Genomic DNA, 450,222 nt, shown 5'->3' on the forward strand with positions numbered 1-450,222 from the left:
CTTCCTGGGTATTCATATGTGTATTTTTTTCTTCGAGGAATGGTCTTCCCCTTCGTCTTCTCCTAGTCAATCCCAATTTAATTCAGATTAAATGTCACATCCCTTTGGAAGCCTTTGGCTGGGTACCCTGCACAGCATCACAACTACACTGGACCCTTGAACAACACCCATTTGAACTGCACAGGTCCACTTACACAGGAATGTTTTCCCATAAATACGAGTTACTGTACTATATGATCTGCGGGTGTAGTACCCTGGATACAGGAGGGCTGACTGTAAAGTTATATCTCAACTGCCAGTGGGGTCAGCACTCCTAACGCGCACAGTTCAAGGGTCAATTGTATAATATTCATCTTTGTTTATATAAGTACTTGGTTTGTAGGTCTCAGGAGAGGGGTGGTAGTGCCTGGTACAAAATCAATGTCAAATATTTATCAAATGGTAGGATGGATGGAAGAAGTGATTTGTACGTGAAAGCACATTATACCCAAGGGCGCTTGTGAAAGGCTGCGAGTCACATCCCATCCTGGACTTTTGAAATCACTAGAGTCACGCGCTCTTGGACCGAGTGTGGTCGGAAAATACCCACAAGAAGCTGGTGCGGGGCCCCGAAGCTGGGTTTCCCGGTCGCCGGCGGGTTTTACCTTCAGTTCCACGTGACCTGAGGCCCGCAGCTGATTGGGCGCGGCCGGGCCGGCCCTGGTCCCTGGTCCCCGGTCCCCATTGGTTCCCCACGGGGCCACAGCCGGGCTGAGGACCGCTGGACCATGGAGGCCATGGGGGTGGCCGCGGCTCTGGGGCTCCTGCTCCTCACGGCGGGAGGTTCGACCGGGGACGAGGCCCGAGAGGCGGCCGCCGTGCGGGAGCTGCTAGTCCGGCTTCTGGGGCCCGGGCCAGCGGCCGCCTTCTCCGTGTCGGTGGAGCGCTCCCTGGCGACCGAGTCCGGCCTGGACACCTACCGCTTGAGCGGCGGCGGTGCCGGGACACGGGTGCAGGTGCTCGGCTCCACGGGCGTGGCCGCCGCCGCGGGGCTCCACCGATACCTGCGCGACTTCTGCGGCTGCCACGTGGCCTGGTCGGGCTCTCAGCTGCGCTTACCGCAGCCCCTGCCCGCTGTGCCGGAGGAGCTGACCGAGGCCACACCCAACAGGTACCGCGACCGGACCCCGCCGGTCGGCTCCCCTACAGCTCCCGCTGCCCCCGTTCCCGCCCCCTCCCCCCGCCAGGGGCGCCCCCTCGGGCCGAAGTCCCCGCCCCGCCCCAGTGCCCGGCTGCTAGCAAGCACTGGCTTCAGACTCCAGCTCTGATTCTATCCTTGAGTAAATCACTTGGCCTCTCTGAGCCTCAGCGGGAAACAACGGAAAAGTGGAAACAATGACCTCTACCATGCAGTGGTGCCTTTCTTATTGTGATGATTTGCACGGTGCGGGGTGTAGAATTTGTGGTGCACGATCGGTGAGCAGTAAATGCTGTTCCGTTCCTACCCCACCCTCTCTTCGAAGATGCTCCCTGAGGAGTGACACCCAGCCTGGCACAGGCCTCTGCTCGAGCGCTTGCCCCACTGTCCTGAGATGATGGGTTCACACAGCTGTCTCCCCATTAGACTTTGGGGAAAGGGATCCCCCTTACAGGGCAGGGGCACACTGTACCCAGAGTAGGAATGAAAATGGAATGTGCCCTCTCAGATATCTGGGAGGCTAGAGAGCTGAGTGCTGGGGATAGGTGGGTGGACACTTCGGAAGCTCAAGCCTCAGAGTGTCTGCTGCATCTGGGTTGGATCCCAGAGTGAAGCAGTAGTCTAAAGGCCACACCCGGAGTCATTCCTCTCTGGGCTCCATCTGGGGTGGCAGGGCAAGCTGCTCCCCCAGGTCTTCCCCCGATTGTGTACCCTTAGGGCTGAGAGACCTCCTCTTTGCCCCTAGGGCCGTGCCCCAGCTCCTGCCCCTGCCTGCAGGTACCGCTATTACCAGAATGTGTGCACACAAAGCTACTCCTTCCTGTGGTGGGACTGGGCCCGCTGGGAGCAGGAGATCGACTGGATGGCGCTGAATGGAATCAACCTGGCGCTGGCCTGGAGCGGCCAGGAGGCCATCTGGCAGCGGGTGGGTGCCAACCACACCCCAGGTGTCCTGCCTGCCCCACATCAGCTCAGTATCTGGCACAGAGACTAGGGCTCCAGAAGTGTTGGTAGCAGGAGTGATGGCTCCAGCCTCCCAGCTTCCATGGTTGAGACACACTCATGGGAGGACTTCCCCAGGGCTGGACCCCAGCACCCCCAGTAAACATTAAGAAGCCAGGTTTCCCTGTCTCCCCACCCCACCTGGGTCAGTCAGCTGCTTCTCTGGATTCTGTTTCATTAGCAGCTATTGCTCTGCCTTGTCCTCTTCCTCTCCATCCTTCTTCATGGCGCCAGTTCAGGCTCTCAGTCTCCTCTCCTTGGTCGCCTGCCCACCACAGCCTCTGAAGAGCATCAACCAAAAAATAATGCAAGAGGCTGCATATAAGAAGAGTTTATTTGGGAGACTTTACTAATTGCCATTTGGGAAACACAGGCTCAGATACCTGAAAGAGTGCTCTGAGAAAGAGAAGTAGGGGCTTTGTTTTTGGAAGCCATGAGACTGTTAGAAGTTCCCTGATGGGAATTGTGACTGGCAGACATTGATTGCAAGTTATTTTAGGGTAAAGGCCTGATAAGTATCTTGAGTTTCTAGGAGGCCTTTTGGATGACTTGATCAGATTAAAAAGTCAGATTCCATTCTGGCTGAGACATGCATAAATTACACTTCTTTAGTGACCACTTAGAGAGCTCTCTTAAGAAATATTTTCCTTTCAAAACAAGACTCCTGGCTCTCAGAGTTGTACCAGAGTGTCATTTCTGAAATGTGAATCTAGGGGAGACCTTCAACTTTGAGCACACCCAGGAGTTCCCTGTTACCATCAGGCTCTGCCCAGCCTGGGAGCTTCCATGGCTGAGCCCTGAGAGCTCTGGCTGCACCTGGGGCTGCTTAAGCTCCTTGCAGAGCTGCCCTCACCCATCATGCTAGGCTGCTTGCTCCATGAAGCCTTCTAAGCCCCTTCCCCATTTGAGGGAGAACCCCTCTGTGCCTCACCCCACCTATGCACCAAGAGTGACATTCGCAAACTCACCTGCTAACTGATCTATTTCTTCTGGACTGTGGGCTCCTTGCAGGCAGGGATCAGAGCTTGTCTTAGGAACTCTAGGGCACAGAGAAGAGAGGGATGTGTGTTTGTTGAGTGAATGAATCAGTGAATAGAGATGAGTGATTTATATGTGTGGGGCTTGCCTTCCTCCTCAGGTGTATCTGGCCTTGGGTCTGACCCAGGCAGAGATTGACGAATACTTCACTGGTCCTGCCTTCCTGGCCTGGGGGCGCATGGGCAACTTGCACACCTGGAGTGGCCCCCTGCCCCCATCCTGGCACCTCAAGCAGCTTTACCTGCAGGTAAAAGGATGGAGAATGGAAGGGGCAGAACTGATGCTGGATAGTCACAGGTCTGGGGTGGGAGTAGGGGGACTCTGTGTGCCTTGGGAGAGAGGAGACCTCCCCCTGGCGGGGCGGGGTGGGGGGTGCGGCGGGCATGCTCACCACCACCCCTTCTGTTCCTCCCAGCATCGAATCCTTGACCGGATGCGCTCGTTTGGTATGATCCCTGTGCTGCCGGCGTTTGCAGGGCATGTCCCCAAGGCTCTCACCAGGTGATGTACCCCACCCCCACCCCCTCCCCATTCAGCTCAGAGAGAGAATATATGTTCCCCTGCGAGACACTATTTGAAGAAAAACTCAAGCTCTGGATGTAGGCCTGGGCTTGATTCCTAGTTCTGTTACTGACTAGCCATGTGACCTTGACTGCTCTGGGCCTCAGTTTCCTCACTTGTAAAATATATGTATGGCTTGGCACAGAGTCTTAGCAAATGGCAGCTCTTAGTGATGGTAGGGGTGCTCCTCTGCTCCTCTGTGCTATACACATCCTCAACTGTGGCTGGTCAATTTCTTCAAGGCCCAACTGAGACCTCCTCTCCTTCAGGAAGCCTTGCCAGGGGCCCCCAGCATCAGTTATCACCTTCCTTGGGCCTATAAGTGCCTGGTTCCCACTGCCCTCAGCGCTCAGCACATGCTGCTGGCCCCACTGGCCACTCCTTGGCCTTCTCAGCTCGGCGGCAAGAAACTCATTCGTACATTTAGCCGACGTTTGTCAGACTGTCTGGGGCTGCCAGAGCAGGCCCTGGGCTGGGGGCTGGGGATGCAGCCACGAAGGTGCACAGAGACCCTGCTCCTGGTGGGAGACACGTTGCCAGGGGGATACAACCCAGTGATAAGGAATGGATGTGGCCCAATTCTCCATCAAGGTCACTTCTGCTTGGGGAAGAGAGGAGCAGCAAGGGCTCAGCGCAGAGGTGGTATCATTTATTTAAGCCATAGGGAAGGGCTTCTTCTTGTTCCGTCACTCAGTCCTGTCCGACCCTTTGCCACCCTGTGGACTGCAGAAGGCCAGACTTCCCTTCCCTGGCGTTCACTATCTCCTGGAGTTTGCTTAAACTCATGTCCATTGGTTGGTGATGCCATCCAACCATCTCATCCTCTGTGGGAGGAGGAGAGACAGCCAAAGCTTTCCAGACGGGACACGAAAAGGATGTCAAGGAGTAACCAGATGCATCAGCAGGGAGGGGGGAAGCGAGAGCTCCAGGCCCAGGGCACAGCATGGGCAAAGGCCCAGAGGCTTGAGGGCTCCCAGAACGGCAGGTGTCAGTGAGGCTAGAGGAAAGGACTGCGTCGGCCTCCGGTAAATGTCTGAACTGTCACCCCCTCCCCCGCACTAGGGTGTTCCCTCAGGTCAGTGTCACCCAGATGGGCAACTGGGGCCATTTCAACTGCTCCTACTCCTGCTCCTTCCTCCTGGCTCCCGAAGATCCTCTCTTCCCCCTCGTGGGGAGCCTCTTCCTGCGGGAGCTGACCAAAGAGTTTGGCACGGACCACATCTACGGGGCTGACACTTTCAACGAGATGCAGCCCCCGTCCTCGGAGCCCTCTTACCTGGCTGCAGCCACCGCTGCTGTCTACCAGGCCATGACCGCAGGTACGGTGCCAGTGGGAGGTGAGAAAGGGAAGTCCCCTGGGCCCTCGAGATGGAGGTGGCAGAGGTCAGGGGGTTGGGAGGAGGGATGGGGAATTGTAACACCTCACTGTGACACACAGCACTTTACCATTTCCCAAGCACTTGTACACAAACATCATCTCATTTAGTCACGCTGTGATTGAGAGGTGAGCCCTGGAGCGGACACCCTGCTCCCTCACCGGCCCTGCCACTTCCTGCCTGCGAGACTTGCAGCAGCTCCCCGCCCTCCCAGTACCTCAGCTGCTTCATCTACAAAAGGGGCTCGCTCATAAATAGACTGATGCCCGGCCCAGAGTAAAGTGTCATTAAGTGCTGACTATTGAAAATATTCTATTTGGTCTCTACCTCCATGCTGAGGGCTTCTCAGGTGGCGCTAGTGGTAAAGATCCTGCCTGCCAATGCAGGAGACACAAGAGATAACAGGTTCAATCCCTGGGTTGGGAAGATCCCCTGGAGGAAGGTGTGCATATCCTCTCCAGTATTCTTGCCTGGAGAATTCCATGGACAGAGGAGCCTGGAGGGCTACAGTCCACAGGGTTGCCAAGAGTTGGACATGAATAAGTGGCTTAACACACGCACACATGTGTATGCTGGTAGGCTAGAGGTTAGAGATGTGCCCCCAATCAATAAGGTGCCCTTCCTGGTACACAGATAGGAACACAGCACTCCTCCCAGCCACTAACAAGGGAGGGCAGGAGAAGGGCCAGGTCAGGGATGGCTTGGGGAGGCCTCTGTGTCAGCTGGGAAGGGGCAGATTGGGGTGAATTGGCTCAGGCTTCCTTGAGCAGCGGTGCTCCAAGTGTGGTCTGGGACCAGCAGCGTCACCCCAGGGCCTGTTGGATTGCAGGTTCTCAACCTCCCCCATCTCCTGAATCAGAATGAGGGGGGCTGGGGCCCAGGCCTCTGGGTAATTCTGATGCTCCCTGAAGCTTTGCAGTACTCAACTGGTAGTCCCAGGGGAAGGGTATGTGTGATGAAATGTCCTGATAATGCGGGTGGGGAGATGATTTACAGGGACATGATGGAGTGTGATAGAGTCATTTAACTTCTCTGGACCTCTGTTTCTTCATCTGTAAAGTGGGGTGAATACTCCCTGCACCCCCCCCCATCACCCTCCTGTCCTCTGCCTCCCACAGTGGACCCTGATGCTGTGTGGCTGCTCCAAGGCTGGCTCTTCCAGCACCAGCCTGAGTTCTGGGGGCCCGCCCAGGTGGCGGCTGTGCTGGGTGCCGTGCCCCGTGGCCGCCTCCTCGTTCTGGACCTGTTCGCTGAGAGCCAGCCCGTGTATGTCCGCACAGCCTCCTTCCAGGGCCAGCCCTTCATCTGGTGCATGCTGCATAACTTCGGGGGCAACCATGGCCTGTTCGGGGCCCTGGAGTCTGTGAACCAAGGCCCCACAACTGCCCGCCACTTCCCTAACTCCACCATGGTAGGCACGGGCATGGCCCCCGAGGGCATCGGCCAGAACGAGGTGGTCTACGCCCTCATGGCCGAGCTGGGCTGGCAGAAGGACCCAGTGGCCGATTTGGGGGCCTGGGTGACCAGCTTTGCAGCCCGGCGGTATGGGGTTTCCCATGGGGATGCAGAGGCAGCGTGGCGGCTGCTGCTAAGAAGTGTCTACAACTGCTCAGGCGAGGAGTGCCGGGGACACAATCACAGCCCACTGGTCAGGCGACCATCCCTACAGATGGTCACCACTGTCTGGTACAACCGATCAGATGTATTTGAAGCCTGGCGGCTGCTGCTGACAGCCACCTCCACCCTGGCCAGCAGCCCAGCCTTCCGCTATGACCTGGTAGACGTGACCCGCCAGGCAGTCCAGGAGCTGGTCAGCTTGTACTACGAAGAGATGAGGACCGCCTATCTGAAGAAGGAGCTGGTTCCCCTGACGAGGGCAGGAGGCATCCTGGCCTATGAGCTCCTGCCTGCCCTTGACCAGGTGCTGGCCAGTGACTGCCACTTCCTGCTGGGCAGCTGGCTGGAGCAGGCCCGACAGGCAGCAGTCAGTGAGACTGAGGCCCATTTCTATGAGCAGAACAGCCGCTACCAGCTGACCCTGTGGGGGCCAGAGGGCAACATCCTAGACTACGCCAACAAGCAGCTGGCAGGACTGGTGGCTGACTACTACGCCCCCCGCTGGCGGCTCTTCACAGAGACGCTGGTGGAGAGCCTGGTCCAGGGTGTCCCCTTCCAGCAGCACCAGTTTGACAGGAACGCCTTCCAACTCGAACAGACCTTTGTCCTTGGCACAAGGAGATATCCTAGTCAGCCTGAAGGAGACACAGTGGACCTGGTCAAGAAGCTCTTCCTCAAATATTACCCCCGGGCTGTCTCCTTCTGACAATTAACCACTCTCAAGCCACCTTCTCCCCAGACTCCAAACCTGAGCAGGTTTCCAGGGCCTGGGGCTGGGCAGGTGTCACAGGAGCACCGCAGGCCTGAGTGAAGGAACTCACTGACCCATGGGGTCAGGCGCGGACTATCTGGAGGGGCTGAGCTGCCTTCCCCCACATCCCAAATTCGGGATCAAAGTACTGTTTTAATACAACTTAATAAACTGGTAAATCACCTAGATGGGTGTGTCAGAATGTCAGTGCTGGACTTCTTGCGGTCCAGTGGTTAAGACTCCTTGTTTCCACTGTAGGGGGTGCAGGTTCCATCCCTGGTCAGGGAACTAAGATCCCACATGCCATGTGGCACAGCAAAAACAGAAAAAGAATGTCAATGTCATGATGCCGGCGAGGACTCGGGTCTGTAGCCTGGGCGCTGGTGAGGTCAGGTCTCCCTGCCCGCTTGCCTTGGCTTCCTCAGTGTTTTGTTTTATTAGTTTTATTGGTCATACATCCAGAATTGATTATATAAATCTTTCAAAATAATGAAATATTACAAGGATAGAATACAGTTCAGCTTTGATTGACAAATACTTGACACGGAAACCATTTTTACAAATACTTGTTTTTCTTATAAGAATACTTCAGAAAACAAGCCTCTATATCGCTTACAGCAAATTTTATGGAACTTTTTTCCCCTTTAACCATCATTTCAGATTTCCTATCACAGAACATCTGACAGACCATAAACCAAATTATAATCAGCTGCTGCTGCTTTGTCTAGTCTTTCCTGATCTGAAAGAATTCATGTATTCAGGCTAGAAGAGGTAATTAAAACATTCCTTCCAAATCTAACTTATATCAGGTTATCACTGTGCTTAGTGAAGAATCTTTTCATTTTTCACTTAGGCTAGTCTGGTTAGTGTTCACCCCTGCTGTTTCAAGCAGAAGGGATAAGTCTTTATATTCCTAAGAGTTTCTAAACTGCAAAAACAAAACCCTAGAAGCAACCATTAAATACAAATATTTAGAAAGCTAAAACATTTGCTAATGATGAGAAACAGAATACTTTAATTTTTAAAATTTATTTATTTGGCTACCCTGGGTCTTAGCTGTGACACGGAAGATCTTCCGTCTTCCTTGCGGCGTGTGAGGTCTTTAGTCATAGCATGCAAACTCTTAGTTGTGGCATGTGGATTCTAGTTCCCTGACCAGGGACTGAACCCAGGCCCTCTGCATTGGAAGCAGGAGTCTTAGCCACTGGACCACCAGAGAAGTCCCAAGAACACTTTATGATTTGAGAACACTCCTAGTTGAAGAAGAAAGTGTAAGGATATGGCGCGCTCACACGTGCTTAGTCAAGTCCGACTCTGCCACCCCATGGACCGTAGCCCCCCTGGCTCCTCTGTCCATGGTATTCTCCAGGCAACAATATTGGAGTGGGTTGCCATTTCCTCTTCCTGTGGATCTTCCCTACCCAAGGATCAAACATGAATCTCCTGCATCTCCTGCATTGGCAGGCACTGAGCCACCTGGGAATTCCAAAGGATGTGGCAGTAGTTTTATAATGATAAAACATTGAAAAAAATGAAAAAGGTGAATCTTACATCAGTGGCATATCATTTCTAAAGTGCCAGGACATACAGAATCTTAAGAGACTGTGTCTAGCTGAACTATTTGACATTTTTCTGCTGGTGTGACTTTTTCTTTTTTGGCTGTGCTGGGTCTATTGCTGTGTGAACTTTTCTCTAGTTTCAGTCATGGGGGTTATTCTCCAGTTCCAGTGACGGGCTTCTCACTGTAGTCACCTCTCTTGTTGCAGAGCAAGGACTCTAGGGCACATGAGCTCAGTGGTTGTGGCTCCCGGGCTTTGTTGCTCCGAGGCGTGTGTGATCATCCTGGATGAGGGATTGAACCCATGTCTCCTGCGTTGGCAGGAGGATTCTTTACCACAGAGTTATCCAGGAAGCCCTGATGGTGTCACTTTGAAATAGTCTAATAAATACTCCTTTGTCTGGAACAAATAATCATTTAATTTAGGCCAGGGGAAAATTTACAGAATACAGAACACATTTCCCTGAAGAGACAGGACATCCCCAGGGGAAATATCTGGCATTTATTCCATTCTTTGTTACTGAAAAATGTGTCTGGTTAACAAAAGTTTGTTATACTTTACGCGTAGCTTAAATTAAAATCAAGAGCCTGGCAGCATTCTCCAGTCCAGTTTCTGAGTGCTCATCTCCAAGTATCCAATATTCTTAAAAGAACTCTTTGATCAGACCCTTGCCCAGTTAGAGATTTAACAGTACTTGGGGACTACAATATGTCCCCTTTCTCTGCTTTTTGATTTCTCTTTTCTCACCCTAATGTAACAAGCTGCTACAGGTTTTTACCAAAATACCTGTTTGGTATTGTTTTGAAAGTGGGTTATTCTGCATTACCAAAAGCCTTCCATCACATTAGAATGGGTCACATTAGCGTCTAACTAGCACATGGCCACATCATGTCTGCTGCAGTGATTTTTGCCACTCAGCATAGTTCCTATATCTGTCATGTCCTTGTCTCTCAAAACACCATCTATTAAGCTGATCAGCTCGTCTTCACTCATTGGTTCGTGTTCACTCCCTCCAAGGTTGGATTACATCCCTCACCAGTCAAAGCCAGATCAGGCTGCTTCCTGGCTCACTCAGCCACCAAGCTTCCTCAGCTTTAATACTAACTCCTGATCTCTGAGGCTTCCCAGGTGGCGCAGTGGTAAAGAATCCACCTGCCAATGCAGGGGACACAAGAGACATGGGTTGGATCCCTGGGTCAAGAAGATCCCCTGGAGTAGGAAATGCAACCCACTCCTGGAGAATTCCATGGACAGAGGAGCCTGGCTAGCTACAGTCCACGGGGTGGCAAAGAGTCAGACACCACCCAGCAACTGAACACACATATACACACCTGACCTTTGAACCAAGAATACCCTTCCAAAACACTTTCACACCCTCAGCCGCTAACTTTGGCAAAAAATTGTCCCTGTGGTACAGAGGCTTGCTGGGACAGAGGCTTGCCAAGGCAAGATCTGCCCAGGGCACTCAGCGCCCACATGGGAGCTTCATACCTCCTGTGTGCAAAACTTCACCCTCCCTCTGACTAACAACTTAAAGAAGGGGCTTTCTAAGCCAGGGGCCCTCTTCTCTGCCTTGACCTGGAGAGCAGGCCAGGGACCCACAGGAGGGCTCAGCCTTGAGATTGTGCTGCAGACATAATAAAGGGGTGGGGACCCTGGTGGGCAGGGGCGGAGCGAAGCAGGTGATATCCATCCCCGGAGACCAGAGCCCAGCATATCCGGGATCTCTCCCTGCGCACATCCCAATGGACCGCACTGTGGTACTCATTACCGGCTGTTCCTCCGGCATTGGCCTACACCTGGCCCTGCGACTGGCGTCCGACCCGTCCCAGAGCTTCAAAGGTACCTGATGGAACGGGGTGGAGAGAAGGGAGCAACTCCTTCCCGGCCTAAGGGGGCCTAAGTAAGGCTGAAAGACCGGAATTCAGAGCCTTGTCCTCTCCCTGAACCTCCAGTGTATGCCACGCTGAGGGACCTGGCGTCACAAGGCCCACTGTTGGAGGCCGCCCAGTCCCGAGGGTGCCTTCCCGGCTCCCTGGAGACGTTGCAGCTGGACGTGAGGGATGCAGATTCCATAGCCGCTGCCCAGGCACGCGTGACCGAGGGCCGCGTGGACGTGCTGGGTGAGCCTCCCGGCAAAACAAGCCCGAGAGCCTTCTTCACTCTGTGTCCAAACCAAGATGTCCCGAAGCCCACGGAGCACGGGGGGACGGGCGGGAAGGAGGGCCGTGCGTGAGGCGGCAGGGTCGGGTCTCTCTCCCCGCAGTGTGTAACGCAGGCCGGGGCCTGGTGGGGCCGCTGGAGGCACACAAGGAGGGCAGCGTGGACGCCGTGCTGGACGTGAACCTAACGGGGACCGTGCGGATGCTGCAGGCCTTCCTGCCGGACATGAAGCGCCGCCGCTCGGGACGCATATTGGTGACCGGGAGCATAGGCGGCTTGATGGGTGAGCGGAACGCGGCCAAGGGCCAGAGGCGCGCGGGGCGGGGGTGGCTCAGCAAGAGCGATGGGGAAGAGGGTGTCCAATAAAAGGGGAGGGGCCTGGTGAGGCTGCCCCGGGACCCTCCGGCGCCACTCCCCGCGGACCCCTTCCCGGACGCGCCCCAGCAGACTCCTCTCCCTCCCAGCGCTTCCCTTCAACGCCGTTTACTGCGCCAGCAAGTTTGCGCTCGAGGGTTTGTGCGAGAGTCTGGCGATTCTGCTGCAGCCCTTCGGGGTCCAGTGAGTCACCGCCCTGCCCCGGGGACCCCCTGACCCCTGACTTTGGGAACCTCAGCACCCCATCTTGTTGGAACCGCTCTCAGGCATTCTCCCCAGTGCGGCTCCCGTTGCTTGTGCGCCAGGCACAGTACAGGCGCTTGGCGCGCGTCCTCTCGTTCCACCTGTCCACCCTGCTGGTGAGGCGTCGGTATTGGGCAGCTCAGGCCCAGAGAGGCTCGGTGACTGACCCAAGGTCACACCGTTTTAAGTGACCCGGCCAGGTTGGCATTCTGACGCCAGAGCCTCTCTCACAACCTCCAAGGGATGTGGGGGCGCTTTTCCGGCTGTAAACCCGCTTTCAAATAAATGCTCGCAGCCCGAGCCCCACTCAGGCCCTCCCTTCTGGGCTTGCGTCCGCCCGCGCTCACTCGCCGCTCTCCGGCCCGCAGCGTGAGCCTCATCGAGTGCGGCCCGGTGCACACCCCCTTCCCCGAGAAGGTGGAGGGCGGCCTGGGCGGGATGCTGGACCGCGCGGACGTCGAGACTCGCGACCTCTTCAACCGCTACCGTCGCCACTGCGAGAGGGTCATACGTGAGGCGGGTCAGGACCCGGAGGAGGTGGTCGAGGTAAGGGCCGAGCAGGACTGCGGGAGCGGGGGTGGGTTCTCCAGCCCAGCCCCGGCCAGCGCGCCTCCTCCCGCTGCTGCAGGTCTTCCTCCAGGCGCTACGCGCCCCGCGCCCGGCCCTGCGCTACTTCACCACCGAGCGATTCCTGCCACTGGTGCAGCTGCGCTTCTCTGACCCCAGCGGCTCCAGCTACGTCGCCGCTGCGCACAAGTCAGCGTTCCACGACAAGGCCGCCGAGGGCTCCGACGGCGCCGGGGCGGAGACAGAAGCCGGTAAACTGGAGGCATCTGAGCTCCGCGCTCCTCTCGCCCCGCAATAAAGGCCTAATCCGCTGCTGTCTCCCGCGCTCTCCTTTGCGGCCCCGGGGGGTGGGGTGCGTTTGGGTAACGGAAAGGGGCTTTGACTGGGCTGACCTACGTGACCACGGGCGCGCACAGTGGGTGGATGATCGCGAAAGACGGTGTTAGCCCGAGTGATACCTCCGGAAACCGAGGCCCAGAAAGGGGAAGAGCTAGCCTAAGGTCAGGCCTCAAGTTCCCCGAAGGGCAGGTAGAGCATTCCCTATATTCTTGGCGTAGGGGTGTCTGCAGCCATTGGAGTTAGGTGGACCTGGCGGGGGAGAGTCGGCTTGTAACGTGGCTCCCAAGAGTCACGGAACCTTAGGCAACGTTCTGACCCTCTCTGAGTCTGTTTTCTTACCTGAAAAATGGGTATGATACCTATGTGGGGGCTTCTCAGGTGGCGCAGTGGTAAAGAATCCGCCTGCTAATGCAGGAGACACTGGTTCGGTCCCTGGGTCAGGAAGATCTCCAGAAGGAGGAAATGACAAGCCACTCCAGTATTCTGGCCTGGAGAATTCCATGGACAGAGGAGCCTGGAGGGCTTACAGTCCATGGAGTCACAAAGAATCAGACACAACTGAGCGCTGTAGGCACACACATATCATGGATTGTGGTAAGAATGAACTGAGATAGTGCCTCCAAGTGCTGGTATTAGAGGTCTTAATAGCAGGCACTAACACTGTTACTACTAGGGGTATTACTATTGTCATTGTGTTTCCCTGTAGAAGCCAGATGTGTAAAAAAGAAACAAGGCTAAATGAGCAAAAAGGAAACAGCCCCACTCATCCCCTCCTTGCCCCCTGCCCTAGACAACACTCAACAGGAGGGATCCTGACCCACCCAGAAGCTGACTCACCAGGAGGTCTAGCTGAGGCTGCAGACCTCCTTCCGGAAGCCGGCAAAAGGAGCTGGAGTGGCAGGAGCCACTGAAAGGGCCTGCAGGGTTGCAGAGACGATCTGATTTCCTCTGAGGTTGGGGCTGGAGGAGGGGTGGAGACAGAGACTAGATGGGGAGGTTGCAAACAGAGGAAAGTAGTAGGGATGCTCCAGGAGGAGCTTAATAAAGAAGATGCATTAGCGGACTCGTCAGGTACGAACACACAGTACTCTGGGTAATGGCACAGGCGCCTTGCACGATAATGTCCAGAGGCATCCTATTTTGGAGGACAGCTTTCTCATTAGAGACCTCAGGACGGGCTTTGTTGGTTATCATTTAAGGCTTGCTAGGTGCCGTCAGTAAGGGCATGTGTGTGCTGTAACTTTCCCCAGGCCAAAGGAGGGAACAAAGACCGCAGTCTAATGATTTGTGACAGTGAGCACAGAATGCGCTCACATGGCCCTGAAGAGAAGACGGCAGCAGGCTTAGGTACTTGACCTGGTTGTGCATGCCATGCGCATTGACCAAGGACGCAGCACTGTCAGATGTGAGCACGGGGCATGGTGGGAGGTGCTGGGTATGCCGGACCAGACCTTCATCTTCTCTCTCCTTTTTTTGGCCACGTGACTTTTGGGATCTTAGTTCCCTGACCAGGGGTCAAACCTGCACCCTCAGCAGTGAAAGAGCAGAGTCCTAACCATGGGACCATCAGGGAATTCCCACCTTCTTCCCTTTTTTAATGGTGCATGGTCCACTCCAAGTAGAGTATGTTTCAACAACCAATCCATCACTGGCTGGGAACTCCGATGGATGCCCCCTGACTCCTTTGGCTGTTCCTTTGGGCATTGTGTAGACCACATAGGTCATGCTGTTACTGCATGAACCATGTCACTATATTTCAAGGGCAATTGGGTATTCTTGGCAATACGCCATCCCATCCAGGCTCTTCAGTGATTGCTTTTTCAATGCACCCAATCTGTTGTATCTACTGAAGGGTCAGTTTCTAGAGCTTGTACCTAGGCAGGGGATCAGCTTCCTGATTGCTAGGAGATGTCAGTGCCTTATGAACCAGAATGTGGAAAACAGTGAGGACCATCTCAGGTTCTTGCATACGAACACAAGTGTCTTCACACATCTTGACCTTACCAGGGCTTATCCATCTCTCAGCTTCCCCTTGTCCAAGCTGTAGGGTAAACCCCTTTATTTATTTTTATAATCGCCCGAGTTTATTCATGTTTCACCAACTGTACAGGCAAGTGAGTGTGTGTGTGTGCACGCAAGTGCAATTCTTTTTTTTAATTCATTGTTTTAGTTTTGGTTCAGCTGGGCCTTCATTGCTGTGTGCAGACTTTCTCTACTTGTAGCGAGCAGGGGCTTCTCATTACAGTGGCTTCTCTTGTTGCGGAGGGGTTAATTGTTTAGAACAGCACAACTGTTCTGCATTCAGCCCATTGGCTGCTGCAGTTCCTTCCTGTTTCCATCTTGATGATGTCATTGTTGGGCAGAATAGAAACTGCAGTCCAAGTGGGTGGGGTACCCTGGTTAGACCCATCTGTATACCAGGCACCAGCGGGGACCCCTGCTCCCACCACACCTCTCTACGAGCTGCAGGGGCCACTCCAGGTATAGAGGCATCTCCACATTCCTCAGGGCCAAGTAGCACTTTGAATGTCTAGAGACAGTGGACTGGTACACAAGGTACCCTTTTGTTGCAAATGGCCACTTAGGTAACATGGGGGTTGAATCCTGGCAAAGGTGGGTTGATAGAACATAGTCTCAACCCTGCTCTTGACAGGGAGGGAAGTTCTTACCATGATAGACTATTCTTTTCATGAGAGGCTCTACCTGATGGGGTGTTCTGTGTACACTGCAACGAGGCTCTATGGGGGTGTATTGGGGTTTGTCCCCTCCCAGAGCTAGGGTGCTCTCGCCTTCTCTTGTCTCTGCCGCCATGTGTTTGGAGTCACAGATGCCTCTAACTCCAATGGTGTCCCTGCCGGGAGAGGCCCAGTGCCTTGATGTGTTTCACTGGTATTCTTGCTGTCTCAAAGGTGGCTTGCTGCCCTGACCCCCAGCCCCACGTGTGCTTTCTGTTTACCAGGTGGGATAAGGGATGGAGGTACCAGGCCGAGTGGGGAATAAAAGTCCCTCCAAATCCCCCACAAAGGCTTGCACCTCTTTCTTGTTCTTAGGAGTTGGAAAGGCTTGTAACTTATCGATCACAGCTTCCGAGACACGAAACTCTATGGGGTTGTCTGGGCCTTGAATTTTCTGAGGGCTTACCACCCATCCTCTCCTCACTGATGTTCCAGCAACATCTGCAGAAGGTCCTGAAGCAGAGGCAAGTCTGCATATGTTAACATTATATCATCAATGTAATGGGCCATTTTACTGATGTGGGGAAGGAGTATAAAGACAAGTCTGGGGCTCCCATCCCACGACATGTGGAGGGGTTGTGCAAGTGACCATTGGGAAGCCTTGAAAGGTCCATTGTCACTCCTCCCACATGAAGGTAAGTTGATGCCAGGTGTAGAGTGAAAAAAGCATTTGCTAAGCCCAGTACTACATGGTAGGTTCCTAAGATGGCAGGGGTGGCATTGTTGGGCACAGCCACGTGCATGGGGGCTTGTTCAACTCTCCTTGGCCCACAGTCAGCTGCCATGAGCCATCTGGCCTTTTTAGCAACTGTACTGGGCTGATGAAAGAATTAAGGGCAGGGTGTACCATTCCCATGCAGTGCAGTTCTAGAATAGTTTCTTCTGTTTAATTCCTTAAGCCCTGCCCACTTGACAGTTACCGTTCATCCCCTACTGTTCCCAGTTGGTGTTGCTTCATCGCTGGTTCGATTACTTTAACCCTGATTGACTATGCCAAAGCCTTTGACTGTGTGGATCACAATAAACTGTGGAAAATTCTGAAAGATAGGAATACCAGACCACCTGACCTGCCTTTTGAGAAATCTGTATGCAGGTCAGGAAGCAACAGTTAGAACTGGACACGGAACAACAGACTGGATCCAAATAGGAAAAGGAGTACGTCAAGGCTGTACATTGTCACCCTGCTTTTTTAACTTATATGCAGAGTACATCATGAGAAACGCTGGGCTGGAGGAAGCACAGCTGGAATCAACATTGCTGGGAGAAATATCAATAACCTCAGACATGCAGATGACACCACCCTTTTGGCAGAAAGTGAAGAAGAACTAAAGAGCCTCTTGATGAAAGTGAAAGAAGAGAGTGAAAAAGTTGGCTTAAAGCTCAGAAAACTAAGATCATGGTATCTGGTCCCATCACTTCATGGCAAATAGATGGGGAAACAGTGGACACAGTGGCTGACTTTTCCTGGGCTCCAAAATCACTGCAGATGGTGATTGCAGCCATGAAATTAAAAGACACTCCTTGGAAGCAAAGTTATGACCAACCTGCTGCTGCTGCTGCTGCTAAGTTGCATCAGTTGTGTCCGACTCTGTGCGACCCCATAGACGGCAGCCCACCAGGCTCCCCCGTCCCTGGGATTCTCCAGGCAAGAACACTGGAGTGGGTTGCCATTTCCTTATCCAATGCATGAAAGTGAAAAATGAAAGTGAAGTCGCTCAGTTGAGTCCGACTCTTAGCGACCCCATGGACTGTAGCCTACCAGGCTCCTCCATCCATGGGATTTCCCAGGCAAGAGTGCTGGAGTGGGGTGCCATTGCCTTCTCTGTGACCAACCTAGACAGCACATTAAAAAGCAGAGACATTACTTTGCCAACAAAGGTCCGTCTAGTCAAGGCTATGGTTTTTCCAGTGGTCATGTATGGATGTGAGAGTTGGACTATAAAGAAGGCTGAGCACCGAAGAATTGATGCTTTTGAACTGTGGTGTTGGAGAAGACTCTTGAGAGTCCCTTAGACTCCAAGGAGATCCAGCCAGTTCATCCTAAAGGAGATCAGTCCTGGGTGTTCATTGGAGGGACTGATGCTGAAGCTGAAACTCCAATACTTTGGCGACCTGATGTGAAGAGCTGACTCATTTTGAAAAAACCCTGATGCTGGGAGGGATTGAGGGCAGGAGGAGAAGGGAACGACAGAGAATGATATGGTTGGATGGCATCACCGACTCGATGGACATGGGTTTGGGTGGACTCCGGGAGTTGGTGATGGACAGGGAGGCCTGGCATGCTGCGGATCATGGGGTCACAGAGTCAGACACGACTGAGCGACTGAACTGAACTGAACTGAGGCAGAATTCCCTGACAGAGGTTTGCAGAGTTTGACCTTGTAGGATATCAATGACCACTATGTTCCTTGTATTGGATATTTTCAGGGTGTGTGTGAGGGCAGGGAGAATGCCCAGTTTGTTTTGTGAAAAGGACCTTCCTGATTGCAACCCTTTGCCCTCTGTAATTCAGTGGTACTGAGGGAGCCTGGAAAACTTCTGAGGGTGACCATGTGTTAGAGTATGTCCGGGGAATTCCACGGCAGTCCAGTGGTCAGGATTCCGGCTTTCACTGCCATGGCCCAGGCTCAATCCCTGATTGGGAGACTAAGATTGCACAAGCTAAGCTGGGCAGTGTGGCCAAAAAGGAAAAAGAAATTAAGGTATACTGGCTCCAGTATCCACTGAAGCTGTCCCCTTTTACTTCTGGAAGATCAATCGGTGTTGAGCTCCAACCAATTGCCTCCAATGGGTCTCACCTGGAGGCAATCTCGGCCTGCATCCTATAACCTGGGATATGGAAGGCACCCACCTTGAATAGGAGTTTCTCCAAGGCCTCTGCTGGGGTTGGCATGGCAGCAGGGATTTAGGGGCAGGTAGGGCAGGTCTGAACTGTTGTTCAGGTTTTAAGGCTTTCCACAGGCCAACCAACACAGCACTGGATGGCCAGTTTATATTTTCCTGTGCAGTCCTGGCAGTAATGAGATCAAACCACATCAGCTTCCAGGTTACTTTTACCATCTTTACAGCCCACTCAAGGATATTCGTCTCCCGCCTTTGCAGTGGTTCACCCTGCGTGGTTCCTCAAACAAGCTCACTAGACCAGCCTGCGTGTCCCAAGATTTCCCATGCAGGTGCTTCTTTGCCAAGGTCCATTTCTTCGGTCTCCTGGTTGGCTTGCCACCAACGTCGATTTGTCAACTGGGGGCAAAGACCCCCAGAATAAAGAAAGAGGCAACCACTCTAGATTGGAAGGTGGCAGGTTTAATAAGCAGCGGGAACTTCCCAGACATCCAGTGGTTTAGACTAAGCCTTCCAGTGCCGGGGGTGCAAGTTCAGTGCTACATGCCATGGAGTGTGGCTAAAAAAGTTGTTTTTTTTTTTTTGTTTTTTTTTTAAAGCAAGGGAACTTACACACAAGGCTTGTCATGGTGGAGAAAGAAGAGTAGATCTCTGCAGCTGTCCACCAGAATCTCCAAGTTTCTATAGAGGCCTTAAGTGGGTTCAGTCACCTAAACCATCCAGGTGGTCTCAACAACATGGTGCCCTCTCAAGGCTGCATGCTTGAAATAGGTCCCACTGGAGGAATTGTGGGCAGACGACATTCCAAGGACACGGGAGGGGTGAGCTGCCTCTGATTGCCCAACTCCAGCTCAAGGGTCAATTGGCAGTCACGGGAGCTCCTCCAACAATGATTCTGTAAGCATGTGAAACAGTGTGTCCAGATGTTTCAGGGAATTGCCTCACAGTCTTTCTGGCTTGCTTCCTCAACTGGGTCCTCTCTTTTTTAGTTTTATTTTTGGCTGCACTGGGTCTTCATTGCTGTGAGGGCTTTTTCTAGTTGCAGTGAGTGAGGGCTACTCTCTAGTTGCGATGCATGGGGTTCTCATTGTGGTGTCTTGTTGCAGAACAAGGGCTCTAGGCTCAAGGGCTCAGTAGTTGTGGCACAGGGGCTTAGCTGCCCCTTGGCATGTGGAATCTTCCCGGACCAGGGATCAAACCCGGTCCCCTGCATTTGCAGGCAGATTCTTAACCACTGGACTTCCAGGGAAGTCCTGAGTCCTCTCTTTAAAACCCAACTTAAGATGTCTCTGCCAGAAGACTGGTCTCAAGGCCTTTGTGGCACTAAAACTCTTCCATCATTGACTTCAGGACCAGATCCAGGTTCTGTGAGGCCAGAAGCTTGTACACTTTGGGAGATCTCTTTATGATAAAAACAAAATTAAGTGTGCAAGTGAGCATTTATTTAGTATGAGAACAGAAACCACAGCACATTACTATAGTGGATCTTGGAAATTGGTTTCCCTCCGTTTTGAGATCGCCCTGGACAATTTACCTGAAATGTTCCTAATGGCAACTTGGCTTTGTCTTCCCACTGCTGCTGCTGCTGCTGCTGCTAAGACTACCAATTCCAGCCTCTCCAGCACTCTTTGTGTGCTAAGGCACTTCAGTCGTGTCCGACTCTTACAGACCGTGTGGACTGTGGCCCACCAGGCTCCTCTGTCCAAGGAATTCTCCAGGCAAGAATACTGGAGTGGGTGGCCATTTCCTTCCCCAGACCGGCACTCTTTAGCCTCATGGTAAATTCTCGCCACTGAGTCTCCTCCCCCAGCCCCGCTGCCTTTTCTTCCTCCCACAGGGACCATTCTCTGGCAGCTCTACTGAGCTCACACGCAGAGCTCTCCTCTTCTTCCTCCTCTCTCGGGAAAACTGTCATATCACTGGTTCTGGGTGATGTGGAGAGCACTGCACGGGAGCCACGACACATGGCCTCTGTCCTTACCTCCCTAGATGTCCCTGGAACATACAGGGCCTCAGTGTTTCCATCTGTGAAATGGGGACTTGGACAGAACTGTTCCGTGACCAGATCCTTAGATTGGGAGGGCGTCAGGAGGGCTCTGGGGACGCCGAGCCCTAACTTAAATGCTACCCTATGACACATCCCTCCATCTCTGTCCCCGCGATTTATTAAGCAGGAAAGCCAGGTGTTAGTTCCGCCTTTGCCGCTGTTTCCCGAGTGACCTGGCTGAAGCCAGTCTCTTCTCTCAGAGTCTGAAGGGCACCCGTTAAGCAGGCTTTCAAGCCCGCCTTGCCCTGCGTGCGTGCTAAGTCTCTCCAGTTGTGTCCGACTCTTTGCGACCCCATGGAGTGTAGCCCGGCAGGCTCCTCTGTCCATGGGATTTTTCAAGCAAGAATACTGCAGTGGGTTGCTGTTTCCTTCGCCAGCGGCTTTGCCGCACTCCGCCCGGTTTCCGTGAGGTTGGGTTTGGCAAACAAGTTTTCACGCACCTCCTACGCCTCAGAGCTCCGCCCCTTTGCAACAGCAAGCACCACCACCCCCCCACGCCCCCGCCTGCCTTCAAATGAAAAATCTCGCGAGAATCCCTCGCCGAACCAAAGCTGAGATTTTTGGCCTTTCTTAGGTTCCGTAGTTTCGAGTCACAGCTCCGGAACTTGTGTTAACGGGTCGCGGTTGGGGAAGCCTCCGTGGTAGTGCAAGCGGAACCAAAGCCCGGAGGTCTCAGTAAGTAGGACCCGAGCCTGAGTGTCCTCTTCTAGTCCCCTCCTCCAATTCCTTGAAGATGCTGGTGCAGCTCAGCAAGAACGCCCGGGATTTCTGGATCCCCAGTCTTACGACGCAGGGGCTCCTGCCCAGTTCCTCTCCCCACCCCAGGATTTTGATTCAATTCAGCGAATTCACCGCTCTGAGAGATGATAAAACCGAGATTAGAACACAGCCCGGAGGCGCCATTTACCAAGCCCAGTCCCCTTTCCCAGATTCCTCTCGATTGGCACTGAGAACCCCGTCCCTGCTCCAGGTCTCCCTCTCTTGGGTCCGAGTCCCCCTACAGTTTTCGGCCTCAAACACATAACGCCCATTCACCCTCGCCTCGTCTCCCTGACTGTCCGCAGGCCTGGGAAGGATGGCCGTATTCCGGTCGGGCCTCCTGGTGCTGACAACGCCGCTGACTTCCCTGGCCCCTCGCCTGGCCCCCATCCTGTCTTCGGCAGCCCGGCTGGTGAATCACACGCTGTATGTACATCTGCAGCCGGGCATGAGCCTGGGCGGCCCGGCTCAACCCCAGTCCAGCCCCGTGCAGGCCACGTTTGAAGTTCTCGATTTCATCACGCACCTCTACGCAGGCGCCGATGTCCACAGGCACCTGGACGTCAGAATTCTGCTGACAAATATCCGAACCAAGAGCTGTCTCCCTCCTCTACCCACCTCAGTCCAGAACCTGGCCCACCCGCCGGAAGTGGTCCTGACTGACTTCCAGACCCTGGACGGAAGCCAGTACAACCCGGCCAAGCAACAGCTCGAGCGTTACGCCACCAGCTGTTACAGCTGTTGCCCGCAAGTGTCTTCAGTGTTGCTGTACCCAGATTACGGGCCTGCAGTGTCCCCCGCGGGGTCCCTGGGCGTCCACTTACCCTCCACCATCAGGCCAACCTCCCCTGTGGCCAGGTCTGCAAAGCAGCCAGTTCGTGGCCACCAGCGGGGGGCTGTGGGCGGCACCTTTGACCGCCTCCACAATGCCCACAAGGTGTTGCTCAGTGTCGCGTGCATCCTGGCTCAGGAGCAGCTTGTGGTGGGAGTGGCGGACAAAGACCTGCTGAAGAGTGAGTGACAAGAGACTCTGGATCCGGGCAGTCTAACCCTCGCCCCGCAGGCCAAGACTGAGGAAGGGGGCCCATCCATTACTTCCCACCCCTCCTATATGTCACAGTGCCTGGGGCTCAGTTCGCATTGAGGGGATATGTTAAATGAATAAATGCAGATTTTTTGGTGTGTGGTCTAGTCACCATTCAATCAGGATCCCCCAAATGTGGAGCCAAAGAATCTGCACTTATAAACAAGTTCTCCAGGTGATGAATCCTAAAGTCTGAGCCCCTGGGAATAAATGGATGAGTAAGCTGTAGGTAGCAGTGCCACGGGCAGTAAGAGGAGGCTCTAGAAATTCTCTGGCTCTTGGAATTCTTAATCTGACACCTCCTGGCACTGCCAGTTCTCTGCACATGTGCCAGCCCCTGCAGCAGTACTGTGCTTGCCTGCTGCCTCCTCCTCATAGGCCCCTTCGTCCTGCCCCCACCTCCCCTCTGGAGATAGGATGCTTAGGGACACTCTTCCCCAAACTGGCCCACCCTCATCCTCCTCGGTAAGAAGATCTCACTGTTCTTCTGGGCTCCTTCCCTAGGCAAGTTGCTCCCTGAGCTGCTCCAGCCCTACACAGAACGCGTGGAACATCTGAGTGAGTTCCTGGTGGACATCAAGCCCTCCTTGACATTTGATATCATCCCCCTGCTCGACCCCTATGGGCCCGCTGGCTCTGACCCCTCTCTGGAGTTCCTGGTGGTCAGCGAGGAGACCTATCGTGGGGGGATGGCCGTCAACCGCTTCCGCCTTGAGAATGTAACCCCTGAGGGCAACTGGCAGAGGGAGTGGATGGGGATGGGGAAGGCCACTGGGGGCTGTTGGAAGTACTGTGACCCCAGAGGAGGGAAGAGAGGGCTGAAGGTGGTGGGAAGAGGCAAGGAGGAACTGGTTCCCACCTTGCCCTCTGAGGCAAGCTCCACCTCTGGGGTAGGCAGGGGAGGAGGTGATAGATTTGTCCTTGTCCACTCACCCCTCCTTCTCTCTCCTCACTCTTCCTTTGCTTCAGGACCTAGAGGAGCTCACTTTGTACCAGATCCAGCTGCTGAAGGACCTGAACCACAAGGAAAACGAGGAGGACAAAGTCAGCTCCTCCAGCTTCCGCCAACAAATGCTGGGAAACCTGCTCCGGCCTCCATATGTAAGCCCCCACCCCCCCACCCCCATGTGGGTGGGCTGGGATTGCTGGAGAGCAAAGACTGAACGGTTCAGCCTCCATCCTGAGTCTGGGGACCCTAGTAACTGGGGTTCTCTGTTATGTACCTGTAGAAGAGGCCAGAGCTTCCCCCAGGTTTCTATGTGATCGGGCTGACGGGCATCAGCGGCTCTGGGAAGAGCTCAGTAGCTCAGCGGCTGAAGGGCCTGGGGGCGTACATCATTGACAGTGACCACCTGGGTCACCGGGCCTATGCCCCCGGCGGTCCTGCCTACCAGCCAGTGGTGGAAGCCTTTGGAACAGGTAATAAGTGGGGAGGACTGGAGGTGGCCTGAAGCAAGGAGGTGGCCTGGCCTCCTTGCCCAGTCCTCCGTCTCTGTCGTCCAGATATTCTCCATAAAGATGGCATTATCAACAGGAAGGTCCTAGGCAGCCGGGTGTTTGGGAACAAGGTAAACACACACCTCTCCAAGGGCTCTGCAGCTACTGCCAGGCCCGGAGGTGGGGACCCAGTGAACCTCTCTGTTCTGGCCCCAAATGCTAGTCTCCTCCGCCTGTTCCCCACCACCTGCTCCCTCGGGCTGGCTTCATCTCTGGGGGAAGGTGAACTTGGCCCACCCCTTCCATTCCCTTCCTTAGAAGCAGCTGAAGATACTCACGGACATTATGTGGCCAGTTATCGCAAAGCTGGCCAGAGAGGAGATGGATCAGGCTGTGGCTGAGGGTGAGTGAGTAGCCCAGGGAAACAAGTGGAGCAGATTCTACTCCCAGAGCTCCCCCACCCCAAATCAGACTATCCACTTTCCCTGGGACTACGTTTCCTTGGCTTTATGACTGGTAGCAAGTGGTGGGGTGCTGCTGGCAGTGACTGGGGTCTCCCCACAGGAAAGCGTGTGTGCGTGATTGATGCCGCCATGCTGCTTGAAGCCGGCTGGCAGAACATGGTGCATGAGGTGTGGACAGTTGTCATCCCCGAGACCGAGGTATCTGGATCCCATCCCCACTCCATCATTGTAGCCTGGTTCCTGCCCAGAACCAGTGGGCTGACGAATGCCCTATCTGCCCAGGCCATACGACGCATCATGGAGAGGGATGGCCTGAGTGAGGCTGCGGCTCAGAGCAGGCTGCAGAGCCAGATGAGTGGGCAGCAGCTTGTGGATCAGAGCCACGTGGTGCTGAGCACCATGTGGGAGCCGCATGTCACCCAGCGCCAGGTTGGTGCCCAGGGAAAGGCTGGGTTGTGGGGAGGGAGTCTCAGTGAATACCTGTCTGACCTTGTCCCTGTTTTCTTCCTGACATTCCGGCCCGTCCCAAGGTGGAGAAAGCCTGGGCCCTCCTGCAGAAGCGCATCTCCGAGGCACCATCAGGCCCATGACTGACAGAGTTCTCTGTGGGGTCAAAGTGGCCCCTGGAGCTGACGAGATCCAGCGGTGAGGAGGAATGGAACCTTGAAGCTCACTCTAGCCTGGGCCTAGAGGGCTCTGAGCTAAGCTGGGCAGGGCAGTGCTGGGCCCGCTGGACACAGGAAGCCTACCCAGCTTGCCAGTGTGTGGCCAACACTGAGGATGCAGCTCACGCGGTGCAGGCCCCCGGCGTTGTTCTATCCCCACTCTTATCCACAGGTCGTTGGTACCCCTGCTGGGCTGGGGCCAGGGCAAACACTGGAACTTGTAACAGAATTAAAGGTGAATGTTGCCATGGTGTCTGCTTCCTGCTTCAATGACTCTGGGTATCTTTGTGACCCTTGAGCCCCAAGTGCAAGGCCCAGGCCTGAGAAGCCAGAAGTGCAGTGGTTAAGAGTGTGGCTTCTGAAGCTAGCCAGACTGAGGCCAGCATTGGCCCTGTCACTGGCTAGCTGTGCACTTCTGGATAAGTTCTGGACCTTCCTGGCACTTCAGATTCCTTAGCTTACAAAGTAGCGTAATTTGGCTAACAGGCTCGCTCTTAATTCCACAAGTATCCTGCCAGACTCTGGGCTGGGTGTTGGAGGAGCTTCCTTCAACAAGCCATTCGAGCCCCTGGCCTCACAGAGGTTGCATCTCGGCGGGCTCGGAAGAGGTGGCCAGAAGTGCAGGTCTGGGAAACTCGTCCGGTCCCAGGAGCCCGCTGGGCAAGGCGGTGCGCCTGCGCTGCGACATTATGCGGACAAGCCTCTTAAAGGGACCCCGTTTCACGGAATGTGCTTCATGTCGCGGCGGCTGGAACATCTATCCTGAGCAAGAGCAGGGACTAGCGAGGAGGGTGGCCCCGAGGCCACCAGTGTCAGCTCCGACAGCAGGCGGGGCACCGTCTAGGCGGCGGCTGCGGCCGGGCGTGGGGGTTGTCCGCCGGATCACGCATGCGCAGCCGCCCCGCCCCCGCCACTGGGCTGAGGGTTGGTGGGTTTGGGTCACGTGAGCGCGCCTCGCCTCTTCCTCCAGGTCGGGGGCCCGCCTGCTGGCAGGTTTCCGGTTCGGTGGGTCGGACATGACGGAGCCGGGCGCCTCTCCGGAGGACCCCTGGGTCAAGGCAAGCCCCGTGGGCGCGCACGCCGGCGAGGGGAGGGCGGGTCGGGCTCGAGCGCGTAGGGGGTCTGGAAGACTAGGGGACTCCCTGCAGTCCCCGGAGCTACCCCCGCTCCTCGGGCCCTGGGGCTGCAGAGAAGACAGCTCTCACCCTGTGTGTGCCAAGGTGGGAAGACAACTGAGGCGTGTGCGCGCGGGTGTGAGGGGACGGGACTGGAGGGCTGGGGGCGTGGAGTGGGCGGACGGGGTCCTGCTGAGGGGCGGCGCTCCCGCGGCCTAACCGCTCTTGGCTTGGGGGGAATCCTGCGACTGCCCGCGCACCCCAAGTGTGTACGTATGTGTGTCCGTGTGTGTGTACACGCGTGCAGGGGCGGAGGAGGCCTGACGGGCTTCTCCCTTGCTCGGTGCCGCAGGTGGAGTATGCCTACAGCGACAACAGTCTGGACCCTGGTGAGTGCCTCTCGCACCCTCTTCACCTCTGGAGGGACACTGCCACCTCAGCCCGATGGATTCGCGAGGCCTTGGCAGCCATACCTGAGCACAGCCCACCGTCCCTGAGCTGAGCGGGCCTGAGCAGCGAGGGAGGCTCTGGAGGACAGGGGCAGGAAGCATTCAAGGGTGACACCTAGTTCCCTCTGCCCTGGAGCAGGGAAGTGATGGAAACAGGGCCAGCCGGTCACTCTCCATCATCACGCCCAGATGCCACTTTGTGAGCCAGGAGGTATCCTTGCAGGCCTGTGGAGCAGTGTAGACTAGGGACGGGAGCACTGCGGCATGGCACGACAGGAAGTGGGTGGCCCAGGATGGCTGGCTTTGGGGTTGAAGGAGAGAGGTCAGCATTTAGGGCTCAGGAAGCCATTGGGCCCACAGGTGTCTGAGAGCCTAGCAGAGCCCCTCCCCCTATTCTATTCCTTAGTGACTGGGGCCTCTCTTTTCCAGGGCTTTTTGTAGAAAGCACCCGCAAGGGGAGTGTAGTGTCCAGAGCTAATAGCATCGGTTCCACCAGTGCCTCTTCTGTCCCCAACACAGGTAGGCGGCAACATCTCCCCACCCGGGGAACCAGATGTGCCTTCATTTTAGTCTTTTTCTTAGACAAGGCAGCTCCTGCCTTCCACATGGGGGCGCTGTAACCCTAGTTCTAGACACAGGGTTTCACCCTCACGTCATCTAGGGCATTAGGTTCTTGTATCCATTCGCCATCTCTGGGCACCAGGTTCTTCCCAGCTGGGGAAAGTGGGCTAGCTGGGCCCCACTGGGCCCCAGAATGACCTCTTCCTGCCCCAACCCTGAGCGTAGATGACGAGGACAGCGATTACCACCAGGAGTCCTACAAGGAGTCCTACAAGGACCGGCGGCGGCGAGCACACACTCAGGCCGAGCAGAAGAGGAGGGACGCCATCAAGGTGATTGGGGGGGCCCACACCTCAGGGAGCACCTGCACACTTCAGATCCACTCTGCCCTGGCCCCGGCAGGCAGTCCCAAGCAAGCTTGGGGGCAGCTAGTCTAGGCCCTAGACGTGAACTTCTCCTTCCTTTCTACTCCTCTGAGTGAGCGAGCATGTAACTTGGTATCATGGAAGAAAAGCTGCGTGCCCGTTTGTCTTGACCCCTCCATAAAGGAACCCGTTTCCCCTGCTCTCTCCACAGAGAGGCTATGATGATCTACAGACCATCGTCCCCACCTGCCAGCAGCAGGACTTCTCCCTTGGCTCTCAGAAACTGAGCAAAGCCATCGTGCTGCAGAAGAGTATGGCCAGGAGAGCGCTGGAGGGCTTGGAGCCAAGGGGGCTGTGAGAAGGCTAGAGCCTAAGAGCCACTTTTGGCCTGGCCCGGGTGGGATGGTTTTAAGGAGGTGGGAGGCGGGGAAGTGGGGTCTGGAGGGAAGGGGAGTCAAAATCAGCCTTGTCTTTCTGTTGAGACGTCCTCTCCGCCCACCCCTACTCCAGCCATTGACTACATCCAGTTTTTGCACAAGGAGAAGAAAAAGCAGGAGGAGGAGGTATCCACGCTCCGCAAGGATGTCATGGCCCTAAAGATCATGAAAGTGTAAGGGAGGGTGTTGGGTTGGGGGAACCAGGGCATCTGGTTTTGAGGGGACTCTGAGGCCTCTTCAGTTCACACCCTGCCCTTCTTCAAAGGCTGCATCAGATGATATTCTTAGTCCCTTGTGTGGTAGGCACCACTTAATCCCAACTGTAGCAAATAATACTCTGGAAACACCAGTGGGATTTAATGAAGGAAAGGTTGGAGGGGGTAGGCCAGCACTGCTGACGTAGAAGCTGATGTTGAATCCATCCCACAAGTTCGCTGGGAATCTCCTTCCCCGGGGAGCATGGAGGGTAAGTGCTATTACTCTTCAGGGGCCAGGAGAGCTGCTGCAGCCCCTCAGGCCTGGCCTGCTCGCTTTCAGGAACTATGAGCAGATTGTGAAGGCGCACCAGGACAACCCCCATGAGGGGGAGGACCAGGTCTCGGACCAGGTCAAGTTCAACGTGTTTCAAGGCATCATGGACTCCCTCTTCCAGTCCTTCAATGCCTCCATCTCTGTGGCGAGCTTCCAGGAGCTGTCGGCCTGTGTCTTCAGCTGGATTGAGGAGCACTGTAAGCCTCAGGTACGGGGCGGCAGTAGTCACGGGGTCAGGGGCTCTTCGCTCAGGCAAAGTGACCCAAGCTGTGATTTGTTCAGAGAGGCAGGGCAGCAGCTTTTAGGTTTCTTGAGGGTATTTTTACAACTTGTATTCCTGTTTCCCTCTGCTTTCTAGCCCAGATACTCCTGTGGAGGCTTCATTTTGCAAGAATGATCTGAGCACTCACTCATGCAATGCCTTTGTTTAGTTCACATTGTGGCAAGTAACAGCAGCCTCAGGCACTGCTTGCCTGCCCAGCAAGTGAGCCCGGATCACTTGCACTTAACTTGGGGTTTTGGGAAAAGATTTAAGGCCCCCACCCTAGGCCCCCTACAGTAGTTTTCCTTGGGGTTCCTAATTATTATTTGTAATAGAGAGTGTGTTAACGGTTGACCGAGTCTTTTGAGGTCTGGTTGATTTTACTGAGGCTTGACTTGTATCTGAGATTTCTTTTTGTTTGCCAGTGTTTTTTTCTGTATAATTTAAAAAAGCAACTCTACATTTCCAGTTATCACAAAATATTGGCTGTATTCCTCATGCTGTACAACACCCCCAGTCGCTTGTACCTCCCATTCCCCCACCCTGATGTTCCCCCAACCCCCATTCCCGACTGGTAACCACTAGTTTGTCCAGCGTACTTTTTTGTTATATTCACTGGTTCATTGTAGTTTTTTAGACTCCACTTGTAAGTGACGTCGTATAGTATTTGTCTTTCTCTGACTCGTTTCACTTAGCACAATGCTAAGTCCATATTCATTGTTTTGTCTTTTTATTTTAACTGAGAGGTATTCCGTTGTGTTTGTGTACCACATTTTTACTCATTCATCTGGGGTTTTTCTGATTTTTAAGTTTTATTGAAGTATAGTTGATTTACAATATTAATTCCTGCTGTAAGCAGTGACTCAGTTATATTCGTTTTCATATTCTTTTCCACTATGGTTTGTCCCAGATAGTAAGTTTCCTGTGCTATTCAGTGCGACCTTATTGTTTATCGTCCTACGTGTAAGTTTGTCTCTTAATGCCAAACTCCGCCTCTCCCCTACCCACCCTGCCCTCTCAACCACAAGTCTGTTCTGTATATCTTGTTTCACAGATACTTTGTGTTGTACTTTAGATTCCACATATAAGTGATATATGGTATTTGTCTTTATGACTTCCTTTGCTGATTAATATGATCATTTCTAGGTCCGTCCATGTTGCAGCAAATGGATTATTTCATTCTTTATGGCTGAGTAGTATTCCATCACACACATACACTCTGAATTAAGTGTTTTTGTTTTTTTGAATATACACACGTATTTGTTTTTTTTCAAACATGTACGTCAGGGTGGAAGTGCTGGATCATTTGGTAGCTCTTTGAGTTTTTTGAGAAATCTCTATTATTATTTTCCACAGTAGCTGCACCAATTTACATTCCCACCAGCAGTGTGCAAGAGTCCTCTTTTCTCCACATCCTTACCACCATTTATTATTTGTGTTCTTTTTGATGATAGCCATTCTGACAGGTATAAGGTGACAGATGATTGTGGTTTTGATTTACATTTCTCTGATGATTAGTGACGTTCAGCTTCATGTCCCTGTTGGACACGTGCAGTTCCTCTTTGGAAAAATGTCCATTCAGTTCTTCTGCCCATTTTTTAATTGGGTTGTTTTCCAGGGATGTTTTTTGGCCATACCATGTGGCTTGTGTGATCTTAGTTCTCTGACCAGGGGTTGAACCCGGGCCACAGCAGTGAAAGCACCGAGTCCTAACCACTGGACCACGAGGGAATTCCCTAGTTGTTTTTCTGATGCTGAGTTGTTATCAGCTGTTTATACATGTTGACTATTAACCCCTTGTCAGTCATATCATTTGCAAATATTTTCTCCCATTCAGTAGGTTGTCTTTTTGTCAGTGGTTTCCTTTGCAGTGTAATAGCTTTTAAGTTCAACTAGGGTCCCATTTAATTTCCTTTAGGAGATGGCTCTAATAAAATATTGCTGTGATTTATGTCAGTCTTCTGCATGTGGTTTTCTCTGAGTTTTATAGTATCCAGCCTTACTTTAGGTCTTTCGTCTATTTTGAGTTTTCGTATATAGCATTAGAGAATGTTTTACTTTCATTCTTTTACATGTAGCTGTCCAGTTTTCCGAGCACCACTTACTGAACAGACTGTCTGTTCTCCACGGTGTATTCTTGCCTCCTTTGTTGTACATGAACTGACCGTGAGTGCGTGGGTTTATTTTTGGACTCTCCTGTTCCGTTGATCTTGTCTGTTTTTGTGCCAGTATCATACTGTTTTGACTACTGTAGCTTTTGTAGTAAGTATAGTTTGAAGTCAGGTCATATGATTCCTCCAGTTCTGTTCTTTCTCAAGATTATTTTGGTTATTCAGGGTCTTTTGTGTTTCCATACAACATTTAAAGTTATTTGTTCTGGTTCTGTGAAAAATGCCGTTAGTATTTTGATAGGGACTGCACTGGGTCTTTAGATTGCCTTGGGTAGATGGTCATGTTAACCATGTTGAGTCTCCAGCCAAACAACAGGTTGTGTCTTTCTGTTTGTGTCCAGTTTCTTTCATCAGGATCTTCCTCTGAGTACAGGTCTTTGCCTCCTTAGGTAGGTTTATTCCTAGGTCTTTTATTTTTGATGTGATGGTAAATGGGATTGTTTCCTACATTTCTCTTTGATCCTTCATTGTTAAAGAAATGCAAGAGATTTCTGTACATCAGTGTAGTATTCTGCAACTTTACGAATTCATTGTTGAGCTCTAGTAGTTTTCTGATGGTGTCTTTAGAACTTTCCATGTTTAATATCTTGTCGGCTGCAAACAGTTTTATTTTTTCCTTCCCAATTTGGATTCCTTTTATTTCTTCTCCAATTAGTGTAACTAGGAGTTCCAAGACTATGTTGAATAAAAATGGTGAGACTGGGCATCCGTGTTTTGTTCCTGATTTTAGAAGAAATGCTTTCAGCTGAAGCCATGTCCCAAATTTTTATTGCAAAACACCATGAACATACTGCAGCATTGCAAGTTTTACAATGAACCCTCAAATACCCCCGCCTAAAGTATACCATTAGTCATTTCTGTATTTGCTTTATCACAGAGCAATGCATCTCAGCCTATTTTGGGGGCATGTGCAAAGTAAACTGTAGCCATCAGTGCTTTCCAGGGGCTTTTTATTTTAATGGTACTCTAAAGAGCGCACCTGGCCCAGGCAGGTGTCACTGAGCAGCTCTGTGCCCTCCTTGACTGTCATCTCTTTCTTTCTGTGCGGCCCTCACCAGACCCTACGGGAAATTGTGATTGGCGTCCTGCACCAACTGAAGAACCAGCTTTACTGACCAACTCTTGGAACCTGCAGAACAGCCAGCAAGAGGCTTTGAGTCTCCTACTTGGCCATGGAGCCACTGGGCTTATGAGAGTGGACTGTGGCACTGCACACTAGTGAGCTGCTTTCTCCTCAGTGTTTGGCTCCCCAGCTTCCTCCATGCCCTCCCCCGCCTTCATTGAATTGGTGGGGGGAGAGTATTATGAAAGCTTTAATTTATTTGACCATAGATCTCAAACCTACCTAGTCTTTCCCCCCCCCATAGAAGTCCTCAGGATAGAGGTCTGCTCTTGGCACCCTAAAGAGCTCCTGGCCTCTCCCCTTTTTTGAAGCCTGGAATTCCTGCTCATATTTGGTAACTACTATTTGCCTGTTCTGGTGTCTCTGGCAACACTGAGCCAGTGCAGCCATTTGGCAGTAGTTGGATGGGAAGAAGGGAGTAAGAGGAAGTACTCCCACAGCCATGAGGGGTGGAAGGCGGCCTCATGCCTAGGCTAGGGCTGCCTGGTCAGTCCAAGGTGAGGCCAGAGCTTTTTCTGGCCAACTCAGGGCAGGGCTGCCAGGTTCCTGCCCTTGCCCCCTACTCCACTGCCTCCCTGCTCTGGGTGGTAGAGGGAAGCAACCTCCCCACCCACTCCTGCCCTCTGTCCCCACAGGCAGCAGCAGTGCACAACAAAGTCAAGTGTGACACAACACTACATATTAAATGTCTTTAATTTTTCTAAACAATGCAATTTTGCTAAAGTTACAATTTTGGAAAAGTAACTGGCCCCCAGACTATTTGCAGCCTTTCTGTCAAGTGTATCTGGCCCTCTACCGTCTCAGTGCTTCCTACGTTTCTCCCAGGACTTGGGGGAGTGAAGGTGGGTAGAGGAGATTCTTTAAAGGCCTTCTGACTTGCAGAGCCCAGGAGAATCCTGGGTAAGGCCCTGGGCTTCTTGAATGCTGTGTCTGGCAGCCTCTCTCTGCCCTTGTTCCCAAGCTCCCTTTTGCCTTCCTCAGGTTTGATAGTTGGGAGGTGTGATTATCCAGAGGAAATGAAATATTTTTGTATCAAATTATATTACAATAAATATTGCCAAATGCTGTCCTTTAGCGTTGTTCCACATTTAAGTGTTTAGTTTAAGCAGTTGACAAGTGGCTGATGAAATAAGCATGCCCATCCTCTCTGGGCCACCTGTGCTCCCTCCCTCCACCCAGTACTCTGGTGTGTGCCCAAAGGTGGGCACCACCAGGAACAACAAAAGAGCTGACCTAAACACGGCAGCCAGTCCAGAACGTCTGTTCCCAGTCCTGCCGGGGGAGCCTTTCAGGGATCTGGGAGCTTGACGTTGTGATCTTCATCCGTCTCTATCCCAACTTCCTCCTGTGGGGCAGCGAGACAAGAGAATGAGACCGCCTTGGATCAAAGTCCCAGGGGAGCAAGGGAGGGGGAGCAAGGGAGGGCGAGCACCACTTACAAAGAACTGCTTCTTGCTCTTGGGGTATCCTTCAAGGATGGCATCAGACAGCTCTGTTGCCTGAGAAGAAATAAGACCACCCCGTTTCAGATGCCAGTACTGGGCATGCCTGACGGGCCCCTGAAACGAGGCAGCTGTGTCCCTGGGGGCTGCTATCGTCCAGGGCGTTCCTAGAGCTCCCCTACACTTACCATCCTCTTGCGCTGCCTCCACTCCTTGTGGTACTTCTGCCTCTCCTTGTACACCTAGACGGGGAAACAGGTTCCTTTGAGCCCACAGCAGCTGCTGGGGTCAACCCTCTTCCTCACTTCGAACCTGCAGAGGCAGCCCTCCCTGCTCCGCCTCCCTCCCAGCCCACCTGCTCTTTCTCTTCCGGAGTCACGTGGTTGGTGGCCGCTTTGATGTTCTTCAGTCTTTCTCTGTAGCCAGCACATTCCTTCTTTAGCTCCTCAATCTCTTTCTGCATCTCCGGTGTGGTCAGGGCACTAGTTAACTCCTTCAGCTCTAAAACCACACCTCCCTGAAGTCAATGGCTACCCTGAGGTAGGAGACGAGGCCTCCACCTTGCTCTGGGCTCTCTCCATACGGGGTTCAGAATGGGTCCTATATTCTGGAAAGCCTCAAGAAAGACTAATGTTTACCAAATTACCAGTTTATTCCAGTTTTCTTTCCTCCTAAATCTACAAACAGTTGGGGAGTGTAAGTTCGAGTAGACTATTAGCTGTAGTCAATTAAATAGGCAGAATAAAGGGGAGTGTGGGAACCGTGTATTGGTATCACAGTAGGGAACATAAATGTCCCTTGCCCATTTGTCTTCAAAAGCCATTAGTTGTGACACATTAAGTTGAATGTGACACCTGTGTTGTTGTTATTTAGTGGCTAAGTCGTGTCTGACTCTTGCGACCCTCGACTGCAGACTGGTCCTCTGTCCATGGGATTCTCCAGGCAAGAATACTGGAGTGGGTTGCCATTTCCTTCTCCAGGGGATCTTCCTGACCCAGGGATTGAACCCCTGTTTCCTGCATTGAATGGTGGATTCTTTTACCACTGAGCCACCAGGGAAGCCCATAATGCCTGTGGCAGCCTAGCAAAGGGATCTCTGCTGCGAGATGTCACTGCACTCAATAAATCCTGCACTTAGTAATCCCTGACCTTGGGACCAACCCTGACAGTAGGGGCACCTTCCAGGGGCTGCCAGTCCTACCAGCCTCCATGTGGCGGCAGCTCTGCTGCAAGCTCTGCACCTTAGCCGTGAGAGCCAAGATTTTGGCATCCAGGCCTTGGAGGTCAGCATCACTGACCACGTCAAACTGGTCCTGCCAGAGACAAAAGGAAAAACAGAAGCAGGCTGATGGGAGGCACAAGAGGGGACCCACATCTGGGAAGGCAATGTTCATATACACTTGAAAATCTGGGGCTCCCCAACCCTCCAGAGGGCCCAGGAAGGTAGTGGGAGGGTACTTCTGAACAGTCGTTCAGTCTGGAACCTGTTTCCTCAAAAAGCTACAAGAAAGAACAAGTTGAAACCTGCTATTCGTCCTCAGGGGCTTTGAGGTGTGGGATCCTGACCAATAGAACAGAAATAATCTTGCAGTTTACTAGCAAAACTACTCACTGGGCTGAAGGAGTAAAGAAACATTCTTTTAAAGGGGCTGATACCTAATTACAGGTTTCCACAGTAGTAAGAATCAAGACAGGTGAAGAGGCATGGTGGAAGGTATTCAGATAAGGACATCAGTGAGTCTGAGGCGCCCCTTCCATGTGAGCAGCTGCTAGAAAAGGCCTGTGCTGGGGCTCAGCGGCATCCTGTCAGTTGGTGATGGGAAGCAGGATAGAAAGAACTGGAATGCCACCCTGAGCAGTTTGGACTCTACAATCAAGTGCAGTAAACCATTAAGGCAGAAGGCAGCACTACAACCTGCAGGCCAAATCCTGCCAGATGCATGTTTTTAAAAACACAAAATTTATGGAAACATAGCCATACCCATTCATCTACATACTGTGTGTGGCTGGTTTTGCCCTACAATGGCAGACTTGAATGCCACTGACAGCTGTGCAGCTGCAACAAAAGACCACCAGGTCTGCAAAGCATAAAAATATTAACTGGCCCTTTACAGGAAAAAAAACCGGCCAACTTCTTTATGGAATCTTCAGTACAGCAGTAATATAATGAAACCTACTTTAGGGAAATTAGCCTTGACAGTGGATGTTAAATCTTGTAGGAGTACTGAGTAAAGGAAGATGGATGACAAATGGGGTCTGCTTTAGAAGAGCTTCAGTTTTGTAATGGAGGCAAGTGAAAGACAATTAAAATAGAGGATGCCTCAAAGAGGTGAGTGCCTGAGGAAGGCAGTTAGTTCAGAGCAGTAAGGAAGGTTTCCAGAGGTGATGCCTGAGTGAAATCCTAATGGATGAGTAAGAGTTAGCTAGGCAGAGGAAGAAGGGACTCCAAAACCCGGGCAGAGGAAGGACAACAAGCAAAGGCCACAGAAGTTAAATACATCTAAATGGGCTAGTATTGATGGATGGAGAAATAACCAGGACAGGAGAGGCTGGAGCCAACTCTCTGAGTGCCTTTTATCTGTTCTAAGGAGCACTGGAATTTTTGGTAGGGAAATGGCATAACTAGAGTTGCACGTACATAGATTATTCTGGCTGCAATGTTTAAGATATGTGTAAGGAGCCCAGGCGATCAGGAGGATACTGCAATAGACGAGGAACACCTGAAGCACAGCAGTGGTGGCAGCTGGAAAGGAGAGGATGGAGTCAAGAAAGGAGAAACACCTAGGCTTGACGGCTGACTAGGCGTGTAAAATAAGGAAGAATAATTTCCCAGGGAATTCCCTGGTGGTCCAGTGGTTAGGACTCAGTGCTTTCACTGCTGAGGGCCCGGGTTCGATCCCTGGTTGGGAAATGAAGATCCCACAAGCTGTGTGGTGAGGCCAACCAAAAACAAAAAGAATGACTCCCTACTCTCTGGCCTGGGTGAAGAATGATTCCGTTAGGGAGAAGAACACAAAAGGAGCCGGTTTAGGGGCGAAATGAAGCATTCTACTTTGGCAATATTGATTCTGATGGGTCTGAAGGGGGTCTGGGCCGCAAACAGAAGGAAAACTATTTGGCAGACTGGTTCTCATTCTAGATGACTGGGAATAAGAACTTCCACGCGTAAATGGACCTCGACAGCAACAATTCAGGATTTTCTGTCATCGATCATATTTCAAGTCTGGAAATCTAGTGAAGTCTGGACGACAGCAAAGGGAGTCCACACTTTGTCCTGAAGGTTGGCTGGGGCCCTTTAAATGACCTAAGACGGGTGAATTTCACTGGATGCTTCAATTCTCCCAAATAGAGTTCATACTAGGGGCTGACTGACCTAATGCCGGGCTCTCATACATCTGTTTTCCTCACCTGGTCCGCAAAGTATATCTTCTGCTTGCCATACATCTTCTCTTTGATTTTGCCTTGTTGCGCCAGCTGCTCCAGCGCCTTCACCACCGCCTGACAGAGGCGAGAGGACGGAGCAATCAGGAGAGGGACTTTGGGAGCCGGAAGGATGTCACCGATGATGGGGGAAGCGCCAGACAAGCCTTAGGAAGCCCTGGGCTAAAATGGCAACCTGGAGGTGCAGGACCCTGGGGGTCCCAGGGGAGGTCCCGGGGTCCCAAGAGAGGGTTCTCACCGTCTTGCCCAGCCCATGTTCCCGCTGCAGGTTCCCGAACACGTCCTGGGCACTGTAGGGCCGGTTCTGCTCCTGTAGGTACTTCAGCAGGATCCCGGAGGCTACGGATAGAGACAAGGCTGGAAGGGGGGTCCTTCAACCGACCCCAACCCACCCTCCTCCCGGTCTCCCAGCTCCCACGGCTGTTACCTCCCGCGGCAGCTTCTGACCGGCCTTTACTCATGGCTTTTCCCGCCACCAAACTCCGAAAACCGGACGTTGTAGTTGCTCGGGGTAACGGCTCCTTCCGGCAAAGGGCAGGGCGGGCCTCAAGTGTGATTGGCTGGGGGCAGCCTTCGCGAGGAGCGGAGCGGATCGGCCCTTCCCGGGCACCGTACTTCAGCTCGGCCTGCTCTAGGGAGTCCGGCTCCCGCCCCAGCGGCCTGCGTCTCTGCTGGAGAGGTGGGATGTACGCTTCGAACCTCTCTCTTCCTCCCTTCGGAACCAGGGCTGTAGGGAATCACGCCTTGGAGTCTCGGGACCCAGCTCCAGCGGCCGCTGAGCACTCGTGACCTTGAGCTGGACTGAATATTTGAGTGGAAAGGAATCTCGGCATCAGCTCCCGCTGGGCAAGTGACTTGCTCAAGGTCACAGTTACCCAAAGGCGTGTCCCGTCCCACGGCCCAAGCCTTTCTCTCGGTTTTTATCTTTTGTAAAACGGGAACAAGAGGTGCTTGCGGGGGGTGGGGGGTTGTGAAGACTTAATAGAACGACGCGTAGACGCCCTGCAAGGAATAACGCTGCGTTTGTTTGCCCGTTACCGAGCTTCTCACGCAGGGGGCGCTCAGCACACGCTGTGGTTGAAGGTATGGTTGGGAGGGGGCTGATCGTAAGCCACAAAGCTTGTAGAAGTTTCTTTTTGGCAGAGACAGTCTTAGGGCAACACCTGACAGGTGCTTTCCATTCCTGCCCACAGTGGCGAGTGGGACAAAGCCTTAAAATAAGTTATTTCTAGTTTCTGAGGTCAGCTGAAGGCCAAAGAACAGCTGTTCCTGCAGCTCAAAGAATCCAGTGGGGCATGGTGCTACTTTTAAAAGCCTCTATTACCTCAAATCTCATTAGCCTTTTAAACCTGTATTCCTCTTCACACGTTTAGCGGACAATATTAAGAATTAGAAATGATGGAACTGCAGGTTAGATGCCCGCCAGGAGTGCCGGTTATGCTGTCTGGGCTCTCCGGTTAGCTTCCTACCATGGTGATTTTTCTGGCCGTCACAGAACAAAAAACCGAGGATGAGCAAGTGGGTCCTTCACACACTGGGCTTTCTTTGAGGCTGTCACCTCCTCTAATAACATCTCAGATTAGCAAGACCTTTCAAGGCTAAGACACCATTCAATGTTAAGTCTCTTAAAGGTTGTTCTCATACAAGATTTATTCCCCAGCACCCCTCCCACCCTCATCCCCATCCGGATTCACAGTGGAGGACTAAGGAGATTCAGAGCAGGATCCGCAGGTACAAAACACACCTTCCAAAGATTTTGCTCTCCTTCCTTTTCTCCCTCCTGCCAACTCCCAAGGCCTGAAGCTACACACACTCATGCAAACGCCAAAATCCCACTCCTTTCCCACACCTCCTGTTTTCTTCCACATCAGAGCTCACCTGTAAGACATCTGGGCTCTGAGAAGAGAGGTGTCCAAAGTCTGAGAACCCTAAAGCGAGGGAGAGGCTGTTACTCTCAACTTCACACAAAGGGAAGTGACTGAATCAGACACCAAGCTCTTCTCTCCTCTCACCGTTGACTATTTTTACTCCCTGGCCTCTACCTTGTCCATCAACCAAGAGCAAACACGTTAGCACACTCCCACCTGCAGCACGTGAAAACTGGCTCTGTCCAACATCCATCACCCAGGTGCGGGGTGTTGGAGGGAGTGGTCCCTGAGGATCAGCAAAGGGGTAATTTATGTGGAGGGACAGATGATTAGGAGAATTTGGCTTGAGCTCTGATTGGGGAGGCATGGGTTTAGAACTAGTGATCATTTTGTTTTTGTCTCACATGATTTTTACTAGGGGCAGTAGAATATAGATACCCCATACAGGGGTTTCTGCTGATTACAGACACATTCTCGCTAACTGGGCTCATCTTAAAAGAGGCCCTGCCAAACTGGGCAGTTGAAAACAAAATTATTAAAGGAGCTGAACAGAGGGTAAGAAGAGCTGGTGCAAGAAGAGCTGGTGGCTCCTGGGATGAATGCCACTGAGCCGTCTGTAAAGTGCTACTCTGACATTGCCTGTGTGGGATTACTGCTTCTCCAAAGGAGGAGCAGAGGAAGGAACGGGAACACGGAAATGGTATGGAATGGTATGGTATTGCTATGCTCGTTGCTCAGGCTGATGGGTAAATGGAGCCAGGGGTTAGCAGCACCAAAAATAACCAGGCAGCTCCAAAACAGTGAGTGAGTCTGGGAGCTACAGAGGCGTTCACCCTCCCAACCCACTGACCCCACAGCCCAAAGTAATGTGGAAGAGGCCCACCCACACCTCATGTTCACATTCTAAAACTTCACAAGCAAGATTCTGGAGCACTAGGGGCTAGGCCTCAAGAAATGAGGATGGGCTGAGGCAAGGGGAACAGGCCTGCTCTGCAGAACCAAAGGACAAGTTTGCTTAGAAAAAGGCAAATCAACCATGGCTTAGCAAAAGAGGACAGTAAAACTCTTCCAGCTGCCTGACTCGGAGCTCTAGGGAGATGATAAACGGAGGAAGGAAGGGAAGGGATCTATTCACTGAGGGCCTCTGACCACCCAGACCTAGAAGCACACAGCAGCATCCCCTCAAAAGGGAACCAATACCCCTGACTACTTTGTTCCCCAAAAGTACCACCATCCTGATGGAGAGAAGTGTCCCTCAGGGGAGCACACTCTCACTTCGGTGACTTGAGCTCAGATATCAGCATCTAGCTGATAGCAAGGGAGTGAGTATCCTCTCTGAGTAGGCCTCTGAGCATCAGCCAGGCCACCGTGCATACTATATATAATTCAGAGGGTTGGACCTGGGTTCTTCCCTTGCCCCTTCACCTTAAGTGGAATGGGGAGAAGAAAACTTAAACCACAGTGACCCCCCCCAAAGGAAGTCTCTCCTCAGTGGCTCCTGGAACTGGCAGGGTCCAGCTGATTCAGCTCTGACTGGTCCAGAAGTTCAAAGTCATCCCCCTCAGCATCAGTGTCCAGGTCTGAACTGGGTGCCCTGAGGACACCTCTGGTGGCTCTCCGGGGAGGTAGGCCAGAAGGGCCTGGCTGGGAGGCCCCTGACAGGGCCAGTTGGATCATGCCCTGCGAAACCAGGCTAGCAAGGTTGCTGGTGAGGTTGGATCCTGCAGGCAGGGCACCAAGCAAAAGCTCCGGCAGTGCGGCCTCTTCCCGGCTGGCAGGGGGGCCCTGAGACTCCCCAGCCCCCGGCGGGGACCGGTACATCAAGCTGGGCATCCCAATGCTGGTATCGTCCTCGTCATCCAGGCCCGTAGGATCCACGTTAATGGAAGGGAAGTCTGGAAGGTCTCTGGCGAAGGATTCCTCTGGATCACTGTGACCATCTAGGTCTGGGAGAACAGAGGAGTGTCTGAGACATGGCAACCGCCTGGCATTCCTGTGCCCCAGCCCCACCACGTCAGCCCCAAATAACCAGATGTTTCCACCCTGGATTTCTGGCACTGGTCAGCCTTCCCCCTCCACTTATAGACTGCTGTTACCTTTACTGGCCAAAGAACTTCCCCTTTCTCTGCCATGTCCCCCATGAGCTTTGATCCTGAGGCCACTAAGCGACTGAGGACTTCCAGGGGAGCAGCAGTGCCATCTGGCTGGAGCCATGCCCCTAAAGCTGCTCCACCACCTAATCCACAGCTCGGAAAACAGGTGAGGCGGGGGTAGTGTCCCTGCTGCCTGCAAAGCTGAGTGGCAACAGTCAGAGCCAGTATCAATTTGGGTCCAAGGTTCCTCTCACCTTCAGAGCCTTCTGTTAGAGGTGTTTGGCCCCGTGAAAGGTTGAATGTACCGTTGTCTGTACAGGAGACCTCAGCATCCGAGTGCTCGGAGTCTGTGATGGCCAGTTCCCTGGCAACAGTGGAATCATCCAGCTGAGGTAAAGACAAGACCAACAAGCATGAAGAAGCGGTGCCATTAGAAAACAGATGCAGTCTGCCACTTACAGCTTCACCAGTGAGCTGGCCCCAAAGGCTACCCCTAAGGCTAACAGTGTAACCAGGCATGGATGGCGACTTCAGTCAGAATCCTGACCCCTTTCAGGTTGCTCCCCCAGGGAAAACACTCTTTTTCATCAATCTTGAGCCCAGGAAGGAAAGCAGCCTTGATAGTCAACCAGCCACTTATACTCTGATGCAAATAACTGACCCAGAGAATACTTTTCACAGGTGGCCAGGAGGAAATGCACAGGTTACCGCTTGACCTAAGGCAAGCTGGGCTGTTTAAAGAGAGATCAGGCCAGTTGCAGAAGTTCTGCCCTGATGGCAGGGGTTAAAAGGAGACATGGAAGAGGGTGTGCTGGTCACCAAACTCAAACAAAGATCTACATACAAAGTCCCAATATAATACTAGCTTCTCTCCTCACTGCTCTTGGGGGCAAGGAAGGTCCTTGGAGAGCCCACAGTGACCCTGGAAACCTGTTTACTGTCTAAACAGGAGTACCAGATGGTAAAAAAGGAGCTAAAAAAACTGGCCAGTGAGGCAGCTCCCCACACCCCAGATACCTGAGGACAGAAGGCAGCAAGCTCCTCCTCGCTGTCACTGTGGTTGTCCGCAGCACGCTCTGGGTGGAGAGCTCTGCGCCGCACTGTGTGGGAAGAGCAGAAGCCATGAACACCTTCCCTTGAGGGCAAACTCCCGCCCTCTTCGAATTTCAAAGGCATTAAAGTCAGAATACCAGAGAATGAACCCCTTAAACCTACATAACGATGTCTGAGGAAGGAACTGCCTAAGTAGCAAGGTAAGCTAATAACATAACACAGGAAAGAAACCCTTTCTGTTCTGGTCAGATCAACTACCAGTCTTGTCAACAAGCCTCAAGCTCAGCTAAGAACAGATCAGATATCAGTGTGAAAGTGGATACTATCACAGAGAAGGCAAAGGGAGACACCCCACTGGGCTGAACCAGGCTTCTGAGGAGTGGTACTGTTCAACTGGCTGCATCAGGCGGAGCCAGGCCTTGGCACCCATGTGCAGGGCTCTTAGAAGGCCAGGGCTTAATGAAGACCCAAGCCGACCACACCACAGAAGAGAGGGAAAAGCTCGCTCGACTGTCGTTTGTGGGTTGGAGGATCTCAGGCTAGTATACACCCGGCTTCAGAAGCCAGTTTTCAATCACTTTGGGAAGGCAGCTTTCAGGAGTGAACAGAGGCCCACCTGAGGAGTTTAAAAGACCTACTCTGCCATTTACTAACCGTGAGCTTCAGTTTCCTCAACCAGAAAAGGAAAATATCACCCTCTTTTTAAGGGTGTTGTACAGACAATGTATGCAGAGCAGCCAGCTCAGTGCTTGGGCACATGGGACGTGCTTCATAAAAAGCAGCTAACACTGGGACTATCTTCACTGTCTTTTATATGACTTGGGAGAACTTGTCTCATATTTGTCTAAAATGGGAGTGTCTAGAATTCCAAAGGGAAAAATTGGTAAGCCTGCAGAGTTCCCTAGAGTAGATCATCACTTTTACCTACCACCCCGCTACGCACCAACCACATCCCACTTCTCCATGTTCAAGGACCTATGACGCCAAACCTCTGGGCTTCTCCTCCCCAAACTGCCCAAATGGACGGAAGGTTCCCCTGGACACTTACATTGTCTCTCTCTCTGCTTGGACATCATGTAGCCACGAACGCTGAAGTCCAGCCGCTGCAGTGCGGGCTTCAGCCGTACATACACTCGGTCCCACAGTCGGTGGTACACAGCGAGGGGCCACATCATGACAGTGACAACTGAGAGGAGTGAGAAAGAGTGGTGAGATGGAGAAAGGGCTGCATACACAGTCCTCACTGTCCCTCTGCCGTGTGTCCTTAGGGCTGGGACACTTAGTGTGGGACGGTCCTGCTTAATTCTGCAGGTCATCTTCACGAGGTGAAGATTTTTGGGGTCAGAGACTTCTGTAGCCCTGACAGGGCTGTGCACGGTGGGCTGTGCTGCTGACACATCAAGGGCAGAACCAGTGCTGTCACCTGCATATGGGTGTCGCTGAGTCATAAACACGACCAGATGGTAACAATGCCTCGGCAGCTACACAACACATCATTCGAGCTTCTGCTATATAATCACCAGGGTCATTATTGCTCAGTTCTTCCAGCCTCAAGTAGACAGAGTTCATGCCAATATGAAGTAACTAAATTTACAAAACTGCTCTGGAGGGGTGGGGTGGGGGGAAGTGCTCCAGGTAAACAGAACCTAGTAACCTACAGAGTAAACAGAATCTAGAACAGAATCCTAAGAGTTATGTCCTACTGTTACACAATACACTGACTCTAAAAATTCCCTCCTGAAATAGGAACAGACAGTCCTTTCTTTATAGCTGGTTAGTGGACCCTTGTCAGTTTCTAAAATTCGGTAAGAAAAGGACTTTATATGTGGGAGCTTGACAGGTAAGAAGAAAGGTATTTTCATGACTCTAAACAGGACATGAAAATAAAAAAGGTCATTTCCTGGAGAACAAAAATATAAAAGTCCTCTCTCTAGACAAAGTTAGCTATGGCTAGAGAAGCTATGAGTAGGTTAAGCTTGTGGGGGAGGTATATATCGTACTTACGAATTAAGTAGGAGAGCAGGAGCCCAGGGATGTAGCGGCCCAAGACAGCCAAAAAGGTCAGTATCCCACAGCTCAGCAAGCAGAACTAGGGGTGTCAGGAAACAATATTAAGTTTCTGCTATATGGCAGGGGATGGGGTGGGGATGGGGAGCAGGTAAGATGGAATGTGACTGAAATGATTTTTTATGACCTCTGAATAAAGCATGGACATGTCAGAATGACATGTACCTAGCCACTGCTGCTGCTGATGATTCTGCTGGGGAGGAAAGGGAGCATGTCCACTTCTATTCAAACTCTTCTCACATGGCTAACCCCACAGGGCTGCACCTTTCATGCTGGGAAATGGTTTGAATAGGACTGAGCCAAAAATTCTCTCTGAAAACAAGTGCTGGTGGTGGGCTTTTTTAAGGCAAAGTAAAATAAAATGAAAAACTCAACCACTTACCACATGTTTAATATGACACAGAATGCACACAAGCAAGCTTTCTTTCCCATCTTGGGGCAGGAAGATGGCCTAATCTAAGTGGCAAGCACCTGAAGGAGTCATCGAGTTCTTGCCTTAGTCCTAGTGGCTGGTCAGAAGCCCCTTCCTATGACTTCCCTTGTCTCTACCAGCACCATGGTCTTTTCTTTCTTGAATGAGGATAGGTAGTAAAAGGGCTGTTTCAGTTTAGCATGAACTGAACTGAGAAGCCAGAAATGAGAGTGAAAAAGGGAAGAGTCTTACCTTGCCTGGGTTTTGCTTTTTGAAAAGCAAAAGATTCCTTATGAAAATGGTCCCACTAACCCAGACTTCAGCTACGTGGTGGCAGAGCTCGGGCACGCTGAGTAACCGAGGGTGCACAAAACCCCAGCTACGGGAAAGAGAAGGGGGAGCTGTGAAAGGAGGGTGCTGAGGGTTCCCCCCCCATCTCACTTTGAAGGCAGCTGATGGTTCCGGGTTTAAATAGGGGCTTGGGGAGTGGCTAGCCCGAGGTGCTCTAGAGGTGAAGCACGACTTTCTTCTTGGCTCTCCAGGTTGAAACTTGAATTTAAGGACTAGGAGGGCAAACTTGTTCTGACAACTCCACCCTATGAGCCAGCAGCCCAATCCACGTGTGTAAACCTGCCACCAGCTCCTAGGCCCTTTGTGCTTAAAAGCATCTTTCCTGTGCTCAGACTATTGCAATTCACTGAGATTGCAATCCAGGAGAAAACACAAAGCACAGTCTGACAGCACTGTGGCGGGTGGGGTGGAGGTGATGGATGTGCCCCCTAGAGAGAAAACAAAACAAAACCAAAATAAACCCAGCAAAGACAATCCAACATATGACATGAATGAACTGAAAAATGAAAGCAGGAGCTGTAAGCCACAAGAGGAATCTTTGGCTTGCTGATGCCAGAAACGAATGTGTTTTCTGACCAGGAACTTTAAACAGCCAAAGGTAACAGAAACACTAAATGACCTGGTTTTTATAAAAGCCAGGAGACAAATGAGGTAAGTTGCCTCTAAGTTTTCACACGGGCTGAATAATTCCTTGGTACGTCAGCACGCTAATGTTGCTTTCTCAGAAATGTCTCTTACAAGTATCACAGGACGCTCAGCATCTCAACCTACTGCTGCCTGAACTTTAGGATTTGTTAAAATGATTATTTGCAACAGACTAGGTTCTCAGCTTCTAATCTGTATCCAGAACATGGAGTTAACAACCTGTAACCAGAATATTACAACAAGAGAATCAATCAGAGCAACAAAAAGGGATTTAATTAGCATTCCATACCTCTCATTGTCTAACACGCCGGGTCTTGGCACTACAATATTAAAACAAACACCAGCATTAGTTGGTAGGGAAAACAAAACATGAAAATGTTAGGCTGTTGGTCTGATAGCTCAAGTTTTAATAGGTGGGGGAAAGGAAAACAGTAACAGCCAATAAAAAGGAGACACCATGTTATACTGCCAGTTAGGGAGCTACAGACAAGGGAATGATAGCTAATGCCTGCTCATTTCTCTGGTAGGATGGGGTGGGAATTCAAATGGAGCATTAGGGCCCCTTCTAATTACTACAGCTGAGAGCCAAGGTGCACACAAAGAAGTTCATCCCACCCACCCCTCAAGTGTGTCTGGGTTGCTCATATGCATCAATGTGTGCCAGGTCATGAGGGCATGTTATGACTACTTTAACTCTGGAAATCTGCTATTCAAAAGAGACCTATTAACTACAATCAATGATGAAAAGTCTTCTGACATTCACTAGCCATAGGACAGGTGGGTGAACTACATGATTCCTTGAAGTCTCTGCAAAATAGGATGGGAATGTATTTAAAAACTGTACACTCTAGTTTGAATATTCTGCCAGCACTTCAAAAATAACATGTCCAACCTACATCAATTTTCCTCACTCTCAGTCTCCACCCAAACCAACTGCCCAGCCTGCCGCTGCCTACCTCTGCTAACTGTAATGCCACTCTTACTCCTCTCCTCGCTCTGAAATCCCAAAGCTGCTGTTATTCCTTACTCCCCTAACCTCCTATTTATCAGTCTTTTTAAACAATTTAAAAGAAATTCCTGAGAGGCAAACTGATACTGCCTTGGTATTGATGCAGTATCCAGTGAGGAAAATTATTTAACAACTTGATGACTATTTATTCCTCACACCAATTATGAAGGAAAGGATATCTCAGGTGGTGGATACAGATTTCCTGAGCTTAACAACAATGGGAAGGACAGAACTCAGCTCTAAGGCACTGTGGGTGGGGCGCTAGCCCTTCAAGTGTCTCCTAAAGCAAATAATTCAGACTTCAAAAGCTATTCCCAGCTTCACATACTCCTCCAGAAACTCCTAAAACTACAGGTAAAAATGATAGACAATTTCCGGTTCAGAATGTTCTAAGTCCTACCAAACTCACCTTTTATTTCAGGCCAGATTTTGTTCTTCCATTGATCTATACACACAATAATCATTGAGCTGAATGCAAGTAAAAACACAAGACGAAGGGATGTCAGGGCAAAGAACCTAAAGGGAAGGAGAAAGAGAAGATCGTTATCCACTTAAGCTAATTTTATAAAAGACCCTATGTGCACTACTGGTTCTGTGGTAAACAGACTTAAGTGCTAGCTATACACCTTGGGAAAAACCACTTAAACTCAACGGACTTTAGCTATTTTACCTATGGTGTAGACATAAGCATTTGCTTCTGCAAAGCCAAATGACTAAATCAAATAAACTTAGAGCCCCTTTCAACTTTCAAGTCTGTGATTCTATTAATTTCAAGAAGAAATTCATCTTTTTTGTTGTCTGTTTTGGGGTTTCTCGGCCACACTGCATGGCTTATGGGATCTGAGTTCCCCAACCAGTGACCAAACCTGGGCCCTCAGCAGTGAAAGCTCAGAGTCCTAACCACTGGATGGCCAGGGAATCCCCAAAATTCATTCTCGAACTGAACAAGTTGTTATGATGAAAGCAAACGTCTTTCTATAAAATTAGACCCTGGTTCAGGGCAATAAACTGACAGAGGTGCATTAAAGAACAGCTAACTCAATCAGACATCCTTTTTCAGATAAAGGAACAAAGGCTCAAAAAAGTGAACCAACTTGGTCAAGGACACACAAAAAGTGAGCACTGAAGCTCCATCTAAAAACCACTTCTTCAGAACTGACATCAACCCTTCTCAAACTTCCCAGAAAACCTGACTCATTTAATGAGGAGAACATTACTGATACCAAAGCCAGACAAAACACTACAAGAAAACTACAGTCCAATACATGTTATGAATATTGAGGCAAAAATCCTCAATAAAATATTATCAACATGAATTCAGCAGCATATTAAAAGGATTATATACCATGACTAATTCCAGGGACTTATCCCAGGAATACAAGGGTGGTTCAAGATACAAAAATCAACAACTGTAATGTATCGAATTAACAGAATGAAGGAAAAGCTAATTATTATTTGAAGGAATAAATATGGGTGCATAAAAAGATGTTTACAAAAAAATTGGGGAAATCAGAACACTGACAGTAGGTCTGAAAATATTAAGGAATTACTGTTAATTTGGGGGGATATGATGATATTATGGAAGTTCTGTTTTTAAAGAGTCCCTATCTTTTAGAGATACATACTAAGATATTTATGAATGAAATGACGTATTTGGGATTTGTGTCAAAACAATAGCCTGCCAAGGGGCAAAGGATGTGAAAGAAGAGGAAACAAGACTGACTGTGAGTTCTTCACTGCTGAAGCTGGGTGATGAGTACATGAAATTCCTTATGCTCTCCTCTCTACTTCTGTATATATTTAAAATCTTTCACAATAAAATTTTTTTTCAAAAAAAAAGACTGGTTCTTATGAATCTTTCTATGATCCAACTCAAAAGCCTCCAGGGCAGTGCCCTGCAGAGTGTCTGTAGTCCAGTGATTTTACCAGACTGTCAGGAAGTAAGTACAGAAACTGAAAGCAAGAATTTAGTAATTTTTATAGCAATTTGACCAAGTAATTTCGAACATAAGGATATATTTGGGTTTGTATTTTGTGTGCCTTTTTAACTTATCTAGTAACTTATTTATATTGTATTTTACAAAAATTTGATCAGATGTAGACCGGGGGAAAAAGACAACACTAGTCCTTCACTGAAGATGGTTTGAGAGACAACTGTTCTAAGATCTTTGTTGTTGCTGTTTAGTTGCTACGTTGTGTCCGACTCTTTGCAAATCCATGGACTGTAACCCACCAGGCTACTCTGTCCATGGGATTTCCCAGTCAAGAACTGGAGTGGGTTGCCATTTCCTTCTCCAGGGATCTTCCCAACCCAGGAATCGAACCTGCGTCTCCTGCACTGACAGGCAGATTCTTTAACACTGAGCCACCAAGGAATTAAGGGAGGCCAAATGCATCACCAGAGAAGCAGTTCAGCAGGGCAGTGAGGTATGGCTTTTAAAGCTAGATTGACTTGAGTCTTTCTCTGAACAGGCACTCTTAGTTGTATGACTCTGAGTAAATTAGCTTAAACCTCCTTAAGCCTCAGTTTCCTCATCTATATGTGATATTAACAATAACAAATCATGCAGGATTGTTTGGAGGTATAAGAAACAACATACTTAAGTCACTTATAAAAGTATTATAGTTGGCTTCCTTGGTGCTCAGTGGTAAAGAATCTGCCTGCCAATGCAGAAGACCTAGAGGCAATCTCTGATCCAGGAAGATCCCGCATGCTGTGGAGCAACCAAGCCTGTGCGCCACAACTATTGAGCCTGCGCTCTGGGGCACGGGAGCTGCAGCTACTGAGCCCATATGCCTAAAGCCCGTGCTCCTCAACAAGAAAAAGCCACTAATGAGAAGCCCGAGCACCTCAACTAGAGAGAGCAGCCCCTGCTCACCGAAACTTGAGAAAAGCCTGCACAGCAACAAAGACCCAGCAGAGGCAAATATAAACAAATAAAATTATCTTTAAAAATACCATGGTTGATCTTGCTAAAAAGACAAGAAAATACAAACAAGGCACCTATATATGCCCAATATATGTCCTATTCAATTTTACAAAGGAGCAGTGTTATTAGCTATCATCACAGCAACTGATCAAACGAGAATAAGGATGACCAAGAGATCATTCATGCTTATAAACGATCTCATCTTCTCAATACAACACGTGACCTAATGACCTGACATATTCACAGAATACCATACTAAGAGTATAATCCTTTTTTTTTTTTTTAGAAAAAGCTGTATCTATGAATACATAGATATACATACATACATATGCATGCAGGGACTGTCAGAGGAACTTTAATTTTGGTCTCTAGATGTTTTGCACTGTTTTCAATAAACATGAATCCATGTTATGTATTTTAAACAATACAAAAAATGAGGGATGGAAGAAACCAAGAACTTAAAGAAACCCAGTCACTAATGGCAACCCTATTCCAATATTTCCACCCCATCACTTCAAGGATACTGTAATTATACACGAAATTAAAGAATGAAAGTAGTTTAACAGGAGTAAGCCTCAAGAGCTGCCCCAAGGCCATTAATCTTCTCTCCAAAGCCAGTTCATCACCTCAACAAACAAGGAAGTTTAACAAGGCCAAGGATAAGGGCTGAGAGCATCTTGCTCCCCCGTGCTGCTGCTTCCATGTCCCAGCAGCAGGATGTGGCACGACTCAGTGTTCTCTGAAGTACCTGCGAGGGCTCTCTAGGGAGGCAATCCAGACTATCTGCAACTTCCACTTTCCAGATCACAACTGCTAACGCAAATACAAACTGGGGTAGGGAAAGGATACTAAACTTTTCTAAGAAAGGTCAGTTTTTCAAAGATGACCGCAATAAAAATACAGTTTCTCGAAGAGCTGAACTATAGTCTGTTAGAGCCCCCACCTATGCTTCAACTCAATTCAAACATTTATTAATTGCCTACTATATGCTGAGGCCTTATGGTAAGTAGGCCAGTTACAGAAAAGAGTAACACATGGACCTTATTCTCAAGTGGATTTGTGTCAGTACGTGTTTGTAACATAGCATGATAAGATAACAATAACGATGAGGACATCTAAGCTGGGATTTGCAAAGGTAAGACAACACAGGAAAAGAGTGTGAGAAAGGAGAAGATATTCAGAGAGGGAGAACAGCCAGCTGGCATGACATATTTAGGGAACTACAAGTAGTCTGACAGAACTCAAACATAAAGAACAGAGGGAGAGGATGAGTATGAGGAGAAAGGAAGAAGTCAGACCATGAGGGACCTTTTATGACAAAGGGTACTGAATTTTATCCTGCACATAAAGGAGTATCAGCAAAGAGTTTTACAAATGGTCTATTTGCTGGATCATGAAGGCTAAAACTGCAAGCATCTTCTTGAACCAGATTAATCCTGGTCAGTAATGCAATTTTAGAGCCAGACACAGGATAACCTTTCCTTGAACAAGCCAACGCAGAAACTTAAGAGGAAGAAGAGCTTTTCTGTGAAGTGAGAGTCGCTCAGTCATGTCTTACTCTTTGTGATCCCTCAGACTATACAGTCCATGGAATTCTCCAGGCCAGAATACTGGAGTGGGTAGCTTTTCCCTTCTCCAGGGGATCTTCCCAACCCAGGGACTGAACCCAGGTCTTCCACATTGCAGGTGGATTCTTTACCAGTTGAGTCACGAGGGAAGCCCAAGAACACTGGAGTGGAAATCCCTTCTCCAGCAGATCTTCCTAACCCAGGAATCCAACCAGGGTCTCCTGCGCTGCAGGTGGACTCTTTACTAACTGAGCTGTGAGGGAAGCCCTAGGTAAAATAACAATTCTTGGAAAAATAGTTTCTTCCATATAGATAAAATATTAATTAATGGGAAGTTCACCTCAAACCACTAGAGTTGATCTCTTCAAGGTACCTGCATGCATACATGCTAAGTCACTTGTGTCTGACTCTATGGGACCCTATGGACCCTGCCAGGCTCCTCTGTCCATGGGATTCTCCAGGCAAGAGTACTGGAGTGGGTTGCCATTTCCTCCTCCAAGGGATCTTCCTCACCCAGGAATTGAACCAGCATCTCTTACATCTTCTGCACTAGCAGATAAGCTTACCACTAGCGCCACCTGGGAAGCCCCCTCCAAGGTACCTGAAAGTGAAACTGAAAGTCGCTCAGTGCATCCAACTCTTTGAGACCCCAAGGACTGTATAGTCCATGGAATTCTCCAGGCCAGAATACTAGAGTGGGTAGCCTTTCCCTTCTCTAGGGGATCTTCCCAACCCAGGGATCAAACCCAGGTCTCCCGCATTGTAGGCGGATTCTTTACCAGCTGAGCCACCAGGGAAGCCCAAGAAATACTGGAGTGGGAAGCCTATCCCTTCTCCAGCAGATCTTCTCGACCCAGGAATCAAACCGGGGTCTCCTGCATTGCAGGCAGATTCTTTACCAACTGAACTATCAGGGAAGACAATATCAAATGTTATTAATTCCTTTAGGGGTCTATCAAATATAAAAGAATATGGATAAGTGTGTACACCTTTCCTTCAGCCTCAATACTAAATTCTTAAAAGGAAATATCAGTCTCAGATTGGTGTGTTTGGAATATAGTGAAGTCACATTATACTTTTATTTTATGGAGGTAACTTGGCTGTGACAGAGGATGAGATGGTTGGATGGCATCACTAACTCGATGGACATGAGTTTGAGTAGGCTCTGGGAGTTGGTGATAGGCAGGGAAGCCTGGCGTGCTGAAGTCCATGGGATTGCAAAGAGTCAGACACGACTGAGCGACTGAACTGAACTGCACTGGAGGCCTACCTGTTAAAAAAAATAACCAACTCTGCAACTATGTACAAGGACAAGACATAATTGAAGATAAAGTACTTGTGAGATTGGTGTAAGTAAGGAATGAAGACAAATAAGGGAGGATTCCTCTGGATTAGTTCCGTCTTCCAATGTCTATTTCTGCAAGCCAAAAAATTCACATACAGATATAACAGTGTAAAAGCTGGATAAGACAACATGCAAAACATTTTTCAGCAACTATAATCATCATGAGAACTTTCCAACTTAGCAAAAACAACTACAACTGCAGTCAACTCTGGATATTCACATGTGAATTATTTAATTTGATTATTGCCCACAGCCCATTACTCCTACCAATTGTAGAAGGTTCACAACAGACTTTTCCTTAATGATATTTATTTATTTATTTTATTTCTAATGGCAAGCATGTTTGTAGAAGAAATTTCAGAAAATATACTTCATAATTAAGGAAGAAAATAAAAATAAAATTAATACACTATTACCAGTCTGACAAAAAAAATTTTTTTACCCTAAATCTGGTCAAGCCTCTAGATTCAGCTACCAATTTACAGGAAACACACAGAAGAGCACAGAGGAACGTGTTAAGCCACAGGGATGCAATCAGCAAAATACAATCTGTAGGACACTTTACAGGACAAACTGGTTTCTTGCCTCAAAACAAGGAGGAGGTGGAAAAGAACTGGGGTATAGAAGACACAAAATTGGCCAAGAACTGAACATTTTTAAAGCTAGATACATGGTGATACATAATATTATTCTGCCTCTTATATATATGTTCTCCAATTTTCCAAAGTAAAAAGCTTAAAAAATAAATAACTCATTATCCACACACATATCCCAAAATATCAAGAGAGATTATTCCCTTCAGTTAAAAAAATATTCACATATAAAATACTCCATGGGGAAAAAAAAAAAATACTCCATGGAAGGATACAGGGTACCTGGTTTAAAAACGTTCTCCTTCACTTAAAAATCCATAGATATGTTTTTCTTTATCACCAGAAAAGCACTCACAACTTGAGGATGATTAATTACATCATACACAGATACAATTAGTTTTTAAACCTTTCCCTAATTGAACTGAGATGCTTCCAATGTTTGATGTAATAAAACTCTGTATCACTGAGCATAAATCTGACCTTACTTATGATTACTTTAAATGGAAGTACTAGGTCAAAGGAGAAGGCAATGGCACCCCACTCCAGTACTCTTGCCTGGAAAATCCCATGGACGGAGGAGCCTGGTGGGCTGCCGTCTATGGGGTCACACAGAGTCGGACACGACTGAAGCGACTTAGCAGCAGCAGCAGCAGCAGCAGCACTAGATCAAAAACCATTAACTATTTTAACAGCATTACAGAGATACAGTTTGCATACCATAAAATATACCTTGTAAACAGTCAAATTCAGTGTTTTTTGGTATCTCAGAGTTGCAACTATCATAATTATCTGATTTAGAACATTTTAATCACCCCCAAAAAAACCCCATGCCAGTTAGCAATCACTCCCAATTTCTCCCAAGCCCTTGAAAAGGTAGTAACTTTTTAAGTGTCTTAATACTGTTGCCTAGTTTCCAGAAAGGCTGTCAAATTCATATTCCTATCAACCATACATCAGATTTTCCATATTTTGCCCAGAATTAAATACTATCATTTTTAAAAACCTAATAAGCAGAAATTAGTAATTCACTGCCACTTATATTAGATTTTTTATTATTAATGAGTATAAATGTATATATCCATTGATTTATTATTGTTTGGGTTTTTTTGTCCTTTTATAAATTATCCACCCCCTTTATTAGGGGCTAAAATTCAATTAACTATCAGTCTAAATAAAATACTTATTAGAAAAACAATCTGGTGTCCAGAAAAATCATGAGAAATTTCAAAAAGAAACAATTTTTTGAGGTCAACAAAACCATGGATCCTCATCATTGGTATCGGTAAATTAGAGTCTGCTATAATCATAAACAAAAGAAAGATCACATGTCTATTTCAATCAAAGAAGATACTATTTCTGGGTTTCTTTGTTATTACAGAATAAGCTTCTCTCAGTGGCACTTCAGAACAAAGCAGCCCATCCTATAGGGACAGAAAGCCCATTATTGTACAGCACTTGCGGCTGTCTGGTTAATGAGCCAGTCACTGGTAAATTAGAAAGACAAAAAATTAACATAACCTATATCGTGTAGTGCTGGTTGCTGCCTGTACAAAACCAGAAATGAAACCAGCTAGCTGCAAACGACCCACCTTATGTTAATGGACAGAAAGCACCCAACCTTAAAATCAGAACAGATAAAAACTTTTGGCAAAAAAAAAAGAAATAAAAAAAGAAGCCAAGGCAGCTCTGGGAATCCTCCCTGCTCAGGGAGACAGTGAAGGACTGGGAAGCCTGGCATGCTACAGTTCATGGGGTACCAAACAGTTGGACACGACTTAGCGACTGAGCAACAACAAGGCATCTCTGGGAGTCCTTCCTGCTACCAAATGCAAGAAGAACCCTCCAAAGACCATCATCAGAAACATCTGCTCAATAGATTCCATCTGAAATTTGATATACAGATTTTTTTTTCACAGAATAAATGCCTCTACTTAATAGGCCCTCCTTTCCATTTCCTATCTCTCACTACTATTTTCCCCCCCTCAAATTCTAACCTTTTAAATCAGCGTTACTGTATAACCACTTCTTGGGTCATTTTTTCACTTGGGGGTATTTTTCCTGGGGAGGAGGGCAGGGAGGGAATCACCTTTTTCCCATTGCGAAAACAAGAGATTTCCTAATACCCACTAAAATATAGTATGGTTAACTCAGACTTAGTGACTCTAAAAACAGATCCCAACAGAGATCTTATCAAAGAGAAAAAAAAGTTTGTGGACTGCTCTAAATCAATATTCCTAACCTCCTAGAATCACAGAATGTGAGACTGGAAAGGAGCTCAGCAGTCATCTGCCCCCTGCTCCCAGTCCCCTACCCCTGTGAACCATGTGCTTTTCATAGGAGGCAGTACAAGGGCTTAGAGTTTACACTCCTTTCCAGGGCTCCTTTATCCTTCCCTTATCTCCTAGGAATGAGTCCAACCAAAAAGTTATTAGAACCTGTTTTTTTCTTATCCTGTCAGGATAGATTCTTGCTGACTCAGATATTCTTCCCCCAAATTACTCATTTACAGGTGCTGTTGAGGCTAACGAAAATACAGGCCTGATATTGATAAGGAAGGCCTGATATTTCTGTTGTTATACTAGAGAAAATAACATATAAGTGACAAGGAGCAATACAGGCTAAAGATCACAATCACTGTAATTTTTCTGGAACTGGAAAATAAGAAGGAAAGCCTTGAAATACTATAGGAGCTAGGCATCTCATCTATCCCTATCTTTTATGTTCTTTATTAAAATGTAAAAGGGCACATTCACGGGTACAGGAAAACCTCAACTGAGAAGATAGAACATTGAAAGTTAAGAGCTACCTACCTGAATTCTGATGATTTGTTTGTACTCCTATTCAGTCTTCTAATACCTCGAAATGTATAAAACACCTCAGTTAATGATGTATCATTATTCAAAACAAGTAAAGAAAAATAAAATGCTTCAGATTTGATTTCTCTCTGACCTGCACCGAAGACCCACCTGCATTTCCTATATACCTTTTTAAATGAAATGAGAACAAAGCAATTACTCTTTGACATTCCTAAGCAAAATATCTACACCCATATTCAATTTGATGCTACTGGAATGTAGTCTGACTTTTATTTTGAACCTCAAATCACCTTCCACGGAAGCTCATTTCCTAAAACAAACCACCCTGTGAACTCCAATGTTAAACAACCCTCACTTCTGGATCCTTACCACCATCAGTCAGTCATTTTGTAACCTTCACAGGTATGAGTCCTCTCAATAAATGGTACACCCAGTTCTTTCACTCTCAAGAGTCACACCCTCATCTTGTTACATCTCTCCCCCACCTACTTAGAGCCTGATGGGAATGTAACAAGAGTAAATGCCTACTGGATACACAGCAGGCAAGCTACCAGGAAATGCCAGAGATAAAGACTAATGGGTGTCAATGCATTAAGAGACCCAGGAGAAAGGAGAAAGGGATCTGACATTCTAAACATTGCATATTAGTAAACTTAAGTAAATGCTATTGGGAACCAGCAAATTAAAGGTAACTGTAACATTTAAACACATGTATGAGCAGACTTCCACCCCACATTCTACCCAGAAAATCTCTCAGGCAAGGATCATGTGGAAGGTCCTCTCCTCAAAAATAACAACATATATGCTACTGATCTATGTGCATTAATAAACCCTTGCTTTATCAGAATTCATTTAAATGCTGCCAATGTTTTTATATATCAGTCACACTTTAATACAAACTGATTCATGATCAGCTCTTTTCCTAATAATACAATCCCATTGTAGGCAAAGAAGTTTTGACTTAATGGTCTGGGGCTACGGTCTGGGATGTGGAGGTGAGAGGAAAAGAAGATAAGGTCATTTGGGGAAACGCTCCAGAATGAGGTGCTACAGTTAAAAGTTTCCTAACAGAGAGCCTGGGGGGGAGTAGGTACCTGGGGATCAAGGAAGAAGCACTACCAAAAATAAATGAAGAATCCTGAAGGAAAAGTTTATCAAGTTTGCTCAAGACTCTAGAAGCAACAAATATCAAGAGATTGCTGTGACACCTCTAACCCAAGTCTCCTTCAAACCGGGAGACGATTACTGTAATATATACCTCCGTAGTGTGTCTTCCTGTCAATGAACTTAGAATTATTTGTTTGCTCCAGCTCACTAAAAACGTTCTTTCAAAGGATAACAAATACTTTGGTTTTAAAACCAAGAATTTCAAGAGGAAAGATACTTCTAGCAAAAACAATTATGTTTTGGAAACACACACTTTGTTTTGTTTCAGGCTTATCCAGAACTGCTTTATTTTTCATTCAGCTGTAGAAACCCCCCCCTACACTTGAGTTCCCTTGGAATCTGATCAGTAATACTTCCCTAGTTACGAATAAATTCAAACTCTGCTTGGCAGATCCTATGAAGACCTAAGTTCACTTCAGGAGATGACAACTCAGGGAAGCAGCAGTTCCATTTTCACACAGCATGACACAGACAGATTCTTTAAGCATATTTTTAGCCCTACTATCCCAGCTCAGAAAAACAAACACTATTAGACACCCTCAATTTCCTTGTATATAAACCGTGGCGAAGGATGCTCCTCTAATTCCTTGAAACACAGAGAAGTCGTCTTAAGTGGCTTTGAAATGAGTGAAATCCCACAATTACTATTTCATAACTGTCTTCAAAAGCTTGTGATTTTCTTTCAAGTTGCAGTTATGGAGGCTCTCACGGACTCTCAGACTTTGCAAACTTCCTGAGTGGGCAAAAGGATGTCTATCTAACATGCTAATTCAGGTCGTTTAAGCCTGTTTCCTTATTACACCTATGGATCCCTTTTCAAGATCTCACGCCTTACTCACCTACCCCAACAATAAGTACTAAGATCTCGAGACTGTTGAGCAGACAAGAGAAGGGAGGTGATGGCCTTAACGGGACACAGCTTCTCTTGGCTAAAATGAGGCGCCTTCGCTCACTGCGAGCGGCTCAAGATGTTACTAGAAGCTCCTGCCAGATGTGCGGGGCGAGGGTGCACGTAAAGCAGGGGAAACAACTGGAAGGCCCTAAGAACTGCGGTGCCAAAACCTCAGGCGGGATAGAGTGGAAGGAGGTGAGAAAAAATTAGGCAGGTATAGGTAGGAGCCAGTGCAGCGAAGAAAACAAAGGAGGCGAGAGAGAGAGCCTTAGAGAAACCTGACGAATTCGCGCCTCGGAGGGTTTCCGAGGATCCAGTTCTCTCACCAGAAAGCCGCGTTCAGCCCCAGGCACCACAGGGCGCTCCTGGCTGGCCGCTCCCACACCAGGGCTGCCTGCACTCGGCTCAGCAGAGGCTCGTAAGGCCCCAGCACCTCCACCAGGGCCCGGTGCGCCGCCTCAACCTGCTGGTCCCGCTCCCAGGAGCCTGACATAGGGCGGCGACCCTTGAAAGTCTGACCGGAGGCTGGGCCTGGGGCCTCGGCCACCCCCTCTGCCTCCGCCATCTCCCCCCTGCAGCCACAACATCCGGGGCCACGGCCCGACAGTCACAATAATATCAACTGCGCAGATGCGCGAAACGGCGAGGGAGGCCGCATCCCTCCACAGCGCGCCTGCGCGAACGCTCTTGGTCGCGTACATCCCAGGACGAAGAACACTGCGTCAAAATTACGTCCCCGACGCCCGTCAGGAGCTGCGCACGCGCAGTCTGCAGGGCTGAAGCCGATCGAGTAAGGAAGTGCCCTCGCCAGAACTCAGTTTTCATTGGAACAGAGGAAGTTTGGGGGCGGGGCGAGCTTTGGCGTATGCGCAGTGCGACGGGCTAGCGAGCGGCGGCTTTGCTGGCGGGAGCGGCAGCATTTCTGTGGCGAGAGCGGTAGCTTTGCCGTAGAAAGCGGCTGCAACGCAGCTGCCAGAGGAGAGATGCCGAGGGAGATCATCACCCTACAGTTGGGCCAGTGCGGCAATCAGAGTGAGCGAACTTCCGGCCCCTCCACTAGCCAGGGTTTCTTAGGTTCTACGGGATCTCACTGTGGGATCCTGAACTCCATCTGCCCTTCCCAGAATCGTAGTTCTCCGAAAGGTGGGACATGCCTGACCCAGTATCCAGTTGCTCAACCCCAAGGGGCCCTCCTCTGCCCAGTCGCTGATATAGTGCCCTTTCCTCTGACACGAAAGACTCCCGAAGCTTGACTTCCTATCCCTGGACCCAGGCATTGAGTCCCCCAGCTCCTAGTTGGAACCTGCCCAGACCCAGATATCCTCTTTCTTCCCGCCCCCGTCTCTCCCGTCAGTTGGGTTCGAGTTCTGGAAACAGCTGTGCGCCGAGCATGGTATCAGCCCCGAGGGCATCGTGGAGGAGTTCGCCACCGAGGGCACTGATCGCAAGGACGTCTTTTTCTACCAGGTGCCGCCAGCGACTTAGCCAGGGCCGGTAGTGGCCCAGGGGTTCTGAAGGGAAGGGCAGTGGCTTGGTACTGGGAATCCTACTGGGCAGAGGAGCCAGGGAGGCTGGCTTGAAGAGGGAGGGAGGCAGGAACCAGGGTTGGGAGGGCTGGAGGACTGGGCAGGCCCGAGCTAATTGGGCTTCTCCTAAACTCCCCTTTACAGGCAGACGATGAGCACTACATCCCGAGGGCAGTGCTGCTGGACCTGGAGCCCAGAGTGATCCACTCCATCCTCAACTCCCCCTATGCCAAGCTCTACAACCCAGAGAACATTTACCTGTCGGAGCATGGAGGAGGAGCTGGCAACAATTGGGCCAGCGGATTCTCCCAGGTCATTTGCTGTTCCCTGTTAGAAGAACTCCACTCCTGCATGGGGACTGGCCCTATGACTTCCTAAAGAGAAGATAAACCAGATGGAGACTATATGAGTGGAGAGGGAGATGTGACTGAGGGGGTTCTGAGCGAACTATGTAATAGTCATAAGACACTGCACTCGGCTCATGCCGGATGCCAGGCCATTGTTAATGTTTTACATAAATTAACTTACCCAGACCTTCCAACAATCCTAGAGGTAGGTACTACAGGTCCACAGTCTCTGTAGGTTTCCAGAATCCAGAAAACTCTGAAACTAAAAGAGGATTTATAACTACTCATTTAGCATCAAAACCGAATCTCAATATAGATAAGCTAGTTTATAGTTTCTGTTCAACTTACTTCCACTTCTCATTCCTTTCACTACAGAAATATTAATGTATTTGGTTAGCACCCCTCAGACCCCTGCCCCACTGGTGTTCTACTTAGCTTGTGTAATACACACCATATAGCCCTCCTAGAATCTGAAATATCTGAACTCTGAAACATAATGCCCCAAGAATTTTAGATAAGGGACTATGGACCTGTATTAGTGCCTTCATTGTACAGATTAGGAAACTGAGGTATAGAGAGATGAAGTAGCATGCCCAGAGTCACCCGACTAACTAGACCTAGAGCTAATATAGGCAGTCAGGCAGTCTGGATGTAGAGACCCTGCTCATAACCACCAGGCTGCACTACCTTTCAGTGCAAACAAAAAGGACCACTGTGTTCTGAAAAGGACTTTTAGGTACTATAAGGAGAATGGAGGGTGGCTATTCTGAGGCCAAAGTCCTTGTCCCTTAGTCCTGCCCCACTCTGATGCCCCCCATGTCTGTACAGGGAGAGAAGATTCACGAGGACATTTTTGACATAATAGACCGGGAGGCAGATGGCAGCGACAGCCTAGAGGTGAGCATCTCCGGAATGCCGGTGGGGGGCCAGCAGGGACAGCTCGGCAGCACCCTTTAGAAGCCATCTGTTAGGTGTGGGACCCTCCCTGTGCAACCTTTGCACTGCACAGAAGCCACAGGGCCTTGTTGGAAGTAATGAAGAGTCTACTAATCTGTGTGTGGGGGGTGGGGGGAAGGAAGTGGAGGAGAGGTCCTGGGAAGATAGGAGTCCAAGAAGTTATGAGATGGGTAAAATTGGAAATCCTGCCACTTGAAACCTAGATACTGACCGCCCCTTCCCCATGCAGGGCTTCGTGCTGTGTCACTCCATCGCTGGGGGAACAGGCTCTGGCCTGGGCTCCTACCTCTTAGAACGGCTCAACGACAGGTAAGTCTGTTTTGAAGGGCAGTGAGGATTTGGTTTCCCAGGTGACTGGGAGGCCCTCCAGATAAAACCTTCCCATTCACTGGAGCAGGAAAGGGCTCTTCATTCCCTGCTGTATTGAGAAAGGAAAAGTACAATGATCAGGAACCCAATCACACTCCTAGTGGTTGGAACCAGAGTCTAGAATCCCGATCTTTGATGAAGATTCAGGGAGTAAGCCTGATTCGGAGTTAGAACTCTAGGTCCTAAGATGTCTCTCTGCCCTTCCCCCCTTTTGGGTTACAGACTGCCAAAAGTCAAGTCTCCCTTCTCTGCTGTCCTGTGACCCGAACCCCAATTTCCCCATCCTGACAGTCATTAGAAACCCCAAGTTTACCAAGCCTCCAGTCTGTTGCCCTTGACCATCCTTTCTCAAACACCACTAGGTACCCCAAGAAGCTGGTGCAGACATACTCAGTGTTTCCCAACCAGGATGAGATGAGCGATGTGGTGGTCCAGCCCTACAACTCACTGCTCACGCTCAAGAGGCTGACCCAGAACGCTGACTGTGTGGTAAGTCCGGGAGTCTCCCTTACTCCAGTCCCAACCCCCGTCTATTTCATCCTTTTCATGCATTTTTAAAAGTCCCATTTTGAACCTTCCTGTGCCCCAGTCTTGTTCAAGTCTCTTTTGGATGGGTCTTTCTGGCCATGAAGCACCAGGGAAATGAAGCGTCATAGCCCAGACTCAGGCAGAGCTCCTGTACTTTCTGTCCTCCTAAATCTGACACCCTCTTCTGTCCCCCCAGGTGGTGCTGGACAACACTGCCCTGAACCGGATCGCCACAGACCGCCTGCACATCCAGAATCCCTCATTCTCCCAGATCAACCAGCTGGTGAGCCCCCTGCTCCTGGACTCCCTCCTTCCCAAAGCACCATCTAGGGAAGGGAGGCCCCCAGGACAAGGCCCATGACCCGGCACCCTGTCCCCAGGTATCCACCATCATGTCAGCCAGCACCACCACCCTGCGCTACCCCGGCTACATGAACAACGACCTCATCGGCCTCATCGCCTCGCTTATTCCCACGCCACGGCTCCACTTCCTCATGACTGGTTACACCCCCCTCACCACGGACCAGTCGGTAAGAGCAGCCCTCAGGCCCAGCAGGCCCTGACCAGCCTTTCCCTTCTCTCTGCTGCACCCAGAGGCCCTGCTTCCTGGCTGACTTGCTCTCCTCTCCCCCTGCCTGTGGTGCCCTGCAGGGCCCAGGCTATATGGAGTCTGCTGATGCTTCTGCACAAGGCATGAATTAGCTGAGCTCGGGGGACTGAGATCTCTGATCCCTCAGTGAGGACCTGAATCTAAGGACACTCCCCAGAGAGACCAGGCTCCCCCGCGTCTGATGGGGCTGTGCGTCGCCTCGTGCTTTCTGTCCATGCATCTCTCAACTGTGCCCTGAGTGCTGGGCTGCCCTGTGGCCACTCTCCCCTCAGGTGGCCAGCGTGAGAAAGACCACGGTCCTGGATGTCATGAGGCGACTGCTGCAGCCCAAGAACGTGATGGTGTCCACAGGCCGGGATCGCCAGACCAACCACTGCTACATCGCCATCCTCAACATCATCCAGGGGGAGGTGGACCCCACCCAGGTAGGTGAAGCCCCTTTGTCCTACCCCCGGAGCCCATAGGGGTAGAGGAGAGGCTACCACCACCATTCCTGTGCCCACCCCAGGTCCACAAGAGCCTGCAGAGGATCCGGGAACGGAAGCTGGCCAACTTCATCCCCTGGGGCCCCGCCAGCATCCAGGTGGCCTTGTCCAGGAAGTCGCCCTACCTGCCTTCTGCCCACAGGGTCAGTGGGCTCATGATGGCCAACCACACCAGCATCTCCTCGGTGAGCCCCATAGTCATCTTCCTGGTGGTGCCTCATCTCTCTACAACCCTGCTGCCCTGCTTCTGGCTTTTTTTTACTGTGGGGATACCCCAGCCTTGGTTCCCTGGCTCTCTGAGTCACATGGTTCCTTGAAGTTCTCCGTGACCCCTCTCCACTCTAAATCCTTTTTGTACACCCTTAGCTCTTTGAGCGGACCTGTCGCCAGTACGACAAGCTGCGGAAGCGGGAGGCCTTCCTAGAGCAGTTTCGCAAGGAGGACATCTTCAAGGAGAACTTTGACGAGCTGGATACATCCAGGGAGATTGTGCAGCAGCTCATCGATGAGTACCACGCAGCCACAAGGCCAGACTACATCTCCTGGGGCACCCAGGAGCAGTGAGTCCTCTGGACAGGGACCCTCATCTGCCTTACTGGTTGGCCCAGGCCCCGCCTGACTGACCACCCCTCAGAGCACAGATCAGGGACCTCGCACCTCTTTCTTATCAACACACTTACCCGTACTCTCTGTTGACCTGAGGACACATGTAATCTCCTTGTGAGACTGTTTATGTTTAATAAACCACTGGATATAAATCAAGTCACTGGACTGTTTGAAGGCTTGGGGAACTGGAAGAGGGGGTGCCTGTTCTTTCTCCATCATTCTGATGGGGTCTTCCTCTACTTCCTACACCTTCAACTCTAAGCAAATGGCCTCCCCTAGCTTTTCCTTCCCCTGCTTAGTATTGGAGAACATGGGTGGGCTGACTCACCTGAGACATTCCTTTTTAGGGCAAACAGGCCCACACACACTGCCTTGCTCTCCTGACACTCTGTATCCCAGTTCCTCCCACCCTCCACCTCCCCATATGGTGACCATTCGCCAGTTTCACATTCCCACATCTGAATGTCCCATTGGTCATCACAGCAGCAGGCCTGTGGCCACCACCCCCACCACCAAGCCCTGGACAAGCAGTAGAGTCAGCCCAAATGCCTTTAATCTTGCAGGCAGGGTAGTGACAGAAAGCCAGTCCTGGAATGCCCTGGTCAGGCAGGTGGAGTCTAGGATGATCAAATCAGGAGACCAAATCCAAAGCCTGGACTATAAGCAGGGCCAAAAGTGGACCCATATCTAAGGTGCCAAAATTCAGTTATTTCAAAGGCTAAAGTTGCCTTTTTAATTAATTAATTTGCTGTGCATTAATTAATTTGCTGTGGATCTTTAGTTGCAGCATGCAAACTCTTATTTGAGGTAGGTGGGATCTAGTTCCCTGACCAGGGATTGAACCCAGGTTCCCTGCATTGGGAGCATGGAGTCTTAGCACTGGACAACAAGGGAAGTCCCAGAGCCTTCTACTTCTGGTACAAGATTGCAGGGGAGTAGTTAATACACAGTGGCCTAAGGCTTCAGGATCAAAAGAACAAAGCAGGTTGTCCGTAGACTGGTGGATTGTCAGGGCCCCTCTTAGGCCCTCATACCCCCCAAAGCTGAGGGTTGTAGTAACTTTTACATGCATGTGGACCCTGTGCCAGGTGCTCTGCATTATTTTGTTTAATCCTCAGGACAGTCCTATGAAGTAGTAAATGTTATTAACCCCATTTTGTAAATGAGGAAACAGGCTGAGTGATTAATTTACCCAGTCACCCAGCTGGTGAAGAATAGAGTTAGAGTCAAACCCTGGTTTGACTGCCTGGCATCGGTGTTCCTAACCATTGCACATCCTGCTTTTTGTGATACCTTCCTGGGCTGGTGTAGAAGAGTCCCATTTCTGGGGTCTTGGAGCTGTAGGATGGGTCCATGGTTGTCACAGGATGTGGGGACCTTGAACACCTGTGCATATTGGGCAGGTGGAGTCCAGGGAGGGAGGGGGTGTCGGCCTCAGCAGGCAGCAGGTAAACCCACCAAGCGTCCCTATCACCCCGGTCAGGGCAGTCTTCTTGCCTCACCACCCAGATGTCTGGGGCCAAACCTAGAGAACCAGGCCCTGTGGATGGGAAGGATGGTACTGGCAGGGCCCAGCAAGCAGATGAAGCACCAGCCCAAGAAAGTCCCTCTAGCTCTCCATGAAGGCTGAAGAGTCCCCTTCACTTTGGGTGAACTAGGACTTTTTCCCTCTTGCTCCCTGTTAGCCTGGGGACACACTTTTCCTTCCATGAACCACTGTATCTTTCATAAAGCTCTGGACGTAAACAAAGCGAGCAACACACAGGGCAGACCTTCATGAACAAAGGGGACGATTACAGGACTGATGCGCTGAGAATGCGTAGTCACAAGCCAGGCCCTGGGCTGCCTGAGGGTGGCAGGGAGGCTGGTCACATCAAAGCCTGTCACCACCACGGTCAAAGCATGAGCCTGTCTCTTTTGGTTGCCAGGGTCTGTAGGTGGTAGACTCAGGAGAGCCAGCCTTGTTGTCAGCCAGCTGCCTGTTCATCCAGGAGGGAAGAAGATGACTTCAGGAAAAACCAATGGGCACCGGGTCCCTTCTCAGCTCTACCTCTGACGCCTGCACCCTGGATACCTTGTGTTGCTCCCGCCCTTGCCACTGACGACCTGCCTTTCATCTCCTGGGGCATCTGCAAGACTGGCTGGTGCTGAATAGGGGATCATGAGCTAGCTGGCAGATGTGGTGAGGCTGCTGTATGTGAAGAGCCAGCTGGCCCCCCTCCAGGCCACAACCATCCCAGAACCCTCCTTTGCGAGCCTAGTTAAACAGTATGGAGCCCAGAAGGGAAGGAATACCTAGGGAATCTAGAGTCAAAGTTGTATGTGGATATTACTAGCTACCGACCCAGAGGGGTGAATACCCTCCTCAGGAGGGGGAACTGGACTTAGCAAAGATGCCTCCTTTTTCTGACTGCTGAGTGTCTCAGCGCAGACTAACACCTCAATGCCAACTTCAGAGCTGGGCCCCTCCCCCAAGGCTATTTCCAGATCACCCATCACCCCACACCAGCCCAACCCCTCCCTGTTCTTGGCCAGCAGCAAACCCCAAAGTGTGTCAACCAGAGGGCAGCAAGGAGGCCAGGTGGAAAGGGAGGGAGGCCTCTGGGATCAGGGCAGCAGGTGGTGCTGGTGAGAAAAATCCCTGCGGTCTGAGAGCCTGCCAGCCACAGAAGTGACTGTCCCTGATGAGCGACAGGACTGTTTCGGAGGAGCTGGAGTGAGCAGAATGCTCAAGCCTGGAACAGGAACCACTTCTGGACTAAAGAGATGAGAGAAATGAACAATTTATTTTATTTCAGCATTTATGTTTTGGCTGTGCTGGGTCTTCATTGCTGTGTGCGGGCTTTCTCTAGCTGCAGTGAGCAGAGACTACTCTAGTTTCAGCAAGAGGGCTTCTTGTGGTGGCTTCTCCTGTGCTTCTCCTAGAGCACAGGCTCTAGGGCTTCAGTCGTTGCAACACAAGGGTTTAGTTGCTCTGCGGCATGTGGAATTTTCCCAGACCAGGGATTGAACCTGTGTCCCCCGTATTGGCAGGCGGATTCTTAACAACTGAACCATCAGGGAAGTTCAAAGATGAGCCACTTAAAGGTAATTTTTCTAGAACACTTCAGTGTGATGTGACCACGGGGACCTTTATATGTACCTGAGACAGAGATCTAGCAATAGGAAGCACTTTAAAAACAGACTGAGGGACTTCCCTCGTGGTCCAGTGGTGAAGAATTGCCTTCCAGTGCAGGGGATGCATCAGGTTCAATCCCTGGTCAGGGAATTAAGATCCCACATGCCTTGGGGCAAATGAGCCCACATGCACTGCAACTAGAGAGAAGTCCACGGGCCACAACTAAGAGCCTGTGTGCTGCAATAAAGACCCAGCACAGCCAAAAAAAATAAATACATTCCTTAAAAAATAAAAATAGAGTGAAACTTTGAGATTGTAATTTCCAAAAATGTGTTGAGATGAAACCAGGAGGTGATGAACTCAAGGATGGGCAGGTGAGGAGAGCTGCTGCACAGAGTTGGTGAGTTAGTCTAGCAAGCCTTATTCGTGGTCTCTACCAGACACAGGTATTCTAGAAATCCCTGGAAATGGGCACTCTGCCCTAGAGAGTCAGTTAAAATCCAACACAAAGGGCTTCCCCAGTGGCTCAGTGGTAAAGAACCTGCCTGTAATGCAGATTCGGGTTCAATCCCTGGGTCAGGAAGATCCCTGGAGAAGGAAATGGCAACCCACTCCAGTATTCTTTCTTTCCCAGGAAATCCCATGGACAGAGGAGCCTGGTGGGCTATAGTCCATGGGGTTGCAAAAGAGTCGGACAGGATTGAGCAACTAAAATCCAACATACAATCCTCCCTCCAGTAATGCCCACGCCCCACCACCACCACCACCAGTCTCCAATCCCTCTTGAGGATCTGAAGCAGGTAAGGGGATGCCCTAGAAAAGTCACAAGAGCATTTAAATTGACACGCTGATTTATTAATACATCATGTGTAAGTTTAAATTACATATGGCCTGACCACTACAGTGTGAAATGATAAAATGTTCTTGCAAAGCTGCAGGCTCTGTCAATCAAGGCCTAATACTTCTGTGAGACCCTACTGGAAACACCATCTACATATCTGTGGCACTGCTGTAGTGGTAACCTTGGTCGTGGAACCCAGAAGTAGGTAGTTCTCACTAAGCTTCAATCCTCAAATCCAGTGGCACTGAATTATTAATAGGGTGACCAATTCATCCTGGTTTTAGCACTGAAAGTCTTGAGTCCCAGAAACCCCCCTCAGATTCAGTTTTAAAACTAAAATTTCCACATTTCCTCATTCCTGGGAAAACCAGGACAGCTGGTAATCCTAAATTTAAGAACACCATAGAGAATGATTGGAAAATCTCAAGGCAGTATATGTGAGTGATCAGGGCTGAGTTCAGGCCTAGTAGACATTTGTTCATAATTGAGCAAGCATTTATTAAAAATAGAGACTGGGCTTCTCTGGTGGCCCAGTGGTTAAGAATCTGCCTTGCAATGCAGGGCACACCACTTTGATCCCTGGTCCAGGAAGATCCCACATAACATGGGGTACCAAGCCTGCATGCCATGACTACTGAGCTCTGCAACAAGAGAGGCTACTGCAGTGAGAAGCCTGTACATTGCAACTAGAGAGGAGCCCCCGTTCACTGAAACTAGAGAAAGGCCTCCTGCAGCAACGAGGACCCAGTGCAGCAAAAAATAAATAAATAAATGTATTTTTTAAAAAATACAGACCAAGTTGCCCATTAAACTTCACAATGGACCCTACCTGAGGGGGTTTCCAATTTTATCAGGAGAGAAAGAAAGTGAAAGTGAAGTCGCTCAGTCGTGTCCGACTCTGTGACCCCATGGACTGTAGCCTACCAGGATTCTCTGTCCATGGGATTTTCCATGCAAGAGTACCAGAGTGGGTTGCCATTTCCTTCTCTGGGGATCTTCCCGACCCAGGGATCGAACCCGGGTCTCCCACATTGCAGGCAGATGCTCTACCCTCTGAGCCACCAGGGAAGCTCTTATCAGGAGTGGGTAATATATAATGTGATTTTATTACATATTCATAAAATATTAATAATATAATTTTTGTATGTCATCATGTATTTTAATTAACTAACTGTCTCAAATATAAGTTGTTAATTTTAAGTGCTGAATGTAAAATGGCACTATTCTGGGCTTCTCTGGTAGCTAAGCTGGTAAAGAATCTGCCTGCAATGCAGGACACCCCAGTTTGATTCCTCGGTCAGGAAGTTCCCCTGGAGAAGGGATAGGCTGCCCACTCCAGTATTCTTAGGCTTCCCTGGTGGCTCAGATGGTAAAGAATCCGCCTGCAATGCAGGAGACCTGGGTTCAATCGCTGGGTTGGGAAGATCCCCTGGAGGAGGGCATGACAGCCCACTCCAGTATTCTTCCCTGGAGAATCCCCATGGACAGAAGAGCCTGGCGGGCTACCAGTCCATGGGGTCACAAAGAGCTGGACACAACTGAGCGACTGAGCACACACACACACAAGCACTATTTTAAGCACTTTAAATTTATGAGCTCATGTAATTTTGACAACCATATAGATAGATATTAGCCCAATTTTACAAACAAGGAAACTGAAGCTCAGAAGAAAGTGAAGCTCTGGATCATATGGCTAGTAAGTGGTTTTTCTGTACTTGGAAAGAAAAGACAGATGTGATAAATGTCAAATATATGATAGGCTGTCAATGGCAAGAGGGAGGGTCTCATTCTGTGACACTCCAGGGAGAAGAGTAAGGACCCATGGAGGGAACCACAGAGGGGCAGGACCCAGCTTCACGGCAGGGGGACTTCTCCATGATCAACACTACCCTCGAGTGGAGTAAGTGGACACGTGGACCGTGAGTTCCCCTGCAGTGAACTCAGTCAAGTAGATTCTGCACGATGACTTGCCTGGAATGGATGGATGCCAGCAGATGGATGAGGTGACCTTAAATCCACCTTCCAGCCTTAAGGACTGTTAGGAATTTCTTAAAAGTCATTTTCTTTTATAATAACGTTTATTCATTTTTATTTTTAAAATATATTTATTTGTTCTGGGTCTTCATTGTGGCATGTGGGATCTAGGTCCCTAACCAACGATCCAACCCAGGCCCCCTGCACTGGGAGCGCAGAGTCTTAGCCCCTGGACTCCAGCTTATTTATTTTTTAAAAAACAAATCTATTAGGGGCATACCATGTACCCAAATCCTTTCCAGGAACTGGGGATACCTAGATGAATAAACTAAGGTGCTTAGAATCTCAAAAAATTCACAGCCCGAGACATCTACACAGAAGTGACAGTCTAGATGGTAAGCAAATGTCAGCAGGACCACTACAGTGTATGCTCAGTAAATATCTGTTGAATATCTGCAAGAAGGAGAGGCTGTGGGGGGTCAGTGTGGGAGTCCCACAGAGGAACAGTTGTTGACAGGGTCTTGAATTCTGAGGAAAAGCTTCCCAAGTGGAGATGTAGGAGAGGGTAGGAGGGCTGGCATGTGCAAAGGCGCAGTCTGGGCAGGGGAGTGAGGTGTAGCTCACTCTCCTCTGAAGCTCAGCCATTCCTGCCCCATCAGTAGTTTTGAGGGGACACTTGCAACAGGCAAATGAGGCCACCAGGGCTCACCTAGGACTGCACATATGGCATGGCTTGTGTGCTCAGTCCAACTCTCTGCGACCCCATGGACTGTAGCCCACCAGGCTCCTCTGTCCTTGGAATTCTCCAGTCAAGAATATTGGAGTGGGTAGCCATTTCCTTCTCTAGGGGATCTTCCCAATCAAGTGATTGAACCCATGTCTCCTGCTTGGCAGGTGGATTATTTACCACTGAACCACTTTTAGCTTCAGAAGCCCCATTTAAGGCTGAGGGGATACCAGACAGAGAAAGGAGGCTGTGGCCCAACCCAGGTATGATAGTAGGCTTCACAGAGAGAAATCAGCCGGGGTCTTTTATGCAAAGGGAACAGTTAAGGCACTGACGTCCACAGGGAAAATCATGGTAAGCACCGGGAAGAACACCTGGGAGAAGAGGGAGGCCCAAAAACAGGACTGTGGGTTTGGAAGCTTCGAAGACTCAGAGGTGCATCTGGGGAAGCAATTGGAGACCAGGTCAGGGAGATATTCCAAGACCAGGTCAGTCATGTAGGGCCTTTTATGCCATGTAGAGTTCGGACTTTATTCTCAGAGCAAAGAGGAAACCCTGAAGGCCAGCTGGGAAGCTTCAGCCACCAGCCTGCCCTTTCTAGACTTTCCCCCCCAAATGACCCCCACCCCCACCTCCTGCTTTCTTTTTTTTCCCCATTATTACTTATTACAGGATGTTGCATATAGTTCCCTCTGCTATACAATAGGACAAAGGTTAACTATTTTATATATAGTAGTTTGTATCTGTCAATCCCAAACTCTTAATTTACCCCCTTTCCTCTTGGGTAACCATGAGTTTGTCTTCTAAGTCTATGGGTCTGCCTCTGTTTCATGTATAAGTTCATTTGTGTCGTATGTTATTTTTTAATAATTTTATTTATTTTGGGTTGTGCTGGGTCTTCACTGCTGCATGGGCTTTTCTCTAGTAGAGGTGTGCAGGCGTCTCACTGTGGTGGCTTCTCTTGTCTGGGAGCACAGGTTCTAGAGCACAGACTCAACAGTTGCGGTGCACAGGCTTAGTGCTCCGTGGCATGTGGGATCTTCCTGCATCAGGGATCGAACCTGTATGTCCTGCACTGGTATGCGATTCTTTACCATTGAGCCACCAGGGAAGCCCCTGTGTCATATTATAGATTCCATGTCAAGTGATATTACATGGTCTTTTCTATATGGACCTGCTTCACTTAGTATGATAATCTCTAGATCCATCCATGTTGCTGCAAATGGCATAATTTTATTGATTTTTATGACTAAGCAGTATTCCATTGTATACATGTACCATATTTTCTTTATCCATTTGCCTGATGATGGTCATTTAGGTTGCTTCCATGTCTTGGCTACTGTAAATAGTGCTGCAATGAACATTGGGGTGTGTGTATCTTTTCTAATTAGAGTTTTCTCTAATTAGAAAAACTCTTCTAGAGTTTTCCAGAAGTGGGATTGCTGGATCATATGGCAGCTCTGTTTTTAGTTTTTCTAAGGAAACTCCATACTGTTTTCCATAGTGGCTGCACCAATTTACATTCCCACCAACAGTGTAAGAGAGTTCCTTTTTCTCCACACCCTTTCCAACATTTATTTGTAGACTTTTGGGGGGGGGGGGGGGCGGCGGTGCTGCATCAGGTTGCAGCACATAAGATCTTCGGCACACAAGCTTGCAGCTCCCTGACCAGGAATCAAACCCAGGGCCCCTGCATTGGGAGCGCATAGTCTTAGCCACTGGACCACCAGGGAAGTCCCTGTAGACTTTGATATTTTTTAATTATCATTTATTTATGGCTATGCTGGGTTTTCATTGCTGTGTGCAGGATTTGTCTGGTGCGGTGAGCGTGGGATACTCTTCGTTGCGGTTCATAAGCGTCTCACTGCAGCGGCTTCTCTTGCTGCTGAGCACAGGCTTTAGGTGTCTGGGCCTCAGTAGTTGCTGCCCTTGAACTCAACAGCGCAGACACAGTGGTTGCTTCGTGTGGGCCCGGTAAAGCGCCTGGGCTTCAGTAGTTGTGCCGTATGGACTTTGCTGCTCCACAGCATGTGGGAGCAAACCCGTGTCCCCTGCATTGGCAATCAGATTCTTAACCACTGGACCACCAGAGAAGTCTCCCCTGTAGACTTTTTTTTTTTTTTTTTCCCCTGTAGACTTTTAAATGATGGCCATTCTGACCAGTGTGGGGTGGTACTTCATTGCAGTTTTTATTTGAATTTCTCTAGTAATTATCGATGTTGAGCATCTTTTCACTTTCCTAATGGCCATATAGATGTCTTCTTTGGAGAAATTTAGGTCTTCTGCCCATTTAAAAAATTAGTTTGTTTGCTTTTTTGATAATGAGTTGTATGAGCTGTTTGTATATTTGGGAAATTAAGCCCTTGTCAGTCACATCATTTGTAAATACTTTCTCTCATTCCACAGGTTGTCTTTTTGTTTTGTTTATGGTTTCCTCTGCTATACAAAGGTCTGATTCAGTCCCAGTTGTTTATTTTTGCTTTCATTGCTATTGCCTTGTCCACCCCCTGCTTTCTATTCCCCTCCTGTTCCCTAACTTCTTTGCAACCAATATTTGGCAAACCTAATATCAAATCTCTTGTCTATGTCCTGCCACTTCTTTCTGAAAGTGGATTCTTAGCTGCCGTTGCCAGTACACTGACGCCTGCTCTTTATCATTTTTTTCTCAGGAGCCAGGGCTGGCCCCACCCTAAGCTGCCCCAGACCAGTTCTGCTCAGTAGCCAAGCCCAGCTTCCTTCCCTTCCCCCAAGGCCTCAGATCATTCCTGGCCAGGCCCAGGCGGGCCTCCTCCGGGAGCTCAAACACAATATTCCCCTTTCTGTGTGCAGTGCACTGGCTGCACAATTTCACAGTGCTTTGTTAGTGTTATAATTGTATTTTTTCACGTAATTTCCTTTTCTAAACTCTCGAACACACCCCATGTATTCCATAAAATGCTTTGGCATTCTTGCAATAATTAAGTTCCAACAAATAAAGGTGTTTTGTAAATGTACCCTATTCCTTAGCAGTTAACTCTATAATAAGACAGATTTTTTTGGTTCATTTTTTATAGTAATCAAGAGATGTGGGTATGAAATGTGGACATTTTCTGTTAAAAATGAAAATATAAAGACAGGATACAAAATCCTTGCTACAAACTGATTTTTTTTTTTTAAGTTTGAAATGATAAATTCACAGAAAAGTGCAAAGAAACACACAGTGAGGTCTTTGACACCCCCTACCCAGCCACAGGGCTTCCCAGGTGGCGCTAGTGGTATCGACCCTGCCTGCCAAAGCAGGAGATGTAAGAGACATGGGTTGTATCCCTGGGTCAGGAAGATTCCCTTGCCTGGAGAATCCCCATGGACAGAAGAGCCTGGCAGGCTACAGTCCATAAGATCATATAGAGTTGGACACGACTGAAGCGACTTACTTAGCATGCACGCATGCACCCAGCCTTGGGTTAACATCTTGCATAACTATAGTATAATATCATAACCAGGAAATTGACATTGGCACAATCCACAGAGTGTATGCAGACTTCACCAGTTATATATAGAAAACTATATGTATATGTAGTTTTATATATATATATATATATTTATACATATATATATATATATATATTTATACATATATATATATGTGTGTATATATATATATATATATATATATATATAGTTAATGAATGTAAGTGTGTGTGGCCCTATGCAATTTTACATGTATACCTTAATGTAACCACCACCATAAACATGATACTTCATTATAACAACAGCCCATGACTCTCTCATGCCACCCTTTTATATCCACACTCACTCTCCCCTCAGCCTGATTTAAATATGAAAAAATATTAATGGAGCACAGAAAAATTGCCGAGAAAATTGTGGGATAATGCTTGATTTATTTTTTATTTTTACAATTTTTAGTCTTTTCCATTTTTATTCAGTGAGAATCCATTACTTTTTTAAATTAATTAACTAATTAATTTAAAATTACTTAATTAACTATTTAAAATTACTTAATTAACTAATTTGGCTGTGCCAATGGGATCTTCAGTCTTCACTGGGGCATGTAGGATCTTTTAGTTGCAACGTGCAGAATATTCAGTTGCAGCATATGAGATCAAGTTCCCTGACCACCTATCAAACCTGTGCCCCCTGCATTGGGAGCATGGAATCTTAACCACTGGACCACCAGGGAAGTCCCAAGAATCCATTACTTTATGATAAAAATATCTTGGTGAAATTTCTAGTATACACTGTAACATTTATAATCACATGATCCCACAATTTTCAGACTGGAAGAAGACCTGGTGGATTTTAATTTATATTAAAGTTTACCAACAGATCAAAATAAGCCCTTCCCTTCCACTCATAAAAATTTTTCCATCTCCCACAGAGCAATTTACAAAGTAAAACATTCTAAGTGTTGTTCATAATTTTATCCTAGCCCGCCTTTATAAGGTTAAACTTGAACACAGTAAAAAGACATTGTTTCTATTATTTACAGATTGCATAAAAACTCATTGCAAAATGTAGAGGCATAAAATCTTGATTTATCGTTTCTCTTGATTCTGTGAATTGACTGGAAAGTTCTTTTGTTGGTCTCCTCTGGCTCACTTGGGCTATTACAGATGGCTGGAACAGCTGGAAATTCATTCCAAGTTGGCCTCATTCACAAGTCTGGCAGTTGGTGCTGAGCAGGGAGTCTCAGCTCTTCTCATGACCTCCCAACCTCCAGTAGACTAGGCGCTGATCTGGGACAGTGCTCCAAGAGGGTGTGCCCCAGTGCTCAGGTGCTTATCCTCCCAGGTTTGCGGGATGCACAGGTCTCCTGGCCCAGCCCAAGGCTGATAGGGAGTTACACAGAGGCAAGAATACTGGGAGGCAGGATTCATTAGGGGCCATCAAAAGCCATAATCTACCGCAGATATAAAGGTTTGCCCCTTTATAAGAATGTAAATATGGGCAAAATAAAATACTTCTTTGAGTCCAGTGGAAAGGCTAAGAAAGGCAATTATAAGTAATTTCTTTTTTAAAAAATTAACTTATTTATTTTTGGCTATGCTGAGTCTTATTGCTGCACATGTCCTTTCTCTAATTGCTACAAACGGAGGCTACTCTCCTGTTGTGGAGCATGGACTCTAGGGTGAGCAGGCTTCAGTAGTTGTGGGACATGGGCTCAGTTTCCCCGAGGCATGTGGGATCTTCCCACACCAGGGGTCTAACTGGTGTTCCCTGCATTGCAAGGTGGATTCTTAACCACTGGACCACCAGGGAAGCCACAGCAATTTCTAATCTTCATATAACCATGATTCAATCAAGATAACAGACAAGGTCAATTTCCCCATGGTTAACTCAAGAACTAGTGCCTCATTAAGGGAGCTGAAAAATATAGTTACACAGTCAACTAGATGTTACATTCATGTATCTATTTCCATACATAGTAATATAAATAAGAAATTCTCTTAATATTTACCAAACATAGTTCAGCTATTTTTAAATTTTTGGCCACACCAACACATGTGGTATCTTAGTTCCCAGACCAGGGCCTGGTCACCTGAGCCTCCTGCGGCGGAAGTGGAGTCTTAGCCCTTGTACCACCAAGTCCCTATAAATTTTGTGTGTGTATGAGCGTGAGCTCAGTCACGCAGTTGTGTCCAACTCTTTGCCAGGCTTCTCTGGAATTTTCCAGGCAAGAATACTGGAGCGGGAATATTATGGCACTAGAGTGCCATTTCCTCCTCCAGGGGATCTTCCCGACCCAGGGATCAAACCTGGATCTCTTGCATCTCTTTATTTTTAAAAGATTTATTTTTGGAATTCCCTGGCAGTCCAGTGGCTAAGATTCTTTGATCTCACTGCAGAGGACCCAGGTCTAATCCCTGGTCAGGAATCTAAAATTCCAAAAGCTTTGCAGGGCAACCAAAAATATTTTTTAAAATAAATAAATAAAATACATAAATAAATATATTTATATAAAAATAAATAATATCTATTATTTTAGAATAAGTATTTATGAAAAATCTAATTTAAAGTTTACATTAAATATTAAAAATTATACATTAAATCAACTTTTGCCTCAGAACTAATTTCTGAAAATACAGGAAATATAAAAGGGATCAGTTCAGTTTAGTTGTTCAGTCATGTCCAACTCTTTAAGACTCCATGGACTGAAGCACGCCAGGCTTCCCTGTCCATCACCAACTCCTGGAGCTTGCTCAAACTCATGTCCACTGAGTCAGTGATGCCATCCAACCATCTCACCCTCTGTCGTCCCCTTCTCCTCCTGTCTTCAATCTTTGCCAGGATCAGGGTCTTTTCCAGTGAGTCCATTCTTCCCATCAGGTGGCCAAAGTATTGGAGTTTCAGCTTCAGCATCAGTCCTTCCAATGAATATTCAGGACTGATTTCCTTTAGGATTGACTGGTTGGATCTCCTTGCAGCCCAAGGGACTCTCAAGAGTCTTCTCCAACACCATAGTTCAAAAGCATCGATTCTTTGGTGCTCAACTTTCTTTATAGCCCAAGTCTCACATCCATACATGACTACTGGAAAAATCATAGCATAAAAGGGATATGCTTTTTAAAATTTTAATAAATATATTTCGGACGTCCCTGGTGGTCCAGTTTTTAAGAATCCACCTGCCAATGCAGGGCACACAGGTTCAATCCCTGGTCTAGGAAGATCCCACATGCAGTGGAGCAACTAATCCTGTGTGCCACACCTACTGAACCTGAGCTCGAGAGCCCAAGCTCCACAACAAGAGAAGCTACCACAATTAGAAGCTAAGCACTGCAACTAGAGAGTAGCCCCTGCTTGCCATAGCTAGAGAAAAGCCTGCATGCAGCAACAAAGACCCAGTGATGCCAAAATAAATAAAATACATAATGGATGTTTCTTTCACTGTAAAGTAGAATCAACACATGCTATACAGCTAAGTTTTGATGTGTGTTCCCTCCAAAGTTTGACTGATCCGACGGCTCCCTGAAGCATAAGACACATAGATAAGACTTAAGATCCACTGAGAATTTATTTGGAGGATCAAATGTTTCAGTCGATCTTGAGACTACAATAGTTCCTCAGACATCTGCTGTGAAGCTTGCTCCCTCGTCTGCCAGATGCTGTCTCCAGATGCACTGGCCCCTGCCCTTTTCTGTACCACATCTCTCCTTGGCTCCCTTCACTCTCCAGCCATGCTGGGCTTCCTTCAGGTTCTTCAACCAGTCAGCTCTGGCTTCCTAGCTCTCTTCACATGTCTCCTCCTCTGAGATCTCCTCGCTCCACTTCCTTCCTCTGGCTGACTCCTTATTCTTCTTGCATGTTACTTAGGTGTCACTTCCAATGAAGATTTCTGACTTTTCCATATATGTTCCACCTGCACCCTGGGGGCTTCCCAGGTGGTGCTAGTGGTAAAGGAACCCTCCTGCCAATGTAGGAGACAAGAAATGAGGTTCAATCCCTGAGTTGAGAAGATGCCCTGGAGGAGGATGTGGCAACCCACCCCAGTATTCTTGCCTGGAGAATCCCATGGACAGAGGAGCCTGGCAGGCTACAGTCCCTAGGGTAACACAGAGTGAGACGTGACTGAAGCGACTTAGCACACATGTGTTTTTGATAATGTTAGCATTCTGTACTTTCCCTGCCATAATGTCACCATATTCTGCTATTTTTTTTTTTTTTTGTAAAATTAAAAAAAATTGTTGTTGTTGTTAAGCCATGTGGCATGTTAGTTCCCTGACCAGGGGTGGAACCTGTGCTCCCCGAATTGGGAGTGCAGAATCTTAAACACTGGACCACCAGGGAAGTTCTCACACTTTATTATTTTATGTTTTTAGTTTTATTTCTTCTCCCTGAGGGCAAGGAATGACCTGTTCATTGCTGTGTCTATTGACTGACACATGGCCGGGGCACTCAGAAGTGTCCCTCGGCTGCTGCTGCTAAATGGCTTCAGTCGTGTCCGACTCTGTGCGACCCCATAGATGGCAGCCCACCAGGCTCCTCCGTCCCTGAGATTCTCTAGGCACGAACACTGGAGTGGGTTGCCATTTCCTTCTCCAATACATGCATGCATACTAAGTCGCTTCAGTTGTGTCTGACTCTGTGAGACCCCATGGACAGCAACCCACCAGACTCCTCTGTCCATGGAATTCTCTAGGCAAGAGTACTGGAGTGGGTTGCCGTTTCCTTCTCCAGAAATGTCCCTCAAGTGAATACAAATACAACAGAAAGGAAATTAAAGAGGCACTTTCAGTAGCCATGTTCACATACTCAAGATTATGCTCTTTGCCCAAAGGTGATGCTGTCAAGTCTTGACTTATAGTCTACTTACTCATTTTTAAAAAATAATTGTATTTATTTGTTTGTTACTTTTGGTTGTGCTGGGTCTTCGCTGCTGTGCCAGACTTTCTCTAGCTGCAGCGAGAAGGGGCTACTCCCCAGTTGTGGTGCTCAGGCTTCTCACTGCGGTGGCTTCTCTTGTTGCAGAGCAAGGGCTCTAGGTGGACGGGCTTCAGTAGTTCATGCATTCAGGCTCAGCAGCTGTGGCTTGCTGACTAGAGCAAGGGCTCAGTAGTTGTGGCGCCCAGGCTTTAGCTGCCCCATAGCATATGGAATCTTCCAGGATCAGGGGTCAAACCAGAGTCCCCTGAGTTGGCAGGTGGATTCCTAGCCACTGTACCACCAGGGAAGGACTTCCCACCTTACTCCTACTTTTTAAATTAATTAATGTATCATTTTTGTTTGGATCTTCCTTGCAGCCCGCGGGCTTTCTATAGTTGTGGGGAGAGGCCTACTCTCTAGCTGCAGCGTGTAGGCTTAGTGCTGTGACCTCTCTTGTCATGGAGCACAGGCTCTAGGTGCACGTGCTCAATAGTTGTGGCTCAGGGGCTTTGTCGCTCCACTGCATGTGGGCTCTTCCCTAACCAGGGGTCCAACTCGTGTCCCCTGCATTGCAAGGCAGATTCTTAATCACTAGACCATCAGGGAAATCCCACCTTACTGTTATTTTAAATAAAAGTCTGACCTATTCGGACTTATGAATTCCTAAACCAACACAAAGTTGAAAGCACAAAGGAGAGTGCTACTTGGGACTGTCAACTAAACGCAGTCAGGACCAGCAGGATCAGTCCGATAAGGAGAGCAGGAACAGAAGCATTGCAAAAAGTCCTCACGAAAGGCCAACTGGCTTAGAGGAGAAGATAAGAGATTTTGGGCAGCACAGCCAAATCCAAAGCCTAGCATTCATGCAGTGCCTGGAGTCAAGGAGAAAAGACTGAATTTCATTGAGCATATACCATTTAGGAAAAAAGAGGGGCCTTCCCTGGACTCTGAGCTTGCACTGCAGGGGGCACAGGTTCCATCCCTGGCTGGGTGCTGCACGAACCCCATGGTGCAGCCAAAAATTTTTTTAAAAAATAAACCAACTATAGCTTAAGAACTTAAAAAAAAAAAAAGAGTACATTTTACCTATTTCCATGAAAACAAATTTTTTTAATGCTTTAAGTTTGGGGACCTAGAAAAATAAGCCTGGTTATCTGGAAAATCCACTTTTCCACATGGAAAATCCCCCTCCCCCAGCCCTGGTAAAACAGTGAGGGGCTACTGATTTTCCACTGAAGGAGGCAGTATCTTGCCTCAGGGATTATTGTTGTTGTTCAGTCACTAAGTCGTGTCTGACTCCTTGTGACCCCCTGGACTACAGCATACCAGGCTTCCCAGTCCTTCACTATCTCCCAGAGTTTGCTCAAACTCATGTCTCTTGAGTCTGTGATGCTCTCTAACCATCTCATCCTCTGCTGCCCCCTTCTCCTTTTGCCTTCAATCTTTCCCAGCATTAGGATTTTTTCCAAAGAGTCTGCTCTTCACATCAGGTGGCCAAAGAACTGGAGCTTCAGCTTCAGCATCAGTCCTTCCAAGGAATATTCAGGACTGATTTCCTTTAGGATTGACTGGTTTGATCTCCTTGCAGAGTTCAAGGGACTCTCAAGAGTCTTCTCCAGCACCACAATTCAAAAGCAGCAATTTTTCAGCACTCAGCCTTCTTTACGGTCCAACTCTGACGTCTGTACACGACTACTGGAAAAACCACAGCTTTAACTATACGGACCTTTGTTGGCAAAGTGATATCTCTGCTTTTAAATACACTGTTTAGGTTTGCCTCTGGGATACCAGCCCCCTGATCACGGCTTTCCTGGCAATTGCTCCACTCTATTTCATTAATGACTCACTTCTCTGTCTCCCCGGCTGGCCCATGCATTTCTTGCAGACTGGGATAGGGTCTTTTATCTCTTCAGCCCTGATATCTACCACAGTCCTAGCACATTGTAACCGTTCAATAAACATTCATTAAACAAGTAAAAGAACAGTGTCAAGGCCATAGCTTCTACTCTCTGCCTTTCCTTTAACAAGAAGACATTAAAAGCCTTGCCGTACAATCACATAATAGCATACCCCAGGATAAATTTGTGTGTTCATCACACTGGCCTACAGATCAATAACACAGTTGACTATAATCAGCCCATTTTCAAAGAGGAGGAAAAGGAATAAGAGATGTCATTTCTGCAACTTTAGAGATTTTTTTTTCAATTTCTTTTATGCATGACTTAAGAAAAGATATCCCAGGAACTTGGCTTGAATTTCTGGATTCAAGTTGAATTTCTGATATTTGAGCCTCTGGAAATGGTCCCAATGGATACATTTATACAAGATGCCATTAGCACCTGAGTGGAAACAAACCGGTGACTAGGAGTATTTTACTTCCTACAAGATCAAATAACAGTCATGAAGCACGAACTGGATCTGTCGACGGCTGCACCAAAACAGAGAATCAGTGGACAGTACGGCAGTTCTAAGGCCCTCTCTGCAAAGTCAGCTGGGAAAGGGGGCATCAGAACTGGCACAGGGGGTAGGTCACCTATAGGGTAAAACAAAGCTGCCAACTGGATGTGTTCCCCTGAAACAGCTTTGCAGTGGCGCGCCTCGCTCAAGGAGCACAGGCTCAGCCAAGAGATGACCAGAAGGAGGAGGTGAGAAGGGAGAGAAAGCCTCGTGTGTGCATGCATGCTAAGTCACTTCAGTCATGTCTGACTCTGAGACCCTATGGACAGTAGCCTGCCAGGCTCCTCTGTCTATGGGATTTCCCAGACAAGAATACTGGAGCTGGTTGTCATGACCTCCTCCAGGGATCTTCCCAACCCAGGGATCGAACCCATGCCTCATGCATCTTTTGCATTGGCAGGCAGGTTCTTTACCGCTAGGGCTACTCAGGAACCCCCTGGGAGAGAGCCTCAGCAACACCCAACTACAGCTGGGCCAGTGAGAAAAACATTGAGTCAAACAACCCCAGAGTTTGAAAGTGATCCATTTTTCTTTTCCCAACCTACAGCCCCCACTGAGAATTCCCACTCCCACCATGTCCCAGTCTTCTTTAGGATTCTGGACCCTAGAGAGAATTGCTCCCCAGAACATTTCTCTTGCCCACTCAGATTCCGTTTCTGGAAACGGTACTATCCCATCTCATCAGCAGGGCCCCAAGGTGGAAATGAATCACACAAGACACTGGTCCCAGGGATGGTGTGGAAAAAATACCAGGTCACCTACTGCTGCTGCTGCTCCTGCTACTAAGTTGCTTCAGTCATGTCTGACTCTGTGTGACCACATAGATGGCAGCCCACCAGGCTCCCCCATTCCTGGGACTCTCCAGGCAAGAACACTGGAGTGGGTTGCCATTTCCTTCAATGCATGAAAGTGAAAAGTGAAAGGGAAGTCGCTCAGTCGCGTCCAACTCTTAGCGACCCCATGGACTGCAGCCTACCCAGGCTCCTCCATCCATGGGATTTTCCAGGCAAGAGTACTGGAGTGGGGTGCCATTGCCTTCTCCCTGAGGTTCATGAAAAGGATCAAGTAGCAATGAATCTACTAGGCTTTATGTCCAAGGGCTAATGAAGGCCAGACTATGACTTCAGCTTCTAGGACATAACCACAGATGATACAGCTGAAGAGGGTCCCCCACCCACAGCCAGGGGACAGCCTTAACTGAAGCCCATGTGGCCCCTGGAACTCCATGTTACCTCACCCTCTCGTGGATTGTAAACAGACTCAGTCCTGAGAACACTGTGATACTCTGTCTTCTTTGGAACCCACTTGTGTTCAGGGAGCTCCCCAAAGTGACTCTTCTATTTCAACCAGCTCGGTTCCCTTGGACTCACATTATTTATTTCTCTATATGCACCGTAGTTGTCCCTTGCTCATTCAGTCAGTTTCTGACCACTGCCTCTAACCCACATGTGAGTACATGCCTTCAGGTACATTCCATTATCAGGAGATGCAACAGCTGTTAATCCATCGCCCTGAGCCACCAAATTGATCCTTCCTACCCTGTCATACTCCATTCACTGACATCCTTGCCCTGCGAACAGCAAGGCCCTATAAATGCAAGCATTTCTTCTGCTTCTCCTATGCCAAGAGTTCTTAACCTTTGTTGATACATGGGTCACTTTCGAGAAACTGTTACGAACTTTTCCCCAGAAAAAAATAAACATATAGACTTGAAAATAATGTTAAGGGGTTCTTGACTCATAAAGCCCATTCTATGGACTCCAACTCATGACAAGAAATGATGACCATTCTAAAGAGACATGCAGTCAGAAGAGTGAGAGCTAGGGGGAATTCCCTGGTGGCCTGGTGGTTAGGACTCAGCACTTTCACTGCTGGGCCTGGGTTCAATTCTGGGTCAGGCAACTAAGATCCCACAAGCCAAGTAGTGTGGCCAAGAAAAAAAAAAGTGAGAACTTAACCTAACTGTTCTCCATATGCATCAATGTCTACAGAGGATTTGGGAACAAAAGTTTGTTGGTTTCATCCCTGAGGTCCAGCCAGGTGCTGTCCTCACCTGCCCACTGAGCTCAGGCAGCAGGCTCATAATAAGCAACCAAGACAGCGGCTCCTCATTGAAGCTGGAAGACATATCAATACCCCTGCCCATGTCAATGCACTCCCACCTATGGGGCCAGCCCAGACCTTACACACCTTTCCCAATGGCCATCTAGGTGGCTCTGGTGCTACCTCGTCACCTTGACATAGTGAATAAAAAGGACTTCCAACAAGTCTGCCAGGCCACACCTTCTCTAGATTGCCTACTTCTCCATTCATCCCTCTCCTCCCCCGCCTCCTTCTCTCTCCCTCCCTCACACTCACACACACATTCCAGCTGTCACTCAGGAAAGCAGTCAATGTCAGCATCCTGAGGCTTCCTTGGAGCAAATTTCCTGGAGCATACCATCACAGAAGACTGCTGAGCTCAGGAATGGTTGCCAATGGCCACTGGCCAGATTATATTTCCTGGGTCACTCTGACCTCCTCAAAGGCCACAGCCAGTAGCGATCTGGTATTCTCATGTTGACATCCTATTCCAACCCTCTCTGCTTTAAAACAAAGCAAAACCTTGATCTTGTCACAAATCTAAGTGGTTATCACATACACACAGGGTTGTCACCAACCTTCCCCCATCTATTCCAATAATGATTACATATTTGTAACAAAAACTGACCATGAAGATAATTGAGGGTGTGTGGACCCCAGGGAAGGGGAGAGATCTCCCTGCCCTTCTGTAGACTAGGGACTTCACCTACTCTCATATGTAAAGTGAAAGTCGCTCGGTCGTGTCTGACTCTTTGTGACCCCATGGACTATACAGTCCATGGAATTCTCCAGGCCAGAATACTGGAGTGGGTAGTTGTTCTCTTCTCCAGGGGATCTTCCCAACCCAGGGATTGAACCCAGATCTCCTGCATTTCAGGGCGATTCTTTACCAGCTGAGCTACCAGGGAAGCCCTTCCTTTCCCAATCATGGGAATTCTCCCTCCATCCCACATATCTTTCCTACTGGTAGAGTATTAGCAAAAGAAACAAAACTCTAAGGTACCAAAAGAAGCCTCTCAAGATGAACCTCAGAGTCAACTCTGGATGTTGTGGATCATCATGTAAATTAGAAATTTACACAGATAATGTGTCACCAGAGTTTTATTCCAAGATCCAGTCCAATTCTGGCCTCTCCTGACATGTGTCAGGCAATGCGATGTAATTACAATGTTATCATAACCTATGTCTCACATGGTTGTCGTTAACTAGATTTGTGATTTGGGGCAGGGCACTTCATGTCCCCCGGCCTCTGTCTCATCATTCATTCACTCAACAAACATTTATTGAGAAACTAGTAGTTTCAGGCACTGTGCTAAGTGCTACTGACAACAGTGATGAGCAAGATATAGACCAGCTGAAGAATTTCCCACTCTATTGTTTACGTGTTAATATAAACAATTCATCATGTGACTGCATAATTAGGGCAATGGTGAAGGCTGGACAAGGTACTGGAGGAAAACTGGGAGGGGAGTACTATCTGACTGGGGCACAGAGGGGTCCGTAAAAACGAGAGGGTTGGACTTCCAGATAAAAGAGTCGGTTACTGTAAGATCATGATGCATTCCAAAAGGCCCCAGAAGGAATTTGGATATTTTGCTTCAGGGAAATGTGTGCAAACCACCCTCCACTAGTGTAGATAAGGTGTATACCATTGACAATTTGGCTCAGAGGTTAAAGCATCTGCCTGCAATGCAGAAGACCTGGGTTTGATCCCTGGGTCGGGAAGATCCCCTGGAGAAGGAAATGGCAACCCACTCCAGTATTCTTGCCTGGAGAATCCCATGGACAGAGAAGCCTGGTGGGCTACAGTCCACAGGGTCCCAAAGAGTCAGACACGACTGATCGACTTTACTTTCACCTCTTCCAAATCGAAGAGAAGCCAGATTCTCATTATCAGACTTTCGTAGTACCCAATTTTAATGATTACCTACAAGTGTAAAGAACACTTGATAAAATCAAGTCTCTTCCAACTCAAAGGTCAGAAAACACATTATGTATACTTGTGCCATATACATACTTAACCAGCTGATGAAACAAACACATCTTTTTTGGGGGCTGCACCCTGTGTCGCATGAGGGATCTTGGTTCCCTAAACAGGGATCAAACTGGTGCCTCCTGCAATAGAAGCACAGAGTCTTAACCACTGGACCGCCAGGGAAGTCTCAACACATCATTTATTGTTTAGTCACTAAGTCATGTCAGTATTCTTGGGCTTCCCTTGTGGCTCAGCTGGTAAAGAATCTGCCTGCAATGCGAGAGACCTGGGTCTGATCCCTGGGTTGAGAAGATCCCCTGGAGAAGGGAACAACTATCCACTCCAGTATTCTGGCCTAGAGAATTCCATGGACTGTATAGGCCACGGGGTCACAAAGAGTTGGACACAACTGAGCCTGTCCTTCACTATCTCCCAGAGTTTGTGCAAACTCATGTTCACTGATCCAACCATCTAATCTTCTACTGCCCCTTCTTCTCCTGCACTCAATCTTTCCCAGCATCAGGGTCTTTTCCAATGAGTCAGCAACACATCTTTTAAGTGGGGAAAAAACTCAAACACAGACACACATAAAATCGAATCCATCATAAGATTTTCTTCCAAACAAAAAACAGAAATAAAACCTATTCATCTGTGATTGCTGGGAACTCACTCACCCTGAAATGCTATTGAACTAAAGTCTGCTAATTGTGGCTTACAATTAACTCAAGCACAAGTTAATACTGTCAATATTTAAATCCTCAAATACTGAAAACAACAGCGTTCCAAATGCCTAAAAGGTCAATATTTATCCTTCCAAGTTATTTACTTTTTTTGCTTATCTGTTTTTTTCTATATTTACTACAACAAATATGTTTTGATGCTATAATGGTTAAACCCAGTAGAGATGATTATTTTACATAGAAAAAGTGTGTCCTCTCCCATTAAAATACTGTTTTTCCTATTTTCCCAAGGTAGTGTGAGGAAGATGATACACATCCAGAATGGATGGTAAGTCAGTTATATCTACAACTCAGTGCTTAGATTTTGTTCTACCCTGAAGAAGAAATACAGGTAAAATACAAAGTTTTCCCATCCTATTTTCTATTCATCAGTTTATATATTTTGATATATACATTTGCTATATATTTATTTATCAAAAGTTTTATGTGTTAAGAAGCTATCTCAGTGGTTGCACACTGATGTAAATGTACTTAAAGCCACCGAACTGTACACTTAAAAACAGTTAAAATGGTAAATTTTATGTGATGTATCTTTTACCACATTAAAAAATAAATAATGAAAAATGTTTCATTTTTTTAAAAAATGCAATTCCCTTGTGTATATGGATCTTGAACCGTAACTTTTCTAAAGTCCCTCATTAGTTCTGGTAGCTTTTTCAGACACATTCCTTAGGATTTTCTATGTACAATCAAGTCTCTGTAAATACAGCTTTATCACTTCCTTTAAAACAAAAAAAGATATCTCTACATTAACAAAGCAAAGGCTACCAGAATATAAAATCTCTTTTTCTGTACCCTCAAATGCATTTTTTTTTACTAAAATTTTTTTTTAATATTTGGCTGTGCTGGGTCTTCGTTGCTGCATGGGCCTTTCTGTAATTGCGGCGAGCAGGGGCTGCTCTCTAATTGCAGCACTTGGGTGTCTCACTGCCGTGGCTTCTCTTGTTGCAGATCATAGGCTCTAGAGCACACGGGCTTCAGTAGTTGCGGCACGTGGGCTCACTAGTTGCAACTCCCAGGCTCTACGGCCCAGGCTCAGTAGTAAGATATGCCAAAGAGGAAGAACCATGTCATACAGATGTCAACTCAGATTAGGGAAGATCAGATTAAAATTACTTTGATTCCAACACGTGAGAATAGTTTGAGAATGATTTTGCTTCAACATGTGATTAACAGAAAAACACCTAAGTCATGTATCATTCCTGAGCCATGGAGGAACTATGGCAGAGGGAAGTGGACACAGGCCGTTTCCAGGGTTCCTGGGCTATCATCTTACTCAATCACAGAGTGATTCAACCCAGGGGGCACTGTTTCTACCTGTTTGGTCTCGGTCCATCCAGAAGGCACTCACTGACTGGCCTCTGTCACTCATTTACAGATGGGACTGAAGCAGGCAAGGGAAAGGACGCGGACAGTTCTCACAGAGAATCCTCAGAACACTCACAGATCCCCACCTTCCCCCCAAAGAGCCTGCACAAAGGGACTGTCTTGAGACCTGCAGAACCTTGGGGTCAGCCACCAAAGTCTTAAACCAGAGCAGTAAGGAGCCCAGGGGGCAGACAGGCCAGGACTAAGAAAATGAGAGCTCCAAAACAAACAAAAACCATTAATAAAAAGTGTGAGGGCTGGATTTTCCAATTTTCAGTTAGGCTGTTAAATAACTATTCTTAGAACCTAAAAGGTTTTGTTAAATTGTGTTGATTTAACAAACTAAATGATAGAAAGCGGGAAACTAAAACCATGTCAAAAGTTAATTTTTAATAATCTCCTAAATGGGCTAGCCAAATACACTAGCCTGGCATAGCTAAAGAGAGGTACTGGTAGCATAAGAAACACCAGTAGAGTCAAAGCGACTACCAATGTCAGGGTTTCCCTTGTGGCTCAGCTGGTAAAGAATCTGCCTGCAATGCGGAAGACCTGGGTTCGATCCCTAGGTTGGGAAGATTCCCTGGAGAAGAGAAAGGCTACCCACTCCAGTATTCTGGCTGTCAACATACATATAAAAACAGTGGAAGCTCTAGAAATAAAAACAGTCCCAGATACTACAGGAAATCAAACTATTAGATACAACATATTAAAGCAGTAATAGAAGATATTGCATCTTACTACAATGCTTCCAAAAATGGAAACTTTATTTCATCAGAAAAAAAAAAAAAAAACCTAATGAAATTTTTTCCTGTCTGGCACAATAGAATCTTAAAAAGGAACTCTGACCAGAGCACCAAGCCAAATACATTGAGACTTAAACAGAAATCACCTTTACTGTAAGAAGGAGAAAAAAATACAACTTACAACAGAAGAAAGGAAACTACAAACTATAACAATACCATTATTAGTAAATTATGCAAACACACTTTTTGAAAAAGAAATAAGCCTCAGTTTCCTCATTCATGAAATGAAAAGTTGAAATAGACTAAGTACTCAGTGATCAAAAATTGTATGTGTTTAAAAGTTATCTTGAGGGGAGTTCCCTGGTGGTCCAGTGGTTAAGAATCCACCTGCCAATCCCAGAAGATTCCACATGCTGCCTTAGTGCCCAGCAACTAAGCCTGGGCACCACAATTACTCAGCCTGTGAGCTGCAGCTACTGAAGCCTGCATGCCCTAGAGCCTGTGCTCTGCAGTAAGAGAAGCCACCACAATGAGAAGTCAGGACACCACACTAAGAGCAGCCCTTGCTCACTGCAGCTAGAGAAAGCCCGGGAGCAGAAATGAAGACTCAGCGCCGCCAAAAATACATAAATAAATATATATTTACTAAAGAAAATCCTTAAAAAAAAAAAAGAAGCTATTTTTTGAGGCTTCTCTGGTGGTCCAGTGGTTAAGAATCTACCTTGCATTGCAGGGAACAAGGGTTAGATCCCTGGTTGGGAAACTAATATCCCACATACCTCTGCGCAACTAAGCCACAATTAGAGGCACAACTAGAGGGTCCATGCGCTACAACAAAGGATACCTCACGACACAGTGAGATCCTGTGTACCTCAACTGAGATCCGACACAGCTAAATAAATAAATAATTTAAAAAAAGAAGCTGTCTTGGGTGAGGTTGGGAGGGATGGATTGGGAGCTTGGGGTTAGCAGATACAAACTATTATATACAGAATAAACAACAAAGTCCTAATGTATAGCGGAGCAAACTATATTCAGTATCCTGTGATAAACCATAATGGAAAAATGGTTATAATGGGAAATGAGCTAGAGGGTTCACAGGAGTCCCCAGGAACCCCTTCTGAGGAGAACTGCCTCAACCCTTCCCTTTTCTTAGGGTGTGGTTGTCATTTTCTCTGCAAACTGAAAGAGGAAAGGTTGGATCAAGACGGTGATGCACAGTGGCAACAATTTGAACAGACAGACCCTCCATTCTTCACAAAGAAATTAGTTACATACAACAGATAATGAAAGTGACAGAAATATGTCTATCTTTCTAAAAGCTACTTTTCTGGAAAGTACACTTAAAGAATATCAAGATAAGAAAATTAAATGCATTTTAAAGCAGGCATCCCTAGCAAAATGTATTTTAGGGCAGGCTGAAATGAGGGCCTAAGGTCATCCATTTGATGAAACTGTATCTGTTAGCAATTATGAGAGTGCAGCAATCAGGGATAACATGGGCATGAACTAAGGACAAGAGCAGAATCCTGAAAATGCCATCGTGAAATACGTAATTTCCAATCAACAGTACAAGAAGGGATGCAAAAACTACATAATAAAATAAAAAATTGAAATTTCCCCTAACTTTTTTCCAGTGAGTATAAATATATTAAAACATTATCATTTATTTTTAAAATACTGCATGATTTCTTTTACAGAGGCATTGGTGGCATATACAAATTCACCTCATTCAAGTAATTCCTAAAAGAGCATACTCAAATTTATACCTGGGATAAGTTTTTCATTTGAAATCAATTATGGGACTTCCCTGGTGGCTCAGATGGTAAAGAATCTACCTGCAATGTGGGAGACCTGGGATCAATCCCTGCACTGGGAAGATCCCCTGGAGGAGGGCATGGCAACCCATTCCAGTAGTCTTGCCTGGAAAATCCCCATAGACAGAGGAGCCTGGTGGGCTACAGTCCAGGGGGTCGAAAAGAACTGGACACGACTGAGCAAGTAAGCACAGCACACATGGGACTTCCCTGGTGGTCCAGTGGTTAAGACTACCTTCCAATGCAGGGGGTGTGGGTTCGATACCTGGTCAGGGAACTAAGTTTCCACGTGATGTGGGGTATGGCCAAAAGTTTTTTAAAAATAAAATATAAAAGAATTATGAAGTATATAGGGTACAATTATATGATCCTTGTTAATTTTTATGTTCTTAAACGTCTAAAATAAAAGTTTGAAAGTTTAATTGTAGATATCTTTAAAATTTTAAATGTTTAGGTCTTGTTATGTGGTGTAAATAGCTGAATCCTAAGTGTATTATTTCAGCCTGGTCAGTCATCTCTGTTTCAGCACTCTTGCTTCAATAAGTAATCAAAAGACTCAGGAGAGCATATTGTTGAGCAATGCTCCTTAAACTTCAACATGCCTGCACATAACTCTAGGATCTCCTGAAAATGCAGATTCTGATCCAGTAGATCTGGGGTGGGACCTGAAATGTTTTTTTTCTTTCTTGTAATCGTCATGTCCGATTCTTTGTGACCCCATGGACTGTAGCCTGCCAGGCTCCACTGTCCATGGGATTTTCCAGGCAAGAATACTGGAGTGGGTTGCCATTTCCTCCTCCAGGGGGGCTTTCTGACCCAGGGATCAAACCCATAGCTCCTGTCTCTCCTGCACTGGCAGGAGGATGCTTTTACCACTGAACTACCTGGGAAGCCCTGAGATGGTTATCTTTTAACAAGCCTGTAAGTTACACTGATGCTGCTGAGCCAGGACAAACCTGAGGACCATAGCTAGAGAGCAATGGCTTTCAAACTGAGGTGTGTGAATATCATGGGGAGGGCTCCTTAAACCAGATTGTTGGGCTCCACCCCCAAGTCTGAAGTGGGGTATGAAATTCTGCATTTCTGTGTTTTTGTGGGTTTTTTTTTGGCTGAACCAGCAAAGCTTATGGGATGTTAGTTCCCCAAGCAGGGGTTGAACCTATGCCCTCAGTAGTGAAAGCACCACTGGACCTCCAGGGAACTCCCTGCATTTCTAACAAGTTCCCAGGCAATGCTGATTCTGTTTGTCTGGCATCCACTCGTTGAGAATCATTACTATCAAGGAAAGAATATTAGATTGTGAGAGAATACCTGGGATTAGCCTCAGCTCTGTTACTAACTGGCCCTCTGACTCAATCAAGTAGAAATACAGTGAGCTGCAATTAAAAGAACATTAAATTAAAAGCAACTTAAATAAATAGTAGTTTGTTTTTCTCCCTTGGTAAATCCAGAGGTAGGCAGTCCAAGCTTGAGGTTAGGAAACCATCAAGGACACATGGCCTTTTTTTCTTTTTTAGTATTTTGGCCATGCTATACAACATATGGGATTTTAGTTCCTCCACCAGGGATTGAGCCATGTCCCCTGCAGTGGAAGTGCAGAGTTTTAACCACTGGATCCCCTGGGATGTCCCAGGGGCACATGGCCTTTCTATTTTGTGTTGCTCCATCACTAATGCGTGGCTTTTTGTGCTCCTGGACACAAGACAGCTGCTGAACCAACTTCCAAGCAGAAGAAAGGGAATAGAGCAAATGTGGAAAGGGCATCCGGCTGCACTTGCCTTTTGAAAAAGTTTTCCCACGAGTCTTGCTCCATGGCTTCTGTTTACATCTCACTGGCAGAACGAAAGCAACCGTAGACCAATCATTGGGAGGTGACTAGATAGAGCAGACTGGACTCACCAACCACCAGTGTCTACCACAGTGATCTCAGACGCAGACACAAATCTTAACATGATATCAAGACAAAGAGAAGCTCCAAAACGTCAGTACACAGCTCTCTGAACCCCAGTCTCCTCATTTGTAAAGTGTATGAGATGCACTCATACACGGCAGGACAGGTCACCTGCAGTGTGGATCTATCCTGTATACTGTGGGACATTTAGCATCTCTGATCTCTAGGTACTAAAAGTGAGTGCTGTCCACCCTCACTTGTGTGATATAGCCAAACAGGCCTCTGCTGGTTCGCAAGTGCCTCCTGGTTGGTATAAAGCACGGGAGGGTGATTATCTTCTGGGGTTGGAAACCACTGTACTAGATGGTGTCAGGTCCAAAATCGTGTGACTCTTTCTGGCCTCTTCAATAAAGGCTAGTTTTGTTTGTTTTTCTGAAGCCCTGGCTATACAGCAGAAGCATGGGTCCCCACTCTCCACCTCATGATGGGTAGGCATTCTTTCATCTCCTTACTGCTATTTTTAGATAATTAACTTTTTAAAAGTATAATTTACAATGTTGTGTTAGTTTTTGGTGCACAGCAAAGTGATTCAGATATATATATATAGACATATATTCTTTTGAAGATTCTTTTCCATTATAGTTTATTACCATATATTACAATTTAGTTCCTTGTGCTATACATTAGGACTATTTGTTGTTTATCCATTCTAAATGTAATAGTTTGCATCTACCAAACCCAAACTCTCAGGCCATCCCTCTTCCTCTCACCCCACCTAGGCAGCAAGTCTGATCTCTGTGTCTGTGAGTCTATTTCTGCTTTGTAGATAAGTTCATCTGTGTCATATTGTAGATTCCACATATAAGTGATATCATATGGTATTTCTTTCTCTTTTGAACTTACTTCACTTCGTGTAATCCCTATGTCCATTCATGTTGCTGCAAATGGCATTATTTCATTATTTTTTATGATTGAGTGGTATTCCATTGTGTGTATGTACCACATTTTCTTCATCCATTCATCTACCAGTGGACATTTAGGTTGCTTCCATGTCTTGGCTATTGTAAAGAGTGCTGCTGTGAACACCGGGATGTGAGTATCTTTTCAAATTAGAGTTTTCTCCAGATACATGGCCAGGAGTGGAATTGCTTGATCATATGGCAACTCTATTTTTAGTTTTTTTAAGGAACCTTCATACTGTTCTCTATAGTGGCTACAATTTACATTCCTACCAACAGTGTAGGAGTGTGGGAATTTTTTTTCACATCCTTTTCTTTACATCCTCTCCAGCATTTATTATTTGTAGAATTTTAGATAATGGACATCTGAACTCTGTGAGGTGATACTTCATTGTAGGTTTTTAAAAATATTTTTTTATTTGGCTGTGCTGGATCTTTGTTGTGCCACACAGGATCTTTGATCTCCATTGCTACATGCGAACTCTAAGCTTTAGCACATGGGACCTAGTTCCCTGACAAGGGATCAAACCTGGGTCCCCTGCATTGGGAGTGTGACGTCTTAGCAACTGGACCACCAGGAAAATCCCTTCATTGTAGTTTTAATTTGCATTTCTCTAATAATAATAGATGTTGAGCAACTTTTCATGTGCCTATTGGCACATGTCTTCTTCAGAGAAGAACAACTTTTGATCGAGTTATTTGTTTTGTTGAGTCGTATGTGGTGGTTTAGCTGCTAAGTTATGTCTGACTCTTTGCGGCTCCATGGACTATGGCCCGCCAGGCTCCTCCATCCATTGGATTCTCCAGGCAAGAATACTGGAGTGGGTTGCCATTTCCTTCTCCAAGGGATCTTCCTGACCCAGGGATTGAACCCAGATCTTCCGCATCACAGGCAGATTCTTTACTGACTGAGTGATGAGGGAAGCCCATTGAGTTGTATGAGCTCTTTGTATATTTTGGAAATTAAGCCCTTGTCCATTGCATTGTTTGCAAATATTTTCTCCCAGTCCATAGGTTTAGATAATTACTCTCGCCTTGCTGAAAAAGCCACCCTCCTCTTTTGAGGCACCTATTATCCACCACCACACTCTTCTGCTTGTTCCAAAGATCCAACTACTTCCACGTCACTCTTCAACATTCTCCAGATTTTCCTCTCCACTCCAAACCTCACCTTCATGTTTACATCCACATGGATGGTCCTGGTTGGACTGGCTGTTTCTTGACCTCCTCACCTCCATACACACTATGGACAAACCACACCACCTGCCATCCCACAAACTATTCCTTAACCTCAAACCTGACTGGCTAACTCTTGCACCACCACTTCCTGCACCTCAACCTTCTCATTCCCTTAGTCCCACTCTGTTACTTCTCATGTTGATTTCACTCTTCCAAGCTATCAGTCCCTTCCTAGCTTCACATTCTTCTCCAGGCAGTCTGCATAATTTGATCCATCCTTCATTTACTCCCCTGATCTTCGCCCCCATCCTCCTGGTAAAACCCAGCCCTGGCTTTCACTGATCTGCGCTCTGACTCCCACACCTGGGCAGCTGAACACTGCCCAAGGCAGCACACTCCCACCTGGACTACTGCCTTGACGTCCTGGTGGTCCCTAACTGTCCCAGCCCTCTCCACCCACTGGGCTGGGAGACCTCATACTTGTGCCTGTCAGCTCTCTCTTCCGCTCCCTACCTTTGTCACCTCCCCTCTTACTCTCAGCGGATAGCTTCACTCCTACTAGATGGTGAAAATAGAAGCCATCAGGCAGAATGCCCCTCAACTTCCTGTCCCCTGCTCCCACCCCACTAAAACACTTATTTTTATCCACACTCATCCTTTCCTCCCTTTCATTGTGGGAAAAGTTTCCTTCCTATAGTTAATCCCTCCACCTGAGCCCTGCATCCCAAGAGCTCCAGTCTCCTCAGGAACTTGGTCCTTAAAATCCTCTTTGTCCCTTCAGCATTTCAACATCATGTTGAAATACTGAGGCTTTTGCAAGCTTCTCCTATGCTCTAAAAAACAGTGTTCCCCAGACACTACATTCCCACCTCCTCGGTACAAGTCTCCCTTTCTCTCTTTTCCCCTTGAGAGCTAAGTTCTTTTTTAATTGCTGTTTTATTATTATTTTATTTTGGATCTTAGTTTCAACCAAGGATAGAACCCATGCCCCCTGCAGTGGAAGCATGGAGTCTTACTACTAGACTGCCAGGCAAGTCCCTAGAGCTGAGTTCTTAACCCTTATCACACCACAGATGCTTCTGGAATCCGGGGCATGCTTTTGGCAGTCTGGTGAATGATGCAGTTTTTAAAAAAATTTTTTTTTTTAATTAATTAATTTATTTGGCTGCACTGGGTCTTAGCTGTGGCACTCAAGATATTTGATCTTTGTTGTGGCATGTGAACTCTTAGTTGTGGCATGAGGGTCTAGTTCCCTGACCAGGTTTTGATATAGGTTTGATCCCTGTATCCATCTGGGAATATTCCACATGTCGCAAGGACAACTAGGCCTGTGCACCATAACTACTGAGCCTATGTGCTGCAGCTACTGAAGCGTGAGCACCTAGAGCCTGTGCTCTGCAATAAGAGAAGCCGCTGCAATGAGGAGCCCACACAACACAATGAAGCGCTGTCCTCACTTGGCGCAACTAGAGAAAGTCCATGCAAAGCTATGATGCCCCAGTTCAAAATAAACAAATAAATAAACTATGGTATAATCATACATGTACTTCTTTCATTTTATTTTTGTGTCATCCATGAATGTATTAAATAACAAGATCTCGAGGGGGCCTAACAACTCATTCACAGGTAGTGAAGATTATAAACAATATTTTGTAACATCTGCATCAGCTGTGATGTGATCTAAAAATAGCTGTGATTTTTAGCAGTAACAGAGTCACAGGCACTGCTCGTACTAGTGAAGTGTGATGCCTACAGTTACAATGGAAGGGAAGGCTAAGTTTTAATTAGAGGTGAGTGAAAAATCAAAATAATAATTCATTCAAGTTCATGGTCTATTCTATCCATAAACCCCTTGGAAGCAATCTGTGATCCCCATATTAAACTCGCTGTTTCAAACTCCCTGCCCACCTCCTTATCTTCCACATGTCTTAATTTTATGTTTCCTCAAATATTCATCAGTGCCAACTATATATAAGGCTAAGTAACTTTTGCCAGGAGATGCAGGAGACATGGGTTCGATCCCTGGGTCAGGGAAGATCCTCTGGAGGAGGAAATGGCAAGCCATTCCTCCAGTATTCTTGCCTAGGAAATCCCATGGACACTGGAGCCTGGCAGGCTACAGTCCATGGGGTCACAAAGACTTGCACATACCTGAGTGACTAAGAATACACATACAACCTTTTGCAATCTAGCTGTTACTCCCAGGGTTACTATACTCACTGAAGTCATTAGTAGTCCCCCACACTAGAAAGACCCTTTTCTATCTCCATATTACTCTATCTTCCTACAGCCTCAGATGTCAAATCATTTCCTCCTTACAACGTTCTCTTTCCTAGGTTTCTGCAGTATCCTTCTCTGTGGCTATGCCTCCATTGTCGCTTAATTGCTAAGTTGTGTCCAACTCTTTTGCAACCCCATGGACTGTACCCTGCCAAGCTCCTCTATCCACGGGATTTCCCAGGCAAGAATACTGGAGTCGGTTGCCTCCAGCTGCAAGTAAGAACAATAATTTTTTAAAAAGTTTAAACTATAAGGAACTATCCCACATTTCAAGAGGTCCAGATACAAGGCAGCTCCAGGGCTGATGAATTTGATGGCTCAGCAGCAGCATCAGGGACCCAGGTGCCTTCCATCTTTCTGCTCTACCATCTTCAACATGATGGCTTATCTTCAAGAAGCTCTGCACAATTAAAAGATGACTGCAGCAGTCCCAGGTGCCAACATGCAACTGAAGAAGTGTAAATTTTCCTTTCATTCTTTACAATGTCTCGTGGCTTGCAGGATCTTAGTTCCCTGATTAAGGGGGTTGGATGCAAGCCTCCGCAGTGAAAGTGCCAAATCCTAACCACTGGACCACCAGGGAATTCCCTCTTCCTATCTGTTTTTATCCAGTGAGGAGATCTTCCCCAGAAGCCCCCAGAAGTCTTTCCTTACATCTCACGGACCTGAATTGCATCACATATCCCTTCCTAAATCAGTTGCTGGCAAGGAAATTGTGAGAACCATAGTTGGCTTGGATTAATCAGGATTTACTGCTGCTTGGAGGAGAGGTGGAATGCAGAACAAAATCATGGCTCTGCCAGGAACAAGGAGGGTAGGCAATCAAACCTCACTGATAGGCTCTAATTTTTCTTCTGCCTTTTTGTTTGCTCTTTCATTTTTCTTTGCAATAAAATCTTCCTACTCCTTAGATGTTATATTCTATTGGGTTCCATTCCAGTTCTCTTCCAGTCCAGGACCATCCCACACCATGTATCCTCCCTGAGTGATCCTATTCAGGCCCAAGGCTTCTACTGCCACTTGGGTACAGCCAACTCTCCACCTAGACCCTGCTCCTTCGCTCTGGGCCCCTGTATTCTCTGTTGCCTGCCAGCTCCCAACTTCTATCTGGATATTCCCCAGGCTTCTCAAACTCAACCTCTGCAAACACGTTGCTCCTGAATTCCCATGTCTCAGTACATGGCCCTACCTTCACCCAATGTCCCAAGATTGAAATCTGTCCGCTCAGACTCTTCCCTCTCCCTTAATCCCATGACACATCCAGTCATCTTGAACTGTTATAGATTCTCTCCACTCTCTCTCTAGAATCTGTAGCTTGGGCAGGGCCCTTCTCATGTCAGGCCTGGCTAGAAACCTTGCCTGTTGCTCCATTCAAGCATGCCCATCTCACTGATATCAGAGGGATCGTTCCTTTTTTATTTTTTAAGATTTTTTTAAAATGTGGACCATTTTTAAAGTCTTTACTGAATTTGTTACAATATTGCTTCTGTTTTATCTTTTGTTTTTTTTGGCTGTGAGGCAAGTGGGATCTTAACTCCAGATCAGGGATTGAACCTGCACTCTACACTAGAAGGCAAAGTCTTAACCACTGGATTGCCAGGGAAGTTCCTTTTTTCTTTTTATTTATTTAAAATTAATGTATTTATTATTATTTTATTTATGTTTAATATTTATTTATTTGGCTGTGTCAGGTCTTAAGTTGTGGCCTTAGTTAGGGCAACAAACTCTTAGTTTTGTGCACGTGGGATCTAGTTCACTGACCAGGGATCAAACCTGGGACCCCTGCGTTGGGAGCAAGGACCCACTGGAGCCACCAGGGAAGTCCCCAATCCATTTTTTTCTGAGCTTGTGTTTTCTTCTTACTGATTTGTATCCACTCTCTTTCCCTCACCCCCATTTTCTCCACCTGCCTAATTCCTACTAGACATTCAAGATAGGCCAGGGATGACCTCCTCCAAAAGTGAAAGTCGCTCAGTTGTTTCTGACTCGTTGTGACCCCATGGACAATACAGTCCATGGAATTCTCTAGGCCAGAATACTGGAGTGAGTAGCCTTTCCCTTCTCTAGGGGATCCTTCCCAACCCAGGGATCGAACCCAGGGCTCCTGCATTGCAGATGGATTCTTTACCAGCTGAGCCACAAGGGAAGCCCTAAAATACTAGAGTGGGTAGCCATTCCTTCTCCAGCGGATCTTCCGAACTCAGGAATTGAACTGGAGTCTCCTGCACTGCAGGTGATTCTTTACCAACTGAGCTATCAGGGAAGCCCTCCTCCAAAAAGTATTCCCCGATTTTCTGGCCTCTTCCTGCCCCCACCCCAAGTTAAGCCAGCTCTATACTCTCTACACCTGGAGAAGGAAATGGCAACCCACTCCAGTGTTCTTGCCTGGAGAGTCCCAGGGACGGGGGAGCCTGGTGGGCTGCCATCTATGGGGTCGCACAGAGTCGGACACGACTGAAGCGACTTAGCAGCAGCAGCAGCAGCAGACTCTCTACACACCAACGCTGCTGTGTATTTATCTCCTCTACAAGTTCATGAACACTTGGGTCTGTTACCACTATTTCCTCTCTCATATTAGTGTGCTATGTGTAATGTAGGTGCATAATAAAAGAATAAGCGAATAATAGGCAAATAGGATTACCTTCAGGTTTATTTTCTTTTTCATATTCCTTAAGAAAACAACACAGAACAAAACAGCCAGTTTTGTTCTATTTCACAACCAAAATATGAATTTAGTAAAACTCCTTTCACATTTTACATTGTTTAACCTTTTTCCTTGGCATCATTTTGAAAGTTAAACTCCCTGGGGTCACAGTATCCCAGTCTCAAGACCCTGAGACACACCCTCATTTTCTCAGCTCACACACTGCCTCATTACTTCACAAGATACCTGTGCTCCTGGCCTACCATAGGCCAGGCATTCAGGAAAGCCCAGAAACAAAGGTGCCTCCCAAATAATGTCTTTTTAAAAAATATTTATTTTTACTTATTTGGATTTACTTGGCTGTGCTGGGTATTTGTTGCACCATGCAGAATCTTTGATCTTTGTTAAAGCATGTGGGATCATTCAGTTTCACAATCTTTTTAGTTGTGGCATGTAAACTCTAGTTCCCTGACCAGGGATCGAACTCAGGCCCCTGCATTGGGAGTGAGGAGTCTTAGCCACTCACCCACCAGGGAAGTTCTCAAAATAATGTCTTATTGGGAATTCCCTGGGGGTCCAGTGGTTAAGACTCCAAGCTTTCACTGCTGAGGGTAAGGGTTCAGTCCCTGGTTGGGGAACTAAGATCCGGCAAGGCACAAGATGCAGCCACAAAACAAATTAAAGTTTTATTCAATCTGGGATGTTCAGTAAAGGCTTAGGACATTTAACAAACTTGTTAGTTGACAAATGCTACATGTATTATCAGATGCTAACCAAAGCCTCAGACAAAGGAATGCCAAACCCCACTACCTGAATCAGAGATCATAGAGCCAAACAAATAAAACTCAACACTCAATAATCAAGCTGTAGGTAATGACCTCCAGGTCCTATGATGGACCATGAACCTGGGCCTTCTGTTCAACCTCAACAGAAGTCTGCTCTGAAACTGAATCTGTAGGCTCATCACAAAGTAATTAGGTTTTAAGCTTTTCTCACATTTATTTAAAACAATCAATCATTTAGTTTTTACCCTGATTAAGATCTTTCATATCTAGCAGCAAACTATATTTCAATTCCAATTGCATCTTATGATATAACAGCAGCTAATATTTGCTGAGTGTTGACTATGAGTCAGGCACTGTGCTAAGTGCTCATGCATCATCTCATTTAACCCCGACAGACAGGTCAGTTCTCAGCAGAAATGGAAAACACGCCCTGCTAATAACTGGGAGGATTTATGTTCAGCTCACCTAATGTACACAAGCACCTCAGTTTCCAACCCATTTCTGCAGAGGAGGAGGAGCCTCAAGCTTGTCAGAGATGGCCTCTTAAAGAAAACTTACACTGCAACTTCTCCAACTCCGAGAAATTCACACGTTCTAACCTGTTTGCCTATAAACCGAGATTTTAAGGAAGTTTCCCTGCTTCTGGGAGAAGGAGGAGCAAGACACTATTGTTAATTAAGAAAAGGCTGAAATTAAATTCCCACGTTTCACAAGTGTTCCTAAAGGGCTTACAGCTTATTATTTTAAAGGAAGCAAACAACCATTCCAGGCTCAAAAGGAGGAGAGGCCTGGCAAGCTTACTGTCACCTCTGAAGCCTTGCCCTTCACCTGGGCAAATTCTAGAGGGGCCTGCCAAAGTCTCTGAAGACAGGCAGCCCTGAGGAGCTGTTTCGTCGGGGGAGGGGAGATTCAAGGCTAACGGAGGCGCTCTGACCCCACCCTCAAACTTCAAAGGAAGCAGCCAGATCCTCCCAGAAGAGGCCGGCCGGCCTGCCTGCGGATACTCTGGGAGGGCGCGCGAACTCTTCCGACGGCAGGGCGGGAGCTGGCGGGGAGGCCCGGTAGGGTTAGGGGAGGGAAACTGAGCCCGGGAGAGGACAGGCGTGGGGCGAGGCATCGCCTTCTAAAGAAGCCCAGAAGATTCTTGGCGGCCGGGGCTGGAAGGCGGCCGAGTTCTCCTTTAAAAAAAAAAAAAAGAGAGAGAGAGAAAACAAAACCTAAAAAAAAAAAAATCCTCGTCTGAGCTTGACTCTTGGCCGCGGTGCTCTCACCAGCGGCTCCCAGAAAAAGCTCGCCAGACGGGGACAGACCCACAGCCCAATCGAGCGGAAGAGCGGCCAGAAGCCAGCCCACGTCGGAGCCAGGGCTTGGAATGTTGGGGGCGGGGGAGAGGCCGGACTGCACCGACTCTACAATAATTGGTTCGGAGACAATTGGCCATCCATATGGAAAAGATAAAGTAGATCCCTATCTTACAGCAGGCCTGCAAATAAGTTCCAGATGCTCTAAAGACGTACAAGGAAAGAAGCAAAACTACTATTGGGCTTTGGGACGAAAACAGCGAAGGACAGCTTTAAAATAGTGGGAGAAGAGGCAGGTCCTTTAAGAAGGAATACAACGTGCAAATCGTAATTGAAGAGATGGATAACTTTGTCTACATTAAAATGAAAATCGTCTCTGAGGCAAAAGACATCATATACAAAGGGTAAAGACAAGCCATAGGCCCATAATATTTGCAATCCATAAAACCAAGAAAAAATTCGTAGAATATCTTGAATTAAGAGAAACAGCCCAATAGGGAAAAAAAAGAGGGGGGAGCAAAGGAAATAAACAGGCAATTCCCGGGGGTCAGTAACAAGAGAAAATTGAATCAGCTTTGATTGTGATCCTAACTGGAAGTTACAGCTATGAGTTACCTGGAGCTGACAAAAATGAAGATCTGATAACCCAAGTGTGGAACTGAGTATAGGGAAATAAGAATGCTATTGCTGGTTAAAAGTATAAGTTGGTACAACCATCTAGGAAAAAATATGCCAAACCTGGCAAAGTTGAAGCTGCACAAGCTCTTGGTAAAGATATTTTTCTTCAGGTTCACAAGTGGTAACTCCTGTAGGCATTTGATGTAACAGCAAATAAGTGGAAACAATCAAATCACCCCTGTATGGAAATAGAATAAACTGTTTGTATCCATCCAATTAAATACTATGAAGCAGTTAAAAGGAACAAAATGAATCTACACTATCAACATAGCTAAATCACTAAAGCTAAAGTAGGGTGAAAATAGCAAGATACAAAAAGATATTACACTCTGACACCATTTATGTAAAATTTCAAAATAATATATAGTAAAAATTCAAAATCATGCTTGCATGTTTAAAACTTTTTGAATTTTAAAATGAAATAGAAACCACAATGAGATACCATCTCACATTCATTAAGATGGCCTTTTTTTTTTTTTTTTTTTTAAGTAACAAGTGTTGATAAAGATGTGGAGAAACTGGAACTCATGTGCATTGCTGTGGGAATGTGAAATGGTGCAGCCACTGTGAAAAATAGTATGGCAAGTCCTCAAATAAAGGAAACACAATCCTGCCATGATCCAGCAATTCTGCTTCTGGGCATATACCCAGAAGAATTGAAAGTAGGCACTCAAACAAGATATTCTACACGCATGTTCATTAACAGCGTTAAGTAGAAGCACGCCAATGTTCATTGACAGATGGATTGATAAAACACAAAACGTGGTATATGCATACAATGGAATATTATATAGCCTTAACAAGGAATAAAAGTATGATATATGCTGTAACATGGAGTAACCTTGAGAACATTACCTAAGTGAAACAAGCCAGACACAAAAGGACAAATACTGTGTTATCCCACTTGTACGAGGCACTTAGTCAAATTCACTGAGACGGAAAGTAGAATGGTGATACGGGCGGGGATACTGTTCAACAGGTAAGAGCTTGGGAAGGTGCCAAAGTTCTGGAGGTGACCGCTGCAGACCGTTACAGAACAATATGCATGTACTTAACCTCACAAAATTGTAATTTAAAATGGTTAAAATGGTAAATTTTATATATATATAATTTGAAAACAGAAATTTAAAAGAAAATTGGCTTGAATTCAGCCCCTCTACCTAGCAGAGCAGGCAGAGCCGCTCACCTACCTATAAAGCAGAGCGCCGGTGATTCCAGACACCTGGACGTCCCCTCCCTCACTTCCCTTCCCCCACACCCGGTCACTCCCCGCGGCCGGGCGCGTCTCACTGCGCAGGCGCAGAGCTGGGGCGGGTGGGCAGGAGGGGGCGTGGCCTCACTCCGCGCCTGTGCGGAATTCCAGCTGCAACTGCTGTGGGGGAAAATGATGCCCAGGTTGGGCTCCCGGGCCGCCGGCCGAGAGGAGGCCCGCACTGCACACGCGCAGACCGAGCATCCGCGTCAAAAGCAGAAGAGAGCGCGCGCTCCCCACGTCCTGCGCGCCCAGCTGCCAGGCGTTCGTCCCTGCCGTGACTCCCGCCGGGCCTGGCCAGGCTGGCGCGGCCTCATCTGAAGAGCGATGCCCCGGGAGATCATCACCCTGCAGCTGGGCCAGTGCGGCAACCAGAGTGAGCGAACGAGAGCCGGCCCAGCTAGTCTCCGGTTCTGCCCCTTCGGGCCCCACCCGAGTGCTTGGCATCTTCCCACACCCCCGCCCCACCCCCGCCCCGCTTCCCTTCCACAAACCTCCTGCCCTACTGCGCAAGATGAACCAGGTCCCAGACACCCAGAACGAGAGACATGCCTCTAACCCTGAGCTGTCACGGTTCCCAGACCCGGGCGTCTTGGGTCCACCCTTGAATGTGTGACAGTGTCTGAGCCTCACCCTGGGCTCCCGAGCCCTCTGCTAGAGGGCTTTAGCAGAGCCAGGCATCTCTCCCCATCCCCTAGTTGGGTTCGAGTTCTGGAAGCAGCTGTGCGCAGAGCATGGTATCAGCCCCGAGGGCATCGTGGAGGAGTTCGCCACCGAGGGCACTGATCGCAAGGACGTCTTTTTCTACCAGGTGCCCCCAGCGACTTAGCCAGGGTTGGCAATGGCCCAGGAGGCCTGAAGGGAAGGGCTTGGGTACTGGGAAATCCACTGGGCAGAGGAGCCAGGGCGGCTGGTTTGAAGGAGGAGGGCAGGCCCGAGCTGATTGGGCCCCTCCTGGACTCCTCTTGACAGGCTGACGATGAGCACTACATCCCGAGGGCAGTGCTGCTGGACCTGGAGCCCAGGGTGATCCACTCCATCCTCAACTCCCCCTATGCCAAGCTCTACAACCCAGAAAACATCTACCTGTCGGAGCATGGAGGAGGAGCTGGCAACAACTGGGCCAGTGGATTCTCCCAGGTATCCAGGTGGCCATCCCAGAGATTCTTGATGTTCCCTTCCTGGGGTAAGGCAAGCACAAGCAGTCTGGTGATTAGACCGTACTGACAGTAAGAGACCGGGGGCTACCCTGATAAGAGGGACAGACACACAGAAGTTTATGCAAAGTAGCATTTCTGGGGTGAGGGCCACAGTCGGGGCTCTGCTTGAGGTGTCAGCAGTGTCCCAAGGTAGAGTTACTGGTGCTGAAAAGAGATGCTGTCCAGAAGCGTCATCCTCACGTCTCTATAGATGTCTCCTCCCTCCTCATGTCTCTATACAGGGTGAAAAAATCCATGAAGATATCTTTGACATCATAGACCGAGAAGCAGATGGAAGTGACAGCCTAGAGGTGAGGTTTGGCCCTTTAGGGGAGAGGAGGGAGGAAGCTGAGAAGTGCTGGGGAAAGTCAGGAGGTAGCCTCCCTGGTGGCTCAGATGATAAGGAATCAGCCTGCAATGCAGGAGACCCAGGTTCAAATCCCTGGGTTGTGAAGATCCCCTGGAGAAAGGAATGGCAACCCACTCCAGTATTGTTGCCTGGAGAATTCCATGGACAGAGGAGCCTGATGGGCTAACGTCCGTGGGGTCACAAAGAGCCTGATCAGATGTGTGATGGGGACAATTCAATTCATAACTCTTTCATTGAGTATCAGATGTGAGATAGTGAAGTAAATAAGGTTCAGTTTGTGTCCTCAAGAAGATCCTAATCTGGGTGGCATCAGCTCCTTCCTTCTCAAGGAGCCTCACACTGGATGGATATAGAGGAAGCCCTGAGACTTGAGCGGGTTGGGAGGGGGACATGAGACAAGCCTGAAGCCTCTCCCCCAGATCCCTGGAGACTGCCTCTCCATTCCTTCCCCTGCAGGGCTTTGTGCTGTGTCATTCCATCGCTGGGGGGACCGGTTCTGGCCTGGGCTCCTACCTCTTGGAGCGATTGAATGACAGGTAAGCCTGTATTTGGGAAGAGGGCATTAGCTCTGTTTCCCTGGGTAATGTCTTTTCTTTTGTCACTTTTTTCTTTTGGCTGAAAGCCCTATTACTACTGCCCTCGAGTTATAAGTAGGAACAGAGCCTGGCCTCCCAGGGACCATCTTGGAAGCAATAACTTCCAGGACGCAAGGGGTCTGCATAGGTGGGGGAGAGGACCTAGGAGGGAGGGAGGTTTGATGCTTCAGGTTTATCTGTTTTGGCTTCTGGGCTCTAAAGTTCTGCCCTCACTCCTTTTGTATAAGGCCTTGGTGGCACTTGGGAAGGAATGGCCCCTGTTATCCCTGGAGAAGACAAAGAGGGGCAGTGATGAGAGTCCTTCCAATTCACTCTGCTACCTTCCTGTTTCCCTCTTCCTCACCCCCAGGTACCCCAAGAAGCTGGTACAGACATACTCAGTGTTTCCCAACCAGGATGAAATGAGTGATGTGGTGGTCCAACCCTACAACTCACTGCTCACACTCAAGAGGCTGACCCAGAACGCCGACTGTGTGGTGAGCATGGGAGGAGGAAGTGGGGCCTTTGGCCTACCTCCCCAAACCAGTGAGACACCTATACTCTGCCCTTCCCAAGCCCTTGCCCAGAGAACAGACAACCAACAAAGCCATACCTGGTGGCCCAAAGTATGAAATAAGAACCTGACCCCAAGCTTCTCATAGTCCCTTTAGGCAGCAGGACTCTCAACAAAGTGAGTAACACCCCCCTCCCACATGTCTCCACTTAGCCTATTTAATACCTACTCATGTTTCCATTCTCAGCCTAATGGTTACTTTCTTAGCAAAACCTTCCCTCACCACCCAGACAAGGTCAAATTCCTTTGTGCTTATTTCAGGCGTAACTATACTTTTCTGTTGTTTTATATTCAATGCCAGTCTCCCCTCTCTAGACCAGGGGTCCCCAACCTCTGGGATCTAATGCCTGATGATCTGAGGTGAAGCTGATGTAATAGTAATAGAAATAAAGTGCACAATAAATGTAATGCACTTGAATCATCCTGAAACCCCACTCCTACCCCGGTCCATGGAAAAATCGTCTTCCACGAAACTGGTAAAGTTGGAGACCGCTGCTCTAGACTATAGACCTGGTGAGGGGGAAGACCATGCCTATTTTACTCTCTATGGTTTCTCCAGAGCCAGGTACCATGCATGGCACATGTTGGACAGTCAAATATTTCTCTAATGCACTGGATGGTAGAAAAGTGTCTCCCTGATGCCCCAGAGACAGTACTTGACCTTTAAATGAACACACCTACTTCCTAGTTTTGGAGTTTAGAGGGGGACTAAGCTAATAACCTATTTCTCTGCCCCGTTTCTCCTCAAAAAGGTGCTGTGACCCTCTTCTGTCCCCCCAGGTGGTGCTGGACAACACTGCCCTAAACCGGATCGCCACAGACCGCCTGCACATCCAGAATCCTTCGTTCTCCCAGATCAACCAGCTGGTGAGCCCCCCGCTCCTGGACTCCCTCCTTCCCGAAGCACCATCTAGGGAAGGGAGGCCCCCAGGACAAGGCCCATGACCCGGCACCGTGTCCCCAGGTGTCCACCATCATGTCAGCCAGCACCACCACCCTGCGCTACCCCGGCTACATGAACAATGACCTCATCGGCCTCATCGCCTCGCTCATTCCCACGCCACGGCTCCACTTCCTCATGACTGGTTACACCCCCCTCACCACGGACCAGTCGGTAAGAGCAGCCCTCAGGCCCAGCAGGCCCTGACCAGCCTTTCCCTTCTCTCTGCTGCACCCAGAGGCCCTGCTCCCTGGCTGACTTGCTCTCCTCTCCCCCTGCCCGTGGTGCCCTGCAGGGCCCAGGCTATATGGAGTCTGCTGATGCTTCTGCACAAGGGCATGAATTAGCTGAGCTCAGGGGACTGAGATCTCTGATCCCTCAGTGAGGACCTGAATCTAAGGACACTCCCCAGAGAGACCAGGCTCCCCCGCGTCTGATGGGGCTGTGCGTCGCCTCGTGCTTTCTGTCCATGCATCTCTCAACTGTGCCCTGAGTGCTGGGCTGCCCTGTGGCCACTCTCCCCTCAGGTGGCCAGCGTGAGAAAGACCACGGTCCTGGATGTCATGAGGCGACTGCTGCAGCCCAAGAACGTGATGGTGTCCACAGGCCGGGATCGCCAGACCAACCACTGCTACATCGCCATCCTCAACATCATCCAGGGGGAGGTGGACCCCACCCAGGTAGGTGAAGCCCCTTTGTCCTACCCCCGGAGCCCATAGGGGTAGAGGAGAGGCTACCACCACCATTCCTGTGCCCACCCCAGGTCCACAAGAGCCTGCAGAGGATCCGGGAACGGAAGCTGGCCAACTTCATCCCCTGGGGCCCCGCCAGCATCCAGGTGGCCCTGTCCAGGAAGTCGCCCTACCTGCCTTCTGCCCACAGGGTCAGTGGGCTCATGATGGCCAACCACACCAGCATCTCCTCGGTGAGCCTGGCTGCCTGGTCTGCTTTGGCCCCTCTTTTCCACCTTCATCATTCTCCCCCAGATCCAGTCCAACCCCCTGTCTCATCCTGGCTCCCATCCTGGAGATTTTTATCTTTTTCAGCTCTTTGAAAGTTCCTGCCAGCAGTACGACAAGCTGCGGAAGCGGGAGGCCTTCCTGGAGCAGTTCCGGAAGGAGGACATCTTTAAGGATAACTTTGACGAGCTGGACAGGTCCAGGGAGGTTGTACAGGAGCTGATTGATGAGTACCACGCAGCCACTCGACCAGACTACATCTCCTGGGGCACCCAGGAGCAGTGAGTCCTCCGTACTGCACCCTCTGGACAGTAAGCACAGTCCCATCATACTTGATTCCTCTGGTCCAAAATCCCCTCACCAACAAGGTTCTAGATTTTTCTCCAGCCCAAGAGTGGGCCTTGCTTCTTCCTTTTGATGCCTTCACCCTTGATATGCTTATTTAGCTCTAATAAAGTAATAAAGCTTAGTTGTGAATATAGTCAGGCCTTGGTCTGTGAATAGCTGTCAGGCCTTGGTAGGCGAATACAGGGGACAATGAAAGGATCTCCGTGGTGCCTCACAGTTCCCAGGCATGTGGTGGTAGGGTAGGCTTTACCTGCTCTAGTCTTACCAGGTAGTCCCAGTCCGTGTGTCCATTGTTTCCATGAGCATCCCTGCCTAGAACCAGGCTGTGTGACTGGAGCCAGCGTTACTGATGTCTGCTGTCTCCTCTGTGCCTAAGGTCCTGCCCGAGGGTGGATCTACATTGCCCATATTGCCCCAGCCTCCTCCACTCAGGGCAGAGGCTGTGGAGGCTGCTAAAAGAAGGCTTGCAGCATTCTGAGCAAGTCAAGAAAGCCAAGACTCTGGATTCCCAGGCCCAAGGCATTTAGATCCTCAGGAGTTAACCCAATTCAGCTTGATCTGATAAAGCAGTAACAGAGCTCAGGAGTAAAGCTGAGCCCATCCCGATCAATGCATTGTCTGTGCCAGAGAAGTTCTTGGGTCTGATCCTGCTCCAGGCTTCTTCTGTTCCAGGCCCAAAGCAGTAGGCACATTAAAGATGGTCCCAACTAAGACCCAGAAGCTGGACACCAGGGTAGGACTGGGTAGTGCCAGTCCTGGTGACTCACTGTCCTTGGGCCTCAGGGACGCCAAGAGGCCACCCCCATGCCACTCAATGGAAGAAGGATGAGTAATTGCCAGCTTCCAAAACTGCCCTCTTGCCTGCCCCACCCACTACCCTAGGGCAGCATACTGGCCATGAGGAGGTTAAATCTAGAAGGTCAAGGAGGGTGGAGCCCTGCGGTGTTCAGACTCCTCTCAGTGCTGGTAAAAGCCTGGGAGTGTGGGCGTCCCTGGGGGTGGAGCTCTGAGCTCTGGGGCTCCAACTTGTCCCACTGACAACACTCCTACAGGAAGGGTTTGTGTAAATAAGGATTTTTTTTTTTTTTGCTTCTCTTCTACAAATAAATTAAGAAACAAACTAGAAAATTGTCTGCACCCATTGCAGCCCTTGCGTGTGGGGTATGCCCTGTCCCTGCAGGGCCAAAAGGGTCCATGGTTCCCTGAAATCTCAGAGTAGTCCAGATCCAGGCTGGAGGCAAGAGGGAGGTCGTGACCTCTTGGCAAGCTCAGTCCTGCAGCTGCCCCAAACAGCCCGACTGTCCCTGGGGCTCGTCCAGACCCGGGTGCTGGCTGGGAGGGGAGGTGTCTGGCAGGTCTTGGCATGGAGGAGGGCTGCTGCTGGGCCTCTCGGGGGAGGGGTTGGCCAAGTAGGCATTCACCAGCTGCACGATCTCTTCCACCTAAGAGAGGACAGAGGTCAGAGTACAAAAGGGGCCAATGAGTTCTCCTTTGTCTCATCCTCCCCCCAGGCTCCTTCCCAAGGCCTTATGTGAGCTGCCCTCCTCAACCTTTCCTTCCTCATCACCTCTCTCCCTCATTCTGTGCCTATCACACTTCTGCTCCTCTGTTATCCTAAGGCGAGTCTCATCTCAGGACCTTTGCACTTGCAGGTCCCTCTGCCTGGAAAGCTGTGTCCCAGGATCTCCTTTGGGTGTTGTTGAGTAGCTTTTCCTGACCATCCTACCTAATGCTCTGATCCCCTCCAGTCACTTCCTGTCTGACTACCCTTGCCTTCATAGCATTTGTCACTGTCTTTAACAGTCTTTGATCCCTTGTTTCGTGTCTGATGGCCAGTACTAACGTAAGCTCCTTGAGTTTGTCTTTGATCACTGTGGGATCCCTAAGGTCTAGGGCTGCACCTGACCCATGCTCAATGTTTCATAAATGTTTTAACACCCTCTCCCTCCCTTCCTCCTTCTACACCCTCTTCCCACTCACCTGGGGACTCTGCAGGAGGAGCTGGCTCTCTCCCACCCTCAAGGCCAGGGTGTGGGGACCCATTAGCTGGCAGGCGGCCACACGGCCATAGCTGACACTGTGGATGGGCTCTGTCTCACCCGGCCGCGAGAGGGACATGGCCTTGGCTCCCAGGCCCAGGCATAGCTTCTGTGGAGCGCCCCCACCAGGCTCCTGTGGATGTGGACAGACAGGCAGAGTCAGGGTGGAAAGGGGGGACCCTGCTGCCTTATTTTTGGTGGAGGGAGATGGCTGTGAGCAAGAGGTTTCCTGGTCCCTCCCACCCCCCACATGATCCACAGCTCCTGAGAGTGAGGGCCTCAGGGACAGTGATTCCTGGGCTTTGAGATGGGCAGCTGTGCTGGGTGTAGGGAGTGCAGTGACCCACAACGGGGGCCTGTGGCTCTGGGGCAAAGGTGTGGGGCTTGGGCCACCAGAGTCCCCCTCTCCCTTCTCCCCCTCACCGTGCTCAGCTCCAGAACGTCATACCGAGCAGCGCCGAACCCTGGACACTGCGCCGCCAGAGCCAGGTAGGCAGCCATGGCCTCAGCTCGGCCCATGCCCCGTAGCCGCTTCCAGCCTCCCAGCACAGCAGCCGCCCTGCCGGCGCCGCCACCTCCCTCGCGGGCCACGCTTCCAGCCGTGCGGCCGGCCCCGCCGTGCCGGGCCCGCTCCGCCCGCCTCTTGGCCAGGCTCGGGCTCCAGATCGCCCCGGCCAGCAGGGCGGCGGAGGGGGGAGGCCTGGGCACCGGGCGGGGAGGGTCTTCACGCGGCCGGGCCGGGGTGGGCAGCAAGCGGTCCAGGCGCGGCAGGGGCGCCCGCGGGGGGAAGTCCCGGTGCAGGCTCTGCAGGCGCAGCGCCGCCAGGGCGCGCAGCGTGTCGTCGGGCGGGGGCGGCCGGCCGCGCAGCAGCAGAGCGTGAGCCTACGGGGAGGCAGCAGGCATCAGCACGGGAGCCGCGGGTACCGTCGCGAAGACACCTAGGGTGCGGAACTGTAGGTCTGGGTTGGAGCACGGCCTCCCCCGGGGTTGTCATAAGGATGAAAAGCGAAGGCCCAGAAAGGCGGGGGTTCAGGCTACGGGGTCTCCCCCAGGCGTGAGTGCGGGAGAGCCTCACCTGCTCAAAGAGGAAGGGCAGTTCGTGACCGTCTGGGGACAGCCCCTCAGGGTGCAGAGGTCCGTGAAGACGCAGACATAGTCTCCAACCGGTGTCCGGCGGGTCCTCCAGCCCGGCTTCCTCCGCCGCCAAGCTGCAGAAAAAAGAAGGGAGCGATACGGCCGGGTAGCAGGGCCCCGCAGGCGGCAGCCCAGGGGAAAGAGGCGAGGCCAGATGTTTGGAGGCGGGGCCCGCCCGGGCGGAGTGGACCGCGGAGGCGAGCCTCGGAGCCCGACTGCAAACCGCCGGCGGGCAGGAATCCGCCTGTGAACTTCACCATGCCGAGGCCAGCGCTCGGTAAACGTTTACTTAGGGATGGATTGAAGCAGAGAGGCCAATGGGCTAACGGAGAGCAGGGCTGGGGCTGGACATTTACTTCTCAAACCTGGTGAGCACGTCGGCCACGAGAGTCCCCCCGGCCAGGGCTCGTTCCTGCGCCCCTCGTTGCTCGTACAGCGCGAATGTATTACGGCTCCGGGTCAAGCCCAGCCGCCCCACCAGCTCTCGAGCCACCTGGAAGGCAGGGAGCATAAGAGGAAAGTCAGGCTCAGACCACGCAGGGGGCCTGCCAGTACTTCTGGAAGGGTCCAACTGGAGGTATCTTTCAGGTCTCTTAGTCCCGCCACACGCAGCCCATACCCAACTGATGACTCTCAGACTCGGGCAAACCTAGGGTCCCGGCACCAGGAAAGCCAGGCACGGGACGCTGGGAGGCTGAGGTTTCCGGGGTTCTCTCTGGTCTTACCTCTCCCGCCGTGGTGTGGGAGTCTATGGCCACAGGGCAGGCACCAGCCCCCGGACAGTGCACCGTGCACAACAACTCCTGCCGTCGGCTCAGCGCGGAAATCTCGGCCAGCGATGGCACTAGCTCCCGGCCGCGCGTCCGGCCCAGCGCTCTCCGTATGAAGCGCGCATATTCCGCCAGTTCCGAGTCCGGGAGCGCCTGCTCAGTCCTGGATTAAGGACAACCGGAGGGTTAGTGCTCCCAGGGCTTTCCTTCTCCTCCCCACTATTGCCTTCTTAGCTCAGACTTTTATTTCACCTGGCCCGATTCCCTCCCCTCCAACTCTAAGTTCCTTGAAGGCAGCACCACCAGCTGTTCTGAATCTAAACACCACCCCACCCCCACGCTCTGTAAGGAGCTGAATTACTTTCTAAGGTCCTTGGCAGCCTATCTGCCCTCTCCCACTTCCCAAAATTTCCATGCTCCTCCTTTGGGTTGAAATCCAAACTCCAGCCGCATTCTGCCTTCCAACCTAAAAGTCCTGGCACTGGACTGCATCAGCCCCGAGGAAAAACAGCCTTTTAATAATTCTTCTGCTCAAAGTGGGAGCCTTTTTTGTAATTCCTCCGCCCACAAGTGGGATATGAACTTGTGATTCCCACAAAGGCACTGCGCTCCGGAGCAGCGGCCCTGACCTTGGGCAAGTCCCTTCCCTTCTCTGGGTCCAAGTTCTCCATCTGCCAAACCCTTTGGAATGGCTGCCATTCTTTCTCAGCTCCCTCCGCTCCCTCGCCTTGGCCTTACCCCCACGCCTCCCCTCTCACCTCTCCAGATGCCCAAGGAGGTGTCCCCGTACGGCTCCCCCTGGCCGGAAGGTGCAGCTCATGCAAGTGAGGAGCTGCCAGTACCGCAGGGCCGCGGGGTCTTGGGTTGCTGGCGGCCCGGGGGGCCCCGCGGGGCCCGAGGTCTGCTTAGCCAGCTGCAGGAAGAGTTCGTCTCGGAGCGCGGGCAGGTCCCGGCAGGTCTGGAGCACACCCTGCATCAGGGGCCCAGGGCGCCGCGCCCCCTCCAGGGCCTGCAGCGCCAGGAACAGCCTCACGGCCTCCTCGCGCAAGGGCGCGTAGCCGGGACCTGAGGGAGGGTGGGGGCGGAGGGACGGTTTGGAGAGGGGAAACAAAGACGGGCCCGGGGAGGAAGGCTTGAACCGCGGGAAGGTCGGAGGGAGTACAAGGGGACAGGGGTGGCAAGGAGGGGAGAGTGCGAAGGACAGGAAGAGTGAAGGGAAAGCAATGGTCCCCACAGAGCCAAATTCAACCCCTGCCTCCCAGGAATCTCCTCCTCTAGACCCACTAAGGCTAGGCTTCAAGTTAGTAACTTGGAAAAAGTGTTAGTCGCTCAGTCGTGTAACTTTGCTTCTCCATATAGTGACTCTTTGCTTCCCCATGGACTGTAGCCTGCCAGGCTCCTCTGTCCACAGGATTCTCCAGGCCAGAATAATGGAGTGGGGAGCCGTTCCCTTCTCCAGGGGATCTTCCCAACCCAGGGATTGAACCCAAGTCTCCCACATTGCAGGCTGATTCTTTACCGTCTGAGCCACCAGGGAAGCCCTAGTAACTTGGAGGGATAGACTAAAAGACAGAGTCAAACCGTGGGTTCTGTACTTAGGTACTGAGAGTCATCACTGTGGGCCAGAAAACAGGTTGGACTGAGAGTCAGAAAACCAAGGCTCTTCTCCCAGCTCCCCTTATTCCTCTAGCTTGAGAACCTGGGCCTGTCATTATACCCTTTTGGGGAGAAGTGCAGCTAAACGAGGCCAGCACATTCTCCTGAGGTGGTGGCTTTTCCACCACTTGTAAAGGAAGTATGTCATGGTGTTGAGAGTATAATGAAAGAACAAGAGAGAGTGTGTAAAAGCTCGTGAAGGAACATCGGTAGTCAGAATGAGACCCAAAGAGAAGGTAGTCAGTCAAAGGGGGTCTTTACTTTCTGTGCTGGCTTCCCTCCCCCTCTACCCTGGGTATCAGTCTGCACCACTTCTTGTTTCATCTTCATCCTTTGAAAAATGAGGGGCTAGGGGCTAGTCCTCTGAGGACTCCTAGATCCCTATCAAGTGAGACCCCATCCCAGGGACTTGGGCCATGGCACCACTCACCTGGGGCAGTGACTCCGTAGGGCAGGGGCAGGAGTGGGGCATACAGGGCTCCACTGGTGTGCCTCAGAATTGGGTTTCTTCTGTAAATAAGGGCCACGGCTTCTGGATCCCCACGACTCTCCTAGAGGCCAGGGAAATGATCTCAGTGATGGAGAAGGGAGCTCCCTCGTGAACCCAGAAAGCTTATGGGTCCATCACTCTCCTCTTTCTCCATAGAGTTCTCTCCCTCGCACCTGAATGTCCCTGAGCAGCAGCTGGGTGGGGGTCTCCAGAGGTGCCTTGGAGGCGATCACTTCCCGCAGCGCCACCCCCCAGCACTCTGCCTCTGACTGGCGAGGCGAGCAGAGCCGAACGCTGTGCTTCCGGCCACTCACGGTCACTGACCACAGACCTGGGGGAAAGAGAGGCCGCGGGGACGGGGGTGGGGGTGGGGTGGGCAATCAGGGCTGCCTGGGGCAGCTGCCTGGGGAGGTAGGAGAATCCCCAGGAGGTCTCACCGGTCTCCTTGGGCCTGCGCTCAGGGCCGGACACTGAGCACAGGCTGGTGAGCACTAGGCTCCCGAGCCGCCTCGCCCCCTTCCCGCTGCTGCTGAACTGGTCCAGGGAGTCCCGGGTGAGCACAAACCAGGCTCGGCGCGGGGGCAACCAGGGCCGCGCCCCTCCTCCTCGGGGCTCGCGGTACAGCCAACCTTCGGGGGAAAAGGCGGGAAAGGGGATCAGCAGGATACGACATCATCCCCTGGAGGGTTGGGATGGGGCCTCTAGAGCGTATGAGGTGGATCCCCACCTTTCACGACGACATCTGGGTCATCTTCAGACGGCCCCTTCTCCGGGATGAGGCTCCGTGTCTCCTCCCAGCTTTGCAGCCTGCGCAAGAGGGGAGTGAGGGTTGGGCAAGCCTGCCGGTCCTGCACCCCGCCTCCAGGAGGCTCTTCTCTAAGGGCTCCCCAGACAGGCCGCGAGGGGTGCCTACTCCCGGCTGGCACCCCTCCCCCAGGCTGTGGGAACCGCTGGGCCGTTCTGACCTCGAACCAGAAATAGCCTGGACCCCCCCTTCCTCCCCGCGCCCCCAGCCGGACCGCCCCCCGGGACCCTGGCCAAACCACAGCGTCCGGGCGTAAGGCCTCTCCCTTATTGCACAACCGCGGGGAGGGAAGAAGGAGAGGATGGGGGTCCCAGGAACTGGCTGGGGTCTCCAGACCATGGGACTGCAGGGGCTGGGCTCACCTGTCTGAGACTGGCCCACTCCTCATAGGCTGAGTCAACGTCACATCTAGGGGGCCCTGGGGAAATAGGGCATCTCTCAGGCTCAGAACCCTCCTTTCAGGATGCCAGTGGCTTCTGCTCTGGGACAGCGCAGCTCAGGGAATGGAGGAATCAAGGCGTGGGGTGGTGACTGTGACTGACCCAGTGAGCTGAAGCCACTGGACTTGCCCCTTCCACCAGTCTCTACCCAACAGCCCAAGCTAAGAAGCCAAGACTCTTGCCTTGTCTCTGATTCAAGAGGCAATCAGGGGTTGGGGAAGAGTAGAAAAAGCACCAGGCAGAGTCAGGAGACCAGGGTTCTAATAGCATCTCAACCATTAATTCCAGTCAGAAACTCGCTGTGGAACCTGGGCAAGCCCCCTTAAGTCTTTGGGCCTTAGCTTCCCAATCTTTGAAAAGGGAGTGGTAGATGAAGTCCTTTCTTGCTCTGGCAGACTCGAAGTCACCCCCTCCTCCTCATTTTCCCTTCTTTGGCTGGTGGGCGTTCAGGCTGGGAGGCAGGTGGTAGGCACGGAGGTGAATGAAGGGAAGAGGAACCCTTTCAGTATAGGAGTTTCTCCAAGAGCTTCTTATCTCCTCCCACAGACACTCCTGAAACTCAGTGGTAGGTAGAGACCCTGCCCTTTTGCTGGGGCTCAGGCCAGGCTGAAGAATACTCTGCATGGAAGGTACAGTCCAGGATTTTGCCCTCCCTCCCCCATCCCACCTTCGTGCCCTGGAATTTCTACTGTAGACTGGGGTCTAAGAGAGGCTGAAAACCCATCCAGGAGCCAGGTCAGGCGGGAGGAACTGTGCCAGGGTCCCATTGCGACCAGGCAGCTAAAGCCAGGAGGCGGGGGAGGGGGGCCAGGGACACCTGTCCCCAAGCTCTGGGGGAAGGGGGGTGGAGGTGGAGCATGAGGGAGGCAATGGCAGTGGTTCACAAAGCCGACCCTGCCCAGAATGGAAGCTTGGGGACGCCTGGGTCCAGTGCCTTCAGGGGCACAGGTCCTCTTATTTTCTGGGGGGGCCAAGAGGGGCTCTCAGCCACACCACCGTAGGGGCAGGTGCTGACCCCTCTCTTAGACCAACTACCCTAATCGCAGTCCCCTGCTTCCCTCCCTCCCCCCCTCTATATTTATCCGCCCTCCGCCTCCGCCAGGTGCTGGCGCCGGCCCCGGCGGCGCAGCCCGCCCCACCGGGCACTGAGCCACTGGGCCTGCTAGGGACCCCTGAGCGGGGGATGGGAGCCTGACCCAGGCCACAGCACACGAGTCTGGCTGCCCGGAGTCTGGTGGCTGGGGTGTAGGGGCATGAGAGAGGGGACGTCAGGGGATGATCGTCTCCTACATCAGTAGAGCCTCAGTTTCCCCATGGCAAGATTCGACGAAACCCCGGAGCCGAGTGTCTCTCACCATTCCCTCAGGGATCCCCGAGGAGCTTCACCAGGAAGGGAGAAGAGTTCTGTCCTGAGTGTCAGGGTAATGATGAGGGGTCCTCGGAAAGCTGTGACCCCCCGGCTCCCTCTCCATGGAGCCCCCGCCACGGACCCCAATCTGAGGATACCTGCTTCCCCTCGCCCAGGTCCCTGCGGCGGGAACTCCTGCATCTGGCCCTAGCTCCCTTCGCTCGTGAACTGGGAGCGGAGCGGACCCAGGCGTCCGAGCTGCCCAGCCGGCCTCGCCACATTCCTCGGCGCTGGCGGAGGCGGAAGGAGACGAGATGGGACGCGAGCCCGGCGGGGAAGGGAGAGGCAGGGCCAGGTCGGGCCAGGCGTGACACCTCCCCTGCCTCAGGGCCCCCAGCAGGTGGACAGCGCCCAGCGTGCTGCGCGAGGCCCACAGGCAGATCCCAAGGCGGGCTGCTGCTGGAGCTCTCGAGGGCTTCGAGCCCCCAGGCAAAAACATCCACTGAGAACCCAGTCCACACGGCGTTTGCTGGAGTCGAGCAGGATTAGGCTTGACGGCCGGTTGTAGTGAGAGGGGTTGAGACAAGGCTCCAAACCCCCCGGGGACTTACCCTCCCGCCGCCCGCTGGACTCGGGGTCCGTAGCTCAAAGGTCTCCTCGTCCTCGTCTTCGTCCCCGTCCCCGCTAAGCTCGCCGTCCCCGTAGTCCCGATGCAGAAGAGTAAAGCCTCGACGGCAGCAGAGGAGCCACCACAATCCCCCGGGGAGAGGCATCCGGGCGAGCAGCCGCGGGATGGGGGTGCGGGCAGCCGAGGCCGAGCTGCAGGGGGTCGGGGAAACTGGCGGGGCTCCGACCCGAGCGGGAGAAAGATGAGGCGGGAGGAGGGAAAGGGAGTCGGGGAGTGGGAGGAGGTGGTGTCTGGCGCTGGGGTGCAGAGGGTCGCTAGCTGGAGCCTGCAGGGGGCTCGGAGTCTGGGCCCCCGGAGGGGGAGGGGGGCAAGCGTCCAGGGCTGGGGGTGGGGGGGAAGGAGCAATGTCCGGAGCTGGGAAGTAGTGTCCGTTGTAGTGTCCAGCTCTGTGGGGGGCAGTGTCCGGTGCAGTGTCCGAGATGGGCAGTTGTCCAAGCTCCAAGGAGGGTCGTGTCCGGTAGGGCGTCCGGTGGCCGGGGCCCGGGCCGCGCGCGCTGCGCTCCCTGCAGCCCGGGGACTGGCGCGCTAGGGGCGCGAGCACAGTGCCGGGACCCCGCCTCCCCAACCCCCTCCTCTTCGGGCCCCCCTCCCTCTTCTTTCTCTCCTCCCTTCTTTACAGGGCTGTGTCCAGTTTTCGTCACAGCCTCTTCTGTCCAATCCCTGTGCCTGGCGCCGGGCGCGGCCACCAATCAACCTACTGAACCGCGGCGGGTTGCATCATGTGCCCCTGGCTTGGTGACAGCGAGGAGGGGCCGGGGAATAGGGAGGGAGGGGGCAGTGTGATGTTAGCCACGCCCCCGCCTCTGAGGTCAGACGCGGACTGCTAGTGACGTCACGGAAGCCCGCCTTCATGCTCTTGTTTTAACTCTTGGCTTACCAACCAACAAATTAAAAGTGCTCTTGGGCAGGAGCTTTGCAGAACAAAGTGCCCATAGGGCATAGAGGGAGGCTCTGAGTGCTGCCCTCCGACTGCTGTCTCGTCACAGGTTTCCTAAGAAAGGAAAGAACCTTAGCTACCTGCGCCAGGCACAGCCCTAGAGGTGTAGCCCTCCGCCCGTGGATGGAGTCCAATTCCTCGATCTGAGTTACCTCTTTGAGGTGTAGAAACTGAGGCAGAGACTCCGGGAAAGTGCAGTCCAGGCCCCGAAATAAAATCTAATTTAGAGCGCACAACTCACTGAACTCCAGTTGAGAGAGTAGAGTGACGGGATTCTAGGGCATCCCGTGGTCTTCGAATGGAGTGGAGGCTTCTCCGGTGACGATCCTACGATTCTGGGTAGGATGGGGTTAACCGAGGCTCTAAGTGGACGGGGCGGGGCCATAGGGGCGGGGCCAGAGTGACCGCGGGCGCGCGCGTGCGTTGCTGACTCAGCGGCGATTCCCGCGAGCTCCGGTGGAGGGTTCCAGGTTGACCCCCAGTGGCTTGGACCTTTTGAGGATCGGCGCCATCTCCGGGCCTTCCCTGGATCCTGGTACCGGGAGGCCGTGCTTCTTAGTCTCAACCCCCGGAGGCTCCGAGAAGGAAAACTAGCCCGAGCTGGGCGGGGCGGGACAGGGCAGGGACGACAGGCCAGCGCCTCCCTGGAGACATCCCCGCCACTCTCCGCCCTTCTTGCCCTGGGTCCCCAGACCCCTGGCTGCAGTGGTCAGGGCAGCTTTGCTGACCGGATGTTAAACTGCGAGAGTTGTGGCACGTGGACACCATTCTGCGTGTCTTGACTATGTAAAACAAAGACTGGGAATCAATGTCTCTAGAGGCCATCCCAGCCTTGTCCTCGCCCCAGATGAGAGAGGCCTGCCCTGAGACTTCTTCGGGATGGAAACCATATACTCTTTTCCCTGTCTGGATCCCAGACCCTTGCCTGCAGGGAAGTTCTTTCCGTTGTCTTTCCTCTGAGCCTGTCCCGAAGGAAGAAGGAGAATAGCTTCACCCCCACCCCCACCTCACCCGTGATAACCACTCTTTGGAAATCTGCAAATTGGAATTCTCTCCTTGGATTTTCTCCAAGGTGAAAACCTCCGACTCAACTTTTTAGATTACTTTTTTGTCTCCAAAAGAGAACCTTAGAAGGGACTCTAGAGTGGTAACTGAATCCAAAAGCACACCCAAAACGGGAATCTCCTGGCCCCGTTCGTACCCCCACACCAGGCATAGGCACACGCAGTCCCGGACAGCCTCAGCCTGAGCATTCCAGAGGCCAGAAACTCGGTACTTGCTAAGGCAGCCATTACTGGATAGCACTCTAGTTGTTAGAAAGCTCTTCCTTACACTGTATCAGGAGGAACCCCCACCCCTCCTCGCCTGGCAACTTTCCCACCTTACCTCTGCTGGCAGAGGCCCGGTGAGAGTGGGTGTCAGTGTCTAGAGCTTTAGCATGCTCAGGAGACCCCCCACCCCCACCCAGGCTCTCGGTGCCTTCCTCTCAGAGCCAAGAGCTGGAGAGTGGGAAGGGGGGGCGGGGGGAACCACCATTTCTGCCCTGCTACAAATCATTTCCAAGCCGGTGACTCAAAAATAGTAACAGTTGTTGAGTTGCATCTCATTTCCATGTTGTCTATTTAATGTGCCAAAGTACAGAAGCAATTCCTAAGGTCCCTACCTCTTTCTCAGTGCCCCCCACCGACTCTCCCTTCCCACTACTCTCCCTGGAAACATTTCCTCAGCCCGCCCCATCCTCTTGATTCGCAGCCCTAGTGGTCCCAGGAGGAGAAACTGTTGGTCTCAGTGGGAGCCGAGCAGGAAGAAAGGCGGGGCCGGCGGGGGCAGCGGCCGCCGCCGCCGCCGGGGTGAGGCCCTGGACTGCAGCCCCCACCCCTTAGGAGCCTCCGCAGGTCCTGGCGGAAGCGCAGGCCCAAAAAGGCGTAGAGCACTGGATTGAGGCCGCAGCGGGCGAGGGCCAAACCCCCGGTCACCAGCAGTGCCAGATCCTTGCGCTTGCTGGCCGGGCAGCTCCGCTCGCGGGCCGCCAGGAGGTCGGCAGTATCCAATAGCAGGGCGAGACTGTAGGGCAGCTGCAGCACCACGAATGCCGCCACCAGGGCCACCACGACGCGCAACGCGCGCCGGCGCTCGGGCCCCCTGGTGGCCAGCAGCGTGCGGCCCAGGAGCGCATAGCAGGCCGCCATGACGCCCAGCGGCAGCGCGAAGCCCAGGACCACCTGCGCCACGGCGCTTGCCCCTTTCACCGTCTGCGTGAGGCCCTCGGGGAAGATGAGACGGCAGCGCCGCTGGCCTTCCCGGTGCCCATCCTGGCTGAAAAGGAGAGCGGGCAACGCCAGGAGCAGCGACAACAGCCACACGATGACTGAGACCAAGTGTGCACGGCCCGGCGCCGAGGGCCTCGGTCCAGCTGGGAGGGCCCGCGCGATGGCCACGTAGCGGTCGGCGCTGATGCAGGCCAGAAAGAGGAAGCCGGCGTGGAAGGAGGCCGAGTAGAGGCCAGAGATGGCACGGCAGGTGGCACTTCCCAGACTCCAGCCTTGCAGAGCCCCGGCTGCGGCAAAGGGCAGGGTCAGGGCCAGCAGAAGGTCGGCCAGGGCCAGTTGGAGCAGGTGGGCAGAGGTGGGCGAGCGGGCAGCACGTCGGGCCGCCAGATGGGTGGCCAGGACCAGGCCATTGCCGGCCAGACCCAGTGCAGCCACCGTCAGGGAGACACTGGGTTGGAAGGCGCGACTGAAGGCCTGGACGTCGGCCTTGTAGCAGAGCTCTGGCAACGGCTCAACCGAATATGCCTCATCCTCCCCAGAGTAGGGGCCCCAGGAGACCTGAGGAGGCCATAATGAGAAGAGAGACCTTATGAGACAAGCCTCCACCACACGGCTCCCCCTCCCACACAAGCATTCCAAGCTAGGAGCCGGTGTGTGACCAGGTACAATGGTACAGCACACAGGGAGAAGACATAAACTCTTTTCCAGACTCTTCCTAGCATATCCTCGACAGGCCTTGACTTCCGGCGCACCCCTCCTGTCCCTACATCCAGCTTCCTGGGTGACCTTGAGCAAATCATTTGCTTTTCTGGCTCTCCAGCTGTCTAATATAGGTAATGTGGAGATCAGAAATCCCGACCAGCCCTCCTGAGGGGGTGGTTTGAAACGAGGATTGTTTGAAATAAGGAAGATAATGAATGTGAAGCATTTGTGCTCTCTGAAGGCCCAGCGTCTGCATTATTAATAAATCTTAAGAGCTTCCGTTCTTTTGCAGCGCCATCTCCTGGAAGAACACCCATATTTAGACTTTGCCTCAGACTTGGTCCCTGGAATCCTTGCTTGGTCTGGAGAATCGTTTTCTACCTCTCCTTTCCCTTCTCTCCTCCTCACCCCCACCCCTAAGCTTCCAGTACAAGGTTCGCTGAACTACTCATGATGTAAAGGTTGGACTTCAGGTTTTCTGGGCTCAGTTAGGACCTTAGACCTCAAGATTCAGCTCACCCTTCCTCTCATCCCCAGTCGTGTCCCCCAACCCCAGCCTCTCATTACTAGCCCCTTCTATCTGGAGGGCCGCTGGTCCCAGAGGGTTCCAGACATCCTAGGTAAATCATAGGAAGGCAGAGACTTGGTGCCAGGTGGGGAATCCCATCCGTTCACCTTTACCCTCCCTCCCTGTAACCCTTTCCTCCCCCCTGCCCCCACTCCCACCTGTTCTGCGGGCTCAGTCCCCATCTCTGGCTACTCAAGTTTCTGAGGTAAAGCCACCGGGGAGAGAAGTTATAAACTAATGGGACAGGAAGGAAGGGGCGGGGAGAAGGGCCGAGATGGAGGTGGGGATGAGGGTCTGTGGGCCCTCTTTACCTAACTTTCCTATTCTACCTCCTAAAAAAAATTTCCCTTTACCTTGCCAGTAGAAAAAGAATGGGTTTTGGAATATTATCACTTGGTAGCTACCTGTGGGATCTGAAGAATTTTTTTTTTTAACCTCTCTGAGCCTCGGGTTTTTCATCTGCAAAATGGAGTGAGATAAAAATGCAGAATTCACAGGGTAATGAAGGTGCCTAGCACGCGTGCCTGGAGCAGAATTTGCTGTCTGAAAATGTTAGATTCTTTTTACTTACACTTCTCCCTATCTCCAAGCACCCTCCCTTTCCATCTCTCTTCTTGGATTTTCCAGGATCCCCCAGCCGGCCCCTGTCTCCCTTCCCCCATCTCTGCGGCCACAGTCCCTGTAGCCTCGGGTTATTCAGGGTATTTCCCGGTGGCGGGAGGCTCTCTACCCCCGCCCTTTCGCAGCCGGGCTGAGGCGCGCGCTTGCGCGGGGTCTGGGAAAGCGGCGCGTGCCAGGAGAGCGAGGCTGGGGAAGGGGGGAGGTGAGAGGAGAGAGGGTGGAAGGAGAGGAGAGAACAGCAGAGAAGCAGGAACGGCACCTAGGGAGACAAGAAAGAAGGGCTGGGGGAGAGTGGGAAGAGAGAGGGGTGGGTAAGGGGGAGAGACAGCCATTCGTTGCAAAAACCCAGGAGGATAGCCCGAGCTGGAACTGGAGCCCTAGCCGGAGCCGGGCACTGGAAGGCGGCCGCCGAGACCCGTCAGCCCTGCATGATGCGTCTCCGGCTTTTCTGCATCCTACTCGCCGCGGTCTCAGGAGCCCGGGGCTGGGGCTACTGTGAGTGCCGGGCTCGCAGGCAGGCGGGGTTAGGCCCGGCCGGGAGTACGAGGTCTGCAGGGCGGGTCCCGCACCGCATTGCGGCTGGGTGGTCGCGGGTCTCTTCTCGGCCGGCGCGCACTCGTGCGCTTTCATCCTTTGCAGCCTCTCCCCCGCGCTCCGCAATGCAGCTCCGAGGCTGGCGCGCGCGCCCGGGGCTGGGGCTGGGCTCCGAGCTGAAGATAGAGTCGGCCCGGGCGGGGACTTGGGGCTGGGATCCAAGCGTGAGCGAGTGCCGGGTTTGAGGGTTGGGAATAAGAGTGGTACCGGTGACTCGGGCTAGGTGACTCGGGCTGGGCTTGGAGCTGGCCCAGGGACCAGGGTTTGGGGTTTGCGGCTAAGGCTGGGGCTGGATATGGGGGTTGGGATCCATGCAGTATTTGGTGAGCCAAATCGTACAGATGGTAAGTTTGGACATGGAACTGGTGGTGCTAGGAATGGCTGGGGTTGGGGCTAGGCCTGCATTTGGGCTCCGTGCAGGTTTGCAGGTGCTGCTGAATGGGACTGAGGCTAAGTCTGGGGACGGATTGATGTCTTGGGGTGACTCAGGTTCTGAAAGATGCTGAGGTTTGGGATTGTGTTCTGGGGAGTACTGAACTCCAACTGGTCCTTGGGAGGGTCTGACCTAGGGGTTCCCCCAGGAGGAGAAGGCAGCTTCCCCTCAGTGTGCAGCTGTTGCTGCAGGCCAGGTTGAGCAGGTGGTTTAAGTTAGGGCTGGGTCTGCACTGGGGGGAGTGAAGATCAAGCACCAGTTGCTCAGCGTTCTGGGCCTTTGGAAGGACTGGGAGGGGCCGCCCTGATAAACATGTCTGTTCCTGCAACCCAGACGGCTGCGACGAGGAGCTGGTCGGGCCCCTGTATGCACGCTCCCTGGGCGCCTCCTCCTACTATGGGCTCTTCACTGCGCCCCGATTTGCCCGGCTGCACGGTGAGCACGGTGGTGCCCCATGGTGGGGTGAGGGACTCTGAAGGGCTAGAGGTAAAGGGGGAGCTAGTAGTGAAAGCCCTTGTCCCTTCTGTAGGCATAAGCGGATGGTCTCCCCGGATTGGGGACCCAAATCCCTGGCTGCAGATCGACCTAATGAAGAAGCACCGGATTCGGGCTGTGGCCACGCAGGGCTCCTTTAACTCGTGGGACTGGGTCACACGTTACATGCTGCTCTACGGCGACCGAGTGGACAGCTGGACACCGTTCTATCAGCGAGGGCACAACGCGGTACTCCAGGATCCCTGCACACACACTTGGGAACCTTCCCAACTGTGTGACCTGGGCTGGGCTGGGCACAGGTTTGGGGGAAGTGGGGGGGGAGGTGGTGGTGAGGGCACAGATGAGGAGCAGTAACTTTCACTACAGGGACTCAGTCCAGAAGGACCGTCTGCTTGCCGTGTGTTCAGGATATGCCCAATTGACAGGGTTTAACAGGTGATGGACAGGGAGGCCTGGCGTGCTGCGATTCATGGGGTCGCAAAGAGTTGGACACGACTGAGCGACTGAGCTGAACTGAACTGAACATACTTCAGGGTAAAATCTGGGAGAGCTTCTTGGAGGAGGCGACATCTGAGTTGACCTTTGAGGAAATACTGGGATGGTGGAGAGGACGCTCTAGGCTAGGGAAACTGTAAAGTCAGGAAGGCGGAGGAGATAAGGACTGTCTGCCTTCCAGAGGTCGAGATTAGCTGGATGCGACAGCTGCGGGCTGGGAGGCTGTGGAAAAGCAAGCAGAGTGTGGGAACGTGGTCACCCCTCTCCCCTTGCCCTTAGACCTTCTTCGGTAACGTGAACGAGTCGGCGGTGGTTCGCCACGACCTGCACTATCACTTCACGGCGCGCTACATCCGCATCGTGCCCTTGGCTTGGAACCCGCGCGGCAAGATCGGCCTGAGGCTTGGCCTCTACGGCTGCCCTTACAGTAAGGGTGCGGGGTCGTGGTGGGGGCGGGGCGGGAGACAGAATCCCCCGACCCCCCACCCACCTACGGTCCTTCCTGCAGAGTCCGACGTGCTGTATTTCGATGGCGATGATGCCATCTCGTACCGCTTCCCGAGAGGGGTCAGCCGGAGTCTGTGGGACGTGTTCGCCTTCAGCTTCAAAACCGAAGAAAAGGACGGGCTCCTGTTGCACGCCGAGGGCGCCCAGGGCGACTACGTGACACTCGAGCTGCAGGGGGCGCACTTGCTGCTGCACATGAGCCTGGGTGAGCTCGCGGCCGCGGCGCGGAGCCCCAGGCTCTCCTCCCACGTCCCTTGCCGCACCTCCTCCGCGAAGCCGCGCCCTATTCCTTATCTTCCCCTTTCTTAACTATTTGGACTCATCTGCCTTCTTCGTGTAAAATCTGGTGCTTGCGAAACTCTGGACTGGGAATTAGGACAAGCGGATTCCAGCACCTAGCACCTACCAGCGGTGTGACCTTGGACGAGCACTTCCCCAGTCTGTTTCCTCATTGTAAAAACATTGTATATACGTATACAGGCGCGCGCGCGCACACGCACACGCACACACACACACACACACACACACACACTCCTGAAGCGTTGTTGTTTTGTATCTCATTCGCTTTCCATAATATGCACATGATGAGGTAGAACCAGCTATCGTGCCCCGTTTTAGTGATAGGAAGACAGAGGCTCAGAGGGATTAAATGACTAAGTCCGTACTTGCCAATGGCCACCGATCCACCGCAGGCTGAGGGTGGTCCAGTCTCTATGTGCCCACCCTCCCTGGCCGTCCTGGGCCTTCAGCAGTTCGTCCTCTGGGTTGCAGGCTGTTGCTCCGCCTGGGGGGTTTGCTGGGCGGTAGGGCCTAAGTGGGGTTCTCCAGGTTCCCGGTCTGACCCTGCCCTAACCCACCCTCAGGCAGCAGCCCCATCCAGCCAAGGCCGGGTCACACGACCGTGAGCGCTGGCGGCGTCCTCAATGACCAGCACTGGCATTACGTGCGTGTCGACCGATTTGGCCGTGAGGCAAATCTCACCCTGGACGGCTACGTGCAGCGCTTCGTGCTCAATGGCGACTTCGAGAGACTGAACCTGGACAACGAGGTGAGCAAAGAGGGGAGAAGCCATTTGGCTAAGTGAGATGCTAGGTAGGCCGGTGGGGGGGGGGGGTGGGGGCGGCACTTCTTTCAGAGGTAAGACTGTTTTCTGAACATGCTAGCAGGAGTTGGCAAACTCCCAGAAAAGCTTGGGTTTTTGTTGTTGTTGCTGGTGTTAGCATGCCGATTTCCGGGCTCTACCCCAGAGCTGCTGAGATGGAGTCTAGAAATCTGGACTTGGGGGATCAGGCAAGATGAGAAAATTGCTCTCTCCTGGCCCTGATGTGCAGATAAAGAACCCCAGACAGGTTCATCGACTTACCCAAGGGCGTGCCGCCAAGTTGTGGTGGGGTCAGGGCTAAAACCCAAGCCTCAGGAGGCCCAGCGAGCTTCCAGCTTCAATACCGATACTGGGGGAACGTGTGTCTCAGACCTCAGCCTGAGCGTGGGAAAGTGGACGGGCGGGAGCGCGAGAAAGGCGCGCACTCTGCCGCATCTAGGGAAGCTTACTCCTCACCCCGCCCGCAGATGTTCATCGGGGGGCTGGTGGGCGCCGCGCAGAAGAACCTTGCCTATCGGCATAATTTCCGCGGCTGCATAGAAAACGTCATCTTCAACCGAGTCAACATCGCGGACCTGGCCGTGCGGCGCCATTCCCGGATCACCTTCGAGGCCAGTGGGCAGGGGGATCGGGGAGGACGGGGCATCAAAGCCTCCGGGAACAAGTGGATGGAGCGGGGAGAGATCTTGAGAATCATCTAAAAGCCGAGGAGCCTTCTCCCTAGCCAGCTGCTCACGTTGGGGGCGAGGCATCACTGACTCACAGGAGGTGCTAAAGGCCAGCTTCCAACCCCGTTCCCGCCTAGTTAAAAGCTGCGGTCTGGTCTCACCATCTCCTCAGTTATAAATGAAGAGAATACGGTGTGGCGGCCCGGAGTGGCTCGGCCAGGGGTCACACAGCGCAGGGGCTGAGGAGGGACTTGAGGGCTGTTTAGGTATTATGTGGTACCCCCTACTCCAACTCAGGAGCTAATCAGGCGCTCCTGAGATGATCAGGAGATAATGTAGATCAGCGAGAAGAGTCCTGAGGGCTGACTTGGTGGCTGGAGACCTCTCCACACCTGGACGTTTTTCTGGGCGGGGTGAGGTTGGGGAGGTACACCCAGGGAACCTGGCTCCTCACAGAGGCCGGGGCGTGGCATCAGCTTGGGTGCTGATGCATCCTCACTTGGGTCCCCAGGGTAAGGTGGCATTCCGTTGCCTGGACCCGGTTCCTCATCCCATCAATTTCGGAGGTCCTCACAACTTCGTGCAAGTGCCTGGCTTCCCCCGCCGCGGCCGCCTCGCAGTCTCTTTTCGCTTCCGCACCTGGGATCTCACTGGGCTGCTGCTTTTCTCCTCCCTGGGGGATGGGTTGGGCCACGTGGAGCTGATGCTCAGTGAAGGGCAGGTCAACGTGTCGGTGGTGCAGACCGGCCGAAAGAAGCTTCAGTTTGCCGCTGGTGAGCAGAGGGAGAGGAAGGGGAGGCAAAGGGACGCCAGAGCAGGGCAGAGACACAGGAGACTGTAGACCTGGACTGAGACCTTTGCATCTCAGAGGGGTGAGGGAGGGAAGGGAGGGAGCCCTGCAGGAGGTCCCAGGATTAGACAGCTGGGAGTTGGAGGGCAGGGCAGATCTGAGGGACTAAGGCTGAGAATCCTGGTACTCCATTTGGAGGGTCCCTGTAGGTATCATTCACTGATGACTTTTGACTCTGTGTCAGCCGCTGGGGTTCCACATAGTGAAGAGAGACATTTGGGGATGTCACCGCTCAGTGTGATAAGTGTAAAAATGGGAAGCACAGAGGCTGCTGTTAGGATAGAGTTGGGTTGCTGCTTCTCCACTCAAGACACTCTTCCAGAGCATGGTGCCTCCCCCACCCACACTGTCGTCCTGTCCTGTCCAGGGTTCCGCCTGAATGATGGCTTTTGGCATGAGGTGAATTTTGTGGCCCAGGAAAACCATGCAGTCATCAGCATTGATGATGTGGAGGGGGCAGAGGTCAGGGTCTCATACCCACTGCTGATCCGTACAGGAACCTCATACTTCTTTGGAGGTAAGTGGAGGTCAACCTGGCTAGACCCCTGTCTCTGGGTGGGAAGGCCCCATCTAAGTCCACCCAGATAGGGCTACATGGAGAGTTTTGTAGCAGTAAATCTCTCTTGCCCCTCTGGGGCCTTGGGGACTGGAATGTCACTGTCATTGTCTACTGGCCCCCTTCCTTGCTTCCTTCCTTCATGTCTGGCTCTCCCTTGGCATCTCCCTGGGGGAGGGTCGCTGGAGTCTCCCCTGGGGAGGGCCTCACAGGGGTGGTTGCTCCAGGTTGTCCCAAGCCAGCCAGTCGATCGGGCTGCCACTCCAACCAGACGGCGTTCCATGGCTGCATGGAGCTGCTCAAGGTGGATGGTCAACTGGTCAACCTGACTCTGGTGGAGGGCCGGCGGCTTGGATACTATGCTGAGGTCCTCTTTGACACATGTGGCATCACTGATAGGTATCCAGAAGCCCCTCTCCCTCCAAGAGGTGACCCCCTCCAAAGCCCTCTTCCACGGTCTCCCAGTGATGGGAATGGCGTTTCTCAATGATCTCCCTTCTGGTCCCAGCTCCTGAGTCTCCCACCTGGGAATGATTGCTTCTTGACCTCTCACTTCCCAGTTATTCCCTTAAAGTGTCACATGCTCAGAATGGAAATGAAGCATCTGTTTTTGGTCCTAGAGGGTTTTCTTTGGGGGGAGGTGAGGATGGGGATATAAGGCATAATTAATTCCTTTGGGGAAGAGGCAACAATAGTACTTGAGCCCTGAGGCCTGCCTAATGCCCCAGCATTCAGGCTTCTACCTGGCTACTTAAGTGGAGTATGTTAGGTGGGTTCTGGTGCTCTCAGGACCTGGGACTGAAGCTTGTAGGGGTCAGACCCTACTCTGCAGCTCCCCATAAGGTTCCTTCCCTGCGTGCTGACCCCCTCCCCTAGGTGCAGCCCTAACATGTGTGAGCATGACGGTCGCTGCTACCAGTCTTGGGATGACTTCATCTGCTACTGTGAACTGACAGGCTACAAGGGGGAGACCTGCCACCAGCGTAAGCCAGTTGGAGTGTGGGGGAGAGTCTGGGGGAGAGTCAGGAAGTTTCTGGGGATCGTGAGGCCGCTAAAGATGGTGGGGCTGGCCCTTCTAGCCCCCAACCCCATAACTACCTTTTCCCCAACTCACTACCCACCAGCTTTGTATAAGGAATCCTGTGAGGCTTATCGACTCAGTGGGAAAACTTCTGGAAACTTCACCATTGATCCTGATGGTAGTGGCCCCCTGAAGCCATTTGTGGTGTACTGTGATATCCGAGGTAAGTGGCTCTGATTGAGGGGTGATGGGCAGCGGACGATGAACTGTGGGAGTGTGAGGGGGAACAAGGAAGAATGGAAGGGTGGACCGGAGCCAGTAAGATTAAACGGTGGAGGGGTAAATGAGGACAGAGCGGGAAGGGAACATTCAGGAGTTTGTAATCTAGCCTTGCAGCTAGATCTCAGCTTCCTGATCCATTCCAGCTGTCTCATGGCTGGCCTATGATGTTGGAGACTTAGAGCTGGGCTGGCATGGAGCTTCTGGCCTCATGTATTGGCTCTGAATTGGCGGCAGTGGTGCTGGAGGCAAGTAGGAAGGTGGGTAGAGAACGCTTCTCTCCAGCCACAGCTCTGCCTCGTCCCCTCCCCCAGAGAATCGGGCATGGACAGTTGTGCGCCATGACAGGCTGTGGACGACTCGGGTGACAGGTTCCAGCATGGAGCGGCCATTCCTCGGGGCCGTCCAGTATTGGAATGCATCCTGGGAGGAGGTCAGTGCCCTGGCCAATGCTTCCCAGCACTGTGAGCAGTGGATCGAGTTCTCCTGCTACAATTCCCGGCTGCTCAACACAGCAGGTTAGGGCTGGGGTGGGGAGGGCAGGGTGAAAGCTGGAGGAGAGACCCATGGGGTCTGGGAAAAGAGCACCAGAGGGCTCAGGAAGTGGTCTGGGCTGGTTGGAAGGGTGAGGGAGGAGCCCTAGGCTAATGGAGGCGGGGCCTGGAAGCTGCCTGCCCCTCTTCCCCAGGAGGCTACCCCTACAGCTTTTGGATTGGCCGAAACGAGGAGCAGCACTTCTACTGGGGCGGCTCGCAGCCTGGGATCCAGCGCTGTGCCTGTGGTCTGGACCGGAGCTGCGTGGACCCCGCTCTGCACTGTAACTGTGACGCCGACCAGCCCCAGTGGTAAGGGGGGGCAGGAGAACAGGGCTTTCAGGATGCTGGGGGCTGCCGAGCAGCAAGGGCTGAGCCACTGCATCCCCACCCCCACAGGAGAACCGACAAGGGCCTGCTGACCTTTGTGGACCATCTGCCTGTCACTCAGGTGGTGGTGGGGGACACGAACCGCTCCAGTTCGGAGGCCCAGTTCTTTCTGAGGCCTCTGCGGTGCTACGGCGACCGTGAGTGGCAGAGACTTTTTGTGTGCCCTCGCAGGGTCGGCTCTGTAGTTCCAAAGCCCTGACCCACTGGGTGGGAGGGGGGCGGTCTCCAGGACACCCTGCCAGACACCCTGGCTCCGTCGGTGACATGCCCACACCTGTTCCTCTGCACCTGCACCTTCCTCTTGCATGACATGCCTTAGTCTCTCCCTGGGTTCCCCCAGCTGTCCCCCTTTGCCCTGTCGCCTGCCTCCCGCCCTGCTGACAAGGCCTTCCTCCATTTGGTTCTGTAGGAAATTCCTGGAACACCATCTCCTTCCACACTGGGGCTGCACTACGCTTTCCCCCAATCCGGGCCAACCACAGCCTTGACGTCTCTTTCTACTTCAGGACCTCGGCTCCCTCAGGAGTCTTCCTAGAGAATATGGGGGGCCCTTACTGCCAGTGGCGCCGACCTTATGTGCGGGTGGAACTCAACAGTGAGCAAGCAGACACTGTGGGGGAGGAAGATCCCTGGGGAAGATGTGGGGTGGGTGGAGGCTGGGGTAAGTGGCAAGGCCAGATGCCCCTTTGAAAGGAAGCATGGGAAGGGCTTTAGATGGGCCTGGCTTCTAGACCCAGCTCCATCTCGATAGCTGGCTTTGTGACCCTGAGCACCCACTTGGCCCCCCTGGACCTTTGGCCCCTGAGTTGTGAGTGAGGAAGCTGGACTCCTGTGGGTTGGCTGGGGGAGGGGGGTGTGGGGCTCCTATTTGATGAGCTATGCTTCTAACCTGAGAGGTGGGGCTGGGAAGCTGGCTCCAGGGATCTGGGAATGTGGGAGAGCAGAGGTATGAGGTTTTAAGCACTTTACGGGTTTTGTCCCAGGCTGTAAACAGACTGGGCTTCCCAGGTGGTGCAAGCTAGTAAAGAATCCACCTGCCAATGCAAGAGACATAAGAGACAGGGATTCAAACCTCTGGGTCAGGAAGATCTCCTGGAGAAGGAAATGGCAACCCACTCCAGTAATCTTGCCTGGAGAATCCCATGGACAGAGGAGCCTGGGGGGCTACAGTCCACGGGGTCACAAAGAGTCGGACAGGACTGAAGCGACTTAGCACGCCCACGTGTGGACAGATGGAGGGACAGTCAGGGAGCTCCAAAGAGCAGAGAAGAAGGGCTGTGTCGACCCCGTGAGGGCCCTGGGGGCTCTGAGTCCTCTCCCCCCGCCCCTACACTGTCCAGCATCCCGGGACGTAGTCTTCGCCTTTGACGTGGGGAATGGGGATGAGAACCTGACGGTGCACTCAGACGACTTCGAGTTCAACGACGATGAGTGGCACCTCGTCCGGGCGGAAATCAACGTGAAGCAGGCCCGGCTCCGCGTGGATCACCGGCCCTGGGTGCTACGGCCGATGCCCCTGCAGACCTACATCTGGCTGGAGTACGACCGGCCCCTGTATGTTGGTGAGCAGCAACCTGGAGGCAGGTCTGAAGCCTCTGTCACCACCCTACCCTCTCAAGGCCACTCTCCTTGTTTCCAGGAACCCCATCTCTTAGGTCACAATCCCCTCAGCTTCACAGTGAGCCAAGGCCCACCCTTCCTCTCCAGTCCCTGGCATCTTTTCCATTCTTATAGCCCTCCACTGCCTTTGCAACCCCAATACTTTCCCCCATCTCTGCTCTACACCCGTTTCTCCACCTGCCCACCTTCCCCCCAGGATCTGCAGAGCTTAAGAGGCGGCCTTTCGTGGGTTGCTTGAGGGCTATGCGTCTGAATGGAGTGACTCTGAACCTGGAAGGCCGTGCCAATGCCTCTGAGGGTACCTCACCCAACTGCACAGGCCACTGCGCCCACCCCCGCTTCCCCTGTTTCCATGGCGGCCGCTGTGTGGAGCGCTACAGCTACTACACCTGTGACTGTGACCTCACGGCTTTCGATGGGCCATACTGCAACCATGGTCAGTGCTGCTGGTTATGGGAGGAATGAGCCAGAGGGCATCATGGGATGTAGGGAGGGCAAGGAAGGAGGGAGGATGCAGTGTCAGCATCGGGGAAGACTGTGTTCATCCTGCGCTCCTGAGCTTTGAGCTGGGCTCTCAAGCAGTTGAAGCTGCTGGGTGATTCCAAAGGAATAAAGCGGGACAAGGAAGGGATGGCACAGCTAGCTGGCACTACAAGAACAACAGCAACAAAACAAATAACTTCCCCATCCTCTCACTGTCGCCAAGGGAACCCAGGTTGCCCCCCTTGCAAGCATATCCCCATCAGGCTGCACGATGCCCTCCTATGCCATTTCCTAGTTGACAATCGCTGCACACCTAAAACATGTCTACAGCCTGGTTCTTGGTTAAGGTGAGCCTTGACATTCACCATAGCAAGATTCTGTACATACACCAAGAACACATCCTCCCCAAGGCTGGTCTAGGAGGATGCATGAGCAGGTAGGTCACTGGTGAGATAGGAAGACACAGGGACTAAGGGACCCACAGAAGTCCTTTGGTCTTGGTTTAGAAGTGTGAGTAGTGGCAGGTGGGTTTGTGGTATCTTGATTCTAATTCTGACCCTCCACCTACTATGTATCCTCAGGCAAGTTGTGGCCCGTTTCAGAGCCTTGCTTTCCCCATCTGTAAAGTGCAGGGATTGGATCAGATGATCTTTTCCATTTCTTAAGATTTTAAGATTCCATTCCATGACATAGGGCCTCCAGGGGACCTAAAAGTGAATGGAGATGGGTTGTGGTGTAGCAGAAACTGGGGACACGTGCCAGGTGGTGTGCGTGGATGACATACATAGCGTCTGGAGGTGGGGACGGGCCCTGACTTCACTACCTCTGCCTCAGACATTGGCGGTTTCTTTGAGCCTGGCACCTGGATGCGCTATAACCTCCAGTCGGCGCTGCGCTCCGCAGCCCGGGAGTTCTCCCACATGCTGAGCCGGCCAGTGCCGGGCTACGAGCCTGGTTACATCCCTGGCTATGATACTCCCGGCTATGTGCCTGGCTACCATGGCCCTGGGTACCGTCTGCCTGATTACCCGCGGCCAGGCCGGCCGGTGCCAGGCTACCGTGGACCTGTCTACAACGTCACTGGAGAGGAGGTGTCCTTCAGCTTCAGCACCCAGTCTGCCCCCGCCGTCCTGCTCTATGTCAGCTCCTTTGTGCGTGACTACATGGCCGTGCTCATTAAGGAAGATGGTGAGTTCCCCACGGCTCTCACCCTCCACTCTAGCTTCCTCTGGATGCCTTCCATTCTCATAACTGTTGACCAATACAAGGACTCACGTGCTCTTCCAAGGTGGCGGCTTTGGGGGACTTCCCTGGTGCTTCGAAATGCAGGGGCCACAGGTTCCATCCCTGGTCAGGGAACGAAGATCCCATAGGCAGCATGGCGAAGCCAAAAAGAAAAAAAGATGGGGATTCTGGGAGCTGAGGGGAGACCCCCCTCTTCCTTCTTCCCACCCCACAGGGACCTTGCAGCTGCGCTACCAGCTGGGCACCAGCCCCTATGTGTACCAGCTCACCACCCGCCCTGTGACGGACGGCCAGCCCCACAGTGTCAACATCACCCGGGTCTACCGCAACCTCTTCATCCAGGTGTGTGCCAGGGGTTCAGATCATAACCTCATCATCAAGGCTGTGGCAGTGGGAAATGGCAAATATTCAGCATCTGTAGGGCACATTCCAGTGTACAGAGAATGTTCACATGTAGTATCATGGGACCTCACAGTTGCCCTGTGAGGCAGTTCAGGTAGGCAGCTCTTCTTATCTTCGTTTGACTAGTCACGAAAGGGGCTCTGACAGTAAAGTGGTTTCCCCAAACCACCGTAAGCTGCAAAGACAGGGCTCAAAACCAGTTTGTGAGGTTTTTAATACCAAATCCTGTGTCTGGGCCCAGGACTTGCCTATGTGGGACTGAGTTAGAACCCACCACCAGTCGGGAGAGGAGAGTCCCAGCCTGGTCTGGGCTATGTCTGCTGCTGGTTCGCCCTCTCATCTCCTTTCCCCTCCCCACTCAGGTGGACTACTTCTCCCTGACGGAACAGAAGTTCTCACTGTTGGTGGACAGCCAGCTAGACTCGCCCAAGGCCTTGTATTTGGGGCGCGTTATGGGTAAGCTGGGGTTGAGACGGCATTTGGGGTCGGGAGCTGTGGACTCCTCTGGAGTCCAGAGGAGGGTGAAGGATGGGGAGTGGCAGTGAAGGTGCTGCTAAAGAGAAGTGGGAACCTAGGGGTGGTGAGAGGGGCCAGGGCTGTTGGGAGTCTAAGCCCCCTTCTTTCTGGGCTGCCTCTCCCTTAGAGACTGGAGTGATTGACCCAGAGATCCAGCGCTACAACACGCCGGGTTTCTCAGGCTGCCTGTCTGGTGTCCGATTCAACAACGTGGCTCCTCTCAAGACCCACTTCCGAACGCCTCGACCCATGACCGAGGAGCTGGCTGAGGCCCTTCGTGTCCAGGGAGAGCTGTCTGAGTCTAACTGCGGAGCCATGCCACGCCTTGTCTCAGAGGTGCCCCCTGAGCTGGACCCCTGGTATCTTCCCCCAGGTACATCCCCAGGGACACAGAAGAGGAAGGGAAAAGAGGGACAACAGGGAAAGGAAATGACTCTTAATCTGCAGGAGGCTCCTCCTAACTGGTGCGTTCTCTTTTTTTCAGACTTCCCGTACTACCATGATGACGGATGGGTTGCTATACTTTTGGGCTGTGAGTGGCACCGTCCCTACCCTGACCTCTCATTCTACCCTCTGGCTGTCAGCCTTCCCTCCCTGTCCCGTATCCTCAGGCCTGAGGGGTAGTGAGGGCACTCAGTATATGGTGATGCCAAGAACCGTGACACAGGCTTTGCTGAAGGTAGTTGATAATCAGCTTGGAGATTTTTAAATATTGGCAGATTCTATAGATTTTAATAGAAATGAAATGAAATATTAAAACTGGGCCAAAGTTTTTACAGTGATGTGCCTATCACTGCCTGACTCAATATATCATTTCCATTGCTGGTCACGTCTCTGACTTTATGACTTTGTGGATCAGATAATGTTCACTTCATGATAAGCAGCTTAGGTCATATGCTGCTCTGTTGGGTCATGGCCACACGTTCCCACCAAAGTCAGGGGTTTAATATCTAAAAGGTCCCAGAATTAGGCAGGAACTGTGTCTTAAAGAGTGCTTTACTGCACTATAAAAGAATACATTTTATGGTATGTTAACTATATCTCAATAAAGCCGTTATAAAAAAAATAAGTGGGGCTAAAGCTAAGGGATGAGGAAACAGGGGTAGAGTAACATCCAGAAAGATGAGAAATTGGTGTAAGTACCAAGGATGTTGAAAGAGAGTATTAGAAATAGAATTCTATTATTAGAAAAAGAAATTTATTAAACTTTACATATACCATATGAGAAACAGAAATTCTAATATTAGAAACAGAATAGAAGCCAGGGCTTTAGACCAACCAGACACATCAAGAATAGCTTGATGTGGTTGTACAGCTGATGCTGTCAGACACATATGCTTTAGGCCAAAAGGATACATGTGTGTCTGTGTATAGGTGAAACCCAGAGATCTGCCCTGAATTGTTCCTTTTTTCTCTTTCAGTTTTGGTGGCCTTCTTGCTGCTGGGACTGGTGGGAATGTTGGTGCTCTTCTATCTACAGAATCATCGCTACAAGGGCTCCTACCACACCAATGAGCCCAAGGCCACACATGATTACCACGCTGGCAGCAAACCTCCCCTGCCTACTTCAGGCCCGGTCCCAGCACCAGCCCCAGCCTCAGCCCCGACCCCAACACCAGCTTCCACCCAAGTTCCAGCTCCAGCCCCAGCCCCAGCCCCAGCCCCAGCCCCTGGCCCCCGGGACCAAAACCTACCCCAGATTCTGGAGGAGTCCAGATCTGAATGAATCAGGAGAGGGGCTTCAAGGACCAAGCCTGTCTCCTCCGAATTCCCCAATCCCGCCTCCACCCCATCCTCGCAGGGACATGTGGCTCCTCTTAGCTGGCTCTGCTCATCTAGAGGATTTCCCTCCTGCCAAGTCTGGTGGGCAGAGCTACAGATGGGACCAAAGGGAGTGGCTGAGCCTCACTGCCTAAAACCAATGCCCTGCCCATCCCCATTTCCCCAGGCTCCTGGTTGTTTGCCTGCCCCAAAGAAGCCTCGTGGGGTTGGCCCAGGCCTTTCCTGCCAGCCCTGTCCCAGCTACGGCCAGGGATTAACACCAGAGTGCAGGGGAGATTAACCACCTCCCTTCAAATATTCAATCTCAGCAGGGACAGATGTGTGGGATTGCAGGGGCGCACAGGGCATGGGGGGAGGCTGCTCAATCATACCCCCCAGCCTCCCCCCTCCCCTGCAGAACATCTCCCACCTGCTTCCCCTCAGTTGGGGGTTAGGAGGGCTTCATTGCTGCCCCTCTACCCCCCTTTGCTGTTTTTTACAGAGACCGAGAGGCCTCGCTTTAGCACCTTAGTACCTCCGCTGCTTTACACGCTTTAGCCAAAGCCATAAAAAAACTTGCAATGTAGAGAGAATAATGCAGACACTGACTAGCCAGCCCTCTACTCTTCCTCCCTCCTCCAAGATATGCAATAGCCTTGGTGCCTGTCCAAAGGCTTGGCCCCCCTCTCCAATGCATGAGGAGCCCTCTTTCCTCCGCTCAGAGATGCTGCTTCATTTGTCTAGGAGGTCATATCCTTTATATATATTTTTTGTTGCAAAGTCTCTCTCTAGAGAAACTATATATATCACTCTAATTTTTTTAAATTATCAGTTTATATATAAAAGACAAAATCAATTGACTGTCCTGTTCTGTGCCCAGTGTGCTTCTCCTGTGTTGAGAAGCCCAGTGTGCTTCTCCTGTGTTGGAAGTCTCATGAGGTCTGCTGGTCACTCACCCAAGCCTGATCAGCCTCCACTCTGAAGCTGTGCTCTCAGTCTCGGAGCTGTTCTAATAAAGCAGAGTGACAGAGCTCCAGTCTGTGTGTGGTAGTTGGCGGCGTGGCTAGCGGATAAGCGGGATGACTTTCAGGGAACTAATCTGACAGCTCCAGAATCTTTCATGGGGAGCGCTTGGAATCCCGGCATCGCCTGCTGGAAGGCTGCTTGGTTCTTGCCAACCCCCTGCCCCAGATCTCCCCCAACCCTGGTCTCCATGGACAAGTGGAGATCAGAATACTCAAGCTTCCCCGGATCCTTCCAGGGTTCATCCCTGGACCCCAAAGCACACAGCACACAACTTGCCAAAATGGATTCTACCACTTTATTCAGATAAGAGGTCACAAGCCACAGGACTTTAAAGTGCGTGAAATTCACTGGCAACAGAGCCGCACATATACCAGCCTCCCCCATCATCCCCACCACCTCACTCCATCCATCATTACTTGTCTGGGGGGGGGGGAGGGGTTAAGACCCGTCATTTAAAGGTGGGGGAGATCAGGGGAGAGGATGGGAATGCTGGAGCAACAGCAGTAGGTAGTGGTCTGACACAGGGGAAAGAGGGGGTCAACCACAGTGATTCTGCACGCTGAGGGAAGGATAGGGTCAGTCTAGCCTTTCAAAGGCTGGATGTCAATTTTTCCCCATCTACTCCTCATAGCAAGCCCCAGACTGCATTTCAGACAGTCCTAACCCTCCTTCCTCTGTCTCTGGTTTTTCTCTGTGAGTAATTTGGAGCCCACAGTCCAGCTAGAGGGTGTCCCCTATACACAATGCATACAAACCACAGCAGATGTAGATTTCAGAAGCATGGCAGGGTCTGGCCCCGTCGGGTGGGAAGAGGCTTCTCTCAGGAACCGGCTGGGCGTGTGCTCAGTGCTGAGTGCCTGTGTGCCCACTAGTGTGGTGAGTGAGGGTATGTGAGTGAGTGTGTGTGTGTATGCGTGTGCACACGCATGTCCCACAGAAATCCCTAGGTGACAGTTTGGTCAGAGGGAACCCTACTCCTTGCTTCACAGGGACAGCCAATGGGGTTAGAGGAAGGGGGTGGTCAGCACAGACCAGGGAAGAGAGGCTCTGACTCCCCACAGAGAAGGGAGAAGCCGGCTCCCTTATCTAATACACCCTAGGCTAGTCTATACCTGCCCGTTTCTCTTTCTCTAGCACAAAGCTCCTTATTCGCTGCAGCTCAGCAGCAGCCATAGACACAGGGGCGGTCCTTAGGGCTGGTGCCATTCTCATTCAATTCTGCTGTTTCAAGGCAGTTCCTTCTGCCTCCACCAGGACATGAGATAGAACTGGAGAGAATCTTCCACCACCTCCTCCCCGCTCCCTCAGGAAAGAGATTTGGGCAGGGACCCCCGAGACCTTAGCTCAAACTCCACCTCAATCTCCAGACCTTCTAAAGGAAATAAAGTGCTTCCATGAATCCCAGAGAGAATGTCACTATGAACTGGCACAGGTGGCCGGCCTGCTTCTTCTCAACATTTAAATACCCTCTGCCAGTCTGCCTGTGTGGTGCCATCCTAAACACATGGAACCTGGGAGCTCCTCGCCCACCTCCAAACACAGAGTGTCAACTCATCCTTTCCAACAGCAGGGATTCCAGGCAGGAAAGTGATCCACCAACAACCTTCCACTTCTCTAGTCCAGGCCTGCACCCCACTACCCGGAAGATGGGAGCAAAAGCGGCCCCATATTCCCAGCCTCTAAGGGAAACAAAAGGCCTGAAAACAGCTACATCTGCAGGGAACAAGAGCGTCATACCCAGGTTGCGCCACCCCTCCAGTTCTTCAGCAGCAGTGAAATGCCCAACTGTTGTTGCCAAATCAGAACTTTGGAAGGGGTCGACAGGGCACTGGTATCTGCTCCCAGGAATCTGAAAACATACCCATTCGTCTCCAGAGTACACACAGAGGGTGCCCCAAAGCCTGCTGGGCCCCAAGCTTAGCAGTTTATTATTGTCATCAGGCTGGTTCTCACTGTCTGCAGAAGGATGGATGGCACTCAGCTTTCTTTCTCCCAGCCTTGAAGAGCTTTTCTTAGAACCCACACTCTTTCAGTTTGAAGCATGTCAGGGGGAAAGAGGTAGTAGTCAGGTGCCCCATCTCCCCTCTGAATTCAGTCTGCTCTGCCCGCCAGGCTCATTTTTAACCCTGACCACTCATAGGCTCCGGGTACCAAATTTCACTGAACCTGTCCTCTCCTGGTCTCAGGACCACAGAGAGATCTGCTGGTGATCCAACTACAGGAAGGATCCTTGACTTGGAAAGTTAGGCTAATGCTTGTTAGGAACCGTCCAAGGTGACTCCTGAGGCCCACAGCCTGGGGAGCCATTAAGAACTCAAGCAAACGTCACCCGCCCCCAGCCTGTACTCTCTTCCTCCAAGGCCTGAGACGCAGTCTCCCACTGGTGCAACTCTCTCTCCTGGGGGCCCAAGCCCTAGCCCCCTGTCTCCCCTCTCGCTGAGACAGTTCTGTCCCCGCTGGACACAGGTGAGGCCTCACTACAGAGGGAGCGGGTGGGGGTTTCTCGGTGTAGGAGACACATAGTGCAGGAAACTCGAGCAGCAGTGGTGTGTGCATGAAAGCAGGACAGGGCCGCGACCATAGCGCTGGAGAGGGGCCCACGAGGCCTAAAGGACATCCGTCTCCCGCTCGATCCCCACGTACTTGAGGGCATCAGCTTGGCTGTACCTGTCCCAGGGCAGGAGGAGGAACCAGGTCACTACAGAGGCCTTTGTGATTGAAGAGATGAAGCCCCTCCCATTTCACTTCCCCTCCCCATCCCATACAAGGCTCGTGCTTCAGAGGCGAGGCACCAGAGAGCACCACAGAGAAAAAGCCTTGGTCACCATGAAACCTCCCCCTTCACCCGTGTCACTCACCCTCAGTCCCCCAGATAAATTTCAACAGCCACCCCCTCTGCCCTTTGGGCCACCTCCCTAGGACTATTCCTGGCTGCCTCACCTGTAATCAAAGAAGAGCTCTTCGCCAGCTTGAATTGCCCTCTTGGCAAAGATCCCAATTCGATGATCCCCATTCACCATGACCACTGAAATAGGATAAACCCAGGGCTAGATTCCCAGTCACTTCAAGTCAATGATCAGCAGTGAGTCTGGGCCGATTTTCTCCAAATTCCCAGTGAAAACACACATGAAGAGGAATCAGAAAGTCATCAATGAAGGTAGAAGTCTCTATGTTTTAGATCTGTTATTTTGGCTAGTGACACAGGGAAAGAATTATCTTCAAAAGAGTCACGTTAGGAAAAAAGGTTTATAATGTATTCAGTCAGAAAAGCAGATTAAAAAACCAAGACAGAAAGGCTCAAAATGATATTAGACATTAATCATGATTATCTTTGGACAAAGAAATAATTCAGTTATTAAAAAAAAACTGAACTAATGGATAGAAATCATAGTAAATGAAGCATCCATCATCTACCCCACCTCCCAAGTTACTGGGAACTCACCTTTGGCATAACAGTTGGGGTTCACCGAATGGTTTGCAAATCGAATTTTGTTTCCTTTCCGGGTAGCATCCACTACAAAATCTATAAAGGAAACCAGGGGGACTATGAGCTTACCAGGCAACTCTACATCTTCCTGAGCCCGAATCTGAAGTCAACTAAACTGGAACAATACAATGCAGGGGAAACCCTGAGTCCCAGCACACTAACTGGAGCTAGAAACAGCCCCTCATGGAAGCACTCCCTGCGGGTTCCCTTCCTCTTTCGGGAATCACAGACCTCCCCTCCCACCTACTGGGAAGGAGATTTCTGACGTATAAGTGCTCAGGGCTCTGAAACAAACACAACCCGGAAATGGAGGTTCTCCCAGAGCAAGCAAACTGTGGCTCCTGGAGTCTCTGAGTTCAGTCTTACCACTGTGCTCTAAGCATCGGCTGGAAGACTCAGGGCTGGTCTGAACCTGAACGATACCAGGGGAGTCTGGTAGGAAGACCTGCCTGAGACCACATGGGGATGAAAGAGAGACTCCCTACCGTTATTGAGGTTGAAGAGGAAGCTGGACATGTACTTGTCATAGACCTTCCCTCGTCGATCGGCCTCATCCTGAGAGATGAGCTGTAGAGACAGACAAGGAACAGATAGTGGGGATGTAGCTGCCTGCTCAGGGCATGGCACTCTGCCTCTAGAAAGGGCCAGGAAGGGGCTTATGGAGGACGACAAGAACAGTAGTCAGAGGGGGAGCTCAGCTAGTTTCATCCCAATCCCTGCACAGGCTAACCAACACTGAGACAGACCAGAGTCCCCCGCCTGCCTGGCCCCCTTGTGTAGCCTGAGTTGCCAGAAAGTCGAAGAAAGAGTGGTTTGTTTCAGGATTGCAAACAGTTCTGTGGGATCCCCCGAGAGGCCACATGAGAACTTGGCTGAGTTATTTAGAGATTAGTTCACAGAAGTCTGGCCCACAGAAAATCAGAGTTTCTCATCAGTATCTCTCCATATAAGAATGTGGGCCAAACCGATAGCACTCACCTCACCACAGTATTCAGAAATGAATTCATTCTTCTGCACAGACTCCTTAATGAAGGTGCCCCATCCGGCCACATCTGAGGGGGCCAGCAGCAGGTGCTGGGGAACAGGGAGTCAAACCTCAGATTACAGGGCGTGTGCGAGCCGGGGGCGGGGGGAATGTGTGCTGGGCGTGCACGTGGGCTGCGGGGAGCAGGGTGGAAAGAACTAGCAACTGTAAGAGGATCTGAAAACAGAAAAAGGTCTAAGCCATTGTGTTCTGGTGGGAGGTGATGAAGAGAGACATGACACCTCTTCCTCCAGCCTAGGAAATCTCCTACACCTGACCCTGCGGAACTCACTGCAAGTGTCCACAGAAAACAGACACTGTCAATGACATGGCCTCTTCTCTGCTCCTCTCAGTCTGGCCAAGTCAGGGGATTACTTCTCTAATCCCTCAAGGGGACCAAAGGTTTGATGAACTCAGGAAATGTGTGTCTGTCAGGAATCACCAACACTGGTGTACAAACCACCTAAGGAACCAGTAGACAGAGGCTGCTCAGATCTTCAGTCCTTCCCACCTGACCTGGCCTGGAGTCCTGGGAAAAAGCCCTCACCTTTTTGAGGCCACGTTGAATGCTGCAGTTCTTACAGGAAACCACCTTGCAGTCCCAGTGCTCCGAGGCCCCACAGGTGAGGCACAGGTCAGGGTCACACTCGCGCACCGCCAGGTAGCACGGGCACTGCTTGGTATTGCACTGGGTCTTACAGCGACAGCCGGGAAAGCGATTCTGACCTGCGCAGGATGACAGGGAACGTCAGGGAGAGAAGCAGGCTGATGCTGGGGCTCCGGTTTGACTCAAGAGACAGTGGGGAAGTCAGTGTTATGGGTTCAAGGATATTTGGCAAATAACAGAGAAACTGCCTTCCCAATAATCACATGTTGTTGTTATTATTTAGTGGCTCAGTCATGTCCAACTCTTTGCGACCCCATGGACTGTGGCCTGCCAGGCTCCTCTGTCCATGGGATTTCCCAAGCAAGAATACTGGAGTGGGTTACCATCTCCATTTCCAGGGTATCTTCCCAACCCAGGGATCGAACCTGCATGTCCTGCACTGGCAGGCGAATTCTTTATCTGGGTAGTCCCAATAATCACAGACTCAAGTGTTTTTCAGAGAAAACGGAGCACCTCCCAGCATTCACGTCTGAGTCAGAAAAGCAGGTTTGATTCTGGAGAAGTGTTTTCTAGAGAATCCCTAACAATGCTCTCCCCTTACCACCTCCACTTTGTTGGGAGAATTTGGAAGGGAGGTGAACAGTGCTCCAGAGAAGAAGAAATCAGTGCTTTTCACTGGTAAATCCTCACCATCAAAACAAGAATCATTTTGAGAACATAATGCATCCGTTCTATGCTATCGTCCTCCACCCACTGCCCTCCCAGCACAATCACCCACCCCTCTATTGTGGTTAAGATTGCTATCTTGTGTTACAAAGTACTTCCAGCACAACTGCCTGGGTACCCAGGTCTGCAAGCTCTGGGGGCTGCCACCCAACTGCTCAGCCTCAGTGGGGGCGGGCAGGCAAGGGTAAGAAGTGAGAGAAAAGCACGCTTGAGTCTCTGTCCCACCCTCTGCTGACATCCAGATCGACCTGAGGCTAAAACTCCAGATAGGAGACTAAAACAGACACACACAGAGCTATAACCCGTATACGTTGTAAAACAACATCCTGGAAAGGGAGGCTGTATTTACACCTTAAGGTAAAAGATTCTCACATTTCTTAATGCTGCCCTAGAAGGTGAAGCTGGAAAAGCAGCTTATTTCAGTGTAACTGTGGCTTTTAGAATCATAACCTCAGGATTTTTAAAAAAATGACTTCCCCTGATCTTAAAGATCTTGTTTCCTCTGTAGAATGCTTTAAGTGCCACACAGAGGGTATCGGAAGGCCTGTAAGCAGAGAAGGGTGCGAGGGGAGGGAAACCTGGGCTGCTTAGGTTGACAACTATGGCCAACAGAGAACTCTTACAGTCGGGGTTGCACTGGCAGAACTTCTCACAGAAATTCTGAGTCATGATGCAGGGGCACGTGCTGTCACAGGGGCGGTCCGGGTGGTCGCAGGGCTGGTAGTTGTACACCTGGGTGGAGGAGTTATCTAAGAGAGAAAAGAACACACTACTGTGGCCACTGGTTCTGACCAACCTGGACATGCATTTAGTACCTGACGTGAGAAGCAATCACAGGGGTGGTGGTCCATAAGCTACAGTGGAGTGATCTGCTTTGTAGGGAGAGTGTGGAAATGGTGTGATTACAGGGCAGTTATTTTAAACACTAAATGAGGGGACTTCCCTGCTGGTCCAGGGGTTAAGACTGCTTCCATGGCAGGGGGTCTGAGTTCAATCTCTGGTCGAGGAACTAGGATCCCACATGCCACTTGGCCAAAAAAATTAAACAAATACCGCCCCAGAACACTAAATGAAGCCTGGAACCCTGTATATGGCTCACGATGAAAGTCAGAGACCACAGGCCTGTGACTGTATCTCCTGAGAGGTCTTCTCAGCTGCAGCGAGGAGCTGAGCTGTCACCAGCTGTTGCAGGGGGGACCTGCAACGTGCGGAAGCCATGCAGGGTCAATAAGTGCAGCCACAGGTGGGGCAGGGGAAGGGCGGCCACAGGCTGCAACCTGAGCGCAGCGCCCCAGTGGAACTTACCTTTCTTCAGCTGAATTTTCCGGCAGTGTGCAGCCCACAACCTGCAAGAGATGGTACAGCTCAGGGTTGTGGCCCTGGGGAACTCTGCAGATTTGGGTAAATGATAGCATGACCTCCTTTGGGGGACTGCGATCTGATCACTGGGATCCTCCCCAAATCCCTTCACAACAGGCCTGGATGCCGGTGCACAGAAGCTGGAGCCCACTTTACCTGCAGCTGGCCTCTGGCTCAAGATTTAAACAAAAACAACACATCCCACCCATAAACAAACATACATAAAAAAAACCAAAAACAGATGCAAGACCAGACCAAACCCTCTACATCTATTAAAATGCTACTGTTTCTCCATTTCTCCTCTCCCCTGCCCTCCCTCTCTTTGAGGAGGTGGAGATGTGGGGGCATTTCAGGATGGGGAGGTGGGAAGACTTTTCAGAAATCTGCTCTGAGTGAAGGAATTGAAAGGGAGATGCCACAGGGATTTCCTTCTATATCTGGAACCAGTGTCAGTTTTTTAGGGAACAAAGCCAGATGGAGTGTTGGATGCAAAAAAAAAAAAAACTTCCAACCCTAAGCAAAGGTTAGCTAGAAGACAGTGTTATTATGCAACTTAGAGATACAAGTGCCAAAAACAGAACAACAAAACTCTGGTCAGAGTTGAGAAGTGAGTGCAGTGGTAATAACAACCCAGTGAGAAGAAATGGCCTCAGGGTGGAGCCATGAGGCCAGTTTACATCCTGCTGGCCGGGAGCTTAAAAATCAATTATTTCATGGTCCACAGCACTGCGGGACAAGGGAAGGGCTGATTCAAGGCACAGATTGCAGGGAGCACTGAGGAGACTGGCCCTCCACTGAGTGATGCTGAACTGCTGGGCAGTGGCTGCAAAGGGAGGCAGCAGCGAAGCCCTAGGGCAGGTCAGGGCACAGGGAACAGTCTGGCCACAGAAAGCCTTCGGTCCAACCCTTGCCTGTGCTTTCTCTTCTTCTTCTGCGAGGGGTTCATAAGCTCATCTGTGGGCAGCTTCAGGATAAGTGACTCTTTGACTGCAAACTGGAAGACCTGGAAGAGAAATCCAACAGAACCTGTCACTTCTTGAGCTGAGGAGTCAGATAAGTGACCTAGGCAGGTTTCTGGAGAGCTTGTGGGCAGATGACTGAGCATCTTTAGCAGGCATAGACAGAGCAGCACGGGGACACAGGGTTGCTGTTTCTGAAGGTCTTTGTCTTTGGTTGTGTTTTTGGTTTTGGTTTGGTTCGGTTTTTGGCCATGCCATGTGGTGTGCAGGACCTTAGTTCCCTGTTCCCTGACGAGGGATTGAACCCATGCCCCTGGCATTGGGAGCAAGGAGTCTTAACCACTGGATCACCAGGGAAGTCCCTGAAGTTGATTCTTAAATGTTTATCCTGACTGAGCACAGGTAGTTTTCCTGGTCAGTCTCTTTCATCTACTGCTCTGCCTTTCAAGCCCAGAGGGAGTCAATTCTTACCAAGAGCATCTGCTTCTTATTAGGAAGGGCAGTGTTGTATATCTTGTGTAACTGAGTCTGATGTGACCTGAGGTACCACCCGGCTAAGCACTAGCTCCCTCTGTTGGCATAAAGATGTTAGAGCCTTGACTATTTTAGTAGGACAGCATTTCAGGAAGGCCTGGTCCCTTTTAACATGCTGTTTCCCTTAGAACATTTGTTTTTTAGCTTTTTCTTTTCAGTTACAGGCCTTCTCCCAGTTCCATGAAAACTGTGAATCTTATTTTCAGGAAAATAACACACAAAAATTGCTTTGTACACAGTTTGCAGGCTTTTAGGTAAAAAACCTGTGCCTTGGGGAGATAGGTATGAGATCCAAAAAGAAAGGAATAGGGGACACAGTTTTTCAAGGCATGAGCCCGCTGTGTCTCCTTTTGCCTGGCACAGCAATAAAGCTATTCATTTCTACTTCCTCCAAAAAGGCCTCTCATGCCTTCTGAGATGGCTCACACTCCATCTATGGAGTGTTTTCCCCTTGAGTAAACCTTCTTTCACTTAAAAAGAAAAGAAAGCAAAGGGCACTTCAGCTCATGGTTCTACTACTTGTTCTAAGTAGAGAGTACATGAAGAAAAGATTGCAGAGACTCTTCTGGAAAGTGGGGAGCTAAGTGAGGAGGGCTCAAGCTCTGGTGTTCCTGTTTGGACCAGTTGGCCCCAATACCTGACTCCCTATCCCTGTGCTTCAGTCTGTCTGCTCCCTGTAGGCTTCTCCCACCTTCAGAACATCAGAAGCTGCTATCAAATGGCGATTCTAGTGATGATGTGAGTGAGATGCACACGGTCCAGACACAGCCATTAGGGGTGGTAATTAGGAAATCTAATGATAGAACATTTGAAGAATAAAGCAGCTGAGAAGACTGATTGGGGGGACGGTGGCAGCTGTAGCCACAGAAGCAGGAGCAGGGGTGTGAGATAAGAAGATCCCCAGAAGGACCCAGGAGTGCCTTCCAGGAAATGGGTCCACATTTAGAAAGAAACGGAGAAGAAAATAGCCACCCACTCCAGTATCCTTGCCTGGAGAATCCCGTGGACAGAGGAGCCTGTTGGGCTGCTGTCCATAGGGTTGCAGAGTCGGACACGACTGAAGCAACTCAGCATGTATGCATGCATTAGAAAGAAAGGCAAGAACACCTCTGCCTCCACCAAAAAAAAGAAAAAACCTGAGAGAGGGTAGAAACATCCAGAAGAGTTAGATAGTGGCTAGAGACAGAAATACGAATTCAGCAAGGACAGCAGATCCTAAGTATTGCTAGGCCTGGCATTTGCAGAAAGCCCTCCAAGTTTGGGGAATCCACCTCCTGGTCCAGAAGCACATGCTCACGAAGGACTGAACCTAAGACAGCTTCTATCCAGACAGGCAGCCTTACAAAGTGACCAAAGGGCTCCCAGGGCAAGGACTTGTTCCCGTCCCCTTCAGACAGTACCTGCTTGCATGTCTTAGTCCCCAGAAGTCTGGCTATTGAACAGAAGTTGTTGAAGTAGGTGCCATGAAAGACTCGAAAAAGAGATTCTTCAGCCCCAGTCCACTCCACAGGTTCTGAGGGTGCTTCCACGACACAGAGCTGAGGTGGGGCTGGACTCGCCTTCTGTTTCGTGGGCGTCTGACAGCGAGAGTTTGCCTCTAAGAGAGAAAGGAATGAGAGAAACACAAGAAGCTGTGCAGCTGGCCTCAGTGGTTTGCTACAAGCTCAGCACTTTATTCTACACCAAAAGGTAGAAGAGTTAGGAACAAAAATATTCCCTGTCTCTACTGCTTACAGGTGAACCTGTGGAAAGAATGAACAATTAAAAAAGGTAGTAATGTTAACCGTTATGGCATGATCCTGGGTTTACCTTGTGTAGCAAGAAGAGATCATTTTCTGCTCACTGTACCTGAAGAACTGGAGGCCCAGTCATTGCCAGTGTCCCTGTCGCTGTCCCCTTCTTTGGTCTCAGCCACAGCAGAGGCTGAAGTGTTGGAGCAGGAAGCATTGACCACGTGGTGCCTTCGCCGGCGACGCCCGGAGCACTTGGAGCGGGGGTTGTGCAGCATGGCGTACTCCTTTGCTCCTTCCTGCAGAGGCCATGTTACAGTTAGGAAACAGAAACAGGCCACCATATTGGTCCCATCATCACAAATCATCTTCAATATCTGTGCTAACTTGCACCTTGACACTTATTTTTTTCCTCTGTACCATACATGACCATGTGATAGCTTCTTAACAAACATCTTAAAGCTTACACACTTGTATCTCTTGACAAAGAGCTGCCCTATAATATAATCTTTATAAAGATATAATCTTTATATATTATGCACAAATGTTTCTATGCATCTTTGACTATCCAGTGAGTCGTTATCTTATACTCATTTGCTCACAAGCTGACTGGAATTTGAGAATACATTCTCCTGTAGATGAGAAAATGAGGGATGTGCTGACAGCATGCAGCTAATTATTCCAGAGCAGGTACAAGAATCAGGGCCCTTCATCCCCAGGCCTCACTGTTCTTTATGTTTTACCACAATTGTCTCTGTTTCAGTAAGAAAATATATAATCCTTAAATTTGTATAATATTACCACTCAATTCGTCATGTATGGATGTGAGAGTTGGACTGTGAAGAAAGCTGAGTGCCGAAGAATTGATGCTTTTGAACTGTGGTGTTGGAGAAGACTCTTGAGAGTCCCCTGGACTGCAAAGAGATCCAACCAGTCCATACTAAAGATCAGCCCTGGGTGTTCATTGGAAGGATTGATGCTGAAGCTGAAACTGCAATACTTTGGCCACCTCATGTGAAGAGTTGACTCACTGGAAAAGACCCTGATGCTTGGAGGGATTGGGGGCAGGAGAAGGGGACGACAGAGAATGAGATGGCCGGATGGCATCACCAACTCGATGGACATGAGTTTGAGTGAACTCCGGGAGTTGGTGATGGACAGGGAGGCCTGGCGTGCTGTGATTCATGGGGTCGCAAAGAGTTGGACATGACTGAGTGACTGAACTGAACCACTTAATTTAGGAAATTCCCTCAAGTCAGTATTTTAAACTAGGATGAATATTTTATTACTTTATTACTTTATAGCTATCTTTTTTTTTAAAGACCAGATAATTACTTAGCTGGATCATCTATCTTCTCGCTAGACTTAGTTTCCAAAGATTTTGAGCTGTTTCTGGAAACTAAATCTGTAAGTAAAGGATAAAGGTTTACCATTATTAAGGATATTCAGAATAATATACTGTAGGCTCTCAAAGAAATTCCAAGAGAGAAGTTTTTATTTTAACTGAATCTGATACTACGTGTCTATGCTCAATGTGACCTATACAGGATTCCAGGATGACTACTCTGGGGAGGGCAATGCCCTTTTTATTGTTTTAATTTTCATGTATCGATTTACTTTTGGCTGTGCTGAGGTCTTCACTGCTGTGCGGGCTTTCTCTAGCTGTGGTGAGCAGGGGCTACTCTCTAGTTGTGGTGCACAGGCTTCTCATCACGGGGGCTTCTCATGCTGCAGATGACAAGACGCAGGGCATGAGGGCTTAGGCAGCTGCAGCATGTGGGCTCTGTAGTTCTGGCTCCCAGGCTCAAGAGTAGCAGAGCATGGGCTGAGTTGCTCCTTGGCACGTGGGATCTTCCTGGATCAGAGATTGAATCTGTGTCTCCTGCACTGGCAGGCAGATTCTTTACCACCGAACCACCAGGGAAGCCCCGGCAATGCCCTTTTGAGTTATATAAAAAGCATGAACTGTGGAGTTAGACCAGAGCTTCAATTTCATCATTGCCACACCACTGACATAGTAACAAACTTTAGGCAAAATATGTAACTTTTATAACCTATACTTTATCCACCTCAGGATGTTGTTATAAACATGAAAATAAGATCATATATGTTAAGGGTTAGCACAGTACTTTGACACATAGGAAGGAATTAATATATATTATGGAAAAAATAAATCAGATAAAGTCTATTTTTTGTTTGTTTAAATGGAACTTTTTGGGCATTCAGTTCTATGCATTTTAAATATTTATGTTTATTTGTTTTGGCTGTGCCACATCTTAGTTGCAGCGTATGAACTCTTAGTTGCAGTATATGTGATCTAGTTCCCTGATCAGGGATCAAATCTGGGTCCCCTGGATTGGGAACACAGAGTCTTAACCACTGGACCACCAGGAAAGCGCTATTTATTTTTTTGCTATTACCATGTGGCACATTTTCCAGATTTTCACCCAATGGCACTCTCTATCATCTTTCCTTCTATTATCCCACTAAAGATAGTTCCAGAACCACCTGGCTGTATAATCTCATTTTAATTGGTAGCAGAAATTTTATCAAGGTATTTTATTCTTTACCTAAGTTCACCCTATCGTGTGAAAGTAGCTCAGTTGTGTCCGACTCTTTGCGATCCCATGGACTATACAGTTCATGGAATTCTCCAGCCAGAATACTGCAGTGGGTAGCTGTCCCCTTCTCCAGGGGATTTTCCCAACTCAGGGATCGAACCCAGGTCTCTCACATGGCAGGGAGCTGAGCCACCAAGGAAGCCCAAGAATACTGGAGTGGGTAGCCTATTATTGCTTTTTCAGCGGATCTACCAGACCCAGGAATCAAACCGGGGTCTTCTGCATTACAAGTGGATTCTTTAGCAGCTGAGCTGCCAGGGAAGCCCCACCCTATTGTGTAGAAAGCAAAACTATGTCTTTGACAAGTCCAACTCAACCTATTCCCTTCTAGCTCTCAGTGGGCTGCCTCCCCACATAAATGCAGAATGCACACTGCTACATGAGGTCTGTCCGCCAGCAAGGGTCCATCTGGCTGATTACCTCACATAAGATATGAGCACCTTCATGTGTTGTTCCTCCTACATTTATATGCAGTTAAAGGGAGACAGCAAAGATAGTGTCTCGTGCACACACATACAGCTCCAAGTCAAACAAAGCAGTTTCAGACTCTGAAATCTGAGTAGACGATGTTTAGAGCAAAAAAGCCTTCAATGTTCTTCACACCTCGCTCCATGAAACTAACTTCACAGTGCTACTGCTGCAAAATCAGGGCGCTCCTTACAAGCAGAAGTCATGTCTCATCTACACTTTGTGACCCTCAGGGTGTTATATACCAGCCCAAGTGGTTTGTGTTCTCTGGGGCAGGAAGCCCAAGGACCATTTCCTGCTCAGATTTCCACCAATTTCAACCATGGCAGAAGAATTTAAAACGTACCAGCAGAAGGAAGCAGTCTGTGCCACACGGTTCTGGCTCAATCTTGATTTCTTTGTTCTTGCGTTTATACACATTAGGGGTGGCATGGAAAGCTGGAAAACACAAAACTGTCCTGTTTGCAATGGCTCATCTGCTAGACAGGAGGAGGAGGAACAAATCTGAATTAGGGAGCCACTGGAGGAGAATTTAGATGTAAACAGCTATCATCAAGGTGAATCAAGCGGAATCATTTCTGACATCAACACAATTCTTCCAAAGCTAGAGGAAACTCGGGACAACTGTGTTGCTGGTTAATCTGTCCTCACCGTGTGAAGCACACCACACTGTAACTACACAAGAGGAAAGAGAACTGGCCCTTTGTAAAACCATTATCGGATCAGAAGCCAGGAATTCCATTGGAGAAACTAAAAATAAAGAGAATGAAATGGTGGCTGGGGATGGAAAACAGGAGAGCATTTCAGAGCAGCCCACTCACGGTGAAGGAAGCAGTCGTATTTGAAGCAGCGCCGGCAGAAGAGTGTGTGGAAGGAGTGCAGAGACTGTTCCCGCTGCACAGACTTGGCGTTGGGGCCGTCGATGTTGGGTGTGCACTGCGGGGGGAGCGCATTGGGGTCTGACATCTCTGTGAGCTCTCGGTACCTGGTTCGGAAAAGAGAGGTAAGAGTGCCTTCCAAGGGAATGTCTCCATTGAGAAAATGCAGACTGATATGGGCAACTCTACTCAGTGCTCTATAATAGCCTACACAGGAAAAGAATCTAAACAAAAACAAAAAAGACTGAATACATGTATATGTGGGCTTCCCTGGTGGCTCAGTGACAAAAGAACCGGACTGCCAATGCAGGAGTCACGGGTTTCATGGGTTTGATGCCTGGGTTGGGAAGATCCTCTAGAGAATGAAATGGCACCCCACTCCAGTATTCCTGCCTGGAGAATTCCATGGACAGAGGAGCCTGGTGGGCAACAGTCCATGGGGGTCACACAGAGTCTGACACAACATAGCGACTAAACAACAGATGTGGATGTGTAACTGATCCACTTTGCTAAAACGAACATATTGTAAATCAAATATACTCCAATAAAAAATTTTTAATTAAAAACAAAAAAGAAAATGCAGACTGAATACTGACAGTTATCCAGAAATGGTCTGCCAAGGGAGAAAAGGGATGATGCGTATTTTTTTTTAATAGGTCTTTATGTATAAGCAGGTAGGTTCACCATTGTAATGATGCCGGGCCTGGTATGTGTATATATGAAAGTAAGGGAAGGGAAATATTTTCTAAGTATGGTGCTGGAATAACTCTCCAGTAAAGTGGCAAAACCTTAAAACTTCTCTGCCCAGATTTACGCAAAAGCCAGCAAACGATGACCTTTAACGTGGGAATGGGCATTTAGAGGTAATCAGAAGTGTAGGCAAATCAAAATGCACTTACCAAAAATGAGACTTTTTATAACCCAAAAAAAGCCTGTATGCAAGTTTTGCCTGAGTGGTCTACATGGCCTGCGGGGGGCAGCCATCCTACCTCTCCTTCATGTCGTCTGGGACACCGTTCTCAGGGAACATCGAGGCGATCGCACTGAAGATCATGTCGTTTGGGAATTGTTTCTTGGAACTCTTTTTGCTGCCTGGATTGGAAACGATACACAAACAAAGCTAGTTGATCATCTTGTACTTTTGTCATGGCATTCTGATTAGAGCTGCTTTTTAACTCAACCATTGACTATGTCAGAATACAGAAAGAAGGTCAGTGCTACCTGGACCTATCTAACAGGCTACTGGTAGCTAAGGAGATCAGAGCCATCTACATATTAACAACAAAATCCACAGTCCAGGGGAATTCCATGGTGGCCCAGTGGTTAAGACTCTGAGCTTTCACTGCCGAGGGCCTGGATTCAATCCCTGATTGGAGAACTAAGATCCCACAAGCCTCATGGTATGGCCAAAAAAAAAAAAAATCTACAGTGTAAGACAGAATCTGGAAGTGAAAATAGAAGTTTTTATGGAGAGACCCAAGTATAGAAGTACCTACCATAATGTCGATGCCAAAGAACAAGATGGAAAACAAAAACAAAAAACAAAGAACAAGATGGATACTGTAAATTTGTTATAAGAAGAGAAGACACTTTGTGTCTAGACATATGGTATAATTAAATAACAAAGTACAATTAAATATGAAATTAATTAAATATTGTCTAACATGGGAAAATGCTCATGATGTAAGATTAAATAATAAGGGGTATAAAATTATCTGTGTGTATATACACATATGTGGTATGATACTAACTTCACCTACCATATATATATATGTTGATTTACTTAGGTACTTTTTAAAAACTGAGATAAAATACACATAATACATTTCAGGTGTACTTGTGTATATTTTTATATATACATTTTTTAAGTCTAGAAGGAAATATTAATACTAAAAAAACTACTTCTAGGTAGCAAGATAATAGGGTAATTTTACTTTATTCTTTATAACTTGCCATATTTTTCAAACACATTATTTTTTATAATTAGAAATAAACAATGATTACTGTCTAAAGTTCTCCTAGTTTTTTCTTCAGCTAAATCACAGCTATCTTAAACCATCAATCAGTAAACACATTCTCCTTTTAAGTGGACCAGTGAGAAGTGCCAACAGCCTTTAATAAGAAATAAACCTATCTTTTGCTTTCTTCCCTTTCCCTGTCACCCCAGGTGGAATAAGGAGGTCATGCTCTTCACCTTCAATAGCATGTCGTTTCCTCTTTCTTGTTACTGGCAGATCCTCTTTGCTGTCATCTTGCTTTCCATCTGAGGTGTCGTTGTGCCCTTCTTCATCTTCATCCGAGTATTGATTCAGAGCATCTACCAACTCCAGGAAAACAGCATCACTGATCAGGACAGAGCCAGGAATCATCTCTGAAATATAAGAATTAGATGGATGAGCAGTGATCATTTCATACTCCATTAGTCCTCCTCAGAAGGTTTTCCTGTATTCACTTCTGAGACTCAAGATAATATATGTACATTCTTATGAGGACAACCAGGGAGTTACAATAATTTGACTGGTTCTTAAAATTGCAACGGTTCAGCTGGCTAGAGTGGGAAATCCAGTTATGGACTTTATTTTTACGGGGGTTTTCACTGCCTCAGTAATAGATCAACCTGTATTTACGGTTCAAAATATCACAAAAGTGGGCCAACAATACAAATAGGACAGAGAAAAAAATGATGAAAATGTACTTGGTTTTGCAAGTGATGGGTCAGTAGTAACATTGTTGACTCAAAAGACAATATACTTTAAAAAAAAAATCATACTACATGGGGTTAAACTATTAATACAACTTAGGATAAAGCCTCAGAACACTAGAGGGCACCGTGTATAAACAATGCATTTCAATGGCATCACAACAGCATCTTTTGACAACACAATAGTCAAAAGAGCAGGTTGAAGCCACTGGTTTGCAATCTATGAAGAGTTTCCCCCTATCTTTCCCCTTCTTACATACTAACAACTTTTTCTAAAACTAAAACTAAATACAAATGACTTGCTTTTGAAATCATACACAAGTTCCTTTGCCCTTGTCCTCTGAAGTAAAAGGTTTTTGCTTTAGTCTCCCGGGTCTTCCCTAAGTCACAAAAAGGTTGGCTCCAGAGGTAATGATTAAGAAATGTGAAGACATAGAAACAAAGAAAAGCTGTTGGGCCAGGAAACTAGTAACAATTTAGACTATAAATCTGCAACACAGCAGAATCACTGTACTCCCAGTTCCCCAAAAGAAAGATAAAGGCCTGACACACATTCCTAAGTTGTTTTATAAGAAGCAGACCTCCCACCAGACAAAAAATGCTGACCGCAAGCATGAAGACCCTAGACTGGTTGAAACCAGAAGGTTGATGAGGCTTGAAACTTCACCCAGATGCCAACCAATCCAAGAAGTGGGCACAACTGATCATACACCCTGCAGTTCTCTCCCTCACACTGCCTTTTAAATCCCTCCCCTGAAAGCCATTAGGTAGTTCTGGTCCTTTGAGCTTGAGCTGCCCCTTCTCCGTGCTTGGCGCCCTACAATAAAGACTGTACTTTCCTTCACCACCACCTGGTGTCAATAGATTGGCTTTATCGCACTCAAGTGAGCAGACCCAAGTTTGGTTTGGTAACACTTTTAGGAAAGTCAGAATATTCTTGCCAACTTCTGGGAGATTCAGGAGTATTTGGATCTAAGAAGAGAGGTTATGCTCATTGCCAGTATCACAGAAAGGGAAACAAAGAACAAAATAGCCTTGGATGGATTTATGGTAGACTTCTAAGACCAAACTTATTTATTCACTAAATTTTCTCTCCACCCACTAGAGAGAAAATCATATTACTATATAACCATTACGTTACTATACAATCCTTTTATGTCTCAACTCTTTTTTTTTTTTTTTTGGCCATGCTGCATGACTTGTGGGATCTTAGTCTCCTAACCAGGGACTGAACCCCGGGACCCTGGAGATGACAGTGTGGCCTCCTAACCACTGGACCACCAGGGAATTCCTCCAAATCCTCTTAAAATTTAACTGGGGTTATTTGTAATATAAAATGTTTACTTCCAGCCATGTGGTGACATGGAAATAGTCTTCAGTGTATACATCACGAGGCAGCAGATAAAAGTAAGCTAATGATACACATGAACCAAGAGGCACATCCTAATACAGTCCTCTCCTTAGGAGCCCAGCGCCACTACCTTCTTCACCGTGGACTTTGCCATCGTAGTTATTGATCAGCTCCTCAATGAAAGTCTCATCTTCCTCTTTCACCTCATCTCCCATGTAGGGGATATTGCACAAAACTGTCTCATCTTCCACCTGAAATCAAACCAAATGTTTGTTTGCTGTGCATCTCTTCCGTCCTGTTTTTTTTTTTTTTTCTCTTTCCTGTTTAATGGAACCTGTGTGTGCTGAACCATTTTTGCTGCTGTAAAGCTCCTAAAAATGCCTTTGGTTACAAAGTTCACTACATTTTAAAGACCAGTCATTTTGGCAACAAAGCCTCAAATGGGAGTCATGCTACTCTTGGAAGAAAAAAAAGTCAGCTTTACTACCTGAGGATATTAACTACCAAATGTTAAGCTGGATGTTAAAAATATTCCCACCAACACCTAAAATCTGACAACACATTTCTTTCTCATAGTGATTCCATCTATTATGTCATTTAATCCACTAAACATTGTGAAATTGGTACAAATATCACATAGACAGATGAAAAGGAAGACTTTCAAGAATATAAACTACAACATAACTGCAGTAATTAAAACAGAAATTGGCAACCATAAAATATTTGTATATTCTATTATACAGACTAAGATTAACCTCCCATAAACATAATAAAAATTCTTATTACAACTGATATCACTCACCCTCAGTGAGAACCTAAAGTCAATGACAGAACGAGCTATGTATATTTTCTGGCAATAAACAATATGAATGGATTTTGTTTTGTGGTTCAGCAGAAAACAGTCATTTTCAGTTCTATAGCTATCAAGTAGAGTTACTCTGAAGTTTTCTTCTAAGAGATGATTTCCTTCTGTTAACCTATATCCTATTCCAGTCAGCAGAACTGCTATCTGTCACCAGACACAATAAGCGATGGCAGTATTTAGCAGCCTGATTATCAGAACCACAAATAATCCTGGCAGGAGTCAGCATAAAGCCCCAGATGAAAGGACTGGAGATCCACGTGTGCCTCTGCTATCTCAGTTGCTTTCACAGCATCTTGCCTTTAGGGGATTAAGAAAGGATTGCTCCATCAGCAGGGAGCTGTCAACCTGCTAAAGCCTGAAGTGTCTGATTTAGAATACATTTAACTGCACGCAATGTTATAAAATTGGACCAAGGTAGTAAAGGAAAGCTGGACTCTTGCCCAATCTGTTTCATTCAAAAACGAAAGAGCATCAATTCTGAAGTACACTCCAGAGAACGCAAAAGCTAACAAGTTAGAACAATTTGCTATATGTGTTTTTCAGAGTCAGTAAATCACAAAAACATTCTGCCCTGCATGTCCAAGCTTTGTTAAGTATATTCTGACAATCTTTCCCCTGAGAGGAGTGCCAGCATTTCAATGTTAAAAAAAGAAAAAAAATCATTCCATTTAAACAATCACCATAGTACTTTCAATACATACCATGAAGTTCTGCTGGAGAGGGGACCACGAGTACATGATGGGAACCAAGGCAACTGTGTTCAGAGACCTCATTAACATGTGCTGGCTTGCAAATCCCGGGAAAATGCTCTCTATGGTACACTGAAATACAAGCAATGACATGGAGAGGGAAGGCAGGTCCACAACCCAAGAGAGAATGGGAGTTTCCTTCCAAAATTATCCCAGTAGCCTTCTAATTCTTACAAGTGACTAAGTTGAGGATTTTGTAACATCGAGCTCCTAAAAGGAATCCCTCAGTTGTAAACCTGTGGGAAGCAGGAACTGTCTATTGCCCTTGGCCTCCCATATTCAACTGTTGTTTATCTCCATCTAAAACTGTTGATCTCTTTGGGCTGTACCTGACAGCAAAGAGCCTCTGAGTGTCCTAGGAGATGAGAACGAAGACAAGGAAGTTTTCCTGAAGACCTAAACTTTGCAGTGGACTTCAGCTTAGCTGCAGAGCTGATGGGGACACTACAGGGGGAAGCCAAGTGGTACAGAGATTATGGCCACCTTTTGCTTTGGGAAAGAAAAGTGCCCTTCATAAACTATCTGTTTTTTATATTTTAGAAACATCATCTCTATAAGAAACTAACAGAGTGATTTTTTTAGTTTACAAAAAGGATGTCCCGTTGACCATATTGGTCAATTACCCACAGCATTCCTTTTCCAACTTCAAAACAGCTGAGGTACCAAAAAAGCCACAAAAGAGGCTGCTTTGAAGCTTGTATACAGAGCCCAGGAAAGTAGACAGCAAATGTCTTATTTTTCTAGGTAAAACTCATGATTAAACTCATTAGCTGAAAAGAACAAAAGGCAAAACCGTTATTCTTTTTTTTTCAATAATACAATTTGGTAATGAGTCTGATGTCCTTTTGATTTTATTTATTTATTCTCAGGCTGCAGCCTGGAATATACAGGATCTTAGTTCCCTGAGCAGGGATTGAACTTGTGCCCCTTGCATTGGAAGTGTGGGGTTTTAATGGCTGGACCACCAGGAAGTTCCACAGTTATTCTTTAAGTTTCAGGTTCACCATCCCAGTTATTCAAAGATGACTACAGTAATTGCATCCATTGTCTTTATTTTCTAATAATAATAAGTGTGACCCCATGGACTGCAGGCCACCAGGCTCCCCTGTCCATGGACTTTCTCCAGGAAAGAATACTGTGTGTGTGTGTGTGAAGTCGCTCAGTCATGTCCGACTCTTTGCAACCCTGTGGACTGTAGCCCACCAGGCTCCTCCGTCCATGAGATTCTCCAAGCAAGAATACTGGAGTGGGTTGCCATTTCCTTCTCCAGGGGATCTTCCTAACCTAGGGATTGAACCCACTTCTCCTGCATTGCAGGTGGATTCTTTACCATCTGAGCCACCAGGGAAGCCCAATAAGCCAGAGATACAGAAAAGAAAAGAAAAAAAAAAAATCCTTAAATCCAAGGAAAAGAGAAAGGCCAAGCTTAGACACTGGAAGTACCTTTTTGAGAAAAGGATGCCCACTCACAGGCTTCATTAACTGAACAGGTTGGACACGAAGCTTCTTCCATTCTTCATTGAGGATCTGGGTTTTTTCTTGAACTTTTGCAAAATTTGCTACATAGAGAGCCTAGCAGAGCCAAGGAAAAACTTGTTAGGATTTTAAGAGAAGAGTTAAAAGATAAAAATAAAAAATCCAACCCCTCCATGTTGAATCAATTTATAGCCTTTCACTTGTGAAGTATTTCTACCTTTGCACCCATATTCGCCTGAAGCCGTTTAAGCTGCCGAAGTCGCATGTATTCAGACTTAACTTTCCTCTTCCAGTAAGTGATACATTTGGACGTCGGGGGATTTGGTATATCCATTTTGCTGTAATCTAAGAGAGACAGAGATGACAAATGGCATTTTACTTCTTGGAAATGACACATTCCTCAAATTCAAATAAACATGGTCAGTTATGCTTTCATTCCCATTACATTTATTCACAAAAACAAGATTTGTGTAAAGAACACAAATCTATGAGTTCAACGGAACTCCAATTAAGAAAAGATTTCATATCAGCAATGCCTGGTCTGATTACCTAAAAGCTTAGCCACTGTCCTCTGTGGTAACATGCTTTTAATTTAGCTCTCACTTTCACAGATATTTAGAAACTTGGATTACTTGCAATTTTGGAAGCCTGTTTACTACTTTGATTAAGAGAAATGTTTAGCAGGAACCAAGTTAATATCAAGAGCTTCATGGAAAGATTCACCCACACAAGAAAACTATACCTGCCAAATTGCCTAAATCTACCGGATGTCTAGCAATTAAGGTCGAATATGACAACATAATCTCATCTCCAAGTCACCGGCATGACACATGGAAATACATAACACTGCCAATCACTGGGGGTTCTTTTTGAGGCGCTTGAATTAAAGTTCAGTTTTAAAGAAGTACTTATTGGACCACGCTCTACCTACCTCATAGAACACAAGGTGAAGGGTAGGGTTTTCCAATTGGCTTCTGTTCTTCAGAGGAATGCCAAGACACAAAGGCAAAATAAATGTTGAGCTTTTCAAAAGAGAACAGACAGTCATTCCAAGTCAGTGGAGCATAGTCAGATCCTCAGAAGGATGTTCCCCCCAAAACTATGAAGACTTTAAAGTCTCTGCTACCACAGTATTTGCATGGAAATCAGATCCTAATAATACTTGATGCCATTTGAGAAGGGAGCTTTATTTTATTAAATTCTATCTTTCCAGGCATACACACAAATATATTCTCACAATTACCAAGTGCACTTTTCTGCTTTTCTGCACCAATTTCTAGGCTCAGCCACCAGGCCCATCAATTACTTTAGAGAAAGAACAAATACTAAGTATATGTAAAAATTCAATAAAATCTACAAGATTTTTATTCTATATCGGCTACTTAGGTTCCTGGAGAACTAATTCTATTATTTCGCCTAACATACTAAATTTCTAAAAACATTATGAGGAGCTATAAATGAAAGTTGCTCTACTGCTGCTGCTAAGTCGCTTCAGTTGTGTCCGACTCTGTGCAACCCCATAGATGGCAGCCCACTAGGCTCCCCTGTCCCTGGGATTCTCCAGGCAAGAACACTAGAGTGGGTTGCCATTTCCTTCTCCAATGCATGAAAGTGAAAAGTGAAAGTGAAGTCGCTCTGTCATGTCCGACTCTTAGCGACCCCATGGACTGCAGCCCACCAGGCTCCTCCATCCATGGGATTTTCCAGGCAAGAGTGCTGGAGTGGGGTGCCATCACCTTCTCCGAAAGTTGCTCAGTCGTGTCCAACTCTTTGGGACCCCATGACTACACAGTCCATGGAATCCTCCAGGCCAGAATACTAGAATACTGGAGTGGGTAGTCATTCCCTTCTCCAGGGGATCCTCCCAACCCAGGAATTGAACCCAGGTCTCCCACATTGCAGGTAGATTCGTTACTAGCTGAGCTACGAGGGAAGCCCAAGAATACTGGAGTGGGTAGCCTATCCTTCTTCAGAAGATCTTGCCAACTCAGGAATCAAACTGGGGTCTTCTGCATTGCAGGCATATTCTTCACCAGCTGAGCTACCAGGGAAGCCCCTAGAAGGAGCTATGAAGAGTCAAAATTTGAAACAGAAACTAAAGTTTAGAAGCATGTGAAAATTACCTGTTTTCACCCATAAGAAATAATAGCATAGACAAGAAAACAGCAAAATTCAACCCAAGGTCACACATATACCATTGATTAGATCATTACTATAATACCTCATTCAACTGGACTTTAAGAGGACTATATGGGAATGTTTCATTTGAAGAATCAAATGGATGGGTGTAATGCTATATTAAACTCAGAGGATACATCAAGGAAGGACAGGGCTTCCCTGGTGGTCCAGTGGTTAAGAACCTGCCTGCCAATGCAGGGAACATGGGTTCAATCCCTGGCCCAGAATATTCCACATGACACGTGGCAACTAAGCCCATGTGTCACAACTTCTGAACCTGGGCCCCAAAACAAGAGAAGTCACTACAGTAAGAAGCCCATGCACCACAGCTAGAGAAAGCCCTTGCACATCAATGAACACCCAGTACAGCCAAGAATAAAAAATAAATTTTTTTAAAAAAGGAAAGACAGAATAGCAAAGAAACAGACAGACTCACTGTGTTCACTCTTAATCACTTGTAATCAACTGATTCAAGCTCTTAAAAGCAATTCTCTGTAAGTTAAATATTATCTCTCTGGGGGAAGGGAATGAAACACCACCATAATCTAAGAACTGGAATCCCAGAAGCTAAGGTGTTGGGTTATTAAAAAAAAAAACTTAAGCAATTCTGAATTTATTTCCTATAAATTACAGCATCTCTCTTTCTCTTATATCTTTTAAGTATGTTTCATTCCTCTATGAAATGGGGGCCAAAAGAGGGACTCTTTCTTAGAATTAAAAAACTATTTAATAACATACACCCCGCTCACATGTAATATTAAGTAGCTGCCCATCTAATTTCTGCCCTGAACAAGCTTAATAATAATTTGCTCCAGGAGATGAAAAAATGGTTCAAATCTAGGATAAAACTGCCTCCCTAAGAAACCTTAGGTTACCCTTTTCAAGACCCAAATGACCCCAAAATTTATTCTGAACTGCAATCCCTCTCCCATTGCTTTTGGAACTCATTTCCTTTTGAAACAGTAAGCTTAAGGCAGGTTGTTCCATCCATTTAAAGCTGGAGACTAGGAGTTCCCTTGCAATTCAGTTGTTAAAACCCTTTGACTGCCAAGGGTCTGAGGTTCAATTCTGGTCTCAGAACTAAGATCCCCAAAGCCTCACAGCTGGATTTAAAAAAAAAAAAAAAGGCAGACGAAAATAAGGTAAAAATGGAGACCAAGTAATGGAAAAGAATCCACAGCTGCTAGTATGTACGTGTGTTGTAGATTTCTTAGAGGAGACACCCACAGGAAAACATCAATGTTTTTATTGAGAAAATAAAAAAAGGAAGTTACAGGGCTTCCCTGGTGGTTCAGTGGTAAAGAATCTGCCTATCAATGCAGGAGACATAGGTTCGATCCCCGATCCGGGAAGATCCCACATGCCAAAGAGCAGCTAAGCCCAAGTGCCACAACTATTGAGCCTGTGCTCTAGAGCCTGGGAGCTGCAACTGCTGAGTTCACGCTCACTGTAGAGCCTGTGATCCACAAGAGAAACCACAGCAAGGAGAAGCCTGTGTATCAGAGCTAGAGAGCAGCCCAGGCAACAACGAAGACACAGCACAGCCAAAGATAAATTAATTAATTAATTAAATTCTACATACACAAAAAAGGAATTACAGCTGAAATGTGATCTCCTATAGTCTGTCAAAAGAGATGATAGCAAGCACACCAGAATAGTCTAATGATCAATGGCACTATTTCTAATTTTACTCAGGTGCTTTATTTGGCCAGAGTAGTACACATATACATGAACATATCATTGGGTTTTATCCAATCATAACATAAAATAAGCCACCCTTCCTTCTTTAACAATTAAAGTGACATTTGAATCTCATGTGATCATGAGCCAATATTTATTTTGCTTGGCTTTTTAACGGGTTTTCAGTATCTCTAAAGTTTATTTGGCAGTTAGTCCCCACAAAGTATATGAGGAAGATGAGACATACTGTTTGGAACAGATAGGTATGATTAAAATAAACAACTGAAACACAGCCATAAGATGGGTTCCCATAGCACTCCAACACTAACAACTATCACTTCAAAGATTAAAAAAAAAAAAGCAAGCAAACAAAAAACTCAGCATTCACTAGAACAGATTAGGAGAAATGGGTTTATTCATCTTAGGCAAAAGAAGTGCCACACAAAAAAATATTTTAAATTTTACTGTATCTGTTATTTAATTACTTACATATGCAAAACACTATTCACATTCCAGTTAAGTACTAAGCTAAGAGCTTTTCATTACATTCACCTATACATTGAAAATAAACTCCAAAACATATGCTATCACAGTTAAGAAGTTTAAAAATAAGTCTTTATATGAATAACGCCTAAAATTCGATAATAAGATAGACACCAAATAAAAAGTACGCCAAAACTTTGAACAGATACTCCACCAAAAAAGATATAGAAATGACAAATAAGCCACAGAAAGATGCTATCATTAGTCACTGGGCTTCCCTGGTGGCTCAGGCACTAGAGAATCAACCTGCCAATGCAGGAGACTCAGGTTCCATCCCTGGGTCAGGAAGATACCCTGGAGAAGGAAATGACAACTCACTCCAGTATTCTTGCCTGGGAAATCCTGTGGACAGAGGAGCCTGGCAGGCTATATACCCCAGTCCATGGGGTCCACAAAGAGTTGGACATGACTGCGCAACTAAACAATAATCATTAGTCATCAGGGAAATGCAAATTAAAACCACAGTGACATAACTATTATACAACCACAAAATGGCTAGTATTAAAAAGATTTATAATACCAGTGGTGAAGATGTGGAGCAATACAATCCTCATGTACTGCTGGTGCCATTGCAATATGGTACAACCACTTTGGAAAAGTTTGCCAGTTGTTGTTTTTGCTTTTTAAAAATTATTTGTTTATTTGGCTGAGCTAGGTCTTCATTGCTGTGTGGACTTTTCTCCAGTTGCACTGATCGAGGGCTACTCTAGATGCAGTATTCAGGCTTCTCATTGCAGTGACTTCTCTTGTTGCAGAGCACAGGCTCTAGGGCACTTGGGCTACACTGGTTGTGGCTCCTCAGCTCTAGGGCACAGGTTCAATAGTTGTGGTGCACAGGCTTAGTTGCTCCTTGGCGTGTAGCTTCTTTTCAGAGCAGGAATCAAACCCATGTCTCCTGCACTGGCAGGCATTTTCTTTACCACTGAGCCACCAGAGAAGCCCATTTCCTTTTTTTTCGTTTTTTGGCCATGTCACAGCACATGTGGGATCTTAGTTCCCTGACCAGGGGTTGACTTGCATTGGAAGCATGGAGTCTTAACCACTAGACTACCAGGGAAGTCCCCTTTTTAAAAATGTTAATGTGTACTTACTACACAACCTGGCCTACAATTTCTGATTATTTATCGGAGAGAAATGAAAATATACATCCCCATAAAGACCTGTACACAAATGTGCAAAGCGTCTTTATTCATAATAGCCACAAAGTGGAAACAATACAAGTATCTATGGATTAGTGAATGTATACAAAGTACAGTGTATACATACAATGGAATACTACTCTCCAATAATAAGGAACGGACAGTTCCTATATATGCAGATGTATTGCAAACAGTTCCTATATATTGCAAAAGCCTTATGTTACGTGAAAGAAATCAGACACAAAAATTGTATACTTTGACTCCACTTATATGACTAGAATAGAAAGGAATTACATGAAAAGAAGCATAAGGGACATTTTTGAGGTGATAAAAATACCTTGGCTGTGGTGATGGTTATATGACTATGAACTTTTTTTTAGTGCAGTTTTAAAAAAGACGTATTTGTGGCTGTGCTGGATCTTCTGGGTCATGTGGCTTTCTCTAGTTGTGGAGAGCAGGGTCTACTCTAGTTGTGGTACTCGGGCTTCTTATTGTGGTAGCTTCTCTTGCAGAGTACCAGCTCTAGAGTGCTGGCTCAGTAGTAGTAGTGCACAGGCTTAGTTGCCATGCAGAATGTGGGATCTTCCTAGAGCAGGGATTGAACCCGTGTCCCCAGCACTGGCAGGCAGATAATCTTGAACCACCAGGTAAGCCCTAACTATGTACTTTTATGAAAACTCCCTGAACCTCTGGGCTGTACATATAGAAAAAAAGTCACTAACAAGAAGTTGTGACCCTGAATTCTTAATTTAAAATAAAATTATAGCATTAACATTTTCTAGTGTTCCTTTATTAAGAGAATCAGGTTGTGTGTATTTGAGACAACAGTGACAAAAATCAAAGCAGAATTAGCTTTTATGAGACCCAAGGAAAACGCTGGCTCTTAGCATGTACAACACTGATTCAGACGAGTTAAAGGAAACTCCTAACAGGCTACAGCTCTACCGTGACTGGTTCTGAATTACAGGAGCACAAGGCTTAATGTTTTCTGTCTAATGGGAATTTCCTGGCAGGCCAGGGGTCAGGACTCCATGCTCTCACTGCTGAGAACCTGGGTTCGATCCCTAGTCAGGGAACTAAAATCCCATAAGCCTTGAAGCTTGGCTAGGAAAAAAAAAAAAAAGTATGTAGACTGCTCATTATCATTAATAAAACAAGACTTTTCAATTATTCCATTCTGAATCAAAATATTAGGGCTACTATGTCTGAGAACATAACACATCAGAGGCACTAAACTCTACCTCATTAAGGAACTCTTGACTTCAAGGTCTGGAGTGATGAAATCCCAAATGATAAGACAGTTGGACTAAAGATGTTGGGTAAGAGCTCAATACACAATTTGGTCAAATTAAAAACAAGCAAAACTAGGCATTTTCTGAAATGGAGGTATTCTCTAAAAGCAATTTTTCCCTTAAAACCCTCTCCCTCAATCCTAATCTAATTCTCTTCACCCTTCTCTACATATTTTCATTTTTAAATTTGTTATCTTTTAGATTCCACATATAAAAGAAAACAAACAGTATTCATCTTCTACTGTCTGACTTATTTCAAGAAGCATAATATCCTCCAGGTCTATCCACATTGTTGTTAAGTTGCAAAATATTTTGTGCGTGTCACATTTTTATTCATTCATCTGTTGATGGGCACTTAGGTTGTTTCTATATCTTGGGTATTGTAAATAATGCTGCTTTGAATATTGGGGTGCATATATCTTTTTGAATTACAGTTTTCATTTTCTTCAGCTAAATACCCAGAAGTGGACTTGATGGATTGTATGGCAGTTTTTAAAAATTTTTTAAGGAATCTCCACTGTTTTCCATAGTGGCTGTACCAATTCACATTCCCACCAACAGTGCAGCAAGGTTCCCTTTTCTTCACATCCTCACCAGCATTTGTTATCTCTTGTCTTTTTTAATAACAGCCATTTCAACAGGTGTGAAGTGATATCTTATTGTGGTTTTCATTTGCATTTCCCTGTTGATTAGTGATGATGAGTAGCTTTTCATGTGCCTGTTGGTGATCAGTGTGTCTTTTTTGGAATACCTATTCAGACCCTCTGCCTTGTTTTTTTTCTTTTTTCTCTGCAGTTTAACTGTCTGATGTAGAAATGTAAAGTGTTTTTCAGTTCAGTTCAGTTGCTCAGTCATGTCTGATTCTTTGCGACCCCATGGACTGCAGCATGCCAGGGTTCCCTGTCCATCACAACTCCCGGAGCTTGCTGAAACTCATGTCCACTGAGTCAGCGACACCATCCAACCATCTCGGCCTCTGTCGTCCCCTTCTCCTCCTGTCTTCAATCTTTCCCAGCTATCAGGGTCTTTTCCAATGAGTCAGCTCTTCGCATCAGATGGCCAAAGTGGCTAAAACACTTGCCTCAAATCTTTTTTGGCAAGTAGCTAATTAACAAAGCATAAACTTAAAAAAATATATATATTTACTTACTTGGCTCTGCCAGGTCTTAGCTGGAGCATACAGGATCTTTAGTTACAGCAGGTGGAATCTAGTTCCCTGACCAGGGATCAAAAGGCCCTGGCACTGGGAGTGCAGTCTTAGCCACTGGACCACCAGGCAAGTCCAACAATGTATACATTGTTTAAAAAGTTTTTAAACTTGAGTATACACATGAAAATGATAAACTTAGTGAAATAAACTGTTACCTGTTTCACATAAGGCACAAACCAAGGGTGGGAACTGTTACCTAGAGAACTAAGAAGGCCAGATTTCAGATCTCAAGAATTAAAAAGCTAAATATAATATTTTAAATAGCTTTTTAAAGGCATGCTAATTCAAAGGCAAGTATAAGTGAAACAAGTCTAACTACATTTCCTCACAAAAGTCCTCTTGGGCATAAAATTTCACTTTTAACCCTAGGCTCCTTCTTCTAGTGCTGTTTCAAAGAGAACTAAAGTAACAACACTTCCACTTCAGCAAGTTTGAAAACTACCTTGGCATCCAGTTCCATGACTGGCCTATGAGTAGTCTGTCAGTTCTTCCACTACCTGGATGCAGATCTTCCCACTTCCAGTCCCAGGGATCTTCCCACTTCCAGTCCCAGGGATCTTCCCACTATTTCTTTATTCCACAAACATGTATTGAGGGGACTTCCCTGGAGGTCCAGTGGTTAGGAATTCATCTTCCAGGGAAGAGGGTGCAGGTTTCATCCCTGGTAAAGGAACTAAGATCCCACATGCTGGCAGAAGTGGAGGCAACGAAAGAGTGCTGCAGCTAAGATGCGATGCAGCCAGAAATAAACTGATAACTAATTTTTAAAAAGATGTATTGCTCACCTACTGTGTGCCTGGCACTGTTTTTGCATTCAAAGTGCATCAGTGAATAAAACAAGCCAACATTTCTCCCCTGGGAGAATTCATTCCCGCTGTCTGTAATACACACACTCAGCATGACAATAGTAGTATTATTAGATCTTTATAGATGATCTTTGCCTCTATTATAAATGTGTGCACTTATGTGTGTGTTTAAAGTACTTTATCTCCTCATACACACTTTCTTCTATGCAATTAAGTAATCTTCTTTTATCAATGCCACCCATTCCAGCTCTAGGGATTCCAAGGCTTAAAACAGACAGGCTCTCACAGAAACCTCTGATAAAGTTGGCACCTTCTAACGCTGGAAACTTCCTTTAAGTTTCTTAAACTTAAAAGAACCCGATGGGGGATTTTTCTCTTCACAGGCATCATGGCAGCAAAGGCGGAAGAGACTCTCACAGTCGTGGCCATCTTCACACGCACCCATGGCTACCTCGGCTCTTAGCCCCATCCTCATCCCTCTAGCTCTGGACTATCGCGATACCTAGGCGACTCCAGCTATAATCCCGTATTTCACCTATGAAAAGCCCACTCTCAATATTTCCACCGGCGGCACTAACACTCTTCCATATCCTTTCCCCTCCCCGCTCCCGAAACAATTTCTCAGTAGTAACTTTTTACCGAAATAAGTTTGCTCCACATTTCCTAACAGGCACGTCCCAAATACACCACCTTGCTTTTGCTTCAAGGCTCTTTCCCTTACATTATTCGATCCCCAAGAGAATTCTGGGGTAGGCAGGGATTGGCGCGAGACCAAATTTGGAGAGAAGCCTCTTACTCAGGGCCAGGACTTGGGGGAGGCGAGAGGGGCACCGAGCGTGAGAACCCGGAGGCATGCGGCACCGCCTGGACCCCGAGAACGAGCGCCCCTTTCCATTCTGCGCCTTAGGACCCTCACTCGCCTCACCCCGTTTTTACTGCCACCGCTTCCTCAACACCCCCCAAAGTCATCGAAAGCTGACCCCCCGCGTCTGGTCCTCAAGTCCCCAGCAGTCCACCTCGCTAAGGGCCCCCGCAGCTGCCACCGCCCACCTCGCCCTCCCCGCGCAGGGGTCCCGCCCACCTGGCCCACCCCGCCCTCCAACGGGATTTCGCGTTCCCGGGCCCGCCCCCGCCGCTCCTCCTCTTGGACACACCGCCCTCCCCGCCGCAGACGCGGTCCTCGCTTGGGGCTCGCTCGGCCAGCTGTCCTCTTTCCCCCAGCTCTCGGAACGGGGAGTGGGAGCTCCGCTAAGCCCAGGCAGGCAGTTGGTGTGTCCCTCCGCTTCCCCCCAGTTCTCTGATCCCTTCGACTCTCCCTCCCTCAGGCTCCCCGGTGGCGAGGCACGGAGGCCCGGCCCCACCGGCGGGCCGGGGCTTGTTTACTCACTCACCCTCCATCCCGAGCCGCAGGGACCCACCGCTAGCACGCCTGCGCGCCGCGGCCCCGCCCCCGCGCCGCGGCCCCGCCCCGCGCCTCCGGACGCGTGCGCACTGCGCCGCCCGCGCCCCGCTGGCTTCCTTCTTCGCAGGTCTGTGGTTTGGCGCCAGTACCCCAAATTCAGGAGTCTGAGGTGGTGCAACCCGAACCCGAAGATTTCCAAGGCGGCGCTGTCAGGGGACAGGAAGGGCTCTTGAGAAACTTCCTGGAGCCAGTATTGTCCTCTTGAAGACCCAACCAGTGTTGCATCATCCTCACACACTGGTGACATGCCACTTCTCACTTCAGCTTTTCACACCAACCTGCAACCCCTTCATACAGATCTTTGACAGATATTTGATTTACAAATATCCCCAAACACCCGTCTAGGGCTCTTAAGTTATCATTCTTGCTTTATTTACACCAGGCTTCCCTATTTCTGTCAATAGTTTTCCCAGTCACTTAGATTCAAATTAGTTGCCTTGAGTCAAAGTATCCTCTCACAAGATACTTATAAGTTACACAAGGAAAAAAAGTAACGTTACAGAAGAGAAATCTAGCAGACATCACCTTAACCAAATGATCAAAGTTAATATCACTAATGCTGAGATAATATTTTTACTACTGCTGCTGCTGCTGCCAAGTCGCTTCAGTCGTGTCCAACTCTGTGCGACCCCATGACGGCAGCCCATCAGGCTCCGCCGTCCCTGGGATTCTCCAGGCAAGAACACTGGAGTGGGTTGCCATTTCCTTCTCCAATGCAAGAAAGTGAAAAGTGAAAGTGAAGTCACTCAGTCGTGTCCGACTCTTAGCGACCCCATGGACTGGAGCCCATTAGGCTCCTCCGTCCTAAGTACCTCTCAATATGATTCAATGAGGACACAAAATCAGTTCCATAGTAGCCTTGAAAAAAATGCATAAGCTGAATTAACCAGGAGGAAGCATGAGACAAATCCAAAATAAAGGGTAAATTTGCACAATAACTGGCTAGTATCTTCAAAAATATCAAGATTGGGACTTCCCTGGTGGTCCAGTGGTTGACTCCGTGCTTCAGCTGGAGGGGGTCGAGGGTGCAGGGCGGGGGGGAAAAAAAAAGACAAACGGTGAGGAACTGTCCAGATTGGAGGAGACTGAGGAGACATGACAAGTAGATGTAATGTGTGATCCTGGATGGGATATTGGTCCAAAAAAGGCATACCAGTGGGATAATTGATGAAATTAGAATAAGATCTGTAGATCAGTTAATAGTATTTTGTCGATCTGAATTCCTGGTTTGGGCAATCACACTTCGTCAACAATTGAGGAAGTTGGCTCAAGGGCATACAGGAAACTCTCTACCACTTGTAACACTTCTATAAATCTGAAATTATTTCAAAATATAAAGTTAAAATTAAAACTTAAAATACAAATTAACATCACCTTAAATTTGTCTCCACATACTTTTTTTTCTTTTGGCTGTGTAATGCAACTGTGGGATTTGGGATCTTAGTTCTCCCCACCAGGGATTGTTTAACCCATGACCCCTGCTGTGGAAGTGTGGGTTCCTAACCACTGGACCACCAGGGAATTCCTGCTACATACATAATATAAAAGCCGATAATAATTTTTTTTCCAAATAATCATAACGACTCTGTAAAGTAGGTAGGGAGGATTTTAGTTTCCCACACAAAGCTATTCTGGCATAAACGGGTTAAAAGATTGTCTTGATGAAAAATTACCCTATCAGGTCTCTGGATTTCAGATTTAGTATTTTTTCCTTATATCAGAAATTTTTCTTTTTTTTCTCTTGCCTACACCCAATTCACCACCAAATCAAAGTAAATATTCCTTCACACTTGGCAGTTTGCCATGATGTTCCTTTCCATTCCAAATGCCTTTTTTAGATCAGTGGTTCTCAAGCTTGATTCACATTGAAGTCACTGGGACAGCTTTAATAACTACTGATTTCTTCCTCCCACCTTCAGAAAGCTTGATTCATTGGCTTGGGCTTCAAGAAGTCTAAGAGCATCCCAAGTGATTCCACTGTGTAACAGGTTTAAGAACCATGGTACCAGTGGTCCCTAAGCCTTTTGGCACCAGGGACCAGTTTTGTGAAAGACAGTTTTTTTCACGGATGGGGGAGGGGATGGTTTCAGGGTGATTCAAGCACATTACATTTATTGTGCTCTTTATTTCTAATCTAATGCTGCCACTGATCTGATAGGAGGTATCAGTGCATGGCCTGGAGGTTGGGGACCCCTATGTCACACTACATAATATTTGTTGAAATAAAGAATATAGTTGAAAAAAAGGCAGAGGGTGGGGGGAGTGGGCAGGTGGCAGATCAAAAAAAAAAAGGAATATGAGTTACCTAAGGGAAGATGTTCAGAAGATCTGAACGTCAGGACTGAGACTGGAGAGCAATTTGGGAACCATCAACTCTGTTGGTAACTAACACCATGGGAGTGACCCACATTGTTTTAGGGAAGCATGAAGTATGCCAAGTGACAAGAGGAGAACAAATGTCTTTATTCTGCATAACAAAGACAATATATTTACAAAAATATTTTGATGTGGAAAGGAAGGAAGGTGAAGGGATTTGTGTCAGAGTTATAGATCTGAGTGTATAATCCATCTCCAACTCCACCTCCTCATTAACCCACCATCCCCCAAGATCTCCCCCAGCTTCAACACTGTTACCACTTTACACTCACTGCCAGGCTGTCTACCTCTTTCCTATCCATCACAGCATTTGGCATAGGACTAAACCCAGGGTTTAATAATCCTTGTTCACTAGAGGATTATAAAAACATCTTTCCACATCACCAATAATTGTGGGGTTCTTGGGGAAAGTTTGTCTGCCAATTGCTTCCTCTCTCCCTCTCTGAAGGGAGAGTTTTTCCTGAGACCAGGCTCTTTCTTAGCTGACCATGGTCCATGAGATACCATAAGCCAATTTTTTGTTTGGCTAGCTCTTCCTCTTTTTCTTTTCCAACCCTTCAGGTCTTTGTCCTATAAATTCGTAGAAAAACTGTTGGCAAGTGGTCAGCTACTGGACCTTTGAAAAACAGTACCATCACCCCTGCCCCACTCCTCCCGGCCCCACCCCCAGGCAGTTAATAGGAATAACTGTGTCACTCCTGGCTTCCAGTTGCTCATCTTGCTCTTAAATCGCAGGCCTCTGGGGCTGAAAGAAACTGGACAAAGTGTGCTGAGTAGCCTAACGAGGTTGGTTCTTTTTCCGAAAGTTCTCTATTGCGGAAAAATAAAATTATGTGTTTAATTTCTGAAACCTGAGGCCTGATTTGCCTTGGCAGCCCTTCTCCCAGGCTTGGCCGAGAGTCCAGCAACACTAGCACACTGATTAATACCAGCTCAACTTGCTCCCTGGAGAAGAAGAGCATTATTTACTTGACCATTTTCTTAAATCCTTTTTAATTTGCATGTATCTTAGCATGATCTGTTTGGCTTTAACATGCTGTATCTCTGACCAGTGGCCCCAAAGAAGCCTCAGGGAAGACTGTTCTTCTCTGTGCCCTCAGTATCCCTATCCCCAAGCAAGATTTTGTTCCACTCAGTGGTTAGAAACAACATTTCTGTCACACATTCTGTTCCTTCTGTTCTGTTCCTTCCAAGGCAGGCAAGTTCTAAGTGTTCTTTTGTCCCCTGCTTGTCTTCAGGTCACTGTTAGAAAGGGAGGCAGCCGATGCTTCCCAGAATTCAAACAGAATTCTGCACTATTCCTTTCTCTCTTCCAACTTTTCTCCCTTCCTCCTTCCTTCCAGCCCCCTTTGGACGGTGACCCCTCTGCTCATTCAGCCCCTCCCTTGTAAAGCCCACGGGGCTATCAAATAGCATTTCTCCAAGGGGACACAGGAGTGAAGAAAGGCTGAGCCCCAGACAGTCCCTGACAAGGGAAGTGTAAACACAGCTGTGGAGATGGGAGCAGACCATCCTCTCTCCTCCCCCATTTCCCACCCAGAAGCAGGGGAAGGCCACCCTGCTGTGGAGAAACAAACAAGCAAGCAAAGCACAGCACAACCCCAGAGCCTGCACTCAGGTCACCAGAAACTGGGGCTGCTGCCCAGGCCTTGGTGGGGCCAGCTGAATTGCCAGACCCCTCCCTGAACACTCAGAGTCAGAGGCAAAGGCAACTCCAAAGCAAGTTGAGGTCTGGACATCATTGAGCCTGGAAACATAGCTCAAGTTTTGAAGCTTCTCCACTCCCAGACATTTTGTCCTCTGATCTCAAAAACCCAGCTTTCCGCCTCAGGTACTTAGCCTCTGACCCCTAGTTGCTTCGGAATCATAATAATGCATTCAATTCAGCAAGTAAGAACAGGCCCACAATAAACCCTTGTCCGTGGCTCTTAAAAAGTTTAAATTCTGAACCTCCAAGCCAAAATATTAGAAAAGGGCCTCCTTAGCTTTTGTTAATTACAAGGTAAATAATTCTAGCAGGAAGCGGAATTACTTTGGGGGATTACTTGGGTGGGATTCAGGCCTTGCTTTGCACATACTCTGAAAGCTCCAAGCCCACGGCTAGGGTGGTGCTACCCACTCTCACTCTCTCAGCACAGTTAATGCAGGGCCTTGATCCCACGGGACACGCCTTTGGCATGGCCCTGCCTGGGAAGTGGCCCCAGTCGGGTGGACAGCTAATGGGCTGTGCTTCCTTCCTGGCTATCAGGGTCCTTGACTGTATAACTGCAGAAACAGAAAACGATCACAGCCTTCAAACACTGACCATTCAGTGTATGCCTGGCATTGTGCTAAGTTTTTTAATAATGGGTCATCTCATTCCATAGGAAGTCAGCACAATTCTTATGCTCATTTTACAACCGAAGAAACCAGGGCTTACAGAGATTGTGGAACTTGCCCAAGATCAGCCAGCTGGTAAATGGTGAGGCTGGGATTTGGGCCTCATCATTCTGACGCCAAACCTATGCTTGAAACCTCTTCATTCTCCCTCCTCTTGTCTGTAAGATCTTTTAGCTCTGAATCACAGGTCTGGATTGTCTCCATGATTTTCTCCTTTCACCAGTGGCGCCAGAAAGAGAAATGTGTTTGGGACTCTCCTCTGCAAGTTCAGAGGAAAACAGTTCCTAATCAACAAGGGGCTCCTTACTTCCTCTGTGCTGGAGATGCCAATCAAAGCTGGACACTGGACAGGCCCCCGTATCAGCAGGGCACAGCCTGTGTGCAAGACAAACAAATCCTAGTCAGACAGGAAAGGAGAGTTCCCCTTGGTTCTGTGACTTCCCCTTCTTTCTTCCCTGGCTTATCAGCAGGATCCTACACTGCTGATACTATGGTCCTTTGAACCCCACTGCAGCTATGATGGAGTACAAGGCTATAGAGACTTTTTTGGAGAAAGTACAACAGATCCCATCTACAGATCCCATCCATGACACCTGAGGGAAAGAAACAATGAATCACATTTATTTATATATTTAATACATTGCCTTTAGCATTGACATAAATTCATTAGCTGGTGGCTCAGACGGTAAAGCATCTACCTACAAAGCGGGAGACCCGGGTTTGATCCCTGGGTCGGGAAGATCCCCTGCAGAAGGAAATGACAACCCAATCCAGTATTCTTGCCTGGAAAATCCCATGGATGGAGGAGCCTGGTAGGTTACAGTCCATGGGGTCGCTAAGAGTCGGACACGACTGAGCGACTTCACTTCACTATTGTATTGGATGTGAACCTATCTTATCTTGTACAATCTTTGCAAAATGCCTGGGGAGGGGGTAGGTCTTGTCATCCCCATTTTACAAAGAAAACTGAGGCTCAGGGAGATTGACAACGTTGGCCATAACCACATGACTGGTAAGTAGGAGGGCTTGGCGTTCAAACCCAGGCTGGGACTCTCTGACTCCAAAGTCAGTATTCTTTTCAATAAAGTGTTGTGTAATGAAAAAAAAAAAAAACTGAAATTATGAAATGGGAAGGATCTCAGAATATCTTGGAAATAAAATTTCATAACTGTGTGTGGTACACATTACGATAGTAACTACCATTTATCATACGCTTACTAGTGCCAAGCATTGGGCTAAATGCTTTAACATGCATCATTTCTACTGCTTAGTGAGATACACATTAGTAACCCCATTTTTATAGATAAGAAACCAAGCAAGTTCAAAGGGATTAAGTAACTTGTACAAGGTCACAAACAGCTAAGAGTGATGGTGCTGGGATTCAAATTCAAGTCTACTTGACTCCAAAGTGTGTACTCTTAATCACTTAGGCAAGAGAAATAATAATAAATGTTGACTATGAGCCAAGCACTCCTCTAAGTTCTTTAGCTCATAACTTACAGATATTATATCCACTTTAAAGATGATGAAAATAGTGTCTTTTATAGTATCACTTAGGCTTCCCTGGTGGCTCAGACAGTAAAGAATCTGCCTGCAGACCTGGGTTCGATCCCTGGGTCAGGAAGGTACCCTAGACAAGGGAATGGATACCCACTCCAGTATTCTTGCCTGGAGAATCCCATGGACAGAGGAGTCTGGCGGGCTATGGTCCATGGGTTCACAAAGAGTCAGACACAACTAAATGACTAAGCACGTCAAGCTTACATTACACACACATGTGTTAAATACACATGCACTAGTGTCATATTTGCTTAACTTATGTTGGATCCTTGTTATGACCTAGAAAATGACTTTCTTCCTAGTGTCATGGACTTTTTCCCCCCAGTATCCATCTAAGTATTAAAGTCTGGGGAGAAAGGATGTGAAATGATAATATCTGCAGGTGAAGTAAACATAGTCAGGGCAGGGCTCATACTGAGTGGGGAAGGCCCCCTGTGCCACCTATCTGTTTGCTCTTCCAGCCAATCTTGCTCATTCCTTACTATTTCCTTCTGACTACCAGATCAGATAGTAGGTTGACTTCCATAAGGTGTTGATTAACCTTTCTTAGTCTCAATTTCCTCCTTTGTAAAGTGGGTTGCTGTGGTATCTGCATACATACAGTCCTGAGGAGTTTTGTTTGTTTGTTTTGGCTGTGCTGAGAGGCGTGTGGGATCTTAGTTTGCTGACCTGGAAGAAGCCTTGCCCTCTGCAGTGGAAGTGCAGAACCTTACCCACTGGACCACCAGGGAAGTTTGTGAGCTGGGAATTTTTAAGTGAAACAATTTGTGTGAAGCACTGAGCACACTGCTTGACTCCCTCAGGGTATCCCCATGTTATACAACACCTAGACTTCAGGGTGGGAAGGGTTAGAAGGGTTCCTAGGGGTGTTTTCAGAGGATAGTCGTAAAAAATGGAAGAAGGGTAAAAGCAATCCTGGCATCTGGCATTGGGTCCTCACAGCAAGCATGAGTCAGCCCCAGGTGCCGAGGGACCAGCAGTGTTCTCAGCACTGCTGGGTGTGTGCTGTGGTCTTTTGGCCATGGTCCTCTTCAGTCATGCTGCCTGAATGTCATTCTTGTAAATCTGGCCCGGGTTCTTTTCAGAAAAACAGCCTCCACCATGTGATGTCATGGTCCAGCCTGGGTCAGGGAGGGAGGTTGGGGGGCGGACATTGTGTATACAGAGTTGAGTAAAGCAGGATCTTCTTATTTTTAGAGGGACCCATCTGATCATGGAAGAAACTCTCTATCCTTCTCTCTTCCACTTAAGATTCAGTAAAGGGAACTTTCCTGGTGTTCCAGTGGCTAAGACCTTGTACTCCCAATGCAGGATCCCAGGTACTACTTATTCCCTGGTCGGAGAACTAGACCCCACATGCCCATGCCGCATCTAAGAGTTTGCATGCCGCAACTAAAGATCTTGCATGCTGCAACCAAGACCCAGCACAGCCAAATAAATATTTTTTTTTTTTTAAAGCATGAAGTAGTAGCATCAAGTAGTCCTGATTTCAAACCCTGGCTTTGCCAATTACTTCCTCTGAGACCTTGGGCAAATCACTCATGTTTTCTCCATTTCATCCATGGACAAGATTAATTCTGATGTTGTGGTGGGGAATTTTAAAGAGATGCTTGCAAATCACTCAGCATAAGTGTCAGGGAACACACTCTGCAGCACATAATAATTGTTCAATAAATGTAACTACTTTTGAGTCCCCAGCAGTTAATGAGGAATATGGCTTGACCATTTTCCCTGCTTTTCCCTCATAACTTATATATATGATAAGAGAGTCAACATTTTTTTCTGATAACCATTCTTCCCCATGAAAGACGGTCATGCTTCTCATGCCAGTATCCTGGAAATGAGGAGGATGGGGAGAGATGGAGTAGTTGCGTCCCTACTCCCTTGTCTTCCCTCCCTTAACCAGCTGGCTCCCTGACTGTAGCTCTTCTGAATTTCCCTGCTGCCTCCCAGCACTCTGAAGAAGATAGTCTCCTCTCTCCAGCTTGGAAAGATCAGTCCTTCCCAGCTGGAACTTTGGGCTTCCCTGACCCTGACTCTCCCCCACACCTTTTCCTGTGCTCTGTTCTTTATTTTGCAGACAGTGGGGGAAGACGCCAGCATGTGTGATTGTCTCTTCTCGGTAGAGATGGTAATTCCTGGATGCTCTGGATGTAATTTTACTGTGTAGGAGGCTGCCTGTGTTTTTGACTGCCTCATGTTGTTCTGGATTTGCCTATGAGTGTAGGGGGAAGGCTGAGGATTAGAAAAAGCACTCCTTCTTAGGATCAAATCACCTCTCCCCCTGCTGCAGGCAGGATGGCCATCGGCTAGTAATAAGAAGAGAAATTTATGTGGCAGTGAGATCCCTGCCCACAGTAAACTGTGGAAAATTCTGAAAGAGATGGGAATACCAGACCACCTGATCTGCCTCTTGAGAAACCTATATGCAGGTCAGGAAGCAACAGTTATAACTGGACATGGAACAACAGACTGGTTCCAAATAGGAAAAGGAGTACATCAAGGCTGTATATTGTCACCCTGCTTATTTAACTTATATGCAGAGTACATCATGAGAAACGCTGGGCTGGAAGAAACACAAGCTGGAATCAAAATTGCCGGGAGAAATATCAATAACCTCAGATATGCAGATGACACCACCCTTATGGCAGAAAGTGAAGAGGAACTAAAAAGCCTCTTGATGAAAATGAAAGAGGAGAGTGAAAAAGTTGGCTTAAAGCTCAACATTCAGAAAACGAAGATCATGGCATCTGGTCCCATCACTTCATGGGAAATAGATGGGGAAACAGTGGAAACAGTGTCAGACTTTATTTCTTTGGGCTCCAAAATCACTGCAGATGGTGACTGCAGCCATGAAATTAAAAGACACTTACTCCTTGGAAGGAAAGTTATGACCAACCTAGATAGCATATTGAAAAGCAGAGACATTACTTTGCCAACAAAGGTCCGTCTAGTCAAGGCTATGGTTTTTCCTGTGGTCATGTATGGATGTGAGAGTTGGACTGTGAAGAAGGCTGAGAGCCGAAGAATTGATGCCTTTGAAGTGTGGTGTTGGAGAAGACTCTTGAGAGTCCCTTGGACTGCAAGGAGATCCAACCAGTCCATTCTGAAGGAGATCAGTCCTGGGATTTCTTTGGAAGGAATGATGCTAAAGCTGAAACTCCAGTACTTTGGCCACCTCATGCAAAGAGTTGACTCATTGGAAAAGACTCTGATGCTGGGAGGGATTGGGGGCAGGAAGAGAAGGGGATGACAGAGGATGAGAGGGCTGGATGGCATCACTGACTCGATGGATGTGAGTCTGGGTGAACTCCGGGAGTTGGTGATGGACAGGAAAGCCTGGCATGCTGCGATTCATGGGGTCGCAAAGAGTCGGACAACTGAGCGACTGAACTGAACTGAACTGAGATCCCTGCCCAGGATAAGTCAATACAGGTTGAAGCCAGAAATCTCAGGTCAATGTCCAGTCGGATCAGAACCAGATCTTTCTTTTCCCAGGCACTGGGAGGTGGGAGTGGGGTAAGAACAGAGGAGTAAGGGATTGTATAGGGAACTCAAAGCCTAGATTCCACTGGACATAAGAGAAAAAGACTGAAGACAATATTATATAGCAATTAAAAAGAAAGAGGCATATTTATATACAGTATCAAGATAACCCAAGACATATTACTATCTTAAAAAAAAATCACTGAACAACAAGGATATTAATTCTAATTTTCCTTTAAGTCCAAAATATGTGGGGGAGGTGAGAAAGGAATGGGGGTATAATGTTTTCTGTTTTTAAATATTTTGCAATGAGTATACAGTTCGGAGAAGGCAATGGCACCCCACTCCAGTACTCTTGCCTGGAGAATCCCAGGGACGGTGGAGCCTGATGGGCTGCAGTCGATGGGGTCGCACAGAGTCAGACACGACTGAAGCGACTTAGCAGCAGCAGCAGCATACAGTTAAGTCCCCTACATATGAACCTTCAAGTTGTAAGCTTTCAAAGATGCAAATGTGCATTCCATCAATGTCATGCATAAATGAAACTGCAGCTTGCCCTCCATCTCCTATTGCTGATGAGCCTTTAGCTATACCATCACCCACCCTCTCTTCTTCCTCTAGGCAGTAACTCTTCTTGCCTGTTCACTCAATACCAGCCTCTGTACACCAGCTGTTGTACTGTACTTTATAAGGTACTGTACTGAAAGATTAAAAATGTTTTTGTTTGTTTTTATGTATTATTTATGTGAAAGTATTATAAGCCTATTACAGTACAGTACTATACAGCTGATTCTGTTAGTTGGGTACCTAGGCTAGTTCTGTTTGCTGCACTTAAAAACAAACTGAACTTATGAATGTATTCCCATAACCGAACTCGTCTGTATGTAGGGGACTTACTGTATACTTACGTATTACTTGCAACTAAGAAGTATGTCTTTATAGCAAAAAGATGTAGTTTTATTTTTTTTTTCAATGATTAATAGTTTATTTTCTAAGAAATTACAGATGCTTATATGTCAAAATTCTAACTTTCACATAAAGGTATTAGAATATACAAACTTTTTTGCAACTTGATTTTTTCACTGTATTCATTAGTTAAAATAAACAAATTTATAATTTAAAAAAAGATGTAGTTTTAAAGCAGAAATAGAAAGGAAAGGTAAGCGCCCCCCTCACCAGGGGTGGAAAATAGGACCTCGCATGAAAGAACCAGCCTCTGTCCCTAATGAAGTCCTTCTCTGGCCCTTGCTACAGATCATTTCCTATAACCACTTGGAAAAGATGAGGTTTCTAGTCCCCATTCAGTCTCAAATGACCTGCATAGCAGACTCCCAGTTACCCTGATGCCCCCAGAGGTCAGTGAAACAGCCAAACATCCAACTAACTAGGAAGAGTGAGAAGAGGGAAATCAGGAGAGGAAATTTCCAGATTCTCCAACAGGAGGTTTGGACTTCCAAGTCCAGGAAAGATTACAACAAGCCCTCCTTTGGAGGTCTCCACATCTTGATGCTAGCTTAAACCCAACTCTAGGGCTAAAACACCACTTTCTACCAAGTCACTTTTATTTCCCTTTTGCTACTCCAGTCATTATTATTATTTTGGGCTGCACTGTGCAGCATGTGGGATCTTAGTTCCCCAACCAGAGACTGAACTCTCACCTCCTACATTGAAGGTGCGGAGTCTTAACCACTGAACCGAAGTCCCTTATATATGAAAATACTGAGCTCCAAAGATGTGAAATGACCTACCTAAGGTTACACAGTGAGATAGATGTAATATCTGCCTTCAGAAACCTAATCAATCTTTGTTTTTATTCATTATTCCATATTGCTTTATTTAGAGTCCAACATGTGTTTTTGTCAACTTTCATCTTAATCCCAACCCCAATTCTAACCCACAGCGGACTCAGGTGCTTCTGGCCAATGGCAATAGCTGATGTTGCTTTCTGTCCCTCCTGGCTTCCTCCTCCCATCTTATTACCTAGAAGTCTCCCTCTTGACCATGCTTCCTTCTGAGAAAGTGCAATCACAGGTGGGAGGGAAGGAGTGGAATTTGGTTCTAGCCTGAAATGACTCCAAGGCTGCCTGGCTCTTTTCTGTACGTTGCAGAAGACAATCCTCACTAGGAAGGCTTTGGGGTTCATGCCAGTTCCCTTCTCCCTTTGGATTCCTTGCTAAAGCAACCTCTTGATCCTAACGATGGAAGACCAACAGGTTATCAGTGGCCATGATTTAAGAGCCTAAGACCCTGAGATGAAGATCCGAAGTGAGGTCATGAAAGATAATTTGTGGTGGGCAGGAATCCTGTAAACCAGGACACAGCAGCAGCTGAGTCCAAGGGTCAGTGTCTGGGAGTAATTTGGGAAAGTTTGGTGCTGACAGCTGTGTCTGGAGTCAAACGTCATGAACAAATCAGCTTCTGGGATCCTCAGAATGATGAAGCTCTGGCTCAGGACACACAGTCAGCTGTGGTATGGCAGCAGTCAGGGCCGCTGGGGCCCCAGACTCAGCCTTGCTGTTTCTCAGCTGCGTGACTTCAGGCAAGTCCTTACAAAAGGAGGAAAGGAAACTAGACTGCTGAATGAGGGCAATGCCCTTTCACAAGGATCACTCTCACTGCAGATCAGGGTAGCACCCCTCTTTTACATGGGAATAATCTGAGAATCCACTAAGGTAACTGAAGACATTGCAGGCTATGTAGCTGGAAAGTGGGAAGACAGGATTAGAACTCAGAGCCTCTGAGCTCCAGTCCCAGGCTCTTTCCTCTGAGCAGTAAAGTTTGTACCCCCTCACGATGAAGTCGCCCATAGTAGGTTCTAAACTCTTCCCTTCTCACAACCTTGGTCCTGAGGAGTTGTGGCCACCTTCTTGGGGATGGAGCAGTCATACTTTTACCCAGCCCTGAGTGTGGGGCTCAATCTGGTTTGGGGGGTGTCTAGGCCCCAGGGGGTGCCTCGAAGGGAGGGTATTTGGACTTTGGTTTCCCTGTACCCCATCCTCAGGCCTTCTCCCCAGGGGATTCCCAGGGCTGGCTCCCTTTCCTCCTCCTCCTCGGGTTTTGGCAGGCAGACTGACATCAGTGGGTGTTCCCAGGGAAAGGGAACTCTGAGTCCAGCTCCAGGCGCCCCTTCCCCCATGGCTCAGGGCAGCCGCAACCTCCAGCCTTAGAGACTGCAGTGTTGAGAAGCCCTCTGAGCTCCCAGCCCCCTCCCTCTTTTCACTATCTCCCCACACATTCCCACCTCACCGAGAAAGAAAAGGGGCCACTAGAGTTCGGGGAGCAGATGCTCGGAGACCTGACGAGTCCTGGGCGCCACGCGGCCGAGCCCAGGAAATGGATCCTGGTTCTGGGGTTACGAGGGGAGCTGTCCAGCCCCGCGGGGTGAGCTAGCAGAAGGGGTGGGCCAACGCCGGCCGGGCGGAGGGAGCGGCGGGCGCCAGGGCCGGGTGGGGCAGCGACTCCCCCTCCAGCCCGCCGGCCCCGGGCGTCGCCCCCGCCCCCCACGTGGCCGCAGCAGTCCCAGCCCCCGCGAGGAAGCGGCGCGGCTTCCTGCGGCTTGGGACCGGGATATAGGAGCCCCCGCCCGGGCCCGGCTCAGCGCCGCCGCTCCTCCTCGCCTGCTCGCCGTGCGATGGCCTCGCTCCGGGCGGAGCACGCTGTCGGCGGCTCGTGGCTCCCCGCCACCCGCTCCGGGCGACCGGCTGCGCTCCGCCTCCTCCTCCTGCTGGGCGGTAAGCGCAGCGCCCCGAGGTCCGGGCGGGAGGCGCGGGAGGCCCTGGAGGGGAGAGGGACTGGACGTCTCGGAACGGGCTCCGGCGTGCGGGTGCGGACCGCGCTGCCCTCTGGACGGTACCCGGCCTCACCGCAGCGAGGGCGCAGCGCGAGCTGCTTCCTACTTCGGGAAAAGCTGAGATGCCCGGGGCCCCTGCAGAAAGCTCTTGGGAGGTCTGGAGCTGGCGAAGAAGGAGGGGTTTTGAATGTGTGAAGGAATTGGTGCGGCCCCCTCTCTTCCGGGCACCGAGGCACCGCGTAGGGGCCTGGAGTGCTGCTCTGTCTCTTCTGAAAGTAGCCCTGACTTTCAAGAGTCTCAGACCCCAACACACACCCCGCTTCCTCCTGGCTCCACATCCCCATCCTCCCATCTCCCTGTCCCTTTTCTGCCCGTAGCTGTCCTGAAGCCCCAGGAATCCCTGGCTCAGCTTCTTCCCACCCCAGACAGCTCCAAGTCAGAAGGTGAGTAGCCAGCGACTGTGGGAGGGTGGCCCCGGGGAAGGAGAGAGGTGAGTGGGGATGGTTCCTTTCTCACAAGCCAAGCCCCAAACCCAACTGGTGCCCCTAAACTCCCTTCTGTTCTCTCTCTCAGGGTTTCTTATTGTCTTTCTACCTCTCATCCCACAAAGCCCCCAACCAGCTGTGAGCTGGCAGGTGGGTTAGAATATTCCTGAAAAAGTGTGTGTGGAAACTCTTGCCAGGCTGGAAAGTCCAGTGTACATGGAAGTCATTAAACTTTTCCTGAGCTGGGACTGTCTCCTCAGCTGGGAGTATCTTGCTTGGGAAATTTTCTGAGGCTCTCTGGGTCCCGTATTTGAAGATAGGAACAGCGGTTCCACAATGGAAGTACCTGGACCAGAGGGCTTGGACCGTGGGACAGGGTATAGTCAATGTGCAGCATCTCTACCCACAGGGAAAACGGTGTTGGAGACCTATGGGACAAATGTCCTACAATGTTGGCACGATTATAAGGTTCAAATGGATTCTATCAAGAAGGACTGGTGTGATTGGGCCCTGATTAGCAGGTAGGGGCAGTGCTGGAGGGCGGCTTGGGCCTGGGGCTTGTTCCCTGTGGGTGAGTGTGGGGCAGTCCTCTTTCTGGCCCCAACCCTTCCCTCACTCTAGCCCTCTCCTGTCTCTAGGCCTTATAGCTTCCTTCGAGACTGCTTGGAAAAGGGTGCAGAAGAGTTTGGCCTGGGCTTCCCCAATCCCTGGGCGGAAGAGATCATCTTTGAGACTCACAACATCCACTTTGCCAACTGCTCCTTGGTGCAACCCACCTTCTCAGACCCCCCAGAGGATGTGCTCCTGGCCATGATCATAGCCCCTATCTGCCTCATCCCCTTCCTCGTCACCCTCGTGGTGTGGAGGAGTAAAGACAGTGAAGCGCAGACCTAGGGTGGCATGAGCTGTTTGGCAGCCATCTTACTCCTTTCCTCTGCCACCACCTGGTCTCTCTCCTCCCCTCCCTACTTCCTTCTCTGGCTCCACCCCAACTGGAGATTCTTAGATTGGTGGAAATGGAAGCTGGGTGGGGTCATCGTGCAAGTTCTGTAATCTTCAAAATAAACCTTTTCTTTTTTTTTTTTTGTACGTTGTTCCCCTCTCCATTCCGGGGGGCGGGGTGGGGGGTGGGGGGCTGTGTCCTTCCAGAGTTTCTGTCATTCCCACAGGCCCTCAGCTCTGGGCAGCAGAGCTAGAAGAATCTAGATAGGTCCACTGTTTTGTTCACTTACTGGTCCCTCCTGAACTCCCTCCCCCACCTGAAGGCCATGCCCCTGTATCCCTTCCTCCCAAGGCCAGGCCTTTCCTGCCCCTATCCAAACCCAGCTTCAGGAAACTTGCAGGAAGAGACTCCCTTCCCGTCTGGATAGCAGCTGGGGAGGTGAGGGGGGTGGGACGAGAGAGGACTCTCTGCTGTGACTTCTGCAAGGAGGGGGTGCCATCCAGAAGCCCTGAATTTTCCCCTTCCTCATGCCTCAGTTTACTCCCAGGGCCTGGTAATAGAAGCCCTGATGGAACCAACGGGAGTCCATCCCTAAGGACCTCAGGATCGAGGGCAAAGGCAGTTTCCTCTGCTAGACTCACCACAGGACTTCCCCTCCAGGTCCTTGGCCCTCATCCTACATTGTCCTGGACCCTGGGTGGGTGTGGCCTATAGCCTGGCCACACACTGCCCCCTGGTGTCCACTAAAGCCAACAACCAGACGATGAACATGGCCTGGAAGAAGCTCAAAACTGAATTGTGAGATCAAAGACCTGTTATCCCCACAGCAACCACTAGTTCTTGATTGGCTGCTTCTTTTAGCTTCCTAAGCCGTGCTTATGCTCCCATAAGACACTTTCCCACTGTTAAGGGCCATACCTGGTGACCCACTGTTTCTGTATACAGACATTCCTGTATGTTCCTTGGATGGTGAGGCCCAGGTCTCACCACAGAACCTTCACCTTCAGTTCTCCCTGGGACAAACCTGCCAGGTCATCAGAAACATCTACACAGTAGCTTTGTTCTTTAAAAAGATACCTGTTTATTCCCTGTGGCACCTGGCACCTCTTTAGGAACTCTCCTTCCTTCCTTGTTGAAATATCTGCCTTCCTGAGTACATAGCCACTTCCTGGGACCTGCCTGTCTATTCTACAGATATATATCTATATATTTCCTGGAATATATCTATTTATTCTCTGAGACACACTTTATTCCCTAGGATGTTTTGAGGTTTCACCATGAGAATCTTTGCTCTATTCCCATAATGCATCTATCTTCTCCAAGGATGTATCTGTCCTCTTTTTGGCTCATATTTACCTTCATGCATTTTACTAATATACATCAAAAGCATATCGGTGTAAGTCACTATAAATAGCCTATTGTGTTGGGAAGACAAGTTAGATAAGGCTTGGTTCTGCTTTGATGTCTTTCATCTGGCAAGGGAGCTGACATGTGCAGACACAAACAAAAACAATGGAATGTGTGATGAGAATTATGCAAGGGATACAAGCCAAATGTCATCTGAGTATAAAGGAAGGAGGAGTCACATTTAGCTAAGGTGCAGTCTAGCTGAGGTCACAGGGGAGTGATTGTGGAGCTGGCATCTGACTAGGCCTTAAATGGTGAGGATTCTCCTATGGGAGACAGTAGAAAAAGAGATGAATTAGAAAATTACTGCAGTAATCCAGGTTTGAGAAAACAAGGGCATGGACCAAAGGAGTGCTAAATGGAGAAACAGGAAATAATTAAAAAGCAGGAAAAGGCAAAATAGGGGAGGGAATCCACAGGATTTCAATATGAAGGTGAACAAGAGGAGAGGTTAGAGCTGACTCTGGCTTTGAATTTGAGTTACTAGGACAATGATGGAAGTAATAATATTTAAAGGGCCATTAAGAGGAGAAGCTGGCTTGAAGAAAAATATACATATTATATATGTATAATATAACAATGGAACAAGATGTAACACACCAGGGAGTGAAGGGCTTCTGACATAGAGAGTTGGAAATGGGAGTGATCTTGTTGCTGCTGGTACTATAAAAAAGTTGGAGTTAGGAATACAGGTTTAGTCCTCTGCAGAGAAATGCCATGTGAAGCCATGAGAGGGATGAGAGTTCCCAGAGAGAAGGTGTACTAAAGAAAGCTGATGTCCTTAGAAAACATGCACACATATACAGTGAGGACTACAGAAAACAAAAGGGAAAGATCAGAATCAGCAGAACAAGGATAAAGAAAGCCAATGGACGCAAAGGAGATGGTGCCCTTTGAGAGAACATTATCCATCGAAGGGTTCACTCATTTAGTCATTCAACAGATATTTGTTGGGCACTTCTGTGGACCAGGGACTGTACACAGTGAAAGATGGACTTCAGTGGGGAGATGTTAGAGATCAGACAGGAAATTGAGAGGGTGGTAGAGTCAAGGAAACTACAGATTTTCAAGTAGGGATGACCTCAGCATATGTAGACTAGAGGAGAGGAGCCAGGAGAAAGGGAAAAAGAAGGGAAGATGATGCACAAAGAAGTCCTGGAGGAAATGGGAAAGGAGAGCCAAACAGATGCCAAAGGGTTGGCCTTGTCGAGGGGGTTCTCTGGCTGTCCAGCCCTTAAGACTCTGCACTCTAACTGCTGAGCTCGGGTTCTATCCCTGGTCTGGGAACTAAGATCCCACAAGCTGTGTGGAGTGGGCAAAGGAGTAAAAGTGAAAGAAATTGAGAGATGAATTGAGTGTGGTGACAGAGAGGAAGGACTAAGAGGTTCACAAGCATGGCCTCAATCTCATAAAAATAGAAGAGACGGGCATTCTGCAGAGTAGCAAGAGATGGGAACTGGTGGAATGGCTTGATGTGTATGGAAAATTTTGAAAACTGTGACAGGGAATGTGACAGGGAATCAATAAAAGTCCAAGCATCACTGGGCCGCACTGATAGAACAGCAGTGACGTCAGTCAGGGAATCTGAGACGCAATCAGAAAGTTCTGGTGACTTTTTTTTTTCCCTGTCAGTAATACTACACGGTTTAAGGCGTGAAGAAGATTGAGGAATAGGTGGGCAGTGATCGACAACTCTGGTTTGGAAAATGAGCAGCAGGGAAGCAGGCAAGGGGACAGAACTGAGTAGTCTAGGCTAGGCAAGAAGTCCTAAGACCAATGGAGTCCCGGGACTTGAGACTAGAAATAGAGGACGTGGGAGAGGTGAGACAGAGGTGGCTGTGTTCAAATATGGCAGCTCTGAATCATGGAAGCAGAGCCATTTCCAGGTATAAAAGCTACAAATGAGCTCCTGGGGAAGATGGAGTCGAAGGACACAGGAATTGAGGGGAACTGTGAAGGGTTTAAGTTAAAAGCGACACAAACGTTAATATTAAAAGAAGCCCCGTATAGTGGAAACAAGCCCAGGCTGGGTCCTGGAGACCTGGGTTCTGCTTGCAGTTCTAACTGTGCCACTTTGGGGAAGTCACTGTTCTCTCTGAGGTGGAATCAGAAGACTTCTCGGGGCCCCTTCTGCTCTAGCTCGTAAGGATATGGGGATAATGGCAACAAACGGGCTGACGAAGATCCCTCGGGTTGGGCCTCCTCTCTCCCCAGAGGCTCCCGGAACCTTTCTGCAGCGCTTTCTGTCCGGACGTGCCGGAGCGGAGACCGGAAGTCCTTTGCCGGCGGGTCCCGGGTTTCCTGGGGTACTACGATGGCGATGAGTTTCGAGTGGCCGTGGCAGTATCGCTTCCCACCTTTCTTTACGTGAGGCTTAGACCCCGAGAAGCCCCGATGGACCTCCCTCCCCTCCCCCGGACCCCGGGCTCAGCCCTAATGCTTCAAATGGGGAGGGGGAGAATGGACCCGGTCGCCATTACCCTCAGTCCCTCACTTTCTTCCCCGAATGCTCCTCTGGCAAGTGCTGCCGCTCGCCCTCTCTCAAGTCCTCTAATTCTGCGCCCCACCCGCTTCACCCGGCAGGTTGCAGCCGAACGTGGACACTCGGCAGAAGCAGCTGGCCGCCTGGTGCTCGCTGGTCCTGACCTTCTGTCGCCTGCACAAACAGTCCAGCATGACGGTGATGGAAGCCCAGGAGAGCCCGCTCTTCAACAACGTGAAGCTCCAGCGTATCCTCCCTCAGGCACTTCCACAGCCCACACACATGCACTTCCACCTTTCCCACATGCCCAGACTTCACACTCCCTCTCACCCACAGAAGACAGGTTCCCATTCAGACCGGCCTTGGGAAAGAGCCCGTTTGTGTAGCTGACATCCATTCCCTCGCCCCCCACCCCCGACGCCTGCCCCAATGCAGCACCAACTCCCTCTTGTCCTATACAGTGATGAGTACCTAGGTGTCGTTCAGATCTTACACTTTCGGCCCTGAAGCCAAGTACCAGGGTTTTTCGACCTGAGCCCTTTTGACTTGTTGAAACTTAAGTCCCTCTGTATGAGGTTCAAACTCTAGCATTACCTTTAGTAATTTTCTTAGCCTACTCCCCTCACCCAGGAAGTAAGGATGGTTTTCTTTTGCTGCCTGGTTCATCCTTAAAATATCTGGACAATGGTTGGAGGAAGAGAGGACAGGGAGTGAGAAATGATAGTACCTTTCATTCTCTAAAGCTCTTTTTAACAAACAAAAACAAAACATATTTTCTTTTTTGGCTGGCATTTTAGGGCCCCCTGCATTGGAAGCGCGGAATCCTAACTACTAGACCACCAGGGAAGTCCCTAAAGCTTTTCCTTTTAATCAGACTAGTTTCTCTTTACCTTCCTCCTCCCCAGTATGCAGGAAATGCCAGTTTACATCCTGTTGTGGAATTGCACATCTCAGTGTGTAGGAGGGAGAAGAGTGGTAGTTCGTAGCATGAGCCTGGCTCTGAGAAATTTCATCCCACCAGTTCATTCCATTAATGCCGTTCCCTTAACCTTAAACCAGGGAAGCTGCCCGTGGAATCAATCCAGGTTGTGTTAGAGGAACTGAGGAAGAAAGGTGGGTCCAGTTCATCAGATTCCTTATTTTTTTTCCTAGTGGGGTTCTCCTGAGGGCAAATTAGCACAAGTCTTTTCTTTTAAGAACTTTTTTTTCCTCTCCTGGCTTGGAACCCAGAGTGTTCTGTACAGTAGCCTAATTCCCTGGGCTCTTTCCCCACACTGGTTTACAAAATTGAAATTTCTCCATTTGTGCCCCAAGACCTGAAGAAGAGAATGGATGCCTTGCAGATAGTAAAACAATTTTTGAATTGCTCTTTCTGAAAGCTGAGTCTTTTCCACTCTGTTCCACCTTTAGTTTGCCTCTTTGTCTCTTCTTGGAGCACGATGCTTTCATAAGTATCTTTTGCAGGGAATCTCGAGTGGTTGGATAAGAACAAGTCTAGCTTCCTGATCATGTGGCGGAGGCCAGAAGAATGGGGGAAGCTCATCTATCAGTGGGTGAGACTATTCTGACACAGTGACCCATGGCAAAGGAGAATGACTGTATGCTCAGCAGATACCTGGTGTTTTCAGATCCACACTGAGCAAAGTGGGAGAGGGCAGAAGGAGGAAATGTAGGTCTTCCAGGCAAGCCTTTCAGTGACTCAGTTTCCCTGGTTGCAAAGAACTTCCCTGTCTTTGCCAGTAGAAGTCCAGGGGCTGTGTGAGGCCATGTTTGGAGAATGCAGTACTGGGAACCATGAATACTGTTGGCTGGAGCCTCTGGCCACAGAAGATAAATGGGGAAAGGAAGAGAAAAAAAAAAAACCTGGACCCCCTCCCCCATTACATCCTTATGGGGCTGCCCACAATATAAATGAGACTTTCTGAACCAATGTGGGTGTGGGGACAGCCTCTCTCCCCTGCATTCCAGGTCACCACCAGCCCTGAACATTCCCGAGAGAGAGAGGAGGGGAAGAAGCAGCAACAACCCAAATATAACAAACATACACCACCCATTTCTGAACAGGAAAACAACCAGGATGAGAGGTCATTCCTCAGACACGTGAAGGCCTGTGGTTTAGTGGTTCTGAGCATGTGTATACATGTATAAATATAGCACCTGTAGGGTTTGTGGGTTTTCGGCCACTCCTCTGCTGAGGTGACAGCTCTGGTTTGGGAATAAGTATCATTCCTGGGTCAGAGAGGTGGAGCTGGGAGTTTGCCTTCTCCCAGGAAATTCCTGGGTCTTACTCAGTCCCTGTATTCTGTGTCCATAGGTTTCCAAGAGTGGCCAGAACAACTCCGTGTTCACCCTGTATGAACTGACCAATGGGGAAGACACAGAGGATGAGGGTAATGCTTTTCCCTCTCCCCCCAGTTTTGTCATGTGAATTCTCTGTAATCTTGTTTAGTTGACATTCAAACTTCCCATGTTTTTGTCTAAATTCCAAATACTAAATAATACAAAGGTTGTTAACCCGTGTCCAAGATGTCTATAAACCACCTGAATTCACATGCAGAACACCCACAGTCTTTGTCTGTGGGGGTGTATATGCATTTATCTAGGGATAAAGTCCATATTTTAAGACTTAAAAAAAAAAAACCATTTTTGGCCATGCCACAGGGCATGTAGGGATCTAAGTTCCTCATCAGGTATTGAACCTGTGCCCCCTGCAGTGAAAGCATGGAATCTTAACCAGTGGACTGCCAGTGAGGTCCTCCATGTTATAAGATATTGAAGGGTGTCTGTGACCGATGAAAAGTTAAGAATTATTGGTGTAGATGCTGAATGAGGAACCAGGGCAGGAGATTAAGCCTGAAATCTGCATTCCTTGTTGACTCAGGCTTTCTTTCACCCTTTATTCTTATAGAGAGTTCAGGATCTGTGGGTGTCAGCTGAAGGGATTGGGCCAACACCCCCATCCCCAGCCCTTTAGAATACTTTGGTTTCTGGCCAGACTGGGATTTGTATACTGTTTTGATTTTTACATAGTGTAAATACTCTCTCAGCTCTTTTATCTCTGACTCCATATGTTGATCCCCAGGATCATCAAAAGTACCAATCTGAGCTGGGTAAAGGGGGCTCCTCCCCTTTCTGCCAGGCCTAGCTGCCCCAGTAGTTTACAGCGCTTGGCTTTCCCCTCTTTCCTGCAGGCCTCTACTTGCTACTCCCACCATCGTGCCATGACTTAAGTGCTGCAGCATTGCCCAGCCCACCACTCAGGCCAGGCAAAGCTGAAGGCTTCCTTGGAAAGCAAGCTCCCTGACTTAAGAGCTGGGCCCTGCAGGGGGTGTGCTGTGCAAGCCTGTTAGGACTTGCCTCCTGCCTCTCATAGCTCCCTGCAGTATCTTTGCCGTGTCTCCAGATACGCAGCTGGCCCGTGGCTCCCACCTTTGTTCTTTTGTTTTTTTTTACTAGGATAGGGCAGATACCTGTGCTGGATCTTTGCAGTCTCCTGGCCAGAAGCATGGCTATACCTCAGTGTGTTAGGACAGGTCCTACCAATGGGTACAGACGCAGTTAGGGACAGCATCCAGTGACAAGAGCCTTGACCTCCCTGGACTTGTCAGGGCCCCTTTTTTGTGGCTCACAAGCAAATAGGGTTACTCTTGAATATCGAGACACTAATGGGGGGATGGGGCAAGAGTGTGTAGGCTTTGAGTCTGACAGAGCAAACAGGAAGGGGGAAATAGCATGAACTCTCGTTTCATGTTGACTCAGGCTTTCTTCCACCCCTTACTCCTGAAGAATACCCAGAAAGGGTGGGTGGTAGCTGTAGCAGTACTGATGGCCTGGAAAGTTCTCTGCTTCCAGCTCAACTGCTCTCCTCAGAGGCCTTGAGCCCCTAGGAGCAGTGTGTCCCTGACTGCCCTTCTTTCCCTGTCCAGAGTTCCACGGGCTGGATGAGGCAACCCTACTGCGGGCTCTGCAAGCCCTCCAGCAAGAGCACAAGGCTGAGATCATCACCGTCAGCGATGGCCGAGGTGTCAAGTTCTTCTAGCAGAGACCTATCTCCCTTTACTTCTTACCTCCCACCCTGTCAGGGCTTTCAAAGGGAGACAGACCAAGTGTCCCCACAGACTGGATCTGTGACTCTGCCTGACTCAAAAGGGCTCTAGTCCACGGGTGGGTTTCCTGCTTATCCCATTTGTCTGTCCCTGGGATCCGGTGAGGCTGAGGTGCCAGGGAGGGCAAATGTGCTTCTCCTTGTCCCACCTCTCCTGAGCCAGGGTCTGAAACCCAACACTTCACTTGTGTCATACACGTAAGTACACACACACACGTGGCCTGCACAAGCTTCTGTCTCTTCCCCCAACCCCACTCTCCACCCCCACTCCTTTAGCTGCTACTGCCTCCTCTCAGGCTGGTGCTGGATCCTTCCTAGGGGATGGGCAAAGCCCTGGCTGCAGGCAGCCCTCCAGGCAATGTGAAGATAGAAGGCCCAGGACGGGGCCTGGCCGTGAGAGCTGGGGCCCAGCACTGATTTATGATTATTAAAAAGCTTAACCCCACTGCCTGCTGCTGAAGTTACTATTGGAATGAGCAAGGGGAGTACTGTGATCTGGTAACCATGCTGAGTGAATCCCCACCTACCTTGGGGGAGAGGTCATCCCGCACTGGGGGACTCTGAGCCTGCAGTTTTACATCTGCTGGGTGGGCTGTGTGAGGGAGTGCTAACGGAACACAGACTGGGGACCTCAGCTTTCTGTGTCTGCAGTGGAATAACTTAATGGCTCCCCTCCCTCACCACCTCCCCATTGAAGTCCTGCAGGACGCTGAAGCCCCTCCCTCCATCCATCTGGTCTGGCTCTGGTAGTTGAGGCCAAGGGGAGCTGAGGGGGAGTAAACCGGATATGGACTTTGGTTTATTGGAAACTTTGGCAAACAGAGGGGGGAGGAAGGAGAGCCCACAGAGCAAAAACAGCCACTTTGGCCAGGGCCAGGCTGTGGTTAAGGTGGGGAGTGGAGAGGATGGGTGACCCGGTCCTTGGTTTGGGGGAGGGGCTGGCTCTGTGGTGCACACACCCATCCCTGCGCAGCCCCGAGGGACTGCGACTTCGGAGAAAACCAGATCTTTCCACAGACCTCTGTATTGTCGGCCCGAGGCCATTCTGGACGATTAGGAGGGGGTGGCGCTACCTTATCTGGGGCGTGCAGACTGATGGTAGCCTCCTCCTCACCACCCCCCTTTACTAGGGTCGGGGAGCCGCGGTCACGTTTCATCTCCCTGTCCTAGTAAGGTGCTCCCCCAAACAGGTCTGCGCACTCTTAGTGTGCGAGGACACAGTCTCTCACCGGGCTCCGGCTACGGAAAGAGACTGAGGGCGGGTGCTCCGGGAGGCCAGGAGGAGGAGGGCCAGCGGCCGGGGGCGGGGCAGTGGCCGAGGTGAGGGGCTGCGCCAGGGGTTCCACTGCATGGGCAGCTCCGAGGGGGCGGCTCTGGGGGGTAAGGGCGGGGCGGAGGCGGGGTGGGGGCGGAGCTGCGGGGCAGGAGAGCCGGGCCTGGGGCCCCAGTAGCTCAGCCGGAGCACTGCGCACCCAGCCAGTCGTCCTGTCAGGCCTCCCGGCTTACCGCCTGCAGTGCCCGGTCCTTCCTCATGCTGGCACCCCCGGCCCCAGAGACCGAAGTCCCCATGTCCCAGGCGGAGGCTGACCTGCCCCTGCGGCCCCCGCCGACCCTTGCCGCGGCGGGGCCGCCCCGCCTCGGGCCCCCTTCCCGCCGGGTGCGCCGCTTCTCCGGGAAGGCTGAGCCCCGGCCGCGCTCTTCCCGTCTCAGCCGCCGCAGCTCAGTCGACTTGGGGCTACTGAGCTCTTGGTCCCAGCCAGCCTCACCCGTTCCGGAGCCCCCTGATCCGCCGGACTCCGCTGGTTCCGGCCCCGCGATGAGCCCACCGCCCAGCTCTGAAGAGCCCCTTGAGGGCATGTGGACCACGGGCGCCCCTGTGAAGCCTGCAGACTCCGAGCGTTTGGAGCCCGCCGGCTCCACAGGAGGGTCGGGGTCCCGGGAACAGCCGAGGATCACCGAGGCGGCGGCGGCCCGGGAGCGGCGGCGGGAGCAAGAGGAAAAAGAGGACACGGAGACCCAGGCTGTGGCAACGTCCCCGGACGGCCGATACCTCAAGTTTGACATCGAGATTGGACGTGGCTCGTTCAAGACGGTGTATCGAGGGCTGGACACCGACACCACGGTGGAGGTGGCCTGGTGTGAGCTGCAGGTGCGGCTGGGCGCTCCCTCGGTGACGCCACGGGATGGGACCTTTGGAGGTCTTGGGATGGGAGACCCAGGGAACAGCAGCAAGGGGGATGTATTTTTCCAGTCAAATGTCCGGACACTTGTCCCACTTGCTCTGATGATCCATGGACCTGGCTGATTCCAGGCTGCAGAAGGATAAGCTGAGGCAGGTGGTGTTTGGTAGCTCCCCTGTGGATTTAAGACATTCTTACTTTTCCGGCTCCATCTCAACCCTGAGAGCTGGAAAGAAAATAAGATGGGAAATTGGGTAGGGAGCCAGCTCAGACCTGAGGGGTGGCTCACCAATTTCCTGCAGTGGTTACCCACTGTCTCCTCCTCTCCCTTCCCCTTAAGTCCTGAGACCCTCAGTGTGACCCTGATCCTCCTTTTTCCTTGCCTTGGATCTTTGCAGATTAGAAGGCTGGAATGATGGAGGCCAGGAGCTGGGACAGGGTCCTCTCCACTTCCAGAAGATACAGGGCTATTGTAGCAGGACAGGGCCTTCCCACATCCCTTCTGGAACAAACTTCTGGACTTCGCCATGGCTGGGGGAGGGGGAGACAGGAGCTCCAGCCCTGGCCTGAGTCCAGTCCTGCTCCTCATCCCACTGCCTACCTGAGCTATCCTCTCCCCAGACCAAAAGCACTGAGCCCCATGGGCTTTAGGGGTATGCTGGCTTAAAGGACCCTCCTCCCATAGAGGGGAAACCCAGTTAAGTCTGAGCTAGTAGCTTTGGATTCAGACTGAGGGGACAGAGCCTGGAGGAAGGGTCCTCCCCTCCAGCCCTGGCCCTGAGCTTGCCCCTTGTGCCTGCCAGTGCCACACCCCAGGCTTTAGGCCAGGCCAGGAGAAGCGTCCAAACTAGGGGTTAGAGGGGGTGGAGGAAGGAGATGGGGGAAAGCGAGACAGCTATGGAGCAGGGGGCGGTCTCCTGGCACCTGGTCCTGGATCCCTTCTCTCTTTGTCTGTACCTCCCTCTGCAGTCCTTCTCCCTGGATCTAGCAGTTACCAGTTTCTGAGGCCAATCCCCTTGCCGGCCCCAATTCTCTGCCCGCCTGCCTGCTTGCTGCCTGCCCGCTGCCAGCCCCCGGGCGTCCCTTCCCGCCCCACGGCCGGCCTGGGCGGCTACAAAGGCGCTATTGAGTTCAGAGCTCCTGGACCGGGCTGCATAAAAGCTCTTGTGTCCAGGAGGGGGTCCAGGGGGCGGCCCCAGGCCCATAGTGGGCGTGTCCTTGGAGCGGCCCAGGGGGCGCAAACCGGGAACTCCGGGTCTACAATCCTGTTGGCGAATGATCCCACCCACACAGTCCCATCTGTTGGCTCCTACCCTCACCGCTCCTCCAAGCCCCGCCGCATGTGTCCCCATCCCCCTCTTCGTGGGGGTCCTGGGCCTGAGGTGACCGTGATCCCCGTCCCCTACCCCACAGACTCGGAAACTGTCTCGAGCCGAGCGGCAGCGATTCTCAGAGGAGGTGGAGATGCTCAAGGGGCTGCAGCACCCCAACATCGTCCGCTTCTACGACTCCTGGAAGTCGGTGCTGAGGGGCCAGGTTTGCATCGTGCTGGTCACCGAACTCATGACCTCGGGCACGCTCAAGACGTGAGCTCCGCGCCTGCTGGTGGTAGTTGGGAGGACTGGTGGTGGGAGGTCGCCACTGCTTCTGAAGGAGCCTGGGCTCCTCAGACTGTACACGCAGGTCCCAAACCGGGCTCACTCTCTTATCCTCGCCTCTTGAGTGTCTGGAGGCCTGCAGTGCCCCCTAAAGAGTCCTCCACCATGCTACCCCTCTCCTCTCCAAGCTATCCTATCTTCCTGGAATCTGGTCTTATCACTTCTCTCCTTAAAACCCCTTTGAACTATCCCACCGCCCTCCGGATAAAGTCCATTCTTTCTAGCGACTGCTCACAAAGTCCTTATAGGATCCAGCCTACATTCCGGACAAAGCAAATTCCCAGCACCTCCTCCCACCCTGTGCCGTCACTTGTTGTCTCCGTGCCTTTAAGCACGCCTTCCTTCTGCCTGCAAGGTCTTCATCTCTTCCCATTTTCACCCTTGAACTCCTACTCATCCTTCAAGACACCACAGAAAAGTTATTTCCTCTAGGAAGCCCTCCCCCACGTCCGGGGAAGCTAGTCATCCCTTACGCGCTTCCACAGCACCTTGGCGGCGGCCATGTCTTGAATTTACCCGTTTTGTAACCTTCTGTCTACCTGCCACACCCCCTGACTGCCTTTCTGTCTGAGACTGGGCGCGGATCTGTGCTGGGAGAAGCTAGCGGCAGATGCGTGGGCGGGAGTGGGTGGGGCTACGGGGAGGAGAACCTCCCAGTGGTGGGCTCCCTCCCCATCTTCTGTGTTCCTTGTTCTGACCCTAGCTGTGCGTCCTCCCCTAGATACCTGAGGCGGTTCCGTGAGATGAAACCACGAGTCCTTCAGCGCTGGAGCCGCCAGATCCTGCGGGGGCTCCATTTCCTACACTCCCGAGTACCCCCTATCCTGCACCGAGACCTCAAGTGTGACAACGTCTTTATCACCGGCCCTTCGGGCTCCGTTAAGATCGGGGACCTGGGCCTGGCCACGCTCAAGCGCGCCTCCTTCGCCAAGAGCGTCATCGGTGCGTCGCTCCAGGAGGATCCTTGCCACTCCTACCCTCCCTCCCCTTCCCCTGTCGGGAGAGAGCCTGGGGACCCCCTGCCCCTAGTAGATTTAGAACGGTAATTAGAGTTAGAACCCCTCCACGGAGTTAGAAAACCACGGGGAAGATGAGACTTGTAGCGTGTCCTCTTCCCCACAACCCCCCCACCCCAACACACACACACACACACACGACGAGAAGGGGTGAGTCTCTTGCACTCCAGAATTCGCGGGGTTGCCCCCACCCCCACTTGTACTTTCAAGGAGAGGGACGAAGCCAGAAAGGAGGCACTAACGTCTGCTGTGGATCCTGCAGGGACCCCGGAGTTCATGGCCCCAGAGATGTACGAGGAAAAGTACGATGAGGCCGTGGACGTGTACGCGTTTGGCATGTGCATGCTGGAGATGGCGACCTCGGAGTACCCCTACTCAGAGTGCCAGAATGCCGCTCAAATCTACCGCAAGGTCACCTCGGTGAGAGGGAGGAGAGGGAATCACAAGTCCCCCTTTCATTTGGCTGCCCCGGCCACCCCGCGGTCAATGCCCTTTCCCTTAATGAAAACGGGGTAGACACAAAGACGCCCCGGTGAACACTGAAGGTTACTGGATGCACTCACGGCCTCTCCAATACAGGCTTTTTAGAATAACGATGTGTGTAGCGCTCCCTAGAGATTACAGATGATTCAAATCCAATCTCTCATCCGATCGTATCCGCTGCCCCGCGGGGTGAGCAGGGCAAATGTTCTGCCCTGCATTTTACAAATGAGGACACCGGCTCAGCGAGAGCCTGGTTCAAGGTCGCACTGTCGATACGTGTGTGTGTGTGTGTGGTGGGGCGGGGGGGGCGGGGGGGTCGGGGCGGGGGGACTGGGATTTGAAATCACAACTTCTAAACGCGTAGCTGGTGCTTTGGCAACTGCAAGAGCTGCCGCCTCGGGCTGGGGCGGGGTGGGAGGGGGAAGTCAGCAGAGAGCTGGGGCACAGAGAGCGGGAGGCCTCATGCAACCACATTCCCCAGGGCACGAAACCCAACAGCTTCTACAAGGTGAAGATGCCCGAGGTAAAGGAGATCATTGAAGGCTGCATCCGCACGGATAAGAATGAGAGGTGGGTGGAGGGGGCAGGGCGGAGGGGGGTGGGGTGATGGGGAGGGCGGGCGGCGGCGGCGGCGGTGGGGCTCTGCTCAAGCTGGCACCGCCCTTAGGTTCACCATCCACGACCTTCTGGCTCACGCCTTCTTCCGCGAGGAGCGCGGCGTGCACGTGGAGTTGGCGGAGGAGGACGACGGAGAGAAGCCGGACCTCAAGCTCTGGCTGCGCATGGAGGACGCGCGGCGAGGGGGGCGCCCACGGGACAACCAGGCCATCGAGTTCTTGTTCCAGTTGGGCCGGGACGCGGCAGAGGAGGTGGCTCAGGAGATGGTGAGCGGAGGACAGCATACCTGCTGCGTAACGTATGAGGGGCGTGTGGACCTCAACCGGAGGGGCCAGTGCCTTGTGGGTGCGATGTCTGGGTGGTGGGTTGTCTGGGTGGTGGGCTCAACGAAGCCCTCTCCGAGTCTCCTACGAGTGTCTCCCTGCTGCCCTCGCCTTAACGCACCTGCGGGCACACTTAGTGTTCTCCGCAAGTCGAAGATTTCCTTTTCCAGCCCTGGGTCCCTCAACCTCCCTGTTTTAACTTCCTGCTGATCCGGTTTTCCCTAATTGTCCTTCTCTCCGTGTTATCTATTTTTCCCTTTCTTGTTTCCCCCACCCCATCTTTTTCTTGATCTTGCTTCATGCTTGGAACCGTGCATTTGAGAAAGCCTGTCGGCTCTAGAGTTAAAGTTAAATGCGTCTTTCCATTTCAGCAGGCCCTCCATTACTGGACGGGTCCCCATCAGTCTTGTTTTATACCAGGATACATTCCCATCTTTCTCCTCCACAAGACTACAAGGTCTTGAGGGCAGAGACTATGTGTATTGACCCTTCTGCCCCTGACAGTGCTTAGCACGTGATGGGAACTCAGTTAACCACCCACATCTTAGAGCCCTCTCACGTGCATCTGATGGTTGTTACCAACCCTGCATAGAGTGATTTTATCTGATTTACTGCTGAGGAAATGAAAGCTCAAAGAAGCTGAATATCTTGTACCAGGTCGCAAGCAAGTGGCACAACTGACTCAGGTTGTTCAGATTTTGAGTCAGCTCATCCTGCCCCACCTCCTTTACCTGTCCAGCGAAGCTTGTTATTGAAATGAATAAGGATAATGAATAGAAGCTGGTGGACCAGGAGAGGCATATATGAGAGGCAGAAAATGTGGGGATGGTTTAGGAAGGTCTGAGGTGGGAAGGGAAAGAGTATGATATTCTTGATGGAAAAATGCAGTTGAAAGGGTGGGAATCATCTGTTGGTGGATCTGGGTCAAGAACCTAAGAATGTGTTTGAAATAAGACATAGGAGTCAGTCTCTGTAACCGAGCTCAAATCTGACCTGAGATTGGGACCTGATCCATTACATACAGAGGTTCTTGACTTTGACACTAGTGACATCATTGTTCGGGAGACTGTGCTATACTGTTGTAGGTTGTTGAGAAGAATCCCTGGCATCAACTTAGTAGATCCCGGTGGGATCACCCCCCAAGTTGTGACAACTAAAAATATCTACAGATATTTTTCTCCACCATCCCCCCAGAACAATTGACTTAGAGTATAACCTTGAACTGGTCACTTACTTTACTTATTTCTAAAATAGAGTTGATAAGACCTATCTCAGAAGGTTGCTGGAAGGATTTAATGATGATATGGTAAAGAGTTGCCAGTTGGATTTCTCTGGTGATCCAGTGGCTAGGACTCCATGCTACTAACGCAGGGAGTCCAGGTTTGATCCCTGGTCAGGGAACTAGATTCCACATGCAACTGAAGATCTTACTTGCCACAACAAAGATCCAGCGCAGTCAAGTAAATAAATGACTTTTTAAAAAATGCCAGTTGTGGACACAGTGGGTAATCAATATATGTTCCTTTTCTTGTATATCCTAGAGGCCTCAAGAAGGTGTCCTGATGGGGCTTTGTTGGGAGACGGTGAATCTCACCTCAAACTGTGTTCCTCACCCTTCCAACTCCAGGTGGCCCTGGGCTTAGTGTGTGAAGCTGATTACCAGCCAGTGGCTCGTGCAGTGCGTGAACGGGTTGCTGCCATCCAGCGAAAGCGTGAGAAGCTGCGTAAAGCTAGGGAGTTGGAGGCCCTCCCCCCAGCGCCGAGACCCCCACCAGCAGCTGTCCCCATGACTCCTGGTCCCTCCAGTGCCTTCCCTCCTGAGCCCGAGGAGCCAGAGGCAGACCAGCACCAGCCCTTCCTCTTCCGCCATGCCAGCTATTCATCTACCACCTGTAAGTCACCTTTAACATCCCAGAACCCTTGACCTCTGCCCCCCTACCCAGACGTTTAACCCAACAGCACTGTCACTTACCCAGCCTTCTACATCTAGCCAGGGCTCCTTCTGGGAAAGAACTCTCCCACAGCCCCAGGCCCCCTCCTTGCTCAGGCAGTCCCCTGCTCAGCCATCACCCCCCTTTATTTCCCCTTTTTTGATCCCCTCCCTCCCCCACCAGCGGATTGCGAGACTGATGGCTACCTCAGCTCTTCCGGCTTCCTGGATGCCTCAGACCCTGCCCTTCAGCCCCCTAGTGGGGTGCCATCCAGCCCCGCTGAGTCCCATCTCCGCCTGCCCGCGGTGAGAGGGGGTCACATGGGGGGGCTCCCAGCTATTCCAAGCCTATGACCTAGCTCTCACCCTGTAAAACCCAACACTATGACCTGGCCCCATGTCCTTGGAAATCCACCACTCTTGTCCTCATCTTTATTCCCTCTGCCTAGTACCCCAGCACCCTTGATATCGTCTTCTTGGAACCCAACAAGTTATCCTCCCCTGACCTCATGAACCTATATCCTGTTTCAGGCTTTTGCTCTATCCATTCCACGTTCTGGCCCCGGCAATGACTTTTCCCCTGGAGAGAGGTAAGTTCTGGTCTGAGTGGGGGCTTCAAGGTGAGCTATATGGAGCTCTGGGGTTCAGTGTCTTTTCCCTTTTCCAGTTATGCCTCAGAGGCAGCATCAGGCCTTAGTGATGTGGGAGAAGGGATGGAACGGATGAGGAGACCCCCAGGGAAAAACCTCCGGCGTAGACCTCGATCCCGGCTTCGGGTCACAAGTGTAAGGAAGGGGCACAGGAGTTCGGGAATAACCTACAGGGCCTGGATGGAACTGTCAGTGATGGGAGTGCGGTCAGCCAGAAAAGGCGAGAAGCACTGTGTTACTGGTAGCCAAGAGGCCACCAGTCATGTTTTCAATACGAGACTTTGGGGGCAGAATCTGCTTCTCTCCGGTTCCAATCTGGCCACTGTGACTTGGGTGGAGAAGGGTGGGGACACTTGATGAAGACAGAGCTTGACCTCCTCCCTTCTGCTGACTTTGACTCTGAAGGTCTCAGACCAGAATGACAGAGTGGTTGAATGCCAGCTGCAGACGCACAACAGCAAGATGGTGACCTTCCGATTTGATCTGGATGGGGACAGCCCAGAAGAGATCGCAGCTGCCATGGTGAGGGAGAGATGAGAGCACATTCTAATAATCTGAGACAAGAGTCTCCCTCCTGATGTCCCCGGGTGCTGAACTGCCCCGCCCCCCGCCCCCCCACAATCCAAGGACAGGGGTTTCAAAGCTGGCGGGCCCTCAGTGCAGTGACACTGAAGACTTATCTGCCTTTGTTTGGGAGGAGATTTCTGTTTATCCAGGGAGGTTTGGATCCTCAGCTGGAGCAACTTGAGACTAACACAAGATATCCACAAGTGCTGCAGTGAAGTGTACGCACACTAGACACGTGATGCTGTGGCTGTAAGGAAAGGATGGGCTGTAAGGGAAGGGTCAGCAGCGCAAGAGGAAGGACTCACGCAAGGTCTTGACAGATGAGTCGGAATGGCAGTGAAGAGTAGAAAGGGCGTGTCTAGTGGTGGTATGGCAAAGGAGAGGCATGGGAACAGGGAGTGACTTGAAGTATAGGGCTGGGAGGGCTTCTTGAGGAGACCTTTGTCACTGGAATTAAGGGTTCCTCTTGGAAGCAATAAGATCCTGCTGTAAAGCAGAGAACTATATTCAGTATCCTAGGTAGTAAATCATAATGGAAAAGAATATTAAGAAAGAACGTGTATATATACATATATATTATATGTATATAATCACTTTGCTGTACAGCAGAACTTAACACAACATTGTAAGTCAACTATACTTCAATTTAAAAAAAGTTTTGTAGAAGTGAGGTTGGGCATGTAATGTGGGCTTAAGCATGTAATGTGAGCGTGTAATGTGTAATGGAGTCTTAAGAGTTAAGTGTGTAACACCGTGAGAATAGGTTTTAAGACTGCCCTGTTGTGGGATGTGGGAGAGGGCTGTGGGTAGAGTATCCAGTTGGGAGATGGACGCAAGAAGCCAGATATGGTCCAAGGAGAGAATAGATTATGGAGGGGGAGGAAGAAGAGGGGTGAATCTGGGGGTTATTTTGGGAAAAATAACCTACTGTGTCATCCAGTAATTGATTGACATAGTACAGTGTACATAGAACATGGTCAGTAAATACTTGATGAGTTGACATGAGAGGGAGTTAGGGCAAGGGCTATCAAGGGTGACCTGTAGCTTGGAGGAACTCATAGGAATAGGCCATCAAAGGAGATAAGTTTTAAAATGAGAGTATGGCTTTGTTTTTTGGAGGGGGTATCATGATGAGCTTGAATGACAGAGGGGCAGGCAAGATAAGATCCTCCATAAGTAAGCAGAATATGGATCAGGCAGGACTGGCAGGAGTGGATCTGGGAGTCTCAGCACAGAGCTGAGCATGAGAGAAGATGGGCCTGCAAAGCCAGAGGTATAGAGGAGTATCTTAGTAGATGCCCCCAGTTCCGGAACGGGGAGCAGGGATAGGTTATCAAAGGACAGAATTGGAACCTGAGACAGAAGGAACTCTGGAATATTTTAGTAAAAACTGAGGAAGGAGATTGCTTCGAGGAGGCATAGGGTGAGGCCTGAGGCAAGACCACACTGGCTTTTGTCAGGAGGAGGTCTTTGTGGGAGACCAGTTTCAGTGGAATGGGGGCATTGGCTGCCAGCCTCTGGGATGCGGGAGGGAAGGGAATGGAGGAAACGTCAGACTTCAGGAACTCCCTCTAAATCTTCCTCTCCATCATGTCATTCAGCTTGTGTCAGGGACAAAGACAAAACAGCACCTGGCATGCAGGCTTATCCACTTCTGTCAAGCCACTCAGCCCTTCAAGAATCTTTCATCCAGCCACACTGGTTTCTGAATGGTCCTCTGAAGAGGCCTACTTGCCTTTTCAGCTTCTGCTTCCATCTTTTCAGCAGTCTTTCTCCCTGGGAGCTTTCTCTATGGGCTTTCAAGCCCAATTCAGATCCCACACAAGCAGAGGGACCCTGTCCCTGAACCCAGGGTCCATTGCCTTCTTTTCTTTCCTTACTAGCCCACCCTCTCTTTCTCTGCAGCAGAATTCTCTCAAGACTTTAAATTTGCTCTTTTGCCCCCAAATCGGTAGTGGCTACCTGTGGTTACAGAGTAAGGTTCAAATTCTGGAGTATGACCTTTAAAATTCACAGCACTCTCAGCTGTACTTCAGTCTTCGCTATTTTGTGAATGTGCCCTTTGCTGCCTCAGAACAGTGCAGAACAGAGGAAAGGATGGAGGTTCACATAAGACCTGAGTTCCAACTTCAGCTCTGTTAGCTACTAATTTGGCAAACTTGGGCAAGTTTCTTAATCTCTCTGAACTTCATCAGTAAAATGGAGGGGATATTACTTATTTTGCAAAGATGTTCTGATGGGCTTCCCTGGTGGCTCAGATAGTAAAGAATCTGCCTACAGTGCGGGAGACCCGCCTTTGATCCCTGGGTCAGGAAGATCCCCTGGAGAAGCAAATGGCAACACACTCCAGTATTCTTACCTGGAGAATTCCATGGACAGAGGAGCCTGGAGGGCTACAGTCCATTGGATAGCAAAGAGTTGGGATGCAACTGAGTGACTAACACTTCTCACTTTTCTTATGTAATATATGAGAAATGATATAGCATGTATGAGAAGTGAAATGATAAAAGTATGGGAAATGTCCACACGTGGTAGATACTCAATAAAGGGTTGCTTTTCTTAGTCATCCTTCAAGACTCAGCTCTGGAGCCATCTCAGCTGCCCGCTGTCCCCTGAAGTGTTATGAACTGCTTTCTTCTTGGAATGGTGTTTTATTTTATTTATTTCTACTTATTTATTTATTGTTGGCCAAGCCATGTGGCAGGTGGGATCTTCCCCTACCAGGGATTGAACCAGGCCCCCTGCTTTGGGAGCGCAGAGTCTTAACCACTGGACTACCAGGGAAGTCCTGGAATGGCATTTTTAAAAATCATGGTAAAAAACATATAACATAAAGTGTGTCATTTTAACCGTCCTGAAGTGCACAGGTCAGTAGTGTAAAGTATATTCATATTGTTGGGCAATAGGTCTCTGGAACTGTTTTATCTTGCCAATCTGAATCTCTACCCATTAAACAGCGGCTCTCCCTTCCCCCTCCGGGAATAGCACTTTTATCTGTACCTCAATCATAAATGCCTTACCTGCCTTGGGCTGACTTGAAGTCTATTGAGTTATGTATGTGTGTGTCTCTTCCACTAAGATTTTGGGCTTCTCTGAGACCAGGACAGTGTTTTCTGCTTCCTTGTTCCCTCAAAGAATCTAGCCTATGCCTGGTGCATAAAACACTCAATAAGTGTTTGTAGACCTGAATGCTGGCACATAAAACACTCAGTAAGTGTTTGTGGACCTGAATGTTACATTTATCACATATTGCCTTATTTTTACTTAACTCTGTGGAGCTGTGTTTATGTGGATCTGTGTGGCACATTTTACAAGCTGTATGAGCAGAGTTGTGTCCAAAAACAGGTGAGGCATCAGTGGAAATATAACTCAGGTTTTGGCTTTAGAAAGATCTGGGTGCAAATCTCGTGATCTTGGGAAGACTGAACTGCACCTTGTTAAGCATTGGTTAGCATAACTCTAAAGAGACCACATGGAGACCACAGCAAGCTGTTATTGGTGTCAAATGTGATAAGATATGTAAAGATCTGGTATAAACACGCATGCTATGAAGTTTAGCTCCTTTCCTCTAAGCTGTATTTCTCATTACAACCACACAGTGCATGGCACACAGCTGATGCTTACTAAATACTTGTTTTAGATTGATGAGCAGAAGCAGTGGGGTGAAGGGTTGGTTTTTTAAAGAAAGGGACAAGTGGAATTAACCGAGCTCCCCTTCCCCTTCCTACTGATTCTCACCAGGTGTACAATGAGTTCATTCTACCCTCGGAGCGAGCTGGATTCCTGAACCGGATTCGGGAGATTATCCAGCGAGTGGAGACCCTGTTGAAGAGAGATACTGGCCCTGTGGAGGCTGCTGAAGACCCTCTGAGTCCCCAGGTCAGACCCCTGTGGGCACCTCCAGGGGGATGGGACTCTGCTACAGGCTTCATTACTTTTTGCCTCCACCAGTCCCCTTGGATCTAACTTGTTGTCATCTCTAGGATCCCAAAACAATGGCTCTGCCCCCGTTTAAGAGTCTGATGAAAGCCATGGACTCTTGTTCCAGAAAAATGTGTTCAGTGCATACTTTTAACTCAGTATTTTGACATAATTTCAGACCTGCAGAGAAGTTGCAATAGTTGTACAAAGAACCCCTAGGTGCTCTGTCTAGATTGGCTAGTAGTGTCTTGTCACATGAGCTTTAGCCTTCTCGCTTCCTCTCTCCCATCCACGTGTGTGTCCATGCATTCTTGTTTTGGAACCATTTAAGTAAGTTGCAGGTGTCATGCCCCTTTACCACTAAATATTTCTTGAAAACACTTTTGAATCCCTTGAAACTCATCTGTGGACTCACAGAAGCTCATGAGTCCTGGCTTAAGAAGCCCAGCCTCAAATTTTCCATCTAAGACTCAGCTCTTCCCACTGTGACATTTCTCTCTCTCAGGAGGAGTCAGCACCACTGCCTGCTCTCCCGGGGTCCCCCCCAGACCCATCCAGGGGTATGTACTGCATTCTGTCCCTATTCATCCCACCCCTGGGGTTGCCCCATGGGAATGGAGGACTGGCATCTCAATCTCCCCTCCCTCCCTTCCCAGCAGAGCTCCAGAGCAGCACCTCCCTGGAGCAAAGATGCTGGGCAGCTTTTTCCACCTCCACATCTTCTCCTGGAACCCCCTTGTCTCCTGGAAGCTCCTTTTCTCCTGGAACTCCTGTTTTCCCAAGTCCCATCCTTCCCATCACTTCTCCCCCATGTCATCTCAACCCCTCCTCATTCTCCCCAATTTCTCCTCAGGCCTCCTCAAATCTCTCTCCACACCCCCAAAGCTGTCCACTTCCACTCTCCCCCAGGGCACCCCAGTTTCCAGTCCCATCTGCTCAGTTTCCACAGAGTTCTCTCTTCCCCGATTGTTTCCAGGGCACTCCTGCTCCCTCCTTTCCCCTCTGCCCCTCTGCTTGTCCCCTCCCCTCCACCACCGCAGCCCCTCTCCTCTCTCTGGCTAGTGCCTTCTCTCTGGCTGTGATGACCGTGGCTCAGTCCCTGCTGTCCCCGTCCCCTGGGCTCCTGTCCCAGTCTCCTCCAGCTCCTCCTGGCCCTCTCCCTAGCCTGCCCCCTCCCACTCCCTGTACTCCTTGTGGCCAGGAGTGGCCTTCATCTCTGACAGCTGAGGTGGAGAGTGAGGTGAGTAGGAAACCAAGAGGGATGATTGGGCGGTGGGAGGAGGGGCGGGTGGGCTTCATTCTGGATCATTTCTCTACTCACAGACCCACACTTTATAGGCCTCTCCAAATCTTGGTCAGCCACTCCCGGGTGAAGCCAGATTGGCGCCCATCTCGAAAGGTGAGACCTTTGACCACGGACTCTCCCCTGCCCATCATTCTCAGTGACTTTATTTCCTACCACCGATTTCTCTTCCTTCTTTCATGATGGCTTCTTTTGTCTTGCTGCAGAGGGAAAGCCTCAGCTTGTTGGGCGCTTCCAAGTGACTTCATCCAAGGAGCCAGCTGAGCCTCTTCCCCTGCAGCTGGCATCCCCAACTCCCTCTGGCTCCCTGAAGCCTCCAACCCCTCAGCTGACCTCGGAGAGCTCGGACACAGAGGACAGTGCTGGAGCCAGGCCAGAGGCCAGGGAGGCTCTGGCTGAAAGTGACCGTGCAGCCGAGGGCCTAGGGGCTGGAGCTGAAGAGGAAGGGGACGATGGGCAGGAACCCCAAGTAGGGGGCAGCCCTCCACCCCTGAGCCATCCTAGCCCAGTGTGGATGAGCTACTCCTATAGCAGCCTGTGTCTGAGCAGTGAGGAGTCCGAGAGCAGTGGAGAGGACGAGGAATTCTGGGCTGAGCTGCAGAATCTTCGGCAGAAGTGAGTCCGGGGAGAATGGTGGTCAGGAGGTGGATTTGCCAGAGCTAAGTGTTGGGCTAGCCCTCTCACGGCCCTGGTGTGTCCTCAGGCACTTGTCAGAGGTGGAGGCACTACAGACACTACAGAAACAGGAAATCGAGGACTTGTATAGCAGGCTTGGAAAGCAGCCCCCACCAGGGATCGTGGCCCCTGCTGCTATGCTGTCCAGCCGCCAGCGCCGCCTCTCCAAGGGCAGCTTCCCCACCTCACGGCGCAACAGCCTGCAGCGTTCTGAGCCCCTGGGCCCGGGTGAGACAGAAGTCACCAGCTCCCATTGTTCCAGAGTCCCCTCCCTAGTGATCTGTCTTTCAGGCCCTGGGAATCTGCCCCTTGCTGTGGGGGTACTAGCCCCCCACTTTTCCCTGTGGCCCCTTCCCTCATTCAGTGCTCTCCCTCCCCATCCTGCACCCAGGCATCATGCGAAGGAACTCCCTGAGTGGCAGCAGCACCGGCTCCCAGGAGCAGCGGGCAAGCAAGGGGGTGACATTCGCCGGGGATGTTGGCAGGATGGTGAGGGCGGGCTCAAGGGAGGGAGAGCCCAGGGAATGGTAACTGGCTTTAGCTTCAGCCTCCTCCAGCTCTGGAGGTTCCTTAGTACTTCTTCTTTTTCCTCCAGTGAATTATGAACAGAAGCCATGTGTGTCACCCACACCTGGGCCCACCATGGAGCTTATGCCCTTAGAATCTGCTGACCAACACAACTCTGCGAGGAAGACCTCAGCACTGAGGGAGTAGGAGGCTGGACGGGCATGGACAGTGCCGCTCCCCTAGAAGGAAGAGCCAAACATGTAGGAACTGTTTGCTGTGTGTAGAAGGTGTATGTTCTGTAAATCCTCATCCTTGCCACCTCCCCAGCCGAGAGAGAACCACTAAACAGTCCCACCTGAGTCCAGATGATTCTAGAAGGCACACTCCCAGTTGGAAAGGAGGAGGGAAAATTAGTAGCAGCCAATAAAAATTCTGGAACCTAGAACCTGGTGAATCTGTATGGATCTTAAAAACTGGGCAAAGCTCTGTGGGGGAACTTCCCTGGTGGTCTGGTGGTTAAGGATCCACCTCTCAGTGCAGGGGACATGGGTTCCATTCCTAGTCAGAGAAGATTCCACATGCCACAGGGCAACTAAGCCCATGTACCACAACCACTGAGCCTGCACGCCCTAGAGCTTGTGCTGTGCAGAGAGAAGCCACTGCAATAAGAAGCCCACAGGGAAGAGTAGCGCCTGGTTGCTGCAACTAGAGAAAACCCAACTAGAGTAGCAATGAAGAGCCAGCACAGTCAAAAAAGCTTTGTAGTAGGGTTAGGCAGGGGAGGATTTAGAAGGAATTCCCCTCTCACAATGGGAGGCAGGGGTGGAACCCAGCTTTTGGGCTTCCTGCCAGCAGTTCATGAAGAAACTTCAAGGTCAATAATCCACCTGACCAAGCTAAGATTCCACCCAGACTCCACCTTAGGCCTACAGAAGCAGGCCCCAGTGGAAGTTAATAAAAGCTGCTTGTCCATCCTTCCTTTACCTCTGGAGAACGGAAAAGGCAGTAAAGTTGAGCATAGTGTGGGGTTGAGGACAGAAGGGTGACCTTCCTCCCCGCCTGCTCCCTGCCCCCAAGAGCTGGTTCAGTCTCCAAACAGCCCAGTGACCCACCACAATCTCTCCCTTAAATCAGGTGGAAAGATCTCATGGAAAAAGTAATTCTAGTTAAACATTTCCGGCTCCCTGGGGCAGTATCAGTGCTGCAGCTGCTGCCTGTGAAGTGCTTCAGCATGAAGTGTCAGCCCCAACACACTCATTGGACTTGGAGAGAAATGACTTCGTTTATTATTTTCAACCTGACCCCATCTTTCCCACTTTAGGCTCCAACACTGCACAGAGCTGCCACACCCACCCCCATAATAGCCCACCTCTTGTCCTCCACCCTCGAAACCAGCCCCCAGGGGAGTTTAAGAGGATTAAACCATGAAGTCAAAGCTTGGGAAAAGCCAAGGTGGATACTTCAAACAAGGAAACAACTAGGAAAAGGGGTCAGTGGGCACACAGAATCAACATTAGGTGGGCGTTGTTCCCTTGACAATGGCCAGATGCACAAAGCGGCTACTTGGACCCCTATCATGGTCCAAAGTTAGTAAGAAGGCCAGCAACGCAGGCTTCAATTTCTACAGGATCATGGAGCATCATCCATCATGTGAAGGGACTCCAGCAGGTTAGAGATGCACCATGCCCATCTGGATCAGTGTCCTGATGCCCTTTCCAGAGCTCGGGCTCGAGCAGCTTTGGCCTCATCTTCCAGCTCATCCAGGAAACGCTCCTGGGACACCGAGTAGAAGGTGTAACCATCTGGGGAGGTGGGTTCAGGAAACCACGTGGAATATGTGCATTGCCTTTTCTCAGATTTGCTCCACCACTTTTGTTTATCTCATCCTCCCAAATCACCTTCTGCCCTCTGCTCCTCTGAGCCCTGACCCCGATTTCGTTATCATTAATAAATTATATTAAAAGAGCACCTTTAAAATGACAAGGTACACTTAAATTCTTGGCTCGGCGTTAGAAGTAGCCAAGGTTTTCATAGTTCCGGTTCTTTCTACCATCCGCGCACTGCCCTCCTACACGCCTTTGCTGCCCTTCCCCTGCCCCCATATGCGGTCTTCCCTAGTCTGTCGTCCAGATGGATACAAATTGCTAATACCAGGGCCCCAATGCCCAGGCCGGTCACGATGTTCCGGGTCCGCCGTTGTGGCAGCGTCTTCTGCCACTGGGCGAGCTGCGCCTGCCGCATGAATTGTAGTTGTGCAGGAGTCAGCTTCTCCCGAGTCGGGTCGATGCGCTGGGCCAGGGGGGCCTTTCCGCTTTTGGCATCCACAGGGTCTCCAGGTCCGGGTGTCGCCATGTTGCCGCTCTGCCCTTCGCCGTTCCCGGGGCGCGGGGCTTGCTGGGAATAGTAGTCCTCGGCCTCTGAAGGGAATCCTGGGAGCTGTAGTCCGCCTTTCTGTTCACAGAGTGCGGCTCGCGGCTAAAGGGAAAGGGCGGGGCAGGAGGGAATAGGCCGTGCTTTCCGATTGGCTGAGGGCCCGCGGCCGTTGGGGCGGGAAAAGGCTGTGGAAGGCTCGAGGCTGTGTTAGGAATTGGGTTTTCCTCAGATTTGAGGCGCGGACGAGGGCAGGGAAGGCGACGAAGAATCCAAGGGGTGGCAGAAGACTGAAGAGAAGTTAAAGGGATCGGTTTATGAGCCGTCCGGGTGCCCAAATAGGGTTCTGAAGATGGACCGACCTGAAAGGCCAAGATTATCCTCTCTCAGTGACTTTCGGTTTGGAGCTGTTGCCACAGAGACCATTGAAGACACTCTGCTCCACTTGGCCCAGCAGAATGAGCAAGCCGTGCAGGAGGCTGCGGGCCGGATGGGCAGCTTCAGGGAGACCCGGATCGTGGGTGGGGATGCAGGCCGGGGGGCTGGTCTTATGGGAGACCCGGGCACTTGTCTTTGAGGCACCCATCTTGAGATTCATTATGCGTTATTCCTTAAAGTTTCGTTAGTACCTACTATATGCCAGGCGTGGGCGTACAGTGATGAGCCAGACTCACCAGCCCCCCCACCCTTGATTTAACATGTATAGACTACTTACTCTCCTTGCCTCCTGGGATAGAAAGATGAAAAAGAGGTCTAGTCCCAACTTTTAAATCATGTATATAATCTTTGGAGACTATTAGGACAAATCTGCAAATGACTAGGTACAAGTATGGTTAGATAAGTGTCATACCACATAAAACAAGCTTTTATGGAGACTGAGAGGAAAGATGGAGTGAGGTGGGAGTAGGATGAATTAAGGAGTCCTCCAAGCATCATGGTATTTAAGGTAGACCCTGAAGGATGACATTTTGGTTGGTGAAGGTGATGTTTCTTTCTTTTTTCCGGCTGTGCTGGGCAGCTTGTGGGAGTTGCCCAACCAGGGATTGACCCCAGGCCTCAATAGTAGAAGCGCCAAATCCTAACCACTAGACCATGGCAACTCCTAGGACCATGTTTCTACTAAAACGGAATAACATGAGTCAAACAATGAAATAGGGACACTTTGAGTGAATGTGGGTACCATGTCATCCAGGTTGGCCAGAGCATGTGGAAGAGTAGTTGAAATTCAGACCAGAAAGGTGGTTTGGAGACATTCCACAGGGAATTTTGAATGCCAAAGTGAGGAGCTTATATGCGACATAATAGGAAAACAAGAAGGCATTAAAGGTTCCCTCACCCCACCCCACCCCCCGCATATGGGAGTTCTGTAACTGTAACCTTTGCCTTAGAAAGAATTATTTTGGCTGTGATGTAAAGGATGCATCAGAGTAGAGAGAGGTAGGGGGTAGGTTGTCCAGTGGAGTCTTTGTCAGTTGTTATTTTTTAGGTAATAAGACAGAAGAAATGACAAGACAGGATAGATTAAAAACATTTCAGAGGTAAAATCTAGGGCTCTGCAATGGATGAATTTAAGAAATGAAAAAGGGGAAGATGACTATGTCAAAGGGTTGAGCCTAGACATACGGTGGTGCCATTAAGAGAAACACACATACAGAAAAAGAAAAAACAAAAAGGAAACGTGACTTGTCTGGGAAATAAAATAGTTTTGGTTTGAGATCTACTGAGTTTCAGATGCTTGTGGAACATCTGGAAGAAGGTTTCTGGCAGGTTGTTTAAAAATTTAAATTGGAAGAGAGGTCAAGTAAAGATAAGGGTTTGGGAGTTATCTCCATTAGTGATACTGCTGAAACTGGCAGAGGATGAGCTCTTAGAAGCGGAATCTAGTACAGTTTCTTGGGAGACATTTTGTGTTCAGGAAAGTGGAGAGGGAAGAAGAGTCATGAAGAAAATAAATGGAATGGTTGGGGAGATAGGAACAGAACCAAGAGACCCTTGGAAGCAAGAGGAAAGTTTCATGAAGGATGATGGTCAGCAGTTTCAGATGCTTCAGAGATGTGAACAACAGGGATGAGGATTGCAAAAGGACCATGATATTTAACAGTTTGGATGTATTTTCTGACCCCTGAGACAACCATTTCAGCAAATTGTAAAAAGTAGAAGCCAAATTGCAGAATATGAGGGACTGAGTGATTAAGTGGTAGCAGCAGGTATAAGCTAGGCTTGCGAGAGTTTTCACAGTGATAGAGGCTACAGAGATAGAGCCCTAGTTTAAGAGATTGGAAGGGGAGGGTCTTTTAGTTAATAGATTTGAGTATGTTTGTATAATAAGTACAGGAGATGGAGCCAGCAGCAGGAGAGAGGTATAACCCTCATCCATTCCACCGAACCCACACTGTTTTCTTGGCAAGTTAAAATGGAAAATATTAACAGAAACAATTGCCCAGATATTAATAGTTAATAATTCAAATAAAAAATAAAACAACTATAAACACACCCCTCCCCATGAAAATAAAGAAATGAAATCTAGGCTCCAGCAAATAAAATGACTGGCTAATGACACAATTAGGAGTTCTAGGATACGTCGCTTAATTGCTTAAACTAATTATCCTCTTCGTTGGACACTGTTAGCAGAGCTTTAGCCTCTGTCATGATGAAGTTTTGTACATATATCTATGTGTAACCTGTGTCAAGTCAATTGTTAAACTTTTATGCTAAATTTTATAATTTTTTTCCTTTAAGTTAGATTTTCTCTGAAGATATATGGAAATTTGACTATTTGTAATTCTTTGTTGATTAATGCTCACAGTTCCTAGTTCTGCAGACCTTTAAGAGCTAACATTTATCCTTGTTTCCACCCTCTAATGATATTGCTAACTAAATAGAATTCTATCTGGGGCTGTTCTTTCAAAGAGAAACACAGGCAGCCTAAAATCTTGCCAAGGTATCTTACCCTTCCCACCTTCCCAATGACTTGCCCCCACCCAAGCTGGACCTTGTTCCCTGATTTAGGGGATGATTCTTCCAAACAAGCCACTTCACAGTAACAAACTTGCTCCTGGAGGAGGCTCAGCCACCAAAGATTTACCCAACAAACTGGTGGTGGAGAGGTGGTGTCCAGCTGTAAGGTGAATTGTGTTTGTAAAGCAATGGGAGTTCTCCAGAGGGTGGTTACTAAACAAACAGTGTTATAAAGAATATCGAAGCTCCAGGAGGGACCTTTTTGTTCCTGTCAACATTCCACTGAAAACAGAATATAGGAGTTAGGGTTTTTATCCATCCAAGAATCTCTCTTGAAGCCGGAGGTTCCCAGCATGGCGTAAAGGCCAAGTAGACCAGCTGGTTTGTTTGTGTGTAGCTGGCCAAGCCTTTCATCAGTTGAGACCCACAGGAAGGCTCAAGGGGCCCTGAGGGGGCTTAGTAAGCCTTTGTTTTTGCACTCAGTCAGCCTCCTTTTCATGCTTCTCATCTGCCTATTGGCAGCAAAGGGAACCAGGCTCCGCTTGGATTGTTTCAGTCTCATCTTTCACACTTCCTGACCCTCTTCCTTGAGCCCCATCATGGCCTTCATACAAGGCCAAGGGTTCCCAGAGTCGTTTTGGTTGCACCTTGTGAATCAGGCTCTTCTTTACTGTTTTGGCAGAGTTTGTTTTTCTCCTGTCTGAACAATGGTGTCTGGAGAAATCCGTGAGCTACCAGGCTGTAGAAATCCTTGAAAGGTAAAGCCCTGAGCATAAGGCTTTTGTGAGAGTAACTCACAGGATGGCTAATGTACCCATATCTTAAAAAAAATACTAGTTGCTTCTTACTGTGAGGCCAGGTTTGTATCCTCTTTTACTTGCAAATGTAATTTTTTTTTAAAGTTTTGTATTTTTAAAAACATTTATTTTTGGCTATTCTGGAACTCTGTTGCTTTGTGCAGACTTTTTGTAGTTGCGGCAAGCTGGGGCTACTCTTCATTCTGGTGCAAGGACTTCTCATTGAGGTGGCTTCTCTTGTTGCAGGGCACAGAATCTAGGCCCATGGGCTTCGGTAGTTGCAGCTCATGGGCTAAGTTGCTTCATGGCATGTAGAATCTTCCTGGATCAGGGATCAAACCTACATTCCCTGCATTGGCAGGCGGATTCTTATCCACTGTGCCACCAGGGAAGTTCACAAATGTAAATTTTTTTAGCCAGCAATTGGATATTAGGATAAGATGTAGCATAGTTTGAAGCACAAACTCCATTTAGTCTCAGTGTGTGTGGATTGATTTCTCTCCTTTTTCCCTTCTTTACAGGTTTATGGTTAAGCAGGCAGAGAACATCTGCAGGCAAGCTACAATTCAGCTGAGAGGGAAGACAGAGCCTCAGAATTGGAGGGCTCTGAAAGAGCAGCTTTTCAACAAGTTTATCCTGCGTCTTGTGTCATGTGTTCAGCTGGCGAGCAAACTTTCCTTCCACTACAAAGTAAGGAGCTAGGGTGGCTCATGGGCACCTAAGTGTTAGAGAGAAACCAGCTCATCCAAAGGTGGCTTTGAGAAACCCACTCCTAGGTCTAGGTGATACTACTCATGCGGAAATTCCAGAGTATAATCATGCTTCCTAAGCAGACCTCCTACACACACACACACGGTCACACAGACCTCCTACACACACACACAGTCACACAGACCTCCTACACACACACACAGAGTCACACAGGCTTCCTACACACACACACATACACACAGTCACACAGACCTCCTACACACACACACAGAGTCACACAGGCTTCCTACACACACACACATACACACAGTCACACAGACCTCCTACACACACACAGTCACACAGACCTCCTACACACACACACACACACACACACACACAGTCACACTGCAATTATTAACCTGAAGTTCTGTTCCCAAAGTATAATTGCTGGACAGATGCCATCATTCATACAGGTCACCTTTCCTCCCCTTGGACTCAAGGACAGTTTACATAAGGTGCCTGAATTGCTAACCTACCTAGTAGTATTAAAGGCAAAAAAACTACTGCATTTATAAAGGACAAAATGTTTCCATATCACTATGTGATGCTTGTATAATAAAGTATCATTTATTCAACAAATATTTATTGTCTTCTATGGTGCCATAGCTACAAGAGTAAAAATATTGTCTATGCTCTCAAGGAATTTATTATCTAATGGGAGAAGACAAACAAATGTGGGAAAGTATTCTGATTAGTGTGAATACAGAGGGCTGTGAATGTACCTAATCAGCCTTGTAGAGACAAGGAAGTGTATTTAGAGAAAATTACTCTTTTTTTAAACAAACAGCAGAACATTTATTCAGTATATTCCACCTGTTGTTAAGCACTATCTCCACTCCCATCTAGAGGTGTTTCTCAGTTCTGCCTCTCTTTGAGATTAATTAAAAAATTTTAATAATAATTATTTCCTGCTATTAACTTACAGTAATGCATTACTCTTTTAATTGTTATCCAGGAATGTTTCACTGCCTGTATGCTCTAGTTTAAGTTGAATACAAATGGTGAGGGCAGACATCTTTGCTTTTTCACAGTCTTAGGGAGAAAGCATTCAATTTCTCACCATTACAAATGATGTTAGCTGTAAGATTTTTGGTATATCACTTTAACCAATAAAGTGACTTCTTGAAGGGGAGGGCTGGGGAATGGATGGATCCTAAGGGGAGAGGAGAAATAGGTAAGGAGAGCAGTTAAGGGAGGTGTGTGCGGGGTGGGGGGTTGGAGGGCAGGGCAGAGGGAGATGCAGACATGGGAAACGTGTAGACACCTGGAGAGCCTGTGGGTTTGGGAATGCAAGTAATTCTGTGTAAGTGTAAAGTATAATGAAGAAGGCAATGGCACCCCACTCCAGTACTCTTGCCTGGAAAATCCCATGGATGGAGGAGCCTGGAAGGCTGCAGTCCATGGGGTTGCTGAGGGTCAGACACGACTGAGCGACTTCACTTTCACTTTTCACTTTCATGCATTAGAGAAGGAAATGGCAACCCACTCCAGTATTCTTGCCTGGAGAAACCCAGGGACGGGGGAGCCTGGTGGGCTGCCGTCTATGGGGTCGCACAGAGTTGGACATGACTGAAGTGACTTAGCAGTAGCAGCAGCAGTAGAATTTAAGGGGGAATTACCAAGAAGAAGCTGAGATAAAGGCAAGGACTGGATTGTGAAGGGCTTTGTTTACTATGCCAAGATGTATGACCTCTATTCTGACGACCTGCTCTCCCTTTCACTATCTTTTGGTTTTGTTTGCTCAGATAATCAGCAACGTTACAGTCCTGAATTTCCTCCGGACTCTAGGGTATCTTCACACTAAAGAAGAACTGCTGGAATCAGAGCTTGATGTTTTGAAGTCCCTGAACTTCCAAATCAATCTGCCTACTCCCCTGGCATATGTGGAGATGCTCCTGGAGGTTTTAGGTACTTAACTGTGTTGGGCATGTGAGTTGGAGTCTTCCATAAGAAGGCAGAACTTCCATAGAAGTTCCTAGGGGGACATCCCTGGTGGTCCAGTGGTTAAGACTCACGCCTCCACTGCAGGTGGCACAGGTTAGATCCCTGGTCAGGGAAGTAAGATCCTGCATGCCTCACGGGTGGCCAAAAAAAAAAAAAAAGATAAAAAAAGGAATGTGTTAAAGGGTTTGGGGGCAGTGGACAGAACCTGCCAGTGAGGAACAGCAGTTTTCAGTAGTTTCCTCTAGTACTTGTCAGGGAAAGAAACACCAGTCTCCGCACCTGGATTCTATTTGGATTCATTAGCCACTCTCTTATTGTAAGATCAAAGAGTTGATTTTATAGAGGCATGAGATAAGAGGGGAACAAGCAAATAGGTTCCAATTATATATGTATCTCGTAGATGAAGTTTTCTCTACTTCTCCCTTTGTCCTTTAAAATCGACCTCCAGCTAGAGGTTTCTTATAGTAGAACTTAGCAACCAGGAAGCACACTAGCAGCTCCGAAGCTTTGTTTCGCGTGACAACTGTGATTACAATCAGACACACATAATGCTCTTTACCATGCGCATACTCCATCTAGGATACAATGGCTGTTTGGTCCCAGCCACACAGCTGCATGCAACCTGCCTGATTCTACTTGACCTAGTCTATCTTCTGCATGAACCTGTATATGAAAGCCTGCTGAGGGCTTCAATTGAGAACTCCACACCCAGTCAGCTGCAAGGGTAAGGCAACTCCTTTACTGTAGGCTCCTTCCAGAAACAGGGAGTCAGTAACATATCACGAGAACCTGGGAAATGGAATTTACCTAGCAAGGCACCTAGGCCACAGATAACCTGCACGGGTTACCTTGTTCTAATCTACATCTAATATGTTGTTTGGATGGATGACTGAGTCCAATCAGCAAAACCCTAGAGGCTTTTACTTTTAAATTTAAATGACTTCAAGTAATTAACATACTTTCATTCCTAATTCTTCTTTTATAGCTGCTTATAATTTCAGATTACTGAACTGCTTTTATAGTCACCTAGGAAAAAAAGCCAGTCACAGGGTTGCAACTTGGACAAAGTGTTTGATTACTGTAAAGTCAGGCTGGTAAAAAGCCTCACAGTTACATTTGGTAGGGAGACAGATGGAACAACAAAAGGTCCATAAACCATTCAGCCAGAAGGCTCATGTTTTCATCTCAGTTGAGTTGGGGGAAGTTGGAAGAGGGAATCAATTAGATATTACTTGACCATTTCTTTGCATGTATAAAATTTCCCATGATCAACATAAACAACTCAGAGTTGAAGTCCTGTAGCCCTAGGATTTGGAAGATCGAGTGTCACTCTAGCTCCAAAATTAATGTGGTTTTAATCACTCAGGGAAAAGTTTGTTTCAGTGAAGGAAGACTTCATGCTGTTGGCAGTAGGAATCATTGCAGCAAGTGCTTTCATCCAAAACCATGAGTGCTGGAGCCAGGTATGCATCACTGAGCAGGACCAGCATGGTCAGAATTCATTTAATAGAAAGCATTCTCCCATTAGTTAAGGGAAAACAGACAAGCTATAAAAGGTAACTGCCAAGACCTAGGATTAGGATGAATAAGCAGGACTTGGGAGAGAAAACTAGGATAGGACTGAAAAATGTTCTCCACTTTCCCCCTTGTGAAATTGGAAATGAAGGCTCAATTTCAGCTTGTTCGCTTCCCATTATGATAATCCACTACCATGTTAAAGCCCATTAAGTGTATCCTCCCAAACAGAAAATGTCAAGACTCAAATATCCCTCTCATATTTCACAAAACTTTTCTCAGCAGAGGGAAATGTCTAGCAGAAACTTTCCATGCTAACACTATCAGGGCAAAGGTATCCTAGCTTAACATGGCCACTGGCAAACACTGGGATCTGGATTCTCTGTGTAAGTTCAGAGAAATGAAAAAACTTACATTTGACTTGAGAGAAAAGCCCCAGCAATGTGTCTATTTGTGCACTAACATGTGTTTATGTAGTAATAAGAAATCTGTCTCTATTTCTGAAGGTCATGGGGCATTTGCAGAGCATCACTGGCATTGCCTTGGAGAGCATTGCTGAGTTCTCTTATGCAATCCTAACTCACAGCGTGGGAGCCAGCACTCCAGGTCAACAGCAGCCTGTTCCTCCCCACCTGGTGGCCCGACCTCCAAGGTCTGCGCTTCCTTCAACACATGAGGCAGGCGGAATCTGCCAAATATAAACAGCCTTCTGTCACTGCACCCATCCCTCCCTTTGTTTACTTTCATACTCAGGGTACAAAAGTTCCAAGCATCTTCTGAGTTGTCTTTTGTAATCCAACTTCACGCTTATTTTTCTGCATCAGAGAAAGAATTAAGATGAATAACCATGTCCCTTTTGTCATATCACACTGAAAATGTCAAAGAGCTGGGAGAAGACAGAGGATCAGTGAAATTAGTTTATTTTTGTTTAACAAGATATTTATTCTTTTTATTTTATTCATTTTATTAAGACAGAACCTCAGACATGGAAATTAGTATTAACCAGGGACTCAAATACTGAGACCATATGGGTGACCCTGACTGAACATCAAGGATGTTGACTTTATTTCCCCTTAAAATTAGTTTAACATCTCTGTTCTGTTACAGAGAGCTACACAAATAGGGCCTTCTCTACAGCTGTCTATTTTTCCATTAGTCTTTTTAAAAACTAACACCTACCTCTACACATATTTCAACAGACTTTCCACATACCTGCACTTGAACTCAATTCTCCCAGAATACAAAGTACTCTATTTTAGTTAAAGAAAAACCCAACAGTGCACCTCTGGGCAGTTATCAGACTGCAGTTGATCTTTTATTACAAATAATTAAATCTCTCCACCAAAGTCTCAAACAGTATCAAACACCATTTCATATCTCTTAACACAGAGTAGAGCAGGCATTCAGTACTAGAACCAAGTAAGAAGTGTTAAATTTCAAGCTTCTGATCACATCACATGGTGACCAAAGCTTGTGTCATTTTCTCATGTTATCCAACTGTGCATCTCACACTTCTTGTCCTCTCAGTGGAGAGACAAATGTTTCTAGTTCATGTTCTAAGTGCAGGAAGTTGAGAGAGACAAACTCCAGTGAAAACACATCAATCTCAATTCAACTCAGTTAAAAAAAAAAAAAAGCAAACTTAAATTATTTGTTTTGAGGGGACAAAGGGAAAGGAAGGCATGGGGTTAAGAGTCAAAACTGTGACAAAGACCAGATGCTATACATGGCATGTTGTAGTTCTGGAAACTATCTGTTATATGATATTTTAAAATAAAGTGGCTTTTGTGGATTTTTTTTCTTTTTTGGTATTGTAAACATATGCTGTTTAATAGTACCCGAATTTAACACTTTCTTTTTCTGCAAACAAAACAAAATTGAAAGCCTTTAAGGCAAACGAACTAAGGAAAAAAGAAAGTCATTTGTTATAAAACTGTGAGGATACCCAAGCAAGACCCCACTTAAGATTCGTCAGCATGAACTTGAGAGCTTTTGTCCACTGTTCCTCCGAGTTAAACTGAGTTTTGATGGAATAGGAACCACCACTGCCTCCTGTGTCTTCAATTTTGCCTTTCTCCACATCCATCCTGCAGGTGAACACAGCAGAACTCATTAGTAACTGAGATCCAAGTTAAGTCAGTTCAGGCAAATAGGCAGGGACTTGATCAAGGGACCATTCACGTCATTTTATCTATTAAAGAACTCTTGGCAAGCAACGGTAGTGTATTTTGGATTTGCTTGAAAGCCCAAAATCAAGAAGGCTGTCACAAGAGCCTCATTGTCATTGCAGAGTACAGGGACAGGACACACACCCAAATGGATGAGAAGCCTGGAGCAGAGGGTAAGTGAGGGTGACAGCACTCTGCACTGTTTTCCTAGGCATCCCTCCCTCGTGGGGAGGGAAGGGAGGCAGAAGAAAAGAAATGCTTTGTTTTGGGGTGATGGAAGCAGCTCAGCCTTACTCTCTTAAGTAAGGTGCCCATCTATCTCTGGGCTCCTGCAAAATTTGATCAAAGGAAGCATTCCTGTATCTTTCCAAGGGCATAAGGGAAAACCTCCCTGAAATTGGAGAGCAGGCTTGAGCTTTGCACCAAGAAAATCCCCCACACCATTGAAGTCAGCATTTTTTCCAGGGATCAGGTGGTCACACTGTCTTGCTTACAGTGTTGGATCCATCCTGCCCATCAGCGTCATGGGATTTTACTCCGTTTTCAGCTTTCCCACCATGTGTACTGGTTTTGCTTCCATTCTTACTGTCCCTTCCATTCTGCTCACTTTGGTCCTACTTTAGATTCATTCAGCACTGGGGAATACTGACCTGTAAGGAAGGCAAAAACGTGTCTCGCCTTTCTCAACTTCTTCTTTGAACTGCTGCACACAGTCCAGGAAAGCCACCATTGCATGGTCAAACTTGTTGTCCCAGAAAAACCGAAGCCCCCCTGAACAGTACAACGGCAGCTCCTGCCCGAGAAGAGAGAACTAGCTGTACATGTGGCCCAAACGCTGGCTTCAACAGGCTGCTCCCAATCCAATCCATCTCTCTAACAGGTTCTGTCTGGATTCCACTGGCAACAGTAACCTTGGGCAAATACCATGCACCCAGAACTGTTTCACCATCACCGAAATGTATTAAACATGTGCATGGTGATGCCTTTCTCATCCTGGCACACACCTTCTCCTTGGATCTGCCCACATCCCTTCTCAACAAACTGTAGAAGTATAATTTTCTCAACAGACCCCAAAGAGCTAATCCTGAACTGGACAAGCCACTGAACAAGACACTGGCTCATCATAAGATATCTCAGTCTAAGAATGAAATTATGCTATTATCAAAAGTAAACTATTTTGTTACGAGGTACAATAATTCTATACTATAGGTGAAAAATGGAACTTCCTAGAGTACCTTAGATTTGTCTGTCAGAGACTCCAGATATGAATGGTTTCCATAGGGAACAAGTCGATACCTAAAATGGAGATGCAGACAGAGATGAATACAGGACTCTACCTAAAGAGATTACTAGGGTGTTATAACCCAGTGATTTTTGGTCTTCAGCTACCCAAAGAAAGTGAAAGTATTAGTCAGTCAGTTGTGTCCAACTCTTTGCGACTCCATGGACTGGGACCTACCAGGCTCCTCTGTCCATGGAATTCTCCAGGCAAGAATATTGGAGTGGGCTGCCACTTCCTTCTCTAGGAGATCTTCTCGACCCAGGGACTGAACTTGGGTCTCCTGCATTGCAGGCAGATTCTTTACTGTCTGAGCCACCATGGAAGCCCAAGCTACCCAAGGACCTCTTTTATTATTTCCACTTCTCTCTAACCTCCCCATGGGGCCTCCATGTTTAAAAAGTTTTGTTTGGGACTTCCCTGGTGGTCCAGTGGCTAAGACTCCATGCTCCCAATGCAGGGGGACCAGACTGGATCCCTGGTCAAGGAACTAAATCCCACAGGCTGCAATTAAGACCTGGTGCAGTTAAATAAATAAACAAACACAAATAAGTATTTTAAAAAATAGAAGGAAAAAAAACCCTACATTTATTGTATAATTATCTGAGGGTCTTTTATGGATGAATGTATGTTCTGGTTTAGATTTAGAAACAGAAATCTGGAGATTTTTTAGGTTCTGGAGACAGGAAGTTGAGGACCACTGCTATAGTCATGCAGTTCATGGACTGCTCAATCAGTGGAAAAGGCCTGTGGTGAGGAGAAAACCAGAAGCACACAGTCTCCATAGACAGAATACTCCCTGCTTGCTGGGAGCAAGGGCTCTTGCGTAGTCAACAGAAGTAACAGGTAGGATACACAGATTATATCAAAGACACACCACACTCAAGAAAGGACCACCTTTTTTACCTCTGAAATTTCAGACCCATCTTATTGGCCAGGGCGTGGAGCAGCAACACTGTCTGGCCCCAAGCAGCATTAATCTCATTCCATTCCACAGGAACACTGGGCAGCCGACCCAGTCTGAAGTTATTGATTGTACCAAACTGTCCACTATGCCTACAGAAGAAGGGCAGGGGAAAATACAGAGAGAACTTAAAACTTGGCGAATTCTGATATTTCCTGTTCTCACCTAAAACCTGGCATAAATCTCTCTCCTTATCTTCATATTCACATATCCAAGCCCTACCTGGTACTTTAAATACATGCCTAAAGCGTGAGTCATCATCTTTCTCCCTGCTGCTCAGACATCAAAGTAGAAACCTGGGGGTCATCCCTGAATGCTCTCTCTCAGCTCCCTTTTCCCCAAAACCACCAAGCTCTGCTGGTTCTACCTCCTAAACCTCTTGAATCTGTCCACTTCTCTTCAGACTCAATACCATGGCTCTCTTTGTGTTTAGAATCCCCCGGACAAATTTCCTAACCAACAGCCTTGCCCTCTCCCCCAAGTCATTTCTCACATTGCAGGTAAAGCCATCATTTACAAATACAGCTGTACTGTGTCACTTTCCTGCCCAAAGCGCTTCAGTGGCTCCCACTGCCTTTCGGATCAAGTCCAAATCCCTTAACGAGGCTTCTAAGATCCTTAAGGAATTGGTAGTGCTCCAGTTTCACACCCTGTCCTTCTCTGCTTTATACTCCATCTCCAGTCACAATAAGCTCCTTTCAGTCCAGAAGGTTCAGTGGGAGATTATCACTTCCACTTTCCTCTGCCTCTTTACACAGGATGTTCTCTCTGCCGAGAACAACCCTCCTCCTCTGCAGACTTAGACTCCACGTCTCAGCTTAAACATCCACTTCCTCTGGGGGAAACGTTCATGCAGCCTCCTCAAATCAGGTGAAGTGCCCTTATGTGTTCCCACAGCACCCTGGGTTCACCAGGACCACGCTGAGGTGCAAGTGCCTGTTACCCAGCCATCTCCCCCTCCCCCACAAGACTGTAGCAACCAGGAGGCAGAATGAATATTGCTTGCTGCTGCCCACCCAGTGCTGAGCAGTGTCGACCACATAGAAGATGCTCAACAGATACCAGCTGAAATGGATAAAATGTCAAATAAATGAGTAAACAAATAACTCCGGGAGAGGGGGATGAGAAATCAGCACCAGGCAGAGGCTCAGATTTTCCTGTGGCTGGAGGGCTCCGATCTTTCCCTCTCCTTGGAAGAATGGAAGTTACCAAGCTCTAGAATCTCAATCCCCTGACTGTGGCTATCCCAACTCAAGAAATGGAAGAAGCCTAGATGGGATGAAAATGACATGGACTTCTATTTCATGGGAGGTGGGCACCTTGGCTTAGTGGTCAACAGCTAACATTCAGATATTCAGTGCTTCCCAGATGCTCCTCACCCTCCAGCCCTTCTTACCAAATGTGGAAGGTTGCATTAAAGACGTTGGTTTTCTTCAGCTTGTCCAGCTGCATCTGGGCATAACGCATCTGGTTTTCTACACTCTTCAGCTCATCATCCAGTTCCAGCTGTTGTCTTTTAAATTCACTGTATTCCCTTTGATACCTGTGAATAGATAAGGTGGTCATTAAAGGCTGTTAGTTTGGGGGCTAAAATTTCTCTCCCATCGCTCCTCTCAAAGACTTCTTCTAGTGATTATGGTCACTTCTAGTTGCAGCACCTTGTACATTTGGCATAGATCTCATACAAAGGAACATAGTTGCCCTAGATGTTTTGCCTGGGAGGGACAGAAATGTCCCAAATTCCAGCTGCTCATATGCAAAAAAGAGGAGGAGGACAGGATGCTTCCAAACCAGGACCAGATACTTTTTGGACTCCTGGTCTTTTCCAGAAACAAGGTGAATTAGTCAATGGTGGTTTCTTCCCTGAAATGGTCTGATTGTCTATCACTTCACTTCTACATGCCTATTGTCCTTTAAATGGTTAGTGTATATCATTTTTAATGGAACTTGTTACACTACCTCATGAAAAATTTAACTTTTTCTCAGTCCTCCACTCCCCCACCTTCAGTCTCCTCCACTAGACAGAGGGTTCTCTCAGGTCAAGAATACCAATGAAGGACTTCCCTGGAGGTCCAGTGGCTAAGACTCCGAGCTCCCAATGCAGAGGGCCTAGGTTCAATCCCTGGTCAGGGAACTAGATCCCACATACCGCAACAAAGATCAAGGATCTCATAAGCTGAAACTAAGACCTGGCGCAGCCAAATAAATTAATATTTTTAAAAAAGAGCACCAGTGATATTTTTGAGCTGGAAGAGAATAAATGTAGGCCAACACACTTATCCTTCCAGAGGAGGATGTGGGATTCAGTGCCTGACTCATCCAAATGTTCCCTATAGGACAGAGCTGTCACTAGAGGCCTGGTTCTCGGCTCTCCAAAAGCACTGGACAAAACCAATGCTTCTGTCACTTAATCATGCTGACTCTTCCTACATAAGCCTCCCAACCAACATCGAGAATCAGGGCCTGGAAATGCAGGGTCTAGAGCAGACATGCTGCTCAAAGTCGACTGCTGTTTACAAACCAGACACATTCGGCTGTGAGCCATTTCCCCTCCCGGAGCCTTGAGGTAGGAAGATGGAAGAACAGGGTGATCACTCACTGAGCTTCCTCCTGATCCAACCTCTCAGCCTCAGCCTGGACCTTCTCGAGATTTTCCGCCACTATCTTCCGGTTCTTTTCCACATCTTCCAGCTCTTGGATCAGCCTCTCCTCCTCTAATGCCAGCTCCTTTAGCTCTAACCCAAGCTGTTCACTGTCATCTTCATTCATTTGCTCTAAGATCTCCAAACAGCGTCTGCCAAGAACACAGGCAGGGAATGCTTACGGGAGGGAACCTGTTATTCCATTTCCCTGCATGAAGCACAGCTCTTGAGTAAGGGCTGTACAGCCCCAGAGCAATGAGCACCCCAAGACTCAGAGCCCTGTTCCTGGGACCAGGCTCTGGAGGCACTCACTTGTAGTTCTGACATTCATTTTCAGTGACGTTGAGCTGAGTGTCCAGCTGGTCTAGGAGAGTGTCTGTGCATTCCTCACACAGGGGGTGATCCACATCTGTCTGGCCTGACATGATGTCAAAAAGGTCCCCAGTGACCTGGAAGAAGAGAGTCAGGGTAGGGCCTGTCTCATGTCACCTGCCTGGAGACCCCCCTACCAGCCAGCCCACTGAAAGACACTGGCATGAGGCAGACTTGCCTTTAGTCTTCGGCTGAGGTTCTCCATGGTGCCGCCATCAGATGCCTCCCCAATCAGAGTGAAGCTGTTGGCACTTTCTGTGGACATCATCCTGCAGACAGCCCCCCGCCCATGGGCCACATGAGGGAGCAGAGAGGCCTCCTCCACCTATATGCAGTGCTGGTGGCAGAGACTCTCAAGCACCAGCTGAGGGGCCTCAAGGCGCATACCCACTCCTAGCCCGACTGACCTCCCAAGGATACCTCTCTCCCAAGGGAAGGCCATGCTGGTCTTCCACAGGGGCACTCAGCACGAAGGTTGGCCTGGATGGACTAAGGAGGGAGAGGGGGCATCAAAAACGGCTATGTGTGTGTCTATAGTAGAAAAGGAAGGAGAATCAGGAGAGACCATTTCTTACATGCATTAATAACTAAGAACCTGAACATATAACATTTGTTATCTTAAAACTTTTCAAGAGCTCATCTCTTCCATTAGTCAATCACACTCTCAACTTTTCTTAATTCTTCATCATGAGAGCTACTGTTCCTTCCCACTGTGTGAATGGCTACAGGAAAAAATCAATACTGGAAGGTGATGGGCCAGGTGTAAAGGACAGTGTCTTTTCTAGAAGAGTGAAAGGCTAGGTGATGATTCATATCCATCACAATTCTGGGTTCAATTAAAATTCTACTGGCCTTTGGCAAGGAACAGGGGGCTGAGGAGTAGTAGGCACCTGGCTGGGGGGATGAATCTGCGAGAGACACCATCCTGGCGAGTTTCAATAAATGGCTCCTGGGAAGGAAATAAGAAGTCATCAGAATTCTAGCAGCTTTTGAGGTGGAGTCTATTTTCCCAATGGCCTCAGAACTATTTGGCTTTACCCATGATTGATAAACACAAGACTTGAGAAACAAGAGACTTAAGAAATGGGTGTTTTCTAGCCAATCCTTGGATACAGGCACTAAGAAAGGACCCCTGGTACAAATAAACCCCAAGTCCCATTTGGTTTTTTTGTGGGAAACAGTATTTCTTAACTATGTTATACTCTGTTATATTTGCATTTTCTCAACACTTACCAGTCAGGCTAGGGGAGAGAATGCCCTTCAGGGGTCCCCAACCTTTTTGGCACCAGGGACCAGTTTCATGGAAGACAATTTTTCCATAGACCAGGGCAGGGGGAGGGGTAGTTCAAGCGCATTATGTTTATTGCACACTTTATTTTTACTGTTTTTACATCAGTTCCACCTCAGATGATCAGGCATTAGATCCTGGAGGCTAGAGACTCCTGCCCTAAATCATGGCACAAGGGAAAAGCCAGAGCAGACTGCAATGAAGTCTGCCATGGCATAAAACAAAGTAGATTCTTTGTTTTCCATACTTTGATATAATTTGTATGTGACCAAAGTCTTATCTTTGACAATGAAAATCATCACTCAATACAGTTTAAAAAAAATGACACGTTCTCAAACACTGACAACCCTTTCTACCTAGTGTAATCACACAATTCTATCTCTAAACGTAGATACTTTTAAGACTAGAGAGGAGTGGATATTACTAATGAACTACAACAACAGGTATGAACCAGGTAAGACCTGGACACACAGGTCATCATCCCACCTCCCACCTAAAATAGCTTATAATTCCACTCCAAATAAAGCAGAGTCTCTCTTCACATTTTTGAATGGATGCCTCATTCAGCAACCCTGTGACCTCAGGTATACTTCTGTATCTTCAGTGATCTAAAGTGGCCTGATTATGCAGAATGTCTCTTGTTAACCAGAGATTCCACATATCTGGGGGCCCCAGGAGCACCAAGGACCCTGCAGAAACCCACTTTGCATTCCAGTGTTTTCATACCTCTCCTGAGTTAGCCTCTTCCTCCTGGGTCTCTCCTGGTTTCAGCTGGGCTGTGGCAAGTAATGGAGCTAAGAGCAAGGGAAACATTGAATCTTTTAGAAAGTCTTCTCAGAGCAGGAGCATGTGTGAAAGGATAAGAATCAAAACATCCTCCACCTTTTTCTCAGAGTAGAATTTACCAAAAAAAGGATCTGTTTTCTTCTTCTTACACTCACTAAATCAGATTAAGGAATTATTAAAGTTTTTTCAGTATAATGGTATGATTAGGTCTTTAAAGAGACATCTTACCTCTCAAAAATACTTAAATAAAATATTAATGGTGTTTATATGTTTGGGATATAATGGTGTAAATGTGTTTATATTATTGGTGTAAATATGTTTATATTATTTGCTTCAGAATCATTTGGGGCTGTAGGTGAAACATGGTTAAATGTGCCTGCATAATCGCTGAAGCTTGGTGATGAGTATACAGAGGTTCATTATAAACTTGGATGTTTTCCATAACAAAAGTTAACATCCTTTTCCCCCCAGAATAAGTGGGAGGGAACATGAAAGGAAGATGAAACTTCCTTTTCTGGAACTAAGATCCAGGAAGATGAAAGCTCTCTACATAGCAATGGAGATCTAAGTTACATGAGTATACATTTGTCAAAACATACAGCGAAGGGTAATTCACTGGCAGTCCAGTGGTTAGGACTCCACACTCTCACTGCTGAGGGCCTACGTTCAATCCCTGTTGGGGAACCAGGATCCTACATCCTACAAAGTGTGCATCATGGCCCCCCAAAAAGCTAAGATATGTAATATATAAATCTTGACAATTAGGGACTTCCCTGGGGATCCAGTAGTTAGGACTCTGAGTTTCCACTGCAGGGGGCAGAGATTCCATCCCTGGCTGGGGAACTAAGATCCCACATGCCATGGGGTACAGGCGAAAAAAAAAAAAAATCTTGACAATTAAAAATTGTCAATGTATGAAAATTTACCTTTAAAAAAAAGAGGTAAAGAGGAAAATACCTGAGTGGATATGGGAGGTGAATGTAGGCATAGAGGAAACAAGAATGGTTGAATGTAGCTAATTGTTGAAGCTGAATGATGGACACAAGGGAGTTTACTGTGCTATTCTCTTGATTGTATGTTTGAAATTTTCCATATTAAAAATTTCCCATATTAAACAGTTAATTCCCCTCAGAAAAGAGAAATCAGGTATTGATAATAATTGTTAATATTTGCTGAGTATTTTTCCCTGGCATATTCTTAAGTATTCATGGTCTGTGTCATATTTGATCTTTACAACTATCTTGAGGTTGTTTTACATTTTACAGATATAGGAAATAAAAAAATTGGGGCTTAGAAACTAAAAACTGGGTGAAGTAACTTGCAAAAAGTCATTCTGCCAGTAAATGACAGCCAGAAGTTAAATTCAAGCAGAGTGACTCTAGGTCCATGAGCTTATTTTAACTGTTTATTCAATCTTTTCCTTTTTCCTAGCTTCATCTCACTTCTTGGGGATTTGGGATTCTATTACTCTATTTTCCTCTACTTGCCTCTACTTATCAGCTATTGGCTTCTGGGTAAGTCATTTAACCTGACTGAGCTTCAATTCCTCATGGATGAAATGATAAATTTTTACTACTCCTACGCATAGGGGAGTAAAACTGAACTACTCCATAGAGGTTAAAAGTAATGCATGTAATGCACTCGGTATATGGCAAGTCCTCCACAATTGCCGTTTATTTTTGTATATACATAATCCTTTACTCTGAAACAGCAGGAGCAGAAAACTAAGGACCTTTCCTTGTTATAGAAAGCTCTCAGAAGCACATAGTGTCAGAACTCTTTTATGTTCTCGATAAGAAAACAAGGAACCAGAGAGATGAAGCAACTTCCGAGGCTCACAAGGCTTGTTTGTGGCAGGCTATGTATAGTCCTTAAGACCTTTATCTCCAAAGCTGCCCACTTTGAACGATCTTGATCACCCTCTTTCCAAGGGCCTCGCTGACCTGTGAGCTCCTGGATGGTGACACGGTCCAGAATCTTGAAGCTCGTGTCCAGTTTCAGAGGCTGGCTGCAGCGCTGACACACGAAGCTCACCTGCATGGTGCTGCTGGATGTCTTAGACCCCTCCATCCCTGCGGCGGTGGAAAGGAGACGACGTTAGGAAGAATAAGCGCCCTTGAACCCCGGGTTCGGAGCTACCGCCTGACTTGCTGTTGTGGTGAAGGGGTAAAAATCCCCGCCTGCACCTTTCCCTGTAGGAACGTAGGATACCAGGCGGACCTGCTTCCGGGGCTGACCCGGCAAAGGCAGTTTACAGCCCAAAGTCAGGGAGGGTCTGCAATAGGGGCCGTCGGGGTTCCCATGTCCCCTTCGAAAGTAGCCGTTCAGCCCCCAACGCTTTTCACCTCGGGACCCGGAGCCCGCCACCCTGATCCGGTCTACCGCGGCGGTACCGCGGCTTCGGGTCTGTCTGCGAGCGGGACTTCCAAAACTGCCATCGCCCAGCCTTCAGCTACTTCCCGGTCCGCCGGGGGAGGACTTCCGCCGGGACCGGACTTGACGTCACGATGACTGCCGTGCCGCAGGGGTCAATCATGGTCCAACCCGCTTCCGCCTGGCTGCGACCTCTAGAGGCTGAGCTGGGAAAGGCGGCAGGCGTCGGCCTGGGGGCTGGTGTTGCGAGCGGAAGTGGCCCGACAGAGTTGGGAGCGAGTTGCGAAAGAGTCCGATACAACTTAGCGAATAAACAAACAATCCCTGGACACGCCACCATTTTCTAACTCAGTGACTATTCTTCAGATTTGTCACTTCTTAGCGGAGCCACTTTCGTTATTCTCTGCGGTATCAATTTTTAAAATTTCTCATTGGGAGAACTGGGCGTTTTTTTGAAACGCTGAGAAAGAGGTAGACACTTGGAAGGGCAAGTGAGGAGGTAAACCTTATTGTGTTTCATTGTATGTTTTAAGGTTTCAGTTATGATAAGGGAAAGTCCGACACTTTAGATATTGAAATATAAAGTTATAAAACTAAAACATTTTTGTGTTGGTGCAGGGAGTATCCATGGAAGAGAATAAAGTTAAAAAATAGACCATGGATGGGGGGAGGGGATTTAGTGGGTGATAAAGCTAGTGTTTAAAATTAGTGGGGAAGTGATCTACTTAATAAGTGATGAGTGGGACCAAAGAGCCATGTAAATGGTAGTGAGCTGAATCTTCTACTTCACTGTTTACACCAAAAGAAGTTCCAAGTTAGTCACAAATGTAAGCTTCAAAAATACGATTGGGAATTCCCTGGCGGTCCAGTCGTTAGCACTACAAGCTTTCATTGCTGAGGGCCCCAGTTCAGTCCCTGATAGGGGAACTAAAAATCCCACAAGCCGTGTGGCAAGAAAACAAAACAAAACAATGGTTAAAGGTACTATTTGAAAGCATGAGTGAATATTTTTTATAATTTTGAAGTAGAGAAGGGCTGTCTAAGCATGACATGAAAATCAGAAGTAAAAAGGAAAATATTGACTTTTACTCCTTAGAAATTAAAACTTTCTGAATTTCCCTGTCCTTTCACTGGTCAAGACTCCGCACTCTCAATGCAGGGGGCATGGGTTTGCTCCCTGGTTGGGGAAGATTCTGCATGTTGGTGTGGTGTGGCCAAGAATGAAAATGAAATTAAAACTTTGTGGGGGTACTCTTTTACCCCCTTCTGATGTCTATGTCAGAAGCTTTCTCTGTCTCCTTTATACTTTAATAAAACTTTATTACACAAAAGCTCCGAGCGATCAAGCCTCGTCTCTGGCCCCAGATTGAATTCTTCTCCGGAGGCCAAGGATCCTGGCGTCTGCGTCATTCAGCAACAAACTTTGATCGTGGGGGCTCGTCTGGGATTCTTCAGGACAAGGTAAGGATGCTTGGAGCTCTAGTTCTTTGTTCTCCTAGCGAACACATTTTCTGCTGTACTTTACTAACTCTTATTTATTGGAGGGTATGTAACTCTATTGCTAACACTAGCAAGCGGGTACTCTTTCTTCCCCCTTCTGATGTCTATGTCAGAAGCTTTCTCTATCTCCTTTATACTTTAATACAACTTTATTACACACACACACACACAAACTTGGTGAACTATCAAAGACAGTGTAAAAAAATTGTGAAAAGAAAATGTGGAAATTAGTTGTGCCTCATTAGAAAGAAGATAAATTTCTTTGATATACAGAACTCTATTCAATCAATAAAAAATACCCATGGGCCAGTAATGAAATGGGCAAATAATATGAAAAAGCTCACAGAAAAACAAATGGTTGATTAAAAAAATTAAAAGATATTTCATTTTACTAGTAATAGTGGAAAAAAACTGAAGTCAGGCAGCTTTCCTCACTTAAGAGATTGGTAAAGGCTGAACTAAATGATAACATCATGTATTGATGAGCATATGGGGAACTCTATGTACTCTATGTATAAACTAGTACAATCTTTTTGGAGGACAATTTGGGAATGCCTTTCAAAAATTTAAATGTTCGTATTCTTTGATTCATTAAATTTCTTTCTAGGAATTTTCCTAATAGATAATACAAGTGATCAAATACAGATGTACAATAAACTTACGGCTAAATTTCCTTCAGTAAATAGGGATTGTTTAGATAAATTAGGGTATTATTCATTCAGCAGAATACTGTGCATGCTCAGTAGCACAGTTGTGTCTGACTCTCTGCAGCCCCATGCAACCATTAAAAAGAATGGAATAACTTGCTTTTTCCTTGGTTCCTTTGGCTACTTTGAGAATGGTCTGAAGAAGGGTAAGAGTAGAAGCAGGGAGACCAGCTGGGAGGTTTTGCATGAATTGAGGCAAGAGATGTTTCTCAGTTAAATAAGAAAAGTCATAGGCAGTAAACATAAGTCCGTCTGTATGAAAAATAACGTGATATATAATATGACATATGTTATAGGAAATGATATACAGCAAGCAGTGTCTTTCACTGAACAACGGGACAGAGATTTTTACTTAATACAAATTTGTACTGTTGGATTTTTTTGACAATAAGCCTATAATTCATTTACAGCAAAATTAAACTTTTACAGAAAGATAATATAACAATACAGGAAGTTAGGGCAGTAGTGTCATAGAATTACCCATAATCTCACCACACTCTAAGTTTTATGTTTTGCAATATGATGTTTCTTCCCTGTGTATTTTATTTTTGTTGTAGTCACTCATTTTATTTTTTTTAAACTTTTTATTTTGTGTTGGGATATAGCTGATAAGAAATTTGTGATAGTTTCAGGTGAACAGCTAAGGGACTCGGCAGTACATATACATGTGTCCATTCTCCCCCAAATGCGTCTCCCATCCAGGCTGCCACATAGGATTGAGCAGAGTTCCCTGTGCTATACCGTGGGTCCTTGTTGGTCATCCATTTTAAACATAGCAGTGTGTGCATGTCCGTCCCAGCTTGTTGACTGCCGCTTCCCCGCCCACCCCCGTCCTTTCCCCAGCAGCCATAGATTCCTTCTCTAAGTCTGTGCCACTGTGCATTTTAACAAAGTTAAGTGAAGTGAAAGTGGAGTCGCTCAGTCAAGTCCAACTCTGTGCGACCCCATGGGCTGTAGCCTACCAGGCTCCTCCGTCCATGGGATTCTCCAGGCGAGAGTACTGGAGTGGGGTGCCATTGCCTTCTCCAATTTTAACAAAGCTGTATTTGTATTTGTGATCTATGAGCAATTTTTGTATCCTGCTTTTAAAATCTACTGTTACATAATAAGTATTTTCCCTTGTTGCTACACAGATTTTGTAATTGTCACTCTCATGACTGTGTTACCTGAGTGCTACCTTAATGTGTTTATTTGTTGTGTTGCTTCCAGTTTTGCTGGTTACAATAATGCTGCAGTGAAAAGGTGACTACTTCCTAATGCTAGAACCTTACCACTGAGATCACTGAATTTGGCTATTTCATGTCTCTTGATTAACATTAGCAATTGTTTTCCAAAGTGGTTTCATATACTTATATTCTACTTCCAGTAATGTTTGAGAGAGCCTATTTCAAGATGCCCTGGCCAGGGGTAGCTATCATATATCAATTGTTGAAGAACAAGGGCAAAAAAAAAAAATGGCACTTCCTTGTTCTTTTCATCAACATCATTGGTAATGTGTAGATATTGGCTCTTTTGTGAAACTTGTTTGTGTCCTTTGTGCATTTGTCTACTAGGTTCTTAATAACTAAGGTATTTTCCAGATGTGCAGATGTTTCACGTTTTTATGAAGTCAAATCAGCTTTTTTTCTGGATGATTTACATTGCTTAGAAAGCTGTTTCCACTTTCAGAAGTGACTCTCTTAGTATTTTAAATGTGTATGCCCTACTATAATTAGCATCAGACATAATATGTGGGACTAGGTTGCTTTTCTCCTGGTATTGCTAACCAGAGATGGTCTTTACAATCCTTATTCCTTGGATCTTTCAGCATGAAACTCCCTCTAGAGGAGTTGAGTGGAATCATCCCCAAAGGATTCCCAAGTAAGGCTGGCGTGATTGATTCATAAGTGCGTGAAAGTGTTAGTCGCTAATCTGTGTCTGACTCTTTGTGACCCCTGGACTGTAGCCCACCAGGCTCCTCTGTCCATGGAATTCTCCAGGCGAGGATACTGGAGTGGGTTGCCATTTCCTTTCTCCTGGGGATCTGTCTTCCCAACCCAGGGATCGAACCTGGGACTCCCATGTTGCAGGTGGACTCTACCATCTGAGCCACCAGAGGCCGAATCATAGTTGTATTCAATACTTCTTCCTGTGTGGCTGCCACTAACACCATCTCAGAAAGATGTAGATACGTAAAGGGCTTCTAGAGAGGGAGGGCTTCTAGAGATTACAGCTGTGGGTTTGGAGGTCTATCTTTGTCATTTACCAACCCGGACCTTGGCAAGTTACCTTGTTTTCTTATTTGTAAAATGAGAATAATTGGGAATTCCCTGGTGGTCTGATAGTTAGTTAGAACTCTGCATTTCCACTGCAGGGAGCAGAGGTTCCATTCCTGGTTGGGGAACTAAGATCCTGCATGCTGTGCAGTGTGGCCAAAAAAAAAAAAAACTTAAACGAGAATGATAGTGTATGTCACATAGGGACATAGGGTAGTGATGTGATGATTAAATGAGCTAATAATATGAAGCATAAAGAGCAACATCCAGCACATAGTAAACTGTCTGCTCTGCTGTTTGGACAATACGTGACAATCAGTAGGTGTAGTACCTGAGGAACTGAATATTCAAAAACATACCATAAGTCATCAATTCAACAAATATTTATTGAAGACCTACTATGTGCCAGTCGCTCGTCTAGGTCTGGGAGGATACACTGGTGAACTATTCTAATAGTTTATATTCTTGAAAAGAGATCTGGACAATAAACATATAAACAAATGAGTATGGTGACTTCAGATAATGACAGGTGTTACGGGTTGAATTGTTTACCCAGAAGATATTGAAATTGGAAGATATTGAAGTCCTAAGCCCCAGTACCTGTGAATGTGACCTTATTTGGAAACAGGATCTTCGCAGATGATCAAGTTATTGAGATCATTAGGTCATTAATCCAGTATGACTGGTTGTCCTTAAAAAAGGGGGGTGTCAAAGTGGACACAGAGATGGACATAAACAGAGGGAGGACAGTGAAGAGGCACAGGGAGAAGACGGTTGTCTCCAAGCCAAGGAATAGTTGAGACTCGCAAGAGCACCCATGTGACTTTTGTGGACATGAATTTAAAATAAGACCAGTCATCAGTGATCACTGATTCATAAGCACCCAGGAATAAACAGTTTGTTAAATACAGTGGTGCCCTCAGCAATTGTTCACTGAATAAATAAACAAATGAGTGCCTATTACTTAAAACATTTGGATAAAGGAGAAGGAAAAGCAATAAAAAAGGAATGTGTACCTCTCATGGGGCTTCCCTGGTGGCTCAGGCAGTAAGGAATCTGCCTGCAGTGTAGGAGACCTGGGTTCCATCCCTGAGTCAGGAAGATCCCCTGGAGAAGGGAATGGTTACCCACTTCACTATTCTTGCCTGGAGGATTCCATGGACAGAGGGGCCTGACAGGCTATAGTCCATGGGGTTACAAAGTCAGACACCACTAAGCGACTAACATTCTACTTGAAGAAAACAAAACACAATTATTTGAGAACAAAGCCATATTTCAATAAGCATAAACACATTAAGCTTCTAAGCTGAAGTTATTAATTCTGAAAGAAATGCAGGGTAATGGCTCACTTAAAATATGATGTAGTTAATTTGAGAAAGCATTCCTGAAGTTAAATTCCAGATCAGAGTTCAAAAGTTACTAGGAACAAGTGTTAACAGAAAGGAGAGGTAAAAAGGGGAAAACTGTTAGATGTTAATAAGCAAGATGGTGGGATTTCCCTGGTGGGCCAGTGGTTAAGAATCTGCCTTGATGTGTAGCACATGGAACTCCTGCTCAATGTTATGTGGCAGCCTGAGTGGGAGGGGGTTTGTGGGAGAAGGGATATGTGTATATGTATTGCTGAGTCCCTTCACTGTTCACCTGAAATTGGCGCAAGGAATCTGCCTTGCAATGCAGGGGACTTGGATTTGATTCCTGGTCGGGGAACTAAGATCCCGCATTCCTCAGAGCAACTAAGCGTCCCCAACTAAAGTGACTAGAGCGTCTTTGCACCGAAATGAAAGATCCTGCATACTACAGTGAAGATCCCACATGCCACAACTAAGACCGGACACAGCCAAATAAATAAGGTATTAAAAAATAAGCAAGAATGGTAGTATGGGCCATGTTGTATGTGGTCTTGAATAAGTGGAAAAGGACTTTGAGTCTGAAAGTGGGGATGAGAATAATAATATCGTTTAAGGAGTAACCTCTTCATGCTAAGCATGAACAGTTAACTTATCTGATAGTGGCTACTATTTATCAAGTGCCTGCCTGCTTCCATAACAAACCTACTAAATTACATACTATTTATTAATAACAAAATTACATTTTACAAATGAGGGAATTGAGACTCAACATTTCAATAATTTACCCAAGATATGACAGTTAGGAAGGACTGGTGCTGAAGCTGAAACTCCAATACTTTGGCCACCTGATGTGAAGAGCCCACTCATTGGAAAAGACCCTGATGCTGGGAAAGATTGAGGACAGGAGGAGAAGTGGGCAACAGAGGATGAAATGGTTGGATGGCATCACTGACTCAATGGACATGAGTTTCAGCAAACTCCAGAAGATAGTGAAAGACAGGGAAGCCTGGCATGCTGCAGTCCATGGAGTCTCAGAGAGTCAAACAAGACTGAACGACTGAACAACAACAAAGGAGCTGAGGCTCCTGATTTGAAGGCAAATTTCTCTGATTCCGACACGACTGAAGCGACTTAGCAGCAGCAGCGGCGGCATTCTGGGGAGAAGGCAGTGGCAACCCACTCCAGTACTCTTGCCTGGAAAATCCCACGGACGGAGGAGCCTGGTAGGCTGCAGTCCATGGGGTCGTAAAGAGGCGGACACGACTGAGCGACTTCACTTTTTTTCTCTGATTCCAAAGACCACAGTCAGTCACCTTTCATTAAACTGTGTATTCCCATCATCTCCCTTGCCCTTCCCCCCCCTCCCCATCTCCCTTGCTCTTCCCCCCACCCCCATCTCCCTTGCTTTTAACACAGAGGTGTGGTCAGGATAAAATGTAAATCAGATAACCTGCCTTTGCACTTAATCCAAATTGTTTCCTAACAACTCTCCCCACCCCACTTCCACCCCCAGGTTACTAACTAGTCTTTCAGTTTCTTCAACTGGGACATCTCTGGTGATCCAGTGGATAGTACTCCATGCTTCCACTGCAGGGGACCCAGGTTTGATCTTTGATCCCAGGAAAGATCCAGCATGCCACGAAGTGCAGCCAAAAAAAATGAAATGAAAAATAAATGGGCTTAAATTTTTTTTCAACTAGACCACATCTTTCCTTCCCCAGAGCATTTGCCTGTGCTGCACCCATACCTTTGAAGGCTCTTCCTCTCACTCTTTTCAAGCTAACCCCTTTACATCCTTTAGATTTGAGCTTAATTATCACTTCATCTGAGAGGCCTTTCTTGGCCATTTTATCCAAAATCAGATCAGATCAGTCGCTCAGTTGTGTCTGACTCTTTGCGACCCCATGAATCGCAGCACACCAGGCCTCCCTGTCCATCACCAACTCCCAGAGTTCACTCAGACTCACATCCATCGAGTCAGTGATGCCATCCAGCCATCTCATGCTCTGTCGTCCCCTTCTCTTCTTGCCCCAAATCCCTCCCAGCATCAGAGTCTTTTCCAATGAGTCAACTCTTAGCATGAGCTGGCCAAAGTACTGGAGTTTCAGCTTTAGCATCATTCCTTCCAAAGAAATCCCAGGGCTGATCTCCTTCAGAATGGACTGGTTGGATCTCCTTGCAGTCCAAGGGACTCTCAAGAGTCTTCTCCAACACCACAGTTCAAAAGCATTCTTCAGCGCTCAGCCTTCTTCACAGTCCAACTCTCACATCCATACATGACCACAGGAAAAACCATAGCCTTGACTAGACGGACCTTTGTTGGCAAAGTAATGTCTCTGCTTTTGAATATGCTATCTAGGTTGGTCATAACTTTCCTTCCAAGGAGTAAGCATCTTTTTATTTCATGGCTGCAGTCACCATCTGTAGTGATTTTGGAGCCCCCAAAAATAAAGTCTGACACTGTTTCCACTGTTTCCCCATCTATTTCCCATGAAGTGATGGGACCGGATGCCATGATCTTCGTTTTCTGAGTGTTGAGCTTTAAGCCAACTTTTTCACCCTCCTCTTTCACTTTCATCAAGAGGCTTTTTAGTTCCTCTTCACTTTCTGCCATAAGGGTGGTGTCATCTGCATATCTGAGGTTATTGATATTTCTCCCGGCAATCTTGATTCCAGCTTGTGTTTCTTCCAGTCCAGGGTTTCTCATGATGTACTCTGCATATAAGTTAAATAAACCCGGTGACAATATACAGCCTTGACGTACTCCTTTTCCTATTTGGAACCAGTCTGTTGTTCCATGTCCAGTTCTAACTGTTGCTTCCTGACCTGCATACAGATTTCTCAAGAGGCAGATCAGGTGGTCTGGTATTCCCATCTCTTTCAGAATTTCCCACAGTCTATTGTGATCCACACAGTCAAAGGCTTTGGCATAGTCAATAAAGCAGAAATAGATGTTTTTCTGGAACTCTCTTGCTTTTCCATGATCCAGCGGGTGTTGGCAATTTGATCTCTGGTTCCTCTGCCTTTTCTAAAACCAGCTTGAACATCAGGAAGTTCACGGTTCACATATTGCTGAAGCCTGGCTTGGAGAATTTTGAGCATTACTTTACTAGCGTGTGAGATGAGTGCAATTGTGCAGCAGTTGGAGCATTCTTTGGCATTGCCTTTCTTTGGGATTGGAATGAAAACTGACCTTTTCCAGTCCTGTGGCCACTGCTGAGTTTTCCAAATTTGCTGGCATATTGAGTGCAGCACTTTCACAGCATCATCTTTCAGGATTTGGAATAGCTCAACTGCAATTCCATCACTTCCACTAGCTTTGTTCATAGTGATGCTTTCCGAGGCCCACTTGATTCACATTCCAGGATGTCTGGCTCTAGGTCAGTGATCACACCATCGTGATTATTTGGGTCGTGAAGATCTTTTTTGTACAGTTCTTCTGTATATTCTTGCCATCTCTTCTTAATATCTTCTGCTTCTGTTAGGTCCATACCATTTCTGTCCTTTATCGAGCCTATCTTTGCATGAAATGTTCCTTTGGTATCTCTGATTTTCTTGAAGAGATCTCTAGTCTTTCCCATTCTGTTGTTTTCCTCTATTTCTTTGCATTGATCACTGAAGAAGGCTTTTTTATCTTCTTGCTATTCTTTGGAACTCTGCATTCAGATGTTTATATCTTTCCTTTTCTCCTTTGCTTTTCGCTTCTCTTCTTTTCACAGCTATTTGTAAGGCCTCCCCAGACAGCCATTTTGCTTTTTTGCATTTCTTTTCCATGGGGATGGTCTTGATCCCTGTCTCCTGTACAATGTCACGAACCTCATTCCATAGTTCATCAGGCACTCTTATCTTATCAGATCTAGGTCCTTAAATCTATTTCTCACTTCCACTGTATAATCATAAGGGATTTGATTTAGGTCATACCTGAATGGTCTAGTCACCAGATGGTCAACACCAAAATCAGACTGATTATATTCTTTGCAGCCAAAGATGGAGAAACTCTATACAGTCAGCAAAAACAAGACCAGGAGCTGACTGTGGCTCAGACCATGAACTCCTTATTGCCAAATTTAGACTTATCCAAAATAGACCCCTGGTATTCTCTATGTCAGCCATATCCCCCCTAGCATTTATCAGATTTTGCAATTATGTTGTCAGTTTACTTTCTGATCTCTTTCCCCAGTATTAAGTCTATTAAGTCCCATTAGACCAGTGAACTTGAGTTTTGTTTACCTCTGATTTCTCAGAACTGTGCTGTTCTGGAAGCCACTAAACACATAAGGTTACTGAGTACTGCAAACCTGGCTCCTCTGAATTGAGGTGTGCAAGTAAGCGTAAGATTCATACTGAATTTCAAAGACTTGCTATGAGAAAAGAATGTACAAGATCACATTGGTTTTTTTATATTGGTTACACGATGAAATATTTGGATAAATGGTTAAATATATGATTAAAATGAACTTCACCGGTTTTACTTTTTAAGGTGGTTATCAAAAGACGTTTAACTTTTATAAGTGACTCACATTATTTCTAGCCTCTACACTGCTGTCCCAGAGCCTAGTCCACTTTAGGGTGAAATAACCAACGTTAAGAGAGACCTTATGAATGGGTGAGTTAAGAGTTATAGTCTCTGCCTTTTATGGGGAAAATGGATACAGCACTGCCCTAAAAGTTAGGAGATCTGAGTTCTGGTCTTGGATTTTCTGGAATCACCGTGTAGCCTCGACAAGCACTACCCGACTCTGGGCATCAGTTTGCCCATCCATCAGGCAGTTGGTCTCTGAGATCTGGAAGTGTATGAGAATAAGTGGCTAAGTGGCAGAGAAAAGTGGGGAAGCCTGGTGCAAGAGGATTTCTGTTAGGTTCCAGTCTCACGCTATAGCTTCGGCCAAGAGTAGGAGGCAGTGCGCATAACACACTAGACGCCCAGAACCCAGCACTGGGACTGCCAGCTTCCTCGGGCCGACGTCACTGGAGCGCGACGGCATCGTCGGTCGGGTCCCCGCTCGAGACGGGGCAGCGGCTCAGAAGGTCCCTTCCGTGAAGGCGAGTGCCGGGCAAACAGAGAGGCAGACAATCCCTGAGTCTCTTTGAGGCTCAGATCTCACTAAATCCTCTCCACCATCCTCCCTCTCATTTCACCCGTATGCGGTACAAGAACTGGGAGGTAAGAGCCGAGAGCCAAGCTCCCAAAGCGGAACCTCAGCGCGGCTGCGCAGAGCACGTGCGCATCCTCGCTGGACTCCCGGCGATTGGCTGTGACGCAACTTCCGGTGTGAGCGGCGAAAGCCGGGAGGGCGAGCGAGAGAGGGAGCAGGCAGCAGGGACAGGCAGCAGGCGGGCTGGCTGACCGACGGCACGAAGGGAGGGAGCAAGTGATCAGTGAGTGACCCAGCAAGGGAGGCCGCGTCCTGAAAGCAGCCGAGATTCTCCCTTCCTTCTGACCCCCTCCCCGGAGCCCACAGCGCCTCCGGTTTCCAGCGGAGCGGACACGGCCCGGCCCGGCCATGGCCTCGTTGCTGAAGGTGGATCAGGAAGTGAAGCTCAAGGTAGCGGCACCGGCCCCGGCCGCCTTACCCCTCGCTTCGATCCCCGAGCTGTCTGACCGGCTTCCCACTCCCCGTGGCGTCTTTGTCTCCCAGGGGACACCGGCCCTGAGCTTCCGCTCGGCTCAGCCCAGCCCCCCACCCCCGGGGACGGCATCGGGGGAGAGGATAATATGGGGTGGCCTAATGTACCCTGTCTAATAGGGAAGACCTTCGCGGACACGTGGTGGACTTAGTGCTTTAGGCTAGTGACAGCGTAAAGCCGCCCAGCCCAGCAACGTCCCCGCTCCATACGCTGCTACTGCCCCTGCCCTTGGCGTCAGGCTTGCCTCGTATCGTAGGCCAGGTTTGGATGGGGGTTGACAACGTTTGTGAGCTCACACCTCCCCCATCTGCTTGTCTTTTGTCTGCTCTCAAAGTCAGACAGCTTCAGACTGGGAGGGAGGGAGGGAAGACAGGTGGGTGCTGCCCTCAAGCCCCGCTTCCCTCAAGCCCCGCTTCCCTCTCCTGAGATGGAGAAATGGATCCTCAAAAAAATAAAGTATTTGCAGTCTGGGGGCCTCTCAGCTTCTCATTACAATTATAAGGTGAGGGAAAGACATTTGGATTTGGGCTTACCCAACCTGCCTATACTTATGTTGCCAGCTGCTGATTTGCTCTTACTGAATTGCTTTCTTTGTTAATTTTAGGTTGATTCTTTCAGGGAGCGGATCACAAGTGAGGTGAGTGAAATAAGTAGGAGAGTGAATGTTGGTTAATAGTTGGGAGTTCCCCAGAGAAGAGATATCTATAGAGACAGGCCTTCCCACAGGTACTAATTCGGTTGTATTTTCCCTCATCTTCAGGCAGAAGACTTGGTGGCAAATTTTTTCCCAAAGAAGTTGTTAGAACTTGATAGTTTTTTGAAGGTGAGAGACGCTTTTCTTTTCCTCAGATTCCCCAACTTTCTTGGCCAAGGTCCTTCTGTCCAGTGGGACAGATGAGGTGTTGATTCTGTTTTGTTGTGTACCCTAACGCACTCTGATTTCTTGCCTTTTGAATGAAATACTTCTTTGTTCATCTTGAAAAGACTAATGTTTTTGGGGGTGGGCGTCTCTCTTTCAGGAACCAATCCTAAACATCCATGACCTAACTCAGATCCACTCAGACATGAATCTCCCAGTCCCTGACCCCATTCTTCTCACCAACAGCCATGATGGACTGGATGGTGTAAGTGTCCTATATTTTTCTTTGTGTTTCGAAGCAGTAGGGGTTCTCTGTTCTCTATTTCCTGGTCAGTTGAAACATATTGAGAGGAGACAGTGGGCTTTTTATCTGAAAATGAGGATTCTTAAGACATTATGACTCCAGAGCACCTCCTTTAGATCCTGATTTTCATCTGTAGCATGAGGTGAATGTGTTAATGCTACTCTGTTAGAGTGAGTTTGAAATAGGACAGATAGCTATAGGTTCCCGCAAGTGATCTGGTCTCTCCCCATGACTCTAGGCCGGACTTTTCTTCTCATGTAACTACAGTCCTAGCCTTTGTGTGTCTTTGGCACCTAGTCGTTACCAGTTACATGTCCACATTCTGTTATAACACTGATGACACTGTCTTGCTCTTTGTCTGTATCACTGTCTCACTGATAGAACTTGCAGTTCTGAAACTATCTTAATTATCTTTGTATCCCCAGCATCTAGCATTGTTCCCAGCACATAGCAGTTGCTAAATACGTTTGTTGAGTGAATATTGTGTGTTTTTATGGAATTGGCAGATTTGCACATATTCCCTTAATTATCCTAACTCTGCATTCAGTGGTTCGTTTTTCCTGTTGTTTGTAGTATTCTCCCTCCTCTAATTGCTTATTTATTTATTTATATTTGGCCACAGCATGCTCCTTTTGTGGGATCTTATTTCCCCAACCAGGGATCGAACCTGGGCCTCTGGCAGTGAAAGTGCCGAGTCCTAACCCCTAGACCACCAGGGAATTCCCCCTAATTGCTTCCTTTGTTTATACTTCTTGAAAGGTTGGTTTTCCCAGCAGAGTTTAAGTTGCATTTTGGCAAGAATCTTATCTTAAAGGCTTGTATGTGCTTAATAAATTGTGCATAACTTAAGACAACCTGTCCTAAGGAAGGGATTAAACTTGCTTGAAGGGTAACTTATGATGGGGATGGGGATGTCCAGCAGGCTATTTCCCATCTCTTTGTATCCTTAGCCTACTTACAAGAAGCGAAGATTGGATGAATGTGAAGAGGCCTTCCAGGGTAAGAGCTGCCTTTACCGTCTCCCACCCCAGTCCTTCCCGGCAGATGCAGAATGTGTTCTCCTGGCCAGGAAGCAGGATCTGATTTTATTTCCCAGAGTTCACGTTCCCATGTCCTCTAAGCATTGTCGTTCTTTAGCACTCTAAACCTAATTTTCCAATTAACAGGGAGGGTTTGTCTTAGCGTGGACTGTCAAGGGAGACAGGTTGAAGAGGACAACACATCACAGATTTTTCACAGAAATGCCAGTTCCGTGTTAGTTTTTCCTCTTCAATAATAGTTGATATGTTAAGTCTATAGAGCAGGGGTCCTCAATCATGGTACTGGTCTATGGCCACACAGCAGGGGGTGAGCAATAGGCAAGCTAGCAAACCTTCATCTGTATTTACAGCTGCTTTCCATTGCTCGCATTACCACCTGAGCTCTGCCTCCTCTCAGATCAGTGGAGGCATTAAAATCTCTGAAGAGTGCAAACCCTACTGTGAAAGAGGGATCTGGGTTGCCTACTCCTTATGAGAATCATCCGGAAACTATGCTTCCTGAGCTCTCACAAATCCATGGGAAAAATGGAGCATATTTAAATTTCCTTATTCAGACTTTTGGAATACTCTAGACTTGTTGTTTAGTCTGTTAATCCGTGTGTTCTCTTTTTTATTCTGTTGGGGGCGTCAGGTTGTGGATAGGGTTATGCCAGATAAAAGGCCAAGGTCATAGCATTTCACGGGGCTGGGAAAGAGAGAGAGAGAGACCTGGAATGCTATGTCCTGCCCTTCCACACCAATAATTTAATCTTCCTCACATCCCTGCCAGGAACCAAGGTGTTTGTGATGCCCAATGGGATGCTAAAAAGCAACCAGCAGCTGGTGGACATTATTGAGAAAGTGAAGCCTGAGATCCGGCTGCTGATTGAGAAATGCAACACGGTGAGGCAGGGGCTAGTGACCTGTGGGCTGACCCCAGATAACCTGGCTTGAACTGTGCTAGATGATGGATGTGCTCGATGATGGGGCTGGGGGCGTGGAGGTGATGTGGCAGCTGGCAGACTAGGTGTCTTGGCTCCTGTGCTCCTGGCCTGTGGCCCCAACAGCATGAATTGTGTACTTCATGGCTTTAGGAGAAAGGGCTGAGGTCCTCTTAACGCGTATTTTGATCCCCTCACCCTCCAGGTCAAAATGTGGGTACAACTCCTGATTCCTAGGATAGAAGATGGCAACAACTTTGGGGTGTCCATTCAGGTAAGGCACCTGCAATAGAAACTGGAGAGGAAGGTGTGGGAGTATTCTCACTTCCTCTGTGTTTCTGTTTTCCTTTCCTTTTTGTTCTGCCGTGGGATGACATGGAAGTGACTTTTGACTCATTTGCTTTTTTCAGGAGGAAACAGTTGCAGAACTAAGAACTGTTGAGAGTGAAGCTGCATCTTATCTGGACCAGATTTCTAGGTAGGGCTGCTGGTGTGTGGCCCAGGAATTGGGGGCTGGTGAGGTGGTGAACACCGTCTGGGGTCTCCTGCAGCTTCCTCCTCTTCTCTCTCCTTTCAGATATTATATTACAAGAGCCAAATTGGTTTCTAAAATAGCTAAATATCCCCATGTGGTAAGTGAGGGTTTTTTGGGCTGAGGGTGGAAGTGGTAGGACAGGGAGGAGTGACTGTTCCTAGGAGGAGCTGTGTGGGTGACAGTCAGGCCTTGGGAACAAGACTTTTCTCTGTCCCCCACCAGGAAGACTATCGTCGCACCGTGACAGAGATTGACGAGAAAGAATATATCAGCCTTCGGCTCATCATATCAGAGCTAAGGAATCAATATGTAAGTTACCTTGGACCCTGCCCACAGTTGTTCTAGCTTTTAGTTCTGGTGGCTATTTTCTTCCCACTCTCTGGGGGTTGAGTTGGGGGTTGGAGGTAAAATGAATGGAACAAATTCTGCCCATCAACTGAGTGTTGAAAGCCCCATGAGGTCATTGAAGGTGTCTAGGTGCTTCTCTCCCTTCTTTCTACCTGGATGGGAAAGGGCGCAGTATAGTCTTGGGGTGAAGATGTGGGTGTTAGCGTCAGGCATAGATTTAGAACTAATTCTACCTGTAATATGGGGCCTTGGGCAAGTTTAACCTCAAACTGCAGTTTCTTTATCTAACACATTAAAGGACCTAGTGTAATTCCTGTATGTTAAGTGCTTCATAAATGTTATTTATTAGACTCTTGGACGCTGGGATATCCCCAGCTGTGTCCGGGGTATGAGAGAGGTAGAAGGGCAGCCACCCTGAATTCAGATTCTAGTGAGATTTGGATCATGTGAGTGATTGGGAGTGGGGGGTTTGTGGGGGTGTCTCATTTTCCTAGTGAGGTAGGGGTTGAATAGACACATGATTCCCTGATCCCTCTCCTCCCAGGTCACTCTACATGACATGATCCTGAAAAATATTGAGAAGATCAAAAGGCCCCGGAGCAGCAATGCAGAGACACTGTACTGAGGCCGGGGCCAGGGTCAGGGGACTCTGTGAGTCTGGCTCAAGACCGACATTGCCTTGGTTTGTTACATGACTATCGTGATGGGGAAACTGGCTGGAAATAGTAATCACACCTCTCTCTGTTTTTAGTTAGAGTCTAATGAAACTCTCATGTAGTTCTGTGACGTGTTTACCTCTTTTTTCAGGCCTCAGGAACTCTTCTATTTCCTTCTCTAATACCCCCCGCCCCACCCCGTCCTAATTTCTGGAGAACTCCAGGTTTGTGTGCGCAGGATGCTGGCACAAGAATACTTGTGTTTTCTCTCCCCGGCTCCCTCCTGTGTCTTGGGCTTTGTGTTTCTTCCTTTTGATGATGAGTTGGTTAGAAGCTGAGGGAACTGGAAGGAAAGTGCTCGGTGTTTTTAGGAACTGGGGCGGGAGGGAGGGGACCAAGTCCTCTCTTCCGGAAGGAAGGTTAGTGTCCCTTGCCACTGTGGGACGTTGGAGCCTCCCCGCCACAGTTGCCCTGGTGATGACTGAGGGTTTCCCGTCTACATACATTGTACCTTGAACATGATCATGACAAGAAACACCTTAGACCTTCTTCTGCCAAGTCCCTAGCTCCTTCAGATGTTTTTATAACTAGGATTTTCACATACACATATGTGTGTGATATATATACACATACATGCAGCACACACATGCCTTGCTGCTGTTACTTGATGCCCTCCCCTCCCCCCTGCCCTGCCCACCAGTAAACCCTGTCTCTCTCACCTTTTCTCTCTCTCTCTCACACACACACACTGTTTAGAAGGTGATAGGTGTCTTAGTCCTCTTCCACCAGGGCCCATTGTCTCCTGATATTGTAGCCTTTTGGGTGCCTGAGGCTGTGAGTTGGAGGAGAGCTGAGAGATGAGAAGCAGAGGGAGTGGGGAAGGCCCCTTCCTCTGTGACTTGGGTCCCTTTGGGCGTTTTTGCAAAGGCTTGTCCTCTGACCCCTGGTTGCCTCTTCCCAGGCCAGTTGTAAGTTGGGGTAAGGGTGTCTGCAGCTGTGAGGCCAGATGCTGCTGCTGCTACTAGGCTTTCCCTTTGGGAAAAATGTTTTCTTATTTGTAGTATTGTGCTTCCCGGGAAAGTGTTCACTTGTGTGTATATGTGTGTGCATGCACACACATGCATGTACATGGTGTGTGTATGTGGAAATCTGCCAAGCAAGTCAAAACCATAGAAGAGTTGCCTCTTATCTCTCAAATCTTCCAGAGATACCACTTGTTACAACTTTTGTGTTAACCCTCATCAACCCCTACTTTTTTATTCTGCCACTCCTGGAGAGTCTGTTGGTGGCTCTCTTTCCTTCTCTCAGTGTCTGTTTCTGATTTTTATCCTTGCCCCTTCCCCGCCCCATCTCTGTCTTCCAACCTCCAATCATATTTCCATCTGAGCGCATCATTTTGGTCTCCCGTTATGCTACAGAGGAGGAGTTCGGATGCTGTCTTCCCATGAATAGTACTCAGTAACAAACCAATTGCATTTTAGTTGGGCAGTGCCCCTACTCACCTCCAGACCCCTTCCAGCTAAAACCCTTCCCCCCTCCCGTCCTGTGTTTCTCAGTTTCCCGTTTTGTCTGTTGGATTGTCCAGTACCCCTCCTCCTCCCTCTACTGCCCTTGGATCGTAATGTAAAATTCTTTTACCATGTCAAGAAATTATTAAAAATACAGGTACTTTGACCTCTTTCTAAAGCTGCAGACGCTGATGCGATGCTCTGGTGGCCTGGGGCATACTCACACTTAGGTGTGTGCACATTGGGACACCCACCTCCATATATACCTCCAGTCACTCTATTGGGTGTCTTTACTCCAATTGAGCTGCCTCTTTTCTCTGAAATAATGAAAAGACTGAGGCTTCTGCCTACCAAGGGGCAAGAGTGGGTCCTTCATTTGTGTGCAGTCTGAAATGCAAGTTGAAAGAAAGTGAAAGTCAGACATGCCCTGTGAGGCTCCTCTGTCCATGAAATTCTCCAGGCAAGAATACTGGGTGGGTAGCCATTCCCTTCTTCAGGGGATCTTCCTGACCCAGGATCTACCCCAGTCCCCTGCATTGCAGGCAGATTGTGTCCCGTCTGAGCCACCAGATAACTCTTCTCAAACCTAACTTGCCTTCTACACTGACAAGATCCCAGCTCCTTCCTTCCTTCTCCAGTAATACCCTGAACTGTCAGTAGAGGGTGCTGTAGTTCCATGTGTGGGGAATCACCTGGCTCAAGACATACCCCACCCCATCGTTTTCTTTATACAATACTTCTCTCTGAATAATGTCTTAAGTTTCTTGAGGATATGCCAGGGACTCCTGGTTTTGGCTTTCAAATGACTTGGAGGGCTGTCTGGGATCTTAGCTCCCTCTGAAATAAAAGTTTCCTTAACTTCCACCTTGCAGAGTAGCGTACTGCTGTCCATTGATCTGGGATCCATCGTCTTTACAAAAAAAAGACTTAAGGTCTTGAATGGTGGAGGAACATTTCTTCTATTCTGTTTCAGAGATCAGTACCTGTAGCTGACCGTTTTTGAATGCCTGCCCCGTGTCAAGCTCTGTGAAGCACTTTATCTGCGTGATCACATTGATTCTCCATGAATCTCTAGGGTAGTTTTATCCCTTCTTTATAGATCAGGACACTGAGTCTCATGATAAGTAAGTCCCCTGAGGTCACGCCGCTTCGGGACCTGCAATGGTATACAAATTGACTGCTGTGGCCAGGTCTTCACCACTCGTTTCTCAATCGACTAGATGGAAGAGGCCTGAGACTACAGATCAAGGGCTTGGCCTTAGGCATCTGGCAGAACACAGTGCTTACTGCTGAACTGGGCAGTGGATCCTGGAAATACTGGGGGTAGTGCCTGCCAGAAGGTAGGAAAGTGGCCAGAGTGGTTGCATGTAGCTCATAGGACTTGATCGGGCATCTAAGATTTGCATTCTTCCTCAGACCCATTCTGGGCAGAAGATAGAGTTTAGCGTGTATACAAATGCCCTCTAATCTGCTCTAAATGATGGCACTTGGGAGCCGGTACTGACCGTGCTGCTGGGAGGAATTCAGGGATGGGCCAAGGCGATGCACGTGGAAGCCGTACCTTGAGCCAAACCACAGAACAGAAAATTGGAGCAGAATTATATAAATCAAGGTCAGAAATTTCCCGTCCAACCCACAGGGTGGAGTTTTCGCTATTCCTATCCATCCTCCTGAATATAAACCCTGATTTGATGTCAGTAACTGGAAGGAGCAGCTGGTGGGACTCTCCTTTCAGCTCTCTGCATTCACCATGAATCTCAAGGTAGTCCTTGTGTTCCTGGCACTGTCTCTCATCACCATCTTTGCCCTGGCCTATGTCTTGCTGACCAGCCGTGGTGGCTCCAGCCTGCCTCCCCGCTGCCCCTCTGTATCCCCCCGTGCCCAGCCCTGGACACACCCTGGCCAGAGCCAGCTGTTTGCAGACCTGAGCCGAGAAGAGCTGATGGCTGTGATGAGCTTCCTGACCCAGAAGCTGGGGCCAGACCTGGCGGATGCAGCCCAGGCCCGACCCTCAGACAACTGCATCTTCTCGGTAGAGCTGCAGCTGCCCCCCAAGGCTGCAGCCCTAGCCCACCTGGACAGGGGGAGGCCCCCACCTGCCCGGGAGGCACTGGCCATCGTCTTCTTTGGCAGACAACCCCAACCCAATGTGACTGAGCTGGTGGTGGGGCCGCTGCCCCAGCCCTCCTACATGCGGGATGTGACCGTGGAGCGTCATGGGGGCCCCCTGCCGTATCACCGACGCCCCGTGCTGGCAACCGAGTCTGCCCAGATGTGGATGCATCTGAAAAAGGTGGAGTTCCCCAAGGCCCCAGTCTTCCTGGCTTCTGTCTTCAACTACAATGGCTCCACTTTGGCGGCTCTGCATGCCACCCCTCGTGGCTTGCGCTCAGGGGACCGTGCTACCTGGATAGCCCTCTACCATAACATCTCAGGTGTCGGGATTTTTCTTCACCCCGTGGGGCTCGAGCTACTGCTGGACCATAGGGCTCTGGACCCTGCCCACTGGGCTGTCCAGCAGGTTTTCTACCTTGGCCACTACTATTCAGACTTGGGTCAGTTGGAATGGGAGTTTAAGGCTGGCCGGCTGGACGTGGTTAGAGTTCCTCTACCCCTGCCAGATGGGGCCTCATCCCTCCGCTCCCGGGTGTCCCCAGGTCCTCTCCCCCCTCTTGAGTTCTCACCTCAGGGCTCCCGGTACAGCGTCCAAGGGCACCTGGTGGAGTCTTTCCTCTGGACATTTACCTTTGGCCATGGGGCATTCAGTGGCATGAGAATTTTTGATGTTCGGTTCAAGGGTGAGCGAGTGGCCTATGAAGTCAGTGTCCAGGAGTGTCTGTCTGTCTATGGTGCCGATTCGCCCAAGACCATGATGACCAGATACCTTGATAGCAGCTATGGACTTGGCCGTCACAGCCGGGGCTTGGTGCGGGGAGTAGACTGCCCCTACCAGTCTACCATGGTGGACACCCACGTGTTGGTGGGTCAAGGGGCAGTCCAGCTGCTCCCGGGGGCTGTGTGTGTATTTGAGGAGGCCCAGGGACTCCCTCTCCGAAGGCACCACAATCAGCTTCAGAGTCATTTCTATGGTGGTTTGGCTGGCTCGGCCCTCGTAGTCAGGTCTGTGTCCTCTGTAGGCAACTATGACTACATTTGGGACTTTGTGTTGCACCCAAATGGGGCACTCGAAGGGCGGGTCCATGCCACGGGCTACATCAACACAGCTTTCCTGAGCGGGGGAGAGGAGAGCCTCCTTTTTGGGAACCGCGTGGGGGAGCGAGTGCTGGGGGCGGTGCACACACATGCCTTCCACTTCAAGCTGGACCTGGATGTGGCAGGTGAGTGCCCCGGGGGATGAGGACGGAGAGTTGGGGTGGGCCAGAGGGGAGGGAGACCTCCACATCAGGCCCAAAGAGGTAAGAGGGTGGCATTCCAATACCACAGTTTATTGTGGCAACAGCAGGGACTGATGTGAGTGTTTTGACTGCAGTTAGCCTAGATGCTGGGTCTGCTGGGTGTTTAGCAGAAGATAGGGTTCCACTGCCTGGCCCCTCTGACCTGAAACTTTAAAACGAAACGTAATGGCCGTGCTGGCTAGCTGGCTGCCTTAGCCTGTCTGTGGGTAGGGAACTGGCCTTGTCAGGCTGGATGCAGCTGGAGTTGGGGCTCTGAGTTCTTCGTTATTCTGAGAGAGTGTGGAGGTGGGGAAAGCAAGGGGATGAGCAGAGGTAGGAAGCAGCATCTAAAGAGGTTTATAGAGTGGAGGTAGTGCCGGGGCCTGAGAGAGGGAGTAGCTGGCTGGGGGCTGCTCCCACAGGATTTCAGACGACTAGGGAGACAGCATAGGGGCCCAGGCGCCTTCTGGGGAGGCCCAGCCCATTGCTGCCAGCACTCGTCATCACAGTAGGCTCTCCAGTGACATGGCAGGTCTGTAACAGGCTTGATGCAAATGTAGAGGGATTTCTCAAGTAGGGCTCTAAGCACCAAGGGCTTTCTCCTCTTGACAGATTTTTGTCCAGTTCAGAAAATAATGAACCAAATCAGATTATTCGCCCAGACAGAAAATTTGGAATCCGCCAGACCCTGTCTATTTTAGTTACAGAAATCGAGGAGGGTGGGGGGAGATGGGTCAGAAAGTGGCTCCCCATGTATAATGCACCGTAACTCGGCATATTTCTTGTGAAACATTTTCATATCCTCTTGAGTGTAAAGATGGCACATGTGCCTCTGTGTGTGTGGTGTGGAGGTGGAGGGGAGGAGAGCTAAGAAAATAGCATGATGGAAATGCTAGTATTAACTAGATTATTCTTTGACAGATTCGGTATATGACTATTTTCTGATGTGAAGTTTTCTCTCCAGCACTTTGACGTTAAAGAGCCTTGTCTTAGGATGTAAAATCAAGTAACACTTACTGGATCCTTAGAGCATGCAGCGCAGGCTCGTGCTGTGGGCCAGGGGCTGTGTCAGACGCCTGCACACAGGGCACTGGCTGCATTCAAGACAGCTCCCTTGTGCCAGCACCTTCATGGAAGTCAGACTGGAAGGAACTGACAGTCTGAACCTGCAGAAAGAGTATAAGCTTTCAGAGATCACCCCAGACAATTTAAAGATACAAATGTATTTATTTATGAAAAAGACAAAGTGGTCCCTGCCAAATTGAGAAGAGAAGAAAAACAAAGTTTCAGAGTCAGGAGGAGGATGCAGGGCACCAGAAGAGGGGATCAGGTTTTTCCAGCCAGCTTCTCCAAGACAAAAATCCCTTTCATAGTTAGAAGAATGTTGTTAGCCACCTGTGTGTGCTTTTCCATTTATGGAGCTCAGCCACAGAACAACTTTTTTTATGCCTAGTGTAGAGATTCACAAGCTGAATCAAATTTGCTTCACTACAGAGAAGCAAATAATTGGTCCAAGGTCTATTGGATAGACCAGGGCCCAGAACTTTCTGCAGCAATAGAAATACACGCCTGCCTTGTCAAGTCTGTTAGCCACCAACCATAGGTAGCTGTTGAGCACTTGGAATGTAGCTAGTGTGACTGAGGAACTGAAGTTTTAAATTGAAAGAGCCTCTTGTAACCGGTGGTAGCTATTGGACAGGACAGGTTCAAAGAAGATCAGCTAGCCCTCAAGTCCAAACCTGGTTCCCAGTGCAGAGTGCTGTCTGCTGGGCTCTGCAGCCCTTTTTCAGGCCAGTGCAGTGGGCGTCACGGAGATGACAAGGGACCTGTCTCACCTGGTGTGGAACTCCTCTCCCTCCCCTCACCCTGGCAGGGCTGAAAAACTGGGTGGTAGCTGAAGACGTGGTGTTTAAACCTGTGGCAGCCCCTTGGAGTCCGGAGCACCAACTGCAGCGCCCACAGCTGACTCGGCAGGTCCTGGGAAGGGAGGACCTAACGGCTTTTTTCTTGGGGAGCCCCCTTCCCCGATACCTTTACTTGGCTAGCAACCAGACTAATGCCTGGGGTCATCAGCGCGGGTACCGAATCCAGATCCACAGCCCTCTTGGCATACACATGCCGCTGGACAGCACCATGGAGAGGGCCCTCAGCTGGGGGAGGTGAGGAGGGCCCCGGGGAACTGGGTGGTAGGGAAGGGCTGGTCCCCTTCCCATCCCAGCTCTTAAGAGACCCCAGCTCACTAACCTCAGTGGGCCCTTCACCCCTGGATCTCTCAGATCCAAGCAGATAATGGGACGGGTATCAGTCTCACACAGAACCTGATTCAAAGGCTATCTGGGCTGTCCAGGCCCTTGATGTTTCCTGACACTGCCCTTCCTACAACATTCCTGGTTAGATACCAGCTTGCGGTGACCCGGAGGAAGGAGGAGGAGTCCCAGAGCAGCAGCATCTATTACCAGAATGACATCTGGACAGCCACTGCGGCCTTTGCTGACTTCATCAACAATGAGACCCTCTTAGGAGAGGTTGGTAGCCCTAGGGGCAGAGGACCAGGGCTCCCCTGAGCCTAGTGTCATGGCTGTAGGATGGAGGGTATGGTAGGTTTCCAGCTGTTAGATTAGGGGCCAGGGAGTCCCCTGATGACCAACATGGCTCTTCCCTCCTAGGGTGAGATTAGCTCTGAGACCAAACTACAGCTGCTAACATGGATGAGAAGCCTGTTATTTGGGCCTGGGCCTGGAGACTGGGGATCGTGGCTGAGGGGAGGTTCTCTGGGTCTCGCCTCCAAAATCTCCAGCTCCTCCTCTTCCTGCAGGACCTGGTGGCTTGGGTTACAACCAGCTTCCTGCACATCCCCCACGCTGAGGATGTCCCCAACACAGTGACTCTGGGGAACAGAGTTGGCTTCTTGCTCCGACCCTATAACTTCTTTGATGAGGACCCCTCCATCTTCTCCCCTGGCAGTGTCTACTTTGAGAAAGGCCAGGATGCTGGGCTCTGCAGTGTGAATCATGTGGCCTGCATTCCCCACCTGGCAGCCTGTGTCCCGGACCTGCCGCCTTTCTCTTACCAAGACTTGTAGCCCTGAGTGTATGGAGGAACATGGGCAGGGCAGGGTGGTGGTGGTGCTAAGACCTGTACCTTCCTTCCTATTTCCACTTCCTGCTCTCCTGACACTCGACCCTTGGGAAATAGCCTCCTACCACATAAACCCCCATATACCCTGTTGGTAAACTCCTGTTTCCAATTCATTGTCTTAAAAATGATGAATTTATACAAATAATGCCATTATTAAAATATTCAGGCAAAACCCCTCACAAATCCTGCCACTCAGAAATAGCTGGTATTCACATTTGGTGAACATTATACCAGACATTTCTTTATGCATGTGCATTGAAATGGAAAAATAGAATTTTTGAAAAACCTCATGGTGTGTGTAATTTATAATAAAGAGTATTATGAGATTTTTACTTGAATTTCTTCTGTTTGACTTTTGAAGTATCTAGAATCCCCCAGAGAATATTAGGGATTCTGGCCAGGGAAATTAGCCAGGGAGGAGAGGGGGCAAGGGGGACAGACCTGGCCAAGAAATGCTGCTTGGGAAACTGAAGAAGGGGGGTGGGGGGTATTCTTGGAAGGAGGACAGTAGTTCCAGTTGCAGGAAAGGAAACATCTGGCCCTGGGAAAGTGAGGGCTAGGGAAAGAAGAGGGGTTGAGGGGGACAAGGGGCTGCCCCCCTCTGACATTTCTATGCATTTCTGTGCTCATTCTGGTTAGCTGCATTATTTTGAAATCCCCACCACCCCTTCCCCGTACACCAGAGCTCCCTTGACCCAGAGAGCAGAATCTGAATTGGGAGTCTGGAAGACAAAGCCATGTAAGGGCTGTGGAAATCGCTGGGGCCCTGCCTTAGCCCCGCCCCAGCCGCCCCACCCCGCCCCCAGCCTTCCCATGCTCTCCCCACCTTCTGTTTCCTTTGCATCGGAATACTGAAAACCTCAGCCAGAGTCCAGGAACCCTCAATACAGGGGCCAAAAGAGACCCTCTTCTGCTGGCCTGAGAACACGTTTCCAGTTTGGTTCGATCCTCTGTCTCTGTAATCACGGGACCATGAACCAGAAGACCACCCTGGTGCTCCTTGCTCTGGCTGTCATCACCATCTTTGCCTTGGTGTGTGTCTTAATAGCTGGCAGGGGAGGAGATGGGGGTGAAGCCAGCCAACCTCACTACTGCCCCTCCGGAACCCCCAGTGTCCAGCCCTGGACACACCCTGGCCAGAACCAGCTGTTTGCAGACCTGAGCCGAGAAGAGCTGACAGCTGTGATGAGCTTCCTGACCCAGAAGCTGGGGCCAGACCTGGTGGATGCAGCCCAGGCCCGACCCTCTGACAACTGCATCTTCTCGGTAGAGCTGCAGCTGCCCCCCAAGGCTGCAGCCCTGGCCCACCTGGACAGGAGGAGCCCCCCACCTGCCCGGGAGGCACTGGCCATCGTCTTCTTTGGTGGACAACCCCAGCCCAATGTGACTGAGCTGGTGGTGGGGCCGCTGCCCCAGCCCTCCTACATGCGGGATGTGACCGTGGAGCGTCATGGGGGCCCCCTGCCCTATTACCGACGCCCCGTGCTTCTCCGAGAGTACCTGGACATAGACCAGATGATCTTCAACAGAGAGCTGCCCCAGGCTGTTGGTGTCCTGCACCACTGCTGCTCCTACAAACAAGGAGGAGGGAACCTGGTGACCATGACCACAGCCCCCCGCGGTTTGCAATCAGGTGACCGGGCCACCTGGTTTGGCCTCTACTACAACATCTCAGGGGCTGGGTACTATCTGCACCCTGTGGGGTTAGAGCTGCTGGTAGATCACAAGGCTCTGGACCCTGCCCAGTGGACCATCCAGAAGGTGTTCTTTCAAGGCCGCTACTATGAAAGTCTGGCCCAGCTGGAGGAGCAGTTTGAGGCTGGCCGGGTGAATGTGGTGGTGATCCCAAACAATGGCACAGGTGGGTCCTGGTCCCTGAAGTCCCAGGTGCCCCCGGGTCCAACTCCACCTCTGCAGTTCCATCCTCAGGGCACCCGCTTCAGTGTCCAGGGCAGTCGAGTGACCTCCTCATTGTGGACTTTCTCCTTTGGCCTCGGAGCTTTCAGTGGTCCTAGGATCTTTGACATTCGATTCCAAGGAGAACGACTGGCTTATGAGATCAGCCTGCAAGAGGCCGTGGCTATTTATGGTGGGAATACCCCAGCAGCAATGCTCACTCGCTATATGGATGGCTGCTTTGGCATGGGCAAGTTCGCCACGCCCCTGACCCGAGGGGTGGACTGCCCCTATCTGGCCACCTATGTGGACTGGCACTTCCTTCTGGAGTCTCAAGCCCCCAGGACCCTACATGATGCCTTTTGTGTGTTTGAGCAGAACAAGGGCCTGCCCCTGAGGCGACACCACTCAGATTTTATTTCCCAGTATTTTGGGGGCGTTGTGGAGACAGTGCTGGTCTTCAGATCTGTGTCAACCTTGCTCAACTATGACTATGTGTGGGATATGGTCTTTCACCCCAATGGGGCCATAGAAGTCAAATTCCATGCCACGGGCTATATCAGCTCAGCATTCTTCTTTGGTACTGCCCAAAAATACGGAAACCAGGTTCGGGAGAATACACTGGGCACCGTCCACACCCACAGTGCCCACTACAAGGTGGATCTGGATGTGGGAGGTAAGACATGCTGGCAGAGGCATTGATTTTGTACAGGGGGTTGAGGAGTTGTCACTATTTGCTTTGGGTTTGATGGAGGTTTCCCAGGAAAGGAAGATGTGGGTATGCGGTTTTGGAGTTTCATGCTTTCTCTTAGCTGGATGGGAGAGAGTTGACTGTTGAATTTCCCTGTGATCTTAGGGTACAGGGATCTGTGGCTGGGTACAGAGATGCCAGACTCCATCCACATGACCTCATCAGAAAATCTTGGGAAAAAGCTCAGCTTAGAGAAGAGACAGTATCCAGGCTAAGGGTCCTCTTTGCCCTCCTCCCTCCCTGGCACCTATACGGGCCCAACTTGAGTGAGGCAGACATTTGTTTTTTGGCTTCTCTGTGTCTGCCTGCAGTGCTGGTGTTGGGGAAGATCTGGGTGCATTCTGCTGAGTCCCTGGCACATGTATGCCAGCTCTGGATATCCCCAGGAGCACATTTCCTTGGCAGGTGGGCCCTCCTCCTCCTTGAGTTTTCATTTCTGGGCACAATACATTTAAATGTGAAGGGTAGAGAGGATACTGTGGAATATTCCAAAAAGTTTCTGGAGTTGGTGGTCACAGAGAGCCAAGGTAATGGGATATTTAGGAGTCCATGACATTTCACTGTTGTTCCCCACATTGATTTCATCACCAGATTTTTCTTTCTGTTCTGCTGCTGAATATCTCCAACCCGTCGCCTGGCCTTCCTGTTGTCCCTGCTGGGCGCTAGGCCTCTCTCTGCTACTTCGACTCCAGGGTTCACCCTGTGCTCAGAGGGACCTACCAGCCCAGGACAGCCTGCTCCCTCACACACTTCCCAGTTTCCCCGTCACTAATGGATTCCCAACTGCAAAAGGACCAGCCAGGCCTGTCCCTTCAGAGGGCAGCTGCCACCTGCCTTCCAGATGCTTCCCTTTGCTGTTTTAGCCACACCCTCACCCTCTGTGTCCCTGGAAACACACACAATAGGTGACAATTGGGCTTCTTTGCTTTTGCTCCTCTTTTGCTCCAGCCTTGAATACTTTGCCATGCCATCTCAGATGGTGACATCCTTAAGGCCAAGCTGAAACGTGGACCAGAACTGCCTCTCTTCCTGCCTGTACCTGGGTTCCTCTAACTGTGAATGTTGAATGTGCTCCTCTCACACTGTAGGCTCTTTAGGGCTTGGCTTTCCTCGGACTTCTGTGAGAGCAGAAGGGTAAGGTTGCATTCATCAGAGTGTCCCCAGCACTGAGCACAGGTGTCTTCACTAATAAGTGTGAAACAAGGAAGGAGTGAAATGCTCAAAGAAATATTTCAGAGGTCACCAGCTTTGGCTGAAAGATGTGGAGATCCTGGGATGAGGGGAGGGAAGCAGGGGACACAGTGAGTCTGGTCTCTTTGGCCCCTACTCTGAAGCCAGGTGCAGGCAGAGTCCGTGGGGTGGCGCAGCTGCCTGACCAGCCCTTCCTCATCCTCTCACCCCTCCAGGACTGGAGAACTGGGTCTGGGCTGAGGACATGGCTTTTGTCCCCACAACGGTACCCTGGAGCCCTGAGCACCAGATACAGAGGCTGCAGGTGACCCGGAAGCAGCTGGAGACTGAGGAGCAGGCCGCCTTCCCCCTGGGAGGGGCCTCCCCTCGCTACCTGTACCTGGCCAGCAAGCAGAGCAACAAGTGGGGGCACCCTCGCGGCTATCGCATCCAGACGGTCAGCTTTGCTGGGGGGCCGATGCCCCAGAACAGCTCCACAGAGAGAGCCATCAGCTGGGGGAGGTGGGTGGTGTGTATTGTTGGAGGTGGGTGGATGAGATGAGAAGCGCATGTTGGGAGGGGCAACTGGGAACCCAGTTCAAGATCTACACGAGGTGAGGTAAGAGCACAAAACATTTCCTGGTTATCAAAAGGCCTACAGTAGACACATGGTTCCCTTGGAAGGCTAAGGCCCAGGCAGATAAGTCTTTCCTGTTTTTCTGATGCTGTGAAATCCAAAGGGATCAACAGGAAAAGGACATGAAAAGATGTTGGGCTCAGGTCAAAAAGAAAAGAAACACAAAGAAAAAGATCAGCCAAGCACTGTATCTTTAAAAAAAAAATGTTGGCCAACCACCAGGTGGGATGTGGGATGTACAGGAAGCCAGCTGCACACTAGGGTGACATCACGGTGAGGGTGTGGATGAGCTGGGAAGCTGAGGTCCATGGGCTCAGCTCCCTTCCATGATGATCAGGCAGCAGGACAGGGACGGTGACCATGGACCCCTGACCAGAACATCTCTAGGTACCAGCTGGCCGTGACCCAGAGGAAGGAGACAGAGCCCAGCAGCTCCAGCGTCTTCAATCAGAATGACCCCTGGACTCCCACTGTGGACTTTGCTGACTTCATCAACAATGAGACCATTGCTGGAAAGGTCAGCTGACTGTGGGAGAAGAGGGAGGGGTGGGAGGCACAGAGATCAGCCCCAGCTTCCCTTGGCGGGGGGCCTGAAAGCCCGTGATCAGCTGAAGGGCTGAGCTGACTCCTGCTTCTGTGCTTTTGTGGATCTGCTCACTATTTGTGGGGGGAAACTTCCTAAGCTGGGAGTTCATCTGCAGACCCTGGCTGAGGTTCCAGCCTCTCCTCAAGAGGCAGCAGCTCTCTCAGTCTCTGCTTGTGGACTGAGTCCTTTAAGGGCCCCAGGATTCAGAAGGGCTGGAATGACCAGGGAAGACCACATCTCTTATACCTAAAACTTCTCCATTTCTGTCTTCACCACTAAAGGATTAATTTCCAAATGCTGAACTTTTCTGCCACCCAAACCTGATATACTCTCCTCCATTTTCCTTCCTTCAGTTACAGTTTGGGAACTCTCCCAGAGTCAGGGGAAGTGCTAAAGTAGCCTGTGGTTGTCATCATTTCTCTTGGGATGGGTTGGCTGATGGCAATGTGATGGGAAATGTCAGAGATGGCACTTGCAGGCTGGGACATTGGAGGCTGGTGTTGCTCCTAATATGAAGTTGATTCTTTATGCTTTGACTTCTGGGCTACTATGAAAAAAAGGTTTAAAGCCCTCTAGAGTGATGGTGATGCTGGGAGGGATTGGGGGCAAAAGGAGAAGGGGACGACAGAGAATGAGATGGCTGGATAGCATCACTGACTTGATGGACATGAGTTTGGGTAAACTTCGGGAGTTGGTGATGGACAGGGTGGCCTGGCGTGCTTCGATTTATGGGGTTGCAAAGAGTCAGATACGACTGAGTGACTGAACTGAACTGAACTGAGAGTGATGGTGGACTCCCAAAGTGAATCCTGTGGGAGGCAGAGGTGTCCTTAGCAGCACCAGGCCTCATGACCCTCTTTCTTGCCTCACTAGGACTTGGTGGCCTGGGTGACAGCCGGTTTCCTGCACATCCCACATGCAGAGGACATTCCCAACACGGTGACAGTGGGGAACGGTGTGGGCTTCTTTCTGCGACCCTACAACTTCTTTGATGAGGACCCCTCCATCAATTCTGCTGACTCAATCTACTTCCAAAAACACCAGGATGCTGGGTCCTGTGAGGTCAACTCCCTGGCTTGTCTGCCCAAGGATCCTGCCTGTGCCCCTGATCTCCCTGCCTTCTCCCACGGGGGCTTCTTCACCAATTAGGTGTTTCCTGGGATGGGATATGTGACTGTGGCTCTAGGGTCTGGGAGTGTGGGGAGAAGGGCCAGGAACTGGGGAGCCTGTGCCCTCTTCTCCCTCCTCACACCCCTGGGTCCTCTCTCTCCTCCATCGTCCTCCCTTGCTTACTGCCTCACTGGGATCATCCTGAAGCTATGCTGCCTGAATCAGGGGCTTCTCAGCTCTGTGCACCCCAACCTGCTGGGTTCCTGTCGCAGAGGAGAGGAACGGTCAGCCGAGAGGCTGGAGTCATGGTTACACGTTTCTACAAGACTCCTCGGTTTGGTGTTTTTCATTTTCTTTTCTTTTGTCTTTGCTTTCTGCTTTCCCCAAATGGTTTTAGGCCATGCCAGGTCTCTCCTGAGACTCCCCAGTCCTCACTTGACAGGAGAGGAAGCGAGGTCTCTCTGGGGATGGATGCCTAGAGGCCGTGGGCAGGGTTCCTGGCAGGCTTGTGAATCCAGGAGTCCAGCTGGAAGGGGCTCTTTGGCCCATGTTTCCTCTCATCCTGGTCCTCCTTCTCCCTCTTCCTTCTTGCCTCACCTCCTCCTGTTCTTACCTATTCTTATAACCTGGGATTTACATCCCAGCCCTGAGGAGATGTTCCTCAGCTCTCACTTTTCAACTCTGGTCTCCTCTCCTGACTCTAGGCCTGTGGAAGTCTGAAAATGCAAGGAACATCTAGCTTGACAGGACAGTCCCTGTCTGTCTCCCTGTGTCTGGGAGCCGCCCCTTCCCCCAGTCCAGGGGCAGGGTGTTTCCCCACAGTTCTTTCTGCCCGTTTGTATAGGCCTGTCTTGCATCCTCTTGCAGAGGATGCTCATGGAGACAGCAGCAGCTCTAGTTAGCACTTGAGGTGGTTTGTGGGTGCAGTGGTAATGAGGAGTGGTCATTTTGTGCCAGGTGTGTGGTGTGACCAGGGTCCTCTGAACTTGGCAATAGCCAACATAGGTGACTGGGTGAAAGCCAAGGGTGAGAAGCAGAAAGACCAGTCACACCATGCCATGGGGCCAGGGGCGGACCAATTACGTGTGAGCATGCAAATGAGCCAGGGCCTCTGTGGGTGGAGCCTCCCCCACAGGCTGTCCCTACAGGATCCGGGGTCTCTTCACAAATGTCCAAAGGTCGGACATAATAGAACTCTGCTTCCCTAGAAAATTTGTTAAGTAAGTTCTAACACAGCTTGACAAAGAAATACTCTGCAGCTATAAAACTATATCTTTTTATAGAAATTATTCTTCTAAAGAGCAAGGCAATGCACAGAATTGTGTATGGGCACCTTCATTTGTGTTTCACCTCCTACCATGGGGGAGGATCATATAAATCCATATTTTCATATCTTATAGATGCATATTCAGAAGACACGGGTAACACTGGTTGCCTCTGTGAAGAGGAACAGGAGGTAGGGACTTGGGAGGGAGACTTGATACTATATATCCTTTTGTACATTTTGAATTTTGAACTATGTGACTGTATTACCTATTCATTTATTATTATTCAAATAATAAATGGGGCTAAATAAGTTCTGACTTCATTCTTTAAAGTAACTTGTCTTTTGGGAAGGGGTAGGGTGGGGGAGGGTACTCTGCCCAGGGACTCAATTTTTTCAAGTGTTTGAGACCCAGAGAAATGGCTGTGGCCTCTGTGCTTAGTCAGTCAATCATGGCCAGCTGTTTGTGACCCCATGGCCTGTAGCCTACCAGGTTCCTCTATGGATGGACTTATCCAGGTAGGAATACTGGAGTGTGTTGCCTTTTCTTTCTCCAGGGAATCTTCCTGACCTAGGGATAGAACCTGGGTCTCCTGCATTGCACATAGGTGTGGCCTCTGGTGACCCCTCTGTCTCTTCTTGCCTGTATATTTCCAGGAAAAAATGTTAAATGTCAAGAAATCTCTTTTGCTGTCTCTTGCTCACTTTCTCTGTCTGCCTCACTTCGAAGAGCGGGAATGAGAGGCAATGGGGAGGGGTGACTTCCACCTGCTGGAAGCCCAGGCAGGGCTGGGCAGTGAGGGACAGGAAACAGAATTCACATGCTGCTCAGCTTCTAATCTGAGGGAGATCATATCCAGGGAGCACAGAAGCTTCTGCTCCCTTCTATCCTGCTCCAAGCCCAGGTTCTCTTCTGAGTCAACAGTGGATGGAGGTGATCTGACCAGAAGCAAGCTTCCTAAGAACAGGGAGAAAGCCCTCAGTCAGGAGAGAGGGCCAGTGCTGGGTGGGTGAATTTATAACATGACCTGAAGTGAAAGTCAGAGTGACAGAGGAGAGAGACTGAGGGAATGAGGGTCTAAAGACTGAGACGGAGGAGAAAAATGGGTGCTGTAGCCTCTGTGGTTCTGATACTGCCTTGATGCCTCTTCTTTCTCTGACCTGAGTCATTGAACTTCTCCATGACACTCTTATGTGTAGTCTCCACCTCCTCTTGGCTCCTTTTTCTGATCAGTTGCACAATAGTCAGTGCTGGAGGCAAGAGGAAGAAAGAAATGCGGTGTCTACCCCTTCCCCAGCCTGGTTGAATAAGTTGCAAGTCATTGCCTTGAGTCCCATGTCCAGACCAAGGCTGTGAGTGTTTGCAAGTGGAGTGTGCCTGTGAGTGTGTGTGGATGCCCGCTTACAGCTTTTTTTTTTAAGTGTTGTTGTTGTTATTGTTGTTTTCTAATATTTTTCTTTCTTCCTTTCTTCGGCTGTGCTAGGTCTTAGTTGTGGCATGAAGGACCTTCAATCTTAGCTGCAGCATGTGGGATCTAGTTCCCCAACCAGGGATCCAACCAAGGCCCCTGCACTGGGAACAGGGGAATGTTACCCACTGGACTGTCTGAGAAGTCCCAGAGCACTGCTATATTTAGGAACACTTACCACCTGGCAGGTTCAGTTACTGAATAAGGTAAAATCCCAGCCAAAAATCAGTAGTAGTTTGTGTGGTGATGAGATACTAATAATTGTGTAGAAGATCCTTGTATACTTTATACAATGCTTGGTGGGTTTAGGAAAAGGGGATACCCTTAACCAAATAAAAAAGGTGTATGAGGTCCTGCTGACAGCTTCTCTGATGAGACTTATCAGTGAGAATCGGCTACCCTTTCCAGTATTCTTGCCTGGAGAATCCCAAGGACAGAGGAGCTTGGCAGACTACAGTCCATAGGGTCGAGAAGAGTCAGACACGACTGAATCAACATAGCACAGCACATATCAGTGAGAATGGGCTCATTAATTCTACAGCCTGTTTATTTGTTTTAAGGGGAAACCCACCCCTCCAGCTGCTCCCAAAAATGTTCTTTCTCATTTATCCAACCCTCTCCCTGAACTTTATATCTCTCCTTCTTGACTGGCTCTTGACTCACACCTCATTAAGTCTCTGCCAGGACCCTGACTCTCCAGGACAAGGTCTTCCCTCAGCTTGTGCTTCTCGGATGCCTTCTTTCAAGGACAGCTCTCCTTTTCCCACCTCCAGCTTCCCTTTCCCACCCAGTCCCTCCTTATCCCGCTCTTCCAAGTGCTGATGCAGAATCGAATCACAGTCCCTTCCAGCCATCACTTTCTGGACTTCTGGGAGGCATTGGTCCTCTCTGATTAGTCCCCACTGAAAACTCGCCTGTCATGACCTCCTCCCATTCTGACCCCTCCGAGGGCTTGCTGGCTGCTTCTCAGCCTCTTATGCCGGCTCCTTTGCCTTTACCATGCCCACCAACCTGCTCAGCCCCACACATGGGCATCTTCTGGACTCTGGCCCTGCTCTCCTCTCTCCCCTCTGCAGAGTCCTCTCTGGGTGATCTCAGGCTTCCTATCTCTGTGCATTAGTCGCTCAGTTGTGTCAACTCTTGGCCACCCCATCGACTGTAGCCCGCCAGACTCCTCTATCCATGGAATTCTCCAGGCAAGAATACTGGAGTGGGTGGTCATTTCTTTCTCTGGAGAATCTTCCCAACCCAGGGATCAAACCTAGGTCTCCCATATCGCAGGCAGGTTCTTTATCATCTGAGCCAGTGACTACCTTTTATTGTTTGACACAAATCTCTATTTCTAGCCTAGAGGCTGTCCTCTGGCCCTTGAAACCTATAGACCCAATGGCCTTTTTTCTGGGCATCTATGATCAGGCTTCCCACAGGAACCTCACCTCAAGCTTGTTGGAATCCTCCTTCAACTTGCTGCTCTTCTTGTAGGTCCTTCTTCTGGAGAAGGCCCCTCACCCTCCCAAGTCACCCAATGGAGACCTGGTATCCTTGTGTCACCAAAGAGTCTGTATCCTTTCTCACACACCCACCCAATCAGACACCATGTCCTGCCAACACCCCCGGCCACATTGCTCAGATTCCTCACTTCTTCTCTGTCCTGGAGGTCACTGGCCTCATCTGACCCTTTGCCTCCTGTCGCTGTCCTCACTTCTGTCTTTGACACACTCGGTGCTCTCTCAGCATTGAAGCTGGAGCTGTACCCCTGGGGTGCAGATCAGAGTACAGTGACCAGGGCATCCAGAGCGGTTCCACTGGCCTCATGGGGACTCAGGGACAGCAGGCAGGCTCAGGCAGCACGTTCTGGGGCCCAGCCTGGGGACTGGGGATGGCACCTGGCTCCCAGGGATAGAGTCACCTTCAGCACATTCACATAGGCTGCGAGCAAGTTTGTCCAAAGGGAAATAAAACTTACTGGAAGAAGCAGGATGTGTAGCTCCTTTCCTCTGAGTAACTGTCCAACAGAAACACCTTCAAACAGTTGTTTATGGTGTGTGATATGATGATTGTGAAGCCTGGTTGACACGAATTCAGAGGAAGCAATGTGACAGCAAGACGCTTCTAGAGAAGGTGGGCAGAGGGGCACCTTCTGCTATATCAGTTCCTCTTCAAGGTCAGGCCAAAGCTCTCCCTCCCACTCCCTGATCATCACTGCCTCTCCTCTTGGAAGGAAATCATGACCAACCTAGATAGCATATTAAAAAGCAGAGACATTACTTTGCCAACAAAGGTCCATCTAGTCAAGGCTATGGTTTTTCCAGTAGTCATGTATGGATATGAGAGTTGGACTGTGAAGAAGGCTGAGCGCTGAAGAATTGATGCTTTTGAACCGTGGTGTTGGAGAAGACACTTGAGAGTCCCTTGGACTGCAAGGAGATCCAACCAGGCCATTCTAAAGGAGATCAGTCCTGGGTGTTCTTTGGAAGGACTGATACTAAAGCTGAAACTCCAATACTTTGGCCACCTCATGCAAAGAGTTGACTCATTGGAAAAGACTCTGATGCTGGGAGGGATTGGGGGCAGGAGGAGAAGAGGACAACAGAGGATGAGATGGCTGGATGTTATCACCGACTCGATGGACATGAGTTTGGGTGAACTCTGGGAGCTGGTGATGGACAGGGAGGCCTGGCGTGCTGCAATTAATGGGGTTGCAAAGAGTCGGACACGACTGAGCGACTGAACTGAACTGAACTGAGGAGACCTGGGGATCCCCACCAGGGTGGACATTCTTGATCTGTGATTGGTAACACTGGTCAGGACAAAAAGTGTTCCTCTTGACAATGTGTTCTAAGCTGGGAGGAAACACCATCATTTATCAAAGGATCCAGAATGAAGTTCCTGGGCTGGAAAGGCTTGCCATGGGGCCAGGGCCGGGTTTGACCTCAGATTCTGTCCACCCCTTTATTACAAAGTCTACATGAACCATTTCAAACTGAGACAGGCTAGGGCCAGAGACCCTGTACTGGAGTGCTTACACTTGGCACCTGGACAGATATCTCCTTGAGCAACAGAATACAACCTGTAAGAGACTAAAAATATCTGCAAGCACTGGGCAGTCCGGGCAGTTATGAACAATGAGACACAAAAACACAGGAATGTATTGCTGCTTCTGAGGTGAAAGGAGAAGAGCAGGGTTGGGCGTGACCCCTGCACACAGCACCACCAAAGGGGTGGGCAGACCACCGAAGCCAGCCCTCAGTCCGCTCCACGGATCTGCCCCCACTCTTACTCCACTGAAGGAACCAGGCCACAGAGGGCAAGCAGGGAACCTGTGTTTTGTTCTTGCTCCTTCCTGCTGCAGCTCGAGTACCAGTTAACTCTCATTTGATTTACTGCACCGGCCTCTTTATCAATTCAATTGATGTAAGAGTCTGAGGCCCCAGGTTGGTCACAAAATGACCCGTGTGTGGAATTTCCATATCAAAATAGAGCTGGTTGCAGAAGCAGCTGGTATCTGGAGAACCTGACCTTTCTCAGGTTGATTTCCCTGGTTTCACATGTGCCCAGACTTCTGTCTTTCTGCCATGCCTACTTTGCTTAAGACCCACACACTGCACAAGCCCTCCTGACCTGATCTCTTCTGCTGTCCCACCAATTCCTGTCTCCACCTCACACCCAATGCGCTGACCTTGGCCATTTCCTGCCCATGCCAAGTGCTTCAAGTACTGATTCTTCAGTTTCTTTGCACCTTCTGATCCTTTTGGCTGGGATGTACTGTCTATTCTCCTCCAGAAAACATACTCTGTTTGCAATGTCATCTAAGGTGACTTCTGGGGAAAGCGGTGTTGAACATGTCCAGTTTGGAAAGGACTTTCCCCCAGTTCACTAGGGAAGCATGTCACGTGTCTGGAACCTCAGTCTCTCCTGGTTCCCACAGGACTTGGCTGTACAGAAGATGGTGTCTCCCCTGCATCACCTGCCCGACAATGGAGATGACTTTGTTCTCTGCCTCTGCAGCATTCTGGAAAAGGGTTTCCTGGGGATGAAGGTTGCGGACAGCTAGGTTAAATTCACAGCCAGGGTATTATGCACCCTGACATCTGATGTGGTCCTTCAGTTCTGCTCAAGGGGTGGGGGTCTCTGTAAGCTGCAACTTCCCACCTCCTCCAGCTTCTGAATGGATTCACTCCCCTCAGACTCTCCTCTAGTGACTCCGGGAGCTCAGGACCTCCAAGATGTTGACCTGGCTCTGCTCTTCAGCCCCCTAGCTCCCTACAGGTGATTGGTGTTCTCAGTATGACTCTCCAGGCTCCTATGTGTGCCATTAGGGTTCTGGTTGCTGCATGGGAGCCCTCATCAGAGGGTTTCATGGACTAGAGGAAGGAAGATGGAATCTGGCTGGCTGGATGAACACAGGGGAGTTTTGCTTGCAGCCAAGTAGCAAGGAGCAAGGTTCCATCAAGAGAGTGGAAAAAGAGCTCCGAGACACATCACTTCTACCGCTTCCTCCCTCCAGCTGTGTCTCCCACACCCATCCCTCCCCCATTTTGTTCCCCAACAGTGAAGCTGAGTGTTTGATTTGAAACAGGAGGACAGAGGCTGACATGGGCCACTTAAAATTCAGGTTATAACCTCAGCTGCATCTTCTGAGCCTGGCCTGATCACTGCCCCGCCCCAACCTCCAACCACTGCCACTCCTCTTTCCTCGGCTGTTTGTCCTTAGTGTACATATAACGCGTAGACCCGAGCACAAGTCAAAGACAGGAACCTACAGACACTGAAGGAGGCACTGTGCACCCAGTCCTGTCGGTCTGTCCATCATGCATGCTGCACTCCAAATCACGAGCCTGAAGACAGCCAGAGCTTTAGCGATGTTCATCTTCATTTTTCTGTCCTTGTGGACTCTTCTGGTGATGGGCAGGGAGGAAGGTGGTGTTGGGAGTGAGGAGGGCATTGGGAAGCAATGTCATCCCAGCCTGCCTCCCCGCTGCCCCTCCAAATCCCCCAGTGTCCAGCCCTGGACACACCCCGAACAAAGCCAGCTGTTTGCAGACCTGAGCCAAGAAGAGCTGACGACTGTTATGAGCTTCCTGACCCAGAAGCTGGGGCCAGGCCTGGTGGGTGCACGCCAGGCCCGACCCTCAGACAACTGTGTCTTCTTGGTAGAGCTGCAGCTGCCCCCCAAGGCTGCAGCCCTGGCCCACCTGGACAGGGGGAGCCCCCCACCTGCCCGGGAGGCACTGGCCATCGTCTTCTTTGGCGGACAACCCCAGCCCAATGTGACTGAGCTGGTGGTGGGGCCTCTGCCCCAGCTCTCCTACATGCGGGATGTGACCATGGAGCGTCATGGGGGCCCCCTGCCCTATTACCGACGTCCCTTTCTTATCCGAGAATCCCTGGACATAGACTGGTTGATCTTCGACAGAGAGCTGCCCCAGGCTGCTGGTGTCCTGCACCACTGCTGCTCCTACAACCAAGGAGGAAGGAACCTGGTCATCTTGACCGCAGCTCCCCGTGGTATCCAGTCAGGGGACAGGGCCACGTGGTTTGCCCTGTACTATAACATTTCAGGATCTGGGATCTTTCTGCACCCTGTGGGGTTGGAGCTGCTGGTAGATCACAAGGCTCTGGACCCTGCCCAGTGGACCATCCAGAAGGTGTTCTTTCAAGGTTGCTACTATAAGAGTCTGGCCCAGCTGGAGGAGCAGTTTGAGGCTGGCCAGGTGAATGTGGTGGTGATCCCAGACGATGGCACAGGTGGGTCCTGGTCCCTGAAGTCCCAGGTGCCTCCAGGTCCAGCTCCCCTTCTACAGTTCCATCCTCAGGGTGCCTGCTTCAGAGTCCAGGGCAGTCAGGTGACCTCCTCATTGTGGACTTTCTCCTTTGGCCATGGAGCTTTCAGTGGTCCTAGGATCTCTTACATTCAATTCCAGGGAGAATGGCTGGCTTATGAGATCAGCCTTCAAGAGATCCTGGTTGTCTATGGTGGGAATACCCCATTCGCAATAATGAACCGATACATGGATCGAGGCTTTGGTATGGGCAAGTTTGCCACGCCCCTGACCCGTGGCGTCGACTGCCCCTATCTGGCCACCTATGTGGACTGGCACTTTCTTCTGGAGTCCCAAGCCCCCAGGACCCTACACGATGCCTTTTGTGTGTTTGAGCAGAACAAGGGCCTGCTTCTGAGGCGACACCACTCAGATGTGTTTTCTCACTATTTTGGGGGTCTTGTGGAGACAGTGCTGGTCTTCAGATCTGTGTTGACCTTGTTCAACTATGACTATGTTTTAGATGTGATCTTTCACCCCAGTGGGGCCATTCAAGTCAAATTCCATGCCACGGGCTTCATTAGCTCAGTGTTCCACTTTGGTGCTGCCAGAAGATATGGAAACCAGGTTTGGGAGAACACACTGGGCATCGTCCACACCCACAGTGCCCACTACAAGGTGGATTTGGATGTGGGAGGTAAGACACCCTGGGGGAGGCAAGGATTGCAGTAGAGGGGCCTGAAAGATTGGGGACGTCTTCGGGTGAGAGGTGAGAAGCAAGGGACACACTCAGTCTGGCCTTGTCTTTGGCTCCTACTCTGAAGCCAGGAGCAGGCGGACTCCAGGGGGGCAGGGCAGCTGCCTGACCAGCTCTCGCTCCTCCCTTCTCCTCTGAGAGGGGAAACCTGAGATCCATGGGCTCGGCTCCCTTCCATGATGATCAGGAAGCAGGACAGGGACGGTGACCATGGACCCCTGACCAGAGCATTTCTAGGTACCAGCTGGCCGTGACCCAGAGGAAGGAGACAGAGCCCAGCAGCTCCAGCGTCTTCAATCAGAATGACACCTGGACTCCCACCGTGGACTTTACTGACTTCATTAACAATGAGACCATTGCTGGAAAGGTCAGCTGACTGTGGGAGATGAGGGAGTTGTGGGGGACACAGAGATCAGCCCCACCTTCCCTTGAGGTGGGGGCCTGAAAGCCCGTGATCACCTGAAGGGCTGAGCTGACTCGTGCTTCTGTGCTTTTGTGGATCTGCTCCTTACCTGTGGAGGGAAACTTCCTAAGCTGGGAGTTCATCTGCAGACCCTGGCTGAGGCTCCAGCCTTTCCTCATGAGGCAGCAGCAGTTTCTGTCTCAGCTCTGTGGACTGAGTCCTTTAAGGGCCCCAGGATTCAGAAGGGCTGGAATGATCAGGGAAGACCACATCTCTTATATCTAAAACTTCTCTGCTTCTGTCTTCACCACTACAGGATTAATTTATTTTTATTTTTTTTAATTTATTTTATTTTAGATTTTTAGTATTTTTTAATTTATTTTAATTGGAGGCTAATTACAATATTGTAGTGGTTTTGCCATACATTGACATGGATCAGCCATGGGTGTACATGTGTTTCCCATCCTGAACCCCCCTACCAGCTCCCTCCCCAGCCCATCCCTCTGGGTCATCCCAGTGCACCAGCCCTGAGCACCCTCTCTCCTGCATTGAACCTGGACTGGCAACCTGTTTCACATATGATAATATACATGTTTCAGTGCTGTTCTCTCAAATCATCCCACCTTCGCCTTCTCCCACAGAGTCCAAAAGACTGTTCTATACATCTGTGTCCCTTTTGCTGTCTCGCATACAGGGTCATCATTACCATCTTTCTAAATTCCATATATATTTGTTAGTACACTGTATTGGTGTTTTTCTTTCTGGCTTACTTCACTCTGTATAATAGGCTCCAGTTTCATCCACCTCATTAGAACTGATTCAAATGTATTCTTTTTAATAGCTGAGTAATATTCCATTGTGTATATGTACCACAACTTTCTTTTCCATTCATCTGCTGATGGACATCTAGGTTGCTTCTGTGTCCTGGCTATTTAAACAGTGCTGCGATGAACATTGGGGTACACGTGTCTCTTTTAATTCTGATTTCCTAGGTGTGTATGCCCAGTAGTGGGATTGCTGGGTCATATGGCAGTTCTATTTCTAGTTTTTTAAGGAATCTCCACACTGTTCTCCATAGTGGCTGTACTAGTTTGCATTCCCACCAACAGTGTAAGAGGGTTCCCTTTTCTCCACACCCTCTCCAGTATTTATTGTTAGTAGACTTTTGGATCGGAGAAGGCAATGGCACCCCACTCCAGTACTCTTGCCTGGAAAATCCCATGGATGGAGGAGCCTGGTAGGCTGCAGTCCATGGGGTCGCTAAGAGTTGGACGCGACTGAGCGACTTCCCTTTCACTTTTCACTTTCATGCATTGGAGAAGGAAATGGCAACCCACTCCAGTGTTCTTGCCTGGAGAATCCCAGGGACGGGGGAGCCTGGTAGGCTACCGTCTATAGGGTCACACAGAGTCAGACATGACTGAAGTGACTTAGCATAGCATAGCATAGCATAGACTTTTGGATAGCAGCTATTCTGATTGGTGTGAGATGGTATAAAGGATTAATTTCTAAATGTCAGCCTTTTCTGTCACCCACAACATGATCTTCCCTCCTCCATTCACCTCCTCTCAGTTACAGTTTGGGAACTATCGCAGAGTCAGGAGAGGTGTTGAAGTAGCCTGTGGGTGTCATCATTTCTCTTGGGATGGGTAGGCTGATGGCGATGTAATGGGAAATGTCAGAGATGGCAGTTGCAGGCTGGGATAGTGGAGGCTGGTGTTGCTCCTAATGTGAAGTTGATTTTTTATGCTGTGACTTCTGGGCTACTATGAAAACGTGTCTAAAACTTAAAACCCTCTTGAGTGATGGTGAGCTCCCAAAGTGAATCCTGTGGGAGGCAGAGGTGTCCTTAGCAGCGCCATGCCTTATGACCCTCTTTCTTCCCCTGCTAGGACCTGGTGGCCTGGGTGATAGCTGGTTTCCTGCACATCCCACATGCAGAGGACATTCCCAACACGGTGACAGTGGGGAACAGTGTGGGCTTCTTTCTGCGACCCTACAACTTCTTTGACGAGGACTCCTCCATCAATTCTGCTGACTCCATCTACTTCCGAGAAGACCAGGATGCTGGGTCCTGTGAGGTCAACTCCCTGGCTTGCCTGCCCCAGGTTGCTGCCTGTGCCCCTGACCTCCCTGCCTTCTCCCACGGGGGCTTCTCCTCCTAGGTGTTCCTTGGAATGGGGAATATGGCTGGGGCCCCAGGGCCAGGGAATGTGGGGGAGAAGAAGGGCTGGGAGCTGGGGAGTCTGTGCCCTCTTCTCCCTCTTCACCCTCCAGGGTCCTTTCTCTCCCTTGCCTTCCCTCCCTGCTGGGAGCATCCTGAGCCTGTGCTGCAAGAGACAGGGCCGTCTCAGCCCTGTGGACCCCAACCTGCTGGGTTCCTGTCACAGAGAGGAGAGGAATGGCCAGTGAGGAGCCTGGAATGATTATTAAACACTTCCAATCACTTCCTGGTTTTGATGTGTTTTGCTTTTTTATCCTTTTGTCTTTGGTTTTCTGTGCTCTCATAGCTTTTTAGGCCATTCCAGGTCTCTCCTGAGACTCCCCAGTCCTCACAATGGAGAGGAGGATGCGGGCTTTCTAAGGGGATGGCCGCCGAGAGGATTTCTGCCAGGACTGTGAATCCAGGAGTCCAGTTGGAAGGGGCTCTTTGGCCCTTGTTTCCTCTCATCCTGGTCCTCCTTCTTCTCTTCCTTCTTGCCTTGCCTTCTCCTGTTCTTACCTGTTCTTCTATCTTGGTATTTACCTCCTGGCCCTCAGCGGATGTTCCTCAGCTCTCATTTTTCAACTCTGGTCTCCTCTCCTGACTCTAGGCCTGTGGAAGTCTGAAAATGCAAGGGACATCTAGCTGAGAGGACACTCCCCATCTGTGTCCAGTGTCTGGAGGCTGCCCCTTCCCCAGTCCTGGGGCAATGTGTTTGTATGCCCTGTCTTGCATCCTCTTGCAGGAGTGGTCATGGAGACAGCAGCAGCTCTAGGGAGCACTTGAGGTGGCTTTGTGGGCGCAGCGGTAATGATGACTGGTCATTTGTGCCAGGTCTCTGTGTGACCTGTGGCCTCTGCACACTGCAGGAGCCAGTGGGGGAGGTTGGGTGGGCACCTAGGGAGCGAGGCAAGAAGACCTGCCATGGGGCCAGGGGTTGTCCAATCACGTGTGATCATGCAAAGGAGCCAGGGTGTCTGGGGGTGGAGCCTCCCCCACAGGCTGTCCCTCTGGAGATGTGGATGGAATAGGTCTGGATCCAGGGTGTCTCTACAAATATCCAGAGATTGGAAATAGTAGAACCGTCTTTCCTAGAAGATTCATTAACTAAATTCGAATACAGTTTTACAAAGCAATATTACATAGCTATAAAACCAATCATATTTCTTTCTAGAAATCAATCTTCTAAAGAGCAAGGCAAGATACAGAAGTGTGTATAGGGCACCACCTTTTGTGTTTTAAAGGAAAGATCATATAAATACATATTTTCATATCTTATAGATGCATATTCAGAAGACATGGGTGACAAGGGTTGCCTCTGGAGGGCATCCAGGTGGAAGGGACTCAGGAGGGGGACTTAGTATAAACCCTTTTAAAAGCTTTGAACCATATGACTGTATTATCTATTCATTTATTATTATTCAAATAATAAAAGGTCCCATACAAGACCTGACCAAAATCACTGCAGAGGGTGACTGCAGCCATGAAATTAAAAGATGCTTACTCCTTGGAAAGTTATGACCAACCTAGATAGCATATTCAAAAGCAGACACATTACTTTGCCAACAAAGGTTCGTCTAGTCAAGGCTATGGTTTTTCCTGTGGTCATGTATGGATGTGAGAGTTGGACTGTGAAGAAGGCTGAGTGCTGAAGAATTGATGCTTTTGAATTGTGGTGTTGGAGAAGACTCTTGAGAGTCCCTTTGACTGCAAGGAGATCCAACAAGTCCATTCTAAAGGAGATCAGCCCTGGGACTTCTTTGGAAGGAATGATGCTAAAGCTGAAACTCCAGTACTTTGGCCACCTCATGCAAAGAGTTGACTCATTGGAAAAGACTCTGATGCTGGGAGGGATTGGGGGCAGGAGGAGAAGGGGACGACAGAGGATGAGATGGTTGGATGGCATCACTGACTCGATGGACGTGAGTCTGAGTGAACTCCGGGAGTTAGTGATGGACAGGGGGGCCTGGCGTGCTGCGATTTGTGGGGTCGCAAAGAGTCAGACACGACTGAGCAACTGATCTGATCTGATCATCCTTTAAACTATTATAAGTTGTCTTTTCGGATAGGGTACAATGGGAGAGGATAAACTGTGTTGAGAGATGAGCCCAGGGACTCAATTTTCTCAAATATTTGAGACTCAGAGAAATAGGTGTGGTCTCAGGTGACCCCATGCTCTGGCTTTTCCAGTAGTCATGTATGGATGTGAGAGATGGACTATAAAGAAAGCTGAGCACCGAAGAATTAATGCTTTTGAACTGTGGTGTTGGAGAAGACTCTTGAGAGTCCCTTGGACTGCAAGGAGAGCCAACCAGTCCATCCTAAAGGAGATCAGTCCTGGGTGTTCATTGGAAGGACTAATGTTGAAGCTGGAACTCCAATACTTTGGCCGCCTGATGTGAAGAGCTGACTCATTTGAAAAGACCCTGATGCTGGGAAAGATTGAGGGCAGGAGGAGAAGGGGATGACAGAGGATGAGATGGTTGGATGGCATCATCGACTCAATGGACATGGGTTTGGGTGAACTCCGGGAGCTGGTGATGGACAGAGAGGCCTGGCGTGCTGCGGCTTATGGGTTCGCAGAGTTGGACACGACTGAGTGACTGAACTGAACTGACTGACTGACTGACTGATGACCTCTTTGCCTCTTCTTTTTTTTTTTTTTTTTTTTAAATATGGAACACTTCACGAATTTGCGTGTCATCCTTGCGCAGGGGCCATGCTAATCTTCTCTGTATCGTTCCAATTTTAGTATATGTGCTGCCGAAGCGAGCACTGCCTCTTCTCGTCTGTACGTCTCCAAGGGAAATGTTAAACCTCAGTCAGTCTCTCTTTGACTGTCTATGGCTCACTCTTCCTGTCTGTTTCTCTTCAAGGAGGGGGAATGAGAAGCAATGGGGAGGGGTGGCTTCCACCTGCTGGAAGCCCATGCAGGGCTGGGAGGTGAAGGACAGGAAACAGATTTTAGATGCTGCTCAGTTTCTGACCTGAGGGAGTCACATCCAGGGAGCTCACACACACAGAAGCTTCTGCTCCTTTCTGCATTGCTCCAAACCCGGGTTCCCTGCTGGGTCAACAGTAGATGGAGATGAATCAGTGAGCTGGAGAGAAGCTAGGTTTCAAAGAACAGGGAGAAAGACCTCAGTCAGGAGAGAGTGTGGCGGGTGGATGAATTTATAACACGACCCAAGGTGGAGGCCAGAGTGGCAGAGGACAGCGACTGAGGAGAAGGAGAGGTTAAAGACTGAGACAGAGGAGAAAAATGAGTGTTGGGGTCGCCGTGGTTCTGATACTGACTTAATGCCTTTTCTCTCTCTGACCTGAGTCATTGAACTTCTCCATAAGATTTTTATGCTGTTGTTTCTACCTCCTCCTGCCTTCTTTTTATGGTCAGTTGCATGACAGCCAGTGCTGGAGGCAAAGGAATAAAGGAATTTTTTCTTTTGGAATAAAGGAATGTGGTGTCAACCCCTCCCCTACCCGGGCAGAATAACTTGCAAGTCATTGCCTTGAAACCATGTCCAGACCAAGGCAGTGAGTGTTTACAAGTGGTGAGTGTGCGTGTGAGTGTGTCCGGATGGTCGCTCACAGCTTTGATGTGGAACAGGGACTGTGGTTGTGTCTCTCTACAGCTGGTCTAGGGATGACACCCCTGTCCCAGGCCTCAGTGGACATGTAGACCGTGAGCTTTCCAGCCCACTCAGGTCGGAGGCCTGCAAGGTGGACCTCCAGCTGGCCACCCCACCCACGCTCTCATCAAGACCTGAAGCTGGCTGGATTGTTGGCCTCAGACTCAGTGTCAAGACAAAGAAGGGAAGAGTAACGCAGGATGTCAGGTTCTGAAAGAATTCCTGTCCACAAGGGCACAAATTTTGGACTTGGGCCCATTGCCCTTGAGGAACTGAACTAGGGGACACCCAAGATGTCCTTACAGGAGGGCGATAACTGGGACTCCAGGAATGGAGACACAGGCAAACTGAGCAGCAGAAGCCTCGCCCTCCTGCCTTGGCTCTCCTCCTGCAGCCCCAAGGCAGGGCTCCCTCTGCGAGTGCAGGATAGGATTCCCACACGCGTTCGACAAAGACTTCCCCAGTGCCTCCTGTGTGCCAGGCACCTTGGGAGGCACCAGGGTACATTATGGAGTAAGACACAAGGTCGCCCCCAGGGGTGACAGTTGCAAGTCAAGAATCAATTACATCAGGGACTTTTTCAGGGAGGTGGGAGGAGGAAAAAGCAGGGGCTCCTAACCTGGACTTAGGGACTGGAGAAGGCTTCCTGAGGCACGAGATGTCTAAGCTGATGGATAGAGCTGGCCATAGGAGAAGGAAGTGAGTAGTGACAAGTTTCCAGGAAGCGAGAACAACATGTTCAAAGGCCAGGAAGTGACAAGGTAACACCATCCAAGTCCCCAGGTTCACTGACGGGTGTGTGGGCTGAGAGCAGAGCCTGGAGGGACAAGCAGGGGCAGAGAAGGCAGGTGCTTGCAATCCATGGTTCCCCTAAGAGAAATGGGGAGCCATGGAAGGATTCTAAGCAAGGGCGTGCCAGGGTGAGAGTTTCCTTTGCCCCTCCTGCAGTGGGGGCCCAGCATGTGAACCACTGGACCACCAGGGAAGTCCCAGAGCATCACTGTATTTAATGAACACTTAACACTTGGGAAAGTCAGTTGCTGATTAAAGTAAAATTCTACCCAAAAATAGTTCCCTTGGTGCTTTGTGCACTGATGGGATAATTGCTTAGATGATCCTTGTAAACTTTATACAGAGCATGGTGGGATGGGAGAAAATTAAACCCCTAACAAAAAAAATAAAAGGTTTCTTGGCTCTCCCTGACAGTTTCTTTGACTGGATTTGACAGTGAAAAATGGGTTCATTACCTCTACAGACTCTTTACCTGTTTTAAGGGAAACCCACTGCTCCTGGCCCCCTCCAGAAGGTTCTCTCTCAGTTATCCACTCCTCTCTCTGAACTGTAAATATTTCCCTTTTAATTGGCTCTTAACTCATCTCACTTAAGTCGAATCCAGGACCCTGCCTCTCCTGGGGGGTGTCTTCCCTGGGTCTGTTCCTTCCAGGCGCCCTCCTCCAAGGAGAGCTCTCCCTTTCCAGAGTCAGCTTCCCCTCCCCCTGAGTCCCTCCTCATCCCATTCCCCTCCCTCTGCTGATGCAGAAGCCACAGGCCCTTCCAGCCACTACTTTCTGGACCTCTGGGTGGCCTTGGTCCGCTCTGACTAGTCCATAATGAAAACTTTTGCCTGTTGTGACCTCCTCACATTCTGACCCCTCCGAGGGCATGCCGGCTTCTTTTCTGGATCCTGTGCCGGCTCCTTTGCTTCTGCTCCACCAACCAGCCTGCTCAGCCCCACACCTGGGCATTTTCTGGCCTTTGGCCCTGGCCCTCCTCTCTCCCTTCTGCACAGTCCTCCATGGATGATTGCAGGCTCTCCCATATTTAATGATTACTACTTGTTGTTCGACCTAAATCTCAATTTCCAGCCTAGAATCTGTTCTCCCATCCCTGGAAACCCATAGAGACAATGGTCCTTTTTCTGGGCATCTGTGCTGGGGCTTCCCAGGAGCATCTCAACCTCAAATTTATTGGTTTCCCCCTTAACCTTGCTGTTCTTCTTGTAGGTTCTTCTGATGAGGAAAGCCCCTCACCCACTCAAGTCACCTGATAGAGGAAATTCCTTGGCAGTCCAGAGGTTAGGACTCCTCCCATCCCCTGCAGCCGTCACAGGGTCCATGCATGGTTGGGGAACTAGGGGCCTACAACTTGCAGTGTGGGACCAAAAAAAGAAAAATCCATATATAACCAAGTCACCGAATGGAACTGTGTCTTTGTATCATGGAAGACACTGCGCTCCTTCTCGCCCACCCACCCAGCCAATCAGACACCGAGTCCTGTCAGCTCCACCCACCACATTGCTCAGACCCTCCCTTCCTCTTGTCCTCCAGGTCACTGGCTTCAGTCTGGCCCTTTGCCTCCTGTCCGGTGTCATGATCTCTGTCTGTCCCACATCCAAGCCCTGCTCGGAACCACAGTCAGAGCTGTGTCCCCAGATTGCAGATTGGAGTGCAGTGACCTGCGTGTCCTTCCGCTGCTAGACCGGGCCTCCGAGCAGAAGCTCAGCTCAGGCACCGCCTCCTGGGGCCCAGATCTGGGGGTTGGAGATGGGCTCTGGGTCCCAGGAATCAACTCACCTTGAGCATAGTCACAGAGGCTGGGGCAAAGTTTGTCCAAAGGGAAGTAAGACCTAGTGAGGGGAACAGAACATGTCGTCCTGTCGCGTAAGTAATTCTCCAAGAGACTCCATTATTGTTTTAGGCTGGCTGACATGATGATTGTGAAGCCTACGATGAAAGGACATCAGAGGAAGCGATGTGTCAGCAGGACACTTAGAGGAGGTGGGCAGGGGGCACCTTCTTCTATATCAGTTCCTCCAGCAGGTCAGGCAGAATCTCTCCCTCCCGCTCCCTGAGCATTACCCACCTTCCCTAGGAGACCTAGGATACCCCAGCAGAGTGGCTCTTCTTGACCTGTGCTTGGTCACACTGGTTGGGATTAGTTTTCCCAAGCACAGGGAAAGCATTATCCATCCTCTTGATGATGTGTTCTTACCGAGGAGAAGAGGCCATCACTTACAACAGGATCCAGAATGAAGTTCTTGGCCTGGAGAGGCTGGCCTTGTGGCCAGGGCTGGGTGTGCCCTTAGACTCTGCTCCTCTTAGTACAAGGTCTGCATGAACCATTTCAATTTCAGAGACTGGGGCTGAAAACCCTTGACTGGGGTGCTTGCACTGGCACATGGACAAATGTCTCCTCAAGCAACAGAATACAGGGAAACTGTAAGGCATTAAACATACCGGCACGGAGCAGCAGCAGCTGGGGCGATCGTGAACCATAAGATACAGAAAGAGCACAAGTGTACTGCCACTTCTGAGCTGCCAAAAGCAGAAGCAGTGTATTGGGCACTATCTCTGCACACAGGACCACAAGCAGTTGGGTGGACCACCTAAGCCAGCCCTGGGGCCCACTCTGCGGATCTGCCCCCACTCTTACTCCACTGAAGGAACCAGTCCACAGAGGGCAAGCAGGGAACCTGTGTTTTGTTCTTGCGCCTTCCTGTAGCAGCTTGAGTACCAGTAAGGCCCTGCCTCAATTCCTCCTCTGGCCTCTTATCAATTCTACTAATGGAAGTGTCCTAGGACACAGGTTGGTAACAAAATGACCCGTGTGTGGAATTTGCATATCAAAATAGAGCTGGTTGTAGAAGCAGCTGGTATCTGGAGAACCTGACCTTCCTGGGGTTGATTTCCCTGGTTTCACATGTGCCCAGATTTCTGTCTTTCTGCAATGCCCACTTTCCTTAAGACCCACATACTGCACAAGCCTTCCTGACCTGATCTCTTTTGCTGTCCCACCGACTCCTGTCTCCACCTCACACCCAATACGCTGACCTTGGCCATTTCTGACCCATGCCCAGGCTGTTTCAAATCTGTACCTTTGCACGTTCTGATCCTTTTGGCTGGAATGTACTGTCTATTCTCCTCCAGGCAAACACACTCTGTCTGCAAGGTTATCTAAGGTGCCTTTTGGGGGAAGTGGTCTTGGAGGTGGGCAGGTTGGAAAGGATTCTCCCCCAGGTCACCAGGGAAGCATGTGCCATCTCTGGAACCCTCAGTTTCTCTGGTCCTGTCAGGACTGGCTGCACAGAAGATGGTGTCTCCGGCACATCACCTGCCTGAGAATGGAGGTAGCTTTGCTCTCTTCCTCTCCAGTATTCTGGAAAAGGGTTTCCTGGGGATGAGGGTTGTGGACAGCTAGGTTAAGTCCACAGCCAGGGTTCCAGGCACCCTGACCTGTGATTATCCATCAGTCCTGCTCCTGGGGAAAGGAGGGGGTCTTTCTTACACTGACTGCTCCCCCTACTGCCTGCTCCCCTCCAGTGACTCAGGGAGCTCAGGGCCTCCACGATGTTGAACTGGCTCAGCCCTCAGTTCCCCAGCTCCCTATAGGTGCTTTGTGTTCTCAGCATGACTCTGCAGGCTCCTGTGGGTGCCTGTAGGATTCTGGTGATGGGGGAGCAGAGGACAGTGATGAGGGCTTCCCAGTCTAGAGGAAGGAAGGAGTGAATCCTGCTGGAGGGTTGTGCTCAGGTGTGATTTGCTTACAGCCAGGTAGCCAGGAGAAAGTTTGGGCCTGGAGCAGGAAGGAAGAGCGCAAGGACAGTCCCTTTCTGTCCCCGTCAGATCTTCCTCTTCTGTCTCCAGCTGTGTATTCAAACCCAGCTCACCCCCACTTGTGCTCCAACCTTGAACCTGAGTGCTTGATTTGGAACAGGAAGACAGAGGCTGACATTGGTCACTTAAAATGCAGATTCCTACCTCAGCCCCATACCCAAACTGAATTAACCACTACCCCCACCCACCCTCCACTCCCTGCCAACCCTCTGCCCTTGGCTGCTTGTCTTGAATGTACCCTTCATGCCATCACCCACAAGACCCACCCAGAGCCAGGAACTTCGAGACACTAAGGAGGCATCATTCACCCAGTTCTGTCTGTCTATGTGTCTATCTTTCATGCTGTATTCTGATTCAAGAGCCTGAAGAGTCAGGAGTTTTAGCGATGTTCATCTTCATTTTTCTGTCCTTGTGGACTCTTCTGGTGATGGGCAGGGAGGAAGGTGGTGCTGGGAGTGAGGAGGGAGTTGGGAAGCAATGTCATCCCAGCCTGCCTCCCCCCTGCCCCTCCGCATCCCCCAGTGTCCAGACCTGGACACAGCCTGACCGGAGCCAGCTGTTTGCAGACCTGAGCCGAGAAGAGCTGATGGCTGTGATGTTCTTCTTTACCTAGAAACTGGGCCCAGACCTGGTGGATGCAGCCCAGGCCTGACCTTCAGACAACTGTGTCTTCTCAGTAGAGCTGCAGCTGCGCCCTTCCGCCAAGGCTGCAGCCTCCGCCCACCTGAAAGCGAGCCCCCCACCTTCCAGGAGGCACTGGCCATCGTCTTCTTTGGCAGAGAACCCCAGCCCAATGTGACTGAGTGCTGGAGACAGTGCTGGCCTTAGGTCTGTGTCCACGATGCTCAACTCCGACTTTGTGTGGGATATGGTCTTCTGCCCAGTGGGGGGCAGAAGTTTCTCTGGTCCTGTCAGGACCTGGCTGCACAGATGATGGTGTCTCCCCCACATCACCTGCCTGAGAATGGAGGTAGATTTGCTCTCTTCCTCTGCAGTATTCTGGAAAAGGGTTTCCTGGGGATGAGGGTTGTGGACAGCTAGGTTAAGGAAATTTGGCATAGAAGTCAAATTCCATGCCACAGGCTACATCAGCTCAGTGTTCCTCTTTGGTGCTGCCCGAAGATATGGAAACCAGGTTGGGAAACACACGCTGGGCCCCATCCACACCCACAGTGCCCACTACAAGGTGGATCTGGACGTGGGAGGTACAACACCCTAGGGGAGGCAAGGATTCCAGTGGAGGGGCTGAAAGACTGGCGACATCTTTGGGTGAGAGGGGAGGGAAGCAGGGGACACACTCAGTCTGGTCTTCTCTTTGACCCCAACTCTGAAGCCAGGTGCAGGCAGAGTCCAGAGGGGCAGGGCAGCTGCCTGACCAGCCCTCCCTCCTCCTCTCCCCCTTAGCACCACCACCCACCCCCAGGACTGGAAAACTGGGTCTGGGCTGAGAATATGGCTTTTGTCCCTGCGGCAATACCCTGAAGCCCTGAGCACTAGATACAGAGGGTGCATGTGACCCCGAAACAGCTGGAGACCGAGGAGCAGGCTGCCTTCCCCCTGAAGGGGCCTCCCCTCACTACCTGTACCTGGCCAGCAACCAGAGCAACAAGTGGGGGCACCCTCGATGCTATTGCATCCAGACAGTCAGCTTTTGGGGGGCCACTGCCCCAGAACAGCTCCATGGAGAGAGCTTTCAGCTGGGGGTGGTGGGTGATGTGTATTGTTGGAGGTGGGTAGATTAGATGAGAACAGCATGTTCAGTTCAGTTCAGTCTCTCACTCATGTCCGACTCTTTGCCACCCCATGAATTGCAGCACGCCAGGCCTCCCTGTCCATTACCAACTCCCGGAGTTCACTCAAACTTGGGTCCATCGAGTCAGTGATGCCATCCAGCCATCTCATCCTCTGTCATCCCCTTCTCCTCCTGCCCCTAATCCCTCCCAGCATCAGAGTCTTTTCCAATGAGTCAACTCTTCGCATGAGGTGGCCAAAGTACAGGAGTTTCAGCTTTAGCATCAGTCCTTCCAAAGACACCCAGGACTGATCTCCTTTAGAATGGACTGGTTGGATCTCCTTGCAGTCCAGGGATCTCAAGAGTCTTCTCCAAAACCACAGTTCAAAAGCATCAATTCTTCGGCACTCGGAAGGGGCAATTGGGAACCCAGTTCAAATTCTATACGAGGTGACGTAAGAGCACAAAGCATTTCCTTTAGGTTATCAAAAGGCCTACAGTAGATAAATGGTCCTCTTGGAAGGCTAAAGCCCAGGCAGATAAGTCTTTCCTGTTTTCCTGATGCTGTGAAATCCAAAGGGATCAACAGGAGAAGGCCATGAAAAGATGTTGGGCTCAGGTCAAGAGAAAAGAAAGATAAAGGAAAAGATCACCCAAGTACTGTATCTTAAAAAAAAAAAAAAAAGGTGTTTGGCTACTCAATAGGTGGGATGTGGGATGTGCAGGAAGCCGGCTGCACACTAGGGTGACATCACCGTGATGGTGTGGATGAGCTGGGAAGCTGAAGTCCATGGGATCGGCTCCCTTCCATGATGATCAGGCAGCAGGACATGAGAGAGTGACCATGGACCCCTGACCAGAACATCTCTAGGTACCAGCTGGCCGTGACCCAGAGGAAAGAGACAGAACCCAGCAACTCCAGCATCTTCAATTAGAATGACCCCTGGACTCCCACTGTGGACTTTGCTGACTTCATCAACAATGAGACCATTGCTGGAAAGGTCAGCTGACTGTGGGAGAAGAGGGAGGGATGGGGGGCACAGAGATCCCTTGGCGGGGGGCCTGAAAACCCGTGATCACCTGAAGGGCTGAGCTGATTCCTGCTTCTGTGCTTTTGTGGATCTGCTCACTATTTGTGGGGGGAACTTCCTAAACTGGGAGTTCATCTACAGACCCTGGCTGAGGCTCCAGCCTTTCCTCGAGAGGCAGCAGCTCTCTCAGTCTCTGCTTGTGGACTGAGTCCTTTAAGGGCCCCAGGATTCAGAAGGGCTGGAATGACCAGGGAAGACCACATCTCTTATACCTAAAACTTCATTTCTGTCTTCACCACTAAAGGACTAATTTCCAAATGTTGGACTTTTCTGCCACCCAAACCTGATCTAACCTCCTCCATTCTCCTTTCTTCAGTTACAGTTTGGGAACTCTCCCAGAGTCAGGGGAGGTGCTAAAGTAGCCTGTGGGTGTCATCATTTCTCTTGGGATGGGTAAGCTGATGGCGATGTGATGGGAAATGTCAGAGATGGCACCTGTAGGCTGGGTCATTGAGGCTGGTGTTGCTCCTAATATGAAGTTGATTCTTTATGCTTTGACTTCTGGGCTACTATGAAAAAATGTTTAAAGATTTAAAACCCTCTTGAGTGATGGTGGGCTCCCAAAGTGAATCCTGTCTTTAGCAGCACCAGGGCTCATGACCCTCTTTCTTCCCCTACTAGGACTTGGTGGCCTGGGTGACAGCTGGTTTCCTGCATATCCCACTTGCAGAGGACATTCCCAACATGGTGACAGTTGGAAATGGTGTGGGCTTCTTACTGCAACCTTAAAACTTCTTTGACTTCTACCCCTCCATCACTTCTGCTGACTCCATCTACTTCCACAAAGACCAGGATGCTGGGTCCTGTGAGGTCAACTCCCTGGCTTGTCTGCCCAAGGATCCTGCCTGTGCCCCTGATCTTTCTGCCTTCTCCCACGGCGGCTTTTCCAGAACTCGGTGTTCCCGGGGATGGGGAATGAGACTGGGGCTCCAGGGTCTGGGAGCGTGGGGAGAAGGGCCAGGAACTGGGGAGCCTGTGCCCTCTTCTCCCTCCTCACACCCCTGGGTCCTCTCTCTCCTCCATCGTCCTCCCTTGCTTACCGCCTCGCTGGGGTCATCCTAAAGCTATGCTGCCTGAATCAGGGGCTTCTCAGCTCTGTGCACCCCAACCTGCTGGGTTCCTGTCCCAGAGGAGAGGAACGGTCAGCTGAGAGGCTGGAGTCATGGTTACACGTTTCTACAAGACTCCTCGGTTTGGTGTTTTTCATTTTCTTTTCTTTTGTCTTTGCTTTCTGCTTTCCCCAAATGGTTTTAGGCCATGCCAGGTCTCTCCTGAGACTCCCCAGTCCTCACTTGAGAGGAGAGGAAGCGAGGTCTCTCTGGGACTGGTTGCCTAGAGGCTGTGGGCAGGGTTCCTGGCAGGCTTGTGAATCCAGGAGTCCAACTGGAAGGGGCTCTTCGGCCCACGTTTCCTCTCATCCTGGTCCTCCTTCTCCCTCTTCCTTCTCGCCTCACCTTCTCCTGTTCTTACCTATTCTTATCACCTGGGATTTACATCCCAGCCCTGAGGAGATGTTCCTCAGCTCTCACTTTCCAACTCTGGTCTCCTCTCCTGACTCTAGGCCTGTGGAAGTCTGAAAATGCAAGGGACATCTAGCTTGAGAGGACAGTCCCTGTCTGTCTCCCTGTGTCTGGGAGCTGCCCCTTCCCCCAGTCCTGGGGCAGGGTGTTTCCCCACAGTTCTTTCTGCCCATTTGTATAGGCCTGTCTTGCGTCCTCTTGCAGAGGATGCTCATGGAGACAGCAGCAGCTCTAGTTAGCACTTGAGGTGGTTTGTGGGTGCAGTGGTAATGAGGAGTGATCATTTTGTGCCAGGTGTGTGGTGTGACCAGGGTCCTCTGAACTTGGCAATAGCCAAGATGGGAGACTGGGTGAAAGCCAAGGGTGAGAAGCAGAAAGACCAGTCACACCATGCCATGGGCCCAGGGGCGGACCAATCATGTGTGAGCATGCAAATGAGCCAGGGCCTCTGTGGGTGGAGCCTCCCCCACAGGCTGTCCCTTCAGGATCCGGTGTCTCTCCACAAATGTCCAGAGATTGGACATAATACAACTGTCCTTCCCTAGAACATTTGTTAAGTAAGTTCTAATACGGCTTGACAAAGCAATACTCCGCAGCTGTAAAACTATATCTTTTCATAGAAATTACTCTTCTAAAGAGTAAGGCAATGCACAGAATTGTGGACCAGTCCCCTCCATTTGTGTTTTATGGGGGAGGATCATATAAATCCATATTTTCATATCTTATAGGTGCATATTCAGAAGACATGGGTAACACTGGTTGCCTCTGTGAAGAGGAACCAGGAGGTAGGGACTTGGGAGGGAGGAGACTCGATACTACATATCCTTTTGTACATTTTGAATTTTGAACCGTGTGACTGTATTGCCTATTCATTTATTATTATTCAAAAAATAAATGGGGCTAAATAGATTCTGACTTCATTCTTTAAAGTAACTTGTCTTTTTCTTGCCTGGAAAATCCCATGGACGGAGGAGCCCGATAGGCTACAGTCCACAGGGTGGCAAAGAGTCGCACACGACTGAGCAACTTAACTTTCAGGGTAGGGGAGGGTACTGTGCCCAGGGACTCAATTTTTTCAAGTGTTTGAGACCCAGAGAAATGGCTGTGGCCTCTGTGCTTAGTCAGTCAATCATGGCCAGCTCTTTGTGACCCCATGGACTGTAGCCTACCAGGCTCCACCATGGATGGAATTCTCCAGGTAAGAATACTGGAGTGTATTGCCTTTTCCTTCTCCAGGAAATCTTCCTGACCCACGGAGAGAACCTGTGTCTCCTGCATTGCACAGAGGTGTGGCCTCTGGTGACCCCTTTGCCTCTTCTTGCCTGTATATCTCCAAGAAAAAATGTTAAATCTTAAGAAATTTCTTTTGCTGTCTCTTGCTTACTCTCCCTGTCTGTCTCACTTCAAAGAGGGGGAATGAGAGCCTGCTGGAAGCCAAGGTAGGGCTGGGCATTGAGGGACAGGAAACAGATTTCAGATACTGCTCAGCTTCTGACCTGAGGGAGATCATATCCAGGGAGTACAGAAGCTTCTGCTCCCTTCTGTCCTGCTCCAGGCCCAGGTTCACTTCTGGGACAAAGGTGGATGAAGTTGAGCTGGACAGAAGCTAGGTTCCAAAGAACAGGGAGAAAGCCCTCAGTCAGGAGACAGGGCCAGTGCTGGGTGGGTGAATTTATAACACGACCTGAAGTGAAAGTCAGAGTGACAGAGGACAGAGATGGAGCGAAAGGAGAGGCTAAAGACTGAGACAGAGGAGAAAAATGGGTGCTGTTGCCGCTGTGGCTCTGATACTGACTTGATGCCTCTTCTTTCTCTGACTTGAGTCATTGAACTTCTCCACGACGTGCTTTTGCTGTTGTCTCCACCTCCTCTTTGCTCCTTTTTATGGTCAGTTGCACAATAGTCAGTGCTGGAGGCAAGAGGAAGAAAGAAATGCGGTGTCCACCCCTTCCCCAGCCTGGTTGAATATCTTGCAAGTCATTGCCTTGAGTCCCATGTCCAGACCAAGGCTGTGAGTGTTTGCAAGTGGTGAGTGTGCCTGTGAGTGTGTGTAGATGCTTGCTTAGAGCTTTTTTTAAAAGTTTCTTGTCAGGGTTTTTTGTTTTGTTTTCGTAAATATTTTTCTTCCTTTCTTTGGCTGTGCTAGGTCTTAGTTGTGGCATGAAGGACCTTCAGTCTTAGCTGTAGCATGTGGGATCTAGTTCCCCAACCAGGGATCCAACCAAGGCCCCTTGCCCTGGGAGCAGGGGAATGTTACCCACTGGACCGTCCGAGAAGTCCCAGAGCACTGCTATATTTAGGAGCACTTACCACCTGGCAGGTTCAGTTACTGAATAAGGTCAAATCCCAGCCAAAAATCGGTAGTAGTTTGTGTGGTGATGAGATATTAATAATTGTGTAGAAGATTCTTGTATACTTTACACAGTGCTTGGTGGGTTTGGAAACAGGGAATACCCCTAACCAAATAAAAAAGGTATATGAGGTCCTGCTGACAGCTTTTCTGAGAGACTTATCAGTGAAAATCGGCTACCAACTCCAGTATTCTTGCCTGGAGAATCCCATGGACAGAGGAGCTTGGTGGACTACAGTCCATCAGGTCGAGAAGAGTCGGATACGACTGAATCTTAGCACAGCACATATCAGTGAGAATGGGCTCGTTTATTCTACAGCCTGTTTACTTGTTTTAAGGGGAAACCCACCCCTCCAGCTGCTCCCAAATGGTTCTCTCTCAGTTATCCAACCCTCTCCCTGAACTTTTTATCTCTCCCTCTTGACTGGCTCTTGACTCACATCTCGTTAAATCTCTGCCAGGACCCTGAGTCTCCAGGACAGGGTCTTCCCTCAGCTTGTGCCTCCCAGATGCCTTCCTCTAAAGAGAGCTCTACTTTTCCTGGATCAGCTTCCCGTCCCCAGCAGGCCCCAGATCCCCAGTTTCTCCTTATCCCACTCCCCTCTTACTGCTGATGCAGAATGACAGGCCCTCCCAGCTGATACTTTCTGGACTCTGGGTGGCATTGGTCCTTCTGACTAATCCCTACTGAAAAGTCTCACCTGTCGGGACCTCCTCATATTCTGACCCCCCTGAGGGCATGCCGCATGCTTCTCAGCCTCTTATGCCGGCTCCTTTGCCTCTGCTCTGCTTACCAAGCTGTTCAGCCCCACACATGGGCATCTTCTGCACTCTGGCCCTGCTCCTCCTCACTCCCCTCTGCAGAGTCCTCTCTGGGTGATCTCAGGCTTCCTATTTTTGTGCATTAGTCGCTCAGTTGTGTCCAACTCTTTGCCACCCCATAGAGTGTACCCTGCCAGGCTCTTCTGTCCACGGAATTCTCCAGGAAAGAATACTGGAGTGGGTGGTCATTTCTTTCTCTGGGGAATCTTCCCAACCCAGGGATCAAACCTAGGTCTCCCATATCGCAGGCAGGTTCTTTATCATCTAAGCAATGACTACATTTTGTTGTTTTACACAAATCTCTATTTCTAGCTTAGAGGCTGTTCTCTGGCCCTTGAAACCTTTAGATCCAACGGCCTTTTTTCTGGGCATCTATGATCAGGCTTCCCACAGGAACCTCACCTCAAGCTTGTTGGAATCCTCCTTCAACTTGCTGCTCTTCTTGTAGGTCCTTCTTCTGGAGAAGGCCCCTCACCCTCCCAAGTCACCCAATGGAGACCTGGTGTCCTTGGGTCACCAAAGAGTCTGTATCCTTTCTCACACACCCACCCAATCAGACACCATGTCCCACCAACACCCCCGGCCACATTGCTCAGATTCCTCACTTCTTCTCTGTCCTGGAGGTCACTGGCCTCATCTGACCCTTTGCCTCCTGTCGCTGTCCTTGCTTCTGTCTTTGACACACTCGGTGCTCTCTCAGCATAAAGCCACAGCTGTACCCCTGGGGTGCAGATCAGAGTACAGTGACCAGGGCATCCGGAGGGGTTCCACTGGCCTCATGGGGACTCAGGGACAGCAGGCAGGCTCAGGCAGCACATTCTGGGGCCCAGCCTGGGGACTGGGGATGGCACCTGGCTCCCAAGGATAGAGTCGCCTTCAGCACATTTACACAGGCTGCGGGTAAGTTTGTCCAAAGGGAAATAAGACTTACTGGAGGAAGCAGGATGTGTAGCTCCTTTCCCCTGAGTAACTGTCCAACAGAAACACCTTCAAACAGTTGTTTACGGTGTGTGATATGATGATTGTGAAGCCTAGGATGACACGAATTTAGAGGAAGCAATGTGACAGCAAGACGCTTCTAGAGAAGGTGGGCAGAGGGGCACCTTCTGCTATATCAGTTCCTCCTCAAGGTCAGGCCAAAGCTCTCCCTCCCACTCCCTGATCATCACTTCCTCGCCTCTAGGAGACCTGGGGATTCCCCACCAGAGTGGACATTCTTGATCTGTGATTGCTAACACTGGTTGGGATGAAAAAATGCATTAGGTGTTCTCTTGACAATGTGTTCTGAGCTGGGAGGAAATACCACGACTTATCAAAGGATCCAGAATGAAGTTCCTGGGCTGGAAAGGCTTGCTGTGGGGCCAGGGATGGGTTTGACTTTAGTTTCTCTCCCCTCTTTATTACAAACTCCACATGAACCTTTCAAACTGAGACAGGCTAGGGCCTGAGTTCCTATACTGGAGTGCTTGCACTTGGCATCTGAACAGACATCTCCTTGAGCAACACAATACAAACAACCTGTAAGAGACTAAAAATATCTGCAAGCACTGGGCAGTCCGGGCAGTTATGAACAATGAGACACAAAAACACAGGAATGTATTGCTGCTTCTGAGGTGAAAGGAGAAGAGCAGGGTTGGGCGTGACCCCTGCACACAGCACCACCAAAGGGGTGGGCAGACCACCGAAGCCAGCCCTCAGTCCGCTCCACGGATCTGCCCCCACTCTTACTCCACTGAAGGAACCAGGCCACAGAGGGCAAGCAGGGAACCTGTGTTTTGTTCTTGCTCCTTCCTGCTGCAGCTCGAGTACCAGTTAACTCTCACTTGATTTACTTCACCGGCCTCTTATTAATACAATTGATGTAAGAGTCTGAGGCCCCAGGTTGGTCACAAAATGACCCGTGTGTGGAATTTGCATATCAAAATAGAGCTGGTTGCAGGAGCAGCGGGTATCTGGAGAACCTGACCTTTCTGAGGTTGATTTCTCTGATTTCACAGTGCCTAGATTTCTATCTTTCTGCAATGCCTACTTTCCTTAAGACCCACACACTGCACAAGCCCTCCTGACCTGATCTCTTCTGCTGTCCCACCAACTCCTGTCTCCACCTCACACCCAATGCACTGAGCTTGGCCATTTCCTGCCCATGCCAGGTGCTTCAGGTTCTGTACCTTTGCACCTTCTGATCCTTTTGGCTGCGATGTACTGTCCATTCTCCTCCAGCAAACATACTCTGTCTGCAAGGTCATCTAAGCTGACTTCTGGGGAAAGTGGTCTTGGACAAGTCCAGGTTGGAAAGGACTTTCCCCCAGTTCACCAGGGAAGCATGTCCCATCTCTGGAACCTCAGTCTCTCCTGGTTCCCTCAGGATCTGGCTGAACAGAAGATGGTGTCTAGCTCACATCACCTGCCTGACAATGGAGATAGCTTTGCTCTCTGCTTCTGCAGCATTCTGGAAAAGGGTTTCCTGGGGATGAAGGTTGCGGACAGCTAGGTTAAATTCACAGCCAGGGTATTATGCACCCTGACATCTGATGTGGTCCTTCAGTTCTGCTCAAGGGGTGGGGGTCTCTGTAAGCTGCAACTTCCCACCCCCTCCAGCTCCTGAATGGATTCACTCTCTCAGGCTTTCCTGTAGTGACTCCAGGAGTTCAGGACTTCCAAGATGTTGACTTGGCTCAGCTCTTCAGCCCCTCAGCTCCCCACAGGTGATTGGCGTTCTCAGCATGACTCTCCAGGCTCCTATGCATGCCATTAGGGTTCTGGTTGCTGCATGGGAGCCCTCATCAGAGGGCTTCATGGACTAGAGGAAGGAAGATGGAATCTGGCTGGATGGCTGAACACAGGGGAGTTTTGCTTGCAGCCATGTAGCAAGGAGCAAGGTTCCATCGAGAGAGTGGAAAAAGAGCCCCGGGACCCATCACTTCTACCGCTTCCTCCCTCCAGCTGTGTCTCCCACACGCATCCCTCCCCCATTTTGTTCCCCAACAGTGAAGCTGAGTGTTTGATTTGAAACAGGAGGACAGAGGCTGACATGGGCCACTTAAAATTCAGGTTATAACCTCAGCTGCATCTTCTGAGCCTGGCCTGATCACTGCCCCGCCCCAACCTCCAACCACTGCCACTCCTCTTTCCTCGGCTGTTTGTCCTTAGTGTACATATAACGCGTAGACCCGAGCACAAGTCAAAGACAGGAACCTACAGACGCTGAAGGAGGCACTGTGCACCCAGTCGTGTCGGTCTGTCCATCATGCATGCTGCACTCCAAATCACGAGCCTGAAGACAGCCAGAGCTTTAGCGATGTTCATCTTCATTTTTCTGCCCTTGTGGACTCTTCTGGTGATGGGCAGGGAGGAAGGTGGTGTTGGGAGTGAGGAGGGAGTTGGGAGCAATGTCATCCCAGCCTGCCTCCCCGCTGCCCCTCCAGATCCCCTAGTGACCAGCCCTGGACACACCCTGACCAGAGCCAGCTGTTTGCAGACCTGAGCCAAGAAGAGCTGACAGCTGTGATGAGCTTCCTGACTCAGAAGCTGGGGCCAGGCCTGGTGGATGCACGCCAGGCCCGACCCTCAGACAACTGTGTCTTCTCGGTAGAACTTCAGCTGCCCCCCAAGGCTGCAGCCCTGGCCCACCTGGACAGGGGGAGCCCCCCACCTGCCTGGGAGGCACTGGCCATTGTCTTCTTTGGCGGACAACCCCAGCCTAGTGTGACTGAGCTGGTGGTGGGGCCTCTGCCCCAGCTCTCCTACATGTGGGTTGTGACCGTGGAGCGTCATGGGGGCCCCCTGCCGTATTACCGACGTCCCTTTCTTATCCAAGAGTACCAGGACATAGACCGGTTGATCTTCGACAGAGAGCTGCCCCAGGCTGCTGGTGTCCTGCACCACTGCTGCTCCTACAACCAAGGAGGAAGGAACCTGGTCATCTTGACCGCAGCTCCCCACGGCATCCAGTCAGGGGACAGGGCCACGTGGTTTGGCCTCTACTACAACATTTCTGGGGCTGGGATCTACCTCCACCCTATGGGGTTGGAGCTGCTGATACATCACAAGGCTCTGGACCCTGCCCAGTGGACCATCCAGAAGGTGTTCTTTCAAGGTCGCTACTATAAGAGTCTGGCCCAGCTGGAGGAGCAGTTTGAGGCTGGCCAGGTGAATGTGGTGGTGATCCCAGACAATGGCACAGGTGGGTCCTGGTCCCTGAAGTCCCAGGTGCCCCCAGGTCTGGCTCCCCCTCTGCAGTTCCATCCTCAGGGTGCCCGCTTCGAGTGTCCTCCTCTTTGTGGACTTTCTCCTTTGGCCTCGGAGCTTTCAGCGGTTCTAGGATCTTTGACGTTCGATTCCAAGGAGAACAGCTAGCTTATGAGACCAGCCTGCAAGAGATCCTGGTGTCTATGGTGGGAATACCCCAGTTGCAATGGTGAGCCGCTACATGGATGGAGACTTTGGCATGGGCAAGTTTGCCACCCCCCTGACCCGTGGCATCAACTGCCCCTATCTGGCCACCTCTGTGGACTGGCACTTCCTTCTGGAGTCCCAAGCCACCAGGACCCTACATGATGCCCTTTGCATGTTTGAGCAGAACAAGGGCCTGCCCCTAAGGTGACACCACTCAGATGTGTTTTCTCACTATTTTGGGGATCTTTGTGGAGACAGTGCTGGTCTTCAGATCTGTGTTGACCTTATTCAACTATGACTATGTGTGGGATGTGATCGTTCACTCCAATGGGACCATTCAAGTCAAATTCCTTAGATAATTGCTTAGATGATCCTTGTAAACTTTATACAGAGCATGGTGGGATGGGAGAAAATTAAATCCCTAACAACAAAAAAAAAAGGTTTCTTGGCTCTCCCAGACAGCATCTTTGACTGGATTTGGCAGTGAAAATGAGTTCATTATCTCTACAGACTCTTCACCTGTTTTAAGGGAAACCCACTGCTCCTGGCCCCCTCCAGAAGGTTCTCTCTCAGTTATCCACTCCTCTCTCTGAACTGTAAATATTTCCCTTTTAATTGGCTCTTAACTCATCTCACTTAAGTCGAATCCAGGGCCCTGCCTCTCCTGGGGGGTGTCTTCCCTGGGTCTGTTCCTTCCAGGCGCCCTCCTCCAAGGAGAGCTCTCCCTTTCCAGGGTCAGCTTCCCCTCCCTCTGAGTCCCTCCTCATCCCATTCCCCTCCCTCTGCTGATGCAGAAGCCACAGCCCTTCTGGCCACTACTTTCTGGACCTCTGAGTGGCATTGGTCCGCTCTGACTAGTCTGTAATGAAAACTCTTGCCTGTTGTGACCTCCTCACATTCTGATCCCTCCGAGGGCATGCTGGCTTCTTCTCTGGCTCCTGTGCTGACTCCTTTGCTTCTGCTCTGCCAACCAGCCTGCTCAGCCCCACACCTGGGCATTTTCTGGCCTTTGGCCCTGGCCCTCCTCTCTCCCCTCTGTACAGTCCTCCCTGGGTGAATGCAGGCTCTCCTATCTTTAATGATTACTTCTTGTTGTTCAACCTAAATCTCAATTTCTAGCCTAGAAGCTGTTCTCCCATCCCCGGAATCCCATAGAGACAATGGTTCTTTTCCTGGACATCTGTGCTGGGGCTTCCCAGGAGCACCTCAACCTCAACTTATTGGTTTCCCCCTTAACCTTGCTGTTCTTCTTGTAGGTCCTTCTGATGAGGAAAGCCCTCACCCACTCAGGTCACTGGTTAGAGGAAATTCCTTGGTGGTCCAGGGGTTAGGGCCCCTCCCTTCTGCTGCAGCCATCACGGGGTCCAAGCATGGTTGGGGAACTAGGGTCCTACAACTTGCAGTGTGGGACCAAAAAAAGAAAAGTCCATATATTACCAAGTCACCGAATGGACACTGTGTCTTTGTGTCGCCTAAGTCACTGTGCCCTTTTCACCCACGCACCCAGCCAATCAGACACCGAGTCCTGTCAACTCCACCCACCACATTGCTCAGACCTTCCCTTCCTCTTGTTCTCCAGGTCACTGGCCCCAGTCTGGCCCTTTGCCTCCCGTCCGGTGTCACAGTCTCTGTCTGTAACACAGCCAAGCCCTGCTCAGAACCACAGTCAGAGCTGTGTCCCCAGATTGCAGATCAGAGTGTAGTGACCTGCATGTCTTTCCGCTGCTGGACCAGGCCTCTGAGCAGAAGCTCAGCTCAGGCACCGCTACCTGGAGCCCAGATCTGGGGGCTGGAGATGGGCTCTGGGTCCCAGGACAACTCACCTTGAGCATATTCACAGAGGCTGGGGTCAAGTTTGTCTAAAGGGAAATAAGACCCAGTGGGGGCAATAGGTCGTGTCTTCTAGTAATTCTCCAAATGAGACTCCTTTTTTCTTTTAGGCTGGCTGACACGATGATTGTGAAGCCTACGATGAAAGGACATCAGAGGAAGCGATGTGTCAGCAGGACACTTAGAGGAGGTGGGCAGGGGGCACCTTCTTCTATATCAGTTCCTCCAGCAGGTCAGGCAGAATCTCTCCCTCCCGCTCCCTGAGCATTACCCACCTTCCCCAGGAGACCTAGGATACCCCAGCAGAGTGGCTCTTCTTGACCTGTGCTTGGTCACACTGGTTGGGATTAGTTTTCCCAAGCACAGGGAAAGCATTATCCATGCTCTTGATGATGTGTTCTTACCAAGGAGAAGAGGCCATCGCTTACAAAAGATCCAGAATGAAGTTCTTGGCCTGGAGAGGCTGGCCTTGTGGCCAGGGCTGGATATGCCCTTAGATTTTGCTCCTCTTATTACAAAGTCCGCATGAACCGTTTCAATTTCAGAGACTGGGGCTGAAGACCCTTGACTGGGGTGCTTGCACTGGCACATGGACAAATGTCTCCTCAAGCAACAGAATACAGGGAAACTGTAAGGCATTAAACATACCGGCATGGACCAGCAGCTGGGGCGATCATGAACCATAAGATACAGAAAGAACACAAGTGTACTGCCACTTCTGAGCTGCCAAAAGCAAAAGCAGTGTATTGGGCACGATCCCTGCACACAGCACGACAAGCAGTTGGGCGGACCACCTAAGCCAGTCCTGGGGCCCGCTCTACAGATCTGCCCCCACTCTTACTCCACTGAAGGAACCAGTCCACAGAGGGCAAGCAGGGAACCTGTGTTTTGTTCTTGCTCCTTCCTGCTGCACCTTGAGTACCAGTTAACTCTCATTTGATTTACTTCACCAGCCTCTTATCAGTTCTATTGATGTAAGAGTCTAGGACCCAGGTTGGTCACAAAATGACCCATATGTGGATTTGCATATCAAAATAGAGCTGGTTGCAGAAGCAGCTGGTATCTGGAGAACCTGACTTTTGTGGGGTTGATTTCCCTGGTTTCACATGTTCCCAGATTTCTGTCTTTCTGCAATGCCTACTTTGCTTAAGACTCACACACTGCACAAGGCTTCCTGACCTGATCTCTTTTGCTGTCCCACCGACTCCTGTCTCCACCTCACACCCAGTACGCTGACCTTGGCCATTTCTGACCCATGCCCAGGCTGTTTCAAGTCTGTACCTTTGCATGTTCTGATCCTTTTGGCTGGAATGTACTGTCCATTCTCCTCCAGGCAAACATACTCTGTCTGCAAGGTCATCTAAGGTGCCTTTCGGGGGAAGTGGTCTTGGAGGTGTGTATGTTGGAAAGGATTCTCCCCCAGGTCACCAGGGAAGCATGTCCCATCTTTGGAACCCTCAGTTTCTTCTGGTCCTGTCAGGACCTGGCTGCACAGAAGATGGTGTCTCCGCCACATCACCTGCCTGACAACAGAGATGGCTTTGCTCTTTGCTTCTACAATATTCTGGAAAAGGGTTTCCTGGGGATGAGGGTTGTGGACAGCTAGGTTAAGTTCACAGCCAGGGTTCCGGGCACCGTGACCTGTGATGGTCCATCAGGCCCGCTCATGGGGTAAGGAGGGGGTCTCTCTTACACTATGACTGCTCCCCCCACTGCCTGATCCCCTCCAGTGACTCAGGGAGCTCAGGGCCTCCACGATGTTGAACTGGCTCAGACATTAGTCCCCCAGTTTCTCAGCATGTGTCTCAGCATGACTCTGCAGGCTCCTGTGGGTGCCTGTAGGATTCTGGTGATGGGGGATCAGAGGACAGTGACGAGGGTTTCCCAGTCTAGAGGAAGGAAGGAGCGAATCCTGCTGGAGGGTTGTGCTCAGGTGTGATTTGCTTACAGCCAGGTAGCCAGGAGAAAGTTTGGGCCTGGAGCAGGAAGGAAGAGCCCAAGGACAGTTCCTTTCTGCCCCCGTCACATCTTCCTCTCCTCCCTCCAGCTGTGTCTCACAAACCCAGCCCTCACCCACTTTGTGCCCCAACCTTTAACCTGAGTGTTTGATTTGGAACAAGAAGACAGAGGGCCAGTTAAAATGACGTGGGCCAGTTAAAATGCAGATTTGAAACTCAGCCCTATTTCCCGAACTGAGTTAACCACTGCCCCCACCCCAGCCTCCACTCCCTGCCAACCCTCTGCCTTTGGCTGCTTGTCTTGAATGTACCCATCATGCCACTGTCCAGAAGCACCACCCAGAGCCAGAAACTTCCAGACACTAAGGAGGCATCGTGCAACCCGTTCTGTCTGTCCGTGTGTCTATCTTGCATGTTGCATTCTGATTCAAGAGCCTGAAGAGTCAAGAGTTTTAGCGATGTTCATCTTCATTTTTCTGTCCTTGTGGACTCTTCTGGTGATGGGCAGGGAGGAAGGTGGTGTTGGGAATGAGGAGGGAGTTGGGAAGCAATGTCATCCCAGCCTGCCTCCCCGCTGCCCCTCCAGATCCCCTAGTGACCAGCCCTGGACACACCCTGACCAGAGCCAGCTGTTTGCAGACCTGAGCCGAGAAGAGCTGACAACTGTGATGAGCTTCCTGACTCAGCAGCTGGGGCCAGACCTGGTGGATGCAGCCCAGGCCCGACCCTCAGACAACTGTGTCTTCTCGGTAGAACTTCAGCTGCCCCCCAAGGCTGCAGCCCTGGCCCACCTGGACAGGGGGAGCCCCCCACCTGCCCGGGAGGCACTGGCCATCGTCTTCTTTGGCGGACAACCCCAGCCCAATGTGACTGAGCTGGTAGTGGGGCCGCTGCCCCAGCCCTCCTACATGCGGGATGTGACCGTGGAGCGTCATGGTGGCGCCCTGCCCTATTACCGACGCCCCGTGCTTCTCCGAGAGTACCTGGACATAGACCAGATGATCTTCAACAGAGAGCTGCCCCAGGCTGCTGGTGTCCTGCACCACTGCTGCTCCTACAAACAAGGAGGACAGAAACTGTTGACCATGAACTCAGCTCCCCGTGGAGTGCAGTCAGGTGATAGGTCCACTTGGTTTGGCATCTACTATAACATCACAAAGGGTGGGCCTTACCTGCACCCCGTGGGGTTGGAGCTTCTGGTAGACCATAAGGCTCTGGACCCTGCCGATTGGACCGTCCAGAAGGTGTTCTTTCAAGGCCGCTACTATGAAAATCTGACCCAGCTGGAGGAGCAGTTTGAGGCTGGCCAGGTGAATGTGGTGGTGATCCCAGACGATGGCACAGGTGGGTTCTGGTCCCTGAAGTCCCAGGTGCCTCCGGGTCCAACTCCCCCTCTGCAGTTCCATCCTCAGGGCCCCCGCTTCAGTGTCCAGGGCAATCGAGTGGCCTCCTCATTGTGGACTTTCTCCTTTGGCCTCGGAGCTTTCAGTGGTCCTAGGGTCTTTGACGTTCGATTCCAGGGAGAACGGCTGGCTTATGAGATCAGCCTGCAAGAGGCTGGTGCTGTCTACGGTGGGAATACTCCAGCAGCAATGCTCACTCGCTATATGGATAGTGGCTTTGGCATGGGTTACTTCGCCACACCCCTGATTCGTGGCGTAGACTGCCCTTACCTGGCCACCTACATGGACTGGCACTTCGTTGTGGAGTCCCAAACCCCCAAGACACTACATGATGCCTTTTGTGTGTTTGAGCAGAACAAGGGCCTGCCCCTGAGGCGACACCACTCAGATTTTCTTTCCCACTATTTTGGGGGCGTTGCACAGACAGTGCTGGTCTTCAGGTCTGTGTCCACGATGCTCAACTATGACTATGTGTGGGATATGGTCTTCTACCCCAATGGGGCCATAGAAGTCAAATTGCATGCCACGGGCTACATCAGCTCAGCGTTCCTCTTTGGTGCTGCCCGAAGATACGGAAACCAGGTTGGGGAACACACGCTGGGCCCCGTCCACACCCACAGTGCCCACTACAAGGTGGATCTGGACGTGGGAGGTAAGACACCCTAAGGGAGGCAACGATTTCAGTAGAGGGGGCTGAAAGATTGGAGGCATCTTTGGGTGAGAGGGGAGGGAAGCAGGGGACACACTCAGTCTGGTCTTCTCTTTGACCCCAACTCTGAAGACAGGTGCAGGCAGAGTCCAGAGGGGCAGGGCAGCTGCCTGACCAGCCCTCCCTCCTCCTCTCCCCCTTTGCACTGCCCCCCACCCCCAGGACTGGAAAACTGGGTCTGGGCTGAGGATATGGCTTTTGTCCCCACGGCGATACCCTGGAGCCCTGAGCACCAGATACAGAGGCTGCAGGTGACCCGGAAGCAGCTGGAGACCGAGGAGCAGGCTGCCTTCCCCCTGGGAGGGGCTTCCCCTCGCTACCTGTACCTGGCCAGCAAGCAGAGCAACAAGTGGGGGCACCCTCGCGGCTATCGCATCCAGACCGTCAGCTTTGCTGGGGGGCCGATGCCCCAGAACAGCCCCATGGAGAGAGCCTTCAGCTGGGGGAGGTGGGTGGGGTGTATTGTTGGAGGGGGGTGGATGAGATGAGAAGAGCATGTTGGGAGGGGCAATTGGAAATCCAGTTCAAATTCTACACCAGGTGAGCTAAGAGTACAAAACTTATTTCTTGGGTATCAAAAGGCCAACAGTGGATACACAGCCCCCTGGGAATGCTAGAGCCCAGGTGGGAAAAGTCTTTTCTGTTTTGGTTGGGTCATGCTGTTAAATTGCAAGGGATCAACAGGTAGACATGGAAAGATGTTGAGCTACTGACAACTTCCAGGGTGACATTGAGTGACTATAGATGAGAGGGGAAACCTGAGGTCCATGGACTCAGCTCCCTTCCATGATGATCAGGAAGCAGGACAGGGACAGGGACAGTGACCATGGACCCCTGACCAGAGCATCTCTAGGTACCAGCTGGCCATAACCCAGAGGAAGGAGACAGAGCCCAGCAGCTCCAGCGTCTTCAATCAGAATGACCCCTGGACTCCCACCGTGGACTTTTCTGACTTCATCAACAATGAGACCATTGCTGGAAAGGTCAGCTAACTGTGGGAGAAGAGGGAGGGGTGGGGGGCACAGAGATCAGCCCCACCTTCCCTTGGCAGTGGGGCCTGAAAACCGGTGATCACCTGAAGGGCTGAGCTGACTCCTGCTTTTGTGGTCTTATGGATCTGCTCCTTACCTGTGGAAGGAAACTTCCTAAGCTGGGAGTTCATCTGCAGACCCTCAAGAGGTAGCAGCCCTCTCAGTCTCAGTCTCAGCCTCAGCTCTGTGGACTGAGTCCTTTAAGGGCTGCAGGATTCAGGAGGGCTCGAGTGACCACAGAAGATAACATCGCTTATATCAACATCTCTGTTTTTGGCTTCACACTAAAGACTGATTTCTAAATGTCAGCCTTTTTTGCCTCTCAATGCCTCATCTTCCCTCTTCCATTTTCCTTCTCTCAGTTAGTTTGGGAATAGCCCCAGAGTCGGGGGAGGTGCTGAAGTAACCTGTAGGTTGCATTATTCCCCTCCCATGTATAGACTGATGGCGATGTGACAGGGAAAGTCAGAGATGGAGACTGTAGGCTGGCAAGGGGTTCTGGTATTGCTCCCAATGTGAAATTGATTCTTTATGCTTTGATTTCTGGGCTAGTAGGAAAAACGTTAAAGACTTCAAACTCTCTTGTTTGAAGCTGGGCTCCCAAAGTGAATCCTGGGGGAGGCAAGTGTCCTTAGCAGTGCCAGGAGTCATGACTCTGTTTCTACCCCACTAGGACTTGGTGGCCTGGGTGACAGCTGGTTTCCTGCACATCCCACATGCAGAGGATATTCCCAACACGGTGACGGTGGGGAACGGTGTGGGCTTCTTCTTGAGACCCTACAACTTCTTTGACCAGGAGCCCTCCATGGATTCTGCTGACTCCATCTACTTCCGGGAAGGCCAGGATGCTGGGTCCTGTGAGATCAACCCCCTGGCTTGCCTGCCGCAGGCTGCTACCTGTGCCCCTGACCTCCCTGTCTTCTCCCACGGGGGCTACCCTGAGTACTAGGTGGTCCTTGGGGCGAGGAATGTGTCTAGGACCCAAAGACAAGGGAGTGTGGAGAGGGGAGGGGCTGGGCACTGAGTTTCTCCCAGCTCCCACCCCAGGTTCCTCCCTCTCCCATCTTCTGCCCTTGCCTCCTCAACCCTGCTGGAAGTATCCATAGCCTGTGCTGCCTGACCCATGGGCTTCTCAACTCTGTTGACTCCTGACCTGCTGCATTCCTATCTCAGAGAGAAAAGGAATGGCCAACTGGGAGTCTAGAGTGATGATTAAACCTTTCCGGAAGACTTAACTTCGGCAATTTTTTTTGTTTGTTTTCTACTTATTTTGCCTCTGGGTTTCTCAAATCATTTTAGGCCATGCCAGATCTTTCTTGAGACTCCCCAGTCCTCACTTGGGAGGGGAGGATGGGGGCTCTCTATGGGGATGGCCGCCTAGGTGCCCCGGGCAGGGCTCCTGCCAGGTGAATCCAGGAGTCCAGCTGGAAGGAGCTCTTTGGCCCATCTTTCCTCTCATTCTAGTCCTTTTTCTCTCTCTCTCTTCCTTCTTGTTTAACCCCTCGTGTTCTTCAGTTCAGTTCAGTTCAGTCCCTCAGTCATGTCCGACTCCTTGAGACACCATGGACAGCAGCACACCAGGCCTCCCTGTCCATCACCAACTCCCAGAGCCTGCTCAAACTCATGTCCATTGAGTCAGTGATGCCATCCAACCATCTCATCCTCTGTCGTCCCCTTCTCCTCCTGCCTTCAATCTTTCCCAGCATCAGGGTCTTTTCCAATGAGTCAGTTCTTCACATCAGTTGACTAAATAGTGGAGTTTCAGCTTCAGCATCAGTCCTTCCAATGAGATGGTAGGAGGGGTGAAATCACATTTAGAATCAAACCCCATACCCGCCAGAGACATTTGGAGGGCTAAAACAAAACCTTGTGCATACCAGGACCCAGGGACCCCACAAGAGACTGAGCCAGACCTCCTGTCCTTTCTTACCTGTTCTTATTTTCTGGGATTTCCCTTTCTGCTCTGAGCAGATTTCCCCCAGTTCTCATTTGTCAACTCTGGTCTCCTCTCCTGGCTCCAGGCCTGTGGAAGTCTCAAAATGCAAGGGACAGCTAGCTTGAGAGGACAGTCCCCTTCTGGCTCCCTGTGTCTGGGAGCTTCCCCTTCCCCCAGTCCTGGGGCAGAGGGTTTCTTCACAGTTCTTTCTGCCCATTTGTATAGATCTGCCTTGGATCTTGCATCCTCTGGCAGAGGCTGGTCATGGAGACAGCAGCAGCTCTAGGTAGCACTTTAGATAGCTTTGTGGGTGCAGTGCTAATGAAGGGTGGTCATTTTGTGTCAGGTGTATGTGTGACCAGTGCCCTCAGTACCAGGGTTAGCCAACAGGGGAGGTGGGGCAGGCAAAACAGGAAGACCAGGCACTCGCACCATGGGGCCAGGTGCTGTTCAATCATATGTAAGCATGCAAATAAGCCAGGGTTTCTGGGGGTGGAGCCTCCACACAGGCTGTTCCTATGGACAGCTGGGTGGTGGCAGACTGGATTTGGGTTGTCTCTGCAAATAACCAGAGATGGGAAGCAGTAGAACTTGTGTCCCTAGAAGACTGATTAAATAAATTCTGATACACTCTTAAAAAGCAATACTATGCAGCTGTAAAAGTAATTATATCTCTTTATAGGGAATCATAATGCAGTGAACAAGAAAAAGCACAGAAGTGTGTATAGGACACCTCTACTTGTGTTCTACAGGAAGGATCACACAAATACATATTTTTCATATCTTAGAAATGTGTATTCAGAAGACATGGGTAACACTGGTTGCTGCTGTGGAGAGGAACCAGGAGGTGGGGACTCAGATGGGAGGCAATGGGAGCTTTAGTAGTATAAACCCTTTTGAAAATTTTGAATTTTGAACCATATGACTGTATTAATATTCATTTATTATTATTCAAATAATAAATGGGCCCAACAAAATTTGACTCTGTTCTTTAAACTAACTTGTGTTTTAGGAAGGGGTAGGGTAGGGAAAGCTAAAGTGAGTTGAGACATGGGCTTGGGGGCTCAATTTTCTCAAGTGTTTGAATCCAGAAAAATGGGTGTGGCCTCTGGTGATCCCTTTGCCTCCTCTTGTCTGTACATATACAAGAAAAATGTTAAACCTCAGTCAATTTCTCTTTTGCATCTCTCACTCACTCTCTCTGTCTGTCTCTCTTCAAAGACGGGGAATGAGAAGCAATGGGGAGGGGTGACTTCTACCTGCTGGAAGCCCAGGCAGGGCTGGGAGGTGAAGGACAGGAAATAGATTTCAGATGCTGCTCAGCTTCTGACCTGAGGGAGTCACATCCAGGGGGCACACACAGCACAGAAGCTTCTGCTCCTTTCTGTCCTGCTTCAAGCCCAGGTTCACTGCTGGGTCAACAGTGGATGGAGATGAGTCCATGAGCTGGAGAGAAGCTAGGTTCTAAAGAACAGAGAGAAAGACCTTAGTCGGGAGAGAGGGCCCGTGACAGCTGGATGCATTTATAACTTGGCCCAGGGTGCAAGTTCACAGCCAGGGTTCCAGGGACCCTGACCTGTGATGATCCACCAGTCCTGCTCGTGGGACAGGGAGAGAGTCTTTCTTACATTACTGCAGCTCCCAACTCCCTCTAGTTTGCTACTGGTTCCACCCCTCAAATGTTTCCCTCCAGTGACTCGGGGAGCTCAGGGCCTCCAATATGTTGAACTGGCTCAGCCCCTCAGTTCCCCGGCTCCTCCCTGGTGCTTTGTGTTCTCAGGATGATTCTCCAGGCTCCTGTGGGTGCCTGTAGGATTCTGGTGATGGGGAAGCAGAATACAGTGATGAGGGCTTCCCAGACTAGAGGAAGGAAGGAGCGAATCCTGCTGGAGGGTTGTGCTCAGGTGTGTTTGGCTTGCAGCCAGGTAGCCAGGAGAAAAGCTGCATCTGCATGAGGAGAGAAGCCCAAGGACGGTCCCTTTCTGCTCCCGTCACATCTTCCTCTCCTCCCTCCGGCTGTGTCTCCCAAACCCAGCCCTCCTCCACTTTGTGCCCCAACCTTGAACCTGAGTGTTTGATTTGGAACAGGAAGACAGAGGCTGACGTGGACCACTTAAAGTCCAGGTTTCTACCTCAGTCCCACCTCCTGAGCCTGGTTTGACCATTGCCTGCCCCCAACTTCCACTCCCTGCCAACCTTCTCTCCTTGGCTGCTTGTCTTGAATTTACCCATCATGCCATCACCCAGAAGGACCACCGAGAGCCAGGAACCTCCAGAGACTGAAAGAGGCATTGAGCACCCAGGTACTGTCTGTCTATCTTGCATTCTGCATTCCGATTGAAGAGGCTGAGGACAACCAGGAGTTTTAGAGATGTTCATCTTCATTTTTCTGTCCTTGTGGACTCTTCTGGCGATGGGTAGGGAGGAAGGTGGTGCTGGGAGTGAGGAGGGAGTTGGGAAGCAATGTCATCCCAGCCTGCCTCCCCGCTGCCCCTCCGGATCCCCCAGTGACCAGCCCTGGACACACCCTGACCAGAGCCAGCTGTTTGCAGACCTGAGCCGAGAAGAGCTGACAGCTGTGATGAGCTTCCTGACTCAGCAGCTGGGGCCAGACCTGGTGGATGCAGCCCAGGCCCGACCCTCAGACAACTGTGTCTTCTCGGTAGAACTTCAGCTGCCCCCCAAGGCTGCAGCCCTGGCCCACCTGGACAGGGGGAGCCCCCCACCTGCCCGGGAGGCACTGGCCATCGTCTTCTTTGGCAAACAACCCCAGCCCAATGTGACTGAGCTGGTGGTGGGGCCGCTGCCCCAGCCCTCCTACATGCGGGATGTGACCATGGAGCGTCATGGGGGCCCCCTGCCCTATTACCGACGCCCCGTGCTTCTCCGAGAGTACCTGGACATAGACCAGATGATCTTCAACAGAGAGCTGCCCCAGGCTGCTGGTGTCCTGCACCACTGCTGCTCCTACAAACAAGGAGGACAGAAACTGGTGACCATGAACTCAGCTCCTCGTGGAGTGCAGTCAGGGGACAGGGCCACGTGGTTTGGCCTCTACTACAACATTTCTGGGGCTGGGTTCTTCCTGCACCCTGTGGGGTTGGAGCTGCTGGTAGATCACAAGGCTCTGGACCCTGCCCAGTGGACCATCCAGAAGGTGTTCTTTCAAGGCCGCTACTATGAGAGTCTGGCCCAGCTGGAGGAGCAGTTTGAGGCTGGCCAGGTGAATGTGGTGGTGATCCCAGACAATGGCACAGGTGGGTCCTGGTCCCTGAAGTCCCAGGTGCCCCCAGGTCTGGCTCCCCCTCTGCAGTTCCATCCTCAGGGGCCCCGCTTCAGGGTCCAGGGCAATCGAGTGTCCTCCTCATTGTGGACTTTCTCCTTTGGCCTCGGAGGTTTCAGTGGTCCTAGGATCTTTGACATCCGCTTCCAGGGGGAGAGAATTGCATATGAAGTCAGTGTCCAGGAGGCCTTGGCCATCTATGGTGGAAATTCTCCTTTTGCCTTGAGAGGCCGGTATGCAGATGCCAACTTTGGTTTGGGGTACTTTTCCACGCCCCTGAGCCGTGGGGTGGACTGTCCCTATCTGGCTACCTACGTGGACTGGCACTTCCTTCTGGAGTCCCAAGCCCCCAAGACACTACAAGACGCCTTTTGTGTGTTTGAGGAGAACAATGGCCTGCCCCTAAGGCGACACCACTCAGATTTTCATTCCCACTATTTTGGGGGTGTTGTGGAGACAGTGCTGGTCTTCAGGTCTGTGTCCACGATGCTTAATTATGACTATGTGTGGGATATGGTCTTCCACCCCAATGGGGCCATAGAAGTCAAATTCCATGCCACAGGCTACATCAGCTCAGTGTTTCTCTTTGGTGCTGCCCGAAGATATGGAAACCAGGTCCGGGAGAATACACTGGGCACTGTCCACACCCACAGTGCCCACTACAAGGTGGATCTGGATGTGGGAGGTAAGACATGCTGGCAGAGGCAACGATTCCAATACAAGAGTCTGAAGTCTTAAGCCTAGATTTAAAAGTTTTCATTGTGCCAGTTCCTTGGTTGTCCAGTGGTTAAGACTCCACATTTCCACTGCAGGAGGCAGGGTTCCATCCCTGGTCAGGGTGCTAATATCCTGCTTGTTGGGAGGCCAAAGAGAATAAAAATCTCTTTGAAACATTAAAGATGTAAATATGAATAAATATGAAAGTCATCGAACTCCTCAGAGATTTTCAACCTTAGATAGTTATTCCCTCATGCTTAAAAAAATAATTCTTCCCTTTTTCAAACTGTGCACCTGCAGTTCTAGACTATATCATGGTGTGTGCTACATAGGATACTACACAGCGGTGGTTTAGTTGCTCAGTCGTGACCAACTCTGCGACCCCATGGACAGTAGCCCACCAGGCTCCTCTGTCCATGGGAGGAGGCAAGAGTACTGGAGTGGGTTGCATTTCCTTCTCCAGGGGGTCTTCCCAACCCAGGGATGGAACCCACGTCTACTGCATTGGCAGGTGGGTTCTTTACTACTGAGCCACCTGGGAAGCCCCATGGTAAGATATACTGGTATAGATTTTTACTGAAATTTTTCAATCATAATGTACATATATTTTCTCAGTTGTAATTTCTCACATAACAACATATTACACTCATGCAAACAACAAATATTTACTGAATGCATATTTGTGCCAAGCACTGCACTAAAACAGTTTAACAAAAGAAACCACATCTCTGCTTTCAGGAGGCTTAGGTTATAATGGAGGAGTAGGGACCACATGAAGAGCTCCTGGAAAATGTGAGAGCAACTGTTTTTTTTTTTTTTTAATTGAAGTTTAGTTGATTTACTATGTTGTGTTAATTTCTGCTATGCAGCAAAGTGATTCAGTTATACATACACATATATATATATATATTTCATATTATTTTCCATTATGGTTTATCTCAGGATATTGAATACAGTTCTCTGTGCTATGCAGTAGGTCTTTGTTGTTTATCCATTCTATATATAGTAGTTTATGTCTGCTAACCTCAAACTCCCAATCATCCCTCCCCCACAGCAACCACAAATCTGTTTCTATAGCTGTAAATCTGTTTCTGTTTCATAGATATGTCAATTTGTGCTGCATTTTATTATTTATGAAATTTTTTAATTGGAAGATAATTTCTTAACAACGTTGTGTTAGTTTCTGCCGTTCGACAATGTGAATCAGCCATAAGCGCGTGTGTGTGTATACATGTATGTATCCCCTCCCTCATGAGTCTCCCTCCCACTCTTTCCCATCCCACCCCTCTAGGTCATCACAGAGCACCTGGCTGAGCTCCCGGCATTATACAGGAACTTCCCATTAGTTATTTTACACAAAGTATTTCAGTGCTACACTCTGAATTCGTCCCACCCTCTCCTTCCCTCGCTGTGTCCACAAGTCAGTTCTCTACGTTTATGTCTCCATTCCTGCCCTGCAAATATGTTCACCGCTACCATTTTTCTAGATTTGATATATATGTGTTAATATACAATATTTGGTTTTCTCATTCTGGTTTACTTCACTCTGTATAACAGGCTATAGGTTCATTCACCTCAGTTCAACTGACCCTCATTTGTTCTTTTTTATGGCTCAGTAATATTCCATGGTGTATATGTATTACATTATCTTTATCCATTCACCTGTCACTGGACAGTTAGGTTGTTTCCATGTGTTGACTATTGTAAATACTGCTGCTATGAACATAGGGGTACATGTATCTTTTCAAATTATAGTTTTGTCTGAATATATGCCCAGGAGTGGGATTGCTGGATCATATAGTAAGTCTGTTTTTAGGTTTTAGTGTAGGAGGGTTCCCTCTCCAGCATTTGTTGGGAAATGCTTTTTTCTATTCTTTTATTCTGTTCAATATGGTAGTCACTAGCCACTTCTACTGTGTATATGTATATCTCACATCTTCTTAATCTAATCATCGGTTGTTGCCCTTAGGTTGCTTCTAGGTCTTGGCTATCATAAATACTGTGGCTATGAACTTTGGGGTGCATGTATTTTTTTGAATTACAGTTTTCTCCCAGGCCCAGAAGTGGAATTTCTGGATCACATGGCAACTCTATCTTTACTTTTCTGAGGAACCTCCATACTGTTCTCCTTGGTGGCTGCACCAATTTACATTCCTACTAACAACTTAAGAAGGTTCCCTTTTCTCCACACCCTGAGAGAAAGATCTTTATACTTATCCTCTTTGTATCTCAGTTTACTCAAGTGTAAAATGGTTTAACGGTGCATTTCTCATAAGATTGTTGTGAGGATTAGTGACTATTTGAAAACATTTTTTCTTTTGAAATAACTTTTTTGGTTTTGGCTGAGCTGGGCCTTCACTGCAGAGCATGGTCTCTTCGTCAACAGGGCTGGGCTTTCTCTAGTTGCGGCTCACGAGCTTCTCTTGTTGTGGAGAGCAGGCTCTAGAACGTGAGGGCTCAGCTAGTTGTGGCCCTTGGGCTTAGATGCCCCAGGGCATGTCAAGTTTTAGCTCCTTGACCAGGGCTCAAACCTGCATCCTATGCAGTGGAAGATGAATTCTTAACCACTGGACCACCAGGGAAGCCCCTGAAATAACTTTCAGTTCAGTTCAGTTGTTCAGTCATGTCCGACTCTTTGCGACCCCATGAATCTCAGCACACCGGGCCTCCCTGTCCATCACCAACTCCCGGAGTTCACTCAAACTCAGGTCCATCAAGTCGGTGATGCCATCCAGCCATCTCATCCTCTGTCGTCCCCTTCTCCTCCTGCCCCCAATCCCTCCCAGCATCAGAGTCTTTTCCAATGAGTCAACTCTTCGCATGAGGTGGCCAAAGTATTGGAGTTCCAGCTTTATTTTTTTTTTGGAGTTCCAGCTTTAGCATCATTCCTTCCAAAGAACACCCAGGACTGATCTCCTTTAGAATGGACTGGTTGGATCTCCTTGCAGTCCAAGGGACTCTCAAGAGTCTTCTCCAACACCACAGTTCAAAACCATCAATTCTTTCGCACTCAGCTTTCTTCACAGTCCAACTCTCACATCCATACATGACTACTGGAAAAACCATAGCCTTGACTAGACAGACCTTTGTTGGCAAAGTAATGTCTCTGCTTTTGAATATGCTATCTAGGTTGGTCATAACTTTCCTTCCAAGGAGTAAGCGTCTTTTAATTTCATGGCTGCAATCACCATCTGCAGGATTTTGGAGTCTAAAAAAATGAAGTCTGACACTGTTTCCACTGTTTCCCCATCTATTTCCCATGAGGTGATGGGACCATGATCTTCGTTTTCTGAATGTGAGCTTAAAGCCAACTTTTTCACTCTTCTCTTTTACTTTCATCAAGAGGCTTTTTAGTTCCTCTTCACGTTCTGCCATAAGGGTGGTGTCATCTGTATATCTGAGGTTATTGATATTTCTCCTGGCAATCTTGATTCCAGCTTGTGCTTCTTCCAGCCCAGCATTTCTCATGATGTACTCTGCATATAAGTTAAATAAGTAGGGTGACAATATACAACCTTGACATACTCCTTTTCCTATTTGGAACCAGTCTGTTCCATGTCTTTAGACTTACAGAAAAATTGCAGACATTATAAAGAGTTGCCATACATCCTTCATTGACTCCCCTTAATGTTAACATCTTACATAAACACAGGACAGTCAAACCCAGGAAATTAACATGATTACGATATTATAAATGGCAGACCTGATGAAAATGTTATCAGTTCTTCCACTGATTTCCTTTCTCTGTTTCAGGATCTAAACCAGCATCCCACATTGCGCTTAGATGTCCTATCTCTTTGTCGTCTTCTTCAATCTGCAGCAGTTCCTATTATTTATCTGTTTGGCTGCGTCCAGTCTTAGTTGCAGTACGTGGGATCATCACTGCATCAAGCAGGATCTTTTTTGCAGCCCACAGGCTCTCTTGTTGTGCCAGGCACTCTAGGACATGAGGGCTCCGTAGTTGTGGTGCGTAGGCTTCCTTGCCCCACAGCACATGAGATATTAGATGGGATTTTTGATTCCCCCAACCAGAAATCAAACCCACATCCCCTGCATTGTAAGGCTTAACCACTGGACCACAGTGAAGTCCCAGGACCTGACACTTTAGAAGATACTAGTCAATCATTTTGTAGAATGTCTTTCATTGGGTTTTCTCTGATACTGTCTCAGTATTAGATTGAGCTTGTGTTTTTGTTTTCATGGAGTTTCTTGGGTAAGAAAACCACAGGAATGACATTACACCCTTCTCAGAGCATCGTATCATGGGATACATCATGTCCTTATGTCTTATCACCAGTGATGGGGGACTCAAGCAGTTGGTTAAGGTGGTATTTTCCAGCTACCTCATTGCAAAAGTTACTGTTTTTCCACTTGCAGTTAACGAATATTTGGGGTAAATTTTTGATGCTGTGCAAATGTACTATTTCTTTTCTTCTCAAGCTCTTTCTTCTCAAACTCTTGCCTACGAATATTAGCAACTATTGGTGGATTTTTCCTGCAACAGTGATTATTACTGTGTCATTTACATTTTTCTCTTTTTCTTTATACATTTATTCATTGGAATTTTCCATAAGAAAGTGTTGTCCCTCCATTTTATTTCTATATATAATTATTTATTCATAACTGTATGAACTCACGGATATTTTATTCTAAGGGTTAGAACCCCCTACTACCGTTTATTTTTTTCCCTAAATTGTTCCAGCTTTGGTCATTGGGAGGGCCTTCAGGTTGGTTTCTGTGTCCTGCTGACATGACTCCCTCCTTTTTTGAGCACTTCTTTACTCTCTGGCACCACAATATGTTTCTATTCCATCTCGTATTTTCCCTCTTCTAACCCTTGATTCAACCACTTCTCCAAGAATCTCTGGTTTCTTTTATTGGAGAATAGTATTTAGAAATCAAGATCTGGGGAGCAGATGTGCTCATTATTCCTGGGATGTCATTGCTTTCAGGGTCACTTATTGGACTTAACTAGAAAATATATGTATGTATTCTGACACACATGTCTCTCTTTATCTCTACATCCAAACTAGGACAACTCTTTTTTAAAAAATGTATGTACTTGTCTATTTGTGGCTGTGCTGTGTCTGTTGCTGTGTGTGGGGTTTCTCTAGCTGCAGTGCCTAGGCTTCTCACTGTGGTGGTTTCTCTTGTTGCAGAGCACAGATTCTAGAGTGCAGACACAGTAGTTGAGGTGCACGGGCTTAGTTTCCCCAAGGCATGTGGAATTTTCCCAGACTAGGAATTGAACCCATGTCCCCCGATTGGACAGGGAAATCCTTTTTAAAAACAAACAAACAAACTTTTTATTGGAGAATAACTGATTAATAGTGTTGTGATAGTTTCAGGTAGATAGCAAAGGGACTCAGCCATACATATACTTGTATCCATTCTCCCTCAAGCTTCCTGCCATCCAGGCTGAAAAATATTTATGTATTTACTTATCTATTTGGCAGCACCAGGTTGCATGTGAGTTCTTAGTTGATTCATGTGTATCTAGTTCCCTGACCAGGGATCAAACCTGGGCCCCCTGCATTGGGAGCTTGAGTCTTAGCCACTGGACCACTTGAGAAGTCTCTATGGCAAACCTTAAAGCACATGTAATGGTGCCTGATACGCATGGAAAAGTATTAGCTATTATTGTTAGTATTATCCATATGAGTTTGCTTGTACGGCTGTACCAGAAAAGAGAACTCTTGGCCTGTAGTTATCATCTATAAGTAGAAAGGCTTCACCGGTGGCTCAGATGGTACAGAATCTGCCTGCAAGGCAGGAGACTCTGGTTCGATCCCTGGGTTGGGAAGATCCCCTAGAGAAGGGAATGCTTACCCATTCCAGTATTCTTGCCTGGAAAATTTCATAGACAGAGGAGCTTGGAGACCTACAGTCCATGGACTCACAAACAGTCAGAAATGACTGAGCAACTAACACACACATAAGCAAACAATGTGGAGTGTGGACTAAGAGCAGTAATTCACAAGAGGAAACTGAGGCTTTGCTTAATCAGTCTCTGCTCTCTCTAATCTTTTGAAGGTATGGAGGGAGCTTCCGGCATGTTTTGGTTTACTGTTCTTTGGTCTCAGATCACTTAAGTTGACTCCTAATGTGGAACCTAGCTGGACTCCAGTAAATTCGTTTAAAACAAATATGTAGGCAACATACTGTGCCTAATTCTGTGCCAAACCCAAAACAATAGAAAACACCACTGAGCTCCAGCGGTGTTGGGCCTGGGGGCTGACTTTCCTCCCGCTGGCCTGCATGTCTGCTGGCCATGGGTGGTGGAGCCACTTGATGTTGGTTTCCTCTGGGTACTCATGTATAGTCAGTGTAGGACCAGACTGAGACCTAGGTCTCCGGCATTCCCATGAAACTAACCACGTGCCCTTGGTGACAAACCGGGGCACATCTAAGCCTCAGTTGTCCCATCCATAAAATGGGTTGTTGTGTAAGTAAAGCATCAATCCATGTAAAGCCCTCAGCACACTGCCTGTGTAGAACTCCTGCAAGTTCAGTAAATTGAGCTACTGCTGTGATTATGTTCATGAGAGAGCAGTTCTAATGATGGAGCTTCAGATATGATATGCAGACCTTTTCCTCAGGTCAGAAAGAACCTGACTCTGCACATCGCCTGCTAGACTGCTCCAACCTCAGGTAAACTACCCTACCTTCAGCTCCTCAGAAGGAGAAGGTCAATGGAAACTCAGTCGTAGGGCATCTGGGGTTATTACCAGAGATGACGTCCAGAAGGAAAACCTTCTCCAAATCTCTGGATCAAGGACATTCTGGGGAGAGGGGAAGGAAGCAAGGGACACGCTCAGTCTGGCCTTGTCTTTGGCTCCTACTCTGAAGCCAGGAGCAGGCAGACTCCAGAGGGGGCAGTGTGGCTGCCTGACTAGCTCTTGCTCCTCCCTTCTCCCCACTCCACTTCTGCAGGACTGGAGAATTGGGTCTGGGCTGAAGACATGGCTTTTGTCCCCATGGTGGTACCCTGGAGCCCCGAGCACCAGATACAGAGGCTGCAGGTGACCCGGAAGCAGCTGGAGACCGAGGAGCAGGCTGCCTTCCCCCTGGGAGGGCCCTCCCCTCGCTACCTGTACCTGGCCAGCAACCAGAGCAACAAGTGGGGGCACCCTCGGGGCTACCGCATCCAGACCGTCAGCTTTGCTGGGGGGCCACTGCCCCAGAACAGCTCCATGGAGAGAGCCTTCAGCTGGGCAAGGTGAGCGATGGGATGTAAGGGAGGCATTGGGGGAGGTGGATGGTACAAAAGGCTACGTGTTGCTGGGAACCCAGGTTCCCCACCTCCCATGGGAGTGTGTACACACTCACAACCGCACATTCTCACACACATGCATTCGTACAGCCACAATCTTAGGCTGCTCAAATTGAAGCCTACTGGGTGAATGGATGAATGGAAAGATAGATACTGAATTAAATGGAAAAAAACGTTTAAGGCATCAGTAGAATCTATGAGGTGGGTATGTGGGTGTTCACTATACTCTTTCAAGTTTTCTGTATGTTTAAAATGCTCATAATCAAGGTTGGAGAGGAGAGACTTCCCTGGCAGTCCAGGGGTTAAGACTTCACCTTCCAGTGCAGGGGTTGTGGGTTTGATCCCTGGTCAGGGAGCTAAGATCCCATATTTCTCGTGGCCAAAAAGCCAAAACATGAAACAGAAGCAAGATTATAACAAACTCAGTAGACTTTTAAAAAATGGTCCACATTAAAAAAAAAACATATAAAAAAAGATTGAGTCAAAATAGTTATTAAAAAGTCTGTAAACAAATGCTGGAGAGGGTGTGGTGAGAAGAGAACACCCCCTATACTACTTGTGGGAGTGTAAATTGGCACAGCCACTATGGAGAACGTAGTACGGACATTCCTTAAACACTAAAAAATAGAACTACCATATGGTCCTGCAATCCCACTCCTGGACATATACCCAGAGAAAACATGATCGAAAAGTATACATGTGTTCATGTATACATGTGTCCTAAAAGTATCCAGTGTTCATTGCAGCACTCTTTACAGTACTGTTTACAGTTAAGACATGGAAACAGCCTAAATGTCCATCAACAGAGGAATGGATAAAGAACATATGGTACATATACACAATGAAATATTACTCAGCCATTACAAGAAGTAATGGCTTCAGCTCTTCAGAAGGAGAAGGTCAGTTGAAACCCAGCCACATAAAATAATAATTTAAGGAGTATGCTCAACCTAGTTGAATCAGATTTCTTTAAGTACCTTGGAAGAACACCCTAACATAAAATGTATGAAATTTAACCACCAGTGGTCATTTATCTCTCAATGAAACAGGGGTAGGGGCATTGGTAGGGTGGAGGACACTTGCAGCAACATGAATGAACCTAGAGATTGTCATACTGAGTGAAGTAAGTCGGACAGAGAAGGAGAAATATCGTATGACATCCCTTATATTCGAATCTAAAAAAAAAAAAATTATACAAATGAACTTCTTTACAAAATAGAAACAGACTCACAGATTTAGAGAACAAACTTATAGTTGCCAGGAAGGAAGGGTGAGGGGAAGGGATAGTTGGGGAGTTTGGGATCGACATATACATGCAGCTATACTTAAAATTGGGCTTCCTTGGTGGTCCAGTGGCTAAGAATCCACCTGCCAATGCAGGGGACATAGGCTCGATCCCTGGTCAGGGAGCTAAGATTCCCACATGCTGCAGGGCAACTGAGCCCATTCATCACAACTACTGAGCCAGCACTCTAGACCTCTGAGCCGCCACTACTGAAGCCCTCATGCCTAGAGCCCGTGCTGCACAACGAAGACTAGTCCCCGCTCCCTGCAACTAGAAAAAGCCTGGGCTCACAGCAGCAAAGACCCCATGCAGCCAAAAATAAAAAAAATAAAATGGATAACCAACGAGATCCCACTGTGTAGCACAAAGAAGTTTGCTCAGTGTTATGTGGCAACCTGAATGGGACGGGAGTTTGGGGGAGAATGGATACATGAATATGTGTGACCGAGTCCTTTTGCTGTCCACCTGAGACTATCACAACATTGTTAATTGACTATACTCCAATACCAAAAAAAAAGGTTGAAGGAGGGAAGAAAAGAGGAAGAAAGGAGCACATCTCTGAGGGAGTCCTCCCTAAAATCCAGGTACATGAGATACTGAAATTGACCTAAGATGGGAATCAGGCCATGTCTGTGCCTATGCATGCAGGCCCAGAGTCCCATGTGCATGGAGGCGTGAGCCACAGTCCCACCTGAAGTCTGAACGATGGGCTAGTAGATGTTTGAAATACATGATATTGAACACATGCAGGAACTTTGTGAGAGAGAGAGTGGGAAGTGGACAGAGGATGATAAAGAGGCTGGACACCCTAAGACCTCTGTGCTCCTTTCCCCTTTGTGTCCTCTCCTCAGTGCAGCTTCAGGCAGCAGGATGGGTCGATGATCTTGTGGGTCTAATCCAAACCCCCTGCAGGTACCAGCTGGCCGTGACCCAGCGGAAGGAGGGGGAGCCCAGCAGCACCAGCATCTATAATTTGAATGACCCCTGGAGCCCCACCCTGGACTTCAGTGACTTCATCAACAATGAGACCATTGCTGGGCAAGTGAGTCGAGAGGGGGCCTGTGGGGGTGAGGGAGGAGGCAGAGGGAGCAAGCATGAGCCTCCTCACTCTCTTCCAAGTCAGAATCCTCCAGGCGTCTGTAGGACTCACTAAGGAAGAAAGTGTTATGATTTCACATTTTTCCTGGCTGATGAGCTCAGTCCTTCTGTATGAGGCCACTGTGGGAGGCAAAAGTGTCCTTAGCAGCACCAGGCCTCATGATCCTCCTTCTTCCCCCACTAGGACTTGGTGGCCTGGGTGACAGCCGGTTTCCTGCACATCCCACATGCAGAGGACATTCCCAACACGGTGACGGTGGGGAACGGTGTGGGCTTCTTCTTGCGACCCTACAACTTCTTTGACCAGGAGCCCTCCATGGATTCTGCTGACTCCATCTACTTCCGGGAAGGCCAGGATGCTGGGTCCTGTGAGGTCAACCCCCTGGCTTGCCTGTCCCAGGCTCCTGCCTGTGTCCCTGACCTCCCTGCCTTCTCCCATGGGGGCTTCTCCCACAACCAGGTGGTTCTTGGAATGGGCAATGTGACTGGGGCCCCAGAGCCAGGGAGTGTGGGGATGGGAGAGGACGGGCACTGAGCTGGGGAGTCTGTGCCCTCTTCTCCCTCCTCACACCCCGAGGTCCTCTCTCCCATCGTCCTTCCATGCCTCCCCTCCCTGCTGGGAGCACCCTGAATCTGTGATGCCTGAGACAGGAGCTTCTCAGTTCTGCAGACCCCAACCTGCTGGGTTCCTGTCACAGAAAGGAAAGGAATTGCCAGCGAGGATTCTGGAGTCATGGCTATACTTTCCCCAGGAGACTACTTTTTTAAAGTTTTTTAAAATCTTATTCTTTAAATAAGATATAATTCATATACCATGAAGTTCATGCTTTTAACATGTACAATTTAATGGGTTTTAATATATTCATAAAGTTGCATAACCATGACTACTATCTAATTCTAGAACATTTTCATCACCCCACAAAGAAACTCCAAATTGTGTTAACTATACTTTCTATTTCCCTCCAACCCCTTCCCAATTCTACATAACCACTAAACCTTTCTGTCGCGACAAATGTACCTAGATCCTGGGAATTTCATATAAATAGATTCATGCAATGAGTGGTCTTTTGTGGTTGGCTTCTTTCCCTCAGAGTAGCATTTCGAGGGACATCCATGCTGTAGCATGAGTCAGTACTTCATTACTTTATGGCCAAATAATATTCCATTGTATGAATAGACCGTATTATGTTTCCACTTTTTGGTTATGATGGATAATGCTGCTATGAACATGGATAATGCTGCTATTTGTATACAAGTTTTCATGTGAGTGAATGCCTTCATTTCTCTTGGGCATATACCAGGGAATGGAATTGCTAGGTCATATGGTAAAGGACATCAACCCTGAATATTCATTGGAAGGACTGAAGCTGAAGCTCCAATACTTTGGCTACCTGATGCAAAGAGTCAACTCATTAGAAAAGGCCCTGATGCTGGGAAAGATTGTGGGCAAGAGGATAAAGGGGTGACAGAGGATGAGATGGTTGGATGGCTCAATGGACATGAGTCTAAGCAGACTCCAGGAGCTAGTGAAGGGCAGGGAAGCCTGGTGTGCTGCAATCCATGGGGTTGCAAAGAGTCAGACACGATTGGGCGACTGAGCAACAAATGGTAATTCTGTGTTTACCCTTTTGAGGAATCACCAGGCACTTTTCCAAAGAAACTGTGCCCTTTCCTTTCATTTTTTTGGTATAACATAGCATAAAACTTTTACTTCAACTTTTGTGCAACATACTTACACACATCATAAAATGTACCATTTGGCCACTGAAATTTTTTTATTATTTATTTTTGGCTGTGCTGGATCTTTGTTGCTGCACTGGTTTTTCTCTAGTTGTTGTGAGCGGGGGCTGCTCTCTAGTTGCAGCGCATGGGCTTTTCATTGCAGAGACAGCTTCTCTTGCTGCAGAGCGTGGGCTCTAGGGCGCGCAGGCTTCAGTAGCTGCAGCACATGGGCTCGGTAGTTGTGGCTCCCAGGCTCTAGAGCACAGGCTTAAGAGTTGTGGCGTATAGTCTTATTTGCCCGCAGCATGTGGGATCGTCCACGCACCAGGGATCAAACCCATGTCTCCTACATTGGCAGGCAGATTCTTTACCACTGAGCCACCAGGGAAGCCCTCATTGGGCCATTTTTAAATGTACAGTTCAGGTACGTTAAGTACCTACAGAAGCTTTCTTGGGTCTTTGCTGACTGGGTAAAGCTCCTCTTCTGTACTGACTGGGTCTTTAATATGAAGGTGAGGCGTCTACAAACCACTTGTTCTCTGGAGCCCCAGGACAGGGTCCCCACAGGCCTGTGTCCCAGGCCTTATAAGGTGCTTCCTTCAACTCCCTGTCACCCTGCCTAGCTCCCTCCTTCTCTCTCCTTTCTTCTCTTTCTCCTCCCCCTCCCCTTGTTACTTGTTTCCACTCTGTGGTATTTCCCTCTGCGGTTCTAGGGGAAGTCCCTGCTGCCGCAGGTCCCAAAATCCTCACCTCCCCATTTCCTCAGCTTTAGAGTCCTCCTCTGTCCCTGGGCTGAGGATGCCTCGGGCATACAGAGGTGTCCCAGTGGGGACAGTCCCACCTAATCAAGCAACAACCTCCAGGGCCTCACATCCTGGCTGCCCCTCCCTGGCCGACTTCAGATGCACATAAATAAGAACTGGGACATTTTCCAGAAAGGAGTGTAGGGCAGGAGTAAGGCCAGGGGCAGGTAGGCCTCAAAGACTGAGGTTTCTCAGATGCCTCCAGGCTAAAGGAACCCTTGTGGTGTCTGTATCTATAGTTTGCCTTATCCTGTCTAGTGTTTTTTTCTTGAGGAGGAGACGGGGTTCTTTCCCCAGCTGGAAGCCATGACTGCAGACCCAGCCCTCGGGAAGGACACTGGCAAGGGCAGGTCCTGGCAAGAGGGCAGTTCAGGATACAGAGATTTGGGTCCAGCTCAGCTTGTGACCAGAGGGAAACCGGAAGTTCAGACTATGTGGAAATCGCATCGTTTCTCACAGGAGCTGCCTGGACCCAGACTCAACCAGGAATTAAGTTTTGGCAAAGGGACTTTCATAGAAGGACTTAAAAGTCACGGGAGCCACATTCTTGATTCAAGAATATCAGCAGCGTATGGTGAAAAGTGGAGCTTCCCGGGTGGTGCTAGGAGTAAAGAACCTGCCTGCCAATGTAGGTAGATGTAAGAGACACGGGTTCAATCCCTGGGTCGGGAAGATCCCCTGGAGGAGGAAAGGACAACCCACTCCAGTATTCTTGCCTGGAGAATCCCATGGACAGAGGAACCTGGCAGGTTTCTGTCCATAGGGTTGCACAGAGTTGACTTAGCACTCAGGCACGCATGGTGAAAAGTGCTGACGGGAAGGGGTTAAAGGCAGAGCTGGTTTGCTATTGATGATTATTTTTATTTTGCTTCTCAGCTCGGGATTCAGCATTTCTTTACTCTGTCACCCCAGATGAATGTCATATTTTGATTTTCTTTTTTTTTTTTCTTTTTTTTCCCCTGCCCCCATATTTTGATTTTCTTGTGTTTTCTTGTTTAAAGAAATTTGAACTATGACAAGTATAAATGTCATCTTGCCCCTAAAGATGGGCGGGGCGGGGTGGGGGAGGGTTAGGGTTGCTTCTCCTGGCTGGTCCACCTCTGCTTCTCCATATACAGGGGTGGGGATAGGGGACCTGTGGCTCTAGGCTGACGTCTGTGTGGGGGAGCTCTGCTGCTGCTGCTCACTTGCTGACCAAGGAGTGTGCAATAGGGCTCCCCACTGGGGTCAGAGGGCACAAGGGAGGCTGCACACAGGGAACACTCAAGAACAGTCATGGAGGAGGTGACCCTGTTGGAAGGCTCTCCTGGGAACACACCTTTCATCCAAAAGAGAGAAGCAAGCAGCCCAGAGAGATCCAAAGGGTCAGAGCAGCAAAGTTAGCAGGGAGCCTGGCGAGTGGGAGGAATGCTTGGGAATGTGGCCCCTCTGGGACTGTTGGACTTACACCTTGGGTACTACGCACACTCACACACACATACTCACACACAAGAGTCAGTGTGAGCTCCCTGGCCTGGCCTCTCAGGGGTGTCTGCCTCATGTCCTCGCCTTTCCATTTGGCCTGTGCCAAGGGGTGACCAGGTTTTCTCCACTCAGGCCCTGCAGGTGGGTGTCTGCAGCTTCTGCCCCGTCCCTCCTCCTTACCTGGACCCTGTGAAGGCAAAGAGCCTGTAGCGTTCTCAGTGGAGCTTGACTCTCAGTTACCTTTCCACCTTTAAATTATTTTTCTTTAGCCACTGCCCGTGCATCTCATTAAGAAGGGTTTATATTCTTAATTTGGGTGCACATATTATTTAACATGGGGCTTTCCCAGTGGCTCAGAGGGTAAAGAATCTGCTTGCAATGCAGGAGACCCGGATTCGATCTCTGGATCAGGAAGATCTCCTGGAGAAGGAAATGGCAACCCACTCCAGTATTCTTGCCTGGAGAATTCCATGAACAGAGGAGCCTGGTGGGCTACAGTCCATGAGGTTGCAAAGAGTTGGGCATGACTGAGCAACTAAGCAGCAGCAGCAGCAGCAGCATTGTTTAACATATGAACTACTTTGTAAATAAAATTGTTGATTAATAGAAGAAAATGAACACTGCAGAGACTTCCCTGGGGGTCCAGTGACTAAGGCTCCACACTCCCAATGCAGGCGGCCTGGGTTTGATCCCTGGTCAGGAAACTAGATCCCACATGCCACAACTAAAGATCCCAAATGCTCTAAGGAAGATAGACAATTCCATGTGCCACAACTAAGATCCCTTGTAGCCAAATAAATATTAAAAACAAAAACAAACAAAACAAAAAACAAAACAAACAAAAAAACTACCGAAAGTTATTCTTGATGCTTGTAATAAAACAACAACAAACATACACCTTGGCCATAGTCTGTGGGCCAGGACATGATGGGGGAGCACCCCCCTTTCTCAAGGACCCTCAAAGAATATGATACCTCAGCCTCTCCCACTTCTCCCACTGAATGGAGCCAGGATGGTGGCAATGACTCTGGGCTAGCGGATTTCCATCTGCTGCCTCGTTTATTCCTCACAACTGCCTTAAGAAGCAGATATTGTTATTTCCATTTCACAGATGAGGGCTCAAAGATTCGGAGGGATTAGGTAACTTGCCCCAAGTCACCTGACTGGTAGGCAGTGGGGCTGGGATCAAACCCAGGTCTTCATGGAATAATACCTGACTCCTTCCTCTGCACCATTGCTCTTCTCCACTGCCTGGCAGCCTGGTTAAAGAATTAAACAATGTAATGCTTGAGAAGCACTTGGCACCTGATCCATGGGAAGTGACCCTCTAGGAGAAAAATCAGCACTCAGTGGACCAGAGCAGAAATCTGCAGTTGCCTTAAGGCAAAGCCTCTCAACCTTGACGGGACATTGAAATCACTGGGGAGCTTGTAAAACTCCACACACCCAGGCTGCATCTCAGCCCAATAAAATTAGAATTTCTGGAGGTGAAGCTCAGATATTAGCAGTTTTTTCCTTTCCCCCTGCTGATTCTAACATGAAACCAATGTTGAGAAAACCCCAGGACAGCAGTTCAGTTGCAAACCTGCCAGAGGAGGCTGACCAGAGAATCTAAAAAAGAATGTGGCTGTCTGAAGGCACTGAAAAGGAGCATTGCAGAGCCGCCCTGGAAGGGCCGGTCCACCCGTGTCTGGAGCAGACAGTCCAGCCCACAGCCGGGATGCGTCCAGCCCTGGAGGCGTGACAGCCACATGGATGGAGACTCCAGCCCTCTCAAATCTCTCTCATGACCAACTGCTGCTTCTGATTCGAAGTTCAGTGGGCCAGCTTCCCACCACATCTCAGTAATGGAGAGAAAACGGGCAAGTCAGTTGTAGCTCTTTTGTAGATGGTATGCATGTATCTAGTGTACATTGGTATTCTGTAAATTAAAATTGATGTAAATTGATCATTGCTATTGCTTTGACAGTTATTGGAAATGGAGACTAGCCTTCAAGTGTTACTCTGGTAAACTTGGATTTTCCCTAAAAGACCACCCCTCTGGGGGAGCTGACGAGTGTGGTTTCTGATTTAGGCCCCTCCCTTGGATTCTGGTGAATTCACTAGGAAACCATCGTGGGGTATCCCAGAGGACATCAGCCAGACTCCCCTGACAAAGCGCACACCAGCCTCACCACAGACTTTGCATCTAACGTCCTCTGCAGACTCACTGTGAACGAATTCCCACCTTCCTTCCAACCCCCTCCACAGTTTTCCTTGGCCAACTTGTGCTTTATAAATCTTCAGAGCATCCCACTGTTTTTAGGGCATTACAGGTCAGGTACAGCAGCCCCCACCATCCTGATGCCCTGCATGCTAGGTGCTCCCAACCGTGGGACCTTCCCCAATCAGGCTGTTCCCATCCACTCATGCCTCTGCCCGTGAGCTCCCCTCCTCCTTTCCTCTGGTTCCTTCCTCTTTCCCCTTCCTCTCTTCTTTATTGGGTGACGTTTCATTCATCCTCTAAAACCCAACTTGAGTATTATTCTGTCCCTCTTTCCCTGCTGGTGGCTTTGTTCTTCCGCACCCTTAGTTCTTCAGAAAGAACTGTACGGTGGAGGTTCACACACTGAACTCTAGTTAATTATCGACACATTTCCTCCCCTTGCTTCCCTAGGGTTAGAACCATGTCCTGTTGGCCTTGGTGGCCTGGTGCCCAGCATGGTGGCATGCCCAGTGCTTGCGTGCGTGCATGCTTAGTTGCTTCAGTCATGTCTGACTCTGTCTGATTACGGGTGCTTAAATGTATCTTTGTTGAAATCTGAACAAACAGTGACAATTGTTACATTCAGTGATTCAAGTAAAAAACCATTTCATTTCCCATTTCTCCTTTGACTACCTCAAAAAGAAAATCTAAAGCCTAATGTCTGTGTAGTCAAAGCTATGGTTTTTCCAGTAGTCACGTATGGATTTAAGAGTTGGACCATAAAAAAGACTGAGCACCAGGAATTGATGCTTTTGAATTGTGGTGCTAGAGAAGACTCTTGAGTCTCTTGGACAGCAGGGAGATCAAACCAGTCAATCCTAAAGGAAATCAACCCTGAAGATTCTTTGGAAGGACTGATGCTGAAGCTGAAGCTCCAGTACTTTGGCCACTTGATGTGAAGAGCCGACTCACTGGGAAAACCCCTGATGCTGGGAAAGATTGAAGACAAAAGGAGAAGGGGGCGGCAGAGGATGAGACGGTTAGAGAGCATCACCGACTCAATAGACATGAATTTGAGCAAACTCAGGGAGATAGTGAAGGACAGGGAAGCCTGGTGTGCTGCAGTCCATGGGGTCCCAAGGAATCGGACATGACTTAGCAACTGAACAACAACCAAAGAAGGCTAATGGGACTTCCCTGGCCATCCAGTGGTTAAGACTGCGCTCCCAGTGCAGGGGGCATGGGTTCTATCACTGGATGGGATAAGATCCTGCATGCCCCATGGTGTGGTTAAAAAAAAAAAAAAAAGAAGCCCAAAGATCCTGAGTGAATGATCACCCTGGCTGCACAGGCTAAGCTGGGACACAGGACCAAAGGGCAATGCTGACACATTAGCCTGAGGATTTCCTTTCCAGATGAGACCTGCACTGCTGGAATCAACAATCCAGCCAAGGTTTCAGGATGGAGGGGATGGGACAGAAACGCTTCAGAGTAGGTGGATGTTGGCGGGTCTATAAACCTGTTCCCCATGCTGGGTTTTCCCTGAAACAGGCAGGAGGGGCCCAGAGCCTGGGATGGCATGGAGTGGGAAGGTTTGAAGCATAGACTGGATGTTGGACTCCAAGTAGTAGTGGTAGTAGCTCACTCAGTCATGTCCAGCTCTTTGTGACCCCGTGGACTGAGGCCTGCCAGGCTCCTCTGTCCACTGGATTGTCCAGGCAAGAATATTGGAGTGGATCCCCATTCCCTTCTCCAGAGGATATTCCTGATCCAGGGATCAAACCCAGGTCTTCTGCATTGCAGGCAGATTCTTTACCATGCTATAGAATTTGACATGTACGTAGGCGGCAGAGCAATGAGTTAAAAGTTTTCTTCGTTCTGTAACATGGTATAGTGTTTTATAGTGTGGTTTCTGGAAACAGATTGTTAGGATTTGGAACTGGCAAGTATAGCCCTGAGCAAATTAACTTCCCTGTGCCTCATTTTCCTCACCTGTAAAATGGGAACAGTAATAAATATCCCACTCAGGATTTTTATGAGGACTAAATGAATTCGCTCATGTACTTTTCCAATACTAGTTCTTGTGTGTGCGTGCATGCTCAGTCACTTCAGTCATGTCCAACTCTTTGTGATCTTATTGAGTGTAGCCCACCAGGCTCCTCTGTCCATAGATTCTCCAGGCAAGAATAATGGAATGGGTTGGCTGGCATTCCTTTCTTCAGGGGATCTTCCCGACCCAGGTATCAAACCCAGGTCTCCTGCATTGCAGGTAGATTCTTTACCCACTGAGCCACTTGGGAAGCCCATACTAGTTCTTGGCATATAATAAATGCTCAGTGAATGCTAGTTAGTGTTTGACATATATTTTTTAAATTTAATTTTTTTTGACTGCACTGTCTGACTTGTGGGATCTTAGTTCCATGACCAGGGATCAAACCTATGCCCTTGCACAAGATCAACCCTAAATTCAAAGGATGGAGACATAAACCTCACATCTTGACAGGAAAAGAGGCAAAGTCACAATGCAAAGGGATGTACGTCAGTAATGGGAGGAACCACTGCAACTGTCTAATGAAGTAACCATACTGACCCTAGATATGCAAGCATCAGTTCTGGTGACTAGAAGGGATGCTTTCTTGGCCTCAGGGCTCAGGATAACAGGAAAAGGGTTAAGGTATATGCAAAACAGGTGTAATGCAAGGTTTGAATATGCTAAGTGACCATTAAGGACTAGGGGAGTTCAGGTCTGACTGATCGTTTATGGCTGATGAGGGGTGGATATCAGTGGGTTGGGAAGGCTTTATTACTCGGCCTTGAAGTATGTTCAGAATCTGGATATGTGGAGATGGGAGGATTTCTATTCCAGATGAAGGAAATTTAGGTGAACCAAGGCATGTTTGGGAAATTAGTATAGTGGGAATGAGGGGGTCCCAGAAAGAGAGCTGCAAGACAAAAGGCTGGGAAGATAACTTGAGTTCAGACTCTGGGTGAGCTTGAGTTTGAACTTCATTCTGAAGGTAATGGGGAGCGACGGGATATTTTCCAGGTGATAAGTGGAAAGAACTGTACTGTAAGAAGGCTCCTTTGCCTTTGCCAGTGGTCTGTAGGATGGCTCAGGTTGGGGAGTGAGAAGGGGCATAGGCCATAGGCATTAGGGCATAGGCATTAGGTAATGAAGGAACCAACTAGGCAGGGGGATTGATGAGTGGCCACCTGAAAAGAAAATCAGACAAGACCTGATGAGGTGTCAAGGATGATTCAAAGGTGGTCAGGCTCAGTGCCTATAGGATGACAGAGGAGGAAGAGATGCATCTACAAAGCAGAGAAGTCTGGAGGAAGAACAGGTCTGGAAGGAACTCAGATCTGGGGGGTGTGTGAGGCTTCCTCAGTGGCTCAGTGGTAAAGAATCCACCTGCAATGCAGAAGCCACAGGAGACTCAGGTTCAATCCCTGGGTTGGGAAGATCCCCTGGAGGAGGAAATGGTAACCCACTCCAGTATTCTTGCCTGAAGAATCCCATGGACAGGGGAGCCTGGTGGGCTACAGTCCATGGGGTCACAAAGAGTCGGACACAAGTGACTTAGCATGCATAGCATGAGGCAGCCAGATGGGGTCCAAGAGGGTGGCCTAACATTAGACTGATGATGGGAGGAGGAAGAGGAGAAAGGAAAACAGAGCTTGCTGGAGCAACACTCAAAACAGTGAGTGTGCTTGTTTCAAGGAGGTTATCTGTCAAAAGTGTCAGTTGTGGCCAAAAGACTAACAAAGAGGAAGGATGAGAAAAGGTCAACCAGCAGATCTGACAGTGGGAAGGTCATGGTGATTTCCCAGTAGAGCAGAGGAGGCTGAAGTTGCACAAAGCTACTGCTAAGTCACTTCAGTCATGTCCGACTCTGTGTGACCCCATAGACAGCAGCCCACCAGGCCCTGCGGTCCCTGGGATTCTCCAGGCAAGAACACTGGAGTGGGTTGCCATTTCCTCCTCCAATGCATGAAAGTGAAAAGTGAAAGTGAAGTTGCTCAGTCGTGTCCGACTCTTAGCGACCCCATGGACTGCAGCCCACCAGGCTTCTCAGTCCATGGGATTTTCCAGGCAAGAGTACTGGAGTGGGTTGCCATTGCCTTGGGAGCAACTCACATCCTGATCTCTGGAATTCAAGGTTGGAGAGATCCCCTGAACTTGCACAGCACTAGCACCTCCCTCCTTCACTTCAAACGTACTATGGTGCAGAAAAACTTTAAAATATTCCAAATAAAACAAATCTTTCCTTCCATCCTAAAAGAGGGAGACACAATAGGCTCTCCTTGCCCTTCTCCCTCTCTCTCCCACTCTCTGGCTGGAGATCAGGCGCTGTCAGGACTCATGTTTAGGGAGACAGGCGTTGGCGGGACAGACAGCTGTTTATTTCCTAGCAGAGCCCTGCTGTGTTTTCATAGCTCAGAATAGTTCCTTGGCCCTCTCCAGGCCTGAGGGGAGGGGGAGAAACCTCATTGTTTGTTTTCATGACAATTCTGGGCCTCACCTCTTCCTTTTTCTCTGCATCATGGTTCTCATTTGGGAACTCTCAGAGGGGGTAAGGTGTGGGTTAACAGGGTCCAAGACTACTAATTTCCTAATTATGTCCTCTAGCTGGGCTCCGGAAGAGGGAAGGACTAATAACTGACTGTACAACGTGGGTGTTTTGGTTGGGATGAAAATTCTGAAAATTAAAGAAAGAGTTGATTAAAGGACTACAGGGCAGAGCTGGAAGAGAAAAACAGTAGGGGGAAGAGAAGAGGGTGGAAACCCCCTCCCCCAATCTGGATCACAGCTGGATGCCAGGCTGTCTGTGGGGAGCTGACCTCCACTTGAGAATTGTGGAGTGCTTCTCTGACTCCCCGTGCACCTCAGTTCTTGGATAAGTACTGGCAGCACCCAAGTTTGGCAGATGCCCAGAGATGAAAGGAAGAACTGACTTCATTGAACAATCTTTCAAACTCTGAAGTTTTTGTTAACTATGTGGATACATTACTTTTGAAAATATTTTAATTAAAAAGATATGCAGATACTATTGTATATAAAATAAACAACATGGACCTACTCTATAGTACTGGGAACCATATTCAATACCTTTTAATAACCTATGGAGGTGGAGGTTTAGTCGCTAAGTCATGTCCAACTCTTGCGACCCTATGGACTGTAGCCTGTCGGGCTCCTCTGTCTATGAGATTCTCCAGGCAAGAATACTGGAAGATAATCTGAAAAAAAGGACACACATAAATATATTTATAACAGAATCACTTTGCTGTATACCTGAAATGCTGTAAATCAACCATACTTCAGTGCAGAAAAATTCCCCAAAAAAGATATGAACACGTTTATCTTTTTCCTTCTGTAATAATGAATTATTTGCTTCTATCAAATAAAAGTCAGGCACCACATCATTGGAGCTACTTTCAAATGAGCACCCAAAACTCAGAGAATGTTAAAACAAAGGTGGGTGAGTATCAAGTCACAAGAGTGAAACTCAGAGAACTCTAGTGACTTGGTTGAGGTCACACAGCTCTTTAATCATTCTTTCTCTTTTTTTTTCCTTTTAATATTAGTGATGGCAATGGGGGAAGGACAGTCTCCTGGATTGCCTGCTATAAGCTTGAGAATGTTTCTGAGTCTTCTTAGGAAAACCAAGATGCTCTTTCTGCCCCATACCCACCTCCTACCCCCCATCCCCTACCTCACTTCACTCTCCATCAGGCTGAGCTAGGACTTCACAACTGATGTCTCTTCAATTCCCTCCCTTCCTTTAGTTCTTCCAAAGAATTCATGAGTTGAAGCAAGGAGGAATGCAGGTCAGGATTGGATCCTTAGCTGGAGTCACCCTTCCTGTCTCCCCTCAGCCAGCTCCTCTTTGTCTCTGGAGTATAGACTAAGACAAAGAAGAAAATGAACTTTTTCCTAATAGTCCCAACCACTTTTTTAGAGCTTTCCTTCCTTTGCTTCTGCCTCTGCCATGCAACGTCAACAAAATTTAACTCCTGGCAAGAAGGATGGAATTTGACAGATAGAATGTGTCCCGGTTTGGCACCACCAAGGGGCTGATGGAGAATGGGAGAAGTGTCTACCCTCTGGTGGTAAGTGAACTAGTTGACCGTTTGTGAAAACAGGATAATCTCTGGAGGGAACAATAGCTTCTTTGGGAGGGGAAGGGGGTTTAAGGAAGAGGGAGGAGAGGGAAAAAATGATCAGTCTGTACTTCTCATAATGGCTTGGATTGTTAGGGGAAACACTGACTGAAACCGCCCACCATGGCCAGGCACAATAGTAACCATTTGCATGAATAATTTTATAACAGGAAGTCTTGGTCAGGAACACAGAACTAACAAGCCACCACCAACCAGAAGAATTCGGGAAAGGTCAAAGGGGGACACCACGTGTCTACCAACCTCCCAGAATCCTCCTTGCTGGAATCCATCTTGGATGTGCAACATGTACACCATCAGGAAGGACCCTGAGTCAGAATGATTGACCAGAGACAACCCAGAAACTAATCCCATTACCATAAAACCCCCTAGACTGTGAGCCATGTGACAGAGCTGTTCTCTTGGGTCCCCTTGTCCTGCTGCTCTCAACCTGGGTGCCTCTTCCCAGTAAAGTCTCTTGCTTTGTCAGCACATTCGTCTCCTCGGACAACTCATTTCTGAGTGTTAGACAAGAGCCTGCTCCTGTTCCCTGGAAAGGGTCTCCCTTCCTGCAACAGGATGATTCATTTGATTTTGGTAGAAGGCAGACCCTGAGGTGACAAGAGGTAGGTAATGAGCCAAAGATCCTTAACTGTTTACTGTGAAGCTAGCGCCCTGCAGCATTTTTCTGTGGACAAAATGTCCAGCTCATCCTGAGACATGAACCACGCTTCCCCAACCTGGTCAATAGATGCACAGTTCAAGGTCCTGCAGCTGAACTTTCCCACCGTGCTGGAGATAAGTCAGCCATTTTCACTGGCTAACAATGATTAACCCATCTCTCCCTCCACCTGTTTTTACCGACATGTTTTTGTAAAAAAAAAAAAAAAAAAATCTGGGTCACTCACATCAAAGGTAACGGCAGCTGATCCAGCCAATTTCTGTCTGCCCCTCAGCCCCACCCCCACCCCATGCCCCCACCACTGATCACTTTGGTAAGAAAAAAAGCACCTGAAAAGAAATTTGGTGGAGTGGGAGGAGAGTTCTTATTTTATTTTATTTTGGCTACACTGGGTCTTCATTGCAGCACACGGGCTTTCTTTAGCACAGGCTTAATTGCCCTGAGGCATGTAGGATTTTAGTTCCCCAATCAGGGATCAAACCTGCATCCCCTGCATTGGAAGGCGAAGTCCTAACCACTGAACCACCAGGGAAGTCCCAAGAAATTAAAAAAAAAAAAGTGTACGTCTTGTGGTTACAGCTGTCACCCTTCAGAGACATCTACATTGTTACTCAAAGCCTTGGAGTGAAGCTGGGTTTGGCCTCCCTGCTACAATGTGCAGACAAGATCCATTCTAGTGATCATAGCTGAGCAGAAAGGCAGCTCCTTTCTCAATAGGACCTAGAGCCCCAGCCACTAGAGAGGATTTGGCTGTAGATAAAGTCACCATCTCTTTTTGTTAATAAATGTAATTTCTGGATGAGGTGCATGGTCACTTATGGCTCCTTCCCTTTTGCTTTCCTGTCAGCAAAGAAACTTATCTGAGTGAATGAGTCAACCTTGCTCTGGGAAGAAGGTGCCAGATACACTGGAACCAGCTGCTCTTAGTTAACGGCAGACCAGACTGTACTTTCTGGAAACTTGCCTTCATGTTCTTCCCAAACCAAGATCTCCAAGCCTCTGAATTTCTGTTTGTGCAGAGAGTGCCTGGGGAGTGCCCAGCTAATGTGCCTGGTGAAGAGGGAGGGACCTGTATAATTTTCCATCTTCACTGTTTCCTAGACTCAGCAGTTGTTTCCCCAGAAAGCATTACGAAGCCTTGAGTTACTAAACTAAATCTTGTCATATTATTTAGCTAAACTAAATCTTGTCATATTATTTGTATGACTTTGAAGCTCCTTAATAAATTAACATTTGTGTTCCAAAAAACCCAAAAGTCTTGAGCCATCTCTGCCAAGGACAAAATAATAGGGAACTCACTGACATTTGTATAAATGGATTCTGTTTTCATCAAAGTATGCTGCACTGGACATAGTTAAGTAAATGGCTTCCCTGCCCCGCTAGAGATGGTGTGGAAATCCCTGAGGACAGCCGGGATTTAACTCTGAATTCCTCAGAGAGCCAGGCATGGTGCTTTGCTCAATAAATGCTTGTTGCATTAAACTGGAGAACTTCTTGAAAGATGCCAGAAGCTGGAGGGAGATGATGGAATCCTCTCTCTGGAGATAGTTCTTTAAATGAGAGAATTCTCACCGAAACCTCCAGCCACTCAAATGCTTTTTCTGCTGTATTCACCACAAATAGTCACAAGTCCCTGGAGGATTTGAAAGCTCCCAATTTTTCTCTTCAGTCAGCTTTCTAGCAGCCTCAAGTTCTTGGGCTGGGGGCCTCACCTCTTTCTGCACCTGATAAAAATTTGCTGGAGGCAGCAGGAAGGGGTTGGAAGTTAGAAAAGTAGAGACCAGCAAATAGTCTCATGATGTAGGCAATTGCTCCAGACAAGAGAGTCACCCTGCCAGGCAGGCAGCCTGTCAGAAAGACTCCCCAACTGCCCTGTGTGCCCAGAATGGGATATCAGCTCCATCTGCCCTCCTTATCAACAGGCTCACACTCCCTGAGTTTCCCCCAGAAGATAGGGCTCTCCCCTGGCTCCCCATATGCTGAGCACGTGATGGCACCGTGCCCAACTCAGGTACTCTGGCTCCTCGCAGCCAGCGGAGGTTGGAGACCCAGATAGTGCCTCTGAATATGTTGTCAGAGCATCTGCCCAACTTGCCCTTGTCTCACCTCTGACCGTAGAAACTTCAGTCCTGAGGGATCATTGCAGTAGATACTCAGTACTTTCTAGGAAGGCTTATCTGGTTAGAGGGAGGGGGTCACCTCTTCTGTGGGGCCTGCTCCCTGTGACCTGGCAGTCCCGATAGTGCAGAACACCCTCCCCCTCAACACCACAAGGACACCCATCATTTGGAGCCCACTCACTGCCACCCACACCACCATTACTCCAGCTCTCCCTGCAAGGGGTGGCAGGATAGGGATGCTTGGACCAGCAGAGACAGTAGAGTCAAAGGCAGTTAAATTCTGCTGGAGCTGAGGAGGAGCCCAGAGGGGTGGGAATGAGACTCCAGATCATAACTCCTGGATGAGGTTTTAATCATTTCCAGCATGGAATGTGGTCAACCTTTGCTACAAACTCATTTGCTCTGAGTTTCTTTTCCCTGTCCCCGAACTACCCCTTACAAAGCAATTGTGGACTTACTAAGGGAGAATTCAGGTGGATTTTAACAAGTTTTATTCTCACCGGCTCTTATCCTTGAAAATGCATCAGTCTGTCACCTGACTCAGACCCTGCTCTCTTCAGTCCTAGGTCATGTGAGTGTGAGGTTTTGGTCTCTGTGCTGATGCAGGGTGGTTTCTGCCTATAGGGGTGAGCAGGCAGCATTGCTTCGCATAACTTGATGTATTTTACTTTATTTCTTGTCTACATCCATGGCTATAATAGTACTGTATTGACTTCTTGGTGATTATGCTTATCTATCTATCTGTATATATCCAAGTACAAATGAAAGAAAACTCAAAGTACAAAGCCCTTTCCAGAGTCCCAGTCCCCAGTTTGCTTGTGATTTTATTTAGAACTATTTATTCATCGTATGGGCTTCCCAGGTAGCTGAGGAGACTCGGGTTCAATCCCGGGGTTGGGAAGATCCCCTGGAGAAGGAAATGGCAACCTACTCCAGTATTCTTGTCTAGGAAATCCCATGGAAGAAGGAGCCTTATGGGCTACAGTCCATGGAGTCACAAAGAGTCAGACACGACTTAGTGACTAAGCAGCAGCAGCAGCAATTCATCATACTGTTTTTCACTGAGCCACCGCACACACACACATGCACTCTATTGCTTATACTTATGTGTTAAAACCCCAAAGGTCCTCACTTTAAGGACGTTAAATGAATTAATCAGTGCATTCAAAGATGATTATTTTCTAGACCTAAGAGATACAGAGCCAATACTGAAAAGAGGGTTTGATCTCCCAAATCAGAGACATTTTCCAGATTCTAGTGAAATTCAGAAATGTCCAGCAATGTGACAGTCCCCACTACAATAGAACTTATTATATTTTAAAATTTAACTATTTAAAAGTTGAATTGCTAGAGCACCAAGACTTTTCTTTGTTCCCAAATAAGTGCAATTGTAGACGGGAAGTCAGACATCTTTGCAAGAACCATGGCAGATTTAGACTCTGTCCTGTGTCTCTGGCCAGGTTTCAGAACCAGGAGGGCAACCCCTTGTACCGTCAAGCAGCCATGCCAAAGTTAATAATTGGCTGTGCCAGCCCATGGCTGATCAGGCTGTTTTTGTGTGCCTGTTTTTCTATTTTACGTAAATCACACTTTACATGTTTGCATCAACCTACTGGTGATGCACCTTTGATCAATAGATTTTAGACAAAAGTGGTTTTTGAGTCCAAAGATCAGGGCTGGGTTGGCCTGCAGACTGGATACAGGGTGTATAAAACAGAGGCAAGGCACAGGCTGATAGCAGAGCAATCACCACCCAGTCTGAAATAACTGCAAGGGCACAGCCGAAGGCTTCCTGAGTGAGGATGGAGAAGGGAATGAACGTTCTACATGACTTTGGGATCCAGTCAACACACTACCTCCAGGTGAATTACCAGAACTCCCAGGATTGGTTCATCTTGGTGTCTGTGATTGCAGATCTCAGGAATGCCTTTTATGTCCTCTTCCCCATTTGGTTCCATCTTCGAGAAGCTGTGGGCATCAAACTCCTCTGGGTAGCTGTGATTGGAGATTGGCTCAACCTCGTCTTTAAGTGGTGAGTAAGAGCCGGACAAAGAGGAAATCAGCAAGGAAAGAGGCTGGCATTGTCTTTGGAAATGTCTGTCCATCAGAAGTTGCTTTTTCATGCTATTCATGCAATTGTAGTTTACTCCCCTCCTGTCTCTGGATCCTCTATAGAAAGAGAGAAGACAGAAAACCCTGTCAGTGAGTGAAGATACAGGGAAGACTAATATGGATGGAAGGCCAGCTAGACCTAGTGAATTATAGGCTATAAGCAAAGAAATGCCATTTTTCTGTTTGCTTGTTTTTGTGTTTTTTGTTTGTTTTTCTGGCTGCTCTGGGTCTTGGTGGCTGTGTGCAGGTTTTCTAGAGTTGGAGAGAGCAGGGGCTACTCTCTAGTTGGGATGCACGGGCTTCTTGTTGTAGCGGCTTCCCTTATTGTGGTGCACGGGCTCTAGAGCTCAGGCTTCAGTAATTCTGGTGCATGGGTTTAGTTGCTTTGCAGCATGTGGGATCTTCCCGGAGCAGGGATCAAACCCGTGTCCCCTGCATTGGCAGGTGAATTCTTAACCAATGGACTACCAGGGAAGTCTGAAACTCTGTTTTATTACTTTGAAGCAGCATAGGTGACACAAAGATAGAAGGAAGAAAGATGAGGTATGAAAAAAGGAAACAGGCAATTTCAAAACCCGTTGTGTGAGGTCATGAAAAGCAATTCAGAGACCTCTCTTGTTCAGCCATCTTTATGTCTTGGGCAACTCAGAGCAACTCTCTGAGTTTCTGTTTTATAATCTGTAAACCTAGATTATCTCTGGGATCTTAATAATTACTATAGTTATCAACAATTGTTGATCCTGTAGTATGTGCCAGGCCACATGCTAAGCACTTTTTTATAGGGTATTACTAGTAAGAGCGGAGAAGGCAATGGCACCCCATTCCAGTACTCTTGCCTGGAAAATCCTATGGACGGAGTAGCCTGGTAGGCTGCAGTCCATGGGGTCACTGAGGGTCGGCACGACTGAGCGACTTCACTTTCACTTTTCACTTTCATGCACTGGAGAAGGAAATGGCAACCCACTCCAGTGTTCTTGCCTGAAGAATCCCAGGGACGGGGGAGCCTGGTGGGCTGCCGTCTATGGGGTTGCACAGAGTTGGACATGACTGAAGTGACTTAGCAGCAGCAGTAAGACTAAGGCACTGAGTTAAGTGACTACAAAAACACAGGTAGTAAATGTCAGAGTAAGGATTCAAGCCCAGGCAGGCTGACTTCATAGGCAAGGCTCTAAAGAATTATGTTATATCCAGTGCTAATAAACTGACTTTCAAAAGGTAAAGAAGCCCCAATTTTAGTATTTGCCAATTTCTACTGTGTCTGTTATCCCATTCAAGCTATCAATGGGTCTGGCTTGAAAAAACCCTGAATATTTTACAACTGTTAGCCAGTACCAGTTGACTCCAACACATCACTGTTTTGGTCTCTATTTCTTCGTGTAGAAAATGAACAGTTTGGACCAGCTGCCCTCAGAGACTTTTACCATCCCTAAAATTATCTTTGTTCACTGTCAGGTGCTTCTTAAGATCTCTTCTAGCTTTAATTTTCTTTGGCCATAAACAAGAAAAGTCTCGAACATTGTTATTGGGCTCAGAAGCCCAAGGCATACTGACGGGATTCTGAAATTTCTGTTGAAAAACCTACCAAGTTTTGCCTATAACTTCCATTTTCTCTAACTTGGTAGAGGTCAGAGTTAGTGGCTGTCGCCAGTTTTAGTGAGAAGTCACTATTCCTCCACTGCAGAGCAAAAGAAGCATCCTGACTGACCCTTCACCCCTGTTTCCACAATGAAAAACATGCTTTCAAAGGGGAAGTGGCTGATCTGAGATATTCTGTTTCAAAGCCGGAGGATACAAAACAAGCAAATAGTAGCTATGTATGTCCTTACAGAAAGTGATTCTGATGGAAATAGAGACCACAAGGGAGGCTTGTCCTTGGGGCTCGGGCTCAGTCTCTGAAGTCCGGAAGAAACCCAAGACTTTGGAGGCCTGAAGAAATGAGCTGTAGGATACGCAAATCCAAGTCGCAAACTGTAGTCCCTAGGCATCCTTCTAGGGCAAATTCTTCTCAGGGTTTAAAAAAAAAGTTACATAGTGCTGTTAATCTGCCTGCCAATACAGGAGCCTCAGGAGATCTAGGTTCTATCCTTAGGTCAGGAAGATCTCCTCGAGAAGGAAATAGAAACCCACTCCATTATTTTTGACTGAGAAATCCCATGGACAGAGGAACCTGGAGGGCTACAGTCTATGGAGTCACAAGAGTGGGACACGACTTACCAACTAAACCACCAGTGAAAGGGAAGTCGCTCAGTCATGTCCGACTCTTTGCGACCCCATAGACTGTAGCCTAGCAGGCTCCTCTGTCCATGGGATTTTCCAGGTAATAGTACTGGAGTGGATTGCCATTTCCTTCTCCAGGGGATCTTCCCAACCCAAGGCTTGAACCCGGGTCTCCCGCATTGTAGACAGACGCTTTACCATCTGAGCCACCAGGGAATTCCTAGCTGCTGTTAATATGGTTTTGAGGATATGGGATTTATTTATTTATGTTTGAATAAATAATACCTCCAAAGGCAAAATTCACAAGTTCTGTAAAGGATGCTCCATAAATGTCTCCCTCCCTCCCTCCCTCCTGCATTTCCCTAACAGCTCAGTTCCCCTTCTTGGAGGGGCTCGTGTTCTGGGTTGGATCTTATGGATCTTCTCCTTGAGCTACACTCTCTTCTTGAAGCTGTGGCGTTGGGCCAAAGCATTCCTTCAGTAACTCCAGACCCTCGTTCTGCTTTTTCACAGGATTCTCTTTGGACAGCGCCCATACTGGTGGGTTTTGGATACCGACTACTACAGCAACACCTCGGCACCGCTGATAAAGCAGTTCCCGGTCACCTGTGAGACCGGCCCAGGTGAGAGGTCCAGCCCTCATCCAGACAGAAGCTGGGTGGGCCGTGCCCATTGTGAACACCTGGTAACATTCGTGCTGGATGAAGCTGTCTTTGAAGGGGACGTGCAGAGAGCCACTCCTTCAAGCTCTGGTCATGGTCTTGGATTTGGTACAACTCCATCTGAATTCACTTGTAGCCAGGCCTTCCAGAATAGCCTGTGACTGCCAGTTTGGAATCTGCCTAATGTTTTCAGAACAGAAATTGCTAGTTCAGAGAGGCAAGGGCTCCCTCACAGACAAAGGGCTCATGAGAGTAACTGTGCTGTGGCCCTTTGTCCAGGAAGGGAACATGGTAGAGGCCTGAGCCCCTGGTCATCCTTTCCAGAAGCCTGGCCAGGGAGATGTGTCTTCCCCAGCTGACCGTTCAGTCCCATACCCTATCTGTACTTTACTAGTTACACCCAGACAGGCATTGTTCAGCCAAATGATAGATTTCATTTTTCAGTAAAAAAAAAAAGGAATATTCAACCCCTCCGCTCCCCTACAGGTCTCAGTGTTAGTGTCCTAAACTCAGGGGCCCTATCCCTGATTCCCAGACTAGGGCATTGCCCTTGGTTATTTGTTTACACGAAACCTCGATTCACTTTAGAGTATATTCACTCATTCAAATGTTATTTATTTAGTATCTGTACCAAACATTGTTCTAGGCACTTGAAATGCCTCAATGAATAAAACAAAGATCCCTACCCTTGGGAATTCCCTGGTGGTTCAATGGTTCAGCACTTCACTCGGCGCTTTCACTGTGGGTGGGTGCTCAGTTGCTCAGTCATGTTCAGCTCTTTGTGACCAGCTCTTTGGACTGTAGCCCGCCAGGCTCCTCTGTCCATGAAATTTTCCAGGCAGGAATACTGGAATGAGTTGCCATTTCCTCCTCCAGGGGATCTTCCCAACCCAGGAATCAAACCCGAGTCTCCTTAGGCTCCTGCATTGGCAGCCAGATTCTTTACCACTGAGCCATCTGGGAAGCCCTCCCTGTGGTGGCTCAGGTTCAGTCTCTGGAACTAAGATCCCACAAGCTGTGTGGTGCAGCTTAAAAAAAAAAGGCTCCTACTCTTGTGGAGCTTATATTTGAATGAGATGTGTGTGTGTGTGTGTGTGTGTGTGTGTGCGCACGAGAGAGAGAGAGAGAGAGAGAGAGAGAGAGAGAGAGAGAGAGAGAGAGAGAGATAAAAAATCATAATACACAAGTAAATATTTAGGATATTAGAAGAAGGAGGAGGATGAGGAAGAAAGGCAAGGGTTTATGTGGGGTTCCCTGGAAAGCAGACTCAGATGGAGATCAGCACACAGGAGGTGCTACACTCGAGAGCAGTACTTGTGGAAGGAAGGGATGGAAGCCACCTGGGCAGAAGTCTAATTGCCATTCAGTCTCAGCTAACCCCATAGGAGCTCTGAATTGATTCAAGGGGACCAGGTCTTATACCCCAATAGAGATGAGTGATTGGGTGCAGGATCCCCCCCAGGAAAGGGTAGTAATAGAGATGAGTGATTGGGTGCAGGGTCCCCCCAGGGAAAGGGTAGTTTTGATCAAGATGGCTCTCATCAGCCCAGGGCAATGTCCAGTGAAGTCTGAGCACTGAGAGCCACCTGCAACCACACTCTCAACAACAGAAAGGAAAAATAAATTCTTTAGTCCAGAAAAGGATCCTGTGGCACAGGGCCCTCCACCTTTCAGGAAAAGGAGACCAGGAATAGCAATTGGATGCAGTGTTAAATAGAGTGGTCAGGGAAGGACTCACTGAGAAGGAGAAATCTGTGCAAAAACTTGAAGGAGGCGAGAGAATTAGCCAATAAATCCTGGAGGAAGAGGTGTCTGGATAGAAAGACCAATGTCACAGACACTGAGGAGAAAGTGTGTTTCAAGGAGAGCAATGAGGCCAGCACAGCCAGAGCTGAGTGAGCAAAGAGAGTAGAAGAGAGGTAATGGAGGGCAGATCGATTTGCAATTATATACCCAGCAGGCTGGTTCTGTGTGTAATCTCTAGACTGTATATAGACTGTATAATCTCAAGAGCTGAGGCTTTCTCTGACTGTGCCACGCACTGTTCTCCCAGAGCCTAGCACATTGCTGGTCATGTAGTAGGAGCTTAATAGATATGTGGTACATAGATAACTAAATAGGTAAATGAATGGATGGCAGGATGGGTAGATGGGTGGAAGGATGGATGGGTGGATGGATAATTGAATCAATGGATGAAAAGATAGATGGCTGGCTGGATGGATGTAAAGATGGATAGATGTCTGGCTGGATAGATGGATGAAAAGACGGAAGGAAGGATGAATGGATGGATGGATGGATAGATGATGCCCCCTAGCAATCTCCCAGATGAAGATTTTTCAGCTTTGGTTCATTCATTCATCTCTTTCCTATTCTTTAGGGAGTCCCTCTGGCCACGCCATGGGTACAGCAGGTGTATACTATGTGATGGTCACATCCACCCTCTCTATCTTTCGTGGAAAGAAAAAGTCAACCTACAGATTTCGGTAAGAACTCAGCTCTGGGTTATGGGTGGTGGATGGCAGGAGGTGTCTCTGTAGCGGACATACCGCTTGCTCTTCCTCCATGCCCTCTGCCCACCTCATGCCTTGGGGTGGTACTAAAAAGAGTTGTGGCATTTCTGCCAGGAGTAAACATTAGAGTCACAGAATGTTAGGGGTAGAAGGGACCCATATGGGCAACATCTAATTTTAGAGATCAGGAACAAGGCCTAACAGAAGAGGGCTTTCTCAAGATCAGCTAGTGAGGAAGAAGCAGGCGGTAAATAAAAGCCCATTTCCGTACCAAACATTGCGATGCCCCATCCAAGTTGAAATAAACAAAGAAGCAGAAGACACTATTTTTATGGGGAATTCTGAGTATGCAGCCACTGAGCAAATTCTTCATTATGAAACATAAAATAGAGAGGTTGAAATTCACATACACAGGGGTTCACCACTTGCCACGGCTATCTTTGAAATTTTGAGTACAGTCTTCAACTTACAAAAAATTCCGCTAATACAACCTGAGTTTGCCAGGCTCCAGTGTTGCTGCTGAGGCTATTCTTTTTGGTGAAGGATCTATATCTGGATTTTCTTATGACTGCCTTTTCTGTCGCAGGTGCTTGAATGTCATGTTGTGGTTGGGATTCTGGGTCGTGCAACTGAATGTCTGCCTGTCACGAATCTACCTTGCTGCTCATTTTCCCCATCAAGTTGTTGCTGGAGTCTTGTCAGGTACCAACTGCTCTGGTTCCCTCCCTCCAACCCCCACCTATACCATTCCTTCCTAATCAGGACAAAATGCCAGTATTCTAGCCATGTTGTGTGTATAATCAATACCGTTAGTATTTTAGTGGGTTGGAAGTCAAGGGTGGGCAATTTAAGTGACTTATTTCTATGGGAGTGCCCAGATATTAACACAATTAAGTGTGCTTCAGAAAAATGACAAGACAGCAAATTAACTCACCCAGTTGACTTTGCCTAAAATCGCTGAGATATTTTTACATTCTTTATTTCTTACAGCTCTTCAATTGGAAGTGGGCCCTAGGTTAGGGTTAAGAAAACCTATCAAATTTAACAAATTAACACAATGTTCTTGGAAAGCTCTTTATTTAAATAAACTCATTTGCAAACCTAATAGATACCCACAGCTGGACTTTATTATAGGGTCTGTGTTTCAAATATGTTGTTTTCTTAGATCCAGCTAATAAGGGGCAGAAAAGACTTAGGTAAGCTAAGTGTAAGAAAGAATTTCTTGACTTTGTGGGGAACACTGGAATACAAGACCTTAGGGGAAATGTGGAATTTTTCCCCTGGAGACCTGAAAAAGCAGAGGAGAGCAGCATTCACATAGCATGTTGAGAACAAGAAAAATGACGACTTCCTGGCAACTATGAAATTAACACAGCATTATAGCACTGGGTTCCATGTTTGAGGAAGAGCCTGGACGTTCATGTTACATGAAAGATCTGAGAAAGTTTAAGTCAGAAAGAAGAATAACTATCTTTATTCTTTGAGTTCCCAATCTGTTTTGTCTAGTCTTTTCCACCAGTTTATTATTTTTAAATTGAAGTATAGTTGATGTACAATATCATGTTAGTTTCAGGTGTACAGCAGAGTGATTCAGTATATATATATATTTCTTTTCAGATTCTTTTCCCTTATAGGTTATTATAAAGTACTGAGTAGAGTTCCCTGTACTGTATCAGTTCAGTTCAGTTCAGTCGCTCAGTCGTGTCCGACTCTTTGCCACCCCATGAATCGCAGCACACCAGGCCTCCCTGTCCATTACCAACTCCCAGAGTTTACCCAAACTCATGTCCGTCGAGTCGGTGATGACATCCAGCCATCTCATCCTCTGTCGTCCCCTTCTCCTCCTGCCCCCAGTCCCTTCCAGCATCAGGGTCTTTTCCAATGAGTCAACTCTTTGCATGAGATGGCCAAAGTATTGGAGTTTCAGCTTCAGCATCAGTCCTTCCAATGAACACCCAGGACTGGTCTCCTTTAGGATGGACTGGTTGGATCTCCTTGCAATCCAAGGGACTCTCAAGAGTCTTCTCCAACACCACAGATCAAAAGCATCAATTCTTCAGCACTCAGCTTTCTTCACAGTCCAACTCTCACATCCATACATGACCACTGGAAAAACCATAGCCTTGATTAGACAGACCTTTGTTGGCAAAGTAATGTTTCTGCTTTTGAATATGCTGTCTAGGTTGGTTATAACTTTCCTTCCAAGGAGTAAGAGTCTTTTAATTTCATGGCTGCAATCACCATCTGCAGTGATTTTGGAGCCCCCCAAAATAAAGTCTGACACTGTTTCCACTGTTTCCCCATCTATTTCCCATGAAGTGATGGGATCAGATGCCATGATCTTAGTTTCTGTGCTATATAGTAGGTCCTATATCTGTTTTATATATAGCAGTATGTATATGTTAATCCCAACCTCCTAATTTATCCCTCACCCCTAAGAATGAAAAAAAAATAGTGAAAGTGATAGTCACTCAGCTGTGTCGACTCGTTGCAACCCTGTGGACTGTAGCCCACCAGGCTCTTCTGTCCATGGAATTCTCCAGACAAGAATACTGGAGTGGGTAGACATTCTCTTCTCCAGGGGATCTTCAAATGTGTTTAAATGTGTTAACAGAGGCTCTAGAGTTACTTACAAACTCCTGCAAAAAGAATTGAGATCTATCAGTTCAGTTCAGTCCAGTTGCTCAGTCGTGAGAGAGGTTTTAGCACAGCACAAATGATCAAATTCACGCGAAGATGAAATGAGCTGTCGAGTGGGAGTGAGCTCTCCATCCTTGAGGGTATTCAAACAGAGACAGGAGGACCACCCCTGACCCACCTCTCAACACAGGAAGTTTGCATGTGGTGGGAGGAAGTAAGTGGCATATCTCTTCCATCTCAAAGAATCTATGGCCGAGAACAGGCTGGAATCACACATGGGAAAAAAACAAAAGACCCTCTGATCTGGCTTCTGGGATTTAACTCCACAATGGTGGGACAGATGGCAGGTCACCCACTGCTCCAAACTCACCTCTAGCTGACGGGCCAGCATCTTCCCCAGTTCTCACGGTCATTCCTTCTTCCACTCAGGCATTGCGGTTGCTGAGACTTTCCGCCACATCCAGAGCATCTACAATGCCAGTCTCAAGAAGTACTTTCTCATCACCTGCTTCCTGTTCAGTTTCGCCATTGGATTTTACCTGCTGTTAAAGTGGCTGGGGGTCGACCTGCTGTGGACTCTAGAGAAAGCCAAGCGAAGGTGTGAGCGGCCGGAGTGGGTCCACATTGATACAACGCCCTTTGCCAGCCTCCTCAAGAATCTGGGGACCCTCTTTGGCTTGGGTCTGGCTCTCAACTCTAGCATGTACCGGGAGAGCTGCAAGGGCAAGCTCAGCAAGTGGTTCCCGTTTCGCCTCAGCTGCATCGTGGCCTCCCTCGTCCTCCTGCACCTCTTTGACTCTTTGAAACCCCCCTCCCAAATCGAGCTGATCTTCTATGTCCTGTCCTTCTGCAAGAGTGCAGCGGTGCCCCTGGCATCTGTCAGCCTCATCCCCTACTGCCTCGCCCGGGTGCTGGGCCAGCCCAACAAGAAGACTTTGTAAAGGGATGTGGAGCCTTCAGAATTAAAAGCCAATGACTCTGCCAAGGATTGAGGATGGTTAGGGCCTTCTGCCGGCCCATCATGGGGCCAGAGGTACTAGAGTCACCTCAGGTGGCCCCCTTTCCCCCTTTGCAATTCTAATTGTTTTGGGTGATGTTTTATTGAAAAACTAGAGAAAGCTTTTATTTGAGAAAGCCTTATTGGAAGGTGGATCATTCTGGATTGTTCCTGCAAAGGTCTGCTTTTTTTTCTGTCCAGTACAAAGGCAAGACTTCTTGGTAGTAGTAGTAGTTTAGTCTCTAAGTCATGTCCAGCTCTTGCAGCCTCATAGACTGTATCCCACCAGGCTCCTCTGTCCATGGGATTCTCCAGGCAAGAATACTGGAGTGGGTTGCCATTTCCTTCTCCAGGGGATCTTCTCCACCCAGGAATCGAACCCTGGTCTCCGGCCTTGCAGGCAGATTCTTGACCAACTGAACTATGAGAGTAGGATCAGCTAGCTCATAATGCTAGGCTGGGAATCACAAGTGAATTTCCCTTTTTTTTTTTTTAAATGACAACATGTTTAATTTATAAAAGTTACCTTGCAGATATGGAATATGTTTATGCTAAGAGTAAGACACCACTAAAAAGTCAGTTCTTTCTTAAATCTTCTAGCTAACAACTGCATTTTCTACTCATGCTCATCATTACCCAGAAAAGGAGAAAGGAGCTGTGGATTTGGTAGGGAAAGGATTGATTAAGGAGGATTTTTTAATATCTTGCATACCCTGAAAATTGTATGTCAAACAATATCTTAATGACTTTGATTATATTTGAATCTTTAGGTAAAGGACTCTCAACAATGGGGGACAACTTCAAGTATAATTAATCAGTGGTTAGTGGAGTAATTCTGCTTGTATTTTTCTATTATATATCCATGGTCATTGTATTTACTGAGATTTCTGGATGGCTGTGGTGACCTGGATATTGTACTAGGTCAGAAACTTTGTACAAAGTCAGCTTATCCTCCATAACATTTAATCTTTCTCCTTACTAGCCCAGCTCTGCTTTCCCCAGAATTTCCAACTGATTTTACACCCATCCTGCTGAATCCTCAGATGCCTGAAGGCAACTCTGTAGTGGTGCTTTTGTATGTTTCAGTTAAGCTCTTAAATTTTAGGCAAAATGGCAAGGAGAGGGCCAGGATTCCTCTCTCCAGAAGGTCACTCCAATGTTACATTTGATTCCTGGAGGATAAATATGACTCCTTTCCATATCCGAAACCAATCAAGAGCACATTCTTGGAGGAAAAGCCAACTCCTCCTCCTTGCCTGTTCTCTAGTCTCAACTGATTTGCAGACTATGTTCTTTTAAAAAAAATGTTGAAGCCTATTTATTTGAGAGTACTTGTTTTTTCTACTAATTATATAGCTCACCATATATTATCATTCACACCAACCATCCTGGTCATAACATCTTTGCAAAGAAAAATATATACATGCAGTATTTTATTAAAACAACATTTTACTTAAGAATGAAGTCTTGTTGATTACTATATTTTAGAGGTAATGTGATCTGAAGCTTCTAATTCTGGCTCAGCTAAATTTCTAGCTCTTTCTCTATTTCCCTAAACAAATAATTTGGTTTCTGTGTACTTACATTTTCTTTTTGAAAAAGGAAGCTGTTTTGTCTTGGGTTGGGCCAGAAGTCCCAACAGGGCTTCAGAGAGTTGTAAAGTGTCAACAAGGACACAGGCAGAGTTGAGCATATCAACATAGGCACAATATCGTTGGCCAAGATGGAACGTTAGTTACCAGACCACAGCGCAGCACGAGTTGCTTTATGGGGTCAAACTGCAACTTGAGAGCAGACAGGCAGGATCACTACTGAACTAAGCAATCAGGGAATGTAAGTTGTACTAGCAGAATAAGGCTGAGCCAACTTGGGAGTTCTCCGGTTGCTCAGTGGTTAGGACCCTGGCACAGGTTCCATCCCTGGTCTGGAAACTGAGATCCCACACCCTGTGCAGTGTTGCCCAAAGGATTAAAAAAAAAAAAAAGTCTGAACAGACTATGGAATCCAATATCCTGGTGTCAGCAAGGTTTTTGGTTACAGTTAAAGGAAGTCTGAACAGAGCAAGTTATAGCAGCAAAGGATGCTCAGAGATACTGAAAGTGTCGCTCCAGGATTTATTTCATCCTGGGTGCAGGGTCCCAACCTCCAAAAGCCTTGACTCACCAGCATAACTCTGGATCTACTGAGAGTGAGACCTGATCATTCACTTCAGAATGCTGGGGACTTCCCTGGTGGTCCAGTGGTTAAGAGTTTGCCCACCAATGCAGGGGACATGGGTTCAATCCCTGGTTTGGGAAGATCCCACATGCCTTGAGACAACCAAGCTGATGTACCACAATTACTGAGCCCATGCTCTAGAGCCTGTGAGCTGCAACTGTTGAGCCTGAGCACTGCAATTAGAGAGTAGTCCCCACTCACCTCAACTAGAGAAAGCCTGAGTACAGCAGCAGAAATTTAAAAAAAGAAAAAGAACTTTGGGATGTGAATCTTTAGGGAAAGTTGAGTCCTACGGAATTTGATTTCTTTGGGATTGTTGGGGGGGCTAGCACCAGGCACCTCTGAGATGCTAATGGTCTCATCAGGGGAGAAGAGAAATGGTCTTGTTCAGTTTGAATTGAACCCCACTGCTTGGGCATGGTCCCCATCCTGGGTGGTTTATTTGCCCTCGAGGACCAAAGCCAGATTCTTTGCAATAGAGTTCTGGCAGAAAGTAAACAATGCCCCCGCCCCCAGTAGTTGGTCAGGTTGATAAAGACGCATAATAAAAGATGAAATTTGTGCTTAATATACGCCAGGCTCTGTTTTTACTTACACATTTTATTTATACGGTAAACTCTCTTAATTCTCCCAATATCTCTGTAAGGTGGGTGTTAGAATTTATCCTCACATTACACATGAAAAGGCACAGAGGCGTTAGGGAGCTGGTCCAGAATGGAGGAGCCAGTTTAAGAACCAGGCAGTCTGACTCCAGAGTTCATCCTCTCTCCTCTACTCCACGGATGCCAGTAAGATGAGTGGCTGCACCAAATCATCCTTTGGATACCAGACACAGCTCATAACACAGACCACAGAGATTTTGATTTCTTGTGGCCAAAGGACATTATAAAACTTAGACTGACCCTCCCAGTGGGCTAGTACTGGTTTCTAAGTATGAAGATACCATTTTTCAAAGTTCATTTCATAAACTCACTATTGAAACAGGCATAACAATATTAGTTAACAGCAGTGTCTAAAACAACTTTAGCTCTTTCTTTTCTTTCTTCTAAGAAAGAGCTTAAGGCAATTCCCTGGTAATCCAGTGGTTAGGACTCCTCCCTCTCACTGCTGAGGGTTTGGGTTCGATCCCTGGTCAGGCAACTGAAATCCCACAAGTCATGCAGCGTGGCAAAAAAAAAAAAAGCAAGGGCCTAAAAATCATGTTGAGCCTCTGGGTCAGAAACTAACTTACTATCTACAATCAAGATAGCACAAGAAGAGAGAATTACCACAAAGAAGTTTTGGTATAGATCTATATAAAAGGGTAGAACGTAAAGAAATCCTGTGGAAGATTTTTAGATCAGAGATTCCACCAGGGCACTCGCGGCGGCCACAGCGCAGATTCGACTTCACTCGCTCGCAGTTCGCTCCGCGCCCTCTGCAACCATGTCTGACAAACCCGATATGGCTGAGATTGAGAAGTTCGATAAGTCGAAATTGAAGAAAACGGAAACGCAAGAGAAAAATCCACTGCCTTCGAAAGAAACGATTGAACAGGACAAGCAAGCAGGCGAGTCGTAATGAAGCGTGCGCCGCCAGTATGCACTGTACATTCCACAAGCATTGCCTTCTTATTTTACTTCTTTTAGCTGTTTAACTTTGTAAGATGCAAAGAGGTTGGATCGAGTTTAAATGACTGTGCTACCCCTTTTCACATCAAAGAATGGAGAACTACTGACAACGTAGGCCGCGCCTGCCTCTCCCATCTGCCTGTGTGGCTGGCAGGGAAGGAAAAGAACTTGCATGTTGGTGAAGGAGGAAGCTGGGTGGGACGACAGTGAAATCTAGAGTAAAAAGCTGGTCCAAGGTGTTCTGCGGGCTGTAAAATGCAGTTTAATCAGAGTGCCATTTTTTTTTGTTGTTCAAATGATTTTAATTATTGGAATGCACAATTTTTTTATTATGCAAATAAAAAGTTTTAAAACCAGAGATTCCACCAGTGCAGGACTGCTATCTTTCACTGGGACAGGCAAAGGCTAGAAATGGACAGCCCTAAAGGCTAAGAGGGCCTCCCTGGTGGCTCAGATGGTAAAGAATCTGCATGTAGTGCAGGAGATTCAGGTTCAATTCCTGGGTGGAGAAGATCCCCTGGAGGAGGGCATGGCAACCCGCTCCAGTATTCTTGCCTGGAGAGTCCCATGGACAGAGGAGCCTGGTGGGCTACAATCTATGTGGTCTCAAAGAGTTGGACCTGACTGAGCAGCTAACACAAAGGCTAAGAACTCGTGATGGGTAAAGTTGAGAAGAGTGTCAGCCCATGATCAATTTGTAAAATAACCAATGTATTAGCACATTTTGATCACAGATCTGCTCCTCAAGTTACAGATATATGTTTACTTTAGACATGACTTGTGAATCCTCAGGATGACAGTAAGTTTAAATGACCAATAACCATTTTATTCTTTTTATTTCTTTCTTTGTTTAAATTATGAAAGTATGATAACACATTTACAGGAGACTTGGAAAACAGAACAAAGTTACATATAATTCTGCTATATATTACAATTATTTTTTAAGTAAATAAATCAAGATTTTTAGTTGGAGTTTCAATAGAAAACTCTCAAAAATTAATAGAATGAATATACAGAAAAGTAGAAGGATATAGTAGGCTTGAAAAGCACCATGAGCCAATTCAACATAATTAAAATTTATATAATTTTCACACAACAGTAGGATACAAATTCTATTCAAGTTCCCATAGAGTGTAAATTAAGAGACATTGGACCATATCCAGGGACATAAAATAAGATGCAAAGATTTCATGGTTTAAAGGTACTGAAATCATACAGAGTCTATTCTCTTATTACTGTAGATCTATAGTATGCTAGATTTATGTTAGAATTATTATTAATTATGTTAGAATTATGTTAAATCAATATCAAAAGATATTTGAAAATAATCGACAAGTTTGACCAAGGTCCACGTTATGTTATAACACAATTTGATAGATTGGTCTAGCAGTCTTTTCATTTTGAGGAGATGGGTTTAAGGATGATACAAACACACACACACACCATACAATTGTCTTCTTGGCCTAGGAAAGCAGACCCATTAAGAAAATGCAAATTCTGCTGCCTGAGCCAATCCTGCTTCACCATGGAGAGACCAAGGGCTTGAAGTTTTTGTTTCTGTTTTTTAACAAAATTTATAATAGATTTGAAAAATTTATAGCAACTTTATTGAGATGTAGTTCACATACTGTACAATTACAAAGTGAACTATTCTAGGGTTTTTAGCATATTCAGAGAATTGTACAACTATCACCACAAATCGATTTTAAAACATTTTCTGTCACTCCATAAAGAAACCCCACAGTGGGACTTCCCTCATGGTCCACTGGATAAGAATCTACCTGCCAATGCAGAGGACACAGGTTTGATCCCTGGTCTGGGAAGATTCCACATTCCACGGAGCAAGTCAGCCTATGTGCCACAACTACTGAGTCCAAACTTCTGGAATCCAGGCTCCACCAGAGAAACCACCACAATGAGAAGTCCACACCCTCAATTAGAGAGCAGCCTATGCTCACTGCAACTAGAGAAAGCCCACGTGTAGCGATGAAGACTCAGCACAGCCGAAAATAAAATAAAATAAGTAATTTTAAAAAATTAAAAAAAAAAGAAACCCCACACCCATTAGAAGTCACCTCCATCTCACCTCAACCTGCTCTACCCTCGGCCACCACTGATCTACTGTCTGTCTCACAAATCTGCCTATTCTAGACATTTCATATGAATGGAATCACACAACATGTGACCTTTGAGGTCTGGCTTCTTTCATTTAGCATGATGTTTTCAAGCTTCATCTATGTTATAACATGTATCAGTACTTCATTTCTTCTTATAGGCAAAGAATATTTCATTGTGTGGATAAATTTTGTTTATCCATTCCTTAGTTGATGGATATTTGGATTGATTCTACTTTTTTGGATATTATGAGCAATACTGCTATGAACCTATGAACATCTGTGTACAGGTTTTTGTATAGATGTATGATCTCATTTCTCTTGGGTATATCCCTAGGAATGGAACTTCCAGGTCAAATGGTAACTCTACATCTAACCTTTTAAGGAACTGCTGCTGCTGCTGCTAAGTTGCTTCATTCGTGTCTGACTCGGTGCGACCCCATAGACGGCAGCCCACCAGGCTCCCCCATCCCTGGGATTCTCCAGGCAAGAACACTGGAGTGGGTTGCCATTTCCTTCTCCAGTGCATGAAAGTGAAAAGTGAAAGTGAAGTCGCTCAGTCGTGTCTGACTGTTTTCCCAAAGGTCTAGAAAGGAAAAGTTTTACAGTGCTCTTGGTTTTGCCATCTCTTTTGATTTCTTAGGATCATACCCTACATCAGATCAGATCAGATCAGTCACTCAGTTGTGTCCAACTCTTTGCAACCCCATGAATCGCAGCACACCAGGCCTCCCTGTCCATCACCAACTCCCGGAGTTCACCCAGACTCACATCCATCAAGTCAGTGATGCCATCCAGCCATCTCATCCTCTGTCGTCCCCTTCTCCTCCTGCCTCCAATCCCTCCCAGCATCAGAGTCTTTTCCAATGAGTCAACTCTTTGCATGAGATGGCCAAAGTACTGGAGTTTCAGCTTTAGCATCATTCCTTCCAAAGAAATCCCAGGGCTGATCTCCTTCAGAATGGACTGGTTGGATCTCCTTGCAGTCCAAGGGACTCTCAAGAGTCTTCTCCAACACCACAGTTCAAAAGCATCAATTCTTTGGCGCTCAGCCTTCTTCACAGTCCAACTCTCACATCCATACATGACCACAGGAAAAACCATAGCCTTGACTAGATGGACCTTTGTTGGCAAAGTAATGTCTCTGCTTTTGAATATGCTATCTAGGTTGGTCATAACTTTCCTTCCAAGGAGTAAGAGTCTTTTAATTTCATGGCTGCATTGTCTAATTTTTTGCTTTGGGAGGGTTTCAAAGCAAGACTGATCAGGTGATCAGATTTATATGATGAAATATCAGTGGGCACTTCCCACTTTTGTTGGTAATGATTTATTGTTCCAAGAGTATTTCATTAGAAGACACACATGGATATTTGAAGTTCCAGTCCTAATCAACCGACTAGTTGTTTGTAAACTGTCAAACTTTGCTGAATTGTTTTCTGAAAATCGTTACTTTAGCTGTTGAATTATTAAGGTTTATTGATTTGACTCTGCAGTAATTGCCAAACTAAGACAGATGCCTTTAAGGCACATATGTGTAAATAAAATACCACAATATCATTTGTATCCAGGAGATTTTCAAAAGCCTCTTGAGAATGAAAAACACTCTGTCCAAAGAGCCTTCTGATGATGTTATTAAGGAAAGAACTGACTAGAAATGATATGACAAAGCAGTCAATAAGTCACTTCCATTAGGGAACCAAGAACCTAATTCATCTGGAAGAGAAATCAGCAGTCATATAGTCCAATGATGGGCAACCCAGAGTCCAAGACCTAATTGTAGAGCAAAAGGTAAAAAAGCTGCCTTTGGGTTGCTAGCTTCTTAATAAAAAGAGAAAAAGTTCAGAATATTTTTCTTTTTCCTGAATTGGCCCTTATTTTTTTTTAAGGTGTTCACTATTAATTCTATTCAAAAAATATTTTTTTCATTTCATAGATACAGAAATGAAGGTCTAGAGAGGTAAAACAGCTCTTTTAAGTGAGTAACCTAACCTAAGCATGAGTAACCTCTCCTCAGGTCTCATGCCTCTTAGCAGAGAACAATCTCTTTGCCTGACTCCAGCATTTACCTGAGCAGTGAGGTCAACAAGCAGCAGTTACCACAGAAGTGAAAGACATAAGTGACTAGTAGAGCCAGTATATTTGAACCAGGACCAGCGTCTGTTAAGCAAATTAAGCCACAGCTATTGAATAACTGTGTTCAAGGTAGCCTGTTCCTAATTAAGTTATGTGCTCCTGTCTTCCTTTGCTTTCATAAATCTTTCCAGGGCAGGAGTGTAACTACAACAAGAAACGACTTGATGTTTTTATGGGGATTTTTTAGCATGAGGGTAGTTTTCCAGTCAGCAGCTTTTCAGTGCTTTCTTTTCTGCCGTCTTCTGGCTTCTTCTTCTGATTCACATTCCATGGTTATTGACTTCCGCTCAGCTCAACTGCACTTCAACGTTTGATGGCTAACCGGATTTCTCTCATTCTGTGCCATTACAGAATTGGGGATTCCAATTGTTTGGGGTTTTTTAAATTTTTATTTTGTTTATTTGGCTGCTCCGGGTCTTAGTTGCGGCATGAGGGCTCTTCATCATAGTTGCAGCCTGTGGAATTTAGTTTCCTGACGAGGGATTGAACCCAAGCCCTTGTATTAGGAGCATGGAGTCTTAGCCACTGGACCACCAGAGACATCCAGGGAATTCCAGTCTTTAAGAGCTGCAATTCTTCTCTCCAGACCAAAAAGAATGAAAATCTGATTCCTTCTTTTCCATGATGAAACTTTTTGGACTCTGGCTGTGGCATACCACCTTGAAAAGAATGCCGTCTTTTCACCTCTGTCTTTCCCTCCAGTCTCCTTCTTCAACCCCAGCCCATTGGCAACCCTGCCACTGATTCCTACTTGATCTCCCTAGTAATGAATTCAAGGAAGCCTTTGGGCAAGTACAAATAGGCTTAACTAATAGCCCAAGTGGCATGAATTATGTTACCAACCAGGGTTCTTGACCTTCCCCAATCAATACAGATTGACTAGAGGCTGGACAAGAAATGTAGGGAAGGCTACAGTGGGGCCCCTGCTGCAGCACTGGGATGGCAAAAACAAGCAACAGTTTCCCTTCCTTGTTTCCCAAGGAGGGGCGAGCTTGTTCCTTACATAAAGTGAGGGTAGGGATGCATCCAGGGGTTGGGCTGGCAGGGTGGCTTAGGTGGATGCCCACCCCTTTGGTGATATTGAGTGCAGGGGACATGTGCAGTACTCTGCTTTTGATCCTGACAACCTGTTTTTGCTTCCAGCTTCTCAGAATTGGCAGTTGGGATTTTTGGTCTTTTTGTAGCTTTTATTTATTTGTTTTTGGCTGCTTTGGGTCTTCGTGCCGTGAGTGGGCTTCTCTCTAGATGTGGTCTGCAGTGGCAGCGCATGGACTTAGTTGCCCTGTGGCATGTGGAATCTCAGTTCCCCGACTAGGGATTGAACCCGCGTCCCCTGCATTGGAAGGTGTATTCTTAACCACTGGATAACCAGGGAAGTCCCTTTCTGTGTCTTTTTATCTTGTTGTTCAGAATTTGCCCCAACCACACAGTCATGCAGCTATTTTTATTCCCTTAAAGTTTCCTTGTATTTTATCACTCAGAGAGACGTTTGTCCAGGTGCAAGCACTGTAGCACTGCAACAAAGGGCCCCAGGTCTCAGCCTGTCTCCATGTCTTTATTTGTTTATATAATTTTGTTTATTTATGGCTGTGCTGGGTCTTCGTTGCTGCTTTGGCTATGAGTGAGCAGGGGCCACTCTCTACTTGCGGTGCACGGGCTTCTCACTGTGGTGGCTTCTCTTGTTGCAGAGCACGGGTTCTAGGGTTCACAGGCTTCAGTAGCTGCAATGCGTGGGCTCAGCAGCGGTGCTTCACAGGCTCCAGAGCACAGTCACAGTAGTTGTGGCACATGGGCCCGCTTGCTCCTCCACATGTGGGATCTTCCCAGACCAGGGATCGAACCTGTTTCTCTGGCATTGGCAGGCAGATTCTTCACCACTGAGCCACCAGGGAAACCCTGTCTCAATGTCATTAGACTACCAATGCCCTCCTTACCAGTCTATCTTGCCCTCCATACAATGACTGCAGTGAAATGACAGAGGCATCATGTCTCCCTCCAGACCACAGAGAAACCACCATGGACACCATGTCAGAGACTCCAAAGGGCTCCTTTGCTCTGGAAGAGCCTGTTGACAGGCATCAGAGCTGATTCAGGAAAAGCTGATGCAGCAGCTCCAGGCTTTGATTTGCTCTCCAAGTTTTGTCAGTAGGTTCGCTACTCACAGCGGCCGCCAAACTGTTATCTCCAGAACTCTGCCCTTTCTCATTTCCTACCTACAAAGCTCCACACAGCTGCATGATATGCTTCTAAGAAATTCCAAAGGGCAGGTGACCCCAAACATAATAACTGTCAGACCAGTGAGTTAATTTCTCAAGTTGAGGGTTGGCTGAACTCAACTCATTTCTAAGAAAAATAAAAGGGGACTTCCCTGGTGGTCCAGTGGTTGAAGTTATGAGCTTCCTCTACAGGAAGCACAGACTCCCTGGTGGTCCACAGCCACAAAAAAGAAAAAACCTGAGGAGGATTCTGCCACTTAGGGCTCTCACCTGAAAGGGCTCAAGGTTTCCAAGCTCCAAGTTGTTACAGGTTTTCTTTGGGGAATTCCAATAATAATCAATCCTTGAGGAAGATTAACTGGGGGAAGAGATTTGAGGATGAATAAGAAAGTGTTGGAGAAGAGCTTAATGAAAGGAAGAGTCAGGAATGAAAACAAGTTTTATTTTGGGCTGAGCCAGCTGGGAAGCCAAGGGCAGAGCAGATGAAGTTGGAATGTTCCATTCTTTACAGAGATGGGGAGAGTTTCATATTGTTGCTCAAATACGATCATGTCCACACAAAATATCTAATCAACCAACACTCTTCTTCACTGGGCGCCATTTTGCCTCCCAGGTAACATTTGATGGTGCCTGGGGACATTTCTGGTAATCAAAACTGGAGGAGGTGGGGAGAAACTGGAGGGGTCGCTACTAGTTTCTAGTGGGTAGAAGTCACATAAACTGTAAACACAACCCCCTCTCCCCCCAAAAAATAATTAACTTGCCTCAAATGTTAATAGCACACCAGGATTGAGAAACCTTTGACAAACCAGAAAAGGGGTGGCTCAATCAGTTTATTCGAGAGAACTTTCCTCCAGCAGATGTTTTTCAACTCAATGTCAGGGCACCGCTGTGCCAAGGCATCATTGTGGTGTACCAGGCAGCCCCTCTTTCAGTTCTCTCTGAGGTGAGAGATTTATCATTCTAAATTCTAAGACCTTTCCCTCCAATAAGGTCAACTTGTGAAAGTAACAGGAGTTGTGGCATCCGGGTTCCTGCAAGTAAAACCACTCTCGACTCCAGGACTTTTCTAGAGACCCTGAAGCTGAATGTTTTTCTAGGGATCCACAGATGTGGACATGATTAAACACAGGATAAAATGTGTAGACGGGTTGAGGGTAACAGGGTCGGGGTCTGGCAGAGGCGGGGTCTGGCAAGGAGCCACCAATTGTAAGAGTATGGGAGAAAAACTGCCCCCCTCCACCCAAAGGTTCTAGATGTACTTAACATGTTGTTAAATCACCAGGGAGAGGAATGAGTAAAACAAAACACATTCTTCGATGAACAAACAAAGAATGTAGTTAAGACACACGGCATAACACTGGTGCTTAACTCCCCTGAACTAGGACTTGACTTCTTTGGAGAAAACGGAAGAAATGAGATTCGTCTTTGATGTCTCATCACTACAAAATTCAGTGTCCCATACTATTGGTGCAGGCTCCTGTTGTAATTCCTGTGAACTGTTGGTGAAAAAAATGAATCCAAATTTGATTGTGTCTTACTGCCCAAGTTAAGACTGAGAAAGGAAAAAATTCTCATTCCAGGCCAAATAGCCTTCAGATGATAAGGTAAGAATTCACTAGAAAAAAAATGACTTTTAAAATGATGTGTAAACTTTAATAATAGTTCATTCCAGCGGATGTGTTTCCTTGTTTACTAGTTGTTAAAAATTAATTCATACTCAAGATAATATTATTTTTAAAAATACTTGATATACCCCTGAACTTGCCACAAATATCTATCCATCTCCTTCGTATTTTTTTCCCTTTCCTGTTTTCTCACAGCTCCATGCTGTTAGTTTCTTGCTATGACTCTCCAGTTTCCCATTCTGAACTCTTGCATTCCTAGTTTTTTTTTTTTTTTAAAGTGTGCGTCTACTGTAGGCCTGACTTTGTGAAAGTAATTGAAGAAGTAATGTTATTTTGGTAAATATTTATTTGGCATCTCTGAAATATTCTGGCCTCTGAAATCTAATTTCCTTCTCCCTCCCCATTAAAAAAAATATATCCCCACCACTTGGCTGGTTATTGGTGAGCTCTTAGCACGATCTGAGGATTCATGTGCCAGGGGTCTGATTCCAAACAAGTTTTTTTTTTTTTTGCCATGCCATGCAGCATGAGGCATCTTAGGCCGAAACCCAAGCCCCCTGCAGTGGAAGCACAGAGTGCTAACTACAGGACCATCAGGGAAGTTCCTCCAAACAGGTTTTAAAACCCAGCATGTCTTTTGAGCAAACTCCGGGAGATAGTGAAGGACAGGGAAGCCTGGCATGCTGCACTCCACAGGGTCACAAAGAGTCAGACAATGACTTAGCGACTACACAGCAAATGTCTTTTCTGCAACTGTTAGTGTCTCTAGATTCTAGAGCAAAGACTTCTGATGCCAGAGTTCATATTTTCCCAGGCTTTGGCACCTAACTGTGAAGATGTTTGGCTGCAAAACCAAGCCCACTGGTTGATTTATAATTATCCACTTTCTGTGCTCAAATAGCTCTTGAAAGGCTCAGGCCCCAGAAGATATTACCATTACAACTTTACAGCAGATACAACTTGCCAGTAATTCACAAGCATCTTGACAGCAGTCGTACCACCCTCAACTCTGAACAACATTTTCCTTTCCTCAAGATCCGCCTCCCAACTTTTTTGCCCAACACACATTTTACACAGTTGCAAATTTTCCATTTGGTGTTCTTTGTCACTTAAAATAATCTACGCATTCCCTAGAGCCAGCAGAGGCTACATTCCCATCCTTGAAAATCGTTGCCTGGTATTTCCTCATGTTGCTATACCATAATTTGCCGATCCATTCCCTTATTTGGCGTTTGGCTTATTTCCAATTCTTCACTCTTATAAATAGCAGCACATGAACATCTTTGCATGAATCACATTTTTTTTCCCTTTTGGGTTATTTCCTTGGGGTATATTCCCCAAACTGGTAATACCGGGTTAAAGGGTTTGAAAAGTTTCATGGCTGTTGTTACTCACTGCCAGAATATTCTCTAGGCAGACTGTGGTATATTTAGGTTTTTCAGATGTTTAATGTTTCCCATGAAATACAATAAGGTTACCTTTTATCTTCTCTTGTTCTTCCATAATCTTCAGTAGGAGAGGGAGTTACAAAATTTCAAAACAAAACAAAAGTAAGGATGGAAGAACTCTGTATAGCCAGAGATGAGCTCTTTTAAGCTAACTTGATACAATGCTACCCCACAAGTGCTGGAGTGAAACAGCTGTATTCCAGGCAGAATAGAAAATGACATTAAGGTTCTGGGAAGGCATGTCAGCTGAGGATATCTGAGGCTGAGATAGTTTCAGCGGGAAATTAAGGCTGGCAAGTGGCAAGATCAGGAAGACTTGGTAAGGAGGGTGGGGAGAAAGGTAGAAAGTAAAAAGAAAGAATGGTGCTCTCCTGTCATTGCTGCTTTTGTGGTGATGGCACCAGCAGAGAGAGAAATAAGCTGATTTTGTGCCTTTGAGATTCAGATTAATCACCATCTGCAGGTGACTTCTAAGGATTGTGAATGCTTGAGGACCTTGGTCGCCTTGGTTTAAGAATCAAAACCAAAATAAAACAAAACAAAAATAACCTACTGAGTCATCCTTATCATCTGGTTCCTCAAGCAAATAATAGTGTTGATAGTGGTGGTAGTGATGGTAATAATGATATGATAAATGTGGTGGTGGTGGTGGTGATGGTGATGGTGGTGATGGTCATGGTCATGGTGGTGATGGGGGTGGTGATGATAATGGTGGTGACGGTGAGGCGCCTATCACTTTTCTGAAGACTTTACACATTTAACTTGTTTCATCCTCCCAATACCCTTTGTGATCCCCACTTTACAGAGGAGGAGGCAGAATCAGAAAGCTAGGAAACTTCCTCAAGGTCACCAAGTAAGTAAGCCAGATTCAAACCCAAGCAATTGACCACCATACCTGGGCTCTGACCACTGTACCATACTGCCCTAGGTACTACAATAGAAAAATAGCTCGTGTATGGCTATGCAGTAGGATATATGCAATAGAATATCCACCTTTAGAGTCTTCAGAAAACTTCTGAATGTTAAAATTATTTCTGGTTCCTGTCTACTCATCTAAATTGAAACAATGTGCTATTCAAACATGTCTTGTTTAAATTTAAACTATCAGTGGGTCTGTGTGTATATATAGCAATATCATTTAAGTGCCTAAGAAAAATGAAAGAAAATACACCAAAACATCAACATTGACTGTCTTTAGATGGTGGAATTATGGGTATTTTTTCTTTTTTCAATGTTTCTATTTTTTCTCAATTGTTCTATACTAAGCATGTGTTACCATTTTCCCCCACTCTTTATTTTGAAAAAAATTTTAAATAAAAAGTAAAGTGCAATGAATTTCAATATACACTTCATCTAAATCATCAACTTTTCACATTTTGTCTTATTTGCCTATCACTCTCTCTCACTAGATAGTTATAGGTATAGATAGACACATTTCTTATTTTTTTAATCATTTATTTAAGGGTAATTTGCAGACCTCAGAATTCCTTTGCTTTTAAGTACTTTACATAGCGCATAAGAACGAGGATAGAGAAGGCAATGGCACCCCACTCCAGTACTCTTGCCTGGAAAATCCCATGGACAGAGGAGCTTGGTAGGCTGCAGTCCATGGGGTCGCTAAGAGTCGGACAGGACTAAGCGACTTCACTTTCACTTTTCACTTTCCTGCATTGGAGTAGGAAATGGCAACCCACTCCAGTATTCTTGCCTGGAGAATCCCAGGGACGGGGGAGCCTGGTGGGCTACCGTCTATGGGGTCGCACAGAGTCGGACACGACTGAAGTGACTTAGCAACAGCAGCAGCAAGAACAAGGACATTCTCTTACACAACCATAGTCATATGCATTCCTTTTTCATCTGAAGAACTTCAGTTTAACAAAAACAAATATTTATAAATAAACTAAGGCAAACTAAACATTTTCTGTTTCAGTACCTTGCACTCCCTGTTATAAGACCTTTCCTTACTCTCGGAAGCTCACCTGCCCTGCCTTATCCTTATCCTTATCCTCATGCCCAACCATGCCCCATCCCTGCCTGGGAAACTTCCAGAACACTTTTGACTTCCGGACATCTGTGAGTCCAAGTTTCCTTTCAGTGTTCTGAGTAACAATGGTATCAATCTTGGTATCAATCTATGCACTTCCTTCTCTGAAAGTCAAAAGTTTGATTATTCAATTAACATAATACTTAGATTACTATTAAAGTTAATATTTTTATTTTGTTACTATAATAGAAATGTTAAAACTCTGAAGATTTTCAATTATTTTTTCCATAAAATGTCTTATGGTTGCCAGTCAGGTAAGAAGTGTCCATCCTTTTTTTAAATTGATATTATGTTTATGTATTTATTTATCTATTGGCCACATTGGATGGCATGTGGGATCTTAATTCCCAGGCCAGGGATAACTTGCATTGGCAGAGTGATAATATTTTTTCAACTAGAACAATTTATTCATTTAACAAGTATTTATTGAACATCCACCATATCCCAGGCATTAATGGAACTAAACTATTAATACCTAGCACTTTGGAGCATTTATTATGGCCCTGAAACTTCAATTAATACCTGAATTAATTCTCACAACAATTACCATTCCCATTTTCCAGACAGGTAAACTGGGAAATTAAGTAATTTGCTCAAGGTCCTATACCTCACTAGAATTCAGACCTAAACATTCACCTTCTGTCTAGAAGAGGCACCAGGCAATACTGCTGGGGGTGCCTTAAAGGGGTCCTTGCCTTAGATAGGGTCGGTTGGGGTCAAGAGAGGGACCCAAAACCAATTCCATTTTCCCAGCTTCTGGGCTCTAGCAGAGAAAATAGATAAAAGCAAGAAAAGTATGCCTCTGGGAGTGGGTAATTATTTCTGTAAAAACTGACAATTGTCTTGGCCTTAAATTAGCTTCTAGGATAGTCTTGGTGATTCTGCTCCTTCTGGCCGCTCCTCCTCTGTCTCCTGGGGTGGTTTGCTCATCCTCCTTCAGCCCAGTGTCCAACGTTTCAAGTACTCAAAACTGTCTCAGGCCTCTTTTGGCCTCCTGTCTGGTCCGAGGTTTAAATTACCACCTGTGCCATCTTCTGTTTACCCCTCCAGATGCCATCTCTGCCCTTTCTCCTCCCACTGTGGGCTCTGGAGGGGACCCTGGATGGACTACCTCAGGCTCCCTTTCCCTGTGCTTCTGTTTGGGTTGTTTTGTTTTGATTTTTAATTTCTTTTCGGCTGCACTGGGTCTTCATTGCTGCTCACGGGCTTTCTCTAGTTGCAGAGAGCAGGGACTACCCTTTGTCACGGCGAAGGGGCTTCTCACTGTGGTGGCTCCCCTTGCTTCAGTAGTTGTGGTGCCTGGGCTCAGCTGCTCTGCAGCATGTGGAATCCTCCTGGACCAGAGATCAAACCCATGTCCCCTGCATTGGCAGATTCCTGTCCACTGGACCATCAGGGAGTCCCCATTCGGATGTTTCAGGTGGGAGGTGTAAACAAGAGACCAGAGGGCAGGAGATGAGCCAGGAGATCTATTTCTGAAGGCAGTGTCCCTATGCCAAAGTCCACAGCTACTGTTAGGCTCCTCCCCTCTGCACACAGTTCTCTCTGACTTTCAGTAACATTTCAGGGCTGGAAGGGTTAATGGCTCCCTATTTGCAAGCCCCAGAACACTACTCTCTTTTGTAATAGATTTCCTTCAACCTGACTCACAATTTTATAAACAGCACCTTTATTAAACCCTCCTCAAAGTAAACAATTGGAGCATACATCTGCTTCCTGCCGGACCTCTGCTTATCTCCCAGTGACTGTCAAATTAATTATCTCCTTCCAGAATAATCTCCACTGCTTTCTATTCAACTACTCACTTAAATTTCTCACAGTGCCTCACACTCAAAACACCCAAGCCTGGTATCGTGTGATAAAAAATATACGTGGTCTTTGTCCCTGGTTTTGGCAGAGTTCCTAAAACCCTTGGAATTTCCAAGTGATAAGAGCAATAAAATTGTCTTGATATTCATAACAAATCCCTTTCAACCACACCCTAGTTTATGTTAATGAGGTGACTGTTGGTAAGGATGGGGTCTGCCTGCTAGGGGAACCAACCACTTGATTAGAAGGTTGGAACTTTCAGTCCCGCCCTCCTGACCTCCCAGGAAGTAAAAGGGACTGGAGGTTGGATCAACTGCCAACAGGCAATGATGTAATCATTCATGCCTATGTAATGAAGCCTCCCTAAAAACCCAAAAGGATGGTCTTTGGAGAACTTCTGGGTTGGTGAACGCAAAGAGATCTGGGGAGAGTCGGGTGTGTGGAAAGAGCATGAAAGTTCCATGACTTTTCCCCATGCCTTGCCCTTGGCATCTCTTCTGCCTGTTTCTGAGTATATATCCTATTATAATAAATCGGTAATTTAGTAAGTAAAGTGTTTCTCTGAGTTCTCTGAGCCACTTTAGCAAATTAATAGAACCTAAGGAAGGGGTTGGTGGAACCTCTGATCTGTACCCAGTGGGTCAGAAGCACAGGTGAAAACTTGGGCTTAAGACTGCCCTCTGGGGACTTCCCTGGTCATTCAGTGGTTAAGAATCCACCTTCCAATGCAAGGCACATGGGTTTGATCCCTGATGGAGGAGCCTGGTAGGCTGCAGTCCATGGGGTCGCGAAGGGTCGGACACCACTGTTGGACACAACTGAGCTACTTCCCTTTCACTTTTCACTTTCATGCATTGGAGAAGGAAATGGCAACCCACTCCAGTGTTCTTGCCTGGAGAATCCCAGGGACGGGGGAGCCTGGTGGGCTGCCGTCTATGGGGTCACACAGAGTTGGACACGACTGAAGTGACTTAGCAGCAGCAGCAGCTGCAAATAAGACCTGGAGCAGCCAAAATGAATAAATAAATATTAAAAAAAATATATACATACTGGCCTCTGGGGAAGCCACGAAGCTCAGCCTCCCTCCCCACTCCCCAAGAGAAAACTGGCCTCTGAATGGAGGGTTAAGGGGAGGACAATGTTGTAGAACTGAGCCCTTAAACCTCAAACTCCAGGTAGATGGTGTCAGAATTGAGTTGAGTTGTAGGACACCCAGGCTGTGTCCCAATAATTGCTTGTTGGATGTTTGGGGAAACACCCACATACACACATTGAAACTGGGTCCAGAACCCACCTTCCTCCGGGTCTGTGCACTGCAGCCTGGTTCTTCCTGGCTTTTGCATAGCATTCTTCTCAAAACACTCTTCCTCCACTTCACACAGAAAATTCCTCCCCTTCGATATCACTTTCTCAGGGAAAGCACCCCTCACCCCAAGCCTAGATCAAGAGCCCCTGTTAATCCCATGCCTAGCCCCCTTTTACCCTTCCTCTCTAGCTAGTGTCAGTGTGTGGCTTATTGAGCCACATCTGTCTTCTCCACTAGACTCTAACCCCCGTGAGGGCAGTTTGCACCTGCTCGGAACACCACAGTAAGTGACTTCAGGAGAAGGCCTCTGACAGTCTGTTGACTGATACATGAAAAATAGACAGCTATTTGCTGAGAAAATAGTTGGAAAAAAACAGCTAACAAATTATAGATTTATGTAGCTTCAAGTGCCACAAATGACTCAACAAAGAAGACATTCTTAGGCTCCCAACTGAAAATTAGAAAGAGGCTGAAAACCCAAAGGATGGGTTAGACGATGGAGAAACTTTGGCCTCTGGGTTCCCAGGAGGGGTTTTCTTCCCAGTAAGTGGAGAACAAACTCTTGAAGCAGCTGAGGACAAGGAAGGCATGATTAAGAGACTTGCTGCTATTTTTCAAGATAGACTGATTCCCAAAGATCCCAGGGCGAGACAGTGTGTGAACTGAATCCTATTTAACCCTGGGGCTTTCAGGTAGGACTTGATCTTTTTGTTGAAGGTCACAGACTTCTTGGTGGTGACCTCTTGCCTCAGCCTCTGTGACATTCCAGTTCCCTGTCCCCTTTAGGATGCTTTGAACATCATAAAAGCAGAAAAAACGTCCACAAACACCCAGTGATAACAGAACTCATTATTAGATAGTTGCACTTCAGTGGTTACATGTCTTAATACTATGGATGTCGATGTTCACCTTCCTCGTGGCTGTATATATTTTTATTACTTCCTTGTGTTCCCTTTCCAGGATTATCTGACACTCTCCTAGGTTCACAGCAGTTTTCCCCCCGTATATCTTCGCAAGGTTACAGTAATTTTCAGAACCAAGAGAAAAAATACTTCTATCTCTGACCAGCCAATATTAGGTTTCTGCATTGTAAATCACTTGATTCTGGACCAGGATATTATCAGGATATATATATCCATGGGTGTTCTATCCAACCCAAGCTCCTCTTTTCTATTTAAACTTGACTTGCTACATCAATAGATTGTACAAATTCATCCCTTGGAGTCTGGTGTCTCTCACCATAATAGTGCATCCTACGTCTGAGCCAAATCCTACTGTCTCATCATATGAATGTATGAGTAGTATTGACCGGGTCTGTTTCAAGTATTAAAAATGTATGTGTGCTTTATCACATCTCATTATGACTAACAATGAGCTTTGGAGGTTCCCCCTGCAGAATATTTGGGTAATTCTTCATCTTAGAAAACTTTGGGGTTGATCTACTCTGAGATCTCCACATATATAATTTCTATTTATTGTGTGTGACCACTGATCTTGATCCATCTTTCCTGTTCTTGGTACAATTTCTACCTTTTTCCAGAACTATCCATCTCCCATTAATTTCTTGTGGTCACACTTTGCTAACTACACAGTAAAAAAATGTATAAGCCTACTAATTTAATTTTAAAAATCTGTATTTGTTGACACTCCTCTATTAATTAAAGCTAACATATTCTGGTATATTTATCCTTTTAAGAAATTATATGCCAACTTCTTTGTCTTGAGATTTTCACACATTCAACTCATTTCAGTCAATCATAATTGTGTTTTTCTTTTTTGATGTCAAAACTGTTGCATTTTAGTCAATGGCTTCCTTATCCTTCTACCATTACCTGTCTGAAACCTTTGTTTTCTATCCCTATCCTAAATTTTCCTTACTCCAAGATGCAGATGCATCCTTCAAGAAGTCTCAGGTCATTTCAGTGAGAGTCAGGGGTTGGCAGAAGTGCACCTCTTAATGGACTGCAGTCAGAAAAACATATTTCTTGTTAAAGGTCATGAGTTCACAATGATTTTTCCAATTAAAATTACATTTTTTCTAATGCAAAATCTTTTATTTTACCTATAATATTTCTGCTTAAAGTTTGATTCTTTCACCCACAATATGATCGTACTTCCTTCTCTTTTTTTGTTCCTCATATTCCTTGGCAACTATGAATCATGCCATCTCTTTATTGATAATCATGTCCATTGGGTTGGTCTCTTTGTTCTTGTTGACCAACCTGTCCTTTTTCCACAAACAGCAGGAAATACACACCCACACACATGCACCCAGACTCACTGGCCAGGGCCAGCATTCTTCTTGGAAGCAGCCTCCTGAAGCCAGCCAGCCATTTAAGACAATGACTCCTTCTGGAGTAAAATCATAAGAGAGTTTCAGAGAATGTTTAGTTAATATTCTTTTTTGCTGAGTCGACATTTGAGAAGCTGCCATTTGTTCTCAAAGGGTATTTTAATTCAACCTTAAAAAATCATAGTTTTGGCTCTTCCTGATTATAAAAGTATCACACATAGGGATTACAAAGAAGACACTTTCCTAAGAAGTGTTGACAACTATGGAAATTATAAAGATGACAATAAGGGTCACTCCAACCTCATTACCCAGAAATAACTCCTGCTAACATTTTGAAATAAGAAGTATGGAATGAAACTGAAAGAGCTGCTGAACTTTGGACAAATATTTCATCAGATTCATTAGAGATTTCTCTAAAACTTCTTTTTTTAATGTGAGAAATATTAAGAGCCAGTTGGGTTGTTATGCTTTTTTTATTATTATTATTATCTTCAACTTACAGAGTTGTAATGAAAAGTCATCATTCTGATTTAAAAGTTTGTACTCCAGTATTCTTGCCTAGGAAATCCCACGGACAGAGGAGCCTGGTGGGCTACAGTCCACAGGATCACAGGAGTTGGGACACGACTTAGCGACTAAACAACAAAACAGATCAATAGACCTTAAAGGAAAATTCAAAATAGAAAAAGTTTGTCCTTTCATGAGAAAACATCTCCTGAGTTAAAAATGCCCTTCCAATAAAAACAGCAGAACAAAAACTGTGGGGGTCCAAAGGTCTCAGAATTTCCCTAATTTTTTTCTTTTTTGTTTAGTATACTTTAGGTATCTTTAAATTAACTAATATCTCTTAATGAGTAACATTTGTTTTCAGGTAGTTAAACTTAGTCAACTATCCCATAAAAATCAGAAGACCTCTCTGATGTCTAGCTGGATAATTACAAACCTATTTTTTAATTAAAAAAATAAAAAGTTTAAGGGACTTCCCTGGCATTCCAATGATTAAGATTGTGAGCTTTCACCGCAGGGGACACAGGTTCAACCCCTGGTCAGGGAAACAAGATTCCACATGCCTTGAGGTGTGGCCAAACAAATACATGAATAAAACTTTAAGATCTAAGCTTACTTAGGTTCATTCTCCAAGAGAAAAGATTGGGGGAAGCTGAACTCTAGGCACGATATCCAGGACTGCGGTCAGCAGGGAAGCATGGGAACAGACACACTGTGCTTGCTTCCATGTGCGCTGTGTCACTTCAGTCCTGTCCAACTCTTTGTGACCCTATGAACCGTAGCCCACCAGGTTTCTCTGTCCATGGGATTCTCCAGGCAAGAGCAGTGGAGTGGGTTGCCATGCCCTTCTCCAGGGGATCTCCCCGACCCAGGGATCGAACCTGCATCTCTTAGGTGTCCTGCAACAGCAGGCTCTAAATAGCAGGTGGGTGCTTTACACTAGCGCCAGAGCTCCCCAAGTGCCCCTGCTGTCTTGACACCTCCTTGGGGAACCCCCTAACTCAGCCACAGCACTGAAGCTCACAGCAAGGGCCCCCCAGGATTCTGCTCCTGCCCCTCTTGGCTCGACACCATCCTTCAAGGCCAGGAGTGGCCCTTTATCCCTGTCTCTCCCTCACTCCCACAGTCAGTGGGTCGGGAAATCCCAAGGGCTCTCTAACTTTCGAAGTGTATCCAGAACCCACATCTTTCCATCTGCAGGAGGAATGGGAAGAAGCAAGGGGGTCTGTCAGGGGGCTGATGTTGTCATCCAGGTCAGAGAAGATAGCATCAGCCCCCTGACAGACCCTCTTGCTTCTTCCCATTCCTCCTGCAGTCTTTTTTCATCAGAACAGCCATAGCGATTTTGGCGGGAGCGGGAGCTGCACAGGGTCTTCACTGTGGCCTACAGGGGCGTCTCTGTAGTTTCGGTGCTCTGACTTTTGTCTAGTTGAGGTGCACAGGCTTAGTTGCCTTGCAGCATGTAGGATCTTACTAACAGTTCCCTGACCAGGGATGGAACCTGAGTCCCCTGCATTGGAAGGTGGATTCTTAACCACTGGACCACCAGGGCAGCCCCGATAGTGATTATTTTAAGTTGAAAGTCAGACTCTGGGCCTTTGTGCTTAAGATGCTTCAGTGGGTGGGATGTCATTCAGAGTAAGAACTGCACTCCTTCTGGGTTGGTGGCAGTCGGGGCGGGGGAGTGGGGGGGTTGGGGAGGCGTTGGGGGACAAAGGACCCTCATCTTGTTCCTCTGCTTCCCCTACAGCCCCCACTCCTGCCTCCGTGGCTCCTTGAGGTCCCTGGAGCAGATCAGGCGCACTTCAGCCTGAGGGCTTGGCAACAGCTCCTCCCCTGCCCCCATGCCCTACCCTCAGATACCTGCCTGCCTGATGCTCTCATCTCTGTTGAATCTTTGCTTGAATCTCATTTTCTCAACAAAGCCTTCCATGACTACCCGATTTAAAATTTCCATTCCATGTTTTTCTCTCCCCATTCTCACCCTCTGCATTCCCAATCCTCCTCTTTCCTGCTCCCTTTCTTTCGTTTTCTCTTACTGATTAGATTCATTGTTTCTGATGTGTCTGCATTACTAAAAGATAATCTCTACTAGGGCAGGAACTGTTTTGTTCACTGGTATATCCCAAGCACCTAAAATAATGCCTGGCACACAAAGGCACTCAATAAATACTTGTTGAAAATGCTTAGGACTCACGCCATAGCAACTGGTAAATAATTTGAATATATCACCTAAAAAGATCCCGTGAAACTAGCCTATAAAAAGCAGTCAAAGGAAAAAGAAACAGCAAAGTGCATCAGGGGAAACACTTGTGGTTAGCAACTATTATAAATCCAAAATGATGGTTCACAAAATTAGAGCATCCGTCAGTCCCCCTATCCCCACTCCCACCCCAAATTACCTGGCTGAAGGAGGCATGGCCTTCGTGGTCTAGAAAATACTGCTCCTTCTGCTACTTCGGTTCTCGGGATCATTTATAAACTATATCCTGCTTTATTTTCAGTCCATGACTTTCTTGAACAGTGTGTCTCTGTGACATTTTTTTTTTTTAATGTTTCGAATCAGCTCTTGGAAGATTTCATGGTTCATTGTCACGTAAAGCAGCTTTTCTTTCCTTGCAGTTCTCAGTTTCAATTTCTTACATCCTACGTTTTTCTCTTTCTTGGATTCTTCTCTTGTTTGGCTGGAGTTGATCCAATACACCAAAGCAAATATTGTTTGTTTGTTCCAGAAAGGGAACACAAGCGGTAACTTTTCTGAGTTCTTGTCTGTCGAACAGTATCCCCGTTTTGTTCAGGTCTAGAATCTTGACAAGTTTATATTCCAGGTGGTTACTGACGCCATCAGAGGCCAGTCTGCAGCCACAACTTTCTGCACACGTTACCCAAGCTCCCTCTGTATTCTCAGAGGCTCCTTTCTCACAGTGGCTGCGAAATCACATCGAAATTGTTGAAGCCAGCTCTCCAAGATGGATATATTCTACACTTGTCAGAAGTAGTGAGCAAGTGTGTCCATTACGTTATATTATATTATGAGTTCATTAGCCTATCTTGCCATAAAAGCCTGCTGTAAAGGATTTTATAAAAATTGGTCTTACAAAACAAATTAGCTTAGAGCAAAGGTAACTGAAATAGCCAGAAATGCAAAATGTTGCTGTTGTTTTTTGTCAATAATCAGGATGTTAAGGGGACTTCCTTGGTAGTCCAGTGGCTAAGACTCTGCACTCCCAATGCAGAGGGCCCGAGGTGGACCCTTGTCTGATCCCTGGTTGGGGAACTAGATCCCACATGCCACAACTAAGACCCAGCGCAACTAAATAAATATAAATAAATTTTTTTTTAAAAAGACATGAAAAGGGCTTTAGGGAGTCAAGAAGCTGGAAAAAAAATGAGTTAAAGATACAGAATTTCAGGAAGACTGAGAAAATTTGAGAGATAACCTGGAGGTAACATTCAAGCCTCAGCTTTTAAAAAGATGAAAAAAAGAAAAAATATTCCTTGTTGTCTTGCGGTAGCCCTTAATAGCATCAATATAGAGGAATTCAGAAGTGGGAGGGGGGACCTGGGAAATGGGAATAACAAATGCTGTTTTCTTTTTTTGTGTGTTTGTTACATAAATTAAGTCATTTATTATTGGCTAGCCATGTTTCAGATGGCGAAACTTCTACTGGCATTGGTATATGCCTCCAGTCGTCTCGTGGCAGACGTGACTGTGACTGCATATGTGGGCTTAGAGGCACCAACAGCTACCATTTTCATACAGGAACCACAGTGCCACATCGCCACAGCTCAGCTCTTCAGTTTCCTCTCCAGAAAGAGTGAGTGTGCTTGGTGTGCTGGCTGATGGTGATTTTCTTCACCATTCTTCCCAGAGAGGCATCAAAACGAGTCCCATATTTACCGATGACTCTGAACTTCTTAGTGTCTTTAGCCTCGTCATTGCCAACTAAGGCTGAGCCCAGAGAGCCAGATGCTGAATTAAGTTAGGATTCAGCACTATTCAGAATCTCTGGTCTTGGCGGAATCAAGGGCCTAAAATATCAAGCATCAACTTGACCAGGGCAGTGCTGTGCTTAGTCGTTCAGTTGTGTCTGACTTTTTGCAACCCCATGGACTGCAGCCCACCAGGCTCCTCTGTCCATGGGGATTCTCCAGGCAAGAATACTGGAGTGGGTTGCCATGCCCTCCTCCATGGGATCTTCCCAACCCAGGGATCGAACCCAGTTCTCCCGCATTGCAGGCAGATTCTTTACCAGGTGAGCCACCAGGGAAGCCCAGAGAAGGGTTAAAACTCCCCAAAACACAAATGACAAATCCTTTCCAGAAGGCCACACCTTGTCTCTTGATTCCCTGTTGGCCTCTTGAGAACTGACTGCCCCATGTCCACACACAAGATCGTCAGAAGCCACAAGGGGCCAAGACGTGGAGCAGTCTGGCTAAATCAGCCGGGGCCTCCTTTACCTTTTTCCTGGCAGAGGCCTGGGCAACCCTAGGCTCACAGCACCCTCTGCTGTCAAATTCCAGAAACGGTGCCTTGGTGTTGAGACCAAGACTGCTAGAGGATTCTGGTCTGGGGCGAAGAAGCAAATGACAAGAGCAGAAATTCAAAATTAGTTTTCATGCAAAACTTCAGGATGAGTTAATCTTGGTGGTAACAGGCAGAAAAGACACAGCCAAAGAAAATGGGACAGCGGAACTTTTCCAGCAAGACGGCTTTTCAGTCTTTTCCAAAGCTGAATGGAAATCCTGGACTCACCCACACCAGGAGCCAAAAGAGGCCAAGTACACTTTTTCGAGCACCATTTGTAAAACACATAGAATGTTGTCTTCAGAGAAATCGAGCCCAGAGTAACAGAAAGGAGGAGACAGACAAGCTTAGTATTAAATGGAGGGAATTAGGGGCTTCTCTCTTGGACTCTGTAAGAATAAACTCCTGGCTTTCAGCATGATAATGTACGTACCTGCCCTAACAGAGGTAAAATTAAAGGCTACGTGGCAACATTGTAATGGAAGGTTTTCACCTCTATTTATAGCTTGTTTATTTGATCCTTTTTCCTTGCCAAAAGCACCAGACAGCCTTAAGATCCTTAAATGCCCCTGTCCTGAAATCACTTATTTAACCATAAGAGAGATGCTAGTTTATAAAAGATATTGGATATATATGTATACGTGCTAAGTCGCTTCAGTTGTGTCTGACTCTTTGTGACCTTATGGACCATAGCCCTCCAGGCTCCTCTGTCCCTGGGATTTCCCAAGTAAGAAATACTGGACTGGGTTTCTGTCCCCTCCTCCAGGGGATCTTCCCTACCCAGGGATTGAACCTGTGTCTCTTACATCTCCTACCCTGGCAGGCAGTTTCTTTACCACGAGCCACCTAGGAAACCCTATATATAAATATATATATATAATTTGCGTGCTCTTTTAAAATATATTACTAGTACTTATAGGCATGCGTGCTAAGTCCCTTTAGTCATGTCTGACTCTGTGTAACTCCATGGACAGAGGAGCTACAGGCTCCTCTGTCCATAGGATTCTCCAAGCAAGAATACTGGAGTGGGTTGCCATGTTTCCTCCAGGGGATCTTCCCAACCCAGGGATTGAACCTGAGTCTCTTATATCTCCTGCATTGGCAGGTGGGTTCTTTACCACTAGTACTTATATAACTACTTGCTAATATACTAGGTATGCTGCTGAGAGGCCATACCACATGGTGGGTCGGTAGATGGATTCAAGAGCCAGATTGCTGGTTCAGCTTTGTGCCATGCCAGTTACTAGCTGTGTGACCTCAGGCAAGCTCTTTATCTCTCTGTGCCTCTGTATCCTCATCTCTAGTAACAAACTGTAGAAATGATCCCTGAAAGTATAGTCTTCGTATCCTCATCTCTAAAGAGGATGACAATGCGATCATCTCATGGAGTTGATTTGAGAATTAAACAAGTAATATTTATAAAGTGCTTAGAACCATGTCTGGCAGAACCATATACATTTAATACCAACTGGTAATTAAGCAATACTAAACAATAATAAAATAAAAATTAGGCAACGGCACTGAAGTCTGCCTTTCACTATTTTTAAAATATTTATGTATTTTTTAAAATTTTGTTGCGTGGGATCTTCGATCTTCACTGAGGTAGGCAGGATCTTTAGTTGCAGCGTATGGGATCTAGTTCCCTGACCAGGAATTGAACCCCAGACCACTCCCTTGAGAGCACTGAGTCTTAGTTACTGGACCACCAGGAAGTCCCTGGCCTTTCACTATTTGGAATTGCAATTAGCAGGGGGTTTTATCAAGTGTAAATTCCTTGTATTCATGAGATCTTTTTCAGACTATGTTTTTATCACTGTCTTTTTGCTGGGGTGTAACAAAGCATTTACCTTCTGTTAGTGGGGAGGGAGGGGAGCCTCTGGGGACCAGAAGAGGCCTAGAAGTGATGAGAGAGACTCATTTGGATGAAGAGCAACACAAGCTTCATGTCTTATTCTTTGCCTCCTTCTTGTAACAGCCACAAAAAAGGTACCAAAGTATGTGTGACTCTGATGAATCCATCAGCCTCTTTAAGACCCTGGTCTTCTGGGGCTGAGGACAGTTTGAAGTCCAGAATTTCATATAAAGAAGGAGCTTAGCAGTGACCATCTGGTTGCAAGGGAAACCAGCTGAGTTGTCTTAGAACAAACCAGCTTGGGGAATTCCCTGGTGGTCTAGTGGTTAGGGCTCAGGTGCTTTCACTGCCAAGGGCCTGGGTTCAATCCCTGGTCAGGGAACTAAGATCCCACAAAACACACAGCACAGCCCCCCCAAAACCAAAAGAAACTAGTTTTCTTTGCCTATTAAGCGCTCTGCTGTGTTGAAATGGCCAGGATGCTGGTGCCCAGGAGAGACTCCATTCTCCCCCCAGCCTCTGTTTTCACTGCTACAGCCCTCCTGGCTTCCCTCCCCACCACTTTTCTCTCTTCTTCACCCTACTCTTTTCCTCTTTGTCTTAATAGAATGTATAATTTTACATTTATTTGCTTCTCTCCTTTAAAACGCCATTGAGAACAGTGATCACAGCTGTATTATCCACTAGTGTGGCCCAGTTCTTAGCAGTGTCTGGCACTCGCTACACTCTCAGTAAGTATCTATTGAATACCTGAACAAATGAATTCTGGGATTGTTTATTATCTGTCCAAACTAACAATAACAACAAGGAACTTTCTTGGGGGTCCAGTAGCTAGGATTCCATGCTCCCAATACAGGGGGCCTGGGTTCGACCCCTGGTCAGGGAACTAGATCCGCATGCTGCAACCAAGAGCTCTCATGTCACAAGTGAAAGATCCTAGATGCTGCAATGAAGGTCAAAGATCCTGAGTGCCACAACTAGGACCCAGCATGACCAAATAAATAAATATTAAGCAACAACAAAAAAAATGATTTGGGCTTCCCTGGTAGCTCAGCTGGTAAAGAATCTGCCTTCAATGAAGGAGAACCCAGTTGGATTCCTGGGTTGGGAAGATCCCCTGGAGAGGGGATAGGCTACCAACTCCAGTATTCTTGGGCTTCCCTGGTGACTCAGTTGGTAAAGAATCCTGCAATGCGGGACCCCGGTTTTGATTACTGGGTTGGGAAAATCCCCTGAAGAAGGGAATGGCTTACCCACTCCAGTATTTTGGCCTGGAGAATTTCACGGACTGTATAATCCATGGGGTTGCAAAGAGTCGGACATGACTGAGCGACTTTCACTTTCAAACAACAACAACAAAAACAAGTCAGGCGACATGGAAGAAAGAGGGAATTTTATTTTCTCAGAGGGAAGGTTTGATTCTGAAACACTTGGCTTTGAGGTTGGTGTTTGAGGATGAGCAGGAATGTTTACAGGAGGTCTTGGCTGCAGGTCGCTTCTGCAGGGAGTTCATGGAAGGGCTCAGCAGAAGACAGAGAAGGCTCTCACTGTTAGTGCCTCTTCTGCCCTGGACCCAGGCTCAGGTCAGTTTACCAAGACCCGCTCTTGTTCCTTGACCTTGAGAGCCAGGCGCTCTGCCAGCAGTAGTCTGCACAGAAGGTACAGACCTTTCTGGGAAAAAAAAAAAAAAGAAGAAGAAGAAAATGTCTCTATCACTCGTTCCCAAATAACCCTAGTTGCCCTCCATCAAGGGCTCTTTAGTCATAGCTTGGATCCAATTCAGGAAAAGAATGGGCGACATAGAAGGTTTCTGCATGAGTGTTTCATTAGGGTATGTTGAGCTGCCTGTTTCCCAGCAGGGCCTTGAAGTTTATTTAAGTTCTTATGAAGGGAAAGACCTGGCATTCTAGCATAGCTTGGCCGACTCTCTGGTTTCCACTCAAGACTAAAGGGTGGGGTGCAGCTATAGGACATTTAGGCTGTCTCCTGCTCCATGTCTGGCTTTCATCTGATGTCTTTTGTCTTTCATACTAAAATCTGATCCAGCACCTAAACAGGCACACAGAATTACAAAGGCGACCCTCACCTGGGTGTGAGCTACAACATCTGTGTCTTCAGCAATTTATGGGTACTTGAGTCATAAAACCTTCTGAGCCCAGAGCCCCTTCTCACTATTTCTATGCTGTAAAAGTGGATTCTAGGGACTTCCCTGATGGTCCAGTGGTTAAGACTTCGCCTTCCAATGCAGGGGGTGCAGATTGGGTTCGATCCCTGGTCAGGGAGCTAATTCCACGGGCCTCATGGCCAAAAAAAACAAAACATAGAACAGAAACAATATTGTAATGAATTTAATAAGACTTTAAAAATGGTCCACATGAAAAAAAAAAAAAAAAGTGGATTCTAACAATGTTCCAGAATATACGATCTATGTGTATGTATGGGTACTTAAAACTCTACCATATTTTATGCTAATTAATACCTATTATTCTCTTGGTCCTCTTTTAATGTTACTCTAATAAATGTTTAAACTCACTCTGCTTGATTTTCTGGTGAACCTCACAAAAGATAATCCATCCCTTCCCTTGAATACAAACTGTTCCTCTCCCTGGGGCGTTGGATTAGGGCCCCTCTGACAGGCATGAATGACATCACTGGTTCCAAAACTGCTGCTTTATTTTCCCTTCCTTCATACAACTAGTTAGTGTTTTCATTTGCTCAAATGTTGATGCACTTTCCTAATTGAGTTATTTCTTTCTGAGGACATAGTGTTTATATCCCCACTTGCAGGTCAAGAAATTGAAGGTCAAAGAGAGTCTCAGCAGGGAAACCAGACATGCTGGGTTTTGCTGGAGACCATCCTGGTTTGTGGGGGCTTCCCAGGTGGCACTAGTGGTAAAGAACCCACCTGCCAATGCAGGAGATGCCAGAGATGCGGGTTTGATCCCTGGGTTGGGGAGATCCCCTGGAGTAGGAAATGGCAACCCGCTCCAGTATTCATGCCTGCAGAATCCCATGGGCAGAGGAGATTGGCAAATTACGGTTCATGGGGTTACAAATAACTTAGTGACTTAGCATGCAGACACGCATCCTGCTTGGTGACTGTGGCTCTGGAGAGATGTGTAGAGCAACACTTTCACTCTTAGAAATACGAAAGTTTGGGGACTTCCCTGGTGGTCCAGTGGCTAAGGCTCTGTGCTCCCAGTGAAGGGGGCCCAGGTTCAATCCCTGGTCAGGGAACTAGATCCCACATGTGGCAACTAAGGGTTCGAATGCCAAAACTAAAGAGGCCCCATGACACAACCAAGGCCCAGCACAGTCAAATAAATAAATAATTTTTTAAAATTCCTTAAAATATGGATAGTCAATGATATGGTCTAGTCTACATGATCAGAACTCACCTGAGTGGTGGCAAGCAGAGGTAGTCCCAGTCCACTGCTCTTTTTAGTATGCCCCGAGGAAAGAGAAATCTAAAGGGGTGGAGGGAGATGACACACACAAGAAAATGAATTCACTTGGGAATTCCCTGTGGTGCAATGGTGAGGACTCTGCACTTCCATTGCAGGGGCCCTGGGTTTGATCCCTGGTCAGGGAACTAGGATTCCAACAAGCCACAGAGCCAAGCAAAACAAGACAAAATGGTTCCACTTGGGTCTCTGCTCAAGGGAATCCTGCCTGAGTCCTTCTAAAAGTAAGGAGCCTTCTGTGAAGCAAATAATATTCCCCCATCTCTCATCAAAGATTCCATTTTGTACTGCATAACTTTAACACTACTTTTTTTTTTTAACATGACACTCATTTAGCTGAGAAAAGCAAGATGCAGAGGGGTGTACAGTCTGTTTCAAAAAAAGGAAGATTTATATCCATCTATTAAAAAAATACTACCAGATGATAGATAAGAAATTAATGGTTGTCTCTAGCATGGAAAATTGGGCAGGGGCAGGGTTGGAAAAAGACTTTTTAAAAATACATTTTGAGGGCTTTCCTCGTGATCCAGTGGTTAAGGCTCTGCATTTCCCATGCAGGGTACATGGGTTCAACCCCTGGTCAGGGAACTAAGACCCCACATGATACACAGTGAAGTGAAAAAGAAGTTTTTTTAATGCCTTTCATGCCCCTCAGCAGCCTACTGATGTAACATCAATGCCCAGATTTTGCCTCAGGAATCAAACTCCTCTTTCTTCTGGCCACCTCCCTGCAGCCTACCTCTCCCACTCCTCTGCCTCCTGGCTCCGGCTGAAGTCTCAGGCTCCAGACTCTGGTCCCTGACAAGTAGGCTGCCTTGAGGCTTTCAGTCTTACCAAACTGTTTTAACTTCTTTCGTTTGGGGAGAAAACTAACTGGATATCGTCCTCTACTTAGGGGATCTTAAAACATGGGAAAATGTTATTCCCCACCAGAGCTGAATCTACCCTGAACTTTCTAGAGGTGTTATCACACACACATGTAAGCACAGAACCTCATCAGGAGACTCAGGATTGAATCATAAGTTGATTTGAAGGACCAGCACAGATACCATAACTGAGTGCCTGTGATGGAAAAACACAGGTGGTGGGGGGAGGGATTTGTTTATGCTTTGAAACGGAATGGCACATCAAAAACTTTATTGTTGGACTTCCTTAGCGGTCCCGTGGATAAAACTCTTGTACTTCCAAGGCAGGAAGCACAGGTTTGATCCCTAGTTAGGGAACTAAGCTCAGTGGTAAAGAATCCACCTGCAATGTAAGAGCCACAGGAGATGCACGTTTGATCCCTGAGTCAGGAAGATCCCCTAGAGGAAGTATTCTTGCCTGAAGAATTCCCATGGACAGAGGAACCTGGCAGGTTACAGTCCATAGGGTCCCGAAGAGTCAGACAGGACTGAAGCGACGTAGCATGCACACTCAATAGTTTCCAAATGGTGCCGTGGCTCCATAGGAACCCCTCAGGGACCTCCTGAGTGCCTTCAAAACTCCATGCCTCCACTTCCAACCAGATCAATACAGCTTTCGTCCATTTCTGAACTGGGCTTCTATATGTAAGGCTCATGAAGAAAAGCTTCATTTAAACTAAAGACAAAAGTCTAGAAGCCACTGCACCAGGCAACCACTCAGTTCCTTCCAGCCAAATTTGATGACGCTGTGCTCCTTGCCTCCGTATCTCTAGCAAAACAGTAGCAGAACTTCTTCATGTGGGAATTTCACCTGAATAAACTCCTGGTGTGAACAAGAAGATGGACATCTAATCTAAAGCTATTTGCTGATAGTTGCTGGGTTCGAGGGAAGATCCCCTGGAGGAGAGCATGGCAATCCACTCCAGTATTCTTGCCTAGAGAATTCCCAAGGACAGAGGAGCCTGGTGGGCTACAGTCCATGGTGGCAAAGAGTTGGACATGACTGAAGCGACTTAGCATGCACACATGCACGCTGGGTTCAGAGGAAGCTTCCCTTGGGCTCAATCATAGCTCTGATATAACTAGGGAAGCACATGAGGTGCCTGCATCCAAATCCATCCACAGCAGCCCCACCCAGGAATGCGGCTCACCTGGGGGTGGCAGAAGGCCAACTGCTCCTACTGTTACAATCAACTCTCGATTTGCAGGTAAAGAGGAACAGAACATTAGGTGATCAAAAATGACCTGTTGCTAGATCATCTCTGGGAATCCATAAAGTGTTTTAAAAACATTTTTGGCTATGCTGGATCTTCATTGCTACACTCAGGCTTTCTCTAGTCGCAGTAAGTGGGCTTCTCACTGTATTGGCTTCTCTTATTGCAGAGCATGGGCTCAAGTGCATGGCTGAGAAGTTGTGCTCATGGGCTTAGTTGCCCCTCGCCATGTAGAATCTTCCCGAACCAGGGATCAAAGCCATGTGCCGTGCATTGGCAGGTGGATTCTTAACCACTGGACCACCAGGGAAGTCCCACAAAGTGCTTTCTTGAGCACGTACGGCCATGTTACCGATGAGGAAAGTGAAGGTTGAAAAGGCAAGGTAACTTTCCTAAGTGAGTAAATGACAGAATCAGATTTTTTAAGTTGTATTCTTAAGTTGTGAAATAACCCCATGGAATAAAACATAAAGGCAGCCCACAATGCAAAATTATTAAGCAAAGTGAAGTGTAAATTGCTCAGTCAAGTCTGACTCTGTGAGTGTATTGTCCATGGAATTCTCCAGGCCAGAATACTGGAGTGGGTAGCCTTTCCTGTCTCCAGGGGTCTTCCCAACTCAGGGACTGAACCCAGGTCTTCTGCATTGCAGGCAGATTCTTTACCAGCTGAGCCACCATTAATAAGCAAAAGCCTATGTAAATGTCACCCAAGTCAAAAAACAGAATGTTGCCAGCATTCAAGAAACCACTCTCCCACCCACCCCCGCCTTGGGTCTCTGCTCCGTCCTGCTTCACTCCCTCCCCAGAGGTAAATGCTGTCCTGACTGTCATTTTCCTTGCTTTTCTTTATAATTTAACCACGTGTAGGAGCCTGGTAGGCTGCAGTCCACGAGGTCACTAAGAGTTTGACACAACTGAGTGACTTCACTTTCACTTTTCACTTTCATGCACTGGAGAAGGAAATGGCAACTCACTCCAGTGTTCTTGCCTGGAGAATCCCAGGGACGGGGGAGCCTGGTGGGCTGCCTCTATGGGGTCGCACAGAGTCGGACACGACTGAAGTGACTTAGCAGCAGCAGCAGCTGCACAAAGCCAGCATTTCTACTCAGGTCTGTGCAAATCCAAAGTCTATGCTCTTAACCTCAAGATAATGCTTCAATAATGATCCTTAAAGTCTTAGAGCCTTAAAGTCTCATTTGTCTCATATTAACAATGACCCCAGCTTTCTCCTGGTTAGTTTTGCCTGGTATCTCTTTCTATCCTTTTCCTGCCTCAGTAGCAGACTTAGAACATCTACAAATATTTTTGTGGATTCTTAACCTATTTACAGTCATTGATAGTTTTTAATTCTGAAACAAAAGACTAGGAAAAAGTAAGAGAAAACAAGGAGATGTGAGTCTAAGTCCTTAAGCCAAACCTCCAGCCTGACTCATCTCTCTTTGGGCAGCTGCATTTCTATACAAGGAAAGACTGCAGCTGGGTTTAGATAAATTCATACAGTTCATCTACATAACATTCATGGGTAGGGTATGCCTAACAGGAGCCGAATAAAAAAGCTGTTTAAGACTCACAGACTTAACAGACTTGTGGTTGCCACGGGGGTGGAGGGAGGCGGAGGATTGGGAGGTTGGGATTAGCAGATGCAAACTATTATATATAGAACTGATAAAGAGCAAGGTCCTACTGTGTAGCATAGAGAACTATATTCTCTGTTCTGTGACAAACCATAATGGAAAAGACTATGAAAAAGAATGTATAGTTTGTATAACTGATCACTCTGCTATGTAGCAGAAATGAACACAACACTGAAAATCAACTATACTTGAATAAAATTTTTTAAAAAAAGGAAGAAAGCTGTTTATTCACAAAGATACTGACTGCATAAGCACACTGGAACACACTGCATAAACTCGGCACTTGTCATATAAATATACATGGTACCACCATCGTTTCAAGTCAAACTATTTTATTGTCCAAGAGACTCTTTCCGTGGTCTCAGGAGGCCCGTTGTCAACGGAGGACCAGCGAGGCACCCGAGTCCTCACTCCTCTGCGCTCTGCGTGCTGATGTAGTCCTGGAGAAGCGCCTGCACCTCTGCCCGCCGGCTCATCTTGGTGGCCTTGCCCTGAAAGCGGCCTTTCTTCCCAGCTCCCTTGCCTTCCAGCACCTCAGACACTCTGGGGAGCAGAGAGACGGTCAGGGAGGGGTGTCTCTTAGGGAAAAGTCACAGGAAAAACAAGGCCAGCCCTGAAGCTTTCCTCATGGGCTGAGGGGGGAGGGAGAGAAAAAGTAGGCTCCTGGAAATAGTTGTACGTGGGCACAAAGATATACGTACCGTGTTGATTTCAAGAGTGAATAACTAGAAACAGTGGAAGTGCCTAGAAATGGACTAAATTATGGCAACCTCCAGGGAGCACGGCGAGTATAATTAGGGGTAAAGAGCTGTAGACACAAAGGCCTGTGGGAACAGCAGTGAGTGAAGCAACTGGGGCTGGGTGAGAAGGGAGGGCCCGTGGCACTGGCCGAGCCTATGGTGTCTGAAGAGGCGGCCGGCGCCTACTTCCTCACAGACGCTACCCGCAGGCATGTGGACAGGCATGTGGACACAGAAATGCCAGAGCGTGCCTTTTCCCACCCCACCATTTTTGAAAAAAGCTAGAACTCTATACGTTTTTAAGTAAAAATCTAATTTTAAAAGGTAGCAACTAATTTTGAAAATTTAAAAGAATACACAGGCTAAAGCAGTCTATCTGATAAGCCTCATCTGGCTAACTGTCAGGAGACAGACAGGCCTCATCTGGCCATCTGTCAGGAACCTCTGCTCTAAATACTTCTGTTTTCCTTTAATGTTTTACAATGAACATGTATTCATCAGAGCCAATCAAGGACTTCAAAAACCCTAAATGCCACAAGGAATATGACGTACTCCACCTCCATAGCTAATTTAAAATAAGAAAATACAAAAAGTAAAAGTCCAACACAATTCTAATTTTTCTATAATAACTACATCAATGCCTTTTTTGATTCAGTGTCAAAATCCTAATTTTTTCCCCCAAGTTTGTCTGTGGCTCTATTTTGTGGATGCCTTAAACACCACAAATATAGGTTTTGGAGAATCCAAAACCTATATTCACGCATCACTTACGAATCTCAATTTCTAAAAGAAAAAACACAAAGTACATTAGATTTGGAGACAAAAAGTCCTGGGCTTGAGCCTCAGTTCTCTCACTTTAACAGTGAGACCTGAGGCACAGGACGTGTGGTCCCTCATACGGAAAAGTGGGAATGATGGTGGTGATCGTTATTTCTGCTCAGCCAGCCTCACACGGCTGTGATGTGACCAACGTAAGATGCAGTGGCCCTTTGCGTTCACCAAGGGCTGTGTTAGCAGGTTAGGCGTACAGGCTCTCCCACCCGCACACAGCTGTCCAGAGAAAACTACCTGGGCCCCAGGGTCTCCACAGCCTCAGCTGGTCCTGCCAGTAAGAAGAGTCCCGCACCTTTCTCATCGCCCACAGTTAAGAAGAGGAGGGTCTCCTAGGACGCAAGACAAGAAGATCAGCCCTGAAACTTAAAAACACGCAGTCAACCTCCTCTAAACTGCCCCCTTTTCAGCCTCATAAACACATTTTTATCATACTGCAATATATATATTAACACACTGGACATCTTAGACAATGTGATATGTTAATTGTACTTTAAAGAAAAACAGCTTTTCCCCCTAAACCACAAGTGATGTTCCTGATGAATGATAAGACAGCCCCTTCATTCTGGGGCCCATAAGGGACAAGAAACTTTGACAGTGGCTTTAGGAACTCAGGTTGAACATTAAGTAGGGGGCAGAAGGCTGCTGACTATGATCAAGGATAAAATGCCTTTCATGATCTGACTCCTGCCAACCTCTGGAGCCTGGCCACCCCACTGCCCTCCTACACTGTGCCTGCCACTGCCTAAACCTCCATGTTTCCCTCAGCCTGGCCACCCTGGCTCCTGTGTCTGCCGACTCCTAAGCAGTCTTCTAGGCTCCTGCCCTGAAGCCTCCTCAGCCCGAGAGAGAATGCACTCCTCTCACTCAAGCATCGACCACCCTAAATTACAAAGATCAGCATACATAGCTATCTTCCCAAATAAAAGTGAGCTCCTTGAGAATCTGTACTCTCTACACAGAATTATGAAGAGAGATGTACACACTGCTTGGCCAAGAGTGAATATTTCAAAGAGTATTTTTGGAGTAAAGGCAAAAGAGAGACCTGGAAACCACTAAACTCTAGACAGTCAGGACCGGGAGGAACGCCTGCCTGAGGCAAAGGTAAACAGAAGGGATGGCCTTCTAAGGACAAAGCCAAGCCCCATATTTCTGAAATCAGGCCCTTGGCACACATAAATCTGTGTGGTATGGAGGAATTACAGTTCTGATAAAAGGAGCTCCGAAGCTGGTAAATGTCACAGTCCCAGAAAGGTCAATACTACTGACCAAGTCTGACACCTAAAACAGAGCCTGGCTCACGGTCAGTGTTGAGAAAATGTCACTGAATGAATTTGTTTCCTATTCTTCACATGTTCATGAGAAGAACACCTTGTAAGGTCTCCAACTAGGGTGGACACAGAACCTCACACTCCTCTTACCTCTGACCCAATCTCATTGGCGATGATATTCATGAACTCAGAATCGCCGTCCTTCCTAAAACAAAGGGCACAGACCTGAGACCAGGCTGCAAATGGGGCTGGGAAATTGCAGGCAGCCCAGCTCCTCCAACTGGCCTCCCCGCCGCCTTTCCTGCAAAGTGCCAAAGAAAGAGGGCAAACGGAGGGCCAGCCCGAGGTCCTTCTTGGTCTGAGCAGGTTACAATAAGCTTTGCTTTACGTTGTTTCTACTTCCTTTAAACAGGATTCTCCCGGGTAAGCGCAGAATTGTTAGATGGTGAAGGACCTGAGGCAAAGTGCTAAGAAAGTTACAGTGAAGATGTTTGTATCAAACCCAGGAAACCTGGAAGGTAACACATTACTTAGGGTTTTCTCAGTCTTGAGAATACCATGGGGGTGACCCGCCTCCCACTCCTCACTCCATGCAGGGAAGAGGCTGAGCCCAAAGCCCAGCACCCCTGGCCTGTCTCACCTGTGTAATGTGATCACACCTCCCCAGTCCGGGCTGTTCCTAAGGCTGTGGGCAATGTGCACAGCCAGGTCTCTGAGCAGATTCAGGTTGTTCTGAAATGGATGCTGTCACTCAGTCATCTGGCGGGGAAGGGGTAACCAGAGGGAGCACTGTCTCCTCCCCCTGCCCCTCACTGCTGACACACTGCACATCCGGTCAGGTGAGGGGCTGAGTCTGGGAGCCTGTTCAGGCAGAGCCCACGCCCTTTCCACCCTCCATGGATAAATCACCTTCTGCAGGAGCTTGCTGGAGTTCTGCAGCTTCTTCACTGCTTCCACGTGGTCCTCTGCTCCACACCTGCAAGAGAAAGGTTCATGGAGGCCTCCCCAATTTCCCAACTGCTTCTGGTGTTGGGCATAAATCAACAATGCCCCTCTTGATGGTATGTCTCCCTCCAGATGGGACCCGGGGACATTTCGAGGGGGCCTCAGGAGGTTGGGGGGAGAGGATATAAAAGAAGAAACCATTCTGTGTGCATCCGGCTAACTACCCAAAGCGCTGCAGCATTTATGACTGCATCTCACCTCCCAGAGATAAGAGTATTCTGTCTCCCGTATGGGTGGGCAGGCTACACTCTGGCTGCCCAGGAGCTGAGAGTCGAGCCTGGGAAGGAGGCGTACGTACTTCAGCAGAGCTGTGAGCGCCTTCTCAATGCCATGACTCCTCTCCATCCACTTCAGCACCCGGTTCCCAGCCAGGAAGATCAGGTTGGTTTTGTTCTTTTTCCCCTTCTCAGTGCCCAGAATTTTAATGACCTACATGAGGCAAGAACGTTAACATACACACATATACATGGATAAGCCACAGCAGGTGCTGGACCTAAGGATAAAAGAGACCAAGATCTCCCCAAACAGCTCAGGAGTAATAATGGAGTGACTTCACTCAGGACCCCTCGGGTATCCCCTCCATCACTCCCAGCCCTGCTGTGATCCCCCACCCCTGACACCCTCTCTCCCATCCATTCAAGAGCCCTTTCTCACCTACCTGAAGGTCACTGAGATTGCTCACATGGGTCCCGCAACACATGTTGGAATCAACGCTCTGGATGGTAACAACTCGAATAGGCCCAGCGTGATCATCTGGCAAACCCCGGCCCCTCACCTGGAACGCGAGGAGAGGAGGAAGGCTGTCTGAATTTTGATGAGGAGCCCTCGGGTGGGCACTCTCCAGAAGCCATCCCGCTGGCTACCCCCCTCACCTGCTCCACCTCTGGATCATCCAGGCTCAGTTCTCGCACATTCACTGGCAGCCGGTCTCGGATTTTTTCATTGACACTCCGCTCGATGGCAGCTACTTGCTCTGCAGTCACAGTGGGGCTGTCCAGCTCAATGACACTCCGGAGTCGCCCCAACTCCCTGCCAGAAGTAGAGTAGTCACAGGATGCTGATGGGGACGACGAACAGTGTAAGGAAGGTTATCATTTACAGAGTATGTTCATATAAATGCTGTTATTGAATCCTCACAAAAATGTCGCAAGGCAGGGACTGTCACTTCCATTTTACAGGTGAGGGGGTTAATATTAAGGAACATGATCAAGGTCATGCAGCTGGGATTCACCCTCTAGGTCACTGGGCTCCAAATTCTATGTTCACCCCTAAGCAAAGGCAGATGTTTCTCAGGGGAAAATACAAAGTCATCCACCACCCCATCTTCACGGGGACCAGGTGAGCACAGCAGATTTTATCTTCCTGCCCCAACCCATGAGGAGCTGGCAGTCAGGGACCCATGCTGGACAGTCCCCTGCTCACCATGATGTTGTCTTCAGCCCAAAAAGATCATCAGCAACTGCGGTGATGAGATGCTGCCCTGAACAGAGAGAGGAGACAGGAGAAGAGTAAGGAGCCCAGGCAGTCACACAATCCCCATGTCAATGTCATCCCAGAAATTCTGCTGAAGACCTGCTGGACATTAGGTAATACTCTCGAGAGATACTTTACTGAAAATCCTCAGGAGAATTCTGCAAGCTTTATGACGCCATTTCATAAATGAGGAAATCGAGGCCTAGAGAGATCAAATACATGACTTGCCAAGGCAATGTACTTCGTCAGAGGCAGGATTTGAACTCAAGTTCTCATTGAGCCACATCCATTCATTTGACAAAAAGAAAATTTTTTAGGCATTTTTTTTGTTTTGAATTTTTGTTTTTTCCTGGCCTCACCGCACAACTTACAAGACCTCTCAGTTCCCCAACCAGGAACTGAACCTGGGTCACAGCCGTAAACCTGGAACCCTCACCAGTAGGCCACCAGGGAACTCATTTGACAGAAACTTATCAAGTGCCTACACATACAAGGAACAGGGCTTGGTACTAGAGATATTGTGCTATCCCGGATCGATGACAGTGAGGAGGAGGAAAAAAAGCAAGAAGAAGAGGAGGGCCAACTGTGAAAGCAAAGGGAACAAGACAGCCAAAGGCTATGAAGGAGGAAACAAGCCGGGTATATTGAAGAAATCAAGAGAAGGCCAGGATGCAGAGAGCGGGAAACAGGGGTACTGGATGAGGCTGGAGTAGATAAGCACCAGCCCAGGCTGGTCTTACAGCCCATGACAAGATGTCTGGCTTTAGCATGAGCTACAGGCAGCCTTTGAAAAGCTTGAGAGCTGGAAGCGGCTCGATTGGATTTTCAGTTTTAGATTATTCTGGCTGCTCTATGGAGAATGGGCTGCAAAGTAGCAAGACTGAATGTGGGGAGAGCAGCCAAGAGGCTATTACAGAGGGCGGGGGAGAGATGGCGAGAGGTGGGACAAGGACAACGGCGTTGCCAGTGGAAGTGGGCAGAGAAGTATTGAGAAAGTAAAGTGACAGGACGCAGACTGACTGGCTGTCCCTAAAGAGGGGTCTGAGCAGACTCCGAGGATTCAAGCAGCTGGGTAGATGCTGATGCTATGCACTGAACAGAGAAGGCAAACAAAAAACCAGATGTGGGGGAGGGGGTGGCTTTTTAATTCCATTTTGGACATTTTGAGTATAAGGAGGCTATGAGACATATCCAGATGAAAATATCCAGTGGGAGTTAGTAACTTAAATCCAGCAGTTATTCTAATACTTTAACTGCTCATTTTGGAGGTTTCTTTTCTTTGGTGTGCTGGGTTTTCGTTGCTCTGTGTGTGCTTTCTCTAGTTGTCATGAGCAGGGGCCACTTCCCCGTTGTGGTGCCCAGGCTTATTCACTGCGACAGCTTCTCCTGTTGCAGAGCATAGGATCTAACGTATGTGAGCTTCAGCAGTTGCAGCTCATGGGCTCAGTAGCTGTGGCGCATGTGGAATCTTCCCGGACCAAGGATTGAACCTATTTCCCCCACACTGTCAGGCACTCTTAACTACGGAACCACGAGGGAAGTCCTGCTCATTTTGCGTTTATAACATTTATCACATCTTGCCAGAATCCTGGTTCTGAATATGTCTGTCTCTTCTAAAAGGTGAACTCCTGGAGAACCCACACCATATCTCAATCATCTTGACATTCCCAAACAGCAACTGCCCCTGCTAGAGGTGTCCCATCCCGCCGATCTACCTGAATGCTGCTGCATGTGGTCAAACCTCCGTTCCCAGTCCACCCGGACTTGAACCTCAGTCCCAGGGGTCAGGGGCGTCTGGGTGAAATGATCAGCCTGGGTGCCCCGGCGAGTCACTCTCAGCACAGAGATGTCATTGATTGTACCACGGTCATCAGGCTGAGTAAAGAAGTAAAGATAATCAGTGGTGGCAGGCAGGGCTCACCTAACTCCTGGAATCAAAGACTCTCCAGGGCAAGTACGTGAGAAACACACCCAGAACTTGAGATTCCCTAAGGGAGAAAGGCAACGCGAAATGAGGTGGTCCATTTTGTTCCAGGAGGGGACTGTCTCTGTCCTCTTCACTCTGAACACCTGTATATTTTGGTCTTCAGAACAGAATAACAGAATTAAACACTGTAACTATAGCAAGGAAACTTTTAGTAAAACCCAAAGAACTTAATCCTCACTTTCACTGTTTGGCTTAGATTCTTCTCTTTCAATAGTTTCTAAAATGATCAGAATTTTTTTCTCTCCTTCCATTCTATCTTCTTCACTGCTACTAGAATTAAACTATAAAAATATGAAGTATTACAAAATACAACTGCTTACAAGACACTGTGCCTGCCCAAGAATACAATGTAAATAAGACACGGTCCCTCATGCAAATGAAGTCTGGAAAAGACAGACATGCCAACAGACAACTGCAAAATGACCTACAGCCTGCTGCTACTGCTGCTGCTAAGTCACTTCAGTCGTGTCCGACTCTGTGCGACCCCATAGACGGCAGCCCACCAGGCTCCCCGTCCCTGGGATTCTCCAGGCAAGAACACTGGAGCGGGTTGCCGTTTCCTTCTCCAATGCATAAAAGTGAAAAGTGAGAGTGAAGTCGCTCAGTCGTGTCGGACTCTTAGCGACCCCATGGACTACAGCCCACCAGGCTCCCCCGTCCATGGGATTTTCCAGGCAAGAGTACTGGAGTGGGGTGCCATTGCCTTCTCCGGACCTACAGCCTGCTATAGTTCAAAAAAGTACATTGCTCTAGGGAAGCTCAAAGGAAAAAGACCTAACAATCTTGGGAAATCAGGGAAGACTTCCTGGAAGAGGTGGTATATAAAATGAGACCCACTATGGATACCGGATGTCACAGGTTTTCCTTCAGCAGATCAGAAAACCTCTACGCTGGGCAGTTTACTGAGTACATTCTCTCACATAATTTATTTGCCTAAGTACTTCCATAGCTCACCACAGCTTCCTGAATGAAGTCCACACACCTTAACACATTCTTCAAGGCCCTCTGAAATGGCCCCCACTTAGCTTTCCAAAGCTATCTCCAGCCTGTCATCAACACGTATCATAAGCTCCAACTATATGGGACTATTTGAAGTTAACCAGACTTGTCAGATTCTTTCAGGCTTCCCTGCCTTCCACTGTGCTACTCTCTCTGCTGGGAAAGCCTCTCCCACAATGCCCACCTTTGAGGTGAGTATCCTCCTTTCTCAAGTTCTCAGTGGATCTTGTCCCTACCCCATCACAGTACTGATAAGCCTGACCTCTCTTGTGCTTCTTCAGAGGAAACTTTTTCCTCTGTGCTAAACATGCTAATGGAATTCCGACCTCAGGTCCTTTGCACTTAACTCTCCCTCCCTGGAAATACTTCCCCTGCCCCACCAGCACCACCAGATGACAGGAACGGCTTACCCCCCACTTCCCTTAGTTCTTGACTAAAATAACTTGTCCCCTACCTAGGAGATCATCCCATCACTCTCTTTCCCTCAAACTTTAGTTTTCTTCATAGAACTTATCCGAGCTGGTATACTATTTATCTAGTAACCGTTTTGTCTGTTTCCTCCAACAAATACACTATGTAGGCAGAGACACTTGCTCGTTCAACCTTTATCCTCAGAGCCTGGAACAGTACCAAAGAGGATATGTTAGGGCTGGCTAAGTATCTGTTGGTAAGTATCTGTTGAGTGAACAAATGAGCTGCACTGAGCTAATTCCAACTGTATTCATTACAGCTGAGACTGAGAGAAAAAAGACACTTCCCACTGGGTGAGAAAGGAATTGAGGGCTTCCTGGGAAGGGAAGGGAGGGGAGGGGAGCGAGATGGGCCTGGTACCTGTCCCCCGCCCTCGGGGAAAAGCAGCGTGTCTTCCAGTACCACTTGGAAACCGCTCAGCACTTCCTTCTTGCCGTTGCTTTCTTCGGTGTGCAGCTCCGCGGGACGGCAGGAGACCACGGTGGTGGTGAACTGGGTGGAGAGGGATGCCAAAGTAAGCCCCGATCCCAACCCTCAGCGCACCTGACTGAATCCAGCTCGGTGCCCCTTCCACGCGGCGCCCCCTCGCCCCGCACCCGCTCGGAGCAGCAAGTTCCCCGCCCCGCTGGCCGCACCTCTCTGGCGTAGCTGTCCCGCTGACACCGAAACGCCATCGCTGCTGTCTCCCAGGCCGCGGGGATGCGCGCTCACTGAAACACCCGGCGGCGGACGGAGAGCAAAGCGGGACAATCTTCACTCCGGCAGCGTCTCTGCGCAGGCGCAGCAGGGCAAAGAACGGGATGCGGTTTGGTCAAATTTATTCAAAACGCGACTTACAGGCGCTCGGAATTGTTTAGCGACTGTTTGTGAAAAGGACCAGAAAAAAAAAAAAAAAACAAGACAAAACTGCGGTATGAACTTGTCGAAGCACTTCGTTTGGCCCCTTTGGACCTCAGGGAGGGACATAATTCGGACCCGCAGAAGCCCGATCGACAGAAACGTGGATGGTACTGGTTTGAGAATACACAGCAGCGCCGCCCAATGGAATTATAATGCAAGCCACATATGTTCATAATATTTTTATTTAAATGACCATATCTAAATTTTTTCATCATGTAATGAGTTATTTTAAAATAAGAGTTTCTCCCCCACCCCGTACAAAATTTTCGAAACGTGATGTGTATTTTACACTTACAGCACTTCTCAGTTGGGGCTATCAATATTTCAAGTACTCAGTAACCATGTGTGACCATTGCTACCTGATTGGACAGTGCAAATAAAAAGATTAAAATAAGCTAAACTGCAATCAGTGTCTTAAAACGTTAAACGAGTTAAAAGTTTAGATTAACTTTCTTTCTGCTATTTTGCTGCTAAGTGCTCAATCCTGTCGCACTCTAGAACCCCATGGACTGTAGCCCACCAGGCTCCTCTGTCCATGGGATTTTTCCAGGCAGGAATACTGGAGTGGATTGCCATTTCCTCCTCCAGGTTCTGTTCTTTTAAATTAACTAATAAAAGCTTGAAGTCTCCAGATGCTTCAGAATTGAGGATTTTCCTGATTTTAGGCAGTAATGCAGACCATACCTATATGTTACTTAATGTGTTCATTTGGAACTCTGGAGCAACCCCCTGTGATCAAATGTATGAATATATTTATGCTGAGAAATAAATGCACTAAACCGAATAAACAAAGACTATAAAGAGCAACTTCACTTTCACTTTTTACTTTCATGCATTGGAGAAGGAAATGGCAACCCACTCCAGTGTTCTTGCCTGGAGAATCCCAGGGACAGGAGAGCCTGGTGGGCTGCCGTCTATGGGGTCGCACAGAGTCGGACACGACTGAAGTTGGACACGACTGAAGCAACTTAGCAGCAGGAGCATAAATATCCTAACATCATTTTAGGTCATGTTTTGATGCCAGATGAGTTTTGTTGTTAATTTTTTTAAACTCATATTTTAGAATTTTTCAGTTTTCAGAATTGTAGGCGAAGAGAGATATGCTATACAAGTTCAGGTCCCAGCTTTGCCACTTACTGTAACCTGTTTGAGCACTATTAAGAAAAGACTTAATTATTTTATAAGGTTGATATGAAGTTCAAATAAGACATAAAGTTTACTTAGATAATATATAAATACTTGTGCTGAGTCACTCAGTTGTGTCTAACTCTTGCAACCCCATGGACTGTAGCCTGCTAGGCTCCTCTGTCCATGGGATTTCCGAAGCAAGAATACTGGAGTGGGTTGCCATCTCCTTCTCCAGTGGATCTTCCCAACCCAGGAATCGAAGCCAGGTCTCATGAATTGCAGGCAAATTCTTTACTGAGGGAGGTTCTAAAAAGAAACATTAGTCACTGAAGAACAATAAGCCATCTCATAATTTAAAGCAAATGAAACCAGGGAATTCCCTGGTGGTCCAGTGGTTAGGATACTGCACTTTCATTGCTGAAGGCCTGGGTTCAATCCCTGGTCCAGGTACTAAGATCCTGCAAGCGTTGCAGGACAGCTGGAAATAAATAAATCAAGCAAATCAAGCCAAGTATAATTTTATCTTGGCAAATACCTAAAAGGGTTTGGAGAATGGAGCACTCTTGGTGGTGGAAGTGAAAATCAGTATTTCATCTAAGAACAACTTAGCAACAGCTTTCAAAATATTTACATGTATCTGTTCTTTGACCTAGCAATTTCACTTCTGGAATTTACATTATATGTACTCCTTGGCAGTCCAGTAGTTAGGACTCAGTGGTTCCACTGCCAGGGCCCAGGTTCAATTCCTGGTGGGAGAAACAGGATCCCACCTGGTTCTGGCAGGGGGTAGAGGTGAAGGGTGGTGTGGATTTACCCTACAAATGTTCTTGCCAAACATGTAAAGATGTACTTTTTAATGCAAGGAAATTTCAATTTTCACCTTCGTGAAAACTGAAAAAGACCAAATTGATAAGGAACCAGTTAAATTATGGAAAATATGTTCAACTGAATAACATGGAGCCATAAAGAAGAGTCAGATCTATGTACACTGACTTGGAAAGAACTCCAGTATATATTAAGTGAAAAAAAGCAGGGTGCAAGATGTATATAATAGTGTGAGTCCCACTACACATGCACACAACTGCATTTGCCCATGCATGTGTTAAATTTTAATATATATTGTACTGTATATACACAATACAGGATACTGTATATGTTTATGTTCCAGATATGTTGTATATTGTTTTATATATATAATTATATAAATTATAGGTATTATATAATTTATAATATTGTATATAGATATATGTTTATTGAGGAAACTATTAACAGTGGTTACAGCTATTAAGAGAATACAAATCCTACTTTACATTGTACACCTTTCTATACATTTAATTTTTTAAACTATGTCCATAAATTACTGATATAAATTTTAGAGTTTCTTTAAACAAATCTCAGTACTTTACCCTGAGTTCAAGGGCAAGGTCTGGGCATTGAATTTTGTTTAAGTCACAGTTTAAATACACATTAGGCAATCAAAAAATGTTTATGGATGAATGAGGTAGCTGATGAATGGAGGAGTAAAGAGACATAGGCATTAACTAATGTAACAATTACCTTTAAAAGTGTAAAATTTCTGGAGTATGCAGGAAGCTGAAGTGGGTTTCTGGCTGATGCTAGAGGTGGCAGTGTTAGCCATACAATGAAAGACTGGATCCTGCTCTGAAGATCAGAGCATAGGTCTGGGCATGGAAAAGTTTCTCAGCTTGGTTACAAGTCTGTTCCCAACATCTTTCTTCTTGAAATCTCGACAGTAAGGGCCAGGATATCTGACACCCACCTCTCCACTGGGAAGGAGCTATAGAGGGGGAAGAGGCTTGCCTCTAGGAGGAAGAAGTACCAGAAGGAAAGAGACAGAGAACACTTCCTAGAGATTTATTATAATCTATATGTTGCTTCTGTGGGTTTTGCTTTAAAACATACACACACACAGGCTCAAATACTCAAGAAAGCCTTGATGAGTACAAATATAAAGATTATGGCCAATCCATAGGAAGTCAAAGGCCCCATCTGTCTGCTCCTCTCCTATCCTGCCATCTGATACAGCAGCCATATCAAGTGCCTAAGGAAAAAAAACAAAAACAAAAACATGAAGGAGGGAATTCCCTGGCAGTCCAGTGGTTAAGACTCTGCACTTCCAACGCAGGGGGTGCAGGTTCAATTTCTGGTCAAGGAACTAGGACCCTACATGCTGCACAGCACGGCAAATAATAATAATAAATAAAATGAAAGCAATGGAAGAAACTTTTTTAAAAAACATGAAGGAAGACCCTTAATAAAAAGCTTCTAGGAAAGTTCAGAGATCTCAGAGGACGCTGGTGCACCATCAAGGAGCTGACAAAGACGCAGGTCCTGGCTTGTTAGAGTGACTAGACGATAGCCGCAGCTTCCTCTTCAGCTCTGCTGTCACAGAAAGTTAATTACTTGTTGCATCGGCACTGTCAGAATCATCCTAGAGAAAAAAGAAGACAGAAACACCTGTACAGTCTGCAGTGGACATCTGTGTTCACGAAAGCTGCTCACTCCCTCTAACTCCCTCCAAAGTCTTCTTTGGTGATTTTCTAAATCACACAACTTCTAGGGAGCCTAACACAGAAGGATTTAAATTTTGGATGATAAAATAAGCCACTGGTACTCAATAAACAACACTGTGCCATGAATCATTTAATGTGAGAATTTCAACAAATGCTATACTGGTCCTTACAGCTGTAAAGATAATAAACATGGTCAGGCCTGCTCTAAAATGGAGAAGCAGAAGGGAAGAGATGGAAAGGAGGAAGGGCTTTCTGGGGTTTTCTAAAGCATTAAAGAAGGACATTTGACCTCCTGTGTCAAATTCAGATTTGGCTAATGTGCACTGAGAAGCATGATCTGCTAGAGACTGGGACCTTTCTAGTATCTTTATTTTTAAGGACAGAAAGGAAAGTGAAGGGTTAAGGAACAGGCTTTACTTACATCCAAATCATCCATTGCAGGAGGTGGTCCCTTGGTGCTGACCTTTTTCAAAAGCTGGTAGAAGAGAAGAGGAGTCACAAAAGATAAGAGGAGTGAGGGAAGAGCAACCTGCATATCGATGAACCACCGGAAAATGGTCCCAGGCAAATAGTTGCCCCAGTTTTAAAGCCCCTAATATAACACTGGAATAACTGGAGAAAAGTACATTGAGCCCCTTTTTAAAAGGAAATTTAAACACACACACACACCCTAACAAATCTGGGTTAGTGTCTATTAGTGTTTTTGCAACTTGAATAAACAGTAGCTGAAATTCCGAAACCAAATATCTTATGCAAGGTACAATTTATTGGGAAACAGTGATTCATTCTGTGATGTGAATTTTTAGATTGCATAGTTTGAGTTTCCCCTGAAGCTGTCTGGGTCATGAAAAACACACACACGTATGTAAAGAAAACAGAAGAGAGAGAGAACAAGAATTACAGAAAAGTAGGAAAAGGTTTTGCCAAACTTCTTCAGAATACAGGCTCTACTCTAAACAGTGAATGAATCTGTTTATAGTTTCACGGACAGAATACTTATTTCTTGCATCCCTACTAAACAATGCACAAAACATATAAAGACTACCACACCAATAAGCAGCCTGCCGGGGAGCTCACATACTTCTGCCTAGCCTGATGACCCTGGAGGAGGGCACCCACTCCAGTATTCTTGGAAAATCCCCATGGAGAGAGGAGCCTGGCAGGTTACAGTCTATGGGATCGTCTACAGGGCTGCAAAGAGTCAGACACGACTGAGTGACTAAGCAGAGCACAGCACAGTTGATGACAATCCTTGAGTGTGTGCAGAGGGCCACCAGAAATGACTGAGATGGGCAGAAAATGGAATTACCTCTGCATAATGCTCCACCTGAGCCAGCTCCACTTCTTCTTCCCCTTCCCAGTCTCTCCAGTTATCAAAGTCCACAGACAACCACACTGGCTGCAGAAGAAAAGCACACAGAGCCCCAGGTCAGGAAGGCAGCAGCAGAGGCGCATAGATGAGTGTGGAGATGTGTGTGGGAGCATGTTTGGGGGAAAGAGTCATTGGGGGTATCATCTTTCCCCTTTGACTAACCCCCACTCTGGGCTGCCACGTCAGCAGCAGCTACAGCAAAGGTTGACCAAGAACTTACTAAGTGCCAAGCACAATGCCAGGCACTGTAGAGGATGGAAAAGCATAAACTCTGCCCTCCAGGAGCAGACTGACTAGAGAGATAACACATCTAGAAAAATAGCTGTATCATAAAGCATCCTAGGAGTCAACAAAGCTGCATTCCCTGGAATCAGAGACAACTCTTGGACACCAATATTCTAAGTTCCCATGCTTAGACAGGGAAAGAAGTTGTTCACTCATTCATTGAACAGGTGTTTACTGAACACATACTATGTGATTCTGAGGTTGGCACTAGGATTATTAAAACATTTAATACTGAGTCCCAGCCATCAAGAAACAAGTAAGGGGACTTCCCTGGTAGTCCAGTGGTTAAGAATCCACCTTGCAATGCAAGGGATGCAGATTTGATCTCTGACTGAGGAACTGAGATCCCACATGCCACGGAGCAACTAAGTCCACCAGCTACAACTACTGAATCCTGAATGCTCTGGAGCCCACCCGCCTCAACTAGAGTGTCCAGGCACCACAACCAAAGATCCTGCATGATGCCACAATGAAGATCCCACATGCCACAACTAGATCCAACACAGCCAAATAAGAAAAATAAACTTATAAAAAGAAGTAGGGAAGAGAAATGTAAATAAATTATAATACAGTGTGGAAAGAGTGACAGTGGCTTAGGTAGGGGTTAGCATGGGAAACCAGGCTTCTTGGGGTTTCAGGGCTCTGCCTTGAAGGATGAGCAGGGGTTAGGTGGGCAAAGGTAGTGATAATGGAGAGTTTCCAGGAAGAAGGCACAGTAAGAGGTAAACAATAGCCTGGTGCATGAAAAAGAGTTGCAAACAGTTTGCTGTGGCTGAAATGTGAAGTCCAAGGCAGAGAGTAAAGTGGTGTGAGGCTGCAGAAGGCAGGAATAGCAAAATCACAAGCTTATATATCACACTGCGCTGTGGTGCTGAGACTTCAACCCAAACGGCAGAAGCTACACATTCAAATGCCTAAGCATGTCAGAGAGACAATGAAAAGGAGTGAAGTGAAGTGGAGCACATGCCCTATTTAAAGCTCAAACTCTAGGCATTTGAGAATTTAGACCAATGTGGTCAGAGTCTTCAGTTTCCGAGAGAAGTTGAGAATCTGGATTTTTAGGTGAAATCTCTCTTTTTTTCATAATCTCTACTTAAAAAAAAAATCCAGGTCTTTTATTTTCTTTACACCTAACTTGATAGGTTGCAACAGTTCAGGCTCCCTTCCATTGGTTCTCATGAAGTGTCCTTCTCTAGGCAGGGCAGGTGGGTCCTTCAGCTGAACTCAAGGATGTTTCTCTTTGGCTTCCTTTCTTTTTCTGGCTTCCTTCCATATTTCTTCATACATTTCAGGAAGCTACCTCAGCTCTTAGAATGCTTAATATGTTTTTGGCAAGAATCCTGCCCTTAACTTGTTTGTTTACAAAGATGCCAACAGCATGCTGGGTAACACTGTAGACTCTTCCAGTGTTGCTATGTTCTAATTATAACATTTGTGGGGTATTCATTTTTGAACAGTGCCCCTTCCCTTTAGATCTACAACATCACCTTTCTTGTAGATTCACATGAATGTGGCCAAAGGAACAACTCCATGTTTTCTAAAAGGCCTAGAAACATGTAGTGGGTGCCCCTCCTCTTTCCCTGTTGGTCTTTTTGGTGAATTACTGGTAGATGGTGGTTCTGACCAAGAGGTGAAATCTCCACATTTTTAAATGTAAGTAACCCTTCAAAATAATTTTCAACACTGAGAAGACGGCCACAAATCTGAGAGCCAGATCTAGCCAGCAGGCAGCCAATTTTCAACTTTTAGGGAAAAAGAAGCCACTGGAGGGTCTTAAGAGGAAGAGTGACAGGGTCAAATGTGTGTTTTGGACAGACCATGTTGAATGCAGAGGGGCTGAAAATATTCAACAAACCTCACCCAGTAATGGATAGGGCCTGAATTAGGAAGACGTGAAATCATGGATTCAAGACTATTTAGGAGAGGACTTCCCTGGGGATCTAGTGGTTAAGAATCTGACTTGCAATGCAGAAGACCTGGGTTCCATCTTTGGTTGTGGAACTAAGATCACACATGCTTCAGAGCAACTAAGCCCTTGCATAACTAGAGTTCATGCACCCCAATGAAAGATCCTGCCTGCAGCAAGTAAGACCTGATGCAGACAAATAATTTTTTAATGCATTATGTAGGAGGTCAAATAGGCAAGACCTGGTGAGTAACAGAATGTTTGTGGGAAAGTAGCCAAGGCTGATTCCCAGACCTAACTTGGGTACCTGGGTACACAGAGCACATAGGAGAAAAAGCAGCCACTTCCCACACACCCACCTTGATATCCTCCTTGGTGAGCCTGGGCCAGGCCACCTTCTCCTTCCATTTCCTCACAAAGCAAGTAATGGAGCGGCCAGAGCGCTTATCTTGGGAGTCCTGCCAGGTAAAGAGCCTCACTTTTAGGGTCCGTGGTTTAGAATGAATCTCCAATTTCCCAAACAGCTTTCCCATCCAGTCCTTACTGTTCCACCCCACCCTTACCTTGCAGTTCACCTTGGCATAGAACTCAATCTCATTGTAAAACTCCACTCCATCAGGATTCTTGCAGCTGAGGAGACAATACTGCTAAAGAGATGAGGAAGGCTGAGAGTGGGGGGCAGCAGAGAAAGGAAAGATTCCCAGGAAGTGGGAGGGGGTGGGGGGTGGGGGTTACCTGAACACAATGCGGTGGTCTTCGATGAGCACGTGGACATCCGTGCTGTCCTCAACACAAAACTCCATGAACACATACTTGGGCCTGTCGTACCACAGGGTCCGGGCATGCTGCCTGAAGAGGAGTTGAGGTGGGGCTTCATAGCCGTGTGAGAGGGAAGACAGGGAATTTGGGAAAGGTGGAGGGAAAACACAGTGACGTTTTATGCTACAGCACGGTCAAAGCGGGGCCAAATGAGGCTGAAGGGAGTGGAAGCGGGGCTGACAGGATTGGGGTGTGCGGTGAGGGGGAACCTGAGAAGAAGTGGAGAAGTGTGAGAGTAGAGAGGTAAGGGAGACATGGAGAATATTCAGGTCACATTTCTCTTCACCACCCCAAGGGTACAGACCTGAAGTCCAGGGCTCCCTTGGGACCTCACAGAACCTGGAGCGCCCAGAAAACAGAGAAGCGACTCTCTAGTGAAAGAGGCGGCCAGAAGCACTTACCGTGCCATGGCTGCTCCCGCTGCCCTGTGGCGTTTGGAGTCCGAGACAGGGGCTGCTATCTTTAGATCCTAGGGACGCCCCCAGCAGCTGCCTCTCCTTATATGGTCGGGGAAAGGATTTAGAGGAACGGGAAACGTGGCCTAAGCCAAGGGATTCGCATTCTAAAGGGTCTCTGGGACAGCACAGTCCCTGCAGACCTTCACATCTCTGGGGTCTCCAGAAATATACACATTAGGAACAGACGACCCGCCAGCCGGAACCAGAGGAAGGGCTAGAGGTCGATACACACGGAAGGACTTGTCCTGGCTTCATTCACCTGTTTCTCCAATGCTCAGTATACTCAGTGCCCGACACAAACCAGGCACTCAATTAAAAAAACTATTGGGCAGAATTAAATACCGAGGGAAGTCGGGCCCCGGGTGACGTCTGAACTCGGTGACCTCTGAGCCCCGCCCACCAGCTCCCCAGGTTTCCCAGCTGGCGCGCCGTTGCCATGGCAGCAGGGGGGCGCGGCTGACGTGCGGCGGCGTTTCCTGAAACATGGCGGCTGTCGAAGCGGCTGCGGAGCCGGTAACGGGGCTGGCGGGCTCTGGACCAAAGGCGAAGGACGAAGAGGAGGAGGAAGAGGAGTCGCTGCCGCCGTGCGAGGCAGTGCGCTGGGCGCCAGTGGGGGCCGTGGCGGAGGCCGGGCCTGGGGCGGCGGCGTTCTCCGAAGAGGCGGCGGCCGAGGAGCCCGGAGTGGTCCCCGGCTCCCCGCCGGACTCCCCCGGCCGGACGCTGAGGCGGCTGCGGGCCGAGAGGCGGCGGCTGGATTCAGCGCTGCTTGCGCTGTCCTCGCATTTCGCGCAGGTGCAGTTCCGCTTGCGGCAGGTGGTGCGCGGGGCGCCGGCGGAGCAGCAGCGCCTCCTGCGCGAGCTCGAGGACTTCGCCTTCCGCGGCTGCCCTCACGTCCTGGGTTACGGGGGCTTGGAGGACCGCGCCAGCGATGATGGCGACGGGCTGCCGGGGGACCGACCACAGTTACGGGGCGAGGACCAGGTGAACAGCTGGGGCCGGGCCCCGGGGGATATGGGCATAGAAGGCTGGGTGGGTAGGGATGGTAACTCGAAAGCAGGTAGCACTGGTGAGGAACCGGCTCGTCTAGGTGGGTATGTGTGTCCCAGAAGAGACCAGACTGAGAGGCCTGGGAAGCTGATGATGAGAGGTGTTCACCAAAGGTGTGGAAAGAGATGCAGATGTGGTGACATAAAAAGCAAAAGAGGGATGAATGAGGAGAGTATTCAGACAGTAGAACAACCAGCTGAAACAATACTGCTCCCACTCACCTTGTCATCGTTTGCAGTATCTAAGTCTTGAGCACGTTTGCTGATAAGAGTACCCCGACCCCGGGGATTGAGAAAATTGGTTAGCGAAGAGCAAGCGAATTAAAATCCATGGAAATTTAGATCTACTCCTTATCTGTTCTTTCCTAGAATCTAGAGGATGTCTTTTATCTTTAGATTCTCCTGTATGAGAGCTTTGGTAAACAGTAAGTTCTCAGTAATTGAAAGAAACACAACTCCTGATTATACAAATTTACTAATGCTGGTATTTTACAACTCCTTCCCATCCTACTTAATAACTAGATATTCTGAAGGAAGCACCTTTGGCAGCTGTGACGATTCATTCAGTTAGCTGACATTAAGTACTGAGAATTTGTTATGACATCCACAGCCAACATTTCTTTACAGTTTTTGAACCTCTGTAAGTGCATAATTGTAGATAGTTTGTAGCTTGTTGGGCTCTCTTTTCCCCACCTTTTTATTGTTTAGGTTACAATCCACATGTGGCTTTCTTCCCACTAAAATTGGTTTTAGCCAAGAAGACTTATCAGTAGCAGATATTGACTTGCTTATTTTAATCTGAATGTTTCCAGTACAATCCTGTGTTTTCTGTACCACCCTTCTCTCCACATACCCGCAGCTCCTTGCACAAGTCCCCAAATTGCCAGGCTTTTAAGGAGCAAATAGGATAGAATTACTGTGGTTGGGCTCTGTTCAGGAGTGAGGAGCACCAGAGGTTTTCTGTGGATGTTTGGCTGTTCATTTTTACTTTTGGAGACACAGTAAAACTGAAAACAAAAGTTTTGAGATCAAAACAGCTGGTGTGCAGCTGCAGTCTTGTGTGCATGTGTTGACACGTGAACGAGTGGCACCAAAGTGGGGATGTGTTTGAACCAAATGATTTAGTATGTGTCGGTTTCAGTTTTTCAGGTTTTTTAACCAGTATTTTATCTCACTTCATACTGGAAATTATTTGTTAACTTCCTGTCTTGCACCAGAGCTCATTGTCCTCACCTAGTAAACTTGTTTGCCCGTACTCCCATTGCTAGCGTACTCAGTAATTACCGTTGCAGGTGAAGCGTTCAGCTGGTACACTCATACAGGTGGAATCAGTATCTATGACTGGTTTCTTTCTTCCTGGGTTTCATAGCTTGGGAAGGCTTACAATGAAAACAAAATTTCGCTACTTCTTTCCCTTTGGGCCAGTTAAACAACTTTCACCATAAGAGTTCAGTATTTAGTTATGTGTCCTTCTGAACATGATTGAGTTCAGTAACACACAGCAAATGTATACTGAGAGCTTACCCTGTGCCAGACACTGAGCTTGGCCCTGGGGGTACAATCAAGGCCTTTGCCCTTAAGGGGTTCATAGAACTGGGGAGACAGACTCCTACACGGATCTTTATAATGTAACATGAGCTAGTGTAAAAGTGTGTATAAAATACAGAGGATGTGGTTGGTTCTGCCTGGGGAAATCGAGGAAACCTCTTAGAGGATATAGGCCTTCACTCAGTGGGAGAGAACAGGATTCTAAGGAAGAAACTACGACTTTGGGAAAGGATTGGAGAGCGGTATCCCCCAAGAAAAGGCTGGCTTTTCTATTGGACAAAACTAAAGCAAGAGGCTTGCTTTTTAAAGTAGCTAAACAAAAGTTAATGTTATTTTTCATTTGTTCTCTCTCATACCTTACTTCTGGAGGCCTTGGTAAGTACCATTTTAAGATTAATTTAATATGTAGTTTAAAATGCAGGGTTACACCTGCAAATAATTTGCTGCTTTTGCTTTTTATACTCAAGAAAGACAAGGGAGGGGCTTCCTGGGCAGTCCAGTGACTGGGACACTGCAATTCCATTGCAGGGAGTGTGGGTTCAATCCCTGGTCCAGGAACTAGGGATCCCTCACGCTGCTCAGTGCAGCCAAAAAAAAAAGTAAGGCGAGGAAGACCAGTTTTTGAGAACATATTGGCAAGACTTTATCCCTCTAAAGAGTTTTTATTTTCTTGCCATACAGTACTGCATCTGGGATCATAGTTCTCCCACCAGAGATTGAACCCACATCCCCTGCAGTGGAAGCACAGATTCCTAACTACTGGACCACCAGGGAAGAACCTCTCCAAAGGATTTTTAAGCATTTAAATGCAGAAATGACCTGGTGGCCAACAGTGAGAAAAGGAGTCACTGTTTAGGGAACCTTACCAGCCTTTTTTTTTTTTTTTTTTAAGAAAACTTATTACCTTCCCATTCCTATTATTTGGCTTTAGATTTTTTTTCGCTGCCTTAGGCACTTGCATTTATTCATTTGATTTTGCAATATATTGGAGGAGCTTTGACCTTAAAAAACTAGTTATGAGTTACCAAGCCTTTCTCTACACCCTTACCTCCAGATTCTCTTGTACAATTTGGCTGCCACAACTGTTCAGGAGAATTGGCTATGGAGGATGGCATGTTTAATTCCTGGAAGGCTTCCTGGATGAAATAAATTGTGTCAATCTTAACTAGAATTTTGTGGGGTGGGAGGGGGAAGCAGTGTTAACAAAAGGCCCCACTGTATTCATATCCTATTTCCAGTGAAGGAGAAATTCTTAAAGAAAACACACATTTAATATATTCTCCCGGATGAAATAATTCTTTTTGAGTCTGTCTCATGAATTCTGTATTTCATTTGGGTTACTTGGGAGCATTTTACATTTTACTAGTCATTATTGGCTTAAGAGGATTCTTAATATGTCCTGACTTTTTCTTTTCCTGTGAAATCGACCTAAATCTTTTCCTTTCTTAGAGTGAGCAGGAGAAACGGGAACGTCTGGAAACCCAAAGGGAGAAGCAAAAGGAACTGATCCTGCAGCTCAAAACCCAGCTCGATGACCTGGAAACGTTTGCCTATCAAGAGGGCAGTTATGATTCCCTTCCACAGTCTGTGGTCTTGGAAAGACAGCGGGTGAGCAGACCCTGAGGCTCCTCCTTTACTGCCTCGGGTTCCTTTGTCCCTTCCAGCATTCACAGGATAGCCCTTCCCAGCTTGCTCACCCTCGGCCTCACCACTGGCCCAAATCAAAGGGAAGTGTTGCTACTACCTGGGACCAGTCTTTATTCACTCGTGGAAACACAAGTGCCAAAGCTTTCTAATATGATGATGGAGCCTTTTTTTTTAAGTGGTGGTGGTTATTATTAATAGTCATATAATAATAACAATAATTTCTTTCATTTGATCATTAAAACCATTCTACTTGGGCACTTCATCGTAGTTTTATAAACTAGTTTTCCCCCAGCACCCGGTAAGAAATATTCCAGGACTCCTGATTTTAATGCTGCATATATTAAAGCAACACCTGGGCAGACAGGTAAATCTCCTGGTCGGAAAACAGCCTCCCCTGTGTTTGTCTTCCTGGAGCTGTGATGTGGCTGTTTTTCTGGCACAGCTAGAGTTATATGGTTTTCACATTGTCCCTCATATTGTCACTGGGATATTTTGGCTGTAACATGCCTGAGTATTTTGCAGAGCTTTTCCTTTAGTTGCCTAGAATAGCGCAGTGGGGGATGAGGACTAGAGACTAGGGGAAGTCAGTATTTATTCTCTTGGAGGCCATGAGGGAATCTACTTATGGGGCTTTTGGGATCATCAGCCACTTTGGATCATTCACACTGTTGTTCTCCTGAGTGAAGGTTACCTGGCCAGGTAGACAGTTTGCAGCAAGAAGAGCCATTCTGTTGGAACCAAGTGTCCTTATGTCTATAAGAGAAGTAAAGGGCCTGTGCCCTCACCTTGATCAGCAGTTGCACCGTTTTTTCCACAAATTTGATTTCCATTTAAGGGTAGGAGGGGGGCAACTAGTCAAGATTCTCCTTCTCCCTAACCCTCTCCCTGAAAATTCCAAAGGGTGTACTCATGGCTTTGGTCTTGGTAGGTGATCATTGATGAGTTAATAAAGAAACTGGACATGAATCTGAATGAAGACCTCAGCTCACTGTCCACTGAGGAGCTTCGGCAGCGTGTGGATGCCGCTGTGGCTCAAATCGTCAACCCAGCCCGAGTGAAAGAACAGCTGGTTGAGCAGCTGAAAACTCAGATCCGAGACCTCGAGATGTTCATCAGCTTCATCCAAGGTCAGAGCAGATGGATGGACGTCATCATAATTATATGTATTTTTGAGTACTAACATAATAGGGTCAGTCCTTGATGAACTGTTAAAGAGGTTTGATCATTTGGTAAGGGAGCCAACACAGTGGTGTGGAAAGGACATGGATTTTAGAACCATAGAGTTAAAATCTCAGCCCTGTTGTTCACCACCTTCATGGACTAAAGAGGGTAGGCAGTTTCCTAACCTCTTTAGTCTGGCTCTCCTCCTCCATAAAATTATGATTCATGCTTCCTGCACTCAGCAAATAGGTATTGAGCCAGCTAGTATATTGCTAGTCACTGTTCCGCAGAATGAAATACTATTTGTAAAAGTCTTGTCACATGGTAGGCACTAGTAAATAGTATTTCTCCTTTAAAAACCTGCCAAAGAGAGGCTAAACAAGGGTCTTCTCTTCATAAACTCTGATTGCAGATGAAGTAGGAAGCCCATTACAGACAGGGAGTGGACACTGTGAGTGCAAGGCCAGTGGGAAGACAGGAGGTGACTCCAGCAGAACTGGCAGCAGCAGACTGCCTCCAGGAAACAGCAAAAGTAAGTACAGGTTCCAAAATGGACAAATCTAGAGAGACAGAAAGTGGACTAGCAGTTGCCTAGGTCTGGGGATTGGGGAGAAATGGGGAATGGAAAATGCCAGTGCTACACGGTTTCTTTGGGAGAGGATGGCTGCACAACTCTGAATATTAAAAAAAAAAAAAAAAAAAACTGAATCCTACACTTTTAATGGGTCATTGAATGTTATGTGAGTTATATCTCAAAATAGTTGTTATTAACCAAAATAGGTAAGTCTGGTGCCATCCTGGGTGGCTCTTGGCTTCATGCAGGACCTGTACTGTAGGTCAGAAGCCAGACTGAATCTCAGCTTCTAAGCTATAGGTGGCGCCTCTGACCACTACAGCCTCTCACTGTTGAGTTACTGTGTTTCCTACACAGCCAAGGCAGAAGATGTGAAGAGAGTTCGGGAAACAGGGCTGCACCTGATGCGGCGAGCGCTGGCAGTGCTGCAGATCTTTGCCGTCAGCCAGTTCGGGTGTGCCACAGGCCAGATCCCACAGCCCCTGTGGCCGAGGGGCCATGGCGACAGGGACTACTCTCCCTTGCTAAAGAGGCTGGAGGTGTCAGTCGACAGAGTGAAGCTGCTTGCCCTGAGGCACCAGGCGCACGACCACGTCATCAGCTCCGCCAGCCTCCAGGACCTCTCTCTGGGAGGCAAGGATGAGCTGACTGTGGCTGTGCGGAAGGAGCTGACAGTGGCTGTGAGGGACCTGCTGGCCCACGGACTGTACGCCCCCTCACCGGGGATGAGCCTCGTCATGGCCCCCATCGCCTGTCTTCTGCCTGCCTTCTCCTCGGCCCCTGAGGCCATGCACCCTTGGGAGCTCTTTGTAAAGTACTACCACGCTAAGAACGGCCGCGCGTTCGTGGAATCCCCAGCCCGAAAGCTCTCGCAGTCTTTTGCCCTGCCTGTCACAGGAGGCACTGTGGTAACGCCCAAGCAGAGCCTGCTGACAGCCATCCACATGGTGCTGACAGAGCACGACCCTTTCAAGCGCAGTGCAGACTCGGAGCTGAAAGCCTTGGTGTGCATGGCGCTGAACGAGCAGCGTCTCGTGTCCTGGATGAACCTCATCTGCAAGTCGGGGTCGCTCATCGAGCCCCACTACCAGCCCTGGAGCTACATGGCACACACAGGCTTTGAGAGCGCCCTCAACCTGCTCAGCCGCCTCAGCAGCCTCAAGTTCAGCCTCCCTGTAGACCTGGCTGTGCGCCAGCTCAAGAACATCAAAGACGCCTTTTGATGAGAGTGCCCTGGCCCCAGACCAGCACCTTGCTCAGTGGGTGGCTCAGATAGATACTCGTCTTTAAGAGTAAAAGCAAGAATTAGGAGGAGGGGCTAAAGACATTTTCATCAGCAAGATAATACAAAGTCTTTTCCCCATCAACTTAGCATCTCAGAAAGATATGCTGGAGACCCTCTTGTTAAAAGGTTCAGCCCTGGTGTGTGTGTACATATGAGCACATGTACTTGAGCCTGTGGAAAAGAAGTCAGTCGTGGGTATACCTTCACCATGCCACACCTGAGTTTTAGAAAATCCAGGTTGCTGTAAGCATTCTCTTCACAGTGGTGAGTGAGTTGTTGGTCCTGGAAGAGATTTAACTTGAGGAGTCATTTTCCTTCACTTGAAGCAGGTTTGTGAGAGTCCTGGGTCAGAATTTAAATTCCTTTTGTGAATACCAATGGCTCTGTCTTCCTGAGCCCAGGATCAGGGGAGGCCATGTCTGTTCCATAGCTTCCTCTAAAACTGGGAGTGGAAGTATCCGAGAACAGTATTTCTAAGGGTATTAACCACAATTGGTTTTTTTTGTTTTGTTTTGTTTTTTTTGGTGGTGCCATAAAGCTTGTGAGATCTTAGTTCCCTGACCAGGGATTGAATCCAGGCCTATAGTGGTGAAAGTGCCACATCTTAACCACTGGACTGCCAGGCAATCCCCATGGTTGATTCTAATATGAGCCCTTTTTCACGTAGAGGTAAGAACTGAATTCTGTCCCTGACGAGGTAGTCATGGCCCAGGTGATGGTCTTTTAGTTTTGGAGCTGGTTTACAAAGACAACCACCATCTGGTACCATGTCCCCTGGCAAGTAACCTTTCCTCTGTGCACCTGCCAGCTCCCAAGAAGGAAATGTGTTCAAGGTTGTGCTCCATGAGTCCTGGAGGCTGCTTGGGGGAGGAGGTCTGACCTCATGATAGTACTACAGCAGGGGTGGGAACTGTGGCTGATCACTGGCGATGGAGAGCGGGCTGAGCATTTCTTTGTAAAACTGACTCTAGATTGGTCATATTTGGTCTGTTTTAGCCTTTTTAGTTCATATCTGCTATTCAGCTTGCATACTGCTCTGGGACTGACCAAAGATGAGCAAAGTGTATCACCTTCTGGAAAGCCAAATAGGTTCCCCAACAGTAGTGACTCAGCATCATTTCATGTGTTAAATCGCCAGCTGCACTTTGTGTCTGCACTGTTATGTAGTGCATTTTAACTTAATTTGGGGGGTAAAATATTATTTAAGATCTATTCTTGGTAATTCATTAGAATGAGTCTTCCCTCATGTGAAACAGGAAAGTGTAAAATATTGTGGAAAATGATACCTGTGATTGCTAATAAAATCATAGTATTTTGTGTAGCTTCTCTGCGAAGACCTTAGAGACCATTGGCTTTGGTTTATAAGTCTGAGTGCTGTCAGCCCATCTGATCCAGATCAGTATTTCCTTGAGTAACGTCTGGCTCCTAGCCTTTCTGCCTCTTCTCTGCCCTCTGCCCTGGATCAACTCAGCTTTGGTGGTATTGCCCCTACCCCTTGAAAAACTCACAAAAAACTGCCCTTGCCATTTTCATCTCATTCTGTTCAGGCCTACAGTCCTGTCCCCACAGCAAATCTAACAACACATACCACTTTGGGATTTGGCACTTTTTCTTTTCTTTTTTTGGTTTTGCCAGGTCTTAGTCGGAGCATGTGGGATCTAGTTCCTGGGATTGAACCCAGGTCCCCCTGCATTAGGAGCTCAGAGTCTTCACTGGACCACCAGGAAGTCCCACATTTGGCAATTCTAAATTCATTTGTCTGGGGCTTCTCTGGTGGCTCAGTGGTAAACAATCCACCTGCTAACACAGGAAACACGGGTTCAATCCCTATCTGGGAAGACCTCACATACTCGGAGCAGCTAAGCCTGTGCACACGACTATCGAGGCTGTGCTCCAAAGCACAGGAGCTGGAACTACTCAGCCCACGTACTGCAACTGTTGGAGCCTGTGTGCCCTAGAGCCCATGTTCTACAAGAGAACACTACACTGAGAACTGCGCTTCACAACTAGAGCAAACACCCATGCAGCAAGGAAGATGCACTACAACCAAAACTAAAAATAAAATCATATTTAAAAAATCTCTCATCTGGATACCAATTCAGTCAGTCAATCAGTTCAGTCGCTTAGTCATGTCTGGACTGCAGCACGCCAGGTCTCCCTGTCCATCACCAACTCCCAGAGCTTGCTCAAACTCAGGTCCATCAAGTCAGTGATGCCATCCAATCATCTCATCCTCTGTCGTCCCTTTCTCCTCCTGCCTTCAATCTTTCCCAGCACACCTTTGCATCAGGTGGCCAAAGTATTGGAGCTTCAGCATCAGTCCTTCCAGTGAATATTCAGGACTGATTTTCTTTAGGATTGACTGGCTTGATCTCCTTGCAGTCCCAGGGACTCTTCAAGAGTCTTCTCCAGCACCACAGTTCAAAAGCATCAATTCTTTGGTGCTTAGTTTTCTTTACGGTCCATCCATTCGTGACTGCTAGAAAAACCATAACTTTGTTTAGGGTGGGTGATAAGTGCTATAGCCATGTGGCATAGCACTGGATCACCCACCCCAGTATAATCCTCACAAAAACTTAACTGGTATGAAGGCTTTTATGCTAGCATCATGAGAAGCATTTTGTGTGTGTGTCTTCCTAATTTAATTCTCACTACTTGTAAGGCAGGACAATATTATCCCCATTTTTGTAGTTGAGGAAAACTTTCTGCAGATAGGGTTAAATATTTTGTCCCCCTTTACATGTTGGAAGAGCTGGGATTTGAACTCAAGTTGCCCAAATCCAAATCCTATCATCTTTATACTGTTATGTTACCTCATTGCATCAGGCTGCTTAGAAATCTTTTGTTCCTCTCTCTCCTTTATCCACCCATCACTTCACCATCACTTTGGGGATGACAAGGTATTTTCCACATATCTGCCAGAAATTTCAGCTGCCAAATGACTAGACTGTAGGGAGATGGACAGCCATTGTTGTGCCAAGTGCTTCATGAAACTTACAGACGTGTAGAGACAGAGACAAGCATGCCAGCCATCACACATCTAGTCACTGGTAACATTTGTAATATAACGGAGGACAGAGGTCTCTGCATGGCTTGGAGTGAGGCAGACAGGATGAAGGAGGAGAGGAACAACTGTCAGCCCAGGTCTAAGGCTATGCAACATCAAAATGAAAAGGAGCCATGGATGTGTATCCAGTGAAAATGCAGGGTCCGTGGTATGATCTGCAAGGTGTTAAAGATTCCCAAAGTGCTCTGCCTTCATTCATTCACTACTGACCCCACACCAACTGCTTGGGCCAGGCCAGGCGCTCAAGACTTACCTCTCTCTGCCTTCAAGGAATAAGATTTAGCAAAGGAGATACCAAACCAATTGGAGATTTTAGTACCTTGTTAAATTGCTGGGATCTATCCCATTTTTTATTTAGTAGCTCTGGGGTGGGGCCTCAGAAGTTGCATTTCTAACAAGTTCCTACACTTGTTACACTGATCCTGCTGGTCTAGGGACCATACTCTGACAACCACTGTCACAAACCAACTAAAATATGTTCTACAATAAATTAAGTGTGGACTGGATTGCTGAGGGAGCATAAAGAAGGAAGAGATGAATTCTGCCTGGGAGAATTCTAGAGTGGCCTTCAAGGATGGATTGGATAGGATTTTGCCTGGCTACAGTGGAGGCGAAGAATAAAGAAACATGGAACAGCCTGAGTGAAGACCCTGGGCTCAGAAGAGGTTGGATCTTTGAGTAGTTGGGCTGGCTGGAACCTGGGGGGATGTGAAGGGTGGTGTGGAGGAGACAGGAACTTATACTACAAGGAAGACAGGAAGGGAGAGTTCAAACTTTGGTTTGAGCCAACAAAGGATTTCAGGCAGATTAAGAGGCAGTACTTAAGTACTGTGTTTAGGACTTCCCTGGTGAATAACACAGTGCCTGCCAATTCAGGGGACACAGATTCAATCCCTGGTCCCGGAAGATTCCACATGCCACAGAGCAGCTGACTAAGCCTGTGCGCCACAACAGCTGAGCCTGAGCTCTAGGGCCCACAAGCCACAACTGCTGAAGCCCACACACCCAGAACCTGTGCTCCACAAGAGAAGCCACCATCACGTGAAGCCCATGCACCACAACTAAAGAGCAGCCCCACTCTCCACAACTAGACAAAGCCTACACAGCAATGAAGACCCAGTGCAGCCAAAAATAAACAATTATTTTTTAAAAGAGTTGTGTTAGAGATGTTTCTCAAAATAAGACCTGTAGCTCATGACTCCACTCCAGACTCGAATTGGGATATTTAATAAATATCCCAAGCAATTTTGATCCACCCAAAGTTTTGAGGAGGGACTGGAGAAGACAACTGAAGCTGGATCAGTTAGGGGGCTGGTGGGGAAAAAAAATTGACTTAAAAGGTGAAATTCACAGGATTTAGTTACTAATTTGATTTGGAGAGTTTAGCATGTGAGAAGAGTTCAAGACAATGATAAGATTTCAGGGTTTTGTTTCTATTTTCCAAGAGAGAAACAGCAAAAGAGACAGAAGCAAATAAGGGAGCTGAAAGAAGGCCACGGAGGTGGAAATGGACAGGTTGTGTGGCGCGGTGGCAAAAGCACAGGCTTGGAAACGGGGGCCTTGCTCTGTGCCACCAGTTCTGTGACTGCTGCTCTAGAACTGTCCTCTAATCTTTGTGAGGCCCAACTGGATAACCTCCGAGGTCCTTTCCAACTCTAAAACATCATATTCTGAGTTAAAACATTTTAATTTAATATAAAAATGTAAGTATTGATATATAATTAGGGTGATAAACCATTGAAATGAAGTCCTGAGGGCTGCAGGGGAAATTGGTCCCCAAAGAGTCTCGAGAGGAGAAATGATGAAACCCTGATTGTTCCCATGGCTTGCCCAAGACCTACAGATTTGTAAGTGTTCAGATGAGCAAAAACTGTAAGATGGTTTCTCTAGAACTTGGAAGACTGCATTGGGAGTGTGGAGTCTTAGCCACTGGACCACCAGGGAGTCCCTGAAGAGTTTTCTTTGGCAAACAGTCTCATGGTCTAAGAGCTTCTCTGGTGGCTTAGAGGGTAAAGAATCCATCTGCGATGAATGAGAGAAACCTGGGTTCGATCCCTGGAAGATCAAACTGGAGGAAGGAAGATCCCCTGGAGGAGGCAATGACAACCCACTCTAGTATTCTTGTCTGGAAAATCCCATGGACAGAGGAGCCTGGCGGGCTACAGTCCAGGGGTCGCAAAGTGTCAGATATGACTGAGCAACTAACACTTTGCTTTTGCTTTGCTTTTTGCTCAATTACTTACTAGTTGTGGACTTGGGGCAAATTATTCAACCTCTCCAAACTACAGTATCTTCAATGGTAGAATAGAGATAACAGTACTTATCTCCTAGTGTTGTTATGAGGATCAAAAGATAATGTACGTAAATACATTAACTTGTCCTGACAGTTTTCATTCCAATCCCAAAGAAAGGCAATGGCAAAGAATACTCAAACTACCGCACAATTGCACTCATCTCACACACTAGTAAAGTAATGCTCAAAATTCTCCAAGCCAGGCTTCAGCAATACGTGAACCGTGAACTTCCTGATGTTCAAGCTGGTTTTAGAAAAGGCAGAGGAACCAGAGATCAAATTTCCAACATCTGCTGGATCATGGAAAAAGCAAGAGAGTTCCAGAAAAACATCTATTTCTGCTTTATTGACTATGCCCAAGCCTTTGACTGTGTGGATCACAATAAACTGTGGACAATTCTGAAAGAGATGGGAATACCAGAACACCTGATCTGCCTCTTGAGAAATTTGTATGCAGGTCAGGAAGCAACAGTTAGAACTGGACATGGAACAACAGACTGGTTCCAAATAGGAGAAGGAGTACGTCAAGGCTGTATATTGTCACCCTGTTTATTTAACTTATATGCAGAGTACATCATGAGAAACGCTGGACTGGAAGAAACACAAACTGGAATCAAGATTGCCGGGAGAAATATCAATAACCTCAGATATGCAGATGACACCACCCTTGTGGCAGAAAGTGAAGAGGAGCTAAAAAGCCTCTTGATGAAAGTGAAAGTGGAGAGTGAAAAAGTTGGCTTAAAGCTCAACATTCAGAAAACGAAGATCATGGCATCCGGTCCCACCACTTCATGGGAAATAGATGGGGAAACAGTGGAAACAGTGTCAGACTTTATTTTTCTGGGCTCCAAAATCACTACAGATGGTGACTGCAGCCATGAAATTAAAAGACGCTTACTCCTTGGAAGGAAAGTTATGACCAACCTAGATGGCATATTCAAAAGCAGAGACATTACTTTGCCAACAAAGGTCCGTCTAGTCAAGGCTATGGTTTTTCCTGTGGTCATGTATGGATGTGAGAGTTGGACTGTGAAGAAGGCTGAGCGCCGAAGAATTGATGCTTTTGAAGTGTGGTGTTGGAGAAGACTCTTGAGAGTCCCTTGGACTGCAAGGAGATCCAACCAGTCCATTCTGAAGGAAATCAGCCCTGGGATTTCTTTGGAAGGAATGATGCTAAAGCTGAAACTCTAGTACTTTGGCCACCTCATGCGAAGAGTTGACTCATTGGAAAAGACTCTGATGCTGGGAGGGATTGGGGGCAGGAGGAGAAGGGGACGACAGAGGATGAGATGGCTGGATGGCATCACTGACTCGATGGACGTGAGTCTCAGTGAACTCGGGGAGTTGGTGATGGACAGGGAGGCCTGGCGTGCTGCGATTCATGGGGTTGCAAAGAGTCGGGCACGACTGAGCGACTGATCTGATCTGATCTGTCCTGACACAAGGCATGCAGCTGCTAGCATCACCATGATCATCTTTCACCCTCTCACTTACTTTAGTCGGTTTCTGACATAGCTAAACTCTAAAGGTTGAGGGCAAGCACCCTCGTTTGCTTGATCTTCGTCTCGTCATTATGCCTAAGAGTGCACACAGTTGGCACTAATAAATGTCCTATTTTGTTTCTGATTCTTCCAAGGCAAAAAAGAAAATTTCAAACTGTGTCTCCCCACCCTCTAGCGCCAGAGAAAGGACGTACAACAAGTGGAGCAGCGGAGCGGCTGTGTCCATCTGAAAAGCCTTCCTCGGGAGACAAAATTCCTTTGCCCCGTCTACTGTTGGAGCTGCTAATAAAGTTTGATTTGAATAAACGAGCCGCCAGATCTTGCTTTCCTCTCAAGAGCTTCTTCCTCCTTCAACACAGACTCTAAGCGCCACGGAAGAGGCGGGGAGAAGCCCAAGGAGGCGGGACAGGAAGTGAGATCACGCTCCCCGGGGTGAAAGGTTAGCGGAAGTGCCCTTTCTTCCTTTCTGCTGTAGTCCCAAGTGGTAGCTGCCGGTGAGTAGTGGCTGTGGTTGGGGTTTCCAATCCGCCGCCATCTGCGGCCTAGGGGTCGAGTTGCGGGGTGGTGCGTGGTGTATTCCCTTCCTCGGTCTCTAGCGGCTTCCTGCCAGGTCCTGTTCTGCGAGCAGGGCCCGCAGGCAACCTGAACCGAGACGACAGTGAGCGCAGCTGAAGTTCCGGGGCCCACAGCCTGAGCTGGAGGATTTCTGAGCGACCCCTTCTCCTTCCTCTGCAGAAATGGGCAAGTTCATGAAACCCGGGAAGGTGGTGCTGGTCCTGGCCGGTCGCTACTCCGGACGCAAAGCGGTCATCGTGAAGGTACCAGACCCCCCGGGCCTGTGCGCCTTTGTATCCCGTGAATGGGCTGGGCTGGCGGGCAGCTTGAAATTCAAGACCTAGTTTGGGGGCCTTTCTCCCCGAGCATTGCGGGGCGGGGGGTTTGTGAATGCATGAGACCTTTTGAGAATGACCCAAAATAAACAAACGGGAGTTGAATTGGATAGTTAACACCTAACGCTGTCCTCTGTCAAAGGCTTTTAATAATAGTAATGGCCAACGTTTATGAACTCTTGCTTGGTCCGTGGCACTGTCTTATAGGTGTCACGTCCAATCCTTACAGTTACTGTAGGGTTGCTTTCTACTGCAGAGGTTTAGAGGTATAGAGTTTCACCTGAGGTCAAGCAGGTAGTAAGTGCCGCTGCAGGGACTCCGTGAAACGAAGAGGAGAAATCATTTCTAGTCCAAATGGTCACTTAGCATAACCTAGCTCTTCGGTGTTTGCTTTCTGTCTACGTCTCCAGCCTTTTATGACATTTCCCCAAGCTCTGGTCACGTACACCACTGTTTTTGACCAGGGCGCCCTTGGTTCCCCTTCCTCCATCTCCCTGAGGCTGGTTTTGGAGTTAGACGGCCAGATTTGGCGTCCTGCCTCTACCCGTTCCAGTCCTGGAGGAGATTAAGAGAGGTCAAGTCCTGAGAACTGGTGCTTGACATATAGCAATCACTAATTATAATCGTTCGCTGTTAGAATTTAAGTCTCTTACTTCCCAAGCACCCTTCCAGATTTTTCCTAGTGGGAAAGATACCTCCCCTTTCAGTGTTACTCTTTGGGCATCTAGCATAGCACTTAGAATGTTTGCTGTGTGGTTTTTACAGCAGTGGGTCTGAGAGGCCTAGGGACAGGGTTATTCTAGCACAGGGCCTAAATGGCTGGTAACATGTAATTCTTGCTCCTTCAGAACATTGATGACGGCACCTCAGACCGACCCTACAGCCACGCTCTGGTTGCTGGAATTGATCGCTATCCCCGCAAAGTGACAGCTGCCATGGGCAAGAAGAAAATTGCCAAGAGATCAAAGATCAAGTCTTTTGTGAAAGTTTATAATTATAATCACCTCATGCCCACAAGGTGAGCATTTCAAGAATGGAAATGAAAGTGACTTCTCTTTTCCCCTTCTCTGCCCTACCGAATAAGATGACAACCTGGTAGCCACTGTAGTGTGGGGAGAGACATCATTTTGAATTTGTCATTGGCAGTGGTTTCTAGTATTGCCTCTTCTACTGTTCACTTTTCCTGTGCAAACACTTCTGAAGTGTCTTGCCTGACTTGGCCAAGCTTAGGTGTTAAGTAGAGATTGTCCCATTTGTTTGCAGCCACAGTAAAACACAGGATCTGGCCTGCCCTCTTTCTCTCTCAAGGATAATAGTATAGGATAGGGTTGTTGTGGGAAATTGAGAGAAGGAAGCATGAAGTTTATCAGTGGCTTGAATCTGTATAGATGATTTTGTTAAAATTGGGTGTTTCCAGAAAATATCATTGCGACTTTAGCCTGTGTTGATGATAACTCTTGTAGAGTCAGGCCATAACATGCCAATGTCCCAGGAGTGGGATGGAGGGGAGAGGGCCCTGGCGGCCTGTGGGCTGCTCCTACCTTCCTGCCATTGTCCCCAGGTACTCTGTGGATATCCCCTTGGACAAAACTGTTGTCAACAAGGATGTCTTCAGAGACCCTGCTCTCAAACGCAAGGCCCGACGAGAGGCAAAGGTCAAGTTTGAGGAGAGGTAAGAAGGCTTTGGCAGTGAATGTGGGAGTATGGTTTCACTGTCCTCCATGAAGACAGTTTTGTCTTCTGTGATTCCTCCTCTCATTTGTGTCTTTTTTCTTCCCCTCTCCAGATACAAGACGGGCAAGAACAAATGGTTCTTCCAGAAGCTGCGGTTTTAGGTCTGTCTCAGTTAATAAAAATATTTTTAAAAAGTTCACATGTGTCTTCTATTTCCTGTGTTATTAAACTGGGAAATTACATTGGTGGATGAGGGATTGTGGGAAAATGTAAAATAAAAGCTATGTCTGCTTTTATGAGACATGGGCTACTTCTGTCCTCAGCCTCATAATCCTTTAATGGTCTGAATGAATGGGTAAAAGGTGATACTGAACTGTTTCCCCAGGAGAGGTACTGTGGACAATTTTAGGTGTGGACTTGTTTAAGCTTCCCTGGCTTCCACCCCATTACATGTTTAGAGAACCCTCCTACACACACACACACACATTATAACATCCGAAGACCCCTCTAAGAGCACACCATCTCCTTTGGAATGAGAATTGCTGAATTGTGGTTTGTTGAACCCCTGTGCCAGATTGCTGCTGCTAAGTCGCTTCAGTCATGTCTGACTCTGTGTGACCCCAGAGATGACAGCCCACCAGGCTCCCCCATCCCTGGGATTCTCCAGGCAAGAACACTGGAGTGGATTGCCATTTCCTTCTCCAATGTATGAAAGTGAAAAGTGAAAGTGAGGTCGCTCAGTCGTGCCCAACTCTTAGTGACCCCATGGACTGCAGCCTACCAGGCTCCTCCGTCCATGGGATTTTCCAGGCAAGAGTACTGGAGTGGGGTGCCATTGCCTTCCCCATGTGCCAGATTATTCAAGTGCTATTTGGAAGAGGAGCACACTGGAGAACTGCTGTAGATGGGGACGGACACCAGCAATGAAGCCTTGAGCCACAGTGCCGCCATTCCTGGTTGCACGAGGGAGAGATCCCAAATGGTCTGGCAGGAAAGGGGTTTAGGCTCTGACTTGGCACCACTGTACTGCAGAAAAGGCATTTGGCCCTTGTAGCTGACATTTCACCTCTCATTGGGTACTTAACTGTGACCAGGTTTTACTGATGAAATAGGCTCTCTAGCTAAGCTGGTTCTAAGCTACTAAATGGACTAGGATTCAAATGGGCCTACTTACCAAGCCTCAAACTTGGCATACTTATATGAGGGGTAGAGAGATTGAGAAAGGGGCCCAAAATAGTGGGAAACCCTGGATTGGGTGAAAATAGAAGACATCCTGGAGTATTTAATTATACTTGCATTTGACTCATCCTCAACCTCAATCCAGTATTTAATTATACTTGCATCCTTAAGTGCTGGATGGCTCTATGAAATTCTCCACGCAAGAATACAGGTGGGGACGCATTCCCTTCTCCAGGGGATCTTCCCAACCCAAGGATCAAACCCAAGTCTCCTGCATTGCAGGCAGATTCTTTACCATCTGAGCCACCAGGGAAGCCCTGGATGTCTCCAGTAAGTGTCAACAGCTTGCCTACTGAAGAGTCACAAATGGAACAAATATAAACCCTCTGTGGCAAAAATTCAAGTACTTGGATATTTGTATCACTTCTAGCAGTGGGAGTTTGGGCAAGTTTCTATATTGTGTCTACAAGTTTAGAATCTCATCTGTAAAATGGAAAAAATAAAACCAACTTTGAGAGGTTGTTTTGAAGGTTAATACATGAAAAGCAGAATTGGACATGTAACAGCACTCAAATGCTGGCTATTAACCACAGTTTGGCAAACTTGGGGCTTTTATCTATCATGGTTGCAATTAACATCTGCATGTTCTGGGTAACATTCTAAGCCATTAACAAAGCAGACAAAATTCTACGAATAGGCCTGTACTGGGATTGCTACGCTGGAAGGAATGGGCCAGCATTCAGTTTGTATTTGCTTGTAGGGTAACTTCCCCGAGGCCTCATAGCTGGGGGAAGTCGACTTTGAAGACCAGGAAGCCACCCGGGGTGGAATGTGGGAGGGGCAGGGACTTCGGCGAAAAGAAAGTGAAAGCAAACAGCCTGCATAAGGAAGAAGTGTCTTCCAGGCTCCGGTGGGTGAGACCAAAGCTCCTCAAAGTGCAAGCAAGATTTTAGTTCCTATGGACTCTGCTGATGTGTGCCCAGCTCTGAAGGTTCACCTCTTGCCAACCGGATCCCAGACTATGTCGGTGAGGAGGAGGGTCTTGGGGGTGGGAAGAATCAGAAGAGCGCCCCTTTTGGCCAGGAATCTACCGGTTTCTCAGAGTCTAGCAAGCAAGCCTCTTCCTGCCCAGTCTCTTAGACCTGCAGAAGGTCCAGGGAGAGACCGGCTGGGACATCTCTAGGGTGTTGGTTCTCTAACTGCCTCAGAGACAGTTCTAAAAACTGCACCACAGGAGATCATGAATTCCTTGTGTGGATGTGCATTTTTCAGGAGAAAGAATCCATCATTTTCATTATATACTCAAAAGGGTTATGTGACCCCTAAAAATTCAGGAATTGCTCACACCTTCATCTCCTGAGATCTTCCTTAACAAATTCCTCCCCTCCTTAACATTTCCATTTCAGCTTAACCTAGGACTCTCTTCAGGATGAGGGGAAGAAGTGTTCCTCCTCTGAGACCTAACCCCCACCCCACAACCCGTTTCTGCTCTGGTCTCCGCTTTCCCAACCCATGAATGCCCCTGCTCACGGTAGACTAAGCCCTCTGCTTAGTTTCAGCCTGTCCAACTTTGATCACCAGTGCCTGGCATGCAGTAGGCACTCAGTAAACACCTGTTGAATGAATGAATCTCATCTAAATTCTTCAGCCTTTCTCACCCTCATACTACCCCATCTGTTACACAGATCTCTTGCTTGGAAATGTTTCATCTGCCTCTCAAATGTAGGAAGAAAGACCACAGACTTTAGAGGCAGCCTGACTGGTTTCAGAGCCTGGTTCCTCCGATTGTGTGACCCTGGGCAAGTTACTAGCCTCTCTAATGCTTACAATCTAAGTCCTATTCCCTTATCTGTGTGGTGGGAATAACAGTAACACTTCCATAGAAGAATACCTATCTGCAAGAATTCAACTACATAATCCCTAAAATACACAGTGAACACTGAGCACTCTGCTTGGCATATACTAAGTGCTCAATACCTGCTCATTATTGTTAACATTACCAACCTTTTCAGAACCCTAGTTCCCCAGGACGATCTTGATTAACCCCCACCTCACTCCTACCACTCTGCTAAAACTGCTTTCTCTCTTTTAAAAATTATTTTATTTATTTTTGACTGTGCTGGGTCTTCGTTGTTCCAAGTAGACTCTCTCTAGTGAGTGGGGGGCTACTCTCTAGTTGCAGGATGCCGGCTTCTCATTGCAGTGGCTTCCCTGTTGCAGAACACCGGCTCTAGGTATATGGGCTCAGTAGTTGTGGCTTCTGGGCTCTAGAGCACAGGCCAAGTAGTTGTGGCTTAGTTGCTCCGAGGTATGTGGGATCTTTCCAGATCAAGGATCGAACCTGAGTCCCCTACATTGGCAAGTGGATTTTTTTTAATGTATTTATTTTTAATTGCAGTATAATTGCTTTACAATGTTGTATTGGTTTCTATCATATATCAATATGAATCAGCCATAAGTATATGTATGTCCCCTTCCTCTTGAACTTCGCTCCCATCTGCCACACCATGCCACCCCTCTAGGTTGTCATAGAGCACGGGATTTGAGCTCCCCACGTCATACAGCAAATTTCCCCTGGCTATCAAATTTTACATATGATAATGTATATATTTCAATGCTACTCTGTCAATTCATCCCAGGCAGGCGAATTCTTAACTACTGGACCACCAAGGAAGTCCTAAAACTACTCTCTTAGAGGGACTTTCCTCTTAAACAGGAAATAAGGAAGGTAGTTTCAGGAAACTGTAATTTTGAAAAATCACCCTGAGAGCAGGAGGAAGCCACAGTGGTGCGAAGATGATGCACTTTGGCACAAATTGCAGTCAATTAGGGATCCTTTCTCAGATTCCAGTTAGAAGTGAGAGTTCAGATAAGTCAGACCACCACTGCTGCTTTGAACACCTCAGGAAGGGGGAATGGTTTCATCGGAACTGGAAAAAAAGAGCTTCAGTCAGTCAGTTCAGTCGCTCAGTTATATCCAACTCTTTTCGACCCCATGGACTTCAGCATGCCAGGCTTCCCTTTCCATCACCAACTCCTGGAGCTTGCTCAAACTCATGTCCATCGAGTCGATGATGCCATCCAACCATCTTATCCCTCTGTATAGTAAGAAGAGCTTACTAGGAGTCAAAGAAAATAATATGAAATCCAGGACTAGGGCGCCTTCTACTAAATGCAAAGTTCACTCAGATGAAAAGTCCAAGTATGGGTCTAAAGATAAAAGGGCCATCAAGGAGTCAAGCAAGAAGAATCATTTGTAGTTTAGTCGCTGAGCAGTGGCCGACTCTTTGAGACCTCATAGACCCTGGACCACAGCTCGCCAATCTTCTCTGTCCTTCACTATCTCCTGGAGTTCGCTGAAACTCATGTCTGTTGAGTCGGTGATGCCATCCAACCATCTCATCCTCTGTCACTCACTTCTCCTTCTGCCTTCAATCTTTCCCAGAATCAGGGTCTTTTCTGATGTGTCAGCTCTTCACATCAGGTGGCCAACTGGAGCTTCAGCTTTAGCATCAGTCCTTCCAGTGAATATTCAGGGTTGATTTCCTTTAGGATTCATTGGTTTGATCTCCTTGCTGTCCAAGGGACTCACAAGAGTCTTCTTCAACACCACAATTTAAAAGCCTCAATTCTTTGGTGCTCAGCTTTCTTTATGGTCCAACTCTGACATCTGTACATGACTACTGGAAAGACCATAGCTTTGACTAGATGGACCTTTGTTGGCAAAGTGATGTCCCTGCAGAGATAAAAGTCAAAAGAGGCACAACACTTCCAGTGGTAGCAGCAGTTTCAGGTCTCGGTCCAGTTCTGCCTCCAGTCTGGGCTCCAGCACCAGCACAGTCTCCATCAGTGGCTCCAGCTCATCTTCAGCATCGAACGGCTCAGGAAGTTCCAGCATGTTCCCCAGCTCCAGCTCCAGCAGCTCCTCTGGCTCTCCAAGTCCTTCTTGGCACAGACATGACAACAGGTGGCGTTCACGCTCCAAATGTAAACCAGCTGAAAGAGATGGAAAGGAAAAGAACCCTTCCCCTAAACCCACCAAAGAACACATGGGGAGGCTCACCAGGAATGTGATCAAGGATCACATCATGAAGATATTCTCCACTTCTGGGAAAATTAAAATGATTGACATATGCCTGTAGAAAGCATCCACCCCCATCTGTTAAAAGGCTGTGCCTATGCATGAGTTTGAAAATCCACATGAGACTGAGAAGGTGCTGAAGCTCATGGACAGAGAATAAATCAATGACCAGAACATCACAGCTACTGCTTCTATGGCCCCTTGACCTTGGCCAACCCCCAGGAAATCCCCCTCCAACCCGCCCCCGAAGAATGCTGCTACTGCTTCCCACATGGCGCAGGTCCAGGGATGAGGAGAAAGTCATGTTCCCCTTGACAGGCGCAAGTCCCTGGCGCTCCCACGATCCCATTCTCCCGGGGCTGCCGCCACGACAGGAGACACTCTAGTTCCAACTCCTCCCGATAATCAGGGCCACTGAAGCTCTACCCCATCCAACTCACTTCTGTCACTTTTCTAGCCAAAGAAGGATTGGTAGGAAAGAAATCCCTCCTCAGGGGCAGACTTGGAAGGTGAAGGGAGCAGTTGAGATGTTCCTGGGGCAGCAGAGTTCCCGCTGCAGAGTGTTGTGGGTTTGGTTTGGTTAGCAACTTGCTTATAAAGATCCCCTTCTGTTTTCTAGCTAGAAAGCTTCCACATTTCTAGTTCCTGAGAGTAGGTTCGGTGGCAAAGCCAGCAGAGATGAACAGGGGGTTCCTAGTGATGGGTCAACGCCAGTGTGGGAGCACGTTTTCCCATTCGACAGATGACTTGGAGGCCTGTGGAGTCCCACAGGAAAGGACATGCTTTTACACAACGGCCATTCCTGTTAGCCTGGCCCTGCTCCCCTGCCTGAGTCCTCTTCTGACCTCTAGGCTAAGATATCTCCAGTTATCTACCCAAATGGTTCTTTTTAGACGTGTGCGTGCACACCACCCCCCACGTCTCCCTCTCTTTCTGAAACTGGTAAGTTGAGAGCCAGGTGTGCCAGGTCACCACAGAACCCCCACTGTGTTGGTATTCGTGGTGGTCCTGCAGGTTACCTTGGCAATGTGTGCATGGCTTTTCTGGCTTTTATTGTACAGTCAGTACTATAAACTTTCTGTTTTGAGTTTTGTAACTTTGTAGCATTTTAGATAATGTTGTGTTTGTTGAGTAGAGTAAAAGAATTGTGTTGAATAAACCTAGAATTAGAGTTCAAAAAAAAAAAAATCACCCTAAATTCGTTGCTGAGAGACAACCTCTATTAATGACACTGTGATGTCCATCTTCCAATAATTTTTTTGCATTTCTATACTTTAATAAATATCTTCATGAGTTAAAATGTTTAAAATCAACAGACTAGGAAGAATGCTCCTGCTGCTGCTAAGTCACTTCAGTCATGTCTGACTCTGTGTGACCCCAGAGATGACAGCCCACCAGGCTCCCCCATCCCTGGGATTCTCCAGGCGAGAATACTGGAGTGGGTTGCCATTTCCTTCTCCAATGCATGAAAGTGAAAAGTGAAAGTGAAGTTGCTCACTCGTGTCCAACTCTTTGCAACCCCATGGACTGCAGCCTACCAGGCTCCTCCGTCCGTGGGATTTTCCAGGAAGAGTACTGGAGTGGGGTGAATATTTATAGGCAATTTTATATTTTGCTTTTTTGGTTTATTGTGAGCATTTCATGTTAAATGTTCCTCATTACTATGTGTTTTAATCGCTATGTAATATATTATATGGGCTTTACCAGGTGGCTCAGTGGTAAAGAATCCACTTGCCAATGCAGAAGATGTAGGAGATCCCTGGGTCAGGAAGATCCCCTGGAGGAGGAAATGGCAACCCACTCCAGTGTTCTTGCCTGAAAAATCCCATGGACAGAGAAGCCTGGAGACCTACAGGCCATGGGGTCACAAACAGACAGACTAAACACATAGCACCTAATATTTTATACTGAATTGTTTCTCTCCTGCTGGCCATGTAGATTTCTTTTTTTGTTTTTCTGTTGTAAACAAGGCTACAATAATTATCCTTGTGTGTGTGCCGACCATTTCCTTATGATAAGCAGGACTGTTTTTGGGGGGTTTTTTTGCTCAATCTCAGAGGTCATTATCATGCCTCCTGGCAGAAGGCCTGTTACCAGCACTGTGCCCAGCCCAGGCTCTTCCTCCTTAAACGTGTTGTTCTTCATGCCTGCTCTCCCTCCAGTTTCACTAGCCTCTCTTCTGCATTCTCTTCAGTTGGTTCTACCTTGTTCCCCAATCTCTTAGTGTCGGATACCCCAGAAATCAGCACTTGAACCCTTTCTTATTGATCTCATTTAGTTTGTGACTTTAAATATCTCTGCATGGATAATTCTCACGTTTATACTCATGGCCTATATCAATGGTAAAGAATCTGCCTGCCAATGCAGGAAATGCAGGTTTGATCCCTGGGTTGGGAAGATCTCCTGGAGAAGGAAATGACTGGTGGGCCAGATGGTAAAGAATCTGTCTGCAATGCAGGAGACCTGGGTTGGGAAGATCCCCTAGAGAAGGAAATAGCAACCTACTCCGTATTCTTGCCTGGACAATCCCATGGACAGAAGAGCCTGGCAGGCTACAGTCCATAGGGTTGCAAGAGTCAGATACAACTGAGCAACTAACACTTTCACTTTCCAATATTCTTGCCTGGAAAATCCCATGGACAGAGGAGCCTGGAGGGCTACAGTGCTTGGGGTCGCAAAGAGTCAGACAGGACTGAGCACAAATACACACACACACATATGGCTCATCCCCTAGAATGTAAAAGCTCCACAGTGAAGTTTTCTCTGTTTGGGTCACTACTGTATCCCCAGAGCCTAGAGTAGGGTCCAGGACAAAGAAGTGCCTCGTAGTTGATAGCTGTATGAGTGAATATGGAAGCATATGAGGGAGGGGACTTCCCTGTAGCCCTCTTTTTCTTTTGCTGTTCTATTTTTCTTCTTCCTTTGTGTCTCTGACACTACCTAATTCTGGCCCTGGCCTGTCCTGACCACGCCCTCTTCTTCCTCTCAGCATTCCTCTACGTGCGTGCATGCTAAGTTGCTTCATTTGTTTCCGACTCTTTGCAACCCTATGCAAAGAGTTTGCAACTGTAGCCTACCAAGATCCTCTCTCCATGGGATTCTCCAGGCAAGAATACTGGAGTGGGTTGCCATTTCCTCCTCCAGGGATCTTCCCAACCCAGGGATCAAACCTGCATCTCCTGCATTGGCAGGTGGTTTCTTTACCCCTAGGGCCACCTGAGAATCCTCTGCGTTCATTTATCTTTCCTGAAAACTGACTAGGTATCTTCGAAGATTTTTTTTTTCTGCTGTGCTGCACAGTATACAGAATCTTAGTTCCCTGACTGGGGATCGAACCCCTGCCCTCTCCAGTGGAAGTGTGGATTCTTAACCACTGGACTGCCGGGGATCCAAAGATCACTGTCCCAAAGATCACTCATTCTGTTTCTGGATGAGTTCTTCCATCTTCTTGGCTTCTATCATTATTCTATCTACATACTGTTCTAACCCAGAGTCCTATCCACCAAGTCCTGTTCCTGCCACCATGTGTCTTCAACAGCCTTGGGTTTGACTCACTTTTGCCCACTAAGGGTCTTTTTTGTTATTTTTGGTCCCACTGCATGACTTGCACTAGGACATAACCAGATGAAGGGGGAACATATTTTCCTTTTTTTTTTTTTCATTGCTATGTCTCCAGAGTCTATAATATGGGACTGCATGGTGCAGAGCAGAAAATCTATATCAGGGGTCCTCAACCTCCAGGATCTAATGCTTGATGATATGAGGTGGAGCTGATGTAATAATAATAGAAATAGTGTTAGTCACTCAGTCATGTGACTCTTTTCAACCACATGGACTGTAGCCAGTCAGGCTCCTCTGACCATGGGATTCTCCAGGCAAGAATACTGGAGTGGGTTGTCATGCCCACCTTCAGGAGGATCTTCCCAACCCAGGGATCGAATCCGGGTCTCCTGCATTGCAGGCAGATTCTTTACTGTCTGAGCCACCAGGGAAGCCCCAATAGAAATAAAGTGCATAATAAATGTAATGCACTTGAATTGTCCCCAAACCATCCCCCTCCCCAGTCCACGGAAAAATTGTCTTCCGTGAAACTGGTTCCTGGTGCCAAAAAGGTTGGGGACCACTGGCTTAGAGGATCTCAGTCCCCTGACCAGGGATTGAACCCAGGCCATGGCAGTGAAAGCCCAGAATCTTAACCACTAGACCACCAGGAAACTCCCCTTATTATTTAACCTTAACGGATCTCAGGTTCTTCAACTATCAAATGGGGATTATTAAATACAAAACATTTAACATAGCACTCATCAGATGCCAGAAACTACTTTTACAAATAAAATTATACATAGGTAGAAATTGGTATTCCCATTTTATAGATGAAACCAAGGCACAGAGAGTTAAACAACTTGCCCATTGTCTTGCAGTAGTAAGAACAGCTGGATGTAAGTCCTGGAGATTTGGCTCCAGAATTTATGTTCTTAACTGTCACATTACACTGCCTGCCACTACTACTATGATGAACACAGACAGCATGAGATTTTATCGTAGGGGTGGTCAGGTTCTAAACTTCACAAATAAGGAGGAGAATGCATTTGTTGCTGTTATTGTTCAGTACCTAAGTCATGTCTGATTCTGTGACCCTATGGACTGCAGCAAGCCAGGCCTCCAGGTCCACCACCGTCTCCCGGTTTTGCTCAAGTTTATGTCCACTGAATCAGTGATACTATCCAACCATCTCATCCTCTGCCTCCCTCTTCTCCTTTTCTCCTTCAATCCTTCGCAGCATCAGGGTCTTTTCCAATGAGTTGGCTGTTCACATCAGGGAGCCAAAATATTGGAGCTTCAGCTTCAGCATTCTGAAGAATGTTTGCATGTAGTCAAATGAACCTCAAATCATTAACTCACTCCTAAGTATCCAGAATTTACAGTCTCAATAAGCTCAATGTAAAATGGACAGCAATTTTTTTTTTCAGTTGAGCACCTGACGGATGTTGGCTTCCACTTAGGGACCAAGTTATAATATTAAAGAAATAAATAGCATGTATAGCTGAATTCAAGTGCAAGTTGCTCAGTTGTGTCCAACTCTTTGCGACCCCATGGACTATACAGTCCATGGAATTCTCCAGGCCAGAATCCTGGAGTGGGTATCCTTTCCCTTCTCCAGGACATCTTCCCAACCCAGGAATTGAACCGGGGTCTCCAGCATTGCAGGCGGATTCTTTACCAAGTGAGCTATCAGGGCGGTCCTGAATTCAAGTAAATCACTATAATCAGCCTTTTTTGTCCTTGAAAAGTCTGAAGTTTCCACTGGGAATTGGAGATAGGAAGCAGTTTTATGATACTTAAATGGGATGGATTCCAACTGTGCCTGGCATTTAGCAGGTCCCCAATAACTACTGGCTCTCTTCCCTTGCCTGTTGGGTCAATGAAATTATACCAAACCCTTGAACACCCAGGTGCAACCTCAGCACTGTCTCTCCAGTCTGTCCCCTCTGTCTCCTTAATACAACATCCAGAGTCTGGGGGCTTTTCCTCAAGGGACATACTCACATACACGTGTTCCTTGTACCCACTGCCAGAGGCTCAGGTCAGCTCCTGTCACATCTGTAAGAATTAGAGCTGCAGAATCTGGGTTTGTTTCCTCATTCCACAGTTCCTGCTGCTCCAGTTCATCCTGCCATCACTGTCAGATAGAAATCTTTTTTTTTTTTTTTCCGTATAGTTGATTTACAATGTTATATTAGCTTCAGGTATATAACAAAGTAATTCACTTATACATATATACATATTCTTTTTCAGAGTCTTCTCTATTACAGGTTATTATAAGATATTGAATAGAGTTCCCTATGTGATATAAGAGGTCCTTGTTGTTTATCTGTTTTCTTCATAGTAATGTGCATCTGCTAATCCCAAACTCCTAATTTATCTCTCCCTCACCCCTTTCCTCCTTTGGTAACTGTAAGTTTGTTCTCTATGTCTGTCTTCACTTTGTCAAAAATTCATTTGTATCTTTTTTTTCAGATTCCACATATAAGTGATATTATATGATATTTGTCTTTCTCGTCTGATTTATGTCATTTAGTGTGATAATCTCTAGGTCCATCCATCTTGCTGCAAAATGGCGTTACTTCATTCTTTTTATGACTAATACTCCATTGCATGTATAAAACATCTTTATCCGAATTCATCTATTGGTGGACACTTAACTTGCTTCCAGGTCGTGGTTATTATAAATAGTGCTCCGATGAACGTTAGGCTGCATGTGTCAGTGAAAACTCTACAAATTAGAGTTTTCATCTTTTCCCGATGTATGTCCAGAAACAACATTGCTTGATGATATGGGTAACTCTGTTTTTAGTTGTTTATTTCTTGGCGGCATCAGGGTCAGTTCTTAGTTGCAGTATATGGGGTCTTCCTTGCATCATGAGGATCATTCACTGAGGCACACGGACTCCAGTTGTGGCGAAAGGGCTCAGTAATCGCGGCACATGGGCTTAGTTCCTCAACCAGGGATCACCCCACATCCCTTGCCACTGGACCACCAGGGAGGCCCCTATTTCTAGTTTTTCAAAGAACCTCCATACTGTTTTCCATATTGGTTGCACCAATTTAAGTTCCCTGCAACAGTGCAGGAGGGTTCTCTTTTCTCCATACCCTCTCCAGCATTTATTATTCATAGACTTTTTCATTATGGCCATTCCGACCTGATCTGAGGTCATTGTAATTATGATTTGCATTTTTCTAATAATTAGTGATGCTGAGCATTTTTTTCATGTGCCTCCTGGCCATTTGTATGTCTTCTTCAGAGAAATGTCTATATAGGTCTTCTGCCCATTTTTTGAGCTCTTTTAAACACTGTATCCATCACCTCACTCCCCCTTTCAGAAATCTTCACTAGTTCTCCATTTCTCTGTTGATAAACTCTCCTTTTTGAATATTTTTTTAAATTGTATTTATGAAGCTTTTAAAAATAAATAAATTTACTTATTTAAAGCTACGTATTGAATAGCCTTGCCAATTATTAGGTTTTCAAACAATATGTATAATTAGATCAAGATTTAAAGCAGAAGTACAAAGAGGATAGGTTAAGGACTGAATTCAATTGAAAAACGCATTTTATTTGTCATATTTTTTTTTTAAGTCAAGCCATCTTTTTCAAATAAAAAAAATCCAGGTTTCTGATTTCCCTTAGAAATGGGAAGATATAGGATACTGAAACCACATTCCATGTGAAGAAAACTTGGCTAGAGCCAAGATGGGGTTGCCACTCTAGTGGGGACATGCTGTCTGCAGATGTCAGAGTTCCCACCTCTCCACATGACACTACATGGGCTCCCCTGACTCATGGATGTCATCTTGCTGCCTCTGAGAATCACTGATTATTTCTCACTACTCATTACCCAGCATTATTTGATCAAACCCTAGGTTTTGTCTGCTTAAAACAGAGTGAACTCACCCTGAATGATTCAGCACCCTCTGTAATATGCTTCTGTTATGTCGTTCTTTCACTTCATTCATTCACTCAACACACAATTTACTGAATGCCTGTTTTGTGCTGGGGACACAGAGATGGCCAGGACAGAGTCCCGTCCTTCCTAGTGAGATCACACTTCCCTGAGCTGACCTTATTTATCAGGCTTCCAACTGCAGGGTGAGCGATCCACAAACAAAGGTGCATTTATTCCCATCCCTGGTGTCATTCCCCTAGCCATTTGTCAGCTCTTGCTCTCTCTCTGGACCTGCCCCAAATCACGCCCAGTCTGAAAGGCTGCTTGGCACAGTGGAAAAGGTGGCAGTCATGGGACAGGCTGGGAGATCTTGGGTAAATTACTCCCCTATTCTAACTTTGATTTCTTCACTGTAAAGCACAGATTAAGAGTCTGGAGTCAGACTGCCTAGGGCCAGATGACTGTGGGCAAGTCATTTGATCTCTCTGAACTACAGTTTCCTCCTCTGCAAAATAAGGGCAAGAGTGTATTTATTTAATAAGGTGTTGCAAGATGTGAGTGATATAATTCATATAAAGGGCTTAGCACAGTGCCTGATATACAGTAAGTGCTTAATAAATGTTAGCTGATAGTCTTATCTTAAAACTCTAAGCCCTTATTCCTCTTCTAGGTCTCCCTAGCTGTGTTAACCCCTATAGGACTGTCCCTCCTCCAAATTCCTGCTGTCCTCCACCATCAGTTGTGTGATTGTGATCTGTCTTGAGTACCATTTTATACAGGCCTGAGGGCTGGACCTTTGTCTTCCATTGCCCTGTGTCATGCCCAGTCCCTCATAGCAGGAGCTCAATCGATGTTTTCTGTTTTGTTTTGGACTGTGCTGGGTCTTTGCTTGTGGTGCATGCAAGCTGAATAGTTGTGGCGCGTGGGCTTAGTTTCCTGGCTGCATGTGGATCTCAGTTCCCAGACCAGGGGTCAAGCCCACGTCCCCTGCATTGGAAAGTGGATTCTCAACCACCGGACTCACCAGGGAAGTCCCTTGATCAGCATTTGTTAAACTCTAGGGCTCCAGGAATGACCCAGCCATGGCTGCTGCAAAGTCTCCTGCCCTTGAGAGCGGCAGATGAGGGCATTCAAGTTGGGCCAGGACAAGCCCAGGCCAGGGTAAATGGGTTGGGTTGTTCTCAGGCTGAGCATCAGCCCTGCTCTTGGAGAGTCCTGAAGAGCAGGGCACCCTTCCCCTGGCTCATTCATTCTCTGGTTGTTCCCTTCTGCTCCAGCAGGCTCTCCAGGCCCTTCAGGAGGAACAGGCCAGACTAAAGATGAGGCTGCAGGAGCTGCAGAGGAATCTCAGGGACTGCCCCCAAGACAAGGTAAGCTTCGAGGGGCTGTGGCCTTGTAGAGAAAGTTGCTGCTGCTGCTGCTGCTAAGTCACTTCAGTCGTGTCTGACTCTGTATTTTCACTCCTGCTCTGCCATTTCCTTTCTGTGTATCCTTATCCACTTATTTACTTACTCCACTTCTTCACCCAGCTCTCGTTTCAGGATGAATCCCTGGCACTCAGCATCAGTCACATATAATCGGGGGTGCTTCCCTCCTGGGAGGGAGTTGGGGACTCTCCCCAACACTGAAGTCTGCATCACCCTCTTTTCCCCTACCCGCAGGTCCCATTCCCTGTGCCCGAGTCCCCCCTGGTGTTCCGAGGACACTTTGAGGAGGGCAAGGCAATGGCCAAGTCTGTGGTTTCCCATGTGCGGATTTGTTACCCTCTGCCTGGAGGCTCTGCTCTGGTGACCTTTGATGACCCCAATGGTGAGCTCCAGGAAACCCGGGGAGAGAGGCTGGGAGGCTTCCTAGGACCAATTCTGCTCCCCTTCCCCAGTGGCCAAGCAGGTGCTGCAGCAAAAGGAGCATCAGATCAATGTGGAAGGGTTCCGGCTGAGGGTTCAAGTCCAGCCCCTGGAGCTACCCATGCTGACTACCATCCAGGTGACAGAGTGGCAGGGCCTTAGGACCTGCGGGGGGCCCCAGGCACTGGACACAAGGGTGTTGGGCTGTGCCTGGGACCACTTCCTCCTGTCTTTCCCCAGGTGTCCAGCCAGATGAATGACCAGAGAGTGCTGGTCAGTGGGTTTCCTGCTGGGCTCAAGTTAAGTGAGGAAGAGCTGCTGGACAAGCTGGAGATCTTCTTTGGCAAGACCAAGAATGGAGGTGGTGACGTGGAGATGAGGGAACTGCTGCAAGGGGGTGTCATGCTGGGCTTTACTGAGGACAGAGGTAAGGGCTTTGCTGGTGAGATGAGAGCCGGGGCATCAGGCCATGGGAAGGGAGAGCCCTGGATGCTGAAGGTCTCCCGCTCCCTGTCCCTGCAGTGGCCCAGCACCTGTGCCAGATGGGCCAGTTCATGGTGCCACTGGGTAAACAGCAGTCCTGTCTGAGAGTCTCTCCCTATATGAGCGGGAAAATCCAGAAGGCCGAGGTAAGTGGGAAGATGAAGATGGGGACTGGGCCAGGCCACCTGTCTGCATGCCAGAAACTTGCCCAAGGAGGGAATCACAGCCCCAAAACCCCACTGACCCATTCGCTTCCCACCTCTCCAGGCCTCCTGCCCCCTCCCATACTCCCAGGGTCACCACCTGCCCCGACCTCTGCCCCTCCCCAAGCCCAGCCCACATGAGCCTTTACCCATCTCCTGGCTCCATTTCCAGGTCAGGCCCCAGCCTGTGCCCCAGTCAGTGCTGGTGCTCAACATTCCTGATGTCCTGGATGGCCCGGAGCTACAAGACGTCCTGGAGATCCACTTCCAGAAACCCACCCGTGGAGGTGGGGAGGTCGAAGCTGTGACAGTCGTGCCCCCAGGACAGCGGGGCCTGGCAGTCTTCACTTCAAAGTCAGGCTAGGAGCCTGCCCTACTCATTAAGCCCACCCCTCTGCCAAGACTCTTAAACCAGGTTGGGGCTGGAGGCACGTACAGGAGAAAGTGATGACGCTGGTCAACGGAGGGAGGGATTAGGAGCGGTGAAATGCTGCCCCAGAACAGTAAAAGTGCCCGCATGGCATGATCCTCTTCCTCATTTCACTTCATGAAAGGAAACTTGATCGGGGCATGGAAGGAGGCTGGGGGAGGGGGAAACCTCAGCCTTCCGCTAGCTGTGCTGGCCTTCCACAAGCTCACCTTCCCCTTCACTATCAGAGGCAGGATCCAGGACGCAGGGTTTGGTGTTTTATTGACACAAACACAAAGGCAGCTTCGGTAATGGGGTGGGTACACAAAAGCGAAAACAATCACACTTCACGTTATTCTGCCTCATTCAGACGATGAAGAGGCTGAGCCCCTCCCCCTCACCTCCCATTGGCAATGGCTCGGGCAATAACCCTCCCTCATCCCAGATCCCAGGGCAGAGGGAGCTACTGTACCCCTGCCCCAGGAAGTCCCCACTTTGGTTCCAGTGGCCCAGGTCCTAAACCACCCCACTTTGAACCCCTATTCTATCTCCTTACCTACGTAAACAAAGTCTGGGGCTGACTGAAAAGCTGCCTCCCTTGACGACAGGGAGAATGTGCTTTGATTTTTACGTTGGTCCCAGAACAAGACACAGATGGCATCGTCTCTCAGAGCTCTGGCTGGTAAATGCCACACTTAGCTGCAAGGTTGGGAAAGCTCTCCTGCCTCTTTCTCCTCCACCACCACAGAGAAATGACGGCCCCCGAGACAGGACATGGCCCAGGCCCCAGGAGGCTAAGGGCTGACCCCCCACCCACTGGCACACATACAGATTTTTGGCAGTGTTGTGGGACTGGGGAGCAGCGAAACCCCAGCTCCAGCAGGACAAGGAAGGCACTGGGGAGGACAAGGCGGGGAGGAGGTGTGAGGCAGGGACCTCCACATACACAAGCAAGGTTTCCTTTGCTAAGGCACTGAGAGCAAATCCAGAGAACTCAGTGAAGGGCTGAGGGGGCTCCACGTCCCTCCCACAGAGGGGGCAGGTCTGACTCCTGCCCCAGTTGGAAGAGGCACCTCTGGTTGAGAGCGGCAGAACACCTGGAGATGGGAGAAGCCCGATTGTGCTCGAGAAGTTGGCGACAGGACGAGGCCTTGCGACAAGGGGGGCTCTGGCTGGCCCGGGTTGAAGGGACACTAGGGCGACACAGGGACATGCTGGATTCACATAAATTGGCCCCATATCCTGAGCTGACATTTCAATTCTTTGGGGAGGTGTGGGGCAGGGGCATGGCGGTGATGAGGGGTAGGCGGAAGCACACAGAACAAGACGGGAAGGGACTGGCTAACCTTAATCTTGGCACAAAAGCAGCACAGTGGGCCTGGGGAAAGGGTGGGGGCAGGAAGCAGCTGGCCTCCCTCTGACCCTCCCTGTCCCCTTGGCAGGGCCCAGACATCCAAGTGGTCACTTCCCAACCTCTTCAGAGGGCAGGAAGGCGGGAGGGGGAAGCCCTGACTAAAGAGAAAGAACAGGGCACGGGAGAGGCCATCGCCACAGGGGCCTTGCGGGGAGAGAGGGCAACGTGCGGCGACGGAGGATGGACCGAACAGTGAGGGTCTGGTGGCCAACAGCATATGGCTTCCTAACTTCTCTCTTTCCCGGGCCCCGAGGGTTGCCTAGCCCCCGGCCTAGTTCTCCTTCTCCGGCCCAGGCACCAGGAGGACTTTGCCCACGTTTTTCTTCTCCTGCATCTGCCTCATGGCATCCGCCACCTGGAGAGGAAAACAAGACTCTGCTTTCAGCACCATCCGGCTCTTCTGGGAGCCGGCCTAAAGGGGTCAGCCCTCCTCCTCCTCCCTGGACTCCTCCTCTGGCAACCCCCAAGCCTTCCTGGGTGTCCTACCCAGGCCCTCCCTGCAGAGCCACCACACTCACCTTCTCAAAGGGCCACACGGAGTCAATACGGGGCTTGATGTGGCCCTGGTTGTATAGAGCAAGGAGGCGGGTCACCACACCGCTGACCAGCTCCACCTCGCCCTCCAGGTAGCCCAGGTGGAAGCCACACACGGCTCGGTTGGCCGGCAGCAGCTGCAGAGCAGTCACGCTGAACTGATTCCACCATGTGCGAGCCAGGGCCATCAGGTTCCGCTTGGGGCCCGTCAGCAAGTTGGCCATTCCTGAGGCATAAAGAGACACAGCTGTGAACCCAGGGGCCAGGCACATCCCTGCGTGTCTGGATTCATGCTCATCTGCCGCTGCAGGCCCCTTACAATTATCTATGCCGGCACCAGGAGTGACAGAAGAACCTTCTACCACCTGCTGGCTACCTGGCCCAACTGACTCAAAGACTGCTCTGAGCTTTACTTATTTATTTTGGGTGTGAAGTAGTTTTTTAAATGAAAATGCAGCTGGCCCAAGAAGCCTGGGAAGTAGGACAGAGGAAAGCAGACAGGTTGATATTGTATCAGGAATAATCCCCAAATGAGAACACAGAACACCGAATTTGCTATGACTCATGAAAGAGGACAGTAGGTACACCGAGGAGGCAGCAACCTGAATGCAGTAACCAGGACCATCCTAACAGCGATGCTTTCTCAGAGCACTGGAGTCTCCACACCCTCTGCCTTCAAAAGCCCCAGGCCCCTAATATCCCACCCCTCAGACCCACAATGCTTCCCCAAACTCCCCCTTCATCTCTGGCCCACTCACTCACCATAAGTGACTACTTTGCCCATGGGTTTGAGGAGGTTGTAGCCCTTGGCAGTATCTGACCCACCCAGAGGGTCCATGACAATGTCCACACCTGTCACAGAGTAAGGGGCCAAGAACAACATTAGGAGCCACAGATCCGGAGACTCGCCCCCTCCCCAGTCCCATGCCACCCAAGCCCTTCCCATTCCCTCAGACCTTTGGGGGAGATCTTCTTGATCTCATCCACGTAGTCAGTCGTGTGGTAATCGATGGGGTGTGTGACTCCGTTCTCCTTCAGCACCTCATGCTTGCTGGCTGAGGCTGTTCCGAACACGGTCACATTCTCCACTGTTCGGCACAGCTGCAAGGCAGCCATACCCACACCCCCTAAAGCAAGACACTTTCGTAAGGAGGGGATATGGGTTGCCTAGCCACCACTCCCCATTCCTACCCCTCAAGGATCCAGCCCATCATTTTGCCTAGGTTCATCCTGAGGCTTTCTTCCATCACCCCATGTCTAATTTCCAAGACTGACAACTGGGGGGAGGGTGACTGGCAAGGAGGGGCTGCTGGGCGGGGGCACGTTGCTATGGATAGCACACCAGGTTGGACCTGGTGCCTGAATGTTACCATGGCAACAACACTGCAGAGGCCTCTGGGCACCATAGGCCAAGGCAGCCAGTGTTGCCATGACAACAGTCCAGACATGCAGCAGGGAAGGGGCCTGGAAGGAAATCTGGGTGGGATAAGGGAAGTGGATAAATGGAGGGTGCCTGTCACCTGCAGCCATGTGTACCAAGACGCTGTGGCCAGGCCGTAGGTTGCCAAAGTCGAAGAGGACCATGTAGGCTGTGATATAATTGACCAGCAAGGCAGCAGCTTCTTCAAAAGTCATGGCCTCAGGCATCAGGAATGTCTGGGCCGAAGGCACAGTCACCTCCTCCTGCCACATGCCTGACCGGATCAACACCATCACTCGGTCCCCTATCTTGAAGAATGGAAAAAGAGACTGAATCACTTTGCTGTATACCAGAAACTAACACAACATTGTACATCAACTATGAAAAAAAAAAAGAGCATCATTCATTCATTCATTCATTCACCTGCTAGTAATTTACGACATTCCACAGTGCACAAGGCCGTCTTCCTGGCAATGAAGTAATAGTACAAGCAGCAGCAGGGCTCAGAGTAATGGTTATAATAATAATAGTAGTAATATCATCAAAAACAATAACCATGTATCTTTATTGACTGTTTACCAAGGGTCAGGGCCTATTGTAATCATTGTATATATTACCAAGGGTCAGGGCCTATTGTAATCACTGTATATAAACATTCAAAACTCATGTCAGCTCCCTGAGGAAGATACTGGCCTTATCTCCACTTACAAATCTTACACTTTACTATTGTGTAAGAAGCATATAGTTGGGGCAGCATGAAATACTGGTGAAGATATCAAACTGCTCTGGCAATAAAAAAAAAAAAAGGCTCCATTGTTTGCTGACAGTATGATCTTGGACAAATAAACAGTCTAACCTTTTTGAGCCCCAGGTCTCCTATCTGTAAAACAGGGCAGTTAATGAGGATTAAGTGGCAAAAAAAATATCATTCAGTGATTTTTTAGCCTAATATCTGGCACACAGTAAGAACTTCGTAGTGTTAGCTAATAATCATGACAATGATGACAATACCAGAAGCAAGGAGGGGCAGTCACCAATCTTAAAGCTGAAGGAATAGGGCAGTATGTGCTAAGGGCCATACGGAAGTGCAAGTAAAGGTCTCTGAGTAGCACCCAGGGCTCAGAAAGAACCTTCACCCAGTGACTGGGGAAAGGGGCAGTGGACAAGGAAAGCCACCCACACCATCCCACCTATCAGGAAAAGACATCGCTCTTCTCCTTCCCCAGGCCCTCAGCCAACGGCACAAGAGCCTCCTAGCAGAAGGGAAAGGGAGCAAAGAAAACAGGAGCTTTCCCTCTAGTTTAACAACCAGGGTCAAGGGGAGGACAGGGGAAAGGGGGCAGTCTGTGGAGGAAAGCCTCTCATGGTTCTCTGAAGAGCGTAAAGAGGGAGGTGTGGGATCTGTTCCAGGACAATCTGAGTCTGTCTTGGATCCTGCCAGGAATGATGGGAATTCGGCATAGTAACCAGACTTGAGATCCATGGGGTAGGGGGATGGGACACCCACACATACCCTTTTTTCATGCCCTCAAGCCCCCACACTCCACTGAGGAGGAGTACTGAGGGGAGACTAGCATCTTTCTTCACAAGCACTGGCCTGAGGAGGTCTGGGGAATGGCCTCCCCAGGACTCAGGACTATCGGACTCAGAAATAACCATCGAGAGCTGGGAAAAGTGTACTGGTCAGTCTAGGTGGTGGCCAGTCCCAGATTTGGTCCAGAACAAGATCTACTCACCAAGGCTAATGCTCCTCCCTCAGCCCAGGACCCCTCCCCAGCTCAGATATCAGAAGCGAGAAAGGGCTCTCCCCTCAGAATTCAGCCTCTTACATCAGATTCTTACCCTGGACAGGACATCCTGTATTTTCAAAGCGGAAAGTGTGGGGAGAAGGGGTTAGGTAGTTGGCCTTGAGCAGTAACATGAACTAAAACTCCCCCCATCAAAAAAAAAAAAAAAAATTCCTCTTAGCACCTTCCTAGAGTAGGATTAGTTAGAAGTCAGGGGAAAGGGTGGGGTGGAAGCTGAATCCAGGGAGAAGCCCTTTAAGGAGGAAAGCAATGTATGCTTGTACAATAAATCCAAAATTTTCAGCTTTGGGATCTGGGGCCCGTAGGTCTGGCATGATGAAGCCTGCCTTTGGTGAGTCTCTCCAGAAAGAGGCCTGATTTGAAAAGAAAACCCCTCAACAAACGATGTGCAAAGGCCTTATTACCCCAGGTCTCTCAAACAGTTGATCATTTGGATCTATTCGGTGTCTGGGGTTTTGGCCAAGATTAATGATAAATAAAAAGGAGGCACAGACCGGCAGAGCTGGGCCAACCTGCTCACGGTGCCACACCCCCACCCCCTTCCCCGGTCCAAATGGGCACCAGCTCGGTTCCTGAGGCGAAGGTCCCCTCCGAGGAAGGCAGAGGTGGGTTCTGCCCCAAGTTCCCAAGGGCGGCGCCCCTGGGATCGTGGTCCGCTTGGCTGAGTCACGGGCGGAGGAGATATTGCAGTCACGGGAGACAGAGAGCCCAAGACAAAGATCCAGACACCCAATCTCGTCTCCTGCCCCACCAAAGCAGTCCCACTCCTACCCCTACCCCCACGATCAGCGGAAGGCCGGTGTGCGGGGAAGCGGGTGGCGGACTCCCTCTCCTTCATGATGGGCGTGCCTGTCTCCCTGGCCGGGCTCTGGGAGGGGCCGCCTCACACCCCCACAGACCACGGGGCAGCATGTGACTAGCGCTCTGGCACGGCCCCGAGCCCCCGCCCAACTCCGACTACAGAGCTCTTCAAGCTTCCTCGGCAGGGGTGAGGGGAAAGGCTCCCACCGTCACTCAGAGTCACAGACGACAATTACCCGCGGAGAGTTCAGGGGGCAGGGGTACCGAATAGGTTTCATGGGTGGTGGGAGTTGGGGGCGGGGGGGGGGGGGGTGCGGCCGGGAAGCTCACTGAGCGCATGCGCATAGGCTCCTTATTGTTTTCCCACCCACCCAGCACCACTGCCGCTTTTGGGCGGCGGCCACGATTAAAACGTTTGGGGAGCGGGCAAGGGTTCCATTTCAACCCCCACTCCCCAATATAAGTCCAATTCTCCAGGAGCCTCAGAGCACAGTCTCCTGTCCTGTGCTCTTCGGAGCCCGTCTACCCGGGTTCGTGCCAGTTTTCCCCAGCTCTGCCACACCCCCGGCGCCCGCCCACTCGTGCCCCACTGCCCGGTAGCCTGCTCAGCCTCTCCCCGCCCTGCCCCGCACTGGCCCGCTCACCTTGCGGTCGTTTACGCCCTCGCCCACAGCTATCACCACGCCCGCGCCCTCCATGCCGGGAGTGACGGGCAGCTGCGGGAGCCGATCGTACAGCCCCTGCCGGGCCATAAGGTCAGCGAAGTTGAGCCCGCAGGCCTTGACGCGCAGCGTCAGCTGGCCGGTCCCCGGGGCTGGGGGCGCGGCCGGCCGGGTCTGTAGCTTCACCTTGTCGTAGCCGCCGAAGCCCGTGAGCACCAAACAGCGCAGCAGCGGCGGCGGCGGCGAAGGGGCGGCGGGCCCCTCGGAGGCCGCAGACGGCTGAGCGTCGCTGGCTGCCTCCGCCTTCGGGGGCTGCGAAGAGGCATCTTCTCCAGCCCCTGCCTCGGCCGCCGCCACCACGGTGGCCGCCTCGGCTACCTCTCTCTCGGCGGACATGGCTGAGACTCGCAACGTGGGCGCACAGCTGGACTGAGAGTGCACCGCTGGGGAAGGCGGGGCGCGTCAGGACTAGCGCAGGCTGCGGACTCTGAGCGGGAGGGGCGGGGCGCCGAGGCGGGGGCGGGGCCTCGTGCGCCGACTTAAAGGGCCAGGGCCACCCGGCAGGTGCGGCGGGAGCGCGAGAAGGGGAGACCTCGAGCTTATGGGTACGGACTCACGCGAGGTCATTCTTGGGATCAGGAAGACAGCGAGTTAATTTATGTATTCATGACAAATAAGTTTTAAAATACATTGAGGGACAGTCTGAAGGACGATCCCAAAACCTGAGCTTACGTCAGATGTGGGGAGCCAGCCACCTGTGGAGCAGAACTCGACCCAGCTGGTCCTCAGGCTCTGACACTACCCATATGTGATCCACTCTTTGTGTTCTTGCAGTGGCAAAGCTGGAGCAGGGTGACCGAGCCATCTATCTTTGTTAAAGCTCTGTGCCTCAATTGTTCCTTCCGTAAAATGGAAATGATGTTGCTTGCTCCAGTTATCCTTACAGGGTAAAGATACAATTAAATCGAGTATCCTCTATTTAAAGAAGCGCTTTTGAAAGGTAAAAGATGCCATGCACATGCAAAACAGGTTTGATTAATGTTAGGCTGCGAATCAAGCAGGGCTGTCACCCTGGGCAGTTCTGTCTTCCTCTTTCTCTCTTCTCCGCGAAGCATCCACCAGAGGACGCAGCTTCCCCCAAACTTTCCACCCTGCGCTTGGCTGGAGAAGCTCAGTCCATGCTTCCCTGCTAGTCCGGGCCCGCGGTTAAATCACTGCAGCCCCAGACCCGACCGGCCGTTGCCATGGAAACGGAAAGCCATGACGTCACCATTGTCCTGGTAGGTGTGTTGGAGTCCTTTCCTACATATCCTCAAGACTCCCTGCCGGGACTTGAGAGTCAAAGAGAGACACTAAACCAAAAAGACTCCTTTTCCCCCTTACCTTCTCGCGCCCCCTTCAGTTCAGAAAGTGGATGGGTGCCCCCGCGCGTGTCCTCAGTAACACACCGACGTTCACGCGTGGGCACGCAGAAGGCCCAAGCCTCATGCGTGTGCAGCTCCCACCCTGCCTCTCAGAACTTTCCCCGAACTCCGCCCCAATCCCAGGACGGAGGAAGTGAAGTCAGTCAAACAACCCCGTTCAGCGGGCCCCAAACCCGCAGGGGCCCTATCACTCCGCGCGCAAGAACCCTGTTCCTGGGCCCCGGGCCCCGCCCCTCTCCTCTGGGCCCCGCCTCCCGGCAGCGCGGGTGGGAGGCGGGGCCGGGGGCGCGGCCGCCGGGTTGGGGGCGGGGCGGAGGGGGGGGCCGCAGCCCCGGGCGGGGGCTCGGCGCGGGCCCGAGAGATGCCGGTGTCGGCGGCCCGAGCGGCTGCAGCTGCAGCGGCGGGGGAGGCGGCAGCGGAGCCCGGGAGGGGGGCTGCGCGGGGGGCCGGCGCGTAGCCGGGACTATGGAGGGGCAGAGCGGCCGCTGCAAGATCGTGGTGGTGGGGGACGCGGAGTGCGGCAAGACGGCGCTGCTGCAGGTGTTCGCCAAGGACGCCTACCCCGGGGTGAGGAACCGGCGTCTTGGGAGGGGGGCTCTGGGGCCGCGGGGGTGGGTGACTGGGGCCTGGGGGACGGACGGAAATGGGTGCTGAGGTAACCAGGGATCCAAGAGAGGGGTTTGGAGGACTGGGGAAGGCGTTAGGGTTTCTAGAAAGACTGCAGAGGTTTGGGGTGGGAGGAATTGGGGAGCAGGGTGAGATGAATGGGGCTTGGAAGAACCAGAGGATCCCGGAGGGGGCGCCAGGGAAATGTCGAGGGGGGTGGTCCTAGGCATTGGAAAGAGGAAGAATTAGGGCCTGAAAGGACCGAGAGGGGGGTCCGGGAGCCTGGCAGAAATTCCGCTGAGGCAGCCGCTCCCGGGATCTCCCCTTTGCCCAACACCGGACCAACTTGGGTCCTGGGGCTGGGCTACACGGGGTGTGGGAATTAGGAGTGCATTTGTCTGGGGTGAGGACTGGAGGATCTCATCTTGACCCATTCGTGTCTGCAGAGTTATGTCCCCACCGTGTTTGAGAACTACACCGCGAGCTTTGAGATCGACAAGCGCCGCATTGAGCTCAACATGTGGGACACTTCAGGTAGCCAAGTCCCTCTGGGTCACCCTGACTTCCAGGCCTCCCAGTAATCCCTCCCTGGACTAGATCCTTAGGCTCTAGTTCAACCCAGCCCGTCCATCCAATTCTGCTGCTGCTGCTGCTAAGTCACTTCAGTTGTGTCCGACCCTGTGCGACCCCATAGACGGCAGCCCACCAGGCTCCCCCGTCCCTGGGATTCTCCAGGCAAGAACACTGGAGTGGGTTGCCATTTCCTCCAACGCATGAAAGTGAAAAGTGAAAGTGAAGTCACTCAGTCGTGTCCAACTCTTAGCGACCCCATGGACTGCAGCCTACCAGGCTCCTCCGTCCATGGGATTTTCCAGGCAAGAGTACTGGAGTGAGGTGCCATCGCCTTCTCCAGTCCATCCAATTCTAGGAGGAAGGAAAATCAATACTCTGTTTAAAGCCAGGGAAACTGAGGCAGAGCTTTCAGAGACACGTAGAAACCTTGACCTGAAGGAGAAAGCCTGTCCCATCAGCTGGATTCTGCATACCTGGGAAAGTTGCGAAGGAATGACTTTTGTTTTGGAACATATTTCTTAGGAGCTAAGGCTGGGTTTAGAAAAGACATTTAGAATTTCTTGGGGTGGGGGGGGTGTAGCAGGAAACTGCTTCTCTAGACTGAACTGTAGAAATCCAAGATCAGTTCCCAGAAGGAGAGTGGAAGAGCTCTGCTCCTGCCCATTCATCTCCAAAAAGGGAGGGTGTTTTGTTTTGTTTTAAATTTTTGCTTGGCTCCCCTGGAGAGCTATAGAAGATGCCTGTCAAAGCCCAGAAAGCACATGCAAAATTTTGTGAGAATGTTGAATGATTTCATGAGCTTCTCAAAGACCCAGAAGAGATTAAGAATGATTACTTTTAGAGACCCCCCCTAGGGAAGTGAAGAGCTTATTTCTGCCCCCTAACCTCCCTTCTGTCTGCTCTCCTCGGAGAAACAGATTCCTTGATGGGGACTAATACCCACTGTTTCCCATTCTGCTCAGCATGCCTTAACCGCCAGGATTGCTAAGGTCTCCCATTCCCTTCCAGGCTTTCCTCACTCTCAGGACCCTCGTCTGTCCCCTCCCTCCCTGTCTTCTCTCAGGTTCCTCTTACTATGATAACGTCCGGCCTCTGGCCTATCCTGACTCGGATGCTGTGCTCATCTGCTTCGACATTAGCCGACCGGAAACACTGGACAGTGTCCTTAAGAAGGTGGGAGCCTGGGGAAGCAGGACAGCTAGACTGAGGGGGACAGGGAAACGCATGGGCCAGGAGGAGGGAGTTAAAGCCGAGCATGGCCATTAGGGAGAAAGTGTGTGACAACCTCAACTTTTCCCATCATCCCTGACTTCCTGGAAGTCAGTCCTAGAGCTGGATATGGCATCTGGGGGACATGGGGGACAACAGGGAGAAGTACTCAAGGGATTACTTGTCCCTGGATGTGGGAGCCCCTGGATGGTGGAGATGGGAATGCTGCTGCTGGAGCTCAGGAAAGCCCCTGTGGTGTCCTCTGCAGGCCCCTATTTCCATGAGAAAAGCCCATGGTGAATGGACAGAAGTCGGCTAAGGCAGCCCCAGTTCTCAGTTGCAGTTGTGGGAAGAGAGGGGGGATTGGTCTGTTCCCAGGAACAAATTTGGGAAAGGGGGTGGGAATGGGAAGTTTCCAAGTTGGCCAACACTGCATGGCCCCCACCCTTGCCTTCTCCTTCTTTCCCTTCTCCCACAGCTCTGCGTGCTTTTCAGCCCAAGCCCACCAGTGTCACCTGCTTGCTTAATTACATGGGAGAGACTAGAGGGGTGCATGATTCCTACATGCTGTGAGCCAGGGGGATGGTTCCTACATGTTGTGCCTCCTTCTACCGCTGCATAACTTTGTTTTCTTGCTCCAAATAGTGGCAAGGGGAGACTCAAGAGTTTTGCCCCAATGCCAAGGTTGTGCTGGTTGGCTGTAAACTGGACATGCGGACTGACTTGGCCACACTGAGGGAGCTGTCAAAGCAGAGGCTTATCCCTGTTACGCATGAGCAGGTGGGCCTCTTGATCTGTGACCTCTCACCTCTGCCCCTCACAGCCTCTTTTCTGAAAACACCCTATTTGGCTAATCCCTTGACCTGGCCTCTGACCTGATCCCTTAACCCCATGCCCCAGCTTCCTTCCCCCTTGCTAAACCACAGGCTAAGTCCCATGACCCTCTCCACTCACTCCATCCTTCCAGGGCACCGTGCTGGCCAAGCAGGTGGGAGCTGTGTCCTACGTAGAGTGCTCTTCCCGGTCCTCTGAGCGCAGCGTCAGAGATGTCTTCCACGTGGCCACCGTGGCCTCCCTCGGCCGTGGCCACAGGCAGCTGCGCCGTACTGACTCACGCCGGGGACTACAGCGATCTGCTCAGCTGGCAGGACGGCCAGACCTGGGGAATGGGAATGGGAACGGAAACGAGGGCGAGATACACAAGGATAGAGCCAAGAGCTGCAACCTCATGTGAGGGGTCCTGTGGGAGGAGGCGGGGGGCCTGGGGCACAGTTGTCCCACTGCTGGTCCTGGCTTCCTGATCTCCTGACTCTATTTGGGACTTTAGGGCGGGCGAGTGAACAGTTCTCCCTGACAAGGGAGTTGGAGGCAGAAGGGTGCCACTGTTTCCCACATCCTCATTCCGCTCCTGTCCAAGGCAAGTGGAGGGAACTAGCAGAGCAGGCATCTGGGCAGCAGGCTGGGATGGGGCCAGGGGTCTGGGGAAGCCAGCAGCAAGCAGTGACCTTGGTTGAGTCTCAGTGTATGAGGGGTGCCTTCCTCCCCACCTCCAGTCCCCATATCCTGGTCCTGGCACGCTTCCCCAAGGAAAGTGTCCACTCTCTGACCTTCTTTCTTCCTCACCTCTCACTTCCACAGCTGTTCTCACTCATCCTAACCTCCAGGCAACATGCACTAAATTAAAAAGCAAATTGAGGAGCCTCTCCCTTTCCCCCTGCCCCCATCTACCCACCAGTCCTAGCTCCCTCCCTCCCTTCCCCCAGTAGAGTCCAAATAAAGCCCATGTCCATGGAAAATGACTGTGGCTTTAGTTTTGTTGCTTTCTTAAAAAAAAAAAATCTACCAGTGTCTAGTAGCTGGAGGGAAAGTTAGGCTTCAGGAAGAACTTCCCTGTCGATGCCCACAGATAGAGCAGAGGAAAAAACTGTGAGTTGGATCAGCAGTGTTCTTTTAGGAGCCAGAGGTGGGAGAGAGAGGTGTCTTGGGACTATTCATCTCAGTTAATGAGCCAGACAATCCTAACGCCATTAGGGGGTTTTATAGTGGACTGATGTGCAATTCATTACTCAGCCCAACTGGGGCCCCCGCTAATGTGGGAGGGGGCCTGCTGAAGTGGTCCAGGACCCTTGATCACTATCTCCAGCCCCAACTTGGAATCAGCTGGTGCCCTGGGAGCTCTGGGGTAGGACATTAAAAGCCTCTGCATCCAGCTGACCCCATGCAGAGTGAAATTTCCCAAGGGGACAGTCATTTGATTCTGGGATCTCCTTGGTGGCTGGGGCAGGTGCTGAATCCATCTTTCCATCCTGAGCAACTTGATGATTTTGGAGGGAGCACAAGATAAGAGTCGAGGGTCACACCTCCTCAACCTCCGCTAGAGAAGGAAAGCCAGTGGAGGGACTGGCCAGAGTACTTGTTGTCAAGAAAGACAGTGCTGGTCTGTTTTCTCCGGAGTCTGGTTTCGCATTGTCCTGTATTCCTTCCCTGGCTCTGATCCCACTGGCCTCTTTTCGGTGACATTCTCCCCCAGGAACCATCCATGGCTCTCCCCTCCCCCAGCCCCAGCCCGTTCTTGAGACACACTTCTGGGAGAGAACACAGACCTTACCCTCCCATCTGCTGGGATCCCCCTCTTCTAATTCACAGCCCCTCCCTCCCTCATTCATTGAACAAGTGTGTACTGAGCACCAACTGTGTGCCCGACACTGGCCTGGGATTCTGAAAGGACTAGTCTTATACTCTGGAGGCCAGCCCAGTGGGGAAGAGAGGTACCCCCAGTGTGATGGCGCCTCATTTGTGGGAGCTCCTTACAGCCTCAGAAGCCCATCCTCTGAGCCAGGTCCTTGAGGGTTGAAGAGGAGTTTGCCAGGCAGGGAAGGGGTAGGAAAGGCACTCTGAGTGGAGGATATAGCATGTGTGAACACGTGGAGATGAGGAAGAGCATGGCACGTTTGTGGCTGCCATGGCGGGGAGAGAATAAGACAAGGCTGGGAAGGTACATTGATGCAGGCCCCGCAAAGGAACCAGGAGTTCATTCTGGGGATGTGAGGTGGCCAAAGAGGTTTCAAGCAGAAAATGAAGTGACCAGATTTGGTTTTTTAGATAGATGGTTGTTTGGATGAGGTGACCCAGGGTGGGGGTGGGGGCTGGGCTGGGGGGTTCAGCTCTGTGATGCTATTAAAGCTGTTAAAATAGGTTTTCCCTTGGGACTTCCCTGGTGGCCCGGTGGTTAAGACTGCTTCCACTGCAGGGTGCATGAGTTCCGTTCCTGGTCAGGGAACTAAGATCCTGCATGCTGCATTGTGTGGCCGAATAGCTTCTCCCTTCCCTTTGCCAGGGTCCAGTCTTAGAACCAAGGAAATCCCCACCCCCTCCTGGCTTGTCAGACACTCCATATTCTCCCTCTTCCTCTGAGACTCTGTCCATCTCAGCCAGTCTACTCAAGGATTCCGGGACAGCTTCAAGGGCACTGGGTACCCCACCCTCTGAAACTGAGACCAGCTTAGGGGCTAACTCCAAGATCCTCTGCAAGTCCTGGACCGAGGGCGCTGGAGAGGGCTGGGGCCCAGCTCTGTGGATCTCAGTCTGGCCCTAGAGGCCTGACCCTTCCCCAACGGGGGCCTGACTACCATTGTCTTGGGATTTGGGGGCTGTGGCTTCTCATCACTTTGGTACAAAGCAGGCTCAAGCCTGTAGCTGCCAAAATACATCCCAACCTCCCTCTCCTGCCAGGCTCAGGGAGCGCAAATGCATTTCAATATCTGCCTAAAGCAAACATAATTAGGAAGATAAATCAGCTGGAGGAACCCCCAAAGTTTAATACATTTCCAGTACCACCGGGAACAGATTTTTGTCCCCTCTGCAGGTCTGGGCTGCCAGACGTTTTATTTGCACGGAGGAGGCTGTGCCTCTGGGCTGAGGAGCCCAAAGGATAGGAGGAGGGAATGGGACTGTTCCTGTTCCTAGATCCTCAAAGGCCCCTGCTGGCTGGAATGGGGGGGATCTACCCCCACCCCAGATGCAGAAGTCAGACCCAGCTTCCTCCCCTGCAGCTGTTTCCCCCACAAATTAGACACTCCTTTGGGAAACAATGTAGCCTCGTTAATCATTTAATGAAATAAACAACTAATCACACTGTGATGCCGCCAGTGTTTCTTAACACACTCCCCCGCCCCCAATCAGCCTGCCTTGGAGGGAGGAGGGGAAGGAAGGGATGGCAGAGGGGAAGAGCCTACAGCTGACAGAGGTTCATTCCCCTCAGGACCCCAGCCTTTCCAGAAGGGACGGTCTTGGAAAGTGCTTGAGATCTGGAGGCAGAGGTCCAAGGGTCTGGGTCCCCGCTCTGCTGCTGCTTCCCTGGGGAGCCTTGGAGGAGCCCTGCACACGTCTGAACCTCGGTTTTCACACATGGAAAAGGGAGTTGATGGCCACATCTGCCTCACTGCGCTGTTGAGGATTCAGAGAGGAGAAAGAATGTACAAAAGTTGTTTGACCCTTTGGATCAGACCCCTTTGGGTCTGAGTTGCTGTCAAGCTTTATTATTTACAAGGTAGACACCAGGCTTGACTGTCTCTAAAGCAGGCCTGATGGAAGCAGGAAAAGCTTCTTTGAGGGGGCCTCTTGTGCTGGGCTTCAGGCTGGAGGAAGATCAGAAGACAGGAAGGGGAGCTCAGATGTCTCCACACCTATCCTGAGGGCCAGAGAGAGCTCTAGGGACTCCTCCAAAGGCTGATGTCCTTTGGTCTCCATTTTTCTGAACTCCACTCATTACTACCTTTTCTAAAGTCTGGGTGAGGGCCCCATGTTGCCATAGTAACCCCACTCCAGATACACGCAGACTGGTCAGAGCTGGGGGCTCAGGTCACGTCCCTGAGGTTCCTGGTGGATGCCAGAACACTGGCAGGTGATCATAGTACAGCTGTCTCCTTTGCTCCACTCTCTTCCCCAGGAAAAGGGTTCAGCTCTTCAGAACACCCCCCCCTTTTCCTCTCTGCCAACAAAGGAGTTCTACACAGTGCAGCCCCCTCCCCCTCTCCCCCCTTCCAGCTGGGTTCCCAGGTCTCTCTCCCTTTCTAGCCAACCCTCTACTCCTTCTCCTCAAGGCTGGGAGTGAGGGTCAGAGAGAGGGGAGGCTCCCAGTGTAGGCATGTGGGGTGATTCCCAAACAGCTACCCGCCCCCCCAACCCACCCCCCTGCTCCCCAGCAGCCAAAGAGACAAGAGGGACACATACATGAGTGTTCCTCCCCCCTAAGAAAATGCCTCTGCTGTTGACTCCTAAATAACAGATGTCTGTCTGCATATTAATAGGATTGGACGAATAATTGGTGAGTTTTTCATTCAGTGTCAGAATGAACCCGGAGGCCTTATGTTCATGCACACAGACACCCACTCACCCCGAATCTCCCCTTCCCCCAGAGCACAATGAGACAGACGCAGATGCTGGCAAGCTTGACCCACAAAGGGGAGGGGCAGACAAGGAAGTGGGAGGAGGTGTCAGCAGGAGGGGGACTGCCACAGTCTGGGTCTGTCAGTTTTCTCCCTCTTGACTGCTATCTTACCAACCCCCCACCCCTACCAGGGGCAAAAGCTTGCATCTGTGAGATTTCACCATCATGCCAAAGGGGCCCAGAGGAAGGTGGGACCTGAAGGTAGGGAGTGGGGAGGCAGGTTCTGCCTCAGAGAAGCAACAAAGCAGTGGCCTCCTTCAGCAACGTTTTACCTAAATGAACCTGGAATCAGGGGCCCCCATACCCTGCTTTAGCCTCTGTGCCGGAGAGCGATGAGGAGCGAGGTGGAGATTTTTGAGTCAGATAGCTGCCATTTGGCAGCTGGGTGCTCTTGTGCAATTTCCCCAGCCTCTCTGAACCTGTCTCTAAGATCACTGCCTCCAACAACTGAAAGGATGGAATGAGGCAACATGTATCATGTGTCTGTTCTAGTGCCTGGTTTATAAACCGCCCCCCTCCACACCCCAACAATCCCCTAAACACAGGAAGACAGTTTGAAAATTGCTGCCTCTCCTGCCAGACCCACCCTCGTTAGGGCAGGGGTTAATTAGAAGTTTAGTAATTATCCTAGCTGCCTAGAAACCAGGAGGAAAAAAATACAGAGAGAGCGGGAACATAGAGAGATTAGAGAGACACAGGAGAGAGAATTGATGAAACCCAAGGCCTGGAACAGAAGGAAGGAGACCACAGAGAGGTAGAGGGGCAAGCTGGGAATGGAAAAGGTGTGGCAGGCCAGTGGAGTGAAGCCTGAAATGAGAGTCTAGAAGTGAGACTATAGATTCTAGAAGCCCCAGCTCTGCCATGAACTCGCTGTTTGACTTTAGCAAGTCTCATCCTCTCTTAGCATCTTAGTCTCCTCATCTGTAAAATGAGGGGGTTGCCTTGCTCTTGGGGTCCCTTCTCATTGTGTGAAAACAGGAGTTGCAGTGGCGGGGAGAGGGGACAGGGGAGGGGAGGCGGGCTCCCCCCTCCCCCCCAACTTACTATGGCCCATCAGTCACTCTTGCACTGTGTCCTCTTTCCCTTGGTAAATGGATCTGCTGCGCCAGCAAACAACTGTCCATTGTGTCCTAATGAGGGACGAGCAGGGAAAACCAATCACTTATGATGCAAATGAGCGGCGGCTGCGGCCTCCTCGCTTTCACTGAATGCTGTATGCAGCGGCGGCGGCACTGCCCCAGTTGGGCCTTTCTCCCCAGCCCCAGTTCCCATCTGGTCCTGCTGGAGGAGGGGGCGGGCCCAGACTGGCCTTCCCATTGTCGTTCTTTGCCACTCCCGGCAAGGGGGCTCCACCCTCACAGCCTCCCAGAGGCCCAGCTTCTCTTTCCTACGCCAAAGAGCTCCCAGGGCAGCTCTGTTCTTGTTTTTTAATTAAAGTGAAACCCACATAAGGTGAAACTATCCATTTTAAGGTGTACAATTCCGTGGCATGCAGTGCATTCACGGTGTAGTGCAACTACCGCCTCTCTGGGCAAGGATGTCATGCTCCTCTGTCCCTCTCCACACCCCACGGGCTCCAGAGGCACAGGGAAGCTACCGAGGCCTCAGCAAAGAGTTGGAGTAATGGAGGTTGGTGTTGGGCTAAAGGCTGAGAAAAGCCCAGAGCTGGCCTGGGGGTGCGGAGAAGACAAAACCTGCGCTTTAGGATGGATCCTGGGGAGAGGGATCAGGCTTTGGTGGGAAGCAAGAGATTATCACTGTCTTCTCCAGCACAGCCCTGGGACCACATCTTCAGGGAAAGGGCTCTTGTTTTTTAAATTAGTTAAAATTTAATTTTAATTATTTAAAGTAATTAAAGGGCCTGACCCCTGAGTCAGGCCCACGGGCTTACTTGCCCTCGGGCATGTGGGATCTGAGTTCCCCATTTGGGAGTTGAACCTACTTCCCTGGCATTGGAAGGCCAATTCTTAACTCCTGGACCATCAAGGAAGTCCCAGGAAACAGCCTCTTGAATTCCTGTAGAGATTTTTTTTCCCTTAATTTTTCCGACATTGGGTTAGAAACCAGAGGCTCCAGCACAAATCTCGGTTTCCATGGCTTTCACAGCCTCTGTATGCTTGCTAGATGATGATCCCACCAGAAGGCTTCTCACCCTGGCAGCTGCAGAGCGTCCTGAGACAGCCCCCAAAGCACTTTGCCTCCAGGAGAGACCTCCCCTCACCAGACCCCAGGCTTCACCAAGGGAAGATTTTTCTCTCCACTTGGGACTAGTTTATTGCAGAGTCCCACAGCCTAACAGCTGGGAAGACCCACATAAGTAGTCATTTGAGTTTCTCCTGCCATTTGGTTTGAGATTGTTTTCAAGAGAAGATGGCAAACATCTGCTTACCTGTGTCTGTTATCTTTGGATTCACCTCATTCCTGCCTCCCACCCCCACCCCAATCTGGGACATGTGGTGATGTTTTAAACAAAAAAACCCACAAAATCTCTTCTGGAACTAACCAGTGCCAACTGCTGTAGGATTGCAGAGGAAAAGCTTTACAGGGTCACAAACTTTATCTTTCCGTATCCCTACTCACCCGGAGTCCACACACTGTCTCTCAGACAAAACATAGCTCAGACACCATAATGAGAGCATTTTCATCTGTGCTCTAATGATAGGGAGTCCTGGATTAGTCAGTCCTAGGTGTGCCATCAATTCACTGGGTGACCTTTGACCAGACCCTGGACACTTCAGTTTTTGTTTTGCTGCGTGGTGCAGCTTGCAGGATCTTAGTTTCCCCAACCAAGGACTAAGCAGTGCAAGCGCCAAGTCCCAGTCACTGCATCACCAGGGAATTCCCATGGACCTCAGTTTCATCACCCATAAAGTGAGGATAACAATCTCTATCCTAGTGATCTCCTAGGGAGCCAGCAAGGAGAGAGAAATAATGGTTGTGGCAGTGCTTTGAACTTGCAAGATTATAGTGAGCATCCTAGTTATTTCTCCAGTGATGGTGGCACAGCAGCTTATCTGTTGCGAGTATTCAGTCTGTGGAAGGCCTGCTGGAGGACACATGGGTGGGGAAACACCTTCTTTGTCTGGGTAGGTAGTGGTTTGACTCATCACAAAGCAGTGGGCTTCATGAGATCAAGGAGGAAATCTGTAGGTGTGGGCTTAGAAGAGGAAGAGTGATTCTTGGACATTTGGATCTCTCATACTATTTCTAGAATGAATTTGGGTGCTAGAAAAATGGGTGGGAGGGACTGAAAGAAATTAGCACTCTCGGTGGCAGAATGTGGCTGGTTTTCTTGCAGGTGGGGCCAGCAGTTGGATAAGGCCTTTACTCAATGAGTCTATTCATTTATCCTTCAACCCCTTCATTCAGCAAATACTCACTGGGTACCCAACAAGGTATCCCCAAGAACAGAGCTAGGTTATAACAAAGATAAAATAATTCTAATCCTGCCCATAAAGACCTTCTTGTCAAACAGAGAACATAGAATATGTACAGAATAACTTAGAAAGTATCATAAATAAAGCAAAACTTTTGGGATGTTTGGGGACGGCAGCGGGGTCGGGGGGGATTCTGGCCTGGAAGAAGTGGGAAAGGCTCTGTTGGAGGAGGTGGGATGGGCAATATTGGGGCCTGCAGAGATGACAGAACAGGACACACTGAAGACAAGACAGAATGTGAGCAGAAATCTGTGAATCCCCATATATGGTGGCTAAGGTACCTGAAAGAACAGCAGGTGAGGCATTGATGAGGATGGGCTTCAGCTTGGAAGGGACAGTCTGAGACATGGTAGGTCAGAGAAATACATCCTTAGAAGACTTTCCAACTTTTCTTCTGGACCCTTCCCCCAATTCTGCTAGTTAGGGGTGAACTGGGACTTCTGGAATCTTCTGACTTTCCACCTGGCCAAATCCTATCCAAGCTCCAAGGGTCAGTTTGAGATGTTTTGCCCCTAATACTAAGCCAGTGGTTCTCAAACTTAAGCAGCTTTTTGTTTTTTTAATAGTTATTTGTTTGGCTTCATTGGGTCTTAGTTGTGGCACACAGGATCTTCCATCTTTAATTGCAGCATGTAGGATCTAGCTCCCTGACCAGGGATAGAATCTGGGTACCCTGCATTGGGAGTGCATAGTCTTAGCCACTGGACCATCAGGTAAATCCCTCGAGCTTGTTTTGGAATTATTGCTTTCCTCATGGTGTTTCTGATTCAGTGGGTCTGAAGTGAGTCCATGGAATTTGCTATCTAACAAGTTCCTAGAGGATGCAGTTTCCGCCCACCCCCATTCCCCATCAGGGGCTTATGGCTTGGTTTGAGAATCATTGCACTAAGATTGCATGCCAAATAGCCTTATCATTCTGGGTCTCTGAAACTAGGTCTCAAAGTTCCTGTTTGCCAGCCTTCATAATGTGGAGATGTGAGGTGCCCCGCAGCAGGCAGAGCCCACCACACAGCCCCCAAAGGACTTCTGAACCAGAAAACGCTATTCTTTTTTTTTTCCCCTGGCTGTGCTGGGTCTTCCTTGTGGAGCATGGGCTCTAGAGCACATTGGCTTCTTTGGTTGTGGTGCGAGGGCTTAGTTGCCCCACAGCACGTGGGACTTTAGTTCCTCGCCTAGAGATCGAATATGCATTCTCTGCATTAGAAGGCAGATTCTTAACCACTCAAACACCACGCAAATCCCCCCAGAAGATACAATTCTGCAAAGGTAATCAGTGGCTTCCTTGCTCCACCCATTGAATAGTAAGCAATTAGGCGGCCAGGAATGGATCTTTCCTCCACTCTTCCACAAGCCTAGCACGTAAGAGTCCACCATAGAACCGGCACGTAGTCACCCCTCAATCATTAACCTTGTTATCATCTCCTAGGACTGGTTCCCAGCACAATTTAGCTTTACACAAATCTTTGTTTGAATCAAACTTTTGCCACCTCCTTCTGTAGTGTGACCTTGGGCAGGCTGCTTGACCTCTCAAAATGTTATTTTTAAGCTGGGAATAGAGCCTGGCATTTTGTAGGAGTGCTGCAAATGATCAGTCACTTATGATTATGATTATTTATTTGGCTGCATTGGGCCTTAGTTGCAGCATTCAGGACCTTTATTGCTCATTCTCTAGTTGTGGCTCCGGTTCATTTGTGGCACACAGGTTTAGTTGTTCCATGGTATGTTGCGAATCTCAGTTCCCAGACCAGGGATTGACCCCTGCATTGCAAGGCAGGTTCGTAACCACTGAACCACCAGGGAAAGTCCCTTGTGATTATTACTGTTGCTCCTGAGAGCTGGCAAGATCAGATGGTCCCCAGAACCCAGGATTGGGTTTCCATCTCTCTTTTTAATTGAGTCTTCTTCCCATTGGCCTCTGGTTTTGCCCTCCTTGGGCCTTTCCTGTCATTAGAGGCTTCCCTGCCTTTCTCCCTCCAGGCTAGCTTTCTCTTCTCCCTTCAGAGCCCGCTGGTGGCCACCTCTCATTGTGTAAGAGCTTGATTTCCGTCAGTCAATAAAGGTAAATTATAAAATCATTTGTTGTATTTGTTCTCATTACCTGGAGGGTTGTCTGAAATTGCCTTTTGTTGCAATGCCACATTTGCATATCTCTATGCTGGAGTCAAAGGCTGCAGCTGTGGTTTCACTGCAATTTAAATATTAATAAAACCTCCTAAACCTCAAGCTGTTGTTTTAAGCAGCCTGGCTCTTCAGCTCCTAGGTTGCTAATATAATTTAATCTTTGTCCTTTGCTTCATATTTGTTTAAAGAGCCATTCTGGAGTCAACTGGAGCCAGCTCTGTAGATAGATCCACTCACGACCCCGGGAACCTTAGTTTTCCTTAAGGGGCCTAAGACCTACTTCTCCTGGAGACAAAAGAATAGACCATGGGTGACATTTTATACCAATTAGCAGCCCCTTCCACTAAGCCAGTGGTTCTCAAACCTGAACTTGCTTCAGAATCTCAGACTGCTGGGCTCTTCCCCCAGTTTCTGATTCACTAGGTCTAGAGTGAGGCCCTGGAATCTGCATAGCTAACAGGTTTTGTCTCAGCCTCCCCTCTCACTCCCCATCAGGGGACTGTGGTTTGAGAATCACTGTGCTAATCTGCCCTTTCATTCTGGGTCCCTGAGCTCTGGTTGGCTGGCTCCCACAACATGCTGGGAGTCTCCTGTTCTCCATTTCTTCCAGCCCCTCAAACCATTACTTAAGATTTTCCTGATCTCTGAGACTCATTTCAGAATCCTCCTCCTGCACCTCCCTGATCCCTGCTCTCCACAGCAGCTGGCTGTCTCCAGTTCTCCTTAATTTTCTATTTGCCCAGATTCATTTCTTTAATTTCATCCTTGTTAGGGGCAGATTTACAGGCTGTTGAAGGGAGCCAGGCATTCTTGGAGTTTGGTACAGGGTTCCCGGGCTTAGCCATTTCACAGCTAGCTCCCCCATTCCTGGCCAGAGAGCCCCACTCTCTCAGGTTCTATAGGTGGATCTGCAGTTCCCGCCTCACCCTCCCCTGCTCCCTGTGCTCCCTGCCTCTGGGGCTGCCCTTATCTGCTCCTTGCAGCCTTCACAGGATACATTCTGGGCACCTTGGCTCCTTCCGCTCCAACCTCCCCAATACCGATTCCTTTCTTCCCCTGAATGTTTTTGAGCCGATACTTTGTGGATGATTCTGGTTGCATTTTTTAGGAGGGAGATAATCTATGAGCTCTTCTCTAGGCCCCTCTCCCTGTGCCTGCATGATAATCCCTCCTCTTCTCCTTCCCTTCCAGCTTCTTTGCAGAAGTTCATTTCACAAAATGAGATAAAGGCAGTACAGGAAATCATTCCCCAAAGGCTGCTATGCCCAGAAAGGCCTGAAGATTGTGGGATGGAAAAGTGGGAGGATACCTTAAAGCCAGAGGTCAAAAAAGCAAGTAGCTTTACTCCATCGACAGATAAGATTCTTAAGCTCTGCCAAGCATCATGAGGCCAGGCCCAGAAGCTGACTTCTGGGAGAGATTAGGCAGAGCAGGGAAAACAGATTGGGTGGATATTTGTTGGGAGATCTTAAGAGACAATTACAGAAAACTTCTTAGTCTGCTTTCACTCAGGATTCCTGGGAAGGCACGATATACTACATAGATGTCACTTTTTCTATTAACCCATCAATGATAGGGGAAGCAGGATGAGGCCTAGCTTACTCTCAGGGTCCAGTAAGCCATGGCTTGTCACAGGAATGAGACATTTCAGACTGAAGACTGTGAAGCACTTGCTTCCTGCCTGCCTTTATGGACTCTGTCAGGTAGACAGGAAGCTGCCCTGGGCCCAAGAGGTTGCGCAGTGGGTGAGGCTGAACTGGACTGATCTGGACAACTGAAAGATAAACAACCCTAAGTGAGGAAACTGGATGGGAGTGGGAAAACAAGTAGCTAGGATCCAGTCATGTAAATCCCCTTGCCTAGGGCTGCTTTCCAAGGAGAGCTGCCATCAGGATGTAGGAATTTTCTACTGCCTCCCACTACAGACCATAAAAGAAACCAGAGAGGGACTCCCCTGGCAGTCCAATAGAGGGGGCATAGGTTTGATTCCCTGGTGGGCGACAAGATCCCACATGCCATATGGCGTGACCAAAAAAAAAAAAAAAAGCCAAAGTGCACTAATTCCTCTCATAATTCACACCTCTCCCCAAATTCCCTTGACCTGAATCGCTGCTTTCTGACCCAGGGTCAGTGACAGATGCAGGTGAAAAGCTGAATGGTGGGATGGAAAGGGTGTGGGTTCAGATCTTTGCGTTGTCATTTACTAGCTGTGCAAACTCTGAGTAAAATCTTGAATTTCTAGCTCCTGGTCTTCAAATGAGGTGACAAATACCCACCTCACAGAGCTGTGATGAAGACTAAATGAGGGATTTCCCTGGTGGTCCAGTGGTTAAGAACCCACCTGGTGAAGCAGGGTACATGGTTGGATCCCTGGTGTGGGAAGATTCCATATGCCACAGGGCCAACAAAGCCCATATGCCACAACGACTGAGGCTTTGCTCTAGGGCCCATGCACCACAACCAAGAGGAGCCCCACTCACTGCAACTAGAGAAAGCTCATGCACAGCATTGAAGACTCAGCGAAACCAAAAATAAATAAATGAAAGGACTAAATGAGATAAAAATATAATGGCAGGTAGTTCCATTTTCTCTAGTTTCTCCCTCACCTATCCGCCTTCCTTACAAATAAGGCAGTACTGAATTATGCAAGGATTTCCCTCTCTTTGTGTCAAAAAGGATGCTAATTTCTGAACAGAGCAAAGACCAAGAAAAGATGATACAGTTATCAGTGGATTAAGCATGTTAAATAGGAGGGGTTGTCAGAATTCTAAAGATGTCCTCCCTGGATTTCTGGCCCCAGGGGTTATTCAATCAAGCA

At 48.5% G+C, this 450,222-nt stretch overlaps 32 protein-coding genes, 2 long non-coding RNA genes, 3 other non-coding genes and 3 pseudogenes across 70 annotated transcripts; 27 read left to right on the top strand and 13 right to left on the bottom strand.

Moving 5' to 3' along the window:
* Positions 1-725: 725 nt before the first annotated feature.
* On the top strand, positions 726-7,708 carry NAGLU (N-acetyl-alpha-glucosaminidase). The gene is made up of 6 exons (XM_070773514.1): positions 726-1,150; positions 1,955-2,102; positions 3,318-3,464; positions 3,633-3,718; positions 4,841-5,097; positions 6,273-7,708. The coding sequence occupies exons 1-6, from the start codon at positions 768-770 to the stop codon at positions 7,475-7,477; spliced, it is 2,226 nt and encodes a 741-aa protein (XP_070629615.1). The 5' UTR covers positions 726-767; the 3' UTR covers positions 7,478-7,708.
* A 1,589-nt stretch (positions 7,709-9,297) lies between these two features.
* On the top strand, positions 9,298-12,745 carry HSD17B1 (hydroxysteroid 17-beta dehydrogenase 1). The gene is made up of 6 exons (XM_070773515.1): positions 9,298-10,923; positions 11,037-11,204; positions 11,348-11,527; positions 11,709-11,802; positions 12,231-12,408; positions 12,491-12,745. Exons 1-6 carry the CDS (start codon positions 10,827-10,829, stop codon positions 12,725-12,727), a joined length of 954 nt encoding a protein of 317 aa, XP_070629616.1. The 5' UTR covers positions 9,298-10,826; the 3' UTR covers positions 12,728-12,745.
* Positions 12,746-20,937: 8,192 nt separating this feature from the next.
* Positions 20,938-25,051, top strand: COASY (Coenzyme A synthase). 2 transcript variants are annotated; one of them, XM_019981820.2, is made up of 10 exons: positions 20,938-21,066; positions 21,456-22,163; positions 22,739-22,953; positions 23,204-23,335; positions 23,464-23,653; positions 23,738-23,802; positions 23,990-24,074; positions 24,236-24,333; positions 24,418-24,564; positions 24,666-25,051. In XM_019981820.2, the coding sequence occupies exons 2-10, from the start codon at positions 21,467-21,469 to the stop codon at positions 24,723-24,725; spliced, it is 1,689 nt and encodes a 562-aa protein (XP_019837379.2). In that variant the 5' UTR covers positions 20,938-21,066; positions 21,456-21,466; the 3' UTR covers positions 24,726-25,051. The 2 variants fall into 2 exon arrangements, with proteins under 2 accessions (XP_019837379.2, XP_070629622.1); XM_070773521.1 differs by lacking the exons at positions 23,464-23,653; positions 23,738-23,802.
* Positions 25,052-25,715: 664 nt separating this feature from the next.
* On the top strand, positions 25,716-32,888 carry MLX (MAX dimerization protein MLX). Of its 3 annotated transcripts, none has more exons than XM_019988673.2 (8): positions 25,717-25,858; positions 26,268-26,304; positions 26,794-26,883; positions 27,151-27,257; positions 27,502-27,601; positions 27,801-27,900; positions 28,265-28,466; positions 31,750-32,888. In XM_019988673.2, the coding sequence occupies exons 1-8, from the start codon at positions 25,817-25,819 to the stop codon at positions 31,804-31,806; spliced, it is 735 nt and encodes a 244-aa protein (XP_019844232.1). In that variant the 5' UTR covers positions 25,717-25,816; the 3' UTR covers positions 31,807-32,888. The 3 variants fall into 3 exon arrangements, with proteins under 3 accessions (XP_019844233.1, XP_019844232.1, XP_019844231.1); XM_019988672.2 differs by having other exon boundaries at positions 25,790-26,020; XM_019988674.2 differs by lacking the exon at positions 26,794-26,883 and having other exon boundaries at positions 25,716-25,858.
* On the bottom strand, positions 32,490-38,185 carry PSMC3IP (PSMC3 interacting protein). The gene is made up of 8 exons (XM_019988675.2): positions 37,125-38,185; positions 36,936-37,036; positions 36,665-36,754; positions 34,458-34,569; positions 33,612-33,757; positions 33,445-33,498; positions 33,254-33,313; positions 32,490-33,159 (listed from the first exon to the last, which is right to left on the bottom strand). Exons 1-8 carry the CDS (start codon positions 37,156-37,158, stop codon positions 33,103-33,105), a joined length of 654 nt encoding a protein of 217 aa, XP_019844234.1. The 5' UTR covers positions 37,159-38,185; the 3' UTR covers positions 32,490-33,102.
* Positions 36,095-36,167, top strand: TRNAE-UUC (transfer RNA glutamic acid (anticodon UUC)). Its single transcript has one exon. It is a non-coding gene; the product is annotated as a tRNA-Glu (tRNA).
* A 133-nt stretch (positions 38,186-38,318) lies between the features above and the next one.
* Positions 38,319-58,163, bottom strand: RETREG3 (reticulophagy regulator family member 3). The gene is made up of 9 exons (XM_019988670.2): positions 57,833-58,163; positions 46,605-46,711; positions 45,476-45,506; positions 44,443-44,569; positions 43,716-43,800; positions 42,760-42,897; positions 41,676-41,758; positions 40,913-41,045; positions 38,319-40,511 (listed from the first exon to the last, which is right to left on the bottom strand). Exons 1-9 carry the CDS (start codon positions 58,069-58,071, stop codon positions 40,054-40,056), a joined length of 1,401 nt encoding a protein of 466 aa, XP_019844229.2. The 5' UTR covers positions 58,072-58,163; the 3' UTR covers positions 38,319-40,053.
* Positions 58,164-58,370: 207 nt separating this feature from the next.
* On the top strand, positions 58,371-63,090 carry TUBG1 (tubulin gamma 1). The gene is made up of 11 exons (XM_019980981.2): positions 58,371-58,538; positions 58,861-58,973; positions 59,177-59,344; positions 60,208-60,276; positions 60,566-60,645; positions 61,068-61,194; positions 61,430-61,516; positions 61,614-61,763; positions 62,116-62,268; positions 62,352-62,513; positions 62,695-63,090. The coding sequence occupies exons 1-11, from the start codon at positions 58,490-58,492 to the stop codon at positions 62,890-62,892; spliced, it is 1,356 nt and encodes a 451-aa protein (XP_019836540.1). The 5' UTR covers positions 58,371-58,489; the 3' UTR covers positions 62,893-63,090.
* On the bottom strand, positions 60,632-102,194 carry LOC109573655 (uncharacterized). Its single transcript, XR_002182954.2, has 3 exons — positions 102,045-102,194; positions 100,915-101,032; positions 60,632-60,754 (listed from the first exon to the last, which is right to left on the bottom strand). It is a non-coding gene; the product is annotated as an uncharacterized lncRNA (long non-coding RNA).
* A 52-nt stretch (positions 102,195-102,246) lies between these two features.
* LOC109573654 (tubulin gamma-2 chain) lies at positions 102,247-107,204 on the top strand. The gene is made up of 11 exons (XM_019980982.2): positions 102,247-102,482; positions 102,805-102,917; positions 103,079-103,246; positions 103,548-103,616; positions 104,132-104,211; positions 104,621-104,747; positions 105,605-105,691; positions 105,789-105,938; positions 106,292-106,444; positions 106,528-106,689; positions 106,811-107,204. Exons 1-11 carry the CDS (start codon positions 102,434-102,436, stop codon positions 107,006-107,008), a joined length of 1,356 nt encoding a protein of 451 aa, XP_019836541.1. The 5' UTR covers positions 102,247-102,433; the 3' UTR covers positions 107,009-107,204.
* Positions 107,205-108,129: 925 nt separating this feature from the next.
* Positions 108,130-116,990, bottom strand: PLEKHH3 (pleckstrin homology, MyTH4 and FERM domain containing H3). Of its 5 annotated transcripts, none has more exons than XR_002182953.2 (13): positions 116,365-116,990; positions 114,328-114,383; positions 113,888-113,967; positions 113,598-113,789; positions 113,334-113,491; positions 113,101-113,221; positions 111,773-112,079; positions 110,970-111,177; positions 110,601-110,737; positions 110,186-110,318; positions 109,559-109,992; positions 109,052-109,243; positions 108,130-108,513 (listed from the first exon to the last, which is right to left on the bottom strand). XR_002182953.2 is itself a non-coding variant. In XM_019980977.2 (13 exons), the coding sequence occupies exons 1-13, from the start codon at positions 116,524-116,526 to the stop codon at positions 108,340-108,342; spliced, it is 2,370 nt and encodes a 789-aa protein (XP_019836536.1). In that variant the 5' UTR covers positions 116,527-116,989; the 3' UTR covers positions 108,130-108,339. The 5 variants fall into 5 exon arrangements, 4 of the variants coding, with proteins under 4 accessions (XP_019836536.1, XP_019836534.1, XP_019836537.2 ...); XM_019980977.2 differs by having other exon boundaries at positions 109,534-109,992; positions 110,610-110,737; positions 116,365-116,989; XM_019980975.2 differs by having other exon boundaries at positions 109,534-109,992; positions 116,365-116,988.
* Positions 116,991-119,132: 2,142 nt separating this feature from the next.
* On the bottom strand, positions 119,133-121,120 carry CCR10 (C-C motif chemokine receptor 10). The gene is made up of 2 exons (XM_070773523.1): positions 121,077-121,120; positions 119,133-120,206 (listed from the first exon to the last, which is right to left on the bottom strand). Exons 1-2 carry the CDS (start codon positions 121,098-121,100, stop codon positions 119,133-119,135), a joined length of 1,098 nt encoding a protein of 365 aa, XP_070629624.1. The 5' UTR covers positions 121,101-121,120.
* On the top strand, positions 120,205-136,520 carry CNTNAP1 (contactin associated protein 1). 3 transcript variants are annotated; one of them, XM_070773516.1, is made up of 24 exons: positions 120,205-120,481; positions 122,900-123,001; positions 123,096-123,289; positions 123,836-123,983; positions 124,065-124,268; positions 124,927-125,111; positions 125,633-125,776; positions 126,345-126,606; positions 127,051-127,200; positions 127,467-127,638; positions 128,116-128,222; positions 128,364-128,483; positions 128,854-129,057; positions 129,228-129,384; positions 129,472-129,599; positions 129,872-130,057; positions 130,803-131,024; positions 131,279-131,518; positions 132,400-132,753; positions 133,025-133,152; positions 133,575-133,668; positions 133,856-134,101; positions 134,213-134,260; positions 135,150-136,520. In XM_070773516.1, the coding sequence occupies exons 1-24, from the start codon at positions 120,316-120,318 to the stop codon at positions 135,452-135,454; spliced, it is 4,266 nt and encodes a 1,421-aa protein (XP_070629617.1). In that variant the 5' UTR covers positions 120,205-120,315; the 3' UTR covers positions 135,455-136,520. The 3 variants fall into 3 exon arrangements, with proteins under 3 accessions (XP_070629617.1, XP_070629619.1, XP_070629618.1); XM_070773518.1 differs by lacking the exon at positions 120,205-120,481 and adding an exon at positions 121,844-122,034; XM_070773517.1 differs by lacking the exon at positions 120,205-120,481 and adding an exon at positions 122,285-122,477.
* Positions 136,521-136,796: 276 nt separating this feature from the next.
* On the bottom strand, positions 136,797-168,361 carry EZH1 (enhancer of zeste 1 polycomb repressive complex 2 subunit). Of its 2 annotated transcripts, none has more exons than XM_019981653.2 (21): positions 168,290-168,361; positions 158,982-159,072; positions 158,268-158,395; positions 158,018-158,146; positions 156,527-156,646; positions 155,091-155,211; positions 153,103-153,279; positions 151,898-152,000; positions 150,852-151,015; positions 150,377-150,468; positions 147,060-147,240; positions 146,612-146,808; positions 144,630-144,721; positions 143,665-143,705; positions 142,983-143,108; positions 141,574-141,752; positions 140,981-141,076; positions 140,488-140,569; positions 139,958-140,038; positions 139,456-139,540; positions 136,797-139,182 (listed from the first exon to the last, which is right to left on the bottom strand). In XM_019981653.2, the coding sequence occupies exons 3-21, from the start codon at positions 158,382-158,384 to the stop codon at positions 139,122-139,124; spliced, it is 2,244 nt and encodes a 747-aa protein (XP_019837212.1). In that variant the 5' UTR covers positions 158,385-158,395; positions 158,982-159,072; positions 168,290-168,361; the 3' UTR covers positions 136,797-139,121. The 2 variants fall into 2 exon arrangements, with proteins under 2 accessions (XP_019837212.1, XP_070629621.1); XM_070773520.1 differs by lacking the exon at positions 168,290-168,361 and adding an exon at positions 166,033-166,227.
* A 13,259-nt stretch (positions 168,362-181,620) lies between these two features.
* Positions 181,621-183,525, top strand: RAMP2 (receptor activity modifying protein 2). Of its 2 annotated transcripts, none has more exons than XM_019981852.2 (4): positions 181,621-181,892; positions 182,329-182,394; positions 182,846-182,957; positions 183,075-183,525. In XM_019981852.2, exons 1-4 carry the CDS (start codon positions 181,793-181,795, stop codon positions 183,328-183,330), a joined length of 534 nt encoding a protein of 177 aa, XP_019837411.1. In that variant the 5' UTR covers positions 181,621-181,792; the 3' UTR covers positions 183,331-183,525. The 2 variants fall into 2 exon arrangements, with proteins under 2 accessions (XP_019837411.1, XP_070629632.1); XM_070773531.1 differs by having other exon boundaries at positions 181,628-181,892; positions 182,831-182,957.
* Positions 183,526-187,001: 3,476 nt separating this feature from the next.
* On the top strand, positions 187,002-191,818 carry VPS25 (vacuolar protein sorting 25 homolog). The gene is made up of 6 exons (XM_019981853.2): positions 187,002-187,153; positions 187,370-187,515; positions 188,328-188,381; positions 188,733-188,821; positions 189,583-189,658; positions 191,195-191,818. Exons 1-6 carry the CDS (start codon positions 187,101-187,103, stop codon positions 191,305-191,307), a joined length of 531 nt encoding a protein of 176 aa, XP_019837412.1. The 5' UTR covers positions 187,002-187,100; the 3' UTR covers positions 191,308-191,818.
* A 952-nt stretch (positions 191,819-192,770) lies between these two features.
* On the top strand, positions 192,771-207,649 carry WNK4 (WNK lysine deficient protein kinase 4). 3 transcript variants are annotated; one of them, XM_019982488.2, is made up of 19 exons: positions 192,771-193,522; positions 194,967-195,139; positions 195,933-196,153; positions 196,490-196,647; positions 197,192-197,280; positions 197,378-197,594; positions 199,279-199,543; positions 199,766-199,887; positions 200,113-200,171; positions 200,249-200,366; positions 200,637-200,753; positions 204,540-204,677; positions 205,225-205,279; positions 205,376-205,959; positions 206,058-206,118; positions 206,229-206,637; positions 206,726-206,925; positions 207,089-207,186; positions 207,293-207,430. In XM_019982488.2, exons 1-19 carry the CDS (start codon positions 192,905-192,907, stop codon positions 207,293-207,295), a joined length of 3,705 nt encoding a protein of 1,234 aa, XP_019838047.1. In that variant the 5' UTR covers positions 192,771-192,904; the 3' UTR covers positions 207,296-207,430. The 3 variants fall into 3 exon arrangements, with proteins under 3 accessions (XP_019838047.1, XP_019838046.1, XP_070629626.1); XM_019982487.2 differs by lacking the exon at positions 207,089-207,186 and having other exon boundaries at positions 207,293-207,649; XM_070773525.1 differs by lacking the exon at positions 207,089-207,186 and having other exon boundaries at positions 205,379-205,959; positions 207,293-207,649.
* An 812-nt stretch (positions 207,650-208,461) lies between these two features.
* On the bottom strand, positions 208,462-209,600 carry COA3 (cytochrome c oxidase assembly factor 3). Its single transcript, XM_019981750.2, has 2 exons — positions 209,343-209,600; positions 208,462-209,006 (listed from the first exon to the last, which is right to left on the bottom strand). The coding sequence occupies exons 1-2, from the start codon at positions 209,554-209,556 to the stop codon at positions 208,900-208,902; spliced, it is 321 nt and encodes a 106-aa protein (XP_019837309.1). The 5' UTR covers positions 209,557-209,600; the 3' UTR covers positions 208,462-208,899.
* Positions 209,601-209,711: 111 nt separating this feature from the next.
* On the top strand, positions 209,712-219,182 carry CNTD1 (cyclin N-terminal domain containing 1). 2 transcript variants are annotated; one of them, XM_019981749.2, is made up of 7 exons: positions 209,712-210,095; positions 213,215-213,290; positions 213,851-214,019; positions 215,828-215,990; positions 216,606-216,750; positions 217,393-217,489; positions 218,048-219,182. In XM_019981749.2, the coding sequence occupies exons 1-7, from the start codon at positions 209,927-209,929 to the stop codon at positions 218,240-218,242; spliced, it is 1,014 nt and encodes a 337-aa protein (XP_019837308.1). In that variant the 5' UTR covers positions 209,712-209,926; the 3' UTR covers positions 218,243-219,182. The 2 variants fall into 2 exon arrangements, with proteins under 2 accessions (XP_019837308.1, XP_070629628.1); XM_070773527.1 differs by lacking the exon at positions 213,215-213,290 and having other exon boundaries at positions 209,983-210,095.
* Positions 218,446-229,539, bottom strand: BECN1 (beclin 1). 2 transcript variants are annotated; one of them, XM_070773526.1, is made up of 13 exons: positions 229,386-229,539; positions 228,984-229,112; positions 226,981-227,048; positions 225,857-225,915; positions 225,387-225,455; positions 225,145-225,235; positions 224,907-225,043; positions 224,552-224,746; positions 223,349-223,495; positions 221,895-222,044; positions 220,945-221,005; positions 220,360-220,502; positions 218,446-219,628 (listed from the first exon to the last, which is right to left on the bottom strand). In XM_070773526.1, the coding sequence occupies exons 2-13, from the start codon at positions 229,108-229,110 to the stop codon at positions 219,460-219,462; spliced, it is 1,416 nt and encodes a 471-aa protein (XP_070629627.1). In that variant the 5' UTR covers positions 229,111-229,112; positions 229,386-229,539; the 3' UTR covers positions 218,446-219,459. The 2 variants fall into 2 exon arrangements, with proteins under 2 accessions (XP_070629627.1, XP_019837307.1); XM_019981748.2 differs by lacking the exon at positions 225,387-225,455.
* A 200-nt stretch (positions 229,540-229,739) lies between these two features.
* On the top strand, positions 229,740-247,886 carry PSME3 (proteasome activator subunit 3). Of its 3 annotated transcripts, XM_070773529.1 has the most exons (12): positions 229,740-229,912; positions 230,746-230,874; positions 241,457-241,489; positions 241,613-241,675; positions 241,872-241,976; positions 242,966-243,014; positions 243,825-243,937; positions 244,181-244,249; positions 244,386-244,453; positions 244,553-244,607; positions 244,733-244,819; positions 245,403-247,886. In XM_070773529.1, the coding sequence occupies exons 5-12, from the start codon at positions 241,917-241,919 to the stop codon at positions 245,481-245,483; spliced, it is 582 nt and encodes a 193-aa protein (XP_070629630.1). In that variant the 5' UTR covers positions 229,740-229,912; positions 230,746-230,874; positions 241,457-241,489; positions 241,613-241,675; positions 241,872-241,916; the 3' UTR covers positions 245,484-247,886. The 3 variants fall into 3 exon arrangements, with proteins under 3 accessions (XP_070629630.1, XP_019836471.1, XP_070629631.1); XM_019980912.2 differs by lacking the exons at positions 229,740-229,912; positions 230,746-230,874 and adding an exon at positions 240,225-240,770; XM_070773530.1 differs by lacking the exons at positions 229,740-229,912; positions 230,746-230,874 and adding an exon at positions 241,226-241,354.
* Positions 242,662-242,734, bottom strand: TRNAE-UUC (transfer RNA glutamic acid (anticodon UUC)). Its single transcript has one exon. It is a non-coding gene; the product is annotated as a tRNA-Glu (tRNA).
* Positions 247,887-248,088: 202 nt separating the features above from the next.
* AOC2 (amine oxidase copper containing 2) lies at positions 248,089-253,893 on the top strand. The gene is made up of 4 exons (XM_019980908.2): positions 248,089-250,360; positions 252,291-252,576; positions 252,813-252,942; positions 253,233-253,893. Exons 1-4 carry the CDS (start codon positions 248,773-248,775, stop codon positions 253,497-253,499), a joined length of 2,271 nt encoding a protein of 756 aa, XP_019836467.2. The 5' UTR covers positions 248,089-248,772; the 3' UTR covers positions 253,500-253,893.
* A 482-nt stretch (positions 253,894-254,375) lies between these two features.
* On the top strand, positions 254,376-261,281 carry AOC3 (amine oxidase copper containing 3). Of its 3 annotated transcripts, XM_070773534.1 has the most exons (5): positions 254,376-256,127; positions 257,609-257,894; positions 258,397-258,526; positions 259,469-259,652; positions 259,913-261,281. In XM_070773534.1, the coding sequence occupies exons 1-5, from the start codon at positions 254,528-254,530 to the stop codon at positions 260,182-260,184; spliced, it is 2,472 nt and encodes an 823-aa protein (XP_070629635.1). In that variant the 5' UTR covers positions 254,376-254,527; the 3' UTR covers positions 260,185-261,281. The 3 variants fall into 3 exon arrangements, 2 of the variants coding, with proteins under 2 accessions (XP_070629635.1, XP_019836446.2); XR_002182948.2 differs by lacking the exon at positions 259,913-261,281 and having other exon boundaries at positions 258,347-258,526; positions 259,469-259,696; XM_019980887.2 differs by having other exon boundaries at positions 254,378-256,127; positions 259,469-259,949.
* Positions 261,282-261,487: 206 nt separating this feature from the next.
* On the top strand, positions 261,488-289,605 carry LOC109573614 (primary amine oxidase, lung isozyme-like; annotated as a pseudogene).
* Positions 274,233-274,339, bottom strand: LOC139177917 (U6 spliceosomal RNA). The gene has a single exon (XR_011562376.1). It is a non-coding gene; the product is annotated as a U6 spliceosomal RNA (small nuclear RNA).
* Positions 289,606-289,750: 145 nt separating the features above from the next.
* Positions 289,751-292,292, top strand: LOC109573613 (primary amine oxidase, lung isozyme-like; annotated as a pseudogene).
* Positions 292,293-295,789: 3,497 nt separating this feature from the next.
* LOC109573609 (primary amine oxidase, liver isozyme) lies at positions 295,790-299,881 on the top strand. 2 transcript variants are annotated; one of them, XM_070773533.1, is made up of 4 exons: positions 295,790-296,847; positions 297,778-298,063; positions 298,469-298,598; positions 299,320-299,881. In XM_070773533.1, the coding sequence occupies exons 1-4, from the start codon at positions 295,809-295,811 to the stop codon at positions 299,593-299,595; spliced, it is 1,731 nt and encodes a 576-aa protein (XP_070629634.1). In that variant the 5' UTR covers positions 295,790-295,808; the 3' UTR covers positions 299,596-299,881. The 2 variants fall into 2 exon arrangements, with proteins under 2 accessions (XP_070629634.1, XP_019836442.2); XM_019980883.2 differs by having other exon boundaries at positions 295,791-297,558.
* Positions 299,882-300,026: 145 nt separating this feature from the next.
* On the top strand, positions 300,027-315,297 carry LOC109573610 (primary amine oxidase, liver isozyme-like). Of its 3 annotated transcripts, XM_019980886.2 has the most exons (5): positions 304,484-304,550; positions 311,182-311,233; positions 311,516-311,801; positions 314,053-314,182; positions 314,423-315,297. In XM_019980886.2, exons 3-5 carry the CDS (start codon positions 311,545-311,547, stop codon positions 314,771-314,773), a joined length of 738 nt encoding a protein of 245 aa, XP_019836445.2. In that variant the 5' UTR covers positions 304,484-304,550; positions 311,182-311,233; positions 311,516-311,544; the 3' UTR covers positions 314,774-315,297. The 3 variants fall into 3 exon arrangements, with proteins under 3 accessions (XP_019836443.2, XP_019836444.2, XP_019836445.2); XM_019980884.2 differs by lacking the exon at positions 311,182-311,233 and having other exon boundaries at positions 300,027-304,550; XM_019980885.2 differs by lacking the exons at positions 304,484-304,550; positions 311,182-311,233 and adding an exon at positions 300,027-303,839.
* A 10,199-nt stretch (positions 315,298-325,496) lies between these two features.
* Positions 325,497-327,063, top strand: LOC139177763 (uncharacterized). Its single transcript, XR_011562249.1, has 2 exons — positions 325,497-326,523; positions 326,745-327,063. It is a non-coding gene; the product is annotated as an uncharacterized lncRNA (long non-coding RNA).
* A 4,024-nt stretch (positions 327,064-331,087) lies between these two features.
* Positions 331,088-343,296, top strand: G6PC1 (glucose-6-phosphatase catalytic subunit 1). 2 transcript variants are annotated; one of them, XM_019982242.2, is made up of 5 exons: positions 331,088-331,405; positions 334,216-334,325; positions 336,742-336,847; positions 337,461-337,576; positions 339,944-343,296. In XM_019982242.2, the coding sequence occupies exons 1-5, from the start codon at positions 331,176-331,178 to the stop codon at positions 340,453-340,455; spliced, it is 1,074 nt and encodes a 357-aa protein (XP_019837801.1). In that variant the 5' UTR covers positions 331,088-331,175; the 3' UTR covers positions 340,456-343,296. The 2 variants fall into 2 exon arrangements, with proteins under 2 accessions (XP_019837801.1, XP_019837802.1); XM_019982243.2 differs by having other exon boundaries at positions 331,098-331,235.
* A 765-nt stretch (positions 343,297-344,061) lies between these two features.
* LOC139177587 (thymosin beta-4-like) lies at positions 344,062-344,696 on the top strand. Its single transcript, XM_070773536.1, has one exon. The coding sequence runs from the start codon at positions 344,154-344,156 to the stop codon at positions 344,286-344,288; it is 135 nt and encodes a 44-aa protein (XP_070629637.1). The 5' UTR covers positions 344,062-344,153; the 3' UTR covers positions 344,289-344,696.
* Positions 344,697-375,748: 31,052 nt separating this feature from the next.
* AARSD1 (alanyl-tRNA synthetase domain containing 1) lies at positions 375,749-384,996 on the bottom strand. Of its 2 annotated transcripts, none has more exons than XM_019981703.2 (12): positions 384,846-384,996; positions 384,571-384,702; positions 382,469-382,628; positions 380,703-380,760; positions 380,153-380,309; positions 379,939-380,055; positions 379,579-379,709; positions 379,185-379,251; positions 378,916-379,007; positions 378,426-378,480; positions 377,242-377,336; positions 375,749-375,976 (listed from the first exon to the last, which is right to left on the bottom strand). In XM_019981703.2, the coding sequence occupies exons 1-12, from the start codon at positions 384,882-384,884 to the stop codon at positions 375,841-375,843; spliced, it is 1,239 nt and encodes a 412-aa protein (XP_019837262.2). In that variant the 5' UTR covers positions 384,885-384,996; the 3' UTR covers positions 375,749-375,840. The 2 variants fall into 2 exon arrangements, with proteins under 2 accessions (XP_019837262.2, XP_070629638.1); XM_070773537.1 differs by having other exon boundaries at positions 378,426-378,576.
* A 3,102-nt stretch (positions 384,997-388,098) lies between these two features.
* Positions 388,099-394,064, bottom strand: PTGES3L (prostaglandin E synthase 3 like). 7 transcript variants are annotated; one of them, XM_019981705.2, is made up of 8 exons: positions 393,556-394,064; positions 393,071-393,184; positions 392,899-392,965; positions 392,695-392,793; positions 390,082-390,171; positions 389,194-389,247; positions 388,663-388,690; positions 388,099-388,300 (listed from the first exon to the last, which is right to left on the bottom strand). In XM_019981705.2, exons 1-8 carry the CDS (start codon positions 393,561-393,563, stop codon positions 388,293-388,295), a joined length of 468 nt encoding a protein of 155 aa, XP_019837264.1. In that variant the 5' UTR covers positions 393,564-394,064; the 3' UTR covers positions 388,099-388,292. The 7 variants fall into 7 exon arrangements, with proteins under 7 accessions (XP_019837264.1, XP_070629644.1, XP_070629639.1 ...); XM_070773543.1 differs by lacking the exon at positions 390,082-390,171; XM_070773538.1 differs by lacking the exon at positions 388,663-388,690.
* On the top strand, positions 394,057-402,209 carry RUNDC1 (RUN domain containing 1). Its single transcript, XM_019981702.2, has 5 exons — positions 394,057-394,593; positions 397,656-397,814; positions 398,782-398,980; positions 399,427-399,546; positions 399,946-402,209. Exons 1-5 carry the CDS (start codon positions 394,096-394,098, stop codon positions 400,809-400,811), a joined length of 1,842 nt encoding a protein of 613 aa, XP_019837261.2. The 5' UTR covers positions 394,057-394,095; the 3' UTR covers positions 400,812-402,209.
* Positions 402,210-408,112: 5,903 nt separating this feature from the next.
* RPL27 (ribosomal protein L27) lies at positions 408,113-410,498 on the top strand. The gene is made up of 5 exons (XM_019982445.2): positions 408,113-408,229; positions 408,471-408,553; positions 409,474-409,643; positions 410,187-410,297; positions 410,412-410,498. The coding sequence occupies exons 2-5, from the start codon at positions 408,473-408,475 to the stop codon at positions 410,458-410,460; spliced, it is 411 nt and encodes a 136-aa protein (XP_019838004.1). The 5' UTR covers positions 408,113-408,229; positions 408,471-408,472; the 3' UTR covers positions 410,461-410,498.
* Positions 410,499-412,342: 1,844 nt separating this feature from the next.
* IFI35 (interferon induced protein 35) lies at positions 412,343-426,063 on the top strand. Of its 2 annotated transcripts, none has more exons than XM_019981722.2 (7): positions 412,343-412,505; positions 424,282-424,374; positions 424,666-424,813; positions 424,884-424,990; positions 425,092-425,278; positions 425,374-425,480; positions 425,710-426,063. In XM_019981722.2, the coding sequence occupies exons 1-7, from the start codon at positions 412,437-412,439 to the stop codon at positions 425,899-425,901; spliced, it is 903 nt and encodes a 300-aa protein (XP_019837281.1). In that variant the 5' UTR covers positions 412,343-412,436; the 3' UTR covers positions 425,902-426,063. The 2 variants fall into 2 exon arrangements, with proteins under 2 accessions (XP_019837281.1, XP_019837282.1); XM_019981723.2 differs by having other exon boundaries at positions 424,285-424,374.
* On the top strand, positions 414,394-417,313 carry LOC109573142 (RNA-binding protein with serine-rich domain 1-like; annotated as a pseudogene).
* A 148-nt stretch (positions 426,064-426,211) lies between the features above and the next one.
* VAT1 (vesicle amine transport 1) lies at positions 426,212-433,059 on the bottom strand. The gene is made up of 6 exons (XM_019981720.2): positions 432,568-433,059; positions 429,415-429,622; positions 428,851-429,021; positions 428,657-428,746; positions 427,879-428,120; positions 426,212-427,715 (listed from the first exon to the last, which is right to left on the bottom strand). The coding sequence occupies exons 1-6, from the start codon at positions 432,979-432,981 to the stop codon at positions 427,632-427,634; spliced, it is 1,209 nt and encodes a 402-aa protein (XP_019837279.2). The 5' UTR covers positions 432,982-433,059; the 3' UTR covers positions 426,212-427,631.
* A 1,373-nt stretch (positions 433,060-434,432) lies between these two features.
* On the top strand, positions 434,433-438,196 carry RND2 (Rho family GTPase 2). 3 transcript variants are annotated; one of them, XM_070773559.1, is made up of 5 exons: positions 434,433-434,576; positions 435,062-435,149; positions 436,197-436,361; positions 437,043-437,177; positions 437,365-438,196. In XM_070773559.1, exons 2-5 carry the CDS (start codon positions 435,066-435,068, stop codon positions 437,629-437,631), a joined length of 651 nt encoding a protein of 216 aa, XP_070629660.1. In that variant the 5' UTR covers positions 434,433-434,576; positions 435,062-435,065; the 3' UTR covers positions 437,632-438,196. The 3 variants fall into 3 exon arrangements, with proteins under 3 accessions (XP_070629660.1, XP_019838025.1, XP_019838027.1); XM_019982466.2 differs by having other exon boundaries at positions 436,252-436,361; XM_019982468.2 differs by lacking the exon at positions 437,043-437,177 and having other exon boundaries at positions 436,252-436,361.
* The last annotated feature ends 12,026 nt before the right edge of the window (positions 438,197-450,222 follow it).

Source organism: Bos indicus, chromosome 19, assembly GCF_029378745.1.
Source record: "Bos indicus isolate NIAB-ARS_2022 breed Sahiwal x Tharparkar chromosome 19, NIAB-ARS_B.indTharparkar_mat_pri_1.0, whole genome shotgun sequence".
In the NCBI taxonomy this organism is placed as follows: Eukaryota; Metazoa; Chordata; class Mammalia; order Artiodactyla; family Bovidae; genus Bos; species Bos indicus.

Coding starts and splice junctions, on each gene's coding strand:
- NAGLU (XM_070773514.1), top strand. CDS start 768: ATGGAGGCCATGGGGGTGGCCGCGGCTCTGGGGCTCCTGCTCCTCACG. Junction 1,151..1,954: donor ACCGAGGCCACACCCAACAG/GTACCGCGACCG, acceptor CCCTGCCTGCAG/GTACCGCTATTACCAGAATG. Junction 5,098..6,272: donor CTACCAGGCCATGACCGCAG/GTACGGTGCCAG, acceptor TGCCTCCCACAG/TGGACCCTGATGCTGTGTGG.
- HSD17B1 (XM_070773515.1), top strand. CDS start 10,827: ATGGACCGCACTGTGGTACTCATTACCGGCTGTTCCTCCGGCATTGGC. Junction 10,924..11,036: donor CCCGTCCCAGAGCTTCAAAG/GTACCTGATGGA, acceptor CTGAACCTCCAG/TGTATGCCACGCTGAGGGAC. Junction 11,528..11,708: donor GAGCATAGGCGGCTTGATGG/GTGAGCGGAACG, acceptor TCTCCCTCCCAG/CGCTTCCCTTCAACGCCGTT.
- COASY (XM_019981820.2), top strand. CDS start 21,467: ATGGCCGTATTCCGGTCGGGCCTCCTGGTGCTGACAACGCCGCTGACT. Junction 23,654..23,737: donor GGTGGAAGCCTTTGGAACAG/GTAATAAGTGGG, acceptor TCTGTCGTCCAG/ATATTCTCCATAAAGATGGC. Junction 24,075..24,235: donor GGATCAGGCTGTGGCTGAGG/GTGAGTGAGTAG, acceptor GTCTCCCCACAG/GAAAGCGTGTGTGCGTGATT.
- MLX (XM_019988672.2), top strand. CDS start 25,817: ATGACGGAGCCGGGCGCCTCTCCGGAGGACCCCTGGGTCAAGGCAAGC. Junction 26,305..26,793: donor CGACAACAGTCTGGACCCTG/GTGAGTGCCTCT, acceptor TCTCTTTTCCAG/GGCTTTTTGTAGAAAGCACC. Junction 27,901..28,264: donor GCCCTAAAGATCATGAAAGT/GTAAGGGAGGGT, acceptor GCTCGCTTTCAG/GAACTATGAGCAGATTGTGA.
- PSMC3IP (XM_019988675.2), bottom strand. CDS start 37,158: ATGAGTAAAGGCCGGTCAGAAGCTGCCGCGGGAG. Junction 33,758..34,457: donor CTGCCGCCACATGGAGGCTG/GTAGGACTGGCA, acceptor GTGTGGTTTTAG/AGCTGAAGGAGTTAACTAGT. Junction 33,314..33,444: donor GGAGGCAGCGCAAGAGGATG/GTAAGTGTAGGG, acceptor ATTTCTTCTCAG/GCAACAGAGCTGTCTGATGC.
- RETREG3 (XM_019988670.2), bottom strand. CDS start 58,071: ATGGCGGAGGCAGAGGGGGTGGCCGAGGCCCCAGGCCCAGCCTCCGGT. Junction 42,898..43,715: donor CCTGCTCTCCTACTTAATTC/GTAAGTACGATA, acceptor CACTCCTCTCAG/TTGTCACTGTCATGATGTGG. Junction 41,759..42,759: donor CAAGCAGAGAGAGAGACAAT/GTAAGTGTCCAG, acceptor CTTCCCACACAG/TGCGGCGCAGAGCTCTCCAC.
- TUBG1 (XM_019980981.2), top strand. CDS start 58,490: ATGCCGAGGGAGATCATCACCCTACAGTTGGGCCAGTGCGGCAATCAG. Junction 60,646..61,067: donor TTAGAACGGCTCAACGACAG/GTAAGTCTGTTT, acceptor AAACACCACTAG/GTACCCCAAGAAGCTGGTGC. Junction 62,514..62,694: donor ACCACACCAGCATCTCCTCG/GTGAGCCCCATA, acceptor GTACACCCTTAG/CTCTTTGAGCGGACCTGTCG.
- LOC109573654 (XM_019980982.2), top strand. CDS start 102,434: ATGCCCCGGGAGATCATCACCCTGCAGCTGGGCCAGTGCGGCAACCAG. Junction 102,918..103,078: donor AGGACGTCTTTTTCTACCAG/GTGCCCCCAGCG, acceptor TCCTCTTGACAG/GCTGACGATGAGCACTACAT. Junction 104,212..104,620: donor TTGGAGCGATTGAATGACAG/GTAAGCCTGTAT, acceptor CCTCACCCCCAG/GTACCCCAAGAAGCTGGTAC.
- PLEKHH3 (XM_019980975.2), bottom strand. CDS start 116,526: ATGCCTCTCCCCGGGGGATTGTGGTGGCTCCTCTGCTGCCGTCGAGGC. Junction 113,492..113,597: donor GCGCAGGCCCAAGGAGACCG/GTGAGACCTCCT, acceptor TCTTTCCCCCAG/GTCTGTGGTCAGTGACCGTG. Junction 112,080..113,100: donor CTACGGAGTCACTGCCCCAG/GTGAGTGGTGCC, acceptor ACCCTCCCTCAG/GTCCCGGCTACGCGCCCTTG.
- CNTNAP1 (XM_070773516.1), top strand. CDS start 120,316: ATGGTACAGCACACAGGGAGAAGACATAAACTCTTTTCCAGACTCTTC. Junction 123,984..124,064: donor CCTCTACGGCTGCCCTTACA/GTAAGGGTGCGG, acceptor TCCTTCCTGCAG/AGTCCGACGTGCTGTATTTC. Junction 127,201..127,466: donor AACCTCATACTTCTTTGGAG/GTAAGTGGAGGT, acceptor TGGTTGCTCCAG/GTTGTCCCAAGCCAGCCAGT.
- CCR10 (XM_070773523.1), bottom strand. CDS start 121,100: ATGGGGACTGAGCCCGCAGAACAG. Junction 120,207..121,076: donor GGACTGAGCCCGCAGAACAG/GTGGGAGTGGGG, acceptor TGGCCTCCTCAG/GTCTCCTGGGGCCCCTACTC.
- EZH1 (XM_019981653.2), bottom strand. CDS start 158,384: ATGGATATACCAAATCCCCCGACGTCCAAATGTATCACTTACTGGAAG. Junction 155,212..156,526: donor CTCTCCAGCAGAACTTCATG/GTATGTATTGAA, acceptor GTTTGATTTCAG/GTGGAAGATGAGACAGTTTT. Junction 150,469..150,851: donor ATACGACTGCTTCCTTCACC/GTGAGTGGGCTG, acceptor TGTGTTTTCCAG/CTTTCCATGCCACCCCTAAT.
- RAMP2 (XM_070773531.1), top strand. CDS start 181,793: ATGGCCTCGCTCCGGGCGGAGCACGCTGTCGGCGGCTCGTGGCTCCCC. Junction 182,395..182,830: donor AGACAGCTCCAAGTCAGAAG/GTGAGTAGCCAG, acceptor GTCAATGTGCAG/CATCTCTACCCACAGGGAAA. Junction 182,958..183,074: donor GATTGGGCCCTGATTAGCAG/GTAGGGGCAGTG, acceptor TCCTGTCTCTAG/GCCTTATAGCTTCCTTCGAG.
- VPS25 (XM_019981853.2), top strand. CDS start 187,101: ATGGCGATGAGTTTCGAGTGGCCGTGGCAGTATCGCTTCCCACCTTTC. Junction 187,154..187,369: donor CGCTTCCCACCTTTCTTTAC/GTGAGGCTTAGA, acceptor TTCACCCGGCAG/GTTGCAGCCGAACGTGGACA. Junction 187,516..188,327: donor CAACAACGTGAAGCTCCAGC/GTATCCTCCCTC, acceptor ACCTTAAACCAG/GGAAGCTGCCCGTGGAATCA.
- WNK4 (XM_019982487.2), top strand. CDS start 192,905: ATGCTGGCACCCCCGGCCCCAGAGACCGAAGTCCCCATGTCCCAGGCG. Junction 193,523..194,966: donor TGGCCTGGTGTGAGCTGCAG/GTGCGGCTGGGC, acceptor CCTACCCCACAG/ACTCGGAAACTGTCTCGAGC. Junction 197,595..199,278: donor AGGAGGTGGCTCAGGAGATG/GTGAGCGGAGGA, acceptor TTCCAACTCCAG/GTGGCCCTGGGCTTAGTGTG.
- COA3 (XM_019981750.2), bottom strand. CDS start 209,556: ATGGCGACACCCGGACCTGGAGACCCTGTGGATGCCAAAAGCGGAAAG. Junction 209,007..209,342: donor GGCCCTGGTATTAGCAATTT/GTATCCATCTGG, acceptor CCACCTCCCCAG/ATGGTTACACCTTCTACTCG.
- CNTD1 (XM_019981749.2), top strand. CDS start 209,927: ATGGACCGACCTGAAAGGCCAAGATTATCCTCTCTCAGTGACTTTCGG. Junction 210,096..213,214: donor CAGGGAGACCCGGATCGTGG/GTGGGGATGCAG, acceptor CTGTTTTGGCAG/AGTTTGTTTTTCTCCTGTCT. Junction 213,291..213,850: donor GCTGTAGAAATCCTTGAAAG/GTAAAGCCCTGA, acceptor CCTTCTTTACAG/GTTTATGGTTAAGCAGGCAG.
- BECN1 (XM_070773526.1), bottom strand. CDS start 229,110: ATGGAGGGGTCTAAGACATCCAGCAGCACCATGCAGGTGAGCTTCGTG. Junction 222,045..223,348: donor AATGCAACCTTCCACATTTG/GTAAGAAGGGCT, acceptor CTTCTTCTGTAG/GCATAGTGGACAGTTTGGTA. Junction 221,006..221,894: donor ATGGGTCTGAAATTTCAGAG/GTAAAAAAGGTG, acceptor TCTCCATTTTAG/GTATCGACTTGTTCCCTATG.
- PSME3 (XM_070773530.1), top strand. CDS start 241,280: ATGGAGAAATGGATCCTCAAAAAAATAAAGTATTTGCAGTCTGGGGGC. Junction 244,608..244,732: donor TAGCTAAATATCCCCATGTG/GTAAGTGAGGGT, acceptor GTCCCCCACCAG/GAAGACTATCGTCGCACCGT. Junction 244,820..245,402: donor CAGAGCTAAGGAATCAATAT/GTAAGTTACCTT, acceptor CTCTCCTCCCAG/GTCACTCTACATGACATGAT.
- AOC2 (XM_019980908.2), top strand. CDS start 248,773: ATGAATCTCAAGGTAGTCCTTGTGTTCCTGGCACTGTCTCTCATCACC. Junction 250,361..252,290: donor GCTGGACCTGGATGTGGCAG/GTGAGTGCCCCG, acceptor TCACCCTGGCAG/GGCTGAAAAACTGGGTGGTA. Junction 252,943..253,232: donor ATGAGACCCTCTTAGGAGAG/GTTGGTAGCCCT, acceptor CTCTTCCTGCAG/GACCTGGTGGCTTGGGTTAC.
- AOC3 (XM_070773534.1), top strand. CDS start 254,528: ATGAACCAGAAGACCACCCTGGTGCTCCTTGCTCTGGCTGTCATCACC. Junction 256,128..257,608: donor GGTGGATCTGGATGTGGGAG/GTAAGACATGCT, acceptor TCACCCCTCCAG/GACTGGAGAACTGGGTCTGG. Junction 258,527..259,468: donor ATGAGACCATTGCTGGAAAG/GTCAGCTGACTG, acceptor TTGCCTCACTAG/GACTTGGTGGCCTGGGTGAC.
- LOC109573609 (XM_019980883.2), top strand. CDS start 295,809: ATGTACCCATCATGCCACTGTCCAGAAGCACCACCCAGAGCCAGAAAC. Junction 297,559..297,777: donor GGTGGATCTGGACGTGGGAG/GTAAGACACCCT, acceptor CCCCACCCCCAG/GACTGGAAAACTGGGTCTGG. Junction 298,599..299,319: donor ATGAGACCATTGCTGGAAAG/GTCAGCTAACTG, acceptor CTACCCCACTAG/GACTTGGTGGCCTGGGTGAC.
- LOC109573610 (XM_019980884.2), top strand. CDS start 302,954: ATGTTCATCTTCATTTTTCTGTCCTTGTGGACTCTTCTGGCGATGGGT. Junction 304,551..311,515: donor GGTGGATCTGGATGTGGGAG/GTAAGACATGCT, acceptor CCACTTCTGCAG/GACTGGAGAATTGGGTCTGG. Junction 314,183..314,422: donor ATGAGACCATTGCTGGGCAA/GTGAGTCGAGAG, acceptor TTCCCCCACTAG/GACTTGGTGGCCTGGGTGAC.
- G6PC1 (XM_019982242.2), top strand. CDS start 331,176: ATGGAGAAGGGAATGAACGTTCTACATGACTTTGGGATCCAGTCAACA. Junction 336,848..337,460: donor AAGTCAACCTACAGATTTCG/GTAAGAACTCAG, acceptor TTTCTGTCGCAG/GTGCTTGAATGTCATGTTGT. Junction 337,577..339,943: donor TGTTGCTGGAGTCTTGTCAG/GTACCAACTGCT, acceptor TCTTCCACTCAG/GCATTGCGGTTGCTGAGACT.
- LOC139177587 (XM_070773536.1), top strand. CDS start 344,154: ATGTCTGACAAACCCGATATGGCTGAGATTGAGAAGTTCGATAAGTCG.
- AARSD1 (XM_070773537.1), bottom strand. CDS start 384,884: ATGGCGTTTCGGTGTCAGCGGGACAGCTACGCCAGAGAG. Junction 380,761..382,468: donor CCACATGCAGCAGCATTCAG/GTAGATCGGCGG, acceptor CTCTCTGTTCAG/GGCAGCATCTCATCACCGCA. Junction 375,977..377,241: donor GTGGAGACCCTGGGGCCCAG/GTAGTTTTCTCT, acceptor TCTGCTCCCCAG/AGTGTCTGAGGTGCTGGAAG.
- PTGES3L (XM_070773538.1), bottom strand. Junction 389,248..390,081: donor AGGTGGAGCATTATGCAGAG/GTAATTCCATTT, acceptor CTCTTCTACCAG/CTTTTGAAAAAGGTCAGCAC. Junction 388,301..389,193: donor CTGCAATGGATGATTTGGAT/GTAAGTAAAGCC, acceptor TTTTTTCCTTAG/GCACTTGATATGGCTGCTGT.
- RUNDC1 (XM_019981702.2), top strand. CDS start 394,096: ATGGCGGCTGTCGAAGCGGCTGCGGAGCCGGTAACGGGGCTGGCGGGC. Junction 398,981..399,426: donor GTTCATCAGCTTCATCCAAG/GTCAGAGCAGAT, acceptor CTCTGATTGCAG/ATGAAGTAGGAAGCCCATTA. Junction 399,547..399,945: donor GCCTCCAGGAAACAGCAAAA/GTAAGTACAGGT, acceptor TTTCCTACACAG/CCAAGGCAGAAGATGTGAAG.
- RPL27 (XM_019982445.2), top strand. CDS start 408,473: ATGGGCAAGTTCATGAAACCCGGGAAGGTGGTGCTGGTCCTGGCCGGT. Junction 408,554..409,473: donor GCAAAGCGGTCATCGTGAAG/GTACCAGACCCC, acceptor TTGCTCCTTCAG/AACATTGATGACGGCACCTC. Junction 410,298..410,411: donor AAGGTCAAGTTTGAGGAGAG/GTAAGAAGGCTT, acceptor TCCCCTCTCCAG/ATACAAGACGGGCAAGAACA.
- IFI35 (XM_019981722.2), top strand. CDS start 412,437: ATGGACTCTGCTGATGTGTGCCCAGCTCTGAAGGTTCACCTCTTGCCA. Junction 412,506..424,281: donor CCGGATCCCAGACTATGTCG/GTGAGGAGGAGG, acceptor CTTCTGCTCCAG/CAGGCTCTCCAGGCCCTTCA. Junction 424,991..425,091: donor CCATGCTGACTACCATCCAG/GTGACAGAGTGG, acceptor GTCTTTCCCCAG/GTGTCCAGCCAGATGAATGA.
- VAT1 (XM_019981720.2), bottom strand. CDS start 432,981: ATGTCCGCCGAGAGAGAGGTAGCCGAGGCGGCCACCGTGGTGGCGGCG. Junction 428,747..428,850: donor CAAGAAGATCTCCCCCAAAG/GTCTGAGGGAAT, acceptor ACTCTGTGACAG/GTGTGGACATTGTCATGGAC. Junction 427,716..427,878: donor CCGTGTGGCCCTTTGAGAAG/GTGAGTGTGGTG, acceptor TTTCCTCTCCAG/GTGGCGGATGCCATGAGGCA.
- RND2 (XM_019982466.2), top strand. CDS start 434,475: ATGGAGGGGCAGAGCGGCCGCTGCAAGATCGTGGTGGTGGGGGACGCG. Junction 435,150..436,251: donor CAACATGTGGGACACTTCAG/GTAGCCAAGTCC, acceptor GTCTTCTCTCAG/GTTCCTCTTACTATGATAAC. Junction 436,362..437,042: donor TGGACAGTGTCCTTAAGAAG/GTGGGAGCCTGG, acceptor TGCTCCAAATAG/TGGCAAGGGGAGACTCAAGA.